This window comes from Sabethes cyaneus, chromosome 1 (genome assembly GCF_943734655.1).
Source record: "Sabethes cyaneus chromosome 1, idSabCyanKW18_F2, whole genome shotgun sequence".
Classification (NCBI taxonomy): domain Eukaryota; kingdom Metazoa; phylum Arthropoda; class Insecta; order Diptera; family Culicidae; genus Sabethes; species Sabethes cyaneus.
Window position 1 is genome coordinate 159,472,246 of NC_071353.1, and position 576,716 is coordinate 160,048,961.

Sequence of the window (576,716 nt, forward strand, 5' to 3'; positions counted from 1 at the left end):
AAGGAAAATTTTCGAGCTTATAAGTCGGATTTTGAAGATCGCTGATGTGTCGTCGATTGATGTTTCGCGCATATCCATCCACTCAAATTCGTCGGATCTAGTTGAAAGAATCAGGACTTCCTACTGACGTCTTGCAGCAACACGCCTTGGAAGAACTTTTCTGACGGATTTTGTCATTTTGTGTATTCATTCAATCGTGCAATCATTCAACACTACCTTAGATGTGAAATTAAATCCGCAGGTAGCATAAACTCTATCCTCCAGAGAGCTTTTGAGTGAGGGGCAGTATAAATTATACTGAAAAACCTTAAAAGCAGCCGTGGAACTTCGGTATGAGTTTTTGTTCATCGACTGAGTTCAGCACGAATATCAAGGGAAAACATTGCCATGGGTCTCTGGTAGCATCCCGTAACCCTTCAGGAGTTTGTGCGACTGCTATTTGTGGTTGCAAAAATCTTTTAGGCAGGACTACGGTGCCCTGTGCTTTGCTAGTCCAGCACACTGGTCCTTGACTGTAGAAGAATACGAATCCAATCGTCGAATTTCTTGTCCACTAATCGCCTGCGTAATCTAAGTCAGAATAGCCTATTAATTCCCATTTCCCAACTATCATTTAGACAAAACTTAAACCTATAGTCCTTGGTTGTATTTGCGTACTGCAATTCGTTCTCCTTCGTTCATCCTAGCAATATATAATCAGATAGAAGGTTGGACCTTACCTTTATGAACGTAAACACAGCCATTGTACAAAACCTTGCTCGAGAAGCACCGCATGCAATGCCTTATTCCAGTACCGGGCCGACTGTTTCAAACTCGTAAATGCTTTTCTGTAATTTGCCTGTAACCTTCTTGTCTAGGCCGGGTACCTTTAAACCTTCGATGGTACCGTTGAGGTACCCCGGTTTTACGTCGTATTGCTTCAACGCTAAATTTTTCTTACGAGCAACAGCTAACATCACCCGCAATGTCGTTTGGCGAGTCACTGGCTGGAACACTTATGAATAATCTATTCCAAAGGTCTATAATTAGCTCTGAGCTACTATTCGGGCCTTGTGCTTCACTACCCTGCCACTTTCATCCTTCTTTAGTTTAAATACCGACTTTGCACCAATAATCTTTTTTTTTTATTTGGTAGATCCACAAGGTTCCAGGTTTGATTCAGCTTATGACCATCGATTTCTTCGCACATCGCTCTTTTCCTCTCGGCTACAGACATCGCTTCAGCATAATCACTAGGTTCTTCACTATGGGTAACCTGCCCAACTATAACTAGTTATCGAATCTTCTCGGTAGTACATTACGCGTATTTCGCTTTCATTCGCGTCTTCATACACACAATTTTCATCATTTGCATCCGACTCTTCAGAATCATTTGTCGAATTTTCTTCCCGGCTTACGATTTCTTCTATCACTTCACTTTCACTGTCGAATGCTTTCAGCTCAGAACCATTACTCATCACAATGAACCGCGCATCTCGGCTTATAATCACACTACCCGTATCTTTATCCAAGAAACGATAACCTTTGTGGCATGTAGAATATCCAAGAAATATCAATTCCTTTGCTTTAGGTTTAAACTTTTTGCGTTTCACTTCCAAAATGTGCACATAGCCAGCACAACTGAGAACTCGTAATCGGGAGAGATCCGGTTTCACTCCCGTCCAAAATTCGAACGGCGTTCGGTCAACAACCCTGCTTCTCCCCAATGGCATTTCGACATACCCGTGTCCAGCAGCATACACCGTTTGATTGAGGTGAATACCGAGTGGAGAACTGCGCCTGAATACCTTCCGATTAGTAGAACTCTTTAAGGTCATGAACGACATACTCGCCACCGTTATCGGATCGCACGATTTGAGGTTTCCTGCCAAACATTGTTTCAGCCCAACGAAGGTATTCTTTTTTTAACTGCAGCAGGCCTAGGCTAACTTATGCCGCTCTTGTATGGTGGCCAAAGGTGAATAAGGTGACAACGCAGGCCAAGCTAAACAAAGTTCAACGCCTGTTTGTCAGTGACCAGAGCCATGCGCACAATACCAACTGCAGCCATGGAGGCAATGTTATGCTTGCTGCCGTTACATCTTCATGTAAAGAAGGAAGCCGAACTCGGGGCACTAAGGTTGCAAAGGTGTCGTAACATACTGAGGGGGACCAAATTGGTCACCTTCGCGTACTAAGGGAGTTCAAATTTTCACCCCTAGTAATGACAATCTCTGACTGAATGGAAGCACGGCCTAACATGGATGTTCCGTACAGTGTAATTGATACTGATCGCACTGTATGGAGTAATGGAGGGCCTGTTCATCCATCCGGTACCATCTGCTTTTATACAGATGAATCAAAAATTGGGACTTGCACAGGTTCCGGAGTCCGGTTGGTAAATGGTTGGATAACGCGTAAAACAGACCCCATTGTGGTCCCTAGCCTCTTATCTAGCAACTCCTACCCCTACCTCCACGTGGTACCAGCTGCAATACGAGCAACCTTAGCGTAGATCGGGTAACCAACCCCGGTGGAAACTAAGCTCGTATACCAACAGGGGAGGAGGCACAGTGTGTCTCGACACTGCAAAATGGCAGCCCCATCACGAGACTCGGTAGCGTAAGCCATAGTACGGCTACCTATCTAAACCAAAAAACAACTTACAACAAGAGTCAAGAAATATCTTCTCGGAATATTCGGCATGGACCAATGCGACGAAATAAGGACATGGAATGGAGACTTGGTACCTGGAACTGCAGATCGCTAAATTTCGTTGGCGGCGACAGGGTGCTGCTCGATTAGCTAGAACCCCGAAAGTTTGGCATCGTGGCACTACAGGAGATCTGTCGCAAAGGCGAACAGGCGTCGAGTGTTCCAGAGTGGTGGTGCGACCAACGAGCTGGGAACGGGCTTCGTAGTGTTGGGCAAAATGCAGGATCGCGTAATGGACTGGAAAGCGATCAACGAGAGGATGTGCGTGTTGAGGATCAAAGGCCGTTTCTTCAACTACACCATCATATACGTGCATTGCCCACACGAAGGTAGACCCGACGACGAGAAGGAAGGGTTCTATGCGCAGCTGGAGGCAACGTACGACAGCTGCTCACCACGGGACATCAAGATCGTCATCGGGGATATGAACGCCCAAATCGGCAGGGAAGCAATGTATAGACCGGTGATCGGGCCCCATAGCCTGCACACCGACACGAACGATAACGGCCAGCGATGCATCAATTTTGCGGCTTCCCGAGGCTTGGCGATCAAAAGAACCTTCTTTCCTCACAAAGATATCCACAAGGCCACCTGGAGATCACCTGACCAACGAACCTCGAACCAAATCGACCATATTCTCATCGAGGGCCGGTTTTTCTCGAACATCACCAACGTACGCTCCCTACGGAGTGCGGATATTGACTCGGACCACTAGCTAGTAGCAGTACATGTGCGCTCAAAACTATCGACGGTGTATACCTCGCGACAAAGTCGCCCTCCTCGGCTAAACATTCGGCAACTAGACAACCCGCGAACTGCCGAAAACTACGCGCGCCTACTGGATGAAGCTCTGCCTTCCTCTGTGGAGCTAGATGCTTCGAACCTCGAAAACGGATAGAGTAGGATACGCTCGGCCGTCAACGAGGCCGCAACCGCGGTGCTAGGTGTGGAAACCTCGAGTGCACGAAATGATTGGTTTGACGGGGAATGCCAAGAAGCGATAGAGAGGAAAAAAAGAGCTTGGGAAAACTATCTGAGCATATCCACGAGAGAGAATTTGGCCAAGTATCGACGAGCGAGGAATGAGTTGACAACGATCCTGAGAAGGAAAAAGCGCCAGAAGGAGGACAGAGATCGTGAGGAGCTTGAACAACTATTCCGGGCTAATGATACCCGCAAGTTTTACGAGAAGGTGAACCAAACTCGCAAGGCCCACACACCAAATCCTGACATGTGTAGAGACGAGGGAGGGGATCTTATCACAAACGAGCGCGAAGTAGTTCTTCGATGAACACCTCAACGGCGATATAGCAGCAGGAGACGCAATGGAAGTTAACCTCGGAGTACCTACAAACGACAACAGCGCACCGGCTCCCGATCTCGAAGAGATCCGACGAGAAATCAGTCTGCTGAAGAATAATAGAGCCGCCGGGAAGGACCGACTTCCGACAAAACTCTTCAAAAATGGCCAAGAACCGCTAGCAACGGCACTTCACTGGCTGATTTCAAGGATTTGGGAAGAAGAGAAACTACCGAAGGAGTGGATGGAAGGCGTAGTCTGTCCCATCTACAAAAAGGGCGACCGGCTAGACTGCTGTAACTACCGCGGCATTACGCTGGTCAACGCCGCCTACAAGGTGCTCTCCCAGATTCTGTTGCGTCGTCTATCCCCAATAGCAAGAGAATTCGTAGGGCAGTATCAGGCGGGCTTTATGGGGGCCCGTGCTACTACGGATCAAATTTTTACTCTCCGACAAATCCTTCAGAAATGTCGAGAGTACAACGTGCCCACGCATCATATTTTCGTGGATTTCAGAGCAGCATACAATACCGTTGAACGCGAACAGCTATGGCAGATAATGCACGAGTGCGGTTTCCCGGACAAACTGACGCGGCTGATCAAAGCTACTCTGTAGCGAGTGATGTGCTACGTGCGCGTTTCGGGGACACTCTCAAGCCCTTTCGAATCGCGCAGAGGGTTACGGCAAGGGGATGGACTGTCCTGTATGTTTTCAATATCGCTATTGAAGGTGTGATCCGGTGAGCGGGCATCGAAACGAGAGGAACGATCTTCAGTAAGAGTAGCCAACTCCTAGCCTTTGCAGACGACTTCGACATCATTACTAGAAACCGTGGGACGGCGGAGGTAATCTACGCCAGACTAAAAACGGGGGCTAGGAGGATAGGGTTACAAATTAATGCGTTGAAAACCAAATATATGGTAGGAAGAGGCTCCCGAGAAAGTAACGTTTGCCTCCCACGGACAGTGACTATTGACGGCGATTAGCTGGAAGTGGTTGATGAGTTCGTATATTTGGGATCTCTGGTCGCCGCCGACAATAATACGAGTAAGGAGATCCAACGACGCACTCAAGCAGGAAATCGAGCCTAGTTTTCCCTTCGCAAGACGTTTCGATCAAGGAGGATACGCCGCCGCACAAAGCTGACGATGTACAAAACGCTTATCAGACCGGTAGTCCTCTACGGACTTGATACAGTAACTTTACTTACGGAAGACATACGTGCACTTGCCGTTTTTGAACGAAAGGTGTTGCGGACTATTTTTGGCGGAGTACAGACGGAGAGTGGCGGAAACGTATGAATCACGAGCTACAGGCACTGCTTGGAGAGATTCCCATCGTACACCTGGCGAAAGTTGGGAGACTACGATGGGCCGGTCACGTCGCAAGGATGCCGGACGATTGGATAGTGAAATCCGTTCTCTTCAAGAACCCCACCGGCACCAGGAATAGAGGGGCTCAACGTGCTAGATGGCTCGACCAGGTTGAAACCGACTTGCGTGTGTCGAGACGCGCAATGAATTGGCGACGAGTAGCCCAGGACCGATTACAATTGAGAGGAATTCTTGATACGGCAAGAGCCACCCCGGCTCTCGGCTGAATAAGTAAGTAAGTAAGCAAACTTGTTGGCTACGCATATGACTTTGATATTGTAGGCCGAAACTTCGCAACGGCGGAGGCCATCTGCGCTAGACTGAAAGCGGAGATTAGTAGGATTGGGCTAAAAGTAAATGCGTCGCAGACCAAATACATGGTTGGTAGAGGCTCAAAAAGACGAACGTGCACTTTTCGTGGACGGTAATCGTTGGGATCGCTGGTAGCCGCGGTTAACACAAATAAGGAGATCTTGCGGCGCATTTAAGCAGAAAATCGAGTCTACTTTTCCCTTCGCAAAACGCTTCCATCCGCTAGCAAACGATAGCCATCGTACGAAGCTGACAAAGTACATAGCCCTTATTAGGCCGGTAGTTTTTATGGATTTGACGATGCTCAGGGAGGACAGGCCGCACTTGCGGACGATATCTCACGGAGCAAAAGCTGGAAGCGAAGAGCGGCGGAGGTACTCTAGAATCTCTTTTCACGTCCATTTATTTTACGTGATTTCCTTTTGTGTCAATATTGTGACATACGGAATTTGAATTAAGGTCGTCTCGTTTTACGTCTAAAATTTGAATTAACTTCCACCCTTTTTTCGACCGATTGTTCTTACGTCCCATAATAGTGGACATAAAACGAAATTTGTGTGTATATGAATCACGAGCAGCAGACACAACTTGGGGAGATTACCGTCGGACATCTGGTGAAGCAAACGATAAACTACGGTGGACCGGACAGTCAGAAGGAAAACGTTTCTATTTAACAATCCACGGGCACCCAGAACAGAGGGACTCTACGTGCGAGATGGCTCAACTTGGTCTTGCGATTTGTGCCTTCTGAAACGCCTGGAAAATCGGCGACGAGTCACCCAAGATTGAGTTTCATGCAGTCGACTACAGTGGACCCCCGTTCGTTTGAACGATTCCTCATGCAAACTAACGGGCTTAGTTTTTAATTTGAACAACTGGCAACCCTAAATATGCTGAAACTTGTACAAACTGGCCGCCCTGCTGTTTGTTATTGTTTTGGTGGTTTGATTTAGTTCGCAGTTGCAAGCAGCGAATATTTCATTCTCCGACCGGATTTCTATCATAATCGTTGGGAAAACGGAATATGAAACAGATTAAACACGCTAGGTCAGTACCAACAAATCGTGTTTATGTGCATTGCTGCATAAGCAAATGATGTCATGTTGAGAATGACATTTGAACCATTTTTAATTTGCACGTCGTGTAAACCAGCGGGGTTCAAATTAAAAATGGTCAAACGAACGGAGATCCACGGTAGTTGAAGCAGCACGAGGTCTATGCTACTGACGACGACAGCGAGGATCGTACAACTAGTCCCGTAAATTTTCCGGTGCTCTAAGCAATTGCTTTCAAGAACAGAAATTTCAAGTTTCAAAGTGTAGAACAAACCCCTTACGATCATTATTCTTCCATTGTTAGAACATCGGATCAACCTCTTTTGGTTTCGCCTCATCGATCACATCAAAAATGTCCTCGCGCTCAAGTAACATTCTCATCCGATACTTCCACGAGCCGTAATTCGTCCTACTGCTCAATTTTACGAAGGTAACTTTCACATTGTCCACCATTTTTCGGACCGCACGAATCTTCGGAACTTTCCGGAACACAGTTTCCCCACAGAAACAAAATAAACACTTTTCCGTTCTTTCCGAAACTGGGCCGTATAACCTGATGGACTGAATACCACCAGCATTGTCCTTGGAACTCGGATAAAAAGGAGAAAGTTCGAGGAAACAGTAAACGACGCGGTATTTTTAGTATACAAAATGAAAACGTTTTGTTTACGTGTTGCTTGCCACTTTGGTTCAAATGCATGAAAATGAATTGAAAACAAAAAACCTGATTTAATCCACCTATTGGTGAAAGGAACCTTTGTTATACGGTCTTACTTGCTATTTGAGATAGAAATCGACACGTCTTCGGAACATAATTCATCTATTAGTTAACGTTGCATTGTGCGTTGGTTTACATAAAAATTTTGGAAATTGAATAGACTTACAAAATTTGAACAAAATAGTAGCACTTACAAATTTTGATAGTTCTTTTTCTTATGAAATTGCTGAGTAAGTTGTTACTAATGTGGGTAAGTGCAAGTAAAAGTAAGTTGTAAGAAGAAATATTATTCTTTAACATATACATTGCGTAGTAAAGGTCTAGTTTATAGGTTTTTGAACTATGCATAACTATGCATCAATAAGGTTTTCTTGAAAAAATTTCATCAATTTTTATTAACCTTCGGTTACTCACGCTGTTGTATACTGAATAACATGTGTAGGGTTTTGAATGCCATATTTACCAATCGGAGTTTAACTAACGTATATTCTTCAAAAAAATGTTCAGCAAAATGTCTGAATTATTCAATGCAATAATACTTTAAATTGTTAGGAAAATAGATCAGCATAAACCGAGAGCACAGAAACGAAGCAAGCAGCATGTGAGGTGTACCCAAGGTTGCCACCTGGTTTTCCCAAAAATCTGGCGAACACGAATAAAAGTGTCTGGCAAAAATCTGGTGGTAAATTAGTCCGACGGGTAGGCGTTTTCCTGAAAAAATCTTGCTCATTTTGCTCACCGTAGATGCAAAATTTTGTCCAAAATTAGAAGTGATGAGCTTTTTGCAAGACGGATAATCGAAAATCTGGCACAGTGCCAAATATCTGGAAGGTTTTAAGCTTTGTCTGTTGGTCTGGTGCGCAATCAAAAATCTGGCAAAATCCAGATTTATCTGGCATACTGGCAACCGTGGGTGTACCGCTATTGGCCCCAAACTGGAATTTTTTCACGTTACTTCATATGGAAAAATGATGTCTGTATGTAGCAAAACTATCAGCAAATGTAAAATGTTTAAAATGTATCCGTCAGTTGGTAGTCGAGTAATTCGTGAATCCACCAATCAGAGTATTTTCAGAGTATTTCATCAGAGTATTCTTATAATCTTATAATTCTTATAAAAATCAGAGTATTTTTATAATCAAACTTCTACAGTTCCTAAACAAGCAAACATAGAGGTATACTATTTTCAGCAAAGTTGTGTATTTTTACTATTTGTATAACTTTGTAACACATGAAAAAGTCATACAACAATTACAAAAAGAGCTAAAATAGAAAAACTGATTTTACAAATACAGAAACAATAAATAAGATTTCTCTGTCTTCGCTTCTATCTCAGGTTACAGTCTTCAGCAAAATTTCTTGTAATAATAGGCTCTAAAACTTTGCAGAACATATCAATGTGTTATATTGAAACTGAAAAAAAATTTTTTTATTTCACTTTTAGGGGGATTAATCCAAATTTAAATTGCACCAGATGATAGAGCATTCAATTTCAAGAAACTCTTCCAAAGGTTCGATAAACTTAAAAACAAGTTTTCCTAGTCAAAACTCTAGTGCGCACGTTTTCTTTGGTTTTGGGTTATTGTGCGCGCGAGTAACTGTGTTGCAAAAGTTGGCGCGAGCGTTTGAGGATTGATATCTTTTGACCGGTAAAACCAATTCTTCTGAAATTTTGCATATATATTCGTAGTGTCAAAACCTCTCGTTTGATATTAAAATAATTGAAATTAGGTAAATTATCTTGGTTAAAATCATTGTAAATTATTGTTAATTTTGGTGTGGTGTATACGATTGCTCATAACTTTCAAATTAAACGTCCAATCCCAAAACCATTCAATAGTGATCTATCCGGCTATATTACCTGCCAAATAAAACTAATAGCGCATAAATCGGCTTGGCCATCTCTGAGAAACAGGCGATCATTTGAACCTTATCAAAAATGGTTTTTTAAGGCTAACTTTTAAACTGCTTGTCCGTTTTCAATAAAACTTGGTAAAAAGTTTAGTAACAGCAAGAGCTTTCGTTTGGTAGTAAGATCGTTAAAATTGGTTGCGTAGTTCAGGAGAAACGCGTGTCACGTAGTTTTCACATTTTTGCTTATAACTTTTAAACGAAACGTCGGACCGCAAAGCAATTCAATAGTGATATACTAGACAATAATACCTTTCAAACAAAAGTAAAAGCGATCAAATCGGTTCAGCCATCTTCGAGAAACAGGCGATAGAAAATGAGCTGCACATACACACATACACACATACACACATACACACATACACACATACACACACACACACAGACATTGCTCAGTTCGTCGAGCTCTATCGATTGGTATATGTGATTCGGCCCTACGGGCCTCGGATCAATTTCGTGTTTTTCGACCAATTTCTAAACCTTTGTTATATAGTATAACAAAGGTAAAAAGATATGTCATACAATGCAGTGTTACCAAAAAGAATATATAAACCTCCAATCGGGAGCGTGACACACAAGTAGTCATTATTCTCCACATTGCCAGGTAAAACTATAGGGTATAGAAATAAGTTTTAGTTCGAAAATTTTAAAACCAAGGAATCGAATTGCAAAATGTAGAAAAGTACGAAGGTTTATTCGGTTTGGTCCAACAAAACATAATTTGTATGCAAGATGCCACACAATTCATAAAGAACATTTGATGCGATGCAGTTTTGTTTAACGTAGCGGAAATCTTCCAAATTTTACTTAGTTTCACCTACTCTATCTTGCACCGGGAGCAGTCCAGATTATTATACATACATACAACCAGCCTCGGGACAAGCGCAGTCGTTCGTATCACTGTCTCGTCCTGCACAGAGAAATATGAAAATGTCTTTGTACTATTATCAAGCACAACTTATTTTCACCATTATCGGGGCGGGTGCTGGGTGAGCGTTTGGCTGAGTTTCCCGGTTGGAATCTTCTCCGCAACGAAACGAACGAAACCCGATTTCGGCTTTCATTTGCACCGTTTGCCATGTCGTCATGTTTCGAGAGCTCGAGAGTGCTGTACTGTATAATTTTATCGGTTTCCCCACGGCCGGCTTACCCATTCGGTTCTCTTGGTTCTCGGTTCTGGTTCTTACCGGATTTACCGGCGGAAAGAAAATTTAGCGGTGTGTATGAAGTCTGTTTTTCCCGGTTCCACCCCCACCCCCCGCAGTGTGGGGGTGGAGGTGGTTTCTAAAACCACATAACAATACTAATGATATTGCCTCTTTGTACCACCACCAGCAGTAGCAGCAGCCAGAAGTACCAGGCCAGGAGAAGACGTTCGGTTCGCGGTGTTTCGGTTTTGCTTGAAACTGCTGCTCTTTTTCATGTATCTGTGAGTTGGCCGGAAGTAATCAGTGCACTCTCGTGGCAGAACTATGTTCAAAACCGCTGCCAAAACATGCCATTTGTACTTTACATTTACATTACAACTGCAATTTTAATGCACAATTCGAACACTGCACAGTAGGATTGTTGGCCCAGCAACGTACCTCGCAGCCACCCGCAGGGTGATTATGTTCGATCATGTAGTTTTGTTTTCCCCATTTTGAATGAAACGGAGCCCAACCACACGAACGGACGGTTCCTTCGCAGGATACTTGGTCGTAGCAGCAGCAGCTGGCTGCTCATTGCATATTCAATTCTTCGGTTGTTCATTTTTGATTGAGCTCCAACTAACCGGCCGGCGTGGCGGCCGGCGGCGCTCGAAGATTATTGTGTTTGCCTAATTAGAATGAGAATTATTGAAGTTTATTGCACCAGCCAGCAAACAACGTTCCGTCCGTTCGTTCGTTCGTTCGTTTATTCGTTGCAAATCACCCGTTGAATACAGTGAACGGCAGCGTGCCACAAGGAACAAAGGCCATCATTGTTGTAAAGCAACAAATGGCTCCATTTATCATCGTCTATAGACACTGTTTCACAGTTTCGTTCGAAGCCAAATCAAGCGAGGAGAAGGGTTGGGAAATTAATCATTCACCTGTCAATGGAGCGCCCGATAGGCCCTGTTGTTTGCCTTTGAACATATATTTTATGATTGGGGCAGTGAGCAGGGCGAAGGCGAGTGGGACAGGGCATCGATCGAATCCTGGATCTAGCTTTTTGTTCTTCGATAGCAACATTTCCCTTTGGTTCTAGTCTATGATAATATCCTCTGTACTCGGGACGATGGGGAGCATTATGTCTATTTTCCTGGCTCTCGAATGAGGCATGAAATAGCAGAACCTTTATCCAACGGAATGGATGGATGATGCAGGTTTGCTCGGCTGCGAGGAAAAGCATCATTGACTAAAGATAATAATAGTAAGTGAATGCAAAAGATTTATCGGAAGGTAGAGGTAAAAAATGATGGGAAAATTTTAAATGTATTATTTCAACCGAACGAGAAATTGTGATTTTCAGGAAAATTGGTTGTTTTCTGCCATGATTCAGGAACACGAACAATAAAAAAATGGTGCCATGAAATTAGGCATTATTAGGATTTGGTTAATATTTCGTTGCTTTACCGACTTCTCCTAGGAGTTTTAAGCCTCCGCAGAAAATTTTATGCAAAACTTTTCTTACATGTTCATAAAACAAAAATTGTTTTGCGATTATGATTGAGTGATTTTGAAATTGATTCAAAACCCTTCAAAATTTCAGTTACGATTTTGAACAATGAATGAGAACACAATCCCGTGGTTAATGATGACCACCAGCGGTCACACCGCACCGGAGCAAATCAAGCGCACACTACCGATGCGTTACAGCGCTCCGATAAATTCAAACAGCGTAACACAGGATTGCACACTAGCTTGCAAGCAAGTCGCTGGTATGCAATGTAGCGTAACATTTAAGACTATAATGTCAATACACAATAAAATGTAAGGTCCCATGTCAATGTTGAAAAGGTTGAGATGCACAGATTGCGGCTTGTTAAGGCCGCCTCAGCAATATATTACACTCAAGTTTTACGCGGGGATACATAACGCGGGATACATAAAAAATCGCATTAAATAAAAAATTATCGTTATTAGAAACCACGTTAATTACACTATCATGTAAAAAAATTAAAAAATTTAGTTTAAAAGTCGCTGTAAAAACCACAACATTTATTCGAAAAACGTTGTATAAGAAAACTGTTTTACTTACTTATGTGTCCATGTGCGCCGATCCGGCAGAACAAAGGGATGAAATCAGAGATCTCCACTGCTGGCGGTTACCCGCCATGGTTTTTACCTGTTGCCAGGACAAGTTCTCGTCTACGTCTCTAGGTCTGCCTCTTCTACACTGCCTTGTGGATTTCAGTCGAGTGCTTCTCTGCAAACCTCGTTCGCTCCTTTCCTCAAGGTGTGTCCGATCCGCTTCCACCTACGTTCACGAATTTCTGTGGCTATCGGCCGTTGATGACACCGACGATGGAGTTCCTCATTGGATATCCAGTTATCAGGCCACCAGGCACGGATAATGTATCGCAGGCACCGGTTAATGAACACCTGCAGTTTTTGCGTTCCCTCCGCTGAGTCGCACCACATTTCGCAGGCATACAGCAGTACGGATTTAACGTTTGAATTAAAGATTCGGGTTTTCGTACGTAGAGTGATCTTGTTTGAGCGCCAAATGTTTCGCAGACCTGCAAAGGCACCCCTGGCCTTCCTGATCCGTGTGGCTATATCAGTCTTGGTACCACCATCGGGCGTTGTTTGGCTACCAAGATATTGAAAGACGGGTACCTGCTCAACTTGTCCCGCTACTGTAAAGTTGGTGGAATTGTCAGTGTTCACTACCATAGACTTAGTTTTCGCTACATTAACTGTGAGACCTGCTGCCTAGGAGCTCTCGGAGAGGTTATCTAACTTGCTCTGTATATCGTTTCGGCGTTGTGCGAGCAAGACAATGTCGTCGGCTAGGTCTAGGTCATTTAGCTGCTCCATCGTTAGAGGATTCCAAGGCAATCCTCGATTTGGTCTACTGTCAATTGCTCCAACTAATATCTCATCCATAACGATGAGAAACAGAAGCGGTGATAAAATGCAGCCCTGTCTCACGCCAGCAGTAACCCTTATGGGGTCGGACAAGACGCCGTCGTGCAAAACCTTGCACGAGAACGCCTCGTACTGAGCCTCGATGAGATGGACTAGCTTATCTGGAACTCCTCTACGCCTAAGTGCGCCCCAGATGTTTTCGTGATTGAGTCGGTCGAACGCCTTTTCGAAGTCAACGAACACCAGCAGAAGAGAGTCCTGGAATTCGTTGATCTGCTCCAATATAATGCGGAGCGTTGTGATATGGTCTACACATGATCGGCCAGCACGGAATCCAGCTTGCTGCCGCCGGAGAGTAGCGTCGATCTTCTCCTGAATCCGGTTGAGGATTACCTTACAGAGTACTTTGAGAGTAATACAGAGCTACGTGTTGTCACGCCAGTTACCGCATTCCGTTAGGTCTCCTTTCTTAGGGACTTTGACCAATATGCCCTGCATCCAGTCCACCGGAAAAGTTGCGGTTTCCCAAATATTGCTGAAAAACTGATGCATCATCTGGGCTGACAAATATGGGTCAGCTTTGAGCATTTCGGCTGAAATACGATCTATCCCTGGCGCTCTATTGGATTTCATACTCTTGATGGCAGCTACAATTTCATCCAGCAATGGCGCCTCCGAGTTCACGCGATTTATTCGACGAACTGTAGGCGTCGTTCGCTGCTGGTTTTGTTGGTCTCTGACAAAATGTTCAGTCCATCGCTTAAGCTGCTCTGTACGGTCAGTCAATAGCTGACCAGCTCTGTCCTTTAGCGGCATCTTTGTATTCATCCTGGCACCACTAAGGCGGCGAGAAATATCGTACAACAAACGGATATCACCATTGGCGGCGGCGGTTTCTCCTTGTTCGGCTAGGGAGTTAGTCCAGGCTCTCTTGTCCCGCCCACAAGCACGTTTAACAGTCCTCTCCAATTCGGTGTATCGTTGACGGGTAGCTGTCTTAGCCGATCTGGTCCGCGCTCGCTCAATGCCGGCTTTCGCCTCTCTCCACTCGTCGATCCTCCTCCAAGTTTCATCCGAAATCCACTCCCTCCGTCCGCTGCGCGCTTTGCCGAGGGTTTCATCACTGATCGTGATGAAGGCGCTCTTGATGCCGGTTCATTGCTCTTCGACGGTTCCTGTGAACTGTGAAAATTCAAAAATCGCAGTGAAAAATTGTAAAAAGAAACCGTGTAAAAAGACCTGAGGGTACCATAGCTACATCAGTATTTCAAAATAATCACTGGATGATTTGTGTTTGCACCAAACAAACGTGATAATTTTAGCATTTTCCTGCAAATTAGCTGCTTGAACCGGAATATAATACAGTCAACTTTCGGTAATTGCACTAAGCTCTTAGCCCATTTAGTGAGACTTTCGATAATTGGGCTGAGATGTCAAAACCGCGGGATAGGGGAAATGTGTATAATGTGCCCCCCCCCCCCTAAGAATAGATGGATATATCTCCGTTATACTTCCCCAAATTAACGTTACAACTACGTGTATATGTTGGTATTTAAGCTGACAACCAATTACAATTGTTTATTTCATTTAGTATTGTGGAATAAACATGCTAGGAATTATTTAATAAAAGCACCTAAATGTTGTGTTTCTCGTCTGCGCGGGGTAAAATGCCCCACCTGTGGTATAATATGCCCAATGCGGTAATTTGAGTATTTCTACCAGTGACAGACCAACTCTATTTTGTAGAAAGTAAAACTATTTCCTTTGTTTTGCAAAATATCGTTAGTTTATGTAAAATAAACCTAGTTTCGGCCTTCTGGTACACTTTTTCTTTTCTGCATGGGGCACATTATACTGCAGCTGTGGCGTTTTGTACCGGGTAGTTGAATTGCCTAGAATTTGGACGTTGGTAATAAATTATTCCCACCACGGTTGCTCTACAATACTAATTTAATTAAATAATGGCAATTGGCTTCAACTTAGATCTGTTTACCTATGTTTATAGCCACATTTGCAAGGGGGGGCAAATTGCACCACCGCAAGTGGGGCATATTGGCCTGCTTTTACTTATTTGGAAAAATATTGAATGCTAAAGCAAATCAAGCGTTTCATACCGTTATTTTTGGCAGGGATGTCTTTTTGAAGTTCACTTTACGCAATCGAATCGCAACAACCGGTTATTTAGATTTTGTCAAGAAAATAGCTTATGGAAATGACGCCAAAAGTTACATCGGAAGCTGCTCAAAAACAAATTTATTTTTGTTTTGTTTTTACAGCATGTGACAACTGTCATACTTGCATAGTAGGCTAGTTCCATCAAATACTATGGTTTCTGAGTGGTTTTGCATTTTGATTTCGCTTGTTTAGCGAAAAACGAAGGGGGGGCACATTGGCCAGGGGGGGCACGTTATACACAATTCCCCTATATCGATTGTTTTTGTCGAAATCGTCGCAGAAACGTTTATAAAAATATACCTACACTTATATTAAATACGGAATCTAAGTTTGGTGCCAATTGCACGGTCCCTCGATTTATGGGAATACCTTCATTTTTAACGAAAAGACACGTTTTCATCAAATCCTCTTATTTTCTTTCGCTTGTAACTCTGGAAATACTAGGTTTAGAGGGACTATTTTATCATGTTTCCAAAGGAAATTGTCCAAGAAAATCGAAAAAAGTATCAGTTTTTAGCGGCAGTGCTACGAAATATTTTTAAATTCGATTTAAAAACTAATTTTGCATTTTTCTCTCAATGAGTACAATTTGATCTCAAAACTTCCAATTTCGTCGTATTTCTCAGATTTTTTTACATAAGAATCGCTCAAAACCACGAGGTGTTCTTTGCTACGTTGTGGCAATTCGACAGTTTTTCCATGGGTTTTCTGTCAAATTTCCGCAACGTAGTAAAATCCGTATGCATTGTGTCTTTGTCTTAAGGTGCGTAAAGTGTTCTAAGTGACTTACCCTTCGTTACGACACCTTTGCAACCACATGAAAATTGCACATGAAAATGTAACGGCAGCAAGCATAACATTGCCTCCATGACTGTCACTGACAAATATGCCAGGCGTTGAACTTTGTTTAGATTGGCCTGCGCCTGAATATGGTGACATATTCACCTTCGGCCATCATACTTAAACAGCATAAGTTATTAACCAAACTCGTGACTTTAGTCATAACCTTGAAATGCGGTCAGGCATATATTAATATTTTTTTGAAACGATGATTCTACAATTGATGAAGGGACGGTAAGGGAAAGTAGTAATGAAGAAGGATTTTTTTTCGGGAATGAAGGGGAAGGGTGGAAAGGAAGGGGGGTGATAGGTAGCTATGCTTAACAAGTTGTCGTTGTGACTCCTATCTTTTGTCCAATGCTGGAAGGTGCATGGGTCGAACCAAGCTGTAATCAGAGATTATAACCGGATTTGAACCCACAACACCTGCCAGGGCATGTCGGCATAAGTTAGCCTAGGCCATGCAATAGTAGTGTATGACTAAAGGGCTGAAGTTTCTTGAAGTTGCATAGCCTAGGTGAGCAGCCCAGTTCAGTATATGATCCAAGATAATACTCACATGTTTAACTTCATTGGTGAAGCTCAGTCTGACGCCATTCAGTGTAGGGGGAATAAAAGTGTGTCTCCTCCGCCTAGTAAATGGTATCACAACTGTTTTTGGTGGGGTTTATATTAAACCCCTCTCGTAAACACCATGAAATAGTGTTTAGAGCTAAATTTACCTCTGACAATAAGTACTACGTCGTCGGCGTACGCAATGACCTCATAGCCATGCTGTGATAGCCTATGCAAGAGTGCTTCGACCACCAGTGACCAAAGCAAGGGGGAGAGAACTCCTCCTCGAGGAAATCCTTCAATCGCTGAGATCGTGATTGATGTATCTCCCAATGACGCCGTATTAATTGAAGCGAAGGACGTATTGTCGAAAGCGCCTTCAATGTCAAGAAAAGTACAAAGTGCCGTCTCTTGGTATTGGAGCGACTTTTCAATTAGCGTCACTAGTCAATGAAGTGCGGATCCGTAGATTTACTGCGTAGGTAAGCATATTGATTGCCATGCAGAGGGGAGCACTTTCAGAACTCATTAGAGATATGTATATTCGATATACATGTGTATATGTGATATTCGTGATTTTTTCCATCAACTTGAGAAGCGTTGATGTCAGACTAATTGATCTGAAAGCTTTTGACACGAAAGGGGTTGATTAGCTTGGACATTATAATCTCGTCCACTTTTTGTAAAAAGATTGATAGGAGCTGAGAACCGAGTCGTTTGACACATTGCGTGATGACTCAACTTCCTGCTGTCCGCCGACGTCGCTTCCAGTGGATCGTCACTGTCGAACCAGCGAAATGTGTGTTGATACTATAAGAATCTCCAAAGTTTCCCTAGTAGTAACAGTGAAACTGCCATCTTCTTTTTTCAATTCCCGTAGGCCATTGATTTGGACCTTGGCTAACGATTTTTGGAATCGCGCCGCCTCAGGCAGTCTGGATGCTTTCGCAAAACTTGACTCTGGACTTCCTTTTGGTTTTGCGAATCCCTGCATTGTATTTGGTGAAAGATGCCCTGTAGGCCTCCCAATCGGATGTGATCTTAACCCTGTTGAATAGACGCCTAACCTTCCGACGAAGGCTGCTGAGCGATTCATTCCGCCAACGTCATCTGATAGGTCATTGGCTGCAACGTCTAGCTCAGCTGGTGTGCGTTTATTAATATGACTGAAGTTTCGAAAATTACCCAGATATGCTCTGAATGAACTCCAGGTATCATATGGTCTGATAAACTAGGTTCGTTAGTTTTGGAACTTCTCAGCTATAGAAGTGCTGTACAGATTGATGTCAAGGACCTCATCTCTGATAGCATTAACAAAAGTGGAAACTTACATTTCATACATTGACATTGTTGGCAGTTAAGTATTCACGTAAGTACTCACCCCTGTTATTTATATCAGTGGTGCCCAAATCATGTGGTGAGCGTTTGCATCGCAGCCGATCAGGAATGGCACGTTAATGACCCTGCAGCACCGCACGAGAGCGACAGCCTCGGATGGCGGTATGTCGTCCTTGTCACCCGGGAAGTATGCGGACGCCACAACCAGGTCCTAGATTCCCCGTAGTTGTTGGCACTGCCAGTTTGACAACGACGACATCGCGTTGAATGAATTCTGTAATGGGAGAAAATTGTACTTCTTTCGTTAGAATTAGAATTGCAATTCTCGGTTTGGACTGCGTGTTACAGTAGATTAACTTACCGTAGTTTCCTATGCCGAAAATTCTCGTGCCGTGAACTCAAGGGATCTTGAATGAAGGCAGCTGTTAGCTGCTGGCTTACGAGCCTCCGACCAAGGTCACTAGAAGCGCCCTTGGCATGATGAAGGATCGGTTGCCCGCAGCGAAGACTGTCCGCTATGTTAGTGGTTCGCCGTGCTTGGCAGAGACGTTAGACTCGGAAACTGACGGACGACTGCCAGTGGCGTGAACGCCTTATTGATTTGCTTGCTTCCCTACATCAGAGGACTTCGGTGGCCGCAGTCGACTGGAGACCGAATCACGGCCAGCGTTTTTCGATTGATTTTGAGCTGTGCGAGTGGTTGGTGGTTGATGGTCCGCTAGCGGGGAACCTTGCGAACTTCCTCGGGAGGTTTCCCCACGCGTACCTTTGCTGCTGCTAGCGCAGAATCCCCTAGTCGGCAGTTGGCCGCTCTTCGGACAGCCTGTCGCATGCGAACCTTGCCGAACATGTAGTACAGCATGAAGCCCTGCTTCATCAATCAGGTTAGCATACAGAGGGTCTGTCCCCAACGCCAGTTCAACGGTGCTCCCAGTCCCACTGCCACGAAGTGCACGCCACGTTTGTGTAGAGAAGCTGTCGTTCTTGCTTTGAAGTAGGCGGAGAAACCTCTCTCTCTCTCATTAGGTGTCTACGCTGCTCGAGAAATACCCCATGTACACAAGCGGCCTTGGGAGGTCCTTCATGGTGTATGTTCGTAGCAGCGCTCCATTCCTCAGCTTGAGGGTTTCTACCGTAGTCTCCATGTTCCCATGAAATCCCTGTTTGGAGTTTGGGCATAGACGATCCTTTATTTTTTCGCACTCTAGGTCGCTTAGCCCGGGAAAAGGTGGACCTTTTGCGGTGGTATTTGGGAAGCGAAGTGGCAGTTTTTGACCTCTTCCTATGTGTACCCCTTGCTGGGATACTGGAGAGCCGCTTGAGAGCAACACGAGACGACGTTAGTGCCCTATCATTGTCTGGTCGCGTCTTCGGATTGGGAAAAATATCAGCACGGCTCTCCACACTCCCTTTTGGCGAACTCAGGATCAGCGAAGAGAGCGAAGATTTTCCGTACAGTGAGTCGCTGTCGAGGTTGAAGATTTCCTTCAGATCTTCCTCCTTTAGACGACTAATTGCGCATGATTCCGTTGAGTCGCCCGCAATGGAGTTGCATGACACCTTGGATTAGAGGTTTATCCATTCACGTTTTTACGTTACAGCCATGGATAACAGCTATTGAAACCATCCTCCTTTTAGGGGCTTCGGACCATCTGCTCTTCTTCTTCTTCTTCAGCAGCATAGAGCCGGGGTGGCTCGTGCTGTTTCAAGCACTCGTCTCCATTCAACTCGGTCTTGGGCCACTCGTCGCCAATTTCCTAGTCGCCTCAGAAGTCGCAAATCGCTTTCGACCTGGTCGAGCCATCGTGCACGTTGGGCCCCCCTGTTCCTGGTGCCGGTGGGGTTGTTGAAGAGGACTATTTTCGTCGCACTGTCGTCCGGCATCCTTACGACGTGTCCGGCCCACCGTAGCCTGCTAACTTTCGCTAGATGTACGATGGGAGTCTCCCCAAGCAGTGCCTGTAGCTCGTGATTCATACGCCTCCGCCACTCTCTGCTTTCAGTTTGTACTCCGTCAAATATCGTCCGCAGCACTTTCCGCTCAAACACGGCGCGTATGTCCTCCGTAAGCAGCGTCACGGCTTCAAGACCATAAGGAACTACCGGTCTAATAATGGTTTTGTACATTGTTAGCTTCGTGCGGCGGCGTATGCTTCCTGATCGTAGCGTTTTACGAAGGGCAAAGTAGGCCCGATTTCCCGCTTGGATGCGTCGCTGGATCTCCTTACTAGTGTTGTTGTCCGCGGTCACCAGCGATCCAAAATACACGAACTCCTCTACCACTTCTAGTTCGTCGCCGTCAACGGTTACCGTCCGTGGGAGGCGCGCGTTTGTTTCCTTTGAGCTTCTTCCTTTCATGTATTTGGTCTTCGTCGCATTTATTTTTAGCCCAATTCTCCTAGACTCCGCTTTCAGTCTGGCGTAGATTGCCTCCGCCGTCGCAAAGTTCCTGGCAATGATATCGAAGTCATCTGCAAAGCCTAGAAGTTGGCTACTCTTGGTAAAAATTGTGCCTCTCGTTTCGATGCCCGCTCGTCGGATCACCCCCTCAAGAGCGATGTTGAACAGCATGCAGGATAGACCGTCACCTTGTCTCACCCTCTGCGCTGGTTCTGAGTATTTTCAGGTTCATTCGAACGTGCTTCTACCGATATCCATCATTTCCAAGCGTAGAGTTTGAACTCAGCATTCGCATGAGTGCCTCCTTCCAAGTCCGCATACGACCCTAGTTTTCAGCGGTTATCCTATCTCTGCTAAGGGACGTATCCCAGATGGTACCACGAGGAGGTAAGGATAGGACTATAGGAGTTACTGACTCTGGAAGTTGCTACTCTGGAAGTTCTCTAAAAAATGCTTTAAAACTAATTTTAAACTACGCAGAAGCAGTTCTTCATTAACTTCCCTGTAACAGTTGTAAAACTACTGGAAACAAGTTTTGCCTGGAGGTCGCCACTGCACTGGGCTAACAAACCAGTCGTTTTTACTTTTTTAATACTACTCAAAAATTGTTTTGAGACTGTTCTGAAACTAATCAGAGACTGCATTACAACTCTACACTGAGAACTGTTCTGAAACTGTCCAGAAGCTGTTCTGAATCTGAGTAACTCTTCCGAAATTGCTCTACTGTTGTGAAACTACGCTGAAAACGCTATGAAGTCACACTGGAACGGATCTAAAACTGCTCGGTAAATGCTACTAAAAAACTGTCCAGAAACTGCTACTGCTCTGAAACCGTTATTAAACTGTTGTGAAACATTTCAGAAACTACAGTGGAACTGCTCTAAAAAATTGTCATAATTCAAAACTAATAATTGAAAATAGAAGTCTCACTAAAGGGAAAAATGTCTCCTCTATTTTTGAGACATTCTTCTAAATAAGCCACTCAAAAAGCATTCCTTTGATTATTTGAGGCTCAGATCAAAACTACCAGTAGAATGGAAATTATCACTATACTTCCTTTCCCTACCTATTACTGAACTAATTAATATTTGCTCAACACCCGATGCAAAGCCCAACTGAACAAATATGACTGGCGGGTACTCGCTTGAATAAGCATTCAAACGTAGGATATATCCACGGTGTATTTATCCAGTTAATCAATTAGCGGCAACACTTGTCTCTAACTTTGACACCTTTCCGCTTCCGCCCGCGCTTAACCGTGCTTACCATGAATAATAGAACAATAATAGAACACGGCATCACGCAACAACTAATTACCCAAGCTGCAAGTTACCGAGATTCATTGCCATCAGCACCGAGGCTAATTTGTCCTTCCATTTAGTACCGGAAGGATTCTCAACCAACAACGATGAAGAAGCTGCTGTTGTGGTGGTCGCTACCTTTCATTGGATTCCTGACAAATATTTCATCAACCGCTATTCAACCGATCACCGAACAACCCGAACGCAACGATCTGTCGTCACTTTGCCTGGCCAGTCTGATTCGTAGTACAAAAACCAGTTTTCATCGTCAGCTTAATCTGTTCGCCGATTCGAAAGCTTCCGCACAGCTGGAGGAAAGTTTGCTTTCCCTGATTGCGAATGAATCTCTAACCTGGAACTTGATTCATTATGGCAAGCTAAGTAATTTCAACCACCGCCAGCTGGTGGTTTGGTTCCTGGCTGATCCGGAACGATTTCAAGCTGGCGTGGAGGCCATCCAGCGGAAGAACGTCGATTTTCGCGGTTACTTTGTGTTGGTTTTGGCGAGTGGTAACAGCCTGCTGGATGCGAAGATGGTTTTTGAACGTTTTTGGGCTATCCGTGTGACCCGAGTGGTGTTGCTGCTGCTGCAGAAGGATACCGACAAAGTTACGGTGCTTGGGTACAGACCGTTTCGAGCCAGCACCGGCTGCTGCCGGTGTGTGGAACCAACCGTTGTCGATCGTTGTCGAGCTGGAGTCTACGAACTGGGGGGAAAGTTCGACGAACTGTTTGACAATGAAGTGCGCAGCTGTTACGGGTGTCCGTTGAGGGTGGTGACCTTCACCCGAAGGCCGTTGATCGTTGTCGAGAATGGAAGTAACCATGAGCTGACGGTCGGTGGTAGTGAGGGGGAACTGTTGAAGCTGGTGGCACAGAAGATGCAGTTTACCATCGAGGTGAGCTCACCGAAGGATGGCGTCGCTTGGGGTGCGATAAAACCCAACGGTTCCGCTGATGGGGCGGTACGAATGCTGCTCGAGGGAGCAGCGGATCTAACGCTCGGCGGATACATACCCTATCCGGAGTTGATGCGGTACACGAGCGGCTCGGCCACCTACTGGCAGACACAGTTTGTGTTTGTCGTTCCGGAGGAACTGGCAGCGGTTTCTTCGCTCGATCGGCTGCTGAAACCTTTCCAGTGGATCGTTTGGGTGAATGTGTTGGTGGCGCTGGTTGTCATTTACGGTGTGATTGTTGGTTTGAACTTTTCCTCGGTCGGCTATTTTGATTGTTACCCCATTCTGGGGTTGTTCCGAGTAATTATCGGAGATGCTCTTCCGAAACTACCAAAAGGAAATTTCTTCAGTTTCCTGTTTATTATATGGCTGTACTCTACGTTGATTATTCGTGAAAGCTACAAGTGTTTCATGATCGGTTATCTAACGGAACGAGAACCACTGATCGATATCAGTTCGTTGGAAGCCTTGGTGGCAGCCGGTTACCGGCTGGGAGTCACCGAAAATCTGAAAGGTCTTCTGTTTGCCGATTCCTTTCAGTACGCCGAAAAGGTTCTCATACTAAGCGACGACGAATATCGGGAAGGATTCGAACGGGTAGTCCGGTCGGGGCAGCATCGGATAGCAATGATCACACTGCCGGAGGTAATCGTCGACTTTAACCGGCGACACCCGGACAACCTGAACTACCGAATTTGTGACGAAAAGGTGCTAAGCTTTCACTACAGTGTCTACTTCCAGCGGTCGTCGCCGCTGGTGCCGCCGTTCAGTACCTGGATCGACAGAATTGTCGAGGTAGGCATCACGGAAAAGTGGAGAAGGGATAATCTGGACAAACGCTACCTGGCGAGCAGTTTGAATGACGACCGCAGGACGGTACTGACAAACAGACACTTGTTCAGCGGGTACGTTTTCTACGGGATTGGTCTGCTGCTGGCCGCGTTTGTGTTTGTGTTGGAGATCTCTACCGAACGGAGTCGGTTGTCGGTAGCAATCTTTTCAATAGGTAGACAACAGCGGGAGATTTCCACTGGCGATTAAAAACTGAAAGCTGCAGTCAGTGTCTTTAGAGTTAGCAACAAATAACAGTCCGAGAATGGAAACCATCGAACTTTTCAAGGCGATCGGCAAGCGGGTGTCCAAGCTGCCGGCCGTACAGCAGGAGGAAATCATCGAAACCGTACTGAGCATGGTGGAAGCAACGGAGCGCATGAATAGAAGTGCCAGTTTGCGTAAGTCCGGGCTTAAGGGTGGCTTCGACAGTCGCAATGGTGTCGCTCTGACCAAAAGTGTATCCTGTTTACCGTTGACGACAACATCCACCGGTGAAGATAAATTTGATATGGATCTAACTGCTCCGCTGGTTTCCTCGCCATCCGATTTTCATTGAACGTAACTATCATCATCTCGTAATGGTAAGATTAGATTTTAGGTTTTAAAGTATGAAATAAAGCAAAATCAATTAAAGACCGTTTCGGTTGCTTTAGTGAAACAGTAAAAGAAACACTGCCGTCGATTATTTTTCCTTCATAATGTACAATAATCTATTCACTCAAATCCTTTCCGAACTGCTGCGCACAGTTGGCGCAATTCGCATTCACATTTGTACTCAGCTGGGTAGCATTTTCACATTTTCACGATGATTTTTTCTGGTTTCTTCTGCATTAGAATTAAATTAAGACGCCCGGTCTTCTGATTTCTTCTGACACACAGTTAAAAAAGGGGCTGTTAAAGTTAAAGAACATTCGTAAAAGTGAAAAGAGGATAAAACTAACGACTGGAACTTACTAACAGCTAGTAAAAGTAGAACTTCTTCACTACACGACAAGAGTTATATTTACAAAAAAAAACAAAACAGACGACGCTGGAGAAGGTGCTAATAGTAAATTCGACTAACTTAAGTAGTGCTAAATAATTAGAGCTCTGGGCAGATGTTTATTCACAGTAAGGATTTTGTTATTGCCGAGCAAATTTAGCAGGCAATAACACAAATCAAAGAGAGAAAAATAAAACCGAAACGATTAGATTTGAGGGGCGGGGATCAAAAAATAAGTTAAAAAGCGTTTCTTTCCATCCAGACAGCAGGGTCCGGCAGGATTGGTAAAACTTAACACTACCTAAATTGTTAAATAAAATTAAAACTTGTTTTTTTTACGGGTAGGTTCCGCTGCATCCACACACGGCGTACAACAACACGCGCACACACACGTGTACGCCAGACACGACAAAATGTACAATTCGTGCACACTCTCAACTTACTCTCGAAGCGCGTCCCTCTGGACTACCTACCTACGCGTACTACATTTGATTTACATTCTATTTTCCTTCTTGATTTTTTTTCTTCTTCAATCAACTCACTCAGTTAAATTCCATAACCCTTCGGGGTATGAGCATCGTGACAAACCTGGGACCTGGGAACAGCGTTCTACGGGTTTGATTGAATAGTTGACTGTAGTCCCTAAAAGAACACTATGTGAGAGTACCCGGGGGATGAGCCAAATAGTAGCCAAGTCTCTGGAAGAAGCTAAACTTTTCAATGACGGAAAATCTAGGTAAACGATCGCCTCGACTCTACATTCCCGATCCTGATCAGAATTGTTTAGATTGTTTAGATTGTTTAGATTGCTTATACTGGATTACAAATTCGAAACAAAAAAACACTTGTCAATAGATCAACAATTTGCTAATATCTAGCCATTTGTGCCAGTTTTTTCTTACACTTTTAAGATTTAAGCAGCTTTTCGTTTTTTTTTTCTATTTTTCAGAAGCGACTTTTGATTATTATATAATTTTTAGAAGCGCCTTTTAGAAATTTTCTAGTCTTTTTCTGTCCTACAGGCTACAGTAGTGCTTTTCGGCAATTTCCTCTGGCATTTGGAAATATGTTTCGACCGTGTGCTAACTTTCAGAAGCAGTTTTTGACCAATAATATTATATTATAAATTTTATAATTTTTAGAGGCGTATAGAGGATTTTTTTGGGTTTTAGAAGGGTTTTCTGGCAACTTTCTGACCTTCATAGCCATCTGGACTATTTTCTGACATACAGCAAAGCTTTTCGGCAATTTTCTCCGCATTTACAAGCATTTCGACCATTAGAAGCGTTTCTCGATTATTGTCTTGCTTTTTGAAGGCGCTTTCGGAAGATTTCTGTCTTTAGGAAAAGCTTTTCGGTTATTTTCTAACTTTCAAAAGCGGTTTTGGCTATTTTATAATTTCTAGAAGCGCTTTTCGTATTCTTTTGGCCTCTAGAAACGTTTTTTTTTTTTGACAACTTTCTGACCCTCATAGGCATATCTGGACCATTTTCTGACCTACAGCAGAGCTGTTCGGCAATTTTCTGGCCTTCAACAATATGTTTCGACCATTTTCTAACTTTCAGAAGCGATTTTTGGCCGTTTTATAATTTTTAAAAGCGTGCTTCGGAATTTTATAGGGCTTTTGGGAGTTTTTTGGCATTTCACGATCATTTTTTGCATTTACAAGCATTTTTCAGTTCTTGGAAGCGTTTCTCGGCTATTTTCTAGCACTTTGAAGGCACTTTTTGGAAAATTTCTAACTTCAGGAAAAACGTTTAGGATATTCTCTGACTTTCAGAAGTGGCTTTTGGTATTTTGTAATTTATAGAAGCGCTCTTCGGAAATTTTTTGGCCTTCCTAAGCGTTTTTTGGCGATTTTCTAACCCTCAGAAGCGGTTTTAGGCTATTCTATAATTTTTAGAAACGTAATTTTCTGAAATTTACAGGAATTTTCGGCTATTTTCTGGCATTCAGAAGCGTTTTTCGACCACTTCTTGACCTTCAGAAGCGTTGTTTGGCCTGCATTTTTAGGCCTGCAGCGCAGCTTTGTCCATACTCGCGCTCTCTTCGAAGCATTTTACCACCATTTTTCAACCTTTAGAAAAAGCGTTTCTCGGCTATTTTCTCGCTTTTTTGGCATTCGATAATGTTTTTCCATCATTTTCTGATATTCGAAAGCGACTTTTAGCCATTCTAAAGCGCATTTCGTAACTTTTTGTCCTCCAGGAAAGTTTCTTTTGACAATTTCGCGATCTTTACAGGCATTTTTCGATCATTTTCAGGCCTACTTCGCTTTTTCCATTCTCTCTCTGAGGCGTTTTCGACCATTTTTTGGGCCTGTAGAAGCATTTCTCGGCTGTTTTCCAACCCTTTGAAGGCACTTTATTCTGGGTTTCGTACATGTTTTTCAGTATTTCAGTAATTTTCTAAACGAAGAAGTTTCTGGCTATTTTATGGGCTTTAGAAGTCGGCAGTTTTTTTTTGCCTAAGGAAGTGTGGTTTTTGCAATTTTCTAGCATTTAAAAGCGCTATTCGGCCATCTTCTGGCTTTCGGGACCTTTTTGAGTTTTTTCTGGCCTTTTGAAGTTTTGTTCGGTTATTGTCTAGCTTTCAAAAGGGTTTTTAGTCATTTTTTGTCTTCAGAAGTACTTTTGGACAATTTCCGGCTTTCAGGAATACTTTTCAATTATTTTCTAATTTTCAGTAGCGTTTTTTGACCTTTTCCTAGGTCACTAAATATGGCTTTTAGACATTTTTACAGCCATTTCCTGACTTACAGAAGTGTTTTCATGGTTTTCAGAAGCATTTTTCGGCGACTGTCACTTCTAGCCCACTGAAAATGCCTTTTTTTGGCAATTTTTTGACCTTCAAAAGCCACCATTTCTGTCGCATTTCAACCGCTGCATGACCAGCGCAGAAGCGCTGTTCGGCTATTTTCTGGCCTACATCAGCGTTTTCGTAATTTTTATGGCCTTCGCAAAGATTTTTCGACCATTTTCTTCACTTACTGCTTCGGTTTTTAGCCATTCCATGGTTTTTAGAAGCACATTTCGAGCATTTCCTGAACTTTTGAGCCATTGTCTAGCTTTCGAAAGGGGGTTTAGTCATTTTTTGCATTCAGAAGTAGTTTTGGACAGTTTTCTGGTTTCTTGATATACTTTTAGATTATTTTCTAATTTTCAGCAGCGTTTTTCAACTTTTTCCTAACTCTCTGAAAACGGCCTTTGGAATTTTTTCCAGCAATTTTCTGACTTGAAGAAGCGTTTTTTGGCCATTTTATGGATTTCCGAAGTATTTTTCGGTCACTTTCGGAAATCTTCGCTTTTCGGAAATCTTTTGGCCCTTCTAGGGTTTTTCGTAGCGCCTTTCGGAATTGTTTTGGCATCTACAAGCGTTTTTTTTTTTGCAATTTTCTGATCTTCATAGGCATTTCACGACCTTGTTTTTGGCTTTCAGAATTGCTTTTCGGTTATTTTCTAGTCGACTGAAGTTTTTGGAGCGTCTTAGTAGAATACGAAACCTGGAAATTAAATAAAAAAACTTGACAGGATACGTATTTCGCCTACGACTTGCAGGCTTCCTCAGTTGGAAATACGCGAAATATGTATCTGTCAAAAATAAAATATACATTGTAGAATTAAATTGGATCTTTTTATTTCATTTCCAGATATTTTCTAGTTTTCAGCAGCGTTTTAGACCGTACCTTGGCCTTTAGCAGCGTTTTTCGGCTATTTTTTAGCCATTTGAAAAAACTTTTCGGAAAGTTTCCGAACTTCAGAAATTCTTTTTAATTGTTTTCTTACCTACAGAAACGATTTTTGGTTATGTTATGATTTCCTGAAGCAGTTTTCGGCCATTTTCTAACCCAATGAAAACGCTTTACGGCCATTTTCCTGCTTTTTTGAAGCATTTTCGGACATTTTCTAGCTACCGGAAGCGTTTTTCAGTCATTTGCTGGCTTTAAAAAGCAATTCGGAAAATTTCTAGTTTTCGAAAACGTTTTTGGTCATTTTCTAACTTTCAGATGCGTTTCTTGGACGCTTTTTAGCCAGCAATTTTCTGACTTTCAAACGTTTCGTGCATTTTCTTGCCTTTAAAGGCATTTTTTCTGGCTTTAAAAACTGTTTTTCAATCACTTTTTTGCCTTCAAAAACGCCCTTTGGTTATTTTCTAGCCTTCAGAAGCGTGTTTCACTATTTTTGGCCTTATGAAGCAATTGTTGGCCATTTTCTGGCTTTCAGAAGTGTTTTTGGAGCAATTTCTGACCTCTAGAAGCATATTTCGGTTATTTTCTTATGGTCATTTGGAGCATTTTTTGGACTCTTAAAGTGCCTTTTGGTTATTGCTGGACTTCAGAAGCGATTTATGACCGTTTTCTGGCTTTTGCAAGCGTGTCGCGAATGTTTTCTAAAGCGTTTTTCTGCCATTTGCCGGCTAAGATAAGCATTTCTCGATCATTTTTTAATATTTTGAAGCACCTTTCAACCACCTTCTAGCCTTTGGAAGCGTTTTTAACCATTTTCTGGCCTTTAGAAGTATTTTTTTTTTAATTTTAGCAGCGTTTTTTAACTTTCAGTCGCATTTCTTTGTCACTTTTTGGCCAGCATTTTTTTTTTTGAATTTTGAGCATTTCGCGCATTTTTTGGCCTTCAGAGACGTTTTGTCTGGCTTTAATAAACATTTTTCAACTGCTGGTTTGCCTTAAAAAACCCATTTTGAGCCTTTTCCAGCCTCCAAAGTACTGTTCACCATTTTTAACCGTTAGAAGCGCTTTTTGGGCGTTTAATGGCTTTTAGAAGTATTTTTAAAGTAATTTTTGACCTCTACAAGCGTCCTTCGGTCATTTTCTGACCTTTAGAAACGCTGTTGGTCATCTTATGGTCGTTAGAAACGTTCCTTGACCATTTTTCGGACTTTTATTGCGCGTTTTAGCCACTTGCTGGCTTTTAGAAGCGGTTTTAGATAATTTTTAAACTTTCGAAAGCATATTTTAAGTAGTTTTGAAGCGTTTGCGGTTCTTTGGCAGTTTTGATATGCGTTTTGTGATTATTTTTTGGTCTAAAGAACCTTTTGGCCACTTTCTACCCTTCAAAAGTGTTTTAGACATTTTCTAGCCTCTGGAAGTTTTTGTTCGCCGTTTTCTGGCTTTCAAAAGCGTTGTTGACGATTTTTTGTCCTTTAAGAGTGATGTTTGCTCAGTTGTACCTCTGTAACCGGCTCCGTTTCTTTTCTCTCTTTCTCTCTGGTAAAAAAATATACTACTTAGGCCCAAAAAAACTGCTTAAAGCATGTACAATTGTTAAAGTAGATCGAAATGCGATTATCTCTTGAAGGCTACCAGGAGATCTGGTAGGTAGCACACACATTCCAGTTTTATTCACTAAATGAACTGGAATGCTTAAAAAAAACTTTAAATAACCTAAAAATGGGCACAAAACGATCGAAAAAGTAAAGAAAAATGACGGAAAAATAGCACTATAAAGTGTGCACTAGTTTTGAAGACAGAAACCATCAGGTCTGTCGGTTTAAACGGAGGATCTACCGCAATAATTTCGTGATTAAAATGGAGAAGCAGCTGATTACTGAGGCCGCACGAAAGCGCTGAAGAAGCAGCAAATTGTTTGATTATTGTTTTATCATTCGCAGGTTTGCAAGTCAATGTCTTACATTATCGAAAATTCTGTCCCAAAGAACGAAGCTCAGGTTGTCCATTACAATCAGTACAGGGAGAGTAAACCTCTGAGTGAATGAAATTAGAACACTTTATGAGCAGTCGGTCTTAAAAAATGTGAAAGATTTTACCAAAATTTGAAGTTTTTTTGTAGCAAAAAAACACAAAGAAGCAACCCCTAAATAACATTTCCTAAATTGAATAACTCGTTTCTTACAAACTTTCAGCTACCGTTTAGTTTAGAACATAATCCTCCAAATTTCTTGACAAATTGCAACTTTTAAAACAGTCTATTGGATATCCCGAATCCTGATATCCGACCTGCTCTAAATTGCAATTGATGGCAAAACTGCACCGCCGAATGGTGTTTGTTGTTCCAGATAAGAATTAAACTTGTTTTTACTTTTTCCATTCTACTCGGTTGTGAAAGCATTTTCTAGGTTCGTACTTTTGACTAAACTTTTAAGTTAGATTTGGCAATACAATTTACCTCCTAGTTTCAATTATTCAATCAAATCTCGAAATTCAATGAACAGTAAAAAACTAGGTTATGTGACTAACGAGATAAAGCAAATGCAAAGAGACGCCTACTTTGACTTCTAGCAACAGTGAATGTTCATTCATAAAGTCTAATTAAATATTATCCTAGAAATTGCAATTGCAAAGCTTCTTTTCTGATCAAAGCATATATTAAGCATCTTGCTTAAGACAATTTCCCGTCAAATAGTGCCTTTTACCCGATCGATTAGATCCAGAAAAAGCACTCGACATCCGAACAAAAAGGAAGCAAACAAAAACCAAATTCACTGATTACAGTCAGGATAATCTCAATGCGGTGTTTAACGAATGCTCGAACGCGGTTCCCAGGGTTTCCTCACTCCGTCGCTTTTCTTCTCTTCTATATCTCAGAATAGAGATTTCCAATTCTCTCGGTTACTGTTGTATGTATGATTTCTAATTCTTATTAACTTTGCTGTTCACTCGAATCCAGCACGCAGAGCATCGGATTCGATAATATTACATTATAATAAGAAATACCTAGAACAAATATACGATATTAATAATAGTTATGGGCTAGTTTGTTTCTTACGTTGCTGCTAAAAAAACAAAAGCTTTTTTTTTTCTTCACGAACGCTTTCCTACTTTTGCTCTGTAATACATATTTACAAATTGCATTCGAACGACTACCGGAATCGAGCGCCTGGCGCTGGCGGCGCTCTGCACGCCAGCCTGGCAAGCATCCATCCTTCTCTACGTTCGCCTAACTTTTATGCTAGGTAATATGCAACTCTGTGTGTTTGTGTTTGTGTATGTGTAGGTTTATGTTAAATATTTCATTTGTGTTGGACACTAATCGAACTAATGCATTGAATTATTTTCTTGCCTGCTCTCTCTCCCTCTGGTTACGAGACAGGATTAGTAGTAGGTAAGTGGTGTTTTTGTTTCTGTTTTTTTTTTTGTTATGTAATGAGTTTTTGTAACTTTAAGTACGACGGAACGCATCAAGCGTCCGATTCTTCTCTCGATTTCCGTTTGGGGACACCCTCTTTCTGTAAGCGCAACTGCTGCTACTACTACTACTACGACTACCTACCAACTACCACTACGGTTACTACTAGCTTTTTCCAGCGAGCGGTCTCCCACCGGGAGCCGGTTCTCAGCAGATGATGCCCTTGTCGCCGCACTGCAGTGTCTTCCGGGTGGCTACCGTGGCAACGGCTACGGCCAGCCCAGCGGCTGCCGCACCGGTGCCCGTTTCCTCGCTGCACTTGAGACAGCACAGGGTGGCGGCCGCGGCCGCACAGAAACCGTTCTCCATCGGTAGCATCACGGCCGTCGTCGATTCCTGCTGTTGCTGCTGCTGCTGATGCTGATGCTGCTGGTGTTGTTGCTGGAACTTTTGTACGTAGGCTTTGACTGAGGGGGAACTCGCCGTCGTCGTCGTCGTCATCGAAGTTTGGGTGGTGTTTGAAGTCGTGTGACCGTTTGCTATTTGTTTGCTGCTGACCACGTTGTTATTGTTGTTATTACTGTTACTATTTGCGTGATGGTGGATATTATGATGCTGTAGGTGATGATGGTGGTGATGGTGATGGCCATTGTGGTGGATAAGTTGTCCATTCTGCTGCTGCTCGGAAGGTGGCGCCTTTCGACTGACTTTGGGGGTGGTGGGAGCGTCTGGGAACAAAGATACACTGACTATTTCGACCACGGCGGTCTGTGGCTGGACAGGGCTTTGCACTAAAACGTTTTCCTTGTTGGTTTCGGCTTCATCGTCCTCTTCCTCTCTCGCAGCTGGCTGCTGTTCAGACCTAACTTCCGGCTCTTCTGGCACTTCTAAACCATTACTGTGACTGTGACCGTTGATGAAAACTACTTCTACAAGCTGCTGTTCCTCAGGTAATATTGCCTCTTCAACGATGGAGACAATCGAGGCGCGGGAGATCGATGAGTTCGATTGTAGCATAACGGATGCGGCCAAAGCTTCGCTGGTCTCGCATATACTGTCCTCCTTGAGCCACCGGTGCTCAAGGCATTCCTGCACGGTGGGGCGCTCCCTGGAACGAAACAAACCGATCATTTAGTTGAAATGATTATGAAACGGTTCACCAATCTAAATCAAAACGATGCAACACTTACTTCGGCTTGATTCGAAGCGCACACTTGATAAAATCGATCGCATCCTGCGACACTTCCTCGAACAGATCCTCCGGGAAGGTGAGCAAACATTTGGTTATGTTGAGGAACGTTTCCTGCTTGTTGTCGCCGCCGAACGGCGAACAGCCGGTCAGCAGCACGTACGTCAGCACCCCGATCGACCAGATGTCGGTCTGCAGCGACAGGGGCTCGTAGTGCAGTACCTCCGGGGCCACGTAGTCCGGTGTGCCCAGGATCTCGTATATCTTGCCCGTATCGCCGACGATACGTGCGATACCGAAGTCGCACAGTTTGAGTCCAGCTGAAAACAGGACGATGAGCTTAGAACAAATTAAAATTTAGGCAACCAACGGACTCACCTTCCACATCCTCCCCACTGAGCAGGATATTCTGCGGCTTCAGGTCCAGATGTGCGATGGACTGCTTGTGCAGATGATTCAGGGCTCGCAGGATCTCTCGCATACAGGTTCGTGTTTTCGCTTCCGAAAGCTGTCCTTTGCTGTCGATTAAAGTCTGCAGTTCGCCCCCGGTAGCCCTGAAAAACGAAGGATGGTTTTAAATCTAAGCCGAACCCCGAAAGCTAACTGATCATCAGAAGGGGAAAAACTTACAGTTCAAGAATCAGTGCCGTGTCCGAGCGGGTCTCGTGTACGGCGTGCAGCCGAACGATGTGTTGTGAGTTGGCGCACAGCATCAGCACCGCTATTTCGTGGTTGATCTCTTTGGCGCAGCACTGGCCACGGCGCCGCCGGCGCAGGAATTTTGCTGCATAGTTAATGCCGGTCTTCTTGTCGACCGCTCGCTTAACGATACCGTATTTTCCCCTGGAAGCAAAAGAAGAGACAGAAAAGGAAAGGTTAGATTTGATGCAGTTGGGTTGTTTGTTGTATTGTATAAGTTTTTTATCCGAAACTCTTGTCTTCTCTAAATGAGCCGATTACTATCATCAATCAAGTGCCTTTATCGCTTTCGGTTTTCACGGATCAAACCATCCTTTCCCAAACACCCCCATACGTGAAAATTTTACCTCATTGTGCTGCTAACAAGAACAACTGATTCCGCACATTTGTGGATGGTCCGCCTTACCCTCGCAAGTGATTCGCGCCTTACCCTCGCGTCAAGCTAAAGAAGAAACTAATAAAATGTCGTGTTAGGAAGGGTGGATTAAAAAGAAATCAAAAGCCCGAAACCGCAGAGATGACGAAAAGAACAGTGGATGGATGACGAAGCCTATGCCAAGGCAGACTTCAAACAACTTCTTAGATAGGAAACTGTTGAAGTTTGCCAAGAAATATCCGGTTTACTAAACTATTTGCATCTATGATTAGAAACCCGTCAAATCTGCATTTATGATTGCCACCGGAATCGTCAACCAGAAAAATTATTTTATTTATTTTATATTTCCGTGCTGTTTTGGCCGGATTTGGCATCCAGTCAATACGAAACAAATACCAAGAATTGGTATGTCACTGAGAAATAAATCCATGCACCAAAGATCACTAGGCTGACTGTTGTCGGTGTTTTACGGTACCCAATTGAGTTTGAGCGACGGCGGTAACCATCTGACAAGCTGGCGCAGAAGAGTAATATTCTGTAGTCTGTGGGGGATTAACTATTTGGACGCTGATGAGCGCATTACTTCTATACTAGGCCCGAAAAGTGATCTGATATCAGAGCCTCCAAGAGACATTTCTGCCTGCCGAGACAGCTTGCGACAATTGACTCTGCAGATTCTATGATCAGATAACGTCAAGAAGGTGGCTGAATAGTTACATAGTAGTTTAGTGATCATCTTTTCTTTTTACGTCCAAAATTTGAATTAACGTTCTCTTTTTAAACCAGCGTTCGCGGTAGTCGACAGAAGTTTAAAAACATAGAGTCGCTCCCGCCAGCCCACCCTCGAGACCACACCAGCCCTACACCACCATTATGGTTGAATCATAATATAAATGATAACGCTAACGAAAAATTATGCTTTAGAAATGTATTGAAAACTTTGATCTTATGGTGATTTTAAAGATTTTTTTGTATGGATATTATCACTACGGCCAGCATTTTGATCTATATTGATGTCATCCAGGTGTTGTATTCCGCACTTCCTTATTTTTGCAGTAATGCTATAGAGTGAGCGAACTGCTTATTATACGTGCTTAATTGTCGGTGTTTTCGCCCCTTTTTTCCTTTTATGCTTCTTACTACTGAAAGTGCGAAGTTAAGGTTAAGGTATAAACTGAAAAAACTGCAAATCCGGACAAAATGTGAAAATTAACATCAAAAAGGGACCAGTCGATAGAATACATTTTATTTGGAGATATACTTTGTATTTTTTGGATTCCAGAGTAGTGATTATTATGCTGGTGGCAGCGTGGATGCTCTCTAGAAAACAGTTCCTTGCTGGCGGCATGTGCCGGGAACCAACGGAGAATCGGAGAACGGATTTCAAGGATGATTTTGAAGCTCTAGGTCAATATCTATATATATTGTTACGTAGCGGTTTTTGAAAATTCGAAAAATTACCAAAATAGCGACCATTTTTCCAAAAGAAAGGTGTTTTTGCATCAAAAATCGCCAATAGAGGTTTTCCGTTAGTTCATACCCCTCCTTTTCTTATTTTTTCTCGAAAGTACCCCCAATACGAGTGACAATGGTGCAAAAATATATTTTTTTCGTTGATTCTAGAATTTACTACGATTTTTTAAACAATGCAAATTGAAAGAATGTTGAGTTTCTTTTCACCAAATCACGAATGTTGAATTTTAAAAAATTCGTTTCGGCTGCACTGTTCATCAAAATTTTCAAATTTTCTGGCAGCATTGCACAACAGATTTTAACATATGTGCATCAGTGGTTGAATGAAAAGGACAAAACGAATGAAAAGCTAATGATTACCTTTCGTTTTCGTTTCGTGTGTTGCTTGCCACAAGAGTAAAGGGTGGCACAAATGGTTTCGAAGTGGTGAAAATAGAGGACACTGGTACAAAAAGGCTTGTAATACATACGAGAAGTGACGGGTGGAAATATACGTATTTTAGTTTTTCATTTTTACAGTAGTTAGAGGCTTTAATAAAGAAAGTTTCCTATGTGTATCATTTCTAAGAGTCAAAACCAAACATTTAGCGGAAAAAAAATTTGAGGAAAACCTCTATTAGGAGCTCATAAAAAATTGAAAAATTGATTGAGATGTCAAAAAACGGCTACGTAACAATTTAGATAATTCATTTTTATATGCTGAAAAAAAATTACAGCTAAATCGGACCACTAGAAATATACTGAAATACACGTACCGCCAGTTGAAAAATATGGTTTCGAGAAAAACGCGTTTGAAGTTTCGTACAGCAATGCGCTTCCCTTGAAGTGACCCCATACTTTTCGCCGTAACTTTTCAACTAGATCAGATATCAAAAAATCTTTTTGGCATGACATTTCTAAAGGGTATAAGGGTCTCCAAATGCAAAAAAAAATAAAACTCGATTTTGTTAACTTTCCAAAGTAGGGTCCCCCCTTAAAGATAGGGTAGTGTCTAGTCCAGTTTTGAGTCCAGTGCAGATTTAAATCCAGCCTGTCAAGATTTTCATCCAGCCCGAAATCTAGACCAGGCCCAGAATCTGGTGCAGGTCCAAAATGTAGTCTAAAATGTGGTCCAAAATCTGATCCCAAAAAGCAAAGCCATGTGTATGAACGTTCTTCACGACTTGACCCGTGTTTATCGACAGACTTCACAGCCGGCTGTTAGAATACAGGATAGTAGGTAGTACAACAATCCTACTGACTCTATCTAGTAGCACCACCAAGCCGAGATACGAACATACGACGACTGGCTTGTTAGGCCAGCATCGTACCGTCGAAGCTAACTTATAAAAAGGGGTTAAAATTTGCTCCAAAGTCTGGGCTAAAATCTGATAAAACATGTAGTGCACAATCTGGCCCGAAATCTGGTTAAAATCTGGTACAATATTTGCTCCAGGTCTGCAATTTGTTCCAAATCTGGTCCAGAACTGATTCAAAATCCGGTCCAAAATCTGAAAATGCTGTTCCAAGAATCTAGTTCAGGTCCGGAATGTGGTCTAGATCTGACATTTGGTTCAGATTTAGAATGTGCTTCAAAATGTAGTCTAAAAACGGGATCAGTCCCGGTGGTGGTCAGCATTCACGCCTCTCACGCCGAGAACCCGGGTTCAAATCCCAACCCCGCAGAAGTCACGAGTGACATAAGCTGTTAAAGTGACTATAATCTAACAAAAAAAATGTAGTCCAAAAATGTGATCCAAAATTTGATCCCAAATCTGGTACAGTCTGATAAAAAAATCATAAAAAGGCGGTCAAAATTTACGCTAAAATCTTATCAAAATCTGACCCAAAATTTCAAATGTGGTACAAAAACTGATCCAAATTTGGTCCAGGTTCACAATCTATTCCAAATCCGGTCCAGAAGTGGTTTAAAGTGGCGACTCGTCCGCATGTTCAACCTGTTCATAGGACAGGCAAACAAAATTCAGCCCGACAAAATTTCGTTTGCACCGACGCATATGCAATGCAATATCAATTTAGTTTAGTTACGAAGCTGATGAGCAAACCGTTCAATACGACATTTGAACGTTTCTTTAGAGATCTCAATGCACAAGCATACCAACGCATTATTCCTGGTATTGATTCTTGATACTGAATTAGTAGGCCAGGAACAATGTATTGGTACGAAGGAGGTAAAAAGAGAATGTGACACCAGCTTTTACTCGAAAGCGCGGGCGCTTTAGTGTCTCGTTCATCTTCAGCATTGAACAACTTACTACCATATATCCCTATGGCCTGCGCTTTGATTCTGGTACAAAATCTGGTCCAAAATCTGCCCAGCTAGCATCTCGTATAACTCGTATATCAATGAACGAAAATTATTATAAATATATCTGTGCTCTTCTTAGTCGTGCGGAGCCAGTCGCGCTTAATCAGATATTATCGTAGAACAATAAAGGGTGTCCCACATCAAATTGCACCACGGAAGAAACGCTGTAAAAAATTACCCATTGGGTATTTTCTCTGGAAAATTTGAGAAGAAATAGTTTAGAGTGTATTATTGTTTACTCTATTTTTATCGCGGTCAGTTTTTCGGAAATTGGAAAAAATGGCGTCACCCGAAAAGCAGCGTCACGAATTTATTTTGCGCAAGCACCTGGAAAATCCTCAACTCTCTCATCATGAATGGTGAGACTTACGTCAAAGCGAACTTCCGGGTTCCGGCAGCTTCCGGGGCCTACTGTACTTCACCGCCCAGCACAAGTTTGATGTCCCGGAGGAAGTAAGGATGCAGAATCTTTCATAGTTTGCCAAGAAATACACGATTTGGTCAAGAAATAAATCATGTGGCAAACGGAGTGCGCCATTCGTAACTACCGGGACTGTAAACGGGCAGATCTACCTCAAGGAGTGTTTACAGAAGCATCTGCCTTCTCTGTCGAAGCAACACGGGGGCCCTACGATCTTCCGGCCGGATCTACCTTCGTGCCAATATTCAAAGGATGTATTGAAATGGTACACACTTAATCGGTTCGGTAAAATTTTACCGTAATCTAAACAGCAGAACGTTCGTTAAAATTTTTTATTGCACCAAACATTATTAATGATCTGTAAACGTCGATTGGCACCATCGAAATTTTTACCGAACGTTCAGCTGTTTAGATTTAGGTAAAATTTTACCGAATTCGGTGCTTTTTGTTAAGTGTGTACGAAGCCAACGGAGTCACTTTCGTACCCAAGGACATGAACGCCTCCAACGCACCGGAACTGAGGTCCATCGAAAAATACTAGGCTAGTATGAAGCAGGCACTACGGAAGCATCCCAAGGAGGTCAAGTCTGAGGAAAACATGAAGAAAAAGTGAATTTCTGTACAGATGCTTGCTCGAACGTCTTGGAAATAATTGTACATAATACACTTCTCAGCAGAAGTTCACATTATATCGATCAGCACGGTTTTATCCCTGAAAGATCTGTCGACACGAATCTTAGCATCTTACGCAATTTGTTTCGTTCTGTTTAAATAGACTAGAACAAGGTGCGCAAGTAGACGCGATATATACAGATTTAAAAGCCGCATTCGATCGTGTCAACCACGAAATATTATTAAGGCGAACGGAGGAGCTTGCAATTTCTTCTGCATACACAAGATAGATGAGATCTTATCTTACCGGCCGTGTTTTACGCGTTAAAATCGGTCAAGATGGATCGGCATTATTTTGCGATCTATCGGGAGATCCTCAAGGAAGCATTTTAGGCCCATTGCTTTTTACATTATTCAACAACGAGCTCTCTATAGTCTTACCAACTGGATGTCACTTGTGTTATACTACCGACGTCAAGATATACCTGTGTCTATAAAAACCGTACTTGACTGTTCGAGACTACAACAAATGATCGAATCATTTGAAGGCAAATGCACGATAAATTTGCTGACAATTGGTGTCCTCTGCATCTTGCATCTTGAGTAGATTGTTTCGAGGGCTAATAGGCAACTTAACTTTATATTGAAAATTGCTGATGAGTCGAAGGATCCTGTCTCCGTTCGCTGTGCCACAGAGAACAGACATCCAAGCGAAAGGTCCCAACTTGGATAAAACTTATGTCAAATTAGTTGGGAAACTATAGTGATGATGTCGCTGAAGGCGCATAAAATTCTACACTAAACTCACAACAGCTAGCTTCTGGCGCTTATAGTCTTCTGGTTGTCAGTGTGCAAATCAAAAGAATCATTTAGTTGGGAAACTATAGTGGTGGTGACGCTAGCATATTAGGTGATTTTAATTTGAAATTTTATCCAAGAATTCCCGAAAAATTTGTTCCTGAATGGATGTCACGTCTCTGTGGCTGTACTGCACCTTAGTACGCTCAATACTCGAGTCCTGCTCAGTAGTCTGGTACCCGTTACAGCCTAACTGAATCGCAAGGTCGCAGGGATTGAGTCGATGCAAAAAAAAGTTTATACGTTACACTTTTCGCAGGCCACGTCGGACATACCTCCATATAATGCACGGTGCCAACTTTTGGAAGTTGAAACACTCGAAAAGAGCCGTGAGACCGCTGAAGTCGTGTTTGTTGCGGACAAATTGATTGTCCTACTTTATTGGAGCAACTCAATCTCTGCGCCCGGCCCAATCTAGAACGGGCGGTTCTTCGAACGAGGAACTTCCTCCATCTCCAGGCAAGGAGAGTCAACTATGGTCAACCTAACCCAACAAGGTACGTGGCAACCTAGTATAACACAGTCTACGAATTATTCGATTTCGCCATCTCCTTCGATACTTTTAGAAGACGACTCTCCTGAAGACAATAGTTGTGTTTCTTTGTGTTTCTTGGAGTAATTGTATTTAAGTTTTTGTGTTACTATTACTGTTATTATTAGTATTCATTAAGACCACAGTGTCTAATGAATTTTCAAATAAATAACAACTGACAAATGTCAAGTACAACTGGCAGACTCATAATCTATTTGTTGACTTTAAGGCGGCGTACGATGCAGTTAAGCGAATCGAGCTGTGGCAAATAATGCTAGAACATGGTTTTTCGACAAAACTAGTCAAAATCATGCATCATTACGACAGGCGCACACTTGTGACGTCGGACGGATTTCAGCAAGCTACCAAAATGAGGCACATCGTTGCTGGTATGGAATCAAATGAGAGTCCAAATGGCGTTGGTGCCCATGTGGAGTCGCATGGGGAGATTTCGATTACAAAAGTCAATATATTTTCGGCATGCCTAATGACTATTTATTCATAAAAAAATTGACTAAATCTACAGATTCTTTGACATCCGAATTAAACAAGATAGCATTAAAAATAAATGTTCCTTTTCAAAAAAATCATGCTCCGCATATGTATCAAAGCTTTTCATACTCCCTGTAAACCAACCATCAAACTTCAAGCCACCTACCGGCAAACAAAACTAACTATCAACGTCGTGCGTGACGGTCCGACCGAATCGAACAATTTACACTATCCACCGCTAGGTATCGCACCAGGTTTCACTTGCCGTGGTGCAGCATCGACGCAAACCGTGGTGTGGTGACAACCAAGAAAGATCTCCTCTTTCGGAAAATGATAAATCCATTGTAGAGCTGCAGCATAGCAGTCGCCGGAGCCGCCCAGAAGAGGAAGCAGCAAAGCGCCGAATCACGCATCGCACAGCACCAGTGGCACACGAGAGATGCGATGCGATGCGATGGATGCTGTGGCTGTGTGAGCAGCAGAAGCAGAAGAAGGAAGCATATTTCGTCGTCGTCGTTCGAACGGACACAGTAGAAACAGTGAAAACAAATTTCATTCATGGCGAAACCCCGAGAGGAACGTCGACTCATTCATGAAAGCGCGTCCGGTACAATACATATACTACGCGCCATATCCATCGTCAGTCAGCTGATGCGCTGATGCAGTCGGAGGCCGGGACATCATTTTGGGGGGCGCGCGGTATGTAGTTTTCGGTTGGTTTGTTATGAGTTGAACTAATGTATACACAATCTTAGCCGCGCCGCCGCGCTGCGCCGGTATTGCTTCTTCGGATGATCCTCTTCATCCGGATGCTGTGGGAGAGGGGGGGGGATGATGCTCTGCTCGTAGCCGTCCGGTCCGATCCGTGCGTTTCTTTATTTTTTCTGCTGTTTCTACGCGTCTAAACACCAACACACCATCCTAATCTTAGCGAATCGATTGTCTTTGGCTACGTGTACGACTGCGGGGAGATCCAATAAATTGATTTTTAATGACCCCCGCTTGATGTAAATCATTGCCGGTGCGATGCAGGTAGGTTCTAGCGGCGTTCGGTTGCTTGTTGCTTGGAAGAACAAGACGCGGAAGTTGCCGAACGAACGGAGGTCTCTTTAGAGGACCGTAACCAACACACGCCGGGACCGGTGCGGTGTGCCGGTGCTGGTGCTGATGGAGGAGGCAGCAAGCTGTGATGAAAAGCACATTACAACAGAATAATCCAAAGGAGATTAATTCGATTAGATTGACCGTATTAGGGTTCGTAATTAGCTTGAATAGCCGTGACATTTTTAGTCACAACTTCGTACCGGCTATAAACATTGTGCCCGTGAGTGACGTTACGACACACAACAGTACCCAGTGCTAATTTGGAAAGCTGACTCGACTGTCTTAGGCAGACAGATAGACCAGACTTAAATGAAAGAGGTGGACGATTAAGATCAGTGTCGAATTCATGAATGAGGCAGAGAACCGCTCACGCACTTTAGAGCAGCGCATTAATGACGATTGTTGTCCTCAGTGAAATGTGGCTCAGCTCAAGCTGCACCCGCGTCAACTTGGATCTCCAAAAACAATCTAAGCTGATCATGTTTTTCATTCCTATCGAGAAAAAAAATCAAATCTTTCACTGTTGTGACAAGTTAATTCGATCTCGTTACACAGCTCACAATGGGTGCGGGTTGTTTTTCCTTTTCGTAAAGTCTAACCCAAAAACAAGGTGTTGATTGAACTACATTTTAAAAAGTGCGTACAACGTGCGATCGCAATCAGCAGCCAGTTCCAAATTTTTCGAGTACAACAACGACGACGACGACGACGATCAAACGGCAGCAGAATGAAACTCCCACGGCTGCCGAGTAGCCCAGCAACAACAAACCGCCCGCCCAACTTTTATTAGACAGACAGAACTCCTCCGAAACTCCTCAAAACGCGAATAAAAGAGGTCGGTCGCCCATGCCCATCTACGACGACGACGACAACGTGTAGATCAAGTTCCACTACTCAAAAGCATTCGCAGCTCATTCACAGATTTAGATCATTGATTCATTCATAACGCAGGAGAGATCGTTGACGAAAACGCGGGCGCGCGCGTGTCTCCTTGCCTCGTGCGCCGATTTTGGCGAGCTTGAAAATCATGCGAAATCAAAAGGAGACACCAATCCACTAACCGGAGCGGCGCGGCGGCGCGTTGTTGCGTGCACTTGAGGTCCACTTTATGGTCACTTTTCCTCCACAGCACCGCACTGCGGTGCCCCAACACCACCATCTTGACTTGAGTTTAGTGGATTTCTACAAGTTGGCGATCGGTTTTACGCCAATCATCGCGCAGTGAGTGAAAAAACAAACGCGCCAAACCAAATCGGTCGAGAAAAACCAACAGCAGAACAAACCGTGAACCCTGGCTGGAACAACATGGATGGATAGTGGGCGGACGTGGCTCAAAACAAGCTGCGCTCTCTGGTACAAGTTAATCCAGCCAGCAGCACCTCGCCGACGGCGAGGTTGGAAGAGATTGATGACAAATCGGACAGATGACTCCCCACCCCACAGTTGGTTAGCCAGGAACGGGTTCCAATTCATCATCATTATCATCTTAGGATGTCACTCACAACACAACAGGGGGGGAAAACAGGAGTTCGATCCCAGTAAGAAGGCAAATGATGAGGTTCGAGTTTAGAAAGCCGGAAACATGTGTTCTGAGGAATGTAAACCAGCATGCCGTTAACACCCGTTAGGTATTAGTCGCGATAAATAATAACTGGGGGTACAGAACCGGGCGACTGAAATGAGACTGAAAGAGACCTTTCAACTACTCAAGTCAAACAATAATTATACTACTTTCATCACGACAAAATAAACTGTGTGGAAATCGTTATTTTGCTAGTTGCTTTAGAGAGTTACGTAGAAGTCATTGAACAGAAGGAGTTGTGTGATTGATAGTCGTAAAGTTTCTAGAAAATCTTGCGGAAGCCACTTGTATGCCACCTTTTTGCCTTTCTACTATATAAATATACTAGCTGACCCGACAAACTTCGTATTGCCACAAATTAACCTGTGTTGTACATAAATCATGAATCTCGGATGATCTTTGTCACAATCTCGAGTTTTGCAAGCCCCCCAGTGGGCGGCGCTTCCGACGGCGGGTCACCGGCAACACTCGCGACCGTCTCGTCCTGAATGATCTAGTGTTACTATAGATAGTTTTTGTGGTCTTGTATTGACTAATGTTTTATGGAAGAGTCTCGAATTTCTCGAGTTCGATTAGTTTTTGAGTTTCGCAAAAATTTCTGTTTTATTTGTATGAGAGTCCATATCCCCATACCACAGGGGTGAGAGGTCTCTAACTATCGTAAAATAAATTCAAGACTCCAAAATCTCCCACATGCCAAATTTGGTTCCATTTGCTTGATTAGTTCTCAAGTTATAAGGAAATTTGAATTTCATTTGTATGGGAGCTCCCCTCTTAAAAGAGGAAGGGGTCGTAATTCACCATAGAAAAAATTTCTGCCACCTAAAACTCCCACATGCCAAATTTGGTTCCATTTGATTGATTAGTTCTCGAGATAGGAGGAAATTTGCATTTCATTTGTATGGAAGCCCACCCTCTTAAAGGGGAGATGGGCCATAACGTCTCAATTCACCATAGAAAAAAATCTTGCGTCCAAAACCACTTACATGTCAAATTTGGTTCCATTTGCTTGAATAGTTCTCGAGTTATGAGGAAATTTGAATTTCATTTGTATAGGAGCCCCCCCTCCTAAAGTGGGTAGGGGTTCTAATTCACCATAGAAAATATTCATGCCCTAGAAAACTTTCACATGCCAAATTTGGTTCCATTTGCTTGATTAATTCTCGAGTTATGAGGAAATTTGTATTTCGTTTGTATGAGAGCCCCCCCTCTTAAAAAGGTAAGGGGTCCTAATTCATCATAGAAAAAATGGTTGCCTCCAAAAACACCCGCATGCGAAATATGGTTCCATTTGCTTGATTAGTTCTCGAGTTATGAGGAAATTTGTATTTTATTTGTGTAGAAGCACCCCCTCTTAAAGTTGGGAGGGGTCCTAATTCACCATAGAAAATATTTTTGCCTCCAGAAACCTCCACATGCCAAATTTGGTTCTATTTGCTTGATTAGTTCTCGAGTTATGAGGAAATTTGAATTTCATTTGTATAGGAGCCCCCCTCCTAAAGTGGGTAGGGGTCCCAATTCATCATAGAAAAAAAATTTGTCTCCAAAAACACCCACGTGTCAAATTTGGTTCGATTTGTTTTATTAGTTCTCGAGTTATGAGGAAATTTGTATTTCGTTTGTATAGGAGCCCCCCCTCTTAAAGTGGGGAGGGGTTCTAATTCACCATAGAAAATATTCATGCCCTAGAAAACTTTCACATGCCAAATTTGGTACCATTTGCTTGATTAATTCTCGAGTTATGAGGAAATTTGTATTTCATGTGTATAGGATCCCCCCCTCCTAAAACGGGGAGGGGTCCCAATTCATCATAGAAAAAAAATTTGTCTCCAAAAACACCCACATGCCAAATTTGGTTCCATTTGCTTAATTACTTCTCGAGTTATGAGGAAAATTGTTTCTTTGGTACAGGAGCCCCCCTCTTGAAGTGGGGAGGGGTCCTAATTTACTATAGAAAATATTCTTGCCCTCGAAAACCTTCACATGCCAAATTTGGTTCCATTTGCTTGATTAGTTCTCGAGTTATGAGGAAATTTGTATGGAAGCCCCCCCTTTTAAAGAGGAGAGGAATTATAATTCCCCTTATAAAGAGGGGAGGGGTCTCAATTTACCATAGAATAAATTCTTGTCACCAAAAACACCCACATGCCAAATTTTGTTCTATTTGCTTGATTAGTTGTCGAGTCATGCAGAAATTTGTGTTTCATTTGTATGGGAGCCCCCCCTCTTAGTGGGGGGAGGGGTTTCTAAACATCACTAAAACCTTTCCTGGCCCCAAAAAACCTCTACATGCATACTTTCATGCCGATTGGTTCAGTAGTTTTCGATTCTATAAGGAACATACGGACAGACAGACAGACAGACAGACAGACAGACAGACAGACAGACAGACAGACAGACAGACAGACAGACAGACAGACAGAAATCCTTCTTTATAGGTATAGATAGTATAAAGGTATAGAAATCACTTGGAAAACCGAAAATGGAAAGAAGGTCCTGCGGGCCGAATGTCATATACCATTCGACTCAGTTTCGAAAACTGAGCATTTTCTGTGTGTGTGTATGTATGTGTGTGTGTGTGTGTGTATGTGACGCTTTTAATCTCACTCACTTTTCTCGGAGATGGCTAGACCGATTTTAATGTTCTTAGTGTCAAATGAAAGGTCTAGGTGTCCCATTGGTCGCTATTGAATTTCATACTGATTGGACTTTTAGCTCAAAAGTTATGTATAAAAATATCAAAAATATGGGATTTCATTATCTCATAGGTCCCTTAACCGATTTGAACAAAATTGATTGCATATGAAAGAGGAGCCTTGCAAACCCTTAACTTCCAAATTTCATGACGATTGGCCTTGTAGTTTGAAAGTTACATAAAGAAATGTGAAAAAATAGTATTTAAAACATATTTTTGTAACATATAAGCATTAATTCAATGAAAAACATCACACATTTTATTATTATTTGAAAATAACTCCTGAGATCTATCAAACGAAACCGAGTTATTTAAAATCGGACGGTTCATTCAAAAGTTATTTAAACTTTAACACTTAAGCACCGTATATTAAACCGTTAAAACGTGTGAAATCAAAACAAATGTTGATTGTATTTAATGTGTGTGATGTATGTATGTATGTATGTATGTATGTATGTATGTATGTATATATGCATGCATGTATGTATGTATGTATATATGTATGTATGTATGTATGTATGTATGTATGTATGTATGTATGTATATATGTATGTATGTATGTATGTATGTATGTATGTATGTATGTGTGTATGTGATCCCAAGCAACAATGTGAGTTTGATTGTACTCTTATGGTGGTTTTCATGACCAATTGTGGTCTTGAATGCTATCATAAGAGTGTAATAAAACTCAAATTGTTACTTGGGATGACAATTTGCAATTTTTAAATTTGCATTGAAATTCAAGAAAAGATGTTTCTCACTTTTCTGAATCAATTGTCTAAAGTTTTTGAAGCCTCTTAGTGGAATACGAAATTTGAAATTAAAGAAAAGAAAAAACTTTTACCGACTAAATTCCACTATTTAATATTTATTCGCGGCAGATACGTATACGCTTTGAAATAAGACACTGATGAAGCCTGCACGTCGTAGGCGAACTACGTATCTGTTGCAAATAAATATTAAATAGTGGGACTCAATCGAAAAGCTTTTTCTTTTCTTTGATTTCAGATTTCAATTGTCATTTTGTTCACTTGCTGTTACTCACAATTGTACAAGAAAAGCAAACAGCGAAGAAAAGCAGTTAATTTAAGCATGTAGGTCTTTTTAATCAATAGATACTAGAGCTTAGAAATGTTATATGAAAAATAGGAAGTAAACGTTGCACGGTAGTAATTTTGTAAGATTTGTTTTCGTTAATGACATTTTAAAGGGCAGATGTCTTATGTCATGTATCATGTTTCAACAAATAAATCAAAAATGACAAGCACTGGAAATCATATCGATCATATTTCCTATTCTCAAGCATGTTTAAGGCGCAGCTTGCACTATTTTTCGACCTCATCTTGTTTTCCTAACCCTCTAATATTGTAAAAACGATGCGATCAAGCTAATGACTATCTTTTCATGAAAGTACATTCAAAAGAAGCTTAAGTTTTGATTTTCATGCAAAAATAATTATCTGAAGGAGCGCCAGCTAAGAAAAAGTTCAATTACTCTTTTTCATATCTAATGCTCTATTCAGTTATTTTTTCTAATTCAGATATATCGCAAAATTGAAGCCAAGCAAACTAATAGTAAAATTTTGAGATTAATCATTTTGTTGTCGATATCCTTTGTCTTCAAAAGCGAAGTATAATAATAATTTTTCTGAACTCTTGTTTTTCAAAGATGCTAACTTTTGAACGCATGGTATTAATTAATTATCAAAAAATCTGTTATGAACACATATTTCATATTGTCAATTCAAAATAAGTTTCGTATATGGCTCTGAAGCCCAAAAGTTAAGGCCGACCGATTATAAAACTAAATAAGGTTTTACAAGTATTTACGCACCCAAAGAAAGAAAATTTAATTATTCTACGCAATACGTTGGTAATTTTACTGGCAAATAAGGATTTTGAGGAATACGGAACGGATATTTAAAAATATAGTCAAGTTAATTATACATAGACGTTCCTGAGAAATTAAATAATGATTATTATGGCAGTAGAAAGGCTAGGTCACGCCGCTAGGTGGATTAATTCGGGTTTTTTTTTTTAAATAGTGAAAACCAAAAACAGACGTAGTTCTACGTTAAAAATCATCACAATCTCAAAAACGAGCATATTGAGAACATCTTTACGATCTTAAAAGCGGTCGTTGACAAAGTTGTTCTCAAAATTAATCCTTTGTTGTTTTTCATTTTTTTTGGGAGTTTTGAAATATTTGATAGAAATTTCACAAAAAATGGAATTTCTAGTACTTTTTCTTACTAGATTGATATTTAGACAATTTGCCTTTAACCTCCATGAAATGTTTAGCCCAGGCATTTGAAAAACACCGTTCACAAACAATTGGAGTGTACTACAAGGTAGTAATTTAGGACCGCTTCTGTTTGTTACATACATTAACGACGTTGTTGCTACGGCTTTGAAACTGGCTTGAGACTATGCTGATAATTGAAAAAATAATATATGTTGAATGATGATTGAAATACACTCGTTACCGTGTTCTAAATCCTGTACGTCGAGAAGCAATACACCTGTTTGAAACATGCCTTATTTTTTAAAAATTAGTGAAAACAAAAAAAGATGGCAGTCCGTGCCCTAGGGAAACAAACGAGGAGTTCACGTAGGACTACCAATGCGGGTACAATTCGACAATGCTTGACAATGTTCAGCGTCTTTTTACACAAATTTATGATTTACTGTGTTGCAATAAATACCCGAAAACATTTATATAGGGTACGGGAGGGTATTTTCAGCCCATTAAGCGGTAGCCTGAACAATATTCAGCAATTACGTTGAAACTATATTTATTCGAGACAATATTTACATTTACTGAATATCGGAGTGCATTTTGGTCTTTATGATATTTCAGGTATGAATTTGAGTTATAGTCGCGAGAAATAATGAAGTTACTGCGGCTATTTTAGGCCCATTTTCTATAGTGGTGTCGGTGTTGTTTAAATATCCGGCAGGACGGAAAAGCTTGCATGGTACAAACCATAACAGTTATAAAGCAATCGACCGAATAACTCAATACTGTTGCACCCGCAATAATTTCTTAGTTGCGCAATTAAAGCTGAGAAGGTACAATGAGCAAGTAGCACCACCCAGGGGCCTATACGGTGGATTACTGTCCTTCAAAAGCAGATTAAAAAAGAGACAGATGCATAACGTGATAACGGATAACGTGCCGGTATTGCCTACATACCGGCTCATGGAAGATAACTGATTTTGCAGTGACAACAGCTTGCTTCTGGCGCTAGTGTACATTAAATCGTTCCTATACACTAGCACCAGAAGCAAGTGGTTGTCACTCAAAAACTAGCTATGTCAACACATTAGAAGAGCTTCAGGCGCATTTCCTTCGTATGTTTGTAGTAGTGTAAATAGCACCTCATTTTTTAGGTTGAAATTAAATTGCTAGTGAATGAAAATTGATTTATTTTTTCATATCAGAGGGGAATTTTTGAGCTCCTCCGTGATAAAAAGAAGTATAATTGTTCTTTGAAACCGTATTCCCAGTTGTTCAATTTCTAGAGTAAGTAATGGTAATTCAATACTTATCAAACTAGTACGCTTAACTCCACTCAAAAAGTTTTGAACAACGTCTGGCTGCAGCTTCTTCTGTACGGAAACCCACCTTTTCTTCATGTATTCCTCAGATTTGACCTCCTTGGGATGCTTTCGAAGTGCCTGCTTCGTAATAATCCGTAATATTTCTCAATGGGCCTTAGTTTCGGTGCATTGGGGGGGGCTCATGTCCTTGGGTACGAAAGTAACCTTGTTGGCTTCGTACCACTCCAGCACATCCTTTGAATAGTGGCACGAAGCTAGATCCGGCCAGAAGATTGTAGAGCCCTCGTGTTGCTTCCACAGAGGAAGCAGACGCTTCTGCACACTCCTTAAGGTAGATCTGCCCGTTTACAGTCCCGGTAGTCACGAACGGCGCACTCTGTTTGCCACATCAGCAGATCGCTTGCGAAATCATGTACTACTTGGCAAATTTTGAAAGTTACTGCATCCTGACTTCCTCCGGAATATCAAACTTGTGTGCTGCTTTTCAGGTGACGCCATTTTTTTCAATTTTCGAAAAACTGACTGCGATAAAAATATCAGTGTAAACAATACACTCTAAACTACTACCTACTTCTACCCAAATTTCCAAGAGAAAATACCCAATGGGTAATTTTCTACAGCGTTTCTTCCGTGGTGCAATTTGATCGAGGGACACCCTTTAAAATCAAATAATAAAGCCAAAGGTAATGATTAATACTGCAAAAAAAACCTTTATAATATTCAAATAAACCCAAGTGGCTTAAGAATTATTGCTCGAATCGTCACCGTTCAATAAGAAATCGGTGTACCGCAAGGCAGTAGCATAAGACCACTTTGGTTTGCTTTAAATGATCAAAAATTTTATTGTTGAGTCTTAGTAAAATCTCAAAAAAAAAAAAAAGAAACTCAAATATGAGTAAAAAGGAAATTAAAAAATCACTTTTTACTCACATTTAACGACATTGTTTCTTTCGGCTTTGAAACTGGCATTAAACTATACTGCTGACAATTCGAGAAAAATTGATATTTCCATCGATTTTTTTTATTAAAAAAACAAAAAACCTGTGTTCAATTGCTTGAAGTAACTATCACTAGAATCTCTTATTATGTCCATTTCATTTCATCCATTTCATGCTCATATTACGTAATTTTTTATGTCCGAAATTTCTCGCGAATTTGGGAATTTTAAAATTTACGCGACTATACAAATATTTTGACACTTATTTACACGGTTTTTATGTCGAATTTCGGGGTTTGGGCATTTCGAAATTTATGCGACTATTCTGACGTAAATTTTCCCTCCCAGCCCAGAGACGAGAGAGAGGTTTTGAACTACCTTAGAAAAAAATCCTGCCTCCAGGACCCTCCACATGCCAAATTTGGTTCCATTCGCTTGATTAGTTCTCGAGTTATGCAGAAATTTGTGTTTCATTTGTCTGAAAACTCCCCCTTCCAGAGAGGGGAGAGATCTCGAACCATTATAAGAACCTTACCCGGCCCCAAAAACCCCTGCATATAAATTTTCACGCCGATCGGTTCAGTTGTTTCCGAGTCTTTAAGGGGCACACAGACTGACAGACAGATATTCATTTTTAGGGGTATAGATTCTGTCGCGATTTTCAAAATTTATGGGACCAAATTTACGCATTTTTAGTGCGGATTGCGCTAATTAGTTGCATAAATTATTAATTATTATTAAAGAGAATTTCAGGATCGACTAGATTATTTTCACGCAAGTTTTGCAACTTACTCGGTTTTCGCACAAATTTGCGCAATATTTACGTAATTTTGGAATTTACGCGATGTTTTACGCGTGTCTGGGCTTTGCGCGACTATTTTGATGAAAATATTGTAATTTACGTAATTATTTCTAAGCGAATTTTGAAATTTTTCCAACTACTTTGAAGCTAATCTAAGAATGTATGTAAATACTTTACCCAAATTTCATAAATTATGAGATTTTTTGGAACTTACCCGGCTTTCTTTTACTTGAACTTAGAAATTACGAGATTTACACGCAAATTTTGGAATTTAAGCGGTATTAATACGTAAAGCTTGGAATATTCGTGGTTTTTAGCGAATTCGAGGAGCTATGCGGCTATTTTGACGCAAGTTTTGTAATTAATGCATATATAATGCATATTAGCAAAGCAAAGCAAAGCCTAGATGCTAGATTCCGTTATCGAAACTTGACATTCTGTTTTTATACGACAGACTTCGCAGCCAGCTGTTAGAGTGCAGAACAATTGTAAGGCCAGTTACTACGATCCTTTTGATTGAGCCTCTCCCAGTCGGGATTCGAACATCCGACTACTGGCTTATTAGACCAGCGTCATACCTCGAGGCTAACTGGGAGGCAATTGGCAAGATTACTAGCAACAAATTTTGTAATTTACGTGTTCTTTTTTTCCTATTTGTATATAACTCTATTCGAAATGTCGTGTCAGACGCGTCCTCCCTTTCCAAAAAAGAGTTTACGAGAAAAAAAGAAAAAATACCCGCTGGTGGTGGTAATCTCTAAACTTCCAACAAAACAAAACTGCCTGTTTCTACTGCACTTATCGAGTAAATAACAGTCTATCTTCTCGACGGCAGAAACAAAGAGCAATCATACAAAGATAATATCACCGCCAAGGTGAGTGTGTAGTGCGTGTGTGGAATGAAAGAATTGGAAAAATAAAACAAAATTTAGTCAGTAAAAATATTCGGCTGGCAACCGAGAGCGTGGGATTTGTGTGCCCATATAATGAAATTTTCCAATTCACCCAATTAATCATCCTTCGCAACAGACACTACCTTCCTTTCCCCAAAAAAGAACTTACGCGTTGTTTTATGCAGTTTCTTTGCGAATTCATGTCCGATGTACCGCCAGGTAGTAACGTGGGACTACTTTTGTTTACTTTATTCTCTAACGAAACTGCATGTGAAAATTTATCTTTGCTCTAAGCGGTTTTAAAATTGATCGTTTCAAAAATTACATAGGGTATGTTGCCTCTTTCCTCGTAATTGCCTATTCCCGTCGTATCCAACACAAATTATTAAAAATCTCAGCGATTTTTATGACACACAATGCAAAATTAGTTATTCCCTAATATTTTAGTTTGTTGACTATCATGCGCGATCAATCAAAGTGAGCTGAGATTCATTTACATGCCATTTTTCATTAAAGAATCCCTAGCAGCCTAATTTTCTACGTTTTTTCGTGCGACGAAGAAGAAAATGTCGACTAATCGTTTCAATTTCCGTCATTCATAAAATGAAAATAACTCACGCAACGAATGGTCGTTATTCTGCAGCTGGAAAAACTTGCATGACCTGCAGAAATTTTGCAGAATAACGTTTGTCATGCCGTCCTACACAGATACCTGAGCGCTAGCTTCGTAATATCACTGTAATTTTTAGTTCGGACGATGAAAAATTTTGATGGATGGATTTTAAAACGGTACGACGAATTTAAGATATAAAGTCAGTTGCGTAATTTGAATAAAATGCTTTATTAATCGCACTGAATGTTACTCTTTGCATCTAAAGCTAGCAAAAAATACCCCATTTTGTTTGAACTTTTTCTGAAAAAAGTAAAGAGAGCTGAACAATGTGAAGCTGAACGTAAACGTAAACTGGGAGATAAAAAACTTAAACAGCTTCTATTACAATTTAACAGTACTAGGGAAGCTACTAAAGTACACCTGCTAGACAATTTTGTAGTAAATCGATCTTCTTATACTTTTTCCCATAAACAACAAAACCTTCTAAATATGGGCCTCAAATATGCTGTTTCTCCAAAACCAGATGTTGAGCAGGCAATAATTGATATTGAAACAGCAGCCACTAGCTGCAAACTTCCATCTGACCAAGTGAGTGAAGTACGCACTACTTTTTCGGAAATTGTTAAGACGCTCCCCCATTATGAAAATAAGTCTGATATGCAGACTATCAAGAAACTTAAAGAAAAACCAGTATTTTATTTAAAGGCGGACAAAGGTAATAAAACCGTCATAATGGACAAAACTGACTTATAATAACGGCCCATACAGGCAACGGAGGACTAATCCCCTTGCCGAAATGGTCAGACGTGTGGATAGAACTATCCAGGATCACAAGAATATTATTGGTGATACCTGGAAAAATCTTCGTATTTCTAACCCTGTTCTCCCGAGAATAAAGGGCCTTCCAAAAATCCACAAACCTGGTAATGAAATGAGAGAAATTATTTCTGCAGTAGGATCCCCAACCGAAAAAGTAGCAAAGTGGCTAGTCAAAGAGTTTCAAACTATGCCAAAGAAGTTTCCCAGTCGATCGGTTAAGAGCACAGGAGATTTCATCGAAAATTTAAAGTCCTCAGGTCACATTAGAGCTGAGGAAATCATTATATCATTTGACGTAAAGGCTTTGTTCCCTAGTGTTCCGGTGAACGAAGCCCTAAAACTTTTAGAAAATTGGTTACTTTTACAACGGAGTGGAAATGAGTGGAAAACGAAGGTGAAGGGCTACTTAAGATTAACCCAACTCTGTATGGAAGAAAATTATTTTGAATTCAGAGACAATTTTTATAAGCAGATGAAGGGAGCCCCAATGGGGAACCCTCTGTCACCTTTCTTATGTGAACTATTTATGGCAAACATAGAAAACAAACTAAATGAAATGAATGTTTTACCAGATCGCTGGTGGAGATATGTGGATGACATATTTTGTATTTTAAAACAAGAGGACTTTGATACTCTCTTACACATACTCAATAACGTCCACAGAGATATTAATTTTACATTTGAGAAGGAACAGGACAATAAACTTCCATTCTTAGAGGTTGTTGTCATAAGGAATTCCACAAAATTTGATTTCGAGATTTATAGGAAACCCACTAATACAAAACGGGTGATACCTATCACATCCAACCACTCCTTTCTGAATAAAATGGCCGCTTTTCACCACATGATTCACCGTGTGGAAACTCTTCCTTTGAGTAAAGAAGGAAAAGACAAGGAATTAAGTTATATTTTTGAGATTGCCAGGCTGAATGGCTATAAGAAGGGAACCATCCAAGCCATTTTGAATAAAAAAAGAAAATTATTACTTCGTAATTCTTTTACGACACTAACCCCTGTATCAGAAGATCTGAAAAGGGTGGCTGTCGAGTATGATAGTGGTCTGACACATCAGCTTCATACGAAATTTAAAAAGTATGGAATGGATATCGTCTACACTAGTAGAAATAACCAGCTCCAAACACGATTAGGATCCACAAAAGATCCGATCGATACACTAAACAAAGCAGGAGTCTACAAAATTGCATGTAGTCACTGCGATAAGATTTATATCGGACAAACAAAAAGAAATTTCGGAATCCGATTCAAGGAGCATGTTTCAGAAGTAACAAAAGCGAGGAAAGAACTACAGGAAAAAGAATTTTAGGGTAGATGCACCATTAGTGGTGGTAGTACCAGTAGTGGTGGAAACTTGAATTATTCCTTTATTTTTGCACATTTTGGTACAAGTTTGATAAGTATCGAACCACCAGTAACAGTATTATTTGATAAATATCAAACTTGTACCAAAATCTGCAAAAATAATGGAATAATTCGAGTTTCCACCACTACTGGTACTACCACCACTAATGGTGCGTTTACCCTACCACTTCAAATCCAAGGTAGCCGAGCACATTTTCGAACAAGAACATCCCATTACTTCTGAAAACATTAACCTTCTCCGCCCTGTAAATAACATTTGGAAGTTGGATGTTGCCGAATCTCTGGAAATTTTTAAAGAAAATCCATCCAATCTTCTAAATAATCGAACAGGTAGTAACGTTTCACCACTTTTTGACCTAATAGGTAATGGCAACTACCTACCGGATTTCCCACGATCCCTATTCGGTTTAAATAGGGGACCAAGCTGCTATTCTTCAAACAGTCTAAGTTAGTTAGATACTGATGAATGTCTCACGTCGAGACCGAAATACGTATTTATCAATAAAACACAGTAGTAGAATTAAAGGATATAAATAACTTTTTGTTTTCTTCTTTTTTATTGTTTCAGGTATTCTACTAAGACGCTCAAATAAACATTAGTTAATTTAAAAGAAAATGGTTGAATATCCACATACAAAAACAATTTTTTGAACCGTTCTTCGACGACTTTCGAATTTCTAACCAGAAAGTTGAGAAACTTGATAAAAATGATCAAAACGAAAATCATTCTGTAGTTTTTAATCGACAGCTCATGGCCATCACCGATGGTTGGAATGACAATATGCAATCAATGGAAAAGGAACCAGGCTGTTACCTTGCGGTACATTCGAACTGTTAGTAAACTAATATGCAACTAAGAGATGGATTCGGAAAAATGCTAGCGATCACACATATGAGTAAAATAGTTATTCAACTATGTTTTTAGAAAAAAAACAACCATTCTAAAAAGTCTTTTCATAAAAGAACCAACCTTAAACACCAATGATTTTGACTGGTGACATTCTAGGCCTTACTTGAAAGGAAAATACAACCAAAAATGATTACACGTTTTGACCACAGACTGTTACTTGAATTGAATAAAAGGCTCTCGGAGAAAGGAAGCCAAACGTTCGTAGATTGTGTAATTTGAATGCCTTGCAGCAAAAGATAGTGCAAAATAACAAAGGCGAATTTTAACAATGGTGACTGGATGGATTTAAATCTAATTGCCCAAAACCATCACATTCAAAGTTTTTTTTATAATTTAAATAAAACGCATCTCTGACACATGACCTAGTCCACTCATTATATTCAGTAAGCTGGTTACACAATCGTCAACCGAAGCCAAAGTTTTGCGGGTCCATCCAAGAAAAGTACACGCTGCTGTTGTTGATGGATTGGCCAGCAACGGGTAAACGCTTTGCAGGCTCCCTACCTGCTTGCTTGTGCTCCCTCATAAACGATGCACGAATAAAAGATGAACAAAAAAAAACCTCCCTCGTAATCCTTAATTGAATACAATCACCTATTGTACCCCTCTATCTCTGTCTCTCTATCTGGTTGGGCTCTGTGCGAGACACAGTGGCGGTGTGTGTCCCCAAACGAACGAACGAACGAACGAACGATTGGCCATCGTGGTCGGACGGGCTGCCGCAAGCAACCCCGCAACCGCACCGCGATTTCTCTCGATAGTTAAAAGAGTGAAAAATCACTCGTTTTCTATCTTTTGTGGTAAATTGCGGACTCCGTGCACCACGCAAACCCCACGACCGACCGCCACTCGTTAAAAGTCCATCCATCGTTAGACATGCAACGCGGGTGGGGGAGGATGATGGAGAGGACGAAGCAGGAGAGATCCCAACCAAAATGGGTGGTTATTTCAATTAATAATGAAATTAAAAATTGTGCTTTCTGTACCGCACGCACAAAGAGTAAAAGCAATAACAGCAGCCAGCGTGGAGAAAAAATTAAAGTTCGTGCCTCCGCGAAAGCCGCCGGAGCCGGAGAGCAGCTCGCGGGATCGACCAAGTGTTTGCCTCAATTTACTCGGTTAGTGGTCTTTTGGCGAGGCTTCACAACCGTGCAGCAATGCCCAGGCCAGGCCGGGCCAGGCCGGCAAGGGGTTGCACAGGCTGTGGGAGGGCCAGTAAAACGTGCAAACAAAAAAATTAGCATAATAATAGTCCCAGTTATAATTATTATGATCTCCTCTGCTCAAGAGGGAACACTCGATCAGTGCGCGCGAGCGCGATTGGCGTTTCTGTGAAATAAAAAAAAGGCAATTGCATAACCCACGATCAAATTGGTCAGATTATGCTGGGAAACTAATTGAAATGTGTTTCATTAGAGTTTTTTTTTCGGTTAAGACATGGCCCGAGCGGATCAGAAAATTAAAATTTGCATTTGGGCACATTCAACCGTCCATCAGACATTCAGAACTTGACCAACTTTCCGATGTGCAGTGAAGAAATGGCTTACCTACTGCGAGAGATTGATGGTTCCGCAAAAAAATACGAAACCGAGAAGCTTGTTGTACGAAGGAATTGCATCACTTGAGGCGGACGCGGACGGTTCATGAATCACCAACCGGGTACCAGCGAACGGCGCGGTCAGCTGTCAGCCCCATTCACGTTCCGCACGATAAAGGCTCATTGTTCATTCATCAAGAGCTGTGCGGTCAGACCACGGTGGTGTAGTGTGGATACACTCGAACAATCGGGAATAATGAACACCGCGACTCGCGGTGGACAAGTTCTCGATAGGTTTGTGTCTTTACGCGTTTCGATTTTTGCAAGTGGCTCTTCAACGAACGACGGGGTTTTATGTCTCTGTTCGCCTTGACAGCCGCCTCCCGCAGTGGCGGCTCTGACACACTCTGACGGGGAGCGGACGGGTGTGGTAATTTTCGGAAAACTTGAAGAAGTTCAAATCCGCAATGACTCATTGTGCCATCATGCCATGACAGACAGACGCAGCTGCTGCTGTGATCGAACGAACCGATCGCGAACAATCGTAAAGTATCTCACCAGGTGAGGGTCAATCTGGAGGGCAAAAACTATATTATGGTCAACCTTGTCCGTTTGTTATGCACCCACGACCGAAGGGAACAGATGACATAATTTGTGGCAATACAAATGACGCTCTGTGGATGATCCGATCGGATTGGTTTACTCATTGGTTCATGGAATTTACGCGAATTTCGGAACTTACGCGGACTAATTTTTTCTCTGGATTTTTTTAGATTGTTTTTCATTCTTGCTTTTAGACTCAACCTCATGTTTGTCGTATTGGCCTTCATAATGAAGTTAGGCATTCAATATTTGTTTTCTTGTTTTTTTATAAGTCTAAAGTAACTCTCACTTTGTGGCTTTCGACTTTTTATTATATAACTTTTTTTGTTTCGACTTTTTGCATTCTTATTTTTACACTTTTGTAACTTTTTCCAGCTTTCTGTAAATTATTTCATTTTGTGACTTTTAATTTTTATTTCGTGAACTTTGTTTCGATATTTATATTACTCCAGAAATGTCGAGAGTACAACGTGCCCACGCATCATATTTTCGTGAATTTCAGGGCAGCATACGATACAGTTGAACGAGAACAGCTCTGGCAGATAATGCACGAGTACGGTTTTCCGGACAAACTGACGCGGCTGATCAAAGCTACTCTGGACCGCGTGATGTGCTACGTGCGCGTTTCGGGGATACTCTCGAGTCCTTTCGAATCGCGCAGAGGGTTGCGGCAGGGGATGGACTCTCCTGTATGTTATTCAATATCGCTATTGAAGGTGTGATCCGGCGAGCGGCCATCGAAACGAGAGGAACGATCTTCAGCAAAAGTAGCCAACGCCTAGCCTTCGCAGACGACCTCGACATCCTTACTAGAAACCTTGGGACTGCAAAGACAATCTACGCCAGACTAAAAACGGAGGCTAGGAGGATAGGGTTACAAATCAATGCGTCGAAACCAAATATATGGTAGGAAGAGGCTCCAGAGAAAGCAACGTTTGCCTCCTACGCACAGTGACTATTGATGGTGATGAACTGGAAGTGGTAAATGATTTCGTATATTTGGGATCTCTGGTCACCGCCGACAATTATATGAGTAAAGAAATCCAACGACGCATTCAAGCTGGAAATCGAGCCTACTTTTCCCTCTGCAAGATGCTCCGATCTGGGAGCATACACCGCCGCACAAAGTGACGAAGGCGTATGAATCACGAGCTACAGGCACTGCTTGGAGCGATTCCCATTGTAAACCTGGCGAAAGTTAGGAGATTACGGTGGGCCGGCCACGTCGCAAGAATGCCGGACGACTGTGCAGTGAAATCCGTTCTCTTCAAGAACCCCACCGGCACCAAGAGTAGAGGGACCCAGCGTGCTAGATGGCTCGACCAGGTTGAAGCCGACTTGCGTGTGTCGAGACGAGCAACAACTTGGCGGCAAGTAACCCAGGATCGAGTACAATGGAAAGGAATCTTTGATACGGCAAGAGCCACCCCGGCCCTCGGCTGCTCAAATAAGTAAGTAAGTAAGTTTAGATATTTAATGCTACTTTTACACATATTTTATTCTCTCTTCTATATTAATTATTTATTTATTTATTCATTTCTCGTTTCGATTGAAAACACTGTAGCCGAGAAGTCTTCTATCCCAATTTAAAACAGGAATTCGCAACCGAATTTCTAACAAATTGCTCGATGCATTTCTGATAGTTTATCAATCATGGATTTGAAAATAATTCCTTTTAGTAGACTTCGACTTTTTGAAAACTGTTGTGGGATTTTTTTATTGAATTCGAGGAGCGTTTGGTGTGAAGAATGATAGACTGGATGAAACTGGGAAATTTCGATATGAGGCCAAAAATATATTGGGTAGTTCAATTGGTAAGTGGGACTCCAACTCACATTTTCTCGGTTAGCGCCCGAGTGTTTTGGCAATTAGCATAGCATAGCATAGTTAGCATAGTTTGACCGCCACCCGAGTGTTTTGGCAATTAAACTATTACCACATAAGCCTATATTAGATAGTCTTATATCTAATTTTGTTCCTCCAGTTTAATCATTCCTAATAACCCGGACGCCAACCGAGAAAGTGTGGGTTGGAGTCCCACTTACCAATTAAAAACCCAATATATTATTGACCTCACATTGAAATTTCCCAGTCTCACCCAGTCTACCATTCTTTTCGTCAAACGCTCCTCCAGTTTAATAAAAAAATAGTTTATGTTGTAGGGATTTTTAAAAGTATTTTACGAAATACAACGTTTTAACAATGTGATATAAAAACTTTCTGACGCAGCTTGGCAGTTTTTCATAACTCACAGGTAACATTCAAGTGCTGAGATTTTACGACTATTGCGAAACGAAACACATTATCTGGGAGCGGCTGTTAGAGCCAATAGGATCGTAGCATTGGCCCCGCAATTGTTCTGTACTATAACAACTGACTACGAAGCCTGTCGTATAAAAACAGAAGGTCAAGTTTCGATAACGGAATGTAGCACCGAGGCTTTGCTGGCTTTGCACAGCTTTGCTGTTATCTAAACACTACGTAACTTTTTATGGCTGATTTTAATAAGTTACTCTTTATAGCCCTTTGCAAGATTTCCGCTATTTTTTTGACAAAATTAAGTATTACTATTAGTACGACTATTACACCACCACTGCCTTATAATTTTTTTATTGTCTTTTTGATTATCATCAGTTATAATTTTTAATTTTATACTTTTGCAATATTTTGATCCGAGATTTTTTTTGACTTTTACTCACTTTTTAATATTTCAGAATGAAATCTGAATTTTTCTTTGAATTCTTAGTTTTATATAAACCGTATTTTTTATTTCGTAATTTTTTTTGTGAAACTGTTCTGTGATTTTTGGTCGATTTGATCTGACAATGAATGGCTGACTAGTTCTAAATTTTGGTAGCTTTCCCCCTAACTTTTTGATAGATTTGTATTAGAGTAAATCTTTTCCTTTTAGGTCTAATTGTTCTTGTTTGGAAAAAATTGAAAGCTTGACGTTTACGTCAAACGGCTTGGCGTTTAAAAAAATTGATATTAGAGTAAAAATATTGACTAACTCTCAATTGCCGGTCGAGTGTGTTGTCCAATTACACCACCAAGCTATCGTTAAATTTTTGAAGGTGTTAAATGAAATCTATTTTAAAAAAATTTCTACTGTTTACGGGACGGATTCCCACTTTAAACGTAAAGTCATTATAAAGTGTTGAGAGTCAGTTTTAAACATTGAAAACAACATTGCTCATAAAACAGATTAGCAAACTCGTTCAGCTTTTTGCTGAAGTCAAATCCATTTCGAAATAACCCAATAAAAACTGGGTCTCAAAATCCACATTCCGCTTGCGGACACACCGTTTGATTAATGATGCACGCAATGTACGCACGCAGTACGCTACAACAGCAACCGCTTCTACGTGCCGCCACGAGGCCGGAATTCGGTTGCGCGTGGGAGTTCATTCGGTAGTTTGGTGGCTCGACGCAGCAGCTGCGTGCATAATTACATGTCCTTGCAACAGATGGAAGGTATTTTGCCTTAGGCATCCACAATGCTTAAGAACGGAAAACCTACTGCATGCCGTAGTGAAGCATAGCTCCAGCAGCAACAACAGCAGGGCGCCCACAATCTTCTCGCGCTCGATCGCGAAGGTCGTTTATAGTCTAGCGACCCACTTTGGCTAGGAAGTACCGGTCGTCGTCGTCGTAGCCGATAGAATCTTTGATGCTGCTGTGACCTAAACTGCTGTGGCTTAGTGGCTTCAACGAAGGGAGTGCTTAGCGTTAGCATTAGCGGTATTACCGCTTACCGAGTTTACGCAATTGCTGCATGGAACCGTGCGGGTCACGGGGGTACTGACTGGTGGTAGTCGCCAAGGGTTTCCCTTTCTATAGGTCGCGCATATAATTTGGCAGTTTTGCAACGCCATCTCATACCGTCGCTTTACAGCCGGTTGTACCTTTCAAACTAGGTACGTTCCTACGTACGGCGCGGCGGTCATTAGCAGAGCAGCAATTGTGGAGCTCCCGACGAAGCTTTTTGAAGGTTAAACCCACCGATCGAGAAGTGATCGACAGTCGCAGTCCGGTGCTTGCTTAGCAGCAGCAGTCGTTTGACATTGAATGCGTTAGTTTTATGCTGATTTGTTATTTTTTGACTCTTTTTTTCGGGTCTTGCTGGTTGGTTGGCCGCGCCGCGGCCACATCGGCAACCAATCGATGAAGAAACCTGACGAAAATAGCACCTTCTTCCTTCCTTGGCGATTACCACCAAACCAACGTTCGAAATGGTGAATCAATAAATCACTGTTTAGTTTGCTGCTAGTGCTGCTGATGCTGCTCCTAGTGCGACGTGCGAGCCTGAAGTAAGTGTTTTCATTTCACTTGATTGAACGGCGGCGACGGTGCGGTGGTTGGCGCGTGAGCGTTCGCTCGACGGTCTTCGTAGCTCAACCGAGAAAAGTGCGCGCAAGGACAAACGTAATTTATCGCTTTCGAAATAGAAAAGCACCACTTCGGTCAGTGGTGCCAGAGCAGAGGCCCTATTCGGATGATTGAAAAACGGAACAGACAATTGAACTTGACAGATGGCGCTGTGGGTGGCGTTAAACTGGATGCTGCCACTTGCGTTGCGATTGCGACCTGGATTCGAAAGTAAATAATGATGTTTTGAAGATGCTGCTGCTCGGGGTTCCGCTCGGACGGCTCCAATCCGAGGTCACAGCAGCAGCCAGTCAGCCAAGTCGGGTCACAATTTGCACAGTTTTATTCGTATTCTGACCGCAGTTGACAGAGCTGCGGTTCTGCGTATCGTCGTCGACCGCCATCAGCGTGCGCGATTAGCCCGCCTAAACGAAAATTAATCCTCCTTAATGACTGCCTGTCCTTACCTAATTGAGCTGAGCACGTAATTCGACTGGACGTGTTCGTTCGTGGCTTCCTACCCCGCCAAGCCCAAGCCAACTGATAATTGAAGTACAGCTTTTTGACAATTTTTCATGTTGTCGCGGTGGTCGGTAGCGCGAATCCTTATTAGGACCGCACCAAATCGATGATCGACTGACCGTTACCGACGACGACGACGACGACGACGACGACGACGACGACGACGACGGACGCGATGGATGCAGGTGTACTGCCGCCCGATTGCCACTAATGTACACGCGGATAACGGAACCCACACCCGATGGAAATCGGATTTGCAAGTCGGTAATGGAAACGTGTCGGGGTACACGCGGTGACAAATGCGTCAATGCGCGGTGCTGATTGCGAAGGGAGAGAGAGACAGACACACATACATAGCTTAAGCTTGAGCCAAGGTGGTGTCGAATTTCATACATACTACGAACGAGCGCGAGTGATTTGCCACACCGCGCCAAGATAGGTTGTGAAATGAGGTTGTTGCAACACAATACAGGGGCCAGCCAGGTTGGATCCGATCTGATCGGGATCGAGAGATTCGGATTCGGATTGGGATTGGGACCGTCCGACCGTCCGTCCGGGGGTGTTGGAAGCGGGAATGCTCGCAGCGAGAAACGGGACGGGTTGTGGTTGTTATCTGAGAAACCGCGCACCAACCGGCGATGTGTGGGCTAAATGGGAACTGTGCAAACTGTCAGTCAGTCAGACACGATTGACGCGAGAACGGCTTCGCGCAATCTCTATCTGTCCTCTCTAGGGTGTATTAAGTTATCGAATCACCAAACCAGGGCAGATGGAGCTGGATGATTTATAATTTATTAAAGTCATTTAATTTTTTTTTGTTTGATTTGAATGCATGCAAAAAAATTGAACGATCTGAATTTGCCCAAACTGTAATAAATAATGGGACAAGCTTAAAAATGAGCCCCGTGAGAGTGTGCTGTTCGTGGGTCGCCAGTCAGGGTTAGTTTTTTAGCAAACATCGAGATAACGTAATTTTATTTGAAGAAATCATTTTTCAAAAAAGAGTTTCGAATTTCACATTAACCTGATAGACAAAGTGGGCGATAAAATAAACACACACGTTTCAAATAAAGCTTGCGAAATAAGATGGTTTCGACTGAAAATATATTCCCAACTTCTTGACCATCATTTGATGCGATTCATTGAATAACTGTTGATATTGCTTTTGAAAGGCCGGACTTTAATCTACAGAAGCTTGTGGAAGACGGTATTAAACTCCACCGATTAGTTTCGTAAGTATCAAAACGTTTCCAAATACTAATTTTTGAAGGGGCTGAGTTGAGTTGAGTTGAGTACATTTGATCCCAGAAAATAATCGATTGAATTTTTAACCGAATCCAATAAGGTAGCTTCACCGCTATGTGCCGTATAAGTTTTTATCATCATGAAAAATTCATAAAATTTTAATTGTAAAATTGGCCAAAAACATGGTTCCTGCTATTGTCCGGTGGTGGAAATCCTTGCTTGAAAACCACTGTCTTTCTATGAAACAATGGGGAACACTGAGTCTTGCGACTTTCGGAATACCTCATCAGGCGTTCTTCAGGGTAGCAACGTAGGACCTTTGCTATTTTCGCTGTATTACAACCAGGGCTTCGACCGATCCTTTTTTTCTACCGCAGTCACACTAACGCGCATTCAAGTTCACACCGTCCGTTTAGTGGTGGAATACGAACGCTATGCATAACACAATTGGCAGTTTGCTCAGTCAAACGCCGATTGCACGCAGTAGAACGAACGCGTTCTTAAGCTTTTTTAACATTTTCGTTGCGATCAAGTTGCCTTTACCGTTTGGAGCAGCGAATGACTGCAAAACAGTCAAATGACTGGCAGTCAACACCCTAACGAAAAGCAACCGCACAATTTTATAATTCAACACTACAAAAAAAAACAACCACTACATGTGCATGGAAGAAGTCGGTCGGACTCCGTCCAATATAGACGAATATATTGCTTGCGTCGGACCGACGTCCGGGTGACAAACTATTACTGTGAGCAGACGACTTGGAGACAAAAAGAGAAACGAAAAAATACGTCACCGTATGCTTCCAGTCAGTTTTAGTTTATATTCTCAAAGCGCAAAGCAAAACGGGAGATCTACTGTTTGCTTTTGCTGAGATGCCGCTAGACGGCAGCAGCGCAAACGGCAGATTGACTGGATTCAAAAAACAGTCAAATGATCAAAAAGCGGAGTTTGAATGCGGAAAGTTCGCATTCACGGCAGTCACATTCAACTTGCGATCCTTTTTCAAGCCCTGATTACAACGATGTCTGCACGACACTTCTTCCAGGATGCAGAATCGTGTACGCTGATGACCTCAAAATCACCTTGCTACCTTCGCTCAGTTGCTGATTGTATCGAATTTGTTGTGGACCACCCCTGCTGTGCCGATTTCCTCACATCAAGCAACAGAAGGTCATGTTTGACGAAGGACCGTCCCACAGTGCACAGTGCACAGTGGTTCAAACAGCGAAATACGTGATCGTGTGATATTGCGCCGAAACGTGAAGTTTTTCGCATGTAGTGTCTTTAGGAACATTTCTTGGCATATCAAGCCCCTTCTTGTGAGAGAAATTTTTGGGTGATTAATTCCCTTAAAAGTGAGATACGAAATTTATTTTCTCGTATATTCGAGATACAGGTCTGGTACTTTCGGCAAAGTTGTAGTAAATATCAATACAAACAACTTTGTCAAAGACAGCATACTTTAAAACAGTTTTTAAGCCCTGACTTATTCTGGTCCATTTTTACGTGTTCATAGTGTTCTAGAAAGTTGTTCATCTTGCTAAAATCATCGTTTCTGTAGAACATTATTATAAGTTATTTTCTAAAGTTTCGGAGATTTTGAGTTTATTTTGGTGCAAAATAGTACTTCTTTGACCTTAAATATTTCCCAAAATGGCAAATGGTGGCAGATCAAACAACTCCTAATTAAAAGTACAACAAAAAACCTGTTAAAGCAAATGTCAATTGACTGTATCTGTTTGTACCCTCGAAAGTTATAGTTGTTTTAAAAATCTATTTCAGTCATATTTACAGAACAATTAAACTGTACTTTGGATGCAATAAACGCCATTTTGTTTACACTGACAATCTGTTTCTAACAAGTTAAGTTACCAGCAATTTTTTCGCCTGTTTTCGAGTCGAAAATGAATGTAGACTTAAAATTATTTGACGCAATTAATAAGAGAAAAGCTTCCAAATAACAAAAAGAGTGAAAAAAAGAGTCACGTTTCTCGTTCTTGCATAAAAATAATGAAATACAAAATTTGGCATTTTGATTACTTGTTTACGTTAACTTTTTCGCGGTATGCCTTGTTCTCCTTCTTGTATTACTCCAGTTCAATTATATAGTAAAGTAAAAAATTATACGATTGGAATATTAGTATGGCAAACGTTAACAAGCCATCAAAATGCCAAATTTTGTACCGTCATCCGGGGATACTTGCAACACTTTTGAACTTTGACTTAGTATAACTTTCGAAGTATACCGTTTAGGTCCAAGTGTAAGTTGCCAAAACTTGTATAGTGGTGAGTACTTTTGATTTATGATTATGAGAAAAAATATTAACTAAATGAATTTGTAAAATAACCCGAAAATAGGGGTGTTGCAAGTTACCCAGTAAACGGGGTTACTTGCAACACTTTTCTGATTTTGCGTTTCTAATGATTTTATATCTGATTTCAAACCGCGAATGACTATTTTGAGATATTTTGAATGTATTTGTAGTAAAACAAGAGATACTGGAGGCGTTTTTTGTTTCCCAATTTCGTCTATCGCTTTTTTAAAGATATTCGGTGAAAATGCAGCATGTCGGCGAACTCCAAATTGCCGTTTCAAGGCACGTGGAATTTTCCACAATTTTAATTTGTCTGGAGATGGTACTAGACAAAATAACATCGTACAGATGCAAACTTACTTTGTACATACTGTCTAATACGATAATTTTCATTTTTACAAGTGCTGCAAGCCGCGCCATATTGGAAGTAACAACACGAATTCATCGTTTCTTCTCCAAGTTCAAAATATAAACAAAGCTCAAAGTTGCTATTTGTTAGCTTATATGATGCACTTATTGTGTACAGGAACCAAACAGTAAAAAATAATTCCATGTCAATGAACTGACGCAACTTTGCATATCCATTTTTCCTACTCTGAAAGTGAAATTATTTCCCAATCGTATAAAAACAAGCAAAACAATGATGTAATGGATTAAACTTAACTAAACAATAGGTAAACGTCCCTTCTTTAAAATGGCATTGGGTACAAATGGTTATGTTAACAAACAAATGCGTTATAGCTGTCAAAAGCGCGATTCGCCAAAGTGTTGCAAGTAACCCCGGTGTTGCAAGTATCCCCGGATGACGGTATTTCAATTTTAGATACTTCAGTGCTCCAGTTCTCTCCAGTGCTGGTTCTCTTATGTCAGAAGAGCTTTTAACAGTTATACAAAGCCATTACTAAATTAAGATGAAAATATTGAAACACAAGCTATATAAACAAGCATTTGTGTTATGCCTGTATTGGCATTATAGGTTCGTTTTAGGTTGTTTTTCATTATTCTTGAGTTATTTTTTATGCAATCTTTATATCTCTTTCGTGTTATTTTTGTGTCAATTTTTATTATTTTGCATTTTTTTCGGATTTTTCGTGTGATTTTGGTAACATTGTTGTATTGTTATATATAATTTTAGTGTAGTTTTTGCAACCTATATAATATAACCTCTTTGACATGTTTTGTCTTCTATCTTTTTGTGTTTCTGCAGTGGCATTTTTTTTTATAACTTTCATGTACCTACTTTTTTGTAAATTTTTGTACCATTTTTCTGTTATATTTCATATTTTTGCACATTTTACTACAGTAATGTTCCGATTTTGTCAGCCCCATGTTGAATTTTGAGCTGACAAAATGGGGAAACTGTCAAAATCGGGATTTTTTTTTCAAAATTCAAGACTTAAGACCTTGCAATATCGAAGACTTCTCTAAAAATTAAATTTTAACCCTTTATTTGGTCAACCGAAAGCTCAATGAACCGGGCACAGCACAGTAGTCGAGAACCTTGTTTGGTGCGCATTAGCTTTGAGCAGGAAAACGTGGTTTTAGGTTGATGGAACCTTTGGAAGACTTTCTTAAAATTAAAAGTTCTATGGTCCAGCGGAATTTAACTTTTGATTAATCCCCCTAAAAGTGCAATAAAAAATTTATTTTTCTTCAGTTTCAATATAACACATTGATGTGTTCTGCAAAGTTTTACAGCATATTATTACAAGAAATTTTGCTGAAGACAGTAACCTTCTCTCTCTTCATCAAAGATAGAAAAACTCTATTTCTCATAAATGAAAAATCGTTAAAATCAGTTTTTCTATTTTAGTTGTTTTTATAGTTGTTGTATAACTTTTTCCTGTTTCACAAAGTAGTACAAATACTAAAAATACACAACATTGCTGAATATAGTATACCTCGATCTTTGCTTGTTTAGGAGCTATAGCTATAAAAATACCCTAATTTTGACCCCGAATTACTCGCAAGAAGGCATCATTTTATTCAAAAACTCTCCCCAGAGAAGCTATCAGGCTGAAAAGTTTTATAAATTATGTTTAAAAGCACAAAAGTTAAACAAAATTTATAGGCTAACAAAATCGGGATAAAAAGCTGATAAAATCGGGGGTAGACAAAATCGGGAGCTGACCAAATCGGAACATTACTGTATTATGTTTGCATCATTTTGGCTATTTTTGCTTCATTTTGGCTATTTTTACACCATTTCTGTTTCATTTTTCATTTCTGTATTGTTATTTTTGGGCCTTTTTGTAACCCTATTTCGTTGCATACTTTATTTTTCTTTTATTTATTGCGATATTTTTTGTATTATTCCCAGCATTATCTTGCGTTTTTATTATTGTTGAACCGTTTTTGTATTTTTAATTTATTTATTTTTTTGCGTTTTTATATCATTTTTGTATTATTTGTCTTTTCTGTGCCAGTATTTTGTTCTTATTTGTGGCATCCTTTTTGTGTGTACCTTTCTATAATTTCATTATTGCTTTAACTCCTCAATCCAGCAATGAGTCCACACATGGAAAAAAAAACTCCTCAATCCATCGAATCATTGCCAGGATCTGGATGAAAGAACAAATGCCGGACGTGTGGGTGGAGAACCTCAATTGCCCTATTTTCGAAAAACGAACCTCAATTCGGGTGTATAAACTATCGAAGCATAACATTGCGCAATTCTCCTGCAGACTGAGGCCGTTTGCTGAGTGCTTCGTCGGCGAGGACGACGCTACTTTTCGCGGGGCTCGCTTCACGACAGATCAGATATTTACCCTGCATTAGTTTTACTAGACAAATTTCGGGAGTTTGTGAACTTTAAGGCGGCGTACGATTCTGCCAAACGAAATGTGTTGTGGCAGATAATGCTAGAATATGCTTTTCCGACGAACCCAGTTAAGTTGCTTCGTGCGACGCTGGACGGGTCATAATCATGCGTCAGAAAATGGTGAGCGGGTGAGAATTCAGCCTCATTTCGTGAGGTTGGATAGACTAAAGCAAAGGGTGCACTTTCCTGCTATTCAACATTGCCTTGGAAGGTTCAATACGAAGAGCAAACATGGAAAGGAATGGGACTATTATCACCAAATCTGACATGGTTCTTGATTTTGTAGATTTTAGCGCAACCAACCGCAGAGCAGTGAAAAAGGTCTTTTAAATTGGAAGCAGCGAGGTTGGCACTCGCCATTAACACTGCCAAACCAAGACTGGCAGGTTAATGAGGCTCCTTTTTACCCACAAAATCAACAATTTATTCTTATGTATCAACTTTCTATTCTTGACGGATTAACAAAATTCTTGCTTTTATTGATCGATTTGCAAGGAACAAAAAACCGTATTTCAATCTCTGAATCGTGAAAATTATTTTTTTTTGTTTAGATTATAGTCACTTTAACCAGTTTTGGGTCATTCGTGACTTCTGCGGGGTTGGGATTTGAACCCGGGTCCTCGGCGTGAGAGGCGTGAATGATATATAAAAGAGCAAACAGATGAAACTCGTCGTTTTTCTTTCAACATGGCGGACGGTTGGACAGAGCACGGAACAGGATTGGACGCTCGTTGGATGCTCGTTGGAGCAGCACGGAACAGGATTGGACGGCATCAGAACGACCAGCTTATCATTTTACCATGAGCAATACGTAAAATACAAAGCTATAAAGATGCATTGTTGCTCCTTTTTACTAAGTTAGCAAGTCAACATTGTTCTGTTGAATAAAAATGACCTTTTGTTTTCTTTTATTCAACACTAAAAATATACTAAAGTCTTTTTACAAGGTGGTTAGTTAGAGCTGGTTTTTGCATTTTACACTACTTTTCACTTTAAATTAGGATATCAGTGCGTTCTTGTCTTGTGTAAAAACTTTAGTCCTATACTGAAAATTTTCAAAACATCTCTTTTCTAGTAATTTTTCTAAACCTTTCCAACTACCCAAGAGGCTACTTTTATCAGCATCTTTGTCTATAAATTACCCGGCTTAAATGGTATCCACAGTATGGTGCACACATTCTTCGGTTTCGACTTGAGCTGCTCGCTACCAGTTCCCATGACGAACAGTTTATTTCCATACTAAACAATCAACCATAACATTTCGTATCGATTGAAATTCTTCCGCTGGTTCATTCGTTAGTTGGTTCATACTTTGTTGCAAATAGGCGAAGTGCTTCAACGTTGACCTTAAAAGGGGGTACCTAAGTTGGTTTTAAATGGCAAAATGGCTCGCCTCTTATCGGTTTTCGGCCATCGCACCAGCTAATGCCAATGCAATGCTGCAATGCAATTGCAATCGGTTGGTGGCCCTGCTTCGAACGATACAAGCGAAAATATTGCCCATGCTTGAGCTTTTCATTTATTATTATTAAGAAGAAGTGTTGACACTGGAAACCACGAGAAAAGCCGCTTTCGGGCCGAAAATACTCACGAATTCCTATCGAATTCCTTCCGGCGGTGTTGTTTTAATCCAATTTGGCAGGCTGACACTCTCGACGGCGGCAGCGGCGGCGCGTCGGCTCATAAATTTGACGCTTCGCAAAAATTATATTCCTTCTTCACGGGTGGCGACGCGTTTGGAATTCCATCGGCGTGGCACCCCAAGGGACACGCCACAAAAGTAATCCTATTAATGACAACCCGGCTCCGGCCACCGTATCACGATACGCACCGTCGACCATCGAGAGTGATCTTGTGCTGAGGACCGGCCGGCCCTCGACGGTTTGTTCGCTCGTTCGTTCGTTCGTTCGGATGCAAGGGCGGCTCAATGCTTTTGATTTATCAGCTCATAATTAAATGCGTCTGTTCGCACGATTAACGAGCTCGCGTTTGTTCCTGGTGATGGGACGACCAAGATCGAAACTCTTTTTTTTGGAACACATCAAACGGCAATCGTTTTTCCGCCGTCTGGCATTTAGCTAGCGGGAGCAGTGTTTTGTCTTCCATTGTGGAATAATGAGTTTGTCCCAAATGTCACGCCGAAGACTTAAAATGTCTCTGCGGTATTTATTATTTGGGGGACATAATTTGATGTAAAAAATGACGCTCTAATGCGAAGACGCTAACGATCCGCTGTTACACTAATAGTGTGAGACCAAGAATTTAGTAGAAAAACATCCCACAATTTAGTTTTAAGCATTCAACAACACACTTCCGCACGCATCCAGCTGTCGCAAATCCTTCCAAAAGAACGGATGATAAACTACCTCGAGACTGATCGCTCTATTGTCCTCAAATGAACGGACATTAGAGATGCTGGATGCTGGCGCCTGTCGCGCCACAGTCGGTTTCAATTCAACCGGATCGTAACTCATACACGCGGAACTCGGACGAGCGTTGCGTTGTTATTATTGTTGTTGTTGTGATCCGATAATTGATGGTCCACCGTCACTCGAGACGGGTCGCCCGGATTCTTACAAACTCATCATAATGTTTTTCAACGTAAAATAAATAGCGAAAAAAGAGCCGGGCCATTATCATCCGTCTCAAGCATCGTCGTCGTCGGCGGTGGCGTCGGCGATAGCAAATGTTAAAGCGATAAGTTCATGAATATTTGCCATTGAAGCGGACCGGCTCCAGCCGGCAATGACACACGGCCCGGACGAACGGACAGGTTTCCACCGGGTGACAACGCTCCGTCGTGCGTCGTGCTCGCTCGTCGGCATTGTGCCGAGAGGATAATACGAGTAAGACATAAACTAACGCCTCGTTACAACCGAGGCCGAGATCGGCTCTAAACGATTATTACCGTTCTATGCAGTAAAGTGCGATATTTATCGACTGGTAACGGCCGTTTTGACAGCTGCTCGATCGTTAGGCCAGGAATTACGTACCGCCGTTGCCGTCGTGGACTCCACCGCCGCCAAGCATTCGAACTGGTGTCTTGGTATCTTGGACGATAAGGAACTGAGCAGCCACGCGAACACAGAACACACCGCACAGCAATGCATTGTTCTGGTTTGACCACCGTACGATTTAATTTGACTGGCCTTGTCAGTAATTTCTTGGTTGCCTGATTGCTGCTGGGAGCCGGTGGACCAAACCGAAAGGGGCAATATTGTGGGATCATTTACTGTTGGAAGGAATTGTTGGCAACGTTGGGGGGTATTCAAAACCCGGTCCAACGGGTTGAACAAGTTCGTTGTGAAATGTGCTTCATTTGCAAGTCCAAGAAACCATGTTGTGGTTGATCTAAGTCTTCTAATTCTAATTCTAGGGAAGTTCCTCATGCCAGATCATTTAGATGAGAAATGATGATTAATAGTTACAGAATGATTGAAATTTAGTCTGTCTAACGTATGTCCGACGTTTCAGGCATTTTTTGCTGTCATCCTCGAGGAAAACTCAAACAACAAACACCAAACGACCAAGCAGCTAGTTCTAGCTAGATTTCGTTGACTTAAAAAAATATACACTAAAAAAATATTTCTGAATAGAAAAATCATTTGTAACAATACTAAGCCAAATTCGAAACCTCTAATCTAAAGCTTGCTGCGTTCGGCTAAATGTACTTTTCAGCTTGAGCAGGCGATTAACAGGAAAATACTAACGCCGTCTGGTGACTAGCTTATCGAACTTTGTTCACCGAACAAAAGATCTTGGTGTGCTGATCAACTTTGTTGAACACGGGATTACTGTCATAATCCCGAGTAATACCGAGATGAAGTCAATGTTCTACGTGCGTTGTACAAAATACAACAACGCAAGTAATCATAGGTTAAAAATAGGGAAAATGAGGCCAACCAACTACACGTCTGGCATTCGTTCGGCGCGTTCCGCGCAGCTCCTGACAATGATCCGGTGGATTGAGAAGTTAAAGCGATTATGAAATTAAAATAAAACAGAAAAGGGCTATCAAAATAACAACACCGAAATGAAAAATGGAACAGCAATGATGCCAACATGGTGGTGAAATGATGAAAATGATGCAAACATAATACAAAAATGACACATAATGTAATAAGATGCATTACATAGAAAACGCAAAAATTGAACTCAACAGAAACTCAGAGAAAACACAAAAACGGCACTAAAATGACATGAAATGTGTCATAAAAATACTATAAAAAAGTATCAAATAGATACAAAAAAGAAACTCATTCATAAATGATAATTATTTATAATGATATTGACAATAATAGTTTGTCACAGAACGATACAAGAAGTGACACATGAATAACGCAATGATAAAAAAGGGGAAAAAGACACAACCCAGGAGACAATAGGTAAAATGTAAAATGTCGTACCACACCAAAATGACAGAAAAATGACTCATTAATACCTTAAACAAAACAGAAAATGTTTTCACGAAAACTGACAAAAACTGTTCAAAACTGTCAAAGTCGTTCAAAACTTTCTAAATTATTAAAAAATTTATTAAATGCACCAAGAATGTATCGAAAATGCGACAAATTTTACGGATTTCAAAAATGTATCAAAATATTTTACAAAACGTTTAGAATGAGTTAAAAATGTGACAGAAATGCGTATCAAATATGTGTCAAAAAGATCAAACATATGTTGAAAAAAATCTAAAATTGCTAATATCTGTAAAAAAATGTTAACAATATAATAAAACTGTGACAAAAATTTAAAAATTGTGCGAAAATGCATCAAAAATTTATTAAAATTGAATAAAAATGTGCTAAAAAAAATGTTTTATAAATTTACGACAAAAATGTTTTAAAAATATTCACAAAAAATGACAAAAATGTGTTTAAAGTATGTTAGAAATGCCGCTAAAAATGTTGAAAATGAGTTAGAAATGAACAAAACAGTGTCAAACCTGCAAGACAAATGTATTAAGAATGATTCAAAAATGCAAACATATGTCCAAAATGCAACAAATATACAATGTGTACTGGAAAAAGTGTTAAAATTGTGTTAAAAACGTGTCAAAATTATAAAATATGGGAACAAAATTTAAGAATTTCAAAACTAGTGAAAAATCTGAAATATGTGAACAAAACGTAAAAAGTTTCCTAAAAGTGTGCCAAAGCCAAAGAGACTTTGCAATATCGAAGAATTCTACTAAAAATAAAATTTTAACCCTCATTTGGCCAACCGAAAACTCAATGAACCGGGCACAGCACACTGGTCCAGAACCTTTTTTGGTGCGCATTGGCTCTGAGCGGGAAAACTTGGTTTTAGGTTTATGGAACATTTGGAAGAGTTTCTTAAAATTAAAAGTTCTATAGTCCAGCGGAGTTCAAATTTTGATTAACCCCCTAAAAGTGCAATACAAAATTTATTTTTTTCTGTTTCAATATAACACATTGATGTGTTTTGCAAAGTTTTAGAGCATATTATTACAAGAAATTTTGTAGCCTTCTATCTCTTCACCAAAGATAGAAAAATCCTATTTCTCATAAATGAAAAATCGGTAAAATCAGTTTTTCTATTTTAGCTGTTTTTGTACTTGTTGTATGACTTTTTCTTGTTCTGCAAAGGTGTACAAATAGTAAAAATACACAACATTGCTGAATATAGTATACCTCTATCTTTGCTTGTTTAGGAACTATAAAACTTTTACTATAAGAATACTCTAATTTTGACCCCGAATCAGGGATGATTCGATCACTTTGACTCAATTTTGATTCATTTGACAGTATCGTCTTAACGGGGCCAAATATGAAAAAGTTACATATGGGATATTTGTAGAGTAGGTTATTGGCTATAATTTTGCTGAATAAAGTTTTGCTGTATCTTTTGTAGTTACGGCGCTATAATGCTAGTATCTTATTAGTGACTAAATGAACGTTCATTTAGTCACTGATGAGTTACTAGCGTTGTAGCACCGTAACTAAAAACGATACAGCAAAACTTTGTTTAGAAAAATTGTAGATTAGAACTAGTTCTACAAATGTCCCATATATAACATTGTTATATTTGGCTTGGCTGAGACGGTACTGTCAAATGAATCAAAATTGAGTCAAAGTGATCGAATCATCCCTGCCCCGAATTACTCTGAAGTAGGCACCATTTTATTCAAAAACTCTCCCCAGAGAATCAGAATAGTTTCAAGCAGGCTGAAAAGTTTTATAAATCATGTTTAAAAGCACAAAAGTTTGTAGCATTACCACTATTTAGAATTTAGAATCAAAAATTTTAAATATTACTACTGTTACGATTATTTCATCGAGCAACCCCTCGGCTTGCTTCGAATGAAAGCTTTTTGGATATTTAATCTCACACTCTCAAGAGAGTGAGTGAGTGCCATTAAGCACCTTGCGCATGAGCGCCGGTCTCAAAGTTGAGTTACGCGCCCACTAGAACTCGGTGACGGGTTGAAAGCTTGATATGGGAGTAAATGAGTTAACCCTTGTTCGGCACTGGCCCAGGAAAAGGGGAAAGCATGAGGAAGAATTTTTGTTTCGGGATTTCAAAGAGAAACGGTTCGGTCGAATCTGAACTTCGGATGTAGGAAATCAATGCTTTGGGGATACTTTAAGGGGACGGCTCCTTCAACCAACTTGTTCGGTAGAACTTTCGTAAGACACTTCGTAAATGATTACGTAGTTCCGGAACCGAAGATTTCTATGATTATCATTTATCTGAGGGAAACTAAGCTTGACTCGATCACTTTGTCTTGGATCGTGGAAAAGATAGGATCGGTTACAATTTTCGTTTAGCGCCGCGGTGTATTTCTTGAGGTAGATTTTGAGTCGTGAAGTTATTTAACACAGTGTACCTTAAAGTAGCTTTCTTTCCCAGATTAGATTCGCTAGATAGGCTCGCAGTGCGTGAAAAGTTTGAGACGATATCGTGCTTAATCGAATTAGAACAAGAGGGTCTCATAGCTGGGCAAAGCGAACAAGGTGGGTGGTCTCTCATTGAGAGTGGCGCTTAAGCCACCCGCTGATTCCAGTATCAGGCTCTGGTCTCAACCGTCCCGTGTTACAATTGCCCCACGTAGTATAAGACAAGTTGCAAAAACGTTTCAGACCAGTTTCCGAAACGTTTTAGAGCGATTGCAGCACTGTTTCTAAACAGTTGTAGAGCAGTTTCAAGGCAGTTTTAAATATTTTTAGAATCATTTAAGAGCATTTTTGAATTAGTTTCTAAGCAGGACTGCTTCGGGGTATTTATAAACGTATCAGTTCCTGAGCAGTTTTAGATTAGTATCAGATAAGTTTCTGAAAAGTTGCAGAGCAGCTTTTGAGCAGTTTCAGAGATGTTATTAAATAGTTTTAGAGCAGTAACAAGACAATTTTCAGCGTTTCTAGAACATTTTTGGAACAGTGTCTGAGCAGTTTTGCAGCTCAGGGGCAGCTTCATACTAATTTCTGAGTATCCTCAGAGCAACTTCTGAACAGTTTTAAAATTGTTTTAAATCAGTTTAACAGCACTTTCAAACAAATTTCAGAGCAAACTTTGAGCAGTCTCAAAATAATTTCTGATCAGTTTGGAAACAGTTTCAGTTTAGTTTAGAACAGTTGAAGAGCATTTTCAGGAACAATTTCAGAGCAGTTTCAATAATGCTGCCTCGGAGTAATTTATACCAGTTTCTGGGCAGTCTCAAATAACGTTTAAAGCTGTTTAACACCAGTAGTATAAGACAAGTTTCAAAAACGTTGCAGAGCAGTTTCCGTGAAGTTTAAGAGCGGTCGCAGCATTGTTTCTCAAGAGTGTAGAGCCGTTTTCAAGGCAGTTTTAAACATTTTTAGAATCATTTCAGGGCATTTTTGAAATAGTTTCTAAGCAGCTTCACGGGCAGCTTCAAGAGCACTTTAAGAAAAAAAAATTAGTGCAATTTTAGGGCTGTCTCGGAGTATTTTCATAAGTATCAGTTACTGAGCAGTTTTAGATTAGTGTCAGATAAGTTTCAGAACAACTTTTGAGCAGTTTCAAAGATGTTATTAGACAGTTTTAAACTAGTATCAAGATTTTTTTAGTACAGTTTTAGAGCATTTTTGACAGCAGTTTTTGAGCTCTTTCATAACAATTTTAAGATTTAGTGTTCTGAGCAGCGTCGAACCGACAATATTATGACTAGTTTCTGAATAGCTTCAAAGCAATTTCTGAACAGTTTTAGTGTTCTGTTTTAAATCAGTTTAAGAGCACTTTCAAACAAAGCTTTGAGCAGTTTCAAAGTACCTTCTGAGTAGTTTGGAAACAGTTTCAGTTTAGTTAGGAACAATTAAAGAGCACTTTCAGAAAGATTTCAGAGCAGTTTCGGAGTATTTTTGTATCAGTTGAGTTTTGAGTAATATTTGGAGTTGGTTGAGTAATTTCAAATAATTTTCAAAGCAGTTCAAAACTAGTACCAGATAAGTTTCAGCGCAGTTTTAGTCTAGCTTTTGAGCAGTTTTAAAGATGTTTCTAAGAGCAGTTGTAGAGTATTTTCATAACCATTGCAGGGTAGAGTCTGAACTGTTTCAGGACAGTTTTAGAGCAATTTCTGTGCAGATTAAGAGTCTTTTCAGACAAATTTTAGAGCAGTCCCAAGCAACAATGTGAGTTTTATAGTACTCTTATGGTGGTCTTCAAGACCAATTTTGGTCTTAAATGCCATTATAAGACTCTAATAAAACCCAAATTGTTGCTTGGGGTGTCTGATCAATTTCAAAGTAGTTTCTAACTAGTTTCAGACGATCTTCGAAGCAGTTTAAGAACACTTTTTAGAACAAACAAACAAATTTTAGAACCGCTTCTGGGCAGTTTCGGGGTAGACTAAACTGAAGTTTTTGGAGCGTCTTAGTAGAATACGAAACCTGGAATTAAATCAAATGAAAACTTTTCCGACCTATATTCTACTAGTTATATTTATTCGCGTCAGATACGTATTTCACCTACGACTTGCAGGAATGCAGGCTTCATCAGTGTCTGTTGTCCGCAAACAGACACTGATGAAGCAAATGTCAGCAAATGAATATAAATAGTAGAATTTAATTTGGTTGAGTTTTCTTTTCATTTAGTTTCAAATTTCAGGGAAGTTTTTTGAACAATTTCAGATCAGTCGTACTTTAGTCTCAGCCGTATTTTAGAGCAGTTTCTGAGCATTCCTAAAAAAATCTGCGCTCACGACACTTAAGCCAAGGGTCAAGTTATAAAGACGTTTATAGCCAAGGCTTTGCTGATCTTTTGGACCAAATTAGCACATTAATAAAGACAAAAAAGTTCCTATTTTGGGTAGTATTACAGCATTTTATTTAGTGAAACAACAAGCAGCATGGTTCGTTGGTTTTATTTATTTTATTTATCATCGATGAGTGGTAACGTCTTGTTCAGGGTTAGGAACTCTTTCTACAATACCATGGTCTTTTAACATTTTGTAATATTCATCTTTTTCTTCTTGAATTCGAGGTTCAACCATTTTTTTTGCAAACTATTGAGCAGTTGTTCTCGAAGTATACCCAAAGGCAGATCATCTTCATCGTCGCTATCTACTGGGTTATAAAGTACTGGGTCCAGGATTATATTATTGCGTCTCTCGGAACATATCCCCCATGCCTAGGCAGTCCAGAAATTAGGATCTTTTACATTGGTACGATTTCGTGGGCACCCAATTTCCGCTTTGTTTTAATCATTTAGATAATGTTGTGGTATAACTCTTTGATTTTAAGTCACCGCAAAATCACTATCTTCAGGTTTAGTTGAAAAATTTTCGGTGAAATAATGAAACTGATGAATATATCGCGTAACGTTTCAGCCTACTACTCTTCAGCTATCGTCTGACGCATTCTTCTAGTATTTACGCCACATTCATATCAGTTATTCAGCCTTCATCAGTGGGCTGGTTTTCCTTCCGTCCAACTGGCTTGTTGTTGTTACTCTACAACAACAACAACAAGCCAGTTGGACGGAAGGAAAACCAGCCCACTGATGAAGGCTGAATAACTGATATGAATGTGGCGTAAATACTAGAAGAATGCGTCAGACGATAGCTGAAGAGTAGTAGGCTGAAACGTTACGCGATATATTCATCAGTTTCATTATTTCACCGAAAATTTTTCAACTAAACCTGAAGATAGTTGTGGTATAACGTTTGAAATACAAAAATATTGTTAGGTAATGTACGTACTATCGAGGCAAAATGTACGTATGGTAGAGGTATTAACGTACATACCAGTACGGTAATGTACGCATTACTGACGGTAGGCACTATCGAGGTAGTATCTATAACAAAACCAACGGTCGTTTTTATTATCATCGAGTATGTATTACGTACTAACTATCGAGGTATACCTGTATTCCCTTTTCAAATCCGTGATGTGCATCCTACCTTGATTCGATCACAGGTTCAAGAGATTGTAGAAAGAAGCGAGTAGGGGAAACAAGGGAGACTTGATCCCCATTTTGTTTTATGTATATTTCTCAAAAGTCCACTAGAAAAACAAGCTGGGTTTTCAATTTTCCGGCAGTTTACAATATAGCTTACTACCTACAATTTATCAGTTAGTGATACGTAGCGCTAAACAAAAGATATGGGATATTTTGGAAAGTACAGAAAATTGTACATATTCAAAATATGCGGGAAACTTGATCCCCAGCTTAGGCACAAGTGATCCATTTGCAAATATATATTTTTAAAGCTCAACTTTCATTTGGAAGTTTTATCAAAATAGGCCTAGTTCATGTAATATCATTATTTAGTGTACAACAGTTTAATTCAAAAGTATAAAAAGTATTTTGAAATCGTTAAGTGCATCGATCTGTAAAAGTATCGCTTTGGACATCTTTTTATAATTTGCGACGAGAACTTTTTCGTAGGGTTTTAATTTTTCCTGTTTAATAATCAGAACAGTCTCCAGCTTCAATTTCGTTGGTGCATCTGTAAGGATGTGTATCTCCTCGTTTTCTTACTCTTCGCATATTTTTACGTGGTGATGCCTTTGGAAATGGTTTCATATCTACAGATGTTTTGATAATTGTATTGTTCGGAATCATCGATTTTGGTACTTGATTAATAGAATTCTTCAAAGAAGATGAGTTGTTTTGTTCAAATGAATTCTTTGTCCGAGCAGTGTTTCTTCTTCCTTGGAAAATCCATGGGTTACTCCTCCGTAGTCCGGTTGAAAAATGATCTTTTCAGAAACATTTTTTCGTATTCTCACATATCGCTTAAGTGTCATTACTTTCAAATTGAACTTTTTTTGCGATCGTTCTGACTGGATCTGCGGACTATTCGTGATTTTTACATAACGAATGTTTACGATTTTGAGAATTGTTCATTTTATTATGTACGACATAACGGCCTCCAAGCTCTTCATTTCCTAACAAAAGGATCAAGTGTCCCTGAAATTATGTGGATCAAGTGTACCTGTCGTAGTAAGTTTTACTGAAAATTATTTTTGTAAAATATATACAAGTTTTATTGCAAAATGTATACATCATCAATGAATAAACATGTTCAGCTAATTTTTTGTTTGAAAAGCAATTCAAAAATTTCAAGACAGTTCTCCGTAGCCAAAAAGTTAGACTTGACTAAAAAAAAGAAGTATAGAGAATTATTCCGTTGCAAATCTTATTATATTATATTTTCATTGCAATGTAAAAATTAATTACATTTTTGTTTTGCAATTTTGTTAGTTGAATGAAATGTACAACTTTACTTTTTTCTGCAAAAAAAACATTGTATTTACTGAGAAACAATGAATGGATCAAGTGTCCCAGGGGATCAAGTCTACCTGGTCTCCCCTAATTATAACGAGAAACTAATTATAATTGATTTCTGCTGGGAGAATCCAAATTTTACCTGAAACTAATGTGCTAGAATTATTTTATTCTAGAAAACTTTTCATTGCTTTTCCATTAGAAAACTTATTGCAGGGTTCTACCGATCGAAGGTAAAAATTTTGATTGCCTCCACTACAAGTCGCGGGTAACAGTATCGGAACAAGAAGCTAATCGTTCGCGGGTAGAGCTTTTTTTTGAAGAATAAAAGCGGACAGCACTCCAGTGAATAACGTTAGTTTCGTTTAGTTTCGTTGATACGAAAGCAGTTGCACTACTAGTGACTAGTTAGCAAAACAAAGTAAGACTACAATAAAACTACAATGGCCAGCAATTCTATTAAACTGCAATCATCGGACGGAAAGATTTTCGATACAACCGTCGACATCATCAAATGTTCCGAAACGTTGAGAACCATGATCGAAGATCTACGTGTGGACTACACGACGGAGGAATTCGTTCCGGTGCCGAACGTGACCGGCGCCGTGCTTGAGAAGGTACTGGAGTGGGCCGCCTACCACAAGGACGATCCGGAACCGATTGAAGATGCGGATGAAAACCGGGACAAACGGACGGACGATATCTGCCAGTGGGATCAGGATTTCCTCCGCGTCGACCAGTGTACTTTGTTCGAGCTGATTTTGGCCGCCAACTTTCTGCATATCAAGGCTCTTTTGACAACAGGCTGCAAAGCGGTGGCGAACATGATCAAGGGAAAAACACCGGAGGAGATTCGGCAGACGTTCAACATTAAAAATGATTTCAAGCCGGAAGAGGAGGAACAACTTCGCAGGGAGAATGAGTGGTGTGAAGAAAAGTGTTGAACCGTTCACTTGTCAGGAAATTTCGGCAATAGTTTAATATCAAACATCAATCAATCAGTGAACAGTTGCTTACAATTTTCAGTAATGTAAATGAGATCTCAATAAACAATAGATTTAACTACTAATGAATTTGGTTTTCTTTCAAAAAAAACATACTCCCACGTTATTCTGACTACATTAAATAGCATCGTGACCAGAATGGCGAAATACTTATCGTATACAATCATTCTCACGAGCTCGAGCAAGAGCATGAGTGACAGCATTTTTGAAAAGTGATTTTTCCTCATTTGAACCACCGCTCAAATGGAGGATGTCGCATCCCAGCTAAACCCATTCTCACGATGACGGATTGACTTGTTCTCGACAGAACTATTTAAAACGCAGATGGCGTACGTAGACATGGAAGCTGCTGCCGCTTTCCATTCCAGCCAAACCAGCTGACATTGTCATCTCGTCTCGTACGTACAGCCTATCGTTTTATTGAAATTAATGATCGCCCCGGAACGGCGGCGATCTGTCAATCTCATGCGCAGTAGGACAAATTTTCCCATCCCCGCGAGTGCACGCTCTGCCACTGATGAGGATGCGCCTTTGTTCTTTGTACAGGTCTTATTCTGGTAATTTTAACACTGTTCCTCACGCGTAATTGGAGACTCGAGGTTACAAAGTTGCGCTCCCGAAATGGGTTGTGAACACTTCAAGGAATCGTCGAGGTGCGAGCTTTGACACTTCCGTCGAATCATCATTAGAGCATGGCAGCGTGCGAACGCACGCATCGTTGAACTGATTCCGTTCTCAAGGTCATCGCAATGGGATAACGACAAGTGCGAAAAAAAAGTTCGAGAACAATCAGATCGCGAGCGCCGCCAATGTGGCGTCGCAGCTGCTTTCATAACCTAGAACCGCCCAAACGCCTGTCGCATTACAAACCAACGACGACGACGACGATACTTGTTAATATTCACAAGATCAAGAACGCACCACTCCCACCTGCCAGCAGCAACCCAGCCAGTGGCAACCAGCAGCAGCCGGGTCCGGATTACCCTTAGACGACGCCTTTAGACGCCACCACCGCCAGTCGGTGGGTTGTCCGTTATGCAACCGGTGGAGCTCAACGTTCGCGACTTTTTCCGCGCACTCTACTTGATGCATCAGAATCGAGCGCCGCCGCCGCCGCCAGTCAGGTACGAATGTACGTACCCACTTGATTCAAGATCGAGGTACGTGCCCGACCTTAACGTTGTTAAACGCCGTGGCGCGCAACTGATTTGGCTGTGGTTTAAGTAGGTAGCTAATTGATTTTCCAGAGCTGGGTCGTCGTCGCCGCCGCCGGAACACTTACTTTGCGGGACCATATAAACCAGCAGAGTGCAACAAGAAGACTCGTTTTCGGATAATCAGGAAGCAACCGTCAAATGTCGCGCACCCAATTTGGGCCCGCAGGAATTTGTTCTGTACTAGTTTTTTTCCCACATAAGTTACATACTGTGTGAAGCAGCGAAGCTGCCAGTTTCAATTAGACGTAATTAATCGTTTAATTACTTTGTTTTCTAATGCAACTGAACTTGGTCATCTGCCGTTGTCGTCGTCGTTTGTCGTCGCCGTCGCCGGAGAGCCAGCCCGAAAAAGGGCAAATGTTTTTCCCATCTTTGGCCGAGAGCTTTGTGTGTAAGATGAGCCGGCGGAGAAGCCGCCAAGCAAGCCGGTCGGTCAGATAAAAGTGCGTACACAAAACTACACGGTTGTCATGCATCAAGACGATCGATCAGCTGCAGCAGCAGCTGCTGCACCGCCTTCTCCCCCACCAGCAGAGCAACTACATCGATTCTGTCAGGATGGATTAGATTAATTTGTTTAGATCTGAGCGATACGGCTTGGAATTTGAATAAATTGATCGATCGATCGATCGATAGCTCCGCTTGAAGTCCAAGTGCAATGTGCGCAATGATGGGAGTTTTACTACAGCATTTTGAATCTTCCGACCGGAATGTATCTGGCTATGGAAGTTTATGTGGAAAAAGAAGAGATTCAAAAGGGTTCCGTTCCAACAGGTTCAAATTCCTTTAATTTTTATGAGTTTGCTGTACAATCAAAAAATCAATATGAAAAAAAATCAATGGCACATATGCTGAAACTCTCCAGAGTTCTCGAGGAATTGATACTAAAAATTGTTACCTTGAGGTACCTACTTCAGCATTAAGGTTTTAACTAAGCAAAGTGAGAAATCTCATATTTTCGTCAGTAATTCGTAAATCGAAGAAATATAAAATCAAATCTTTTGTTCCTTTTACTTTTCGGGTTATCTACCTGATGGTTGCTAAATAGCGTCTAAAACTCTATATCAGGCCCTTTTCCGTTGCCATCATCAGAGTATCAGGGAGGCCGCAAACGCCAACTTTACCTGACGAGACAGGCAATGTTGCCCACTAAAACACAGATAGAACCCCAAGCATAACCGACACACCTATGCCCGCAGGTAGGAACGTTCCAGCCCCGAGCGGACTCCACGAACTGACTCGGAAATTTCTCTACCCAGGCCGGGATGTCATATTTCAAATATGATGATGACGACAATGAGAGGAAAAATGATAGAGATATCGAATTGTAAATGTGCTTTACCCCGAACATTTTGTACTACTTCAGTTGTAAAATGTAGATAAAATGTAGTGCAGTGAAGAAGTTAAAATCTCGTCAGTCCCGCCTTACACCGGTTGTCCTCAACGGCGAACCCGCCATCAATTTCCCAAAACAAACAACCACAAATGAAGCACAAAGAAAGATAAATCTCGGACCCATTAAAAAAAATTCATTCATTCACATTGAACGCAGCACGACGCGGGCGTTCGCGGTAGTCGTCAGAAATTTTAAACCATAGAATCGCACCCGCCATCCAACCCTGGAGACAAACCAGCTAGTGCGCAGTATTTATAGCGGGAATCCGTCGCCAAACCCCAAAAACCGACCGCTACCATTTAAGGCAGTACCGTGAACATACCATATCCTGCGCAGTTAGGACATTTTTATGATTCTTCTGCTATTCTAAGTATTCTAGATTTAAACTAACAACATGGATAGCAGCAACGTGTAGTGCTACGGTCTATAATATCTGGTAAAAATATGGGAATTATAAGTCGACCAACAATTGAGTATATTTTTCGTTTTGTAAACTTATCCACGGTGCCTTAATCTGCGCACTTTCTTGCCCATGTTCCTAATTCTTCGCACCCAAAAAGTGAAAATAAATACTCCTGCTATACTGTTTATGTCTTTGTACCAAAAAATCCGGCATTAGCCATTACCATAATCAAATCCATGATCCGGCCTTCTTGTGCTGTCCGGGTGGCACAGGAATATTGTTATCATTTTGATTGCCCCATTTGAAATATTTTATTCTCGATAACGTGAAGGGCGAATTGATTCGGGTTTTCTGCATACTGAACATTACACTTTAGACTAATACTAAAAATTGTGTATTCATATAGAAACCACTTCCCCACCCTCTGACAGCCCTATGAGGTTGGACAGTAAAAAAAAGAAGACATGGTTTCATGAATTGGCGCTCGTAGGTTCGGACCCCGAGACGCAGCACAGGATTCCAATTAATGCAAGTTAAGAATTCTACTTGAATTTTCATGCCTCTATACCTCAGCCAATTGGGTGAGGTTGCGTATTCTTTCGAGATTTCTTCGTAGGATACATTACTGCGCAGAATTTGGAACATGAATAAAAAATCTGTGCCTAAATTTGCGCATTATTGCGTCGCATTTTTCTAACGAAAGCAATGCATGCAATCACGCTTTTTGTCTAAAACATGACTAAAACTAATTATTCTTTCTAATTATGCTGGGTAATTTGATCGTTGCAAAGAATTTAGATCATAAATTTGTTAATTTTCTAGAAAGACAATTTTAGCGTTGGTACTAACGACGATGTTTTCTGCCGTATAAAATACTTTCAGTTTCACGTTAAAATATTTCGCTCACAAATATTCTGACCCGTTTGTGAATAATGGTTTGTGAATAATATTCAACAGACATTTGTAAAAAAAAACGCAATGATCATAGTTATGCACAATGTTAAAAAATACTTATATAAAGAAAAATTGCGCAGAATTAGGAGCGGTCACGGTATATCGGAGAATTTTTTTGCAATCCTAACGATGAAACTTAAAGTTCTTGACGCTTTGGCAATAACATTCGGTTTTGAGCAGACGGCGGAGCCACACGGCCTTGCTAATAGGTAATTCTAATATAAGTTATTTTAATTATTTTTATTCGTTTTAGCTTATGAAGCACCTTCTGATATATAGTAAAAACTTTGGCCAAACCGAGTTTTAATACTGCACATGGATACCAAAAAAAAATTAAATTAATCATTGGAATCACTTCGGGAAACTCAAAGGACGCAACTCTATTCCATTCGAAGGACTGCTGGTGAGATTGTTCTTTTTGTGTTCTAGGGCCACTTTTTGGCGAGGAAGAATGGTAGACTGGAATGATCGAAACTAGATGTAAGATTATCTAAAACAGGGTGTCCTGTACTGATAGTTTAATTGTCAAAACACTCGGGCGCATACCGAGAGAGTGTGGGTTAGAATCCCACTCAGTAATTGAACTATGCAATATATGTCAGCGGGGCGTGCTCTACTCCGTTTCAGATTCAGTCCGGAGTTCCTCAAGGTAGTGTCTTGCGATTTTTGCTGTTCGTTCTTTTCATCAACGATCTTTGCGGAAAATTGAAATCGCCGAAACTATTATACACTGATGATCAAAGTTTACCGTGTGATCACAACACTAGCTAACTGCTGTGCGCTTCAAATGGACATTAACACGCTCATTGAATGGTGCAGATTGAGTAGGATGAAAGCTAACGTCAACAAATGTTGCACAATCGGTTCTCGTGGGTACGTGTACCGATTGTTTTTGATTACATTATGGAGACAACAAGCTTAGAACGCAAAGGCGTCGTGAAGGACTTGGGGATTCTCATCGACAGCAAACTGAAATTTGTGGAACATATCTCTGCCGTTAGGCTTAGGCATATGCAATGTTAGGTTTTCTGAGAAGGAACACCAATTTTTTTGTGGATGTTTATAGCCTCAGAACACTTCACTGCTCGCTCGTACGCAATGTTCTCGAATATGGAGTGCAAGTTTGGGCACCAAATCACGCTGTTCACGTCAACAAACTCGAACGTGTACAGAGGCAGTTCATCCGATGCGCTTTGCGGAACCCTAATTTGAGAGACCGAACAAACCTGCCACCATATGTAAACCGGTGTATGCTGATCAACCTACCGACGCTGGAAAGTAGACGAATACTCCTCCAACGTATGATAATATTCGACGTGTTAGCAGATCGCATTGACTGTCCAGCTATTCTTGAGAAACTACGATTCAACGCACCGTCACGAGTGATGCGCCAATCTGAGTTCTTTCGACGGTCGACTCACCGCACGGCTTACGGAAATAACAACCCACTGGAAGTTTGTTGTAGTCGTTTCAACGAAGTTTATTATTTGTTCGATTTTGGCATGTCAAAAAATGTGTTTAGATTAAGGATTACCGGTTATTAGTATTAAGTAACATATCTGTGCGATGTTTTATTATATCGAAGATGAATAAACAAATTAAATATTTTTGTTCCCACTTAGAAGTTTCGCAACATCATCCAGTCTACCATTCTTCCACGCCAAATGCTCCTCTACCTTTAATAAAAAAAAATGCAACAATCATCCTTGGTATTTTTTACCCCGAATTCCTCAAGACAAATCTTTAAGACCAATCTTAAACCCAAAACCAATCCCCGAAATATCCTCAAAACTTTAAAATCTTACATTTGATGGCATATGGCTGAAAAGTATACGAAACTTGACCATTTAATAATTTTGTCATTTTTCTTAATAAACATTTTCAAGTCTTTTAAACAGATTTTCGATGGTAATTTGATATTTCTTGATTTCAAGCCACTTTTTGTTTTTGTACGTAGGGGTTACGTCCAAAAAACGGGTATGAAAAGGGGAAGGCAACTAGGAAAAAACGCCCCACATAGCTCTAGCCATACCAAGCCCCTACCTAGCGCCTCCACGTGGCCATACCAGGAAATACTTCAATTTGTATGATTGAGTAGCCAAGCCAGGAGGTGCTGGGTAGTGTGGTTTTCAGTTCCGTTCAGCCGTAGTTTTAGGCAACCATAGAACCACACGACTTTATTTTCAAATGTTGTACTATTTAAACTAATATTTTTGGTAGGCTAATCTATTTTCAGAGAACGAAATAAGACGCTATATCCTTGGCCAATTGCAGCCTGGCTTCTGATCTAAACGCCATTAGTTCATCCCCGAGGGTCCGGAGAATCACTTAGCCTTTATTAGCAAAGATACTCCCAACGACTGGAAATAAATCATTATCTATATGGGAAGCGTTTGGTACGGGAGGTCCACGCTTTCTTCCTTCCCCTTGTTTTCAAGAAATTTAATGGAATTAGGTATTATTTCTGGTTCCACTTGATTCCTTGAAATTCTCTCTGCGGTACATGCTGCGCAGTTGGCCAGGCCGTTGACAAGAAAAATGATTGATTCAAGTAATCATCATATTCCAGGATGGTTTCAAGAATTGGCTGCGTTAGTGTGAGATTAGATTAGATTGGATAGTTTTTTACAATCAACGGAGGGAACGGTACAAAAAGTTAATAAAACAAAGGTGTTGATAGTATCCCAAAGGAGGCAAGGCGTAAACGAGAAAGAATGGAAAATATGATAAGGGATGACTGATCTTCCCTGAGCAGAGCTTATTAAGTTTGTATAACTTCCCTCCTTACCGAGAATCTAGGAAAGCCGCGCATCGAACCAAACTGAAATGGGAGTCAGTTATAACCGGATTCGAATTCAACTCACCAAGACATTGGTAAACCTTTGAACCACAGTGGACTGGATCGGGATTTTGAGCAATTATTGATACAGTATAGAGACTGTTTTTGACAAACTTTTTATTTTTTGTTTATATATTCTCAAAAATGCTTAGCATTTTTATGTCTTATACTCTTTTTGAGGCAATTTCAACTAAATTTAATAACGCCTTTTAGACATGTTTTGATATTTTTATGCGTTTTTCCGCAAATTTACATGTTTAAAATTTTGGACACATATTTTTAACACATGTTCGTCATTTTAAACAAATTTTTAATACAATTTTTGACACAATTTTTATACCATTTTTCCTTTAGGAATTGGTTGAAAAACACAAAATTGATCCGAGTGTGTATGTACGTGTTGTTTTTTAATTAACCTTTTCCGTTTCGTTATATATTTTTGACTAGTTTCACATTTTTTACTGTTTAAAAATTCTAGGCATTTATGCATTTTAGGGTTATTTTTAGCACATTTTTAACGCAAACTTGACAGTTTTTTAATCTTCTTGACATGCTTCGGACATATTTTGATGCATTTTGAACACATTTTAGACGCATTTTAATACATCTTCAGCACACAACAGACACTTTGAGGTAATTTTTTGATATACATTTGACATTATTTTATTGTCTGCAGGGCTGTCATTCGCTCACACTATGCGCCCAATGTTCCAATATTATGCCTTGTCGCACAGAGCGATTCGGCAACACACCTCTACAGCTAATATGCACACAGCGTACGAGCGAAAGCAGAGTGGGAGCGAACGACAGCACTCGGTGAAAATCGCCCAGTGAGTGACAAACAGCACTTGGTGCTGCCCTTTGCCACACTCCGTGCGGAATTGCGCAAAAAAATTGTTTTGTATTTACAAATTTTCTGCCCTTTTAAAAGTGAAAATACACGCTGCACTGAACAACTAATATGGTCTATGTTAAGTTAGTACGGATCAGGCACCGCAACAGTAAAAATGTTTTTTTCAATCACACCACTTCAACTGACCCAGCGCAGGGTGTACAATCCAGCCGCGCAGAGTGCAGCTCTTGGTGTGGTAAAGCACGCAGCAAATTTATCACTCTGCGTTTGCGACTGCCTTTTGTTGGTGCGCGTAAAGCACGAAAGAGCGTGTTTAGCAAAAGAGACACTGAAGAGAATTTGTGGGCGAACACACACCGCATGGCGAGTGTTGTGCTGTTTAAGAATGTGTGTCTTTTGGTCTGCGCTGCGGTTTATGCCACCTCTGATTGTCTGATATTTTGCGACGTATTTTAACACCAATTATCAGCGGATTTTCGACACATTTTTTATATTTTCGTAAAAAGTTTGAGAAACATGAAGCTTACTACACATTTTCAACAATTTCGCCATTTTTTATTCATATTGGTAACCTTTTCGTTGCTATATTTTCAACATATAGCACATTTAAACCCTCTTTAGTATTTTGGATACATTTCTAAACCTTTTCACACATTTTCGACCGTTACGCAAATTTTTTACATGTTCTTGGTTTCTAATATTTTAGAAATATTTCACACATTTGACAAATTGAAATAAAACATTAAACATTTTGGGATAAGATGTCGTTCTAAAAAATCGAAAAATGCGACCGTTACGAAAAAATGAAGATTTTGAGCGCTAATAGCTTAGCAATTTCCCGATCGATTTTCAATATTTTTGCGTCGATCGATCGGAAAATCTAAGCATCAACTCCAATAAAGAAACCTATTGATTTCAACGAATGCATTATATTGAAAAATTAAAAACAATGAAGCATTGTCATTAAAATAATGGAGCACTGGAAATCCTTGCTTCGTGATTGGTAGGAAAAGACGCTATTATAGTTTTAACGTGTTTTTAGAAAAAAAAGTGACAAAATCTCCCCGTCCCAACAGGTCAAAGATTCTTTGTGACGATTGAACCTAGACCAGTTTGATATCTGCGCTTAGGAAGTGATCCAAAACAAACAACAAATTCTTCTCGTCCCAACAAATAATAAGATTTCTTAATACCGCGATTAAACCTAGACCAATTTGATGTCCTTGCTTGGGAAGTACGCCAGAAAGAGTGACAAAGTCTCCTCGTCCCAATAAAATTTCTTACAACGGGAGTAAACCTAGTTAAATTTGATGTCTGTGTTAGGGAAGTCAGAAAAAATGACAAAATTCCTTGTCCAAACAGATTGCAAATTCGTTAGGGCAAAACGATTAAAGCTAGGCAATTTTGATATCGGTGTTGGAAAAGTGCGTTAATCATTGGAAGTGTAGCTCGCAAAAACCGTATTTGTGTGCCACAAGGAATCATTTTAGGACCAATATATATTTTTTCTTATCTTACTTTTGCTGGAAATAGTATTTTCTGACTTCTTTCCGTGCTAAACACGGCTTTACTTATTTGGTTGTCGGTTTCAAACCTTTAGAGTGAACTTTAGACGAAACCGAGGGAGATAAAAATAGTTTATCTCGGCATAGAACAACTTGCAAATTTGCATATTTCTCCAACGACTAACCAGCTCGTCATCTAAAATTAATCCGTCGAATCAAAACATACCTGCAAAGAAAAGAAAGAAAAAAAAACTAACGTTAAAAACAGTTCTCTAATTAGTAGTGCAAAAATTTCACTTAATTATTCCGAAGAATTCGTCAACATATTGGCCTCCGAAAAATGCAACCCACTCATCATGCATGCATGCCTCTTGCAAAACCAAAACCCCACTTGAAAATACCAACCAATTTGTTCTAGATCTAATTTAGTGCGCCGGCCGCAGGCCGCCGACCAACCGGCCGACGTAGTTTACCCCAAGCCAAACCAAGAAACGCACTTGCAGCAGCACTGCCCGGGCAAGTCCACTCTCACTGCAAACCGCCACGCCGCCGTTTGGTTTCACGTCGCCGCAAATATTCGCATCAACCGCGCAAATCTTCACCGGTCAGTCAGTCCCAACTGGGTTGGGTTGGGATTGGTGGAGTCCCGCAACGAAAGTTTTCCTACCCAAGATCTGACACCCAATCATAATCAGTGCGCGCGAGAGGAAATCCGCACAGAGGGGACAGTAATGGACCATCACTCACAAGCCGGTTACCCCCTCCGGGGGCCTCCGCAGGAGGCAAGGCAGTGAAGATGGCGAAATCACCTCCTTCGTCACAGCGACGACGACGACGACGACGACGGCGAAGTGGTCTATTACGAAACATTCGCAAAGTTTTTTCTTTCTGGCCGACCGCAAATCACCGCTAGAAATTCCTCATGATTTACAAGGCGGATCGACGACGACGACGACGCCGACGAGATCATCTTGGCGCCTCTGCCGTACGTGAACCACACACAAGACAACAGGCAGGACGAGCGAGTCGTCTCGTCCGGATGACGCTCCGGGCCGCCCAGGGGCGAAAACTCGCGGGTTCACCGTAGTGCATACTCTCGTCGTCGGTCGTCGCACGCAAAAGAAGCAGAAGAGCTTAGAATTGCTAGTAACCAGGCATCAGCAGCGGTAATTGCCAATGAAATTATTACTAATAAATGCCGACGGCATCTTCATCACTTGTGGTTGGATCCGGCAGCTCATCAAGAATGTGCGAAAAGTACGCGCGCCCAGTCGTAAAAATAAACTTGAAATAAATCGTCTCCCCCTAAGACTTCTATAGCGAGAATGCCGGTGTCCCCGGCCCGGAGCGCTACCGATAGAGTTCGTTGGAATGATGGTTTTATGGTTTTGCAGCTCGATTTTTTTAATGACGCTTCCTGGAATTTTCCTTTTCAAAATATGATTGAGTCTTCAAAGGCGTCGGTTGTCGTCGTCGTTCAAAGCATTTATGGGTGTCATAAACTGATTGATTTTTGCTTTCTGGTTTCACCGTCGTCGTGATTGGCCGTGAACTTTATTGTGTGGTTCAACGAAAATAACATACAAAACCATTTTGCAATCTCATGCCACAACACTAGGACTAGAATGCGATTATGGTTAGAGTCCACAACCGAACCGGTTTCTCATACAATGCTCGCTTTTATCTAGTTACGATGTCCTTCAAAAGCTGCACCGATTTTTAAGTCGACGATGTCAAAATGCACAAACTAGAAAAGCGCCACTGAAAACGAGAGTCGTCGCTTAGTCACACATCGTTCGGAGAAACTACCGCCTCGAACGGAGGAAGTGTAGGATTTGGCACAAGCGTGCGTCGGAATTTTTGCTTGCTTCTGCAAGTGCAAGTAAGTGAGTGAGTGAGTGAGTGTAACGGACTTAGAAAATTCGACTGATCTAAATACCAACCCGCAATAACGACAACAACAACAACATTGCAGCATGCAAACCTTTCGAGCAAAACGTCGACGTATCGGATGAAACCGAGGTCCAGAGAGGAGGAGGAAGTTCGCCGGTTGAGTTAAAATTATCGCAGTACCACTCTAAAACTATCGCAAAAAAACGCGACAAATCAGACAGTAGTGGGCTAAAAATAAAAGTCAAATACACGTACGTAGGGTACGTACGTTTCGTAGCAGCTCGTTGCCGTGCCGTGCCGCACGGAAAGGTGAACAGCACCTACTTTGCATACGGTTGGACTTGATCCACCGATGATTGTAAACAGAATCTTGGAAGGAGGCGAATTACCTACTGTACTTCGCGTTCACACGGAAGGATTTGTTTTTTTTTTGTATGGACATTATCACTGTGACCAGTATTTTGATACAGGGACCGAAACAATTACACTTTTTCTATACCATTACCAGCGTGCAATGTCATGTCAGACTCTTAAATAATACCATCGCTCTGTACTGTTTCTGTACCGTCAGTGCCTATTTCTTGTAAGTGTTGAGACTAGCCCGAATACGTACACGATAATAAGCAAACATTTTCATACGTCAGCTGACCATTCATACAAAATGTCGTGTAGAAATGCATTTGTCGCTTTTTACTTAAAGTTTTAGTTGGAATAGTATGAGTGTGAAGTGATAATAAGAAAATAAGGTGTACTGGGGACCGTCTTATTTAAAACAGGGCTGTTTGGGGGAAAGGTGGATGTTTGGTTTACGTGCGCAACAGAAAAAGAGAATTCGAAAAAGTGTCTCCAAGACTGGTAACATTTTCTCCCCGATACCGAGGAGTGTACGACACGCAGAACAAAAGATGTTTTCGTTGTTCTTGCATTTCTTTTCGGTGCTTGTACACCAGTAACATGTCGCCAGACTGGTAGCAAGAAAAAATGATAAATGTCATTAAATTTTTATCATCACCCAGTACATTTTATGTCCCTGGTGCTTTTTCTGTGTCCCGCACTTCACTCTTGTAGCAGTAACGCTATAGAACGATTTGTACTGCTATTCAACCAACCTAGTTCTCTAGAAGTGCACAGACTAGTTATAATTTGCCCATGAACAAGTGGCTGCATTTGCACCTCGAGTCGAGTTACCCTTATAACCACTAGCGTTCCTAGACATAAACAGAAGGTGGGGCACTCGAACTTTCAGAGGAAGACTTTGGCCTGCAAAATCAAGCTAGCGTAGGATGGCGAATCTATTCTTACTTATTACAAAAATGCCGACTGATTACGTTGAAAACTCCGGATTTGAAGGTGCAATTGGATGTAAAATCAAAGTTGGAATTATACTAGAAATTAAGACTTGCAACTGGACTAGCAATTTCATCAGAAATTTGTCATGAAATCGAACTTGACATAGGTTATTAAATTAGACTTTAATTAGGATTAATTTGGGGTTAAAACTTTACTTCAAATTTATACTGGAAATTAGACTTCAATTTGGAGTAATTTGGGCTGGAAGTTTTACTTAGAATTAAACGTGATACCGGACTTAAAAAATTTAAAATTGTGCGTAAATTGAATTTAAATTGAACTTGAGACTTGAAATTACATGTCAAATTTGACTTGAAATTGGATTTTTCATTGTACTAGAATCTGACCTAGAAATCAGAATTGACATTTTTCCTCTTGCTTTATCACACGTTTTATCTCCTTACTGTTTCTCGTGTCTTCTTCAGTTTCGTTTTTCCACTTTTAGTATTTTTTTCTTGGGTTTTGTTCTAAATTTTATTTTTTTCCTTCTATTTTTCCTCTAATTCTCTCGTGTTTTTTTTTTGTGTTTGTTTCTGAAACGGTGGTTCTACAATTGTTTCAAAAAATATTAATATTAATGACTGATCGCATTTCAAGGTCAAAGACTGAAAACACGATTTTGGTCTATTTCATAGGGACGGAGCCTTTCTCCGAAAACCCGCACTGAGAATCGCGGCTAACACGCTGACAGACGAACAGCGCAATACCTTGCAAATCGTAAGGGCCTGCATAGTGTCGTCGTCCTGACACTAAAAACAAGTTAGATTAAAACTTCTCGGTCGGTGGCTACCAATAACCCTTCCGCCGCACCTTCCCGCTCTTTCCCCTCCACTGCAAAAAAATTTCATTACTTTCCCTTACCGCCCCTCCATCAATTGTAGAACCACTCGTTTTTCTGTTTTCTGTTTCATGGTTCCGTTTTGCATCCTTTCTTGTCCCATTATTTCATTATTTTCAGTCCAATTTTTCCTCTAATTTTCAACTAATTTAGTTTTGAAATTTTGTCTCCATTTTTCTAACTTTTTTCGTCCCTTCTCTTTTTTTTTCGTTTTCAGTTTTCGTCTTTTTCCAACTCAAATTGTCTCCTAGCCTCCTCGAGTTTCGTCGCCGCCTGTTTCGTTTTCTTTTCTGTCATATTTATTCTGTTTTTTAGCTCTCGTTTTTCGCCTTTTTTGCGTTCTCCTTTTGTTTCTCTCTTTTTTCGTCTATTTCTCTCCCGTTCTATCCTTTTCTTTGGACCGCTTATCCTGCTTTTCTTTTTTTCTCATTTTCACATTCTATTTTGCCCCATCTTTTTTTCTTTTATATCCTTTTATAACCTTTTTCACGTTTTCCTCGTTTCCTATATCGGCTTTTTCTTTCATTTTCGCCAGTCTTGTTTTCTCTTTTGATTTCTCTTGTTTTCTGTTCCATTTGTTCTATTCTTCTTTCCCGTTTTCCGACTTTTTCTGTCATGGTTTTCGTTCCATTTCGTCTTCTTTTACACTATTTTTTTCCTTTTTTCTACCCGCTGTTTTCATTTTCTCCTCTTTTTCCATCCCGTTTTTCGCACTTTTCAGTGCGTTTGTTTTTCTCTTTTCTTTTTTATTTTCTCTTTTCTGTTCCGTTTTTTCATCTTTTTTCGTCCGCTTCTCCTGATTACCTGTCTCGGTTGTTGTTTTCTGTCCCGTTCCTCTGGGGCTACCCTAAATGTCATAAAGACATTTGACATAATGCTGTTTGGCATAACGCCATTTGGCATAAATCCATTTGGCATAACGGTCTTTTGGCATAATGAGCATTTGGCATAATGGTTATTTAACATAACGACTTTTTGGTATAATTAATAAACTAGCCAGATTTTGTTGTTTGGTGCTCCGATCGCCTCGCAGAGAAAGAGTGATCCGTCCTTACTCGCTAGTGCTCGTTCGGACCCAACTGAAGGAAAGAACTAGAGGTCAGTAAACCTAGGAAAACAAATAAACCTAGACAGATGTGATTTCTGCTCCCCCCCCCCTCCGCGGTGGCCGGCGCTTCCGACGGCAGGTCACCGGCGAACACTCGCCGTTGCCTACGACCGGCTCGCCCTGAATCATCTAGGAAAGCGAATATTAGGTCATAAAATAATGTTTGAGGAATTATGCCAAATGGCGTTATGCCAAATGGCTCCTTATGATTATGCCAAATGGATTATGCCAATTGGCTTTATGCCAATTGGCTTTATGCCAAATGGGCGGCACACGTTCCTCCCTGTGTTTACTTCTTTTTTGTCACGTTCTATATTTCTTTTCGAATTTTATCCTTTTTTTATTCTCGTTTCTTAATTTTCCTGCTTCCGAATTTTCCCTTTTCTTTTCCTCTTTTATAAACTCGTTTTTTTCTGCTTTTTTGTTTCGTTTTTTTTTTTCTTTGCTGTCCGGTTTGTTGTCATTGTTTTACTTGCTTTCCTCGTTTGATCTATCGTTTTCCTTTTTCCTCAGTTTTCTTCTTTTCTCTTCCGCTTTACCACTTCTGTCTAGTCTCCTTTTTTGCCTCGATTTATTTTTTTCTCTCATTATCCAAGTTTTTCTCTTTTTACATCCCGTTTTCCCTCGCATTTTGTGACGATTCTTCTTTCATTTTTCTTTTTTTTATGTCGGTTTTTCTTCTTTTTTTCTATCCCGTTTGTCCAGTCTTTGTACCGTTTTTTCCTGTGCTATTTTCCATTTCTTTCTCCATACGCAGCAGGAAACGTCCGTCTCGTTACATTACTTACATGCTCTGCGGTGTTTGGTTCTTGAAACATGCAGTTTTAAATTAGGTAAATATTCAGGAAACCGGCCGAAACTCAGGAACACCATAAAATGTTATGAAAATGTTGTCATTAAAAAATTAGAAATTGACAAACAAGTAAAAATATTTCAAAAACGCTTACGCTCGACTTTGGTTCTTGATCTCTAATCATTCCCCTTTCGTCTTTCATCTTCCATTTTTCATCTTTCTTTATATCGCCATTTGTAGTGTTTTTTTACATTTCTTGTCGCTGTTTTCCCGTCTCTTTACCGTTTTTTCAGCGCTTTTTCTGTATCTATTTGTGATCTTTTTCTCGTTTTAGACTGTCTTTTTTAAAACTTTTGTCGCTTCTTTGGAGTTTTTTCGTCGTCCTTACAGCTATTTGTCATCGTTTTTTCGTCATCTTTCACCGCGTCATTTCACCGCTTCGTCGTGTCGCCTTTTGGTGATTTATTTGTTGTCTTTTCGTTCTTACTGGTGTCTTGTCGTTTCGCCTTTTTGCTGTTGTCTTCTCGTGACTTATTACTATTCTTTCATCACCCCATTTTTTGTTGACAAAATAACGTCGTCTTTCTGTAGTGTATTCGACATCTGTTCACAGTTTTTTAGCACATTTTGCAGCCTTTTTGATCTTTCATGTTTTTTTTTATTTTGTCGCCATTTCGTCAACTTTTCATCATATTGCGATAATCTCCTTATCGCTTTTTCGTCAAAATATTCTCGCATTTTGGTTTGTGTACACTGTCGCCATTTACCTGTCGTTTGTCGTTTTTTGTTGTCTTTTTAACTTTTGTCAGTCATTTTTTGTTCTTTTAATTCTTTTTAACACCTAGCTTTCAAACATCTTTACCTCGTTCCCGTCGTCAGTGATTTACTGTCGTATTTTGAAGTGTTAAATTGCTCTTAATTGTGACTTTTTATAATTATTTGAAGTCTTTTTTTCTCTATTTTTACTCGCTGTTTTGCTGTCTTTTTCGTCTCTTTACCACTTTTTTGTATCTGTTTATCTGTCCCTTTCTCGCTTCTTTTGGTGTGTTTTTGTCGTCTTCCGCTATTTTTCTTCGTTTTTTCGCACAATTGTCACCACTTTTATGTGTTTTTTCCGTCGCCTCTTCGTTATCTAATTGTTGTCTGTTCGACGCGTCTTTCCGTCGTCTTTTTGTCACCTCTCTGTGGTATTATTGTTGACTTTTCATGATCCATAATTTTTTGTCATCTTTATGTTTGTTTTGCGTCGCATTTTGACGTCAGTTTTTGCCATCTACTTTGCTGCAGTTTTGATGTGTTTTCATCTTCGATTTTTCTTCGGTTTTTTTTTTGTTTTTTGTTTCTTTTTTGCCATTTATTGTTGTCGAGACAACAAAAATGTTGATTTTTTACTGCCTTTTCGTCGTGTTTCTGTCAAATACTTGACATATTAATTTTCGTCGACATTGTTTAGCACGTTTCATCGCCTTCTTGAGGGTTTATAAACCATCAAAAAATATAATGGTGAAGATTTTTATCCTGCTTTCAAATAATAGAACAATAGAGAGTTTTGAAGCAAAGTGTGTCACTGAATTCACCAGCGATCTTAGATAAGAACCCAAGCCTACGATTGAACTTGTCAATTCTGGAAGAAATGAGAGAATTCATAGTGAGTTTCTCGTCGTCAAATATTACTGCAAGATCCTTCACCTGTTCTACCCTATTTAGTTTGGCTTCGAAAATTTTGTAATCAAACGCTCTGGCGCTTCTAATGCGATGAAAGCTACGCTCCAGTCACTAAACAAGTTCCGGAGCTCCTGTAACATTTTGCAGTCCTCAATTCGTCCGAGTACAAGAAAGATTTTCAGGTCATCAGCGTAAAAAATCTCCATTCCATCTCCATTGAGTAATAGCACTGCATCGCTTATACAGACACATAATAGCAGTGGTCCCAAATTGTTACCCTGTGGTACAGCAGAACTATTTGTAAACGCGGCAGATGGGCTATTACCAAGTCATAAGAAAAGTTATCTATCTACCTATTGTGGAACACTCAAGTTACTCCAGCTTGCTCAAAAGAATAGCATGTTCAAGCAAGTCTCCGTCAGTTTACAGTATATGTATGTATGTGTATGTATGGGGACTACCACCTATCGCAGCAGAACAACTGTTCATAGCAATGGGCTTATCTGACAAGGGGAATTGTACAAACAAAACCATTGGTCACGTTCACCTGGTCCTGTATGAAGGGCCAGAAGGTTCCACATAAATAAAGATGGTTTTATTGGAAGGATATTTTCTTTTTATTTCGTATAACATAATATTTCGTATATGTCGTATATATTACGTAACCTAGAGGCCATTATGTAGTGATTTATGACAGTGTATGCACAACTATACATCACACCTTCCCCCTTTTCGGTGAATAATGTAAAGCTAAGTAACAAAATGAAGTAGTTCAAAAGAAATGTTCTAAAACTGAAATATATTGAAATATATATATTTTCAATGAAATTTTCAAAAAGCAAAATTGAACGGAAACAATAATAGAAAAATCGTTTTAACCTTATCCAACCTTAACCTTTGAATCACGTAAATATCAATTTCAATTACTTCCACGTTGGATTTGCCATTCTTTGAGTGTGGAAATCCAAATCTTCCAGCAATAAAAGGTCATCTCTCGCTACGAACGCGAACTCAATTTCCCCATCCAACTCCTTATCTGGCAGAGAACAAAGGCACAACCGATCGCAGATTGCATTTAATTGAATCGAATTTCTAGCACTTAAGCTCTCGAGCTCGAGCCTTCGGCTGTACCTGGCCACTATAGCGTAGCTACTATACGATGGAGATTCACGACCAAATTCGAGAACCGAGATCCAAGAACCTGCGAGACATTCCTGCCACAACACGATTATTAGAACGAGCTTCCATCCGATCGATATGTAAATAAACACGTTCACACATCACGCATTCACGCTGCCCGGTCGCGGTCGGCCAGCCAGAAGCTAGACCCGAGGGCGCTTATCTCGGAGCGTAGGTCTAAGGCTGCTGCTGCCAGCCATTATTGCCGTGCGCCACAGTTCAGCTTTTAATTTCTCTATTCGCTTTTGAAGTCGCCCCCGTCCCGGACAGCGAAGCTGTCCCTTTCTCTATCACTCTGCGGGCGGTGTGTGTGCTTTTTTTTATTTCTCCACCACAATGTGCAGTCCAATTCAATTAATTCAAATTAATTTTCAAGGCGAAACCGAAAACACCTCCTACTCCTTACGACTCGCGCAATCTTTCGTGTCATGTCTGCAAAACGGCGCGGCGCAGTGCAGCTGCGCTGTTAGACGGACGACTCTCACTTGGTTGTGCACATTGCATGCGATCCACATCGCCGTCGCCTTCCCGTTGCCGGAGAGCCCGTCCGAAAGATGCCACGATGATAAGAAGAAATGCTGGTTGGTGGTGTGCCTTGCGGTCTTCGCAGTCTATCGATTCTACTGGCAAACTCCTCTGCTCTACTCGTCAGCAGCAGCTAGCAGCACGGTGGTTGATATCCTCACTGTCCGTAGTGTTGGCTTTGGTTTTGCCCTTTCGCAAACGGAGTGCAGTGAGTGTACGGGTTGAAGCCCACCCGGGGAAGGGTTCGAATCAATGTCGAATGTTAGTTTTATCCGCGCAACTACAGCCCTGCCCTTGTTATCCGAGATTGTTTGGTCGGTCGGTCGGTCGCGATCACTGGCGTGTCCAGGCTGAGCAACACCGGGGGCACGTGTCCCACCGCCTTTCTAAAATTTAATCGGTCGCCATCTTTACGATGGGTAAATTAATGGCGTAAAATTAGTTCCAGCTTCAAGTTCCATTTTAAGCCTAGATAAGTGTCAAGTTTAGTTTCAAACCTAATTTAAGTTCAATTTCAGGTAATGTTGCGAATCGAGCGAGAACTCAACCATGCCTACTCACACGCGAAAGAGTATGAGAAACATAGCATACATCGCTTACGCCACACACGCAGGCGTAACGGAAACAGCCACCGCTGCTGTACGCAGACATTCTGCTACCCACGCGCTTGCGCAGGCATATCCTCACATCGTCTTTCTGCATAGCTTATTCCTGATTCTCGCGGGGAATCAGCTGCCCGTGAGGCTGCTGGCGCACTGGGATGCAAATTTTGCGTTACTTTTTCTTTTTCATCATCTTCGCTCTCGATTCTACTCAGGGCGGGAGTATGAGCCGTCGTAAGTAATCGGTATCAGCAGATCGGGCGGGAACGACGAGCGCGACTGTAGCTGTTACCTAAACACACACTCGCAAAAATTCGTTGCAGTGCAGGAAGAAATAAGAGCGGGAATTTTAAAAGGATGCTTATGCCGGCATGTTCGTTAGAATGAGTACGCGTGTGAGAAAATTAGACCACACGAGTGTGGGCTTCGCAACACTGATTTCAGAAACGATAAAAAATAAGAAAACAAAAGTTATTTATATCCTTTAATTCTATTACTGTGTACAGTAATAGCATTAAAGAATATAAATAACTTTTGTTTTCTTATTTTTTATAGTTTCAGGTATTATACTAAGACGCTCAAATAAACATTAGTTAGCGTGACTGATTTCATTCAAATTCAATTTTAATTTCATGCCTAATTTCAATACCAATTTCAAATCCAATTTTTAGTTTAGTTTTTAGTCCAATTTCAAACCGATTTATGTACATTTCAATTCAAGCTCAAGTCCAACTTTAAGTTAGGTGAAGGTGGAAAACTTCAAAGAAAATGTTAGCCAATTTTCTTAGTATATTCACAGATGATACGGCCGATAGATTTAAGGGCAGGCCGTCTCCTGCTGCAGTCCAGAAAAAGAAGTAAAAAAGAAAAAATGAAACAGAAGAAGAAAAAACGGAACAATGGCACGATGGAAAACGTGACGAAAACTGGACCGAAACCGGTAGAAAAAAGCGAGGAAGAAGAATAAAATCTGGCAAGAAAAAACGGGAATATAAAAAGAGAAAAAAATGGAAAAGAAGAAAACGGAAGAGAAAGAGAAGGTAAGCGAAGCGAATAACGAGGAGATTTTATAGAAAAATATGAAGAACGAAAGAGAAACGATGGAAAATGTGAGAAAATGAGGAAAATACAAAGGAAACGAGAAAGAAAATGAAGATAAATTAGACAAAACGAAAAAGCCGGTATAGCAAAGGAAAAAACAAAGGAAAGAAGAATAACTAGAGAGAAAAACCGAGAGGGGTAATGAGGAATAAGAGAAAATAGATATAAATATAAAAATAGAAAGATGGGAATGGGATGGGAAAATGACACATAAAGAGAAAAACAAAACAAAAATAAGCCAAAAAAGATATAAAGGAAAAAGACGAAAAACATGTATTAAAGAAGGGAAACCGGAAAGAAGAGTAAAAAAAGGGTACCAGAATAGCACAAACGTAGCAGAAAAGGTTAAAAAACGGAACGGGGAAAAACGGAACATATAAAGACGAAAAACGAGAAAGAAAGGAAATTGAAAGATTTAAAAAAGGACGAAAACTTTAGATACTTTTAAACTTAGAGATGGTCCGTCTTCTGCTGCTCTTCAAAAAAAAGAAGCAAAAAAGAAGGAAAACTAGAAGGAAAGAAGGAAAACAGGATAGGAAAAGAGAAAACGAGAGAGAGAGGGGGGGGGACAGGTAATGAAAAATGGAAAGATAAAAACGGGAGGAAATAAGAGGAAAGAGGGAAAACGACAGACAGGCAAAGATGGAGAGCGAAGAAAAATAGGATACACCATGCAGAAAAGTAGCAAAACGGAAAAAAGGAGAAAATCGGGGTAGAAAAGCAGAAAATACGGCGCTTAGAAAATGGAGAAACGAAAGCAGGAAAAGTGGAAAAACGAAATTTCCAAAATAGTTTACGTCATGACCGAGAACAGTCCTACACGATACAATAAAGAAGTAAGAAACACATCCGGTGGAGGCTTTAATCACTTGCCGCAGCGACTGTCAGCAACGCACTGCTTGTTTCTATCATACTGACCGGGTAGATCTCTTCTCAGCGGTAGAAACAAAGAACAATCACAAAAACATGACATCGCATAGGAAGTATGTGGTGTGTGGTGCGTATACGGGGAATGATAGAACGAAATTATGTATTAGACTACCTAATATAATAACGGACGGCAGTAGGTTAGTGAGTAAAACGGATATCAACCGAAAGAGTGTGAGTGTAAGCCTCACGAGTCATTGCACATATCGGGTTGTTTTGGTCTATATCGAAATTTTCCAGCTTATCAAACTAATCATTCTTTGCATCAGACGCTTCCTTCTTTTTTAAAATAGTCATGACCATGACCGTCACGACCGCGTATAGCCATATACGAGCAATTTACTCGAAAGAAAAAATAGAGGAAACAATTAAATCGGAAAAGAAAAACTGAACGTGACAGAAAAGAAGAAGGACATGATAAGAGGAAGCACGGAATAGATGAAAACGAAAAACGAAAAACGGATTGCAGAAACTAAAAAAGGAAACAACCGTGTCAAAACCGTGACTGAAAAAGCAAAAGCGGTGCAGAAAATAACAAGAGACTGTAAAAAAGGAAACGGGTCTAAAAGCGAGGAAAAACGAAAAAGGGAACAAAGGATAAGCAGGGCAAAAAATGGGAACGGAAAAGAAGACAAAGGAACAGATAAAGAGGAAACAGCAAGCAGAAACAAAGGTAAACGAAAGCGAGAAAACGAGACAAGAAGGAAACAGAAAACAAAAGAAACCAGAAAAGAAAGCGAGAAAAAAGAAAACCGAAACCAGGGAAAACAGCTGACGGGAAATAAAAGGAAAAAGATGGGTGAATCGGAAAAGAAAAAGACGATGCGCTGAAGCCGAAGAACAAGAAGAAACCGAAATAAAAAGAGTTAGAAAATGACGAAAAGTGGAAACAAAAAAAGGGCAAAAATAGAAATAATGAGACGGAAGAGCACGAAAAAAGGACACAACGGTCGAAAAAACGTGCGAGACAGAGAAATAATAAAAACTGGAAAACGAAAGAAGAATGGGAAGTTCGTTACAGAATGGGAAGGGAAATGGGATATAAAGAGACGAAAAGGGAAAAGAATAAAACGCGTGAAAACAACAGATAAAACGAGGTAAATAATGAAGAAATTGTATAGAATAATATAAAAAACGAGAGAATAAAAGAAAAATGGGGAAAATCGGGGAAAACACAAAGAAAACGAGAGAGAGAAAATACGAGAACAGAAAAAGTGAAACGTTAAGGAGAACGAGAAAATTTAGGAAAAAGGAATATGGCTAAAAAAAGAAAAAAAAAGAGCGAAAAATTCAAAACCATATTTCAAAAAGTTGAAACGGTGCAGAAAATGACAAAACAAAACGAGCTTGAAAGCGAGGAAAAACGAAAAACAACCAGGACTCAAGACAAGGGCGAACAACGGGAAGTGAAAAGAAGAAAACAGGAACCGAGAAAGCGGAAACAGTGGGCAAAAAGGTAAAACGGAAGAAAATAAGAGAGAGAACGCAAGGAAAGAACAAGAAAGAGAAAAGAAAGCTAGAGAAAATTTATGATAAAATCGAGAAACAAGGAAAGAAGTCAAACAGGTCAATATAAAAGGAGTAAGATGGGACAAACAAGGAAAACTGGCCGGTTAAAGAATGAAAGGAAACCAGGTAGAACGAATTAAAGAACAGGGTAAATCTGAAAAGAAAGACGAAAACGGCAGATAGAAAACAGAAAAACAAAAAAAAGCCAAAAACAGAACAAACGTAATAGAAAAGACGAAAAAGCGAAGCATCAAAGAAGAAAAGCGCAACGGACGAAGACGAAAAAACGGGAAGGAAAGGTGGCAAAAAGAGTTAAAAAATGACGACAAGTGGAAACGAAAAAAGGGAAAACTAGAAATGAAGAGACGGAAAAGCACGATGGAAAACGGGACCAAAACGGTTGACAAAAACGTGAGACAGAAAAAGAATAAAAACTGGCATGAAAAAGAAAAACGAACGGGATATAAAGAGAAAAAAATGGAAAAAATGGGTGAGAAAACAGAGAAAGTGAGACAAATAACAAGGAACTGCATAGAAAAATATAAAGAACGAAATAAAAAAGGAAAACGGGAGAAAACAGGGAAAAACACAAAGAAAACGAAGAAAAAATTAGAGATAAATTGAACAAAAAAGAAGAAAAACAACAAAAAAAAATTAAAATCAGAAAATCAAAATAGAAAAGACAAGGGAGAAAATACGAGGACAGAAAAAGTGAAAAACCGTTGAGGAAAACGATAAAAATTAGAGAAAACGGGATAGGAATAGTTAAAAACGAAAATAGAAAGCCGTGCCTGAAAAAGTGAAAATGACAAAACAAAACAAAATAGATGAAAAACGGTCTTGAAAACGAGGAAAAACGAAAAACAAACAGGAGTCAGGACAAGGGCGAAAAACGAGAAGTAAAAAGAAGAAAACGGAACAGCGCTAGAGGAAACGGCGGGCATTTTTTCCGCCGGAAAAAAGAAAGGAAGAAAATAAAAGAAAACTGGACAAAGAAGGGAAATGGACCAGAGAAACCAGAAGGGAAAAGAAAGCGAGAGTAGGAATAAAATCGAGAAACGAAAGAAAGAGGTCAAATATCAAAAAAGGAGAAACGAATTTTGTTTTTTCAATTTTGTCAATCGGCAAAGCAAAACGATATTTTATCTTTGCTATGCCCGACGTTTCGATGTATTTAACATCTTTTTCATGGGAGAGGGGTGTCAAATACATCGAAACGTCGGGCATAAAAAAGATAGTGTGATTTTATTTACCCGATTGACTGCCCTGCCGAAAAAAAAATTCGTGAATGCTCCACAGTCGATAGCTCCAATTCTATAAAAGGAGAAAAATGGGACAAAACACAAGAAAACAGACAGATAATGAATAAATGAAAAACAGATAAAACGGATTAAAGAAAAGGGTAAATCACAAGAGAAAAAGACGAAAATGGAACAAAAAGCAACACGCAAAGGCAAAAGGAGGGCCAAGAACAGAAAAAAAACAAGAGTAAAAAGGCGAACAGAGAGCCAAAAACAGAATCAAAGTAATAGAAACGATGAAAAACCGATGCATCAACAAGACAAAAGACGCGACAGACGAAGATGAAAAATAAGAAGGAAACGAGATAAATAGTTAGAAAATTACGAAAACTAACACGAAAAAACTGAAAAAACAAATAAGAAGAGACGGAAAATGGGAGAGAAAATAACAAAAAAAAACGAAGGAAAAACAATAAAGCAAAACAGGACTAAAAATAAGACAACGTTCGACTGGAAACGATGAAAAAAGAAACAATGAAACAAGAAATCAAAGCAAAGCCGTGGGCTCCAACCGTCATTAGACATTACCCTTCTTTATCGACAGACTTCGCAGCCGGCTGTTAGAGTACAGGGAAATTACGGGGCCAATGTAACGATCATACTGACTCTATCTAGCAAGCACCGCCTAGCCGAGATTTGAACATACAACGACTGGCTTGTTAGGCCAGCATCGTACCCCGAAGCTAACTGGGCGGTTAACAAGAAATACGGAACAAACAAAAGAGAAAAAAAAGCCGGACGGAAAATGAAAGCAAAAACCAATAAAACGGCACAGAAAAGGTGGGAAACGGGAAAATACGGAACGGAAAACTGGTAAAATGGCTCAAAGAATAAGACGAAAAATGTAAATTCTAATTTCAAGTAATTTTCAGACCAAAACATTTTTCTGAAAGATCGGGTCGGGCCCCAGCTTTGGTTTCACGTCTGGCCACGCTAGTGTGGTCGCGATCAGCGATGCGGCGATCTCTCGTAGTGTTGTAGCATACATCCGGAGTCTCACTTTCGTGCCTGTTATTTTCAATTCAATTCAATCCGTTTAATGGTATTGTTTCTATTTGATTATAAGCCCGTCCCTGCAGCAGCAGCAGCAGTGCCCCGTGCCGCGCCGGGACCGGCGCTCACTGCTGCTGCCGTGCCGCCACAAAGAAGGGGAAAAGATCATTTCAGATCCTCAACCGAGCGATACTTCCGCTGTCCCCTCCGTTGCTGTGCACACTCCGTGTGCGCGGCCTTATCACTCTCGCTTGCAACCCTGCACGTACACAGACAGGTAAACACACAAGCAGACTGCCAGACGGAGAGACAGAGTCAACAATGGCCCCCGAGAGCGTGTGTGTGTGTTTGTATGTGTATAGATAGTTGCTGATTTCGCAATTACGGCCGGTTGTTCGTTGGGGACTCCAATGTTGAACCACTTTATGCTATGCACTATGCTATGTGCTAGAGGCACGGCGGATGATTTGAATTGGTAATATGGATCAGCTTCGGTTCACCCTGCGGTGCTCTAGCGCACCGGCAACCATACTGTAACACATCATCACGAAGTGAGAGTGTAAAGGTCTTGATCGTCCTCCTCCCGTCCCGTCACGTCCCGTCATCACTACATTGCGCGATTACTGCAACGTAACTTCTCGCAGCTTCGTGATGCAGAAAACGATTGCCGACACGGGAAGAAGGAGACCAGGTGAAACCGGAGGCAATTATGTTGAAGAATGTTACGGTCCTTGCCCGGTCATATCAGCGCTCGCTAATCAGAGGAACATGGTTCTAGCCACGAAAAGCGTGGAATTCTCTACTGGTTGGTTGGTGTTGATTGTGTTGAGGTTCCGGCCCATTCTCTGGGCACACTCTGGCAGTCGTCTATTTGCTCCCGATAATTATAGTTTCGAAAGCCCGCTGTTGACCCATGGCAGATCGGATCGAGTCACCCGGGAAAGATCAGAAGTCAACTATCGAAATCCATGACCGCGTGAGCATAGAACCACCTCGACGACCAGCGCCGGCACCAGCAGCAAAAGGTCAACCCCGTGAGTGGAAAGATATGCCATTTTGCCTGCCTGACGGAACGCCCTCACCCCGTTCGGATCAGATCAGAGTCGAACGGCAGCGCAGTTCGATGCGAAATTTGCGCGATCTAACCTTTCGCGTCGTGTTCTACTTTTCCCGCGCGCACACACACACACCCCTCCGAGTCGAGGAACCTCACCAAGTGCGGTCCTGCCCTGTTTCTATTTTTATTTTTTTTTAGTTTTTCGAAAGCCTCGAGAGAGCCTCACAAAAACCACCCAGCCCTTGTGCTTTGAGCGGTGTTTGTTTTTGCTGAAACCGCGGCGATCGCGGGCGCGTTGCACCTCACCACACACCGCACCACGGTTTGCTAAATATAAACGATTTTTATCATTTGAATTGGCTAGGCTTCTTGCCTTATGCTGGCGGCCAAGCGCAACCTTTCGCGCGCAGAGAATGCACAGCGCTAAAAGTTTATTAGATTTAATAACTAACGAGCGGCGCGGCGCGGCTTTTTTGTTTGTTTCTGCTGCACCTTCTTAGCGAGCCCCAGTGAGTGTGTTTCCGAGGAATTCCCTTCCATGTATTTACAATTACGATATGCGAAATGTTATCTGCTGATGTGTTTCGCTGTTTTTTGTGCAAGCAAATGTACGTACATTGGCGTGATTTTATGCGGTTGTACGCAAAAGGTAACGCCGGCGTCGATTGTTGCAAGTTAAACGTAAAATGAGAGTGAAGAAGTAAAAAACCAGGAACCGACAAAGAGCAATCCACAGACAGAGTTTGAGGTTTGGTTAGCTATTTGGCAGGTTAACACTTTTCGAAAAGTGGACATTAACTCTTGGTTCTTGATCAGTTTTGCCACAAAAAATCATGTTCGACCGACCGAATTTCCTGACAGTGAAAGCGAATGTTGGGGCAAGCATACCTCAGAGGAAGGCAACCTGAGTGCTAAATAACAAAATAGAAGTCTCAAATAGTGCGAAAAAGAACCCTTTTAAATTTTGACAGTACTTATTTCATAGCTATAATCGTATAAATATGTCCACAAAATAAGGAGAGCGAACGAAATGTTTGAAAAGTTTCATTTCATTACAAATGCATTACGTCATTCACCGAAAAGGGGGGAGGTGTACAGAATCGAACCAATTGCAACAGTATCAATGACCCAAAGAATTAAAAAAAAAACTTTCGATTTTGTGTCTCCTTTCGTAGATTTTTCCATGAAAAATAATAAAACGTTTTATAACATATAAAAAGCAAGAATGGATTGGGTTTTCATGTTTAAACTTTAAGTAAAAATGCTTGAAACGCATATTTTTCTTGGTCGTTTAAAAAAATCTTTGTTTTTTTGACCCCCCTCAGTTTCCAAACACCGGAAGAACCAAAACTTTACAAAATATTTGCAACGGACTAATCTAGTGCAAAATTACAGATAATAGAACCACAAATTGTCATAAAAAAAGAGAAACGAAAAATGAAAAATGTCTAGTTCAATCCTGGTGTAGTCCCGGTAAAAAACCTGACGGAAAATCGAAAAAAAAAATAAACAAAAACAAAAACGAAGCACGAAACACCAAAAACAAAAAATAGAAAACAAAAAACGTAAAATGAAAAACAGAAATCGAAAACTAAAAATAAAAAAAACCGAAAACGAATAGCAAAAATAAAATAAAATAAAAAAACAAAAACCATGAAGCGTAAAACAAAAAAAACGGAAACATAAAAACGAAAAACAAGAAGCGAAAAATCGAAAACGGACAATCGAAGAACGAACGAAAACCGAAAAATGAGAAATGTAACACGAAAAGCTAGTTGAGCATCGCCTCGTCGACGGGAAACATATTTCCCAAAATCGGTCAATTTAAAAGGTAAACTATCTGTTTTGTGAGAACTACATATACATGCGCAGTTGACCCCCGACCGTTGACAAGAAAAAGGATTGATTTAAGTAGCCGTTATTTTCCAGAACGCCTTCAAGAATTGGCTGCTTTAGTGTGAGATTGAAGATTAGATTAGAAAAATATAAAATTAAAAAAAAACTAAAAACAAGAACTGCCAAACGGACAACGAAAAACGAGAATGAAGAACGAAAAAACAAGAAAATAAAACAAAAAACAAACAACGAAATAAAAATTTGTTAAGTTATTTTTTAACAAAACGAAAAACAAGAAATCAGCACCAAGAAACAAAGCGCGAAAAAACAGAGTGCGAAAATTAAGAAAAAACGAAAAAAGAAAACCTAAAAACGAAGACCGAAAAACAAAGAACAATGAATGAAATAAGAAAACCAAAAATTTAAAAACAAATACTGAAAGACAAGAAACAAAAATAGAAAATCGAAAAACAGAAACCAACAAACAAAGATCGAAAAACAAGAAACAAAAATCAAAAAACAAAAAATAAACATCAAAAAATGAAAAACAACCGAAAACTGTAGCATGAACAGAAAATGAAAAAACAAGAAATTAAAAACGAAGAACAAAGAGCGAAAACCAAAACACGAAAATCGGAAAACGAAAACCTAAAACAAAGATCGGAAAATACGGAGAATAAAAAAATAAAAACGAAAGCCGAAAAACAAAGAGCGAAAAACAAAGAATGAAAAACAAGAAACAAAAAACGGAGAAATGAAAATCCAAAAATGGAAAATAAAGATCGAAAAACGAGAGCAGAGACACAATGATCGAGACCGAGATTGAGCAACGAAAAGTTTTATTCGTTTCACGAGAAACGAAATACGAACAAATTAAAAACAAAGTACGTAAAATGAAGACCTAAAAAAGAAGAACAAAAAACGACAGTCGAAAGACAAACCAAGACGGAGATCGAAAAACGGAAAACAAGAAACAAAAAATACAAAAAGAAAAGTAGAACGATTACCAAAAAACGAAATATGAAAAGTAAAAAAAAAACGAAAAACAGGAGATAACGAAAACCGAAAATCAAAAACGAATCATGAAAAGGAGATCGAAAAACAAGAAACAAAAGACAGCAAATAAAATACGGAATGAAAAAGAAAAACAAGAAACGAAAATCAAAAATGAAAATAAAAAACTAACATCCGAAAACCAAACATTGAAATCCTAAAACAATAAGCGAAAAACAAAGAACAAGCAAAAGAAAACAAAAACAAAGAACGAAATACGAAATACGAATAAAAAAACAACAAACGAAGCACGAAAAATGGAAACCAAAACAGAAGAAACGAAAAACGGGAAATAAAAAACGAAAAACGAACACAAAAAACGAATACAAAAAACGAAAAATAAATAACGAAGAACGAAAAATAAGAGATGAAAAACGAAAAATGAAAAACGAAACCGGTAAGATAAAGATTGAGACGGAAATCAAAAGACAAGAAACAAAAAACAACTGACGTACGTAGACGTAGACGAAAAGCAAGGTACGAAAAATAAAGATCGGAAAACAAAAAACGTAAAACAAGACACGCAAATCGAAAAACGAAACCCGAAAAATGTAGCACGAAATCAGGAAATTGAAAAACAAGAAACTAAAAACAGAGAACACTGCACGAAAATCAAAAACTAAAATAAACGAAAATTGAAAAACGAAAATCTATAACAAAGATCGAGAAACCAAAAATGAAAAGTGAAAAACGAAAACCGAAGAACAAAGAACGAAAAGCGAAGAACCAAAAACCGAAAAAAGAAAAACAAGATACGAAAAACAGAAGACAGAGAACGAAAAATGAGAAACCAAAGTCCAAAAATGAAAAACAAAAATCGAAAAACGAGAGTGAAGACACAAAAAAAACCGAGACGGAGATCGAACAGAAACCAGGCATGTCTAAAAACTGAACCAAACTGCGTGCCGCATTTGAAAACTACCACGAAGTTTATTTGAGACGGTACGCTGTTGCCGTGCCTGATAAAACAACCCGTACGCTGTGAAAAAGCAACCGCGAGCCTTTTCAGTGTTGTTTTTTGCACACCGGGTTTTAACACTTCGGAAACACTCGGGATGGCGTGTATTTCTACTTCGTAAAAGTTTCTCGGATATATGCTGGACGACCAGCGTGAACTCGTGTCTTTTTGCTTTTCTTTTTTTTTCACTCACACGGCCAATTAGAATAAGTATGAAGCGCCTCCATGCGTGTTTTTGCAAGCTTGAAAGTACTCGCCTACGGTGGATTCCGATATCGATAACACTCGGAAATGTGCAACTGCAACGCAACTTAACTGAAATTTTTTTAAACCTAACGCCACCGGTGTAATGCTTCTTACACTTCGTGTTTGTTTGCATGTACGGGAACGGCGTGCAAAACGAAAATAAGTTTGTTGAGTGGTTTTGAGCAATGGTGCCCACGTGTAAGCTCGGTTCGGTGTTTTACCCATGCCTGACAGAAACAAATAACGAAAACGGAAAACGAAGAAATGAACAACTAAAAACGAAAATTAAAAAATGAAAGCGGAAAGATAAATATCGAAAAACGAAACGAACGGAAAAATAGAAACGTCAAACGCAAAACAAAGAACCAATAACCAAAAAAAGGAGAAACAAAGGACGAAAAACGGGAAAAAACTAAAACTGAAAATGATAAGAGAAAAACCAAAAACGAATCACGCAAAACGAGAAACTAAACACAGGAAACAGTTGATAAAACGAATTCACTAATTAGATACATTATTATATATTAAACTAATTAGATTATTAGAGAACAAAGATACGCCACTCTTCACAAATTCAATCGTGGCTAGGCAAGAGGGTTTACTAACCTGTCATAGTGTTCAGAAAGCGTTCTCATAGACACACTTTTAACTATATCGGCTGTCACTAACACCTGTGTAAAATGAGAAAGTGATACAAAGCCTATGATAGTCTAATACATCCTACCGCCAGCAGATAGTGCTGATAGTGTACTTTTTACTCATGTACGAGGAAATCAGAGACTGACATATCTAGTTCCTTTAATAATCTAAGTTAATTGGCAATTTATCGCTCACTATACAAGCATATGCGACCCCTACATCTGATTTTTGGAACTGTGACAGTGTTAATAAACTGCAAATTTTCACTGGCCTTGCAAACAGAAACATTTTCTCAAACAATCTTTGCAACATAAACATCAAGAATGTTCACCGATGCTCATTCTTCCAATTCGATAAATTCTCCATATGCCAGTGCCTAAGCTAGCATCATTAACAACCAGCGCCATAAGCGGTAGATAGCAGCTCTAATAATAGCCCAGCCAGCGTCACAAATAAAAATAATATAGCTTATTAACCCATTATGACCCAGGGTATGATATATCATACCTCGTCTTCAAAACCTGTTTACTGCTGAATTTCAATAGTTAGCATTGTTAATATATCACTACAAGAGAGATAAGACATCAATCTGATGTGTGTGTGATATAATTTGTCAGTTTTTGTCATTTCATCTGTATTTTCAACAGTGCAAAGTTGTGACAAATGGCGGAAAAAAAGTTGAAAAAATGGCGAAAAAATGTTTGTCTCCAAAACGCATGAAAAAGTCTACATTTAGTGACGAAACATTACCTGACATGTAAATTAGTATTTATATGTAAAGTCTATCACAAAATTCGATAAGAAATCTGTAAAAAACTTTGTGATTTGTTTGTTTGAAACTGAGCCTATAAAATATTTAACCTGCGATATTTTGGCTTTGAAAGCATTCCAAATGACGATTTTGCGTTTCCCGACACATTCGAGCCATAATATAATAGATTACAGAGTTTCACTTCATTTGGTCCAAATTTAGGTATACCCGGGTCATAATGGGTTAATGTTAAAATAATAAAATAACACATTTTCGATGCAAATCGAAACCTTTCGATTAAGGTATAAACACCATTATTTATCACAAAATCAGTTCCAAAGATAGCTTGACTTAGTTTTTTTTAATAGCTCGACCGCTTAAACACAAATTACCACAAACTGGATTTTAGAATCCACAAATCAACCAAAAAAATCGAATGTCAAAAAAATTTTTTTTGTCAAATAAATATTTGAAAACAAAATCCGGCAAGCAGAACAAAGAAAAAATAAAATGCAAATGGAGAAAGCAAGTATTATGGGACGGAGAATTAGAAAGAAATCCTGCAGAAATGCCAAACCCGAAAGGTAGGGAAGCACATTTATAGAAACATCAACAGTAAACTAACAATTAAGAAAGACAGAGAAACAGAAGGCCGAAAAGTTGGGCAGAATTTTCATACATTTCTTCGACAATTCTCCACTTAAACCAAGCATCGTGGAGCAAATTTTTTTCAACAAAATGTAAGTAATTTTCTCAGCAATCCAGAACAAATATCTGCAAAAACTCCGTCACAAAATGTTCTACGGTGGTGGATTTTTAACTCTAAACTATGTTCTATCTCATGAAAAAAAAATTATTGTTTTGCTCGGACATACAAACCAAAGGTAAAATTTACCATTCTCTGCCATTAAGCTGCTTTTAAGTGCCACTTTGGTTGGTTCATGGGAATTGTTTTCGCCAACTGTTCCTTCCTGTCCTTTCGAAGCCCACCGACTACGCGTTGGTGAATTTTCGATAAAACATTAGTTGACACGGTTTTCAATTGACTTGAGCTCGTGTATATTTTTTTTTATTTATTAAAAATGAAGCCAGGTATTGTTTGAATATTTTTTTGTAACAACAACAGGCGAAGAAAATGGTTACAGAAAAAAAAATGAAATTAAGGGTGTGATGAATAGTATCCTTGAAGCAGAACAATGCGCGAAGGGAAAGGGACGGCAGATTCCTGGTTGGTCGTTGATTTTGCCAAACAAGAAGACCCACGCGGGTTTCAAAATTCGAGTCGACTAAAGAGAAATATGGCGAAAGATGGAAAGATCTAATCAATTTAACCTTTGAGTCGCATCCTCCTACTTTCTCTCTTATATGTACGCTGCTTCCGCCTTAATACCGGTATTCGAATCCAATGGGGATTTAGGTTGGGTCCGTTGGGTCAAAAAATGAAAAATTGTGTTCAAAATTTAAATAAATCCAATTTTATATTTTTGTTTGAAAATCGAAAGCAAAAATACAGTACTCGAATAAGACTGCATAAAACTCAAGCCAAAACGTATGCTTCTTTCTTATTTTTGATATGTAAAGCAACACAATGAAGAACAATGATAAAATCTAATATTTATTCATGCATCTAACGGGCAAAGCAATCGGTTGGTCTTATCGGATGACTACATAGTGTTGTTCTTCTTTTTTTTCAAACACGATGACACGCTTAAAGTGACTAAGTGACTATCCTTAATACAAGTAAAATTAGTAGATAAATTCCGTTTAAACTGTTCTGATAGTTGTAAAACCTTTGTATCCGTTTCACATTGTCGATTTGGCATTCTTTACGAATTTGATGCGATGTTTCTATCTACCCATTGCCTCTAAGCATATTCGTTGCCCTTTTACAACAACTGTTTATAAGACCATTAATTTCCAATTCTCTGGCGGCCCGCATCAGTCTAAACAGAACGTGCCTGTTAAACCTGCTGAGGAACTTCCTATCCCACTGACAGAAATCCTCCGCCCACGTCGCCAGGGTTTGAGGAGGCTCAGCCTGCGGTTCCGGATCGTCTTTGTGTTTGTTGCACCATTTCAGCACCAACCGAAGTATGTTCGCGGACACGTTTGGTACCGGAATCAAGTGTCCTTCCACCAAGTCCTGGCCGAGCTCGTCGAGTTTCGTTTTCAATTTTCCGGAACATCTCACCACTTCTACAGTCGTGTCGAAAATCTTGCCGTTCGACGATCTCAATTGAATAGCAACCATCGCGTCGTTTATCTTCTTTTTTTTGACAAAATAAAATACTGCAACACCAATAACGAGGAACAAAACGGAACGCGTGTCAAATACGAGCTGAGCTGAACTAAACTGTGCACGTCAGCACGTCATCACCAGAATGTGGCAGGATTTTGTGTGGCGAATTCGAAACAATAGATAACGAACGACCATGCCGAGGCTTTTGTTCTAACTATCTGCCACGAATCTGTTGCCAGATTTATCCTAAAAATGTGTATTGATATCAATAGAAATGTTTACCCGAAATTTTTCAAGTTTGGATTTTCATTTAGTGAATCCGAAATTTTTGAACGATAAAGGAAAACTTCCATATAACACATTCCGACGTGACGTTACAACGTGTTTGAGCCTGGAAAATCCTTACGGAAGCCCCCAATATTATTACAGATTTGGAAAGGGCGTCAAATTTTCTATATACCACGGCAATTTTTCAAACTACCTGACCTGATGAATTAACCTTTTAATTCCAACCTTTCTCCAACGTTGTATTGACTGCTTCAGTCAGTCGGAAGAGTAGTGATAAACGAAACGAAATAAAGTAGTTGATAAGGGTATGAAAAAGCCATTTCCTTATCTATTCTTTTTTCAATAACACTGTACAAATACTGTGGCAAACACTGTGTCGTTTTATTTACGTCTAATATTCATTTGTATGGAATTCAACGGTCGTACAAAACTACCACTTTTCTTCACACCACTCATTTTCCCGGTGAATCTGTTCCTACGTGTCGTTTTATTTAGGTCAAAAATCTAAAAAGTGTGTGAAATTCATCGGCCATGCAAAACTATCAATCCCCTCCTTTCTCTTCACACCACTCATTTTCCCTGCGAATCAGCTCCTCCTGTTCCGGCGTAAAATCATTTTTAATGTTGAACGTCTGCCGAATTTGCTCCGGTGTTTTACCTTTGATCATGTTGGCCACCGTTTTACAACAAATATCCATAAGACCCTTGATATCCAGATAGTTGGCGGCCAGTATAAGTTCGAACACAGTACCCTGGTCGACCCGGAGAAAATCCTGGTCCCACTGGGAGATATCGTCCGTTCGCTTGCGTCCGTTTTCATCCAGCTCTTCGACCGGTTCCGGATCATTCTTGTGGAAGTTGGCCCACTCCAGTACCTTCCGAAGTGTTGCTCCAGCTACATTCGGTAGCGGAACATATTCCTCTTTAAAGTCCAGACCTAGATCCTCACTCATCGTTCTCAACGTTCCGAAACACTTGACGATTTCAACGGTTGTCACGAATTCCTCGCCGTCAGATGATTGCAATTTAATGGAAGCGGTAGCCATTTTTGGTTATCCTTCTACGCTGTCTTGTCAACTTCTAATAATGAGAAATTAAACTGTTTTTGGTTTCTAACGGAACTGGTACACTTCACTGTGCTATCTCCTTTTATATAACCTAAAAATAACCGAAAGGAGTTGTATTCTTCTTATGAAACAATTACTGAGAATCTGATTGTTTCCTTGTATAGAAGTAGCCATAACTTAACCTTCTTTTCTCCCCCTTGTTAACCTAATAACAACAACAACAACACTAAACGTAGGTATCGACCGAACTGCACGAATATTTTTCGCTAACAGATCGACAATACTGCGAGTTGATAGATGTGATTGTCTTGATGATTGTCATGAAAAATTAAAAAGCTGGGATACGGCTACGTAATAATATAATTTAGTTAGTTCATTTTCATACGCTGAAAAAAATATTCAGTCAAATCGGTCCATTACATTCGGAGATATACGTACCGCCAGCTGTAAAAACTTGGGTTCGTTTAAAGTTTCGTACAGCGATGCACTTCCCTTGAAGTTATCCCTTTTGCTGAAACATCAGATATGAAAATCCATTTGGCACTGCATTACAAGCCTTCCCTCCCCTTAAAAGAAGCTAAAATTCATCATTTAAAATAACAAAACTATCGCACCCAAACCTAAATTACTAACTTATTTCATTTTTAATATATAATTTAAAAAATAACAACATTCCTATTACTGATAATCGCAATTAAACTAACAGTTCGGATAAAAGTTCGAAAAACAAAAAATCTTGAAATAGAAAAATGAAAACTGACAAACGAAAAATGAGAAAAAGAAAAGGTACAACGACAAATAAAAAATGAACAATGAGAAACGAAAAAACAAAATATAAAATATAACGAAACACGAAAAACAACAAACAGAAAATGGAAAACCTAAATCGATAAATAAAAAACGACGATTAAAAAAACGGGAATCCAAAAGTAAAATAGAAAAACGAAAAACAAAACTCGAGAAAATCAAATCGAAAACAGAAAGACGAGCAGCAAAAACTCAATAAAATCGACAATCGAAAAACAAAAAATTGAAAAAAAAATTAAAAATGAAAATCGAAAAACAGATATCCTAGAATGAAAAACAGGCAATGAAAAACAAAAAAACAAAGAACAAAAACGAAACTCAAACACAAACCCAAACAGAAACTTAAAATCCCAAAATGAAAACCAAAAAACGAAAAATAAAATTAGAAAACCAATAGATATGAAATGGGGAAAGCAACTAGCAGGAAGCACCCAATACAAAAAACGAAGACCGAAAAACAAGAAACAAAAATCAACAAACAAACATTTTAAAAAACGAAAATCGAAAAATGTAGCACGAAAATGTGAAATGTAGCAGTAATTGAAAAACAAGAAATTATAAATGAAGAACAAAGAACGAAAAACGAAAATCAGAAAACAAAAATCCAAGCGAAAAATACGAAGAACTAAACTGGAAAACGAAAACCGAAAAAGAAAAAACGAAGAACCAAAAACGTGAAACAAAAAAAAAAGGAAAATGAAAAACAAGAAACGAAAAACGGAAAACAAAAATCGAAAAACGAGTTGGAGGCACAAAAACCGAGACGGAGATCGAACAACGAAAAATTTTAATTTTCATTCGTTTCACGAGAAAACAATATGAAGAAGTGAAGAACAAAAAACGAAAAACAAAAACCTGAAAACGACTAACAAAAAAAAACGAAAGTGGAACTACAAACTGAGACGGAGAGCGAAAAACGAGAAAAACGGCAAACAAGAAACGAAAAACGCAAAACAAAGAACGAAAGACGCAAAACGAAACCCGATAACCGAAAAAGGAGAAACGATGAACGGTGACCAAAAACGAAATATGTAAACAAAGGAAACGAAAATCAAAAAATAAACGAAAAAAGGAGATCGAAAAACAGGAAACGAAAGATGGAAATCAAAAAACGGCAAACAAGAAAAGAAAATCAAAAATAAAGAGTTTAAAAAAATTTAAAAACAAAATATGAGAAATGAAAATCGAAATCCTAAAAAAAATAAATCAACAAGGAAAACGAATAACAAAAAATTAAATACGAATCAAAAACAAAATGAAATAAACGAAGCACGAAAAACAAGAAACGAAAGACGGGAACTAACAAAAACTAAAAGTAAATACAACGACGACGAAAAACGTAAAATAAAAAAACGAAAAATAAGAGACGAATCGAAACGTGAAAAACGAAAGCAGAAAGAGCGGAAGATCGAAACAGAGATCAAAAAACAAGAAACTAAAAATGAAAAACAACGGACGTAAGCAAAGTACAAAAAACGAATCCAGAAAAATGGAAATCGGAAAACAAACAACGAAACTCAAAAAATTAAATAGAAAACATTGACAAAAACTTTGAAAATGATTTGCAATGGCCCAACGAAGAACAAAAAACGAAGAGACGAAGATCGAAAAATGAAAAACGAAAGCAGAAAGACAAGATCGAGATGGAGATCGAAAAACAAGCAACAATAAACGAAAAATAATTGACGTAAGACGAAAATCAAAATAGAAAAAATGAAACCCGGAAAATGAAGATCGAAAAACAAGAAACAAAAAACGAAAAACAAAGAAGCAGCGAAACTAAAAATTTAAAAACAGAAAACGAGAAACAAGAAATCGAAAACGAAAAACGAAAATCGCAAAACCAAAGTGCTTTTCGTGCTGCACTTTGGTTTTGCGATTTTCGTTTTTCGTTTTCGATTTAAAAACGTTAGACGTTAAAAAAACAAGAAACTAAATGCGGAGGGCACAGAATGAAAAACGAAAACTAAAAAATGACAATCTGAAAACGAAAACCTAAAGCAAAGATCGAAAAACACGAAGAACAAAAAGCGGAGAACTAAGAACGAAGAACAAAGAACGAAAAGCGAAGAACCAAAAAACGAAGAATGAAATACAAGAAACGAAAAACGGAAAACAAAAAACGAAAACAGGGGGAACGAAAATTCAAAAATGAAAAACAAAAATCGAAAAACGAGAGTGAACAAAAGCCGAGACGGAGATCGAATAACGAAAAATTATATTTGTTCATTCATTTCACGAGAAAGAAAAAACTATAATAAACGAAAGAATGAAGAACAAAGAACGAAAATCGGAAATCCAAAATCGAAGAACAAAAAACGACAGCACAGTAGAAAGACAAACCGAGACACAGAACAAGGTGCGAAACCCGGTAACCATAAATGGAGAAACAAAATACGATAACCTAAAAAAAAACGAATTAAACCAAAGAACGAATAATGGGAAAACCGGAAACCGAAAATGATAAGCGAAAAACCAAAAATGAATCGCAGAAAAAGGATACCGAAAAACAACAAACAAAAACGGAAATTTGAAGAAAAAAACGAAAAACAGGAAAATCAAAAATTAAAAGCGAAAATCGAAAAGTAAAGCACGAAAAACAAAGAATGAAAACTGAAAATCGGATAACGAAGATCCTAAAACAATAAGCGAAAAACAAAGAACGAAGAAAGGAAAACGAAAAACAAAGACCGAAAAATTAAATACGAATAAAAAAACAAAAAGCAACAAACGAAGCACGAAAAATGGAAACAGAAAAACAAGAAACGAAAAATGAACAAAAAAAAATGGAAAATTAGTAACGAAGAACGAAAATCGAAAAATGAACGACAAAAACGGAAAGACAAAGATTGAGACGGAGATCAAAAAACAAAAAACGAAAAATAAGAAACGAAAATCGAAAAACGAAAAACGAAACAAATAAATTTGCAGAAAACAAAACCCGAAAAATGAAATAGGAAAACCAAACATTTTAAAACAGAAAACGGAAAACGAGAAACAAAAAATTAAAAACGAAAATCGAAAAGCGAAAACCGGAAAATGAAGCTCGAAAACAGGAAATTGAAACAGGAAAACAAGAGACAGAGAACGCAGAACGAAAATAAAGAGCGAAAAACACGAAAAACAAAAACCTTAGAACAAAAAACGAAAAGGGAAGAACTAAACACGAAGAATGGAAAACAAGAAACGAAAAACGAGAAAAATGAGAAACGATAGTTAAAAAATGAAAAACAAAAATCGAAAAACGAGAGTGGAAACACAAAAATCGAGACGGAGACCGAACGAAAAATTGCATTGTCATTCGTTTCATGAGAAAGGAAAAACGAGAGTAACGGAAAACGAAGAAATGAAGTATCAAGGAACGAAAAATTACTGAAAATGTTCTTCAAAACCAAAATGGAAAGACAATCCGAGGCGAAGATCGAGGCATACAAGAAACAAAAGACGCAAAACAAATAAAAGACGAACAAAGCACGATAACCGAAAAAGCCGGAGAAACGAATAACCAACAGAGGAGAAACAAAATATGAAAAACAAAGAAAACGGAAAATAAAAAACAAAAAACGAACACAAAAAAAAACGAAAAATTAAATACGATGAACTAAAAACGAAACAAAATACGAAAATCGAAAAACAAACGAAAAACAAGGAACAAAAAATGAAAATTATGAGAAAAAAAAACATTAGAAATATTTCATAAAATTTTTATCTATCCGAGATAGACAAAATCGAAAGAGATTTTTGGCCGATTTTCGGGAATTCCAGTGTTTGAATTTTTCCACTTCTGTTTCGTGCTAGTTGTTTTATTCAGTTAATGCCATTGCACGCCTAATTTTATGAATGTTCTTTGTCTCATAGCATTTTTTCTCAGCTTTCCAATGGTGGTCTTAAAATGAAAATCGGTTGGGGGGTCATGGTGTAAATGACGATTTTTTGATAAAATCCAATTTGGCGACCAAATCCAAGATGGCCGCCAAAAAAAATTTACTCTATTTGAAAGCCCTGATCTTCTTTATAGAACCGGGCCATTTGTTAGTTGTTTCATTGCAAATTTCTGAAATTTCACATAATTTTGAACCTGTTAGGTCCCTTTGCGAACGAGGGTTCCACTATTTCTGAGGTATCAAAAGTGTAATTCTGATTTTTTAATCATTTTCTACCAATCAAGCGCAAAAGTTCCAATATTTGAACACTTCGTGTCAGTAGAGGCCCCGTTTCAGCGAGATAGATTATATTTTCGTGAACCGCAGATCGAAACCTTACGATTAAGGTATAAAACACCATAATTCGGTTCTTTTCTATCATAAAATCAGTTTCAAAATTAGCTTGACTTAGTTTTCTGAAAATATCTCGGAAACCACTTAGTCACAAATTACCACAAATTGCACCCGCAAATCAACCACAATACATTTGGGGAAAAAATTGTCAAAAAAAAAAGTTTTGTCAAGCCATCATGTAATCCGCGGCATGGAGAAAGCAGATATTAAGGGACGGAGAAAACAAAGAAAGAAATCATACATAGAAGCACAGAACAAGAAACATCAACAGTATAACTAACAATTAAGAAAAACAGAGAAACCTGAGGGCAAAAAATTTGGCAGAATGTTCACACATTTGTTCGACAATTCTCCACTTAAACCAAGCATTGTGCAGTAAATTTTTTCAACAAAAATGTAAGCCAATTTTCTCAGCAATTCAGAACAAATGGCTGGAAAAACTCGATCACAAAATGTTCGTACGGTGGTGGATTTTTTGACTCTAATAGTCAGAAAAACTATGTTCTATCTCTTAAAAAATATTATTGTCATTCTCGGACATACAAAACAAAGGTAAAATTTGCCATTCTCGCCCATTAAGCTGCTCTCAAGTGCCTCTTTGGTTGGTCCATGGAAAATGTTTTCGCTAACTGCTTCTTTCTGTACTTACGAAACCCACCGACTACGCGTTGGTGAAATTTCGATAAAACATTGCTTGACACGGTTTTCAATTGACTTAACCTTGTTTTCTTTTCTTTAAATAACAATGAAGCCAGGCATTATTTGAATATTCTACATAACAAACGAGTATTAACAATAGATGAAGCGAATGGTTGCAGAAAATAATGAAATCAAAGGTGTGATGGATAGTATCCTTAAATCAACACACAATGCGCGACGGGAAAAGAGCGGCAATTCAGATAATAGCAGAGTCGTTACGAGGTTCGCTTATTGGGCTTCCGGGTTGTTCGTTGTATTTTACCAATCTAGACGACCACCGCGGGTTACAACCGGCTTAAAACATTCGAGTCGATTAAGGTTTAGGAAAGATAAAGCGGAGTTTTGCAGAATGATCTAATCAATTTAACCTTTGTGTCGCTTCCTCTTAGTTTCTCTTTCCTGTGCGCTGCTTTGGCCTTTATACCGGGATTCGAATATTTTTGAATATTTTTGTTTGAAAACCGAAGGCAAAAATGGACAGTACTTGAATAAAATTACATAAAACTCCAGCCAAAACGTATGCTTCTTTTTTTTTTTTGATAGGTAAAGCAACACAATGAAGAAAAATTATAAAATCTAATGTTTATTCAAGGCAAAGCAATCGGTTGATCTTATCCGATGTTAATTGACTCACAATAGTTTTTTCTTAAACACGATGACACGCTTAAAGTGACTATCCTTAATACAAGTAAAATAAGTAGACAAATTCCGTTCAAACAGTTCTGATAGCTGTAAAACCTCTTGAGCAGTTTTACATTGTCGATTTGCCATTCGTTGCAAATCTGCTGCGGTGTCTATTCTGCATTTTCTCTGAACATATTCGAGCACTTAAAGTAACAAATACCCATAAGACCCGTAATTTGCAAATCTTTGGCGGTCCCCAGCAGTGATAACAAAACGGTTCTATCAAGCCCGCTGACGAACCCGTTATCCCAGTCGCAGTAATCCTCCACCCCTATCGCCACGGGTTGACGCGGCCTAGGCTCCGGTTCCGGGTCGTCTTTGTGCTGGTTGCACCACAACAGTACCAACCGCAGCATCTTCGCGGGCACGGACACCGGAAAAAGGATTCCTTCCACCATGTCCTGGCCGAGCTCGTCGAATCTCTTTTTCAATACTACGGAACGTTGCACGACTTCTACAGTTGTGTCGAAAATTTTGCCGTCCGATGATCTCAACCGAATAGCAACCATCGTGTCCTCTATCTATTTTTTTTTTGACAAAGTAAAATACTGCAACACAAATAACGAGGAATAAAACGCAACGCGTGTCAAGTCAAATACAAGCTGGCACTGAACTGAACTACACGTCACCACCAGAATATGGCAGGATTTTGTATGGCGAATTTGAAACAATAGAGATAACGACCGATCGTGGCGAGGCTTTTGTTCGAAGTATTTACTACGAACAGATTTGTTGCCAGATGTTTCTTAAAAATATGTATTGGTATCAATAGAAATTTTTATCCGAAATTTTTCAAGTTTGGATTTTCATTTAATAAATTTGAAATTTCTGAACAATAAAAGAAAACATCCAAATAACACATTCCGGTGCGACGTTACAACGTGCTTGAGCCTGGAAAATCTTTATAGAAGAACCAAATATTAGTGGATATTTAGAAAGGGCGTTAAATTTCCTATTAACTACGACAATTCTTCGAACTACATCAATTAGCCTTTCAGATGACTGTTTAATGCCAACCTTTCACCAATGTTGTATCGATTGCTTTAGTTATTATGTACTTTTTGACTACAATGACTATTCAATTAGTCGTATGGCCAGTGATAAATGAAACTAAACAAAGTTGTTGGGGTAAGGAAAAGCCATTTTCTTTTCTTTTTTCAATAACACTGTGCAAATACTGTGTCAAATACTGTACCGTTTTATTTACGTCTAATATTCATTTGTATGGAATTCATCGGCCATACAAAACTATCACGTTTCTTTTCTACACTCATTTTCCCGGCGAATCTGTTCTTGTGGGTCGTTTTATTGAAGTCTAAAATCGAAAAAGTGTGTGAAATTCATCGGCCATGCAAAAGTACTACGTTTCTTCACACTACTCATTTTCCTGGTGAAATTCTTCACACCACTCATTTTCCCGGCGAAGCTGCTCCTCCCGTTCCGGCGAAAAATCATTTTTAATGTTGAACGTCTGCCGAATCTCCTCCGGTGTTTTACCTTTGATCATATTGGCCACCGTTTTACAACAAGTATCTACAAGAGCCTTGATATCCAGATAGTCTGCGGCAAAGATTAGCTTCGTCATAGTGGCCAGATCGACGCGGAGAAAATCCTGGTCCCACTGGGAGATATCGTCCGATCGCTTGCGTCCGTTTTCATCCAGCTCTTCGACCGGTTCCGGATCATTCTTGTGGAAGGTGGCCCACTCCAGTACCTTCCGAAGTGTTGCTCCAGCTACATTCGGTAGCGGAACATATTCCTCTTTAAAGTCCAGACCTAGATCCTCACTCATCGTTCTCAACGTTCCGGAACACTTGACGATTTCAACGCTTGTCTCGAAAATCTCGCCGTCCGCTGATTTCAGTTTAATGGTAGTGGTAGCCATTTTTGGTTATCCTTTTACGCTGTCTTGTCAACTTCTAATAAAACGAGAAATAAAACTGTTTTTTGGTTTTTAACGAAACTGATACACTTCACTAGAATGCTACCTCCTTTTATATAACCCAAAAATAACCGAAAGGAGTTGCATTCTTCTAATGAAACCAGCATTTAATCAGAGGAAACAATTACTGAAAATTTGATTGTTTCCTTGTATAGAAGTAGCCATAATCTAACCTTCTTTTCTCCCCCTTGTTAACCTAACAACAACAACACTAAACGTAGGTATCGACTGAACTGCACGAATATTTTTCGCTAACAGATAGAAAATGCTGCGATTATCGATAGATTGTCGACAGATCGAAAATGCTGCAAGTTGATAGATGTGATTGTCATCAAAACTCGCCATTTGAGAGCTCACGAAAAATTCTCAATAAATTGAGATATCGAAAAACGGTTAAAAAAACAAAGAGAATTTTTTAATCGAGCAAAAAAAATATGGATTTTAGACATTTTTATTTAAAATTTAAACGTGATAACCAAATCTATTCTTGCTTTTAATATATACACGTTGTTATTTTCCATGCAAAAATCTACGAAAAAAGACAAAAATGAAAGAAAATTTGTTGTCCGATTTTCGTAAATTCCGCTGTTTGAATTTCCATTTCTATTTCATGCTAGAAAAGATAACTCAACTCGTACACTCATTTTCCAAGTTTTTCAGGCTTTATTGCCTACAAATATAATTGATTTTGTATAACAAAAATTTAACTCATATCCTAAAAATTTTTTTTTGCCTCCCGATTTTTCAAGCCAACTTCCAAGGGTGGGGTGACAAAAACTTTAAAAATGATTTGCAATGGCCTAATCGACAATCAAAAAACGAAAAATGAAAAAAATTAAAAATGAAAATCGAAAAACAGATATCCTAGAATGAAAAATAGGAAATGAAAAACGAAAAACAAAGAACAAAAACGAACACCAAGCAAAAAGCTAAAATCTCAAAATGAAAAACCCAAAAAACGAAAAATAACATTAGAAAACCAATGGATATGAAATGGGGAAAGCAGCTAGCAGGAAGCGCCCAATATAAAAAGCGCAGGCCGAAAATCAAGAAACAAATAAACAAACGAAAATTAAAAAACGAAATTCGAAAACTGTAGCACTAAGGCCATTGCAAATCATATTTAAAGTTTTTGTCACCCCCCCCCCTTGGAAATTGGCTTGAAAAATCGGGGGGCAAAAAAATAATTTGTAGGATATGAGCCAAATTTCTTTTTATAAAATCAATTGTCTGTGGGCTCTACAGTCTGAAAAACTCGAAAAATGAGTCTCCGAGCTGAATTAACGCTTCTAGCACGAAACAGAAATGGAAATTCGAACAATTGAATTTCCGAAAATCGTCCAAAAAAAATTTCCTTCGTTTTTCGTATATTTTTGCTTAGAAAATATTAACGTATATATTATAAGCAAGAATAGATTCGGTTTTCACGTTTAAAGCTTAAATAAAAATTCTTAAAATCCATGCTTTTTTGCTCGATTAAAAAATTCACTTTGTTTTTTTTTCGCCCCCCCCTTCAGTGGTCGAACACCGGAAGGACAAAAACTTTATAAAATATTTGTAATGGCCTAAAATGTAAAATGTAGCAGAAAATTGAAAAACAAGAAATTATAAATGAAGAACCAAGAACGAAAACCAAAATACAAAAATCAGAAAACAAAAACATAAGCGAAAAACACGAAGAATTAAAACGAAAACCGAAAAACAAAGAACTAAAAACAAAGACCGGCAAACGAAAACCGACTAACCAAAAACGTAAAACAAAAAAACGAAGAATGAAAAACAAGAAACGAAAAACGGAAAATAAGAAACGTCCCGCCAGTAAACACAAAGTTAGATTAAACTTCTCGGTCGGTGGTTTCTACAATAGGTGTAGGAAGAGACACAGTTTGTGTCTAAAAATAGCCCAACCCATTTCGCTACATTAATAAGGGGGGTTGTGCAGTCTCCTTTTGTCCAGCGCCTCTGTGGTTCATAGGTACACGGGTACCAGCGACCCATATGCCCTGGCGGGTGTTGTGGGTTCGAATCCGGTTATAATCTCTTCCAGCACAACAGGTCAACAGGTAGGAGTCACAACGACAACTTGTTAAGCGTAGCTACATATTACCCCCCCCCCCCCCTTCTTTCCCCTCCATTCCTAAAAAATCCTGGTTCATTACTTTTCCTTACTGTCCCTTCATCAATTGTAGAACCATCGTTTCAAAAAAATATTAATATATGCCTGACCGCATTGCACCTTGAAGGTCATGACTAAAATCACGAGGTATGGTCGAAAGATTTTGATTTTCATTCGTTTCCGAAAAACGAATAAACGAGGAAAAGAAGTGAAGAACAAAAAACGATGAACAAATAAACGAAAGTGGAATGACAAATCGAGACAGAGAGTGACAAAACAAAACGGCAGACAAGAAACGAAAAACGCAAAACAAAGAACGAAAAATGAAAAACGAAACCCGATAACCGAAAAGGAGAAACGAAGAACGATAACCAAAAAAGGAATAACGAAATAGGAAAAACAAAAAATAAACGAAAAACCAACACGAAAAAAAAGAATCACGAACAAAGGAGATCGAAAAACAGAAAACGACAGACGGAAATCAAAAAACGACAAACAAAAAAAGAAATTCAAAGTTTAAAACCAAACATTTGAAAACGAAAACCGAAAAATGAAGCACGTAGAATAAACCATACCATGGAAAGTGCAAATCGGAGTCTTAAAAATTAGGTGAAAAACAAAGAACAAAGAAAGAAAATCGGAGAAGAAAGAACGAAAAATTAAATACGAATTCGAAACAAACTAAAACCACAAACAAAGCACGAAAAAAGGAAATTGAGCAACAAGAAACGAAAACGTAAATCGAACACAGGAAACGAAAACCGAAGAATAAATTAAATGAAAAATGAAAAACGCAAATTAAAAAACGAAAATCGAAAAGTGAAAAACGAAAGCGGAAAGATCGGAAGATCGAAAACAAGAAACTAAAAACGAAAAACAATTGACGTAAAACGAAAAGTATAATACGAAAAACGAAGCCCGAGAAATGGAGATCAGAAAATAAAAAACGAAAATCGAAAAACGAAGCCCGAAAAACGTAGTACGAAGAACGAAAAACAAAGAATAAAATAGGAAAACCAAAAATTTAAAAACAGAAAACGGAAACATGAAATAAAAAACGAATGCCGAAAAATGTAGTACGAAAACAGGAAATTGAAAACCAAGAAGCTAAAAACGGAGAACAAAACGAAAAACGAAAATCGAAAACGAAAACCTAGCAAACTACACCCGAAAATGGTATGCAAAAAACCAAAAACGAATCAAAACAAGAACCCAAAGACAGGTAATGAAAGACGGAAATCAGGAAACTAGAAAAGAAAGTCAAAAATGAAAATCAGAAACGAAAATCTAGAAATAAAGGACAGGAAAATGAAGCACGAAGAGCAAAGAATGACAACTAAAAACCGAAAAACGAAGGTCCTGAAACAATAGACCGTATGAATAAGAGAGTTAGAACAAACTCTCCCATAAGATTTACACGGGAAAAGCAAAGCAAACTGTTTTTTTCATATGGCCTATGATCGAAACACAAAGAACAAAGGAAGAAAAACGAAAACCTAAGAACGACAAATTAAATACGATAAAAATACAACAACAAAGCAACGCGACAAAGCAAAGCAACGAAGCACGAAAACAGGAAATCGAAGAACAAGAGTCGAAAAACGAACACAAAAAACGAAAACTAAATAACGAACCCTAAATAACGAATAAAAACCCGAAAACAAAAAACGAAGTTAAGAGACGAAGATCTAAAAATGAAAAACGAAAGCGGAGAGACAAGATCCATCGAGATGGAGATCGAAAAACGAGGAACTAAAAACGAAAAATAAATTGAAGTAAAGACGAAAACGAAAATGACGAAAAATGACACCCGAAAAATGAAGATCGAAAAACAACCCCGAAAAACGAAGTGCAGTGGACTCTCGGAAAAGTTAATCGATTGGGGAATGGGTCGATTAACTTTCCGAAATATTAACTTTTCCGAGTAGTCTAAGAGTAATTGAAAATGATTAATACAAAAGCGAAAAATATATTCTCGGATACAGGATACACATTTTTAAGTATCTGGAAGTTGTAACGTAAAGAAATATGTAGCAAGATCTTTATGAAATAATACTTCGTTCCTTTTAGTAATTTTAAAATAGTCGGTTATACTAGTTTACTTTTGATTTTTCGTAGTTTACTACAACGTTTTGATAATGTTCGCGCTTATTTTTTGGTCCTTGCTGTTCCTTCTTTTGCATTTAAAATTCAATCTGAGTTTGCGCTTTTCCAGTATGTTAGCAAAAATCCTTAAGTAAGTATGTGCCCGTATTGAACTATTGCTACAACTGTCCGGTACAAGAGTTATGATGAGCCTCTGTATGAAGCTGTAAAAAGGCGTCAAGAAACCGAAAAATGAGAAGCAAAGATAGAAGTAAAATACACATGTGTGAATGAACGCTTGTCCAAAACAAAAAATTCGAACTCTCAGAAAAGTTAAGGCAAAAATTAACTTTTTAGAGCGTTGCATGGGAGCTAACATTCACTTAACTTATCTGAACAATTAACTTTTCAGAGAGTTAACTTTTCCGAGATTCCACTGTACAAAGAACGAAAAACAAAGAATGAAATAGGAAACCCAAAACATCAAAAACAGAAAACGAGAAACAAAAAATTAAAAACAAAAATTGCAGCACGAAAATAAGAGGTAAAAAAACAAGAAACTAAAAGCGGAGAGCACAGAACGAAAAACTAAAAAGCGACAGTCTGAACACGAAAACCTAAAGCAAAGAACGAAAAACACGAAGAACAAAAAGTCTAGAACAAAAACCGAAGGACAAACAACGAAAAACGAGAACGCAAAAAACGAAGAATGAAAAACAAGAAACGAAAAAAAGGAGAACGAAAATCCAAACTAAAAATTACAAAACGAGAGTGGAGACGCAAAAACCGAGACAGAGATCTAACAACGAAAAATTTCACTTTCATGCGTTTCACGAGAAACAAGAAAACGAGAAAAACGAAGCAAAATAAAGAACAAAGAACGAAATACGAAAATCAAAAAATGAAAGTGGAAGGACAAACAACGTAAAACGAGAACGCAAAAAACGAAACACGAAATACGAAAAAAGGCGGTCGAGAAGCAAGAAACAAAAAAAAAACAGAAAAAGAATGACAGATATCAAAAAACGAAAAACAAGAAAAAAATCAGAAATTAGGAAGAAAAATAAAGAATGAAAATCGGGGCACTAAGATCTTAAAACAAGCGAAAAATAAAGAACAAGGAAAGGAAAACGAAGAACAAAGAACGAAAAAACAAGAGACGGAAGAAGCGGAAAACAAAAAATGAAAATCAAAAAGCGAAGATTGAAAACCAAGGACAAAAGATGAACACTAAAAATGAAAACAAAAAAACGAAAAATAAAAAAACAAATCAATCAGGTCATTACAAATATTTTTTCGTTTTCGTGCATTCGATGTTCGACAACTGAAGATGAGATGGATGAGGGGAAACGGAGAGATTTTTTTAGACGGACAAAAAAATATGCGTTTTATGCTTTTTGACTCAAATTTTAATCGTGCTAACCAAATCTACTATCCTATCCTACTTTTCTTATATACGTTATATTATTTGCCAAGCGAAAACCTACCCTTCGATAATCTCTGAAGGACTTCGAAACAGTTTCTTTCTGTGCTTTCGAAGCCCACCGACTACGCGTTGGTGAATTTTCGATAAAACCTTGCTTGACACGGTTTTCAATTGACTTAACCTTGTTTTCTTTTCTTCCAGGCATTATTTGAATATTCTATATAACGAACGAGTTTTAACAATAGATGAAGCGAATGGTTGCAGAAAATAATGAAATCAAAGGTGTGATGGATAGTATCCTTAAATCAGCACACAATGCGCGACGGGAAAAAAGAGCGGCAATTCAGATACAGATAATAGCAGAGCAATATGAGGTTCACTTATTGGGTTCGTGGTTATTCGTTGTATTTTGCCAATCTAGACGAATATTTTTGAATATTTTCGTTTGAAAACCGAAAGCAAAAATGGACAGTACTTGAATAAGATTACATAAAACTCAAGCCAAAACGTATGCTTCTTTCTTTTCTTTTTAGATAAGTAAAGCAACATAATGAAGAAAAATGATAAAATCTAATGTTTATTCAAACGTCTAACAGGTAAAGCAATCGGTTGATGTTATCAGATGTAATTAACTCACAATATTGTTTTTTTTTTCTTAAACACGATGACACACTTTAAGTGACTATCCTTAATACAAGTAAAATATGTAGACAAATTCCGTTCAAACAGTTCTGATAGCTGTAAAACCTCTATAGCAGTTTTACATTGTCGATTTGCCATTCGTTGCGAATCTGCTGCGGTGTCTATGCTCCATTTCCTCTGAACATATTCGCGCACTTTCTGCAACAACTACTCATAAGACCCGTAATTTCCAATTCTCTGGCGGCCCCCAGCAGTGATAACAAAACGGTTCTATCAAGCCCGCCGAGGAACTCCTTATCCCAGTCGCAGTAATCCTCCACCCATATCGCCACGGGTTGAGGCGGCTTAGGCTCCGGTTCCGGGTCGTCTTTGTGTTGGTTGCACCACACCAGCACCAACCTAAGTATGTCCGCCTTCAAGGGCACCGGAAACAAGGTGCCTTCCGCCCTTTGCAGACCGAGGTCGATGAATCTCTTTTTCAATACTACGGAACATTGCATTACTTCTACAGTTGTGTCGAAAATCTTGCCGTCCGATGATCTCAACTGAATAGCAACCATCGTGTCGTTTATCTTCTTTTTTTTTTAACAAAGTAAAATACTGCAACACAAATAACGAGGAATAAAACGCAACGCGTGTCAAGTCAAATACAAGCTGGCACTGAACTGAACTGCACGTCACCACCAGAATATGGCAGGATTTTGTATGGCGAATTTGAAACAATAGAGATAACGAACGATCGTGCCGAGGCTTTTGTTCTAAGTATTTACCACGAACAGATTTGTTGCCAGATGTTTCTTAAAAATATGTATAGATATCAATAAAAAAATTTATCCGGGATTTTTCATTCCGGGATTTTTATTTTACTAAATTCTAAATTTCTGAACGATAAAAGAAAACAAACATCCACATTTTGTTTTTCGTTTTATCTCGTCTGTCTTCCGTTTTCATTTCTTTTTTTCTACATTTTCTTGTTTATCTGTTCACGTATTTTTTACTTTTCTTTTCCTTTTTTTTTCTATCCCGCTTTTTTCCTTGTTTGTTCTTTCTTTCTTTCACGCTTTTGCTTCTTTTCTGTGATTTGTGTTCTGTGTTTTTGCTTTTCTCTTCCGTTCTCCCTCTTTTTCTGCCCGGTCTCCTATTTCTGGCCTCGTTTTGTCTCCTATTTTTTACTACTCCACTCTTTTTACGTCCTGTTTTTCGTCACGAATTTTCTTTTGTTTTTCTTTTCTCATGTTTTGTCAGTTTCTCTTCTGTTTTTCTCTCTCGAACTTTTCCTCTTTTACTATCCCGTTTACCCAGTTTTGGTGACCGCGCTTTCTCCGTGCTCTTTTCTGTTTGTTTGTTTGTCCAGGAGCAGTGGAAGACGGACTACCTGATCTACTAGACCCATCGGTAATCCATCTGTGAGAGTTCGAATAAAATTTACCTACATTTTCTTACGAAGCTCTGTTAGCTCTTCGTTGTTTAGGATATGAGTTGTTGAATTAGGTAAATATTCCGGAAAATCGAGTGTTTTAGCCATGGTTCAGGAACTAGAAAAACACTTTTTTTTGGGTGCGAGACCAGCCCCATCATCAGAGTATCAAGGAGTCCTCGAACGCCAGTTCTACCTGACCGACCAGACAGGCAATGTCGCCCACTAAATAGCGAGTAGAGCCCCAAGCATAGCCGACGCGCCTATGCCCGCGAACTTCACGAACTGACTGAGATTTTTTTTAGCAATAGTCGAGATTACATATTTTGAATATGATAATGATGATGATGATGATGATGATGATGATGATGATGATGATGATGATGATGATGATGATGATGATGGAGAAGTGGAGATCTCGTCAGTTCCGCCTAACATCAGTTATCCTCAACCGCGCACCCGCCATCAATTTTCCAATACAAACATCCATAAATGAGCTAATAGGAGTACAAAGCTCGGACCATTAGTGGTTGTCAACTTATCAGGGTTCGCCCGATGGAACAAATTTTATCTTCTATCACACTGGCATTTATACACTGTCCCAAGATATGTCTGCAAACTACACTGAGCACGACCTGGGCGTTCGCGGTAGTCGACAGAATCTCTAAACCATAAAGTCGCACCCGCCTCCGAACTCTCGACTTAAAATATAACTTGTAAATTTAAGTTCCGGATATGGACACGAAGTTTTACTTGAAATTAGGATTGACATTTTTCGTCGTTTTCTTGCACACGTTTTACTTCTTTTCTGTCCAGTTCGTTTTTAGGTTCGATGTTCCCCCTTCCGTCAGTTTCATTTTTTATGATTTTCTGTCCTCTCTCCCGTTTTTTCTTAATTTTGGTATCAAATTTTTCCCTTTTTAACCCCTTGCCAATCCCATTTGTCTCGTTCTGCGTTTTCTTTATCGTTTTTTCTTTCTTTTTTGTTGTTTGTCTTCTTTTCTCTTTTTTTGCAATGGAAGGAAGTGTCTGATGCAAAGAAAGACTTATTGGATGAACTGGAATAGAATTTCGATACAGTCCAAAAATATATTGGGATGTGCAACGGCAGATGGGACTCTCTGCCGACAAAGAAGCACCCAGCTAACCAATAGGCATTAGTCTAAGCAGTAAATCAATCGTTTATTAGCATCCCGGCAGGTTTTATACTGCAGGTTGCCGTTTATCACTCACTGTTGTAAATTGGCATCCACAATTCTATTTAAATTCTTCTTGTCGGTAACTAGCTGCAAACAAGCATTGTCAGCACTATAAGAGAGCTAGCAGTAAAGTAGCCGCATATTTTGCTAAAATAGCTAAACTGCTTATTGGCTTGCATTTAAATGACATTGGAAATGCTTATGGGTTACCTGGGATGTCTATCTGAAAATTGTTAGATTAGATTTGGGTTGGATCAATTTGGTCTGGCTTTGAACAAATTTGAATTCGATTTGTGGAATGACTTGGATTGAAATTGGAAAATTCTTGATTGGATTCGGACTAATCTGGTCAAAGTCGAACCAATTTGTATTGGATTCTAACTAATTTGAATCGCATTTTGAGTGATTTCGATCGGATTTTAATTGATGTAGTTTGGATTTATAATACAGTAGGATTTCGAATTTGGCATGGCTAGATTTTGGTAACAAAAGTATCCGTTTTTGGCAACACAAAATATTTCACTTCCAAAGATAAGCTTAAATATCAGTCAGTTTTCGCGAATATGCTTTAAACGACGAAAAAAAGATGCCCTCAGTGTGTTCATGAAAAAAAAGTTTGCGGTCATGGAGTATTTCAAACAATAATATTTTTATTGCCGTAGGACTCGTCTTACCGCAGGTTGGCGAAAACTTATTTGCACCGGACGGATAGCTCTTGGCGGACTTTTTGAACGTAAAATGGTTGCAATCGTTGTTTAATAAAATAGGGTCTCGATGTTGGCACGGTTTCGATTTTGGCAACATAGGCGAGACGCTTTTGTTGCCAAATTCGAAATCCTACTGTAGTTTGAATTGGATTTGGACTAATTCGGATCGGATTTGGGTTAAGTTCGGATGATTTAAGTCGGATTAGATCGGTTGACTTTGCTTTTGGACAAATTTAGATTAATTTAGATCGGCATTGGATTGGATTTGGATAATTTTCGGTTGGAATCGGACTAATTTGGATTGGAGTTGAATTAATTTGAACTAATCTCTAATTTGGAATTGCTTGGATTGCATTTATAAAATTTTTGATTGGATTTTTCTTAATTTATAGTGGACTTTGAACGGATTACATTGATTTTGGACTAATTTGGATTAAATTCTGACAAAGTTTGATTTGCATAGGATATTGTTGGTCGGATTTAGACCAATTTGTATTGTATTCTGATAAGATTTGGACATATTGCTAAGTGATTTGGATGATTTTGGTCGGCTTTGAACTAATTTGAATTGGATTTAGAATGGATATGAATAAATTTCGCTTTGATTTTGATGATTTTGAGTGATTTTGAATTAATTAGATTGATTTTGGACTAATTTGAATTAAATTCTACTACTGCGATAGAAACAAGCAGTGCGTTGCCGACAGTCGCTCTGGAAAGTCTCGTAATTAACCACCACCGGGTGTGCTTTTTTATTTACTCGTTAATGACTATACGCGGCCATGACGAAAACTATTTTGGAAAGGGACGTAGTGTCCCGCCGCGATGTTTTATTGGATGAACCTCTTTTCTCCTCCATTCCTTTTTCTCTACCGTTTTTTCTGGTTCTAACTTATTCTTTTCCAATTTTTTTCGTGTCGTTTTTCCTCCCATTCTACCACGCTTTCCCTTCCGGGTTTTTAAGCCTTAAAATTAGGCTTGCAACTAAACTTAAAATTTAATTTATAACTGTTCGGTGTTAAGTCACACCGAAGTAAGTGACAAAAAACTCATTTCGGAGAAAAAACAAAGTGAAAGTTTATTACGCCGTGTTGTTTAAAGCTATCAACCGTTCGCAATCATTTCAAATCTCTGACTATTCGTAACATTTATGTAATCCGATTAGAGTAAAATGTAGTTTAGGTAGGTCTTGCTGTCATTAACTCATTTTTCGGTCTGAATAACACCGACGAACTGGACCGGAAATTGGACTTGGAACTGAAACTGTTCTTAGCCAATTAATCTTTTTTATAGCAAAAATTGTTGCCGGTTAAATTATAAACTGTGGATAACTAGGTTAGAGAAATAATTTGGTTTTATGTTAAATTTGACAGAGAAGGTGTGGTTCAAGTTTCTTATGAAACTATTTTCATAAATTTTCTTAGCATATTTACAGGTAGGTTACCGAAGGATCTAGAGGTAGTTCGTCGCCTACTTTTCCCAATAAAAAGAAGCAAAAAGAAATGAGACAGAAAGAATAAAAGGCAGAAAGAAGCACGAAGGTAACTGAACAAACAGGATAGAAAAGTACACCCCTAAGAGCTAAATGGCATGAAAAAAGACAAACGGAAGAAAATACGTGACAGAATGGAAAGGAACGGTATAAAAAGGAGAAAAACAAAGTGGAAACGAAAAAGAAGAGATCGATAAAGATGAAAACCGCGACAGAAATCAGAAAACGAAGAATAGCAGAAGAGGAAAGTAGAAAAATGAGAGAAAAGAAGAAAAAATCATTAAGAAAACGATGAGAACGAAAGAGAAATTCAGGATAAACTGAATAGAAAAGAGAAATTCAGGATAAACTGAATAGAAAAGAGAAAAAATAGGACAAAACACAGACATAAAAAGAGAAACTGGAAAGAAGAAAAAATAGGACAAAAACGAGATAGAAAAAGAGAAACAAAAAAGGAGAAAATATAGGAGAAGCGATAAGGCCATTGCAAATAAATTCAAAAATTTGTCAATCCCCCCCCCCTTGGAAATTGGCTTGAAAAATCGGGGGACAAAAAAATTTTTTTTGTTAATTTTTTTTCATAAAATCAATTGTCTGTCAGCCTGAAAAACTTGAAAAATGAGTGTACGAGTTGAGTTAATGATTCTAGCACGAAACAAAAATGGAAATTCGAACAACAAAATTTCCGAAAATCGACCGAAAATTTTTTCTTTTGTTTTTGTCTTTTTTCGTAGATTTTTGCATGGAAAATAATAACGTATATTTTAAAAGCAAGAATAGATTTGGTTTTCACGTTTAAACTTTAAATGCCTAAAATCAATATTTTTTTGCTCGATTAAAAAAATCTGTTTTTTTCGCCCACCTCCCCCCCCCCCTTCAGTGGCCTAACACCGGAAGGACAAAAACTTTATAAAATATTTGTGATGGCCTAACAGGAAAAGAGAAGTGGGGGAGAAAAAATGGAGATAAACCGAAAACGAAAGACAAAAGGAATAAGATGAAAAAAACAGAGCGTGTTTTGTCGACGGAGGAAAGGCAGGACGTAATAAGAAATAGAAAGAATAAAAAAAGAGTAAAAAAGCAAAAAAAAACGCAAACCGGGACAGACAAAGAAAAAAACACAATTACAGAATAGCAAACGACAAAAATGAGAAAGAAAACCAGGAAAATTAGATCGGAAAACGAGGAATAGAAGAAACGGGATGGGAAAAGAAGAAAAAAGAAACACAGAAAGAGGAAACAGCGAGCAGAAAAAGGGAAAATCGAGAGTAAAAGGAAGAAACGAGGGGAAAAACGATAGCGGAAACGAGAAAAATGGGGAAAGAGAATTCAAACTGGACATAAAAGGAGAAAAATGGAACAAAAACGGAAAAAGCGGCAAAAAAAGAAAAACAAGAAAAACGGATAAAGGTACATGCGTGTCGCCTATGTTGTCGAAATCGAAACCATGCCAAAATCCAGACCCTTTTTTTGATACGAAAAAAAATTAATGTGAATGTGTTAGAAATTGACTAAACATTTTTAATCAGCGATTGCAACTATTTTATGATTAAAAAGTCCACCAAGAGCTAGCCGTCCGGTGCAAGTAAGTTTGTGGCAACCTGCGGTTAGACGTAGTCCTACGACAATAAAAATATTATTGTTCGAAGCATGTTATAACCGCAAACTTTTTTTCATTAACACACTGAGGGCATAATTTTTTCGTTATCAAAAGCATGTCTGGGGAAACTGGCTGATATTTAGGCATATTTTTGGAAGTGAAATATTTAGTGTTGTCAAAAACGGATACTTTTGTTGCCAAATTCGAAATCCCACTGTAAAATGTACTAGAGAAAAAGGGAGGCAAACGGAAGATAAAAAGGAAAACCGGAGAGGAAAATGGAAGCCAAAAACAGAGTAAACGCAACAGACAAGAAGGAAAAATAAGGTAACAGAAAGAAAAAAACGGAACGGACGAAAACGAAAAACAAGAAGGAAAGGAGACAAAAGAGTTGGAAAAAGACGAAAACCGGGAACGAAAAGTAAGAAAAACGAGAAGAAAAAGACGGAAAACGGGAAAATAAACATTGAAATAGGCACTAGAAATAGGCAAAAATGGGACCTGAACGGAACAATGAAGCAGAAAACACGGGACAGAAGAAAAGGAAGACGAGAGAAAAAGGAAAAATATGAAGAAATGTCCATGTGACGGCACAGTATTTGCCGACTTTTTTCGTTGGAGTTTTCCACCGTCGCCTAGCATAAGATTGAATTTTAAATTTAAAATGAATATAAATTGGACTTGAATGGGTTTGAAGTTAGACTTAAAATCAGAGTCGAAATTGGGTAATTTCAAGCCCAATTTAAATTAAAACTTTAAATTGAGCTTACCTACAGTAGGAATCGCAACTGGATGAAAATTCGATTCAAATCGCACTTGAAATAGTAGTTGTCTTTGAACATGAAACTAAACTTAAAATTGGACTTGAAATCAGTGTTGAAATAGGGCCTGAAATTAGATCGAGCTTGGACTTTACGTTAACCTCAATTTAGGCTTGAAACTAAATTTGAAATATCTTTTATAACTGGACTTGAGGCTGGAACTAGTTTTACGCAATTGATTTACTAATCGTAAAAATAGTATCAAATTAACATAAATACAACGGACTTCTGGGTTAAAGAAATTATTTTTCTTGCATCAAATTTCGAAGAGAAGGTGGAACACTCACCCCTGTGTGGCTCAGGCTACCTGGGCACGGCAGTGTGAATGTTTATTCGAGATTTTTCGAGTTTGTATTTGCAAAATTGTCTAATAATATCAGTAACTTTCTCTTTTTCCTTAAAAAAGCCATCTCAGAATTAACAACCTGTATTCGAACATCTTCGTCCACACATTTAGTTGCTCCAAAGCTAATCACAGTTAAATGTTTTTTGACTCTCAGAGTGGCATCCCAATTCGCACCAGCTTTTATTTATTTTTTTTTTTCGGATAGAAACAAAGAACAATTTTTCATACTGAAAGTAATTTGCTTTTCCTGTAATAGGTGACCAGCACTGTGTATGTAATAAAATCTAATTTAAAATCTAATTCATGCCACTGCCGATAAACATAACCGGTTATAAATTGATTCAAAGTAATGTAAAAAAAAATTTAAAATCTGGATTACATGCATCTCACTTTTCTTCAAGAAGCTCATTCTCCAAGCGAAGTTCTTCCTCCATTCCCGGTGGAAAATCATTTTCGATCTGAAATTCGCTACGAATCTGCTCCGCTGTTTTGCCTTTGAGCATGTTCGCTGCCGTTTTGGCACAAAGGTCCAAAAGACCCCCGATATGCAGATAGTCGGCGGCCACCATCAGGTCGACCAGACGCCCACCGACCATGTCCATAAATTGTTTATCCCATTCGCCGATATCGTCCGTCGGTCTAACCAGGTTTCGATCCTCCTCCATTGGATCTGGTTCTGGATCATCCTTGTGTTCGGTGCACCACTCCAGCACCAATCGAAGTATGTTCGAGCCCACGTTTTCCACCGGTAGGCCAACCTCATTCTCCTGTAATGTCATGTCCCGATTTTCCAACGCGTCTTTTATCGTTTTGGAACACTTGGTGGCTTGCAGTGTTGTAGAGAAAATTTCTCCGTCGTTCGATTTGAGATTAATGATTTCCGCGGTATCTGTCATCGTCTTATTTTTTCGTTCGAGTAAGCAAAGCCAATTAAGAAACGTGAAACTGTTTGCGAAGCAAATAAAAACTGATGCCCGTTGTTGCTGTATGTTTCTGATTTGTATGTGTCGAAACAATAGATCCGAGCCGATGCTTTTGTTCGATCTAGCTTGAATAGATGAAACGAACAAAAGTATCTATTTAGGCGCAAATCGTCGTTCCTGATTTGAAAACATATTTAATTACCTGTCCACCATCCCTAGTGAGCCCAAAACTAACAGAATTATCGCATAATTCGTCCGACCCGCGACGGTTCACACCAGGCTCTTTCGGTGTTGTACCCTTAAGCGCGTTCACTACCGTGTCTAACAGCAAGTGTCCAGCAGAGGCTTAATGTCCAGACAGTCGGCCGCCACCGTCAGTGCGAGCAAAGTTTCCCGATCGACCCGGAGGAAATCCACGGTCCCACGGGCAGATATCTTCCGATAGGGTTGCCTCGCTGTTGGGTGAAGAATCTGCCCACTGGAGCACTATCCGAAGGATGGTCGAGGTCAGATTTGGCAGCGGAATAATTTCCGCCGAATCTTCCGTGAAATCTATGTCTTGGACAACCTCCATCATTGTTTTTAACGTTCCGGAACACTTGGCAACTACAAAACTATAACCGGTACGAAGAAAATCATTCCGTCCGATGCTTGTAGTTTGATGATTTTATCCGTCGTTTTTCATCCCTTTTAATTTGTCTGATCGATCGATAACGAGAAATTGTAAAACTTTTTTGTAATACGGGGAAACTAATGCCATTCACCAGTTCAATTATTTGCTGGCTTTTATTTGTTGAAACAATAGATTACTCGGACCCGAAAGTCGACGCTTTTGTGTTTTCTCGTTCGAATCTCGGATGGACGAAAAAGGCAGCGTTGCCATATTATTCATTAAATTCTTAACAAAATTATCTACCCGGGATTTTCCTAGTTGGCGATCAAAATAAGGTCATCAATCGAACGCTTACAGGCATTTTTCATATTTATCCCATTGTACTGTTTGTATAATAAGCAAATATTTGATGAAGTTACCAAAATTTACCAAATCCATCAAACCACATTACCCGGGCACTTTTTTCAAAAGGACCTAAAAACATTGAGAGACACTCTCTGGTGTTCCTCTTTTCCGATTATTACGGCAACGTAAAGGTATTTAAAAGAAAATTTTCTTAACCTATTTTAAGCAGTCTGAACAGATCACTGATTGTTTTTTTTTCTTACAATGGGTGATGGGATGACTAAGAGGGGGATATCAGCGTGCCAATCTTCTTGTGAACTTCAGTTCATTCAAGCTGCTTCCACCGAAAGTCACTATTGTTAAGCTAAACTTGTGATTTTTTACATCCAAAATTGAGGCGCTGGTACTAATTTTAATCAGCCGGAGGAACACATTTTAATAACCAAGGTGCATTCTTAAGCAGTTCTGATTTTTTTTCCAAGTTCTCACTGTTATAGGCTTTCGGCAATGACGTCAAATGACGCAAACGCTCACATGTCTACTTCAATATGACGTATGAAAAAAGGATTTCCGTCTGTCTGTCTGTCCGTATGTTCCTTATAGAATCGAAAACTACTGAACCGATCGGCGTGAAAATTTGCATGTAGAGGTTTTTGGGGCCAGGAAAGGTTTTAGTGATGGTTAGAGACCCCTCCCCCCACTAAGAGGGGGCGTGCTCCCATACAAATGAAACACATATTTCTGAATAACTCGAGAACTAATCAAGCAAATAAAACAAAATTTGGCATGTGGGTGTTTTTGGTGACAAGAATTTATTCTATGGTAAATTGGGACCCCTCCCCTCTTTAGAAGAGGAATTATGACTCCTCTCCCCTTTAAGAGGGAGGGCTTCCATACAAATGAAATACAAATTTCCTCATAACTCGAGAACTAATCAAGCAAATGGAACAAAATTTGGCATGTGATAGTTTTCGAGGGCAACAATATTTTCTATGGTGAATTGGGAACCCTCCCCACTTTAAGAGGGGGGGGGCTCCTATACAAATGAAATACAAATTTCCCCATAACTCGAGAACTAATCAAGCAAACGGAACCAAATTTAGCATGTGGGTGTTTTTGTAGGTAAGAATATTTTCGATGGTGAATTAGGACCCCTCCGCACTTTAAGAGGGAGGGGCTCCTGTATCAAGGAAATACAAATTTCCTCATAACTCAAGAACTAATAAAGCAAATGGAACAAAATTTGGCATGTGAAAGGTTTCGAGGACAACAATATTTTCTATGGTGAATTAGGACCCCTCCCCACTTTAGGAGGGGGGCTCCTATACAAATGAAATACAAATTTCCTCATAACTCGAGAACTAATCAAGCAAATGGAACAAAATTTGGCATGTGAAAGTTTTCAAGGGCAACAATATTTTCTATGATGCATTGGGACCCCTCCCCACTTTAGGAGGGGGGATCCTATACAAATGGAATACAAATTTCCTCATAACTCAAGAACTAATAAAGCAAATGGAACAAAATTTGGCATGTGAAAGGTTTCGAGGACAACAATATTTTCTATGGTGAATTAGGATCCCTCCCCACTTTAGGAGGGGGGCTCCTATACAAATGAAATACAAATTTTCTCATAACTCGAGAACTAATCAAGCAAATGGAACAAAATTTGACATGTGAAAGTTTTCGAGGGCAACAATATTTTCTATGGTGAATTAGGACCCCTCCGCACTTTAAGAGGGGGGGCTCCTATACAAATGAAATACAAATTTCCTCATAACTCGAGAACTAATAAAGCAAATGGAACAAAATTTGATATGTGAAAGTTTACGAGCACAATATTTTTTATGGTGAATTAGAACCCCTCCCCACTTTAAGAGGGGGGGGCTCCTACACAAACGAAATACAAACTTCCTCATAACTCGAGAACTAATCAAGCAAATAGAACTAAATTTGGCATGTGGAGGTTTTTGGAGGCAAAAATATTCTCTATTGTGAATTAGGACACCTCCCCACTTTAAGAGGGGGGGCTCCTATACAAACGAAATACAAATTTCCTCATAACCCCTGTGGTATGGACTCTCAAACAAATAAAACAGAATTTTTTGCGAAACTCAAAAACTAATCGAACTCGAGAAATTCTAGACTCTTCCATAAAACATTAGTCAATAACAATACCACAAAAGCTATCTATAGTAGCACTAGATCATTCAGGACGAGACGGCCGCGAGTGTTACCGGTGACCCGCCTTCGGAAGCGCCGCCCACTGGGGGGAGGGAACTCCCCGCAGAAATCACTACTGTTGTCTAGGTTTATTTGTTTTCCTAGGTCTACCTGGGTTTCCTGGAACGAGCGATAGCGAGTAAGGAGAGGATCGCGAAATGGTACTTTCCACGGAAAACTTTTCCGTGAAATGGTACATTCCGCTTAAGGTTTTTCGCAAAATGATATTCGGCGAAATGTTGTACAAACATGGCGAATATTACTATCCGCTTTCTGGCTATGCAATGAGGGGACAGGGCAGTTGTTTTCTACTTTATTGTGAGGAAAAATTTAAAATTTGTATATTAAACTACCCATTCTTGGTAACTAATAAGCATTAGCATAAGCAGCAGATCAGCGTATCTGGCATTTTATACTGCACGTTGTTGTATATTAGCTTTTTGACTGCATAGGTGTTGTAAATTGGCATCCAAAATGGTATTCAACTTCTTCATGTCGGTAATTAGCTGTAAATTAGCATTGTCAACACTATAGGAAGGTTATCAATAAAGTAGCTGTATATTTTGCCAAATTAGCATTTAAGTAGCATTTAAGGTGACTTAAATGCTTATTGGCCTGCATTTGAATAGCATTGGTGATGCTTATTGGTTACCTGGGTTGCTTTCATAGTTACCTAATTGCCAAAATGAATCATCTAAGGTTGAACTCCTCAGAAACTTGCAAAACTCGAGATTGTGACAAAGATCATCCGAGATTCATGATTTATGTACAACACAGGTTAATTTGTGATAGTACGAAGTTTGTCGGGTCAGCTAGTACCATGATAAAACCAGAGATAATATCGCAAAAAAACCTTTATAAAATTCAAGTAAAACCAAGTTACTCTGAAATTGTTACTTGGGATAACTCCTATTTGTAAACAGTTCAAATCTTATACTGGCTTATCTTATACGCAGTTTTAGCATCAAATACAAAACTTTTGTCAACCTTATTTATAGTCAACCTTGTGGATGTTTCGTATTGGTAGAGGCATCTAAATTAGGGTGGTTCCAAAGCCCTTTTGCTAACTTTTCTTTCGTTAAACAATCATAACTTTTAAACCACTGAACCGATTTTGACGATTTTGGTATCGAACGAAACATTGAATTAACGCTCAAAACTTTTATTAGCACTGCCAAAGCATTGAAAATAATCGTTTTCTTGGGTGTTTGTGGTGTGATGCTAAAGAAGGGTAGAAATGCTTTTTGATGGCTAATTAATTCTTTTTTTTTACTTCTATTCTTTTACTGCTTTCCACTGATAGAACGAAAGCAAGCTTCAGCAGCAGCAACAACAACAACAACAACACCAAGCATATTAACTGCCTGCTTACTATCAGTTGTTGAGCAACTATCACAGATACCTACATTAATTGCAGCAAATAACTACACGCTGCTTACAAGCTAACCCTAATGAGAAACATCAAACAAGTTTGTAAAGGAAAGTAATCGACTGTGACTTAGGCGACTTTGTCCACCGAATGTTGTGGATGGTTGTGTATCTTTGCATGTGTACTCGCCGGTGTGTGTACCGTAGTATATTTTACATCCAATTGAGTGGCGCTCGAGCTGCTCTACCCATCGGGTCGTGATTAATTGGTTATTTATTAATTTTAGCGAGTATCCGCGATCTCGTAGCAACGCACCACGATGCGGGTAGTGCAAAAAAAACCGTGGCGATTGCCGTGGAGCAGCCATAAAGCTGATTAATTAGCTGAGGTGGCAATGGTGGTGTTGTTTGGTGGCAGCGACGCCGACGGCGCTTACAGCCGGGGCCTTTTGCCATTTGTGCAACTCAAGCGCGCTCACATATTTCACGCACATTTTTCTTATTGCGCAGTTTCCCGCACAGCACATGGCACAGCGCATGGGAGGAGGATGTCATGTGAGCCAAGAGGACGCACCGTGAACGAAACAAAAAGGTCTTCCATGGCAAATTGATCTACGCGCGATTGAAGGAATCGATTACGCGGTTACGCGCGGAGCGCGTGTGTCCCGTCTCGAGATGTCCTCAATAAGAGTAGGTTACCGACGAATGTACGCTTAGTGTAGTGTTTGCCTATTATTATGATGAAGATTGTTATCACTGTTTTGGATGGCAGTCATACTTATAGGGTTCTTATCAGTGTGCCATTGAAGGGGCCTTGGCCGTGAGAATTTTGTGATGGTGACTAAGACTTCCAGCCCAATCGGTTGATCTCGTAACGCAAATGAATCGCGACAACCTCTGTTGTAACACCCTGCTCCGATACATTTATTTTTAATATCTGGGCGCGGCAGATAGGAGAATGGTGGGGCAAGCACCAAACCGTAATCGTAACTGCTTGCACTGCATGACACGCTGGCTAATTGTGTTACATAAATATGTCATTCGCTTGGATCTGTACGGTCCTGTGTGTTGATGAGGAGAGGCCCCAGCAGAGTGGAAGCTGCCGGTCACTACCGAGGGAAAATGCATGTATCCTAAGCTGTTGAGCAAAGCCACAAACCTCGTACATTACGCAAGTGCTTTTGGGGCCCTGGGTGTGGAGGTGCTGCTGCTGCCGGTGCATGCCGGTCTGGACATCCAGATCATAAAGAACCCTCCGCCAGGCCAGGCAATCGACCGGCTGCGGTTTCGAGCACGCTGAGGTAACCTCCGGTCCAGTTAAAACCTGTGCGGTTAGCCTAACTGCTTCTAATCAATGTATGCTACGTACTGCGGTTTTCAGGAGAGACAGCTTCAATAGGCCAGAAAATGTCGTTTTCTTTATTATCACATCAAGATAGCCTATTTGCCCTGTCAATTCGACGGTTGCTGATCGTTGATTACTTTCAATGCTGAGCTGCACAGCAGCTCTCCGTCATCCAAATAAACAAAAATTTAAAGCTCCGAAAAAATTTGCTGCAACAGCGAAAAATGTGTCGCGCTTTCATTGGCGGTATTCCGTGTGTGATGTTGCAAGCTCCTGACTGACTGACTGACGCTAAATGGCAAATTGCCAGTGCCGTGAGTTTGACAGCAGCAAAAAAAAAGCATTTAAACAAGTCTCTATTAACAAACCAACCAACCGGTGAATCGACTGACGACGGACGACCAATCGGACCTGCTACAACCGAGTGAGTGGCACTTTTTTGCGGTTCAGTTGAGTATGGTTTATGTGCGCGGCGCTGCTGCTAATAACTGTGTCAAGAATGTGAACTATGATATAAATGCCAAATTGAGGAGAAAAAAAAACGCCAATACGACGCCTTGCAGGGGACGATCGGTTTACACCACCCCGTCACTGACTGGCTCGGGAGCGGGTGGTGGACAACCCCGGGTGAGGGTTTCACCAAACACGAACTCTACCTCTACCAGTTCAGTTACTGGCTTGGTTGGTTGTCGATAGATTACGATTATGATCCGGGTGCCTATAGGATTGGAAGAAATTAAAAACCTGTTTGGGGTCTCAAAAGTTGATTAATTTTCGCTCAGCACAAAGTTCTGTCCGGGTGGCAGACATCATTCTGTCAATCAGAACACAAAACAACATATTTACAGACATTTAAAACCATATAGAACCATCATAGTTTCGATTGTGTTACGTGCTTGAACTTGATGGAGAGTTATTTTAGCACTAATTAACATTCTTTGGGCTGAAATCATTTGACCTAGAAACTCGCTTTATTCATAACCTATGAACTGATACTGATTTTCCATAAAAAAATTCCAACAAACCTTGGAAGATGAAGCAAATCGGAGGCGAAAGATACGTAGAAATAATGAATAAACAGTGAATTTGAAAGGAAAAATATCCTGTTCATCAATCTACGGAATCTAGAAGTGACTCATGAAAGGAATAACATAGAAACAAGCACAAAAATGACACAAAAGCTATCCAAATAACAGTTTGTTGGGTTTTGTTACACATTTATGATAGCTTTTATGACAACAAATGGTCATGAAAACTGCAATAAGTGTATCTATCTGTACCGGTACCGGATCGGTTTCATCGGTGTGTACTAATAAGTCTGGAGTTTCTAAAGGCAGCAATATTGGACCACTGCTTTTCTTACTGTTCTTTAACGATATTGCGTTACTGTTGGCTACTGAATGTAGGTGAGTGTACGCTGATGACCTGAAACTATTCGCCTCGATAGAAAATAGAGACAACTGCAGCTGCCTGCAGGGTTTGCTTGATTTGTTAACGAGCTGATGCAAACGAACTGGCTCATTGTGAGCACTGCTTAGAAATCTCATATTAAATTTATGCAATACACCTGAACTGATAGTACAGATCTCTACATTCATTCATTCTCGACAATAGTGAATGAAATCACATGTGAATAATTCATTCATTTTGATCTGCCGATAACAAACGAAATTACAATAAACGTAAGCATTGCTCCGAAGTTTCAATTAATTTACTTCCGCCAGGTTTTGGTTGATTTTAAAAACCACGCAATTTAAAAAACTAAACTTTGAGATCAGAAATGAAGGAATTGTTTTGAAGTGTAGAAAACTGAGAAAGACAAACACTGTCAGCAGTTCAGTAGTCTTGTCCATGGGCTGACAGATAAAAAAAATACTACCAGGGGTAAAACAGTATGCCACTGAATGCGTCTTATATTCGCCTTCATGCAAGGCTGTCAATTTTCTCGAGTACTGTCCATGATTGATTTTCGCGCATCGCAACGACCACTGCCCGCGAAAGGATTGGTGCTAACCTAGTTTTACCGGACTGCGTTTGGATATAACGAACCAATGACTGAATATGTAGGACTTTTTTCAAAATTGGAGGAATTGTTTAACTTTGGTTAACCGTCGCACTTCTTCGCGCAGGGACTTCGAAGATGTAATTTATTTACTTTTTTCATAGGGCTTTCAGCCAATAGTTAGTTCGCCCCAAGAGGAAGTAATTTCTAATCGCAGCTGGCGAGTCGATTGCTGATGTTTACTTTGTTTTTGTTTTGTTTTGTTAGATTAAAGTCACTTTAACAGCTTGGGTCATTCGTGACTTCTGCGGGGTTGGGATTTGAACACGGGTCCTCGGCGTGAGAGGCGTGAATGCTAACCACTACGCCGGGACTGACCACTGGTATTTACTGGGAGTAAACCAGTCAATCTTGCTTGCTATGTCACCCACTCTTCACGCACAGCAGCACAAGGCCGAATGCAGAGTACGATTTTGATGCATAGTGCAAGACTGTACGGCGAAGAGAAATTAACGAATTTCAGAGTCACTTCAAGGGCGTTTCTGAGCCACTTTAGGACCATTTCAGGGTTACTACAGGACCACTCTATGGTCACTTCAGACCTATTTCAGAGCCTCTTCAGGACCATTTAGGAGCCTCTATGGGACCATTGTCGAGCCACTTTAAAACTATTTACGAGCCACTTTAGTATCATTTCCGAGTCACTTCAGGACCATTTCCGAGTCTTGTCAGGACCTTTTCCCATCCACTTTAGGACCATTTTCGAACCATTTCAGGGCTATCTCAGTGCCACTTCAGAGTCCCTTCAGAGCTGTTTCAGAGCCATTTCAGGACCATTTTCGAGCCACTTTAGAGTCATTTCAGGAGCATTTTCAAGCCACTTTATGATTATCAACGAGCCACTTTAGAATCTTTCCAGAACGACGTCAGAACCGAGCCACTTTATAACCATTTCGAGCCACTTAAGGACCATTGCCGATTCATTTTACAACCATCTCCGATCCACTTCAGGGTCATTTTCGAGGAACTTCAGGACCATTTCCAAATCTCTTTAGAATTTCTTCATGGCCATTCATGGCAATTTCAGGGTTAATCCAGGACGACTCTGAGGTCATTTCAAGGATATTTCAGAGCCACATCAGGAACATTTCCGAGCCACTTCACGACCATTTCAGGACCATTTCGGAGCCTTGTCAGGACCTTTTCCCATCTACTTTAGGACCATTTTCGAACCATTTCAGGGCTATCTCAGGGCCACATCAGAGTTATTTCAGAGTCCCTTCAGAGCTGTTTCAGACCCATTTATGGATCATTTTCGAGCCACTTTTGGGTCAATCCAAGACCATTTTCGAGCCACCTTATGATTATTAACGAGCCACTTTAGAATCTTTTCAGAACCACCTCAGAACCGAGCCACTTTATAACCTTTTTCGAGCCACAGGAGCCACTTTATGATTATCAACGAGCCACTTTAGAATCTTTCCAGAACGACGTCAGAACCGAGCCACTTAATAACCATTTCGAGCCACTTAAGGACCATTGCCGATTAATTTCACAACCATTTCCGATCCAATTTAGGATCATTTTCGAGTCACTTCAGGACCATTTTCAAACATCTTTAAGATCTCTTCATGGCCATTCATGACGATTGAAGGGTAACTCCAGGACGACTCTAAGGTCACTTCAGGGCTATTTCAGAACCACATTAAGAACATTTCCGAGCCACTTTAAGACTATTTACATTTCCGACATTTCCGAGTTTCTTCAGGGTAATTTCCGAACCCCTTCAGGATCGCTTCCTTACCACTTTAGGGTCATTTCAGCACCATTTTCGAGCCACCTTATGATTATCAACGAGCCACTTTAGAATCTTTCCAGAACCACCCAGAACCGAGCCACTTTATAACCAGTTTCAAGCCACTTCAGGACCATTTCCGATTTATTTTACAACCATTTCCGATCCACTTTAGGGTCATTTTCGAGCCACTTCAGGACCATTTCCAAATCTCTTTGGGATTTCTTCAGGGCCATTCATGGCAATTTCAAGGTTAATCCAGGACGACTCTGAGGTCATTTCAGGGATATTTCAGAGCCACATCAGGAATATTTCCGAGCCACTTCAAGATTACTTACGAGAGACAGTTTTGGTTCATTTCCGAGCTTCTTCAGTGTAATTTCCGAACCCCTTCAGGATCGCTTCCTAACCACTTTAGGGTCATTTCAGGACCATATATATGAGCCAATTCGGGACGCTATCCGGGTCACTTTAGGACTCTATACGAGCCTTTACAGGACCATTTTCGATCCACCTCAGGACGACCATTTCCGATTCCCTTCTGGACCATTTTAGAGCCACTTGGGGGCTATTTTAGATACTTAAGGGATATATCAGAGTAACTTCTGGGTTATTTCAGAGTTACTGCAGGGCTACTTCAGAGCCACTTTAGGTCTGTTTCCGAGCTACTGTAGGGTTGTTTCAAAGCCAATTAAGGGTTATTTCAGAGTTATTTCAGGATCTGTTTCAGAGCCATTTCAGGACCATTTCCGAGCCACTCTAGAGTCATTTCAGGACCACGGACTGCTTCAGGATTATTAACGAGTAACTTTATAACCAGTTTCGAGCCACTACAGAACCATTTACGAGTAATTTCAGGACCATTTCCGCCTCTTCAGGCCTGTTCAGAACCATTTCCGATTCCCTTCACAACCATTTCCTACCTACTATAGGAAAATTTTTGAGCCACTTCAGGACCATTTCCATGCCGCTTCAGGGCTGTTTCCGGGCCTCTTAATGACCATTTTAGGGTTACTCCAGGACCACCCTAAGGTCACTTCAGGGCTATTTCAATGCCACTTCAGGACTGTTTTCGACCTACTTCAGGACCACTTCAAGACCATTTTCGAGCCACATTAAGATCATGTATGAACCACTTTAGAATAATTTCGAGTCACTACAGGAACATTTCCGAGCCCCTTTAGGATCGCCTCGAGCCACTTTAGGACGCGAGGAATCATTTAGAGATCATTTTCGTGCTATTTCAAGACCATTAACGAGCCAATTCAGGATCACTTTCGAGCCCCTTCAGTACCATTTCCGATCCATTTCAGGACCACTACTAGACCACCATTTACGGGCCACTCCAGAACTATTTTCGAGTCACTGTAGAACCCCTTACGAGCCACTTTAGGATCATTTACGAGCCAATTCAGGATCACTTCCGACCCCCTTTCAGTACCATTTCCGATCCATTTCAGGACTACTTCTTGACAATTTACGGGCCACTCCAGAACTATTTTCGAGCCGCTTTAGGACCACTTACGAGCTATTTTAGGATCATTTTCGAGTCACTTCAGGGTCAAATCCGAATCCCTTCAGGACCATTTCCGATTCACTCCTGGACCATTTACAGTCCACTTCAGAACCATTTCCGGGCCATTTCAGGGCTATTTCAGAACTGCTTTAGGACGATCTCAATGCCACTTCAGGGCTATTTCAGAATCACATCAGGGCTATATCAAAATTTAGGGGGGATATTTCACTGTCATTTCTGACACTGCCAGAAGCTACCCCAGAACAGCTCCAGGGATATCTAAGGGCTACTCCAGGACTACTTTAGGATCGCTCTAGAGCCATTATTCTAAAATCCGTGCTCGTAAGCTGTACGAGACCAGGTGTTGATGATGAAACTGATGCAGAAGCAGATTTCCAGAGGGCAAATTCGATAAAACTCCTGCTCGCGACAAAGTTCCTAGCAGATTCTAGTTTGTTTTCGCGGATAAGTTTGTCAACTTTTTTTACAACGAAATCGTCGAAAATAAGCATATTTTGCAGGTTGCGATTACCCATGTTCAACAAAAGGGAACCAGCTCCGAATACCCTATTTTTATGATCGTAGGACCTCCCAGAGCGGTTGACGGTAGATGGCAAGCAAAGCGAAGAGCTGCGGGAAAAAGAACCTGCCGTCTAAAAAACAAGAGTAGGAGGAGCACGTGCACGTGACCGCGGCGCAGAAGAGCGATTCGTCAGCAACGGCACACGGAGTTTCTACAAAACGGTGAGGTGCAGGAATTTTGCCATGCCTGTGAACCTACTTGCTGACAAAACAGCGGGAAAAGTTTAATTTTACACCAATTTTACAAGCTTTCCAGCTAAAATCTCACCTACCGATTTGCGAAATATTGTCTTTCAAGGTCTTAATCGTTATTGGTTTATGAATTCAAACCTTTACGATCTTACGCAACCCCACAAAAAGCAGTCTAGAAGTGTCAAATAGCACGTGAGATGGGTAGCCAAATGGCAGGTCCATAACCTTGCCTCTCAATCTACATACCGGATATGGCAAGTATTATCGGGTTTTTTAACTACCAGTCGGCCAGATCAAATGCTTACAGTTAGGGTAGCAAAAATCCTGCACAAACATCTACTGATAGAAGTAACAGTAATATCTACTTTAGTATATTCTAAATCTTCATAACTTAAAGCAATACTTAGTAAATGTATGGCAATGAATTATGTCCTATTACTGTAGATGATCTTGTGATACTGAAAATTGAAACTAGACTCATATTACATAGGATCATTGTTGAGTCAATCATAAAACCCAACTGTAAAATCTAAGAATTAAAAACAGACTAATCTAAAGAGCACTTTAACCGATTGGTAATAGGATGAAGAGCCAATACGGGAACATTTTCCAAGTTATTCCATTCTATTACACCATTCTTTTAACCCTTTATAAGGCCGTGGCAATTATTTTGCCACCAGCGAAAAATATTTGTTTTGTGTCTATAATGACATCAATATAATTATAGAAGCAAAATAAAAAATATTTGTTGGTGGCAATATAGTTGCCACTGCCTTACAAAGGGTTAAAGGAGGGAGGTATGGCGTATTCTAAATATGGACATAACTCAAATTTATACAACTCAACCTTTGGCTATTCGCCCCAAGTAAATGCTGCAAATGTCAACCCACATGCAGAGTTATTAGGGTACGGGAGGGTATTTTCAGCAGGTTTCTAAATTCAGCCTATTTGCCTTTTCTTTCGCCAATAAAAATACTTTGCCGACATACAATTTTAGCATACAATTTAGCAACTTCAGAATTATTTCAGTACCACTTCAAGGTTATTTCAAAGCAGCGTTGCCATCCTTTCAGATTTGGCTAGATTTTCCAGACTGCCTTGTCATACAAAAAAGACGTTTTTCAAACATAGTCTTCCATTGGGCCAAATAACAGCCAGATTTTTTTCAGACATTTTTACTCTCGTTTTCTAGATTTTCGTAAAAACAACCAGTTGGTAACGCTGTTTCAAAGTCCCTTCAGGACTACTTCAGAGCCCGCTTATGGCTGGTTCCGATCCACTTTCAGGCTGTTTCAGAGCCACTTCAGAATTCTTTCAGAGTTCTTTCGGAGTTGTTTCAGAGCCATTTGAGGATCATTTCCATGGCCCCTCAGGATCGTTTCCGAGCCACTTCAGGGTCATTTCTGGGTTACTACTCCAGGACTACTCTATGGTCACTTCAGGGTTATTTCCGAACCCCTTCTGAACCATTTCCGAACCACTTCAGGATCGCTTCCTAGCCACTTTAGGGACATTTCAGGGCCATTTTCGGGTTACTGCAGGACTATATACGAATCAATTCAGAATAACTTCCGAGTCACTTTCAGACCAGTTCCGATCCACTTCAGAACCATTTCCGAATCACTTTACGACCATGTCCGAATCATTTCAGGGTTATTTCAGAGCCGCTTTAGGGTTATTTCAGAGCCGCTTTAGGGATATTTCAGAGCAACTGCATAGTTATTTCAGTACCACTTCAGGATTATTTTAGAGTCATTTTAGGGCTATTTCAGAGAAACTTCAGGGCTATTTCAGAGAAACTTTAGGGCTATCTCAGAGCCACTTCACAGTTATTTCAGTGTCCCTTCAGAGCCATTTCGAGACCAGTTCCAAACCACTTTAGGGTCATTTCAGGACCATTTTTGAACCACTTCATGATACCACGAGCCTTTTGAGAGCCACCTCAGCACCAAGCCACTTTATATAACCATTATCGAGTCACTTCAGGACCATTTCCGAGCCTCTACAAAACCATTTCCGATTCACTTCACAACCGTTTCCGAACCTCTTCGGGACCATTTCGAAGCTTCTTCATGACCATTTCATGGTTACTCTAGGATCACTCTAAGTAGAAAAAAGGTAGAAATTTAGACCGGTAATAATCGCAATAAATTCTTTTGATGAACAATAAACTTGAGTGGTATTAGTTGTTCCGACGAAGATGTACTTGAAGCTATGAAAAAGTTAAAACCCTCAACATCAAGTGGCCCAGACGATATTCCAGCTATTATTCTGAAAAAATGTCCCCGCTAAGAATTATATTTAACCAATCGTTGTCGCAAGCAATATTCCCTGAGTGCTGGAAAAAATCGGTTATGTTTCCTGTGTTTAAAATAGGAGACAAACACGATATAGTTAACTATCGAGGAATTACCTATCTCTCTCTCTCTCTGCTGGATCAAAATTATTTGAAATACTGGTTGGAAATGTATTACTACGTGAGTTCAAGTCATATACCTCCATGGATCAGCATGGCTTCTACCCTGGCAGATCAACGACGACAAATTTACTGCAGTTCATATCGCATTGCATCAAAAGCATGGAAAATGGCGTGCAAGTGGACACTATTTACACTGATTTGAAAGCTGCGTTGGATCGAGTCGATCACTCTATCTTATTAGCTAAAATTGAACGCCTTGGAGCTTCAATACATTTTACTTAGTGGCTGAAATCTTATCTCGTCGACCACACTCTTACTTTTAGATTAGACTTTAGACTACTATGTCTGGTGTTCCGCAGGGGAGTAACCTGGGACCTATGCTGTTCTCTTTATTCTTCAATGATGTTAACCACTTTAGAATAATTTCTGAGTCACTTCAGGGTCAGATTATTTCCGAGCCGCTTCCGGATCGTTTCCGAGCCCGACGTGTTCTTAAGAACGGGGAAAAAAGTTAGAAATTTAGACCGGCAATATTCCCAATAAATTCTTTTGATGCACAATAACTTGAATGGCCTATCCAGTCTAACGTCAAATCGATTTAAACTACTCCAATTTGAGCCCAATTGAGCAAGTTTTGCGGCTGAGCTACTCAGCCTGGCTCCACAAGGAAGCAGTCTGGAACCATCTTTTTTTGCTACTTATCAATGGAGCAAATGCTAGCTATGACATTGTGGTATTTCTCAAATCGTTCTGATAGTGATGCCAGGTTTGATTCCTGATCTACTCACACAATGTTTGAGATAAATCGTTCGTTGAATTGAGAACGCAATAAATTTGAGCACCGAAGCTCATGACTTAATTATTATTAGTGTCGATTATCTTCAGCCACAAAGTACTAGCTGTGACGTCCTTCCTGTGTAAAATGAGCCTCTATTCAACAGGCTAAAAGTGGTTTTTTGTTCCATCGTGGTGGCGGTTGGTGGTATCAAGCGCCGTAAAATCCGGTTTTCGGCCCGGCCCCACCTTGAACACCCGCGTTTTCGTCTGTTACTTGTGGAATGGTAGAACGTGGAGACACACTGCCACTCGCTAATTGAGATTGACATAATAAGTAACCAAACGCTGTATCATATTTACATTTTTCGTTGTTTCCCGTGAACTGGGGGGACTCCTCTAGTTGCGTCGCTCGCAACCGTTTGGAAGCGAAATTTAAATTCGATTCCAGACCGATCCATCCAATCCACCAAGCTAGTAGAAGACTGGCAGCAGCAGCTGCTGCCTGCTACTACGAGCGAGCCGCAAACCGCAGCTTTTCCGGTGCTTAGAGTGACGCCTCCTCGGTTTCGTAGCTTGCTTTCGCGTATTTCAACTTCACTCTTCCCCGTTGGCGGATTGCTGCAATTTGTCACCGGCTGCCCCACTGAATGACGACTGCCTTACTACCGTGCTAATAATACTCGGCCCGTCGCCAGCCGCCAGTACCTACTTCTGTGCTTTGTGTGCTTTGGAAGTCAAACGACAAATGATTGCGGCACGTTGCACGTCGCTGCACCGAACTAGGAAATGCCATTCGGACCTACTAACCCTGAACGAGGTGAATTGCTCTGCGTCCAAAAATAGCTCTTCTCCACTGCAGCAGCTGATTCCGCGAACACAGTTTTAATCAGTTTTTAAAAGCGTTCCTCTCACGGAGTTGAGAAATCAATTACGTCTTCAGGGGGCGCCCCCGTTCGTCAGTCAGCGTTTGTCTTACCCTCGTGCCACGGTAGTTGATTGAACCCTTCATCAATCTACAGAAGTTAAGATGTTGTACACCTGTCGAAACTCTACACTTGTGGCTTTGCGTGCGTAACAACGCAACTGCAAGTGGCAGCCAGCCGACGACGCAACACGACCGAAGTGGCTCCGCTCCGTACGATTGCAACATCCCACCGAGCCGAGGGGCAAACAAACACAATTCGGTCTAACCCGCCGACGTGGTCCTCCCCATGATATCCACCAGCAGCTGCAACACTTGGATTGTAAACAAAATCCTAAGACATTATTACCGCACATAACTTACGGCCTCAGCATCGCGTGCTTTGGATGTGGAAACAGGGCCAATAATAGAGAGCCGTTGAATGCATTTTACGGTTCCACACCGGTTCTTCAGCTAATGCACCCAGTCGGTGCGCGCTGATAGGATAGGAAGCAAATCTCGGTGGAACCGAACCGAAAAAAAAACTCCGTCCGAAGATAGTTGGCCGCTTATTTTCTCGGAACGAACGAATCCACAGACATATGGGTTCCACATCCTGCGGAAGTTTACCGCTCGCGTTTGGCGCTACTGCTGCTGCTGCTAGCTACTGTTTACGAGTTCTTGGCCCGGCCGGCTGGCCTGTGAATAGAGCCGAATGCGCAAAATTCCGCTGCTTACCCATCGTCGCACCCCCCGCGTGCCTTTACTTGCGCTACACCACACTGATTGTAAATGTAAACGCATGTTTTTACGACCTTTTGTTTTTTCCTAACTTAGTCCAGGCCGCCGCCGGTGCCAGGCCATCCGCCCCTGTGTTGGATTGCTCATAACGCGCGTTCCGCCGCGCGGACGTACGATAACTAACTTGGCCGGGGAAACTGATGTTTTCCTGTCAAAACATTGTTGCGAACTTAGACGTAACATGTGGACAAAACACTGTGCGGCGAGAGTAACAAGCCTGTCATCATCGGTTAACAACAATAAAATTACTGTAATTTTTCATTGTATTAGATGACTCAACTTTTTCAGAAATTGGGCAACTTTGTCAGATGAATTTTTCGAGAAGATTTTGTGTAACGAGAGACATAGCATATTTTTTTGTGTATGAAAGTATCGAAAAATTTTGGTCCTAAGCGAATACCTTGTGGAGCCAAATCTCTTCTCTGAACTAATTCACACTCAGAGTATTCGAGGATTCTAAAAACATCAGTTCCATTAATATTTTTTTAAGCAATATCACACTTAGGCTGGCAAATGAGTGAACATGTGCAAATGTATCACCTCTGTTTTATAACTGCTATCTCTACCTCCACGTGGTGCCGGCTGGGGTACGGTAGCCAAAGTTACGCACCTAAAGATGCGCAACCTTGGTTGTCGTACGCAGACAGAGAAGTGTGGTTTCCGGCTACCTAATCATGCAGTTCGGAGCCACGGCACCTGACCCTGCCGTGGGAGTCGGCAAATCAGGAGCCCCTAAGTCAAGGTGTAACTCCGTGCCGATGACTGGATGGCTGGAGGGGTGAAAACATGCCAGTCGCGAACGGAGTGCTTTGGGCATCTTGCCCCTACTGTGCCATGCGGGGCACTGGTACGGTCGATCTTTGTTGTCCCTTGCATCTCATGGAAACAACATAAGAATCCTATCCCATTTCCCTTATGGATATTACGCCAAGTGCGTTCTGGCCAAAATAATTGGCTTCGCTTACAATTTTTTGTCTGATCTGTGTTGGAGATTGTTTGTGCATATACTCCACTAGTCAAATAGTTAGAATTGTACAAATAAATCTTCAACACAAACGGGCAGCAAATTTGTGTTTATGAGAAAAACTTTTTAATGGCTCTGTCACTCTGGTTCAGGAGCCATATTTTCGCAAGGGGTACTTTCATTCGACGGATATTGGAAACCAGAACTCAGGTTATCAGGTTAATAACATTCGAAGTTCGAACGGCGAATACTGTTCGAATGACCACAATGAAATCCAGGAATGTCTCTTTTATAGTCACTTTCCAGGCTGTGTGGAAGCTGAAGTTCGAAACGATCCAGAAATCGTTTTAGGTGGCCTAGACTCATGGGCTTATGCTCGGAGACTTCTCACAACTGAAGCGATTGAGTGGGCCGTGAACAGCTTCTCTCCATACACATCTTCTGGAACAGATGGAATATACCCTATTCTACTGCAGAAAGGAGTCAAGTACTTCAAACATATTCTGAGAAGGATGTTTGTGTGAAGTATTGCTATTGGGTACATCCCAACTCAATGGCGTGAAATAACCATTAAGTTTATTCCTAAAGGTGGACGCGCGACATACGAGCAAGCAAAAAGTTTTAGACCAATCAGTCTAACGTCTTATTTCTTGCTTAAATCACTTGAGCGGATTGTTGATCACCACATCCGCGAAACAAGCTTAGTAGAAGTTCCTCTTCATTCAGCACAACATGCTTATCAAAGTGGCAAGTCTACAACGAAAAATGAAAGGTTTTGAGCGCTAATAGCTCAGCGGTTTTCCAATCGATTTTCAATATTCTTACACCAATCGATTGGAAAATCTTCTAAGAATTGACCCAAATAAAGAAAAGTGTGGATTCTTGATGTTGAACTATTGAAAAATTGAAAATAATGAACCTATGTTTTACCAGAATTCTCGCTTCGTGATTGGTTGTTGGAAATGACGTCATCAAAGTAGAAACGCGTTTTCACGCTTCGGCTCATAATTCAGTCAATTTTCAAAAGATTTCCAAGATATTTACACCAATTGATCGGGAAATCGATTGAAAATATAGAAAACTATTGATTTTGTTTTTGAAATTGAATTTGAAAAATTGTTGTTTTTGAATTGATTTTGAAAATTTGAATTATTTTCATATTTTTGCCTTCCCTTGTCAGTGCTTCCCTAGCACGGATGACAGAAATATATACGATATAAGCTATGGGTTAAGCTTCCTTATGATTGTATTTAATTTACGCCCTATAGAATCCGATCGAAAATTGTTGAGCTTCAGCGGTTGCTGCTTCCCACGGATAAGGCAACGAAGACATGCAAATTCACCAAGCGAGGTGTTGGAACTGGAGCACTCAATGATCGCTGCCGTGATGGAATATCTGGCGACAGGAGTTCTGGAATTGGGAGGACATATGCTGCTCGCGACAACGAAACGATCAGAATTATCGTCACTTGCAGCTGGCCATCCGCAACAACGAAGAGTTGAACAAATTGCTGTCCCGTGTCACCGCTGCTATGAGAAGTGTCTTTCCGTACATCCAAACTGTTTTGTTGCTGTTGCTGTAGCGTAATTTTTCTTTGGCAGCAAAAGGCGAACGGCTCACTGGTAACTTTGCTCTTTTGTTCAGACTGAAATTGAAATGCTCTATTTTTTATTTAACGTAGATGATAGAATGAAGGACCAAGAAAAATGGGTGTGGTCGTTTCTTGTCGCTTGCTCTGGTACATAATATGTGGTAAGCCGGCGAACAGCATTATTCAAACGCTAGCTAAGCTAGTGCCAACATCGTTTGCCAGGCAAACGGAAGTCACGTACGACTCGTGCACGTGTTCATTGGCGGCTGATCGTGTGACCGTGTGTTGGAGCTGAAGCACTCATTTCGCTGCCGTGATGGAATATCTGGCGACAGGAGTTCTGGAATTGGGAGGACATATGCTGCTCGCGACAACGAAACGATCAGAATTGTCGTCACTTGCAGCTGGCCATCCGCAACAACGAAGAGTTGAACAAATTGCTGTCCCGTGTCACCACTGCTATGAGAAGTGTCTTTCCGAACATCCAAACTGTTTTGTTGCTGCTCAAGAAGACGGAAAAGAAGGCTTCAATTTCCAGCATATCACGTCGAAAAACCGTTCTTTTCAGAACGAAACATATGTTCATGAAGATTTGAGGAATTTTCACTCACTGATTTTAATTCTATTTAACTTAGATTGGTCTGATTGTTCGCTTCTCATCAAATAATTTTAACCGATCACCTCTCGCGCTTCTGTTCGCTTGTTGCTGCTGGACGCTGGTTGCAGCGGACAAATATACTAGCTCCAAGTAAATGTGTTCGGCCAAGTGTCAAAATAAATGAAATTGGATTTAATCAAATGAAAGAGTTTTAGTAACATCTTTTGCATCTTAGCAACACAAATTTATCCTTCGTTAGTGTGAGATTAGATTAGATTAGCAACACAAATTTATCCATCACCAATGCTACAGTAATAATACGTAGCGTAATTTTTCTTTGGCAGCAAAAGGCGAACGGCTCACTGGTAACTTTGCTCTTTTGTTCAGACTGAAATTGAAATGCTCTATTTTTTATTTCACGTAGATGATAGAATGAAGGACCATGAAAAATGGGTGTGGTCGTTTCTTGTCGCTTGCTCTGGTACATAACACGTGGTAAGCCGGCGAATAGCATTATTCAAACGCTAGCTGAGCTAGTGCCAACATCGTTTGCCAGGGCAAACGGGAGTCACGTTCGACTCGTGCACGTGTTCATCAGCGGCTGACCGTGTGTTGGAGCTGAAGTTCCATTTCGCTGCCGTGATGGAATATCTGGCGACAGGAGCTCTGGAATTGGGACGACATATGCTGCTCGCGACAACAAAACGACCAGAAGCATGAAGCATCCCACGTCACTTGCAGCTGGCCACTTGGAGTGGTATTTCATCGTGATTCAGGACCAGTCACGAACGGTTTCGTTGATCGCATAGCTGCTGAGGCTTTCCGGTTCGTCCGTTGCAACAAGCCGTGCCTGGTTAGCAGTTATCGGTACTCCAATTTACCGAACAGAGAATTACGTTAAATGCGTTAGTGCAAGTTTATTGCAAGCAGGAGTTATGATAATCAAACAATCGGTCCTTTTAAGGACCACACAACGATTGAAGAGTTTATTATATTTTCTTGCCCAGTTAATACCATAATTAACACAGTCAACGAGGGAAAAGTTGAATTTTTCGCCATTGCGGACGACCAACCAATGACGGTAATAAGTTTTCTGGTCACAGGTGACATTTTCTGCGACTTCCAATACGTCTGCAGGTTGTAAATGCTTTATCCGTGTCCTTTTGTAAGCCACAGAAAAGTTGCGCAAAATTTTCAACTTTTTGAAAACTCGCGCGTACCGTCTACCGATTACCAAAGGAAAAGCACTATTCAACGTAGAAACATATCATACAAATTTATTTACTGTTTGGTTTAGTTACTAACTTGGTTTCGTTTTAATAAAATAGATTCAATCAATTCATGGATATAACTCCAAAATCGGTTGAGGATTGAATGTATACAATGTTTCTACTTTGATGGCCGTTACGGATGTAGCTTGTATACATGAAGAATCGTATTATTATATACATGGATACATCCTACTATCGCTACAAAGAGACTTACGTGGTCCTACGTCACCTATGCGGTCGTGTCTTGTGCACAACCCCTCTGATTTTTTCACAAAAGGAATTTTGCTTAGGAACTTTTTTGGATATTGAAGGCGCATTTGATAACGTGACAACTCTTGGGGGCTTAAACCCAAATACATACACTGGTTATACACGGTCGTTGTCAGACCAATACTGGCGTATGGATGTCTTGTATGGTGGCCAGAGAGGAGAAGTTGTGACTGTCCAGACAAAGCTAAACCATCTACAAAGGATGTGTTTAACGGCAATGTCTGGTGCATTTACTACAACTCCTACTGCCGCCCTAGAAGCTATTTTCAATATTAAACCTATACACTTCCACCTGAAGCAAGAGGCACTAATTTGTGCTTATCGACTACACGCGATTGGCCTTTGGCAGTCTGTAGACGGTTCCACTGGTCATACTCGACTGTGGTCGCAAATTGTTGCTGAGGACAAGTTTGCCCTTGCTCCTAGCGATGTAACGCCCATGCGTACTTTCCCGTATAGGACTTTCTCAAGTGACTTGAGTGGATGTCAGGCTACATGGAAAGGAAAATTTCCGACTATGTGGTCTGTTATACCGATGGTTGTACGAAGGTCGCGCGGGTGCTGGTGTTTACTGCCGTGAGCTGGAATTGGAGAAATCCCATTCGTTGGGAAGTAATTACTGCACCGTTTTTCAAGCTGAAATCTTTGCAATTATCTGCGGAGCTCAGTTTGCACTTCAGAAAGAACTGATAGGCAAGATTATCTACTTCTGTTCTGACAGTCAAGCCGCTATAAAAGCCCTTTGTACGGCTAATTCTAAATCTAAAACAGTCATCGCCTGCCACACCCAATTAGAAGAACTAAGCATTCTAAATGCCGTTCATCTGGTTTGGGTTCCTGGCCATTCTGATATAACCGGAAATGAATGGGCTGATGAACTAGCATGATCTGGAGCAGAAAAGTCGGTTTTCGGACCGGAACCTGCTTTACCAATTGCGGCATGTTGGATAAAACAAAAGATTCGATCTTAGTTTTCATCTGAACATGAACGTTATTGGGAAAATCTTGAAACTTGTCGTCAAACGAAAAGTTTTATTGTGTAGCCTTGTGAGAAGGTTGCAAAATTTCCTTTGCAACACTCAAAGGTAAATTGCAGTAATCTTGTCAGGTCACTGACTGGTCACTGGTTCAGCGAGCCCCCAGGGGGTGTACTATTGATAAGTTAACTACCAAGGATTGCAGTATCCCCTCGGGGGTACAAAAATCTCTCGGTATGTACGTGTTTGTGTTTGTCCAAATTCCTCTTCCACCCCTTCCTATTCCTCCTGTTTTCCTTCCCGTCTTCATCAGGTAAATGATGACACGGTCAAGATGGGCAAGGCACAAATCTTTCACATGATTGTGAGGATTGACGAACGTGCTACTCGAGCCAAAGATGCTGATACCTGATACCATTATTTTACACCCCCGCTAGCCGGTAACTGAAACCTGCTTAACAGCTGAGGATTTTGCACGCTGTGTACTGCTCCAATTCGGCGAAATTTCTACGCCCACGCGTAGAAAAAGACATTTCATCAAAGTTGAGTGACACCGGCCATTGATATCCGCAGAAATATCTCTAGGTAAAGTCTTTCGAAAATCAAAAAACAAAAAAAAACGGATAGTATGACAACGGGGGCGTTTTTGACGACCGACGTCCGTCTCCCCGGCAGAGCTGGAAGTCGTCGATTCCAATAAAATGTAGTCTCGTCTGTTGCACGTCACTCTGATCTGGGTCACGATTCGCATAATTTCTCCATTACACAAGCAAGAGACACAGCAGTTCGCGCTCCATACATGTACCGACTAATGACAAATCAATTCTGCGCCGAATGCCGCGGCGCGGCGGGCGACAACTCTGCCCCAGGACCAGCACTACTCTAAAGCAGTTGTAGAAGGCGAAAAGTTGAAACCAGAAAAAAAGAAGAACATACCATTTCGTCGTCCGTCGTTGCGAATCGAGATTTTGATCCGCGCACCGGCAAGGATCGCGTGCGTGTCCGGGCCGCCGGAATAATATTACACATAACGACCTGGCCGAACATGGAGAGTCGATATAAAATTAAATCAAACGATGTTTTGCCATAACTTTCACGGCTCACGTTTACTACCAACGACGAGGATCTGGTATTGGTCTGGCCGTGGAGATGGTAGATAACACAGAACTCCGAATGGCTGTCATTTTTCTCGCGATCGCAGGCTGACTAACTGGAGGGTCATCCAAAATAGGACTCGCATGCCACTTGATCATCTGGACGGACGTGCGCGCTGTGAGTCATCTCCTGAACAAACATACAACGAAACACTCCTCCGAAGGAGGCTGCTGCTGTTGTCACGCGGTGATGGTCGCTGATACCTGCTGTAGGACGAACGAAGATCGAGTTCATTAATTCACTGCCGCAGCAGACGTCGTTATTGTCGTTGCTCGCTTACGAAACTCGAGGACGACCAAGATCATCAAAAGGACAGGAAAAAAAAGCAATTGGAGAAAGAATTTATTCTCGTCCTTACGAGCAAATGGATCGCGTTCATCATCGATCAAACCCGGCCGGCAGCGCCGGCTGCGTAGGTTCGTAGTGCGAAGGGCTCGGATCCACACACAGCACAGGTGACTCATCTAATAGCTTTTGGTAATAAACCATTAATTTGACGGCGCGACGCGGCTATCGAGGGCCAATTACAGCCTGTATATGGGAATCCTGGGCCCCAGATTCGGTCGGTTGTGGTGCTGTCCTGGCTGGTTCAGCTCCATTGTCAGTGCGCGACTGAGATTAATTCGAAATTTATTCCACAGTTGGCACAAAGCGGGATGTTCGGTTCAGTTCGGTTCGATTCAACGATCAACCGGGTGGATTCGATTGTGTGGCCTGGCAAACGATTAATATTACTATTATACCGTAAATGGAGAGGATGCCCTGCACAATTGTATGGCACGGAAATAGAGAATTGATATGTTTGGTTAATTTTTCTTTCGGAGACTGAGGGGCCTGCCGTGGTGGTGGCGTAGGTGGTAGAAAGGGGTTTCGTGTTTGAAATATTGTTGGTTTCCGCGTACTTTTGACCATTATGGTCAAATTGCGCATGAAGGCGGGTGTGAACAAATTATTACTAATTCCTTGTCGAACAAGGTCCGTAAATAGAAATGTCGTGTCAAAAATACATGCCCAAACATTCGTAGTTTGGTTATTATAATTCGTTTGATCCTAAAGTTTATGCATAAAATGGGACGCGGATTTTTAAGCTTTAGACGCTAACATAGCAAAGCCATTATGTGTAACCAGCGGCAGTGAAGATATCTGATTTCATTCCTTTGCTCTGCCGGACCGGCGGATATGGACCAATAAAATAAAAATTAAAAATAGAATGAGCCAAAGATGGACGTACAACCAACAATGACGCAAAAGCGAGAATCATATGGAGGGCAATATCGAAGGACCGGAAATAAGTTTCTATGTTCTAAGTTTAATTTTTGTTAAACATGCTTTTGTGATTACTAAACATTAATGATTATGAATAATTACTTAAGGTTATCATTGATCAACGTTGGTTACGTAATTGACACGAAAATTACTTCAAAAATAATCTCCGATTAACATGCTGGAAACCCCTTTCGCACACGCGATTTGTGTGTTGCTGTTGTTGGGTTTTCCACTGTGCTATTGTAGTTTTTCAAGCTGGTGGAAAAAAGACCACTAACATAACCACAAATTAGTAATATCTATCGCCAGAGCTCACGCTTCCTTTCGCTGCTATAAATGTTCGTATACTTACAGACAGCGCTTTCCAAGCAGCAATTTAAGTTTTCTTTGGTTCCTGTAGTGGTTTTTATGACCAATTTCATAAAAAATCTAATAAAACTGTTAGCTCCACTAGAACTTACTAATGATCGCTATAAAATTGCCTTCCGGGGCCACCGCTTTTCAGGTATCATTGTGACTTAAAATTATATTCAAATATAAAAATATAGCATGCATGCAATTGCATTTGCAGATTTCGCAGATAAGCTTCACATACAAAATAGTTAACAGAAAGCGCTTGCGTCTTAACGCCGCATGATAAATAATAGCGTTTATTTATAATTCCCGTCGTAGTAAGGAAAGCCACTCTAATTTTCATCATTTCTTAGGTGGCTTTAATGAATACTCCAAAAGTTCTTGTGCTGATTTGACTCAAACACACTAACCTTCCGATCCGTGCACTTTGAATTCAGTAAAAAGCGATTAGTAAAGCATTTTATTGAAATTACGCAACTGACTTTATTTCTTAAATTCGTCGTACCGTTTTAAATACCATCCATCAAAATTTTTCATCGTCCGAACTATAAATAACAATAATGTATACAAAGCTAGCACGCATGTGTTTGTGTAGGACAGCTTGACAAATGTTATTCTGTAAAATTTCTGCTGGTCATGCAAGTTTTCCCGGCTGCAGAATAACGACAATGCGTTGCGTGAGTTATTTTTATTTTATGACGGAAACTGAAACGATTAGTCGACATTTTTTTCTTCGTCGCACGAAAAAACGTAGAAAATTTGGCTGCTAGGAAGTCTTTAATGAAAAAAGCATTTAAATAGATCTCAGCTCACTTTGATTGATCGCGTATGATAGTCAACAAATTGAAATATTAGGGAATAACTAATTTTGCATTGTGTGCCATAAAAATTGCTGATATTTTTAATATTGAGTTGGATATGACGGGAATAGGCAATTACGACGAAGCAGCAACATACCCTATAGGCAAACATTGCAATGAATTCGTCAAAAAATTGCCTAGACAGCGGATAAGCTAGTTTTGAATAACCACGATTACCAAAACGCCTTTATTAAAACCGAAGTCAGTAATGTTGGTGAAAAATCCCGTCATTTTGAACACCATGGTAGCGGACGTTAGAGTTCAGTGTATTCCACAAAATCTACGAGACTTTCTCGGCATGGGGCGCCGTTAGAAGTAAAATATTTCATACCAAACGGAATTTCGAGATCCGAAGTGGTGAATGGTGACTAAACATCCTTATCGTAAAGGATGTAATACCATTTGCGCAATGGTAATCTGCCGCCTTGGTTTCTGAAAACACGTCATATTGAACCAACTTCCGCCATCTCAGAACGGCCGCCATTTCGGGTCTCAGAACGGCGCAAAACATCGACACCGTTTCAAAGGAAGTCCTTATTGTTTGGTTTTCAATGCAAAATGCTTAACCACCATGTGCCGTCTTGTACTTTAAAATGATGTCAAATATTGCCTTAGGACAGTCATACCTTTCCCCCTTTTTCAAAATGATGTAAAACACCGAGTTTTCACTGTAACAACAACTGACATTCCAAAACAGTGAATATTATATTGCAAGGTTGAGCTACAAAATGGCAGCGATTATTCAATTATCAGAAACCATCCACATTCCGAAAAAAGAGTCCATACTGTAGGATTTTTCATGCAATGTGCAATCCGTGCATTATTTTGGAATATTAAATAACTGTCGCTCGATTTGAATAAATAATCCCAACACGGTTGTCCGTGTCAACCCCAAATCCGGTTCCGGTTAATCCGGGTGCACTCAATCTCAACATCACCACTAAAGCCGAATAGGCATAGTTCGAAAGTTATGCTATGTATCTGGTGGAACCAAATCGGTGTCGTAAATTACGAACGACTTTCGAAAAGAGCGAAAGTTGGGTCGAAACTGCGTCCCCTCAAATCAGTTTTTAATTTTAAAGCACCGACCAGACTTTGGATCAGGTTTTGAACCAGATTCTGGAACTGAACCATATATTGAAGCTGCATCAGATTCTGGGCCCGATTTTGGACCACTTTTTTATTACATTTGGACCAGATATTGGATAACATTCTGGGTCAAAATCGTAGAAAGATTTTAGACCTAGACCACATTTTTTCAGATTTCGGACCAGATTTTGGATCAAAAACCAAACTTTGGACCACATTTTTGATCAGATTTTGGTCCACATTTTTTGATCAGTTGTTAATTTTAAACCGCCAACCAGATTGTGGATCAGGTTTTAAACCAGATTCTGGACTTGAACTACATCGAGGGCCACATTTTTTACCAAATTTTGTTTCAAATTTTCAAATAGATTTTGACTAGATTCTTTTCAGACTAGACTCAAACATTTTTGATCAGATTTTTGGCCCGATTTTGGATTGATCTGGTTTGATCTGACTTTAGATCACATTATGAATAAGATATTGAACCTCATTTTGGATCTAATTTTTTATCAGATTCTGGACCTGTACCACATTCTGGATCTGATTCGGATTTTTGAGCTACATAAGATTCTAGGCCAGATTTTGGAAATTTTCGTCAGATTTAGGCCAGATTTTGAATGTTATTTTGGACCACATTTTTTATTGAATTGACCAGATTCTGGATTTGGAACACACTCTGTACCGGATTGTGGACTTTGCCCCGATTCTCGAACTGGACCACATTTTTACCACATATTTCATCAGATTTGGGACCAGATTTTGAACTGGGAGAAGATGTTGGACCTAGAGCAGATTTTGGACTCAATTTTTTTATCAGATTTCAAACCACCAACCAGATTTTGCATTAGGTTTTGAACCAGATTCAAGACCTCATTTTTTAATCAAATTTTGTTCGATTTTGCAAAAAAAAATGGATCAGATTTGAACTAGACTCTGAACCCGATTTTGAAGTACATTTTTGATCAGATTTTGGATTAAATTTTGGACCCAGATTTTAAACCTGGTCTGGAGCACATTCCGGACTCGAGAACCAGATTTTGGACCTGCATTAGATTCTGGATCGGATTTTGGACCACATTTTTATCAGATTTAGACCACATTTTGGATAAGATTTTGGACCTAATTTTTCTTAGATCCTGGACCTAAACCACATTCTGGATCTGGACCAGGTCTTGGAACTACATCAGATTCTAGACCAGATTTTGACGAGATTTTTATCAAATTTGGAACAGATTCTAGACCAGGTTGTTGACTTTGCCGCGATTCTGGACCACATTTGGATCAAATTTTGTTCGAGATAATGTGAAAGTGGACCAAAATTTAGACAACATTTTTTATCAAATTTGCCAGATTTTGGACATGGAGCAGATGCTGAACCTGGAGCAGATTTTGGGCCTCATTTTTTATCTATAATCTGATCGAAAACACCAACCAGATTTTGGATTCTGGTTTTGAACCAGATACTGCACCTGGACCATATCTTGGATCTGGACTATATCGTGGACCACATTTTTTATCATATTTTGTTCGATTTTGCAAAGAAATTTGGAACAGATTTGAACTAGATTCCGGACCAGATTTTGAAGTACATTTTTGATCAGATTTTGGGCATATTGTGGACTAGCTTCTGGATCTGAACCAGATTTTGAACCTCCAACAGATTCTGGACCAAGTTTTAAACATTTTTGTTAAATTTGAACCAAGTTTTTGACAACATTTTGCACCACATTTTTTTATCAGATTTTGAAATAGATGTGAAACCAGATTTTGAACCACGTTCTGGACCAAGATCAGATTGTGAGCCTGGACCAGATCCTGGACCACATTTTTTTCATCAGATTTTGTTCGATTTTGGACCAGATTCTTAAACTGGGCCAGATTACAAACCAAACTTTGAACCACATTTTTTTATCAGATTTTGAGCCTGGAGCAAATTTAAGGTCACATTTTCAAACAGATTTTAACCATCAACCAGATTTTGAAGTAGATACTGGACCTGGACCACATTCTGGGTCTGCATCAGATTCTAGACCAAAATTTGGGCGATACTTTCATCAGATTTTGGATATCATTTTTGATCAAATTTTGGATTCGGACCAGATTCTGGACCACATTTCTTATCAGATTTTGGGTCAAATTTCGGATTAAATTTTGGTCCAGATTTTGGAGCTGCACCAAAATTTAGGCTACATTTTTTAAGAGATTTGGGCCAGATTTTGGACCGGTAGGAGATGCTGGACCTGGACCTGTATTTCGGACCTGACCTATATCGTGGACCACATTTTTTATTAAATGTTGTTCGTTTTTGCAAAAAAAAATTTTGAACTGATTTGAACAAGATGCATAAAATTGAATAAAAAAGAAGAAAACTTATCCAATTTAATTCTACTATGTATACATAGTAGAATTAAATTGAATAAGTTTTCTTCTTTTTATTTAATTTTAGGTTTCGTATTCTACTGAGACGCTCCAAAAACGTCAGTCATAAGATGCATATTTAGAACAAGATTCTGGACCTGAACCAGATGTTGAATATCCATCAGATTCTGGACCATATTTTGGCATTTTTAATCGGATTTGGGCCAGATTTTGTATAATATATTGGACCTCATTTATGATCAGATTTTGGACCTAATCTAACCGGATCTTAACCAGATCTTGGAGCTGCATCAGAGTCTAGACTAGAATTTGGACGACATTTTCATCAGATTTGCACCAGATTTTGGATATTATTTTGCACCACCATCGAATTTTGTTTGATTTTGCAAAAAAAAAAAATTAGAACAGATTTGAACTAGATTCTGGATCTGGACCAGATTGTGAAGTACATTTTTGTTCAGATTTTGGGAATATTTTGGAGAAGATTCTGGGCCTGAATCAGATACTGAAAGTCCGTGAGATACTGCACCAAATTTTGGACATTTTTATTAAATTTGGACCAAGTTTGGGATAACATTTTCAACCACATTTTTTATCGAATTTTGGAATAGATGTGGGACCAGATTTTGAACCACATTATGGACCATAACCAGATATTTGGCCAGGAGAACATTCTGCACCACATTTTTATCAGATTTTGGTCCAAATTTTGAGTCAGATTCTTAAACTAGGCCAGATTACAAACCAGACTTTGGACGACATTTTTTATCAAATTTTGAACCTGGAGCAGATTTTAGGAAACATATTGAATCAGATTTTAACCACCATCCAGATTTTGGAGCACCGCCTCGAGGTACGATGCTGATCTAACAAGCCAGTCGTCGTATGCGGTGCTAGTAAATAGAGCCGTAACTGTCCTGTACTCTAATAGCCGGCTGTGAAGTCTGGCGATAAAGAAGGGTCAAGACTTAGAAAGACGTTTAAAAGTCCACGGCTTTGCTTTTTCTAGATTTTGAACCAGATTCTGGACTTGGAACTTATTTTAAACCTGAACTACATCGTGGACCACATTTTATATGTCAAATTTTGTTTTAGATCCACAAATTATGGACCACATTACAAACCAGATTTTTGGTCACCAGACTTTGGATCAGGTTTTGAACCAGAATTTTAGCCTGACCCATATTATGGACCTGAACTGTAGTATGGTGGACCAAATTTGGTTCCAGATTTTGGGACAGATTTAAACTAGATTCTTTTAAGACTAGACTCAATAATTTTAGATCAGATTTTTGACCAAATTTAGGATTTAAATTTTGCATTCGAATTTGGACCCAGATTCTAGACCTGTTCTGGGTCACATTCTGGACCTGAACCAGATATTGAACCAACTTTAATCAGATTTGGACCACATTTTAGATAACATATTGGACCACTTTTTGATCGTATTTTGAACCAGACTTCGGACCTGGATTAGGCCCACATTCTGGACCAAATTTTAACCTTTGTCCCGATTCCCGACCATATTTTTTATCAGATTTTAGATCAAATTTTGGTCCAGATTCTCGAACTAGACCACATTAAAAACCAGACTTTAAACCACATTTTTTATTAGATGTTGAACCTGGAGCAGATTTTAGGCCACATTTTTTAACATATTTTAACCACCAACCAATTTTTGAATCAGATTTTTGGACCAGATTTTGAATTAGAATTTGGTTCTAGACCTGGTTTGGACCACATTCTGAACCTGGAACAAATTTTAGACCTGATTTTTAACCACATTTTAAATAGATTTGGACCATATTTGTGAATAAGGTATTGGACCACATTTCTTAATTACATATTGGATCTGAATCAGATCGTGGAGCTGCATCAGATTATAGACTAGATTTTTGATATTTTTATTATATTTGGACCAGATTCTGGATCTGCACCAGGACCACATTCTGGATTTTGTCCTGATTCGTAACCACATTTTTTATCAGATTTTGGATCAAATTTTGGTTCAGATTCTGAAATTGGACCAAAATTTAGACCACATTTTTGATCAGATTCGAGGCCGGATTTTATACCTGGAGCAGGTTTTGGGCCCCATTTTGATTTTTAACCACCAACTAGATTTTGGATTAGGTTTTGAACCAGATTCTGGACATAGACTTGGACTATATCGTGGATCACATGTTTTATCAAATTTTGTTTGATTTCGCAAAACAAATTTGGAACAGGTTAGAACTAGATTTTGAACCAGTTTATGGAACGCATTTTTGATTAGATTTTGGGCATATTTTTAACAATAGGCCAGTTTGCTTTACTTTTTCCGTGTAAAGCTTATGGGAGAGTTTGCTCTAAATCTTTTATTCATACGACCTAATGTTGTTGATGTTGTACCTCCATCAGATTCTGGACCAGATTTGGAACATTTTTGCTACATTTGAACCAAGTTTTGGATAATATTTTGAAACACATTTTGGAACAGAAGTGGGACCAGATTGCAAACCACAGTATGGTCCAAGACCGGATGTTGGTCCTGGACCAGATTCACATTTTAAACCTGGAATACGTCGTGGACCACATTTCATACAAAATTTTGTTCCACATTTTAGAACCAATTTCGGAACAGATCTGAACTAGATTGTAAATCATGTTTTGGGCCACATTTTTTAGCAGCTTACAGAACCAGATCCTTGACCTGATGAAAAATGTGGTCCACCATATAGTCCAAGTCCAGAATCTGGTTCAAAACCTAATCCAAAATCTGGTTAGTGGCTTAAAATCTGACCAAAGGGGGACCCAAAATCTGCTCCAGGTTCAGAATTTCATCAAAAATGTGGTCCAAATTCCGGTCCAGTTCCAGAATCTGGACAAAAATTTGGTCCAGAATCGGGGCAAAGTCCACCAATTCTGATCCAGAACCTGTTTGATCAAAAATGTGATCATAATATTCAGGCCATTTTTGGCGCCGACGTTAAAAAAAACCTATGCAGCCCTTGCGAAGCTGAGAAAAATATACAAATTCTGCAGGAAAATGGTCTATCGAATCAAACGACACCTCCTGCGAACTGCGTCGTGATTTGCAAATCCATGACAAAGTTGCTAGTGACACATACAACCCCCATCTGAGGAGTTTTCCATCCAGAACATGCGTCTCCCGGCGGCTGCAAGCCGAACCAGAAACACGGCAAACCTGCTCCGATCGATGCGCCCATACGGCACACTGCGTTGTCGCCGCACACGGAGAGACCGATCAATTATATAATTACAATATACGCTAAACGTTAAATTACTATCATTACGATCGCGCACGGACCCTGTGATCGACGGTGTGCGCGGCCCCGGCCGAACGGTGGTTTTAGTTGCAATTTTGTCGCCGCAGTCACTCTCCCGGCCCGGATCGAGAGCGATCCCTTGGCTTGGCGTGCCAAGCGTTGCTGTTTTTTTTTAAGCCGACCTTACGTGGTGTTTTGTTTTTCCTTCTTTAATTTATGAATAATTACTAACGAGCCAACCCCCCGTGTGTGAGACAGATAGATTACGATCAGTCAACCCCCGGAGCCTGCAATTGATATATGAATGCGCCGTCGTCGACGGCTGTGTTGTGATGAAATCCGCAATTCGCACCGCCGCCGGCTGGCTTTCCTTTCATGGCTACCGCTGCTCTTCGGGGGGGAGGAGAATGGGTGGCATACTGACCCATACTGATCACACGTACGTCCTTTTTTAGGCCCGCCGCAACCAACCGACCGTCGATGACTAATCGGCTTCGAGATTTGCAATTTGCATTATTTGACACACTCGCCAGAGGAGGACTCCCATGTTGGGATCGAAAGAAATCTCGTAACATCGAGCACCCCAGTAGAGTGCGGGGCGGGTACACAGGCACACACGGCACGGCGGGTTCGGTCTAAAAATGGGAAGGTCCCGCATCGCGAATCGAACCACCATCGAAGCATAAAACATAGGTTTAGCAACAAAGCTCGAGATCCCTTTTATTCAAGAGATGATGACGGTAGAGAAGGAATAATAATAATAATAAAAACAACAGACAGATCGATTAAAAGACAAACGAGTTCGCTCCAAGTACAAGCTATTATTATATCGCAAGTAAATAAATTCGGATTCGTGTGTACACTGTCAGATACCGGTCCGGTTCGGCCCGGTCCGATACGTACGTACGTGGCAGAAGGATTAGCATCGTTTTGTTTTACTCACGGCTTCCTAGGCGGCTCTTAAGTACACGTTCTATTCGATTAAGTACCCACAGCGAACCAAGACGTCGCGACGGTCGTTGAACCGGCGACCGACCGAGATTTTGCGCAAGCCATGAATTGTTTGTTACCTTAAGCCAAAGTTGACGAGTTCTTCGGGCATTATCCGTCCGCCGATTCGGTATTCAAAGCACAATGGGTTCACTTACCTGGAAAACAAAAAACAAACAGAAGAGAAGACAAGCGGTTAGTGCTGCTTTTGTGCGAAATGTATGATATGTAAGTAAGTAAGTAAGTACGTAGCATGGTAAGAGACTTTCACGGAATGAGGTCACCAGAGCTCCGCTTGTGTACCCGGCCGATTGTTCCTAAAAACTTTGCCCTCACGCGCGTGACAGCAACCTCGCCGCGTCGAACGGTACTTTTTGTGGCGCAAAGCCATGTGACCGACTCCAAACGACGCACTCCAAATTGTCTGGGAAATTATCGCAGCAGCGCGGTTGTTCTATCCCCGCCCAGTAGCACCTTGGGGCTGCAGTTGATATTTTATAATATCCCACCACCAAGTGTGTGCTAATTGGATTACGACGACGACGACAGCCCGAAAGAGATAGGGACAGCCCGATAGGCGAGTACACGAGCACGCGCAAGCCAGCCTTGCTGTTGGACCGACCGACCGACCGGCCGCCGCGCCGCTCCACATCGAACAATAACCAATTTGTACGACCGGTCGTACGGCCGACGACGAGTAAAGATCTTACCGCTAGCCGCAGGGCTCGCGAGCCGAAAACAAAGCGCCTTTGAAGTACCCACCACCCGTCCTTCCACCCTAACCACCCACCCACCTTACAGTTAATTCGCTTTGTTTTGTGGTCGACTAGAGCAGATCGAGAAGTAACAAAAAAATAAGCGCTGGGAACGAGAATCAATCAACTCGGATTCAGAGCTAGCTAGCCTGAAGAAGAAATTGTGCTCCACTCATTCATCATTCTCTTTCTCTCTTTCTCGCTCACTTCACCTTTTAATCAGGATCACAACAAAAGCATAAAAAATGTGCAACAGCAACAACAACAACAACGCGAGGAGATCTACCACAGATCGTGTTGTTTGTGGGGCTATGAAAACAGTCGGAGTGCCCACAATGGAAAAGCAAAACAAAACAAAAACTTCCAAACGCAAGAATGACTTTCCCATAACGTCAACCGCCGCCGCGCCGCGCCGGGCCCGGCCAGACCGACCGTTCGTCGTGAGGCGGTTGGTCGGTCGGATGGAGGTAACTTACCAACCAGTCAGCCAGCTGTTGCCGAGAAATCATCGAATAAATTCGAGAAGCACGCGAAGAAGGGGGCTTTTCAATGGCCTAGGGAAGCCAAACTAGTTAGTAGGAAAATTAGGTGGAAAGAATTTAATAATCCTCATAATGATAAGCTTTCCCGAAGCCCTAATACGAAAATGAGGGAAATCGTTTATTTCTTTTTACTGTTGATAGCCTTTTGTGTCTGGATTATGTTATAGATTAAACTACTCGTAAAATATGCTTAATATTGTTATCGGAAAAGCCAATGCGGAAAAACTAGCTAAATGCGTCGACGTTAGTTGCTGGTTTTTCGGCTATAATTCCAGGCTGTTCGGCTATAAGGACCAGGCAGAAATTAATAAAAAGTTTTTTCAAATAAATTGTACCCCAAGGAAGAACACAGCATTTTTTACCTTTGCTTGGAATTTTCTATTACAGTGAATAATTTTGTGAAAATTGAGCAAATTCAACAAAACGCAAAACATATTTTAAAAATATGGTAAAAAACTGTTAAAATATAACAAAAAACTTTGGTAAAATGCACCGCAGATGTGTCAACAATGTGAAAAAATATGCTAAATGTGTGGCTGTACCAACGCACAGTGGTCTACAAGGACGAAAAGTGTAACTTTTTTCCTAGTGTCTTTTGTTTTCATTTTAGCATTTCGAGTCTTCAGCACTTTTGTTCGTATAAATACCCCCCGTAATCAGAGAGTGTCAAAAGTTAGTCATCGCTTACTGTGATAAAAATAAAAAAATAACATTTTTGTATTAGTAATTAGAGACATGGTATCCTCAGCAAAGTTGTAGAAAATGTAAAAACAAGCAAATTTGCTGAAGAAATAACATTTGTATCTCTATTCAGAGCAGAACTATAGAGCATTTTCTTAAAAAGTTTTTTAAACATTAGTTTCTCATACTTAACTTTTGTTAGTTGCATTTTGCAAGAACACATTGTCACAAATTATCAAAGACTCAAAATACACGTTTTTGTAGAAGACGGAAAATCTCTGGGAGTGTTACTTGCTAAATTATCTCATATTCAAGTTTTACTTTTTCTTAGCTTCAAAAGCCTATACGATAAAATGGGGCGATCATCAGAGTGGAACTGTCGATCAGGAACTGCGTGGTAAGATTTTGAAGACCATCAAGAGAAATCCCAATCTGTAGGACCGTGGTTTGACCAGAAAATTCCATACCATGCTTCCAACAAGATTCTGCGCCGTCTCACCAGGCGAAAGCTACACAAGCTTGGTGTGAGAACAATTTTCCGGATTTTATTTAATCCAAAGAATGACCTGCCTCTTCGCCTGATTTGAATCCTTCTCGATTTCCCCATGTAAGGCGTTACATGGTAGCCAAACTAGGGAGCACTAAAGGATTGGCTGTGGATACTTGCAAGCATCGTTTGAAGAAGATTTAGGATGAAATGTTTTTGGATAACAAGGGCGGACATGGGCTCGAAATTAGACACGAAGTTTTATTGACAATTTTCGTCTCATTCTCTCACAAGTTTTACCTCTTTTCTGTTTCACTTTTTATCTTTTCCACTCCAGTATTTCCCCGTTTTGTTCCGTTTATTGTCCTTTTCTGTACCGTTTTCTTGGATGCTGCTCTTATTTTCCATCCATTTTGCCTATTTTTCTTTCGTTTTCCTTTTTTTCTTTCCCTTTTTTTGTTTCATCGTTGAGTTTTTCTTCGTTTCTTGTTCAATTTTTTCTTATTTTCAACCGTATGTTTTTCCGTATTTTTTAATCTCTTTTCCTTACCGTTTTTATCTTTGTCTAGACAGTTTTCCTCTTTTTGATGCTTCAATTTTCCGTCTTTTATTTTACCTTTGGTGCCCTTTTTACCTTTCCTTTGCTTATATCCCGTTTTTCGTCTTTTTGCCGCCCAGTTAGCTTTGAGATACGATGCTGGTATAACAAGCCAGTCGTTTTACGTTCGAATCTTAACTGGGTGGTGCAGCTAGAAGTTAGTGCGATTGTTGCACTAGCCCCGTAATTGTCCTGTACCGGCTGCGAAGTTTGTCGATAAAAAAGGGTCAAGTCTTAATGACGATTATAAACCAAGGCATTTGTTTTTTCGTTTTTTCACTTCCGTCCAGTTTTTACTCATTTTCGTTAGGGTACTTTCTTCTTTTCTTTCATTTTTTACTTTTCTTTACCGTTATTCAACTTTTTCTGTCCAGTCTCCTCGTTGTTTTACCTCGTTTTGCCCCTTTTTCTGTCAACTTTCCTTGTTTTTCAACGTTTTCTCTACCATTTTGTTCTTTTTCACTTTTTTCCTCTTTTTATGTTCTGTTTTTACTTCTATTCCGTTACAATTTTGTTACTTTTTTTCCATGCAAGTTTTTATTCTTTTCTTTTTCGCGTTCGCGAGAGAACATTTCTTGTCGACGCTCTAACGGCATGATCTGCCACCAGTACTATATATACTTATCAACTGACGGCTTTGCTCTATGCACGGCATGAGTTATTGCAAGTCAAAGGATTCTCACTTTTGTCCACCCAGGTGATTCAACAGGTTGATAATGCCATTCAAATGCAAGACAATAACCATTTTAGTTACCTTTAATACTACCTAAAAACTGCTTTGGCAAAATATAGGGCTACTATACTGGTAATCCTTTTATAGTACTAACAATGTAGAGGTGGGCAAAACGGCTCTTTTTTTTGTGTGAGCGGCTCTGAACCGTTCATTTGCTGCTGCGAACCGATTCAAATGACCGAGTAAGTTTAAAGAAACGTGGATCTTCATTTAACCGCATTTTTTTGTGAACCGGTTCATTTGAACGGCTCGTTAGCTGTTCGCCCATCCCTATAATAATGCTTACTTACAGCTTATTACCGACAAGAAGGATTTGAATAGAATATTGGATGATAACTCAATGCAGTTAGTCAATCAAAAAGCTAATAAACAGCAGCGTGCATTTTAAGTTGCAGATATGCTAATAAGCGGCTGAGTTATTGCTTATATTAATGCGTTGTTAATGTTAATGTTACGTAGACAGTCCACTGTTGTTCAAAGGTTCACACTTAAAAATCTCAGCCGAGCGCTTGGTGAAAATTTCGGTAGTGCCTATCGACGTTTACGGATCTTCACTAACGTTTGGTATCATAAAAAATTTTACCGAACGCTCGGCTGTCCAAATCTCGGCAAAATTTTGCCGAATTCGGTTCTTTTTTTTTAAGTGTGTTCCTCATTATCTGCAATCCACAGGGCTTGGCAAGAGAAGTGAGTTCGAATCCGTTTATAGCTAGGTTCAATCCGCAAATTCCACAGCTTACTTAGATAAAAAGAAACGGTACACTCAAGTACTTTTTTTACACGATTTAGTTTTTTGAGTATTAAGAACGGGGTAACTTAGAGACCATGCATTTATTTCTCAATACATTTGGGAGTAGCTCGACATTCCTCACGTAGGTTGTAAATAGTTCCTTAGCTGCACCGTTTTCGAGTAATTGAAAAAAAAAACCGTGTAAAAAAAGACTTGAGTGTACACAACTTCTTTAACGTTGCCTCATTGACCCTCCCAAGTAACAATATGAGTTTTATTGCACTCTTACTGCGATCTCCATGACCAATTTTGGTCATAAAAATTATAAGAGTGTAACAAAAACAAAATTGTTAGTTGGACTCCCTCTAACTCTAATTTTCCGCTCTTTGTCTTTCACATCTGGTCCCATTCTGTTTGGATCATATCAACATCTTTGTTTCATTACTTTCTTTTACCTACCGTTCCGTTGATTGTAAAATACCGTTAAAAACTGTCGTTTTTTGTTATTTTCGTTTATTGAATCTACTAACGACAAATCGCGATTTTGGTAAAAGTAAAACAGTCATTTTTACTACAACATTCAATACAATCTAGCAAAAAGGACCGACATGGGCCGATATGATCTCAATGAATTTCGATTATCAATACGTTACTAAATAATCATACAAAATTTGAAGAGACAAAAATGATTTGCACATATTGAGCACTTTTTACAGTTACACATTAGACAGTTGAGAAAAGTATTTTTCTTAGAAAAAAAAATGTCTGTAACTTCGTAACCAAAGAAGCTAGTAATACGATTCCTTCAAAGAAAATGTGTGTTTTTGATGCATCTCAAAGTACTCTGAAGGTGAAATTTGTGCTAAATAAACTTGAAAGGAGATATACAGAAAAAACGGATTATTAAGGTCCACCCCGACCAAAAAACTTCAAATTGGCTGAGCAAATTAACTACAAAAGATTGCATTTTCATTTCTACGGTAATGCTATCATTTTATTTAGCTAACTTGAGTCATAAAAAGGGTAATGTTTTGGAGTCACTTACTGTGAGAGTCACTCTAATGTCATATACACTAAAAATGCGTAAGTTGAAATGACAAATTTTCTCCGAAAATACTAAATACTTAGGACCAACGGCCTAAGAAAATCCCAAAAAAAAAGTAGGAGTCAAACATCAAGAAATGTTAATTTTAAAAACCAGAAAATTTTAATTACCCCCCGTCACGATCCACGGATCAGAGTTCAGAGGTGGTATACAGTTTACCGAAGCCCCGCTTCAGGCGGACACCTCCTTCGCGCGGCGGCTGCTGCTCTGTCACGTAAGAATGGTCTGATTACCTCGATTTATGTTTCACTTTGTGTTTGCTTTTCGCGTAGCGGTACACAATACTTTTGTCTTCCATTCAGGGCCCGTTTGTTTTCATTCACCGTACTGCACAGCGGAGAAATTGCCGACCGCGATTCACACTAATGAAATACACTGACAGCAAAGCCGATGCCGCCGCTGGAAAACAAACAACAAACAATCAGTCCGAACCGAGCCGAAAGATTCTCACTCTCAGCCCTCACAACAAAATAAATAGAGTAGCTTCGGGTGCTTCAACGAACCTAGGATTGGATAATAGTTTAGGAGATCGCCCCATCCCTCCGCCCCACGACGGTTTTCACTTTACATCATCCGGGTTTAGTTGCACCAGAGAGCTCTCCACTTTGAGGAAATCAGCGGTGAAATGACCCGCCAGTGACACGGTACACTGCTCCATTAGGATCTGCACGAAGACACCACTGGGGCCAGCTCGTGTTACATTGATTCTGAAGAAAGCAATCTGCTGTCGCCGCCGCTGCTGCCACCAGAGCTCTTATGTAAGCATTCCCAGCGGTGTAATTATTTCATGTCTCGTTGAGCGCGTATGGACCCGACCGGGAAATGCAGAGCGTGCTCGCGCTTCGCCGGAGGACGAGTAATTTAAGACTCGAAACGATTAGACCTTCTGACCTCCCGGGCGTTCGCTGCTTGCGGAAAGAGGCTGCGCACCGCGATGAGATAATAGCCGATCGGTTATCGTCGTCGTTGCTTGTTGTACCAACAAGCCGTCGAACGAAGGTGTCTTCTAGCCAAACGGATCGCGCACAAGATATATAGCCGGTCGATCTTTGACCAGGCGCGACCAGGCCCCCGATCATCCATGATGATGGGCCGAACGGCTTGAAAATCGATTAACTACACCGCCGGGCGGCGGTCGCGGCGCTTACGTACGCTGGACAACTGGCTCCTCTCGGTGTCGGTCACCGCGAGGTCACCGTGACTGCTGAACTGTCTCCACTGCTGACCGGCCGGCTGACCAGTCCGTCCTGAGAATGCACCGCAATTAGCGATGGATTTTGCCTGCGGTACGGACTCAACAAAAAAAAAGCAATTTTTCTGCTGACCCGTCGGCCAGGTCAACCAGCCAATAAGGCGTGGGAAGATTGCAGCAATCGCCGGTGGGCGTTCGAGTTCTTGAGAATATGCTTAAACTCTTCGCAACTGTTTTCCAATGTTCTTTATCATATTTGTTCATTTGTTCTGCCTCAATATTTTTCACTCTATGCTTGACATTCGTGTTTTTTCGCTTTTTATGCAACGTTCACGTACGCATCTTTTTAATTAAATTTTTTTTTTATCAATTTACTTTGTGACTGTGACTAGATTTACTATAACGCAGATAACCGGAATGTTTGACCAAAACGCCTAAATCTACCTCTAATGCTATGTAACTTTATGAGTAGCAATTACGTTACTAATGTTTGTCGTGATTGCAATCCGGTACAATTTGTTTAAGTCTTGGCTTACATTCATACATACGTAAATTACCACTAACAACTTTGGAAACAAGAATATTGTTATTGAAAATATGAAGTTGGACCAATCTATCTTCTATCTATAAATACAAAAGTGAGCGTGAGTATGTTTGTATGTTTATTTGTATGTTCCACCATAACTCCAGAACGCCTTGACCGTTCTGCACCAAACTTGGCACCTTGATATAAAGGAATTAGCACTGGGGGTTGACAAGGAGGTGTCACTAACAGGGGAGGAGTCCATAACTCCGAAACGCGTGGACGATTCTACATCAAACTTGGCATACATGTTCCTTGACATAAGGAAATCAGAATTGAAGGGGTTAACCCAAGTTGGTTGGTTCATAACAGGGGGAGCTCGTAACTCCGAAATGTCTGGACGGTTCTTCATCAAACTTGGTACACATATTTCTTGACACAAGGGAATCAAAACAGAAGGGGTTGATAAAAGGGGGGGAGGGTTGATAAAAGATGGAGAGTCCCCAACTCGGAAGCGCTTGGACGGTTCTTCATCAAACTTGGCACGCATGTTCCTTAACATAAGGGAATCTGCACTTGGAGGTTGACAAAAGGGGAGATCCCTAACAAGAGAGGGGAAGGAGGCAAATAAGTAAAAGGGGTTGCAAGTGACTAGAGAAAAGGGGGGAATTCCACCGAGGAGGAATATGTGGTAAAACAAATCTTTGTTTCGTTTCCATTATACGTATTTTCATAGAGCAACCCGATGCATGATTAGCTAAGTGACAGAAAGGGAGCTGACTGGCAAGGAATCGACAGGTTGGGAAACGAGGAACGAGAGTGTGAATGTATGTTCCGCCAGAGCTCCGAAACTTCTGAACTGTTCTTCATCAAACATCATTTGTCAAACATACGTTTTTGGGATAATTCAGCGCAGGGGGATTGACAAAAGCGGGAGACGGTCTCTTACAAGGGGATAGAAAGGTTCAAATGGGTAAAGGGGTGCGTTTCACTTGCATTTGGAACGATAGCAGTTGTACAAGTTGCTGGATTTCTGAAAGGGGAAATAGGGTGGCCATTAACTAGGGGGAGGTTCAAAAATGTAAAAAAGGCTTTGTGTCGTTTTATAGGGATTAACGAGAATTAACAAGTTCTAATAATAATAGAGAAGAAGACAGATTTACAAGTGGCTGGGGAACAACATAAGCGGAACTGATAAAAGGAGTAGACACATTCAAACGAAAAAAAGAGAGAAGTTTGTTTCTTGCATTATGAGAATTTCCGTTACAATAAGAGTATAAATCACTGAGAGACAAAGGGGCCCCGAGAAAGATCGGACAATCAGCTAGTATTGTTATGTTTGCAACGCCGAATTTAGACCCCCTCGTTTTCGGCCCCACAACAAATCCTGCCCCGACTAAGAGACTGTTCGGGAGGTGTTCGAACCCGATGTAGTTTAGGTGCACATGTTTTAGTTTTGTACTTAGGACATGTTTCAGCTTTGTACTTAGGAAATACGGCGAAAATACGATGAGCAGTTGACAGAAAAACGTCGAAAGCACGCTGAAAACCACAAAAAAAAAACAAAATAAGAAAAACGTCAAACAGGCAAAACAAATATGCATAAAATGGCGACGAGACAACCGATGAAAGTAAGACGAAAAAGCCGTAAACAGTCAACATTTTGATGACTTGACAAAAAAAGACAACGAAAAAACCGGAAAACGATTACAAAAGACAATGAAAAGTTGTAGAAAATACAAAGAAAAGGCGATAAAATGATGACGAAAAGACACAGTAGGCCAAAAGACGATGAAAAAAAGACAAAAGACGACTTAATTGCGCTGAAAAATGTCAAAGAAACCACACAAAAAATAAAAAGGTTACTAAAAGACTCTAAATTTTTGCCAAAAAAGACGTTGAATAAATGATAAAAATACGGCAAAAACGAAAACAATGTCAAAACGGATTACAAATGACGACAAAAACATGCCTTCAAATTCCAAATTCCAGAGACAAAAGATGATGTAAAAATGTCAGAAAGACTGATGTTATAACATCGAAAAACGACTTTAAAAAGGCAATAAAAAGTGACAAAAAGATTAGAAGAAGCAAAAGATGACAGAATATGTATAAGAAAATAGACAAAAAATTAAAGACAAAAGGCGAACGATGAACGATCAAGAACGAAAGTCAAGAGTAAGCGTCATTGAAAAATTTAGCTCAAGTCTGAAATGAATCATGAACTGACGTGATTCAAAAATGTATTAATTGTCTTCAATTACGATCAAGAACAATACCAATAAAACAAATGCTATAGAGTGATCGCACGATTAGGCGGAATAAAGAGCGGCTTTTCAGTGAAAAAAAAACTTTAGTATACTGTTTTCTAGTACATATCGAAATTAATTTACACTTTTCAGCAAAACTACTGAACACTTAACACTAACATACCTTTAAATGAAGCACAAATATCGGACAAACTTTCGTGTAATCTAAAATTTGATTAAATTTTGCTTTTTCCATTATTTTGAAAACCCTTTCCTTGGTAATAAAAACACACATGGTAAAACTACGGATTTTTCTTCAGCAAAGTCTGGCAACGTTGGTTAGGGAGTGAGCTGCGATTCCCACCATGAAAACATGACGTCCGGTCAGGAATCTAGTTTTCTTTTCAGACCGATTAAGGCTATTATGTAGCAGATTCTGCTTTGTTTTTAGGCTTTTTTAATTCTTTTCGTTCTACTTTCATTCTTCTAAAGAATTTTGCGTTCTACTTTTTTATCTTTTCCTTCTAAATGATCTTATACTGCCTTCTTCAGAATCAAGAAACTTTTTCTTTTGACGTAGGACTACGTCTTACCGCAAGGTGTCATTCCGTAATTCAAGTTACCGTCATGAAAATATGAAAGATTTCGAACGCTAATATAGCTCTGCCAATTATGAATGGATTTTCATGGCTTAGATACCGATCGACTTAGAACAGATGTAGCAATTATGTGGTTTTTATTCTAATTTTCTTTTCCAATCATGAATGAGGAAAAATTAACGAAAAGTTTCAAGGTCAAATATTCCTTTACATTTTCATCGTGTTCGCCTTGCTTCACAGGCAGGGACGACAGCTAAACACAGCTTCTGTTTACTGAGATTTCGATAGCTTTCTTTTTAGAAAAAAGCGACCTCGTCCCAACAGGTCGAAGATTCTTTACGACGTTCGGACCTATACTACAATGATATCTGTGTTTGGGAAGCACGTCAGAAAAAGTGATAAAAGCCTCTCGTCCTAACAAACCCTAGACCAATTTGTAGTCTGTGTCATGGCAGGAAAGTGCGCCAGAAACAGTGAAAATCTCCTCATCCTAATAACATTTCTTGAGACCATTTATCGCGGTCCAATTTGATGTCCCGAAAGTGAACAGTTATAAAAACGTGAGCGACCACCCCTATCTTTCGCCCGATTGTATCCACATAGCGCAAGAATTTATTCAAAATTGATGTCTCATATGAAAAAAGGCCTGACAGAATATTCCACCATGTAAGATGATGCAGCAATTTTCAAAGTAAGGAAGAATTAGCGACTGTCTGATTCGAAAATAGGTTTTCAGCGTTTAATTTGTTGCTTTACAATTAGTTGCTTGCTATTATTTAGATACTATCGATTGTATTGCTGTCAAGTGTAAAATAACTGATAAACAGATAGTCAAAAAAAAACTATTCAGGTGCAGAGGACGTTAGCTAATTGATAATATTTTAACTGTAATTATTTCAACTAGCAGTTAGAATGCTAGTTAAAATGGAATTATATTTCAAATCAACCTGTCACAATATATGGTGCTATGTATCAACTATTTTGCAGGAAATTGACGTATGTGAACCAGTGATTTATTTATTTATTTATTTCTTCCGTTCAACCATAACTTGTGCGTCCAATGACAAATATTTTATGTTTTGAGCAAGACCATTAAACCAACTAACATTTCTTTCAAGCCAATTACCCAAAGTTGACTAGTGCTACAAAGTCACACAAAAATTTTCAAAATCCGATGTCATCGCCAATCACCAGAAGTATGATTATGGCCTGATAAAACTCTTAGTGGAACTACAAAGTACAAACATTATGAAACGCATAAAACTGATATTTTTTCCAATTAAGGAACTTTGTCGTCTTGTATCCGCTTGGCTGTTGCAGCTCCATTGAATGCCGCAAAAACTATGGCATTCTAATGGCATAAAATTATTATTTTGACACAAGCAAAGATAAATAGGTTCTCGCAATCAGGTGTAAACCTTTCGAAAATCGTGCCAAGTGCAATAAAGTCTCAAGCTGCTCGCGCATTCAAACTAAATTCCACCAGCGCACAGTGGAAAATATTGGGACAAAACACCCAAAATGGAGTTGAAGTTTTTCATGAAGTATTATTTTTCTATGAAAGTAGACAGACTAAATAACTTAATTCCAAAATTTCAAAGTGCTGGGTATGATACAGCTTTTTGGAGAAATTTTTGAATCTGAGGTTTGTGTGACAACTTCTCATATTTTTCATTCAACGTAAGTTTTGAAAAACTGTTTTTAATCGTATCCTGTTAGGTATTTGCATACAAAAAAACGTGATTTGGTATTGAAATGGTTATATATTAGCACCTTATTTTGCAGATTGACGAACATCAAGTACACTCTAAAATATATTTGCTTCAAATCTCCAAATAGTAACACACATGTGACTTCGCATTTTCAAAGTTTAGCATCTTTTTTTGGGAACGGAAGGTAACCATCATTTTTCCATATTTTATGTAGAATTTAGTCTACTTTCCAAAAATCATATCCGCATTTTGCGCAGATTTGCGCAAAGACCAAAAATATTGAATTTTATAGAACCATGTGTTTTTAGGCAATTCCACTTTGTAATTACTTCAAGCAATACTGTTACAGATATTTTTAAAGTAAATCTTTGAGCATTTAGCAGGTATAGGTTAGTACCAGGTCGACAGAGCAGAAGTGACACTTTGATATTCAAATTTTAGTGAATAAACATGGTTATTGGCTGGAGAAAGCGCTATTTTTTAAATTCAAAATTTAGTTTTAAATGTGGCGCAAACTTATCATTTGCTGAGTGTTACAAGGTCATTACTACTTCTCCTAATTATCCCAATGCAAAAAAACACAAAATAAAAATAATAGTTCAAGTAGTTATGAAACTTTTCTTAGAAAATTATTTTAGAGACACCCTAATTATTGATTATTTTAATATTTGAAAACTTTAAGTTTCAGTGGTCAATTCGGTTCACAGTTATATACAAAATATGTAAGTTCCATGCTACTTTGCCAATTTTATTAGTTTTGTCTCAGTTTTGTTCTGACTGGCGCCACTGTGCAGCGTTCGGCGTTCTAGGATTTCAGTTCACTTTGTTTCACATTTTCTTACCAACAACATAACCCGTGCACCTAAATTAATTTAAATCAAAACAAAACTGATATGATCTGGACCTGGAGTGAACAGTGAGCCGATCCCTAGCTGAAAAAAAAAACCGCTCAGGTGCTAATGACAAATGTTTCACAACGTTCCATGCCCCGTACCCTGGGGGATCGGGGTAATGTCCCCGGGGCGGATCGAACGATCGCAGGGAAGGCCACTTCTTGTTGGGTGCTAACCACTCGTGGAATTTGGTTCGCATTGCAAATGGATAGGATTCTGAAACACGGAGCTAGATGTGGGCGCGCAACATTGTTCCGCCGCCGCCGCGCCGCGCCGCTCGGATGCGGTTCGTTGGCCCTCGAGGTAAAACGGTTCTTGAACTTTCTTGGGATGAAAATAGAAGAACCTGACTCGTTCGTTCGTTCGTTCGTTAGTCAGAGCAACAGCCGCCGACGACGGTGTGTTTGGCCGCATTATTAGGTGAGAATTAAATCGTCACCATTTTTTTCCGCGTTCAACAAACGAGCGAGCGCAGCTCGAGAAGTGGTTGAACTTCGATTATCATTGACAACCCTTCCCGTTTTGTGAATCATCTTGTAAATTATTGACGCAGAGGAAAAATACCTTTGACTATATTCGTTCTAATTGAAGTGCGCTTCAACCGACGCAATCGCCTCGATCGAAACGACTGTGACGCAATCCGGTGTTCAACCTTATCGCCAGTTTCGCATGCAAATCTCGCTTGTGCATACGAAATTCCCACCATATCTTGTTTGATCTTCAGTCGTAGAGTTTAGAACAAAAAAAAATAAAATCATACGTGCCCCAAGTCTATTCGTGTGGGTCCGGAGATTGGCTCTTCTGTGCCACAACTTTTCTTGGCACGGGACTCCTCCGGGTGGTCTCGCCACGAAGGGGCAGCCACCGAAGCTCGTCACGGCAGCGGAAATAGTAATAATAATGTTGCATTATGCAAATGATCATTCCCTCTCGCACGCTTCGCCTGCAAGATCCTCTAGGAAATCTGCGGGATTATGTTTTCGGAGACCGGGCGTGCGTGTGTGGGCTTTGCTCCTGAGGGCACTACATTGTATAGGCACAAACAATGCGCGACTACCAACCAACCATCCAGCCAGCCAAGTAGTTCGTGATTGAGGTTCTATTCAAATTGAACCGAACGAGGTGTTCATTATTGGACAGCTCATTATTTCGTCGTCTGCCACCAACGAGAGTTGCGTGCCGGTCGCTTGGTCGGTCGGTTGACGGGTGAGAAGAGGTTCACGCGATCGCGCACAGACCACGGACGGAGACACAATCGCATCGTCGTCGTCTTCGTCGGTTGGGCTCTGAAGTGACTTCGAGAAATACCATGAATTATTTATTAGATAACGCTATTCCGCGCGATGCGTGGTGTCCTCGCACCGACGCGAGGAGCAGCAACTGGAAGAAGCAGCGCCTCGTGCGTGTGTTCGAGTGTGGATGAAACTATTATATTTTGATGTGCGCTTCAGCTACCGGTTGCAGTTTATGGGCGACCACGCATTCGATCTGGTTTGGCGCAGAGTGGCAGTACGTCGTTTCGGGCATGAAATGGTCTGCTCCATGTGTCACTTACTCCGAAAGCTGATTAGTTGTCATCTGTGGCACGGTGCGATGGAGGACTGCGATGAGATGACACACGAAGAAGCTGCGTCGACAGCTGGTTGTGAGGGATAAAGTGATAATGACCGGTTAATAAATTCGGTTTTCAACACGCTCAGCTCTGACAGGTGGCGATGGCTCTGGTAGCGGCGGCGGCGCCACAAGGTTGGATTCCTTTCGGGCCATACAGCGGCGATTGCACCACGTTTAACTAATGGTTTTCGTGTAGCGCAGTAGCCCCTTACGTAGATACCTACTACTGTGCGTGGTAGCGTCAAACTGGAAACTTCCACTAATGATAGATTCTCCCACGAGACGCGGCCGAGCAGTGCGTTTTGAAGGTCGAATCAGGCAAATCGAAAATTTTACTCCGTGAGGACCGCCACTGATCAATCGTATCAGTTACAAACATTGAGATTTTGGGTTCTATGATTCGCTGTTCATCGAGATAACAATAATTGTGTTGCTTAACTTAAGCTCAAGTTAAATGAATATCGATCGAAAGTCACGAGGGACACTGTAGCCACAAGGTTACCGAGTAATTGTGGTCTTGAATCTTAGTAGAATCAGGCCATTCGAAGTCAAGCGTTTATTCTCAGGTTTTTCCACACCCTCCCCCTTTTTGCTGAACTCTACTTTATCGACGATGAAACCCACTTGCCGGGGCTAACTACAGTCAGGTACAGGCTCGAGCAGCGCAATGAAGCCTCTTGTTCAGAACCAAAACCGAATTTCTTTTGAGGTATCTGATCTCTTTATGTAGATAATTGTATCCGAAAAATGCATAATTCTTAACTAAATAAGTTACAGAAAAGTTACATGAATGACGACTTCGGAAAAAATGTACGTGCGTATAAGCTCTAAATGCTGTTTGAAGACAGTTTTCGTGAGAAACCAAAATTGAATAAGTTGTGTTTAAAAAACTGTTTTTTTTTCAAGCACACTCTAAACTAGAATTTGGCATTAGGCATGTCAATTAAAAGGATAGGGAATTGCTATCTTCAGCAACGTTATAGCAATAAAATGTTTTAAAATTTTTTCGAAGAAAGTAGAAACAAAAACAAGAAAGTTAGTATTAGCGTCATTTACAACACTAGGACCCTTGACGACTATCGATTCCACCGAAACAAACAAATCCAAAATAGCCCAGACACTGCGATGCTATTACATACGCTTTCGCATGAAAATAAAGTTTCCACTTAATTTTCCATTACGAACCACTGTTAGGGACATAGACGGCAGGCATACGAACATTAGGCATGAGTATTTTAGGCATAATGGACGTTACGCATAATTTACAGAATGCTGCTAGGCATAACATCGTTTGGTATAAAAACATTAGCATAAACATAAAGGACCGTTTGGCAGAAAAATATTTGGCATAACGACTTTTTGACATAATTCCGTAAAAAACATTTTATGACTTTTTATAGATGACTAGCTGACCCGACAAACTTCGTATTGCCACAAATTAAACTGTGTTGTACATAAATCATGAACCTCGGATGACCTGTGCCACAATCTCAAGTTTTGTAAGTTTCTGGGGAGTTCATGGGTGTTTTACAAATACAAATTTTCCTCACAGTAAAGTAGAAAACAACTCCCCCCATTGCTTAGCCTGATAAAATAAAGCGGATAGCATTTAAATATTCGCCATCATTACAAACCATTTCGCCGAATACCATTTTACGGAACACCAATTCACGGTTGACCATAACGCGGAATGTAGAGTTTCGCAGAATACCATTTCGCGAAAACTCTTACGCGGGATGTACCATTTCACGGAAAATCACTTCCGACCTTTGTCCGTATCGCCCTGAATCATCTAATGTTACTATTGATAGTTTCTGGTGGTCTTGTTATTGACTAATGTTTTACGAAAGAGTCTAAAATTTCTCGAGTTCGGTTAGTTTTTGAGTTACGCAAAAATTTATGTTTTATTTGTATGAGAGTCCTTATACCCCTACCACAGGGGTGAGGGGAACCATCATTAAAAAAATTTCTGCCTCCAAAACCCCCCACATGCCAAATTTGGTTCCATTTGCTTGATTAGTTCTCCAGTTATGAGGAAATTTGTATTTCATTTGTATGGGAGCCCCCCCTCCTAAAAAGGGAGAGGGGTCATAATTCCCCTCCTAAAGAGGGGAGACGTCTCAGTTCACCATAAAAATGCCATTATGCCTTCCACACGTTATGCTTAACGTCCATTATGTCAAACGTCCGTTATGCCTAAGGTACATTACATGCCTAGCGTCCGTATGCCTAATGGGGTACACCCGCGCATTGGAATGCTTATTTTTGCGCCTTTTGCTAGCCATTGGAAGCTGAAATCCGAAGGCTCGTTCTGAGCATATTTGAGGATCATTTTCTGTTATCGTCATTTGTAGCCTTTAGAAGCCAAATTTGGCAATTAAAAAACCAAAGCCATGGATATAAACGTCCTACAGAACTTAACTCTTCTTTATCGACAGATTTCGCAGCCGCTAATTAGAGTACAGGAAAATTGCGGGGTTAGTGCAAAGTTCCTACTAACTCTGTAGCGACACCGCCCCAGTCGAAATTCGAACATACGACGACTGGCTTTGTTGGGCCACCATCCCGTCTCGGTGCTAACAGGGCGAGCGTTTGACAATTCTGGGATTAACTTGGTCATCTTAAGCTTAATTCGAAGTAATTTCTTTTCGGTCTATGGACCCGAATTTGGCCATTTTAAGCTCGATTTGGGATATTTGTTTTTTGGTTTAATTGCCTCATAAGCCGAACTTAGCCATTCTTAGCATCCATCGGATTCAATTTTCTACATTTCTAGCCTTTAAAACAAAAATATATTCTATTTTCGCCTTCACTGGTAATGATAACAAGAATTCTAAGTTTGACTCAGGATCGCTTTTTGTTGATGTTTAAAAGCTAAATTCGGTCATTCAGAACTCGAGCGGCGATAGCTTTCCTTTTTCGCCTTTACAGGATGAATTAGACCATTTCCACTTGAACTTGGCCGCTCTGAGCTTAATTCGGCGTTGTTCTATTGTTTGCGTTTTCAAGCTTCTATCTTTCGAAGCTTAAATCATGTTCATTTTTTTTGCCTTTGCTTGCCTTCAGCGGCCAAATTGGGCCATTCCAAACTCAATTTGAGATTTTTGTTTTCGTTGTTTGTTAGCCTTTGGAAGCCGAATTGGCCATTATGAATTTAATCCAGGAAGATTTTTACTACTTTTACCTACCCTCAGAAGTCGAAATTGATCCATTTTAAGCTTCATTTGGAGTTATTTCTTCACGAATTCGGAGATAATTTTGAATTATTTTCAATTTTCGCATTTCGCATCTATAAGATTAATTTGGCTTTTCCCGCCTTTTCCATGTCTCCAGAAACTGAATTCGGCCATGCTTAGTTCGGCTCAGGATACTTTTTTTTTGTAATTAGAAATTGAATCTGGCTACTTTCGCTCGGGATTGCTGTCATTTTTCACTTTTTCTGGCGGTTGAGAGGCGAACTTCTGAGTCATCCTGAGCTTACTTAAGCACTGTTTTATTAACCTTTTCTGGCCTTAAGAAGCGAAATTTGGTTATTTTAGGCTCACTTCGGGAAAATGTTTTTAGAATTTGGGATTATATTTTCGTGGTTTTCAAAGCAGCATACGATACCGTCGAACGCGAACAGTTATGGCTGAAAATGCACGAGAACTGTTTTCCGGACAAATTGATGTACTGCGTGCGCGTTTCGGGGACACTCGCAAGTCCCTTCGAATTACGCAGAAGGCAGCGGCAAAAGGATGGACTGTCCTGTATGTTACTCAACAACGCTATTGAAGCTGTGATCCGGTGAGCGGGCATCGAAAAGAGAAGAACAATCTTCGGCAAAAGTATCTAGCCAACTCCTAGCCTTCGCAGCCGACCTCGACATCATTACTAGAGATCTAGGGACGGCGAAGACAATCTACGCCAGACTAAAAACGGAGGCTAGGAGGATAGGGTTACAAATCAATGCGTCGAAAGCCAAATTTATGGTAGGAAGAGGCTCCCGGGAAAATACTGTTAATCTTCCACGGACCGTGTCTATTGACGGCTATGAGCTTGAAATGATTGATGAGTTCGTATATTTGAGATCTCTGGTCAACGCCGACAATAATACCAGTAAGGAGATTAAACGAGACATTCAAGCTCCAGCCTCTTTTCTCTCCGCAAAACGCTTCGATCAAGGAGCATACGATGTAGAAAACGCTAATCAGACCACTAGTCCTCTACGGACTTGAGACTGTACATAAGACAACTTGTTACAAAAGAAGATTATGGACCAAAATAAAACCAATCAATCCACCCTGGGCTTCTCATATGGGTGGAGTATGGGAGCGGGTGGTGCGCATCGTTAACGTGACAATCGGAACTTAGCTTCGAGGTACGATGCTGGTCTAACAAGCCAGTCGTCGTGTGTTCGATTCTGCACTAGGCGGTGTTGCTAGAGTCAAGAGGATCATTGCACTAGCCCCGTAACATAACGGTTAATGGTGATCGCGCTGCAAGGTCGTGACTGTTCTGCACCACATTCGAATGTCATTAATGCGAAGAAGCTGCAGTTTCCGCAAGACGGTGCAACTTGCCACACCGCACGTGCCACAACTGATTTATCGAAACGAATGTTCAGCGATCGAATAATGTTGCAAAATGGGCCCATGAATTGGACTCAAAGAGGCCTTGGAGTACATACTGCTATTTGTGAGTAATATGATGCTGGTTTACGTCTGTGGGAAAAAACATTCGCCACAAGTGTTCACAGCAAAATTGGAATACCTCCGACCCCTCAGATTTGCATATGGCAAAAATGGCAAAGATTTATCTTGCGAATAAAGCAAATTTCATGACAATTAACACCACTTATTTGTGCTATATTTTAATTTGAAATTCTATGTCTCTTTGGAAAAACACCCTTTACAAGACAGTTCGATGATCACTTTGTGGAAATATAACAAGAGACAAACATGGCTTTATTGTTTGAATTTGCCGTTCAAAAAATCAAAGACATAATATCAGCGAATATATTCTACTTCATCGGGTTGGCTAGGCAGTACCAGTGAAGACTAACAATCGGTCGTTTTTTCCTTTCATCAAACCCTGAGAGATTTCACATTTTCGCGAGGAATTTCTACGGTTCTACATTTGCCAGCGTGCAAAGTTTATTTTCGCAGTGCGCTTGACTTCCCAGCAATTCGAACGATTCGTCAGCTTCGTTTACATTTCGTTCTTGGTCATTTCGCTCGGGCGGGCAGCAGCATCGTTCTAAAACTATTTTAAACCCCCTAGTACAACACTTTCTCGAACCGTACAAACCGGGGGAACCCGAGGTTTGCCAATTCTTTCCCGCGCTTGCTTGGCTTGTCTTGCTGGCACAGCAGAGCCGAAAGGAATAGACGCATTCTTTCGCGCGGATTTCGGTTTTCGTTTTTCTAGGCGGCCACTTGTTCAAAATTCTTTCGCTTGGCGTCCGTCAGCTTGCTCGAAATGCCGTCAGATTGATGCCCGTGCGGGTTTGTTCAAACTCGCGGAAAATCAATCACCCGCTCGCAGACTCGCAGTGGCTGGCGTCGCCAGCCTGCGACAGTGCAGCGCTGAAATTCCTGCGCGAAAATCGACCGCCGATAGGCGGACGGACGGTAAAGTAACGGAAATGGTCGAGTGCATCGTGCAATTTTCTCTAATTTTGCACAGCCGCCGACAAGCGAACGAACGCGGTGACGGCAGTTGAGAGTCGTTGTCGGATACGCCGGCTCTACTCCCTGGAATACGGTGCGGGCTAGACGTCGGCCGGAGGCCGATTATACCAAGCGGAAAATTATCAAATGCCGGCTGGGATTATATTCCGCCCTGATCAAAATGGCGTATGGGCGACCGGGCGACCGGCGGCAGCGGTGACATTGGCATTCCGGGATTGGGATTCTTCCAGATGTCAGGGCAGGCCGGATCACGCTCGGTTGACAAATTGAGCGGATGCTAATTTGTAAACAGTCGCATGTGTGCATGTGCCTGCCTAGCCTATGGTAACATGTGTTCTCCGGATTAACGAACACACGGGCGCACTGAAGCAAAAGTTGCCAGCCCCTTCCGATACGATGGGAAGAATGACTCAATAAAGCGTGATATTTTTTACAGTGCTTTAAAGTATCTATCGTTTTTTCCTATTCACGCTAAATTTAACTAAACTGCTGCGATCTACTGCGACCATTTGAGGGAAAGTCTTATTCAGGAGTGAACCCCAACATGGATTTCCAGACGACGACGGCGGCGGCAGCACACGGAATTCCGAATCATTGGTTCTGCGTCGCTTCCCATTAGGATCCATTCCGCTGCGCTGACTCGAACCGGATTCGAGTGCTGTCAGAATCCGCCCGGTGCGGTGCGGTTTGGCAGTTGATGGATTGTTCAAGTTTTGTTTAACTTCTGGATTGAATCGATCACTGCGCTGCTGCCCCACTGACTGCTCCGATTCCAGTGGCCCAGTGTTGTGTTTTGTTGCGGATGATGCCTAGAAGGCGGCCTCTTCGCTCCGATTCGGAGCCGTCTTTGGAATGGCTGGCAATAACCATTAACTTATTGAGTTGTCGAACATGGCAGTTAGACATAAATTCATTGCCAGGGGCGCGTGTGTCGTTTTCTGTTTGTGTAGTTTCTACGCTTGTGACATTCCTGCGCTGCGCTGCAAGAAGATTCTTCTTCGAGTCACGTTGAGCGACGATTTTAAATGGCAAACTTTAGTAGGCAAACACAATACGATGGCGCTTCTTTATAGTTTTACAACAATATAAATTATTGTTATAACAATAAAAGTCGTCTCATTCTTGCCAAAATTGAAACCGGTCCAAAAGTTGTTTTGGTTGTGATGCAACCCATTATTTATTGTAAGTTAAATTTCATCACCACCATATAATGTCATTAGAACCTGTCAACCCGACCGTTCTTTACCAAGAAAGTCAGAATAAGAAACTCAAAATACTACCGGTTTCTTCTTAATATTTATCTCAGAAAAGGTCCGTTTCGACTGCCGGGATCGTAACCTAGTTGACAAATTGTTTTTACGATTTTCCACCATCCTGGTCGGCCAACTGTCCGTCGTGTCGCCATCAACAGTCGCCGGAATGGTAGCGAAATTTGAATACATTTAAATCCACTCAAAACAAAATGTGTGTGCACACTAGCCAGCCGCCAGCCGGGACAAACAACAAATATAATCCCCCAGTGCATTGCATTAACGAAACTTGCTTGCTTAATTTTTTCAAATACTCATCGTACTCTGTCTGTCTGCCGGCGCACAGTGGAATGAAATCCAAGTCTAGGTGGACAAAAGTAAAATTACGCTAAAACTGTTAGTGCTAGGTATGATGATAATTCGATGATTGTGAGGAACGTGCTGCTCGAGCTGCTTTAAGTCTATATAATACTAGCTGTAACACGCGCGCGTGGCCTCGCGTCTAATTCAGAGCAAATTGGAGGTACGATATGTTACGCTAACGCTATGTAACTTTATGAGGTGCAAGTACGTTACATTTGCTCGTGCTGAATGCAATCTGATATGATTGGTTTGAGTCTTTGCTTAATGTGGGCGATTATAACCACGAAAATACATATCGCGCCCCTCGTTTTGGCTACAGGCAAGGCTCTTATATATAGATAGATAGAAGATTAGAGAGTGGCCTTCATTCACAGTAAGCGAGAACGAAATAGGAACTTTTCGCTTTTTGGGCTCTGTTTAGGCTCTCAATAGACACTTTTCATACCTTCCTTAGACTCACTTCAGTGATTTCTAGATTTTTAAAATTCTTTTTACGTCTTTTTTGGACTCTTATGACAGTTTTTTCAAACACGCTTTGTGCTACTTAGGATTAATTATTAAGCTCTTTTTAGAATCTATTTATCTTAAACACACAGTTTATTTTGCTTGCTTTTTACTGTTTTGAAACTTCGTTCAGTTCGATCAACTATTAAGGCCGATATTTAGGTTCTTGTTCGCCTTCTTTCTTCTTGTTTTGACATTTTTTGGTTTTTTAAACTGTTTTTGGGATTCTTTTTCTGGTTTTTTCTTCGAATCTTTCCCTGGTTCTTTCTTTATTTCTTTCTTTGTGTCTTTCATTCGTTCTTTTTTTTTGCTCATTCTTGGACTCATTATATGACTCATTCTTGGAATAATTCCTTGAATCTTTTTTTTGACACTTTCTTGAACCCTTTAATTTGATCTTTTTCAATTGTTTCTGTGGCTGTGACTTTCTTTGCTGTGGTTTGCTGTGTGTTTCATTCGTTCTTCTTTTTGCTCATTCTTGACTCATAATATGACTCATTCTTGGAATAATTCCTCGAGTCTTTTTTTGACACTTTCTTGAACCCTTTAATTTGCTCTTTTTTAACTGTTTCTGTGGCTATGACTTTCTTTGCTGTGGTTTGACTCTTCTTTTATCTTTTCTTTGACTCTTTCTTCTTTGATTCTTTTTTCATTCTTTCTTCAACTCTTTTTGTGATTTTTCCTGTAACTCTTTCTTTGACTGTTTTTGTGGTTCTTTTTTAAACTTTTCATTTTGCTTTTCCTGTAACTTGATCCTTTTTTTATTCTTGCTTTGACGCTTTCTCTGACACTTTTTATGACTTTTTCTTCAACTCTTTCTGTAACCCTTTCGTAGGTTCTTTCTGTGAACCTTTCTTTGACTCTTTCTGTGGCTTTTTCGATGACTCCTTCTTTGACTCTTTCTTTTACTCTATTCGATTTTAGCTTTGACTTTCTTTAACTCTTCATTCTTTGACACTGTTTTTGACCCTTGTTATACTTTTTCTTTGAATCTTTTGAATATCTTCCTATGACTCTTTCTTTTACTCGTTTCTGCTCTTCTTGTATCCTATCTTTGACTCTTTAATTATTTCTTTAATTCTACCTGTGACTCTTTCTTTGGCTGTTTCTATTGTTTTTTTTTTACTCTTTTATAAACTTAAACTTTTGTTCTTTCTTATCTTTGAATCTTTTCTTTTCTTTTTTGTTGTGACGGTTTTTTTAATTCTTTCTGTGATCCTTTCTGAAAATTATTCTTTGATTCTTTGACTCTTTCTGTGATTTTTTTACTCTTCCTTTGACTCTTAACCTCTTTTGCTGACTCCTGTTTTAACTCTTTCTTTTACTTTTTCTATTACTCGATCTTTGACTTTCTTTAACTCTTTTTGACATTCTTTGACCCTGTTTTTGACCATTCTTATACCCTTTTTTTGACTTTCTCTTTGATTCATTTTTATTTCTTAAACTCTTTCTGTGACTTTATCTGTAACTCTTTCTTTTTTTCGACTCTTTCCTAAACTTTTCATTTTATACTTTCTGTAACCTTTTCTTTGACTCTGTTTTTGGTTCTTTCTTTGATGCTATCTTTGACTCTTTCTGTGATTCTTTCTTTGACTATTTCTATGACTATTTTTATGATTCGCTCAGTGGCTTTATCTTTGACTCTTTTTTAAAACTCTTTCTGTAACTCTTTCTTTGACTTTTTCTGTGGCTCTTTCTGTTATTTGCTTTGACTCTGTTTTTAACTCTTGGTAGACTTTTTCTTTAACTGTTTCTGTGGCTCTTTCTGTGCTTTTTTGACTGTAGTTTTGACTCTGTTTTACCCTTTCTTTGCTTCTTTTTTTGATTCTTTAACAGTTTCTGTAGCTGTTTTTTACTCTTTCTTGATTTTTTATTTTGCTTCTGTTACTTTGCCTTTAACTCTAAACCGTATGAATAAAACATTATACTTTGCTTTTCCCATGTAAATCTCATGGGAGAAATAAAGCACACTGTTTTATTTATACGACCTTTTATCTCTGACTCTTTTTTTTTAAAATTCTTTCTTCGAGTCTATCTTTGGCTCTTCTTTTGACACTTCTTGCGACTCTTTATGTGATTCTTTCTTTGACTATTTCTATGATTCTTTTCATGACTCTCTATGTAACTTTATATTCGACTCTTTCCGTGATTCTCTCTCTGCGACTTTCTTCAATTCTGTTTTGACCCCTCTTTTACCCAAGTTTTGATTTTTTCTTATTCTTTCTTTAACTCTTTCATAGATTTTTTGTTCCTTTTTCTTTGACTTTTTCTGTGGTTCTTTCTGTTACATGCTTTGACTCTGTTTTTGACCTTTCTTTCGCCCTTTCTTTGATTCTTTCTTTAACTCTTTTTGTGACTCTTTCTGCTACTCTTTCTTAGACACTTTTTGTAGTTCTTTCTCGACTGTTATATAATAACAGTTGTATTATAAGAGTCATATATCTTGCTAGAACTCTTTCTTTTATTCATTCTGTGATTTGCTTTGACTTGGGTTTTGATTCTTTTTTACCCTTTCTTCGATTATTTTTTGATTTTTTAACTCTTTCTTTGATTGTTCCTATAACATTTTCTCCAACTCTTTCTTAGATTTCTTCGGTACTGTTTTTTACTCTTTCTTAAACTGTTTATTTTGCTCTTTCTTTAATTTATACTATGACGAAAGACCGAGACAGAGACAGGCTCTTTTTTGACATTTTCCTTGACTTTCTTTGACATTTTCTTTGGCTCTCGTTTTGTCATTTTCTGTGACTTTTTCCTTAATTCCTTCTTTGTTCCTTTCTATGGTGACTCTTTCTGTGACTTTTACTTGAACTCTTCCTGTGTCTCTATCTGCGATTCTTGTCAACCCTTTATAAATTTTTTGTGACTCTCTTTGACTTTTACTGAGACTCCTTCTTTGACTCAATTTGTGGCTTTTTCTGTGACGTTCTTCGGCTCATTTTTGACTGTTCTTTTAATTCTTTCTTGGGCCTTTTCTTGGACCGTTTCCTGTAACTCTTTCTTTTACTCAATTTGTGCCTTTTTCTTTGAGACACTTTCAATTACTATTTCTTGGATTATTTGTTTGATTTATTTAGATTTTTTTAGCACTTTTTTGACTATTTCTGCGACTCTTTGTTTGACTTTCTGGGACTCCTTTTCTGACTGCTATGACTCTTTTGTCACCCTTTCTTTGATTCTTTGCTTTGAATTTTGCTTTAGCGCTTTCTTTAACTCTTTCTGTAACTTTTTCTGCAACTCTTTCATCAACCCTTTCTTTGACTCTCCCTTTATCTCTTTCTGCAACTTTTTCTTTGACACTTTTTGTTGTTCTTTCTCGACTTTTTAGATGACTCTTGCCAGAAATCTTTCTTTTATTGATTCTGTGATTTGCTTTGACTTGGTTTTTGATTCCTTTTTGATTCTTTAACTCTTTCATTGATTTTTTCTATAACATTTTCTACAACTCTTTCTTTGATTTCTCTGGCACTGTTTTTTACTCTTTCTTAAACTGTTTATTTTGCTCTTTCTTGTATTTTTTTATGACGAAAGACCGAGACAGAGACAGGCTCTTTTTGACATTTTCTTTGGCTCTTGTTTTGTCATTTTCTGTGACTTTTCTCTTAATTCTTTCCTTGTCCCTTTATACGGTTCTTTCTTAGACTCTTTCTGTGACTTTTACTTGAACTCTTCCTGTGACTTTCTGCGATTCTTTCCAACCCTTTATGAAAATTTTTGACTCTTCCTTTGACTCTTACTGTGACTCCTTTGACTTCATTTGTGGCTCTTTCTGTGACGTTCTTTGACTCGTTTTTGACTCATTTTTGATTATTTCTTTAACTCTTTGTTGGGCCGTTTCTTGGACCGTTTTCTGTCACTCTTTCTTTTACTCCATTTGTGCCTTTTTCTTTGAGACACTTTCAATGACTGTTTCTTGGATTACTTTTTGATTCATTTAGATTCTTTTTTAGCACTTCTTTGACTATTTTTGTAACTCTATCTATCGCTCTCTTTAACCCCTTTAAGAGTCGCATCGTTTGACTTTCTGGGACTCCTTTTCTGACTGATATGACTCTTTTGTCACCCTTTCTTTGATTCTTTTTTGAATTTTACATTACGCTTTTTTTGACACTTTCTGCAACTTTTTCTGTAACTCTTTCATCAACCCTTTCTTTGATTCTCCCTTTATCTCTTCCAGTGACTCTTTCTTTAATGCTTTCTTTAGCTCTTTGATCCTTGTTTTTTCACTCTTACGACTTATGGTTAGCTGAATAAAATGTCAAAGTAAAAGAGTATTGAAGTATCGGTCGAGGACATTAAGTCGATTTTCAGACGTACAAAAAAGACAATAAAGTGAAATAAAATAATGTTATTTCCAATTTCCTGACAAGACCTCGTGATATTTAACGGACTTTAATTCAAATTTCGGACGAAATCACGTAAAACGAATGGATGTAAAAAGAGGTTCTAGTGACATTTGATTTGTTATTGCTTGGTCAGGGTGGGGGGTTTTTCAATTTATATCTCCTTTCGTGTTTATTTCTCACAAATGGGGCCTACAGAGCCCATTAAGATCACATTTAATTACAAGCAAAAGCAAAACTTTGGACCTAAACGTCTTTCTATGATTTAACCCTTCTTTATCGACAGGCTTCGCAGCCGGCTGTTAGAGTATGGGACAATTACGAGGCTAGTGCAACGATCCTACTGATCCTAACAAGTAGCGCCTAGCTGAGATTCAAACATACGACGACTGGCTTGTTAGACCGGGCATCGTACCTTAAAGCTAACTGGATGGGCACGTTTTCTAAAAAAGTTATAGTTTTTCAGATGTCAATAACGTAACAGCTGGCTGCGTAGTCAGTTCTATAAAAACAGAGGATGAAGTTTCGATAACGGAATGTAGCACCTAGGCTTTGCTTTGCTTTGTGGACATTATCACTGTGACCAATATTTTGATCTATTGTAATACCATCCAACTATTGTATTCCGCACTTCGTTCTTTTTGCAGTATCCCTAAAGGATTAGCGAACTGCTGCTGATTATCCGTGCTTAAGTCTCGGTGCTTTCACCTTTTTTCCTTCTATACTTTTTTACTACTTTTCAAAAAATCAACGGTCTCTAGAGCTAGGAAGTGTGGAGATTAATTATAGTTTGCCCTTGGACAAGAGGCTTCATTCACGCCTCGAACGAGTGCCATTCTTGTAACGCTTGGAACTTGCCCTGGCTTCGTTGCTGGTAAATGTAGAATTCAGTAGGAAGGAAATACGCAGAGGGGCCGGAGAATAACCGCATTCTAAAATCACTTAAAATCGAATGGCCTGATTCTATTAAAATTCGAGCCTGCGACCACTGACTTGTCAAGGCAAACTCGGTAACCTTGGGGCTACAGAGCCCCCTTATAATACTTGAGCTAAGCTTCAAGATGAAGCTCTGATTTCATGTCTCCACTTGCCCTGTTCTACCCTCTATTGGCTTGTGAAGTTAAGGAAAATAGAGCTTTAAAATATGTGTTAACTTGCTAAGGAAAGGTCCTGGAGATTTGTGGTCTTCTTCAAAAACGTGTATTTCGAGTGCATCGATAATTGCCTAGAACAGTACAATCTTGTAAAATGCAACTAACAAACGTTAAGTGAAAAACTAATTTTTAGGTGAACTTCCAAAGAAAACGCTCTATAACTCTGCACCCGGTAGATATAGAAATGCCATTTTCTCAGCAAAATTGTTTGCTTATATTTTTTCCACAACTTTATCGAAGAAATCATGTTAATATTTTCTAAAACAAAAAAGTTATTTTTGGATTTTTAACGTAGTAAGTCATGACCAACTTTTGACAATTTCACGTTACGGGAGGTAGTCATACGAACAAAAGTTCTAAAGACACTAATTGTTAAAATGGAAGCAAAAAATTGTAAAAAAAACAAATCGACTGTGTGCCCTTTTGGACCACTGTGCCACTGCTGTGATCGGCGCATCGAAATCCAAGTGCGGTCAACTGTCGCCGGGTTGGCATTCACTCACCATCCTCTCTTCCTCCCGGTGAGCACTTTTCACGAACAGCTGGCCAACCCCACTCTGAGTCAGCGCAACATTTTTCCCCGTTCGGTGTTTCCTGGCAATTCCCGGCGACACATGTGTACGTATAACGCTGTCCATCTTGCGGTGGAAAAAAGTGCAAACTCGACGCGGTCTTCACGGTCACCGAGGCCAAACGGCAACACAACAGCAAGCGACCCCCGTTTTCGTCAGAAGTCCGTTGATGATGACTACACTGTACACTAGTAGTTAGCGTAGTTGTAATTGAATTCATAATTCTGACTCTGTCAGAACGTCTCCACCAGCCAGCCCTTGACCAAAAGCGGCGAAAAAGCAAACTGAGCAATACGAATTCACATATGCACACACACAGTCCACAACATAAACACGCTCGAAAGCAAATGAAATTCTCAAAATGCAAACAAACCGTTTTGTGTGGCGTGACCAAACAGGGGAAGAGGATCAGCCGACTGCAAATGAGGTGAAGAGCTGATCAGAGCGCGAACGAGCGGGGGGAAGGGGGGGGGGGGGGAGCGGAATTCAACGGGGCATAAAAGTTTTATTTTGCCTGCTTAATTGTTTTGTATGATGTTTTCTGTTTACGAAAAGCCGAGCTCCCCTCACTCACTTACGCAGTCCCCTAACTCCACTAATCTTTCATCACACGTCACTTTCAGACAGAGCACAAGAGTTCGGGGGGAGTTCAAATTTAGCTAGGCTTGACTTCTTATGGTTCGCGTTCGGTTCGTAAAAATTTCCTTTTGTGTAACAATGGTCGGACGGAACGGAGAATGTGTGTACTGAGAATGTTTAATTGTTTTGTATACGGCTCGTTTTAGTAAGGGGTAACAGGATTGAGTAGTGAGGGTGTATGGGGGGGAAACATCGTTTAGTTTGAAGCGTTTGTAAGGGAAGACTGATTGATCCAATTACAGCCAGTAGCGGTCGGCGGTGAGGTGATGATGAACTGCATGTGAGCGACGACAAATAGAAGAATGTCAAGCAGGCGAAAATGGGCAGATAAAACGGGAGAAATGGAATCAGATTGCCGAACATTTAGTGTTGTATATTTTTAATATAAATGACCCGTGATATTTGTCAGGTTTGGAGCCAGCGTCAACGAAACTGGCTGGGATGGCGGAAGTAATCAATGTCATAAAAGTACTATTGCCATGCAAGGCAAGCACGGCTCAAATAAAAATAAAAAATGATACACTTTTTTAGCACTTTTTACCATCAAGACATCAACTGTGAATATGTTAATAAAAATCACTTTTCTACTGGGACGACAGACTTGTTCGCCAGTGTAAAAATAATGGAATGACCAAATCCAATAGCTTATTCGCTTTTTAAAGTGTTTATAATCAAACAGTTAACCGTTAAATGAAAACCAATGTGACATACAAACGTTGAAGGATCTCCGCAGGGGCATGTTTGACCTCCTACCTTTAGCTAACCGGTGCTGTCAGCTTACGATAGTATCTCTGCTGTCAATACACAACAAACCTCTTTACCATGTTCTAATCCCATCAGAACGAACGTCCCGTCGTCAAAGCCGGAATAACGGTCCATGTTATGATTTGAATCCAACTTACCTAGAAAACGAAAGAAACGAGAAGAAAGAAACACGAATTAAAACTAGTTATCAAAACGAGAAAGGCAACAGGTGACACACACAAAATCAGCAGTTTCATCATCTTATACGACGACCGGTACGGTGGACACGAAATAGGTCAGACAGAATGGAACCAGCCATCAGCCGACGACGACTGAGGACTGACAAGCAAGTCACCCGCAACTTTTCAATCGGATTTCGTAACCGAAAGAGACACAAAATTGATCACTACAGCGGATGGAACCAGCAACAGATCGACCGCCACGCCAAGGATTTGTCGACGTTCTGGAACGTGCTCTTTTTGATTTATTTCATTTAATTAGTGATGTGCGCGCGGATTCGTTTCGTTCGATAGGTCTTGCGTCCTATAGGAAAAGGTTCGAATGTGAACAAAACAAACAACGGACGAAAGAATGGGTCGCACGGACGCATCCGACCGCAAAGATTTAATTAGATCCGTGGGAATCTCGACGTCAAAAGCGACAGTTTCCGGTACACAGCAGCGCGAGAAAAGGAGTGGACAAGCGAAACTAAGATGCCACCATCCGTGGTGGTTCGTCTATTTTTATGATCGTATAATTCTTGTAAGTTTAAAGCTATTCTCATTTTGTTTCATTTTTTCCGTGCTTGTCGTCGCTTGTGCTCCGTTTGAATCTGACCGACGAGCGACAATAACCGGTCGAACTAGACAACGATGATTATCATCATTATAAGCAGTTAAACTTGGACTATTCCCAGGCGCCGGTTTCCAGAAGCAAGGAACAACACGCGCCAATCAATTTAAGCATAAGTTTTGGAGAGAAACAAAAGAAGAAAACCGAGCATGATTGATTCCCTCCGTTCGTTCTGAGAGCCTGTTATCGGACGGGGAGACTCTCCCCCGGGTGAAAATGGGGAACCACAAGATGGGAACATTTAATTTAATTGAGACAATCGTAAAAATTATTAATACATCTGGAAATTCTATTGTTTCCGATGATTTGGATTCTTGCAGGCGGGGTTGAAGCAATTAAATGAAGCCTGGAAAATGGGTCATCACCATCTTCTGCGGGTGAAGTTCTTCGGACGACCGACTGGAACGTTATTGCTTTGGTTCTCAGCTTTTTATGCGATTATTGAGGGAAAATTTATGACGTAACTGTGTTTACGACCCATTAAAATTTGTAACTCAATTAGCGATATACGTTTGGGAACTGTTTCCCAAGAATGACTCGAGAGAAGCGCAAACATTTGCCACAATAACCAAGCAAAGAATAAATACATCTTCCATCAGCGGAAAAAGTGTCACTGGCCCCGTCCTACCAACCTGCAGCAAAAGCAACCAAGAATGCTGGGATGGAAAGGCAATGATGATGGTCCACATCATAAAAAATAACAACGTTCAGAAGACTAGAACCACTTGAATAAACAATTGCAATTTTCGCCATTATTCCAGACATCGCATCGCCATCGGCCGTTGTCGGGGTCGATGCGTGTGACCGATTCTGACGGGGCCGAAAACCCGAACCGGGGGTCGAGTCGAGTCGCAGCAAAATCATGTGAGTGTGTAATTTGCCCGCCGCCGTACCCGTCGTCTACGTACCGAAACCCGTAAACCATCCTCGGAATCGAATCCGACCAGACCAGACCAGACCAGTGCCAGTGGAGGGCAAGAACCTCGAATGGACGACGAGTCGAACATAAATTAAATCACGGCACGGTTCCCCGCCGTCATCGGACGAATCTCCTCCACTTTTCGGCAGCGAATTTCGTGTGACATCATTTTAGATGCTGGTGCTGCTGCTGCTGCTGCTGCCACAGCCAGGCCAAACCAGGCCCCAGCCATACAGTCTGATTACGCAATTTCGGTTATTTTATTTTCTTTATCTTTTATTTTTCATTTCGGTAAATTACGGTTGATCGGGTTAGCGACCCCTTATGTTTCGATTCGGGATGCGAGAGTGGAGAATGAGCGAATAGTTCGTAAAATTAATCGCAACAAGGTTGTGAACTGGCGAACAAAATATTGCTATTCGAATCGGGTAAACATTGGACAATCATTCATTCGAATGGCTTGTTTTGGAACGAGAATGTTGGTAAGTTGAGGTCCAAGGTAATATTAGCGCGATTAAACTTTAGTCGGTTGCAAAAACTAATGGAATGAATAAAGTTCCCCAGGGTTGTCATCTGGGCTCACTTCTGTTTGTGTCTTAATTGGAAGAAAAACCTTTATACTCATCCTTCGATAACGGACGCAATTTCGTGGGTGCAAAAAAATAATAAGACGACGGCGCTGTTGCCAGGGGCGAACTGGGAGCCAAAGGGCCCACCGGGCCTTTGAGATTAGGGGCCCCAGTCTGCAATATTCTCATGACAGTAAATTAACACAAAAAACGGCATCTACTCAAGAGACATCAGCGTTACAAGGATAGTTGCATCGAAAAATTATGGGCTCTATTTTGTAAGTCATGTCGTGCAACTTGACTCGATTCAGTCAGTGTCGAGTGTCGAGTACGGGGAGAACGGAAGAGCACATTCTGATGAGTTCCACTGTGCATCTTTGTCGCCAATGCAGCATTTTCCTCATCTACCACCCAGTTATATTTCTGCAGATTCTAAGGGTTAATTACATACAAAATTGCAAGCATCAAATAAGCTGATTTTATAAATGATAGAGTATCAACTGTTCAATATAAAGCAAAGCCTGGGTGCTAATTCCGTTATCGAAATTGGACCTTCTGTTTTTTATAAGAAAGACTTCGCGACAGTGCGTCAGTGCTACGATCCTATTGGCTCTAAGAGCCTCTCCCAGCCGAGATTCGAACATACGACGACTGGCTTATTAGACCAGCGTCTTACCTCGAGGCCAACTGGGAGGCTACAGTTCAATATACAGGTATACCTCGATATAAGACAACCTCGTTATAAAACAACCTCGATATAAGACAATTCGATATAAGACAATTTTTACCTCGATATAAGACAAATCCCTTGACATAGTTGGTTACGACCCCAGAGCACATTTTCCATTCCAAAAGCGGCGCCATAAATTTGTTCATTATTTCAAAATAATCCTAAAAATTGTAAACAACTAATAGCTCAAACAATATTAAATAGCTCAAAAAGCATAAACACACAACACAGAGCAAAATTGGTGACTGCTAACGCCAAATTTTTGTGAAAAAATCATGTTTCGATATAAGACAATTTCGACATAAGACAACTTTTTGAAATTTTAAATTGTCTTATATCGAGGTATCCCTGTATATATGAGTAGCTTACTGCACCTACACGTCAGAACAGAGAAAAGAATCGGGAGACCAGGATTCCTGCTTTTAGAATCCAGAGGATTCATATTTCACAGTGCAGGCGATTCCCGTACCGAGTTATAGCTATCCCTGGGATTCAACTCTCGGATTCTCCTATAAGAATTCTGCTTCTATAAGCTAGGTATTCTGTGCGAATCCTCTGCAGAATTCTTTCACACGATTCCAATGCGAGAAATCCCAGAGACTCTGTGCGAATCTTTTTGTTTCGTCCTGGTAGAGCTGTGGAAAAAAGAACCCACCATCTAAAAAACGCCAGTACGAAAAGAGGCTGGTAACGAATGGCCGAAACACAAAAGGCCGAATCACGAATGGCCGAATCACGAATGGCCGAAATCCAAATGGCCGAATTCCAACAACAGTCACAGAAGGCCGAATCACGAAGGGCCGAATCACGAATGGCCGAATCACGAAAGACCGAATCACGAATGACCGAATTTTCCCGGAATGCCCAAATCAAAAACATTGCTCATGTTGTGAGACCTTACCCATTTTGAATAAATTTGTTCATCTATTTCTCTCCGCGAATTTGAAACAACCCTCTGAAAAACCTTTAAAATTTTCCCCTCTATTGCCTGCTCTGTGATGATCCGCGTCATTGATAGGTGAAGGAGAAAAGCTTTTCGTAAAATTCTGAACCTTAATTTCAGAAAAACAAGACATACTCTGCGTCTTATTTTTTATTTTGGTAGATAGAGTATAGATGATTAAAGATTCTTTGTTCCCCTAAGCGCGAATTATTTACTTTTGTTATAGGGTGCGAGGCCTATTGATGTGGGACAGCCCCCCCACCCTAGGTTTACTGACTAGTAGGGATTATCCCTTAGTTAGCATGTACCCAACATATGTGCAGGCTGAAGGCCGTGATTATTTTCGGCCAAAAATGACATTCGGCCATTCGGTCTTTTGTGATTTGGCCATTTGTGAATCGGCCGTTCGTGATTCGGCCATTAGATATTTTATGCCATTTGTTATTTCGGCCAGTTGTGTTTCGGCCATTCGTGATTCGGCCATTCGTAGGTAATCCACGAAAAGCACGTGCTCGCCGGTCCAGAGGGGAGGTTCGCCAGCAACGACACACGGAGTTTCTACAAAACGGTCAGGTGCAAGAATTTTGCAATGCCTGTGATGTGCGATGATAGTGCTGGCAACCTGCTTACTGACAAAATGACGGCAACAGCCAGGTGGAAGAGTATTTCCAGACGCTGTTGAATAGAAAAGTAAACACGAAGATCAGCAGGTACAGGATAATAATTGTGAGCGACGGCCAAGCTGTGAAGCCAACACCCCCAACCAACCAACCAACACGGAAGGAGGATATGAAGGCAATCAGTGAGCTGAAAAACGGTAAGGTTGTTGGAAAAGATGGTATCCTGGCTGAACTTCTAAAAGTGGGGAGCGAGCAACAGTACGAAACCATTCACCGCCTCATTGTCAGGTTATGGGTGGAAAATAAATATCGGAGGAGTGATTGTTTGGCCTAATTTCCCATAGTTTTAAAAACGGACATCGACTCGAGAGTAAAAACTATCGAGAAATTACATTGCTCAATTCAGTCTAGAAGGTGCTCTCCCTATCCTGTGTTGTAGACTGAGACCGTTAGCGGAGTTCTTCGTCGGCAAGTACCAAGCTGGTTTTCGTAAGACTCGCTCCACAATGGATCAAATATTTACCCCGCGTCTAGTAACTGACGAGTTTCGGGAGTTCAACTAGCAGACTCATCATCTTTTTGTGGATTTTAAAGCGGCATACGATTCCGTCAAACGAAATGAGCTGTGGCAGTTAACGCTACTAGGACATGGTTTTCCTACAGAACTAGTTACGTTGATTCGTGTGACGCTGGATGAGTAAAAATTATGAGTCAGAATAGCAGATGAGACCTCACATCCTTCTTGATTTTGCGGTTAACGTCGATATCATCAAAATCAGCAGGGAAAAAAGCCTTTAGGCCATTTAATTGGGAAATTTGGACCATTTACACGGCCAAAACGAAGTATATGGCTAGCAGGGAACGTGGAAGTTCAAATGCTGTTGGTGCCGAAGAGGAACCGAATGGGGAACGATGCATATGAAGTAGTAGATGAATTCATATATTGGTATGCTCGTTACAGGTGATAACGATGTAAGTCGCAAAATAGAACGACTAATATTGCAGCTACGAATTGAGCTTTCTACGTATTACGTTTTGTAGCCAAAGTCCCGTAGCTTGCAAAATCGCATAAAACTGGCGCTATAGACCCAGCAAACCACAAATCGTATAATAATGTGTGAAAATCATCTTAAATATCGCTAAACAAACTCGAAATCGTACATATAGCTTAATAAAGCGCACCCTAGCTTACATTTATTCGTACAAAATGATAGTAACTGATTCACATACGATTTTCGTCACAGAATTGTATAGCATTATGGAACTAACATGTTGAGTCGGATTTCATCGTATACAAATACTTATGAATGTGAATTGTTTTCATATAATTTGCAGTATGTATATCATCTCCAAAACAGTACGCATATGCTGGTTTCGTGAATCGAATGTGATTTTTCTAGATATATATCGGTAAATATATCATATTTGTTGTCATATTTTGTGCTTAGGGTTTTTAGCGTAAAATTTTGCAAAATGGAAAACGGATGCAGGGCGCAGACACATGAGCCACGAGCTGCATCAAGTATGCAAATATGCTGTTATAATGAAGGTAGTACAGTGTAGCAGGCTGCGGTGAGCTGGTCACGTGGTCGAGAATGCCCGACGAAAGAGTAGTCAAAATTATTTTAAGCAGAGCATCAAGAAGAGGCCGTAGACTTCGGAGCAGACCCCGCAACTGATAAATGTGCGCTATCGCTGGTGTTCGAGGGATTTGGAAAATGGTAGCCCAGGATTGAGTACTGGAGGACCATAATCCATTCGACGCAGGATCGATAACGGACCGTCGCCACTGAAGTAGTTAGTGTGAGGCTTAAGCCGATAGTTAAATATTTATGAGAAGTAAAATGACTGCGGATGAAATACGAATTCTACTTTAAAATTCTCATAATGGAGGTTTTTCGCCCAAAAAATTTTTTTTCATGAAATGTCTATTTTCACCACTTCGAAACCATTTGTGCCACTCTTTACTCTTGTGGCAAGCAACACCTGAAACAAAAAAGAAGGTAATCATTAGCTTTTCCTTCGTTTTACCCTTTTCACTCATCCGCTGATGCACATATGTCAAAATCTGTTGTGCAATGCTGCCAGAAAATCTGAAAATTTCATAAATCATGGGGCCCCAGCAATTGAACATTCGTGAGTCGTAGAAAAAGTTAAATTTAAATAGAAATTTTGGTTTAAAATTCGGGGTCCCAACTGTCCCATTTGAAGCTGAATTTTCAATCATCAAATCAGATGATTTCATATATTATGGGCCCCAGCAATTGAACATTCGTGAGTCGTAGAATGAGTTTAGCTGAAGTAAAAATTTTGGAAAATCTCATTTTGTGTAACGACTAAATTTTTTCTGGGCCAGTCCGCCCCTGGCTGTTGCTGAATATAAATCGTGAAGGAGCATTATGTGACATTTACTGGCGTTTTGGTTGCTCTGGTTCACCTCATTGCAGCGGAATCTGGGAGGCGACCGTACGTTCGCGCAAAGATCCTTTTGCTGAAGGTTCAAGAATGGTATGTCATATTTTTTTCGAAATTTGTGCATGCAGCTCACAGAAATTGAGGGTTGTTTCCGAGAGCGACGTGCGACGGACACGTCAAAAATTAACCTTTAAAACATATTATATCAGAACAAGTATTGCAGATAGAGTTTTTCTGTCTTCAACAAAGTAATTTGTAACAACTTGGTGAAATATTAGAAATATTTTTCAAAAGTTATGAACTGTTGAAATAAGCGATGTTCATGAAAATTAGAAAATTTCCATTGAAGTTTGCTGGGAGAATAGGAGACTTCGAATTTTTTGATGTCCCGATATTGATGTCTTGGCAGAAAAAGTATCTAAATGTTTAACATTTAACCACCAACAAGTCAGTGGTACAATTTTGTTGTTGCTTAAAATAATAATCAACTATTAGGGCCTTACAAAACAAGAGTTCTAAGTTTTAATTTCCACTATTGCTTAATTCGCTTTTTCGATTCATTTTGTGGTCTACCCAATCTCAGTGACTAATCATCCCGACACCACCGGTGGCCGATGACCCCAAGCCCGGAACGGAACGGAACCTAATCCCTCTTGTCTTCTAGAAGACCTCGCAAAGAATTCCTCACCCTTTTTACAGTTAGATTTATTCATACAAACGAACAACAAGTTGTGCACGGGTCGGTCGCAAAGTGCGTTCGTTCAACCACGTTCGAAACGCGCGCCGTGCCGCGCCGCACTCGATGGCAATCCGATGGCCCCGATTGTGATCGTAGCCGATTTCAAAGAATCTCCGGGGTGATTTATTACCCCCTTCGATATCGATATCATCTGCACCGCGCGGTGGCTGGGCTAATGGAGAAGATCGTACCGTTTTGTTTGATCTGACGATCGGAACGGAACGGTGAAGCGGGAATACGAGGGGGGGGGGGAAGAAAGGATTGTAGACACTATTCACCGGGCAAACAAACACACGGCACCGTCGGTCGTCGTCGTAGGGCTGCTGGCTGGCTGACTGGCTGTACATTGAAAGAGTTTTTATTTCCTCCCGTATACCAATGTGACTCTCCCCTCTCGATGCCGGGAAAGATGAGCTATGGAATCGCACATTCCTTTTCCTGTCTCAACCTTCTCCAACACCAAGTGCAACCAGCCAGCCCAGTCACGCAGTTTATTGAATAGCGAACCTTATATGAATGTTTATACCATACCAGAAAAGCTTTGACGACTGGAGACGAAAGGAGAAAACGGTCCAGGGAAGTTGTGTACCGAAAATAACTACAAACTGGAGGATTACCGCGCCACGGATTCCACAATGCAACGTGAAGTGAGTGAGTTGGTACTCGGTCGTACTAAAGGCCTAGACTCAACTCACTAGACACTGGAACCAGGCAGGGAAGAAAAGGAACAAACGTAAACATTAAACAGTCTTCCTTCACCCAACAGCAACAGTACGATGGAGGTGAGCGGCAACGGCGGAGCAGCAGAATTGGGAATGCGACTGGAACACATGTTATATCAGTTCGGTACACGGATAACTGGAACGCATTCGAGGGCAGGACTCTACTGCTGTTTGTGGCAGGCAAACGGTAGGTGGGCACATTCTTTAAGCGGCTATTGGAGAAATATTTTTAGAAAAGAAACTCTTCACTCTTCAGTTGTTGATGTTGGATGTTGGATCAAGGAAAAGTTTTCCCTCATAAATAAATCTTAGTGAAAGCATGCTGCATAGTTTTAGCATGAGACTGAAGAAAAAAAAAAGGAATATGGAAAGATTGAAACGATTATTTTAATATCTTGATTCCCATTTTTAAATAAAAACATAGGTAATGTTCAATATAAATAAGAAAGTTGAAAATTTTGCCATTAACCTATTTCACAAGGAACTACTCAGCAGCTGATCTCATTTGACGTAGTTTTTTGCGTTCAAATCTCTTTTTTCAATCCTTTTTCTGAATTTTTTCAGGTCATTTCGTTTTATGCGCGCATTATTCGTTCAATGTTTAGGACAAGTTTTGTTTATTGTAAGCTAGTTTCTCATGTTGTCTGTCTTGTAAATTCATGTTTACCTGCTAATATAACCTCTTTCGTTTTTCTTCGACATGTTTTCAGCTATTCTAAGTTTTCAAGTGGATTATTCGTTGCTGCTTCAGCAACATTTTATGTTCTCAGGTGAACTTTTCGTTATTTAAACCGGTAAGCTTAAGCAAGTTTTGTTTAAGCAAGTTTAGTGGTTTCCTTTTTTCATGATTTTTTTTTGAAAAAAGTGAATATTTAAAATTATTTTTATGTCAATTTTTTGTTTCGCCATTTTTTCTGCATGACCAGAAGCATTTTGTAGTGCCTTTTTGAATAGCCTTTTATTCTTTCAAAGGCAAGTAATTTTTTTCATTCCAATTCAATTTGATCTTCGCATTTCACTTAGTTTCGTTTTAGTAAACTATGCTTTAATGAACTGTTTTTGTTTCATTTAAGTTATTGACACTTTTCCACACTTTTGAGATATTTTTTGGATTTTGGTTAGACTTTTCTTGGATTCTTTTTGGACCGTGTTAAAACAGGTTGTGGACTTTTTATGGATTTGTTTTAAATCCATTTTGAATTGTTTTAGATTGTTACAAACTCTTTATGGTCGCTATTCGTATCTTTTTGGGCTCTTAGAACTCTTTTTGAACACTTTTTGTACTCTTCCTATTTTTTGTTGAAGGATTTGGGACTCTTTTTAAACTTTTCTAGTCTGTTTTAGACTTTTTTGGACTGTACTCTTTGTACTACTTTTGAACTTTCCTTTTAAGACTTGTTTTGGACTCTTTTAGGATTCCTTTTGTACTCCTTTTGAACTCTTTTTGGCCTGCTTTTGGACTCTTTATGGACGCCCTTGGACTCTTTGGTTTCTTTATGGACTCATTTGGATTCTTCTTAGGATCTTTTAGGACTTTTCATGGCAAGATTGAATTTCTTCTCAATTCTGTTGAGACTTTTGTGGAGCGTCCAGAAAACTTTGGATTCCTTATTTTTTTAACTTTCATCGGACTCTTTTGGACTCTTTTTGGATTGGACACTTTGCATTTTCCTTGAACCCATTTTGGTCTCGTTATGGATTCTTTCAGGATTCCCCTTGGATCCCTTTGGGGCTTTTTTGTGTTACTTTTGGACTTTTCTTGAACTCTTCTTGGACTGTTTATGGACGCTCCTTAGATTTTTCTTGGATTCTTCGAACCCAAGCTTTTTGGTTTCTTTATGAAGTCTTTTGAATTCTGCTTGGGTTCTTCTCTAGACTAAGGAATTTATTTTACAAGGCGGATGACGTGACACGGCAAATTTGAAGTCGCTGCCATTCACGTTTCGCCCGGTATTAGTGGGGTCGAAGGGAATGACGTAAGAGTTTCATAAAGAACCTTTCGGGGCACGTGGCGGCTCAATTCGTGGCCCTCAATTGCGCAATGATATTTGGATTGCCATATCACGAGCCACGCAGAATAGACCGCTAGGACTCTTCCTAGCAAGATCATCTCATCTTTTTCATCTTAGATTCTTTTTAGACTTTTTTGGGCTTTTTTGGACTCTATGGAATCTTTATGAACTCCTTTTGTACTTTCCTTGTACTCTTTTTGGACTTTCCTTAAACTCTTTTTAGACTTTCTTTAGGGTCTTTTTGGATGGCACTCATTTTGGACTTTTCTTAAACCCCTGAACCTCTTTAAGGCTGGTTTTGGACTCGTTTTTGATTCTTTTTGGACTATTTTCGGGATGTTTTTGGGACACTTTTCTTAGACTCTTTATGGAAGCTCTTTCAACGCTGCTTGGTTTCTCAATGGACTCTTCGGAATCTTTTTGATTTCTTTATTAACTCTTGTGGATACAACTTGGACTCTTCGTGGATTCTTTTTCGACCCCTCCTAGAAAGATTAAGCTATTGTTAGATTCTAATTAGACTTTTTTTCGGTTTTTTTGGACTCTTTATTCTTCATGGATTTCTTTTGGCCTTCCCTTGGACTCTTTTTGAACTCTTGGACGCTTTTTGGATTGGAATCCTTAGACTCTCTTCGGACTTTCCTTGAACCCTTGAGACTAGAATCCCTTTTTAAACTCTTTCATGATTGTTTTGGACCCTCTATGGATTTTTTTTGGATTCCTTTGGGACTCTTTTGGGGCTGCTTTTAGACTTTATGGCATATTTTTAGACAGTTTTAGACTTGCCTTGGACTCTTATCCGGCTGCTTTTGGACTCTTCTTAGCCCTGTATCTTTGGTTTCCTTATGGATTCTTTCTGGACTCTTCCTAGAACGATTCAACCCTTCTTAGACAGTTTTTAAACATTTTTGCACTCTGGATTCTTTATTGACTTTCCTTGAACTCTTTCAAGATTGAACACTTTATGAACTTTCCTTTAGACTCTTTCAGGATTCTTTATGGATTTTTGGGACTCCCTTTGGATTATTTTTTAGCTGCTTTTGGATTCTTTATGAACGTTTCTTGGGCTTTTATTGGATTCTTTGGACTATTCTTGACTTCTTCATGGACTCTCTTTGAATTAGAATCTTTGGACTTTCCTCGACTCTTTTGCGATTTCTTGTGGACTCTTTATTTATTCTTTTTGGACTCATTTTGGGCTGCTTCTGGACCCTTTTTGGGCTACTATTGGCCTTTTAAAGACGCTCTGGATAACTATTGATTTCTTTATAAACTCTTTTCGTTTCTACTTCGGCTCTTCGTGGCCTGTTTTTGGACTCTTCCTAGAAAGATTGAACTGTTCTTCTTAGATTCTATTTAATCTTTTCTCGGTTTTTGTGGACTCTTTTGGAATCCTGATGGAGTCCTTTTGGACTTCCTTTGGACTCTTTTTGAACTCTTCTTGGACGTTTTTTGGATTGGAACCCTTTTTAAAACTTTTCGCTCAAACACTATGGATTTTTGGACTCCTTTAGGACCCGTTTTGAGCTGCATTTGGACTCTTTTTGAACGCTGCTGGGGTTTTCATTGGATTCTTTGGACTCTTCTCGGTTACGAACTCTTCTTGGATTTGACTTTTTGGGTTCTTTTTGCACTTTTGTTTTACTCTTGAATTGTTATTCGATTCTCCTCCTTAATCCGTAAGATTTCTTCTGGACTCTTTATGGACGCTCGTTGGACTATTTTAGGACTCTTCAGATTCTTCACGGGTTCTTTTGGAACTTTTTCTAGAAAGATTGAATCCTTATTGAATTCTTCTTAGGCTTTTTGGGGTTGTTTGGACTCACTGAATTCTCTATGGACTTTTTTTAAAGTTTCTTTGGACTCGTTTTGGATTCTTTTCCTAGAATTTCCTAGAGCCCTTCTTAGACTCGTTTGTGACTCTTTTTGAACTCTTTTTGAAGTCTTCGTGTACCCTTTTTGGGCGCTCCTTCGTTCCTTTATGGATTCTTCTTGGCCTCTATTTGGTATCAGGTATCAGGTATCAGCATCTTTGGCCCGTACCTGATACCTGATACCAAATAGAGGCCAAGAAGAATCCATAAAGGAACGAAGGAGCGTCCAAAAAGGTCCTCTATTTGGACTCTTCCTAGAACGATTGAATTCTTCTTAGAGAGTTTTTAGATATTTTTGCACTTTTTGGATTCTTTATGGACTTTCGTCCTTGAACTCTTTTGTGGTTGGATTCTTTAGAATTCTTTAGGGACGTTTGGGACTCCTTTTCACCACTTTTGGGCTGCTTTTGGACTCTTTTTGAACGCTTCTTGGACTTTTATTGGATTCTTTAAACTCTTCTTGGTTTCTATATGAACTTTTTCGGGACTTTTATTGAAACCTTGAATCATTTTACGACTCTTTTTGGATTTCTTCTGAACTCTATAGGTTCTTTTTGGACCCCTTTTGGATTCTTTTTGTACTGCTTTTGGACTCTTTGTGGACGCTCTTTGGACTGTTATCGGACTCTTTGGACTCTTACTGGTTTCTTGGATGAACACTTTTGGATTCCACTGTGATTCTTTTTGGACTCTTCCTAGAAAGATTGAATCTTTCTTGAATTCTGGTTAGTATTTTTTGGAGCTTTCTGGATTCTTGAATCCTTTTTAGACTCGTTTTCGACTCTTTTGGACTTTTCTGGGACTTTTATTGGGCTGCTTTTATACTCTTTTTAAACTCTTCTTGGACCCTTTATGGATGTCCTTGGTTTCTTCATTGATTTTTCTTGGCCTCTATTCCAAGAACGATTGAACCCTTCTTAGACACTTTTTAGACATTTTTGCACTCTGGATTTATGGACTTTTCGTGAACTTTGATTAAACTCCTTTTGAACTTTGCTTTGGACTCTTTAGGGGTTTTCGGGACTCCTTTTGGAATATTTTTGGACTGTTTTTGAACGCTTAATAAACTTTATTGGATTCTTTGGAGTCTCCTTAGTTTCTTTATGAACTCTTTTTAGAGTTTCCTTGAACCCTTGACTCTTTTAGGATTTCTTCTGGACTCTTTATAGATTCTTTCTGGGGATTCTTTTTGAATTCTTCTTCTTCTTGCTTTTAGAGTCCTTGTGGACGCTTCTTTTGGATTCCTTTGAACTCTTGCTAGAAAGGTTAAATCCTACTTGGATTCTTCTTAGATTTTTTTGGGGCTCCCTGGACTCTCTTAGATTCTCTATATGAACTCGTTTTGAAATTTCCTTGGGTTCGTTTTGGAATCTTTTTTAAATTTCTTTGAACCCTATTTAGACTCGTTTTATACTCTTTTAGGACACTTTTTCGGCTCCTTTTGATCTCTTTTTGGGCTGCTTATAAATGAATTTATTTTTAACTCTTCTCAGACTGCTTTTGGACTCTATTTGAGCTCTCTCTAGACTTTTCGGGGCTTTTTTGCACACTTCTTGGAATTTTTGGACTGTCCTTGGATTTGATTAGGATTGCTTTTAAACCTTTTCTAGACTTATACGTCTCTTTTACGACTTCTTTGGTCTCGTTTTGAAATCTTCTAGGGCTTTTCCCGGACTCCGTTAGACTCTTATTGGGCTCTTCCTGGGGTTTTTATTGACTCTTTTGGATTCTTTGCAACTTTTTAGACTCATTTTAAAAATAATGAATCGTTTTCAGAATTTTTGGACTCTTTGGATTCTTCATGGACTCCTTTTGGATTTTCCGTGGACTCATTTTGGTTTTTCCCTGCGCTCTTTCTGGGCTTTCCCTGAACTTTGTTTGGAATTTCTTTGAACTCTTTGAAGGCTCGTTTTGAACTGTTTTAGGACTTTTTAGGACTTGTTTTCGACGGCATTTAAATTTTTTTGAACTGCTTTCGAAATCTTTTTGGGCTGTTTTTGAACTCCTTTTGAACTCTTTTCAGACTGCTTATGAACTCTTTTTGAGATCTTTAAGGAATTTTTGGGGCTGTTGTTGGACTGTCTTGGATTATTTGGACTATTTTTGGATTCCTTTTGAACCTTTATTGGGTTTTTAGGCCTTTCTCGATTTCTTTAGTCGCATTTTGAACTCTTCTTTGACACTTTACGAACGTCCTTAGACTCTCATTGGACTCTTGGATTCTTCCTGGCCACTTTTTAATTCGTCCTAGAAAATCCAACACATTTCAGACTTCTTTTAGACTTTTTTGAACCCTTTGGATTCTACATCGACTCTTTTTGGATTTTCCATTTTGGTTTTTGCTTGAACCCCTTTGCGCTCGGTTTGGACTCTTTTAGTACTTTGTTGACTCCTTTTGAACTTTTTTGGGCTGTTGTGCGGCTTTAACTGTTTAGACTTTAGACTGTTATTAGAGTTTTTGCCACTCATTTCGGACTCTTTTTTGGCAGAGCAATTTTGTCTTTCCAGTTCAATTTTATCTTTTCATCTCATTTCATTTCTCTTTAGTAAACTTTTGTTCTTTAACTAGTTTTGTTCCTTTACAGCCGTCTTTATTTGTTCACATATTTTTTTGTCTTTGCACTTATCAAGTTTTGTCTTGAAAAGTTCCATTTAATTTTACCTCACTAAGTCAGTTTTGCCTGTGCAAGTCCCGCAATTCAGTTTATTTTATATTTTCAGTGCATCTTTTAATACCTTTTTTTAAGACACATTCCATTTTTGATCAATTATTTCTATTTAAGCAATTTTTTATAATTTTAAGCCCTTTTTTCACAGTCTGATTATTTCTTGCTATTTTAAGTTCTTTTGCTTTATTTTTTTTCACTTTCAGATTTTAATTGTTGTGTCAAATTTTGTATTTCGCAGACATTTTCTGCCCTTAATCATATATTTTTTAATTTTTTTATGACTTTATCTTAAGCTTTTAAAACTAAAAAATATAGGTTTTTACTTAATTTATTTTGCAGTTTTTCGTACTGTAAGCCCAATCTGTCATTTTTGGCTACTTTTTGGCATTTCACGTAATTTTTTTTTTTGTTTTGTTGTTTTTGTTGCTTAATTTTTTTGGAATTAGATTTTATTTTCACACAAACAACCTATAGACGAATATGTCAGACATAGATCTGCGGTTCAAGGCCCATATAAAAATATTTTTCGAAAAATTGGTCATCTGTTCCCTGGTCTCCGGCAACTTATCAACTAAAAAGCGAACCCTCCGGTTGTCACCCAGCATTTAGAATGTGAAAAACTTTCAACTCAGCTGAACACAAAAGAAAAAAAATCAAGTGAAAAGAAATCCAAGTGTAACCAACCAACCAGCAACCGGGCACCGACTCGGAGGAGAAATGATGCACATCGTGGCGGTTCTATTTTTATACCAGAACTCCAGAACAACAACAAATAGCAACAAAAAAATAAAAATAAAAATAAAATGCAGTACAGAACACCAAAGCGGAGCGTAATAATAGTACTTGCGAGGGTCGCCCCAACCCGACCAACGAACCATCCACAACCAACTTCGCTTCGGCTAGGGCTTCGTCCGCCTTGGCTGTCATAATTCCCTGGTAACCGGCCGCCTGCCGCCCCGGACGGGAGGGGCACACCGAGGTAGTGAACTGCATACATATAATAACTGTCTTGCATAGGCTGTTGCATGAACGTCTCTGTGCTGTTGCTGTTTGGATGACGGCAGGCAGGCCGGCACAGTAACAGCACAAGAACACGCAGCAAGGCAAGCAGTTGCATCCACCGGCAGAAAGCAGTGAGGGCGGACCGACCATGAGGGCGACGAGGGGCCGGTTTTATGTATCTCGTGTTGTTGTTGTTGTTGTTGTTGCTGGCATTGCATAATCCTGCACTGCGAAGCGAAAGAAAGAGCCTTTGAAATCCCCCAACAACCAACTTGCCCGGTCGTCTTCAGGCGGCAGGAAAGGAAAGGGCGGACAGCTCAGGCAGGAAGTCATCGCATCGGTGCGGTGACACAGTGATGATGCATTTTTTCAATTATTCCGCTCGGTCACTCGAGTGGAACTTGCACGCTGGGAATTCCTTGGGATACGGACAACACCGACCGAGCGAGAGAGAGAGAGACCGAGTCAAGTACAAGCGGAAGATGAGGCTTATTGTAATCGGTCATTGACAGCACGAGAAGGGTAACAACACCTGGCGATGCCAATGCTGCGGATTAAAACTGTTCGCTTAACTGAATCTCGTAAAAGAGGCTTTCTTATCAGAGAATCCATTGCTTTTCACACACACTTGTGTGTTGTGTCTCGTCCGTCGAAAGGATCAAAGAACGAACTACATAAAACGTTGCTCTTCGAGTCAACGGGAATTGCTACCAACTAGCCAGCCGGTCCTCTCGGCTGGTCGGGGTGAATAGCTCCCTTGTGTGTACCCCCGAAACAGGTTTCGATTCGATTCGAGAGCCGTTGACCGTTTCGCGATTATCATATCTTGCTCGGCTGGTCGGTCGGTCGGACGGTCGGTAGGTTCTTTGGCCGAGGCGAGCAAAACATTTTAGTGTTAATTAACTCTCCCCGAGAGTCTAGGCCGGTCATGATCGATCTCGAAACGGATAGAAATCCTATTAAAGGATTTCGCATTTAGCAGCGCAGCAGCAAACGTGAAGATAGGAGGAGGAGCAGGCTGCCTCGCAGTAAATAAATCTTGCACGCAAAAGTTAATTTCAGACTTCCAGCTGGGATCCAGCGTGAAGAGGTTGGAAAATCAGAAGGTTTCGGTGGCGCTAGTGGACGAGCCGGGAGGGGGCTCCCGGGGAAGTGGAAGTTTGCCCTACGCAAAGCGTTTAATTTTTTTTTCTGTAACTGCTAGGATTGGCTGGCTGGCTGGTTGGCTGTGGTTTGGGAGAGGGAGAACAGGAAGCAGTGATTGAAAACTTTGTTGCGATAGCAATTATCGATCAAAGAAGCGGCGGCTTGAGGCTGCGGCTGTGGCCGGCCGATACGCACAACTCCAGGTAATATTAAAACGTTCCCCTCCCGCCGCCGGTGGCTACTATTTCTACTGTGTGTCGATTATCAGCTTTTTGCAGCTCATTGGGATGAGAATTAACCGCGATGATTGCTCCGTAGTGCGTAGTTTGCTGGTTATTAAATGCACACGACGCTCGTGACGAAGCAATCAACACACGATAGAATGTCGTTCTGCTCGCTGGCTCGCTCGAGGGTCGATTTAGTCATCGAAAGGCTACTTTTTGCTACTTCAACGTTCTTTCCACGCAGTTCTCGCTTCATTATTAAATAATTTTCTTTATCTTTACACACAATTAAAAGGTTGAACTTGTCAATTTACGTTCCTTGCAGCGATATTTTCCCGGTTTTCTCCATTTTCTGATTATCTCGTTTTCTCTAATTTACCTGTTTTATGTGCTTTTAAATTTCCCTGTTTTCTCTGTTTTCTGATTTCTCTGTATGCTGCTTTCCCTGTTTTCTTTATTTGCTGATTTCACTGTTTTCTCATTTCTCAGTTTCTTCGATCTTTGCTATTTCTGTATTCTGATTTCTCTGTTTTCTGCTTTTTCTGTTACTCAATTTTCCACTTTCCTACTTTTCATGTTTGCTGATTTTCCGTTTTCTCTGGTTTACCTGTTTTCGCTGTTCTGTTTTCTTTGTTTTCCGCTTTTCCTGTTCTTATTTCCCTGTTAGCAGAAGCTATCTGAATTTTCCATGTTTTCTAATTTCCCTGTTTTGTGTTTTACCTGTTTTCTCTTTTTTCTAAATCCTCCCCTTTTTTCTATTCCTATTTTCAATGTTTCCTGATTTCTCTGCTTTGTGCGTTCACTGTTTTCTGATTTTCTGTTATCTCTGTTTTCTTTGATTTCCATGACTTCTGTTAACTTTGTTCTCTGTAGTTGCATTGATTTTCTGTTACCCTTGTATTTTCTGATTTATGCTTTCCCCGTTTTCTGTTTTTTACTTTCCCTGTTTTCTCTATTTTCTACTTCCCTTTTTTTGCTGTTTTCTTTAATTTCTTTGCTTTCTCAGTATTTTTTTTCAGTTTTCTACTTTTCCTGTTTTCTCTGTTTTTCAATTTCGTTGTTTTTTCTAATTTTTTTTGCTTTCTCAGTTTATTCTGTTTTCTATTTTTCCTGTTTTCGCTGTTTACACTGATTTCTCCGTTTTGTCTGTTTTCTCATATTTTTCTCTTTTTTCTGATTTCTTCAAATACTCGACCGGAAAACAGGAAAAGCAAAAAACAGGGAAATCAAAAAATAGAGAAAACAGATAAATTAGTGAAAACAGAGCAGTCAGAAAACAGAAAACAAGAAGGCAGAAAAACATGGAAAGCAGAAAACAGAAAAAAACTGAGAGAGCAAAGAAATGAGAGAAAACAAGGAAATCAGAAAACAGCGAAAAAAGGGAAGCAGAAAACTGGAAAATAGAAAATAGATAAAACAGGGAAAGCACAAAACAGAGAAAGCAGAAAATAGAAAAACAGGGATAGCAGGAAATCAGGGAAAACAGAGACAAAAAATAACAGAAGTCAGGGAAATCAAAGAAAACAGAGAGAACAAAAAAGCAAGGAAATCCGAGAAAACATTGAAATCAGAAAACAGAGTAAGAAGAAAACAGGAAGAGCGGCTAACTGGGAAATCAAAAAACAGAAAATACATGGAAAGCAGAGAACAGATAAAACTGAAAAAGCAATCAGAAAACAGCGAAAGTAGACAACTGAGAAATCAGAAACAGAGAAAATAGAGAAAACACAAAATAGCAAAAATAGAAATAACACAAAATCAGAGAGATCAGCAAACACAGAAAACAAGAAAAGAAGTAAACAGAGAATTCAGCAAATAGAGAAAACGGGAAAGTAGAAAACGGCGAAAACAGAAATCAGAGAAAAAGGGAAAATCCATGTTCCCTGTTTCGTACTCAGTAGCTCTAGTTGCACCACAAGTATTGGTTTCGGACATTATGCTGCTAAAATTTTATTTCAAGCTAGCAATGCATTACTGCAAGATTCACTGTTTGCCATGAATTTGTACAGAACTTTATCTGTGCGTGTGACGATAGCTCATGTACAGGGTGTTAGGTAGCTTAGAGCAGATACAGTAATGTTCCGATTTTGTCAGCCCCATGTTGAATTTTGGGCTGACAAAATGGGGAAACTGACAAAAACGGGAAAAAAATTTTCGAAATTTTTTTCAGAAGACCTTGCAATTGGTCAACCGAAAGCTCAATAAACCGGGCACAGCACACTGGTCCAGAGCCTTTTTTGGTGCGCATTAGCTTTGAGCGGGAAAACTTGGTTTTAGGTTTATGGAACCTTTGGAAGAGTTTCTTAAAATTAAAAGTTCTATCGTCCAGCGGAATCCAAATTTTGATTAATCCCCCTAAAAGTTCAATAAAAAAATTATTTTTCTTCAGTTTCAATATGTGTTATATTGATGTGTTCTGCAAAGTTTTACAGCATATTATTACAAGAAATTCAGCAAAGATAGAAAAATCCTATTTCTCATAAATTAAAAGTCGTTAAAATCAGTTTTTCTATTTTAGCTGTTTTTGTGGTTGTTGTATGACTTTTTCCTGTTTTACAAAGTTGTACAAATAGTAAAAATACACAATATTGCGGAATATAGTACACCTCTATCGTTACTTGTTTAGAAACTATAGAACTTTTACTATAAAAATACCCTAATTTTGACCCCGAATTACTCGCAGGAAGGCATCATTTTATTCAAAAACTCTCCCCAGAGAATCAGAATAGTTTTAAACAGGCAGAAAATTTTTATAAATCATGTTTAAAAGCACAAAAGTTAAACAAAATTTATGAGCTCACATAATCTGGATAAAAAGCTGATAAAATCGGGGGTAGACAAAATCGGGAGCTGACAAAATCGGAACATTACAGTATTACAGAGGGTGATTAGAGGATCACATTTGACGAAAAAATCCTTTCATTCGAAAGCTGAGAAAATTTTGTATTGAAAATTGTTCTTAAACCTCCTACTTTATAAAATTTAGTAACTTTTTAAAAGCCAAAAGCTATGAAATAAGTGTTTTCCAAAGCATTTTCATCAAATTACTCCTAAAAAGGTGTGATAAAACTGATAGCTTTTATTTACCAACTAAAACTCTAGCGCCGTTATACATTTCCTTCTTTGACGTGAAACGCCTATTTCTTTTAGTTTCGTTGCAATTTAATTTCAAACGTATGGTTTTGGCTATTGAATTAGTATCCGTAAAAATTTGTCCGTAAGAACACTGTAAGAATTTGTACATCACGCATAGCACACTAGATCACCGCGTGCAACGAACGCAATCTGACAGGTATGAAAAACAACAACAGCAACAACAACAATATTTATCATATTCTCCACTATCCCATGAGCATTTGGCGATGTATGAAAGACTTGTAGTTCATACAATTCGGCACCAACTTTTCAAAAGAGCCAATCTGCAAAATGTAAACAAATCGCGTCACAGTGGACCAAAAGGGCGAAACGCGGAACTTTGTTCCTAGTGTCTTTTGCTTTCATTTTATCACTTACGACCTTCATCACTTTTGTTCGTATGAATATCCCCCTTAATCTAAAACTGTCAAAGTTTTTTTTTGTTAGATTATAGTCACTTTAACAGCTTATGTCATTCGTGACTTCTGCGGGGTTGGGATTTGAACCCGGGTCCTCGGCGTGAGAGGCGTGACCACTACGCCGGGACTGACCCCCCTGTCAAAAGTTAGTCATCGCTTACTATAATGAAAATATAAAAATAACTTTTTTGTGTTAGGAAATATAGACATAGCTTCTTCGGCAAAGTTGTAAATATTGTAAAAACAAGCAAGTTTGCTGAAGAAATAAAATTTCTATCTTTATCGAGTGCTGAACTATAGGGCATATTCTTCAAACCTTCTTTAAAAATTGGTATTCCATACTTAGCTTTTTACTTAGCATACTAACTTTTGACAGTGTTATATTAAGGGGGGATATTCAGGGGGGAGTTCTGAAGACCATAAATGATAAAACGAAAACAAGAGACACTAGGAAAAAAGTTCCACTTTTCGCCCTTCTGGACTACTGTGCGAGTGAGAGTTTCTTTCCCTCACTCTCACTCGGTTTGTTTACATTTTGCAGATTGGCCCTTTTGAAAAGTTGGTACCGAATTATCTGTCTTCAAAAAAAACTCATTAATTTTTGAGATGGCACATTTTAGAAAATCGACTTTTAGTTTTTAAAATGCTAATAGAAATTAATTTTTATTTTTTTTAGCATTTTTTATGAAAATTTAGAATTTTTTTCAAGATATTTTTGCAGGTTCTATAATTTTCGGAAATTCTGAAATGATTTTTTCCGTTAAGAACATGATAAATTTTTTGTTAGAAAAAATTGTTTCCCTTAAATATGACTATTTTGCGATGTATGGAAGACTTGTAGGCCACATAATTATCTATGTTCAAAAAAAAATTCATCAATTTCCGAGATGGCCTATATTAGAAAATTGATTTTTAGTCTAGTTCTATGAGATACTACAAACCAATGAGCGTGAGTAAGCGTAACGGATCGGAACAACCCTGTTAATAATCATAATTGAAAATTCGTGTGCATGAGGCGAATTTTTTGCTTATGATTTTATCAGTACTGGATCTTTGCTAAATTCACGGCCGTTTCCCATAGTCCGCCCAATTGATGCGAAGCAATAAAGTTCAAAATGCCATCTACTAGCGCACTACTATGTACTCTTGGTACCTCTTGTTCCTTAAAATTGGTCATTTTCAGCTTCATTCAGAATAATTTTCTTTTCGCAGCTTTAGTCTGAATTTGGCTATATAGGGTCTTGAGCGACCATTTTCTTTTTCCACCTTTTCTGGCCTTTAGAGAAGCCAAATATGCCATTTTAGGTTTAATTTGAAAGATTTTTTCGCTTCTACAAGCCTTTGGAAGACAAATTTAACTATTTTAAGATAAATTTAGCACGGTTTTTAGTCGCCTTTGTCGGCACAAAAGGACTCAAAACAGCCAAATTTGGCCATTTTTAGCCTATTAGAGATCGTCTTTTTGACCCTATAGAAGATGAATGTGGCCGGTTTGAGAAGGATTCTGCATTCTTAAATGATTCTACCCGTAAATAGGTCGGATTTAGCTAAAGCTGGGTTGAAACTACTCAAAATGCCCTTAAAGTGTACAAACTCAGATTTTAAGTAGTTTTTCGACCAAAAAATTGGTAGTAGGAACTTGAAAGTGCGTTATTTGTCACAGCGAACAATTCAATTATCGGTAGCAAGTAGCCAAAATTGGTTGGATTTTTACACAACATTTGAGTTTATACACTTTAAGGGCATTTTGAGTAGTTTCAACCTAGCTTTAGCTAAATCCGACCTATTTACGGGTAGAATCATTTAAGAGTGTGGATCAAGGTCCATTTCAAACTGCATCAAGGACGATTTTAATTGATTTTTTTAACCTTTTTAAGCTGAATTTGTCCATTTTTGACTTCATACGGGATCATTCATGGCCTTTAGAAATGTGGTTATTTCAGTGCTGAGAAATCTCATATTAAATTTTTGCAATACGCCCGAATTTATGCAATATACTGCTCATTCTTAACATGCTACTCATACAGATGAAATGAACTCGGCATTGCCAACCTTAAAACAACGGTTTGAGCAAATCACTTGCATTCATGTTCGTGTTGTTCTCTACATCAATTCATTCTCGACAGTGGTGAATGAAATCAAATGTGAATCATTCATTGATGTTGAACTGCCGACAACGGCAAACGAAGTTACGATAAACGCAGACATTACTCCGAAGGTTTAATTAATTTCCTTCAACCAGGCTTTGGGTGATTTTAAAAATCAGGCAGTTTAAAAAACTAAAAACATTGGGATCTTCAATACCAGTCAAGAGCAAGAAAATTGACTAATATTTTAGTCAAGCATTGCAATTCACGATGCAAGATGGATTGTTTTGAAGGGTAGAAAACTGCGAAAGACAAACACTGTCAGCAGTTCAGTAGTCAGGTCCATGGGTTGGCAGACGAAAGAGTACTACCAGGGATAAAACTGCATGCGCTGAATGCGTTTTACATTCCTGTTCATGCACGGCTGTCAATTTTTCGAGCACTGGGCCATTCTAAACATAAATCTGGATCTTTTTCATGCATTTTTTCTGGTTTTTGTCCAAGTTTAGTCATTAAGAACATAATCCAAGAGCATTTTCCTTGATCGCATTTGCTGAGCTTTAGAAATCTAATTAGGTCACATTGGAACTTAATTCACGTTTTCCGGCCAAAATTGGCCATTTAAAGCTTAATCTGATCAATAAACCATCGGTTTTTTGAGTGCCTTAGTGGAATAAATGATTCGATAGCCCCATTGAAGGCCTTTAAGAAGCCGAATTTGGCCACTCTAAGCTTAGATCGTGAATTTTTCGATTCTCCAATTTTTAAAAATATTTCCGGTATTTTTTTGTTTTATTTCAAGACAATTTTTGTTAGCCTTAAGAAGCTGTCTTCAATGATTCTAAGCTGAATTGAGAATAGATATAATCCTAGATTGATTTTTTCAAACAATTTTATGCAATATATTTAGTAACTTATATACTTAAGAAAATAAGTATGAAAATGACCTCCGGTTTTCTGGCATGGTTAACAGGTTCTGGCATGGTTAACAGGTTCTGGCATTCCCTAGCACAGACTTCAGAATAGAGTATCATATTTCGACGGTGTCTTATAAGAAAACATGCCGAAAATACAGAACACAGCTCCGGACAAAGGCCGTACAGAACACGCAGTCGGTGTAGCGAAGAGCGAGTTTGTCCGAGCCAAACGTTCTGATTCCACCGGTGGATGAGAGGTGACGAAGCGTGGCTGTAGAATGGCAGAATAAAAGCGCCAAGTAGCGAAGAAATTAAAACAATCCTTTTCAGAACTGCCATGTAAGATGCTTACCAATTTCCTCTAATTAAATTTTAGATCTATCTAAGCATGCTTGCCCAGTTAGCTCCGGGGTATGATGCTGGTCTAACAAGCCAGTCATTGCAGTCATCGTAACTAAATTAAAATCTCGCCTGGGCAGTGCCGCTTTTGAGTCAATAGAATCTTTGCACTAACCACGTAGTTTTTCTGTACTCTAATAACCTACTGTGAAGTCTGTCGATAAAGATGGGTCAAGTTCTTAAGGATGTTTATACCCATAGCCTTACTTTCATCTATATAAGCAACATTTTTGGACAGCTCCATTTCAGAACATTTTAGACCCGTAAAGCGTGACTTTACGCTTATTGAGGATCCCCCAAGTGCCACATCTAGGTCCGTTGTTTTTTATTGAATACTTTTAAGTTGTTTGATGTTATCCTAATATTCCAAAACAAAACTGAAAACTCTCAATCTAGTTTGACAAAAAAACTGATTGCAGTTAATTTTTGGATGAAGCTATGGCTCGAGAAGGTTTCTCAACAGCCGATCTAGTTTTGAAGGAAAAAAATGTATGTAAATAAATGCTACCTAACTAGGTTAAACCTTATCTACATTCTGCAGTCTGCTTTCTTCAGACCGGAATACAACGCCCTTTGTTAGGAAAGCAATTTCCATCGACTACAAAAAAAAACATCAAATAGAGCCTTAGACACGTGCGCCCGCGCACCGTTCCATTTCTTTCTGACCTGTCAAAAAAGCGACAGCTTGCAAAGAGAGTAGTACACACCTCCAACAACCGATGACGGCGGCGGCGACCACTATTTATTTTGCAAGGCCCATTATGTGCGAATTGGGTCATTCCCAAGATAATAATAATTTCCAACAGTGACTGTTCAGTTTTTTTCCCTCGCTACCACGCTTTCGGGCGCCGCGCGCCCATTCAGCGGTGCTAACAATTTCCGAACGCCAAATCGCCGTTTGCTTTCGCATTTTTTTCAATTCTTTTTTTTGCAAAGATCTCTCAGCTTCTGTCTTTCCGGAGCTACACCGGCCTCGGGTTCGGATAGGTAAACCGTAAAAGCCATTCTAACGGATTTGCCCAACCAGAACACAATGTCGTAAATTAAGTCGACGAATTGGGTTTTGCAACAAACAAGCAGCAGCAAATTTTTCTTCCCCCCTCCTTTTTCTTAGCTCTCGGCTCGTTATCTCTAAGTTCGATTCCAGGCCCGCCGAAACGACCCAACGTATGACGCTTAACACGCTCTAAGCGCTGGAAAAATGGAAGCGAAAATAGCCATCGTAATTATAATTTAAAAGTGCGCTTCGAAAGCGGAAGGGGAGGAGGGGCCAAAGAACCCCACCGCAACAGATTTACCGAGAAAAGCCACACCACAATCACCGGGGTAAACACACCGACGACGGTGTGCGCGCGTTTTGCGCAAACATTTGTTCCTTTATTTTCTTCGGTTCCAGGAAAAAAATGATTGCTCAATTCCTGCTGGTGCTGGCCGACTGGCTGGCTGACTGGCTGGTGGTTTCCATTGCAGACTTTTCCGCTCCGAGAAAAAATTATGTAGGGTATGTTGCTACATCGTCGTAATTGCCTATTCCCGTCCTATCCAACACAAATTATAAAAAATATCAGCATTTTTATGACACACAATGCAAAACTAGGTATTCCCTAATATTTTAGTTAGTTGTCTATCATACGCAATCAATCAAAGTGAGCTGGGATCTATTTAAATGCTTTTTATCATTAAAGAAGTCCTACCAGCCAAATTTCCTACGTTTTTTCGTGCGACGAAGAAGACAATGTCGACTAATCGTGCTAATTTCCGTCATTCATAAATGAAAATAACTCACGCAAGGCATTGTCGTTATTCTACAGCCAGAAAAACTTGCCTGACCTGCAGAAATTTTGTAGAATAACATTTGTCATGCCGTCCTACACAAATACATGCGCGTTAGCTTCGTAAACATTGTTGTGATTTTTAGTTCGGACGATGAAAAATTTTGTTGGACGGATTTTAAAACGGTACGACGAATTTTAGCAATAAAGTCAGTTGCGTAATTTCAATATTATGCTTTAATAGTCGCTTTTCAGTGATTTCAAAGTTCACGGATCGGAAGGTAAGTGTGTTTTAGTCAAATCAGTACAAGAACTTTTGGAGTATTCACTAAATCCATCCAGCAAATGATGAAAATTAGAATGGCTTTCCTTATTACGACGGGAATTAGAAAAAGACCCTATTTTTAGCAAAACGATGAGCCAGGCATAGATTTGTTGGTGTGCATTTGGTTGTGGTTTTTTACTGTGCGGCATATATCATGGCAGCATCCGAAATTAAGTAACCGCAGCAACGCAACCTACCAAGACCAACCAACTAACCATGTATCCTTCATTCTCTGGTGTGCAGACACCGGGTAATCGAGATGTCATTGAACCATCCGGCGCGCGGTGATGTCGTTTGCGTTGCGTCTAATGACGAAATGCTGCTGGCGTTGGTGTTGTTTCGAGATTGGTGACTAATTATAATTGCTTTTTGAGGATGTAAGACTACGTGTTACTCACTGTTTGCCGCTTTCAATACATTTTCTAAGATAACGATTTTTTTTTACTAGCACAGACATCAATTTGATCCTAGTCAGTGCAGCTGCAGACAAACGTGCGCTTGATGAATTTTGATTTTTGTCACTTTTAAAAGTTTACTTGAAATCTTTTTTGGAGTCATTTTCTTCACAATTTCTTAACTTCTCTAGCACGGACGACAAAATTGTATACGGTTTTGCTGCTATGTATTGATTTTACGTGCCTTGGTGATTGCATGCTTTCATCTGTTGAAAGCCAAACATGAGTAATGGTGATTTAGGCGTAAAAATGTTTGAGTAATTGGAAACTTTCTCAGTTAATTGTGTCCCAAAACGTAACGAACGTATGACAATGACCGTCACATGTCTGTTAGCAATCAGCACAGAAAGAAAATTGTTTCTCAATGGCTTGCCACATCACAAACGACGGCGCATTCCAATACGGAGAATTCAATAGACGACAACTGTCGTCCAGTCCATTGATGATGATACTTTGCCTAGCAACCCCGACGTCAGCAGAACACTCACTTTGCATACCATATTTGATTGAGATTAATAACCAAACCAGCCAGTCAGTCAGTCAGGCAGTCGGAAGGAATCGGTCAACGTGTTCACGAAGGCGGCAGCAGCCGCTACACAGTAACAGTGGCGAACCGGAGCAAATTGCCGGCGAATTGTTTCAACTGGCCGCCGAACCAAACTGAAGCGTCCATCCATCCAGCACCGATCGATATCGATCTTCATAGACTGTATGACTCTACCGGCGGACTCGGACTCGGACTCCGAACGAGGAATCTGACAAGGCAATCAGACAACACACACGCGCGCTCGACTAGCTCGCTCACTCACTTGCCGGGGCCGGAGACCACCCAATTGGCGGGAATGTGGTCACGTTTCACTGCGCTATGACACTCGCGCGCGCACCATTATTGCTTTTACAAAACAAGTCTCGATCAATCAAAATTGCTGATCCCGGTTGAAACGCGCGATTTGATACTCGGGCACGGTTTGGGCGACAAATCGGGGCTGAGGCTGACCTTGATGGTTCAGTGAATCAGCTGTGAGAGTTTCCAAGAGCGGAAGAGCAAAAAAAGGAAAGAATGTAGGTCAGTGACTTAGCTTATTTTTTTTGGCAGATTCAAACCCGAACGAAGAGGATTGCGGGGAATCCGGCAATCGAAAACTGTGCAAATATTTCCACCACCCATCCGCCGACTGTTCATCACAATCTGACGAAGTCAGGTAATTGTTTCGAATGAAAAATATTTCTCCTTTAACCGTTCGTTACACACTCGAAGCGAACTGCTGCTGCTGCGAGTAGCTCGCATCAGTGGAAAAATACATTCCCAATGAATCAGCTAATAATAAATGGCTGTTTGTTGTTTGATAACAATTAGCCTTCCGCGCTGCGCTCCTCGTGCACTGTAGACGAACATTCCAATGGGGGGATTTTAGCCATGGACGACGACACACTCTAACTTTTATCCCTCACTTACTCGCTCGCTCGCTCGCTCGCTCACACATTCAGTCGCGTTGCGTCGTACGTAGTCCCCCGAGCGAGGTGTTGAAGGAGGAATTCTATTTAGAAAGTCTTTCCTGGTAAGCGCATAGAATGAAATCTATCTATATCGCGCAGTGCGTTAAATTAGTTCGTTGAGATAAAAGCTGACCGTGAAGGATGACTTTCGAATGAGAATGAGAATGAAAATGAAAAGCTATTTATGGGGCACACAAAAATGTGAGCTAATATGGATTTGAAGTGATCCAGGCCATCACACGCCATGTAAGAATGTGGACCAATAAAGACGAATACAACCGAGATAAGACAGGAATAATAAATTTATAGTTCTGTGGGCTTTTAGGTTATTGGGTTGTAAATATTTCAAGGAAAATCCGTTCGATTCGGGGGTTCACTGGAGTTCGGTTGAGAGAAAGTTAGCAGTGGAGTCATTCAGAAAATATTTGTGGATATTTTTTCAAATCAAAACGATGAAAAGGAAAACTATATTGACCTGCGATTTAATTTACTTCCATTTCGGAATAAGCGACCAGGTTTCCCCATCCCAAAAGGTCAGAAGTTATTTCGCTTATTCGAACTGAAGTCAATTTGATGTCCTGAAAGTAGAATGTATTCGTAAAAGTGCGTTTAACCTTCGTTTAACCTTTCGCATCATTATTCTACTAGAATCACTCACTCACTCTATTCTTAGCAGTACTATGCAACACAGTACGTGAGAAATTGCACTCGAAACGCACTAATGCCCTTATTCCAGAATTGATTATGAGCGTTTGATTGAGTCAATCGCACCAATTGGTTGTTGACAGATCTTTACACATCTACGATCGCATTGTTGTTACAGAACAAACTTGCAACATATCAATGAGATGAACATTGAACGACTAGCAGTCCACTAATTAGATCACGTTTGTTAAATAAAAAGTTATGTACACACTTAAATGATTCTACCTGTCGTACTTAAAGTTAAGTTGAAACTACTCAAAATGCCCTTAAAGTGTACAAACTCAAACTTTGGGTAAAAATTTCAACCAATTGTGGCTACTGGCTACCGATAATTGAATTATTATCTATGACAAATAATGCACTTTTAAGCTCCTATTACTAATTTTTTGGTTGAAAAACTACTCAAAATCTGAGTTTGTACACTTTAAGGGCATTTTGAGTAGTTTCAACCTAGCTTTAAGTAAATCCGACCCATTTACATGTAGAATCATTTAAGAGTGTACACTCCTTCACTCATTCGAATCTTTTCTTTCTTTTCTTGCCGATTGATGAATACGTATCAGTACTGAAAATGACAAGTGACAATCCAGAAATAACCGTTCTTGAATCTATTTATGAACTATTCATGACTTAACCCTGTGATAGACAATTGGTAAACTCGTTCCGAAAACGCAAAAGAATTCGAAGTCCAAAAAGTTCAAAAAGATAAACAATTAGTTCAAAAAAAAAGTTTAAAAAAGGGTTCAGAAAGAGTACCAAAACATCGAAGAGTCCAGTAAGAGTCTAAAAGAGATCCAAAATCCACGGTCAAGAACCATTCAAATGGAATCCAAGAACAGTTTAAGAAGAATCCATAAACAATCCAAAAACAGTCCAAGGAGTGTCTAAAAGGAACCAAAAAGTGTTCAACTTAGTCTAAAACAAGTTCAAAACGAGTGAACAGAAGGTGCAAAAAGAGTCCTAAAAGAGTCCAAATGGTACAAAGAGACCTAAGAGCTCAAAAAGATTCCAAAAGCATCTAAAAAGTGTCCAAGAAGAGTTTAAAAACAGCTCAAAAGAAGTCAAAAGTGCCCAAAAAGTGTCCAAATGCAGTGAAAAATCTTTAAAAAAAATCCGAAAACACCCCACAAGAAGTCCAAAAGGGGTCCAAAACAGCAAAACAGAAGCTCAAAAAGAGTCCAAAAGAAATACAGAGTTCAAAATAAGTTCATACAGAGTCCAAAAAGAGTTATAGGAAATCAAAAGAGTATAAAACGAGTCCAAAGAATCCCAAAGGAGTCCAAACACTCCAAAAAGAGTCTGCCTAGCAACAGTCTAAATCTATCTAAAAAGTCTAAAGAATCCAAAACGGATTAGAAAACCACTACAAAACAATTCCAAAAGCATCCTAGAAGAGTCCGAGAACAGTCCACGGAGAATCCATAAAAAAAAACTAAAAACAGTCCAAAAAGATTCCATATTAGTTCAAGAAGAGCGAAAAAAATCTAAAAAGAGTCCAAAAGGATTCCAAAAAGCTCAAAAACTGTTCAAGAAAGGTCCAAAAATAGTTCAAAAGAAGTCAAAAGTGCCCAAAGAGTCCAAAAAAAGTGCTAAAAAAGGTCCGAAAAGAGTGAAAGGAAAGTCCATAAAAATGTTCAAGAAGGACCCAAAGAGCCTATACAGCTTAAAAGAAGTCTAAACAGTGTATAAGAAGAGTCTAAAAATAGTTTAAAAAGACGGTGAAAGTATCAAAAAAGTGCACTGTTTTAAGAGAGAGTTGGGATTTAAAAAATCCAAAAATGGTCTACAAAAAGCCCATAGAGGCTCAAAATTAGTCCAAAAAGAGATCAAGAAAAGTGAAAAGAACATCAGAAAAAGCCCAAAGAGTCCAAGAAGTGCCCAAAGAGCTTAACACGATTCGAAAAAATCCAAAAAGAGTATAAGAAAAGTCCAAAAATAGTTTGAAATCAGTCAAAAGTGCCAAAAAAGAGTCTAGAAGAAGTTCAAAAAGGGTCCAGAATTAGTCCAAACAAAGTCCAAAATGAGTTCAGAGGAGTCAAAAGTTCCCAAAGAGTCCAAAAAGACTGGAGAGTCTTGAAAAGGTTCAAAAAGAATGATAGAAAAATCCAAAAAGGTGCGCAGAGTGGAAGGAAAGGGTTCAGAAAAAGTACTAAAACTTCAAAGAGTCCAGTAAGAGTCTAAAAAAGATCCGAAAAAGAGTCTAAAAAAGATCAAAATCCACGGTCAAGAACCATTCAAATGGAATCCAGGAGCAGTTTAAGAAGAATCCGTAAAGAATCCAAAAACATCTAAGAAGTGTCTAAAAGGAGCCTAAAAGAGTTCAACTTAGTCTAAAACAAGTTCAAAAAGAGGGAAAGGAAGGTGCAAAAAGAGTCCAAAGGGCACAAAGAGACCTAAGAGCTCAAATAAATTCCAAAAGAATCTAAAAAGTGTCTAAGAAGAGTTTAAAACCAGCTCAAAAGAAGTCAAAAGTGTCCAAATGCAGTGCAGAGTTTAAAAAAAATCCGAAAACACCCCACAAGAAGCCCAAAAGGGGTCCAAAAAGCCAAAAAGAAGCTCAAAAAAAGTCCAAAAGAAGTACAGCGTTCAAAAGAAGTTCATACAGAGTCCAAAAGGAGTTATAAGAAATCAAAAGAGTATAAAACTAGTCCAAAGAATCCCAAAGGAGTCCATCATCAGCATCAGTCTAAATCTATCTAAAAAGTCTAAAGAGTCCAAAACGGATTAGAAAACCACTACAAAACAATTCCAAAAGAATCCTAGAAGAGTCCAAGAACAGTCCACGGAGACTCTATAAAAAACTAAAAACAGTCCAAAAGGATTCCATATTAGTTCAAGAAGAGTGAAACAAATCTAAAAAGAGTCCAAAAAAATTCCAAAGAGCTCAAAAAGTGTTCAAGAAAAGTCCAAAAATAGTTCTAAAGGAGTCAAAAGTACCCAAAGAATCCAAAAAGAGTGCTAAAAAGGTCCGAAAAGAGTGAAAGGAAAGTCCATAAAAAGTCCAAGAAGGGCCCAAAAAACCTAAATAGCTTAAGTCTAAACAGTGTATAAGAAGGGTTTTAAAATAGTTTAAAAAGACGTTGCAAGTATCAAAAAAAGTGTACTCTTTTAAGAGAGCTGGAGTTTTAAAAAATCCAAAAATGGTCTACAAGAAGCCCACAGAGAGTCAAAATTTGTCCAAAAAGGGGTCAACAAAAGTGAAAGGTCATCAAAAAAGCCCAAAGAATCCAAGAAGGACCCAAAGAGCGTAACAGGAGTCGAAAAAAATCAAAAAGAGCATTAGAAGAGCAAAATAGTTCAAAAGCAGTCAAAAGTGCCAAAAAAGAGTCTAGAAGAAGTTCAAAAAGGGTCCAGAATTAGTCCAAAGAAAGTCCAAAATGAGTTCAGAGGAAAAAATCTAAAAATGGTCCAAAAATAGTTCAAAAGAAGTCAAAAGTTCCCAAAGAGCCCAAAAAGAGTGAAGAGTCTTGAAAAGTTCCGAAAAGAATGATAGAAAAATCCAAAAACGTGCGCAGAAGGTGAAAGGAAAGTCTAAAAAGAATCCAAGAAGGACCCAAAAAGCCTTAAAGGGATTCCACCAATAAGTCAAAAAAGTGTAGAAGCAGAAACCAAAAATAGTTTGAAAAGTGTGAAAAAATACCCAAAAAGGGGGCACTTTTAACCCCTCTAAGGTCTACATCATTTTTAACACCGCAAAATTCACTAAAATGGCCATAACTTTTTTATCTTTCAATATTTTTTCACCAAATTTGGTAATTTTGCCGAAAATATTTTCTATTTTCATAATATCTATAGATAATGGCCATATGTCATATAGTCCCGGAGTTATTCCGGAGTTCCTTGGGGGACCGAGACATGGCTTTTTTAGATAAAGTTGCCAAATATTTAAAGTTTGTTTGAAATCTGTTGATTTTTGTAAACATATCATCGACTGTGGACATATCAGTTACTTTGCTGCAGTTATGAGCCATGGTGCGCGCCATCCGGATCCGGGGGGACACTATCAATCCGGAACTGGTTCCCATAAAGGGATATTTCAGCATCAGTAAGATATGTCGTGTCGCATATCAAAAAACATCAGCACTTGACAAAATGACGATTGGCGATCATCTCATGTCTCTCAGAGGCCATATGGCCGATTCCAGGTCCCGGACAAGTTCCTCCGAAATCCGTTCCGTGCTTGAATCAGAAAAGAAACCATCCCCAGACCCGGAACCGGTCATACGGCCTCTAAGAGACATGAGATGATCACCAATCGCTATTTTATCGAATGCTGATGTTTTTTTGATATGCGACACGACATACTTTACTGATGCTGAAATGTCCCTTTATGGGAACCAGTTTCGGATTTATAGTGTACCCCCGGATCCGGATGGTGCGCACCATGGCTCATAACTGCAGCAAAGTAACTGATATGCCCACAGTCGATGATATGTTTACAAAAATCAACAGATTTCAAACAAATTTTAAATATTTGGCAACTTTATCTAAAAAAGCCATGTCACGGTCCACCAAGGAACTCCGGAATAACTCCGGGTCCATGTGACATATGGCCATTATCTATAGATATTATGAAAATAGAAAATATTTTCGACAAAATTCCCAAAGTTGGTTAAAAAAAATTGAAAGATAAAAAAGATATGGCCATTTTAGTGAAAAATCCAAAAAGGGTCCACAAGAAGCCCATAAAGAGTTAAAATTAGTCCAAAAAGAAATTAAGAAAAGTGAAAGGAACATCCAAAAAGTTCCCAAACTGTCCAAGAAAGGCCCGGAGAAATCAAAATGATTTCAAAGAATTCAAAAAGTGTCTTGTCTTGAGTCAAAAATAGTTCAAAAGGAGTCAAAAACAATGTTGCGAATCGAGCGAGAAGTCAACCGTGCCTGCTCACACGCAAAAGAGTATGAGAAACATGACATTCAACGCTTACGATGCAACACGCAGGCGTAAAAGAAACAGCCGCCGGTGCTGTGTGCAGACATTATGCTACCCACACACTCGCGCACACACATACTCACATCGTCTTCCTGCATAGCTTATTCTCGAGTCAGAAAAACTCATGGGAAATCAGCTGGACTGAGGCTGGTGGCGCGCACTGGGATACAAATTTTGCATTACTTTTTCTTCTTCTTCTTCTTCATCTTCGCCCCTAATTCTACTCACGGACGGATGTACGAGCCGAAATATTCTAAGAGAAGCTCAACAACAGTCAAAAATAAGTCCAAAAAGTATTCAAATCCGGAGTGATTTGTGATTAGGGCGCAACTACCAAAATGTAAGCAATGAGGAATATCACTGAATTTACAAGTACATTTTCAAGTCATATTTTAAATAAAAGTGACAAAAATCGAGCCCAAAGACATAAGTTGGCAGTAGAATAAAGCAATCTTATAACTTCACAGCAATACTGCATTAAATCTGTGCATTCAAGCTCAAAATCTAAGTCTTCTGGTTGAACCCCTTGAAATAAGCCTCAAAGTATTTTGACAATAAGATTCGCCCAGCCCTGTTTCGCCTTGTTTTGATTTTTTTTTATTTAGTTTCGCCCAAGGTGAGTTAAAATAGGTGATCTAGTTTTCACAGTTTGTAGAACAGAAGTGCGCGGAACGATTGGTTAGCAACCATCGACGTTGTCGATACATTCGACAGTTTCCGCTTTCAAAATTTCGGTGATCGTCAAGGGTAACCCAGCGGGGGTGAAAAACAAATTTGAACATCAGAAAACCTCTCTTAATTTGCGAATAAGCCTGTTACTTCATAACAATGAATGGGGCTAAACTGCAAATTGTCTTTTGTTTTGATTAAACACTTCTATCGCCCATCACTAAAAACTTGTTTTAAATAATTCTATCGATTAAAACAGAAGAAAGGATTCTTGCCATGGATATTATCAGTCTTTTTAAGGCTGATGGTGCAATAAAATGATTTGTTTAAATTTTGCTAGTTGCGCCGTAATCGCGAATCACTCCGGAAATAGTCTTTGACTCTAAGAATACAAAAAGAGTCCAAGAAGATTCCAAAAGTAGTCTAAGAAGAATCTAAATGGGGTACAAAAATCAGTCCAAGAAGTGTCCAAGGAGTCAAAAAAAACCGAAAAGGAGTCCAAATGGTTCCAGAAAGAATTAAAAAAGAGTCTAAGAAGAGATCAAAGAGAATTGAAAAAGTCCAAAAAGGGTCCAAGAAGAACTCACAGTCCAAAATGAGTAAAAAAAGATATTCAGGAGAATAAAAAATTCACAACGAGTCCAGTGTCAAGAAACGGTCCAAGAGTTCTAAAAACAGTCAAAGAAGAACTTAAGAAGACTCCAAAGAGTCCATGAGAAGTGTTTAAAAAGTGCCCACGAAGTGTCCAAGAAGAGTCTGAAACCCGAAGAACCCGAAAAGTACAAAAAGTATACAAAAAGAAGAGTTCCAAAAGTCCAAGACGGGATTACAAAAACTTCAAAAAGTCAAAACAGAGTCCAAAATGAGTCTAAGCAACCACAAAGAGTCCAAGAAGTGTCCAAAGAAGTTCAAAGTGTCCAAGAAGGGACCAAGAAGACTGCAAAGAGATTCCAAAATCAGTTCAAGCAGAATTTAAGAAGGGACCAAAACCGTTTCAAGTAAAGTCAAAAACAATCCAAGAAAAGTCGCAGAAGAGGCAAAAAGAGCCTAAGAATCCAAAAAAAAGTCCAAGAACAGTTTGAGGCTCAATAAAAAACTAAAAACAAGGCAAGAAAACACAAGAAAAAAATTTAAAAGTTAAAGAAGAGTTCAAAACGAGAAAAAAACAATCCAAAAAAGTCTAAAGCATGCCTTAAAATGTCTAAAAAGAGTTCAAAACCAATACAAAAAGGTGAAAAAGAGCCTAAAAACAGTAAAAGTGTTGTCACTGGTAGTCTAAGAAAGTGGTAGTAATCAGTTAGTTATGTATAAATTGAATCCAACTAAAAATAGGTCCTCTGAGGTCGTTTCTACTCTCAAAGCCATGTTGACAGATAATATATTAATTGAGATGCAATAATTCAAGATTTTTATTGAGGTTTGCATAGCTAACAGTGTTACGAAACCCACACTCGTGTGGTCAAATTTTCTCACACACGCATATTCGTTCTAACAAACACCCCGGCATAAGTATCCCTTTCGGACTATCGCACTTTTTCATTCATGCACTGCGACGAGTTTCTGTGAGTGTGTATTCAGTTAACAGCAACGGTCGTCGCTCTTGTCCATCATTGCAGCTCGAGCAGCTGATACCGATCAGTGGCGAGAGCCGTAGAAAAGAATAAAAGTAAGGAAAAACCTGTATCCTACTGTGCCGCTAACCCTCACAGGTAGCTACTAGTTACTCACGAGTTATATGCATCGCGAGTGGGCTATGCAGAAAGAAGCTACGAGACTGTGCGTTCGCCAGTGTGCAGGTAGCAACGGTGGCTGTTTTTTTTGTTTGTCGTACACTTTCATCAGTGGCGTGAGCTTTAGATGCAATGCCTCTCATACTCGCTCGCATGAGACTAGGCTTCGTTTCCTTCTCGCTTGATCTTCAATATTGACAGTTTGTACTTTTAATTAAAAAAAGGAGATATCTTTTTGTGCTTGCGGCCGTAAAAAAAGTAAAAAACAAACAATTTGATTTTTTTTTTGAGAAAACACAAAATCAGGAAAGTAGAAGTCAATATTAGAAAAGAATACAACATATATAAGGAATACGGAAAGTACAAAGCAAGAAAAATAACCTAGAAATGTTTTATACAAGAGACTAAATGTTAAAAATAGAAAAGAATCCCTAACTAACATGAATTCAATCGAAAGTAAGAGAACAAATTTGAACAAAATGGGATAGACAGAATTCATGCGAAACAACTGAATCTAATAAATCACTGTAAAAAGAGACACATTTTGAGCAAACATTAATAACAATTAGGTGAAATTGTTGGGAGAAAAACGTGTAAATAAAAAAAAATGATATCAAAACAAAAAATTTAAAAAAAAACAGCAGAAAATAAAGAATGGGGAAAAGCTAAATAATAAAAGTTATTACTACTATCCCATAAAAGAGTCTATAAAAATGCAACATTTCGGTGCTCGTCCTTAATAATCATTATAAGTTGCGAAAACCCCACAGAGGGATACTTTATTTCATTTGCACCCGATTCAATTTCCACCGGCAACATCTTCAACGATCCCGCTAGAATCGCTAGCAACAACACGTAATAAAATAAATGAATTCGTGTCGTCTGCAGTTTGCAACCATAGAATGCAGATCATTTCATCAGAAGCAACAGCTACAGACAAAAGAATTTGCAGTTATTTTTTGCCCCTTTGTGATGGCACTTCGGTATGCGCAACAGGCAGTGTGCGTCACGCCGTCCCACCGACCCAGCTGCTGCCTGCCACGGAAGTTCCGTTCTGCAACCGATCAAGTGCGAGAGTTGCTGCTTGACAGCCATAAAGTGCATTCAAAACATTGTGTATCGCAAAATGAAATATACATACAGATGAATGCAGATCGGCTGCACCGATTCCCATCGCCCGCGGCGTAAGGGAAAAGTGTCACTTCCTGGAAGTAAAAGGCCAAGCACACTCCACTGCCTGCTGCCGTCGAGAGGAGATATGGCACTATGCTCGAGAAGTGAGATGTTCGCACCATCGCGCTTCGCCTATGATGGCCGACACAAAAAGATAAGGGATCAACCGTTGCCGGGTGAAGGCCGGCCGGAAGACCCAAACCCCTTTCGCGCGAGATATTTAATAACGGCCACCCAGCACCACCTAGCAGCCTATTGGCAGAAAGTTCAATGGCCGCACCCGAACAGTGCGAACTAGTAAATTGCCGAAGAAGCAGCATAAAAAATAAAAAATAAAACCAAAATGTCAATGTCAATGGCACCGGTACGACGGTGGTGGCATGGCAAGAGGCAGCAGACAGACTGCGTGCGCTGTGTGGCATATGTGGAAATGGATGCAACTCTTTGCGAGCATGCGAGCGATCGTGTGCGACTGGGGGGGGGGCTATGAAGAGCACGCGAAAATCATCGCATCCCAGCCGCCTGGGCACAGCCAAAGCCCCCTCCGGATATGACCGGCAGTGGCTGCGGCGCGGACCATCGTGGCAATCGTTTCTCACGCAATTTCTCCGCGCAACCTACTACCAACCGACCACGACGGAACGGAGGGTGTGTCCGCCGCCATCATCCATGTCAGTCACGGTGTGGCATTCGATGCTTACACGCTGGTAGCTCTGGCTGGCTGGTGCCGATGTAGGAAATAGCTTTTATTTCATTATGAATCACTCCCGCACTCTTGATGTTTCTGTTTTCTGGCAATTACTATTATTACAACTGAAACCAACTCTCGGCGCGGCACATATGCGGCACATTAGTTGGTGGCGTATGACCGTGTGGGAGTGCATTCGAGCCTGGGGCGGACGAGTGCGCAAATTCTTTCTGCACTAGCTGGCTTGCTAGCTTGCCGTTGCTGCGATTAAGGTTTCGGTTTTGAACTTGCTCTCGGAAGGTGCCATACTCCCATCTACGTTTGTTCCACTGATGCTGGCTGAACGGTACCTGACGTGAGTGTGTTAGCAAAACTTCAAGGGCCCCACGGCGGTAGGTTGATGCCGTGATTGTTGTTCCAAGCCCAACCAAGGGGAGGAGAACCAAGAACACGGAGTTCGCATTCCGGTCGGTTGGAGTCCGGAGGACTCAACGGTCCTCCCCAAGAAGACTGGTACACCCAGCCCAGCCAGCATCATAACAATCACCACATCGGCACGGACCCGGCCCCGCAGAGAGACACAGTGCCACAGTGCGCGGGGTGTCGAGTGGCTGGCATGGCGTCAAGTGCGACTGATGAGATTTCCTCACCGTGAAACCGTGACGGTGGAAAGCAGAACAAAGCTGATGGCAAAATCGTGGAATATGAATGTTTTTAATTGACTGTTTGCTTTTGGGGTCTCTCAGGCAGACAGGCAGTGTTTCGCAATACATGGAATCTGGGACGGTGAAGAGGGACGGAGATTCGGTGGTTACTTCTGGCTGGCTGCCTGGCATGTTGAACTCCCGTGGAAAAATGGCACTGGCACTTGAGATGGTTGGGTATCACACAGGCATACTTGGAGGTAGGAATTCTGGGTCCGGTATTTAGGCACGATTTTTGCAGAAAACATGCCACTTGCGTTCTGAAAAATAAAAGTTTCCATTTTCAGCTTAAAGGTGTTTTAAGTTTTATATTCGATTTATGTTAACGTGACGTGTTCATACGTACAAGTAATTCTAACGCATGAATTGTACACCCTGGAAACGTAAACCATCCTTTACTTCGCCTTTTGTCTTATTTTCTGCCAAATATACTTTCTTCCAGGTTGGTTTTCTTCTTTCTTGTTTTGTCCTTTTATCTATTTTACACGTTATTGTAAGTTTTTTTTTTGCTTGTTTTTTGACATTTCGTTTCTTCTCATTATTCTATTTCATTTCGATTTCTCAGTCCAACTTCTAGATTTGAGCATTTTCCCTCCTTATTTTGCGTTTTCCCTTTAGCATTTTTACTTGTAGTTTTTATCAAAACAAAAGCCAGGATTGCTTGATCCTTCATTTTTCATTTGCTCACTGTTTCCTCAATCTTTTTGTGGCCTTTTTTCCTTCCGTTGTCTCTTTTCTTGGTTTTTAAGCTGGTTTCCGGGTGCTGTTAAGTATTAGCGTTTCAGTTTTGCACCCACTTTGTGCTCTTATTTTCCTTCTAGCTTTCGCGTTTCAAAAATTTTCTTATAATTTGCATTTTTTCACTGTTATGCAAAATTTTTAAAACGAAGGATATTCACGTTTTCTTGTAAGAACCATACGTGTTGTGTCTCATTTTTTCGATTTTCTTGGACTCTTCTAGAACTGTTTTTGGACCTTTTAAATTCCAAGAGAACCGAGAAGAGTCCGAGAAGTGGCCAAAAATAGTTCTACAATAGTCCAAGAAATAACCAAGAAGAGTCCTATAAAAATCCAAGAAGCTCTAGTTGGACTTCTTTTGGACTCTTTGTTTATCTTTTTTGGACTCTTTCTGGAGTTTGATTTCGTTTTGGACTATTTTTGAACATTTCAGGGCCGCTTCTTAAACTCTTTCGGATTCTGGACAATATTGGTTCATTTTTAGACATTTCGTGGATTCGGTTTGGACTCTTTCAATTCTTCGAAATCGTTTTGGACTGTTTTCAGCCGCTTTTGGGAATGTATTAGATTCTTTTTTGACCTTTGCAGAATTTGAACTTTGAACTCTTTCTGAACTGACCTGGATTGAATTTTTCTGGATTTCTGGACACTTTTTGGACTTTTTTTTGGACTTTTCCTAACCTACTTTGGACATTTTTTGGTTTGGCTTCTTTTGAACTATTTTTGGACACATCTTGGACTCTCTGACTCCTTTTGAGGTCTGTTTGGACCTCTTTTGGACTTTAGATTCTTTTTGGGCTCCTTTGAACTTTTTTTTAACATTTCTAGGCCGCTTCTCAGAATCTTTTGGACTCTCGACACTGTTTTGGTTTCTTTTTGAACTCTTCATGGATTCGATTTGGACTTTTTTTTTGACTTTTCGGAATCTTTTTGGAATGTTATTGGGCTCTTTTAGGACTGTTTGAGATTCTTTTTCGACTTTTATAAGACTTTTTTTCACTTTTTTTATTCGTTTAGAATGTTTGGGACACTTTTTTAATTCTTTGGACGCATTTTAGACTCTTTTTAAACTTTATTTGGACTCTTTTTGAATTGTTTTCACTCGTTTTGAGCTCTTTTTGAACTATTTATGGACAATTTTTGGAAAGTATGGACTCATCACTGCGACCAGTATCGTTGTTCTGTTGGGATATCGCCCGGGTGAGCGATATGCTTATTAAATTTATCATTTATCATTTATTACTGTCTCCAATTACAGCAATCCCTGGCGAGGCGGACCACTACATTTTTTTGGGTTTTTGGGTTCCTTTTACTTTTGTTTTGACCCTTGCATGGACACTTTTGGACTCTTTGTTGACTCTTTCTTGGACCTCACCTGACTCATTGTGGACCCTTTTCGTTTCCTTTTGGACTTCTTTTGTATTCTTTTGGGATCGTTTTTGATACTCTCGTTATGCTACTTTCGACCTTTTTTGGACTCCTTGGAATTTGTTGGATACTTTTTGGCTCCTTTTGAACCCATTCTAGACTCTTCCTGGACACTTTTCGGATTCATTGGAATCCATTAGAGCTTTTTAAACACCCCTTGGACTGTGGACTTTTCTTGACTCCTTTCTAAACATTCACGGGACGCTACTCAAACTCTTGTGAACTATGGGCAGTTCTGGTCTCTTTTTGGACTCTTCGTGGATTCGGATTGGACACTTTTTTGACTCTACGGAATCTTTGTGAATTGTTTTCGAACTCGTTCAACCCCTTGGGATTCGTTTCGTACTGTTTCTGGTTTTCAAAAGACCTTTTTAGGACTTTTTATTCAACTTTTGGACACAACTTGGACATGAATTTTGTTTCAACTGTTTGTGAGCTCCTAGATTTCGTATTGAGCTCTTTTTGGACTACTTTTAAATTGTTTATACTCTTTTTGGTCTCCTAATGATGGTCCTTTTGGACGCTTGGATCTCCTCTGGACTTGATTTGCTATCTTTTTGGACCGCTTTTGGGCTCGTTTTGAACTGCTTTTGGACTCTTCCTATGCTCGTTTTGGAAACTTCTTGAACCTCTTTTGGACTCTTTTTGGGCTTGTTCTGGACTCTTTTTGAATCCTTCGAAGACTCTTTTTGAACATGTGTTGAACTCATTTTGGATTTTTCTTGGATGCTACTTTGACACTTCTTTTGGATTCTTCCTAAATTTTTTTGGACACTTTCTACACCATTTTTCGAAACATTTTGAACTTCTTTTGGATTCGTCCTGGGCTCTTTTTAGACACTGTTTGAACTCATTTCGAACCTTTCTTAGATTCTCCTTCGACTTCTTTTGGACCCAGCTAGCATTTTCATATGTATAAAAAAGGTAAAAATCAGCATTACGTACAGATATACATGCTAAATAAATCGTATTTTATGCGCAAAATTAACATATCCGTACTATTTTGGAGGCGATATACGTGATTATGAATAATTTTGAGCGTTACGACTATATAAGTATTTATATACGATAATATCCGATTAAGCGCGAATCGCTCCGTACTACTCTACGATTTTATGCTGAAAATCGTATGTATGTCAGTCATTATCATTATATACGACAAAAAATCAACTTGATCCCACTTTATCCAGCTTTAGTTACGATTTCGAGTTTGTTAGGAGATATTTACGATAGTTTTCGTAAATTGATATACGAGTTGGTGCTAGCTGGGGACTCTTCTTGGACTCTTTTTGGGCGCTTGTGCTAGTTTCAGACTCTTTTTATACTATTCTTGGAAACTCCTTGGATTCATTTCTAACCATTCTTGGACTCTTTTCGGACTCCCTCGTGAACTCTTTGGACCTCGTTGGACTCTTTTTGGACGCTGTTAGGACTCTTTGGACTTCTTTTGGACTCTTCTTGGGTTTGATTTAGACTCATTTTGGACCCCTTTTGGACATTATTGGACTTGTTTTGGACACGTTTTGGACTCTTTTTAAACTCTTCTTAGACACTTTTTTAACTTGTTTTGAACTCATTGCGCACTGTTAGATTTGATTTTTCTTTATTTATCCGTTAATGACACGAAAAAGACTTGTCTTCCGTCATATATGTTCAATAAACTAAACTAAACTAAACTTTTCTTGGATTCTCCTTTGATTTCTTTTGGACCCTTCTTGGACAGTTCGTGACCACTTTTACTTTTTGGGCTTTTCGTTATTGACTCTTTTTGGGTGCTTGTGGTACTTTCAGTCTCCTTGGACTCATTCTTGGACTTTTTTTGGACACACCTTGGACTCATTTTTAAACATTTCTTGTACTCTTTTATGAACTCTTCTTGAACTTATTTTGAACTTTTTGTGGGCTGTTCTTGAACTTATTTTGAACTCCTTGTGGGCTCTCCTTGAACTTATTTAGGACTTTTTTGGACACTTTTTGGACTTTTTTGGGCCTTTCTTGACGCTGTTTGGACATTGTCAGACTATTTCTTAACTCTATCAGAACTCTACTTGGACCCTTCTAGATTTCTTTTAATTTGCATTGCACTCTTGGTTTATGTCCTGTTAAGCCATAATGAGTAGCGATAGCGACAATTTTTCTAATTCAAAACTGCGTAAAAAAAACCGCGTAAATTCCGAAATTCGCGTAAAAAACCGCGTAAATTCCGAAATTCGCGTAAATTCCAAAATTCGCGTACAAAAAACAAAATCTTGCGTTAAAAAAACTTTGTGGATTTCAACACTACGCAAAAAAATAGATGTTTTGAGCACATCCGCGTAAATTCCGGAAATCGCGTAAAAAAACCGCGTAAATTCCGAAAACCGCGTAAAAAACACGTAAATTCCGAAAATCGGTTAAAAAACCGCGTAAATTCCGAAATTCGCGTAAAAACCGCGTAAATTCCGAAATTCGCGTACAAAAAACAAAATTTTGCGTAAAAAAAACTTTGTGGATTTCAACACTACGCAAAAAATAGACGTTTTGAGCACATCCGCGTAAATTCCGAAAATCGCGTAAAAAACCGCGTAAATTCCGAAAATCGCGTAAAAAAACCGCGTAAATTCCGGAAATCGCGTAAAAACCGCGTAAATTCCGAAATTCGCGTAAAAAACCGCGGAAATTCCGAAAATCGCGTAAAAAAACCGCGTCAATTCCGAAATTCGCGTAAAAAACCGCTTAAATTCCGAAATTCGCGTAAAAAAACCGCGTAAAAAGCGACTTCAGTGTATTTTTAAAAATTTCGTATTTTTACGGAGTGAGCTTTTTTCTTAAAAGCTGACTTAACATATCAGAAGTACAGAAAGGTATTTTTTTTTTTGCTTTCGATACAATAGTTGAAAGAAACTAAATTCCGTTATGCAATGGAGACGCATAATGTTTTTTCTGCACTAAATTTCTAACAAAGAAAACTAGAAATTACCGATTTCTAGCCAGAAATATGCGTTTCCTTGCATGAAAACAAGATAGAACCAGAAAGGGGAAGCAATTTTTGCCGGTTTTTCTTCTTACAAAGAATATTCAAGTCCTGAATAAATTGTTAACTCTCTGAACAAAACACAGCAAATGATTGTTGATGGAAATGAGAATTTAATTTAGTTTTTGTGTTTTTAAAAGTTGGTCACATATTTTTGGTGGTAAATAGAAAAGTAGTAGTGCAACAAACGAGCACAAGGAAACGGGCTTATATTTATTAAATACGCAAAAATGAAATGTCCCAAACGGTCATCCACAACTAGTTACGAATTAACACTTCCACGCAAAACAGATCCCTGCTCGAAAACTGTTCACAGAAGTATGAAAATGACGTGTTCCACCTCCAAGAAACAAATCAAATCATTTTCGCCGAAAATCTATTTCACCATCGTCGTTTGCAAAATAGTAAATCTTTGAAACATGCTAATTCGTGCGGCGTGCAGATCGACGGCCAATCGCGTCGTACTTTTTCCTTCGACTTCAACAAATCGATGGAAGCTAAAAAATAAACTATAAACATTCACCTCGGGCACACACGGGCTCAGGTCGCTATTTTAAATAACTTATTTCCAAACTCCGCCTGACCCTGGGGGGCTGCGCGGCGACAACAGGACCGAAAAAAAAGAGTCACGGTCAATGTCCTTACCCTCTGCTGCCTGCCCGAACCGGCTCCTCTGCGCAACCGCGAGCAAGGAAAAGCTGGACCCGCGTGTTCACAGCACAGACAACTTTCATGACCTGAAACCAATCAATCCACCCGATCGCATCAACTCTCGGCGGGCTGGACCGCGCGCGAACAGGACCACGGGGAAAGATACGCACCACACGGGGCTTTCGCTCGTTCGTCGTCCGCGGCGGCGGCGGCGGGCAGCCGGTTTCGGACAGGCCAGTACAAGTTCCATTAGATTGGAGGTTTCGACCAGTCAGTCCGTCAACCAGGCCAGGCAGGCCATCGCATCGGAGAGCGTGTCAGATTCGCATCATACGCGCTCGCGTCATCTCTCGCACAAATGCACGCACTCGCTGCGCGATGGAAGGGTCGAAAATGATGACAAATGGAGACATCGATTGGATCGGTCAAGAGGAAGACGGAGATTCTCAAATGCTGATCAAATACTGTGCGGAGACACGGAGACGAAGGGAGCAAATATTGTTGATTGGCCAATTGGCAATCAGTTGTTCAGGGAATTTCACCATCATCGCGTTACACCTTGAGTCGGACGTCTGTCGGTTGGTCGAGAACATCCGAACACGAACAAGGTTACCACTGCAGTAAGTTGTGTTTGAATCAGTCACGCGCGTACTCGTTGGGCACCGTCCTAGAAGGTACTCTCATATCTAGGTTCTGTCAACAGTTATCATGGACATACACAGAAAGTAGATAAACAACCGAACCACCAAGCCAAGCGCGGCTAGGTCGGGCGCCTTATCTTTGCCGCGGGAGTTCCCAAACGCCTCCGTCTATTCAATTCCGCTTGTTTGCCCTTAAAACTGTACCTTACAGTTTAACAAACGTGATAAACGGTTGAACAAGATTTTTGTTTTAGTATTTTTTTTGGTGGCCAGGTGATAAGGAACGACATGACAGCAGCTCAAGGTGAAGGCAAACTCCCCGTATCATCGTTGCGATAGATAGTGGGTAGACACTTTCAGGGTTATGATAGTCATGATAGCTTCGTAATTGGTCATAACTTTGTCTGAAACCCTTACCAATTTGCAAATCATTCCGTGCTCAACTAGAATAGTGTGTGCTCCTTTGTTCACTGGGGCAAACACTGCTATTGTGATATGCGAAAACTGATCTTTCGCCATTCAGTTCGCCCTCATTGCAATTGAAAATAGCGCCGGTTTTCGCACTTGACGACTTGGTTGGTTCATTAGTGGCAAGTTACAACTGTCGTTAAGCAGAAAACCACTCTCGAAACCTGCGATCTCAGACCGTCGGTGCATGGAAAATAAGGGTCACCGGTACCGGTGATCATTGAAGTCTTTTGTAGACCAAAGCCGGTGCTGCTGGCCGGGTTTACGGGAAGTGCGCAAGCGCACTGTACAAAACCTGTACCGCCACCCAAGCTAGCAAGTAAGCTCGAACAACGACGTTGTTGAGATCGAGTGTTTTCGGTATAGGAAATCAACCCTTTTTTTGCGTAGAGCTAAGCACATAAATCAAAAGGTTCGCAAAAAATTCCACCAGGGCTCAACTCTCACTCGCCGACTCCCACACGCACTTACACACACTTAAGGTTGTGAGACCGCCACCAAAGCCAACACCAACCAGCCAGCCAGCCAGCCGGTGCAGTGCAGCAGCTCGTGCGGGTTGCTTTTTTTCGCAATTAATTAATATCATAATTCAAATAACAATATAAAACAAATAAATTTCAATATTACAGGCACGCTCGATCCGTTTCGTGTGAACACACACGGAATCAGCTATCGAACTAGACACACTGCTGCTGTTACTGGGTGCCCCTGCAACGCCCTCTGATCCGAGCGAGGTTCGGCGAAAGCGGCGGCAATGGAGGACGTCGACGGCGACCGGCTTCGACGTGTGGCTCGAACGAAATGTGCCAGCCAAACCAGGCAGCAAGCCAGCCAGCCAGCAGAGTTGGCCTATCTGTACTAGGAAATGGCGTGGCTTTCGTCGGTATAAAAATATCGCAACCACCGGTTGTTGTTGTTGTGCAGATTGCTGCGCGGAAATCTCCAGCTGCCGCTGCCGCTGCTGCTGCTTCTAATCGCTCGCCACACGTACGTACAACCTAGATGCTGATGTTGCGCTGCACTAGGCTGCTGTCTGACCTTCGGCGTCGTATGACTACGCGAACTACCGTACCGTCGTTCCGTTCCGTTCCGTGCGACCGGAATGGAGGAAAAACATGTCGATGATAGTGGGTTTATGGAATGGGAGAGGCGTTACATCATCCCGTTCTGGATGCGCATCACGTTTGGGCACTCATCAGCAGCAGCTGCTGCTGCTACCAGACGACCCAGTACAACTACAGGATGGATGATAGTAAGCAGATTAGCTAATGTTTTTCTTTTTATCAAATCAGCAACTTGACGGAAGTGTTTGCAAACAAGAAATACAGTAAAGATACAGTAATGATAAATTATGTCGTTCTACTTTTTCAAACCCCGATAACAAAATTACGACATCGAGTAGGAGACGATCCACATTTACTATTGGAATAACCATGAGTCTTAAAATTAATTTTAAACAGATTCGATTCACTGCTCGAAACTGCTCTTCCACAAATCCAGTTCAATGTCATTGTATAAAGTAGATTATTTCATCGCACTCATCAATATTAATTTTCGTTTTTCGCTCCAAATAGCGGATAACAGACTCAAACTTAAGCAACCTTGACGAGGAAGTAAATTGTAATACAAATTAACCCAACAACTGATTAACAGAATACATAACCGATGACTTTAAATTGTTTTGCCAAAAATACTCAGTTAAGCTATTTCGGATATTTTAAACATCTCCATGACGCGGGTCTTTTACAACACCAACTGCGTTACCCATATTAACAATAGCGGAACCCATCAGTCAGACCGTAAACCTTTGAACCAATTTAAATCCTTGCGCGTGGCATATCCACCTATTTGTGAGAGTGAAACATCGACCAATTACTATAATAATGCCAAAAGCTTGCATGACCTAAAAACGTCAAACGAAACTCCTCCCACGGTACAGGTAGGGTACTACCAAAATGTAAGAGGCTTACGAACGAATTCTACGACTTTATTACTCGCACTGGCTTCATCAGACTGCGAGCTTCTTGCCGTTGTGGAAACAAAGCTCAATAGAGCCATCGCTTCTTCAAAACTGTTGTTCTACAGATGTAAATGGAATTCATCGACGCGTAGAACCGGTGCACAGTAGTCCAAAAGGGCGAAAAGTGGAACTTTTTTCCTAGTGTCTTTTGATTTCATTTTATCATTCATGGTCTTCAGCACGTTTGTTCGTTTGAATATTCCCCTTCATTTAAAACTGTCAAAAGTAAGTCATCGCTTACCATAATGAGAATTAAAAAATATTTTTTTGTGTTAGGAAATATAGACATAGTTTCTTCGGCAAAGTTGTGAATATTGTAAAAACAAGCAACTTTGATGAAGAAATAAAATTTCTATCTTTATCGAGTGCTGAACTATAGGGCATATTTTTAAAAACTTCTTTAAAAATTGGTTTTTCATACTTAGCTTTTCTTAGTTGCAATTTACAAGAATAGAATATTCTAGGCAATTATCGAAGCTCTCAAAACACACGTTTTTGCAGAAGACCTCAAATCGCTTGGACCTTTACTTGCTGAGATATCGCATATTCAAGCTTTAAATTTCCATAGCTTCACGAGTCCATGGGGTAAAATGCGGCAAGTGGATTTATGAAATCAGTGCTTCATCTCAAAGCTTAAGTCGAGTACTATAAACTTGTATGGGTTGCGCTTGTCCCCAACCACCCAAATGAGAGAACGACAAGCATACGTTTTATGTGTTTCACGTTCGCTAAAGGCTCGATACACGTCCATTGTTTGTGTTAGTAGATAGACACATGGTTTCTTCGACAAAGTTATAGAAAATATAAAGGTAAGCAATTTTGCTAAAGAAATGACATTTCTATCTCTATCGAGTGCAGAGCTATAGAATATTTTCTTTGGAAATTCTTTAAAACTAAGTTTTTCATATTTAGCGTATGTTGGTTGCATTTTACAAGAGTATATGGTTCTAGGCGATTATTGAAAGACTCAAAACACATGTTTTTGCAGAAGATTGCAAATCTCTAGGACCTTTCCTTACAGAGTTATCGCTTGTTTAAGCATTATTTGTCCTTAACTTCACGAGCCAAAAGCGACAACTTTGAATATTATACAAAATAACATGAAAATGGTATTAAAAATAACGCTTTACCAGACTTCGGTCCATTTTAAAATCGGAGGCTTTTTCAGTCGGATTTGGAGCCGGTTTGAGTCGGATTTAGGACTGATTCAAGTTAGATTTGGGATCGGTTCAGATCAGACTTAAATTCAACTTTAAAGCCGGTGGTTACACTCGAGTCTTTTTTACACGGTTTGTTTTTTTCGATTACTCAAGAACGGTGCAATTTAGGGACCATTTACAAAATACGTGACGAATGTCGGGCCTCTCCCAAACGTATTGAGAAATAAATGAATGGTCCCTAAATAGCCCCGTTCTCAATCTTCGAAAAAACAAACCGTGTAAAAAAAGTACTTGAGTGTATTCCAGTCGGATTCGGAAATGATTTTAGGATTTGAATCATTTAGGCCGACTTTGTTCGAAATTTGGTTCAATTTGAGTCGGATTTGGGACTGATTTGAGTTAGATTTGGGATCAATTTGGGTAAGAATTTAATCTGACTTCAAAATCGGTGGCGAGTCCAGTCTGGTTTGGGATCAATTTTCAGTCCGATTTGGTCAGATTTTCAGCTATATTTACGACCGATTTTGACCAGCCTCTAATCCGGTTTTAAAATCGGGGCTGATTTCAGGCGGATTTGCGACCGATTTGCGTTGATTCCGGGCCCACTTGGATCAGATTTGGGTCTAATTTGAGTTAGATTTGGGACCGATTTTGGTCAGACTTTAATCTAACTTTAAAAGCGATAGCTATTACAGTCGGACTCTTGAACCAATCTCTGTTGAACAATTTTTTTCTGAAAATGCAAAAAACGAGTTCTCGACAATCCAGAAAAAAATATTTCAAAAAAATTTGAAATAGTATTTTTTCTACAATACAGAAAAAATACTGAAATTTTCACCAAGAGCAGTGACTATTTCAAACTTAATGAATGAAACAAATTGGAGATGAAATACGCATCTTTTAAAATCACGAATAAATACTGGATACTGGATCGGAGACTTCTTCAGTCGGATTTGGAGCCTATTTAAATTGGATTTGAGTCGCATTTAAGGACTGTTTGAGTCGGATTTGGGACAGATTTTGGCTTGACCTTAATCCGACCTTTTTTTAGTGAAAATTTAAGCTAAATTTTAGACAGATTTGGGGTCGAGTGGTGTGACATTTGGGGCCGACTTGGGATACTGACTTCAATTTGAGTCGGATTTAGGATTTGAGTTAGATTTGGGACCAATTTTGATCAGACTTAAATCCAACTTTAAGGACGGTGGCATTTCCAGCCGGATTTCGGGACGATTTGAACAGGATTTAAATCAGATTTACTTTTTCTGAACTGGGCTTTGATCCAACTGTAACTGTTTCAGTAAAGTTTGAGACGATTTGAGTCGGAATTAAGGCCTATTTGAGTTGGATTTTGAACCGATTTTGGCCTTATCTTAGTCCGACTTCAAAGCCGATAGAAATTTCAATTGAATTTTAGCCGAATTTGAGGCGCATTTGGATCCGACTTAAGTTTGATTCAGGGCCAACTTGGGTTGGATTTTTATCCCATTTTGATCGGACTCTAATCCGGTTTTAAAGTCGGTGTCGATTTCAGTCGGATTCGAGTCGAATATGGGTATGATTTCCTGCGGATTTGGGACGGACGATGGCGTTGACAATTCCAGTCTGATTTGGGGATTGGATTTGGAATCAATTTTCAGTCGGATTTGAAGCCGATTTGGGTAAGATATTTTGGGTTGCATTTGGAACCGATTTTAACCCGTCTCTAATCCGGTTTTAAAATCGGGACTGATTTCAGGCGAATTTGCGACCGATTTGCACTGGATTCGGGCCGACTTGGATCAAATTCCAAATTGAGTTGAATTTGGAACTGATTTGAGTTAGATTTTGGACCGATTTTGGTCAGAATTCAGACCAACTTTAAAGGCGATAGCGATTACAGTCGGATTCGGGATTGATTTGAGTCAAATTTTGTGGCCAACTTGGGTCAGATTTGTGTTGCATTTCTCTGCCGATTTTGGACCGATTTTGATCAGACTCTAATCCGGTTTTGAAGTCAGCGATTTCAACCGTATGCAAGGGTGATTTAGGTAAATATTATGTCCGATTTCGGTCGGATTTGAACAGAAAAACCACCCAGTTAACTTCGAGTTTCAAAGCTGGTCTAACGAGTCAGTCATCGTATGTTCGAATCTAGGCTTAGGAGCTGCTACTAGAGTCAGCAAGATCGTTGCTCTCCTGTATACTTAATTGTCATGCACTCTAATAACCGTCTGCGAAGTTTGTTGATAAAAAGGATCAAATCTCAAAGACGTTTATAACGTGTACAATGCTATATTATTTTTAAACCAGGCTTTGATCCAACTTTAAAGTTTCAGTCGGCTTTGGAGCCGATTTGAATCGGAATTCAGAACTATTTGAGTCAAATTTGGAACCGATTTTGATCAGATCTTAATCCGACTTTAAAGCCGGTGGAGAATTCATTCGAATTTCAGACAAATTTGAGTCGCCTTTGGGTCCAACTTGAGTGTGATTTAGGGCCGACTTGAGTTAGACTTTGGACCAATTTGGATCGGACTCTAATCCGGTTTTAAAGTCGGTTTCGATTTCCGTCGGATTCGAGTCGAATATGGGGCTGATTTCCGGCGGATTTAGGACCGACGATGTCAATTCCAGTCTGATTTTGGGGCCAATTTTCAGTTAGATTTGGGGCCGACTTGGTCAGATTTTGGTCAGGATTTGGAACCGATTTTGATCCGCCTTTAATCCGGTTTTACAGTCGATACCGATTTCAGTTGGATTCGAGCCCAATTTGGGACTGATTTCGGGAGGATTTGCGACCGAATTACGTTGGATTTAGGCCGACCTTGGTCGAATTTGGGGCCAATTTGAGTCGAATTTAGGATTGATTTGAGTTAGATTTGGGACCGATGTTGATCAGACTTATATCCAACTTTAAGGACGGTGGCTGCTCCAGTCTGATTTGGGATCAATTTTCAGTCGGATTTGTGGCCGACTTCGGTCAGATCTTGGGTTGGATTTGGGGCCGATTTTGAACCGTTTCTCATCCGGTTTTAAATTCGGGGCTAATTTTAGGCGGATTTGCGATCGATTTGCATTGGATTTGGGCCGACTTGGATCAGATTTGGGTCTAATTTGAGTTAGATTTGGGACCAATTTTGATCAGACTTTAATCCAATTTTAAAGGCGATAGCTATTACAGTCAGATTCGGGGCCGATTTGAGTCAAATTTGCGGCCAACTTGAGTCAGATTTGTGTTGAATTTGAGCCGATGATTTTGGACCGATTTTGATTAAACTCTAATCCGGTTTCAAAATCAGCGATTTCAGCCGGGTGTAAGGCCGATTAAAGTGAAATTTAGGGCCGATTTCAGTCGGAATTGAGACTGATTTGTGCCGGAAAACCGCCTAGTTAGGTTCGAGGTACGACGCTGGTCTAACAAGCTGATCGTCGTAAGTTCGAATCTTGGCTTAGGTGGTGCTGCTAGTGTCGGCAGGATTGTTGCACTCCTGTGCTTTGGATTGTCATGTACTCTAATAACAGGCTACGAAGACTGTTGATAAAGAAGGATCAAATCTTAAAGACGTTTATTGCTCATTTTGAGCCGGACTTGATCCAGCTTTAGTTGGCTTCAGTCGGTTTTGGAGCCGATTTGAATTAATACGCAACCGATTTGAGTCGGATTTAAAACCTGTTTGATTCGGATTTAAGATCTATTTGTGTTGAATTTGGGAGCGATTTAGGCCTGACTTTAATCCGAATTTAAAGTCGGAGAAGATTTCAATGGACTTTGAGGCAGATTTGAGTCCCATTTGGGTCCAATTTAGGTCCAATCCGAGTGACTTATGCAATTTATATATATAAAAGTGAATTTCTATCTGTATGTTCCTAAAACTACTGAACCGATCGGCGTGAAAATTTGTATACAGGGGTTTTTGGGGCCGAGAAAGGTTCTTATGATGGTTAGAGACCCCTCATCCTCTAAGAAGAGGGGCTCCCACCCAAATGTAACAAATTTCTGCATAAATCGAGAACTAATCAAGCAAACGAAACGAAATTTGGCATGTGGGGGCAGGAATTTTCTCTACAGTGAAATTAGACCCCTCCTCCCTATAATAGAGGAAGCTCCCATACCAAAAAAGCACAAATCTCCTCAAAACTTTAGAACTAATCAAGCAAATACCTCAGCAATATGAAGTTTGTCGGGTAAGCCAGTTCGAAATAAAAATTACGAATTATGTTACAAGAACTTTTAACCTGGTAAGTGGTAGGTCCGAATTCAACTGAATTCACTGAACAAAATTGGTGACAGCGGTGGGATGCAAATATATGCCGTTACTTACTGGTGCCTTCGAATCTCGAGTCTGGTGGAAACTCACATGTAAGGTAGTACTATAGTAGCCCGTTTACTAATAGTCTACCGCCAAGTCGGTCAAAGAGTCTACCCAAGTAACAACCAGGGTTTTTTTGTGCTCTTGTTCTGGCAAAAGCAAAGTCCTGGCACTACATTCTGATGACGACGATGAGCTTCTGATGATCTTTTGTACAATAGCATGGTAAGGGGAAAAGAACTATGAACCTAATAAGTGTTGCTACATCCCTTCCTTGCCTAATTTTCCACTCTTTCCCCCACTTGAATCCCACTCTAGGGCACTATGAAACACCTTGGATTTTCATTATTTTCTACTACCATTCTCTCCAAAGTCCTGTCATAAAAAATACTACTTTCAGGTTATTCTGAGCGAACTTTTATGGGTAATTTGGAAACAAACATTAAGAGAAAAATCTCAGAGACTAATTACAGCGGTTTTTCTGAGAACCAGAGTTCTGTGCGCTCTAAATGGCTGCTGGCTAGTTTCAACATCAGTTTGTTCCATCAAATTCAGCCATTTATGCAAGCCGACAACTGGAAACATATTGCAGTCTTAGTCGTACTTATTTTTAACGGTTAAACAACTACTCCGGAAAGTCAACTTATTCCCCTGTGGGTATCATCAAACCAGCGTCGTTCAACACTCCTCTAAATAACTGAAAATACCGACCGCGGCAGCCGCTGGCTGCCCTCCACTGGAAGCAATGTGCGAACGCGCACTAATCTATTAATTGAATAATTACCATTCAAGGTTACCAGTGACCATCCCATCGCCATCGGTGTTGTGCTTACACACATGACATGACACGGATCTCGTCAGTCAGCTTGAACGGACGGACAGCAACAAGTTGCTGCTGCTTTGTTGGCGTGCCGATCGATGCTGTTTTGTTTTGTAAATATCCTTTGTGACTGCCGCCGACGACGGCGAGTGACCAAGCGATGGAGCATAGCACCAGTAGCATTTGGTGCTCCGGCGATTAACAGTTTCCTAGAAGCTCTGACGACATAAGTGTAAACCACCGTAAACACTCCCTTCTTAATTCGAAGGCAGCGCCAGCGGGTTGTCGCTTTGAAATCGAACCAATCAGCGCGAGATTGTCGTTAAAACCAACCCTATCGGAACTGTCCACGGTGCGGCCGCACACAGCACAGGTGACCTACACTACCGTATGTAAATATCAACAGGCATCGACGGAGGTAGTTCGCTCGTTATCAACGCCGTTTCGCTTTGCTGATAAAATCCTGAGACGGGCTTCAGCACGGAATAGTTCTGATCATGGTCGACAGTTTTTTCGTGCAAGCGAAACGAGTGCTGACCATTGGTCAACCCCTCGGGACGGAATTGCGTCGTTGCAATCTAGACGCTCTCTTATCTGAAATGACTTATTTAAAAAACAATCGCCGCAACGACTGTCGATTATGCGGCGGCTCCCGGCAGTGGGAGAGACATTATTTGGAATTAGAGAATTATTAATATTAACGACTTGCTTGGAACGGATCCGACCAGCCGCGGCGGTCGTTCTGTCGCCAAACCCATTATCGCACAACCTGAAGCAGGATGCCGGAGGCCAACAGCAACGTTTATAGCTTTTTTTAACAATCAGATTAGGAAGACCTGTTCCGAATTCCTTGCTTCCAATTGGAGTTCATCGCACTGGCGAAAAGCTACTTCAGGAATTTCACGTCAAGTACCCTTCGGATCTTTTTATTCAGCCTCCTGCTTCTCCGACCAACCATCAATTGTTCCGTCTGCTGTTCATGAACTTGTCGATCATTGTCCAGTTCTTTGCTGCTTTGCTACATACTCATTGCGTTGAATCACACTGTCAGTCAGTCAGTCATGGATGGGGCAGAAATACGCGCGCAAAGAAGGAAAAGAGATCGATCGACCGATCGATCGGTCGGTCGGTCCATCGATGATCGTTTAATGAGGCACAATTATCGCGATCGCGCGAGGTAACATCGACCGGTCAGTTTTCGCTGATTCACTTGCTTGCATCGACAACATTGCGTTCGTTGGTAAGACGGTAGGCTCCTTTCCGTCTTCCTTTCCTCTTCGACTGAATTGCGTCTGTCGTCATAGATTTGGTCGCCTACCCTAACTGCTAGTATGTGTATAGTGTGGAACGGTACTCTTTCTCCACCGTGTCCCAGTGACCGGTTGCGACCATTGGGTGCTAGAATGAAGAACGGCCGAAAAGTTCTAGGATTAAAGCAATGAATATTAATCAGGTTCTAGTGAGTGGAACGTTCGTTCCACCGAACACACCGATTGGATTTTATTCCTAGAAAAGAATTTCAACGGCAAATTCATTGAAAGTCATGAAGCAACTTCGCGCGCAGGTGTGTTTATTGCTCCATTCCAAATGCCTTCTGTTTTGTTATGATTTTATATCGAAAGCTATAGAATTCAACATGAAAGACCTCAGGAGAGCACATTAAAACGATGATGGATGGATTTCTCCTTGGAATCGAAATAATTTATGCACCATATGGGAATCGTTTACTCACGTCTAAGTCTAAGTCATTAAAAACCTATTTGTGTGAATCACAAAAGAAGATTGACGCTAACAATCTTTGGCAGTTTTACACAAAAATTACACTACACTTGTGTACACATAAAATGGTACTTTTTGTCAACCAGCAAAATGCTTTCAACAACGTTTTTTTGGTTTCATTATTTTCCAAAAAGGTGAACAGCAGTTTTTTAGGAACGAAAAATAGCATTATCGTGAATCGTATTATCCCTAAGTCTGCCTGAATATCAAGAAAAATATAGTAGCATCTCTGGTGTACCCCAAGGAAGTAACCTAGGACCATTGCGGTTAATAGAACAAGTTTTGATTACCAAAATTCCGGTGAAATTGGCCGGAAATGAAAAGAACGATTTCAATATGCTAGTTTCCAACCACACCAATTGGCGATGCAAGGAAAATTTCTTATAAATACTTATAAGTTATGGGTACTATTTTTTGATAATTTTTTAAACAAGCTGGGGATCGCATTTTTTAACGTTATGGTTCATCTTAGTCCCCAAGTAACAATTCCAAGTTTTATTACGTTCGTATAGTGGTTTTCATGACCAATTTCATAAAACCGCTAATAAAACTATGAGCTCCACCCGAAACTTTCTGATGACCGCTATAAAATTGCTTTCTGTCCAAGTGACCCACTCCTCAGAATGTTTTCATAACCTCTTTAAGAATCAGATTATAAGCTCAAGTAGTCGTATCACGCTCTGCTGAAAGCAGCAATAAAACCGGTTAAGCTTTCATTGCTTGACAGCCACCGCCATAATTTAATAAAACTTTTCGCTTTTCGCTCTGGTAAAAGCTAAAAAAGTTCGCCAGCTTTGTCAGCTTGAAAATACATCCGTGAGCAGAAAAGTTAAAGTTTTACTGTCAGATCATTCTGCACAATTTGGTTTATAGCGACCATAATAGAATATCCCATAGAATTAATTAATCATTAGCAGCATGCGCGCATTAAATTTTATCGTGCATATTGATAAATTCAACGCGCCACTGAAATTTTGCAATGTTCGAAAACTGGTTGTTTAAACAAAATAAATATATTCAGTTAGTCAATCTTAATTCCTAGCAAAAGCATTTTATTTGCTTCCTGTGACAGAGAACTGATAATAACTTTCTTTCTGCAAAACACTTTGCTTTGATGAATTTTTTGTTTGCGAGCTAAAACAAAATACTAGAATATAGCAATATGGCCTCGCATTGATGTTGAACTTTAGTATTTTTTATAATACTAGCAAAAAAAAACTGTTTGGTCAGGGTGTTACCGTTTTAATAGTTCTATAAAACTGACAGATTTCTTGTGGTTTGACAAGCAACCGCGATAAGATCAATACCGCAATACCGCAATAAAACCAGAGGTAATGATTAATACCGCAATAACACCTTTATAAAATTCAAGTAACACCAAGTGGCTTTAGAATTGTTACGTAGGTCGTGCTCTTAAACAAATTTACAGACTAGTTCGTCATTAACATATAGAAAGAAGTACCTCAGGAATGTGCAAATAGCAATATCTACCACTAACGGCTTGGCCCATGTAGGCACACGTACAAGTGCCTATCGTCGGAACCTCGCAATATTACATTTAGCTCTGATAGCTACTGGCGATAACTAACACTTATCGGAATTCGCCAGGTTGGCAGCTATGAAGCTTACTTCAGAAGACAAAATTTTGGAAATATTATCAAAACGTACGTGGTTTTATGTCCAAAACTTGTGTTTCACGCTATAACATTATCGCTATAACCAACATTCTGCTTAAAAAACACGATTTACTTGCAAGAAATGTTTTACTGCTTTGAGAAATAAGCAATCGACAGGATAGCTGCAAAATTATAAATTAGTTTTGATGTGTACAGCCTGTTTTCTAATATTATATAGAGTTTCTTTTAACATAGATGAACTCCGTTTCATTCCGCCAAAAAGTGTGATCACTCTTTATCATATCTGTTTTATAGGTTATTCTGGATTGTATTCGAAGGAAATTAGTACTACTTTGAATTTGAGATTTGACAAAAATTAATTAAGAACGCTTACCCTCAATGTCTATTCGTCTTTCATTTATCATTTTTCTTTTAACATCTGCCATTCTGGCATCTTTACATCATGTTTTGTCTTTTTCCATCAATTTGTTGTTAGTTTTTATTGTCTTTTGAGGCGGTTTGGGTTGCTCTTGATGGTGTTCTTTTGTCCTCATTTGTTTCTGTTTTAGCATTCCTTGTCGCCGTTTTGTTGCCGTTTTATCGTCTCTTCATCACCTTTTCTGCATCTATTTTTAGTCTTTTTGTAGTTTTTTATTATCTCTTGTGGTATTTTTGTTGTTGCTTCTTTGGCATTTTTTGGGCGTCTTTCATCGCAATTTCGTCGTTGTTCATCGGCTTTTCACCTATTTATCATCATTTTTACTTCAGTTTTTTGTCGCCTCTTCGTTGTCTTTCTGTCTATTATTTGCAATCTTTTCGATGTTCTTATGCCGTCTGTTCGTTACCTATTGTTTTTTCGACGCCTTTTCACCTTCTGTTGTCATTTCTCCGTATTTGTCATTTTTATGTCAACTCTCTGACGTATTTGTCGACTTTTCATGGTCTTTTTACCGTTTTTATCACATTTCGTCATCTGTTAGTCACTTTTTGACCTCTGTTTTTTGCATTTTTTGTCGCTTTTTGCAACGGCTATTCATCGTTTTTGTCGTTTTTTGTGTTACTTTGAAATCTTCATTTTGGCATCGTAATTTTGTGGATTATTCTTCGTTTTGTTGTCTTTCTTTCATCAGTTCTTGTGGTCTTTGTCGTTTTTGTTGCCTTTTTATGATCTTTTTTGTCGTCCTGTTTGTCGTCAAGCCTATCGCAATGGCCTTTCATTTCAAACCACAAAGTTGTTTTTTCACTGCTGTTTCGTTGTTCTTTCGTCTTCTTTCTGTTCTATATTCGACGTCTTTTTCACATATTTCATTGCCTTTCTGACGCTTTTTGAACGATTGTTTTGTTCTGTTTTCTGTGTTGTAGTCGCCACAACAGCAACAAAAAAGACGACTGGCAAAAAGCCGTCAACTTTTGCAAGTCGTCTTTTTTGTTGCTGTTCTGGCGTCTTTTCGTCGTCATCTTGTTGGCGTTCTGCCGCATATTCGCCATTTTTTTGCATGTTTTGTCGTGTTTTCGATGCTTTTTAAACATCTTTTAGTCGTGTTTTGTCTTGATATCTTTTCATCATGTTCAACGTATTTTCATTTTATTTCTGTCGTCTGTTCGTCTGTTCTTTATTTGGCATTTCTCGTCGACTTTTTCCGACAGCTTTTGGACGTTTTGTTAGTTTTTTGTTTTGCAGTTTAGCGTGTTTTCGTCGTTGTTTTAACGAATTTTCTTTATTCTTTTGTCGTCATTTCACCGTTTCTGTTGCTGTCTTCGTCACCAGGTACCATAGACCGTTTCCGGTCGTCTTGTTGGTGTCAAGAAAACATAAAAGTTTGTTTTATTACCTCTTTTCATCGTTCTTTCGTCGTCTTTTCGTGCTATGTTCATTTATTTTGACATATTCTGCAACGGTTTTGTTTTTTTGTTGCTGTTTTGTCGTCTTCATCGTGTTTTGGTGTTATTTTCATCGTTTGTTCGTGTTTTTTGGTCTCTGTTGTTGGCATTTTTGGCGGCTTTTTGTCGTTTATGTCTTTTTATTTTTCTTGCTATTTTCGCGTCATTCCGTCAATTGTCCTTCCCATTTTTTTGTTACCTTTTCATCGTCTTTTACCGTAGTTTCGCCGTTTTTGTAGTTGTCTTTTTTCCAAATTTTTAGTATTTTTTCGCTATTCTGTTTATGTCAAGACAACAAATCCGTAGATCTGACATTGCTGGGATCAAGTCTTAAAGACCTTTATACCCAAAAGTTTTGCATTTCTTAGATGCGGTATTATTGGTACTTCAAGTATTGGCGCAATTCATCTGCCTCTATACAATAAGGGTGACATCATGAGCGTATTGATAGGTGACATAAAAAGTTAAAGTAAAGGTAAATCTTATCCGAACAATGTTGAATAATGTCGAACGACTGAGTGCTTTATCTAAAAAACTACAAACTATACACAATGCATGCAATAAAAACTCTGGCACTTTAATATTTCCTAATGAAGTGGTATCTTGGAAAACAAACAAAAAATGATTGAGCTCCATAAAATCAACTGAACTACCGAATGTGGGGATCGGCCGTAGCAGACCACTTACTGATTTTGATAAATGACCAAATTAATCATAATAGCCGTTGAACCGTGGAGGATTCCAACCGAGGAGGAGGGAAATAAAACAAAACATTGGAACTCTTTGTTCTCTTTTTTACAGAGTCATGGCGTAACCCGGAAATAAACCGAAAATAAACGGTTTAACCTACCAGTTGACATCAGCTGGAGGCACTCCCGGTATAAGTTGACTTCTTCCTACTAGAATCATTTTTCGATTCAACATTATAATCCTTAGTCATGGTCATTTGTAAAACTTTCCTTTTGAGTTTGTTTCAAGTAGACTCAAACTTTTAGCCCGCGGAGAGTGACTAGCAGCGTGAGTTGATTAATAGTCGGAATTAGCAAGCCCGCTTCGGATTGATATTTCAACAAACACACAAAAAGGGGTACACGACGAGGGCATAAGCATGGAGGAAAGATCCGCTATCCGTTGTTCTCGAGTGATCATCATCGATTGAAAAAGGTTGCCGTAATGGCTTGAATGGAGGCAGGCAAAATAAACGATTCTCACGCACGCAGGTTTTTGTTTTGCTACCGGCTTAACTTCCCGATGAAAAGAAGCTCCACGTTTTTTTGGGTAACGAAAAGTGTGTGTATTGATTAGAAACAATTTGCGCGAAGCAGATCGTGTAAACACTAGAGAGACGATTTGAATGATCTGGGAACGATCTGTGGCCCCTTTTCGATTGTTGGAAGTTAGCATCAGCAGGTGCTGATAATTTATTCAAACAGCTTTAAAGTTTAAATTTTTGTTCTTCAACTTTTCTTAAAAAAAAATCCGTTCGCTAGCGGAAGCTCCTTGCGTGCGCAGAACACTTCCTGGATGACTTAATTAATTCGCTAGGTGAAGCAAATATAGACTCATCTTCACGGCAAATTTCGCCAACAATAAACAAACAATACGCACACGCTCGGCACAGGTACGGCCGACCGGGCAGACGCCCCCAAAAGTTGTCGACCTGGCTGTGCAAGTCACAATCCGTGTTTGTTTTGCTGTTCAAAATAATGAACCATGACAATAGTGCGCGCAGAGTTTGAAGGAAAAAAATGCGCTCGAGTCTTAATTGGACAGCAGTCTCGCACACTCTCATCTGGCTGCGTCGTCTCTGTCCACACTTCGAGGCGCAGCTTCCGAAGCCCAAAGTCGATCTAGAGGTTAATGGTTCACTTCACGGTTTTCCGCAATCCGCGGTCGTACGTGATTTACGGGTAAAAAACGAACACACGCGCACGCGTACACACATGAGGAGCACACTCTAGAAGAGAGGGAGGACATTCGCTACCGTATTTCATTCCTCCTCCGCGCCGAACGCTAAAGCATCCGTCGATTTGTTCTCCCGAAGTAACCCCAGCAACAAGTAGTCACCTCCATAAACAATTCGCAAAACAAGAACTAACTCCCATCCCGGGACCGGGACCGGAACGGAACGGGCATCGAGCAAATGCTAGAAGAATTTGTAGCAATTATTTCGCGATTCTTTTGCCCATACACAAACAATCACGAATCTGTCCGTTGTCATGTCAAGTCACCGTCTTTATTGAGCCCCCCAGTCAGGGGCACCTCACCGTGGAAGAAGTCGTCGGACTGTAAAAGTCGCGCGTGCGACTGTTCTGCAGCCAGCATGACAGCAGCGGTCAACGCGTAGGCCGTAGAACGCCACCCCCGAGCAAGCGAGCGACCGACCGAGCGACCGACCAAGCGCGCAGTGGCCAATTCTTGCACGCAACACCCGCGCGATCGGGACCATGTCTTCGCTGAAAGTTGCACATTAAATTTAATTAACCCGAGGGAGTGGGGAGCTGCTGCTCCAGCACGGCCAGCTGCCGCCTCCTATTTATGAGTCCTCCCCAGCAACTCCGAGAGTGGCATTTGATCGCTTCTGCATCTGCGGCAACGTGTTTCTTCTTTTCGCACTTGGTCTGTTTGCAAGATCAAGGGCTCAATCTAGAACACGCAACGGGTGCAAGGGCCACTCTGCGCTACTACTGCTACTGCTGCCGCCTAATGACAGCTTTATGCGCAAAATGTACTCGACAGCGGGAGGGCCAGAATTGGCCAATAAAAATGTTATTCGCCCCAGCAGTAGCCAACTGCCGACCGATGGGTCTTGTGGAATGCACGTACGATGATGGATATCGCCACGGCCATCGTCGTCGTCGTCGTCGTCATTTTGGTTGAGAGTCTTAATTATACGCGGGAGTATCACGCGATCGATTGTTGCGCGGTTGTGGCCCCCCAGAGGGGTTAGAGACATTTTTTTCGCAACTATCGCTAATGGCCGTGCGGTGAACGGTGACCGGAGAACTACTGCAAGTTCTTACAGTTTTTACGGCCTAGGTTTTGGAGGTTAGTGCTGTCCAAGCAGAACTTAAGTTTTAACGAGCTACCGTTCGGTGCCAGTCGTTGCTCTATTTGCTGCAGCCAATATTCATGTGAAAATTGACAACAAAACAATATCGTTTGACGAGGAATTTTGACGAGAACGACATAAAATCCAGCCCAGTTCTGTAATAAAAGTTGAACCTTCGACTGAGTAGACTTTGCACTAATTTCGCGATAATAAGGCCACTCGAAAAGGTGATTGTTTAGTATTAAAGGAGCTGATGTCGCGCAGCCTCTCGAAAGTAACCTACATTATGGGCTAAACTTTGTACTTTACATTATTTATTCGACGCAAATTGAATACTTAACTTTTATGAGCAGTAGTATGCAGCTTTAGCATGAACATACCTGCTTTTCTGCTTCCATTTTCCAAGCGAACTATTAAACGTATATTTTTCATTAATACCCTGAAAAATGGACGATACTAGAAGACCGAAACGTCGAAAAATGTTCATTCATTCACGGATTCATTGCCTACGTGAAAGTATCTGTTCGACGAACTTGTCTTTCAATAAATCGATTTTCGCACACGCGGTGTCGTGTGGCATGTTGCACCGTCTTGTTGCAATCATAGCTCTTCCACATGACATAAAGAATGGTCGGCGTAGCGGTCACCATTATAATACTGTTACGTTCTGGTTGGCCTCCCAGTTGGCCTCGAGGTATGATGCTGGTCTAATAAGCCAGTCATCGTATGTTCGAATCTCGGCTGGGAGAGGCTGTTAGAGTCAATAGGATCGTAATAACTGGCCCGGCAATTGTCCTGTACTCTAACAGCTGGCTACGTAGTCTGTCGTATAAAAACAGAAGGTCAAGTTTCGAAAACGGAATGTAGCATCTAGGCTTTGCTTTGCTTACGTTCTGGTTGGCAAGATTTTTCAAAGAAAAATGGACCGACGATTGTATCGGCATAAAGCGTACCAAACATGAACTAATAGTTTCGGATGCTGCGTGTAAAGTAAAACGTAAAGTAAACGAGCCATGGTTGCTCAAATTAATTACTCCGATGGCCGATGCCTCCGGTAATTTTCCCAAATAAAATTGCATAGAAATTCATTGAAAGAGGCTGTGGCCAAAATTACGTTCAGCCATGTTTTATCGCTAAGGACAAAAAAGTATGAAGGTCTGTGCCTAAGAGCACGAACGCTGCGCTAACGTTGAGCTGCAATTCGACAACGCAGGCCATTTTTCAAATGTTCAACGGTTTATTACGTAAATTTATAACTTTGTTAGATGGGGTCGAGATTATTCTTTCCAAATGCCTATATCTTCAAATAAACCACCAAGTCACACACACATACTTTGGTGATTGGCGGTGACATCACACTTTGTAGATCTTTGAGTGGCTTCTAGCACCAGGGTAAGTTTATATAACTGGCTGGAAACTTCACTCCTGACAATCGATATACGTTTATTGGCTTAAAAAACTTGTTCAAAACCTAAAATATTTGTCAAAACTTTCGGCTAAACATAAAATTATACTCAATTAATCTGAGTTATCAGTCACAAAACTAATTCACTCTTATCAATTTATTCGAAAATAGTTTAAGAAAACGCCATTTATTATGATATGTAGCTTTGATGTATGCTTGTCTTTCAACTAACATGTAAAATCCTAGTTAAAATTAGGCAGATTGGAAGATTTTCAATTAATATTATCGATCTAAATACATTGGAGATTTTCGTGGCACTCCGCTTTTCATTTGTATTTATACTTTACAGCAATTATATCAAAAGCATGTAAAGGATTTCATGGCTAGTCCGTAAATAAACACTGAAAATTTGTCCCTTATGTCACATGCTAGAACATTCCATCTACCACGTTATTATACAAGACTTCAGTTCAGAATATATTTTTGTAGTATATTGATACAATCGGTCGAAGAGAGAGGTAGGTGAATTCTTTTCTTCAACGGTTTAATTTCAGGACATCAACTTTGTCTAGATTTAATGTTTAAATGATAAGATTGATCGTAGGGAAGGGAAAATTGGAAGAACAGTTTTACACTTTTACAAACTTGTTTACTTTCGGGACTGTCTATCGGTATGTTCCTTACAGAATCGAAAACTACTGAACGGCTATGAAAATCGGCGTGAATATTTGCATGCAGGGGTTTTTGGGGCCAGGGAAGGCTCTTATAATAGTTAGAGACCCCTTCCATCACTGAGACGGGGGGCTCCCATACAAATGAAACACAAATTCCTGCATAATTAAAGAACTAATCAAGCAAATGGAGCCAAATGTGGCATGTGGGTGTTGTAGCAGGCAAGAATTTTTTTCTATGGTGAATTGAGACTCCTTCCCTCTTTAGGAGGGGAATTATGACCCCTCCCACCTTTAAGAGGAGAGGCTCCCATACAAATGAAATTCAAATTTCCTCATAACTCGAGAACTAATCAAGCAAATGGAAGCAAATTTGGCATGTGGAGGTCTTAAACGACAGGATTTTTTTCAATGTTGAATAATGACCCCTATTTCCTTTAAGAGGGTGGGGGGACTCCCATACAAATAGAATACAAATTTCCTCATATCTCGAGAACTAATCAAGCAAGTGGAACCGAATTTGGCATGTGGGGGTTGTTGGAGGCAAGAATGTTTTCTATGATGAATTAGGACCCCTCCCCTGTTTAAGAGGTGGGGGGGGGGTTCCCATACAAATAAAATACAAATTTCCTCGTAACTCGAAAACTAATCAAGCAAATGCAACCAAATTGGCATGTGGAGGATTTTAGAGGCATGAATTTATTTTATGATGGTTTGAGACCCCTCACCCCTGCGGAGAAAAATGCAAATGCAAATTTGTATATTAAACTACCCATGCTTTCATAGTTACGTTACTGCCTAAATGAATCATCTAAGGTTGAACTCATCAGGAACTTGCAAAACTCGAGATTGTGACAAAGATCATTCGAGATTCATGATTTATGTACAACACAGTTTAATTTGTGGCAATACGAAGCTAGTGCCTAATATTTAAGCTTTTTCAATAGTGATTTGACAAATTATTTTTATATTTCCTATACTAATCAAATTTTAGGAAAATTTCTGATCGATTGATGCAAATATCTCTAAAATCCATTGAAAAATGGTTGAGTTATAAGCGTGCAAATCAAAACCACTTTCCGTTATATGCTTTTTCGTGCTTCTACTAAAGTACACCCTAATATAGACTTCACGTCAAAAATGATTTGACGGATGCAAATATTCTCGTCAGCAAAGTTGTAGGGCCGGACCTTACGCGCGAAAAACTGTGCAACGACTATTTTTCTCACATAGAAAAGTTGAAAGAGGGTTCACCATGGGTATCCTTTCGTTTGTCTATAGAATTTACCGTTAAATGTGGGATAATTTACTTTAGTCAAATAGTCAAGGTTTCATTGACTGGAACAGTCGAAAACGACCGCGTTTTCACCTCTGCAGCAGTATTTCCGGAGGACCTCAGGTTTTTAACGAAATCAAATCACCTGGGCTGTAAACTAATCGATTCGGAAACTTAACTGGCATAGCTTGAAAATATTATTTCGTCAACTTTTTTGCACATTTTTCAGTTGACTGCCGGTTAAAAATTTTCCTCATTTCCAAGCATGTGAATTTTGAAGGATCCTTTATCCTTGGTGGAATATGGTTTGAACAAAGAAGCTTTTTTATTCACCTCCCAGAAACGATTTGTCATTTTTCATTACATTCTTCACACGTTTCACCATATTGGAGATGGACAAAGCAATTGTTTCTCAGTTACCTCAGTTCTCAGTTCTTACTACTTCCGAAAATCTATTCATCATAGTCAGTTTTGTACATATTTTTTACTGTTTTTTGACTGCTCTAACATTATTTAATACAGCGTAAAACCCAAGAGAGCGTATATTGGCTAATCTGAAATTCAAAAAACAACATTCCAATGTTTTTGAGTTAAAATAGTTTGCAATATTTTTACTTTAATTTTGTTCTACGTTCTACCACCATTCTTGTGATAACAAATGTTTGTGTCGATGTTTTAATTTTCATCTTATGGTCCGTTAGAGTTAATTTGCAGCTAAGACTCTTCCTTAGAAAATTAACATGTATAGCTGCTATCCCCTTCTTCAGTAGCAAAAATCTATTTATCAACTAGTTCTATCTGCGCCGAAAGTACTAGTTCTGGACATTGTGCTGGTTACTTTATGTTAAACATTGATCAGAACATTTTCTTATGAAACAATGAAGCATTAAATTCGTTGTTTTGAAAAATGATTGAAAAATGCCACAAAATGATTCAAAAAGTAATACAAAAATGACGCAATAATGAAAAAAACTAATCGCACTGATCCCCTCCTAGTCAACTCTCCCCCCCCCCTTTTTTCCCGCAGCCCCCAATGCATTTGTTTTACTCACCGAAAGTGGTGATAGTGGAAGAGAAACAAATCCTTTTTTTTTGTTATTTTGCAGTTCCTCCTTAGTGGTGCCTGCTCTTTCCCTTTCTTTTCAAATCCCCATCTCTTGGCTCCTAGTCACATGCATAACTGCTGTCGGTACAAGTGGTAGAGAAACGCAGCCTTTTTCGTTATTTGGCCCTCCCCTTTGCTAAAGACCCCCTCCCCCTCCATAGTGATTCTTTTATATCAAGAAACATGTATACCCAATGTGGTGTAAAACGATTTACACATTCCGGAGTTATGGTGGAAAATACATACATTCACTTTTATATATTTAGATTAGATTAAGATAATCTTCGGGTTAAATAAACTCAAGAGAATTAGCTCACACCAAAATTGTGATAAATAATTGATAAAATAAAAAGAACATTACGATATCATGTTGCAAAGGAAAGTAAAGTAAAGATGTAAAGCAGAGTGAAGAATAGCAAAGAATATTGCCCGGAAAAAACTCCGTAAGGAGCTGAAAGTGTTACGAAATTTAACCAACAACAACAACAGAGTGAGCTCTAATTAATGATGTCTGAAACAATCGGCACAGCTCATAACCGCCGTCAGCTTACGACATCGCCGTCTTGCTGCGGTCTTCTCTGAAGGGGGCAATCGTTGTGGAACTTCCTCGTTGTTTTGACCTGTTCGCCGCTCAACAAGTCATTGTTCTACCGACCAGTTGCTGCAACAGTTCCAACGGCTGCAAAAAAAGAGTAAATTATAGATCTGTCTGCTGACCCAACTGGACCGTTTAAAATTCGCATACTCCAGAAGAACGGTCGGTCGGTTGGTACGGTTAGCCGCCGGGTAAGATATGTCGAAACGGTTAATATCCATCACTTCAACCCCGCACATAGGTATGACACGACAGGGCGAAAAAAAACACCGGTGATAATTGTATCCATAATTAATAAATACTGTGTGCGATGCTGATGATATGCATCGAGCGAGAGGGCAGCAGCCGGAGCGTGAGCCAACATTTTCGCAAGGTGGTCTACTGCGCTAGCGCTAGGTGCCACATAACAGCCGATAGTTACAATGCTAATAGCAGCCCCTGGTCCATCGTCGTCCAGCAGATGAACGGTGCTCCGCCCTGTGGTGCGGGCTTCCAAAGGGGGCGGGCGGGCTATTCAGATTTGAACTTTGCAACGCCCAGGTGGCCGGCCCGCCGTCGAAGAAGACGCCGAACGAATGGCTTCATCATAACTGGAGCTCTCCTGCGAAGATCTGCCAGCCCGGGGCGTAAGGCAACATTGTTGGTGCTCCATTTTCGCTGGCGCCCGCCGTTAAAGATATTACGTAAAATCCGAAGTGCGCAATACCGACCAAATCCGACCCGGTTGTTGTCCCCACAGAGATAGATAATTCGAGATTATGAGGCGTCCATTAGAAAACGCTCGCTGTAACAAAGTGTCAAAGACACTTAAGGTTGCACAACTATTCAGGGAAAATTAATGTCGTGTAAATTGTCAAAATGAGTTCATTTAGAGGTGGTTTTATGACCATCCACGAAAACAGAAAATCAAGCAGTTAAATTTAAAATCCCTACGCTCTCTCCCTACAGCCACGTTTAAGTTATGAGTTTTTTCGTTTCGAAATGAAAATTTCTTCCATTCCGGATGGAGCTAAAAAACAAACGACATTCACACCACCGGGCGTCGTTGGACCCGTGAGAATCTTATCTTGCCCTGCAATTCATTCGCAGTCGAACCTAGGACAGGCGAAAGTGTGCGGGAGAAACGAACCTCGTGCGTCGTTTTTAACGAGGGCCACAAATTGTTTGGTGGAAGCGAATGTTTTCGTTAGAAAAAAGCCGATAAGTGCAGCCGCGTTTTCACAAGGTCGTTTTCACAAGGCTATCGCGGCGTACAATCGCCACCCAAACCAATTAGTCAGAGTTGCATATTTGGGTGAAATTCTTTCCACCAGCTTATCAGAGCACTGTTTAATTTTTTTTTCGCATTAATCACTGATTGATTTATCACATTATAAATTTTTGAAATTTTTAAACGTCGAGTTATTGGGCACCCGATCGACGGCAGTAGTAAATCCTTTTCTGAGGTGCGACTCACCAAGCGTTTTACAATGTTTCATCGTGCGGCTCACTGCTCCTTCAGACCGGAGTTATCTATTCTGACGCGACGGTGTCATATTTTTTAATAGAAACAAACAAATTCTGGCTTTGCAAAAAAAACAGCAAAAAGTTGACGAACGAGATAAGATAAGATCGGCGGGATTTCGTCAGCACGGGGAACAACTTTAAAGGCTAGAGCAATGCTGTTGTGTCCAGCCATCCGTCCATCCATTAGCTGCCACCATCTGCCACCGGAGTTTCGATGGACCAAAGTATCAAATTTCTCTACCTATCGAAATCATTCCCAAAGTGGCTGCTTCCGCCGCCCAACCGCAGCGCAGCAGCAGCAGGTTCGATGAATTACTCAAGGTCTCCTGGTGGACGACTCTGTCGAAGATGAAAACTCGCAGAATTAGCATTTTTAACCACCGCCAGCACCATTGTCAGGCGCCAGATTGGAATACCAAAATATGGCCGTATATGGGGCAGAACCCCCTGCCGGTCTCACCGGCCGGACAACGACACGCTAATTGACACCTTCCCGAACCGAACGACGAGAAACTCATCGATTATGCGTTTAGCTTTTTTTGGAGCTTTGGATTTTTTTTCGAGTGAGCAGCAGCAAAGATCAGCCCCAGTTGGGACTTAATGAATGGCTTAATTGACGTTTCGGTTTGATTTACTGCCGACCGCATCGCCATGGTTGTTAGTTGGTTGGTTTGTTATTTGCGGCGGTTGTTCTTGATTTGGGATTTTCTGGTTGGCGATGAATACATTGTTGCAGCAACACCGAGTGGTCCGTTCGAGGAGAGATTAGTCTTCCGCTGCACGCACGGGAGGATATTTATCGATCTCATTAGGTGCAGCAGCAAATATTGAGGTGGTAAGCTTCAACAGGCCTTTAGACAAGTGATTTATTTTGGTGCGCTCAACCATGAACTTTTTCGTTTGTAAACATTCCGTTGACAGCATTTTTTGCTTTGAATTTTGGAGGAAGTTCTATACTTGTTAATTTTTTTCAGTTCAGCTTCAAACGACAAATTTAATGCTCCATTGTTTTCTAATAATAATTCTGCTAGCTTAAGATAAAGTTAGCAGCACAATCTCCGGAACTATTACTTCCGGTGCAGATAAAGTTAGCCGAGTATGAAGACTGGGAAACGTACGTTTCTCTGATTTCTCAGCTTTCTCTGTGTTCTACTTTCCCTGTTTTCTGTATATTCTGCTTCCTTGTTTTCTATTTTATCTGTTTTCCCTGTTCACTCGGTTCTCTGTTTTCTTCCTTTTCTGATTGTTTCAGATTTCTGTTCCTCTCTGATAGTTTGCTTTGTTTTCTGATTTCTCAGTTCTTTCTATTTTTTAATACATCGGGGCAATGGCAGGTGGGGTTCCCACCCGCGCTCTTTCCCACCCGCGGTTGGTACACGAATGTTTTACTAACTAAACTACCGCGACCCCGCAAGGCTACCGAGTTTGCTTTGACAAACGAATGGTCGTGGGTTCGAATCTTAGTAGAATCAAGCCATTCGATGTCAAAGCAACTTTAGCATGGGTTTATTCTTTGGCCCCTCATCACCCTTCCTTCATGCTGAATTCTATAATATCCCGATAAGGCCCATTGACAGTGCAAAAATGAGACCCTTGTAGTTAAATGCACTGGTTAGCTGTGCCAGGGATGGCTATAATTGGGGACAGCGCTATCATGTGGAACGAGGTGGGTAAAAAAGAGAAAGCATTGAAGGAAGGGTAAAACCCAATTTACACACAAGCACGCATGAAATTCAATGAGCATATCGCTCACTCGATAGCGATTACAGCAAAGAAATGCAGTGCGGGTCATACAGCAAACAGCCGGGCGATATCACAATAGATCAACGATACTGGTCGCAGTGATGAGTCCATACAGGAAAAAAACACCTAGTTTTGTTTTTTTCATAGCCCAAACCTCGTGTTTTTAGTCTTGACCTTAAAATGCGGTTAATATTTTTTGAAATGGTGGTTCTACAATTGATGAAGGCCTACCGTCCCGTAATGTAGAATTTTTCTAATGGAGGGGAAAGAGTGGAAAGGTGAGGGGTGGCGCAGTAGTTTAGTTAGTAAAACAGTAAAACATTCGAGCACCAACCGACAGAGCATGGGTGCGAACCCCATCTACCATTACCCCGATATATTTTTGGTCTATATAAAAAAAAATCAGTTCATCCAATTAATTATTCCTTGCATCAGGCACATCCTCCCTTTCCAAAAAGAATTTATGTCATGACCCCGTATAGTCATATACAAGTTAGGCCATTACAAATATTTTAAAAAGTTTTTGTCCCTCCGGTGTTGGGCCACTGAAGAGGGGGAGGGGGGCAAAAAAAAACAATGAGAATTTTTTAATCGAGCAAAAAGAAAGGATTTTAGGCATTTTTATTTTAAGTTAAGTTTAAGTTTTAAATCTACGAAAAAAAGACAAAAACGAAAGAAATTTTTTTTAGCCAACTTTCGGAAATTCCGCCGTTTGAATTTCCATTTCTATTTCATGCTAGAAGCGTTAACTCAACTCATACACTCATTTTTCAAGTTTTTCAGGCTGTAGAGCCCACAGACAATTGATTTTGAAAAAAAAATTAACTCATATCCTACAAATTATTTTTTTGCCCCCCGATTTTTCAAGCCAATTTCCAAGGGGGGGACCAAAAACTTGATTGCAATGGCCTAATTAAAAAAAACATTTTTTCTGTTTTCTAAATTCTCTGTTTTCTCCGTTTTTCCCGTTGTTTTTTTTCTAATTTTCCTGTTTTCTGCTTTCCCGGTTTTTGTTGTTTTTTGATTTCCGTTTTCCAATTTTTCAGTTTTCTCTGTTTTCTTCTATTGCTTATGTAAGAATGCAAGAAATTTCTGCTTTCCGTGTTTTCTCTCTTCGTTGCTTGCTGCTTTTCCTGCTTTCTCTGTTTTCTGATTTCTTTGTTTTCTCCATTTTCAGGTTTCCTTGTTTTCTCTTTCTTCTAATCAGCCAGTTTTACTTACGAATTTGTTTTCTATGATTTGTTTGTTTCTGATCTCTCAGCTTTCTTTGATTTCTGCTTTCTCTATTTTCTTTGTTTTCCGCTTTCCTGTTTTGACTGTTTTCTGATTTCTCTGTTTTTTTTCTTCTGTTTTGTGAAAACAGGAAAAGCAGAAAGCGACGTTCTCGTTTTTGCTCAAGCAGAAGCAGAAAACAGAGAAAAGTGAAAAATCAGAAACAGAAAAATCAGAAAACAAGGGAAGTAGAAAACAGAGAAATCAGAAAATTGACATTTCCCTGTTTTCATACTCAGTCTATCTACGCCCTGTTTGGCTCTTTTAACTTTTCGTGTTTCTATCTTTTTGTATCATTGCGATATTTTTTTGTTTTATCTTGTATCTTGTTTTGTGCATTTCTTGTATCATTTTCTTGCCACTTTTAAGCATTTTTGTATAGTTTTGCTGTTATCTTTTCGAGGTCATTTTGGTATCTATTTTGTGTACTTCTTCATTTCTGTGTCAGTTTAGCCTAGTTTAGTTCAGCATCATTCGTTTCATTATTGCTTCATTTTTGTATTGTTTGGTTTGGAAATCATTTTGTGCATGATTTTCTAATCTTCTGTCGCGGACCCGCGGTCTATTTGGTGTCATAATCGTAAAAAAAATCATATTTTTGTTGTTATTTATGTTAATTATTTTTGCGTTACTTTTAGTGTCTTTATATTTGACACATTCCGCCGTGACGTTACAACGTTTTGACTTTTCTTTGCACAGTATTTATGTTTTAGCTGGGAAAATCGTTGAGAAACCCCCAAATATTATTATATATTTGGAAAGAGCATAAAATTTCCTATTAAAAGTGAACAAATTAATAGCATTTGCTTTGCCCAGATTGTTTTGGAAAGCAAATATGTAGCGTGACGTTACAACGCGCCAGAAATACGTCTTTTGGTTCTTCTGTTAAAAAACATGAAAATTCTGCTCTCTTTCAAATTTTATCTAAAGATTTTCTTCTATGATTTGATAAGAGATGAATACTGAACAACTTGCCGTTTTCAGAATTCCGATAGTTAGTGAAGTTAATTTTTAAACAGCTTTTACTTTTCGTGACGTTACAACGCTCTGCTTTGCACAGAGAGGGTCGTAGCTCCGTTGTAACGTCACGAAAAATCTGTTCATTTAATATCGCTCAATATCGTTCAATTTAATCGCTGTTGCCGCCCTCTGTACATAAGGGATAATCCAAAAATGTGTTGTTAATTTGTCTTTCACTATTTCGCCTACGTAACTGTGGGGTTGTTCACAAATTACGTCGCGCTGTGGGAGGGATGCTAAGAAAGTGAGACATAAGTAATAGCAACGAAACCTTAAGACATAGCATAATAATTGCTTCAGAAAAGTTTCTTCATTTAAAAAGCACTTTCTAGTGGTGAAAAAATATTCGGACATTAGGGTGTCCTCAAGCAGATACAAAAAATATTTTCTCTATTTTAAGTCAGAAATGGTTGCTGTCTACAGAAAATTTGTAGAAAAACTAATTTTAAGAAACTTTGTTGGATACTTAAGATTTATATTTCTTACATAAAAAAAGTTATAGAGCCACACTCTTAGGGACACCCTTTAAAAATTTTTTTTCGATCTAGCTCTTTAATAACCCTTCGTATGGCTTACAAATGTTCTAAGAAATTGGTAATCTAATTAAATTGCACATTTTTGTCGAAAATAGTAGAGCACTATCTTTTTCCCTTCAGAAACTATCACTGGCTTTTTTATTTTTATATGTACTCTTTAAGAGGGAGAGCAGCTATGAGCAGCTAATCTCACTTGTTTTTTTTTGAGTTAATTTATGCTGTATTCCACCATGTACAACTTAGGGTAGAAGACTGTGGAAAATCTAAAAAAAAATATTATGAAGGCAACCGTAGGTGAACATGTATAAATAAAAGAAACAAGGGATAGCTCCTTAAGGAAAAAAGATAGATTTCTACTTTCTTCGACGAAAATGTGCAATTTAACTCGATTACCAATTTCTTAGAACATCTAAAAGGCGTACGAAGCGTTATTGGAGAACTAGATCGAAAAAAAATTCTTTTTAAGGGTGTCCCTAAGAGTTTTGCTCTATAACTTTTTTCATGTAAGAAATATAAATCTTCAGTATTCAACGAAGTTTCTTGGAATTAATTTTTCTACAAACTTTCTGTAGACAGCAATCATTTCTGAATTAAAATAGAGAAAATATTTTTTGTATCTGCTTGAGGACACCCTAATGTCCGAATATTTTTTCACCACTAGAAAGTGCTTTTTAAATGAAGAAACTTTCTTGAAGCAACTATAATGCTATGTCTTAAGGTTTCGATGCTATTACTTATGTCTCACTTGTTTTGAATCCGTCCGGCTGCCCGCCGTGACGTTACAACGCGAGCTTCAATCAGTTGTAACTTAGGTTCTACTTAACTTATCATCATTCTTTAGGCACCGTTTTAAAGGTATTTTTGAGTACAAAGAGAATACGGATTATTAGATTGTTCGAATTTGTACTTTTCTGCGAAAGCGAAAAAGTACACCTTTTTCGTGACGTTACAACGCAAAAAAATGGCCCCATTTCATCCACTTGAAATACAAAATAACTGCAAAATTACATCCAAACTATTTTTGGAATGGATTCAGCATATATTCCTTTGTAAATTGGTCGAAAACAAATGATATTATGAAATGTTTTAGCGCACTGTAGCAGTATTTTTAAAAATATCACGAAAAATCATTTATTTCTTGTAAATTTCATTTATTTTCGATACACGTTTTATATAACTTCCGAAAATGCTAGAATACCAATTAAGGCAGTTTTGAAAGGTTCAAACATTGCCCAATCATGAAAAAATATTCAACAATGCTAAAAGCAACTTTTATAAAATGTCTGGTTGGTATACCGGCCCGCGGAATGTGTCATTTGGTTTATTAGTGTTATAGTGTTATCTTTGTATTATTTCTTCTATCATTTTGTGCCAAATTTGCATCGTTTTTTTTTTTGTACCTTTTTAAAGCTCTTTTTTCATTTCTGTGCCATTTTTAGGATTCTTTTTGTCCCGTTTTTTGTTTTTCTTTATATTACGATATTTTTGGATTATTTCTTACATGATTATGTGCCATTTTCAGTAATTTTTCTGCTATTTTAATATCATTTTGATGCCATGTTTTATTTACGAATTAGTAATTTTCGCTTTTTGTTTCTTTGTGTTTTTCCTTACTTTTGTTTTATGTACTGTATAATTTTGTGACGGTTTAGCATCATTTTTGAATCTCTGAGGCAATTTTTGTATTATTTTTCATTTCTGAGTCATACTTAGCTCTTTTTGTGCCTTTTTGTTGAATTATCCTCTTTCTTTTTTTACATCAATTGCATCATTTTGGTGTCATTTTTGTTCTATTTCAGTATAGTTTTCATTCTTTTATTAGTATTTGTTTCTTTTTTTCAAATTTTTGTACTATTTCTTGTATCATTTTGTGTTAATTTGAAGTTTTGTGTTCTTTGAGGATATTTTTGTATCATTTTTCATATCTGTGACAGGTTTTTGTTATTTTTGTGCCTTTGGGGGATTCTTTTTGTCTTTTTATTTGGTATTGTATTATTAATGCATTATTGGATTTTCGTAGCTTCCCGGTTGGCTTCGAGGTATGACGCTGGCCTAATAAACCAGTCGTCGTATGTTCGAATCTCGGCATAGACGGGCTGTTAAAGTCAATAGGATCGTAGCAATTGGCCCTGCAATTGTCCTGCACTCTAATCGCTGGCTGCGCAGTCTGTCGTATAAAAACAGGAGGTCAAGTTTCAATAACGAAATGTAGCACCAAGGCTTTGCTTTGCTTTGGATTTTCGATTTTCCTGTTTTTATCATTTTAGTGCCATTTCTGCATTATTTTTGAGCCGTGTGAATGTTGCTTGTTATTTTTACTGTGTTATTCATAAATCACTTGTACCATTGCTTAATTTTTATGTAATTTTGAGCCAATTCTATGCTATCTTTATATTATTTTCATGTTACTTTATTACTTTGTTAATGTTTTCATGTCTATCTGTTGTCTAATGTTCCTGAATTGTTCTAGAGCGTTTTAATGGATTAAGGAAGATGACATTTATCCTTTTAAATCTACTATTTATTCAATATTTTGTCAGATACATATTTTATCTCCAACTTGCTTCATCAAGTTCGAAATAGGCACTACTTTTTATGAAAATTTCAGCAATTTTTTCTATATTCTAGCAAAAATACTACCTGAAATTTTTTATTAAATATGGAAATTTAAAAAAAATTGTTGTTCAGCAAAGATTGGTTCACGAGAATCTTTCAAATCCAAACATTACGACGATTTTGGTACGCTAATAAATTTCCCCATTTATGTTGTTTAGGGTAATCTAATCTACGGATTAGAACACACCGGCGAATGATCGTCGTTCGATGAACCAATCATCGGAACAAACAACACAAAGACACAATCGCTGTTGTTTAGGTGCAGTTAAATTTAGCCCAGCAATTTTTAGTATCTTGTACGACGGACGATTGGCGCTTCTTCGTCCGCTTATCGGACGTGCTGCAGCCGCGACGCGAACGGACGATGTAACAACGAACAGCGCACGCAGGATGGCACGCACCCAACCATCGCGCCGCGCATCGATCGCGCGCGGCTGCTCGTGTAGGAGCCAGGTCATAACTTTTTACGATCCAATTGTCGTCGCCTGCGCCTGTCGTTGAACTGCCGCATCCGCACTCTAGTGTGGTGCGGTAGTAGCGGCTTGCTGCGGGGCGTTATTTATTCTCCTGATTTGTAAATTAAGCCAAAATTGAATGACAGGAAAATCAACAACCAATTGATTGTAACCACGTCCCCATATGCGGACATCAAAGTGATGAATGAGTACTGCTTTTAACGATCGGCTCGGCGTCAGCAGAACGGCGAGCAGAGGAGGAAGATTCAGTTTCCATTCTTTTGCTGCCTTCGGCAGCCAGCTAGATCAATAAACGCAAAATTTCGAAAAGGTTATTTGACACGTCGTCTTATGTGCTGATTGAAATTTGGCCTCAATCCCAGCCGGCCAACACAAAGTCGTGATTAGCTGCTTTCGCGCAGTCTAGGCAAATCTTAATCCATTAATGAAGCATATTTGTCACCGGGGGACGGCTGTCAAGCGTCACGGTTGCTGGGGCGTTGAACGTCCCCATCTGTGGAGGTGGACTGATTGAAAGAATTCGAGGTCATAAAGTGCAGCCCGATCACTGTTGTAAACTGACTTGTAAGGGGTTTTGAATACAGTCGTTAGCAAGTGGTCTCCGACAAGAAGATTGCCACGTAGAACTCCAATACTGCAACCTTCGTTTCGTCACAGATTTTGATTGATTTGTATGAAACCTTTTATACCGTTACGTCCTTTGTTCAACTCGTAGTGCAGAAACTCACCTGAAAAGAAAAGAAAAGAAAAAGTAATTAATATAAGTTTAAATGCAACAGCAATCATTAAAGGTAACCTTTTGCCTCAGTAAAAGGTTAATAAAGAAAAACCCCCCAGCCAAAGTCAGGAATCCGGAACCCGGAAGTGGAACACTTCTCGGCTCGCGCAAAACTCTTCAACGTCGTACGTTGTAATGGAAGCACCGACGGTGGTACAGGACAAACAATTGCCGCAGATCACGATCGCGGTTACGCGATCATCGTCAACCATCCGCGAATCGATCCCCAACCCGATATTGCCGTAGGACACCATCGAAGAAGAAAGTCCATCAACATGCAATTGCTGCCCGCGCCCCGCTTGGTCGACCGGGGTGCAGCGTGACACAATCGAACGAGAACGAGCAAGGGTAGGAAAATAGTAACAGAAAAACGGCCCCGGTCCATGCGTCCATCCATGCGCACAATGAATGAAACAGAAAAGTACAATCGTTTAAAGATTGCCCCGGCATCTCCTCCTCACTAATATGTACTGCAGTTTTATCACACACAGGAAGTGAATCTTCCTCTTGGTTGAGGGCCCCCACAACTTACTAGAGTTTATACTCTCTTTGTATGGTGTTGCTTCTCTGCTAGGGCAGAGTGGACCACACATTGCTGCACAACTATTGAAAGTTGATAAAGAAAGTACCAGCGACAGACAGCAGGAAATGTTGTCGGAATTTCAATTCATTTGAAGCAGAATTAGAGGAAAAATGTAAATCTGAAAATTTGTATTGTATTAAAAGAGTGAGATTATATTAAAAAAATTCAACGAACATCAGCAGCCGGCTAGACAGTTAGATGACAGTGGCAGGCTTGAAACTTCGACATCTATTGCCTGCATTCGACATTGTGCTGATATAAAGAGAGAACAACACAGCGCCGCTCGCTGGTTTCCTTTAGTCCAACGTCAACAGCTTGTGTGGTAACTCCGACTTGAAACTGCGTCGGTTTTCAACATTGTGCTGCCTTGGAAAAAGAATAACCGAGACTCTATTATAACTTAGATTATTAAAGAACAAGATACGTCACTCTTCGCGGATTCAATCGTCAGTCAAGTCAGACTCCTGACGGCAAGAAGGTTTACTAACCTGTCATTGTGTTCTGATAGTGTGTTCTCATAGACACACGTTCTTTCACTAACATGAGAAGGCGACTATATAAAGACTATGATAGTTTAGTACTCCCTGCCGCCAGTAGATAGTGCTGATGACATACTTTTACTTATGTATGCGGAAATAAAAGACTGACATACCTAGTTCTTTTAATAATCTAAGGTTGTAATCTAATGAAGCACACAAACCGCCTCGTCCTGCATCAACCGTGTTACTGTTTCTGTTTATTATATCCATTCTAACCTAAGGCAGTGGTGGTCTCTCCCTCTCCCATGCATTTAAAGTGATTTTAAGCTTCACTTTCCAAACGAGTCCTTTATCTCAACATGTATCTCCAAGTGTCGTTGGACTAAATTTAATTTTTTATGTCAAAAAACAGGTATTTTTCTAAGGATTCCAATAATGTTGTGGTTGTTATGGTACTTGTTCACGGCACGCCTCTATTATTAACCTACTTTTCTCGACACAAAGAGATATAAAATTCAATATCTCTGCATTCATTCAGCTGAGATTGAAAATTGACGAAAGCTTTTTCGTAAGGAATCCGATGACTAGGTGGTGTTCGTTTACGACACATAGTTATTTCTTTATGTTTTAATTAAATAAATGGCCAGTTACACTCATGGCCTCATGTAATCGATGTAAAAGTGGATAACTCTGGATCATACATATTACCCTAATTCACGAGACGTTAACCGAGAAAATTAAAGCAAAATAACTATTACTGCCGCATTCAAGCAACCTGCACACCATTGGATTACATTGGATTCCACATGGAAATAGTTTTCTTAAGGCGTAGAAAAGATTGATTTTAACCCGACGTGTCATAAAATTTTGTATGCGGTAGTCAAGGAAAATTTCCTGATTTTTTTGAACATTGCTCGTAACTCTTGAACCAAAGATCTTAGAATAAAGTTGCAGGAAAATTTAAGCTGAAGTTTTTCAGCAATCCAGGAAATGTATTGTCAGGAAATGGTTTCCATAAAATTTTCTGGCTTGTTAGACCAGCGACGATGGACCTCGAGGTCAGCTGAAAGACAACTTTCTTTTTTTTTTTTCTTTTTTTCGGGTTATCCAACTGGTCGCTTAATCTATACCTATAAAGAAGGATTTCTGTCTGTCTGTCTGTCTGTCTGTCTGTCCGTATGTTCCTTATAGAATCGAAAACTACTGAACCAATCGGCATGAAAATATGCATGTAGAGGTATTTTGGGGCCAGGAAAGGTTTTAGTGATGGTTAGAAACCCCTCCCCCCACTAAGAGGGGGGGCTCCCATACAAATGAAACACAAATTTCTGCATAACTCGACAACTAATCAAGCAAATAGAACAAAATTTGGCATGTGGGTGTTTTCGGTGACAAGAATTTATTCTATGGTAAATTGAGACCCCTACCCTCTTTATAAGGGGAATTATAACTGCTCTTCTCTTTAAAAGGGGGGGCTTCCATACAAATTTCCTCATAACTCGAGAACTAATCAAGAAAATGGAACCAAATTTGGCATGTGAAGGTTTTCGAGGGCAAGAATATTTTCTATGGTGAATTAGGACCCCTCCCAACTTTAAGAGGGGGGGCTCCTATACAAACGAAATACAAATTTCCTCATAACTTGAGAACTAATCAAGCAAATGCAACAAAATTTGGCACGTGGGTGTTTTTGGAGACAAAATTTTTTTCTATGATGAATTGGGACCCCTCTCCACTTTAGGAAGGGGGGCTCCTATACAAATGAAATGCAAATTTCCTCATAACTCGAGAATTAATCAAGCAAATGGAACCAAATTTGGCATGTGAAAGTTTTCTAGGGCATGAATATTTTCTATGGTGAATTAGAACCCATCCCCACTTTAAGAGGGGGGCTCCTATACAAACGAAATACAAATTTCCTCATAACTCGAGAACTAATCAAGCAAATGGAACCAAATTTGGCACGTGGGTGTTTTTGGAGACAAAAATTTTTTCTATGGTAAATTGAGACCCCTCCCCTCTTTATAAGGGGAATTATAACTCCTCTTCTCTTTAAAAGGGGGGGGCTTCCATACAAATTTCCTCATAACTCGAGAACTAATCAAGCAAATGGAACCAAATTTGGCATGTGAAAGTTTTCGAGGGCAAAAATATTTTCTATGGTGAATTAGGACCCCTCCCAACTTTAAGAGGGGGTGCTTCTACACAAATAAAATACAAATTTCCTCATAATTCGAGAACTAATCAAGGAAATGGAACCTTATTTGGCATGTGGGTGTTTTTGGAGGCAACCATTTTTTCTATGATGAATTAGGACCCCTTACCTTTTTAAGAGGGGGGCTCTCATACAAACGAAATACAAATTTCTTCATAACTCTAGAACTAATCAAGCAAATGGAACCAAATTTATCATGTGGGTGTTTTTGTAGGCAAGAATATTTTCTATGGATTTCCCCACTTTAAGAGTGGGGGGGGCTCCTATACAAATGAAAAACAAATTTCCTCATAACTCGAGAACTAATCAAGCAAATGGAACCAAATTTGACATGTAAGTGGTTTTGGACGCAAGATTTTTTTCTACGGTGAATTGAGACCCCTCTCTTCTTTAGAAAGCGAGTTATGGCCCATCTCCCCTTTAAGAGGGTGGGCTTCCATACAAATGAAATGCAAATTTCCTCTTATCTCGAGAACTAATCAATCAAATAGAACCAAATTTGGCATGTGGGAGTTTTAGATGGCAGAATTTTTTTCTATGGTGAATTACGACCCCTTCCCCTTTTAAGAGGGGAGCTCCCATACAAATGAAATTCAAATTTCCTTATAATTTGAGAACTAATCAAGCAAATGGAACCAAATTTGGCATGTGGGAGATTTTGGAGTCTTGAATTTATTTTACGATAGTTAGAGACCTCTCACCCCTGTGGTAGGGCGATATGGACTCTCATACAAATAAAACAGAAATTTTTGCGAAACTCAAAAGCTAATCGAACTCGAGAAATTCGAGACTTTTCCATAAAACATTAGTCAATACAAGACCACAAAAACTATCTATAGGTACACTAGATCATTCAGGACGAGACGATCGCGAGTGTTGCCGGTGACCCGCCGTCGGAAGCGCTGGGGGGCTTGCAAAACTCGAGATTGTGGCAAAGATCATCCGAGATTCATGATTTATGTACAACACAGGTTAATTTGTGGCAATACGAAGTTTGTCGGGTCAGCTAGTAGCGTATAAAACTCTGCGCTGGGCCCTTTTGTGATGTCAACAAAGTGTCAGGGAGACCTCAAACATCAGTTCTACCTGACGAGACAGGCACTGGCGCCCACTAAAACACAGGTAGAGCCCCAAGCATAGCCGTCACGCCTATACCCGCAGGCGGAGGCGTTTCGGCCCTGCGCGGACTCCACGAACTGACTCTAAGATCTCTCTGCCAAAGGCCGGAATGTTATATTTTAAATATAATGATGATGATGATAATGATGATGATGAGAAGAAAAATAATAGATCGAATTTGTAAATGTGCTTTGGACTTTTTGTACCACTCGAATTGCAATATGTGGTATAGTGAAGAAGTGGAGGATTCGTCAGCCCCGCCTGACACCGGTCTTCAACCGCGCGCCCGCTTTCAGTTTTCCAACACAAACAACCACAAATGAACCAATAGGTAAGACAAATTTCGGAGCATTAGTGGTTATCAACGTATCAGGGCAAATTTAATCTTTCATCCCCTTAGCATTCACAGTGCATTCCCACGATACAAAGCAAATTGAGCGCAGCACAAGCTGGACGTTCGCGGTAGTCGACAGAAGCTTCAAAATATAGAGACTCGCCCGCCTTCCAACCCTCAAGACCAAAGTGCTGTAAAGCTCTGGGCTTAAACAGAGCCCGCGGGCGGCCATCAGAGCTCAGGACAGCCACGAGGCCAGTGCAAAAATCCTACTCTATCTAGCAGCACCGCCTAGCCGAAACTCGAACACGCGACACGAATTGACTTAATTTTCCCATCTGCTACCTAAGAAGTGCTATTACCCGTAATCATTACAGAGTGGTCCTTTGGCATCCAATCGGATCTGGTATCCCGCTTACATACCCTTGCTAACCCTAAGCCCCCGACCAACTCAATCAATCCGACATTTTTCGGAGATATTTGTGACAGTTGTGATAAATAGGGATGAATCCCAGAAAACTTCATCTATTGTCAGAGATCCCCATACTGGCCTTATTCTTAAACGGAATAAAAGCACTTTCTGAACAACGCAACAATCACATTTGGTAAATTTTTACCCCGAGTCCCACTTGAAATCACAAAAGTATTTTGATATATACCCACATTCAGAAGTAAACGTGACCGCTGTTCATTTACTGATTAGTTAAAAAGCCCTACACCACGACAAGGTTCAGTTTTATCGTAGGGGAGGTCAGCTGAAAGACAACTTATACTATAAATATGACATAAACGTAAACATTCCTCCAAAGTTTTAATTAATTCCCTTCAGCCAGATTTTGGTTGATTAAAAAATCAAAACTTTGAGTAGCAGTCAATGGTAAGAAAATTTACTGACAGGCTAGTCGAGCAATCATTCAGCACTGCAATTCACGAGTGAATTGTTTTGAAGGGTAGAATAATGAGAAAGACAATCACTGTCAGCCGTTCTGTCGTCATGTCCATTGGCTAACAGATAAAAGAATACTAAAAAAAGCATAGCCTAGGTGCTACATTCCGTTATCGAAACATGATCTTGTGTTTTTATACGACAGACTTCGCAGCCAGCTGTTAGAGTGCAGGACAATTGCAGGGCCAGTTGCTAGGGATCCTATTGACTCTAACAGCCTATCCCAGTCCCAGATTCGAACATACGACGACAGGTTTATTAGGCCAGCGTCATACCTTGAAGCGAACTGGAAGACAAAGAATACTACCAGGAAGTAAAATTGTACGCGCTGAATGCGTTTTATATTCGCCCCAATGCAAGGCTGTCAGTTTTTTCTAGCACTGATTGTGTCGAACATGAAAGATCTCGAGCATTTTCCTAAAATGGACTTTTTGATTTTGGGATGGAACAACTTGTTTATAAGACTAACAGTCGTTTTCTTGTCGTTCTTTGCAGTTGTCTTTTCAATATCAGTAAGTCGTTTTTCATCCTTTTTAACACATCTACTTTTCTGGCATCTGTGCGTCGTCATTTGCAGTCTTTTTTTAGCATATTGGTCCCTTCTTTGCCGTTATTTCGACGTCATTTTATAGTCACTTCGTTGCCTTTTCTACATTATTTTTGATATTTTTGTCGCATCTTTAGCGTTTTTCATCGGAGTTTTATCATCTTTCGTCTGTTTTTGATATTCTTTTCTCCCACATGTCACCACTTTTACGTCATCTTCCGTCGCCTCTTCGTCATCTATTTGCTGTCTTTTCATCGTTCCTCTGGTATTCCTCTTCTTCATTTTAAACTTGTTTTTTCAACACCTTTTCGACGTGTGTTTTGTCATTTCTCCATTGTTTTTCCTTCGTATTCGTTGTCTTCTTTCCTCTGTCATATTTTTGTCGTTTTTCAGTGTCCTATCTTTTCATCGTATATTTATCATCTGTTCATCGATCGCCAGTTTTAATATTTTTTGTCACTGTTTTCGATGGCTTTTTGCCTTTTTTGTTTCTGTATTGGTGTCTTTTTGTCGTTTTGACGTCTTTTTTCCACTTTTTATCATCTTTTCGCTATCTTTTCTCATTGTTTTTTTTGTAACTACAGTAATGTTTCGATTTTGTCAGCTCTCGATTTTGTCTACCCCCGATTTTATCAGCTTTTTATCCCGATTTCGTCACCCTATAAATTTTGTTTAACTTTTGTGCTTTTAAACATGATTTATAAAACTTGTCAGCCTGCTTGAAGCTATTCTGATTCCCTGGGGAGAGTTTTTGATAAAAATTATGCCTTCTTGCGAGTAATTCGAGGTCAATATTAGGGTATTTTTATATTAAAAGTTCTACAGTTCCTAAACAAGATAGAGGTATACTATATTCAGCAATGATGTGTATTTTTACTATTTGTACAACTTTATAAAACATGAAAAAGCCATACAACAACTACAAAAACAGCTAAAATAGAAAAACTGATTTTAACGATTTTTCATATAGATGAGAAATAGGATTTTTCTCTCTTTTCTGAAGAGATAGAAGGTTACTGTTTTCAGCAAAATTTCTTGTAATAAGCTGTAAAACTTTGCAGAACATATCAATGTGACTCTGAAGCAAAATAATTAATCAAGTTTTAAATTCCGCTGGATGATAGAACTTTTAATTTCAAGAAACTCTTCCAAAGGTTCCATAAACCTAAAACCAAGTTTTCCCACTCAAAGCTAATGTGCACCAAAAAAAGGTTCTGGACCAGTGTGCTGTGCCCGGTTCATTGAGCTTTCGGTTGACCAATTGAGGATTAAAATTCAATTTTTAGTAAAAGTCTTCGATATTGCAAGAGTCTAGAAGTCTAGAAATTAGAAAAAATGTTCGAAAAAAAAATTTCCCGATTTTGTCAGTGTTCCGATTTTGTCAGCCCAAAATTCAACATGGTGCTGACAAAATCGGAACAATACTGTATTCATATTCTTTTTGTCACCCTGTTTGTTTTATCGTCTTTTGTCATCCTGTTTATCGTCGACTTTTAAACGTCGTTTTGCTGTTTGCTGTCGTGCTGTTCGTTTTTAGTGTCTCTGCTTTGGCGGTTTTACGTCGTCTTTTGTCTTTTCATCGTACTTTCTTGTCATTTTCGTTACATTTTTGTCGTCTTTTTGTCCGTTTTTGTTATTGCTTTTTTAACGTCTATTAGTAGTTTTTCATCTTTTGTAACATTTGTCGCTTTGGCATCTTTACAGCATCTATAAGTCTCCTTTCAGCAATTTGTTGTTATTTTTCATCATCTGCTGCAGTGTTTGATTGAATGTGACACCATTTTGTCGTCATTTGTAATCTTTTTTAACATTTTTGTTGCTGTTTTGGCAACTTTTTATCATCTTTTATCACCTTTTCTGTACCTTTTTAGAGTATTTTCGTCGGTCTTTGCCTTTTTTAAATTTTTATCGCTTTTTTGTCGATTTTTTTTTCGTCCTTTTACCCACTTCCATAGCTTTCGTCTTTCTGTTAGTTGTCAAGCCAACAAAAATGTCGTTTTTATTGCCTTTTCTTCGTTATTTCGTCGTCTTTTTTGCATGTTTTGTTTGTCTCTGTTTTGGTGGTTTTTTACCGTCTTTTCTTCGTACAGTAATGTTCCGATTTTGTCAGCTTCCGGTTTTGTCTACTCCCGATTTTGTCTACCCCCGATTTTATCAGCTTTTTATCCCGATTTTGTCAGCCTATAAATTTTGTTTGGATTTTGTGCTTCTAAACATGATTTATAAAACTTTTCAGCCTGCATGAAACTATGCATTCTGATTCTCTGGGGAGAGTGTTTGAATAAAATGATACCTTTTTGCGAGTAATTCGGGGTCAAAATTAGGTACAACTTGTACTTTGTAAAACTGGTAAAAGTCATACAACAACTACAAAAACAGCTAAAATAGAAAAACTGATTTAAACGATTTTTCATTTATGAGAAATAGGATTTTTCTGTCTTTGTTTGAGAGATAGAAGGTTACTGTCTTCAGCCAAATTTCTTGTAATAATATGCTGTTAAACTTTGCAGAACACATCAATATGTTATATTGAAACCGAAGAAAAATAAATTTTTTATTGTACTTTTAGGGGGATTAATCAAAATTTGAATTCCGCTGGACTATCGTCCTTTTAATTTTAAGAAACTCTCCCAAAGGTTCCATAAACCTAAAACCAAGTTTTCCCACTCAAAGCTAATGTGCACCAAAAAAGGTTCTGAACTAGTGTGCTGTGCCCGGTTCATTGAGCTTTCGGTTGACCAATTGAGGGTTAAAATTCAATTTTTAGTAAAAGTCTTCGATATTGCAAGAGTCTGGAAGTCTAGAAATTAGAAAAAATGTTCGAAAAAAAAATTTCCCGATTTGTCAGTGTTCCAATTTTGTCAGCCCAAAATTCAGCATGGTGCTGACAAAATCGGAACAATACTGTATTCATATTCTTTTTGTCACTTTTTTTATCGTCTTTTGTCATCCTGTTTATCGTCGACTTTGAAACGTCTTTTTGCTGTTTGCTGTCGTGCTGTTCGTTTTTAGTGTCTCTGCTTTGGCGGTTTTACGTCGTCTTTTGTCTTTTCATCGTACTTTCTTGTCATTTTCGTTACATTTTTGTCGTCTTTTTGTCCGTTTTTGTTGTTGCTTTTTTAACGTCTATTAGTCGTTTTTCAGCCTTTTTAACATCTGTCGTTTTGGCCTCTTTACCGTCATCTATTGGTCTCCTCTTTCAGCAATTTGTTGTAATTTTTCATCTTCTGCTGCAGTGTTTGATTGCATGTGACGCCATTTTTTCGTCATTTGTAATCTCCTTTAACATTTTTGTTGCTGTTTTGACAACTTTTTATCATCTCTTATCATCGCCTTTTCTACCAGTATTTATAGTATTTTCGTCGTTTTTTGTCTTTTTTTTTAATTTTTATCGCTGCTTTGTCGACACGTCTTTTTTGTCGTCTTCTCGCCCACTTGTCATCATCTTTTCAACGCTTCTTTGTCCTCTTTTTGTCATCTATCTATTTTTCGTCATTCTGTTGTTTTATCTTTTCATTGTATATTCGTCATCTGTTCGTTGATGTTGAACGTCGGCCACTTTTTGTTTCTGTTTTGTCGTCTTTTCTTCACTTTTTATTTCTTCGCTATCTTTTGCCGTTGTTTCGGTGTTATTTTTTTCGTTCTTTTTGTCACTATTTTACCATTTTTCGTCATCCTGTTTGTTGACAAGCCAACAAAAATGTTTTTATCGCCTTTTCTTCGTTATTTTATCGTCTTTTTTTGCATGATTTGTCGCCTTTTAAACGTCTTTTTGACTTCTGTTGTCGTGCTCTTCGTTTTATTTGTCTCTGTTTTGGTGGTTTTTCGTCCTCTTTACATTTTTATCGTCTTTTTGTCCGTTGTTTTTATCTCTTCAACGTCTGTTAGTCGTTTTTCGTCTTTTTCAACATCTGTCGTTTTGGTTTCTTTGAGTACTGTCTCCTCTCAGTGATTTGTCATTTTTATCTTCTTTTGCGGTGTTTAATTGCACGGACGTTGTTTGGTCGTCATTTGTAATCTTTATATGTATTTTTGTCGCTGTTATATGGCATATTTTTGTCATCTCTTCATCACCTCTTCTGCGTCTATTTCTAATATTATTTTCGTCGTTTTTCATTGTCTTACCTTACCTTACTTTTTTCTTACTATTTTTATCGCTTGTTTAGCGATGTTCAACGTATTTTTGTCATCTTTCGTCTTTTTTAAATCATCTTTTCGCCCACATGTCATCACTTTTTCGTCATTTTTCCGTCGATTATTCATCATCCTTTGTCATATGTTTGCTGTCTTTTTATCGCTCTTTTGGCGCCTTCATTTTAAACCTGTCTTTGCAACGCCTTTTCAACGCCTTTTTGCCGTGTCTTGTTCCTCCGTTATTTTTTCTACGTATTCGCTGTCTTCTTCTCTCTGTCTCTCATATTTTTGTCGTTTATTCGCGCTTTTCATCGTATATTCACCATCTTTTCGTCGATATTTTACCTCTGTTTTTAACATTTTTGTCGTTTTTTTCAGCGGCTTTTTGCCTTTTTGTTTCTGTTTTGGTGTATTTTAGTCTTCTTCTTTTGTCTTTTCTTCACTTTTTATCATCTTTTCGCTATCTTTTGTCGTTGTTTTGGTGTTTTGTTTTGTTCTTTTTATCGCACTATTGTACTATTTTTCGACATCCTTTTTGTTTGTTGTCCAGCCAACAAAAATATAATTTTTATTGCCTTTTCTTCGTTATTTAATCGCCTTTCGCCGTCTTTGTTGTCTTACGTCTTACGTCGTACGAAGTGATAGATAAAATTATTACTCATAAGCAGCACTAATAATTTGATCAATCATTAGGTGATATTTAAACGCTAATCAGTAGCTAGAGCCAAAATGACCCACAATTGTGTGTTACTCATGATTGCAGACTGACTGTATTATGTTATTTTCACTGCATTTTCATCATCTTTTTGTCAATTTTTTGGGTCTTTTTAACGTTTGTTAGTCGTTTTTCGTCCTTCTTACATCTTTTTTAGCATCTTTACATCATCTATTAGTCTTCTTTCAGCGATTTGTCATCTTTCATCTACATTTGCGGTGTTTGATTACACTTGATGACATCTTTTTATCATCATTTCTTTTTGCAGTTTTGACGCTGTTTGTTTTAGAATCTTTTTACCATCTCTACATCACCTTTTCTGCATCTATTATTTTCGTCGTTTTTAATACTGTCTTGTTTATTCCTGTCGCTTCTTTAGCGTTGTTTCGGCGTCTTATCATCGTCTTTTCGCTCACTTGTCATCACTTTTTCATCATTTTTTCTACGCCTTTTTGCCGTGTTTTGTCTTTTTCCTTCATATTCGTTGTGTTTTTCTCTCTGTCGAATATTTGTAGGTCCTTTCGCCTTATTTTAATCACATTTTCATTACGTGTTACTTAATTTTTACCTTGTTTTTGGTATTTTTGGCGTTTTTTGCCGATTTTGTCGTCTTTTTTGTTTCTATTTTGGTATCTTTTCGTCATCTATTCAGATGTTTTTCGACATATTTTCATTGTCTTTTACCATCGTTTCGCTGTTTTGTTTTTGTTCTTATTGTCACTTTTGCCATTTTTTGTCCTCCTACTTGGAGTCAAGGCAACAAAAATGTGGCTTTCTTTTACCATATTCGTCGTTTTGTCGTGTATTCATCGTCTTTTTGCATGTTTTGTCGCCTTTTTAAAGCTTTTCAAAAGTTTTTGACATTTTTGTTGCGTTTTTCGTTTTCTTATCTTTGTTTTGGTGATCTTATTCTTATTCTTATCATGTTTTCATGTTATTTACATCATATTTTTGTCGTCTTTCGTCGTCTATTTGTCAATTTTTCATCATCTTTACGTTACTATTTCGTTATTTTTCAGCCTGTTCAAAATGATCCTCTACTGGAGTTTCCCAAGCAGGAATGTGAGTTTTATTGTACGCTTATGGTGGTCTTCAAGACCAGTTTTGATCTTAAATGCCATCAAAAGAGTGTAAAAAAACCCAAAATAGTGTAATGAAACCCAAAAGAGGGTAATAAAACCTAGATCGGCGTATGTTATGATGTTCGATCCCCCACACAGACTATCAGTACTTGGTTTTGGAGCTTCCATCTGTCCTGGAAGCTACTACCATCCTCTAGCCATTTCTTCAGAGATCTTCAGAGAAAATATCAAAAGGAAGACCTGATAATTTACCGCAATCTTAACAGTAGACAATGGAAATGGTAGAAGAAAGTAGTAAAATAAAGGTGTGCATAGTATCCTCAGGAAAGGACAAGACGTGAATGAAAAAGAACGGGAAATTAGATGATAGTAGAGTTGTTTGGAGCACACTTTTTAGGTTCATATTTTGCCAAGCTGAGATCCGCGCATTCGAACGTAAAATAGTTTTGAACCATATGAGTTCTGAGATCCCAACGTTTCGACACCTTGTTGGAAATCTCGATTAACGAAGTTGCACCTCAAAAAAGACACTCAAAAAGGGTCGAAAAGTCGGGAAGATGTTACATGAATTTTACCAAACCTGCTGTAACATTCCAGCCCTGACCTACTCCATTATTCATTCACTAAATGTTACAGTTTGAACTTTAAGGTTGCTCTCAAACGTCATTTTTCGACGCTGTAATAATCGGTCCAAAACGGCTCCGTCCTTAAATAGAGACTCATAACAACTTGTATCACACACAATCCCATTAACATACCGAGTTGAACTACAACAACATTTGAAAGGGCCTTGTTTGGTGTTTGGACAGCAATCGAATTACATCACCGATCGGTTTTGCGCCGACGAGAATGACCGAGACACAGTTCTCACCGCCACACGCCACCACCGTGGGGCGGTCGGTCGGTTGTGCCGTTGATCGCCTCTCCGAAGGGGGTCCCAAACAATAATCGTGTACCAATAATTACAAACAGTGTCATAAATTATAGGGTTTTATTTTTCGCCCTACCGAAGTCAATCACGTCTTTTTCGGTCAATCCTTTGCCGTAATGATCACAACATGCTCCGAAAATTTGTACTTCTTTTGTTGCACCGCCGTCGGCGGTCAACAACGGTTTCTCTCATATCAAAATATGACCTTTCTTTTTTCCGCCATATTGGCGGTAATTAGCTTTCCTTCCTCGTACTCACCTCCACCGACCAATGCCAATAATGTTTGGGTGGAAAAAGTGTGTCGACGTACGCTCGGCTCGGTCAATCTGAACACGAACGGAGCATCGGAGGAAGGAGAAGGGTTCGGTTTTCATTATCAACAACCAACCAATGAAGGCAACAACAACAACAACAAAACGACAGCAAGTCAATAACTTGCAGCGCAAAGACGACCACTTACGGGGTCTTGATTATCACGCAAAAAGAATTGGGCGTTTCAACTTTACCCTGCAGTTGGAGGGTAAGGATCGCACGGGGAGCTCCTCTCAGTTAGGCGGCGGTTGTGCGGTTGATTCAATTGTGTTCGTTAAAAGCTGAAGTAGGATGGACAGGACACAGGAGTGTAATATGGTGTCAACCACATCCGACGACCATCCGATCTCTGCCGCCGGTTGCTGCCGATCATCAGGCGCGGCCACAACGTCGGACCGTCGATACGATAATTTATGTGTTTTTCTCATTTGGACCAATTTTTGAGTTGCCTGACCGGTCGGTCGGTCGGTCGTTCGGTGGCCAGGATGTTAGCCTGTGTGCACAGTAGGCTTCGTGGTTCGTGGTCAATGGGGGGAGGTGATTTACGACCGTACGAAACCCTGCGATTCGTCGTTATCATTTTCGGAAATATGAATAGATTTTTATCGTGAATTTATGGTGAGTTTACGGAGGTCGCCTCTTCGTTTCTGGCGTCATAAATAACGCCGAGGAACCGAACGCGGTTCTGCGGGTCTGGCAGATTATAGTGTGTTGTGAATGATATTGAAAGAGAAACGTCGCCGTCGTTAGGTTTGACATTGAAAATTACTTTCCGGGGAGCTGGACGACGGTAGTCGATCGTTAGAGTAGAAGTAATCATAGTTTTAGACACGATCTGGTGGTTTCAAGAGACAGCTTCAACAACTAGGTTTCTATTTATAAATAATGGACGTCAAAAAGTAATAAGTTATTTGACCCCAAGTGAAACTTTATAATATGGGTCTAACCTTTCCTTAAAGTGAAACCACAACCGAACTGAGGTGTTGATTTCCGTAATCAAGAGTTTTCGAATTGTAAATTCCTTCAACTTTAACAACCGAACATGGGCTGACTTCGGTTTGACCTGTACCAGACGAGGTCGACGTCGCGAGTTTGGTGCCGACTGAATCACATCATAACTTCTTAATCTCTCCCCCCATCAACATAGGGGGACACCTTCGCCACAATGTTAGACAAAGCAGGAATGAACAGTAGCTATACAGACACTAACAGCGCCAAAGGGAAGCAGATTTGGATCATCGTGGTTGTCTTTGTTGTCAACAAACGGGCCCCGTCGTCGTCCCCATCGCCATCGCCATTCCCGTTGTTGGCGGTGCCTTACTGACTGAGGTGCATTCACCATGGGTCAGACTTAATAAAACTTTTACGATCGGTGCCAACCGCCGAGCACAGCTGTTAAAGAACTCCGCTCCGATCCACACAGCCACAGCTAGTCGTGCAAGTTGTGACAATTCCACTTGCAAGCAGGGGGGGATGACGTCCCTAACGAAGGCAGCCACTTCTCACGAAATGATCTGCCGTTTACATGCCCCGTGTTGCATACGGTTTATTATTTTGCCTGTTATTTTTTTCGAGTCGAGCATTCAAACAAAGCCCGAACGATGCTCTCGATGCATCAGCATAGCATGATGGTCAATAAAACCGAAATCACGTCTGGTCCCCGTCGTCGTCGTTGTTGTCCCTGTTGTCCTCCTCTCAGCATCATTATCATCATCACCATAGGCTGATGCGATGATGATGATGGTTAAAGCGATTTTAATATCTCTTTTATTTGTGTGCCGATCGACGGCAAAGCGGGGTGACGGCAGCATTTCTGCACGTCCCCAACCCATGTTTAAGAGTTTAAGTTGATTAATGGAACAATGGCGGATCTCTTCCCCTCTAGTGTGGCTTGGAGTGTTTGCGTTCCGCTGTCGGAGTGGTCGGATTAAGCAGATCGATTGGTATCAAGTGGTTCCTCCTCTGCTTTGCAGTCCCCCTTGAGAAGCGGTACTGCAGTTGGAAGTGTCGCTACTATTTTTGAAAGCATTGTTTATGCGACTGTGATGCGCTTTGAAAATCCGAAATTTAAGTTGCAAGAACGTTCAGTTCAGGGCAACAGATGTTTTGAAGTTGGTGAATATTGTTGCACAATCCCTCTGAATTTAGGTTCAGCAACCGTACTAAAACCTATTCTTTCAAAATTAGAATTAAGATTTTCAGTGCCCGAACTGAAGTCAATTCTGTCACCGACTGATGTCCCCATATGCGGTGAATCATTGCTTCAAATAAAAGTTTGTAATTCCAACTAAATTTACAAGTTCCGCAGCTGCTACTAGAGCTGCAGTTTGGGAGTGTGAAAGTGTCGTCAAACACATCGCTGTAAGCAAACGAAACCTGAACGACCCCTTGTTGACCCCATTTTTCGACGACCAACGACGTTCATTAATGGCTTTGCTGAATCAACAAATCGATTACCGGGCCCCAGCCGATAATCCAGACCCTAGTCAAGAGAATGGGACAGGCACTATATTTTCCAACCTAAGTGCGATAAGACTCTTCAGATTCCATAAATGATAGCTAGTGGACATTTCTATTTAGTTATTCTTACGATAAGAGCTTCGTAAACAAAGTACAATTTGCTCCTGTCTGTGCTTTGTTTGTAAATTTACCCTTCTGAGGTAGAGTATGTCTGAGGATTGTCTTTGATTTGATTGTCACTTGTACCCAGCAGAGCTGTTACGACTTTTTAACTGAAAAATGGTTTCAGATTGGAAACGGGGCTTCCAAACCAGTCAAGTGCAACAACTCCAATAACAATGCTTCCGATGACGTAGCCCTCAGCTTCCATTTCAGTGTCTGACCAGCAGCAGAACTCCTGCAATCTTGGGCCGCTGATTTACTACCGGAACGTGCGTGGACTACGAACCAAAATCGATGATTTTTGTTATTGCTGTAACAAAGTCGAACTTCGATATAATCGTTTTAAGGTGAAATTAGTCGTCATCGATTCTGCCAATTTCAAAAGCAGTTTTTTTGTTCAAAACAAAAATTTTGTTCATGAAAATATATTTGCTGTGTTCGGATTGGCAAGAATGCAGTATTTACATATTTTCAAACCAAACCCCGCTTTTGGGTCCAAAGCCTGCTTTTGAAATTGGGCTTTCCGACAGGGATGGTTTGATCACTTTAACTGAATTTTGATTCATTAGAGAGTACCGCCTCAGCCGAGCCAAATTTGACAAAGTGATGTATGAGACATTTGTAAAACTGGTTATTATCTATAATTTTGCTGAATAAAGTTTTGCTGTATCTTTTGTAGTTACAGCGCTACAATGCTAGTAACTCTTTTGTGACTAAATGAACATTCATTTAGTTACTAAAGAGGTACTAGCATTGTAGAACCGTAACTACAAAGATACAGCAAAACTTTATTCAGCAAAATTGTAGATAACAACTAGTTCTATAAATGTCCAATACTTCATTTCAACAAATTTTGCTCGGCTGAGACGGTACTGTCAAATGAATCAAAATTGAGTCAAAGTGATCGAACCATCCTTGCTTTCCGACGAAAAATTAATGTTAATTCCCGTTAACGGAAACCTGGCTTGACGAGTAGATTTACTCCCGAGCTACCATTCGCGTTTTCCGAAGTGATCGTGACCAGCAGTACAGCAAAAAAATCCCGTGACGATGCCGTGTTGATTGCCATTTTGAGCAGCTATGGGTAAAAGTCCTAGTAGCTTCTCTGATCCTTCTCTGAGTTTCGGTGCAACTTTTTTACCTCCCCAGACGTCAGCGAACACATCGGCTCAGCTGGAAATTCTCATTTGGCATAACGACAGGTATGAAACCTCTTTGCAACGCACTTCAAGCATGATTTTAATCGCTCTCCTGCTTGCTTGGAAACAAAATATACCTTGAAGGTGATCCATATTGCATCCCCAAATAGTGTTCAACAGTTCTCGTTAGAATTCTTTCACTGCTGTTATACAATGCATCTATCTTATGGAAAGATTCAGTTACGTTCCCAGTACACAAGAAGCTCTAAAGTGCTCAAGAAAATCTTGATCCAAAATATGGGGCAAAACTGGTCTAAAAACTGGTTTTAAATCCAATCCACACTGTAGCCCGAAATCAGATTCAAAGTCTGGTTTAAAATCTACTCCAAAATGCGGTCCCGAATCTAGTGCAAAAAGCAAAGCAAAGTTCAGGTGCCAAACTCCGTTTTCGAAGCTTGAGCGTCTGTTTTCTATTCAACAGATTTCGCAGAAATCTAGTCCCAAATATTGTTCAAGGTCCAATATTCGGTTTAAGATCTGGTGCAAAATCTAGTTCGAAATATGGTCCAAAATCTGATAAAAATGTGGTCCAAAGTCTGGTTTAAAATCCGATCCTGATCTGTACTGAAATCTGGTCAAAAATCCGGTCAACAATCTGGTCCAAAAACTAATCCAAAATCAGGCCCAAAGTATGTTCCAAGGTCCAAAATCCGGCTAATAATCTGATTCAAAATATGATCCAAAATCTGATCAAAAATGTGGTCCCAAATCTGGTTCAGGTTCTGAATCTTAACCAAAATTTGGTTAAGGCCTGGTCCACAATTTGGTCCGAATCTGGCTTAAAATCTGATTGTAACACTCTGGTCCACAATCTGTTTCAAATTTGGCTCTAAATCTAGTTCAAAATTTGATTTTTTTTTTCATGTGTGGACTCATCACTGCGACCTGTATAGTTGATCTATTGTGATATCGCCCGGGTGTTTGCTGTATGACCTGCAACTACATTTCTTTTTGCTATAATCGCTATTGAATGAGCGATATGCTTATTAAATTTTATGCGTGCTTGTGTGTATTGGGGTTTACCCTTCCTTCAAAGCATGTTCTACTTTACTCACTTATTCCTCGCTGCCAGTACTATCCCATATTATAGCCGTCCCTAGCGTGGACTCATTCGTACCTCTGACCAGTACACTTAACTATAGGAGGGACATTTGCACTGTCAAGAGGTGTCAGAGGATAAATATAGAATTCAACATGAAGGAAGGGTAAATGGAGGGGCCTGAGAATAAACCCATGCTAAAGTCACTTAATATCGAATAGCTTGATTCTACTAAGATTCGAACCCACGACCACTTGCTTGTCAAAGCAAACTCGATAACCTTGCGGCTACGGAGCCCCCCCCCCCCTGGTTCAGGTCCAGACTCTGGTTCAAAATCTGCGTTAAAATCAGGTCAAAATGTGGTACAAAATTTGATCCGAAATATGGTCCAAGATTTAAAAACCAGTTGTAGATTTGGTCCAAAATTTAGTTCAGAATATGGTCCAAAACTTGATCAAGAATGTAATCAAAATTCTTGTACAGAATCTGTTCCAAAATCTGGTTTAAAATGGAATACAAGATATGATCCAACATCAGGTCCACAATTGGTTTAGAATTTGGTCTATAATCTGGCAGAATATAATCTAAAATCTGATCCAAAACATGAACCAAGACCCAAAATGTTTCAAAACTTGTTAAGACTCTGGTCCAAAACTGATTTAAAGTCTAGTCAAAAATCTAATCCACATATGGTCCAACCTGTGGTCGATGGTCGAAAAACCGATTTAAGATCTGATTCAAAATATGATCCAAAAGCTGATCAAAAATGTGGTCCAGAATTTCATTCAGATTCATAATCTAATCGAAAATTTGGTTTTAAATCTGGAGCAAAATCTGACCCAAAATCTGGTCCACAATCTAGTCCAAAATCTGGCCATGTATTCAGCTCAGGTCCAGCATCTGGTCCAAATTCTGGTTTGAAATCTATTTCAAATCTGATTCAAAATCTGGTCCAAAATTTGGTATAAAATCTGATCCAAAATCTAGTTCGCAGTATAGTCCAAAATGAAACAAAAAATATGGTCCAAAATTTTATCTCATCATCTTATCCAAAAGCTGGTCAAAATGTGGTCCAGAATCCAATCCAAAGTATGGTTCATAGTCCAGATCTAATTCAAAATGTGGTCCAAAATATGATGCACAGTCTAGAATCCAGTTATAAATCTGGTCCACAATCCGTTCCAAACCTCACCCAAAATGGGGTCCAAGTCCCAAAATCCGGTGCAAAATCTGGTCCACAATCTGGTAAAAATGTGGTTCATATTTCAGATCTGGTTCAATATCTGGTCCAGAACTAGAATCTGGTCCAAAGTCTTGTTTAAAGTCTGGTTCAAAATATGGCCCATGGTCCAAATTCTGGTCCAGGGGGGCTCCGTAGCCGCAAGGTTATCGAGTCTGCTTTGACAAGCGAGTGGTCGTGGGTTCGAATCTTAGTAGAATCAAGCCATTCGATGTCAAGTGACTTTAGCATGGGTTAATTCTCAGGCCCCTCCATTTACCCTTCCTTCGTGCTGAATTCTTTATTTACCCTCTGAAGCCTCTTGACAGTGCAAATGTCCCTCCTATAGTTAAGTGTACTGGTCAGAGGTACGAATGAGTCCTCACCAGGGACGGCTATAATATGGGATAGTGCTGGCAGCGAGGAATAAGTGGGTAAAGTAGATCAAACTTTGAAGGAAGGGTAAACCCCAATACACGCAAGCACGCATACAATTTAAAATAAGCATATCGCTCACTCAATAGCGATTATAGCAAAAAAGAAATGCAGTGCAGGTCATACAGCAAACACCCGGGCGATATTACAATAGATCAACTATACTGGTCGCAGTAATGAGTCCACACATGGAAAAAAAAATTCTGGTCCAGAGAAAACTTCGGTCTAAAATCTTAGCCAAAATCTGATTTAAGATCTGGCGCACGAGCTGATTCAAAATCTAATCCAGATTCTAAAAAATAGTCTATGGTCGAAGTCCAGAATTTGCTCCCAAATCTGGTCCTGAATCTGGTTTAAAATCGAGTCCAAGTGCAGAATGTGATCCAAAATATGGTTTAACCCTCCGTTACTCGCGCTGTTGTATTTAGTTCAACGCCTGTGAACCGCCAACTTTAGCTCGGTATACCTCGGGATTCCAGCAATAGAGAAAATTACAATTTTCAGCAAAGTTAATCCGCAGACCAAGATCTTTCAAACGGTGGAACAAGTTTCATAAGTTTTTCACCAAGTGGCATTAGTATTCGAGTGAATTCTGTTAGGTTTTAGCATGCCTATAAATCTAAGTTACCACAATAGATCAAAATAATGGTCGCAGTGGTCAAATCTTCCGACAAAAAAAAATCGAAGTTGGCGCGAGTAACGAAAGGTTAAAATACGATTTAAAATCTGGTCCAGAGTGTGGTCCAAAATCCAAAAGCTGTTTTTAAATCTGATCCACAATCTAGTCAAAATTCTTAAATAGGGTCAAGACGCTTATTAGACCGGTTGTTCTCTACGTACGGGCATGAAACATGGACAATCCTCGAGGAGGACCTGCGAGTGCTCGAAGTTTTCGAACGACAAGTGTTAAAAATGATCTTCGGCGACATACAGGAGAACGGAGTCGGGAGGCGGAGGATGAACCATGAACTCGCACAGCTCTATGACGAACCCAGTATCCAGAAGGTGGCTAAAGCTGGATGGATACGATGGGCAGGGCATGTTGCAAGAATGTCGGACAACTACTCAGTAAGGATGGCGCTCGCCTCGAATCCGGTAGGAACAAGACGACCAAGAGCTCAGCGGGCAAGATGGTTAGACCAAGTGGAACGAGATCTGGCGGAGAGTACTTGGTGTCCGAGAAATTGGAGAGCGGTAGCCCTCAACCGAGTTACATGGACAAACTTTGTTCAACAGGCTTTGTCTTAGGACGGCAAGCCACCTAAACAGAAACAAATAGGGTCCATGGTCCAGAATTTGATTTAAAATTTGATCCAAATCTGGTTCAACATATGGTCCAGGTTCAGTATCTGGTCCAAAACATGGTCTAGGTTAGGGATGGTTCGATCACTTTGACTCAATTTTGATTCATTTGACAGTAGCGTCCTAACCGAGCAAAATTTGACAATTTGATGTATGGGTCATTTGTAGATAATAACTAGATCTACAATTTCGCTGAATAAAATGTTGCTGTATCTTTTGTAGTTACGGTGCTACAATGCTAGTACCTCATTAGTAACTAAATGAACGTTCATTTAGTGACTAAAGAGGTACTAGCATTGTAGCGCCGTAACTACAAAAGTTACAGCAACACTTTATTCTGCAAAATTGTAAATAATAACGAGTTCTTCAAATGTCTCATACATAACTTTGTCGAATTTTACTCGGCTGAGACGGTAGTGTCAAATGAATCAAAATTGAGTCAAAGGGATCGAACCATCCCAGGTCTAGGTCCAGAATCAGGTCCAAAATCAGGTTTAAAATCTGGTCCAAAGTCTAGTTTAAAATCTTATCCAAATCTGGTCCAAAAGCCGGTCTACAATTTGGTCCAAAATCTAGTTTAAAATATAATCCAAAATCCGATACCGGTCCAGAATCTGTTTCAAGATCTGGTTTAAAATCTGTTCAAAACCTGGCATAAAATCTGGTTGTAAATCTCTGGTTCATAACCGGTTTAAAATCTCGTCCAGAATCTAGTCCAAAACTTGATCTGAATATTAATTCAGTCAAATATCTGCTCCAATATGCTCTCCATGGTCGGAAATCGGGTCCACAATCTTATCCAAAATGGTCCGAAATCTGGTTAATAGCTAGCTCCAAAATCTGGTTCATGTCCAGAATCTCCTTTAACCTTATGTCCCACACTCCGGAACAGCCGTTATCAGTTCTACCGGAACTTAAAATTGGCGATTTTGAATTTTCTTTGGTAATATGATAAATGGAAATTTTGTCATATTATTGAAGAAAATTCAAAATTACTAATTTTGAATTTCGGTAGAACCGACAACGGATATTCCGGAATATCTAGATCGGCTCAAAATGCATCCAAAAGTCCAACCAAGAAATCGTATTGAAAAATCCTGTGATTTGATACCCCATCTGCCATATTACTGAAAAGAAAAACAAAATGGCTAATATTGCGGAGTGTGGGACATGAACCAACCAGCGCTCTACAAAATTTAAGATAGGGTTTTTTTCTAATTCCCGTCGTAATAAGTAAAGCCATTCTTATTTTCATCATTTGTTGGATGGATTTAATGAATACTCCAAAAATTCTTGTGCTGATTTGACTCAAACACACTTACCTTCCGATTCGTGAACTTTGAAATAACTGAAAAGCGACTATTAAAGCATATTATTGAAATTACGCAACTGACTTTATATCTTAAATTCGTCGTACCGTTTTAAAATCCGGCCATCAAAATTTTTCATCGTCCGAACTAAAAATCACAACAATGTTTACGAAGCTAACGCGCATGTATTTGTGTAGGACGGCATGACAAATGTTATTCTGCAAAATTTCTGCAGGTCATGCAAGTTTTCCCGGCTGCAGAATAACGACAATGCGGTGCGTAAGTTATTTTCATTTTATGAATGACGGAAATTGAAACGATTAGTCGACATTTTGTTCTTCGGCGTACGAAAAAACGTAGGAAATTTGGCTGCTAGCATTGAATTGCTAATGAAAAAGGCATTTAAATAGATCTCAGCTCACTTTGATTGATCGCGTATGAGAGGCAACAAACTAAAATATTAGGGAATACTAATTTTGCATTGTGTGTCATAAAAATCGCTGATATTTTTAATAATTTGTGTTGGATAGGACGAGAATAGGCAATTACGACGAAGCAGCAACATACCCCATTTAGGTGATAAACATAAGAGAGGAGACATGAAGAAAATCTCTCATTTGAACATAGGCGGCCCTTTTCACATGCAGCGCGAGATTTGTAAGATTGTTTAAGCAACACAAAATCGATTAATAAAAATCCTACCAGTAGTTTAGTGTTCGATGGATCGTACAGTGAGCAATATGCTTAAACCATCAGCTTACAGTCAAGCGAAATCATGCAACCAGCAATATTAGACATATAAAGAATTACAATGGTCCTAAGTTGCTCCCCTGTGAGATTCCCGAAAAATAAATACAAAAAATAGGCACCAAGCGAAACGTTATTTAGTTACGTAAAACAAAAATACAATAAAAATAAGAAAAATGAAGCCGTCGGTTGAACCACTCTATAATAAACTCAACAACAACAACAACAAGAAAAATGGAAGCAAACAATAAAGAGAATGTATCGATATGACAATAAAGTCAAAAATTCTTAATCTTAAACATTTTATGTTTAATTAAATTGATAGAAAAAATTGTTTCTTCCATTAGTATATTTGAATAATTGAACCATCGAAATAGGCAAATATGAAACAATCGAAAAAAGGCTCACTCTACGGTCAACAAAAGAAGAAAAAAACGAAACCCCCAACCTGCAGAGTGAATGATTGCACAGCTCTGCCTGCCTCGAGAAAGGCAAGAAAACCGGATGATAGCTGCGGTGAGACGCAGCATCCCATCTCTCACGTAAAGTTGGCGGTTGCAGCTTTCTGCGTCGTCGTCGTCGTCGTCGCCGCCGTCGTTGCAGTATTGGAGAAAGAGGTGAAAGCATATTTTACGACGGCGATGCGATGGAGACAACCGGTATGAGCATATCATATGATCATACGGACTGGACGGGGACTACCTTGGCGCGCAGCAGTGAGTGCAGCAGCAGTAGTGGCAGGCTTGAGAAAAAAAAACACACAACGAGGAGAAACGGCGTGTGTCCCGTTTCATCGCATTCGCCGTACAGTCCCCCCCAGCCGACCGCCTTCCAGCCGAGCCTGGCCCGGGGACCCTTTGACATTTCGAGGTGAAAACTGCAATGCCATCGTCTGCACCAATACTGCGTTTCACGTGTAGGACTGTAGGTACTCCTCGCTGCCTGGTGTTTATCGAATTCGGTCCGACGGCAAACTTGTTAAGTGTTTTAATGGCACCTTGATAGTGGCTTTCGGACTCGGACTCGTACCGAAGTTTAAAACTCGTACGAGGAAGTTTAAAAGTTGTGCTGTGATTTTTGTTTTGTTTTTTTTTACGGACCAACTAACTTTTGTCCGAATGTGGAAATCATTCTACGGCGGGGCACTGTCGCGCGCACCTTGGCGAAAAAAGAGCAACCATTAACCTAGATAGCACCGAAACGATGGCGCGGCTTAACATTCCGTACGAATTGAGTCTGCCTAGCAGTGCCAGACCCCCGGACTGCGGCGATGCGTTTTATAGACCACTTCAATTTGCATTCGCGCAATATTTTTTCAGCAGAATGGTTGCAGCTTGCAGCAGTCCCAAACATTCACCGACCGAGTGTCAATGAAATTCGCCAAACCGTCCGTTCAGTGTACTAGTAATAAACACAAACACCTCGACCTCTGGTGGTGGATTAAGATAAGACAAAAAATAAGATAATGGGGCTTGCTGCTGCTGCGTCGTTCCAGTGGACATAGAAGTAACAATGACTCTCCCACGTAGTTACACCGCTGTGCGGTGAGGAACAGAACTGGAAGTGGAAGTTCCGCGGAGAAAATCGAAAGTACGTAGCGCGCGCACACTGTCCAGACCTTGAACGACCTCGTTGCGCAAATAGGTCGCAACTCGCGCTCGACTCAACCAGTACTACTAGACTACTACTATTACTACTAGCTAGGCAGTGGAGCGTGCGGCTGCCTGCAACGTTGCGTAACATTCCGTACTTTTGTCGCCTTCGTCCGGCGGCTTATCGTCGGTCGGTCCCTCTACGGCGGCGACAGCAGCATCCAGCTGTGCTGCTGTGAGCCTGAGCAGGGTGCGTAGCGCTGAAACTGAAAACAACAATCTGCTTTGTTCTCGAGAGGGTCGCCCTCCCACGCACCACTTGGAGTATCGCTTTCATCAACGACATTCACATTCACAGGCACATATGTATGGTACACGCAATTACAGCTGCTTTGCTTGTTCGATGATAACAAGACAACTCGTGATTCTGCGTTATAAGGGTGTGCTCCAGATGGAGGATTGTAGATCAACCTAGTCGAACCCAAAACGATAACGGAAAACCGATAATGACCTCGATCGATCGCTTTTCGTTCGGCTGGCCAGTGAATGGTCGATGAACCTTGATAGCCGGACCCGGTAGTTAATCAAAGGAATTCTCTGAAAAGACAACACCCGAACGAACGAAACGACCAACAACGGAAGGGCATTGGTATTAATCAGAAATTCAACGGAAAATGACCGACCGACTTTGGGTCGGTGTCTGATGGTGGCTGAATTTTTAATTACTGCCACCGTCGCCGTTGCGGTGTTTCGAGCGAAGGTCTACTATCTACTACAATGCGCTCCTGAAGCAAAAATCGTAAAACTACTGTACAAGTGCCTGGCCTAAGTAAGCATCGGACCTCGAAGCGGTTCAATCCGGGTGCGTTTAATTTCATGCGTGACAGTTGTTAATACACTTCGAAGCGGCCGATGCGGATGATGAGAAGTGGAACAATCACCACCGAAATTCGATCTGTCCGGCCGAACAGATTATACCGACCGACCGGAGCGCAGTTCAACAACCGACGATTGACATCCATTTCGCACCACACCGAATTCGGAGCAATTATTGCGTTGATGATGGTTGGGGCTTTCGGCGGTTATCTTTCGCGCCCGTTTGCATATGGTTGCCGGTTGGTTGGTGACCACAAGAAGTGTGCTGTGGGATGTTGGTGGGAGGAAGGGCGATCGTTAAATAGTGACCCACCGATTGGATTGGAGCAACGCGGACGACGAAGTGAAATCGGTTCGATCGAATTCGAACTTCGCTGCTGTCACGCTCACAGGATGGGTTGGGCCGCGCGTCGATCACAATCGATAAAAATTTTTTTGGGACCGGCTCCTAGGCGACGGGCATTCGGAGCGAATTTTGCACTACATATTTATTATTTAAAGACCAAGAATATTGTATGTGGTTGCTTGCCTGTTTGCTGGCTGGCTACCGCACTGCTGCTCTCTGTTATTGGAATGTTTCCAGCCGGGTTCTGCTTCCGGGAAGCGATTGGTGATGGTTTGGTGTTGTTTGGCATACATTTATAGAGCCGGGGAGAGACAGAGAGAAGTTTTCCTGCCGTCGGTCGCCTATTCCGACGACAAAATATGGGAAGCGGAAGAGTTGATTTGGTCGAATTTATGTCGGCCGCATGCTTGAAGTGGTAAGTCTGTCATTATTCTGCATGGGAAAAACTTTAGTCTTTTTTTTTTTGCTGGCTGCGGGAAACTTTTTTTAATATACTAGTTTGGCTTGAGTTTTGCGAATGAAGTTGAACGAACTATTGGATGTCTGTTGGAAGATGAATATTGACACAGATTTGGGTTAAAAGCTTTTCACCCTTGCTCTGAGTTCATCGTCTCCTTCTTTTGATAGAATGAGCGGTAACATTCCTGAATACGCCAGCGAAATCAAATTGATCACTAACTAGTTCGAATCAATCAGTAGTGAGGTCTAGCATTTTCAATTAATGAATTTGGCTGATTGGTTCTCGAGTTATGGGGAAATTTGTATTTCATTTGTATGGGAGCCCTCCCTCCTAAGGAGGTAAGGGGTCCTAATTTATCACAGGAAAAATTCTTGCCTCCAAAAACACCCACATGCTAAATTTGGTTCCATTTGCTTGATTAGTTCTGGAGTTATGAGAAAATTTGTATTTCATTTGTATGGGAGCCCCCCCTCCTAAAGTTGGGAGGGGGCTCAATTCAGCATAGGAAAAATTCTTGTTTCCAAAAACACCCACATGTCAAATTTTGTTCCATTTGCTTGATTAGTTCTCGAGTTATGCAGAAATTTGTGTTTCATTTGTATGGGGCCCCGCTCTTAGTGGGGGGAGGGGTCCCTAACCATCATCAGAACCGTCCCTGGCCCCAAAAACCCCTATTTGCAAATTTTCACGCCGATCGGTTCAGTAGTTTTCGATTCTATAAGAAACATACGGGCAGACAGACAGAAATCCATTTTTATAGGACTAGCAGACCCGACAAACTTCGTATTGCCACAAATTAACCTGTGTTGTACATAAATCATGAATCTCGGATGATCTTTGTCACAATCTCGAGTTTTGCAAGCCCCCCAGTGGGCGGCGCTTCCGACGGCGGGTCACCGGCAACACTCGCGACCGTCTCGTCCTGAATGATCTAGTGTTACTATAGACAGTTTTTGCGGTCTTGTATTGACTAATGTTTTATGGAAGAGTCTCGAATTTCTCGAGTTAGTTTTTGAGTTTCGCAAAAATTTCTGTTTTATTTGTATGAGAGTCCATATCCCCCTACCAGAGGGGTGAGAGGTCTCTAACTATCGTAAAATAAATTCAAGACTCCAAAATCTCCCACATGCCAAATTTGGTTCCATTTGCTTGATTAGTTCTCAAGTTATAAGGAAATTTGAATTTCATTTGTATGGAAGCCCATCCTCTTTAAGGGGAGATGGGCCATAACTCGCTTTCTAAAGAAGAGAGGGGTCTCAATTCACCATAGAAAAAAGTCTTGCGTCCAAAACCACTTACATGTCAAATTTGGTTCCATTTGCTTGATTAGTTCTCGAATTATGAGGAAATTTGTTTTTCATTTGTATAGGAGCCCCCCCCCCTCTTAAAGTGGGGAAATCCATAAAAAATATACCACAGAAAATATTCTTGCCTACAAAAACACCCACATGCCAAATATGGTTCCATTTGCTTGATTAGTTCTCGAATTAGGAGGAAATTTGTATTTCATTTGTGTAGAAGCACCCCCCCCCCTCTTAAAGTTGGGAGGGGTCCTAATTCACCATAGAAAATATTTTTGCCTCCAGAAACCTTCACATGCCAAATTTGGTTTCATTTGCTTGATTACTTCTCGAGTTATGAGGAAATTTGTATTTCATTTGTATAGGAGCCCCCCCTCCTAAAGTGGGTAGGGGTCCCAATTCATCATAGAAAAAAATTTTGTCTTCAAAAACACCCACGTGCCAAATTTGGTTCCATTTGCTTGATTAGTTCTCGAGTTATGAGGAAATTTGTATTTCGTTTGTATAGGAGCCCCCCCTCTTAAAGTTGGGAGAGGTCCTAATTCACCATAGAAAATATTCTTGCCCTCGAAAACTTTCACATGCCAAATTTGGTTTCATTTGCTTGATTAGCTCTCGAGTTATGAGGAAATTTGTATTTCATGTGTATAGGATCCCCCCTCCTAAAACGGAGAGGGGTTCCAGTTCATCATAGAAAAAATTTTTGTCTCCAAAAACACCCACATGCCAAATTTGGTTCCATTTGCTTAATTACTTCTCGAGTTATGAGGAAAATTGTGTTTCTTTGGTACAGGAGCCCCCCCCCTCTTAAAGTGGGGAGGGGTCCTAATTTACTATAGAAAATATTCTTGCCCTCGAAAACCTTCACATGCCAAATTTGGTTCTATTTGCTTGGTTAGTTCTCGAGTTATGAGGAAATTTGAATGGAAGCCCCCCCTTTTAAAGAGGAGAGGAGTCATAATTCCCCTTATAAAGAGGGGAGGGGTCTCAATTTACCATAGAATAAATTCTTGTTACCGAAAACACCCACATGCCAAATTTTGTTCTATTTGCTTGATTAGTTGTCGAGTTATGCAGAAATTTGTGTTTCATTTGTATGGGGGGGCTCTCTTAGTGGGGGAGGGGTTTCTAACCATCACTAAAACCTTTCCTGGCCCCAAAAAACCTCTACATGCATATTTTCATGCCGATTGGTTCAGTAGTTTTCGATTCTATAAGGAACATACGGACAGACAGACAGAAATTCTTCTTTATAGGTATAGATATTTGTATGGGAGCCCTCCTATTAGTGGGGGAAGGGATCTCTAACCATCATAAGAACCTTTTCCTGGCACCAAAAACCCCTACATGCAAATTTTCACTCCGATCGGTTCAGTTGTTTTCGATTCTATAAGGAACATACGGGCAGACAGCCCAGCTAGCATTTTCATATGTACATTAAAGATAAAAATCAGCATTACGTACAGATATACATGCTAATAAATCGTATTTGATGCGCTAAATTGGCATATCCGTACTATTTTGGAGGCTATGTGCGTGATTACGAATAATTTTAAGCGTTACGACTATACAAGTATTTAAATACGATAATATCCGATTAAGCGCGAGTCGCTCCGTACTACTATACGATTTTGTGCTGAAAATCGTATGTATGTCAGTTATTATCATTATATACGATAGAAAATCAACCCATTTTATCCAGCTTTAGCTACGATTTCGAATTTGTTAAGAAATATTTACGATAATTTATGTACATTGATATACGAGTTGGTGCAAGCTAGGAGACGGACAGAAATCCATTTTTATAGGTATAGATTGGACTATATTTTGAATCAGGTTTTGGTAAGATTTTGGATCAAATTTTAGACCAGATTTTGGACCATATTTCTAGTTTTTCTAGTTTAAGAAATCTAGTTTTTGGATCAGATCTTGACTCGGATTTTGGACCTATGATCATGTTTTGGATCTGATTTTAAACCAGTTTCTGAACCATATGTGTAACTAGATTTTAGATCAGATTTTGGACCAGATTTTGAACCAGATTTTGTACCATGGGCCATATTTTAGATCAGATTTTGGATCATATTTTAAGCTAGACTTTGAAGTGAATTTTGGGTCAGCCTTGGATTAGATATTGGAGTACACTGGTCAGATTTTGGACTTGGACCAAATGTTGAACCAGATTCTGTGGACCAACTATGGACATTTTGGACCAGATTTTAAACCAAATGTTGGACCATGGACCATATTTTGAATATTTAACAGATTTGTTAAAATTCACTCAAACTGCTTGCCGGTTTGGCGGTTTTTGGAAGCTGTTGGTTGAACAAACTGTAGCTTTCATAAAATAATGAGTTTTGCGTGCAAGTTTTTCTTATAGTCAGCAGTCTGAAATCTTCAGCATATCTGGTTTGGTACCGGTGCACATTTCTTCCGTGCAATATCATGTTTAACAGGTATTGAGGTGCTGCTTTACAGACAACCGCTGCAAACAATCTAACATAAACATCTTTGGCATAGATCGATTATAACAGAGAATTAAACGTATAACTTTATTCTGGAGAAACTGCATTCGTTTAATTCGTTGTTTTGTTGCAAGAAACAGGACAGTAGCCCAATTGTGAAGTGGGAGACAATTTGACTTATAAACCAGAATCATTTGCATTTGCATTTGTAGTCAAAAAACGATTGATCCTACACAGCACTTTAAATTTTCGAGCAGCCTTACGGATCGTATAATTAATGTGCTCACTGAAATTTAATTTTTCGTCAATCATCACTCCAAGATACTTTACAAGCTGTACTTGCTGAACCACTTCTCCGTCAATTCAAACTGTTCTATCTCCGTCACTCTGCAACCGTCTAGTAACGACCATACATTTTATTTTAGCAACGTTCAACTTAAGTTTTTTCCACTTCAACCATTCACAGAAATTATTCTATTCATTGTTCATCACATTGAAACACTCATCGTAGCTGTTAGCGATTACGAACAGTACTGTATCGTCCGCAAAAAGGTTAACTTCTGCTCTCTCCAAAATTCATTTGACGTCATTCATATACAAAATAAACAACAACGGCCCAAGCACACTATCCTGTGGAACACCAAGGTTCATTGGTGCTTCTGGCGACGTAGATCCCGTGTACCTCGTTACTTGTATGCGATTTTCCAAATAGCTTTGAAACCACTTCAGTACAGTTCCGCGAACACCAGAACATTTCAGAGCTTCCACTAGCTTTGTCCGATCAATTGTTTCGAAGGCACATTTAAGATCAACAAAAACTGCTAAGACTATCTCGCCTTGTTCTATGCATTGCTTCCGCTTCCATAATAATAAGTTTGAAGCAGATTCGCACGAATGGTTCTTCTGAAAACCTGTCTTCTAAACGTTTGCTCTACTATACCCACTCATTCCTCGCTGCCAGTACTATCCCGTATTATAGCCGTCTCTGGTGAGGACTCATTGCGTTCCTCTGACCAGTACACTCAACTAACTAAGAGGGACTTTTGCACTGTCATGAGGTTTCGTCGGGTAATGTAGCATTCAGGAAAGAAGAAAGGGGCCTGAGAATAAACCCAGACTAAAGTCACTTGACATCTAGTGGCCTAATTCTACTAAGATTCGCACCCATGACCACTCAATTTCAAGGTGAACTGTTTGGTTTTTACAAATTTGGAGCTCTCGGACGTAAGTATAATTCATTCATGAATTGCAGTGTTAAATAATTACTCGTCAACCATGTCAGCAACTTTCTTGCTCTTAACTAATATTTTAGGTTTCAAAGTTTAGTATTTTAAACAACTATTTTTTAGTTTTAGTATATGTCCAACCGAAGCTAGGACAGATTGCCTGTTTTTGTAAAATCAACCAAAATCTGGTTGAAGGAAATTAATTAAAACTTCGGAGCAATGTTTACGTTTATTTCGTTTCGTTTGCCGTTGTAGGCAGTTCAAAATGAATGAATGATTCACATTTGATTTCATTCACTAGTGTCGAAAATGAATGAATATCGAGAACAAGACTGTGCGAGATCTCGCGACATCGAACAGAATCAAGCATGGTAATCTACCATATGATCTAAGGTAAATTACGATACGTACGATTTCGTTAAATTTCGCTTGCGGAGTCTGCCAAAGCCTTGAGATAGAGCTTAGAAAAGAACTCAGAATAAGGTTGAGAGAATAAAAGGATTCAAAAAAATAACCAATATGAAAAAAGTCAGAGACCCAGATAGAAACTGGTAAAAGCCGAGAATGAACAATACATAGGTTGAAAGAAAAGTCGAGATAAACAAAACAAAAAATCAGTATCAAAGATGTGTTGAGATAAAGAAAGCTAGTGGACCGTAATTAAGATATTGGAGTTTAAATATAGGTAGTTACAGATAGAAAGAAGCAAAGGCCGAGATAGAAAGAGATAATTTAAAAAGGACACAAGTAGAGATAAAAATAAAATTATTGAAATCGATATTTCAATGCAGTTCAGCTTGAGATGAAATAGATAGAGAACAATGAAGAGATATGAAAAATGGGACAGATCAGGAAGTTTATAAAATCTCAAAAAATCCTAATGATAATTCATTCCTGGGAGTTGAACATTTTTCCCTTTTTTCCCTGATTCTATTTTTCCAACTAGCAACTGTATACAACCATAATTTTGTTTGACACGACTCAAACTCTAAAAAAATAATTATTTTAAATATTAGTATTATTCTCTACGCATGGAGTACCTTTAGTTAAAGATTATGTTCACTCTCAGAATACATGATACAGACTGTGAAAAAACACTGTTTGGCTTGATGGGGCTTGAGAACTTGCAACTCTCTCGATTGTCGGTCGAGTGCGTTTCCAATTACACCACCACGCAGCAGATTACTCATTCGGCGATCTAAATTTAAGTTATGTTTCACTCTTCCAATTTTTCTTTCTCTACTCATGTTAAAGTTCTAGCTGCCCAAGCAATGTTTTTTCCACAGTCTGTATCATATATTTCAGTTCAATCAATTTTCATTCTTCACGAAAAACTTTTACTCTTCCGTTTTAATAGCTTAACCAGTAAAGAAAATACATCTATGTTGAATATCTATTTGACTTCTACTTATTTTCCGCTATGGATAGTCAAAATTTAGAGCTGCATCGAAAGAAAAACATTTAAAATTCAATTGCCAGGCATGTGGATGACCGAAGGGCGGTCGATCTGGCTACATTTTGACAACATTGCGACAACGTGTGAAATTCGTGTACATTTGCGGTGCGATTCAGCAGCCTGCGGTAAAGCACCTAATGAAAACCGACCGCTTTTTTAAAAACAGTTCCCAACGTGGCACACAACGTCGACGTGTACTTTTAACAGCAGCAACAGCAATATGTTTCCAGAGTCTCGTTTTCGTCCATGTTTCCGATGCGGTTGTACTTCTGTGGGTTTTCAGGCCACACATGTAAACCGACACCACACCGCTCCGTTGCCACTGCCGCTGCCGGGCAGGCTGGGTGGCTGACTGGCGCACACACCGGTAGCCGAGAGCCCACCGTGGTATGGTGTGGTGCCTGTGTCTATTTCCCTAACCTCGTTTGTTCACCGGGTGGCTCTTTACCACCACCGCCACTCCACATATTGTCTCCCATCGTAAATCGGCATCACAATAACTCTTCTCTGATTACGTCCCACGCGACTTCCTAGTCGGTCGGTTTGCCCATTCGCTTGGGACGGAATTGAAAGTGATCCCGATGATGTTGGCTGGCTACCCCCTCGATCGACCGAAGGAGCATCTTTGTGTCTAGATATTCGAATTCCGCACCGATCACCGTTGCGCTGCGCGGTTGTCAACCATCAGAAGCCCGCCGCTGCAATGTGTCAACCCATTAAGCTGTCATCAGTCACAATGGTTTCACATTTTTATCTTGAGGACGTCGTCGGTGACGACGACAGCAACTGGTCGCGGCGAAAACTTCCCGGTCGACTTTCGTTTTCCGCGACGACGACGACGACGACGAATGATTGCGCGATTTTTTGTTTGTCTGGTAGGACAGCATTTACCATGTTTCGCATAGTTCCCACACGTTCGTGCGATCCCTCACTCGGCACACGGGGAGATCCATTGTGGCGCCAAGAATCGGTCGAATCTGGACCTTCTTCTTCGGTTTGACAACTTTCCCCGCGTCGAAAAAACAATAAAACAAAACTTACTTTTACTACTCGCTCGCTTGCTATCTCCCACGTTACGATGATGGATAGATTTCGAGCTTGGCTTCGAGTTTCGAGCGTCAAAATCAATTACCCTTTGGCCGACGGACCACCTTTGCTGTCTGGTGCTGTGGTTTTCGTTCCCCGTGCCGAGCCATGGCAGAAGGGTTGCGTGCGTGTGAGGTACACTTCTCACTTTCTAGTATCCGATCCATCAAGCTTTTGATTTCACTTTTCGTTTCGAACGATGCTCACCACAATCACAACAACGGCGCGAAGGTCCAGGTTCAGTCAGCACAGGCCGCCTGCAGGAATTAACCAATTCCGCTGGCAGCAATTGGGCCAAGGTCGGAAGCAGCGGGAAAGTGTCAGGTCGTCGTGACATGACACGCGACGACTCCCACGAACCAATCAGCGCAGCGGCGCGGCAGGGCCGTCCGGTGACAGCTATTATCACCCCGAGAGACGGACGATTTGATAGAAACGATGTGTGTTTAAGGGCCGGCTGATGTCCAGTCAAGTCAGTACGGCCGCGGCGGGGATTTGTGAATTGTTGTGACATACATTTTTCGATGATACTCACAACGATGGACGATGGTTAGAAGAGTGAGGAAAATATGTGGATGTCTATCATAGGGGTAACGTCTTTTGAAGCGCAGCTCAACGCAGGGCTCTTGAAGAGGTGATAAACGATGGCCGCAGATTTGGCTCCCACGCATGCATGGGCCCATGGGCATCACTCGGTGGTATCTCCGTAGTGTGATGCGTTCTCATCCTCAGCCGTCCGTTTGCGAAGGGTTGGGGTATGAATACCAGCAAGTCGATCGTGCAAAGCGAGGAATGCGAAATATCGAATAAGCAGCAACAAGAAACCAATAAAAAAATAGATGCTATATTCATCCACCTGATGTTGTGACCATACGTTTCTTACAGCCTGTAAAATCTAGGCCTTCTAAGGGAAATTGAAATATCAATACAATCAATTGGTTTCAATTAAAATTTGATTAAACCAGATTGCGTGGCACTTAATTAAATTCTCGGCAACATTCCTGCGTTGTCAGTGTATGCAAGTAGCTTAGAACAGGTTTGTGGAACTGTGAACATTCGAAGTTTCAATATAGGCGCAGTGTACATCCCTCCCGACAAAAGCCAAGATCCTGTTGTGATTGTTTCCAGTATTCGCGAGCTGTGCAAAAAGAAACCATTCAATTGACGGTATTTTGATTTGCGACCACTAGAATCAACCACACATTACTTGGGACCGCAAAGACTAACCATACTAACACATCATCGCATTGGCGTAGCGAGTGCAGCTGTAGTTGACGGAATAGATTTTCTCAACCTTCAACAAGCCAATTTGGAGTGTAATCAGCTTGATAGAGTGCTTGATATGGTTTGCCATTCTGCTGGGCACGCGGTATTTGTTGACATCTGTGTTGCCCCACTACTTCCCGTTTACACCCATCACCCCCCGTTCTTGATCTCGTTATCTGCTTTTAACGATTATATAGAGAAGGACAATTAAATTATCGCAAGATAGATTCTGACCTGCTAGCGGAGTACAAACTAATCTACGAAGGAAACCGAAATGATTTTACAGTTTCGCCAACTTTGAAATTACTGCAATGCTGGTTGTCAAAGCAGCACTTAAATTGAAACAATCTTTCTCCGCTGAACCGGATAGAATTCCTGTCGCTATTTTTTGCCGTTTTGCATTAGAATTATCTGTGTCTCTCTGTTGCAATTTTCAACAAATCCTTTACGCACAGGAAATTTCTTGATACCTGGAAACAATCCTACGCGTTGCCCGGGGTCATCGCCGAAATGTTAAAAACTTCTGAGGTATTACAGGTGTCTACTATTATTATTAGGTATTAGGAGATGTCTGCTGCCTCCAAGCTTTTCATCTATCATTTCATTTGTGTTTACTAATAAACCGGCTGTTCCTCAAGGAAGTAATATGGGGTCTTTGCTCTTCATTCTATTCTTCAACGACGTAACCATCCAACTTGAAGCCGTATGCATACTTGTTTACGCTGACGGTCTCAAACTGTATCTTAACGTGCGCTCTATCGAGGATTGCCATCAGCTGCCAGATTTACTAGATGGCTTTGTGAACTGGTGTAAGTTAAACTACTTGATTGTGGGTATAGTAAAATGCAAGGTAATCACGTTTCATCGTATTCAGAGTTCGATTATTTTTCACTACCCCATTGACGGAAATACTCTCCGTAGGCGGAGGGTTGATCAGATTATCGACCTCGGTATCTTATTCGACTCCAAACTTACGTTCAACGCTCACCGTTTCACTATGGGCCAGAAATTAAAATTTCGGGACACATCTATTTGCGGTTAAACGGCATGTCTCAGCTCAATGTGGTCTTCGGCAACTTTTTGAATGAAAAAATGAAGCATCTTTTGAAGGGGTCGTCCAATATTAGGTGTTACTTTAACAACAATTTAAGTAATAAATTTTTGAATAAATTTGTTTTCACCTTTTTGGTTTCAAAATATTGAAGATAAACCAATTTCAAGTATTTTTCCTGAAGATATGAAACTTCCACCTTTTACCCATTTTCAGCAATAGACCTTTGTTTATAAACGACCCCTCAAATCACGTTTCTTCTTGTAACATGTTTATTTCAACAGACAGCTCAATGTGATGTTCTAGACAACATTTTGCACATAAAAGAGGAATATTTTTGCTGAAGACTGTTTTGCTTTTTCTGCATTCATTAATAAGATATAACTGTTTTTAGGTTAAAAACCGTCTGATGAAAAATGTGTATTTTTGCAAGGGTGATGTCTTCGGAGAAGTAAAATAATAAAATGTAGCGCATCTTCCTGCACTATTAGCGTGACCATGAGTTCACCTATTAGGATGATACAAACTTTTGTTTTCTTAAATAATTAAAAAAAAAGTTTTTTTCTCCAAAAGTTGCAGAACATACTAAAATAAGCAACTTTGCTGAATAAAGTAACTATCTATCTCTTACCGGTTGCGAAATATAGTGATGTGTTAAAAAGAGCACTTCAAAATCAATTCCACTCAATAACTTTGCACACGATTATTTTATTGCTTTCAAATGTATTATTATTCAGTATGTTGAAATACATATTTTCTGCGAAGACCGTTTGACGCTAGGACGCATATTTATCTATACCTATAAAAAAGGATTTCTGTCTGTCTATCCCTATGTTCCTTTTAGAATCGAAAACTACTGAACCGATCGGCGTGAAAATTTGCATGTAGGGGTTTTTGGTGCCAGGGAAGGTTCTTATGATGGTTAGAGATCCCTGCCCCCACTAAGAGAGGGGGCCCCCATAAAAATCTATACCTATAAAAATGGATTTCTGTCTGTCTGCCCGAATGTTCCTTATAGAATCGAAAACTACTGAACCGATCGGCGTGAAAATTTGCATATAGGAGTTTTTGGGGTCAGGGAAAGTTCTTATGATGGTTAAAGACCCCTCTTCCCACTAAGAGGGGGGGCTCCCATACAAATGAAACTCAAATTTCTGCATAACTCCAGAACTAAACAAGCAAATGGAACAAAATATGACATGTGGGTGTTTTCGGAGACAAGAATGTTTTCTATGGTGAATTGAAGCCTCTCCCTGACTCCCCAGAAACATGCAAAACTCGAGATTGTGACAAAGGTTATCAGAGATTCACGATTTATGTACAACACAGTTTAATTTGTGGCAATACGAACTTTGTCGGGTCAGCTAGTTAAGTTATAAAATGCATGAAACAAAAATCTGCACTATTACCAGGTATTCCCAGGTATTCTCTGAAATACACATTTGGGCAGATAGAATAAATAATTTCCTACAAATTGGTATGCAAACTAATTGCAGATACTTGTAGATGGTTAATATATTCGGATTTTTCATCAGACAGTTTTTAAGTTAAAATCACTTATATCTTATTAATTAATGCATACAAAGCAAAACAGTCTTCAGCAAAAATATTCCTCTTTTATGTGCAAAATATTTTCTAGAACATCACATTGAGCTGTCTGTTGAAATAAACATGTTACAAAAAGAAATGTGATTTGAGGGGTCGTTTGTAAACAAAGTCTATTGCTGAAAATGGGTAAAAGGTATAAGTTTCATATCTTCAGAAAAATTACTTGAAATTGGTTTATCTTTAATATTTTGAAACCAAACAGATGAAAAAGTTTACTCAAAAAGTTATTACTTAAATTGTTGTTTAAGTAACGCGTAAATATTCGACAGCCCCTTCAAAATATGCATCAATTTTTTATTCAAAAAGTTGCCGAAGACCACATTGAGCTGAGACATGCCGTTTAACCGCAAATATTTTTGTCCCGAAATTTTAATTTCCGGCCCATAGTGCGTTCTATAATTTCTAAAGCATCGCGGCAGCTTGGATTCACTGCTAAAATTGGAAGAGATTTCAAGGACCCTCGCTGCTGAAAAACTATGTATTGCGCAGTAGTCCGTCCTGTATTTGAAAACTCAAATGGGCAACCCCATCAGCTCACCAGAAAATTTGAGAATTTAACGCATCCTTATGGTGCTTAGGGATTTGCCTTGGCGAGAACCTGAAAATATTCCGCCGGTCCGCATGCTGCTGTCTACTTGGTTTGGAAATTTCTTGATTGAAACCAAACCAAATCAAACTGTTAAACCAGATATTTCAAAGCGAATTTCGACAGTTTCATATGCTTGAAAATGTCTGTCTGTTATTCCCCTTTCGATTGCTGTATAAAACTTCTGTTTAAGAAGCTGACTGAAATCTGCCTTCTGGTGTAGGTTTCGACGTCTATCATAACACATTCGAACTCCACTTCTAACCGGAGACGTGTACAACTCACGGGATAGTGTTTTGGCCCTCTTGTTTCATTTATCGTCGTATTTTGCACCCTTATCTTCTTGTGGTTAAACAGTCGGACTCTGTTTTTATGTCAATCCGCGGCTGTGACTATCCCAACTAACCATTCTTAATTCGCTCGGTTTTATTTTAAATTTTATATAGTTAGTTTAGAAGTGAGACACACACAATATGCAATAGTAATTGGTTTGCAACAGATTGCAAAAACATTCGTATTTAGCACACAAAGATTTGATGTCTATGTGTTCAGCCTAATTAATTCAATCATTGTATTGTGATAGCGGCCGGCACGGCGGGCCAACCTAACCTGTTTGAACTTGTTCCGAACGGGACTGAAGCAGGAAATTACACGTTTTGTTATTTCTGCGCCTATCGGCGGCATGCAAATTCGCCGATGGTTTTGTTTCTTGATACCAGAGTCTAACAAACGCTCTGTATTGTGCCAAGTTGACTGCATACGTACGTATCAGGTGTTTTCAGAAAGCGGCCAAACTGACTGATGCGTCATTTAACGCTGACAAAGATAAGAAAGATTGACAGGAAACAGTATCGCACAAGTTCGCTACCTCGGTATTCGTTATCATATAAATCCTGTTAGGTAAACTGCGCTGATATCACTCTGATTCGCAAACAGCTTTCGGTATAAGTCCATCTAGACTTTACGGCGGTGAGCCACCGATGACACTGGGAACTTCCACTCAGCCGTAACTTAACCTGGATTCGTGGATTCTCGAAGAAAATTAACAAGCCAACGAAAGCATCCGGTCATCCACATTGCCCTCCTCCTGTGCGACAATGTACGAATGTACTGTCCCAAGGTTGCGAAGGTAGCTCGCATGGCGCGTCATTTGAGCAGCCGTAATTTCGCATATTCATCGCCGAGAGTTGATCGCGCCCCCCCCCCCCCCCACACCCACAGTTCACGCACGCACCCTGACGCGCCTGACATTTCGTGATCGTAAAATCGGCTCACATTCATCATCGCGCGAAGCGCAATGATCCGACCGACCGACCGACCAGCGGACCGTTCTTAGTTCCGGATTGTTTATTCGGTCTTCGGTGCCGATGACGTGCAAGAAGTGCACTTCTATGCACAGCATTAATTGAGTGCTTTTGTTGCGCACGAAAATGCACCACCGACCGCGTCGAGTGATAGCGGTGACCGACCGCGGCACTGTTGTTTTGCCAGTGCCATGCTCCGAAAAAGGATTTTTACCGTCTGGATCACGTTGTTCACCTCTTCAGCACCAACGATGGCCTCCGCTCAGCAACCGTCGGTTGCCGTATTTTTCGCTGCCACAGTTGCAGCAGCAAATTAATTAAAAATCATAAAGGGAGACACACGAACTTTATTCATCGACGGCTGCATCGGCGGCGGCGGCGGCTGCTGCACAGCGGCACAATCTGGATCCGCTTTGAAAAGGAAATGAAATGACGGAGCTCCCAGACAGAGCAGTATCAATTTCATATTAAAAACAACCGCCCGCAACTGCCGTGTGTCACCTACCTATCTATCTACCGACCTACCCGTCCCCAAAGGAAACGGGTTTCGCAGTTCAGCATAATAAGGATATATCGAAAAGTGACGATGCTAATTGCCGTTTTGCATCGTTTTGTACTTAAATGGTAGTCAACAACAGCAGCAAGCAGCAAGACTTCAATTTCAGATGAATTAGGGAAGTCCGGTAAAGTTCGGCGGCACGGGGCAAGTTTTCGAGAATGACTGCTGCTGACTGCACCCGATATCGAGTGAAGGTCGAGTTGATTGGTGGTTAGTTCCGCATTGGGGGGAAACATCTCGAACAAAAACCAAATATTGAAATGATCTTTTGTTAGCTTAGTTGATTATGCGCGGGTGTAAACTTCGTTTAATCAATTTTACTGTTTAGCCAAATCAACAGAATATCCTTTCTAGCGCTGAGTTTTCAACATTTTGTCGCGTTGACTGGAACTTGCAACGCATTAAAGAGCTATAGACCAGATGGATATCAAAGATCCGCCATCACAAAAAGAAGAGGACCCATCCTACTTCCTTGGGGAACCGGATGGGCTACGTTCGAATCTTGACTAAGCAAGATTGTTAGAATCCTCGTAATTGACCTGTATATGTGCTACCACCAGTCAGTGCCGTCAGTGATACGGTAAATCATTTTTTGGACCATTCTTCGCCTTTTCCACCTCTGAAATATGTTTCTTGAACCTAATCCCCAAATTGCTTCAATCCAGTTTGACCAATATAATCATATTGGAAGCATTCAATTTTGTATATCCCCGCTTTGTTGAATTTATCAATCAGGTTAGTTTTGATTTGCTTATTTCTACTCCTGTAGACAACATCCATCCGAAATTGTATTAATTTTTTACGAAGTTCAATTCAATTCTCAAAAGTTCAATATCAATTCTAATTCTCGTTGTTTTGCTTCATTACTAATTACTGCTTGCATACGGTGGAAAATATAGTAGAAGAAGGTCATCTTGTGCTTGAACAAATGGTTCGAAATACTAGGGATAACTCGCTTGATATTCGAGACAATGCAAAATATTGTTTTGCTGATCGCTCATCCGGCACAATGTTGCGAATCGAGCGTGAAGTCAACCATGCCTACTCACACGCGAAAGAGTATGAGAAACATATCGTTCAATGGTTACGCCGCACACGCAGGCGTAAAAGAAACAGCCGCCGGTGCTGTGTGCAGACATTCTGCTAGCCACACACTCGCGCACGCATATCCTCACATCGTCTTCCTGCATAGCTTATTCCCGAGTCAAAAAAAAAACTCGCGGGGAATCAGCTGCCCGTGAGGCTGATGTTGCACTAAAATACGAATTTTTTAATTTAATTTATTGTTTTACAGTCTTCGGCACAAGGCAGTACAGACTAATCGTATCTTAAAACTAATTTACATTTACAATCAAACTTTTAAATCTAGTTTTGCTAACATTAAAATCGAACACATGATTTACCTCGTTAAATAATTTACAGCAATAATGTAGAGGATTTTTCTGGCCATATTGGGTTCGATGAGCTGGAGTCCAGAGAAACGTTCGATTCCGCAGAATTCGACGAGGCACGTGCAGATTTATTTCTTCTAAGAGATAACTTTTATCGATAATTCCCATTAGCAGATCGTAAACAAGCAATCTCTGTGACGTTCGTCTTCTTTGGGCAAGCGTGCTAAGTTTTATCAACTGACAACGATTTTCGTAAGCCGAAAGGTGTATAGGGTCCTGCCAAGGCAAACGACGCAGGGCAAAACGTATGAAACAACGTTGTACTCTTTCAATTTTATTAATTTTCCCTGTGTAATACGGTGCCCACACCGGTGCTGCGTATTCCAAAATACTTCGAACTAAGGTGCAGTAAAGCGTTTAACACTAGATATACCAGACCAGTCATTTTGACTGGTCGTGCAATTTCAATTTGAAATTTCTACAACATCTAACATTTGATTTTAGAAACGATGTTATGACTTTTGTAGCTATAAGTAGAGAATACAATTTATGAACTTAACGTTACTTTATATATATTAGTAACAAATATAATTTTTGTTTTTGCCATTTATACCAGCACCAGTCTGGTGTAAGATTCTATGAAGAAATGTGGCATTTCGGGAGAACGGTGAGTCCGAAGCATGAAATTATTCAGTGAAATGCCGTTCCTAATGGTTCTTGGCCATTTTTGTAGAGTTTTGTCGAGAGTCGGTCCTTTTCGGCGGTTCTATTCTTCAGCTGACCGATTTCTCGCCGGATCTCTGAGATTGGAAGTCGAAACGCCCTTAGGCTCTCCTACGTTGACTTTTGCTCCATTTCCTTTTGCTATATCAGCAATTGAGATCCCTATCAAAGAACTGCTTCCACTCACCAACCACTATGCGCTCGTTTGTGGCCAGGTTTCCCTGCTCGTTCCTACACATATCAGGCCTCGGTGTGTAATCTTTACGAGATCGATTCACCTTCTCATAGAACTTACGCATCTCACTAGCCTGAAATAGTGGTTCTAGCTCTCCTTCTGGCGTTTTGCGGCCTCACTGATGGCCGAACGTATCCTGCTACATTTATTTTCGAGGGTCGAAACACCTGGCCACAGAGGAAGGCGCATAGTATGCGCGTAGTTCTCATCACATTCCGGGTTGTCTAATTATCGATTGTTCAACCGGGGGTGGCTTTGTCGTGAGGTATATACCGTCCATAATTTTGAGCGCACGTGTACTGCTACTAGGTAATGATCTGAGCCGATATCCGTACACCGTAGGGAGCGTACGTTGGTGATGTTCGAGAAAACCCGACCTCCCATGAGATGTCGATTATGTTTAATGTTAGTTGGTCAGGTGATCTCCTGGTGGTTTTGTAGATCTATGTGGGGAAAGAATGTGTTTCAGATCCCCAGACCTCGGAAAGCTGCAAAGTTGATGCATCGCTGACCGTTATCACTATACATTGCTTCCTTGTCGATCTGATCGTTCATGTCCCTATGGCGAGCACTCGAGCAGCTATCGTATGTTGCCTCCAGCTGGACATAGAATGCTTTTTTATCGTCGTCGGGCCTACCTTCGTGTGGCCAGAGCACGTTTATGAGGGTGTAGTTGAAGAAGCGGCCTGTTATCCTCAATACACATATCCTCTCCCGATCCTGCATTCTGCCTCTCACTACGAAGCCCGTTCCCAGCTCGTTGGTTGCTCCACCGTTCTGGCAAAATTGGGCTTTGCCGCCACGGATCCCCCAAACTTCCCGCCTTTGCGTCAGATCTCCTGTAGTGCCAAGATGTCGAACTTTTGCGGTTCTAACTGAACGAGCAACATTCTGTCGCCATCCACGAAATTTGGTTTTACAGTTCCAGGTAGGAAACATCCATTTCAAATCCTTGTTTCATCGCCTGTCCATGCTAAATGTTTCGAGTTGAATTTTCGTAATTTTTCGTAATATTTTAAATATAAAAAGCTTGCCTTACTAGGGCTATGCTGCCGAGTCTCATGATGGGGCTGCCATCGTATAGTTCCGAGACAAGACAGTGCCTCCTTGCCTGTCGGTATACGACCTTAGTTACCACCAGGGTTGGTTACCACATCTCCGCTAAGATTGCTCGTATTCCGGTATTGCAGTGCGCCACCAGCCTCACGAGCAGTTGATTTCCCGCGATTTTTTTGACACGGGAATAAGCTATGCATGCAGACGATGTGAGGATGTGTGTGCGCGAGTGTGTGGGTAGCAGAATGTCTGCACACAGCACCGGCGGCTGTTCCTTTCAAGCCTGCGTGTGCGGCATAAACGTTGAATGCTATGTTTCTCATACTCTCGTGTGTGAATAGGCATGGTTGACTTCTCGCTCGATTCGCAACGTTGAAATCAAGTTCAAGATTTACTGCTTATTTCTGAAGAAAGCTACAGCTTTTCTGATGTGCCCTTTATGAGGTTTTACATAACATTTTTCACAGTAACTTTTCGCACTGCTGCAGACGACATTTTCTTAAAATTTTCAACGGAATTAGCTTCTCTACCATCCTTCTTGAGATGCCTTTTGATTGAGATTGCTGTTTTCTTAGCCATTGATCGCGCCCGTTGCGAAATACGAAGAACCATACAATCCACACGAGCAGATTTTTGCTTGGCATACTAAGACCTTGCTTCTAAACTTCTCTGTTCTGATGTATCATACGTCATCAGGAAAACTTCTCCCTTGTACAGCATAACATTTTGCGGACCGAAAGTGTACTTGTGTCCAATTTGACGTACGTTTCGTCGTCCATCAAAACTCTTCGATCGAATTTTTCCAGAAAAATACAAGGTCCGTGACCTTTTTTTGAGAAAATATTCTGCGCAGAAGTCCTTTTGAGTGCTCTTTGTTTTTTTGTAGATTCAGATAGCGCTTCTTAATATTTTGCACAGTGCCAATGCTTATGCTCAAGTTTTTGGCAATATCACGTCAATTAATGCAAATATCAATCTGCGTGTCGACATGCTAATACAACATGCTCTTGAAATTTACACTTATTTAGACATTCACAAGCTGTGTTGCTAAAAAAAGCATTTTATATACACACTGAAATAGTTTTCATAATTCATTCGTTAAGAATTAACCTTGAACTATTGAATAACAAATATCCACTTTATAAAATGAACAATCCTTAAATCGAGTCGGCCAGTTACTTAAACCATTCTTTTTGGCCATAACTCAGGAATGAAAAATTTTCCACAAAAGCCGTAGCAGTTAAAAATTTAATAACAAAACCTTTTCCAGGTAATGTTTTGGAAATTTTCTATAAGAGAAGGCAAAAGTGCGAATAGTTTTATTTGTACTTTTATCAGTCGAGATCCGGAGTGGCTCTTTCCGTATCAAGAATTCCACTCCATTGTACTCGGTCCTGGGCTAGTCGACGCCAATTCGTTGAGCGTCTCGACACACGCAAGTCGGCTTCAACCTGGTCGAGCCATCCACGTTGAACCTCTCGATTCCTGGTGCCGGTAGGGTTCTTGAAGAAAACGGGATTTCACTGCACAGTCATCCGGCGTCATTGCGACGTGGCCGGTCCACCGTAGTTTCCCAACTTCCGCCAGGTGGGAATCTCTCCAAACAGTGCCTGTAGCTCGTGATTCTTACGCCTCCGTCACTCTCCGCTTTCCGTTTGTAATCCGCAAAGAATAGTCCGCATCACCTCCCGTTGAAATACGGCTAGTGCACGTATGTCTTCCGTAAGCAAAGTTACTGTCTCAAGCCCGTAGAGGACTACCGGCCTGATTAGCGTTTCGTACATCGTCAGCTTTGTGTGGCGGCGGCGTATGCTGCTGGATCGAAGCGTCTTGCGGAGGAAAAAGTAGGCTCGATTTCCAATTAGAATGCATCGTTGGATCTCCTTATTCCTATTATGGTCGGCGGTGACCAGAGATCCCAAATATACGAACTCGATCAACCACTTCCAGTTCATCGCCGTCAATAGTCACTGTCCGTGGGAGGCAAACGTTGCTTTCTGTGGAGCCTCTTCCTACCATGCACTTGGTTTTCGACGGATTGATTTGTAACCCTATCCTCCTATCCTAGCCTCCGTTTTTAGTCTGGCGCAGATTGCCTCCGCCGTCCCATGGTTTCTAGTAATGAAGTCAAGGTCGTCTGCAAAGACTATGAATTGGCTACTCTTGCTGAAGATGGTTTCTCTCGTTTCGATGCCCGCTCGCCGGATCACACCTTCAATAGTGATCTTGAATAACATACAGGGGGTCCATCCCCTTGTCGCAGCCCTCTATGCGACTTGAAAGGACTCGAGAGTGTCCCCGAAACGCACACGTTCGTAGCACATCACTCACTCCAGAGTAGCTTTGATCGGCCGCGTTAGGTTGTCCGGAAAACCGTACTCGTGGATTATCTACCATAGCTGTTTGCGTTCAACTGTATCGTATGCTGCTCTGAAATCCACGAAAATATGATGCGTGGGCAGGTTGTTCTCTTCAATTGTAACTGGTAATGTTTGACAGGGCAGTGTTTGGAGAAATTTATCAAGAAGTTTGATGTTCACCCGACGTTTCAACACTTTGTTGGTGTCTTTTTCAACGGGTACTATGGTAAAATACATTTATAATGTTATTTTTAAGTTGCTTACATAGATTTCCATTTGCTTACATATCAGTTAGTCTTTTGTTTTGTTCTTAGGAGTGTACATATTACGGTCATGGAGGGAACCGGAGGGAAATATTTGTTTTAATAGTGCGCTGTATTCTTGATATTGTCCTGTTTCTCTTACTTTGAATAATTAAAAAATTTCAAAAAGTTTTTCCTGCTTTGAACTGTACTGCGGAGCACTAAGCGCTTCTTTACAAAGGGTTTCTAATGATTGAAATATTTCAGTTTAGCTGTTGGGCCTTTCCAATCTATTACTGTACTTATTCTTTAGTGTATGTAAGATTGCTGCGTAGGTAGTATTCAGACCTTCTACATCTACACATTTGTTTACGGTGTTTGGGGTGCTTGTGATGTGACACATTTCTAGAAATGGTACTGTGTGTGATCGCTGGCTGTGATCTACTATGGACGTTTGGCTTAGATTGAATCTGTGGTTGTGTGTGATGCAATGTTCTAATAGGGCTGTCTTTTCTCCTAGTGACCTGATGTCAAAACTGGTATTTGTGTGACTCATTAGTGCAGCTTCCAATTTGTTTACATTCGACTGATGGCCAGAAATTCTAGTTTTTAGCTTGTTTTTCGTCATTCCAATGGTGCAACTATCACAGAGGACACGGAAGAGAGAAGACACGAAGAGAATCTCACATTGTCAGATACGTCGAAATGAAAAAGTCCCCGAGAAGTGGTTATTCTTACGGACTTAAAGGAGCAAATTTTTGATATTTACCAACTAGCAAAGCAAAGCAAAGCCTAGGTGCTACACTCCGTTATCGAAACTTGACCTTCTGTTTTTATACGACAGACTTCGCAGCCAGCTGTTAGAGTACAGGACAATTGCAGGGCCAGTTGCTACGATCCTATTGACTGTAACTCTCCCAGCCGAGATTCGAACATGCGACGACTGGCTTATTAGGCCAGCATCATACCTTATTTACCAACTATATCAGCCAAATACAAGACCATATTTGATGTGAGTTTTTCGATCTCCATAACACAGTTTGATATTGTTTTGCCTTTCGCGTCTGCTCGGGACGTCTGTACAGCCAGTCTCTTCAAATAGCCTACCTCAGGTTATCACCAGCAGAGGAAAGGAGCAACCATAGTGGCGACAGTTGATTACACCAGCACATTCTCGTTAACCGACATTCTCTCGTTAACCGAAAAGAACAGTTAATCCGCCCCTTCGTCGCGACTGGCTGTGCTACCAGCAGCACTCGGTCATATTTCAACCTGTTCGATCCCGTCGTGCGGTTCCCGCTGGATCGCTGCTGGTGCTGCTGCTACTACTGCTGCTGCTGGACGCCAGTTAATCACGATCGTCAAGGTCGTTCGCCTTTTAGACTTTCCATCCTGCTCGTGTCGTGGTGCGAGAAAGAAGAACTGTGCGAACATGTTCGCATCCCGACCGAGACCGACCGTCCGGCCGGTCGGAGAAAGAGATCTTCAGCTCCAAGGTCGATCAACCGAGTAGCAGCGAAGCAGCAGCAATTTGCGGGATTGAAAGGCGAAGAAGTTTAATGCAAACTATCGCAGACAGACGCAGTGAAATGAGTGGAAAGGAAGCAAAGAAAGGGAGAAATAATAGCCACGAGGGATTAGTTCTGCCATTTCTTTTCCGGCACTGTACACTTACCCCTCGTGCGGCCGCTTCGTCTCGACGGGGCCCGCGGGAACATGACGGCGAAAGAACGTTTTATTGATTACTGGATGCCACGAATACAAAGAGCAATCAGCAAAGCAAGTAAAAGCCAGGAAAAAATGCAGAGAAACGAATGCGAAAGCAACCACAACAACACGGGAAAGGAAAAATCGAGTTTTTATTATTTTCGGGCGATTCTTACCCAACCAATTCTGCCAAGGTCATTTAACATTCTCAACGACCTTCCTCTGCTCCCCCTGTTTTCTTGGATCTGTACAATTGCTTTTGGAACCAGAACCACGAGTAGGACTGGATTGGACTGGTGGATGGTCGGTCGGTGGTGCAGCGAAATGTGTATCAGTTTCAAGTGGTGAACACGCCGCGGGAACACAACGAAAACTCCATTTTTGGACCGTGCGGTGAAACCGGGAATCGGGGATGACACCGCGCATAAAAGCACGACTTTCGCGAGCGCGAGAACACAAAAAAAAAGTTCGTTACAAACTGACGACGGACGGCGGCGGTTAGAACATTCCACAGATGATGATGTAATAAAACACACCGTGTTCGTCGTCGTCGTCGTTAGTTGTCGTCGCTTGCTGAGAACAGAACAGCAATCGCAAATATTTCGAATTCGTCAACGGGTAACGAATTTTTTCGATCAACGGCCGATCAACTGTCGTCCGACGAGTCCCCGAGTGTGCGGTTGTGTTGGTGGCATCGTGCAATCGACCGTGAAATCGCGCATGAATCGTTCCGCCAACCGACCGACTGATGATGCGAGCTCTCGGCTCGCAGCTAAACGATTATGAAGATGATCATCGCCGCGCGTTGTTAGAGGCTCTTCTTTTTTTCGGCTGTCTTCTCCGCCTCATCTCTTGTAAGATCTTGTAGATAAGCCGGTTGAGACCGGATAAAGACGAAATTGTGTGGGCTTTTTCTCCACCAATCGAAATCGAAACATGTCTAATGCTAGAGAGATCATCCGGTATTTATTAGATTGTAGCGAACCGATAAGCCGAGAGGCTATTTGGATGTGAATGAAGATGGGACACACTCGTTTCGGTGTCTTCTTGGAAGGACATCAGGATGAACATGTTTGGGTTAAATGGAAACGATCGATTTAGATAAAGCCAGTCTGATCTTTGGACTAGTTTCTTTTCAGAAGCCTTCTTCTACCTGCGGGGGGTCACCTCAATCGATGAAAGTTATCTTTGTTTTGAATCTTTTATTCTGATTAATTAACCTCGTAAATTTTGTCACCGAAATAAAAACAGAAAAGGAAATTGAGTTCTCTGTTTTACAAAATGCCACACCTTTCTTCGTTTTACGTGTTCCAATATTAAAAGAAATTAATAAATTTTTTAATTTTTTTAATGGCCCACCACTACCCCCATACCAAAAAGCTCAAAGGACGAGCCCCCTGGTAATGGACTCATCTTATAAAAAAGAAAGCAAATAATGAACAAAAAAACCGAGCGTGTAATTTATTGGTGTGTTTGGAAGTGATGTATACTTGACAAAGCTAACATCAAAAAGGGATTCCTAAAGAATCTGACTAAAGAAAAGACATTGGAGCTCAGTCACTCGCGGTCTCATGTCATCATTAAACCTGATTTGCTCAACGATGATTGTTGTGCGTGACTCTGTTCAAAGTTGCTAGGAAAAGTTCGAACAATATTTTTTCGAGTTCAACATTTAGGCGATTTTATGAACTGTACGATACAAATTTGATTGCCTGGTGTTTTCGTTAGGCAGCACGGATCGATTTCGTGATGTTACGATGATATTTGTTGCCGTTTGCTTGCAGTCATTATTTTCAGTCGCGTTCATCGACTGATACTCCGCAAGTTTTCGAGCAAAAGATTCAGAAGGTTTCATCGAGATTCATGCGCACTTGGTTTCGACGAACTGAAAATGAGTTACCTATCACTTCTTTAGTCAGATTCTTTAGGGATTCCCAGTGAAAGTTCATTCCTTTGAAGGGATCCCAAAAGACTAAATAAACAGACACAAATATAATTAACAAGTTAACTAGACATTTATAGAGTGTATTTTATGAAAATTATCTTGTGGTTGATACGAAACTAAATTATGAAAGTATTGATTTTAGATTTGAAATACTGTTTCAATCTTTTTTTGAATAGCAATCTATTGTTGATTAGTTTAAAGTGTTGTGGTATTTTATTATACGCATAAGGACCATAAGAAGATATTCGAGTTTGACCAAGGGTACTGAGGGCTCGAGATCTTCCCAAGTTCTTTGCATACCATGTGTTGTGGTCATGATTTCTTGCCGGCAGAATAATATTATGATGCATGTTTGAATTTTTCTGAACATCGTAGATAAATAAACTGGATTGCAACTCGCGCAACCCTAGTATTGGTAAGGCATTATGCATGAAGTTTTTGTATAAGTCGAGCGTTGAGTAAAACTGTGGTAATCTATAAATTATTTTAAGACATCTGAGACTTAAGATTGGATTTGCAGGCTTGGCCCCAAACAACGACTAGATACTGCAGGTGAGAATGAATGCACCCAAAATAAGATTTGATCAATGCATGCCGCGGAACAAACGGTCTGACTCGATACAATAGCCCACAAAGAGATGATAGTCTTCGGTGAATATGATCTGTATGGCTTCCCCAAGAAAGCGTAGGGTCTAAAACCAAGCCGAGATATTTGAAAGTTTGTACTTCGTCAATAGCTATCTGACCAACAGACGGATTTATGTTTGCGTAAATTTTTTTCCTCGGCGAGCGGAACAACATGTATTTAGTTTTTCCCAAATTCAAAGAGAGAAGATTAGAGTCGAAAAACTGTATAAGGATTTTCAAATCATCATTTATATCAGAAATAATAGTGGAAGCATTACTAGAACATTGCTGTGTCATCCGCGAATAGTCTTGGTATTCCTTTAAGAGGTAGGTTTCCCAGGTCGTTTATGTAGATGAGGAATAAGAGTGGCCCGATATCGCTACCTTGTGGGACACCAATATTAGATGTTTGCAGAGAACTTCGCGAGTCCTCAATGGCTACATATTGTCGTCTATTCTGCAGATAGCTTCGTATAATGTCATTTGCTAGGCCCCGTATCCCATAAGATTCTAACTTTTGAAGTAGGATACGGTGATCCAATGTATCGAACGCTTTCTCTAGATCGATAAATAGCCTACCAACAATAAATTTATTATCAATGTTACCTAACAAAAGTTCAACTAGTTCCACTATGGCTGTCGAAGTGCTACAACCTTTACTAAATCCATATTGAAATTTATATAATACTAGCTGACCCGACAAACTTCGTATTGCCACAAATTAACCTGTGTTGTACATAAATCATGAATCTCGGATGATCTTTGTCACAATCTCGAGTTTTGCAAGTTTCTGAGGAGTTCAACCTTAGATGATTCATTTTGGCAGTTACGTAACTATGAAAGCATCCCAGGTAACCAATAAGCATCATTAATGCTATTCAAGTGTAGGCCAATAAGCATTTAAGTCGCCTTAAATGCTACTTAAATGCTATTTTGGCAAAATATACAGCTACTTTACTGATAACCTTCTTATAGTGCTGACAATGCTAATTTACAGCTAATTACCGATACGAAGAATTTGAATACAATTTTGGATGCCAATTTGCAACACCTATGCATTTCAAAAGCTAATATACAACAACGTGCAGCATAAAATGCCAGATACGCCGTTTTGTTGCTTATGTTAATGCTTATTAGTTACCAGGAATGGGTAGTTTAATATACAAATTTGCAATTTTCCCTCACAGTAAAGTAGAAAACTCCCCTGTCCCCTCATTGCATAGCCAGAAAGCGGATAGTAATATTCGCCATGATTGTACAACATTTCGCCGAACATCATTTTGCGAAAAGCCTTAAGCGCAATGTACCATTTCACGGAAAACTTTTTTGTGGAAAGTACCATTTCGCGATCCTCTCCTTACTCGTTGTCGCTAGTTCCAGGACACCCAGGTAGATCTAGGAAAACAAATAAACCTAGACAGTAGTGATTTCTGCGGGGAGTTGCCTCCCCACAGTGGGCGGCGCTTCCGACGGTGGGTCGCCGGCAACACTCGCGGTCGTGTCGTCCTGAATGATCTCGTTTTACTATAGATAGTTTTTGTAGTCTTGTTATTGACTAATGTTTTATGGAAGAATTTCTCGAGTTCGATTAGTTTTTGAGTTTCGCAAAAATTTCTGTTTTATTTGTATGACAGTCCACATCCCCCTACCACAGGGGTGAGAGGTCTCTAACTATCATAAAATAAATTCAAGACTCCAAAATCTCTCACATGCCAAATTTGGTTCCATTTGCTTGATTAGTTCTAGAGTTATGAGGAAAATTGTATTTCGTTTGTATGGGAGCCCCCCCTCCTAAAAAGGCAAGGGGTCCTAATTCATCATAGAAAAAATGGTTGCCTCCAAAAACACCCACATGCCAAATATGGTTCCATTTGCTCGAGTTATTAGGAAATTTGTATTTCATTTGTGTAGAAGCCCCCCTCTTAAAGTGGGGAGGGGTCCTAATTCACCATAGAAAATATTCTTGCCCTCGAAAACTTTCACATGTCAAATTTGGTTCCATTTGCTTGATTAGTTCTCGAGTTATGAGGAAATTTGTATTTCATTTGTATAGGAGCCCCCCCTCCTAAAGTGGGGAGGGGTCCCAATTCATCATAGAAAAAAAATTTGTCTCCAAAAACACCCACGTGCCAAATTTTGTTCCATTTGCTTGATTATTTCTCGAATTATGAGGAAATTTGTATTTCATTTGTGTAGAAACCCCCCTCTTAATGTGGAGAGGGGTCCTAATTCACCATAGAAAATATTTTTGCCTCCGAAAACCTCCACATGCCAAATTTGGTTCTATTTGCTTGATTAGTTCTCGAGTTATGAGGAATTTTTATTTCATTTGTGCAGGAGCCCCCCTTCCTAAAGTGCGGAGGGGTCCTAAATCATCATAGCAAAAATTCTTGCCTCCGAAAACACCTACATGCCAAATTTGGTTCCATTTGCTTGCTTAGTTCTCGAGTTATGAGGAAATTTGTATTTCGGTTGTATAGGAGCCCCCCTCTTAAAGTGGGGAGGGGTTCTAATTCACCATAGAAAATATTCTTGCCCTCGAAAACTTTCACATGCCAAATATGGTTCCATTTGCTTGATTAGTTCTCGAGTTATGAGGAAATTCGTATTTCATTTGTATGGGAGCCCCCCTTCTTAAAGTGGGTAGGGGTCCTAATTCATCATAGAAAAAAATTTTGTCTCCAAAAACACCCACGTGCCAAATTTTGTTCCATTTGCTTGATTAGTTCTTGAGTTATGAAGAAATTTGTATTTCGTTTGTATGGGAGCCCCCCCTCCTAAAATGGCAAGGGGTCCTAATTCATCATAGAAAAAATTATTGCCTCCAAAAACACCCACATGCCAAATATGGTTCCATTTGCTTGATTATTTCTCGAATTATGAGGAAATTTGTATTTCATTTGTGTAGAAACCCTCCTCTTAATGTGGAGAGGGGTCCTAATTCACCATAGAAAATATTTTTGCCTCCGAAAACCTCCACATGCCAAATTTGGTTCTATTTGCTTGATTAGCTCTCGAGTTATGAGGAAATTTTTATTTCATTTGTACGGAAGCGCCCCCTCTTAAAGGGGAGAGGAGTCACAATTCCCCTTCTAAAGTGGGGAGGGGTCCCAATTTACCATAGAATAAATTCTTGTCACCAAAAACACCCACATGCCAAATTTTGCTCTATTTGCTTGATTAGTTCTCGAGTTATGTAGAAATTTGTGTTTCATTTGTATGGGAGCCCCCCCCCTCTTAGTGTGGGGAGGGGTCTCTAACCATCACTAAAACCTTCCCTGGCCCCAAAAACCTCTACATGCAAATTTTCACGCCGATTGGTTCAGTAGTTTTTGATTCTATAAGGAACATCCCGACAGACAAAAATCCATTTTTATATATAAGATATTAAGCTAATTCAAAAATTTTACTGATCTGTTGACCAACAGCTTTTCGAAGACTTTACTAAAAACGGAAAGAGTCGAAATTGGTCGAAAATTACTCGGATCTATCGCCTGATTTAAACACAGGTGTAACCCTCGCAATTTTGATGCAATCACGATATATACCTGGCTCTATTATTTTATTAAAGAGAAAAGCGAGAATATTAGAAAATTTCGTAGCATTGCTTTATCTGGACCGCAGCTTTTATTCGCGTTCAGTTCGTTTATTATCTCGGTGACTTCAATCACATTTGCAGATCGCAGAAAGATAGTTTGATCTATCCGATTGACATTGTGTATAGGATTTGTATTACTTTTTGGAATTTTGCTTGCAAGATTGGCTCCAATTTGTGAAAAGAAGTTGTTGAATATCTCGCAAACCTCCAGGTTATTGGAAGATTTTACTCCACTGTTTTGTAGCTCAAAACTTGTCACAGGTCTAGAGCGTCCCGTGATTTTATTTAAATTTCTCCATAACTTTGCATGACAAGTGGTCTCAAGTAAGTTTTTATAATAATAATCATCAGCTCTTTTGGAAACATGTTTTAACGTATCTTTGACTTGAGCATTGAGAGGATTATTTTTCAATTTTTCATGGTATTAACGTTTAAGTTTTATCCGCTGCCATACGTAGTGACTCATCCATGGACAATGTTTGAGTTTTATATTGGCCTTTTCACTCCTAGTTTTTGTACATTGCTCTAGTAAACTATACCAAGCATCTGTAATGGCTGTGATTGAATTATTTACATCATCACTACATTCAAAATCATTTAAAAAGTTTGTAAATAGAAGTTCTAGCTTTATTTTATCTACCATTTTGCTTATTAAAATTCTAGATTCTTTTGGTCTATCAACTTTCAGAGTAGAAACTACTATTAAATGATCACTGATATCAGTATAAACGGTATCATTTCATATGTTTTCCAGATCATCATTGCTGCAAACAAAATGATCAAGAATATTATTACTAGACGGACGTGTTACAACCGTATTTGAACAGGCGAAGTTATAAGACTCAAGGAGACTTTTATAACGTATAACAACATATAAAGTTGGTCTATACAGACCAACAACTTCTTAAGAAAAAGTCCGTTTGTTTTCATTTCAACATGTATTAGATGAAATCCATCGATTGTTTCATTTTTTAGTACATTAAAGCTCAAACCAACTTTAACATACATAGCGACTCCACCTGATGATGTCTCACGACAAGAAAATATCGAATTATAGCCAGGAATATTGTACAAAGCACGGTTGTTCGACTTCAGCCACGTTTCTCCGACGATAAACACATCAATAGAGACGTGTATGTTATCTAAAAATAAAGGAATGGTATCGAATTTCTGAAATTCATTCATTCCTCGTATGTCCCATTGTGCAATTCGGAAATAAGAATCATTGTTTACACAATAATTCAACTTAAAGTCATCAATACAATCATGATATACATTTATTAGACCAGCCATTTTTACTCATAAATTCGTAGACAACAACAAAAATATACAGTTTGATTCTGAAGTTAATTGTTTTTGTTACACTTTCTTTCGGGAGAAGGAGTTTCTTTATACGGTGATGGAATGGAATCTATGTTTTCGAATGAAATGGTCGCCCAGCTAGCATTTTCATATGTATAAAAAAGGTAAAAATCAGCATTACGTACAGATATACATGCTAAATAAACCGTATTTCATGCAAAAAATTGGCATATCCGTATTATTTTGGAGACGATCAGGAATAATTTTGAGCGTTACGAGTATATAAGTATTTATATACGATAATATCCGATTAAGCGCGAGTCGCTCCGTAATACTCTACGATTTTGTGCTGAAAATCGTATGTATGTCAGTCATTATCATTATATACGACAGAAAATCAACTTGATCCCCCTTTATCCAGCTTTAGTTACGATTTCGAGTTTGTTAGGAGATATTTACGATAGTTTTCGTACATTGATATACGAGTTGGTGCTAGCTGGGCGAGACCTCATACGTATCCTAATCATAAAACTGCTTTCAGCAACCACACCACATCCTACCAATGGGTGTCACCCGCTAACGGCCAGGTTCAATGGCCTTTCTACGCGATCAAACTAGCGAACCGATGCAAATCATATTCCCTTTGTGCCTACGGCACAACTCATCGTCGCTAATTGGCGCAAAAAGGTGGTGCACAACAAGTCCTCTACCATAATAATCGAATCGGGTACGCACATATGTACCAGCCCAGCCGACTTGGTTCGCCGGGAGACTGAAGGACGATGTGGTGCTGCCGCCACACGACGAATCGAACCGACCGGCCTGAGGGCTAGAATTAGACGAAAAACCCGTTTCCCCTTACAATCGATCAGCAGCACCAGCAGCACCGTGTAATTTTTAATCAATAACCAAAGCCTCGACGATGATGCACCACAGCAATTTCTCCTTCATTGCACCATCAAAGTGCATCTTCGTCTACGTCCAATCTCGGCGGGACCAATCATCATCAGGAGTGGCAGGCAGGCCGTCGTGATTTGCTCTCCACTGGCTGTCTATCTATCGTGCGCAGTAAACCATATTATCAACCCATCTGATTTGACGCATGCCGAAGCAGAGAATCTATCGGTCCCCGGAGCCGGCTGGCTCCGGCCTTGGCGGCACCACCACCTATCCCCACGCTGCTGATGATGACTAATAATCATCATGAAACGTTGTCATTAAATCAGTCGCATTTACACACACATACACCGACCAAACGAAACATGAGTTGTCGCGGTTGTCGGAAAAGTCCAAGATCAGACGGTCGTCGTCGGTCGGTTCTCGGTTGCAATTGCAGTGTGCGGACAACACGCTGCACAAATAGAATCACGCGACAGAACAACCTCCCCTCCTGGGCCCCAAAACCGATTCATTCTCTATAGTCGGAATCGAATAAAAGGCAACAATGTGCCCGTGCCTGGAACGTTTCGTGTGTGATTTAGCATTTTCCGACCGACCAATGGCGACGCATTATGCAACAAAAACCAGCTGATTTGTGCGCTGCTGCTGCTGCTGCTGGCACAGTCTGAGATCATCACCATCATCATCGGTTCAAACATTCAAGGACGACGATACAGCACAGAGTTGAGAATGAGTGGCTAGGTCTGCCTGCACCACAAAATGGGCCACAAAACTATTGACCAACCGGGAAACCGGTGCCCGGCCATCTTGAAAAAAAAAACCGTTCGTTCTGTTTTGGCTGGCAAGTAGTCCAAGGCAAGGAATCGATGGAAAAGCAGCTTTTGTTTTTTTTCGCTTATGCCCCGTTTTGTAGCAAGCAAGCAGAAGTACCATTAGAAGTGGAAGCAGATGGTTTCAGCAACACGAGAGCTCCCTTAAGAAGATTATAACGCCACGGTGCAGGTCTAGAAGTTTTTGTGCGTTGTGCTTTTCCTTCTTTTCTGTTTTGTTTTTGCTTAGTCTGCACAAATGGTAGTAAACAACAAGGATATCATGTTCGGTGGCCCCGACCGACGACGACGACGACGACGACGGCGACGACTGTTGTTTGAAATGATACAGATCAGTGTGCCATAAATTAGAGGAGCTGCTGCTGCTGCTGCAACAAGGTAGCGATTTTGAATTCCAGAAAAAACGCAGTCTTCTTTCCGTCAGGATATTGGAAATACAAATTGGTAGGTTTGTGCGGTAGTCTCGAACTGCAGACTGTTGCTCAGTCCGTATGCAGTCCTAAGGTGAAGCACCGAAAGAAAATACTTCGGATTTTGTCGTCCTACCGATTCCAGGATTATAATGAGCTTACAAAATTGCACTGTCTGCATCATATTCCCACTGGTTCCCATTCTACAGTTTGATTTGATGTTTTTCGGAACATCTTGTTAGGCAGACAACCAAGTTTTTCGTCTTGCAAGAACATCTTGTGGACCATTTCAGTTAATTTCTGTTAACTGTTCTGCAATTGGCCATATGCTGCTCTGAAACTGATCACAAACTGTTCAAAAAACTGCTTGGAAACTGCCCTCACTGTGCTAAAAGTGTTATGAAACTTTTCGAAAGTTGCCCCGAAACTACTCTAAAGATACTCTGAAAGAGGTTTCTTAAAGAAAAATTCTAAAATACCTATAGCTCTGAAACTACTTTAAAACTGCTATGAAACTTCACAGGAACTTGTCTAAAATTGCTTAAAAACTGTTCTGAAAGTTCTCAGAAAGTGCTCTGTATCTCCTCTGAAACAGAACTAAATCTGCTCAAAAACTATTTTTATTGCTCTGGAACTGCTTCAAAACCACTTCGAACTTGTTCGGCAGTTGTCCTGAATCTACTATAAAGCGCCTCTGAGACTACTCTGAACTTGCTTTGAAATTGCTCGAAAACTGTACAAGAACAAGTTTGGATCTTCTACAAAAGTTTTCTATAACAACCAAACAACTGTCAAGAATATGCTCCAAAATTTTTCCACAACCACTTTCAAATAGCTCTGAAGCTGTGCCGAAACCACTCTGAAACTTCTCTAGTACAGCATTAGTGGATCGAGCCGAACGTTCCTCAAAATCGTGTGGAAGATTTGCTTCTAATGCAACTCATATACTGCTCTACTAATAAACTGCTCAGAATCTTGTTTGAAATTTATCTGAAGCTCCCCTTAAACTGCTCTACAAAAATTATGCAGTTTGAAATTTGATTTGAAACTGTTCGGAGCTATCACTGAAATTACTCTGGAATTATTTTAAAACCCATGTTCAGAAATTACACTGAAACAGCTATAAAACTGTTCTGAAACTATTCAGAAATTACCTCAAAGCTGTTACAGAAGATACTCAGAAATTGCTTTGAAATAACTCTAATATTTGGCAAAAACTTCATTTTTTAAAGATCTTGCTCAGAACTTGCTAAAAAGTTACCCAAAAACTATTCAGAGACTTGGTCTGAATTGGTCTGAAAATGCACTACTATTTCGGAACTATTTAAAACCTGCTATGAAACTATTTAGAAACTGCGCAGGAGACTTTCAGGCGAATTTCCGACAGCTTTCCGGTGACTCGCAGATGACATTCAAGATTACTTCCGAACTTCCGAATCGAGTAGGCTTTCAAACGATTTTCCGAAGACGGCTTTCGGAAGACTCTCAGATAACTTTTAAACAAATTCGGGCGGCGGGCCGCGGACGACTTTCAGATGACTTTTAGTCAAGTTTCCGAGGCCTCCTCGAAGACTTTTAAATGACTTTCAGACGACTTAGTAGATGACATCGAGAAATTTTTCAAAGCGGCTTTTATCAGATAAGTTTTAGGTGAGTTTCGAACGACTGTCATACGATTTTCAAGTGACTTCTAGATAACATTGGAATTGAGGATTTTCAAACGATTTTTCAAAGTCGTTTACGCAACTTCCAGATGAGATTCGGTTGATTTTGAAAATACTTTCAAATCATGTTTAGAAGATTTTTAGGTGAAGTTCAGAGACGATCATGAGGCGATCAGAGACGAAATAAACTAGTTTACTAGTAACCCGATGACCAAAACGCCATCATTAAAACAAAAATTAGTTACGTTGGTCATAGAAATCACTCTCAAAAACTGTTACCAACTTGCTTTGAAACTGCTTAGAACCGCTTCGAAACTGCTGAAATTGTTCGACAGTTGCTCTGAATCTCCTATGAACTGCCTCTAAGACTGCTTTAAAGTTGCTTTGAAATTGCTCGAGAACTGCCACAAGAACTACTTTGAATCTTCTCTAAAAGTTTTCTGAAACAATCGTACAAACAGCTTTCAAATAGCACTGAAACTATTCCGAAACTTCTCTAATTGTGGTTCGAATGGAACGTTCCTTACCGTTGTGTGGAAGATATGTGTATGTAACAAAACTCTTATGCTTTTCTACATATAAACTGCTCAGAAACTTCTCTGAAATTCATCTGAAACTGCCTTTTAACTGCTCTGCAATAATAATGTTTAGAGGCATCATTAAAATTGCACTGAAATTAATTGCCGCTCAAATCAAAAACCACTGAAATAACTCTAAAATTTGGCAGAAACTGTCTTAAAACTGCACCAAATTTTCTAAAAATCAGAGAGGTTGTGTACAAGACACGACCGCATATAGGTGACGCAGGACTACGTAAGTCTCATCATGGCGACAGCAGCATATATCCTTAAATGTAATAATACGATTCTTCATGTATACATGCTACATACAACATATATAAGGGGTTTGTTGAGACTGCAGGTTGAGAATATTCAATTATTTTCGAATGAATGTTAATAGCGCGTCAAATCTTACTTCAACATCAAAAACTATTAGTTAGACATATACCTATGTATTTATGTATTTGATTTGATGAAATCAAAAAATTGGTCTGTTAAAATGGTTTCGTTGTGCTGCAGGTTGAGAAATCCAAATTTTTGCAAGTCGATAATTTTTTTACAGCGCTTTATTCATTCTCATGATTGAAAGCTACTAAATAAGTTAAAGTTGTTTGCAAAATGTTTTATACCTTACTACCTTATACTGAGTTGACAGTCAAATAAACATTAGCATCACTACGGGTCCCTCCTGCCTTGTCTTGTCCATCATTTTCGAAAGAAAGTAATCTAAATGTAATACTTGACTATGGAAACTATGTAAAGAATTGGCAGCAACTAACTGATGTAAAGCAGCAAACTATTCTCGGATAAGAGAGTCGCTGATTTTTCTCGCTTTGAGCATACTGTGTCACGTCACATGCACATATGCAAGACAACAATTTCGAACAAATTCTTGCAGTACTTATATGGATACAATCTGGCAAAAGAAAAGGATGACCGCTCACTTTTCGATGACGTATCACCTTCAGGACATCAATTTGGACTAATTTCAATCTTAAATGTTAAAGGCGGCTGAAGAAAAGGGGTGGTTTTATACTTTAAGAAAATTGTTTACCTTCAGGACATCACATTGGACTAGGTTTAATGCTGAAACTACAACATCGGTTGAAGAAGAGGGATGGTTTTGGAGTTTGGACAATGAGGTACTTCCCAAGCACAGATATCAAATTGCTATAGGTTTAAGCGCCGTAAAGAATCTTCCACCTATTGGGACGAGGAGTGTGTCACTTTTTTGCAAAAAATACGTGCAAACCATGATGACGTCTTTTCTTCAACCAATCAGGTTGCGAGGATTTCTAGTTGAACAATGCTTCATTATTTTCAGTTTTTCAATAGTGTACACTTACGAAATAATGAGCCAATTCTTAGAAGGTGTTCCGATCGATTGGCGCAAAAAATATTGAAAATTAATCGGGAAACCGCTAAGCTATTAGCGTTCAAAACCTAACCACTTTTCGAGAAAGATTTTTTGGAATGACATCCTACCCAGCCAAACCTTGCCGTAAGACGTAGTCCTACGTCAAAAGTTACTCAGAAACTATTCAGAAACTGTTCTGAAAATGCACTCCTATTTTGAAACTATTTAAAACCTGCTCGGAAACTATTTGCTTTCTGGCAACTTGCAGATGACTTTTACATGACATGCGAACGTGAAAATCTAAAAGTTGCTAAAAAGTCAGCGAAAAGCCATCTAAAAGCATCGTCAGAAAGGTGCTCAAAAGTCGACTAAAAATCAACTGAAGGTCGTTTGGAAAGTCTTCTAAAAGTCGCGTAAGACATCTTCAAGTCGTCAGAGAGCTGGTCTAAACGTCGTCTAACCAACGCATCGCGTGGTCCAAAAGGACAAAAAGTGGAACTTTTTTCCTTCATCACTTTTGTTCGTATTAATACCCCTTACAATCTGAGAGTGTCAAAAGTTAGTCATGGCTTGCCATGATTAAAATAAAAAAAATAACCTTTTTGTGATTGTAGTTTTAGAGACACGGTTTCTTCAGCAAAGTTGTAGACAATGTAAAAACAAGTAAGTTTGCTGAAGAAATAACATGTCTATCTCTATCCAGTGCAGAACTATAGAGCATTTTCTTCAGAAAGTTTTAGTTTTTCCTACTTAGCTTTTGTTGGTTGCATTTTACAAGAACACAGTGTTCTAGACAATTATCGAAGTACCCAAAATACACGTTTTTATAGGAGACTGCAAATCTCTAGGACATTTATTTACTAAGTTATCGCACATTCAAGCTTTACCTTGAAGCTTAGAGCTAGGTGGGTGGGAACGAGTTTGTAGCACCTGACCTAAACTTTAAGCTGAAGCACTGACTTGATATATCCACTTATTCCATTTTATCCAATAGGCTCGTGAAGTAAGGGAAAAATAAAGCTCAAATAATCGATAACTTAGTGAAGAAAGGTCCTAGAGTTTTGCGGCCTTCTGCAGAAACGTGTATTTTGAGGTGTCTAGAACAACATTTTCTTGTAAAACGCAACCAAAAAAGCAATGTTGGCAATTTTTAAAGAAATAGATAGAAAGAGATAGAAATATCATTTCTCCATCAAATTTGTTTCCCTTTATATTTTCTACAACTTTGCCGAAGAAACTATGTGTGTATTTCCCAACAGAGAAAAAGTTATGTTTGTACTTTTATCATAATAAGCCATGAGCGATTTTTAACAGTTCCAGATTATGGAGGGTATTCCTACGAACAAAAGCTGCGAAGTAACTATATTTGCTAAAATGAAAGCTAAGGACGTTTCCTACCTAAAAGGAGTTCGGGCTGCGGCTAGCGAAACACTTTTTGACAACTTTCAGCTCGAAATCTTTTTGACAACTTTCAGCTGAGTTAGCTTGCAGGCGGCTTTCAAAAGACTTAAATGACTTTCTAGTGGCTAAGACTAAGGATGCTTTCAGAAGATTATCTCCAAACAACATTTAGGCGACTCAGGGATGGCTCGATCGTTTTGTCTCAATTTTGATTCATTTGACAGTACCGTCACAGCCGAGCAAAATTTGACAAAGTTATATATGGGACATTTGTAGAACTAGTTTTTATCGACAATTCTGCTGAAAAATGTTTTACTCTATCTTTTGTAGTTATAGTGCTACAACGCTAGTAATTCATTAGTGACTAACTGAACGTTCATTTAATTAGTAAAGTGCTACTAGGATTGTAGCACCGTAACTCAAAAGATACAGCATAACTTTAATCGGTAAAATAGTAGATAACTAGTTCTACAAATGTCCCATATATAACTTTGTCAAATTTTACTCGGCTGAGACGGTACTGTCAAATGCATCAAAATTGAGTCAAAGTGATCGAACCATTTCTGAAGTGACTTTCAGACAGACAGACAGTTTTCTGGCGACTTTCAGATATTTTTTAACCTTTCGTTACTCGCGCCAACTTCAATTAATAAGCATGCCAAAACAGAAACAGAATTCACTCAAATACTAATGCCACTTGGTGAAAAACATGTGAAACTTTTTCCACCGTTTGAATGTTCTTAGTCTGCATATCAACTTTATTGGTGGAATCCCAATATATACTACCGAGATAAAGTTCACCGGTTCACAGGCGTTAGACAAAATACAACAGCGCGAGTAACGAAAGGTTAAATTACTTTCAGACGGCCACAGACGAGTTTTAGATAACTCTTTTAAGACTTTCAGACGGCTTTTCGAATGTTGTCAGACGACTTTTGGCCGACTTTCGGATGTTTTTCAGGCAATTCCCATCTAAATGGCAGCACATTTTTGGTGTGACATTCAGATAACCGTCAAATGACTTTTGGAGGACTTTAAAACGACTAAGAGTACTTTCAGAGGATTTTCAAAACAACATTTAGGTAACTTTCAGACAATTTCTGGCGACTTTCAGATGACTTTTTATGGATTATAAGACGACTTTTAGATGGTTTTCAAGCGTCTTTCAGTTTAGGCTCAGACGACTTTACGAGAACTCTCAGATGATTTTCAGATGATTTTTAGATTGCAATTCGACAACTTTCGGATAACTTCCAGACAGGTTTCCAGACGACTTTAAGGAGCACGGCCTGCTAGATAACGGCCTGAGATAGTTTCCAGAAGATTTTCTAATCGATATTTAGCCAACTTTCAGACAGATTTTTAGGCAGCTTTCTAACGACAATTGAATGTCTTTCAGAGGTTCTCAGATGATATTCAAGCTATCTCCCACAGATTACTTTGACATGAATTTCGGACGGATTTCATACGTCTTTTAGATGACTTTCAAACGACTATCAAACCAATAAGGCTAGAAGTGTTCCGAAAAGATTTTACAAACAACATTTAGGCGACTTTCAGACGATCATCAGACAGCTCAGCTTCAGAAGCTGAGACGACTTTCAGACGATTTTTTAAGGACATTTAATAGGTCTCAAACGACTAGAACTTTCCAACGACTCAAAACGAGTTTCAGATGATTTTCGAACAAGATTTAGATGACTTCAAACGGTTTTCTGACGAATTTTCAGAGGATTCTGGGGGTTTTGACGGATTTTCAGAGGATTTGTCGAAGACTTTTGAGCGATTTTAAGATGTCTTTCAGAAAACTGTAAAATGCTGGTCAGTGGATAATTGGATTACTTTCAGACGCCTTCTTGAAGATTTTTCGACAACTTTCAGATGACGGTGAATGTGAATGACCCTCTGGGTTAAAACCACTTAAAAAATAAAAAAAAACTTTCAAATTACTTCCAGACGGTTTTCCGACGTCTTGACAAAACAAAAAAAGTCGTGCAATCAACGTTGATTTATTGTTACAATTTATATAGAAGAACGCTGCAGACTCGCAACGAATCTTTCAGTAAACATGTCCGTGAAAAATCGCAGTGCTTTGAGCGGTTCAAAAAATTCGTAAATGGTGATTTTGAAGGCGAAAAAGTTCGAGGACCTCACTGCAAGTACTTTTGTGACTAAAGAAGTCTGCTCCATAAACACGAAGGCCATGGAAACGATCTGGAAGATCGGAAAATGGGTTCCACATAAGACCTGAACGAAAAGCAACAGAAATACCAAAAAATCACATATGAAATGCTGCTCGCCACATACAAAAGGCAGTCGTTTTTCTAACGGATTGTGACTCACGATGAAAAAAGCATATATTCCGGGAATTCCAAACAGCAAAGAGTTTGAGTAAGTCCAGGGGAACCGCTATGAACGAAAGACAATACTTTGTGTTTGATGAGATCATAAGGATTTGATCTGTTATAAACTACTCAAATCAAAAACCTGATGGTGAGACCGATGCTACCACCTGGTTGCATCGATGGGACATGCACTTGCTGAGCCGCGATTCAATTCTCATGGAAAAATGTTAGAAAATGGCTTGACGAATGGTTTGATTCTAAACAGGAACAGTTCTTTTGGCTTGGAAACCACGAATTGTTAGAGGAATGGCAAAAATGTATTGCTATCGATGGGAAATACTTTGAATAAAATAGTTTTGCATTTAAATACAATAAATGTGGTCGAAAAAATTTGTTTTCATACTTGACACTTAGTAGAAGATTTCAGGATAATTTTTAGACAACTTTGCAACGACTTATATACTCTAAGATGGCTTTCCAACGACTCTCAAACGACTTTCAGTCACCTTTTCGAGAACTTTGCGACTCAAATATCTTTTAGGTGACTTTTGAACGAAGTTTAGATGACTTTCCGATCAGTTTCAGATAAATTTCAGTGGATCATTACGCGACTTTCAAATGACCGGCAGACGAATTCTAAAGATCATCTGAAGGAAACTTTCAGATTGCCTTCAGAAAAATTTCAGGATATGTTTCTGATGACACCTCAGACTTTTAAACTTCCTTCATCTTCCAGACATCTTTTGGGCCACGTTTGAACAACTTTCAGATGAATTTCATATTAGCTTCCGGTCCAGGCGGTTTCCGGAAGACTTAGATGACTTTCGAACCAGTTTTATACGACGTTGAAATGAGCAAAATTGAGTTCCTGAAGATTTTACAAACAACTTCTATGTGACTTTCGGATAATTTTAAGCTCTTTGGCGACTTCCAGACAATATTTAAGTCACATTCAGATAAATTTTGGGTGACTCTTAGAAGACATTGAAAACTACCTTCAGTTGACTTTCACAGTTTTTTTACACATTGCTTCAAACGACTTTTTGAAGACTTTCAGACGACTTTTCGGAGCAATTCTTGGTTGAGACTCACGTAACTTTCAAAAATTTTTCAGATATTTTTCTGATGACTTTTCGTCAACTTTCAAATGATTTGTAGACAGTTTTCGGGACTTTTAGTACGACTTTTAGACAATTTTTCAGCAACTTTCCAAGAAGACTAAGCTAAGGGTGCTTTTAAACGGGGTTTCAACTAACATTTAGGAGACATTAGGATGGTTTCCAGACAGCCCCAGACAGCTTACTGGTGACTTGATTCAGAAGCCTTTCAAAACGACCTACAGATGATACTCAAACAATTCCCAAACGTTTTTCTACTTACAGTTGAAGAAAAAGCATTGAAAGAAACTGAAAATGTACGTTTGGGCCCGATAACCTGCCATTTGTAAAAAGCAATTCTTGATAAAAATAATTATGAATTATTTTCGAGTAGAATTCACGAGTAAACGAGAGAACTTGGACTTGGACTACTACTTAATGCAGCCTTTACAGATATGCTTTCTTGATTTTTCAATTGCCGTTGACTGAAGCTTCGAGGTTTAGCTATTCCATATAATTCTTCCCCTAAATGAGCCCAGTTCTAATTCTCCCCAACCGTGGACCCTTCCTTTCCGGATCCAACAAACTGACCATCGTCAGCTCCAACAGTAGGTACTCACTTTGCAAACCAGCTCTCCTCGATATCGTAGATCTCGGCCAGATCCTGCTGGACCCGCAGCTGCTGCAGTCGGGCGTCGTCCACGTCCAGTCGGCCGTCGCCGACATGTCGGAACCCTTCCGGCAGTAACATTTTCGTTGTCGTCGTCTTCTTCTCGATAACTGTCACACGGTTTCTTGTTTACACTTTGCACTCGATCGTTTGACTCTTGGCGATCGTTACTCAATCTTCAACACACACGCACGCGTCGGTCGGTAGGTTTTCTTTTTCCTCCTTCTACACTTTGTCGTCTTCCGAACAACGGAAGAAGCAAAAACTTTCGCTTTTTTTTTCTTTACTCCCGCAGCAGTGAGTGGTCTAACTTCTAGCACTTGAACGAATACTCGAAATGATATGGGATTCTTCCGGCGGCAATCCCACACTTTACACGAATTCTGCAGAATGTGCAAGACTTGTTTCAATTCTCAAGGCGAGCTTAAAATTTAATGTAAACAAGCATACACTCGACAGTGCAAACATTTAACAAACGATCTGTGCTCGACCCGAAAAGAAAAACTGCTCTTTCCTCCACTCTTCCTCTTTCGAAAGATCGGAAAATCGATCAAACCCTTCGGTTGACACAGAAAAAGGGGGTCCCCTCAAACGACTGTTGCTAACTACTGCGGCGGCTAATGTTTACTAATCGCGCAAAAACTTGGCAAGGTTCGTACTTTCGAAACGGGCTTTTTAAAGATCACTCCCGAAGGTTCGAATCGAACGGTGCGCGGTGCGGTGGGCTCGAAAAGCGCTGCTGTTGCCACTTATTTCTTGCAACACTCACACAAGCGAATCTTTTTTTCCAGTTTTATTCACAGCCTCACTGCCTTCGCTTTATGTACACAAGCACAGTATTTGTGTTTTTTCTTCTGTTACTTTGCTTTGCTTCTTCTAAGCTCCACCGTCAAACGACGTTGACATTTGCTAATGTTTGTGCGAACAACAAAATAATGTGCAAGGCAAAGTGACTGTTGCTCAGAGCCCACAGCCAGTAGACACGGCCAATTTACACCTTCATCTAGAAAGCGAAAAAGTGCACACGCGAAAAAAATCTTATCTCTGCCACTTACTAATCAAACCGACTGATAAAATTAAAAGAACACTCTGTCCAAGTACGCTCTAGGTGCCAGCAAGGTGAGCCAGGGTAAAAGGTTCCTCTACCGTTTTCAGTTGGGGCCCTTTTCGCGAAACTTTACATTTCCGACCTACGGTGATGCAGAGCGACGTAGCGGACCGGATGTGTATATTTTCGTCTACGTCTGTCTCGAGCTCACTTCACTTCACTCCGACGATGGTGGGTTTTAAGGTTTTACGCCTTGTGCTGTCTCCACGCAGCAGCAGCAGCAGGGCTTTACCAACACAGTCGCAAACGCAACCACCAACCAAGTTTACCAGTTAGTTTTGGTTTTGGTTTGTCCTGACCAGGGAGAGGCAGGTTCGGTTTTACCGAGGACTATCACTGGGCTTCTTTGCAAATCACACTATATTTCACACCAGAGAATCTTCGTTAATTAAGCTGTAATTCCGTAACACGCCCGCCCGCGGAGAATATTATCATTCTTGAGCTTTTCGTCCAAGCAAAATCAATCCTCTATGGCAACAACTAAAAAAAGTCAAAAAATCTTCTCTGCTGTCTGACTTGTAAACTTGTATTTCAACTTGTAAAACAACAATATTCGACTTGGTGCTGCGTGCGCGTCCAACTGCGAACAACGTTCGATTCTGACTGACTGCAAACGGAATCCGAATCGCGAAATGGCTCGCGATGAGCTCGAGCAGTCCCAGTCAAGCGCGAGCCGCGGAGCGGAGCATATACTTTTCGTTGCATTTTGCTTGCATGCGAGACAGTGAGACGGCCGTGGGGTATGGTGAGAGTGAGAAAGGCCATCAACAGACAGCACACAGTGCCAGCCACCAGCCAGCTTGCGCACTGCCAACGGAAAGTGTTGCCGCACTTAGCCAAAATCATGATAATGCTCTAAAATATTTACGTAATAAATATTTTCTGTGATCTGACCATTTTTCATATATTTAAAAAATAATGAAGAATTAATAATTAATGAAAAAACCCGAATTAATCCGCCTAGCGGTGCGACCTATAGCCTTTCTACTGCAACAATAGTTATTTTTGAATTTCTCAGGGACATCTATAATTATGTTGACTATTCGAATACCAGTTCCTTATTCCTCAAAATTCTTATAGGCGTTTTTGACAAGCTATCGCCCGCTTAGAGGCGCTGCATAAAAAAAGTGATGAAAAGTAAAATCGCTGTCAAACTCCATACATTTTTGAAAAAAGCTGAAATAAAATGCAGTTTTTGATTAACCCTTTCAATTGTCAGGATTTTAGGTAGCGAAATATTGGAAGAAATTTGTTTATCTACGTTAAGGTAAGTGAAAATATTCGAATTAATTAACTTTATGGCAGAAAAATGTTAATGTTTGAGTTTGTACCGCATGAAACAAAAGTACATAGAGTCAGCTGTAAAGTTTACATATCCTGGATAGAGAATCACCGATTATTTTCAGTCTTCACTGTTTTCCAATGTGTTTTCAAATGCTAACGGATTTATTTTCGTGATTAGCATCATCTGCGCCAAGAACCAAACATATAACCTATCAGTTCGTAAACATAAATACACTTGCAAAGCTCTAATAATCTCCCGAAACAGAAACAATATATATCAAATGAAAGGTAATGCTTTTTCTTACCTTTATTATCCATTTTCATCATTCCCACTGTTGATAATTCAATAAAATGTTACATTTAAAGTCGAGTTCCATATAGGTGCCAGCAAGCATTTTGGGAATTGCACTTTTTTTGTAGTTCCAATAATCACAACCAGGTAGCGAACGGTTGCTCTTAGTTTTGCTCGAATTCGCCTATTACACAGTAAAATTCACAGCTTAGTAGTTCCAATAATCACAACCAGGTAGCGAACGGTTGCTCTTAGTTTTGCTCGAATTCGCCTATTGCGAACATTAAATTTTCTGCAGCGGGTTAGAAATCTTATTTACTAGCTAGCGCACTGGTGGTGGCAAATAAAATGTGTGCTTAGGACAAGTAAATTGAGATCCGGATTTAGTTTAGGTGTGTATAGTTATGTTTATAGGTGCGGGACCGAAAAATTTAGATCCAGATATATTCATGAAAGTGTTCTACTTAATTATTTAAGGTAATTTTAATGTTTTTAAGCAAAATTAAAATAATATTTCGTCCAAGGCATGCTGAATCAATGTCCTTATTGTTTAGTATTTATTATGTAATCAAATTTTAATAGTTTTGAATAAAATGCAGGCAATTAAAAATTATAGTAAGTTTATACACTCAAATACTTTTTTTACACGGTTTAGTTTTTTGAATATTAAGAACGGGGTAACTTAGGGACCATTCATTTATTTCTCAATACATTTGGGAGTAGCTCGACATTCCTCACGTAGATTGTAAATAGTTCCTTAGCTGCGCCGTTTTCGAGTAATCGAAAAAAACAAACCGTGTAAAAAAAGACTTGAGTGTATGTTATTTTCTAACCCAACCATAACATTTGATTGATTCCAAAGCGCGTATTTTAAAAAATATTCGAATTCGCTTCTGATGATTTTAGTTTTCTAAGTTTTTTGACAGCTTGAAATAAAAATATCATCATTTTTACTGCGGCGCCAACTACTTGACGAATGGAGCTTTTGTTCACCTATATAGTTATATTTTTTTTCCAAGGGTGCGTAAATATTTGTGAGCATCATACAAGGCGTCATATGATTTACTCTATCAACACCTTATTTAGTTTTATAATATTTACGTGATTTATAGGAGCAAATATGTGAATACAAAAGATAATTTTTGCAGACTTGAATAAATATATCTATAAAAAAATAGAAATTAACCCTCTAATGGGTCTACAGACGGCCTTAAAAGCCACATACGCAGCTTGTTTCGAATATTTCCTTTTCACTTTTGAAGACAAGAAAATCTAGAACAAAATGATTAATCTCAAAATTTTATTATGAGTTCGCTTGACTTCAATTTTACAATATACCTATCTGAATTTATGAAAAACGATAGATATGAAAAACGGAAAAGAGAAATTGGACTTTTTCCAAGACTTTTTCTTAGTTGGCGCTCCTTTAGATAATTATTTTTGCATGAAAATCAAAACTTAAGCTTCTTTTCAATGTACTTTTATGAAAAAAGTGTCATTAGCTTGATCGCATCGTTTTCACGATGTTGCACGTTAGACGGTTAAGGACACGAGATGAGATCAAAGAAATAGTGCACAAGCAGTGCCATGAAGTGCAAGAATATGAAATATGATCGATGTGATTTCCAGTGCTTGCATTTTCGTCAAACGAACTCATCAACCAATTCCAATTCATCACCGTCAATAGTTACTGTCCGAGGGAGGCAAACGTAGCTTTCTCTGAAGCCTCTTCCTACCATATATGTATTTGGTTTTCGACGTTTTCGACGTATGGATATGTAATAGAATCCTCCCTGCTTCCGTTTTTAGTCTGGTGTAGTTTGGCTCCACCGTCACAAGGTTTTCGGTAATGATGTTGAAAGCTGCGAAAGCTAGGAATTGACTACTCTTGCTGAAGATTGATCCTCTCGTTTCGATGTCCGCTTGCTGGATCACACCTTCAATAGTGCGGTATTGAATAACGTACAGCACAGTCCGGATGTTATCGATGTACGGTCTTTTCGCGGACCAAATCTCGGGTAAATTTTCAAGTAGACCTAAGTGACAATGAAAGATTCTCTTCGCGTCTCCTCTCTTCCGCTTTTTACGATGATCATAATGCATTTTAACACATCAGCTTTGCATAAAACGGTTGCCGGAGTCACTAGTTAGCTGAATGTTCTGAAAATTTCCTTTTCTATACATTTATGTAGCCGTGAAAGACGGAAGAGAGGAGTCGCGAAGAGAATCTCTCATTGTTACTTAGGTCTATTTGAAAATTTACCCGAGAAATATCGACTCTGACCACCATCTCGTAGTGAGTAAGATTCGCGCAAGGCTGTCGAACACGGCGAAAGCTCGCACAGAGAGGACGCTGCGTTTCAACGTTAACGTTCAACGTCTGCGTTAACGGCAGACGGCGTAGCAGTGGAGTACGCCAGGAAGCTTGACCAGCGAATCGCAGAACAGCAAGGAGAAGGAGAAGATATAAATAAAACAGAGAGAGGTACAGAGAGACTAGAGCTGCGGAAAAAAGATCGTCTGAAGAAACGCGAGTACGAGGAGCACGTGTTCGCCGGAGAAGAGGAGCGATACGCCAGCAACGATACACGGAGTTTCTCTAAAACGGTGAGATGCAGGAATTTTGCCGTGCCTGTGCAATGAAAGTGCTGGCAACCTGCTTACCGACAACACGACGGTAGCAGCCAGGTGGAAGGAGCACTTCCAGACACTGTTGAATGGAGAGGTAAATGCGGAGATCAGCAGGGACAGGATAGAAATTGAGAGCGATGGTCAAGCTGTGGAGCCACCAACATAGGAGGAGGTTAGAAAGGCAATCAGTGAGCTGAAAAACGGTAAGGCTGCTGTGAAGGACCCTATCCCGGCTGAACTTCTAAAAGCGGGGAGCGAGCGGCTGTACGAAGCAATCCACCGGATCTTGTCAGGATCCGGGAGGAGGAACAAATTCCGGAGGAGTGGTTGGTTGGCCTCATTTGCCCAATTTTCAAAAAGGGACATCGACTGGAGTGTAAAAACTATCGAGGAATTGCATTGCTCAATTCGGCCTACAAGGTGCTTTCCCGTATCCTGCTCTGCAGACTGAGACCATTAGCGGATTCCTTCGTCTACGAGTATCAAACTGGTTTTCGTGAGGGCCGTTCCACGACGGATCAGATGTTTACCCTGCGTCTGTTTCTAGACAAGTTGCGGGAGTACAACTTGCAGACACACCATCTGTTTGTGGACTTTAAAGCGGCGTACGATTCAGTTAAACGAAATGAGCTGTGGCAGATAATGCTAGAGCACGGTTTTCCGACGAAACTAGATACGCTGATTCGTGCGACGCTGGACAGATCCAAATCATGCGTTAGAATAGCGGGTGAGACCTCAGCCGCTTTTGTGACGTTGGATGGACTGAAGCAAGGGGATGCACTCTCTAACCTGTTATTCAACATTTCCTTGGAAGGTGCATTACGAAGCGCAAACGTGGAAAGGAATGGAACTATCATCACATGCTCACTATCTCACATGCTTCTTGGTTTTTCGGATATCGACGTCATCAACCATAGAGCAGTGGAAGAGGCCTTCAAGCCTTTTAAAAGGGAAGCGGCGAGATTGGGACTTACCATTAACATCGCTAAAACGAAGTACATGATTGCTGGCAGGGAACGTGGGAGACCAAGTGGTGTTGGTGCCGAGGTGGAGTTAGATGGGGAACGATATGAAGTAGTGGAGGAATTTATATACCTTAGTACACTCGTGACTTTCTACGGATTACGTAGCCAGCTAAAGTCCCGTAGTTTGCAAATTCGCTCAAAACTGGCGCTCTACAGAACACTAATCCTCCCGGTGGCCCTTTACGGACACCAATCATGGACGCTAAAGGAAGCTGATCAGCGAGTGCTTGGGGTTTTTGAGCGTAAAATTCTGCGATCTATACTTGGTGGCAAAATGGAAAACTAAGTGTGGCGCAGACGCATGAATCACGAGCTGTACCAAGTATCCAAAAATGCTGATATAGTGAAGGTAGTGCAATGTGGCAGGCTGCGATGGGCTGGACACGTGGCCAGAATGCCCGACGAAAGAGTAGCCAAAACTATTTTCAGTAGAGAACCAGGAAGAGGCCGTAGGCTCCGAGGCACACCCCGCACCCGGTGGGTGTGTGCTATCGAAGACGATGCACATTCAGGTGGTGTTTGTGGGGATTGGAGAACGGCAGCCCAGGACCGACGGTACTGGAGGACCATAATTCGTTCGGCGCAGGATCGGTAACCGACCGTTGCCACTAAAGTAAGTAAGTACAGGACGGTCCATGCCCTTGCCGCAACCGAAAGGACTCGAGAGTGTCCCTGAAACGCGCACGTAGCCCATCACTCGCTCCAGAATAGCTTTGAACAGCCGCGTCAGTTTTTCCGGGAAACCGTACTCGTGCATTATCTGCCATAGCTGTTCTCGGCCAACTGTATCGTATGCTGCTCTGAAGTCCAAGAAATTTCTGGAGGATTTGTCGGAGTAAAAATTTGATCCGCAGTAGCCCGCCTGCTACTGCCCTACGAATTCTCTGGCTATTGGGGATAGATGACATAAGAAAATATGGGAGAGCACCTTGTAGGTGGCGGGTGCACACGCATCATATTTTCGTGGATTTCAAGACAGCATACGATACAGTCGAGCGCGAACAGCTCGCAGATAATGCACGAGAACGGTTTTCTGGACAAACTGACGAGGCTGATCAATGCTACCCTGAAGCGAATGTTGGACTACGTGCGTGTTTTGCGGACACTCTCAAGCTGTTTCGAATCGCGCAGACAGTTGCGGCAAGGAGAGGGATTGTTCCTGTATATTATTTAACGTCGCTATTGAAGGTGTGATCCGAAGAGGCATTGCCATTGAAACGAGAGAAACGATTTTCAACCAAACTAACCAACTTATAGCCTTCACAGACGACCTTGACATCATTACTAGAAACTGCTCTTTTCTATTTATTTCAAGCAAGAAGAGATAAAAACCTCAAAAATATCCAGAAATTTAAAAAATACTAGATTTTGTGAGATTTCCGGACATTGCATTGACGACGTCACCGCACTCGGAGACTGCCAGCATTATCTCAGGCACTCTTCTGATGCTTTTTCGTTCGTTGTAAAATTTGGATATGAATCCTACTGGCAACACTTGCTGTTGGCACCGTGCGCAGTGCATGAAGTTCATGCAAACTGCAGTGCTAAATCCAGCCTTGGCAATCCGCAGATTTGTCGAAATCTTCCAGACTTTTTGATGCCTCGTCAGCTCAACAGACCAAGTTTAAAATTACCAGCGTTTAGATTTTCTTAAAAACCGTAAAAACCTGTTGGCAACCCTGGTTTCCAGCATCAGCTGGAAAAGAGCAAGAGCAAAGCGCAAACATAAAGCAAGAGAATTTTTGTTGAGTAAGGCCAGTGAGCAACGAGCACATTTCGATGCAACGCAGTGAGCAATGAGACGATGAGCCCTTTGAGAAAGCATATAGAATAATAATTCACGTTCATCGCGCTGTTTAAGGTGCATTAACCAGTTGTGGACAGTTGAATTTGGCAGGTACTTATATTCTATAGATTATTCTTGATAATGAAAGGTACAATTGAGTAACCTAAAATATTTACGCTTTTTTCTAATAGACAAATTATAATATAACAAATATGAACTCGTTTCAGGTATTATCAAAACGAAAGTTACAGTTGGTTGATGACCAAGTCAGTTATGGGACCGTCAATCCTTGAAGGAACATTCACCTGTAAAGTATAGTAGGTAACCTTTTTGGCAGTCGTAGGACGGACATTCGTTTGTTAGAAAGGTGTAAATAGAAGCTGTGGCTCAACTTGCTCGACTGTTTTACTCATTTTTCTAGAACGAAAATATTTTGATTGTTGGTAATAGTAATAGATTTTAAGGGAATATTTTCTTTATTATTCAAGTAATTAGACCATATTTTTTATCAATAGGAGTTTTAATACCAACATTTGATGTAACCTGTACTTAATAGACTTATAAATTAATTCTTACTGTTACAATTAAGTTAGCGATGTTTAACAAACCGCCTTGTGATAGGTATACTTAGCTTGTGTTTCTATTAATTGATGCTTATCGCTAAAAGGCAGTTGAGCAGTTTAAACGTTGTGAGATTCAGCATATAGAAGGATAAGCGGATTTACAGAAACTACTGAGCATTAGAACCATATTCGAGCTGTGTTATTTCCCTAGGAAAGAGCAGATCATTTCTAAAAAAGCATTGAGTATGAAAAGTATTAAATTACACAGATGTTAGTCACGAGCAGCGAATGATTGGGTCCTCCCCAAAGTGGTGCATAGTGAAAGATCGAGCACTTCGTTTTATGTACATCTAGCAAACATGGACACAACCTTCAATCAATCTTCATCGTCACTCAATTCGACCTCGTTGCGCAGCGGCCGAACCGTCGGCGTAGTTTGCCTGCTACGGCTGCGATTACGCCCAGCTAAGGCCAATGCCGCTGCTGTGGTTGGTGTACTTGCCAGTAAACTGCGTCCATTCTGAGCTGCAAACTTGTGATAAGTTGCTTCCCGTGAGGGAGTGGTTCTCCGTGGCAGCGGAACCTCTTCCTCCTCGGAATCATCCACCAGTTCCGCTTCATTACCTCCCTGTCTCCGCTCGTCACCTTTTTCGTCTTCATCGTCACTTATGTCCATGTGAGCGTTAGATGTTTCGTATTCGAGAATTTCGTCGTCCATCAAATGTGATGAGCCTTCCATGAAGGAGGCAAATCGGGCTGGGTCTTTCAACTTCAACATCGTACTCCACTGCTTACACTGCGGACTGCTGCAGTAGGCTCTCAATTCTTCCAAAGCCTTCGTCGTTTCCCGCACACCCTGTTCATAGTATTCCTCGTTGCTCAACAGTCGCTGCTTTGGCGGAAATCGTCGTCTGTAAATGGCCCGCACCTTAAGCAGAACGCTTCTGGGAAAGTAGTAAAAAATTGCTATCGCAATACACAATCCGGTTGTCGCTTCCCGATAGGCCGACGAAAAGAAAATCGCTGCCAATGCAACCAACTGTAAGCTCCACTTGATCAAATCCCTACTTCTCTGATGCTTGGGCGGTCCCATTCGGTAGCAAATTACGAAGCTGATAAACCCAGTCGTTAAAATATACCAGAACACGTACACCTGGTAAGTCACGAAAATTAAGCGCACATTGTCAAACAGCAGCTGGGCAAAATAGATTCCAAGCGTCCAACCACCCAGCATCACGCCGTACATCATCGGTTTCCGTGGAAAGAGCTTACTAGCCATGTAAACCACCACCAGAAAGCTGGCGAAAACGCCCATCCCCACTCCGCAGATATAGTAGAACAACGCATTTTCACTCAACCTAGCGGCCGACAGAAACACGAACACCCCTGCCGCCAGCAACAAAACCCGCCAGAAATCGATCCGGATTAGATTTAACCTCACGCTGTACTCCTCACTGCTTACCACGCCAATGCAGCTCTGATTGAACGGGTCCAGTTTGATCACCCGTTTCCTGTTGTTCGACAGTAGGTTGAACGAAAACAAACTCTGCTCCGTTTCGTGGTGGGCACGAACTTCCTCCGGGGTGCCACCCTCGTACTGGTTGAAATCGTCATGGTCACAATCGAAGTGCAGTATAATGGATTCGAACAGATGGCCGGCGTGCTTCTCCCGGCCCCGATAGCAGTAGGTTCGCAATCCAGGCCGATAAATACTGGAACGGTCCGGTTTGTACGTAACGACGCCATCCGGTTGCAGGTAGTGAACTAAAACCGAAAATATTATCACTTAAGCTAACGTTGTTCTATTTTTAGGGGCTTACCTGTCTGAGCAGCTACTGCGTTGCTTACTAAAACGGTCAGTGCAAGTCCCAATACAGCTGGAAGATGCATCTTTCCTTTATTCGAGACGAGAACGGTAGTTTTGGCACATAAAATTGTATGCGGCTTCGAAGCGCATCAGGCAGCGAAAATAAACAAACCGTCCGTTGCAAACGCCGTCGATCGGCACAACAGCTCGACAAGCAAGCAGCATAAAAATGAGCATAAAAAGGTTATGAAAAATATGCTTGGTTTGGACAGATAATGGAACCCTACAAAAAGGCAAATTTAAAATGGTGTCGGCAGGGTTGGCAGCTATTATTTCTATAGAGCAACATGTGAAAAGGGCTTATGTGCAAATGAGAGATTCTCTTCGTCCGCTTAACATGGCCAACGGGGTGACAAGTCAAACAACCGTCAAAGCTAAAAGCACAGACAAACAGACGAGACACTCGCGATAATTCCATCGTCCAATCAAAAACCACTCATTTTTCAAAAAAGCATGTTTCGCAACATGGCCACACCGCGGTGCGCAAGTGTTGCTTTGAGTTTTCAGTATAAAACCATTCAAATGTACAAAACCCTTCAGCATAAAACCCTGCAAATGCAAGCTATAGTTACTAATATAGTTACTATATATATAGTTCGGCGGATAGAAAACCAGGCGAATTGGCATCCCTGATTTATGAAATTAAATTTGAAATTATGATGAAATGTGCAGGTTTTTACGAAAAATAATCACTGGCGGGTGTTGAAAATGACTAGTTCTACGAAAATAAAGTGTGTTTTTTTAACATTACTCCTGCATTTTGGATTTTGAAAAGCTTTTGGCTCCGCTTTTGACGTTTATTTGGCTCCCGATTTTCTATCCGCCGAACTATATATATAGTAACTATAGTTACTAATAGCGAATTCATAAATTAACCTGGGTTCATGCTAACTGGAACCCGAAATTTATGAACGATACGGGCAGTTTGACAGATCGACCCGTAAACCGTAATGCTAGACAGTTTTAACCTGCGCTTCAAACTGAATGCTGTCAGTTTAACCGAAATGCAATCTCGGTTAATTTATGAACGCTTTGACAGCACTTCGATTAAAACTGAGTGCTAATCGACCTGAGCCAGGTTAATTTATGAATTCGCTATAATATAATATCACCTCATCGACATCTCTATATAACGAGCTGCAGTAAACGTCAGCGACGACATGTCGTGCACGCTTAAAAAATTTAAATCACGAATGAATAAGATTAACTCAGAAATGAGTGAGTTTCAACTCGAAAATGAATAAAAACCGACTCACTTTGACAAAAAGTGGAACAGCCCAAAAATATGAGTAAAGGCAATTTCTCAATTCTGAGTAGTTTAGGCCGACCTCATACTGAGTTAAATTTACTCGTAATTTGTGTAAGTATTACTCAGTTTTGGGTGAAATGGCACTCATTCTTGAGTAAATATTGCTCATTATTGAGCTTCTACGTTGAAGTCAGAAAAGGAGTAAGAGTTACTCAAAATGGTGTGTAAAAAATACGCATGTTTTGAGCTGTTACACTTTTTGTGAAAGTGGGTCAAATTTTTTAAGCGTGTGGGCTCAAAATTTGACAGCGGGCCCAAATCAGACTGCTGGCAGTTGAGTGAAACGCAGTGCTGACATGCTATATCATTTTCGCACACACGAGATGTTGGCAGCGAAAACATGGTTGCCTGCCGATGGGGTGATATCAAGGGGTCGGTCACTCGGCACAGCCGTTTTTATGTTAGGCGACTTGAAACGAACCGAGCTGTGCCGATGCTGTACCGAAAGTGCCGAATTGCAAGATTTGTTAAATTCGTTAAAATCTGATAGATCTGGCAACCGTGCGAGATGATTTTGACAACTGGCAGTGCTCCCATTTCATATGTAAAATTGAACCGGAGGTGTGTAAAGCCCTGTAAATGTTATTTTTATAAGGCTTTAGAGGTGTGCCGTTTGATATCTCTGCAGTGCCGGGGCACTATGTGCTGAGTGTCCGACCCCTTGGGTGATATATACCCAGGTAACCAATAAGCATTAAAATAAGCAGTAAATCAGTCGTTTATTAGCATCGCTGGCGTTTTATACTGCAGGTTGTTGTTTATCAGCTTTCTGACTGCATAACTGTTGTAATTTGGCATCCACAATTCTATTTAAATTCTTCTTGTTGGTAACTAGCTGCAAATAAGCATTGTCAGCACTATAAGAGGGCTAGCAGTAAAGTAGCCGCATATTTTGCCAAAATAGCATTTAAGTAGCATTTAAGGCAACTTAAATGCTTATTGGCTTGCTTTTAAATTGCATTGGAAATGCTTATTGGTTACCTGGGTATAGTTCGGCGCAGAGCTGCCATAAATACAGATATTTGTGCATGCATAAATTTGGGACCCTTCCGTTTTCTCCGGAGTATTTAATTTTCTCGATCTAATCTTTTCAATAACATAGTTTATGGACTACTTTAAAATTCAGGAACATTAGTAGAGCCAGAAATCACAGCAACTGAAATAATTGATGGGTCCCAAATTTATGTATGCCCAAATATCTGTATTTGTGGCAGCTCTGGTTCGGCGGATAGAAAATCGGGAGCCAAATAAACGTCAAAAGCGGAGCCAAAAGCTTTTCAAAATCCAAAATGCAGGAGTAATGTTAAAAAAACACTTTATTTTCATAGAACTAGTCATTTTCAACACCCGCCAGTGATTATTTCTCGTAAAAACCTGCACATTTCACCATAATTTTAAATTTAATTTCATAAATCAGGGATGCCAATTCGCCTGGTTTTCTATCCGCCGAACTATATATATAGTAACTATAATGCAAGCTACTCCGCAACATGCATAACAGCGGGTGCTAGTGTACAAGCAAAATGTGCAGGACGATGGTTTTTAAAGGATTTTCTTCTAAGTGTCATGTCAGTTCGTCAGTGGTTTTATGTAGAGCGGTAGAAACTTCTTTTAGAATTTCCTGAAAACTGTCAAAAGTCTTTTAAAACCTTCGGAGAGGATGATTGCTTGGTCGTGAGGCTAATTCAATGTACCAGCGAAGCTTATTTTCAATAAGAAAAAGCTGGCTTAACAACCATGAACTTTTTTTTCTGAAAAATGGTATTACGCATTTTCCAAAAAAAAAAATGAAATAACTCTTTTTTAAGCATGTTGTTGAAACCTATAGATAGATTTTTATTGTTTTAGATGAATAATAATAGTAGAATCAAAATATATAGAATGCCAGAGTCGCTGTTTTTCTACAGGACTCATTGTGGTAAACATGATGCTAACAATCTGTATCAAGTCTGTGAATCGGGAGCTTCATTGTCAAAGTTGCTCATTGTTAATTATCTGTTCTTTATCTGTGCGCTAGTTGGTGCTGTCATCAGTGCGCTCATCGCTGTGTTTTCATGCCAGTGAAATGTTTTTGAACGCTAATTTTCTTTTCGTCCGGATGATTGAATCCCAAAACTGCACCTGTTTGCACCGATTTTTTCAGAAATTTGAAGCAAGCGATGTTTCCAATCACATTACTTGGCAGCCATATTCGAAATTTTAAACTGGTTGTCAAAGTTTGACAATGAGATTCCCCTTTTGATGAATCTCAGGCACACACACATATGCATATATAATGTAAATACATTATCTGAATATGTATGATGTTTACCACGCGCACTGCAGCGACACTGGCATTCTATATATATTGATTATACTATAATAATCAAGTGTAAGTCGCTGAGACATGTGTAGGGACGAGGGAGGGAATTTAATTACAAACGAGCGCGAGGTGGTCGACAGGTGGAAGCAGTTCTTCGATGAACACCCCAATGGCGAAGTCGCAGAAGGAGGCGAAACGGAAATTAACCTAGGAGCGCCCATGGAAGATAGTAATGTCCTAGCACCTGATCTCCAAGAAGTCAAACGAGAAATCAGGCTGCTGAAGACCAATAAATCCGTTGGGAAGGACCGCCTACCGGCAGAGCTTTATAAACATGGCGGAGAAACGCTAGCAAAGACTCTACACTGGGTTATTTCGAGGATTTGGTAGGAGGAAAAGCTACCGGAAGAATGGATGGAAGGAGTGGTATGACCCATCTACAAAATGGGTGATCGGCTAGACTGCTGCAACTATCGTGGTATTACGCTGGTAAACGCCGCCTACAAGGTACTCTCCCAGACCCTGTTACGCCGGCTGTTACTGATAGCACAAGGTTTCGTAGGGAATTATCAGTCGGGTTTCATGAGGGCTCACGCAACTACGGACCAAATTTTTACTATCCGACAGATCATGCAGAAATGACGGGAGTACAACGTGCCCACGCATCACATCTTTATTGATTTTAAGGCAGCATACGATGCAGTCGATCGAGACAAGCTATGGCAGATAATGCTCGAATACGGTTTTCCGGACAAACTGACGCGACTGATCAGAGCTACACTGGATCGAGTGATGTGTTTCGTACGCATCTCTGGGACGCTCTCGAGTTCCTTCGAGACGCGACGAGGGTTAAGACAAGGTGACGGTTTATCCTGCATGCTGTTCAACATCGCTCTTGAGAGGGGGATCCGACGAGCGGGCATCGAAACGAGAGGCACGATTTTTACCAAGAGTAGCCAACTTCTAAGCTTTGCAGATGACTTCGATATCATTGCCAGGAACTTTGCGACGGCGGAGGCAATCTACGCCAGACTGAAAGCGGACTCTACTGTTTTACCTGACTCACTGCGAATATGCGTATTATTCAAGGGGTCGGTCACTCGGCACAGCCGTTTTTATGTTAGGCGACTTGAAACGAACCGAGCTGTGCCGATGCTGTACCGAAAGTGCCGAACTGCAAGATTTATTAAATTCGTTAAAATCTGATAGATCTGGCAACCGTGCGAGATGATTTTGACAACTGGCAGTGCTCCCATTTCATATGTAAAATTGAACCGGAGGTGTGTAAAGCCCTATAAATGTTATTTTTATAAGGCTTTAGAGGTGTGCCGTTTGATATTTCTGCAGTGCCGGGGCACTATGTGCTGAGTGTCCGACCCCTTGGTATTATTGAAATAAAACGTAACCATACGTTTTATTCGTTTATAACGCATATGCAGTTAATATCGATAACAAACGATTTTTTGTAAGTTGTGCTTTTGTTATAGCATTTAATTTGTATCGGGCCTACTTTGCCCTTCGTAAAACGCTACGATCCGGAAGCCTACGCCGCCGCACGAAGCTAACAATGTACAAAACCATTATTAGACCGGTAGTTCTTTATGGACTTGAAGCCGTGACGCTGCTTACGGAGGACATATTTGGCGGAGTACAAACTGAAAGCGGGGAGTGGTGGAGGCGTATGAATCACGAGCTACAGGCACTTCTTGGGGAGACTTCCACCGTACATCTAGCGAAAGCTAGCAGGCTACGGTGGGCCGGACATGTCGTAAGGATTCCGGACGACAGTCCGACGAAAATAGTCCTCTTCAACAACCCTACCGGCACCAGGAACAGGGGGGCCCAACGTGCACGATGGCTCGACCGGGTCGAAAGCGATTTGCGACTTCTGAGACGACTAGGAAATTGGCGACGAGTGGCCCAAGACCGTGTTGAATGGAGACGAGTGCTTGAAACAGCACGAGCCGCCCCTGCTCTATGCTTCTGAAGAAGAAGAAGAAGTCGCTGAGAACATTGCGTTCGCCTCATTCATAGAAATTATGTTCAGTCTGTGCCTTACTGTGCCGCTAAAGTGCTGATCGTGTGAAACCTGTCAAATTCGCCTGCGCCCATCCAGACTGTTTTGATCGTTTTGACAATAACAAACAATGGCAGGGCTGCCAATTTCTAACATTTCAAAATTTAAATGTCAAAAAGGTGGGCCACAGTGTGCCATGAACTGTGAAATGAATGTACCGCAATTGTAATCAATGAGGTATTGTGTTTTGCAGCTGTACCTGGATTAATCCAGATTATTTTCTCCAATGCCAATGTATATGACAAAACAAAACAGCAACATTGCAGTTGTCAGTCTTTCTCTTTCTTACTCACAGCATTCGCATTGTCGCACTTTTTGTGCCAGTCGCACTTTTAGACTGCGGTGTCCAGTAAGGTGCAAAATGCGGGATAATTTGTTCCCTAAATTGAGCCTGCAACAATGTTCTAAACGACGTACCCTTGATAATAATACGAACTCAATTTGTTTACTTTTGGCTGTTATGCCCTTTTCAAATGTTAGTCGAGAATATTTTGAAATTTTTTCACTACTAATAAAGTATTCAGCACATCTGGCATCTCTGACAGTTGTTTTGATTTTGCCATCAGAAACATGTGCGACCGCAAGTGAATTTGAAGTGTTTTCGTCTGTTTTGGTCACAAGTTTTTGTGAAGATGGCTGTGTTCGGTCCAAATAAACGCCGGAAAATTCCCGTTCCCAAAAGGCACGGAGTGCGTGATCCATTGAAAAAGCTAGCCGAACGTGAGGCAGCGTAAGTATGCGGCCTAAACCGATGTGATAAAATCGTAAGCCGTTTTTTTCTCTCTTAACAGAATCAAAGACAAAGTAAACAACCCTCCGAAGGAACGGGACGTTCAGGAGGTTTCGAATCGTTTCAAACGATTCGTGCAACTTAAGAATCAATCACAGAATGGCACCGTAGACAGTAGGCCCAACCAACGGGGCCGCAAGCGTCAGAAACCACGAAGCAACCTGCGAGTGGGTGGTTCCGTAGTTGAACAACTGCCGAAAGAGTCGGAAGAAGCTTTCCTAAAGCGGGCCAGTAAAGTTCAGGAGGATCGGGCTTTGGAAGCCGGTTTCACTAGCAAGTTCAATGTGGAAGTTGAACGCAATGAGGAAACTGGAGCCGTTCGACTGAAGAAAAAGAAACGCTACGAAATAGACGAGCTGCTGGAACGTAAAGCTAAGGAAGCTAAAGGAATTCGTGGCAATAAGCGAGCTCAACTGCAGGAAAAGAATAAAAAGCCTACGTTAGCGGAGAAGAAAGCACTGAAAAAACAGAAAGAGGAAGAGAAACGGCGAAAGGAGGAAGATAAACTACTGGAGGAATATCAGCAGGATACGGTACAGTTTGGTGAGATTGTTCACGGTCCGCCTACGCTAAACACAAAGCCAAGACATGCCGAAAAACTAGAGGGAGCGCCACGGGTGAAGCAACTTTTGCTGAATTCCTTTTTATCACCTGTAACTAATCTGTTTTTTTCCTTATTCTTATTTTAGCCTGGAACGAAACGCCTTCTGTTGCATGGTTTGCTAGACTCAAGCAACCAAGAAGAAACGGAGGAGCAAAGCGTACCGAAGAAAAGGTCCAAGAAAAAGGCGAAGCAAAATCAACAGCTGGATCTGAAGGGAAAGCGTAAAAAGTTGCCCATAGCCACTCGCCTAAAGCTTGAACAGGAGCAGCAGAATGTGGTCGAAATGTACAGGCAGCTGAAGAAGGTCAAGAAGAATTAGTTTGTTTAGGAAGAAAATAAAATATGAATTATTGCGAGTGGTTTTCTTTTCTTTTCCGTACAAATTCAACATTGTATCGAATAATGATTAAATCTACTGTTTATTGTAAATCCATTTGTGTCTAACAACAGAAGAGAAATGAAGCATTTTTTTTTGTAGTTAATCAGAAGTATTCGTAAATATCAAATATCGATTTTCGTATGTCACAGTGAAAATGTTGGTAAAATCAAATGGGTGACTAATTCGATCGAGAGATCATTACAATGTTTACACTGTTAGTTCAATCATTCTCATCTAGTCGAAACAAAGCTTGAGTGGTGTGAGCTGTGCTTCTAGTATTATTCAAATTTTTAGATTTTTAAAACGGAGGTGGTTGTAATCGGGATGTTGAGTTGTTAAGTTAACATAGCAAATAAAAAATCTGACATTTACTTCTCCTCGCACCATTCGTTCTCTTTGCGTACCTGTTCTTCCTCAGCTGGGGTGAAGTCATTTTTGATGTTGAATGTCTTCCGAATCTCCTCCGGTGTCTTGCCTTTGATCATATTTGCTACCGTTTTGCAGGTTACATCCAAAAGCCCCTTGATGTCCAGGTAGTTGGCCGCCAGAATCAGTTCGAATAGCGTTCCCTGATCGACCTTGAGAAAATCGGCATCCCACGAGCTAATGTCGTCCGTCCGTTTCTCTTTGTTTTCATCGTCCTCAGCCGGAGCAGGATCGTCTTTGTGATAGGTGGCCCACTGCAATACCTTGCGTAGAATGGCTGAGTTTACGTTCGGCAACGGAACAACCTCATCTTCACCCTCGTCCATGCCCAGATCCTCCAACATCGTTTTGATCGTTCCGGAGCATTTCGCAATTTGAACGTCGGTGTCGAACACCTCTCCGTCCGACGACTGAAGCTTGATGTTTGGCATCGTCGTTTATCTGTTTCAACTTTTGTTTGCTACGAACGAAACGCACCCGCTATTTATAGCCTGTGAAGAAAAAACAAATCCCAATTTTCACCCATGTTAGCTACTATCGATCCAACTTGCGGAAATGATTTCAGCTCATAAAAGCGTTCATCTTTTCAAAATGGAGACCTTTCGTTGGTACAGTAGTGGAATTTTCCTCATAAACAAACATCAGTAATTAAATATTAGCTCACCTGAGGGTACTGCAAAACCAAAAACGAGGAGCGAAGCTATTTTTGTATCAAAGCAAAACTTATGCACTCGACCTGGATGCTGATTTTTTCAGAAAATTATAAAGACTCTTGAATCTTGATGCTTTTGTTCTGCGTTCTGCTTTGCTTCCTCGAACAAAAACGAATGAATGAGAACGTAATCGATATAATCGATAAGCTGCAGTATCGAAATAATGGTTGAAGCATATTGCCGTTAACGATAATCGATCTATGATGAGGCAACTAAAGGAAACACCATCTTTTTCATTGTTATTTGGATGATTCAGATGCAGACGGATATTTAACTATTTGTTAAATCGTTTATTTTTGTTGCAAGATTAAATATTTACCGGATATTGATAAACATTTCAAAGATATTAAAAATTATCCACATCGATTTCACATTATATTTCCCATCACTTGTTTGACACTGTTGACAAAGAAAAGCAAAGATGCCATAGGATTTTAGATTTTTAGCAAGTTTTGTAGAAATTATACAAAGTGGCTCGGAAATCGAAAAGTTAAGGGTAGCGCCAAGAAATAGCACACAAAAATCAACACATGAGCTAATTCGCACAAGAATCTGCACGAAATCGATTATAATTGCAAATATTAATAGTTTTTATGGATTTCAAACTTTGTACAGCAAAACATTCTGCAATTTTCAGTCAAATCAGCACATCTGGTATCCAAGCCATGGTAAAGAAGATTGTTTTTGACCAGGGCTGTGGCATCGCTGCACTGAAAGTGCGACTAACATTTTATTCCACACAATAGACCAAATCATTATACCGTCAATTGACAGATACTGGCGCCCTTGTTTACATTTTGGAAAACTTTCTTTTCCGTCTATAGCGAATGTAGCGTGTGTTTTAACATTTTACCAGCATAATGGCTTTTAAATTTAGTCCTAATGCTGTTTAAACTCGGTTTAAACAACAAACTTGCCGTTTAAACAGTTGAAACTTTTTTGGACTCTGCAGTCTGTTTGTAAACAAGGGCGCCAGTATCTGCCAGATGACGTCACCTTGATTTGGTCTATAGGAGGAAGAATGTAAGTCGCTTATCTACACTGAGAAAACTTTTCGTATAGTTTCTATGTGTCCCACACATAGATTTTTGCAATGTGCCTAGTCAATGAACTTTATATGCCACACAGTTATAATATATGGGTACGCGAAACTTTTGCACATACTATTCATATGCGTATATTTTTTATGTGTATAATTGCACATACTATTCATATCCGTATAATTACTATGTGTATTTCTAGGCGGATTGTGTTTATATGCGGCACATGATAATCATCTAGTATTTCATATGGAAATTTATCATTAGTTATGTGCAGAATATTTTGAGTGTACGTTTGCGGTCTGAAATCCGAAGCTGATGTTGAAATATGGACCCGACTACTGACGAAGATAGAGGATAGAACGAGTGTCACCCTAGAGCACCTATCCTCCGAATGCAAGCGGCTGATAAACCTCCGATACCGCTATGATAGAAAATACGGCGAATGCGGTCAACGTCATCAAAAAGCAGCAACCTTTTCGAAAGCGGCAACAATATAGCGGGGAAAGAACGCCGAAATCAGTGGTCAACCGAAATGCTTCGCACAGCAGAGACAAGCGCGAACCAGCGAGTCCCTGCTGGAATTGTGGCATGATGCATTATGCTCGTGACTGCCGTTTCAAGAAACATCGATGTTCGGAATGCAACAGGTTCGGGCATAAAGAAGGTTACTGTTCCACTTCGCAGAAGTCCCGCCGCAGGCAATTCAGACGCAAATCAAACAGCATTACAGTGTCTACCAAAATTGTCTCCGCCTCTGTAAATACAGTGCAGCATCGAAGCAAGTTTTTGTCAGTTCAGTTAAACGGCGTCCCAGTCCGTCTACAATTTGATACAGCCAGTGATATTTCCGTCGTTTCTGCAGAAACATGGTGTCGACTTGGCAAGCCAGCTACAAGACCACCGTCAGTGCAGGCCAGAGCAGCATCCGGCGACCCCCTTTCGTTAATTTCGGAGTTTGACTGTTCCATCAACGTGAATGGTATTGTTCAGACTGGCACCGTCTTTGTAGTGGCACAAAACTTGCATATCATGGGACTGGATCTAATAGAAGCGTTTCAGCTCGACTCGGTCCCTATGAAAGCATTTTGTCAGCAAATTGATTCGAGTACGGTGGTTGACAAGTTACAAGCAGATTTTCCGGAAGTTTTTAGTACCACTCTGGGGAAGTGCAGTAAGGCGACAGTGAAGGTGGAACTCAAGCCGGGGTAGAAAGCAGTTTTTCGAAAGAAACGCCCGGTGGCTTATGCAACCTACCGTGCTGTAACCGACGAATTGGATCGTCTCGAACGCATGAAAATCATCACGCCGGTGGACTACTCCGAATGGGCCGCACCAATTGTGGTCGTTCGGAAAGCGAATGGGAACATTCGGATTTGCGGTGATTATTCCACGGGATTGAATGACGCACTTCAGCCGCATCAATACCAAGGGGTCGGTCACTCGGCACAGCCGTTTTTATGTTAGGCGACTTGAAACGAACCGAGCTGTGCCGATGCTGTACCGATAGTGCCGAACTGCAAGATTTGTTAAATTCGTTAAAATCTGATAGATCTGGCAACCGTGCGAGATGATTTTGACAATTGGCAGTGCTCCCATTTCATATGTAAAATTGAACCGGAGGTGTGTAAAGCCCTATAAATGTTATTTTTATAAGGCTTTAGAGGTGTGCCGTTTGATATCTCTGCAGTGCCGGGGCACTATGTGCTGAGTGTCCGACCCCTTGATCAATACCCTCTACCGTTACCACAGGACATATTCGCAAAGCTGGCAAATTGTAAGTTATTCAGTATCATTTACATGTCAGAGTCTTACCTGCAGGTTGGTGTCGATGACGCCACGAGTATGCTACTCTCTATCAACATCCACCGTGGCATTTACAAAGTCAACCGTTTAGCACCTGGCGTAAAAGCAGCTCCCGGGGCATTTCAACCACTGGTTGACACTATGTTGGCAGGACTCAAGCACACCTGCGGGTACATCGACGATATCGTCGTCGGTGGAGAAAATAAGGAGGAACATTGGCATAACCTCAAAGCTCTTTTTCAACGGTTGAAGGAATTCGGCTTCACCATCCGTTTGGAAAAATGTTCATTCCAACGACAGCAGATCAAGTATTTGGGACATTTGCTTGACCACCATGGAATTCGACCAGATCCAGCCAAAATAGAAGCAATTAAGCTTATGCCAGCGGTAACAACGGTATCGGAAGTTAGATCCTTTTTAGGGGCTATTAATTTTTATGGTAAGTTTGTGCCAAATATGCGTGCATTACGATATCCATTGGGCATGCTGTTAAAGACCGAAGCCAAATTCAACTGGACGGCAGAGTGCCAGGCTGCGTTTGATGAGTTCAAACAAATCTTATCATCAGATCTTCTCCTAACTCACTATAATCCAAAGTTGGAGATTATTGTTTCCGCAGATGCCTCTTCTGTGGGCCTAGGCGCAACCATCAGTCATCGCTTTCCAGACGGGTCACTGAAGGTCATCCAACATGCTTCCAGAGCATTGGCGCCAGCGGAACGCAACTATAGTCAACCGGATAGAGAAGGATTGGCCATTATCTTCGCGGTTAGTAAATTCCACCGCATGATATTTGGTCGCAAGTTCCGGCTTCAGACCGATCATGCACCCCTGCTGCGAATCTTCGGTTCAAAAAAGGGAATCCCTGTATACACTGCCAATCGTTTACAACGATGGGCCCTCATGCTTTTAATGTACGATTTTGTAATCGAGTATGTGTCGACGGATAAATTCGGTCATGCAGACATTCTTTCTCGGCTAATCAATCACCATGCCAGACCTGAGGAAGATTACGTGATAGCAGCTGTTACACTTGAAAACGATATCAACTCAGTGGCGTTTGATTCGTTCACCATCCTTCCTCTCATTTTTAAGGAAGTACTGCAAAGTACTCGAACGGACCCGATTCTTAGCAGAGTGTACAAGTTCGTTCAAGAAGGTTGGCCAAAATTCTTGCCCAGCAGTGCTGATCGTGAGTTGGCAAAATTTTTCCACCAGCGTGAATCATTAACAACAGTGCAAGGATGTATACTTTATGGTGAGCGGCTGGTAATCCCGTTGCAACTACGGAAACGATGTCTCACCCAGCTTCATCAAGGTCATCCTGGAATCCAGCGGATGAAGGCGGTTTCCCGAAGCTACGTATATTGGCCAGCTCTTGATGTCGAAATAGAGGGTTTCGTTAAAGCATGCCCTCACTGCGCTTTGGTTGCTAAATCACCGGCACATGCGTCACCAGTACCATGGCCAAAACCTAGTCGCCCATGGCAAAGGGTACATATCGATTATGTCGGACCAATAGACGGCGAGTATTATCTATTAGCGGTGGATTCGTATTCCAAATGGCCAGAAATAATTAAAACAGGACGCATTACAGCCTCCGCTACCATTGCCATACTTCGGAATGTTTTTGCACGACTAGGGATGCCGGAGACATTAGTGTCGGATAACGGCACACAATTTACGGGTGCTGAAATTGCTGAATTTTGCGGTGTAAACGGGATTAACCACGTCACAACCGCCCCATACCACCCACAGTCAAACGGCCAAGCGAAACGGTTCGTGGATACTTTCAAGCGGGCCGTCAAAAAGATACGAGAGGGAAGGCGTTCGATGGAAGAAGCACTGGATACATTTCTTCTAACGTACCGGAGTACTCCAAACCGTTCTACACCAGATGGGCTCTCACCTTCGGAAGTTTTATTCGGACGACGTATTCGAACATCCTGCGAATTACTGCGTCCACCACCGAAGCGAACACCAGAGTTAAGCGAGCAGGGTACAGCAGATAGGCGAACCTTTCAGCGGAATGATTTCGTGTATGCCAAGGTTTATAAAAACAACGCTTGGAGTTGGGTACCTGGTACGATTCTGGAAAAAGTAGAGAGCGTAATGTTCAATGTTTGGATCCAAGACCGACGTCTAATACGGTCGCATCTGAATCAACTTCGAAGCCGATTACCATCCAGTGCTGTACGAGACCAAGAAGTAAAGCAACCTTCGGCGAATAAATCGTTACCGTTAGACATTTTACTTGATGCTTGGGGCTTGCGAGGTTCATCATCTATTCCATTTTCATCCAGTGGTCAGGAATCTTTTGCGTCGCCCGAGTATGACGTCACCTTCCAGGAACCATCAATATCGCCACCGATGGTGTCCCATAACACGTCGACCAGCGCAGAGCAGTCGTCTTCGTCCACCACATCGTCATCTTCTAGCTTCGAATCTGCAAATGCCAGTACACCGACGGTCCAGTTACCTCGCCGCTCTTCACGTGTCAGAAGGGCTCAACCCATACGAACGCAATTAAGGGGGAGATATTGCAGCGACTGGAACCGAGCTGGGAACACGGTCTCGATCAACCGAGTGCCTTTGCTCTTATGCTGGGCTCGGTCATGACAGCGGGGCTGTCATCGTACCGGATGCCACGTCAGCACATATTAGATCTATTATTCAGTTGTCGTATAGAATCACTCGAGATATATTTTAACACGTTGTCATCGTTATTTTAATAAATAGTTAGTTGTATTATGGCGCGTTCATTATTGTTATTTCCCACGATAACCACGGCCACCACAGTTTACTAACGCGTCGTAACATATAGGACTTAGAATTTGCCTTAAACCAAGGGGTCGGTCACTCAGCACAGCCGTTTTTATGTTAGGCGACTTGAAACAAACCGAACTGTGCCGATGCTGTACCGAAAGTGCCGAACTGCAAGATTTGTTAAATTCGTTCTAATCTGATAGATCTGGCAACCGTGCGAGATGATTTTGACAACTAGCAGTGCTCCCATTTCATCTGTAACATTGAACCGGAGGTGTGTAAAGCCATATAAATGTTATTTTTATAGGGCTTTAGAGGTGTGCCGCTTGATATCTCTGGAGTGCCTGGGCACAATGTGCTGGGTGTCCGACCCCTTGCCTTAAACCTAGTTGTACATTGTTTAACTTACAATATTTCATCACACATCAGTTGGAGAAAAGTAGATGATTAAATTTTATTGCCAATTATGTTGAAATATGAATCCATCTCAGCAAACAAGCGTTTGTTACAAACGCTATAACGAACGCTTCCGCCATTGTGGCAGCCTAGTTTTAGGAGTTTATACAACACGTGATTGAATGGTAAATTTTTTGGTTGCGTTTAACGCCTAGCTGGGCAAACTTGGTGCGTTTTGTCCACGGGCTTCCCAACAAACATTTTATTTGAAGAGTAGTTTATTCAACCATTATACAGCCAATATTCAGTAAACAAGCGCTTGATAAGCTATTATACAACCAAACTGTTTGTTGGGTTTGGCGTTCTGCCTCACATCTTGCCAAAAATCGTCAAAAATAACAAAAAATACTGGTTTTTGTTAGGAAATTTCACCAGGAGTAAGTGTAAAAAAGATCCCAAAGTCTTCTAGAAGTTGAAAAACGTGGAACAAACACGCCGTTGCTCTGCAAAATGATGTGTTGCTTAAGCGGTGCATTCTGCACCACCTTACCCTACCTGTAAGGGATAAGTCTGGCCAATGCGTTGATAGTCTTCGCCGAGGGGCAAGACACTTCATAATATTATCATATATATTAATATATTAGGCCCTGTTAAAGCTCTATAAATGTCTAAATAGATGTAACTTTATAGGGTTTTAGGTTATATTATGGGTGGGAAAGGTCAATATATTAAGGTTGAAAAAATATTTCCATAGAGAAAAGTAATATATTTTCAACAGTGTCTTGCCCCTCGGTCTTCGCTCCCTTCTCACAAGTAAACGTGGCCGTTACTCTCCAAGAAGCTTAAGCATACGCGTTGAGGCAATTAAGTGCTCTCCGACAATGATCCAATGTAAAACTGACATGCATATGAATTTCTCCTGACGATCCTAACTGAAAGCTGTTCACGAAGATGCTGCCGAAGTTCAATTGTTGGGTGTGGTGATAGACGATGAACCCCCCTACGTCAAGGCAGACTACAAATAGCTTCCTCTGCAGAATATTCATATGGCAAGTGGAAGGAGAAAGTTGGCAAACATTTTCAACTATATGAAATTGTCGAAGTTCGCTTCAAAATATCTAGGCCACTGTCGAGCAGTACCTGAAGACGACCCAAAAAAAGCTGTTGAATGCGAAAAGCAATTTAAGGCAAACTTTAGAATCTGATGGTAAAAATTAAACAAGAGGACCGGCAATTCGATCAACCGGAGGCTTTTCAGAATACGTTTTCTGTTTTTAAACCAACTGAAAAAAAACTATTAATTTGATTTTTATTAGAAAATTTAATCAACTTACACGCATTCTTGCTTAATCAAATTTGGATTTTAACACCCTTTATACAAAAGCGAGCTTCTAGGGTATGTCATTAGACCACCGTTACATAAAAGTGAAAGAAAAATTATCAATGACAAGCCGGCATCTAGTGCAGCATGCATGCTACCAGGATACTATATGTTTGGTCATGCAGAAGTAAACTCGTCAAACTGAGTCATCCTTGCATCCTACGAGTGGCAGCTTTACTTTGTACGCAACGCAAGCGATCAATTGGGATTTGAAGACTGCTGTTTGTCCGTAAACACGTTACACATATACAATAATCACCCAATCACTATAGAATCCGATAAGACATGACGACACAAACAGAGCTATACCTATCTTATCAGTTGCTATCATTCACTGAGGTCGCGTTGACTGGCCTGGCGGGGCTTCATGGTTTCAGTTACTGTTTTGATACCGTGTTGAGAACTAGGCTCCTTTCCGTCGTTAATCCCGTGCTTATTTTTCCTCTAAAAACATCACTAAAAGTTTCAAACTTTCGAAAGTGTAGTCTAGTCTGTTAGTGAAACGTAAACGCGGACCTTAAGCCCCATTCACATGCGGTGTTCAACGTTGTATGCGCAGTATTTTCCGACTTATCAGAGGGAATCAGCTATAACCGTTATCTGGGCCGATATCGACGACAGACAGACCAGAATGTATTAGCAAACAGAAAGAAAACCACTGTATCGATTACAGTTCAGTACTTCCACCTTCGAATTTGTCAAACATGCTGCGCCCTATTTTCGGCTGTCTGGGGCACCTCTGTCAGCTACTTAGAGCAAACATTAAGCCACTGATTTTGCTGGCGTCATTCGGCACCTTTATTTGGTTGATTGTGAGCACGACAAATCGACCGGAGTTCACCCGGCACGCCGCACGCCAGCAACTGCTGGCAGAGGATAAAATTGACTTCAACAATCGCTGGAACGAAAACACGGTACAAATCTTTCTCCGCATGCTGGACATCCGCGGGAATGTAACAGATTTGGCAAAGGATAGTGGTGCTTGTCCACTTAAAGACGAAGTCGTCTTCACCGCCTTCATGGGCGAAACCCTGGAGGAACAACTTTGGCAGTACTTTACGCTGATTGCACTCAGGCAAAATGCGGATGTATCAGACGAGAACAAGTCGCAGATAAAACCTTTTCTATCCCAATTTTCCAAGCAGCAATTGCAGCAAATTTTTGAAAAGTAAGCAATATGCTCTGTTTGTGAAACTTATTACGGATCCCATTTTTCAGTGTTCCAATGGAGGCAATAGGTGATCTACCCTTCGATTGCTACGACATTGCCAATGCCCTAATCGTAATCAGTTCCATGGACATTCCACGACCGGAAAGGGTGAACCAAATCTTCATACTAGATGACGGTGCGCGTCGTTATCAGGATCTGGTGGCTACCAAATGGGACCAGGAAACCGATATGCTACGGTAAGTCTTCCACTTCTCGTTTCAATAACTTTATAATCAATTACGAACCATTTCATCCCAAGGCTCGCCAGTGCAGAATCAGCCAATCACCGGTTGGCCAAACTTCGAGAACGTTCCCCACTTCGGGAGAACAGTGCACAGGGTGTAGAATTCGTAGGCATCTACATCCGGAGGGATGACCATCTACCATTCGAGTACTACTACCGGGCCATAGCTCTGCAGCGGAAGCTGCACCAGGCGCGGCTAATCTTTGTAGTTATCTGTGAGGATGCACAGGGAAAGCTTTGCAAGCAGATCGCTGCGCCAGCAGAGGAAATCTACGTCCAGCAAGCGAAAGCTGCGAACGAAACGGGACATGACTTTGCTCTAATGGCGCTCTGCAATCACACCATCGTGTCGAACGAACTGGGAATATTTCACGCCCTGATCAGCGGCGGTGATGTAGTGGTGTATGAGTTCAGCGATGAAGACGACCGGATGCAGTACGTGCCGTGGTCGATTGCGAGCGAGATGGATCGATGGTACATGCTAGGTTAGGTTAGGCTAGGTTAGGTTTTTCGAAAGGCTTGTTTTTTCTTCGCATAAAATAGGTTAACATGACTGTGAGTTTTTTTTAATACTTTTTGCAGATAAACGATCAAACTGTTCTCTAGAATAAAATATTGGCATGTTTGAAGATTTGCGTGCGAAATTTGATATGTCGGTTATACTCTGTGTAGAACTTCATATTTGCAGCGTCTTTATATAATTCAATTTCACTACATTTGTTGCGGTCAAAACCGCAAAGTGATGCCCGCGGATAATTCACTCCCAAGGAAGCTTTCGGATAAGAAATTGGGAGTCCAACTGCAAGTAGTTTCTGGAAGTGACGGGCGAACAGAAGGTGAATCCGGCCGTACACTTTAGCAGTGACAAGAACACGCAAACCGAGCGAGTTCTGGGAATCGTGTCGGTGCCCGAAGAAGATGTCTTTCTGTTTTCGACCGCTGGACGAGAGGAGTACCAACTGGTTCTGCAAGGGGTAAAACGGCTAACCAAAAGGATCGTGTTGAGCAGCGTTATGGCCATGTTCGACCAACAAGATTTGGTTTCTCCGTTTACCGTTTTCGGTCGCATGCTGGTGCCAGATTTGTGGAGGACCAGCTGCGATTGGGATTAAGAATTCGACGATGAATCGTTCCAGAAGTGGATTCGCTGGACAAAAGTGCTACCCACTTAGAACTGCTAGAACCGCTAGAACCGATCAAACCAAGGAACTTCGGCTGCATGCAGTGTCCGTGACTGTGACTGTGAGAATAGGGCCCATCACGTTATCCATTGCATTGTTCATCGCCAGCGACCACGACCCGACCCGACCTTTCAGAAGAATGTTTTGGCCTGGAAAAACGGAGTAACCGTAGGATGTTAATACTTATCACAACATTACCAGCCGATTGGGCTGAAAACTCCGAATCTCTGTGTGCAACTGGAATTTCAAAACTGAAATTCGGCTTCAACTCTGATGAAACTGGACTTGAAATTGGACTAGAAATTAGAGTTATGGAGTTCTGGACTTGAAATCGGACCTTCTCTATGTCGTTTAATTACACTGCAAATCGGACTAATTTGGGCTTGAAGCTTTACTCCAATTGAACTGGAAATTAGACTTAAAATTGAGTTTGAAATTAGCCTTCAATTTGGAGTAATTTGGACTGGAAGTTTCACTTGGAATTAGACGTTAAATCGGACTTAAAACAAAATTTGAACTTTAATTCTAATTGGACTTGAAGTTTTATCTGAAATTAGAATTGGTTTAGACTTGGAATTGGATTTGAAATTAAAGTTAAAATTTGACCACAAATAGGAATTGAAATTGGACATAAATTGGATTTAAATTGAACTTGAGATTAGAACGGATCAGAATTGAAATTTCATTCGTAATTGGAAATTAAACTTGCAATCAGAGTTTAAATCAGATTTAAATTGTAATAAAAAATTGAAATACTATAGTGCCTAAAATTGGACTTGAAATCGTACGTGATATTGGACATTAAAATAGACTTAAATTTGGAGTAATTTGAATTTGAAATTTTACTTCAGGGCAGGCAAGGACACGGAATTAGACAAGTAGTTTTACTTGAAATTAAGTGTTTGTCTTATTCTCTCGCATGTTTTATCACTCTTCTGTTCCTCTGTTTTTCTTTTTTAATCCCGTTTCTCCACTTTTTTCGCTTTTTGTTGGTTTTTGCTCTCACTTTCCTGCTGTTTTTCTTTATCTATCGTTTTTCTTATTTTTTGTGACATCCCATTTCGATGTTTCCAGTTTTCCTCAAACTTTTCGTTTCATTTCCCGTTTTTAGTATTTTCTCTTCCCTTTTTTCCGTTTCCAGTTTTCAGATAATTATCTTGGTAACAAATTTGTTTCGAGTAACCAGGAGAGAAACAAACATAGTTTTGCTTGTAAAAAACAGTTCTAGCCATTAGGCCGCAGGAAATAGAAGAATAGGAAAAAGTATGCTTCGAGGGAACCGTAAAGAGAGACAAATTTCCGAGAAAGCACATTTCTTTTGTGAGAAGAGTATCGAAGTTTAGAAGGGGAAAATAACATCCCTTAAGAAATATATTGATAATTAGTAACATGTTAACTAATTGCTGATTATTTTTAATGAATATATCTTAAAATGTATTCATTCTTAATAGTAAACTATCAAATTAATTTTGAGGTCGGTGCAGTATATTGCATGTCCAACCATTGGACAATAAGTGTCCGACTAAAGGACAATACGGTTTCAGAACTGTTCAACGATTGGGCATTCAAGCGTTGCCAAAGATCGCATATTTTTCCACGAAAAGCTTATTTATTTCGTGAAAATGGCCATGTAATGTGAACATATTTTGTATCTAATTCTGATTTTCATGTTTCTGTCTATTTGCAATTATTTGTTTAGCAAATATCGTTAAAACTCAAAACTCAGAGGCTTAGCTGTGCGATCATTGGCAAATTACCCTATCGAAAAAAAAAAAAATTAGCTGCCGCATTAATTAGGTACACCTCTTATTTTAATTTCTACGAGTTCGAGGTGGTCGGATAACATCTGCAGCAGAGAAATACGCAGAGGTATTCTTGCCGGAAGTCGTGCTTACTACGGATTCTACAAGACCCTAAAATCTGGCAAGCTTCATCCCTGTACCAAATGTACCATGTACAAAGCGCAAATAAGACCGATAGTCTACGGGCACGAAACGTGAACAATGCTCGACGGAGACTGATCACTTTTGGACGTCGTGTGCTTAGGATCATCTTTAGTGGTGTATGTGAGTACGGTCTATGGAGGAAAAACATGAACCACAAGCTGGCGCAGCTTTTCGGCCAACCCAGTATTCAGAAAGTTGCTGAGACTGGAAGAGTACAATGGCCGGGACATGTTGTGAGAATGCCGGAAAACAATCCCGTAAAAATGATGTTTGCCTCGAAATCGGTTGGTACCAGGCGCAGAGGTACGCAGCTTGCTTGACGGTTAGACCATATGGAGCAAGTCCTGGAAAGTGTGGGACATTCGAGAAATTGGAGGCGGACAGCCATGGATCGAGTTTGTTGGCGGAACATTGTTATGCAGGTTAAATCCTAATGGACATCGCATTAGGATAAGTAAAGTATTTTAGTTTCTCTAGCATTTACTATAAAGGTATCGATACAAATATCGTCGTTTTAGCATCGATACTGGCCGGTATCGGGACGCTCAGTATCGATCCAAAATATCGATGTATCGGCTCAAAAGTATCGATTTTTTCGATACAGATACAGTATCGCCCAATGCTAGATTGGCATTGAAAAATCGACGATGGATCGTTCCAGAAGTGGATTCACTGCACAAAAGTGCTGCCGATGATCCAAAAAATCCTAATTCTTCGAGTTTACTTTGGAGACGCTAGTACCGATCAAATCGAGGACCTCCAGCTGCATGTAGTGTCCGATGCCAGCAAAGCCGCTTACGATTGTGCGGCCTATTTTCGAGCTATGGCAGGAGGAACAGTCCAGTGTGTGTTGGTGACCAACCGAGTGAAGGTGGCTCCACTGAAACCGGTATTGGTTCCGAGGCTCGAGCTGCAAGCGGCAGTGCTAGGAGCTAGAATAGCTTCTGCGGTGCGAGACGGCCATTCGTTGGAGATCAGGCAGCGGTTCTCTCGTGGACCAGGTCAGATCAACAAGGAGTACGTGGGCCTTCGTGTTGATTTGTACAGTCACCCAAGTGAGCAGAATCTTGGTGACGCTCAGAAGCGTAAATTGTGCTCTCACCTACTACAAAATTTAGGTGATGTGACTGTGAGAATAGGGCCCAGGAATAGAACTTGAAATTTTATTTGTAATTGGAAATTGAACTTGCAATCAGAGTTTAAATCAGAGTTCAAATTGGAATTAAAAATTGAAATAGTGCCTAAAATTGGACGAGCAATTGAACTTGAAATTGTACGTTATGTTGGACATTAAAATAGACTTGAATATGGACTAATTTGAACCTGAAAATTTACTTCACGGCAGGCAAGGACACGGAATTAGACAAGTAGTTTTACTTGAAATTAAAATTGACATTTTTCATCTTAATCTCCCGCACGTTTTTGCACTTTTCTGTTCTGCTTTTTTCTTTTTTAGTCCTGTTTATCTACTTTTTGCGCTTTTTCTCTTTTTCTTAGTTTTTGCTCTCACTTTCCTTCTGTTTTCCTCTTTTTCTTTCGTTTTTTTTCTGTTCCAGGAAACATCCTATTTCGATGTTCCATTTTATTTCGTTTGCTGTTCCATTTTTTCTTATTTTTAATCCTATTTTCCTCACGCTTTTTATTCGCTTCTTGTTATTCTCTTTCCCGGTTTCAGTGTTTTCTCTTCTCCTTGTTTTCGTTACCAGTTCTCGAACTTTTCTAACTCTTTTTCGTTTTTCGTTTGAGCCGTTTTTCTCTTTTGGATGCCCCATTTTTCTGCATATTCTGTTTTTGGCTCCCTTCTCTCACTTTCTTATTCGGTTTTCTATTTTTTATCTCCCCTTTTTCTCAACGTTTTCTGTTCCGACTTACCTATTTTTTTAGTCCATTTTTCCTGTTTTTTTTTCTTTTTTATATTTCCTTTTACATCCCATTTCACCTCTGTCACCCGTTTTCTCATTTTTTTAATCGGTTTTATAATTTTCTCCCATTATTCTTTTCACTATTGATTTCTCTTGTTTTCTTGTTCTCTGTTTTCTCCGTGTTTCTTGACTCATTTTTCCTCTTTTTCTTTCTCTCATTTTTTCTTTTATTTGCCCACTGTTTTCTCTTTCTCTGTTCCTTTTTATCGTCTTTTCTTGTCCCGTTTTCACCCTTTTCCTGGTACCTAAATTTCCTCTGATCCGCTCTCCTTTTGCTTTTTCCGTTTTCCCTGTTTTCAGGTTCGTTTCGACTTTTTTCTTTGTTTCGATCCCGATTTTCGTTTTATCCCTGTATTTATCTGCGTTATTCATTCTTCCCATTTTATTTTCATTTTTGTTCCGTGTTTCATCTTTTTCCGTTCTCGTTTCTCCATTCCTCTGCTCTTTTTTCCTCCTTTTCTACCCCGTTTTTGCTCCTTTTCCCGTTTTTTCTCATTTTCTGTCCAAGTTATCGTCACCTCTCTCAATTTCACTCGTTTTCTTTGCAGTTCTTCTTACTTTTTTCTCATTTTTCTGCTTTTCTCTTCCAATCTTCAGCTTCTTTTGTTTAGTCTCCTGGTTTTTTGTTTCATTTTCCCTCTTTTTTACACCCGTTTTCTTCTTTTTTACTTTTTTCTCTTTATGTCCCGTTTTCTTACTCAATAGGTTACGCTTTTTTTTCATTTTTCTTATTTTCATGGCAATTTTTATTCTCTTCTCGGTAATCTTTCTGTGAATTCAATAAGAATATTCACTAACATTTTCATAAGAAACTGTTTACTCTAAATTGTTTGGTTCATGAGATATGTATTTTTGAATCAACTAAATATTCAGGAAAACCGAGTTTTTTAACTATAACTCAGAAGCAACAAAAAATGTTATCATGAAGATGCTATCATTAAAAGAGAAAAATATTTCGATAAAAATCCATGTGACAGATTATTATTTTCCAACATTTCTTTGGAGTTTTCCATCTAATCTAATATCATACTAACGCAGCCAATTCTTGAAAGCATGCTGAAAAATGACGGTTACTTGAATCAATCATTTAGCTTGTCAACGGCCAGCGGAGAGAATTCCAAATAATAAAGTGGAAACCGAAATCCATTTAACTCCTGGCACAGAATTCCTTTCCAGTCCCTGAAATTAAGGGAAAAGAAGGAAGCGTGGACCTCCCGTACCAAGCGCTTCCTATACTATAGATTTACACTGCAATCGTTGCGAGCATCTCTGCTAATAAAGGTTAAGTGATACTTCGGACACACGGGGATGTACTAATAGCACAATAAAGGGTGTCCACTGCAACACACAAAATTAATTCGCAAAACATGTACGAGTTTTTATCTGGCTATCATCAAATTTCCAGGGCATTAAATGAGACAATTAAATTTAGTTTTAGCATCTTTGTTTTGATTAATTTTGCCTTCGTATCCGAATGCCTGTACTTTGGCCTTAATCCCACCCGTGAGTTTTTGCACAACCTCAAAATCGACATGTTTTTGCATATTTACCTATGCTCTCTTCACTTTTTGACTATTTTAGGACGTTTCAGAAAATTCTGCTTTCTAATGGCTAACTTCGAATCAAATTTATTCTCGGCAGTGAAATACTGGTTCCCCGGAATCTGGTTAAAGTCCACTTTCACGTAGATTTCGTCATCCATAACGCAGCAGCATGGTTTCGTCAGATTCTGATCGCATAACTTCCGGGCTCGGCTTCTGACCACCGTATTCTGTTGGGCCCTTCTGAACTTTGAACGTACGTAATGTAGCTCCAGTTTTGGCCTTCTGCACGAAACTTTTGCTTAGATTTAGTTTTTTGTCAGTTTTGAACACTATATGGACGACTTTTTTCTCCGCATCTTGGCTTATGATAGGCAGTCAGACGTCCTTCGAACCGTTTCATGACACGAGAAATCATAGAACTCGGGATTCCCAACTTTTTACCGATGGCACGATGTGATAGATTATGAGCCCTATTCTGTAAGTCACGTCGAGCAACTGGACTCAACTCAGTCACTGTCGAGTGTCGAGTGCTGGGTAGTATAGCGACTCGAAGAACATCCGAAACAAAGCAAGCTCAAGTGTAACTTGCTTCGCGAACGAGCTTTCGGCGCCATTTCTCAAATTTTTGCGCAACCAATGAAAAATTCCACAATGTAAACAATGCACTTTGAACATTCTCCATGCAAAATTTCAATTTTTAACTCAATGGTTCTAAAGTTAGAGTGTGTTGCATTTTTACCGTGAACACCTTTTAGAGCTAGAGCTATAGTGCTAATCGACCTGAGCCAGGTTAATTTATGAATTCGCTATTAGTAAACATATTTAATATTAACAATAATAAGCTAAATAAATAAATTTGAGGTGATTAACAATCCGTTCTTATTCCATTATTATTCCACACTTGCTCTGCTCTCAGAAGTTCTGTTGATACGTTTGCCTAGCGTTCATTCCACTCTTATTTCACATTTGCTATCAGTAAATGCTGCTGACACGTTTGCGCAACGTTCATTCCACGCTTATTCCATACTGGCTCACAGCAATGCGGCTGCGTTTGCACAACGTCTATTCGACATGTGCTGCTGATACGTTTGCACAACGTTTATTCGACTCTTATTCCACACTTACATAACAATGTGTAGATGTTGATTAGAAGCTAGAAAAAATATTGGATATGACATTTAAACAACCGGTACTTTAGCAAATTCGCTTGTTCAGCACCGGATGCTACTATACAACTTTTATTCCTCCCCTGGTCTCTTAAGTGCTGCCGTTTTGTTCCTTGGGTAGGGCAAGGGCTAGAATCTATCGTGTTCCATTAGCACCTGAGCACGAGCTGGGATTGTTTAAATGTTTGAGGCTTTAGTTGAGTTCTCTCTTGGAAACACTTGTAGCCTTTCCACAACATTGGCGGAACTAGCGCTCATTTCCAGGGGGGCTATAGCCCCGGCATTTTTTATTGGTCGGACAAGTCAATTTTTCTAGCCCCCTCCCCCCCTAGTTCCGCCAATGTTCCAGAAACGGACTCGCCACATAGTACAGGGTGCGTGACGAATTTTTGCAGTAAATGAAATGTTTTAGAAAATTAACTCCAGTTAGTCATATATGCGAGGAATGTTTTGTGGTTTATTTTCTTACGTAACGGGAAATGCAAATTATTTTATTCAAAAAATCGCGTTCCTTTTTAATGACTGTTGATAGACGCTTCCGGAAACTGCCGCATGCACGCTTTACCATGTTTCGATCCATAGACGTCATTACCTCGAAGAGTTTAGCTATGAGTGACCTGAGCTTGGTGTCAGGCGTCCTTTTGGTATCCCGCTCGACCACGCGCTACACAAAATAATCTAAAGGATCAATATCGGGTCTGCTAGGGGGCCAGATTTCCTTCATCTAAAACTCTGGAACATTTTCAGCAGCCACTTTTGTGTTTTGTTGACATTATGAGCAGGTCTTGTTGGAAGATAAAATGATGACCAGCAGTAACCCCCTTCATCCACTGGACAAAAACATCCTTCAGATCCTTCAGGTATAGATCGGCTGTTACCTTTAGTCCTCGTTCAAAGAAATACGGAGGCATTACATTCCCCTCGCTGAAGATTACGCCTTTTTATAGAACCATCCCTTGAATCGGCAACTTTGTTGACATGACGATAGGAACCTGACTACGATCTGGTGCAAGCCACTTGTCATTCTTTCGATTCACCTTTTGATCCTGATTAAAGTTTTTTCATCAGAGATCATTATGATGAGAATACTTCAACGACTCAGAAGTTTTTTAGCTCTCGCCAATCGCCGTGATTTGGTCGCAGCATTCATAAATTGACCTCTGCGTAGCGCATACGACTTATAACCAAGAGTTTTTGGTTTTGGCCGTTATTCGCCGGATTGAGAAGTCCGCACGCCCGATTTCCCGAGCCGCATTGACATCGTTGGATTCTCTTTCAATTTAACCCTGTTCCGTTCAGCGGTAACGGAACGGCACTTGTATGCCTTCCGAGTAGGTGTGTAGGATAGCTTTTCACTTTCCCAAACTTTCTTTATATAGTACACTGTTCTTTTCGTTGCTTTTACCGATCAAACTATCGCCTTTACGCTTGTTCCGGCGCGCAATAAAACGACGACGGCTGACCGATTATTTTCTTGTTTCGACATCTTTCAGTTTACTCAACACTGTTTGTTTACATTTGACACCCAACAGTATAAGTTATTCAGTGCTGCCAGATATATCTGAATATTGTTCCCAAGCATGGGGAATTGGTATTTGAACTTTACTGCAAAAATTCGTCACGCACCCTGTAGAGCGGTCAGTATTCAGTTATTTCGCTAAACCTTAATAATAATAATATCCGAGATTATGAAATCAGCCTTAATTTCCAGATTGTCCTTCAACCGTAGTTTGCAATCAACAGGCAACAACATATGAAAAGGGCCTATGTGCAAATGAGAGATTCTCTTCGTGTCTCCCCTCTTACGTTTATCACGGCGACATAAATGCATTCCAATGCAATTTTTCTTAACCAATAGCTAGCTAATAAAACCTGCAACCGTTTTATGCCAAATTAATCCGTTCAAGTGCATTTGCATCGGGATCAGTGGAACAGAGGAGACGTGAAGGGAATCTCTTTTTTCACCTAATTAGCTCATAAAAAGCTCTTTTCATGTGTTGCTCTAGAGATGGCCTAAGCTTTAGAAAATTATTAATTGGAGGTGATGCCTTAGGTATAAGCAAGATCGCATAGAAAGAGCAAATAAAGTAGGTAGATTTCTTCACAACAACTGAAAGTCAATTCAAATGATTGTTTGGCTCACCGGTGATTAAAACCGTCCAGTCTGATACAAAGAACTTAACATAGCTTAAATACAGTTGTTTGAAACACAACACTAGCCTCGGGTTTGCCTTATGCCGCTTTGAAGATTTCAAATAAACAGCCGCTTCCATTGCTATTGCAATGTCTATAGTTGGGTTTAAACTTAAATGAACCAAAGCTTAATTGGCAATAACTCGACATTAACAAAGCACTTATCTTTGGTTCTGCCCTAGCATAAACACACATATCTGAACCTATTTTTGCGTTACTTTATGAAGGAGCTATCACTGGAAAATCTCAACAAAACAATAATCAACGCTATGTGCACCCATTTTTGCGTTATGTATTTTGATAGCGAACCATCGCTATCGAGTCTTCGTAGATTCCGCAACCGGTACACGATCTTCAAGTGTAAAGCACCGTATATTTCACACGAAACCCGTCGAATTTTTCGTATAACTACAGCTCATTCGAATGAGAACGAAAACCACGTGTAACAACAGGAATATTTTTGAAATAACTCAAGTGAAAATGTTACCTATTTCAAGAATACTGTGAGCAAAAAATTTTGACGTTCTATTTTGGTCACACCGCCTACTTTGAGCTGCTTTAAGGGAAGATTTGTTTTTGCCTTTCAAACAGGTTATAAATCGAAGGTTTTCTGGAGCAATTTGGCCGCGGTATCCGTTTGGAGAAATCTGTTGGGCACGGGCACTTTCCTCTATAACGCTTTTCGAACCACTATTGACTTACGAGCTGAATATTTCTCATAGTGTTTAACTAACACACGAAACTCATTTTTAATCACTGTATAAGACACTTTAGCTCTGTTAATCTCAACAACTGGATGTATACGGGCATTGGATTGCATTTTCGGCATGCGTTTAGTATTCGGCTGTATTTGCTTCGTATTTCACTATCCTGATGCACCACTGTCATCATGAAATAATAAACAAAACTTTTTTTAGCAATAACTTCCCAACATAACCGGTGAATTTTAATAAACAAACGAAACAACTATCGAGCGAAAAAACAACCCCACATTCAACTCCGCCGCTGATCTTTGGCAGCGCCCAGCAAAAACTCCTGCAGGTACTCGATCGTATCGCCCAGCTCGTACGGTTGTATCACTTGGTAGCGCACCGGAGGGCCACGCGAGTAGGCCCGCACGCTGGGATAATCAACGACGTTCACCCGATTGCAGAAAGCCTCCTGGGCGATGCAGTCCACGTGTCCGACCCGTATCATCCGGAGGAAGCGATCACTCACCATGTCGGCCAACTGGATCCACTGGGGCAGCAGTTGTTGACAGTACTCACACCTGTGTGAAACACACAATCGTAATTTACATGAATTGGGTTGGAAACGCCTGAACATACCATGGCACGTAGAACAGCACCAAATAGAACTGGGCCGATCGGATCTGGCGGGAAAAGTTCTGCGGTGTCAGCTTGCTCGATTCCGGAATAATGTCAAATTCATCGATCGTGTCCAGTTCGTTGAGACGGGAGTTGAATGCACTGGTGGCGGTGGCGGCCGCCACCATCATCATCAGCGTCAATGCCACAATCGCGATCGCGACAACGATAGCAGAACCACGACGGACGACTTCCATGACTGACTGGCACTGAACTACGGCGGCCAAGAGCGTCAGCACGAGATGACGCACGGTTCGCGTTTGATCGAAATCGACGTCGACGGTGGTTTTCCGCTCGATCGATCAATCGATCGACGTGCATAGGGGGCTGAAGAACGAACCGAAATCTCCCAAAAAAAAAACAAAAATGTATGAAGATACGGAAATTGGATAATTGGCAAACAATTGAACGAAACGATCGTCACAATTTGAAGCCGATCACAGGTGCGGAAGAGGGCTGGCTGGCTGTTTACAGTTTTCATCATTTCACTTCTTGTTTACGGCCCCCTCCTTCGATGGCCGGCCGAAGGAAAGGCGGTAAAGTACCACTTGTTTGATCGGAGTGCTGTACAACTGCTGCGAGTACGGCGGGTACTTGAAGTTGGTGGTCGGTCGGTGTGTGGAGTGCGTTGTTTCCAGTTTTGCGTAACGAAGAAAATGGCTTTGTGATTTGGTTCTGTCATCATCCTCCACTCTACTGACGGAGGCCACGACGGGAGCACGCGGTTTCTTCGACCATGCTGGGTGGATCGGGCTTGGCTCCATCACAGCACCAGCTATTGAACTGATTTGCATGCCAATGGAAAATATTTGTACGATTCTTGGAGTGAGTGGCGGCGCAGTCAACAGTTGGCTGGTTGCCCAGTCAGCCTAACCTAGACAGAGTGGATGTTTTTATTTTGATCGATTGAATTCCCTTTTTCGAAGGCAAACAGGGTGGCGGATTAGTTGGGATCGAATGATTTTGAAAGGTTAAAGTTTCACAACTCTACAGTCAGACTCGATCCCTTTTTCATTTCTTCAAATGCAACAAGTTTATTTTTTATATTTTGCCGATAACATGTCTGTCATTTAAATAGTATAGTTACAGAGTGTAGGTGTGTGTGTGAGTGAGTGTGTATGTTGCAGTTCTGCTCGTCTTAATGACAGTTTTGTTTATCTCTCTATTATGTGTTTTTTCTGTTGTTGTTTGGGGGGGATTAGGTATTATATATCTCATCTGCTGTTCTACTAGCTAGTACTCGGGGATTGTTGTGTTTGCTTATTTCGTTAACCATTCATTTAATGCATTTTTTTAAATTCAGTTTTCATCAAATTGTTTGAAACTCCTCGCTCGCAGTGTTGCCAATAATGTTGTCAAGTTTCCTAATCTCTTTCTCTCAATCAAAATAGTTGGTTAATTCGAATCTTTGCCTTAAAATATAGGATGTCTCCAATCGAAGCAATCTGCGCTAGTTTCATTCCTGATATTTATCTAGTACTTGTGGTCATTCCTTACTAATACATACACATTTGGTTAATAGCTAGAGTTGCTGTGTTTCGTCTTCTCGGTTTCATTTTTTTTTTTTTTCGTTAGTATCACATTCTTTTCTGTTTAGTTGATTTATTCTTCCGGCTGCTGCTTTCGTAATTTTGATATAATTGAGTTTCTGCTGGTAAAACCGAACCGAACCGATCGCTCGTCTCGTTTATTGTCTCGTATGAGTAGGATCTTCCTGGTTGGGTTTGTCTGTATGGAAAAAGAGGAGGGCTGCTCGATGTTGTGTTCATTCCGACTCATCGAATGTACGATTTATTGGGGATGTGATGCAGCCTTCTTGCCGGCTGCCTGGATGAAAGCTTATTGAGGCACTACAAATCTGTGTATTCTTAAGTTAAATAAGCATTCTGTCGTTCGTCCAACAACGGGTGTTGTAATTATTCTTCTGCGTTCGCGTGCTACGTAATGAACATTGAGGAGCCCCTTGCCAGCGGTAACCAACATCGTCAATCATGTCTAGTAATTTGTTTTTTTTTCACGAGTGACTCTAACCAAGTTTGATGTTAAAAACTGTTTTCAAGATAATACTGCCAAATTTTCACGCTGTTTTTCTTCCAACTTCAAGAATTGATGTATACTATTATTAAAATTATTTAAAAAAAACCCTAAACGCAATTCAACAGATTGTTTGGCCACACTTTTTTTTGTTTACCTATTTTAAAGCTTCGCAGTAACGATTCTGAACACAAACTAATCAACTGGCTGCACTGTTTGCTGGAATCAAGGAAACAGTGACAATCGTGCGAGTGTGCGTACAATCGAAGAAGAAAAAGTAATCGTAAAAACGTAGGCAGATTCGTAGTAGGCAGAGAACAAGGAAGAAACATAAGATCTCACGCCAATTGTGGAGCTGCGGAGAAGAAAAAGAACACAAAAATAGAAATAGAACTTAAAAATAAATCAAAAATTAAAAGAAAATACACAAGCAGAACACAACAGAAAGCTGCTGGTAACAGTCAGTGGAAGCGAAGGGATTTTGCACAGTTTTAAACATATAGTAAGCTTCGGATCCTCGATTCCTGGCTGCGTTACAGTTGCAGTTCGCTAGTTTGGTAAGTTTTTATTACGTTAAAATTATTCATGGTTTACCTTTTCTTACTAAAAATTAAGAAACATTTGTCTACATATTTATTTACAAATTCGTGTATTTGAAATAGTCCTCTTTACGCAAGCTTGGCCTCGGACCTGGGCTTTTCCCCTGCCGGTTGTTACTTTTCAAAATCAGTTTAAAATAGTCTTTCCCTTCATCAGTTGATTTCCCGTTTGCTTTGTTTTCAATCATTGATCATTGTTTTTTCACCAACATAATTCCGAAATTCGAAAGTAGGTAATAACCTTAAGAGACTACAACGAATTAAGTATTGGAAAAATCGACTTAGGTATGTACACAGTGTTGGCTTAACGCTAGCTGCCCTTAAAATAACAAAATTCTACCTCTTTCCTTTCGAAATCAGTTTGTAAAAACAAACTTCCGCGTTCCTTTCTTTTCCTTTGTTTTTTGTTTTTTATTTCGTGAGCAAATTTCCCTTCCAACTGGAAACCAATCTGGCCAATAAATTCAAATTTAAACCTACACATAATAGTTAAAAATCGTTGAATCATTCGTCTTGCTTGCCCATTTGGATGTGGTGCTAATTTCACATCAGCAAAACGCCACCACGCGACATTTGTTGATGCGCTGAAGCGAGAGTGAGAGAGAGCCTGCCTTCTGGAGCTTACAAACAATGGATAAACAGTGTTGAACAGTGTTATAATTCTAAACACACAGACAAAACAGGCGACGTAAAACTTTCCCGCTCGCCACCCCCGTGCAGTTTTAGCAGGGAGGTTTTCGGGGGACATTTGCTTCTTCGGCGCTTGTTTCGGGAAGTGTATTTCATTACTTTTATTTCTGGTAAAACCGGACAGAATAACACCAGCCGGCCCTCCCAGTTACACAATCTTGGAACTACATAAATAAAAAAGCTAAAGCTTACGTATCAAAAAAAAAAAAGGTTCACAAATACTGTTTTTACGTTGTAAATATTAATTTGCGTATCAGAGCATTAGTTTCGTTTCTTTCGGTTTAGGGTGGGAGTTTCTAGATGATCGAGGATTAACTGTGGATGGCAAGGAATTCGCGAGGAACATCGCACATGCATGTACTTTTCATTTTCACATTGATTACTTTTTTCTTGGATGCTAAAGCATCCTAAAGCTAGGAATGCACGGGAAGGAAGGGACCGTGAAGAGGCATGGAAGCTAATAAATACCGAAATTATTGCTCGAGTCACCGTCTAGTGCGATGAACGTGCTGGTTGGTGTGACGGAGGCAATGGTGTCCTCCTGCGGTTCACCGTACGGATGACCGATCGATTGAAGGAACAGGAAAGCGATGGCCAGCAGGCTCGAACCAAGCAGATCGCCCAGCGCCGTCAGGTACGGAATCGCCGAATTGTCCGGGTCGATCTTCCATTTCCACATGGCATGAATGATCACGTGAGCGATGTACAGGAGCAGCATAATCTGAAAAATTGTATCAAACGTCCGCTTAATTTTATTGTTAACTCAACGGTAAGTTAACTACTAACCTGTATCAAACTGACGAGCAAATAGGACAACACAAACGGAGCACCAATAGTCGATTCGGACATATGTATATAGTCAGCAATGTAGATAAACAACACCTGTCCGGGGATTGCCATGAGGATCAGAATTCGAGCAGTTTTGGCGTAAGGAACTGGAAAAACAAACAAATAGTATGAGAATCTCAGCAACCAGTCTGTCAGTCAGCTAGTCGAATGAATACTAACCTCCCTTGAACAGTGCTCGCCAGGGCATCTCGAAGATCTTAGCATGCGGCGGAATGATACCGATGATGGAGCTCTGGTGCAGCATGGTGGAGATTTTGCTCGCCTGAACCGATACCAGATTGCCCCCGATGCCGTTGATGATCGGCTGGAACACGACGAAACCGTTGAAGATACCGACGGCAGTATCCAGCACTAGACCACCCAGTCTGAAGAAAATCAACGATTAGAAAGTTGATCACGATTTTCGGCACCCGGTTAGGCTCTTACCCGCTGATGAAGAGTGCCGATAGGACAGGAATCCATCCAGTTGTCAATACGGGCCGGGTGTACTTATTTCTATATACTAAAAATACCCAAAATGGTAACAGAATAAAATAGCAGGTAACCACGACGAACGTTATCCAGAGGTGAGTGCCTGAAAATGGGAAGAGAAAAGCAGAAAATTGAATATTGCGTCACTGGTAGTTGATTTTGGAATATTTTTGACAGAAGAAGAACGGAAAAGTTTTCCGTCATAGTGGAACATGTGGTGTTTAAAGTAATCAAGGTAAACTCCCTCTATCGGTTAGCAAATATAGTTTCAGCAGCCCAAAAGATTTTTTCTACGAGGAAACCACCACTATTTTCGTACCTGTCATCAACCAAACAGTAAGTCTAATCAAAGCCCCCGAGAGGGTATTGTCAAAGGAACGCAGGAGAAGCGAGGTAAGGTAACTAGAGATGTTACCTAGATGACCAAATATTAAGTAGAGATGTTACCTAGATGCCCAAATAATAAGTCTGTGATTTTATTTGTAGGCCGTCAGAATCATTTCTATAGACTAATCTCAAGATTTTAGTCTTGACCTTGGAATGAGGTCATACATATATTAATATTTTTTTGAAACGATGGTTCTACAATTGATGAAGGGACGGTAGGGGAAAGAAATGAAAATTTTTTTGGCGAAGGAGGGGGAAGAGCGGAAAGGAAGGGGGGGGGGTATTGGTAGCTATGCTTGACAAGTAGTCATTTTGACTCCTACCTTTTGTCCAATGCTGGAAGGTGCATGAGTCGAACCAAGCTGTAATCTGAGTTGTGGGTTCGAATCCGGTTATAATCTCAGATTACAGCTTGGTTCGACTCATGCACCTTCCAGCATTGGACAAAAGGTAGGAGCCAAAATGACTACTTGTCAAGCATAGCTACCAATACCCCCCCCTTCCTTTCCGCTCTTCCCCCTCCTTCGCCAAAAAAATTTTCATTTCTTTCCCCTACCGTCCCTTCATCAATTGTAGAACCATCGTTTCAAAAAAATATTTCTATGTTTTTATGCAACTACAATAAAATACTTTCATTTTGTTTACCCACTTAATGTTTCTAATGTCCCATCAATCTTAAGATAGAGCTGGACCACTGAAAACAAACGTCCAATCCCAAAATCTCGGTGCATCTCTGTTCTATCTGAAAGGAGACCGGAATTTAGGGCGATTTTCCTCAGATGTTACCAGCATACGCAGCTGCCGAGTTGTAGATCTCGACTCGGACACAGACCACTACATAGCGAGCTCAAAACTTGCGGACTGTATATCAAATGCGACAGAACCAAGCCACCCAGGTCTACATCAAGCATCAAGCTACGGTACCTGCCTGCGGAGAACTGCGCGCTACAGTTTGCGGAAGGAGTGAGTCATCTGCACTATGTATAAGCAGAACTGCACACTGGAATCAATGCCGCCTGAAAAATTATTCCTCAAATCCACCAGTTTAGTACATGCACTTATTACATTCACATTCACTCAGTTATTTATAAGTCCTCATCACTTAGTAAAATGAAGGTAGTTCCCCATGGACGTAACTTGGGACCTCTGCTGTTCACATTGTTTTTAACGATGTTGTGTTTTTGCTCGATGGGTGGCTGTCAACTCGCTTGCAATCTGAACTCGTTAACGATCGAAAGTTGTATTTTGTGATAAGATGCGTTCCATTTTGAGAGATCCGGGACGGAAATGCTCAGTTTTACTAGAACGGTGGCACTACCGACGAACTGGAAATGGGGTTTATAGTATTGGGCAGAATGCAGGATCGCGTGATAGTTTGGAAGCAGATCAACGCCAGCATCAACGCCAGCACTGCTCGTACGAAGATAGACCCGACGATAAGAAGGAAGCGTTCTGCGCTCGGCTGCAGGACAACGAACGACAGTTGTTCGCCACGGAACATTAAGATCGGGGATATGAACGCCCAGCTCGGTAAGGAAGAAATGTATAGACCCAAAACCTGTACCCGATACTGGATTAGGCACTGCCTTCTTCCGAGGAGTTAGGTGCTTCTAACGTTTGCATTAAAAAAATAAACAAAAATTGCCGATTTTTCATGCGTTTACCTTCACACGCACTGACGAAACTACCCATGCAGCATCAATCATAGTAACTCATGAGTCAGTAGAAAAAAAATTGACAGCTCTATCAGTTAAACTCCAACCATGTCGTGATGGTGAAAACAGTGAAGCTACTCCGTTCAGAAATTTGCGCGTTCAAAAAACGGTACCCCGCCGCGTCAAAAACGGACATCATGCGGCACTTTGTGAACGCCGGATACGCTCGTTCCGACATCTACAACATCTTGATACTATTGGACAACAAGCACAGCATCGAAAGATAGCCCGGCTCCGGACGGCCGACGGCTCTGAGCGACAAGAGACTCCAAAGGATGCTGGAGAGGAACAGTGGTTACATCGCTACGTGCGCTTGGCCGGGAGGTCGCTGCAATCGGCCAAACAGTGAGAAAGTACCTGGAGAACATGGACATACATGTCAGGAAGCGGCAGTCCCGTCCACTGGTCTCGGAGACGTCAAGACGATTTTTTCGACGAATCACGACGTGGCGGTTCTGATGGACGACGAGACCTATCTCACCCTGGATGACAACCACTGAAGTATTTTACTTCCTCCACGAAGGAAGGGAGCTCCGAGGTGAAGTTCATTTCGCACACCAAGTTCCCCAAAAAGGTGCTGCTGTGGCTGACAATCAGTGAGAAGGGGCTGTCAAAGCCGCTCTTCTTTCGTTCCGGACTGGCCGTGAACGGGGAAATTTATAGTACGAAGTGCCTGCCGGAAGTTGCGGCGTTCATCAAGAAATACCATAAGGGCGAAGACGCGGTGTTCTGGCCGGATCTGGCACTACTTGACGCGATCGTTGGAGCGGCTGAATATCGAAGTTGGCGAACCCGCTCAACGTCCCCCAGCTACGTTTCATCGAGAATCCCTGGGCAAACCTGAAGCGAACGAAGAAAGAACTCAAAAACATGCCTACACGTATGTTTTCGTCCGCCATGGCGAATGTTCCGGAAGGCCGCTCGCAAGGACGTAGAATTTTTTTGCAAGTAAGCTAATATTACTACCTCCCATTTATCAAACTCAAGCTGTCTTAGTTTTTTATCACCATCCGAAAAAAATTCATTTTTTTAATGCATACGTTACGCACGACCATCGAAGTGGCCGCTACCGCGATACCAAGTGACGAGCCCCAGGGTATACGAAATCACTGATTTGATGGCAAATCTGAACAAACGATGAAGTTATTTACCAAATTTGGAAGATGGAGAGGCCTGCTTTTAGATCGACCACGTTCTGTCTAACGGATTTAAATCGAGACCAACGAGGAAGATATGACTGAACAATCGGCGGTTATCAGCGGAAGGAGTTGCTGCAGAGTACTCGGAAAACTGACGAGTGGATCGGTGAACAAGTTGAAGGAAACCTGAACGAGCAGTGGAAGCACATTCACGATGCGATCAGTACTACAGCGCGAGAAGTAGTGGGTAACTCTGCTACAACCACTTCAAGTGAAGAAAAGCCAGCACTGGGATCAAGTTCTTGCCGAGACAAAAAAAATTGCTTCGAGAGGCACGATACGAGGAGATTCTTTAAAACGATCAGCGCAATCAGGAATCGGACCGTGCCAACTCCTGTTATGTGCAATGATAAGGAGGGGAGTTTGATTACCGAAAGATCGGAGGGGGCTTTGCGTCAGAGACAACATTTCGATGTACTGTTGAATAGTGAACAAGATGGAGCTCTTAACAGAAAGAGGTAATCAATAGAGGATGATAAACAGACAGTGAATCCATCAGCTTTGGACGAGGCTGAAAAACAGCTGGAAAGAACGGCAATCCCGCCGAAAATGTTTGAACTGAGAAAGGACTACCTATGAACTAGTGGGAAGGCCTCATATGCCCTGTTTCAAAAGGGGCCATCGACTCGAATGCAGCAACTATCGGAGAATTACTCTCCTAAATTCTGCATACAAGATTCTCACCCGCATCCTGTTTCATAGACTGAGGCGTACACGCATCTTAAGAAGGAAGCTGCAAGCTGGTGGTGGTTGGTAGAGAGTGTGGTAGCCCTTTGGGTGTTGAAACTGCATTGGTGATATATGAAGATACTTTTGAAGTGGTCGACGAATATGTTTACCTTGGTACGTTAGTGACATGTGACAACGATGTGAGCCGTGAAGTAAAAAGGCTGAGCCTGATAGCGGCTGCCAAAAGGGCCTTCTACTACATAGCTACATAGTTAGCTGAGGTCCCGTAGCGTGCAACTCCGTACGAAACTCGCCGTACTCTACGGTTGGCTACGGTTGAAAGAGAGCTACCGACGAGCTTTTGGTGTTTTTGAGCGTAAAATTCTACGATCAATTCTTGGCGGCATATTAGAAAATAAAGTGTGGCGCCGGCGCAGCCCACGAAATTTACCAAGTGTACAAAGATGCGGTTATTGTGAAGCGAAGAAAACACGGTAGGCTACAATGGGTTGACCACGCGACAAGGATACCAGATAGGGGACCAGCGAAAACAATATTCAGCAGAGAACCCAACAGAGGCCGTCGACTGCGAGGCAGCCACGTACACGTTGGGTGAGCGCTGTTGACAAGGATGCTAGAGCAGCGGATGTTGGGGGCGACTGTAGAGTGACAGCCGAAGACCAAGGAGTGTGGAGACGACTCCCAAATTCGATCCATATTTGATAAGCAGATTGTCGCCGAAAAAGTAAGTAAGTAAGTAAGGAAAAGCTACTGGAGGAATATGGATGGACGGAGTTGTTTGTCTTATCTGCAAAAAAGGAGAAAAACTATCACGGCATATTGCTGGTAAATGCCGCCTACAAAGTATTCTCCCAGATCCTGGTACGCCGGCTGCCACCGATAACACAAAGCTTCGTAGGAAATTATCACGTGGGCTGCACGGAGGATCGCGCCGTTGCGGAATTTATTTCTATCATCCGACGGATCTCGCAGAAATGTTAGGAGTACAACGTACCCACGCATCACATCTTCAATAATTTTAAAGCAGCATGCGATACAGTCGATCGATACCAGCTATGACAGATTATTTAACCCTCCGTTACTCGCGCGTATGGATAAAGTGACGCAATTGATCAGAGCTACATTGCATTGACCGATGTGCTTCTTGCGCACTCGAGAGTGCCTCCGAGACGCGGCGAGGGTTGAGACAAGATGACGGCTTATGCTGCATGCTATGCAACATCGTTTTTGTGAGGGTGATCCGACGAGGGGGCCATCGAAGGGAGTAGCAGGATTTTCAGTAAAAGTAGCCAACTCCTAGGCTTCGTGGAGGTCTTTGAAATCACAGCCAGGAACTTTGCGGGGATTATGGAAAGCTGCGTCAGACTGAAAGGCGGGATAAAGGAAGATTGGGCTAGAAATAGGTGTGTCGAAGTCCAAAGACATGAAAGTAAGAGGAGACAAACGTGCGCCTCCCACGAACGGTGACGGTGACGAACTAGAAGTGGAAGATGAGTTCGGGTATTTGGAATCGCGGGTGACCGCGGACAACACTAGTAAGGAGATCTAGCGGTGCATTCGAAAGAGAAATCGGATCTACTTTGCCCTTCGCAAAACGCTGCGATCAAGAAGCGTACGCTGCCGTACGAAGCTGGTAATGTACAAAATTCACATTAGACCGGTAGTTCTTTATGGATTTGATGCTGTGACACTGCTAATAGAAGACAAACGTGTTCATGCCCTACTCGAGTGGAAGGTACGGCCGACGTTATTTGGCGGAGTACACACTGAAAGCGAAGAATGGCGGAGGCGTATGAATTACGAGCTACAGTCTTGGAGAGATACCCATCGTATATTTTATGCATTTTAGACTGCTAGGTCCACCATGGTTGAAAGACTACTTTCACACGGAAGCGTCTGTCATACGCTAGTGGCACAAAAACACGTTTGACCAGGGATGAATTGATTGTGACCACGACGAGACTGATGGGGTGCATCGAACTACTTGTCCTTGTTAAATGGTAGCTTGAATGTGTTTGAAAGTGATAAACTAGACACATTGTCTCCCATCTGAACCGAAGCAACAATCAATTTCGTAATCGGGTTTTGCACGCGGATCGATGAGCTCTGATGCTAGGATATTCGCATAGCCAAAATTTTGCGTAGCGAGGTGCGTGATAACGAAATTGCACGACAGCAATCACGGAACCGTCTGGAAGTTGCGTAATTGTTTTTAACGTGAGGTCGTCAGAGTCCAGTTGCATTTTTGTGATTGCAGTACTCTCACGACGAGAACAGAGTTGCTAGTAGTAGGTAATAATCTGTTATTAACAATTATGAAACGTTGAATCGCGTATCTATTTTTGCTGAATTGAACGAGATCCGACAGTAATTCTATCACATAAAATGCAGTTTACGGCGAATTTTATTATCAGTGAATTTTATAAGTATATTTTCAACAACTCAACCACCGTTAATTTAATAGCGAAAATTATTGGTCAATTTCATGTTCAACGTAAATATGGCATCACTCCACATATACACCCGTTTCCTTAGTAACGAACAACAACGACGGTCGCGGATCAATTCAAGTGAACAGTTTGGGCAAAATCATTATAATATCTTACCAAATAACTGTTCGGGTGGTAAATTAAAGTTTTCTACGTCTCAAGCTAAGTTTCGCGAGTGATGTGACGACTAGGACGGCCGAAAAAAAAAATTAATGAAAAATTGACGGCGAAAAAGTGAAAATATAGTGATGAATTTTCATTGGGCAGAAATCTCAGTATTTAGTGTAATTTATGGCCCAAAAAGTAATAGAACCTATCGAATGCTATGTTTAGTGCTTCGAGTTCCAAGATCTTATTACGGCTAGCAAGTTAGTTGAACTAATTTTATTTTTTTGTGATGATTTCCCGAGTCTATGGGAGCGTGTTGGTACAGTGAAGAAGGGAAGCGAAGGGTGATATTTGGTGTCATACTGACTGCCATAAATGGACTCTGACGACCTTGTCGTTAATTAGAGCGAGTAGCAGAACCGAGCGGAGAAAAGATTTGAACTGCTCAAACGAATTGCTTTTGAAGTGCATTGATTATTGCTGCGTCGAGCCGCATCTCTTGACGAAGGATGAATCCGACATAGTGCATCTTCTGTCATGAGAAGTGAGCACTTTTTGATATGCAATGTGAAGTCTGCTTCTGGAAGCGCTGCAGACTCTTGTTCGATGCTTCTTGGCATCCGGTCCCTGTCGCCGATATTTCAAAAAGCTCCGGGGACAGCCTTGAAACGGGCAAGCGTACACGGAAAGAAATCTGATTCCGATGCCATGAATAAAATCATGAAATCATGAAGTTTGAATTGCTGTCAAATCATGACTGAACTACGGTATGAGGCAGCTCAAAATCATGAATAATAATTCATGATCTTGCGTTGTGTTGTACTGCAAATAGTTCGTGATATCATGATTATTATTCATGGTGTATTTTCATAAAACATAAACTAGAAACCTGAAATCATGAGTCATTTTGCTCTTTTTGGAGATTAGATTTCTACCCGTGTATAAACTTGAATAGCCGACAAAAACAGCTTGCGATAGGTTTTGATCATGACGTACTGTCTGGAGTCTTTCTGGACCGAAGATCTAACTCAGCAAAGCAGGTCGAATTTCATTCGTAAATCGTCGGAACCTTCCTGCTAAGCGTGATGTCATTCGGGTTAACTGTATCGATTCGAAACATAAAGCTCTCGATGGTTGTACCAGTTGTCGAAAGTTAGGTTAGATTCGAGTAGACCGTAGACTAGAGATTTCATGCGGGCATCGGTTGATAACATTCCTGAGGTTGCCGTTGGGAACAAGGACCTAGGTAGTGGATATGCAGCTAAACGTCATCCGTACCGTCAGCAGTACCTGAGCACGGAGGCTCAAGGCAGCAGAGGTCTGAGCAACAAGCCTTGAGGAACGTCAGATGTTCGGCCCACTTCGAACAGTTGATCTCCACAGAACACAGTTTGGGCTCGTTCCGTCAAATACGACTCCGTTAAGTTAACAGCAGAAACGATAAAGTTTAATTGAGATAAGTTCCAGTTTCGAACAAAGTTTTTGCCGAGGAATGGCGTCGAAAGCTTAAGAAAAGTTCAGAAACAGCGATACGGCCGAATCCCAAATGCGAACTGCTGCCCTTGCATTATCCAATTAAGGTTAATAAGGGATTAGGGAAATTAAGGAAATTAAGGAAATTAAGGTTAATGGATTGAAAACAGTATTTTAAAAACTCGGTCTCCTATTTTCCCAGAAAAATTTTAGGGACTTTTTCTAACAACGTTTATTTTAGTAACTCTTAGTAACTCCTGAACAAAGCATATAGCAAATTTTTTTTATAGCGAAAGAAAAATCCATCCCAAATTTGGAAAATCAATGTTATATCTCTTGGAGAATTTTCATAATATATTTTCCTTGTGCGTAGAATTTTTAATCAATAATAATAGTGAAAGTTTCACGACAGCATTATCAGCCGGAAAAATGCCCAACCATGTATCGCCGTTAATCGTTAGTTTTTCGGCCATCAGCCAGGAACAAAAAAAAACGCTTTAAGACGTTTTAGTCAGAGGAGTGTTAAATTGTGAAAAAGGGAAATGAAAAACAATAAGAAACCAATTGTTGTAATTCTTCTAGATTACAAGTGACGCCCGTAATATTTTAATTAACAGTTTATCGGTTACAAATAGCAGTTCGAGTGTAAACTTACCTAGATTTTCAAACAGCAAAGACGCTATGAAAGAGAGTAGACTTATGGATACCACGTCACCGATCGAAGCTGCCAACGGGGTTGCCAGATTATCCGGATTCATTTTCAACTTATTAGACAGTAAAATCACAGCCACTAATACGAAGTCTGCGAAAAGAAAAAAGAAAGATATCAGATCAAATTATGTAATTAGCTTTCATTAGAAGTGCATGAAACAGCGCTTTCCAGCAATCTAAATGTCTCTAGGAGGCATTTAACTAGAAACCGCAAATTTGCACACCGTTTAACAGCTCGAGTATTTATTTTTCCGGCTCTACACCGTCCAATAAAGCTACAGCACAACGCGCTTAGGTACTTACCTAGTACAAAGCACGACGACGTCGCGGTAAACATGCTGGACGCGGTCAGTAGCATGGCGTGATCGAACAGGAAATTCCCGTTGATGGCCGCCCCGACGCCGATCGCAAAGATGGACACTATAAAAGCCGCCACGGTGGCCTGCACCTGAACCAGTGCGATGTTACCCACGACCATGTGGGCGATTTCCCGCGCTCCGTTCAGGTTGCCGAGGTTCGCCTGGGTCGAAAGTCGCGAAGCCAAGCACATGTCCAGGTTGCCCTTGAGGCCGAGCAGCGCCGGTACCAGGATGAACAGTTCCGTGACATGGGCGAATACTTTCCAGTGCTATAGCGTGGTCGGTTGTCGGGGGGAGAGATCAAAATTGAATTAGTTTTAAAGCTCGCTCACCGGTGGGGCTTAGCAGCGTGTGGTTAGTTTCAAGCCAACGGGAATAAAACCGGATGTTTTGCGGTCTGGGAATTGTTTAGTCTAGGATTTAGTGGGATTAACGTTCGGTGGAACACTCAAAGCGCATACCGAAGTCAAGAAGGTGATCAGTGCGATTTCCACATCTAACGCACTTCGTCCCTGCGGAACGACGGAAAGCAGAGAGACAGATTATCAGTTCGAAACTTGGCCGCTTGTTGCACTGCCCTAAATGTCATAGATTGATCGATAATGGTGAGATTACTTCAAAGGCAATAACCATGTGATGATTGTGTGGTGATTCGGTTGACGACCGATACAAAACAATCGAACGGCGCTAAAACAGCTTTTGATAAATCAGCGGTACATCGTCGAACGCTCATGAACGTATCGTCGTGTGGTGATGATTGCGATAAGGTGAAATTTTGCCGACAAAGAACCGCCGGAGTGATAACCGGCTCAGATTTACTGTACTGACTGTTAATAAATTCCAGCGACTGTAGCAACTGTGTCCTTAAGCCTCTTTCATGGCACTGGATTAGAGCGAACGGTACTTGACGTAAGTCACGCGTCATATTGTACTTTTAAGACCCCCCTCGCGTAAGCACCGGAAATGCAACAAAATCCTACGTCTTAAGATGTCAGCAAACCCGCAAGCCCAAGTGACCCCCGGTAACTACCTAGCTAGGAAAAATCGAAACCAAAATCGACTCACCTCCACCCGGCCGAGGATGATGCCGGCACCGATCGTACCGATACCGGCGATGAAGAACGGAATCGAGATCTGCAGCGTCGTTTCCCACCATTTTTCCTGCTTGATTTCGGTAGCACCGCCGTGGCCACCGCCGCCTCCGCCCAGGCACTTGCCGCCGCCGCCTCCCGTTGTCGATACTACATTGTTATCGTCGTCATCACCACCGCCGCCAACGCCACCGTCTCGATGATCACCACGATCCGGCTCGGAGGATGCCACAGACGTCGTTATGATTGAGCTTAATGAGCCGGTTGTTGAAGCTGGTAGACCGGACAGTTTCTCGTTTCCATCACCTGTACGCGAAAAATTAAAGAACAGAATATGTAAATCACCGTTATTAGCGGCTGGAGGCTGAGGCTGAATGTTGGAGCGAGCGGAGCGGAGAGAAAGATAAAGACTGAGATGGAAATCGTTTAAGAAAAAAAAACTATACAGCTAGCAACATTAAAGGAATATGCATGCAAACGAGCCGGTGCGAGAGCATGCGATTGTGTGTGGGCTGAACGTGTTTTCGTTCGTGATTTGCGTGCGCTTTTAATTTGTCGGCGGCCTGGTAGCCGGCGTTGTTGCTGGCGTTCTGGTTCTGATACTGACACTGAACTTGGCCCGGTGCAATCCTTGCCACCGCCACCGACGGCGATACTGCTTGCATCGCGCGCGACTTAGAAGCTGCTGGTTGCTGGATCGTGAACTCGGTAGTGTCATCTAATCGACATAATCTCCATATTCATCATCACGCAGCAGCACGAGTCAGTTTGCGAAGAAAAGTCTGGTACGAAAATTGCTAATTAAACCTGATAGCGGGTAGGAAATTGTTATACAACAAACGCCTGTCTGTGTGTTTGGCACGTTTGCTTCCCCTTCTTGTTGACACAGCTTTTCGTTCGAGTGCGGGACTTTTTTTTAAATGTTTTATTGATCCAAATTTTAATTACACAGTGATGCAGAACAGTACTTGCGTTACCTGTCCGTTTCTGTAGCAAGAAAGGGCGTTCGGAAAGTGACAATAATTCTTCCAACTTTTTTAAATGCCATTGATTTTAATAGTTTTTTAGTTTGTGACCCGAGCTCTGGCACTAATCGTCTATAAACTGAATAGTTGTTATGGCATGACTCACATCGTAGTAACCTGTTTTCTGATTTTTCTCAGTCAGTCAGATTCCTCATTGATAACAACAACAGATTAAACAGCGCAGTATTTTCTCTCAAAATAGATATTCGATTGTTCGACCTGTCGTCGAGCTTAGAAATGGCAGTAAGAGCCAAAAAAATGCAGATGCAATCGATCACATTAGGCGACAGACATCCCCTGTCAGTTAAAAGGAGATGACAACACGGCTTGCAAGCTTCCTTAAAATTCGATCAATCGTGTACCATTGGCTTATTTATTCGTTTTTTCGATTGGATCAGTGCCAGCTGCCGCAAGGGATGACTAATTTGTGGCACATGTTCGGACCGGAGTAATAATTATTGAAGCACCTAATTTAGTGCTAATTAAATTTTTATTCGAGTCGTTCGGAAATTTTTCCGACTCAAGTTTGGACATGATGAATGAATGCGGTCGGTGTAGCGGCAAGCACCGAACAAGTCGCGACCGAACCAGTCGCATCTTCATCGCAAACACGTGCCCGATCTAGCAGCATTAGATCACCTACTATATGGCTAAAGGTTCATGTGACTAAACTGGACAAACACGAATCCTGCTGTGCTAGCTTTGGTGAACACTTTTACTAACACTTACTTCAGGTCTTATTAAGTAGTTTTTCTGAATCAAGTTAGTTACCTAGTCCTCTAAAAATTCCTTCAGCGACGCGGTAACCTTCACTGTTTGGACGCTCTGCCTTAAGAACTCTTCCTTTAGGCCAGGCATGCCGAGGAAGACTCGGATCTACGATAATCACAACGTTGTTGATGCCTTGCTGAAGGAAGATAGTCTCGGAGCAATAGCTTCCAAAATCGATTGACTAATATTACCAGCTTCCAACAGTCGTTGAGTAGGAACTGCCGAGCTACCGTCAAACATAAATCAAGGCTTTTGAGCCCACCAAAACATGGAATTATCATTGACAGCAATACTGGTTAACGAATGGAAATTAACAATGTTCTCAGTTGTTGGCGGCATATTTTCGGGGACAACCTGTTCTGCCGCATTATAGCTCTCGGAGATTTTGTTTGACAGTCCACACGACGTGCTCCCATGCTCCGCCCGTATGTGGTGAAAGACCACAAAGTATGAGACACACTAAGCGCTGTTGTAAGACGCTTAGAATTGAAATTTTCCACAGCTTGTTTGAGTTCTTTGCTTGCTCCTTGAAAGATTATATCTCTGTCGTTATACATAACATGTGGTAGGCTAGCACATAACGTTTATCAGTTTCACTGTACACACTTAAAACGTTCGATAAAATTTTACCGAATGTTCGGTAAAAATTTCGATGGTGCCAATCGACGTTTATGGATCGTTAGTAATGTTTGGCATCATAAAAAAATTTTTACCGAACGTCCGGCTGTTCTAAGTTCGGTAAATTTTACCGAACTCGGTACTTTTTTTTAAGTGTGTACAAAAGTCAGTAATCATCGAAGTTGCCGACAACTACGCGCGGCTATTGGATGAACCTTCCCCTATAGAGCTAAGTGCTTCGACCCTCGAAGACGGATGCAGTACGATACGCTTGGTCGCAACAAGGCCGTAGTGCTAGACGAAGAAACCGCGAGTGCACAAAATGACGGAGACTTCAGGGTTTGACGGAGAATGTCAGCAAATAAAGAAAGAGGATAAAAGAACCTGGAAAAGCTATCTACGCTACGCATTGCTACGAAGGAGAATTTGGTCAAGTATCGACAAGCGCGAAATGATCTGTCCACGATGTTAAGGGGGGAAACACCAGAAGGATAGAAATCGTGTAGAGCTAGAACAACCAGTTCGCGCAAAAGACAGGCGCAGGTTCTATGAGACAATAAACCAATCTCGTTAAGGACACACACCGAAGTCTGCTATGTGTAGGGCCGAGGAAGGAAATCTGGGCACAAACGAGCGCGAGATGGTCCAAAGGTGGAAACAGTTCTTCGATAACAGAAGGAGACGAAACGGACGTTACCCTGGCAGCAGGGCTTGAAAAGGGATTGCAAGTTGACTGTGACTGCGTGAATGCGTACGATTTCTGCATTCAACTTACGCTTCAGTCACGATCATTTGACTGTTTTTTTTAAATGCAGTCAATCTGCCGCTTACGAGACTGCAGCCTACAATCCATATATGGCCTCTCTAGGGAATCCAACAGTCGTTCTTTCGCTTTACGTTCATATTAAAACCGACTGGGAGCATAAGGTGACGCATTTTTTCGTTTCTCTTTTTGTCTCTAAATCGGCAACCCACAGTAAAAGTTTGTCGCCCGGCTTCGGTCCGACCGGCTTCTTCCATGCACATGTAGTGGTTGTTTTTTTAGTATTTAATCAAACGATAGCGCTGTTGCTTTTCGTTAGTGTGGTGGCTGCCAGTCTATGGACTATTTTGTAGTCATTTGCTGCTCCAAACGGTAAAGGAAATTTGATCGAAACGAAAATATAAAAAAAAATCATAACGCATTCGTTCTGTTGTACAATCAGAGGTATGACTGAACGAAGTGTGGAAGTACTGTGCATAGCGTTCGAACTCCAGATGCTATAAAATTGAATGATCGGTGGAGCTGAATGCTGTAGAAAAAAAGAATCGGCAAATGCCCTGCCTAAGAGTGCCTATAAATGATATCAGCTTCGTGCTCCCGATCTCGAATGCTATGATGCCCATGATGTGCTATGTGCATGTTTCGGGGGCATTCTCGAGTCGTGCAGAGAGGCAAAGCGAGCGGACATTGAAATGAGAGGAACGATTTTCGGTAAAAGCAACCAACTCCTACGCCGTCACACAAAGCTAATGACGTACAAAACGCTAATTAGACCAGTAGTCCTCTACGGACTTGAGACTTTGCTTACGGAAGATATACACGCATTTACCGTATTGGAATGAAAGCTATTGGAGTTTATACAAACGGAAAGAGTGGCGCAAGCGTATGAACCAGGAGCTGCAGGCAGTACTTGAAAAGATTCCCATAGAACACCTGGCGAAAGTTTGGAGCATACGGTCGGCCGGCCATGTTGCAACAATTCCGAGCGACTGTGCAGTGAAATCTGTTTTTTTTTTCAATAATTCCCACCACGCACCAGGAATAGAAGAGCCCAACGTGCTAGACGGCACGACCAGGTTGAAGCCATAACTTGCGTGTGTCGAGACGCTCAACGACGAATATGTCAGGGCCGAGTATAGTGGAAAAGAATTCTTAATACCGAGCCACCTCGGCTCTTTAAACTTTCACAGACGCAGATTATTTTCAAACCAGAAAATTCGAGTAGCCGGAAAACTGCTCGATTTTTTTGGTTTTCGAGCAGTTCCAGAAATTTTTTTAGAAAATATGGCATCTCTGGGTGCAAATGTTGTCAAAATATTCCACCACGTTGCGGAGCAGTACAGAATGGAACTCGACATCTTGCACAAATACCTGGAAAATCCAGAATGGTCTATATCAAAGTTGACTAAAGTGCTCAAAATGGCCAAAACCAACAGTGTTCTAAAAGGTAACGAGAACCTAGGTGTGGAAAGGCAGCAACGAACTTTTAAGAAACCCGGAACTAGGGATCGAAAGCTGAGGGGGAAGACATTGCGGTGCGTTAAGTTCAATCCTGGCATCTCCATCCGGGTTATGTCTAGAAGGTACGATGCCAACTACCAAACCACGCGGAATATCCTTAAGCCCTGTATAGAGTTCCGAGCGAAGTGAAAATCCCATACAAAACGTTCAACTTTTTCACTAGCGCAGTTCAACACTTTCACACACTGCATTTCACTTCACTCGGAACTGTAAACAACCGTGATGCACCGAAATTAAAGATTGTGGATGACATCTTTTTCACTTGAGTACTTTTCTTTCGCGCGCGCCTACGCTCGTGAACAAGGCTGCAGCTAGCGAAAACTTGACGTTTCAAGCCAATGAGTGTGTAGAGGTGTGGAAAACGAAAATATTTATTAATATTGGCAAAAAAAACTTCATGACTCCAAAAACATACCACAACGAGCAATGCGGATTTTTTGTAGAATTGGACGTCACGCCTAACCGTTATTACTGGTTTTTCGGTTCCAAAAAAGTATTGATAATGTTTTGCGCTAAATGTTTGTTGGGACACGCTTTTTCACTTGCTTCGATTTTCACTTCGCTTGGAACTGTATACTATGCTTTACTCGACAAAGTAAATATCCGAATCGGTTCTTGAAGCAGAATTCGGTAGCCAAGAAGCGTGCCAGGCGTTGGTGCTAGTAAGGTTTGACGAAATTCAACGGATGTATTTTATTGGACGAAGAAACCTGCGTGAAAATCGATTTCAAGCAACTTCCCGGTCAAAAATTTTACATTGCAACTGGGTGTAACACTGACAATGTGTCAGGCAAATGCAAGTTTGAGTTTGCTGATAAATTCACCAGAAATATGTAGCTGTGAACTGAAGACCGAGCATTTCATCACTTCCTCAACAATGACGTCAAGTTTATATATGGAAAAATGCCGGAAGAAACGGATTTTGCCTTTTATTCGTAAACATCAGGGTAACGTTATATTCTGCATATAATGTTCGCAAGGATGCCGGACGACTGTGTAGTGAAATCCGTTCTCTTCAAGAACCCCACCGCACCAGGAGTAGAGGGGCTCAACGTGCACGATGGCTCGACCAGGTTGAAACCGACTTGCGTCGAGTGTCGAAAGGCGCAACGATTTGACGACGTAGCCCAGGACCGAGTACAATGGAGAGGAATTCTTGATACGGCAAGAGCCACTCCGGCTCTCGGCTGAAGAAGTAAGTAAGTCATTTATGGATTTTTCTACGACGTTCCAGTCCCAAATTATAGATTTTTCTATGTGTCCAAATTTACTTTGAGCCAGGTTTTATTTAACGACAACCTCAAAAAAAAATACTACACCGATATCTCGAAAATGTACGACTCCATGTCGGAAAAGTCGTGAAAAAGTATTTGGAATTGCTCAAGTGGGATATTTTACCGCCATCCGCCGTATTCTTTGGATGTTAGGGTAACCAACGTATTTTGTACCCCTTCAGCAGCTGTACATAATTTGGACACTTCCATTTGATTTTGCTGTAAGTGTCCAAATTATGTACAGCTGCTGATGGGGTCCAAAATTAGTTGGTTACCCTATTCTTTCTTATCACTGATGCGCTTGTTCCGAAGGATGCAACACTTAGCAGGTCGCTGATTCACTTCTTCCGAAGCACTTGAATGAAAATTGAGTCACTGTAAAAGACGAGACATTTTTTCTAGACGAACTCCGAAAATTGGCTAAAAGAAATACCAAACCAAATATGGACGATACTTTCAATAATCTGTTGATTTACATTGAATTCGAAAAAATTGAGCTTTTGACATTAGAAAAATGCAAGGCGAGCACGAAATAACATGCTAGGTAGAAAATAACCATATTTGGCACAGTTCCTCTTGAAAGTGTATTGTTTACATGCTGTAAATTTCGTGGTCGTGTATTTTGTTTCGGCCAAGATGGAAGCGAGTCAACTGCAAACGCGTGAAAAAGTTTTGTACGCTCATATGGAAAATCCGCAGCTATTCCATCGTATTTGGAGAAAACAAAAGCTGAAGATCTGTAATTCAACCGTCTCAAGAGTGTTGAAAAAGATCGAGAATCGTTTGGCGTTGGTTCACAAACCAGGAGCTGGAACGAAACCAGGAGCTTGCGGGAAAACGGAGTAAAACGTAAAGGCTAATTTCACCCGAAATCTCAATATTTCAGTACGAGACATCGCCAACAAAGTCGGTGTTTCACAAAGTTACGTCCAAAAATTCAAGGTAAAAGCTGGAAAGCTCTACACGGAGATATTGATCACATACAGGTGATGTGGCCTGTGGGATGAATGACGAAAGCTGACTTGCAACAAACCCCAAGACTGGATGCCTTTTACACCAGAAAAGATAAGTTCAAAGTTGATGATCGTTTCAAAAAGCAGAAAAAATGAAAATACGCATCAAAATATCTTATTTGGCAGGCGATCTGCACCTGTGGCAAGCAAAGAGAAATTATCGTCACAAAATCAAGAATCATAAATATTGAAATTGACAAGATCGACGGACTCCAAAAGCGTTTTTTACCATTTTTGGAGCAGCACAGAGAAACTCCTGTTTTTTGTCCGATTTAGTTTTATGTCACTATTGTAAAAGCGTATGGTATGAAGTATGAAGCTCATTCGGTGCATTTTGTCCTCAAGGACAAGAATTGACGGTGACTGCCTTGCACTACTACATCCTATTGAAACCTATTGGGCCCCGGTGAAGCAGGAACTCAGAAAGACTAAGGAGAAAGTAAAAAAAAATACAAGGGACATGCTAAGAAAGTGGAAAGAATGAGAAAAAGGTACCGGAAATGATTGTACAAACTCTTATGGACGGCATTAAGTGAAAGTGTCGAGTATTTTATCAGGCAACCTCTAATAATCGACCCTATTTATGTAAATTAAATATAACACAGATATCAAACTGTGTTACAGATTTGGTTTTAACCCGATAAATACATAGTAAATTTACTGTGTTGCAATAATTTCGTGTTCGCCCTTTAACTGGGGTCTTTAACTTTTTTAATGAAACAGTCTAAGTTGTTGATACTGAAGAAGGACTCACGTCCATATCGAAATACCAAATACGATCAACGGAGTCAGCCATCTCATCTCATCCGTGTTAGTTTCCTGTTATGTGAAGCAAAAAGGGACGAACCTCACTGCCTAACTGAACAAGAGGTAGCAGATTTATTTCTTGACTTTGCTGACTTTTTTCGGTGAAATCAAAGTTTTTCAAACAAAAGAGCTAGGTAGTAGGTAGATGTTGAGACAGTTTGGATGGAGGAGAATGGCGAAGAAGGTGGAATCGTGGGAAGAGACAAAATATAGACTTCGCTAACTTACAGGTCAAGAAGATACTAGTTATGAACTCGCTAGAGGCGGATTCACAGTCTCGACTTGAAATTACTCATATATTGATTTTCAACTAAAGAAATGAGAGAAAAGATTTTCTTTTATAACGATAGTCTTTACAATCATCGAGGGAAATGGTAGAAGTAATGAAATTAAAGGTGTGATTTGCCAAACTGAGAGGTCTCCGGACTAGAACCGACTTAAAATTAAAGTTTTAAGAAACACACATTTTTCTTCGGGAAAAGTTTAAACTTCGGTTGAGCGTGTTTGTCCATTTTTATCACCAAGCCGTCTAGTGTTCCGTATTCTGCCATTAAGTTTTGTTACGCTCTTCCAATACTGTTATTATCCTCACACATTGACGCAACAAGAGTTGTTGCGTTATGCTGCACAGATTAATAGGTTTGTGTTTGGAAACAGACACATGTTGTGTTCGACTAACGAACAGAAAGTTTAACAGAAACGTATAGAGAAACAAGTTAAGCTTGAGTAGCTCAACAAAGAATGGCCAGATTGGGCACACCAAAAGCGATCAACAAGGTCTCTCCCAAACGAAATTTGTGCTTGTTCTTGAAGAAATGCTCGTTGAATGCCCGGTATTTTAAGTGTAAAAATGACCATGCGTTCCCTTTTTCTTTGATTTCACTGAACGCACCTTGTTCACCCGATCGAATGTTTAAAACAGTCGACATTTACTAACTGGTGTTTGATTCAATGCCAGTTATTGGACGACCATGAGTATTACAGTGGAGTTGACTTAAACACTATGTTGGAATGTTACGAACAAGATTCCTCCATCAATAAAATGTGATAAAGCAACAGATTTTACAATTCATTTCAAGGCTTTCATGATTTCGTACGGCAACACTAAGTGAAAACACATCAGACCGGCGTAGATGGAATAGTCGGTGTTTATAGAAAATGCAGCCAGCTTATAATTATTGCAATAAAAAAGTCCAATCTGTACCTGTACCGATGTGCCATGACATAACATCTGTTAATGAGCAATTCCAGCAGATTGGTAGGAAGTGAAGTGACTGATAGTCCCACGTTAACGAAATAAAAACTGACTATTTAAAATAGAATTTCCGGATGCTGGAGTGATTAGGTCTTCAGTCTTGGATCCTTGCTGAAGAATTGATGTAAATTATGAGTTTTGTGGGAGTGTTCTGTACAGGATTCAAAAGCTTTTCCAATCCTTTCTACGACTTGCCGATGGAATAAAGCATTTCCTAGTTTTAAAGTCTGCCTTCCGGCAGGCTTTTTTACATAACTTGTCTCATAACAGGAATCAAACCTAAACACCGAAGTCCTGAGGCCAATCGATTTGCTTCGGTCGATAGTTTACGACTCATAACCCGTAACCGTTCACTCGAGTTCGTCGAGTCGATCACAACCTTGACTGTTGCACAGAATGTCACATATGCACACGGTTTCAAAATTAGCATCGACCAGGAAAAACTGATCCTATCCATTCCGTGCACTATTGCTGGCTGGCTGACATGGCATGGTATGGCAAATGCATCCCGTTCCTGCCATAGAAACAACTTGCTGATCTTGTCTGGTTTTGCAATGAGTTGTCATCGTGTGCGCAAATCTTCCCGCTGCTCATCCGGCTCTAGCTCCGTTTTAATCGCTCGAACTATCGCGCGCCGTTTCGCTACCCCAATGAGCAGCCAGCGGCGGTAGGGAAATTATTTATTTCTGTACGCAGATTGGCTATCTTCACTACATGACACTAATTACGGAAGTTGGGACGTAAATTAGTCAATTATAGGTGTTACTGTGTGCAACTACAAGCTATGGAAAATGACAGATAATGAAATATGGCATGGTGGTGGCAATGCAGCTCTTAATGCAGGTTGCTCATAGCCTGCTACGTGCAGCACTTGACAGGAATTAAAACCAGCGAAAGAAGAAAACATAGAAAAGTATTTGCTCAAAAAAAACAATAGTGATTTCGTACTTACCGTGGTTGCCGTAGATTGTGAACGGCCTAAAGCTATCGTCCTCGGGTTGATAGAAATCCGCCGCACTTCGCACGTCGATCCTCAGGTCGTCAGGCTTAAAACTATTAGCACCGATGAAGTGGTTATTATTACTATTGTTACAACTAGTGGTGATCATGCTGTCGATTGGCATGCCGCCGAGATCTATGCTGTAGAGAATGCCCGCGGTATCGTCGGCAGCCGCCAGCAGCTGTGGCGGCTGTTCCGGATCGTCGGTTGGATTTAGCTTTGGATTCATCGTCGCGGTTTCGACACACGACACGGGAAGATGCGACCGACACGAACTACTCTGTCGATAAAACTGTTCTGTCTACACTCTGTCTCGGCTGTTGTCCTGACTGACTGACCGTCTGTCTAGTTTGGCTCTCTAGGCTTCGTAGCTCGAACGTTGTAAGATACTACTGACCAGATCCGGTGGAGTTTGGCGTAGGTGATTTTGACTCAATGCGACTACTTGGTTTTGGTTCGGGCAGGCTGGATGCGTCTACGGTATGGCGGCGACGTAGTTTCTCATCGGAGATGTCTACGCGGTCGCTACTTCCGGGCTGACCGTTGGAAGCCGATCCAGTTTGTCCGGATAGTTGAAGTCCCGTTCGTACTCAGAGGTACCCAGTAGTGCGTCGTTCACCTTCACTAGATACGGGAATGCGACTCTCGAGCCAGCAACTACTTCCATTCCCGAATGCGAAAAACCGAAATGTGGGAGCTCCGATCTCCGATCGACTCGGGATGCCAAACGATTCTGTAACTTAAACGGGTTTTGCTGCTGCTGCTGCTGGAATTTACTATTCACTTTCTCTGCACCAAAAAATCACTTTTTACATCGCAGTAGGCTGCTTGGTTGAAAACTGATTAGGCAGCTTGCCTTGTGGGCGCTATTTGACCGTTTTATATCTCCCTGCTGCCGCTGGTACACATTTATGATAAGCTGTGGGACAAACGCCGATTTTATCGGTTAATGTAAGTTCCGTGTTCTTGACGGGGATCTTCTTCCCCAGACAGTCTGGTTCGGCGAATCGATTAGTGCTAACACGGTTGATAATACGTATCAGTACAGATCACACTTTATCACTTGGCAAGGAGGTTCCCTTAATACTAAATATCTCACAGTTGTCCATTAAGCCCATTTGAACCGTTCACTTTCTATTGATATCTTTTTACTACACTTATAAAAAAAATCAACCAACCACTAGAATATCCTAGATTCTTCTAGTCCGGCAAAATTAGACCGATCGCGTCAGAATTGGTAGGCGTACTGAAAAGTTCGCCGCCGGAATGGCAATTATTTAAACCTCTCATTTTCGCGCGCACGCTGCGTCCCACTGACTGACTGGCTGACTGACTGGAGCCAGCTGATTCTCTCTCTCACAGTCACAGAGAGAGCTCGCAGCCAGAATGCTCTCGGCTCAACGCGTCGAGCGACGCGTCAATCTCTCGAACGCGCAGCGACGACCCAGCTGACACTGCTCTCCTCCCTTCTGACAAAGCGAACGGAAAACCACCCCTGTTTGATGACTTAATTTACACCTGCCTGCCAGGCTGCTGAAGTTGCTAATAGAAAGTACTATCGGACCGAACCGAACCGGGAGCAGCGTCGCTTTCGGTCTCTCCCTCTCGCTCTCTTCATAGCATCGATTCTCACCGAACTATTATCAGCAGCAGCTCGGCCACCCAAAAGTCCAGTGAGTGAGGGAGAAAAGCGCAACAGGCGGAAAAATTACCCTGTCAGAAAGGCAGGACATAATCCTAAATCAAGGGGTGACGCAGCGAGCGGGTTTTCAATTAACCCAGTGTGCTTCCCCTAGTATGGAAGAGAGTGACAGAAAAAAGTGGAAATATCACCTGTTACGATCGTGCATAAAGATCGCTGCTCGTCACTCATGATGATCCAAACTCTCGTAACTCGATGTTTGGTTGAAGATCCTTGTCAACCTCAAACGAATAAAATCCCCTTCTTGAGGGGTTTTCTATTCAAGTCACGTACTTTGGCGTAATCGTGGGTGTAACGATTTTGTACATAGTAAATTTGCATTTATCAATCCAGCCCAACGATTTGTTGGTTATAAATGTCAGCAATAACAACTTCCAGCAATCGATTTTAATTTTTATTGAAAATCTACTAATAAATGTTACTTTTTCCTAAAGCCTAGCAACTCTGTTTAGCTGTCAAATTTTACACGGTAAAGTATTGTAAACGCAAAATGTTTGTGCTTAGTTTTCACACAGCAAGTTATTGCCGAAAATACAAACTTACCCTTTATCGTTGCTGCCGGTACCCGGTTCTTCATAAACTTCATAATTTTCAAAATTAATTTAGAACTGGACAACTCTCCCCATAAAAAAACCGGTCGCAGTCACAATGCAGAAGAAAAATGCAATCCGTATCCGATGTCCACCCCCAACGACGGCACAACCTTGAGTGAGTGTCATTGGTCCGAATAGGGGAAAATTACCATTGACGTGCTTTTGATTTGATTTGCACAACTCGCAAACATACAAACAAACAAACAAACACTTCATCTGTCGGCCGCTCGGTTCTTGTCCTGCGCCTACCTTAGCAATAGAGGTCAAGTTACGATAAAATGATAACCGCGTCGCTTCGCTCGCTTGTTGTCGCTTATCGATGGCTTGCTCGTTTGTTTACCCTTTGTTTATTTACGTAGGTATGATCTAAAAGGCGTCAGCGTCAGTGCGTGCTGTTGGGAACTGATGCTGATAGGAAATCTGAATTCCCGCAACGCTGCTCTCGGCACTGACTGTCTGAAGAGGTTGCTTCCGTTCCCAGTCTTCTCGAGCGGTCGGTGACAGAACAGCACTGAGCATCGGTGATGGATAGGGCTGTGCACACATGCACTCGATAAACAGTAATCGAAGCATGTCAAGATGCATGCGCACTTGATGGGTCACTGCCGGGAAGATGAGTTGCACCCGTGTGCAGCCCGGCCGCCGGCAGGCAGCAGCGGTTACTTTGATTCGCTTCGATTGATAAAGTGAGTTATTATACAATCAGCTACGGTCTTGTACTGCACCGTTGGCGTTGGTTGTTGAGTTGAGTTAAGATGAAATATTACTTTGAAGGGATACAAATGCAGTAAAACGGGGATTTCTGGGGAATTTAATATCACCCCAGAGTGCCACTGTAACGTGACAGATTGATGAACACTTTTGTGCAACTTTGTTGACAGACAACAAGCCTTTTCAATGTTAGGTAAGCATTTTAAGTAGATAAATTTTAGTGAAATCTAACCGCAGTAGATGTTCTTTAATTGACTGTTCTGACTGATAAATCATGCGAAACCGCATTTGCATATCTGCTTTCATCGACGTTGGGGCTACGTGCGAAACCACACGAACCTCGTGGACGTTCCACGTGGTTTCGAAATGTACGCGACAGGTGACAACTGAAGCAGAAGCACAAACGCAAAAATTTGATTGCATAATTAGGTATTAAAACGGTGCACATACCGCAAATTCCCGTTCCATGTTCCGAAACTCGTCACAGCAGTTCGACACAGTCAGATAAAAGATGAAAAATGACAACCGGATAGATAGTAATTTTCCGTTTGTTCGAAATTCCGAAATTTCTTAGTCTTAGTCCGGAGTTGCGGTTGGTTCCGTAACAGCAACTAAAGACGACAGATGGTTTACGCTGAGGGCATGCCCATAGCTATCGACCGGCTTTGAGAGCCAGAGGAGGAAGAAAAGTAAAAGAATTGTTAGGTACAAATCTGTTGAACGTCCCTGAACAAAAAGTGGAACAACCTACGAAGTAGGTTGGCTGTGCTGTGGATGACAGTTAAATTCGACCTAAATCATGCAGGTTGTATTTAGTAATAAAGAATAATATGATTTTCAAACCCTTTCATTGGTCAGGTCACCATTCATCAGGAATACATTTCGGTAAGGTTGAACGACATGACACACCCCTCGTTATTATTACCTTTGGCGTTTGACGTTTTGTTTCGTCTACTTGTACTTGTTCGTTGAAGAAGGAGAGTATCAATGAACTTTGAATGTATATCTTGGAGCTCAAGTGAAGTGAAGGGATTTACTCGTGAAGGTAGGTTACAAATTGGTGAAAGTGAAAAAATTGCAATAAATCTTAACGTGTTTCAAAAAATGTTTTAAAATCGGTGTTATGGAAAGAAATGGAACGCAGAAGTGACTCACAAACCGATACCGATCCGAAAAATAATCCTAGTAACATCGTGCAGTGACATCTGACAAGTGATTGATCGGAACATTTGATGATAAATTGTTGAGCATGGCTTATAAATAAGCTGTTTGGTAAACCAATTACCCTCGTACATTAACAAAACAATGCAAACCAAAAAAAGCAACGGCCATTGCACGGGACAAGATAATTTCACTATTTTGACAGTTTTTGGGAGGCTGGCTTACAAGGCGTTGAGATTTCAGATCGATTTGTATTTTTTGCGTCTCAGCAAAAGCTGCAATTGTCAAAAAAAGAGTACAGCATTAAACAATGATCGATGGTTGACAAGTGATTACACATGAGCAGCGTGAGTCATTATTACATAGACTTTCACCTATATCCAATAATTTCTATCGCAGTCCTCCCTGCGGGGCATCCAGCGCGAAATCCGACCATCAATCCACCCGAAAACGGCTTTGTGTGGCAGATGATCAGACTAATCATGGCTACGATGGATGGGATTCTGTGTAAACTGAACTGTCGGTCCTGTGCGAGTCTCGCAGGAGACTTCAACAAAGTAAAGATCTTTTTTCGCTGTTCTTCGACATTGCGCTAGGGCTAGATGATGTTAAAAGGCGAACAACGATCAACATGCATCGTATGATTTTCAGCAAATCCGGTCAATTTATCTGCCTTACCGATGACAGCATTCAGATCGGAGTGCCGGCAGAACATTTTAGGCAGTAAATGATCAATATATCAGATTAAAATACAAAGTAGAGCAGATTGGATTTCAGATAAATACGTCTAAAAGGAAGCTACGCGGGCAGGACCGAACGCAACACGGTCTACTTAGGTGGTTCTGTAGTAATTGACGGGGACGAAAAACTGAAGTTGTTGCCGCCTAGTTAGCTTCGGGGTACGATGCTGGCCTACAGGCCTAACAAGCCTGTCGTCGTATGTTCGAATCTCTGGGCTAGGAGATGCTGCTATAGAATCAGTAGGATCGTTGTACTAGCCTCGTAATTGTCTTGTACTCTAATAGCCGGCTGCGAGGTCTGTCGATAAAGAAGGGTCAAATTCTCAACAGGACGTTTATACCCTTGGTTTTGCTTTTTGAGTAATTCAAGTACTCGGCAGATACGGTGACTCGCAGGCAAGCGATGAAAAATCGTGCCTACTAAATCGTGGTTGTGGGGTCCGTACAAGATGTGTCTTGTACAAAACGTTAATGAGACCGTTTATCCTCTATGGACATGAGACGTCGACACTCGAAGGGTATTAGAAGTTTACTTACAGCATGATACATAGAGACGAAGGATGCACCACGAACTTGCGCGTTTCTATGGTGGGCCTAGTATTCCTTCAGAAGGTTGCTAAAGCTGGACAAGACGTGTTGCTAACATGTCGGACGACTATTCTGCAAATGATATTCACGTCGAATTCAGTTGAAGCAAGCTGAAAAGCGCAGCGAACGGCATGGCTAGGCCAGCCAGAACAAGATTTGGCGAGCATTGGGAGCGTCCAGAAGTTTCGAAGGACTCCGGACCGAAATGACAAACAAAACACTTTTGGTCATCATCTTTTATTTGTTATTTCGGTTCAGCCCGCTCCAGGAAGCTGTATCAAGAATGACTGCAATGGGCTACATCGAGACAGGCACAGCAAATTTGCCAGGATAGGAGTTTTACGTTACCACAACGTACTTGGCTATTCCAGAAAAGGAAATAAACAAGAGGGTGGTCAAAACGTTTTTGGTTTGGCAGGCCATTTGTGTACGCGGCAAGATGAACCAGCCATACATCACGACGGGTACCACCAACGGCAAATCTACTGGGACGAGTAGCTCCAGTAACGCCTGCTGGTCTTCCTGCCTGCGGTCACACGGAAGCTGTTTTGGCCAGATTTGGCATCCTGTCACTATACGCGGCCGACGTTAGACTGGTGCAGAAATCGGAATGTTGTTTTTGTACCAAACAACGTCAACCCACCCAGCTCGCCGGAATTTCGTTTGATCCATCGCGAAGACCAGGAGAAGGTACTGGAGAACAGCATGGCTTTGGAGACAATTTGAACGCTTTGCCGTTTTCAAGGCTTCAAAGATAAGAGCATCAAAGTTAAAGTGTAACGTTTTAATCGCATGCCAAGAAAATCCGTCCTTTTTTAAGAAATGGTTCTGGTTTTCGCTAATATTTCGTAAAACTGCTAATGTTGATGGTCTCAGAGATGTCGGACATCAGTAGATAATCTTCAATTTATATCGCTTTTGTTTCATGAAAAACGTTGTTGTTTACTGCTGCGAAAAAGCAGAATTTTATAATAGTTAAACGGCATTTGCGGCAACTTTAAATTTTCTGCTCTTTCTAATAAATTGCCTAGAGAATGTTTCAAGGAAGGTGATTCTAGTGTTAAATACGAGCGTTCTGGACAGCCAAACAAGTTCAAAGTCGAAAAATCGTAGGTCGTGTTGGATGAAAATCTGATTCAAACGCAAGTTGCAGCTTGCTGAATCATTGAGTGTGATACAACAAGCGGTTACTGTACGATTGACATAGATGGAAACGACTCAGAAAGCAAGGTTTATTTCCAGAAATGGTCGATAGCTGGCAATAACTCAAATTTCAGCAGCTCTCCGTCAACAGTCAGTAGTGCAACTGAAGATCAAATACCAGCACTTTTGGAAAATACTGTCGTATGCACATGGCGAAAAGCGGCCGCCCGCCATGGCGTCTCCCCTTGTTAGGAGCAGCGTACAACAACGTTTGACTCGCAGCGAAAGGCTGACTTTCGAAATGACTGCCCATGGATGCATAGTCGACGTAACGACCAGCACCATGATTGTTGAGAAAACGCATTTTTATCGTGAAAAACGTTTAAAGCCATATAATCTTTTGGTCATTTTGGTTTTTACGTCAACTATGCATCCATGGGCAGATGAGGTGCTTCGCCAATTGTATTTACGATAGCAATACTGTCGGGTAGTATCTAGTTAGACATCATGCTGAAAATGATTAACCCGGGATTTAGAATGATACTACTTTGCTCGAACCAGTGCGCGTGGACGAGGTTTTGTATAATTTGGAAATAGATGAATATTTTGGATTGGATGGGAGGATCGCTGTCGACCTGTAACTGGCAAAAGAAGCCTCTAAGACAAACGACAATGGAATGGCGTAAGGCGCTCACAAATTGATTCACATCCAGCGGCACGGCTATCTGAAGCCCCTACTTCGTACATCGAAACATTTAGTAGCATACCTAGAGACACCCAACTGGAGAGCCCCCGCTCAGATCGATGTTCGGCACTGTCCAGAAGCTACAAAAATGCGGATTTCATGGGGACCGAACGTCGGCCCGGATTACTATCTCGTGCTGTTGAATACTGAAGGGAATGGACTCATCGAATGGAACCGGGTAGAGAGTGGCGGCAATTCACCAACCACGTATGAGGTAATGAAAGCAATCAAAGAATTCAACAATGGCCAGGCAGCTGGGAAGGACCGCATACATGCCGGGCCAGAAATGAACAGCTATTCGGTGACAATCCGTCGGTTTATCCTAAGGGCATATTAGAGGAACTCATTTACCCAATTTACATGAAAGATAATCGGAAAGAAGCAAACGAAATCCGCAGGGTGGTGTTTGACAGCAACCCGGAGGGACAGTGCGCAGACGAGGCATTGCCAGAGACTTATAGCGGCATATCCAGATTAACCATATTCAGACTGTTGCTACTAACATCTGCTGGCGGCCGGTGTCGAAGAGATCCGACTTCATTCCTTTGTACAGGTGAACCAACAGACCTAAACACATCAGTAAGCAAACTACCGTCTCAACTGAGTTGTAGTAACTATGATGGTATAATTTTCTTCAATCCTGCATCCAAAATTTACAGTTAGTGGGCGCAACGGAAATCCTTTGTCGGTGAGTCAGTGCAGCTTTTGGAAGCGGTCCATCTGTTTACCGATTTCAAGGCAGTGTATGATCCAGTAAAGGGTACAAGTTGTTGTAAAAATGCATGCTGGTATCAGATTTTGACCTGCATGAAATGTTAAACTTGAATACCCACCTCTATAAAATATTAAAATAGAAAACTGGATTGAACCCTCGAGATGCTTGGTGTGCGTTGAGAAGATTAAATATATTTAAAAAAAATTAAACAGCAAAATAAAAAGCAGCAGTCTACAATGATACTGAGAAAAAATCAAGATATTCGCGATCCCATCGAACTACAACAAATCAAGGAAACGCCTCATCTAAGTTCATTGATTCCAACTAGGAAGTATGGAAACTCTTTTTTTCGAAAATTACACTCTAAGCGCCATTCAAGTAAACTGCATCGAGGAGATAATCTGGACAGAACAGCAACAGCTGCTGTCGAGCTCAACGCACACCGGGTCGCGCTCTGTTTTGTTGGTGATAACGACCTCCCCCGCGCGCTCAGCTGTGCGATTGTAGGTAGTGCGTGACAGCTTTTTGTTTACATTATTGTTTTCGACCGAACAGCTAGAGAGACAGGTGGCGGCCTAGAATTAAATTAAGCGGCAGCATCAGTCACGATCATCAAGGTGTGATTTGACCTGATGCTGCGTGGCAGCCGCACTAACGCAATTGATTCGATAATTGTGCCTCTGCCTCAGATACGATCGGCGCGGCCGGCGCGCGCTGTTGTGCCGTAATGCTGTAACCAGTGCAGTGGGTACGAATATTATTAGCATATGATAATAATAGAGTGGGAAAAGCTAAGTGCAAATATTGCAGATTATGATCCGCGGTTAGCGTAATCGGAACCGTATTTTACAGGGTGTTGTTTTGCGTAAAACGATTGATTCATAGATTCCGACAGCTTGTGGCATTTGCACATTTATAATGCGGTCGCAAAAAATGTAGTTAGTAACTGCCCTCTTGGAACTAGCAAAATAGCACAGATTCTGATTGATTATTTAACAGCAAAAATATTGTTTTCGCTGATAAAGAGCGAAGCAGTGACGACAAACTTATCAATTTTCCATTAAAAACTGAATTCATATGCGCTAAATCGCACGTCATAGCTGCTAAAGCCCAAAATTCACAGAAAACATAAACGTCCATTCGGTAACTTCATCATCGCAAACCGCCGTCTAGCTTAGTAATAGCCGTCGACAGACGACTGTTTAATGTTGAATAGCCAGCAAATCGTTTGGCGTCAAATGGCAATCGCGGACCTTCCTCTTTTCCTCCCTCCTGCCTGGGCCTGCTGGAGCCCCTACCTTTTCAAATCGCTCCCTATTCGATGACAGCCCTCTGTTGCGCGGCGTACACAAACCGTTTTATTGTGTTTGACATCAAACGGCAATTGAATCTAATGATCCCGCCTTCTTTGGTTCGGACTTGGTGCTCCTCATGCATTAAACAGTGCAACAGAATGACGTCAGCAGTTGGCACACGACAATTTTCTTTGGTCAACAAGAAGCGATTTGTTTTGGTAATTGAAAAGCAATAGGAAATGGTACTGACAGGAGGTCAGATGTCTATGTGTACCCAAAAATTACAGAGAACACAACGCTGGAGCCGCTGAAAATGTTCCTGTTCTGTTTACCGCCTAATCATAGTCTGTTGAGTTCTCACGCAGATGAATCCACTGTTCGACATAGAATTGATTATAACCTATTGCAGTGTACGTTCGTGACAACTCACAATATTTCTGTAATTTGCAGGCACCTACCGCAAATTACTTTCCTTTTTCTGAATCTGCCGTTAGCACATTGCATGATTGCTGAACCGCCCCGCTGGCTGTTACTGTTTTGGAGTCGATTATAAAACTGGCTCACGTGTCTAATACACGCGGGGGATTCTTCGATTCCGGCTGGTTCCCTTCGGAACGAATCGCATGTGAACCGTGAATTGAATACAACATGGGATGTTAATTTCGGCTGGGATTTTTCCGAACAGATTACGATATCAGCAGCCAGCCATGCCTAGAAGAACCGATGAAACATTCTATTATTTATAGGTAATGTTTCTAAAACTCACCACCTCATTGCGGTCGGCTGTAATTGAATCGTCGATCAGTCATAAAAAGATCTATCCTCGATATTAACGGACCGGTGCATCACCGGCATACTGATGAGGTGTGCGTGCGTAGGTACTAACCGTCGGCGAAGCTGACGACAGCTAATTTCTGAGCATGCCAGTTCCTCATCACCCGGGACAATTAGCATAAATTTAACGGTAGACCACCCACACTGAGAAACCACGCGGAATGACCCGGACCAAGGTTCTCCAAAAACAACCAAAAAATAATAACCCCAACCACCCTAGTGTGCACACTCGTATGTATGATCTGCGCAGTGACATATGAATGATGGTTGCTCCCGCAGTTTGACTGCATCGTAGATAATTCAATTACGCAAATCGATTGTTGTGCTCGGAAGCGAAAGTCACGCGAGCAGCCATTCATTTCCACTAACAGCAGAGAAGGAGACGATATAGGCAATCGAATCGAATGATAACAAATGGCAAGGAACAGGATCGCTGCTGAGAACAATGTCTCTGTCTCTGATCGGTTGTTATCTTCAATTGAAATTGATTAGCATAAGTCCGACCGAATGCATCAAAACAATCTGCCGAGTGAGATGCTACCGGATCCGAATGCATAATAACTAGATACACACACACGGAACAGAATTCGACAATTGCGCACGAGTCGAGCAGTTGTTGATCGAATCAATTACCTACATTCGTTTGGGTGATTGAAATAAACGTAATTTACGACCATGGCGTGTATCACCTAAAAATGGTGGTCCGAGTTTATTACCTTGTAGAACCAGGAAACCTTTTAGTGAACCGCGATAGAAATCTTGTACTAGTTTCCATAGATTACTGAAATTTGATTGGGAAATTATAGCCCGAAACGTGTAAAATAGCATTAATTGACGAATTATGAAAATCACAGGATGATCACCTGGTGCGGGTAAATTTAATTAGTCTGATCTGGCAGACGCCGGACATTACTGTTGCACGTGCTAATCAGTGTGACCATCTAATTAGTACTATTACCGGCTGGCTTAGTGAGTGAGTAAGGCTGCTAATAATCAAACGTTGGTTAATTCTTCCACTTAGTTGTCTTTTTTATCAGTTTCCAGTAATCAATTCATGGCATTTTTTTCTGTGTCATAAGAAGTTATTACAATTCTAGGAAAACACACTTTTTAAACAAGATTTAATAAACTGTTCGGTCCACAAAAAGCCGCGTGTGAACACACGTTCTGTTCTAACTGCAATACGAATAAGAACATAAAATTTAAGGGCCATGTTCGAGAGTGTAAACTCTTTACACTCTAAATATATCGTTAGTCCATCCAGCACTCTCGCTACATGTCCAGTTCACTGCAGCTTGCCGGACCTGGGATCATTCCCAAGTTTATGGAATCCACTGAAAGGCTTGTTCACGGTTGCCATCAGACTTTTTGTTGCACGGCTCGCTTCGTTGTCGCTTGGGGTTGTTAAAAATATATTCGTTAACAACTTCAAAAGTACTCCTCCCTAACGATCGTTATCGCAGAACTCACACCCCACACTCATACTGGATCATACTCTGGATCATATTGAAATTTATCGACGATCTGACGCCAGTCGCAAGGTAATATGTGGCCCATTGCGTAGCGTTCCTTTCGAAGATCATACTGATAGTCACTAGTGGAACAGCATGCAGAAGAGAATTTTGTGTGCAGAGTTGAGCAGAGTTATCAACTGGATAACTCAAGCTCAAGGCGATGACTTTTCTTGTATGTTCCTCCAAACCATGCCCCTTTTTCTATATGGACATTATTACTGTGACCAGTATTTTAATCTATTCTGATATCGTTCTCATGTTTCTTCCCATATCATGCCGTACTTCGTTCGTTTTGCAATATCGCTATGAGCGCACCGTGCGTAAGTGTCGGTGTCACCCTGTTTATTCCTTTTCTGTTTATCTACTACTTTTCAACCAAATTCGTTATCTAGAGCTAGGCAATTCAGAAACTAGTTATAATTTGGCTTTGGACAAGAGGCTTTATACGCATCTTTTTATCCAGCTTTCCATGAGCGGTAATGGTGGCTGATGGGAACAACTTTCTGAAGGGTACAGTTCGGTTTTGACATTCAATGCAGGAGCGGTTACTATGGAAGCCACTACGATTGTCAATGTTTACATTTTTCCACTCAACCAGCAAACAATCGTAGGGTTTCCATAGTAACCACTCCTGCATTGAATGTCAAAACCAAATTGTACCCTTCCGAAATTTATACCCACCAGCCGCCATTACCGCTTGTGGAAGGCTGGATATTTAGCCCCGGCTACATGGCTTCATAGACGGTAAAGCAGAATTCTGCACTGAAGGGGGGCGTTTTTTCCTTACTACTTTGCATCATCAATCTCGTTCTTAGAACAAGGAAATGAAACAGATTAAAATTTGCCTACGCACAAGAGGCTTCATTACGCACCTCGAGCCAGTACCACTCTTATGACTTGCCCTAGCAAAAGGCTTTACTGTTGGTAAATGCAGAATTTAGTATGAAAGAAGCATGTGGAGGGGGATAACCCCATGCTAAAGTCACATAACATTGAATGGCCTGATACTACCCCAAGATTCGAAGACTCGACCACTTGCTTGTTAAGACAGATTAGCTAAATTCGTGGCTACAAGCAAGGCCTTCTAGATTTAACTAACAAGTTATGAACTATTCAGCTCACAAAAATAAAATAAACCCCGTAGTGGTCCTCAGCCTTTTTCCAAATTTTTATCAACTTTGTAGCCGGCTATTAGAGTACAGGACAATTATGGGGCTAGTGAAATGGTCCTACTGACTCATCTAGCAAGCATCGCCTAGCAGAGGTTCGAACATACGACGACTGGCTTGTTAGACCAGCATCATATACCTCGAGTAATTCCTATCTCTTATCTCCGAATAAATGACGAGAAGAATCGAGCTAGAACTCACATGTTGTGAACTGTGTCATGCCAGAGCAGGTAGAGCTACCGAACAGAGGCTTTACCTTGGTAAGAAACACGCTAGCACTGGGATCGCGTTCTTGCAGAGGCGCAGAATTGCTTCGAGAAGCGAGAGGCAAATGTTCACCTTGCGACAAACCCTCGATAAATTCAACTTGCAGACTCACCTTTTGTTTATAGACTTCAAGGCGGCGTACGATTCAGTTAAACGAAATGAGCTAAGGCGGGTTATGCTTGAACATGGGTTTCAAACAAAACTGACTAGGCTGATATGTACTACTCTTGATGGTTCAAAATCAAGCGTCAGGATAGCGGGAGAGACATCGAACTCATTTGTGACGTTAGATGGTTTGAAGCAACGTGACGGGCTATCGAATTTTCCATTCAAAATTGCATTGGAAGGACAGGCGTGCAGAGAAGCGGTATCACCATCACGAAATCCCACATGCTCCTAGAGTTTGCGGACGACATCGATATCAACGGTGTTAACCGTAGCGAAGAACTGTGGCAAAGGCGTACACGCATCTTAAGGAGGAAGCTACAAGGATAGGGCTTATTATAAATTCTACCAAAACAAAGTATATGGTGACTGCTAGAGAGAATGGTAGCCCTTCGGGTGTTGGAACTATAGGGAAGATAGATGGAGACACTTTTGAAGTGGTCAGCGAATTTGTTTCCCTTGATACGTGACATCTCAAGTTGGGTTTTATTACACACTTATGATGGCATTTAAAACCAAAATTGATCATGAAAACCGCCATAAGAGTACAATAAAATTCACATTGGTGTTTTGGGATGTGACAACAATGTTAGCCGTAAAGTAAAAAGGCTGCCCCAGCTGTTAACAGGATCTTTTACGGATAGACGTAGCCCGCTGAGGTCCTGTAGTCTGCTACTCTTCACGAAAACCGCGATCTATAAGATGCTATTTCTCCCGGTGGTACTATGGTCACGAAGCGTGGAAGTTGAAAGAGAATGACTGATGAGCTCTTGGAGTGTTTGAGCGTAAAATCGTGCGATAAATTTCTGGCGACAGTGGGTTGGCCACGTAGCAGAAAAGCATCTTTAAGACTTGATCCTTCCTTATCAACAGACTTCACAGGACAATTATGAGGCTACTGTAACGATCCTACGGACACCACCCAGTCGAGATTCGAACATACGACGACCGGCTTATTAGACCAGCATCGTAGCTCTTAACTGACTGGACGGCCCTATAGCAAGAATAACGAACGAGAGACCAGCAAAAACAATATTAATGCGGAGAACCCAACACAGACCGACGGCTTCGAGGTAGACGGTGCTGCCGACGAGGACGCTAGAGCATCGACCAACGTGGAGACAACTCCTAAATTCGGTACTGGTTCGATAAGCGGATTATCGCCGAAAAAAAGTAAAGTAAATATTTAACTTTTTTATTGTTACAAGTTTTACGCTTAACTAGATGATACGCCGTCTTGAAGTCCGTAAACAGATGGGACATCTGCCAAATGAATTGTAGAAATTTATCGAAAATCTGTCGCAGTTGGTTGGCTGCTTAAATATTTTATTTTGTGTCATAGTTTCCTGAGCCAATCGGAGTATGTTGGCATGCGGATGAAGGAAAAAAGGGACTTATCGGGTGCATTTAAATGTCCAATTCTACATGGGCCATGCATGGGTTTAATCAATAAAAGTTCCCGCCCCTGAACTGGACAGTTCTAAATCATTTCGAAAACTTGCTCTGCGTCAGCAAAATATTTGCCACACGCAGATGATTCCTTGCACGTTCCATCGAACGAACAACGGTGTGAATGGCGCAAAATTAGCTGTCAAACAATCGCTGATCGACAGCTGAATAGCAGAACTAAGATACGGCAAACGCGGAGAACAATATTGATTATTGCATGTCTCATTTTTACACGCCCCCAGCTGCTGCCAATCGGACGTGACTGCTGAAGAAATCATTGCATTATTGGTGGCGTCAATGGCTTAATTAAGCGGCTAATTGTTTTTTTTTCTGTTCCTCCTTCCCAGGGCGGGGGGTAAAGTTGTTCCTACCAGGAAGATTTAGTTTCGGTGCATTAGTTAACCGGCTTCGTTCTAGTTATTAAGACATATTACCGGTGGTTTGTACCGTGGAAAAAAATTTTATCTCAAGAGAATGACTGATTGGGAGCGGTCCGTCGGTTTGAACCGGGTACTGAGATCAGTGGTGATGCAATGATTCGTAGAACAAATTACTGTTAATGAAACTTATTTGTCATGTCCAACGTCAGTTGTAACCATTAGCTTGGTTTTAAAACGCTTGATTTATGATTATTAATATGGACCACTGTTCACACTCCAGGGGGAGGGAACTGGACATTCCCCAACCCACTAAATATGCCAATAATGTGATGATATCGATTTTTTTCAACTGATCAATGACCTTATGTTTGCGGAAAGCCCAAACCCCGTTACGTACACTCTCGATAACGCTGTTATAAGTATTTGATTCATTTCAGACCGTCCATGAGAAAATTATCGTTTACTACCTTGCCAGCCGGGCAATAAAAACTCCTCTCTATCAGTTACGTGAATTTTTTAATGACGTACCTACACTTCGCAGCTTTTAAGGAAAAGGGGTTTACAGACTGTAGCATAAGGTTTTTTTTTTTCATTCATGCACTTCTAGAGTTCCTATAATTTCCTGCATGACGACCTGACCCTGTCCCGGATTTAGTTATGCACTTCATGTATGTTATGGCATTGAAATTCTGTTCTACCTGGGGCTACAGAAATGATTTCCGTAAAGAATTGATGTTGTCGCGGTCGGCAGTACTTAGATACTTTAGCACGGACCTTGACGACTTGAAAGAATGCTTCTAATCCTTCCTTATTGTAGCTGGGAAACTGCTATGGTTTTATTTTGCTTTATTTAATATTATTACCACTTGTTAAAGGTAGGCGAAGCCACTGTGCTCGTTAGAGCAACTGGCAACAATGCTTAGAGTGTAAACGAAACTAATTATATTAACAGCAGTGTGATATTTTTAGCACATGCGCTACCTGCTCATTGTACTATCGGGTACTGTATGAATGACGTATTTTAGGTTGGAAGCAAAACTCTTGAATTACCAAAAAATAGAGAAACAAAAGCCACAAACCCAGTGCGCTCGCTAGCTCTAATCAAATGTCAAAAGTTCTTACGTTGTTTCCTTCTATTCCTTCGGCGCTGATGCACTTCCATGGTTACCACTTTGTTGTCGTTGCCGGGTGGCTTGTCAAACAGCTGTCTCTATTGATTGATTGGCCGTAAACACAACTCAACTCAACACAACACAACACAAAGGCACACTGCGACTGCTCGAATCCGAATGGTCAACTACCCGATTCGTTCCCACAACAGTGATGGTGAAGCCACTTCAGTGTTCAGCAAATGGCAGAATGGCACTCACTCGCGCGAAATTAGCTTCCTCACGACTGACTGTGTGAGGCAGCTCAGCCGAAAAAAAAATGCAGCGTTTCGAATTCGCTTAAAAACCTACACTGTGCCATCGCATCATCAGGTCAAACTGTACGTACAGAACCAGAGGCAAACAGCGAAATTTTTATTTTCCCTGCTTTCGATGTTTGTGTGCAGTACGGAGTACGACTGACTGACTGACTGACTGTGGGCGAACGAACTTGCGATTGTGGCATGGCAGCAAAGGCAGGTACCAGACCAGGCCAGGCCACGCGGTTCCCATCGGGGTTTCCTTCTTCTAACTGGCTTCTCAATATTTTGGCTATAAAAATTACCAACTAAATCGTTAGTTAGCAAAACTCAATATAAGGGTATTTACCCTTTGCAATGCAATCTGTATCAGATTGGTTGTTATCAAGTATGTACGTGCCCACATTAGTTACAGCTCATTTGAAGGTTGTACCACCAATACAACAGCAAGTTATTTTATGTTTTTGAACCTAAAGAATGATAATTTTAACCGTAATTAGCATTACGTAACTCTTCTAGCTTTATTGAATTGCAAACTATGTTGCTAATTGAAACTACGTCTATACTTTACTTTAGTTAGTTAGTTGCGATTCGCAACTTGCGAAAGCTAACTGTCCCATCTGTATCAAAAGTGGTCATATCTTGTTCTTGTTCCCAAGTGGAGTATTTCTTTCAAACGCACGACCGACTGGACAACATTCCGTGTTGTGTTGTGTATCGTCCGTCTGGAGTATTATTTACACATCCTTGACCGGACCATGACTGCATCTTTATCGTTCAAATATAGGTACGAAAAAGTTTATCATGCCACTTGAATGGACTGTAAATTCCAGTTCTCACCTCAACCTCACTCAGCGATAGAAAACAAAGTTGCAGCTTGCAGTTTGATTCTTTTTTTTTTTTAATGCTGCACCTGCAGTGCAAAGGAATATGTGCAATACAGAGACGATAAAACTCTCATTGTTGCTGTCAAAAATTAAACCAAAACGGGAAATTACTTTCACAGCATAAGGTAAAGGTAAGCTGTTTTGGTTTAAAAGTACCAGAATATAAGCTTCTTGCCGCCTCCTTGGCTGTCAAGTCTAACTTTGAGTCATTTCCAATAATGGTTGGTGATAAGAAACAAGCACCCCAGTTATCACTTAACCTAAACAAACTAAATCGCTTTTATGCTTGGATCGGTGGTTCACAGCGGCCGGTCGGCGGTACCTACTTATCTGACACAGTATATGAGCTATGTGTGGCAATAAAAAATAATTTACACACTTAAAAATGATTGGTGAAAGCCGGTAGTAGGTTTTTCCTTCTGTTTAATCAACCAGGTAAAACGGTCGTCATTTACAACGCCGTTTTTGAAATGGGCGGACTTCATCCGTCACGAGAGCGCGAGCAGTCGGTTGAGTTGAGACACAACCCCGGATGTGCTTTCCGAAGCCAATTCGCCTCCTAATGAGAATGATACCGGCCACCGGCAACGACGACGTCAACCACCGTCACTGCACGGTCTAAATGACGCGGCGGCCGGCTTGCGCCGTTGTTGTTACAAACCGACCGACCTACCGAGTGGCCTTCGAGCAGTTTCAGTTTTCAAGTTCAGCTTTAACTTTCGACTCGCATCGAACGAAACACAGAACCGTACCCGGTACGGTCGTGTTTGCAGCTGCTGCTGCACCATTGACCCGCTTGACTTTTTATTCAGGTGTGTTTTCAAAACAGTGTGAAATTGTCTGTAGGAAAATGCTAGCTGAAGTCAATCATTTTGCTCGATTATCATCGGTAGATTGTCATACATGTTTAATCTCTTCCTGCTAGCTAACTGTTGAATGCTTGTTTACTCATTATCAAGGTAACAGAACTGTCAAACGATTTATGGGAATCAAAAAATTTAATCATAAATTACGCACTCCATTTTTATTGCACCAACCAGCAACCAATGGTCTGAAATGAAAAATTTGTATGAAAACAACCGGTTTGTCCTTGTGTTTCTTATAAAATTCACCACTTACAGCGTTACCGCAATTCTACAAACGGACATTCACTTCGTTTTTGTAAGGGTATCAGGTACAAACTCTGATTGTTTTACTAGCTACTCACATATCTTAGTATCAAAACTACAAACATGAGTTTGCTCGTTATCACAAACCATTCCTTAAATACACTCAACCAGTCAGGAGTAATAAAGCCATCCAAAATAGAACACGCTTCGAGCTCACAGATATAGGCTCAAGGGAACATTTTTGGACCGCTTATTTTATCCTAAAAATTTTATTCTGATCTGATGTCATTGAAAAGGCGACAAACAAAATCGGATATTCGTTTCTTCAGCAGCTCACTCACGGCGGCGTCGGCAGCGATCTGCAAAAAGTGCAAAATTAGCGACGCACAATAAATAATCGATCACGAGGAAATGCCGCGTGATTTGTCTCGTCCATCTAACGTCGCCACCGCCGCTGTCGCTGCTGCTACCGCTGCCGGTGCGGTTGTCAATCCATTTGTGATCTTCGATACGACAGAAACTCCACGGCAGTAAATGAACAACGCACGGTCGGTTGGCCGCAGCACCGCGGCGCGCTAATTGGAGTCAATTGACGGCGAATGGTTCTGCAGAAAAAATTGATTACCTACTATTTAGATCGTAGGCCGGTTCCGTCTCCGGCGATCGTTACCGGGCTCGGTTTAAACTTTCAGGAATTGCAGCAAACGGGAAACTGTGGTGCAGTTTAATTACAAACAAATTGCCGCATTTTCTGTTTATAGTTTTGTGAGCATTCTGTTTTGAAGATCTATAATTGAAACTGTGCCCTTCGACAGAAGGATTAAAAATGGTGTGGCGTTTTGTCCATAAATAAATAACTTTGTATCGACCAGAAAAAACTGTGCAACGATTCCAAGAGATGGATATCGACTGAACTATTACTAACCTAGTAACCACCTCGACCGGTGAATCCGAAAATCCGGATCACTGAAAGTGAAGACAAGGCAAGTACATAAACAGAGTCGGAGACGACAAACCAAAACCACCGATCACGTTCCCATCCTATCCTATATCGAACCTACCGTCCATCAATCAACCCCAATCCCGTTCAACAACTGCAAGTTTAATGCTCTCTGTGAGCTTTTCGCCCCACAGCATAAACTCACACTTTTTTTGAAACGATGATTCTACAATTGATGAAGGGACGGTAAGGGAAAGTAATGAAGAAGGATTTTTACGGGAATGAAGGGGAAGGGTGGAAAGGAGGGGGGGGGGGTAATAGGTAGCTATGGTTAACAAGTTGTCGTTGTGACTCCTATCTTTTGTCCAATGCTGGAAGGTGCATGGGTCGAACCAAGCTGTAATCAGAGATTATAACCGGATTTGAACCCACAACACCTGCCACCCACAACACCTGGGTTCAAATCCGGTTATAATCTCTGATTACAGCTTGGTTCGACCCATGCACCTTCCAGCATTGGACAAAAGATAGGAGTCACAACGACAACTTGTTAACCATAGCTACCTATTACCCCCCCCCCCTTCCTTTCCACCCTTCCCCTTCATTCCCGAAAAAATCCTTCATTACTTTCCCTTACCGTCCCTTCATCAATTGTAGAATCATCGTTTCAAAAAAAAAAATATTAATATATGCCTGACCGCATTTCAAGGTCATGACTAAGGTCACGAGTTTGGTCAATAAACTCACACGTCAGTTGACGATGTGAAGAATATTTCCGCCATATTAAGGAAACCCGTAGGACGCCATTGCCGAGACTTTTAATTCTGAAGTGGACTGTGAGCGAGTCAAGACGTACCCTAAAGTACGGAAACCAATCTGTCCGTTCTTTTCATAAAAATCCAGTTCCAATTCATAAAAATCCAGTTACAACTGCCCACTAATAACATCTCAGCTTGAACGGAACAAGCTGGTTCATTTTTAATCTGAATCTATGCCAATCCGATTCATTTTGATCACGCGCAAGCTGCGCACCCTATACATTTGTTGTTGATTTGACGTTTGTTTTTGTTTTACTTTTGTCGTGCTGATTCTAAATGATGAAAATTCGCTTGAAAATCAGGAAAATTCTGACAAAATCGCTCGATTATGTCTCCGTTAAAGGCGAAGTGTTGTGTAAGCTATGCTGAAGACGCAGGACACTTTACTTGTTCGCTTTTTTCAACTTTGTCCAGTCAATTTTACTGTCAACTGTGCCAACACGTTTGACCTTCAACGGGAAACTAGCAGTCATTAACTTTTCGTCGGAGAGCCCATTTTGGGAAGCAGTTTTTGGGCCCAAAAGTGGGGTTCTGTTTATAGAAATTTATTCACTGCATTCTTCATTCCAATCTGAACACAGCGAATATATTTCCATGAACAGAATTTTTGTTTCAAACAAACAAAAAACTGCTTTTGAAATTGGCAGAATCGATGACGACTAATTTCACCTTAAATGTCAACTAAAATTGCCGGGATCCAGATCATATATGCCAGATATACCTACAAACATTTGTGCATGCATAAATGTGGGACCCACCAAGGATTTCAGTTCCTGTGAGTTCTGGATCTGCAAAACCGTGCACAATCCTGCGAATGAGATAATTTCCACCGTCTATAGCATAACTTTCGGACTGTTGGCTTCGGCTTTTCCGAGGAGTGAGTCGGTTCCCTACTGCTTGTTAACGACGGCGAGTCAAATCGTCCGCTGCGACCACAAGGTGCGGTTCAGCAATGAATGTGTGAAGGTTATCGATCCGGATGACGAACTGATCGCACTCACGATTCCACGGGATCCACGATTTGCAACATGGATTGTTCCGGCTCGAAGAGTCTGACGAGCAAAGAGCATTGCCTCTTAAAGCTACGACAGTAGATTGAAACATGTGGCATAGAAGAATAGGCCACATCAACATCCATAGTTTCAAACTACACTCAAAATAAATTTCACGTCGTAATCATAGAAAAAGTTATGTGAATATTTTCCATCCAGCTTTTCCCGTACTATTTACGTGATTTTCAGGTAGTTCGCACGCAGACTAATGCGTTAACGTGAAAATCAGATCGAGTGTAGAATAACCTAGTGACTAGAAGATGTTCAACTGAGCGGTGTTTGCCATGCGTAAGCAAACCCGTCTATCAATTCCGAAGAGCGGTCATCGAAATGTAACCTAGTCGGCTTCAATCAGGCTTCCATCATGGTCTGAAAAAAATCTCATTTCTCGGCGATTTTCGCAGAAGACGAATCGATTTCTCGGATGTTATCTGCTCCGACAAGCAACGAGTTTTTTTTGCTTTTGCAGTATTTTGCTGCTTTCCTCTGCCCCCGAGTGAGCGTCAGTTTTCATCTTTATTTTTCGCATGCAGGCTTTCAAAGCCACAAGGCAAATCGTTTCAATCCATATAATTGTCTGTCCGATATTCTATTTGAGCTACGGAGGAAATAGTGTGCGAAGAGAAGATTTTGTCTGCTTGTAGTTGTGCAGTATTCAGGCAACATTCGGAGGAAGAGCAAACGGTTGAACAGAAAACGAAAGCTCTTGGTCGTTGTGAGAAGCAGATTGCTCTGTCTCTGTATTCTTAACATGAGCAAAATTAAACCTTGTGCAACGAGTTATCCTAAGTCGACGCACAACCTCGTCGTCGCACAACCAGAGACGAGCGGCCAACAACTTTCGTGAGTCTAGATTTCCTCGACGACGTTTCGGAAGCAAGACCGGATAACAAACTTAGTCAACCGATGACGAGTCATCGGAATTCGAGTAGGATTTCTTTTCGCAAACCGATGCAAACACTGGTGAATTTTTCAGTGATAATATTATTGTTGTTGATGTGATGATTCCGGCGCTTCCTCCGCAACAATCTTTTTATACCCACCCGAATCACAGATATTGATGCGCTGCGGTCGGAAGAGCGCATTTCCAGATAAAAACTTTCCGTTCCATAATTCCCCCGTTGAACTTGACGAAGCTTATTTGAGTGCCCCGTCCAGCAAGGATTCACTGCGAGCAAGCGACGGACGACGAGAAAGACTGACGATCCTCAAATTCCAGCGAAAGCGTTCCAGCGATCTGCAACGCGTTAGATGACAAACAATTGCGGGCGCTACCGCCAGGCAAGAATGCTATCGGTTGCAAATGGCAATTCAAGATCAACAAGGACGAGAAAGGAAACGTGATGCGATAGAAGGTGAGACGTGCAACACCGATTATGATGAGGTCTTCGCCTCGGAGGTAAAGCAGGCAACCTTTCGAGCTCCTATCGGAAGGGTAAACCACGGGTGACGATCGAACCGTACGCTTTTGCGGAAATTTGTGCGACCAGAAGGAATCGACGCGAATCGACCGGAAAGTGAATTCCGTTTTCAAGGCCATGCGATTCTAGCCAACGAAGTCGGATCCATGCCTGTACGTACGATGGAGGAACGGCGAATGGTCATGTATTCTTATCTACGTCGACGAGGCCTATTAAGGCCTATTTCAACGTGACGCATTTCGGAGACGTTCGTCATTTTCTTAGAATAGGGATGTTGGCACAACGCATCGGTTTGGACTAAGCGAACCCCCAGGATTGGATTGGACCAAAGCTATGTGGACCATGCGCTACCTGAATTCTACCGAGGGATTGGAGAGGTTCGTAGTTGTGGATTGGGCAGCGACATAGTCGTGACAAAAAGTCGAACTCTGGTAGCCTCATTACGTTCGGTTCGGAAGTGAAACAATTACGTGGGGTTCGCACAAACAGACGTGTATCGCATTAAGTTCGACCGAAGCGGAATACGTGGCGCTTGCGGAAGGGTGCCAGGAGCTCGTCTAAAATACAGGATTGATGTAGAAAATCGGAGAAAGCATCGGTGATCGCATCACCGTATTTGTGGACAACTACAGCTGCATCAAATTGGTGGAGGTGGACTGAACCGAACGACACAGCTAGCACTTCGATCAGGGCTTAGAAATCTTATATGCAATTTATGCATGTAGGAGGTATAGTAGGCATAGCGTAGAGGATTAGTATATATAAGAATGACATTAACTGTAAAATAGATCATCAATATTCGAACAGTTCACGAATAAACGTTGTCTTGAATAAATGACTACATGCAATACGTCTGATTTGATGCAATATACTGCTTATTCTATGCTGTTTCTAGTACAAATGAAACCAACGATTCAAGCTTGTGTTGTTTTCTACAGTCATTTATTCTTGACAGTAGGGAACGAAATCAAATGTGAATCACTCATTCATTTGAACTGCGGACAACGACAAACGAAATTACAATAAACGTAAACATTGCTCCGAAGTTTAGGTTAATTTCCTTTAGCCAGGCTTTGGTTGATTTTAAAAAGCATGAATTGTTTTGAAGGGTATAAAACTAAGAGAGACAAACACTGTCAGCAGTTCAGTGGTCCTGTCCATTGGCTGACAGATAAAAGAATACTACCAGGGGTAAATGCGTTTTGTATTCGCCTTCATGCAGGGCTATCAATCTTTCAGAGCACTGACTTCGATACAAAATTCTTCGTACGCGACTATTGCAAGAGAAGGAGATTATCTGAAGGGAGTATTGCCTAACAGGGTCCATGTTGACCGACGTACTCATGAAGCTTCAGTTCAACGGATTCGACTGGAAAAAAATACGCTATAAAGTAAGAACTCGTCCGGACATATGCACTGATTCAAATCGACGACCACTCGTTTATCCTTTTCCACACAGTCATTTCACAGTCAATATCTGGGAAAATCGAAAAAGAATTCTAGAAATCTGGGAAAAAATTGATCTGGCATAGTGGCCATCGTTGCAGTGATAATCGCAAGTTTCTTTATATCGAACATTAAGGACTCTGCACTAGGAGGAGCTACCTGCCAAGCCATTGTCAAACAATGGCATTCTTCGGAAATAATTTACAAACGAGGAGCTTAGATTCCTTATAATTTGAAGCCAAGTAAGGCCTTTTATTTGATGGGAGTAGGTCGGTTCCATTTACATTTAATCGAATGAGACCTCTGGGAAACGGTATCGAATTCAATGTGATTAACCGGAGCATTGCAAGAGTTATGGCTACCGTACGAGCAGACGCACGCAAAACTGATTCTACAGCATAACAACGCTCGGCCTCACGTTGCATGCATTTCCCGAAAGGCATGACACACCGGGAGCTGTAAACCAAACGTCATATTTCACTTCCTTGAAGGGGTGCAAAATACTCAATACTCAAAGACGGAGGGTTCCTCAGGCGGTATTTTTAGGCAGTAAATTTAGGATTTAGTTAAGAAGTTTCAAGTGGTAGATAGGATTCCGTAGAGGATTTACTCTAGTTTTTTTTCCAGACAGGATGCAATCTGTTATTAATTCCGGGAAATACGTTACGGCAGCCTGTGAATATTTTTAAATTTCAGATGAAAAAAAACTAACCGATTGCGATGCAATAATTGTCAGAGATAAAGCTTACATGATGCATTACACCGTACTCATACCGTCATATTCAAAACCGGAAAGCTGTGGGCGATCACCAGCACTGGCCTTCCAGTGGCAGCAGCATCTTTTACCAGGGACTCAACTTTCATTACTTTCATTTAGTATAATCCGACTGACGTCATCGGTTCGTTGGTTTATTGGGCCGTGTGGGTGGGCCACCCACACGGTTTCCTCTCCCACTAGCAGGGCACAAATCAGGGCTAGCCTTCCTCCTATGTTGTGAAGTCTGAAACCGCAAAATGCTTGCTGGTTACCATTGCAGTTTTACCATTGCAACCATTTTTTCTCCAAGGCTAGTCCCCGCCCCCCGTGTTGAAGTCTAAACCGCACGGTGTCTGTTACTTACGTACCAGACCAGTGCACTTTTACCATGGCAAAGTTTTGCCTCGACTAGAGCGCTCAATAGAGCGCACAAATCGGATCCAATTAGTCATAAATGGCAGAGTGTGGAGAACCTTGAAGTCTTAATAATTCGCCATATGTAAATTTTACATTCAACAATGTGAGAAGCACGATGCAACTGTGCATAGATAATGAAACATCGAAAAGGTCAACCTTATCAGGGAACTAATTAGGTTCCCGTGCAGTTGCAACGTTCCTGACCTAGTACCGGGGGTGGGCGGTCGGCTATCACATGTTGCGTGATTAATGCGACGCGAAGGTAAAACGAATCGAGCTAGCCAAAACATAACCACGGCATGTCACGTCGCATCACACACCTGATCGGTGCAAAGCAACTTGAAGGGTTTCCGCTCGCAATTTGAACTCGGCTCAGACCAGTTCTCGGCAGGTCAACGAGCTCCCAGTCCCATTCCCAGCCACACAGCTGTGAAAATCCAAACAAGAAAGACAAAGGGGGAAAAGTTAGCGTGAACGAACCAAACGAGACAATCCGCTGCAGGGTCTGTCCGAGGGATTTGCCACGAAAGCAAAAGTCAACGTTCGCAGAACCCAGCCCAACCTCTCGCTCGATACGTGCTGCTGCCAGATCAGACCAGACCAGAAGGGCAACCCGGCAATATTCGGCAAAACCCGTCCTCCTACGAAAGCGGTTCTCGTTTCTTTGCTTCGTCTGACGAATCTGTCTGTTCGTCTGAACTGCGGCTGTGGAAAGCAGAGGAAACCGAATCTGCTGGTTTTAGCATAGCGCTGACTGGAAGAAGAGTGGAACCACGAAAACTCGACCGACTCAAACCTCACAGCAGCCCTGCACAGACAGATGAATTTCCTGTTGGCTGAAACGAGACGAGACCCGCCAGACAATGATGGTTTAAACACGCAAGGCGTGATCTATTCACCTACGGTGAAGCTATAACTTTACACTGTGTTAAGTTGAGTAATTATCAATATATGCTGGTTAGAAGCTGAATTTATTGTGATGCTACAACCCAGCTGGAAGAGAGAAAAGTAACAAAGTTTACCATACTCCTGTGCTAATCAACTCCAGGGCCAGCCAGACGGGTGAGGAAATAGCACAATAAAGCCGGGGAATTTAGCTTAACGGCCTCCCAGATTGGGTTTGATTTTCGATGATCGAATTGAATCGCGTTTTTCATCGTTACCGCAATCATATTCCAGGAAATCGGTTATAAGTCTGACGGCGTTAGCGACCTTTAGCGAATTCGGGAAGAAAGAAACAGGTCGAGGCGCGAAACGAAACGGGAAACGATACCAGACAGACCAGATCGGATGGACTTGGCGAACCCAGCCAGACAGAGGGGGCTCAAGCTGTCGCAAGCTGTTGCAGTGACCTGGTCCTATCGTCGGTAGCACGACAATCGGAGCGGGGCCGTGCGGAAAGGAGCGGGTCATTCACATACCGCTACGCGGCTGGGGACGATTGAGATAGTAAGTACTTGCAAAGCAAGCAGTGCTGGTGCTCAATTTGCACCTCCTTGCTGTCTAGACTTTCAGGTCTAAGACCAGCAGAGCAAAATATTTTATTTTTCCCAGTATCTCGCCGCGAAAGGTTAGGCTACCGTGTCATTCTACCGGGGGGCAAGTCGTAATTGAAAGAAACTTATCAGAACATTATAGTGTGTTTAGTAAACAAACGTTTGAATAACAAGAATTCGCGGTGAAAATCTTGGTGTCAGCCTTAGGTTATCGGACGAAATTCAACTTGTACAGCATTGTTTGCTCATCAATCAACTATCGTGCTGACGTTGACAATGTCCTGTTTCACCTCGGAAGTTGGAAGTTGTTTTGTGTTTTGCTTATCAAATTGTGGCATGTCTCCAATTCTATCGCAAAAAAGCGGCACGAGAATTTAGACGGAACTAACTTTTTTCAAGATACCTACACGGAACGTCTCTGGGCTATTATCTTTTAAATGTAATTAGAGAACAACTCATCAGAGCTGATATACGAATTGTGTAAAAAAGTAATCATCAGTAAACAATATGCTTTACATGGCCGAACTTTTATTTTCTCAAGAACAAGCTTATAAGCAAGCAGATGTTTTTATCAAGGGCAGCAGAAGGACATCGACTCGAAACCATCGTGAAAACCATTACATTGCTCAATTTACTGTTCTGTAGACTGAGACCGTTGGCGGAGTCCTTGGTCGGCGAGTACCGAGCTGGTTTTAGTGAGAGTCGCTTCACGACGGATCAGATGTTTACCCTGCGTCAGTTACTAGACAAGTTCCGCGGGTACCACTCGCAGACTCATCATCTGTTTGTGGATTTTAAGGCGGCATACGATTCAGTCACAGAGCAATTCTACTTCTTTTTATCACGGAAGAACACAAAAATTCCCCTCTCATATGAAAATATAAATCAATTTTCATTCGCTAGCCATTAGCAGCATTTTGTTTTTAATTCCAGCATATGGTGCGTTATTTACACTACTACCACTATGTGAGGCAGTTACTCCTGAAATTATTCTAGCGTGTCGACATAACTAGTATTTGAGTGACAACCACTTGTTTCTGGTGCTAATGTATATGCACGATTCAATGATATACTAACGCCAGCAGCAAGCTGCGGTCACTACAAAACTAATTATCTTCAATGAGCCCGGAATGTAGGCAATACCGACACGTTATCCATCGGTCTCTTTTGATCTGTTTTTGCAAAGCCTCTATTCCCTGTGCAGGCTATTTCGGTCGATTGGATTCAAAAAACACAGACACCACTATAGAAAATGGGTTCAATTTAGCCGCAGCGACTTAATCATTTCTCGCGACTATAACTCAAATTCCGTAGCGTTTCATTAAAACCAAAATACACGCCGATATTCAGTAAACAACATTCTATCAACTAGTCTCGAGCCCTGTTCTTCGTCTTTACAGAACCGGGTCATTTGTTAGTTGTTTCATGACAAATTTATGAAATATAACATGATATAGATCTCAAGGTTTGCTCAAAATTCAACTCTTTTTGAACCTGTTTGGCCCCTTGGCGACCGAGGGGTCCACTATTTCGAGGTATCAAAAGTGTAATTCTTATTTTTTAACCATTTTCAACCAATTAAGCGCAAAAGTTCCAACATTTGAAGACCTCGTGTCAGTAGTGGCCCGTTTCAGTGAGAATTCTTCTATTCTTCTTTTTCTCACACCAGCCGAGAGCCGGGGTGGCTTTTGCCGTATCAAGAATTCATATCCACTGTACTCGATCCCGGGCTACTCGACTCCGATGCGTTGTGCGTCTTGACACACGCAAGTCGTCCTCAACCTGATCGAGATATCTAGCACGTTGGGCTCCTCCATTCCTGGTGCAGGTGTGGTTCTTGAAGAGAACGGATTTCACTGCACAGTCGTCCGGCATCCTTGCGACGTGGCCACCGTAGTCTCCCAACTTCCACCAGGCGTGGATGGGAATCTCTTCAAGCCTACGCCACTTTTCGCTATCTGTTTTTACTCTTCCAAAAATAGTCCGCAACACCTTTCGTTCAAATACGGCAAGTGCAAGTGCAATTAGCGTTTTGTACATCGTCAGATTTGCGCGGCGGCGCATGCTCCTTGATGGAAGTATCTTGCGGAAGAAAAAGTTGACTCGACTTCCAGCTTAAATGCGTCGTTGAATCTCCTTACTCGTATTATTGTCGGCGATGACCAGAGATCTCAAATATACGAACTCATCAACCACTTTCAGTTCATCGCCGTCAATAGTCACTGTCCGTGGGAGGCAAACGTTGTCTTTGCTGGAGCCTCGTGCTACCATATATTTGGGTTTCGACACATTGGTTAGTAACCCAATCATCATAGCCTCCGTTTTAGGAGTTGGCTACTCTTGCTGAAGATCGTTCCTCTCGTTTCTTTGCCCGCTCGCCGGATCACACCTTCAATAGTCTAATTTTAGTAGAATTAAGAGGAATTCAATTCCAATGGTACTAATTATCATACAATTGCTACATCTTCTATGAATCGAGTAGTATACAAACCATTGAAAACCGTTCAGACTGACAAGTTTATAGCGCTCAAAATCATTCATTTTTTCGTGACACTTGCTTGAATCTAAATTTTGAAATGACATTCTGTGAAAAGACTTAGTCCTACGTCAAAAAAAAAAATACAAATCGTTACAGCTCGATGCAGCTGTCGTAATGACTAGAAATGATTTTAGATGATCAGCATAGATGAGTTTACAGTCAGACGGGATTATAAAGCTCATATCATTGAGGAATACAGTGCAGCAGCGGTCCCGGGTTACTCCCTTGCGGAACACCACTGGAACAAGGTAACGAAACTGCCTAACTCAACGTGTCCTAATCTAATACAGAGCGAGTGGTTAACGAAATCCAGTCAGTAAAGTGTATTGAGGGTCCGAGACGTTCAATTTGAGCTAATAAGATAAAGTGATCGATTTCGATACCGATCGAACACCAGCCTGTTTGAGAGTTGTGGAAGTCAAGTTAAAGTCGACCTAATTTTGATCGTAAAACTCTTTAAATTGAGTTGAGTTTTGAGTTGAAACACAATTTTGTAACGCTTTTTGAGCATTTCAGTTTCTACCCTACAAATAACCCATAAAATACTATCTTTTAATCGTTGGTAGCTTAGCCATATAGACGAAAAATTTTACGAAACCCCACAAAAAGTAGTTTGGTTTGGTATCAAATCACACGATCTAGGGTGCTAGTAATCTAAAATGTGAGATCTATTGCTCAGCAAACTCGCTGCCCAATCAATCCATTATATCACATGCAATTTGGGGCGAACCAACCACTGGTTGAAAGCCCCAACAAAAAAAGTAAATAAATAAATATCACATGCAAGTAGCGCCGTCTTGTGGAAACCACATAACGGCCAGATAATGCAAGCATTGGATTGCATTACAACCAAAAACAAGTTTCCTTGGTGAACACATATTTTCAGTAAAAATGTGGATTTTCCTCAAATTGATCTTAGTCTCACACACCAAAAATTCGATACTGAGGCAGGTGTCTCTTATACGGCCTCAGAGCGTAGGTGTAAAACACTGTAAATCGAGTAACACAATACCAAATTTTTGAAAACGTCGACTGGTTGTTAATTCCCCATTATCATTAACAACAACATACTCAAATTTGCCTAAATAACATCAAATGATTGTCAATCCTGTATTCATCTATAGCTACTTATCAACATAATCTCTAGTGTCACTTGCATCGCTGAATTTCCACAGCTTATTTCAGCTTGGTCAATATGTTAAGATTAGGAAGTCTACAGTTTTAATACACAACTTTTACCTGGTTTTCATCTGTCGCCAGAACCAGTTTTCGTCAGCAGTCCGGATGTCGTTGGCCAAGCTGCGTCACCGTGAGTCTCTAGATCTGCCCCTTTTTCGTTGCTTCTCTGTAGATCCCGTTCACTCCCAGGGCTAGCGCTTCCCTTAAGCAAAACAAGCAGCTGCTTGGAGCGCCACTTCGAGGGGCGCCATTTCGCTACATTTAATAAAACTGTAGCATTAAATACATAAGTGGTTAATATAAAACTTTCTTCCTTCTCCTTTAGCAGCATAAAGCCGGGATGGCACGTGGTGTATCTAGAGTTACTGTCCGCTGTATTGGGTCCTGGGCTATTTGCCACCAATTCGTTGAGCATCTCGACGCAAACAAATCGGCTTCAACCTGGTCGAGCCATCTAGCAAGTTGGGTCTCTCTATTCCTAAAGGTCGTCATACACGTTACACGAACATGTTGGACGAAAATGTTGGTGAATTCATGTTCGGTCAACACTCCTCGTCTGTGTACGAGCGTCACGAACTAAGCAGGCAAATGAAGAAGTTGGGCTTGTCGCTCGACCTGAATGACCCGCCAACATTTTATTCGTTTCCAACCCAACAAATGCGTACGTGTATGGTGCCCTTAAGGCCGATGAAGTTCTAAAAGAGAACACAGATTCACTGCATGGACATCCGGTAATCGGGCGATGTGACCGACCCATCGTACTCTCCCATCTTTTGACAAGTGTACTTTGAGAATCATTCCAAATAGCGCCTGCAGTGCATGGTTCATACGCCTACGCCATTCTTCGCTTACCGTTTGCGCTCCACCTCCTCCGGATGAAAATCTATTCGCAACAAAACACAACAATCAAAACATTTAGATAAACGTGGTGGGGAAGTGGCATTCATGATATTAAATTATTTAGAAATTTTCCGGGACAGATTTTCGAATCTCTTCAGAATCCACAATCAGCGGATTCATCTTCGATGAAGTAGCAAGGTATGAGGACAAAGTTTCTGAAGTAACAGGAAATCTGAACCGAACTTTTTTACTTTTGAAAGTTTATCATTTCTAATAATGGGTTTCAACTTTCAATAAACCGACAATTATTTAAAAGAAATGGCGGTTGACTGTGACCAGTGTTGCGAAGCCCTACTCGTTCTAGTGAACACGCCGGCATAAGCATTCCTTTCGGACTCCCGCTCTTGGTTATTCAGCCTGAGCAACTGATACCGATCACTCGCGAGGACTCGCACTCCTACCCGCGTGTAGAATCGAGGGCGTAAGACGAAGAAGAAAACAAAAAATAGTGCAAAATCTGAATACCAGTGTGCCGCTAGCCCTCACGGGCAGCTGGCTGCGCATGAGTTGTTTGCCTCGTGAGTGGTTATGTAGAAAGACGCTACGAGACTGTGCGTTTGCGAGTGTGCAAGTAGTAAAACGTCTGCACACAGCAACGCCGGCTGTTTTTCGTTTGTTCTGGGGCTATCGGCCGTTGATGACATCGACAATGCAGTTCCGCATTGAATATCCAGTTGTGAGGCTGCCAGGCATGAATGATTTATCGTAGTCAGCGATTAATGAATTCCTGGAATTTATGCGTCGTCTCCACTGAGACGCACCTGATTTCGCAGCCATACAGTAATTCCGTATCTGACGATTGAGTTGAAAATTCGGGTTTTCGAATGATGTGGTTTGAGTGCCAAATGTTTCGCAGACTTACAAAGGCCCTAATAATCCGTATTTGGCCCCTGGCCTTGATTAACCATATGGTTTTATCAGTCTTGGTACCATCATCGGGCGTTGCCTGGTTATTAAGAAATTGAAAGGCGTCTACCTGCCTGACTTGTTGTCCCGCTACTGTGACGTTGCGTTGGTGGGATTGTCAGTGTTTACTACTCTGAACTTAGTTTTTGCTACATTGACTGTGAGACCTGCTTCCTGGGAGCTCTCGGGGAGGTCATCTAACTTGCTCTGCCTATCGTTTCGGCGTTGTGCGAGCAAGACAATGTCGTCGGCTAGGTCGAGGTCATTTAGCTGCTCCATCGTTAGAGGATTCCAAGGCAATCCTCGATTTGGTCTGCTGTCAATTGGTCCAACTAATATCTCATCCATAACGATGAGAAACAGAGGCGGTGATAAAATGCAGCCCTGTCTCACGCCAGCAGTAACTCTTATGGGGTCGGACAAGACGCCGTCGTGCAAAACCTTGCACGAGAACGCCTCGTACTGAGTCTCGATGAGATGGACTAGCTTATCTGGAACTCCTCTACGCCTAAGTGCGCCCTAGATGTTTTCGTGGTTGAGTCGGTCAAACGCCTTTTCAAAGTCAGCGCACACCAGCAGAAGAGAGTCCTGGAATTCACTGATCTGCTCCAATATGATGCGAAGCGTTGTGATATGATCTACACATGATTGGTCAGCACGGAATCCAACTTGCTGCTGCCGGCCAGTAGCGTCGATCTTTTTCTGGATCCGGTTAATGAATACTTTACAGAGTACTCCAAGAGTAATTTTCAGTGTGGGTTATCGATATCTTTTCTATTGGTAGTGAAAATCATTGAATGCTGTACGCAAAATAAACCATTTCTCGCTGTGCTTCGAGTTTTTTTTTTGAAAAGAATTTCAAACGAATGAGGATAAGCACGTAAGCCACTGAAACCAATCATTATCTCCGTTAATGACACATACCTTAGCTGAAAACTCACCGTTTTTCGGTTGCCATAGGTAACAATTACAGAGCTGGCACGATACTCATATTGTGAAAACTGTAATGGCAATATGTACCTACAAAAAAACTTGAGCAAAATGGATTTTAACAAGAGAGTGTGTCCTGGCGCTTCTCTAGTTTGCGGTTTCAGCCAGCAAAAAAAAACTCAAATCAAATTGATCCACTTCTATAACCATACCGGCGCGGCGGCGTGGTCCGGTGGGGTCAGAGATTAAACTGCTTTCGTACGCAAACACGCAATTGAGAAGGCACAAAGCCGAGCGCAATAAGAAGGCCACATAACTGCAGCAACGAATCGCTCGTCGCTTCTTGTATGTAATTAGATATTGTGGCGCGATTTTTTTTGTTTGGGTTGATTTTGCGTAAACCATATCAAATAACACTTCGTCGGCTGCGCCTGCGCCCGCTTATAGTTGGCCTGGGAGATAGCTTTTCGATCCGGCACCACCGTCCGAGCGACTCGACGCGGCGCGTGGTTTGTTTTGTCTGGCTTGATTTGATACAGCAGTCTAGTTGGTGGACGAAACCACGGACACGCGTGCCATCCGCAGTATTTTGTCGAGTCGAAAACTTCCTGCTCAAGCAAAACATAGCCGAAAGAAAACAAACAACCTTCGTCTTGGTTGATAACCAAGTGTAAATAATTATTTTAGCATGCTCCGATAGCACATACCTTGGAGCCGGTTATCCGATCCGGAATCCATCGAGCGGCGCTCGTAGTTTATGCTTATTGTTATGATGTATGCGCTCATAACAATCATAATAAAGCAAAATGTCCGCAACGGTAATCACATCAAATGTGACTGGCGTACGATTATTATAGTTGACATGAGCGAGTCGTAGAGGAGATCTATTATTACAAACCACCCAGCTTGTCGCTGCAGGAAAGACATAACATAAATAGACACTTTTAAGCGAAAATGTTTAGCGCTGCAGTTTACTGTTGCGTTGCACGGTTGACGACTGCTACGGTTTACAGTTCGTTAACATCGTCGCCGTTGGTTGGTTTGCGATCGAAGTAATCTCAACTCAGGATGCAAATTGGATATGAAGTTCAAGACTGAACAACGCCATTCGGCATTGCTTGCTTCGATGATTCAAAGTTAGTTGTCTATTCATCCATGTAAAATTCCAACCTTCAGGGTGGATTTTTGCAATCGCAGTAACAGCAGTTACGCAATACATGAGCTTGCAATAATTCATACTAAATGCAGTGACTTTGCTCGTGTAAGACAGTACCGTGGATAGGACAGGCAAGCGAGGTTCAACTAGAAATATACACTCCAATGTCATCCGAATGTCTTGCTTCGATCGATAAAGCCTTTCTCTTCCACTTAAAATAAATCAAACCGATGCAAAACAATTCCTTCCTTGTGAATAAAAAGTTCCAGGCGACCGGCCGTGTGAAGCGGCCAGGTTTTTCTCATTTCCTAGTCGTCAACTACCCACTGGCAAATAGTACAACCCACCTCCTACCACATCACATAAGAAATGAAAAGAAAAATGGGAAAATTTCCGCAAAACGGAAGCACTTAAGTTACTACCGACCAACCGACCCGACCGACCGACGACGGCGACGGTGTGGATTCGCTTACTGCGGCTGCGGGTGGCTCCAGTTGCAAGATTTAGCCCCATCCAGTGAGCTACCGCCAAGCCAACCACCCTAGAGCACCCTAGAGCTACATCATAGGCAAGCGAGCGGTCGTGTATAGTTGTTAAAACCACAATCGAACGAAATTATGAATGATGAGTTGGGGAATTTAAATTTTAATTTGCAACTTCAACCTACATCGCTGGGAATGTGAATGTAACTGTTTTGAGTGCAATTGCTGCTGTTGTGTTTTCACAGACAGACAACTATCTACAGCTCAGCTACTGCACTGCAGCAGCAGCAGCAGCAGCGTTGTCGTCATAGTTTATGCAGAGCTTAATAATAATAGATCGTTTTTTTTTCGGTCGTGCAACATGACAATGCATTTGTTCTTTGTTTGGAAAAATCTTGCGCAGAAAATGCTTCGCCTTGGTTGTCTTTTAACTAAGCGAGTCCGCGGTTCGGTGCAATTATTCTCTGCTGGAAAGTTTTATTCCTTTGTGTTTAAAAAAAAGCTATTTTTTTTAGACACGAAACGTAACATTCAGTTGACTTAGTTTGATTAACAGAAATGTGAGACAGAGCATTTTGAAGAAACAAAAGCAAAACATAATAGATCACCATTGAGGTGTGTAGAAGAATCATAATTTTTAGAATGACAATTTCTTTTAAAATTATTCTTTTTGCAACCGTAATTAACACTAGTTTAGTGAAAAATGAAATGAACGGCTAACCTAAGATGGCAGACCCGTCAGTGAAAAGCATGTATCGCGACTCCGGTAAGGTAGTACATATACCAAAACTCCCATTAAACACGAACAAAGAAAACGGAAATACTGAACGAATCAATGGGCATAGAACAAGGAAACGGTTGATGGATAACGATTGGAAATGCGATACCTGGAATGTCCAAACTCTTCATGAACCGGCACGAGCTGGCTTGCTTGCTTGCTTGAGAGCTACATCAACTCCGAAAGGAGATCGCTGCTATTCAAGAAGCTTGGTGGCCAAATTCGGCATAAAGGGAGTTCCGTGCTGTTGGAGACGTGGACATCCCTACATCGTTACTGTCGGAGACGTCGACATTCGTAACATCGTTACGGCCAAGCTCTCTGGTCACAGTGACAGCTGTCATCAGTTGATGCTCGCCAGTGCTGACAACAGGACGTTCACGTTCCTGTTCCGTTTTACCGCGAGAATGAGACTCGCACAATTGTACCCCGTTATTGTTCAATAAAGTTAAGTTTTAATTTGTTTAATGTACGGGTCGTGTTCATATTCATCATTTCGGTCACCTCCGAACGCGAACCGTAACAGTGGCGATGCACATCGTAACAGTGGATCGCTGATCGTAAAAGTGGCGACGAGTAGTGAAACGAGGAATTTACTCATCAGTCAAAATTCCCTCACCCACGTGGACAATTAAGCGGGTTCATCAGGACATAACCCCAAACAGCAGCAGCAACCACCGGAATTTACTCATCAGTCAAAATTCCTTCACCCACGTGGACAATTAAGCGGGTTCATCAGGACATAACCCCAAACAGCAGCAGCAACCACCGGGAGTTACTCAGCAGCAAGGCCTATTTCAAGCAACAGTAGGTCAAAAGCATCCCACAATGCAGCAGAATGGTGCAATTCCACCCGGACAGCCATCTCCAGATGCACCGTTTGCCCAGTTCTTCCAGCAAATGATGCAGCAACAGCAGATCTTCATGCAACAGCAACAGCAGCAGCTAATGCACCAGCAGCAGGAATTCTTCAGAAAGGTTATGTCATCCATAACTGTCCAGGTCCCATCAAACCCGGAAATAATTCTCGATTCACTGGCGAATAACATACAAGAATTCCACTACTGCCCGAAACACTGGTGAGTGATAATGGTCCCCAGTTTACCAGTGCACAGTTCAAGGATTTTTGCGTGGATAATGGTATAGAACATCTTACAATAGCACCATTCCATCCACAATCCAATGGGCAAGCTAAGCGTTTTGTGGATACATTCAAGCGCTTGGTAAGAAAAATCAAAGCGGGGAGAGAAACAATGTGTGATGCACTCAGTACTTTCCTGTTAACCTACCGTAGTACGCCTAACAGTTCCACTCCAGAAAAAAAAATCACCAGCAGAAATCATATCCAGAACCAGTTTGGAAAAGCTTCGTCCATCGTTAATAATCGAAAAAGTGACACTGGAGTAAATCGTCAGTACAGCAGAGGTGATTATGTGTACACCAAAATTTTTATCAAAAATCAATGGCACTGGACATCAGGCAAAATTTTGGAACGTGTTGGTCATGTAATGTATAATGTTTTGGTAAACGATCGCAAGCTGGTACGATCTCACATAAATCATATTCGAGATTGTAACACACACAGTAAGCCAGCATCAAAGAAACTTAAGCAGCTACCGCTCAGTAGCCTGCTAGATGTTTGGAATCCCAGCATTCCCGCTAGTGTCAATTCGTCAGCACAGTCAACATCAGTAAGCTTGCAGTGATCAAAAGCGCATGCTGAGGCACCGGTTGTTCCAGCGTTATCAACATGATCTTCGTCATCAAGTTCGTCATCCGACTTCATGCCTGCAACCGAAAGTGAATCAGCTGTCCAGGTTCCTCGCCGCTCTTCCCGTGCACGAAGGGCTTCGCAACGGTTCAACCCTTACCAGCTGAATTAGAGGGGAGATGTTGGAGACGTGGACATCCCTACATCGTTACTGTCGGAGACGTCGACATTCGTAACATCGTTACGGCCAAGCTCTCTGGTCACAGTGACAGCTGTCATCAGTTGATGCTCGCCAGTGCTGACAACAGGACGTTCACGTTCCTGTTCCGTTTTACCGCGAGAATGAGACTCGCACAATTGTACCCCGTTATTGTTCAATAAAGTTAAGTTTTAATTTGTTTAATGTACGGGTCGTGTTCATATTCATCATTTCGGTCACCTCCGAACGCGAACCGTAACAGTGGCGATGCACATCGTAACAGTGGATCGCTGATCGTAAAACGTGCAATGGACCCTATTTTAGGCACTTCTTTCATGTACCCGCATCTTCTACAGCAGCACTAGAATAGTGGGACGTGGAGTCGGTTTCATAGTGTTTGCAAGCCAAAATCAACGAGTTATCCGGTGGAGGCCTGTAGATGACCGTATAAGTGTGTTCCGAATTAAGGGCAAACTCTTCAACTACAGCCTAATCAACGTTTACGCACCGACAAATGCGAAATCCTTGCATCATTGGACGAGTTCTATGATAGACTCGAAAGAACCTATTGAAGATGATCATCGGAGATGAAAATACGCATATCGGGCTGGAGTGTCGACCAGCGATAACGGTCTGAGGTCCATAACTTTCACCGCAGCCAAAGGAATGACCATCTGCAGCACCTGATTCCCACGTCTGAATATTCGGTAAACATCTGGAGCCATCCAAATGTCGACACTTTTCCGATGTCATCGATGTACGGTCTCCGTCTCGGTGTCCGAGGAATTGGAGAGCGGTAGCTCACAACCGCGTTAACTGGAGAAACCTTGTTCAATAGGCCTTATCTTAGGACGGCAAGCTACTTTAGTAAAATACAATAAATGAAACGATGTACGGTCTCTTCGCGGACCAAATATCGACCCTATCTCGTCGTGAGTAAGATTCGCGCAAGGTTGTCGAGCGCGGGGAACGCTCGCACTGAGAGGACGCTACGTTTCAACATCCAGCGATCGACGTGGCAGTTGAAACGACAAAAAGCTTGATCAACGAATCGCAGAACAGCAGGAAGAAATAAGTGGGTTATGGTTGTGGAGGAATCTCCATTGCCATTGAATCAACTGCGAGAGAGGTGGTATGCACGACACGTAGAAGACAGCGTAACAGCTGGTGCGATGCTGGATGCCAGAGAGTAACAGATGAAAAGAATCAGGTCAGGAGTCGCATTCCCATTGCGGCTACACGTTAGAACAGAGAAAAATATAGAGATTCTAGTGCTGCGAAATAGAATCCACCGTCTAAAAAACGAGAGTATGAGGAGCGCATGGTCGCCGGCGCAGATCGACACACGGAGTTTCTACAAAACGGTGAGAAGTAGCAATTGTGCCATGCCATGCCATGTGATTTGCAATGATAGCGCTGGAAAACGACGGTAGTAGCCAGGCGGAGTGGTTGGATGACCTCATTTATCCTGTTTTCAAAACAAGACATCGACTCAAGTGTAAAAACTATCAAGGCATTAAATTCTGCCTATAAGGTACTTTGCCGTATCCTGTTTTGTACAGGACTGAGACCGTTAGCGTTAGCGCTGACCGGTCTGTACCTGAGACCGTTAGCGCAGTCCTTCGTTGGCGCATACCAAACTGGTTTACCTGAGGGTCGCTCCACGATGGATCGGATGTTACTAGACAAGTTGCGGGAGCACAAATTGATGAGTCTCATCTGTTAGTAGACTTTAAGGCGGCGTACGATTCAATCAAACGAAATGAGCTGTGGCAAATAATGCTAGAACAGTGATGGCCAAAGCGCGGCCCGCGGGCCGCATGCGGCCCTTCGTGATAATTCGTGCGGCCCGCGGGCTAATTTGAGGGATGGCAGACTTATGAATAATTTTTTTGATGACACAGGGGTCACTCAGTTCAGTCGTAGTACCTCGTGCATATTGTAGATCTGATTGCTCTGCGGTTTAAATCTTGTGGCAATTGCTAAAAATCGGCGTTTGCTGCCGCCTATTTTATATTTTGGTATGCGAAAGAATGGCCAGAGGTCATTGCGGCCCGCGGACTCATGAGGCGACCTGATTTGGCCCGCACTACGCTTATGCCTGGGCACCTCTGTGCTAGAACATGGTTTTCCAACGAAACATATTACGCTGGTTCGTACGTCGCCGAACCGCTTTCGTAACGTCGAACGGACTGAAGCAAGGGGGGATGCACTCTCTAACCTGCTATTCAACATTGCCTTGGAAGGCGCCGCTTAGTTGGTTGAGAGGTACGATGATGGTCTAACTAACCAGTCGTCGTATGTTCGAATCTCGGCTGAGCGGTGCTGCTAGATAGTGTCAGTAGGATTGTTGCACTAACCCCGTAACTGTCCTGTACTCTAATAGCCGGCTGTGAAGTCTGTCGATAAACAAGGGACAAGTCTTAGAAAAGACGTTTAAAGCTTTGCTTTTTAAATCATATAAAATTACGTGTTATTTTACAATATAAAATATCGTAGCGCGTGTTGCATACATGTAGACTTATTTATTGAATTTACTTTAATGTAAAAATGTCATTAAAAACAGTTTAGGCTATTTACGTTTTATTTAATGGAAAAATATTTCTGATTTTTGTTATGTGTTCATTACTTAATATGCATTTCAGTTTACGTCGAATTCATTTTTTCGTTCTGTGTAGACGATGTGGTAGCTACGATGGACTGGGCACGTAGTCAGAATGCCCGACGAAAGAGCAGCCAAAACTATTTTCAGCAGAGAACCAGGAAGAGGCCGTAGACTTCGAGGTAGACCCCGCACCCGATGGATGTGCACTGTCGAAGACGAAGCAAGTTCTGCTGGTGTTCGAGGAGATTGAAAAACGGCAGCCCAGGATCGACACTAGTGGAGGACCATATTTCGTTCGGCGTAAAATCGATAGCGGACCGTAGCCAATAGTCAATAAAGTAAAGTAAAATAAAGTAAGTAAGCGTATCCGATGAAAAACACGATGTTTGGTTTGTGCTTTGTGACTCACAATTTACTGAACTTAACGAACAAGCCAATTTGAATCAATGAAGAGATGAGTAACTCTCTCTGGTGCCCTTTTTGCTATTCGCGGTAGTAACACTGATGGACTACGATTTGCCTATGACACCATGATAGCAAGATCATCAAAAAATTATCGTCATCCGTTGAAATTTTCGTAATATTCAAAATCCCAGCTTTAGATTAGACTCGTCTTGAAACGTGCTCAAACCCAGACCCAGGCTCGTAGTCGACCGAGGGAATAACCCATTCTCTTCCAGCATGGTGCCTAGGATATCTGGCTCCGTGGAACTTTATACAGAAATTTTTTTTCGAAACTGACAAGCGGGAAGGCTGTAACTCGGGAACGTTTGGACGGTTCTTCATCAAACTTGGCACCAGGGCTTCGACCGATCCTTTTTTTCTACCGCAGTCCCACCAACGCGCATTCAAGTTCACACCGTCCGTTTAGTGATGGAATACGAACGCTATGCATAACACAACTGGCAGTTTGCTCAGTCAAACGCCGATGGCACGCAGTAGTATGAACGCATTCTAACGCTTTTTAACATTTTCGTTTCGATCAAGTTGCCTTTACCGTTTGGAGCAGCGAATGACTGCAAAACAGTCAAATGACTGGCAGTCACCACGCTTACGAAAAGCAACCGCACAATCGTATGATTCAATACTACAAAAAAACAACCACTACATGTGCATGGAAGAAGTCGGTCGGACTCCGCCCAATACAAACGAATATTTTGCTTGCGTCGGACCGACGTCCGGGTGACAAACTATTACTGTGAGCTGCCGATTTGGAGACAAAAAGAGAAACGAAAAAATACGTCACCGTATGCTTCCAGTCAGTTTGCAGTTTATATTCTCAAAGCGCAAAGCAAAACGGGAGATTGACTGTTTGCTTCTGCAGAGATGCCGCATGAATTGTAAGACGGCAGCAGCGCAAGCGGGAGATTGACTGGATTGAAAAAACAGTCAAATGATCGTTCAAAAAGCGGAGTTTGAATGCGGAAAGTTCGCATTCACGGCAGTCACATTCAACTTGCGATCCCTTTTCAAGCCCTGCTTGGCACACATGTTCCTTGATGTAAAAGAATCAACGCAAGGAAATTGACGGCACTTCACTGAATAAGTTCAAGGATTTGGGAGGAAGAGAAACTACCGGGGGAGTAGATGGAAGGTGTGGTCTGTCCCATCTACAAAAAGGGCGATCGGCTAGACTGCTGTAATTATCGCGATATTACGCTGCTCCCAGATTTCGTTGCGTAGTCTATCCCAATAACTAGCAAAAGAATTCGTAGAATAGTAACAGGCGAGCTTTAAGAGGGTCCGTGCTCAAGTTATCAGAAATGTCGGAAGTACAACCTACCGACGCATCATATTTTCGTGGATTTCAAGACAGCATACGATACTTTTGAACGCGAACACCTATTGCAGATAATGCACGAATTCGGTTTGCCAGACAAACTGAAGCTGCTGATCAAAGCTGCCCTGAAGCGAGTGATGTACTACGTGCGCGTTTCGAGGGCACTCTCGAGTTCTCTCGAATTTGCCTCCCGCGGTCAATGACTATTGACGGCGATGAATTGGAAGTGGTTGATGAGTTTGCATTTGGAATCGGAATCTCTGGTCACCGCCGACAATACGAGTGAGGAGATTCAACGACGCATTCAAGCTGAAAATCGAGCCTACTTTTTCCTCCGCAAGATGCTTCGATCAAGAAGCATTCGCCGCCGCACAAAGATGTCGATGTACAAAACGCTAATCAGACCGGTAGTCCTCTAAGGACTTGAGACAGCAACTTTGCTTACGGTAGACATACGTGCACTTGCCGTGTTTGAACGAAAGGTGTTGCGGACTATTTTTAGCAGAGCAGGACATACGGATAGCGGAGAGCGGCGTAGGCGTATGAACTACGATTTGCAGGCTTGGAAAGATTTCCAACGTACGCCTGGCGAAAGTTGGGCGACTACGGTGGGCCGGCCCCGTCGCAAGGATGCCGGACTACTATGCAGTGAAATTCGTTGTCTTCAAGAACCCCACCTGTACCAGGAACGGAGGGGCCCGACTTGCGTATGTCGAGACGCGCAACGAATTGGCGACGAGTACCCCAGGGCCGTGTACAGTGGAGAAGGATTCTTTATACGGCAAGAGCTTCCCCGGTTCTCGGCTCGGTGGTCCCTAACAAGGGGGGGTGGTTCAAATAAGTAAAAAGGGGGACGTTTCTCTTGCGTTTAGATTGCATTTTGCAGTTGCAGTAGTGCATGTGACTGTGAGAAAAGAGGGGGGTTCCACCGGGGAGGGATATATGAAAAGAAACCTTTGTTTCGCTTTCGTTATAGGGATTTTCATAGGGCAAACAGATGCATAATTAACTACATGACAGAAGGGGAAGCTGATTGGGTAGGATCCAACAGGGGGGAGGTAACGGGATTATGCATGCATTGCATGCATGTTTTGCCATCACTCCGGAACGTCTGGACGGCTCTTCATCAAACTTCATTTGTCAAACACATGTTCTTTGACATAAAAGAATCAGCGCAGGGAGGTTGACAAAAGAGGGAGACGATCTCCTACAAGGTAGGAGGAAAGTTCAAATGGGTCAAGGTGTGCATTTCTTTTGCATTTTGAACGATAGCAATTGTAGAAATGGCTGAATCTTTGTGAAGGGGAATAGGGCGGTCATTATCAAGGGGGAGGTTGAAAAATGCTAAAAAGGCTTTGTCTCGCTTTATAGGGATTAGCGAGAAGAAGACAGATTTACAAGTGACTAGGAGACAACTGGAGGGGAACTGACACAGAGAGTAGACACATTCAAATGAAGAAAACGGGTTTTGTTTTCTTGCATTACATCTAGATATTTAGTTATTTATTTATTTATCTAATAGCGTAAGGTTTAATGACGGTTAAAAAACTCTAGACAGCCCCTCTTAATATCTGCTTCCGTTGTCGATTGTTTGACCACAGTGGGCAAAGAATTCCAAATTGCAACACCTCGTACGAATAGTGAGTTGGAGTAGCTGTTCGTGTTATTGCGCGGAATAATCAGGTTTTGGAGGCAACATCCTTGAGTTGGTATCAGCTGCTGAAAGAGTATTGGTGGCGAGCACGACGTGATCAGTTTACGCAGGAACAGGCAGAAACGGTAGGCATATAGAGAATCAAGTGGGCAGCCAATCAGATTTCTCTGCAGGTGACTCACATGAGCATAGCGGCTAAGTTCATACACGAAACGTACACAAGAGTTAAGGGCAACACGTAGTCGGCTCATGGAATTAGCACTTGGATTGATATGCTATATATCCCCGAAAAGGAAATGAGGCAGTATCAAGGCCTTGAACAGCCCAAGCCGTATGTCGAAGAGAGCAGCAGGTGCACAACTATGAAGCGAACGAAGGCACGCGTAGATTTTTCCGCATTGCTGGTGATAAGACCATCCCACTGGAGATCTACTTGAAACAAAAAACCAAGGTTCATCGCTCGATCCGTCCAGTCAATGGCTTGGCCGTCCAATATAACAGGCGGCAACAAATCCATTTGCGTAGTATTCCTGCGTCGTCCTCGAATAATCATAGTTTTACTTTTAGCTTGGTTAATGTGCAACTGATTTCTTAGTGACCACTCTGCAATTCTGGTAAGGTCTGTATTCACCAAATCGACGAGATCTCGTGAACAAACACCAGGGCGGCTAACATATAACTGTACATCGTCCGCAAAAAGCTGAATGGAACAGTGCCGAGGTATTGTTGGCAAATCATTCATTTGGCCAACAAAACAGTAGTTGGCCAATCACGGAACCTTGTGGCACACCGGAGGTGCAGTAACCTACTTCGGACTGTAAGTCTCCACAGAAAACAATTTGCGTTCGTTCATCGAGGTAGGACCCCAACAAATTCACTGCAGAGCTTGAAAAATTAAACTGCGTTTTCAGCTTCGAGCACAGCAAGCGGTGAGAAATAGTGTCGAATGCTTTAGAAAAATCGAGTAGAAGTAGTACAGCTGATCCTTTTTTGTCGACTGTGCTAGCCAGAGCATCGCACACACGAAGAGCTGCAGTTTGTATGCTTTGGCCTTTACGGAAACCCGCTTGGAACTCCGACAATATGAGAGTTTTTGTTATAATAACCGCTGTACAAGGGACTAAGAGACAAAGCGGCCCCGAGTAAGATCGGGCAATCAGCTAGTACATAAATATTGATGCTCATTAACAGTTTTTGAATGCATTTCGCGTCAAAGTCGTATCTAATGCTGTGTTTCGTGTCTATCACGGAAGTGTAGACGAAGACATGCCGTAGGCTTCTGAAGAAAATAGTTCGAAATACATTTCTATCAAAACTTTTTCCAGGATTCATTGTTGTTTAATAAGATTACAAAGTAGCATGGTTGAAAACTCCAAAGAAAAGTCTGAAAAACTTCATTGAATAAATTTTACGACATAAAGCGCTCTCGATATCGTTTCTGTTTTGCTCCATGTTGCTTCATGCCGTCGCCTGAATATTTGTGGATGGTTGCCATAGTTATTTGGAAACATCGGGTAATATTTAAGAGAATGCTGCAATTTGACGGTAAACCAATGGCAAAACTATCAGAATAACCACAGAGAACAGACATTCATCTTAAACCCGCCACGTGTGTAAAAGCTCAGCCGCCATTTTGAAAATAAGTGGTAATGCTCCCGTTAGGTGGCGCTCACATCACTAACAGAATGGGCTTTTCTTGTTAATGTCTGTCAACGCATATCAAAGCTTACGTCGTATTTTCACCAAAGCATTTAATAGTTGCTACAGCAACTAACGTATTATTTACCCAATTCATCGCACTTAAAATAAAGGTAAACATTAATCAAAAATAGCAATATTTGACTACTTCCTTTTAAATCCTTGATTTCGATTACGAATTTGAAAAGTGATGGAACCATTGGCATACAAGCCACGTTTTCAGCAGCCGCCATCTCCGTGATCAATGAATCAAAGGCAAACGCGCCACCACCGGCGAATTTCTTTCTATGAAGTGGTAGAGGGTTTTCGGTGTTCAAAGATTCAAAAGTCCACTTCTGGTTCAAAGAAGAAAAGTCCACTGCTTATACCACCGCGGTGGGGTTTTGCTGCATGTAATGATGAAATGGTACAATACAATACGGAAAAACACTAAATACGATGCATATTTGTCTTACTTATTAAAATAACAGTAAATTGAAATACGATTTCGTTTCTGTTTTCAATGTTTAGCCGTGTTCAACAAATAACATAAACAAAATCGATCCGTTGCTACAACCGTTGCTGGTTGCTACAGTAACTAACATAAGAGTTGCCAGTATTCCGAATATGTAGACTATGACGAGAATATATAATAAATTTGGCAACATGAATATCGAGTAACTGATGCACCCTAAGAGAGATGTCGCTAGCGTCTTGTTTAAAAGCTTACACATCATTTGCGTGATATTCTATATGAACATAATTGTCTGTTCTCTGTGGAATAACGCTGTCAGTAACGTTGACGCAGCACTCTGTTTGACCGTTAGGAAACATAAAGAAACAAGTTGCATGCTACACGTGGCCAATTTGAACGCACAAATCATTGGATTCCAAAGTCATGTGCCAGTTAATGTGCCTTTATTAAGGTACATTGATATAGTTTGTGATGTGCTGTTTAAACAGATTTACGATGCTAAACAAAAGCAATACATGACGATTAACAGTACCACAAATGTAGCAAACACAAGAAACCTTGCAGTAAGAATTTGCAGAATGCGAAAAACCCTTAAAACGTCTCATATAAGTCAAACCGAGAAGCCTGCAAACTGCAATACGTTCGATTTTGTGTGGTTCAAGAAAAACGGTCTGATGAGTTTCAATATAAAATAAGATTTAGTGTCCATATCGTTAAATCCTACCTTGAAGTGGATGTTAAGTGACAATTGTCAGCTGATTACGGTATCGGAATTCGAATGCAAACGTATGATATAACTTAGTGCTATCTCGACCTGCATTACATTAGGTATTACCAAGAAACGATTCTAGGTGACACGATTCCTGGAATCTTTACTGAATGAAGCTACCCCATTAGTGGTGGTTGCCTTCACGTAGCGGACGCTTCTACGCTTTGATTGAAAAGATTGCGCTTGTTTGATAATTACAATCTACCCCGACTGACAGACTAGCAAATATTTGAAAAAATGCTGTTTAATACGGCGAATGTTGTGTGATGCCAATGTGATGTTTACGCTAATCCCCCAATAAACGCGAAGGTACGCGCCCGTGTGCCCGCTGATAAGGCCTGTTAGATCCCTCGCTGATGGCCTCGCTCCTCGCTGATCGACGAGCACGCTATCAGTTTATAAAATCGACGTCTCTCCTTCTGACATCGTTCAACTACATCAAGTACAAGTACCCATCGGCTGATATAAATGTAACATACCCAGCACCAATGCAATGGCTTGAGCTGAGTTTCAACGTGCAAGAATTGTTTCACCTAAACGGCGCCTGACTAGCGACCGGCAAGTGACGAAATGGATGCACACTAAAAGTGAATCGAATCTGGGTCATGTTCTAGATCACGTTTCGAGACGAGAAAATGCGCTTCTGAGTTCTCAGTTTGGTTTACGTTTAGAAAAAGTCGTCAATTTAACTGCCACAAGGGCACACTCAGTCAGACTGTGTCGCAGCCCTCTCGCGTTCAAGAGGTTCATCGAGAGCAGCAGCGGCGGCAGCAACAGTAGCACAAAACCGTGACGCTTTCAATAAGGTCAACAGCTTGCGGTTGCTACGGTGGTACTTAATTGGGTCATCATTGCATCGCAAGGCTTCATGGTAAACGAATGACTTGTAATTACTTTCACGTAACACCACACAGGCAGGCAGGACTGGACTGGACCGAGTCGCCGTGTGGGAATCAAGGACTGTGGTCGGTTTTTCTTTCTGTCCGTGTTCGTGGAAGTTTCTCCTTTCGAACTGATAGTTGATTCATTGCTTTACCTGATTTCCTAGTAGGCAAGAAAATTATGTTGAAAAAAATGAAATTTTAAGCATAAAAATTTACTTGAACTTGGTTTTTTTGTACCCTACTCACGCACACACTTCATCTCTTTTGTTTGATCGTTGTTTTCGTAACGATCGGTAGAATGATCGTCTACCGTTCGTCGGTCTCCTCGCAGTAAACGACACTGCAAGCAAACCAGATCAGTCGCCCAATGGCGAAGCAAAGGAATAGAAATAGAATGCAGTGCCAAAAATAATCGTCATTACTTGAATACCATGTTCTTCTCCACACGATCGCCGTTAACACCTGATCGCCGAAATCGACTATACGTGCTTGTCTGACAAGTGTCGTTCGTTCGGTTACATCCGGGACGGACAACTATAATACCGTCATAATTCGGTTGATTCTTGGGCTGGTTCGACTCACAATGGGAACCTGCTTTGCCAGGTAGTAATCTGAACCATGATTAGCACTAATATTGCCGCATTCTTTCGATTTTTCCCCGTTTATGCTTTACACAATGCACTATTCTGTAATCACAACTGCAAGCTTTGTTGACAGGCTTGTTTGCGGTTTGCCGTAATCGATCCAACGTTCGATCAGTTTCACTAATCATAGCAACCACTTGAAAGCAAACCAATCCAAGGCAAACAATAAAACCTCCACACAAACAAAACCTAAACGTCTTTGTTGAAGGCCCTGTTGAAAACAAAATTTTCCCCCTCATATTTTCCAACCTTCGAGTTTCACACTTTTCACACGTTCCGCGGATCAATCGATTACACGATGTTCGGTCGGTAGCAGAGAGGACCCACACAAATTCCGAAACTACGCGTTTTGGCGTCTATGGCCGCGGCAATCTTCTTGTGCCGATTCTTCCTCGTCGCAACAATTAAGCGCCAAGAATTTCACACCTATACAAACACACACACACACAGTCACCCACAACATGTGGCAGTACGTACAGAAACAGAACTCCGGATGGATGCGCGCGTGCGACTTCGTAGGCGCTACTGCTGCTGCTAAGCTGACCGAATGCTTTCGCTCCAAAGTCCGAACTACTCTCTGTACAGCCCTCCTACGACGCCCGATCCGGCGCAGCGGCCCACCACAAGCACAGCAACTAGCTCGTCGGCTGTGGTGGCACTCATCGTCACCATCGCTAGCAACGTGCACGAGCGGAAAATGAGCGCACTGAGAGCAGAAGCAGAAGAGTCGTGCTTGCGCGGTTTCGGTCTGTCTGATGGGCCGCCGAATTGCAAAGCGCTTGTTGCTATGGTATTGAACTTGATTTTCATTCACCGCGTGTTACGTTTCGTCTTTCTGCGTGATTTGCGAGAGAAGAAAAAGTCTGCGGTTGCTGGTTTCGTGGGTCGATTGGTGTTAGGCTGGGAAAATTCCCCAATATCCGAACAGAAATACATACTAACTTCACTACTAAAATTTACAGCAAAGAAACACTGACTGAACTCAGTTAAGTTGTTTCTCCATCTGCTCGTCCGAGTAGACTAATCAGACATCTTGACTATCTCGAGTGGTTGGATTTTCTTTTGTTGATAATCGTCGACCGTTGGAGCCATAATCAACGAGTTGGCAAATGGGGATTTACTGCATCAGCGTGTTCCATTATCTTCCCTCCAATGAATGTCATAAATACTTTGTTTTGTCTGAAACTGTTGTTGGAATCAGTGGCATAGCTCGTGGTTTCAATGTAGAACCTACGATCTCGTACGATATGTAATGCGGATTTGAAGATTACGAAATTTTAACTGGTAAAATCCATTTTAGACCTGGAATTTGTATTTATTTTTTTTAATAATTGTACAGTTATGCCAGCATAATTTCTAATAACCTTACTCAAAAATTAATTAATTGATTGGAAAAGTTAGGGGAACATCAGTTTATTGCTTTATAAACTGTGTAAATTTTCAGGCAGTTTAAATAATTGGTATGTTAACTTGTTTTGTGAAAACGAAAAAAAACTAAACGGATATTGTCTTTTGTTTGTTCAATATTATAATTAGATAATTTATTTTAAAGGCTGCCAACAAATTTTTTATTATATTTTACCCATTTTGACTAATTTTTATATCTTAAGCATTTTAGTATAAGAAAATCCTAGGGACTACATTCCGTTTTCGAAACTTGACCTTCTGTTTTTTATTCAACAGATTTCGCAGCTAGCTGTTAGGGTGCAGGACACTTGTGATGCTAGTGTTATGATCCTATTGACTCCTACAACCACTTCTAGCTGAGATTCGACCAGTCTTAGCAGAACCCGTAAGTTGACAAAGACGAAACCTTTCCTAATTATTTCAATCATTAGTTTATCCACCTTAATAATATATAGGGTACGACGGGGCAAAGTGTGTCAGGGGGTGTGTCAATGAAGTTATCTAAGTCCTATGACATTATTCCAAGTTTGAAATACTTCTCTTTTAAACATCTTATCAGTACCTTTTTCTACCAGGGATAACTAATAACCAACAATTTATGAGTGTCTATTTAAAAATCATTGAAATTTTTGGCACCGTCGCTTATGCGATACTTTGTCTTTGCTCCATATTATAGATAAATTATTTATTTAGGTTTAACGACTGCATGGAAAAGTGATTTACAGGCTATTTATTTGTAAGCAAGCGTTAATTTTCATGTTTGTTCAAATAACATGCTTCGGGCCAAAGTGTGTCACAGTAGTCTGGGGCGAGGGATGTAAATGTACAGTTAGAAAAATATGGCTTTGAATACGTTTTAAACATTTACTGTTTAATCTAGACTACCTATATGGCATAAGTATGCATAAAATAACAACGATTAAGAAAAGAACGCATGAGCTGCTAAATAGACCAAGCGATAAAATGCTCAAAACAACGTGTCGAAAATATTGAATACACGTTGCGAGAAACTGCAAAACTTGCACTGATTGACTTGAACATGCAACTACAATTGTTTTTCACTATTTTAAATAACTTTGCTGGATCCTACAAATTTAAACCATTCTATTTAAGAACGTGACACACTTTGCCCCGGTGTTTTTCCACTACCAGAAAAAAGGGTCTTTTTCAAAGCTCTTGGAAAAATAGAAAAAAAATTTTCTAATGCTCAATATTTCCAGGATTGTTAAGAAAATATCCTAAAATGTTATGTACATAACGCATTGCGGTTAAAATACTGACATTTTTTAATCTAGCGCAGCTTGAGCTTAAGTGACACTCTTTGCCCCGTCTTACCCTACCAATGATACCGCCATCCGGGGTGAGATTGTGCCAAAAACCAAAAATGTTTATTTGTGAAAATTTATTATATCTATAGAAACTGGTGACCTAAATTCAAGATGATGATGAAAATAACATATTTATTCAAAATTTAGAATGGAACACAGATAATATTAGCAAACTATTTAGCCTAAACAGGGTTGCAAATTTGGCGATCAAAAATACTCGAAAATAACGCTTGTAAAAAATGTCTCCCATAAACCAACCCAAACAAGAAATCGCATCAACTTGCTATTTTAAAGGTATATAAACTAATCATTTACAATGTATTGAAAGGTTATTATGCATTGGATAAGTTTTGATTACGAAAATTATATTTTTCGAAACTTTGTACTTTTCGAGCTTCACGGGGGTGAGATTGTGCCAAGCCATAATGATCGATCCAATTTGTGGATTTCACATATACAATAAAAATACGTCAGTATACACCAGTACACTCACATCCTTTACTATTGTTTATTGTTTATTGGTCATTAAGGTATAGGCTACAAGCCCATTGCCAAAAAAAACTTAATATTAACACAATGAATACAAATGAATACAATGATTAAAAGAAATGCAGTTGTCCCCTTAAATATAAACTAAGCCTATTTTTAATGGTCACAATTGAGCACAATATTTGGACAGATTAGATTGCATCATCCATTTTGGAGCAAACAGCATCATAGGTTTGCTAAATAATTTAAACTAATTTTTATTTTTTCTCAGGAAATTTCAGATGTTTTGAATAAACACTCTAATATAAGACGAATATATTATACCGTGTATAAACTGCCAGTTTTAAGGAGGTGGGATAGGCCACATGTTCTGCGGCCGCGGGTTCTCGAACGAAGTAATGGTTACTTTTGTTAAATGATCAAATAGGTATGCCCCCTTAGGATACACCCCTTCATATATCTCCCCCTTGTTAACCCTAGAAACGCTACTGGCTATATAAAGGCTGTCCACTGACTGCAAACTCATATTTAGTAATTTCAGACCTCCCCGGGTGTTTTCGGTGGGTATATGGCAAATTTGGTAACTGCAGCGACCGATGTCACCCTTACGCTTGAGCCTAGCAGCGCTAAGGCAGGAAAAGCGGACAAAGTAAAAGGGTTCGTCAATGCTCATGCTGGAGCCAGTGAAAGCGAAGTCGGAATCATCGAAAGCGAATCAGATACGGTGTTTAACCTGCAAAGATCCCGAACACAAAGTGAAAGAGTGTGAGATTTTCAAGAAGATGAGCACTGACGACAGGTGGAAGGCTGTACAAACCCACCAGCTGTGCCGAATTTGTTTTGGCAAGCATGAGAGGAAGCCGTGCCGTGCCCAGATGCGGTGCAATATACAGGGGTGTCAAATGCGTCATCATCCGCTATTGCATCGTGGTTTTTCAACATCGACAACAACGAGTGCATCGTCCAGCCACAGGGAAAATGCTGCAGCTCGGAAGCAATCTGAGGGAGTGAATTCGCATCGCCACAACCAGAGTGAGAGGATGTTCCGTATTCTACCGATGACTCTTCGCAGTAACGGAAGGAGTATTGATACATTTGCCTTTATTGATGACGGATCATCCGTCACCCTGATAGAGAAGTGGATTGCAGATACGCTTGATATAAAAGGCGTTCGAAAGCGTCTTTGTTTATCATGGACAGGCAATGTTACTAGAGATGAAGAGGATTCGCATCAAGTTACGGTCGCAATATCAGGATGTGGTGCAGGTCGCCGATACAATCTCGAAGATGTTCGCACTGTTAGTGCACTGGGACTTCCAACGCAGTCGCTTCGATATGGTAAATTAGCTAAGCAGTACCACCATTTCCGGCAGCTACCAGTTGTTGACTACGAGTCTGTCACACCAGGAATATTAATTCGCGCGGGACATACAGTATTGACTGCTACTAAGCAGCTCCGAGAGGGTCGAACAGGTGAGCCTATTGCTACAAAAACCCGGCTAGGTTGAGCTGTATATGGGTCAGTGAAAAGAGAGATGCAAAGTCGCAGTTACCATCTCTACGCTTGCGAATGTGCGGGGGATGCCAACCTACACGAAATGGTTAAACAATACTTTAGTGTGCAGAATGTAGGTTTCTCAGCTGATAGCGGACCGGAATCTGAAGAGGAAAAACGGGCTAGATCAATTCTCGAACGCACGACCAGGAGAGTCGATGGAGCTTTCGAGACTGGGCTATTGTGGCGACATGATCAGGTGGAATTCCCCGAAAGCTACGGAATGGCAGTTTGCAGGCTACAGTGTTTTGAGAGTCGACTGAAAGCAAACCCTGCTATTGAACAAAACGTCCGATGTAAAATTGTGGAGTATCAGCAGAAAGGGTACATCCACGAAGCGACCCGAGAGGAGCTGGAATCAGCGGATCCACGTCGTGTTGGGTATCTACCCTTGAGTGTTGTGCAAAATCCGAAGAAGCCGAAAAGGATTCGGCTTGTGTGGGATGCAGCAGCTAAGGTCGAATAATCAAATTCTAATTTATAAAAATAAATTACAGTTATAGAGCTCTGTTCAATCAAATTTGCGACGTTGCTAAAAGAGTGGTCCGAAAACTGTCCCCAACACTCAGATCATTCTATAACTCGAATTGAATGCTTTCTATTCAATTTTGTAAAATTCAGAATTGCGGAATGTGACCACAGATTATTTTACAGACTCTTGCCCAGCAAAGCAGGTTTCCAATTGGCAAGAGAAGCTAGCCGTCTGTAGCTCCAAATATTAGAGCTAATCGAGGGCCAAGGGGCGCACACGGCCTTGATGAGATGGGATGGATGGACAATAAAACGATCGTTGCATGATTCCAGATACGGCAAACTCCAGAATTGAGCTTGCACGAACCAGGGAGACTAAGGCAGCAACCCATCAGTGAGACGCCAAGCTGGAAAAGGCTGTCAAGAAATCTTGTGAACGGAACAAGAGAGAAAGAGTCAACTATCTAGTTAAGGAGGAGGGAGAAAGGGCCACTACCAATATACATTATTGTAGAAAATTTTTACCGCCTTAGTGGTGTTACCACTAATGCGAGGATGTCGCTCACGGGAAGAGCTGGCCAATTACTGATCGACCGTACAGACAAGCTTAAAACCGTTGAACTTGATTTGAACCCGGGTCCTCGGCGTAAGAGGCATGAATGCTAACCACTACACCGGGACTGACCTAGAGGCAGCCGAGATGCTGAAAGTTTACCCAGTATTGTCACCGCAAATGTTGCATCAGCTCTTCGGCAATATCTGAAAAACTGGGATATTTCCGGTGGACTGGATGCAAGGCATCTTGATAAAAGTCATCAAAAAAGGGAACCTATCTGAATGTGGAAACTTAAGCGGCATCATGGAGCTCTGTATCACTCTTAAAGTACTCCGAAACGTGACCCTTAATCGAACCCAGACGAAAAACGATACTACTCTATGGTAGTAGCAAACTGAATTCCGTGCGGGCCGATCATGTGTGGATTAGATCACGACGCTCAGTATGATATTCGAGTAAATCATCGAAATCTGGGGCTGTCTTCTTCTAGTGCTTGTTTATTTCGAAAAAGCATTCGACCGACTAAATCGACTAAATCTCTTATTTTTAGGCGCCACGGCGAAGTCAACTTCCACCTGACACAGATTCTGTCAGGGCATGGTTGCTTCAGACAGTATCTGCATAAGTTTAGACCGCCCAGCTAGCTTCGAGGTACGATACTGGTCTAACAAGCCAGTCGTCGTATGTTCGAATCTCGGCTAGGCGTTGCTTGCTAGTTAGAGTCAGTAGGATTGTAGCACTGGCCCCGTAATTTTCCTGTACTCTAACAGCCGGCTGCGAAGTCTGTCGATAAAGAAGGGTAATGTCTAAAGACGGTATAAACCCATGGCTTTGCTTTTTTTTGGGCATGCGGAGTCCCCCGCGTGTCCCGAATGCGTGGATGTTGAGGAAACGGCAGAACATGCTTTCTTCATATGCCCTCGTTTCGCGGGCGCGAGAAGCAGCATGTGGCAGTGAGCGGACAGGACACTACCCCGGATAACTTAGTCCAAAAGATGTGTTCCAGCTCGGACATCTGGGGAGCAGTCAATGCGGCTGCTACCCAGATTGTACTCGAGCTACAAAACCACTGGAGAGCCGATCAACGGCGAATAAACAGCCTAACTACCATAGTCCAGTAGTTATCTAAGCGAGTGCATTAAGCACAATAGCCCCTCCCTGAAGTAATACCGATAAGGTGGTGCCAGGGGGGATTGAGGCTGGAGACTCGAGTAGGGTTTTAGTGGGTCGGGATCCTCACGCCCCATTAGGGGGGTCGGGATACCTAAACCCCACTCCCTGAGGTATCTTCTCAGGTGTCTGATAGTACCGTATCTTCTAAGGCGCTCAGCAGATTTCCCAACTCATAAAAAAAAAAAAATGTCTTATTTGTAACGAAAATCTCGTTTTTCTGCCACAGCTGCAAATGGCCTGCGAAATCAATTCGTGCAAATTTTTCGGCAAAAACAAACTTAAATTTGCTTGCAACATTCTCCCGAGCCGTTGCCAAGTAAAATTTTTAACCTGGCATTTGCCCGAAGTCAGCCTTGACATAGGTTTCATCGTCCATCTGAAGACACCTGTCGAACTTGGTTAGCACCTGGTCATATAGCTTTCGAGCACGGGTTTTGACCACACTACTCTGTTTTATGGTTCGGTTTGGCTGTTTGCTAGCTCAATACCACTTGATTTCTTCCCGGATTCGTTTTCTCTTAACGTTACTATGCGCAGCATCGAATTTTCTGGCCAAATCACGGTCCGACAGATTGGGATTCCTCTTGATGGTCTTCAAAATCTTACCACGCAGTTTCCGGTCGACAGTTCCACTCCGATGATTAGCTTGAGGCTTCCGAGCAGTCCGTAATGTTTCCTTATACCGTTTGATAACGCGCCATACGGCATTGCTGGGCAATTTCAACTCTTTAGCTCGCCTAGATGCAGATCACAATGGATTTTTCAAATAACTGTGCACTATTTTTTCCCTTCTTTCGGTTTATATGTTGTTCATTTACAAAATACAGTCGTTTTGCGGAATGTCAAAAATACATAGGTGAAGCTAACAATATTTAGTTAGAAGGCTTAATAATGCTACATTCTTGAAATTAGCTTTTTGTAAGGCACGATTATAGGATAGGAACAAAAGAGATAATCCTCTTAGTTGGCTATAAGTTGATAAGATCGTACTTGTACTCGTACAGCTGAATACACGATCTGTCGAGTAAAAAACGAAAGATGCAATTTTAAACACGCAATGTAGCATCTAAGATTTGCTTGAAAGTTGTTGAAAAATGAATTATTATATTGTTGTCTATACTTGAAGCAATTTATATGTTGAGTCTTCTTGTTTTTTTGTCTACTTTTCAATTAGTCTTATTTATAAAAACTAATTGATCTGAAAATTATTATTACAGACGAATATATTTCTATCTGTATAAAAATTGGTATTTGTTAAGCCGATTCAAATCTCAAAGAACGGTAAAACAAAAAGTATCTAATTATTCACTAGAAAACCAGCGAGCAATAATGTCCGCTCAAGGTGTTTAAACCGGTTAAATCCAATCAAAAAACTTTATTGTAAGTCATTTTGAACGGACTATATAGTATATTACAGCCCAGTCATTTAGCTTTAGCATCTGGGCGGCGCGGCGGTAGGTCACAGTGTTTAATCAAAGAAGGTGCCATTATTGCCCCTAAGTGAGTGTCGGAGAGTACACCAAGAGCCGTAAAGTAATTAGACCTGTCTGGCAGATATCAATATGTAGGAGCAGTTTATGGCAGGGTTGGGTCGTGTGAATTGTGCCGCTTGCATTGTGAGATGACTTTTTGTTTTGGAAAATGATAAGCAAAAGCTTTGCATTGTGAGAGGCGTTAATAAAGGTAACCAAGACTAATCGGTAATCTACTAGTCCTGTTTTTATAGCGGCCACGTTGCTCGTTCAACTGATATCTGCATCATGCAATTATCGCGCTACTTTGTAGTGAACGGTTTCATGGAAGCCGTACCAGGTGTGATTATGACAATTCGTGGGAAATACCATTTCAAGTATCGTGATTCCTTGAAAAAGAAGTTTCAATTTAAAATGGCTTTTCGACGAATATTTAGAACTCGATCAGCCAACATTTTACTCGCCTAATCAATGAGCTATTGCCGATCGCACTTCGGCAAAAATCGTTCACCTTCTCTCACCCGCCGCTTATTGTGGAGCATATTTGCGCTCACTCACTCTCCCCGTTGGGTTTTGTTTGTTGGTTGGCGTCGCTCGCTCCTCCGTAAACGGTGAGTGCAGTCGGCCAAACATATGATTTGCCGTTGCACTTAACTTGTGGGCCACCAGCAGTACCGTCCTAGGGACGGACAGTCGAGCCTACTGATTGACCATCCTCGTAACTGGCCGCTAGCCGTAACCGATTGAGAAACTTAAGCCACCGCGTGGTAAGAGTAAGGGTAAGGGCAGGAAACCTGTGCGAGGTAGCGTCGCAAATTATTTATGAGCCACTTTGAATTCAGTTGCATTACCCCCGGACCCGGGGTGGTGTGATGTGATGATGGTATGATTATTTCTTTATGTGCTTCTTGTTTTTAGCTACCAGTACCGGGTACCGACCTATCTAGCTTCGTAGCGTGTGAATTTCCGTACCCGACCGTAGACCGTATGTGTCCCGATGGGTGTCATGCCTATCAGCACCTAGATAACATTTTTTCCTGCTTTTCACACCCAGCTTTAAGCTGAGGGTAGACGCAGTGGAAATGTTTTACAGAAAACTAATTACAATTTGTATAATAGCTTATCAAGCGTTTGTTTTGCGAATATTTGCTATATAACAGCTGGATAAGCGATTATTCAATTAAAGTGTTTGTTGGGGTACTTCAGTTGACTGGGTAATTTGTCAACCTCAGCTGATTAAATTTGTGTTAAAAACCAACTTCAAATAGAAGGACAGCCAATTTGCCTGGCACAGATCAGATTTCATCCAACGACTTGCAGTTTTGAACAATTTCAACCGCTCAGCGATATGGTTCCGTTCCGACAAAACTCAGCAGAAAGTACATTACGCAACATAATTTCATTTGATGATGCAATCCGTATCCGCCGCAGCAGTTTTCCAGTTTCGACGGTGGACGACACACCGTCGTCCGCGTCCGTCGGTCGTGAAAAGCAGTCGTAAACAGTTTATTGTTGGCCTTGAACTACCGCCAAGCCTAGCCAAGCCATAGCCAAGCCGGCAGCAGAGAAAACCCAACTTTATTTGCATGTTCATATTATAGCTACCGTGCTTGCACTGACAGTTCGGTTTGTCGTGCAAATTTACGGTTATAGCATAAGCACATAGTGCATACCTAGCTAGCATGCAATTCAGCCCCGAAAAACAGCACCGAAAACAAAATCAAATTTGTGCGGTTGACGAATTGGCACTGCCCTCGACAGTATGACATAGATTTCGAAGGAAAAGGACGTATGTTCTAGGAAACGACATCCGGCCATGTGGCCGGATTTCATGTTTCGTTCTAATCTCCGTTTTTTTGCTCCAATTTAGACGATTAGGTAATTTTGGCTCCTCGAATTCAAACCGAAATCAGATCCTTCAACAGTGGCAGGTTTAATTGTCTATGTCAGCAAACCGTCCGTCGCTGGCGCTGCATAATGACGTCGTGATTGCTATTGAACTGGATGCATGCATGCACCATCAGCAAGCACGGCAGCAGCGGTAGCGAGCGGCACGGAAAAAACGGAATTGCAGCCAAGCTAATTGCAATAAATTCGACGGAATCATGTCACATTTGACATTATTATCGTGTTGGTTTGCATTGCAAAACCAAAAAAAAAACGGATGGGTATTCCAATTTGGCGTATCGAATTTGAATCGGCTGGTGGCGCATCGGGAGCGTTAAAATCACCGATTGAACGGGGATTTTCCAGTGCCATACCATGCCGTGCCGTGACTGGGTAATCTTTTGCCGGGAGGTCGATTTAAACTGTGTGGATGGTTGTCGTCAATTAGTGAAATGCTACTGAATTGTGTACTCTATATTTGGTCTTAAAGAGTTGAGTGCTATTTTTAAAAATTCTGAACTTTTTTCTGTGGAATTTTATTTTGAGAGCCTGATATAAGGTTAAAAACAGTCAATGCAAACAATCTTTTCCACCAACGGTGCTTTACTATACTCGAATGAAATTTGATAAATGTCAGTGCATTTCAAGGTACCGAGAAGATATGAAAAATTACCGACCATTTCGAATTTGCACTAAAATCGGTACTCATTCACCCGTCCCACATAGGAGTACATCAGCCAAAAACCTGGTCAAAATTCAAAAATCAAAAGGCCAATGAACCATGTTCTATTTATCATTGTTGTATCACATGTCGGCCATTTTGAAAACATATCGATTGTTTGCAAAGTTGTGCAGTTGTCAAAACTTTGCTATAATTCGCAACGTGATTTTTGGTCCTACCAACAAAGCTGAGTTCCTGCTGTGTTTTTGTTATTTTCTGGAAACTGCTTCATAAAAATTCAATTTGGGTAATCAAGATTAAGGTATATAGAGTAAATTTCAGCTTAAGTTTCTTCATACACATTTAGGTGAAACCCGTAAGCAAGGCGTGGAAGCAGTAACTTTTTGCGTTCTTTTTTAAGGCATTTTTTTTTACAAAAAAGCATATTTGTTTATGTTCTAAGCATCTCTAAGCAAAAATTTTACCATCATTAGAAAGATCTGGGGTTCCAGAATAATGTTCCAAAAGAAAATTTTACCCATCCTCACGCTCTCAATTTATTTTTAGATTTGAAGTTTTGAAGATTTTTGGTGCGTTTTTTCAACTTTATCCAAATACTTGTGTTTGTCAGGCATTAGTTAAGAAATTTCGATGTATTCTTTCAGATTCTGAGAGAACTGACTGGAAATTTTCCAGAAACCACCTCTTTCAGTTTATACAGTAATGTCCTGATCATTGTCCTGAAAAACTTTTGTTTATGGAAGATAGGCTTAAAGAAACTCTCAAATGCCCTCAGAATCACTATCAAGAACTGAAACATCAGTTGAGAGGTTTTAAAACAAAGTTCAAACGCAGATGGACGGTTTCTTCTAACCATAAGGGTCGGTTCAAAGAAGCAAACAAAATTGGTACATTTCTGAGTAGTTTCGGAGCGGTTTCAGTGCAGTTTTAGAACAGTTTCAGAGCAGTTTCAAAGTATTTTGTTAAAATTTTTTAGATTAGTTTTAGGTATGTTTCTGTATAGTTTTGTAGCAGTTTCAGGAAAACTTTTAACGGTTTCAAGGTTATCTGGGAGTAGTTATGATGCAACTTTATTATCAGCGCTACTTTATAGACGCATTAGAAAAGCCTCAGGCTAGTTTAAAGCATTTATAAAGCAATTTAAAAAAAAATTCAAATCAAATAAAAGTAGTTTTGGAACAGCTTTTGAGCAGTTCTAAAGCAATTTCCAATAAATTTCTGAACAGTTTCGGACAAAATTTAAAGCAGTTTGCGACTACGGGCAACTTTTGGAATAATTCAGTTTGAAAACAGTTTCGGATCAGTTTCAAAGCTGAAAGATCCTCCAATAAATTCGGACATGTAAGAATCAAAACATGTAACAATCAAATCGGACATGTAACAATCAAAAAGGGGAGGGGGGGGGGTTGTAGCCACAAGGTTACTTAGTCTGACCCCTCTGGATGAGGATGAAAATACTGACACTTCAATACGTATAATAAATAGCAGGTTGCACTCACTCGCAAATCATATAAAATTACGTGTTATTTCACTTAAAGGCTTGTTTATTACGTTTGCATTGATGTAAAAATATGTCTTTAAAAACGGTTTAGGCTGTTTACGTCTTATTAAATAGAAAAATATATCCGATTGAAATCTGAAGTTTACGTCGAATGTGAGATTCATTTTTTCGCTCTGTGTATAGCGATACTGCAAAAAGAACAAAGTGCGGAGTACAATGTACAACACATTCCACCATTCGCCGTATGTTCGAATCTCGGTTGGGCGGTGCTGCTATAGAGTCCGTAGGATCGTTACGCTAGCCCCGTAATTGTCTGGTACGCTAACAGCCGGCTGCGAAGTTTGTCGATAAAGAAGGGTCAATTTCTTAAGGAAGATATTACTGATTAGGTGCGGTAGATACTTGAATTTGTGCAGGGGAGGATGTGGCATCCTGATATTTACACCATATTACAGGATTTGCCAATGGTAATTGTGGCCGCCTTAGTGCTGCCAGGATGAATACTAAGATGCCGCTAAAGAATAGAGTTGGTCAGTTACTTACTGACCCTAAAGAACAGCTTAAGCGATAAACTGAACATTTTGAACAACTCTTTCGACTTTCAAATGTCAAAAACCAACAAAACCAGCACCGCATGACACCAATATTTCGTCGCATTAATTGCATCAACTCTGAAGCACCATCACTGGATGAAATTGAAGCAGCCTTGATGGTATGAAATCCAACAGGACACCCAGGGACATCTTTGTTAGCCCAGATAATGCATGAGCTATTTAGCAATGTATGGTAGACCGCAACTTTTTCGGTGGACTCGATGCAGGGCATATTGGTCAAAGTCTCTGAAAAATGAGACCTTACTGAATACGGTAACTGGCATGGCATCACGTTACTCTGTATCACTCTCAAAGTACTCTGTAAAGTAATTCTCAACCGGATCCAGGAGAAGATTGACGCTACTCTCCGGCGGCAGCAAACTGGATTCCGTGCTGACCGATAATGTGTAGACCATATCGCAACGCTCCGCATTATATTGGAGCAGATCAACGAATTCCAGGACTCTTTTCTGCTGGTGTTCGTTGACTTCGAAAAGGCGTTCGGCCGTCTCAACCACGAAAACATCTGGGACGCACTCTTAGGCTTAGAGGAGTTCCAGATAAGCCAGTCCATCTCATCGAGGCTCAGTACGAGGCGTTCTCGTGCAATGTTTTACACAATGGTGTCTTGCCCGACCCTATAAAGATTGTTGCTGGCGTGAGACAGGGCTGCATTTTATCACCGCTTCTGTTTCTCATCGTTATGGATGAGATATTAGTTGGAGCAATTGACAGTAGATCAAATCGAGGATTGCCTTGGAATCGTCTAACGATGGAGCAGTGAAATGACCTCGACCAAGCCGACGACATTGTATTGCTCGCACAACGCCGAAACGATATGCAGAGCAAGTTAGATGACCTCTCAGAGAGCTCACAGGCAGCAGGTCTCCCAGTAAATGTAGCAAAAACTAAGTCTATGGTAGTGAACACTGACAATCCCACCAACTTTACAGTAGCGGGACCAAGGGTTGAGTAGTGTGAAACGTGGTGCGTACAATATATCATTGTGGTGCTGCTAGATAGAGTCAGTATGATTGTTGCACTAGCCCCGTGATTGTCCTGTGCTCTAACAAATGGCTGCAAAGTCCATGGATAAAGATGGGAAAGACGTTTTACGTCCGAGCTTTTGCTTTGTTTTATGCCATAGATAGACACAACCGCATGGTTGATGAAGAACTGTATCGGAAAAGTTTTTGCAACTGTCCTTGGACTTGGATATTGAACTAGAACTTGGACATGAGCTTGGACTTAGACTTAGACTTCAGCTTGAACTTGGATTTAGACTAAGACGTGGACATAACCTTGGTACGGTGCGATTACTGATCGAAATCTATTTTTCCAAGCGCATGGTGCTTAGATCAAGAAAGAACTGCTTTAAAATGAGAAAACTATTTGCAGATACTTTTTGTAGCTCCGCTACCCAGTTGCAGCTCTCTCTACCCAGTTAATGATTATTATCAACTAGCTGTAACCCGTGTGGGGTGCGTCGCCTCACGTCTAATTGAGAGCAAATCGAAGGTAGCCAACCTAAATTTCTAAAACATCGGCAAAACATATTTTTGATGTGGTAATTTAGACGCACTACAATGGAGATAACCGGAATGTATGATCAAAACGCCTGAATGTACCTTTAACGTTATTTAACTCTACTAGATGCAACTACGTTGCTAATGTTGGTTGCCTTGATTGCAATCTGACATAATTTATTTCAGTCTTCGCTTATATTTACGTACTACTTTGCCATTGAGAACTGTGGCGCTGAGGTTTTAACCAGAGTACTGACATCTGTACATCGTGTGTCACGAATGTTGTGTTGTTGTGATGTTTGTAACACCAATTTTGGACTCTTTTGGATCATTTTTCTTTTTTTTCGGGTTCACAAATCCTGCCCGGATAAGAGAACACTCGCACCATGTGAGTTGCTCGCACCAACTGTAGTTTAGGTGCACATTTGTTTGAAGTTTAGGTGCATTTATTTGTTTCAACTTAAAACATTTAGGGAGCGAACTGTAATTCTTGCCACAAAAACATGACGTCCTTACGTTGCTGTAAGACTTAGCCGTGCGTCGAAAATTTTATAGTTTCTCATCGTTGTTAATTGAATATCTATCCATACTTTATGTGAATTAACTCGAATTTATAAATATATTTTGAAAATAGCTTCAAGAATAACCAGCTACAAGAACTAACGTCGCTAGCCTTCGCGTGTGCTAATTTACGGTTTTGGTTGACAGGTGCGCGCGGCTTAAACTGAAGCAAAGTGCACCCTCATTGCATCGAATACTAATTGGGGTGACATTGCTGTGTGCTAAAAATGCATTCCTGTTTCTTTTGTGTTCGAGGCGAAAATAAATCAATCGAATTGAAAACGGTCCAAAAATATTTCTCTTTTTGTGCAAACATAATCACGGTAGTATTTGGGAAACTTTTGTGACTTCCCTTGCGGCAGAAAAGCATTCGCCCGTAGCACCAGCTTCGTACTTGAATGGATAATCATTATGGTTGGTGCTATGGAGAAAAGGATGCCATGACCCATTTCCATTTGAAGGTTCGCGACTGTTTTCTTCCTGTTGTTGGTATTAGTTAGAATAATTAGCATTCTAGCAAAACGGAGTTTGTTTTTTATGATCCCGAAATGTCTCTTTTCAACGTTGTTTATAAAAGTTTAATTTAATTGTGTATCCAATGTTAACACGCCGGAAATTATATTCGTAGTTATTGTGTAATAAACTGGTGATAAAAATCAATTATTCTCGCAGGAACATGAAAACAATACGAGCATAATCCCGTGTAATTATCGTAATCGGTATGAAAATTGCTGTTTTGTGGTGTACCATCAAGGAATTAATGAGGTAATGTGTTTATAGTATAAAATCCACTATACATAACAGGCAAAAATGGGTGTCGGACTTCCGACTTGATTGGCATTAATTATTGCAGTCAGTATGGCTCGATTAAACACAGAAAATCAATTTGATCCTGGCTTGGTAGTTTATTTTCCCCGCACAGAATTTTTCTTCATGAACAAGCTCACAAAATAATACACTTCTTAACCTAACAAGGTCATACTTTCGTATTCTCTAACTAAAACAAACACATCCTAACTGAGGCGGAACCTCTATAATTAGCTTACTGCCGCGGTTCTAAGGTTCCCGTCGTGTAGACTTCCTGTCTTACCATCGTCGCTTCCGGACAAAGAAAGCAAAAAAACGTGCTCATGTTTCTGTGTCTTAGTTTAACTTTTATTTCTATCACTAGTTATGTATATCGATTTCAATCAAACAACACACTGAAAGAAAGTAAAAGAACTCAAAAAATCTACTCGGTAGCTTTGTAGAATGGCAAAAACTGTCCAAACTGAATGACATGACAACAACAAAAAGTCTCACAACGATTTCGACCCAAAACGGAAAAAAGCAGTTCAAAGCAAACGAAGTGAAGTCGAAAATGTTTGGTATGTTTTCGCAATAGAAAAAAAAGGAAATTTTGAAATTCTGCTCCCTTCGCAGGCAGCGCCAGCGCCAGCGGCAGGAGCAGCACGGCACCACATCGGGTTGTCCAATCAATTTTTGCGTGTGTCAGTGTGTCGATGATGATTCGCGCACGTGTGGAAGTGTAAATTAGGAACCAAATGCCCGCTGCTCAACCCCCGTCAATCGATTTGCATCCGGCGCACATTTGCCCCACAAAGATTACTGTGGCATGGCGACACGTGTGTCAAATAAAGGATCGCTGTGCCTGCCTGGATCGGGCTGTCCCGTCTACAATGCATAACAGCGCAGGGGTCACGGAAGAGAAAAGAACCCTCCTGCTGGGTCTCAAGCCCTGAGCGTTGAGCTGGTTAGTAGAGTGTGGTGTTGTTGTACTTAGACGTGGTTGATTGATTGTTTCGTTTGTATGCAGAAAATGGGGTGAAATGGGTGGAAACTATCGACTACTACTCTATAGGTACAGCAGGAATGTACAGAAGAAGAAACGGCAACAGAACAGCAACGTTGGAATGGTGGTGGTGGTGGTAGTGAACATCGAGCTGAGTAGAGGATGAAGCTAGAATATCGATTTTCTACACGTTGTTTCTGCTCCATCGGAGATGCGGTTTTATGAATGCAAGGTGACACTTTTTTTTACATCAAGCACTGACTTGGAAAGAAGTCCAACTCGGATGAATGTGTGATCACACTTTCGGTTGATGTATTCTAATGAACAAATGGAACGAGATGAATCCACAGAGTATCTAACACACACAGCATTTCTACTAAATAGAACAACAGCTCATAGAGTACAGCTTTTTTTGCAAAACTGGTGTGCTTAGACGAAATTGTCAAGAAAAATTGAGTAATATTCACCCAATCGTGAGTACGGTAGGCTTTTCCAAAGACACGTTCTTAGCTCTATTTTGGACACCGTAGAATGGACACTTTTTTCCAGTATAGACACTTGGCAGGCAGCTCTGCCTGCAGTTTTTGCCTTGTGCGTAGACGATTTCCTGCCGAATTTTCAGATCTGTACCGACACCAGCATTTTCTCTAATCGATTCCGAACACAACCTTCAGTCTCATATATTTCTTCTTTCTTTGGACTTTTGTGCGTTTCACACCACTGACTGACTGACTGACTGACTGAGATCACTTCTAGAATGATTCGCTTAGCACGGCACTGCAGTTCTTAAATCGATAATTGGATTTTCCAACTGCAATTTCATCACTTTACGCAATAGCCTTTCATTTACATCTATAGAATATCACAATGAAAAATGGACTTTCTAATTAATTACACAGCACCGTATTTTCCTAATTCTTCTCTGCTTTAATACAACAATTAACACCCGTGCGGAACGCTTTTCTTTTGTCTCGGCAGCGTGGAATTTTCTCTCTGGGGTAGTCAGTACCTTCGAAGCAGTTTCTGCTTTTCCTCCAAAAGGACCAGAGGTATGGACACGAGCGAAAAATTGAAGCGCACACGACTTGTTCGGTTCACATCTTGTATCACATTGATTGAAAAGATGGCTCACTCGAGCCCCGACCCGACAGACATCGACAAAAGGTGACGAAGCTCGGTCGGTCGGTCGTGTCCTTGTGTTTGCTGTGCATGTGTAGGTATGTGGGTATGTCGGTGTGTCTGCTCATTACGAGCAATGTTGCAATTCCGGATTCAATGCTGCACGCTATGCTATACGACGATGTGTCCTTTTTCCGCCTCATGGGTGCTGGTGTGACGGTATGTTTCGAGCATGCTTTTTCTAAGGGATGAAGTCGACTGTCGATGTCGACTTTGGCAGAGTCGCTGATGTCGATGTAGTAGCGAAACTCACGTCTAGGGGGCGAAGGGTTTTGCATACCAAAAGGCGTTTTTCCGATGTTCGATACTTTAGAGAATGTTGTTCAGCTGAACTTTACACCTGCGAAACGGAACACCGCTTTATTTTGGGAATGTTTTACTTATTTCCAAGCAATAGATTTAATGAAAGATAGTTTTTTATTGTGAAAACAGAATGGAAAATTCATGTAGACAACAGCGCCAGACGAATCTCAAGCAAATAAATAAATAAATATTCTTAGCAAAAGCAAAGTTCCCTCAAGATTTTGCGAATAAAAAATTACGAAAAAGGTAGAATTTGCGGAGGAAAAAAGTAAATCCTGGTCAAAAAAAAAAATGTTGAAAACAACGATACAAAGACATTCTCCAGAGAAGAATACTAACCAGATAGATATTTGAAAGCGTTGTGCAGTTTTGGCTCATCCTAAAAGTAGCAGAATGGGTACCAAACGAACTGAAAATGAATTTTATCCCACCAGCCATGTTCAATCATTTATATTCAATTCCGCTTCTGGTCGCCTGCCCTCGATTCTCACCCGAAAAAGACCTGTATGTAGTCGGCTGCCACTTTGGATGCAACAACAAATTAGCTCCTTTAAAAAAAGCACCGAATTCGATAACATTTTACCGGTACAGCAGCCGAACGTTACTAAAGATCCGTATACGTCGATATGCAACTCCGCAAAATTTAGCGAACATTTTAAGTGTATTCGAACACCTTTAGTGGCAATATCGTCGCGAGGAGAAGCGCCTCCGGCCGTATTTCAGCTCCGTCAAGGATAACGTCAAGCTCAAAGCCAAGTTAGCTGAGTCATCGGGCAGCAACAGAAGCCAAGGATGGCTTTCCGGATCAATTACCTGCTTCTCTAACAGCATGGAGCTGGGATGGCTCGTACTGTATTCGGTCCTGACTACAGAGACTGTAGATTACAGAGGCGCCGAGACACTCAAAAACCGCTAAATTTTAAACGAAAGCGGAGAGTTAACTTTATTTATGATGGTACTCTCCGTTTTGTTTCAATATTTAGCGGATTTTGAGTGTCTCGGCGCCTCTGTAATCTATAGTCTCTGTAGTCCTGACTCGTCGCCAATTTATTGAGCGTCTCTTCACACGCAAGTCAGCTTGATTATGGTGGCAGGTGAAGCCATTTAACACTTTGGGACAGCAGAGACTATAGGTTACAGAGGCGACAAGGTACTCAAAAACCGCTAAATTTTGAATCAAAACAGAGTACCATCACAAACAACGGTAACTCTCCGTTATGATTCAAAATTTAACGGTTTATGGGTACCTTGGCGCCTCTGTAATCTATAGTCTCTGTATTTGGGACCCTCTATTTCTGACACCCATGGAGTTCTTGAAGAAAACAGATTTCGCTGCACATCGTTCAGTATCTTTGCGACCTGACCGTCCCGCGGTTGCCTCCCGATTTTTGCCAAGTGTATGATGGAAAAAATCTCTCCAAGTTGTGCTTGCAGCTTTAGCGTGGTTCATACGCCAAATGAAAAGAGCACATATAAGCAGAGCTGCCATAAACACAGATATTTGTGCATGTATAAATTTGGGACCCTACCGTTTTCTCCGGAGTATTTAATTTTCTCGATCTAATCTTTTAAATAACATACATAGTTTATGGACTACTTTAAAATTCAGGAACATTAGTAGAGCCAGAAATCACAGCAACTGAAATAGTTGATGGGTCCCAAATTTATGCATGCACAAATATCTGTATTTGTGGCAGCTCTGCATATAAGTTCCGTAAAGGACTATAGGTTTGATTAACGTTTTAAATATCGTCAGCTTTTGAGGCTTCGTTATTGAAACGTCTTACATAGGGAGAAGCAAGCCCGACTTCCAATTGGAATGCGTCGTTGAATCTCCTTGCTCGTGTTATTGTTGGCGGTGATCAGAGCTCCCAAATATATGCATTTCCCTTGAACTACTTCAACGATTCATTGCCGCCAATAAATGTACTTAAAATTAAATAAAAAGAAGCAAACTTATCCAATTTAATTCTACTATGTATATTTTATTCACGACAGATACGTATTTCGCCTACTACTGAGGAAGCCTGCACTCAGTGTCTGTTTTCGAACTAAATTAGCAAGAGCAATTTTACAGTTTTTATAGGAGCTTATAGGTACATAATCTATATGTGTGGGTACAACGGATACGTTTGCTTGAGACTACCTGTGTAGATATACACAATTGGTGTAGGTAAACTAATTCTATTGTAAACTAAATTCTATTGGTGAACTAATTCTATTGCAAGAATCTGAAATCTAGAAAATTAATTAAATTAAAGAAAACCTGAAAAAGCCTAATGGGATTTTGTGAATAATGTTGCGAATAATGTGTCCCTGTATGTCTGTGTTTTGGCACATACTTAAAAAGCCAAGAATAACCGTTTCCAGGGTCTTTGTTTAGTAAAGTGGAGGAGCATCTCTAGTAAATCTCTAAACTCTCCGTTACATCCATCTTCCACGCCGAGCAGTTGTTAATTACTTTTGCGTTGTCAATGGTGAGCGGACGGTTGTCGTTGAAGACATGTTCAGCCACTTTTGATCTAAAATGATGTGTCAGACCCTTCTCGGCATCTCTTGATGCTTTTGTTACCTCTGCCAAGTGTTCTTTAGTTCGTGTTTCCAGATTCCTTCTAGTCTGGCCGACGTAAACCTTCTCGCAATGTGGGCAACTGATTTCATCCCGGATTTTCTTTGTTCTTCAATCGGCTCTTTAGTTGATCCCAACTTATTTTTGAGTTGGTTGTTTCGGCTCGTGTAGACTAGATCAACGGAGAGGGCGTGTATTGTTTCCGTCGTATTCTACTGCCACTCTCCTAAGTTCTGGTGTTATTGGTGTAAGTGTTTTGAGTGATTTTTTGTATGCGTCTCGTCTTTTTTTGGAAATAATGTCGATTCTTTATATCCGTTTAGTTTTGCAATTTCAAGAAAGTGTGTTAATTCTTTTTGTTTCCCTAGCTCACTTAACGGGAATGTTTCCATCCTATGTATCATGTAATGGAAAGCTGCCATTTTGTGTTGGTGGGAGTGGATAGATGAGTTAGGTATAACTCGTTCGGTGTTTGTTGGTTTCCTGTAAATTTAAATGTCTGTTTCTGTGCTTTCAGTTTGTCTTATTACTACGATATCCAAGAAAGGAAGTTTTCCGTCTTTTTCTATTTCGTATGTGAAGTGTATGTTCCTATGTGTACTATTCAAGGCTGCTGGAATGGTTTCCAGTTCTCCTTTTTTGATGATGCTAAAAACGTCGTCGACGTAGCGCCACCATCTTATTGGGAGTACCTGGTTTTGTTACAGCTTGCTTTCAAGGTTAGCCATGAATAGTTCGCACAGGAACGGTGATAATGGATTGCTCATCGGTGCACCTTTCAATTGTTTGTAATAAATGTCTCTGAATGTAAAGTAGTTCTCCTCCATACACAAACGTGTCAGCTTCAAGTATCCTCCCACCTTTTTTCTCCATGCGTTGTCCTCGTGCTGTTTCAATAGTTAGTCTTCCAAGAGGCTTATCGATTCTTTCACGGGGACGCTTGGGAGTAAGGCCGTAACATCGAAAAAGACCGTTATGTCGTCTTCTGCTAGTTCTCCCGATGTTTTTAGGTACTCGACGAATTCTCGTGTGCTACTGACAGAACGGCTCGGGAATTTTATAGGCATTCTTTGAAACTCGGTTACCAACCACTTGGCAATCTTTTCCGAGGGTGATCCGTTTGCCGTGATTATTTCCCGCATTTCCGTTCCTGGTTTGTGTATTTTGGGTTGTCCTTTTATTCTGGGTAGTGTAGGAGCAGTAATTTTCCGATACCGTCTGCTAGCGCTAGTTGGCATTCTTTAATTGTACGATTAACTCGCGTAACTATTTCGGGTAGTGGGTACGTTCTTTGTTCTCTATATGGGCCGTTGTTGATTTTGTCCAACATCTGTTGATCGTAGTTCTCCTTGTCCATTATAACCACGTTCTTACCTTTGTCTGCCTTCACGTAATATACTGGTTTCTCTTTCAGTTCCTTGACGATAAAAAATGTATATTATGTTATTTACTCTGGAGCCTCTTTCTACTACATATTTGGCTTTCAATGCATTGACTTGTAACTCAACCCCCCTAGCCTCCGTTTTTAGTCTGAGATAGATGGTCTACGCCGTCCCAAGGTTTCTAAAAATGATGTCGATGTCATCTGCAAAAGCTATGAGCTGGCCGAAGTTGTCGAAGATCATTCCTTACGTTTCGTTCGCTCGCCGGATCACACCTTCAATGGTGATGTTGAAAACCGATGGAAACCCGTTTTCTGGTGCATTATCTACCGTTAGCTGTTCGCGCTCGACTGTATCATACGTTGCACTAAAAATGATTTGTGGAGGATATGTCGGAGAGTGAGAATTTGATCCGTAGTAGCACGGGCCTTCATAAATACTGCACTACGAATTCTCTTGCTATTAAAAACAAACGACTTCACAAACTCTGGGAGAGCACCTTGAAGGCGGTGTTGAACAGCGTTCTTACTTACTTAATTGGCCTAACGTCTTACGACAAGGCCTGCGCAGTATAATTCCTCCATCTATTTCGGTCCTTGACAACTGATCTCCAGTTCCGCGGTCTTGCCACCTTGCTCGCTGTGCCCCTCTTCATCTTGTTCCTACCAGATTCGATGCGAAAACCATTTTTGCAGGATAGTTGTCCGGCATTCTAGCCGTCCATGTCCTGCCCAACGTATCCGTCCATCTTTAACCAGTTTCTGAATAGTTGGTTCGCCTTAGAGACGCGCGAGCTCGTGGTTCATTCTGCGTCTCCATACACCGTTCTCTTGCACTCCGCCAAAGATGGTTCTTAGCACCCGCCGTTCAAAAACTCCGAGTGCTCGTAGGTTCCCTTCCAGCAGTGTCCACGTTTCATGCCCGTAGAGGACAACTGATCTAATTAGCGTTTTGTACAGTGTGCACTTTGTACGGGGGCTCAACTTGTTCGACTGCAAGAGTTTATGGAGTCCGTAGTAGACCCGACTTCCGCTGATAATACGTCTTTTAATCTCACGGCTGGTATTGTTGTCCTCTGTTCTGCCCAAGCGGGCCCTGTCGCGCTCGGTCCCGCCCGCCAGCATATACTTCGTTTTAGACGTATTTATCTTCAATCCAATCTTCTCTGCTTCGCGTTTTAGTCTGGCGTACTGATCTTCCACCGCCTCAAATGTTCTGCCGACAGCATCCACGTCGTCAGCAAAGCAGATAAATTGACTGGATTTATCGAAAATCGTGCCCCGCATTTCGATCGCCGCTCGCCTTATAACACCTTCAAGCGCAATGTTGAATAGCAGGCAGGAAAGACCATCTCCTTGTCGAAATCCCCTGTGAGATTCGAATGGGACCGACAGTCCACCCGAGATTCTCACACAGCACTGGATCCCATCCATCGTAGTCATAATAAGTCTAGTAAGCTTACCTGGAAAGCCGTTTTCGTCCAAAATTTTCCACAGCTCTTTTCGGTTTTCACTATCATATGCGGCTTTGAAACCGATAAATAGGTGATGGTGGGGACTCGGAATTCGCGGCACTTCTGGAGGATCTGCCGCAGGGTGAAGATTTGGTTCGTTGTAGACCGACCCTCCATGAAGCCGGCCTGATAACTTCCCACAAATCTATTGGCTATTGATAGTCGATGGAAGATGACTTGGGACAGCACTTTGTAGGCGGTATTTAGGATAGTGATCGCTCGGTAGTTCTCAGTTCTCACAATCTGGCTTATCGCCTTTTTTGTTGATAGGGCAGATAACCCCGTCTTTCCACTCCTCCGGTAGTCGTTCCGTGTCCCAAATCTTGGCAAACAGTTGAACCAAGCAGCCGGCCAACTTGTCCAGGTCCATTTTATTAAGTTCCGCTCTAATGCCATCCTTTCCCGCTTTGTTGTTCTTCAGCCGATGGATGGCTTCTTTAACTTCCCTTATCGATGGGGGTGGCACATCTTCGTCGCTTGCTGCACCAATGTGGCCACTTCCTCCGCTATCAAGGTCTTCCGCATGCACGCCATTCAGGTGTTCATCGGTAGTGCTGCTTCCACCTTTCGATCACCGCACGGTCGTCAGTCAAGATACCTCTATCTTTATCTCTGCACATTTTGATCCGCGGCACAAAGCCTTTGCGAGATTCGTTAAGTCTCTGATAGAACTTCCGTGTCTCGTGAAAGCGGTACAGCTGCTCGAGCTCTTCGCACTCCTTCTCCTCTTGGTGATGCTTCTTCTCCTTGAAGAGTCGGGTTTGCTGTCTCCGTTTCTGTTTATATCGCTCTACATTCTGACGGGTGGCTCTAGGCAACATTTGTACCCGCGCTGCGTTCTTCTCAGCCAATATCTGCTGGAATTCTTCGTCAAGCTATTGGTTACGTCGATTTGGTGCCACACGGCCTAGGACGTTCTCCGCTACGCTTTTTATGGCTGTTTTCACGGCATTCCAACAGTCTTCAATAGGGGTTTCATCCAGCTCACCCTCTTCCGGCAGCGCGGTTTCGAGAGATAACGCGTAGCTTTCGGCGACATCCAGTTGCTCCAGTCGCGCTAGATTATACCGTGGCGGTCCCGGTATCGTAAGTTGTTCACAACAGATAGTTTTTGACGTATCCTTACCGACACTAGGTAGTGATCCGAATTGATGTTAGCGCCCGGATAGGTGCTGACGTTGATAATATTTGAAAAATGCCGACCATTTATCAGAACGTGGTCGATTTGTGATTCTGCCTGGTTGGGTGTACTCTAGGTGTACCGATGGTATAGGTTATGCTGGAAGAACATACTACGTATGGCCATGTTCTTGGAGGCGTCGAAGTCGACAAGTCTCAGGCCGTTTTCGTTCGTTTGCGGGTGTACACTGAACCGTCCAATCACCGGTTTGAATTCCTCCTCCTGACCGACCTGAGCATTACAGTCTCCGATGATAATTTGGACATCATGCCTCGGTGTTTAGTCTGGGATAGATTGCCTTCGCCGGCTACTCTTGCTGAAGATCGTTCCTCTTGTTTCGATGCCCGCTCGCCGGATCACACCTTCAATAGCGATATTGAACAACATACAGGAAAGTCCATCCCCTTGTCACAACCCTCTGCGCGATCCGCTAAGACTCAAGAGTGCCCCCGAAACGCGCACGTGGCACATAACCCATTCCAGGGTAGCTTTGATCAGTCACGTCCCGTAGTTCGAAAACCCGTACTCGTGCATTATCTGCAACAGCTGTTCGCGCTCAACTGTATCGTTTGCTGCCGTGAAATGCACGAAAATATGATGCATCGATGCGTTGTATTTCCGACATTTTTGGAGGATTTGTCGGCGATTGGATATTGGATCCGTACTGATACCCTACGCTATCCTACGAAATCTTTTACTATTGGGGATAGACGACGTAACAAGATCTTGTAGGGTAGGCGGTGTAGATCAACCTTTTGCTACAATTATTATACAGCATTCAAGCCGATTGCCTTATTGTAGATGGGACAAACTACGCCTTCCATCCACTCCTCTGGTAATTTCTTTTGCTCCCAAATCCTGGATATTATCCAATGAAGTGTCGTTGCTAGTAGTTCCTTACCACCATTTTATCGTTACTTTCCAACGTTTCTTTGCTTTCCGACGGTTTTCCGGTGCTATCGTTTGTGTGCAATGCCAGGTTAACTTCCATTCCGCTTTTCAACCTGTCGACCACCTCGCGCTCATTTGTGGTCAGGTTTGTCTCCTCGTCTCGTCCTTATATCAGTCTTCGGTGTGTATCCTTTACGAGATTGGTTCACCTTCGATTCTTAATTCGTCAGAATTAGCAACCTCCAACTCAATTCGATCGATCTTCGTCCGGAAATCATCGTAAACCATTGATCTAATGGACTCATCTTTAACCAACTTTCAGTTTTCGGTATCAGTGAATTCAGTGAATTTATCAAGAAATATCCTTGAACAGTTCAGAGTCATCCTTATCTTAATTTTTGCCACGTGTCACACAATTCGATTGTGTGCTTTTGAAATAAAGTGAAAAGTGGGGTTTTGCTAACGGCTCAAAAGATTTGTAATCCCTTCAAAAGGTTAGAGTAATTCGATTAGAGCTGTTACCACTGGTTCCTCAATACCATACGATACCAACATGGTTTAGGTGGAATTCCACCTAGTTAGAGCCGACTTCGTTAAGAATTTAGTTACCCTGTTATTCAGTCCAGATTTTTGAAACGAGTTTTTTAAGCGAGTCTAACGTTTCAAAAATATTGGAGCACTCATCTTCAATATCCTCGTCCAGCCCTACTGGCAGATGAGATACTATCAAATTCATGATTCAAATGTATGACATTGGGACTCGTAGCGAGCTGCAAAACCCGTTTTTCCATTGCTTCCATCGTTAGTTATACTTACTGCGTTACGAAAGACGACCTGTGGATGTGAAGCAACTCCAGGGGAAACGTGACGGCATTCACAATGTTGTGTTTCAATTTAACAAATATATGATCCGGTCAAGAACCTCTTCTAGACGATTCCGTTTCAAGATGCGTCGATTCTGGATGATGTCCATTACTGAAAATAAAATGTTAACAGATAGTAACCTTCTCATTCATGGCATTACGACACGCGAAGGGCACATCCGCATGAATTCCGAAAATCGCGTATAGAAACCTCATACATTCCAAAATTAAATGTAAAAATAAACGTACAAAAACACGTAAAATGCGATTTCAGTGAATGTATCCGAGATGGTGTCGAATAGTATAAATTTTTGACTGCTAACGCGTTGGTGCCCATTTGAGACCTCACATAACTCCGATTCCGGCTATTCAAAACTAGTAAACATCCACATATTGTACGGTATATCAAATCACCGCAATTTTTGATAACCAAGATCAGTGCCCAAAAATTGATGATTGAAAAAATGAAAAGAAAGTTTACCTAAGGACTTAAGGATTTTTCTTTTTCCTCAAAAATAATACCCAATTCGTCTGCAAGTTAAAAATGTATATGAAAATGCATGTGTAAAGTGCAATATATAAAATACATAGGAGCCATACTTTTGTTGGAATTATGTTTTACTAGTAAAACGTACGATGCACAAACCAATAGTTAACTTCTTGCCCATTTTCTATCCGATCAAATAGGGACTGTCCAACGCTCCCAAACCGGCAGCCACTCCGCCCTCGTTTGCACTGGACAATTTGGTACGCAGCATGTGCCCAACCTGTTTGTTGTAAATGATTTTATCCTTGGTCCTAAAAACAAAACCAAAAGTCATCATTTCACTCCAGCAGCAGAAAACGGTCTTTATCAAGAATACCCAATGATAGCACCGAATATGCCCAACTCCGATACTAGATTCACAATTTGCGGAGGCATCTTACCGCCGGGCCGAACCATGTAACCCTTGGATACCGGTGGAAAGATCCGCTCCATCAGAATCCAAGCCGAACGTTCGTCTTCGCTCATGCGCTCCAGTGCTGCTGGAATATCTGTTCCGTAAACATTGTTACCGCCACCTTCGCGCTGTGGTTTCAGTACGTATCGCTCGAGGTTACTTAGTGCCAATTTAATGGCCTCATCGCCCTCTTCGTTCTTGTCCAGCGAGTACAGACCGGTGAAGATTTCCTTAATGGTATCGATCTTACGTTCATCGGAGATGAATCGCTTCAAGATGCCTGGCTTTGCCAGGGCCTGCTGAACCTTCTTCGTTCCGGCCAAATGATACTGAATCGAAGGACACTTGATAGCGGTGGATCGTTCCATCAGCAATCGGGCAGCCCATTCCTTCTCCCCATAGTAGTGACCTGGTTCGTAACCCGCTCGGAAATAGATTACCGCGACCTCCATTTTATCGCTGCCCAACACGAGTTCCCCACGCGGACCGAGCTTAGCCTGCTCGCTCAGCTGAGTCAACGTGCGACGCACGACCGGAATGAGCGGATAGGTTTCACGAATGTAGAACTCGTGGAAGCGTTGGTCGCAAATGTTGTACGTCACGTCCTCGATCACGAACAAGATCACCGCCTGCGGGCGGACCTGAAGTGACCACGCTTCGACCATGGCGTCACATAGCCCGTACAAGGCACGGTTTTCCGGTAGCTGCAATTACGAGAGAGGAATTGATTGAATGATTGAGCAAACTCTGCGAGTACTTACCTGGGCAAGCTTCTCCGAATGTCCAAGCTCCGTCAAAATAAAACTACGGGTGCATTGGCGGGAATAGAATAGATCAAATAATATTAAATTTTTGATTAACTGTAATGGCCCATCGACCGGTACCGTACAGGGTCATGCAGTTTCAACACACTTTGCAAAGTTTGACTAACCTAATCTACGAAACAGAAGGCTGAAAACCTAAATTTAATTTTAGTGTTCAAGACCGAATCGAACCGAGTAGAAGAAGTTCAGTGTAAGAAGATAGAGCAAAAAAGCAAAACATCCAAAAGAGCAAATCATCGATAAATGTTTATGAAATTGAGATCTCTTTTTGGGCGGAGGGATTTACAGCAACCGAGCGGTTTATAAAGGGAAGGTGCGGGGGTGACTGGTTCTGTTTTGACGTGCAGTGCCTAGCTATAGCAAAAAAGTGAGGCCTTTTTTTGGCCAAAACTGTTGCTTTAAATTGTTAGTCAAATTGTTAGCACATTTCCAATTGACATTGATTAAATGGTAAGAAAAAATTTCTATTCGAATAGTAACCAATACATTAAGTAGAAATGTGAAAACCTCATATTAATTAATACACGAAATAAGTTCCGAATAATTGTATTGAATTTGTAAGAGATAAAGAGTAAAAAACACAAACTATACCTATGCATTGGTGCCATTGAGGTCGAGATGCCTCCAAAGCTGGAGGCGATCGTGTTGATTTCTACCTGCTTAATGGCGTTCGATTCGATAAAGTTTGCCAGATAATCAGACCGGAGCAGCGCGAGCGATTTCGGCTGAAATATGACACGTGAGAAGACAGTTTTTATGTGTGCTTTTCATGGGTGTGTGTGTGTGTGTGTTGTGGGGGGTGGTGTGTGACGGACAGTATGTAGCATTCCTAAAGACTATTCATTTACATAATGCAGCTCAGCTTAGTTGGGGAGGCCCTCGGCCCTCGGCTTTTCAGTCTGGTCTGCTTTCCGATCTGACAGCTGTTTCGAGAGGGGGCTTTTCGCTCTGATTGTTGCCTTTTCCAAACAAGGACGACAGTACAATATACCAGTAGAGTATGATGCAACAAATACTAAACTAAACGGATTTGAATTGATTACTAGCAACAAGTTGATGAAAAGTATTTGTAAAAAACCTCAGTCAAAAATTTTTGTTCAAATGATTGAAAATTTAAGTTTGACTTGCCAAAAACACACAGAAGAAAGAGAAGGAATCTAGGATTTAATTGAAATTGTGTTAGTTTAGTATCAGCTCGGTTTAACTTACGCATACTTTTGCACATTTGCCATCGAATGTGCGTGCGCTCACAGGGTGTTCAAGTTCACGAGTGTGTGACAAATTTGTGTCCAACCCTAATTAAAGCGTATCATAATCATGCAGACGTGAAAATATTGACGACAAAACATTTCCGTATATGAAAAAAAAGCTTCATGCAGTATTAGACATTAGGTGGTCGTGGTGGTATTGATTGGGTGCCGCAAACTATACTCGGTAGCACTATAAAGAGAATCAATTTCACAAACATTTATTCACCTTTTTTTTCCTAATTCATTCGTTTGTCGGTTAAATCAATCGAAAGAGCTAGCCGTGTGGTTTAGTGTAAGAGGAGTAAAGTAAACGAACGTCACACACGGAAAGTTGAAAGTTGGTTGAAATAATGGGTAATGAAGACCTGTTAACATGGCTTGCTGTGGTTCTGCAATTGCTTTGATGCGATGGATTATTTAACTTTTGAGGGTTTCTGATGGAACTTAGTATAGGAAGCGTGGCTCGCTGATTTGTTTTCAACTCCTTTGATGCTTGTGTGGTGGGCATTTTAGTTATTCAGTTTTTAAAATATGTCAATTTAACATTTAACATTTTGATTAGACTTGTTCTGATCGGAACTGCTACTCTAAATTTATTCAAGAATGAGCGCCAAATATAGCTCTGAGTTTTTCAAGTCCCTACCTAGCGCCTCCTTGTAGATGTAAGTGGAGCATCTAAACTGGGAGGTGCGAACCCGCATATAACTCGAACAACGGAAAATGGAAATACGAACGATTGGTAACTCAGTAGGTACCTAAGATGTTCGAACTTTTCATGAACCTTCACTAGTTGGCTTATTCACTCGAGAACTACATTGACTGGAGTTGGAGATTGCTGCTATTAGGTACCTAAGATGTTCGAACTTTTCATGAACCTTCACTAGTTGGCTTATTCACTCGAGAACTACATTGACTGGAGTTGGAGATTGCTGCTATTCAAGAAGATCGTTGAATAAATTTCGAGGACAGGGGGTTCCACATGGACATGGACACATAAGTAAGTAAGGGGTTCCGTGCAGTAGAAACTATTGCAGACACTTCTTTCAAGTACCACATCTACTACAGTGGCAGTAGAAAGGTAGAAGCAACGAGTTCTCCAGTGGAGGCCCGTAGATAACCGTATATATGTATTAAGAACTAAGAGCAAATTCATCAACTACAGCCCAATCAGCTATACTGCCCATAAATGGAAGACAGTCACATCTGCAAAAACGTGCAACTACGAAAAACGCTGTTGAAGCCACGACAATTTTTCTTTAATATTGAATCGATTTTGAAAACAAATCGTCCAAATCGTCATAAAATCACTTGAATGTACATAACAGAATACTTTTACAAGCAATTTGTTCACAAGTGACCTAAAATTTGTTCCAAAACTTAGAAAAACTGCCGAAGTTACTGATATGCGTTTATTTGTGCTTGAATAAGCAAGAATGAAGTATTCCACCACGCACACATGTAAAGATTTTTTGACATTAGCTGGGGCCCTCGCTGAGGCTGTTTGCAGTAGGAATAATATCAACATCAAATTTCAAACTCCCGGATCTCCTCCTCCACTCTTTGCTCCCCTCTCACTCCAACATAAACGATCCGCAGCTAATGTCATTCTCGTTAGTGACGAAACCGCAAATTACTTCGTAAACGCATAACAGTCACACTATGCCATTTTCACAGATTTTTTCCCACGCATAAATTTGGGACCCTATCAGTTCCTCCGCAACATTTAATTTTTCTAGTGTATTTTTTCTGTAATATACATAGTTTATGAAATACTTTAATTATCAGACACATTGGTAGAACCAGAACCCACAGGAACTGACATAATTGGTGGGTCCCAAATTTATGGGTCCCGTGTGAAAAAATCTGTGATTCTGGCATCTATCACAGCATGCCTTGATCCTTGCGTTGTCGGTGACTCGGCAGTATTTTCAAGACCACGTGTCGTTGTTGTTTTGATAATTCACGTGCTCGTACAATTCAATTGTTCAAAATGTCCTTTTTGACTCAAATCTCTTCCTGGCATTTTCTCCTTTTTATTGTAATTTGTTATCTTTATGTTAGTTTATAGTGGTTCGCATGATGGGGTTTGTTTGACTCAGGAGCTGTCGCTTTCCTGTGTGTCCCGAACACTCCCAGAACGTGTCCAGAACACTCCCAGAACGTGTCCGAGTATGACCAATGTGATCCTGGACACTATATGTGACAACAAATGTACTCAAACTAGTTTTGCAATTTCGAGTAGCAACTTAGAGATGTCACATGTTATATTTTAGTTAAATTCAGAAACTGATCCCTGTAGAGGTATCTGGAACATTCACGGACATGTTTAGATGTGGCCAATGACGTCTTGAACACTTTATACGACTACCAATAGTCTAGATTTGCAAAGCCGTGTATTTATAGGTGTCACATGATGGGTTTGTTGTGATTCAAGGTGCTTCTATGTTCAAGTCCCACATATTCTGGAACTTGTTCCCACTGTAACTTCGGAATCGTACATCCGATCCAGGTTCTCCTCAATAGTATTCTTCTAGGCCATAAAATCTTCCGTTTGGTAGTTGCTACAGTCGAATCGGTCCAGGCATTTCCAAAAAATAAGATGTTTATTGATATAGTTTTACTACTGCGACTGCTATGCGTTTATTTGTAATATGGGACTGACATAGTTTGATATTTTTTTCAACATCTTGGGAACAAACATAACTTTTTTGTTTAAAATATTGATAGAACAGTTAATTTAAAGATGATTCCCAGGTTTATCTCAAAAATGGTGAAAAGTCAGATGGGACTCATGCATTTTTGGGCAGTATACACATCGCCAAATGATAAATCCGATAACGCTAAAGATGAAATCTACGACCGGCTTGAAAGGACCTATGGAGAGTGTCCAAAACATGACGTGAAAATCATCATTAAAAATGCAAATGCGCAGATCGGAAGGGAAGAATTCTTCCGTCCTGGCATAGGAAGACATCCCAAGTAACAATTTGAAAGCTTGATTTTGCTTGCATTTTATGAACGTTTTATTATGATATTAATCATTACCTATGGTTTTATTATGGTATTACGCAATACCAGACTCGTATCTTAGTCCAAACACACTTATAGTTACCTATAAAACCATAATAAAACTGTTAATAAAGCAAATTTATTGTGGTTGCTTACCACGGTAAAATTAGTTGGCTACACTTACCATACGTGTGGTGCAGCAATACGTTTTTCTTGGATCTTAATACGGTTGTTTGTCAAACCGCAATAAAGCTATTAGTTTTAAATTTATTGCTGCTATTATGAAGAATACTGGAATTATTCAACACCGAAATCATTTTTTATGCGAGGCCATATCGCCATATTCCACTATTTTGTTTGTTTTTAGCTCGCAAACAAAAATTCATTCCCGCTAAGTGTTTTGCAGAAAGAAAGTTACAGGACGCAACTGAAATGATTTTGCTAGAAACTGTGTTTGATTTATCCCCCACGGTAAAATTTAATGCGCACACGCTGCAAACCAACGGAGACTGCTGAAAATTTATTAATTATTCTTTGGAATATTTTTTTATGGTCGCTATAAACCAAATCGATTAGGATGATCTGACAGTAAAACATTAAATTTTCTGCTCACGGATATATTTTCAAGTTGCTAAAACTGGTAGTGATACCAGGTTTTGCTGAAGAAAAATCCGTAGTTTTACCATCTGTGTTTTAATCACAGAGGAAAGAGTTATAAATTATAAAACTTAATCAAATTTTAAATCAAACTTTTGATTTAAATGGAAATTTGGCCGACGTTTTGCTAAAAAGTAACATTTTTTATCGCATAGGTATTCTTGATTGCATTCGAAACAAACTAATACTTTTTTGAATCGAATCAGTTTATGATACATTTCAAATTTCCTCTATATTAATCAAAAACGCATAAACTTGACTTTCGTCATTCGCCTTTAGGCTTTATTTTTCCAAATTATTAAATTTTTCGTCGTTTGGTTATTTTGTATTTTGTCTTCAATTTTTCGTTTTTTTTTGTTTTGCTAAGTGTACTCCGTCAACTTTTCCGCCGTTATTGTCATCTTCTTGTTGTTTTTTGTTTATTTTAATGTGAGCTGTATGACAGCTTGGGTCATTCTGTGGGATTGTAATTTGGCTTGGTTTCTGTGGGATTGTAATTTGAACCCAAGTCCTCGACGTGAGAGATGTGAATGCTAACCACTACACCGTGTTAACCCCTCGTTTTGTTTGTTTCCTTTTAACGTTTGTTCGTCGTTTTCCGTTATTTTCCACATCTGGTATTCTATCTTCGTCTTGTTGTCTCTTTTAAGTGATTTGGTCGTCATTTTTTATTGCTTTTTGTGGCATTTTTGGTTTGATGGCATCATCATTAGTGTCTTTTTTGGCATAGCTTGTCGCTGTTTTGTTGAGTTTTATTTGTTTCTGCAAAGCTTTAGCCAACAGTATTTTCGTCGTTTTGTATGGCATTTTTGTCGCTGTTTGTTACGTTTTTTTGGCGTCTTTTAACCGTATTTTAGTCGTTTTTCAACTTTTCGCCTACTTGTCTTCACTTCTTTGGCATATCTATTCGCGGACATTTCACTGCCTGTTCGTCGATCGTTCTTTCACTACATTGCACTGTCTGTTCGTCATATTATCGTTGCTTTTTCGGAACCATTTGGTCGTCTTTTTGTAATCTCTTTACTGCCCTTTATTCGTATTCGTCATCTCATTGTCATTTCTCTGTAACATTTTTATCGTCTTTTTATGGTCTTTTTGCCATCTTTCCATCGTATTTTCGTTTTATGACATTTTACCGCCTTTTCTTCGTTTTCATTGTCATCTTTCTATCATCTTTCGTCCTGTTTGTTTACAAGACTACAAAATTGTTGGAATTTTCTTGTCTTTTCGTTATTCTTTCGGTGTCTTTTTGATGACGTATATTCGCCATCTTTTCGTAGTCTTTTTTGCATGTTTTATCGACTGTTTGCCAGTTTTTAAATGTCTCTTTCCCATTTTTTGTCGTGTTTTTTGTTGCAGTTTTTTGTCACCTTTTTATCGCATTTTTGCCATCTTTTCAGCACAGTTCCATTGACTTCTATTCACATTTTCGTCATCATTCCGCTGTCTTTTGCAGGCTCTTCGTTGTCTTTTCTATTTATTTTAGTTAACTTTTCATCGCTTTCCGAGCCCTCTTGGGCAAATAACGTAAAACGACGGAGATTTTATTTGTCAAGGATTCCGTCTACTTGATTAAAAAGAACAACCTTATTCGCTTGATTTTGAAGTTCTATCGCACTACAGAAATCATATTACGGAACTGCCAAAAAGTGAGAAAAACTTAAAATGAAAATATTTAGCCATTTTGCCGCACTCCAATCAGGAAAATATCAGCCATAGCGAAAACTGCTAGTTTTTATTGACAGTATAACAGCAATAAAGCAAATCTTCCATTTTAAAAATACTTCGCGTTAAAAAAAGTATTCTATTCGCTTCTTTCTCTCAGAAACAATAAAATTGTGCTTTTCGCGGTATTATTCATTGCATGTAGCGTACGCGTAGTTTACTACGCGTTTGTCACTAAATGAAACTTTCAATCTTTTCCGCAAAGTTTATGAAAATCCGTAGATTTGAACACTTGATCCGTAGGTCCGTAGAAAATTTCTAAATCTGTAGAACTACGGATAAATCCGTAGATCTGGCATCCCCGACTGCTTTAGCTTTCTACCAGAGCAAACTGTATGCTTCATGGCTGTGTAACGAAAAGCTTCATTAAATTATGACGGTAGCTGTCAAGCAGCAAAACGTATAATAGGTTTTATTGCTGCTTTCTGCAGAATGTGATAAGACTAGTTAAGCTACTTAGACTACTGGTTCTTAAAGGGGTTAAACCTTCAGAAGAGTGAAGAAGAGAAGTGCTGGTGGAGTTCATAGTTTTATTAGCGGTTTTATGAAATTGGACATCAAAACCACAAGAGGAACGTAATGAAACTTAGAACTGTTACTTGGGGTTGTATTCCCGACATTTCTGAAGAAAAACGTCGGAGCCAATGAGACCATCCAATCACCAATAAATAACATCGTCTCGAGTGTGAAAACTATCGAGGCATAACATTGCTCTCCCGTGTGCTATTCTGTAGACTGAAACCACAAGTGGAGTTCTTCGTCAGCAAATACCAAACTGGATCAGATGCTTACTCTGCATCAGCTGGGTAGACAAGTTCTGGAAGTGCACCTAGCAGACTTGTCATCTATTTGTGAACTTTAACGCGGCGTACGATACAATCAAACTAAATGAGCTGTGGCAGACAATGCTAGAACATGGTTTTTGAACGAAGCTATAGTTAAGCGTCAATCAGAATGCTGTCTGAAGTTTTTGGAGCATCTAAGTAAATTACGAAACCTGGAATTAAATAAAGAGAAAACTTATCCAATTTAATTCTACTATGTATGTTTATTCTTGACAGATACGTATTTCGTTTACGACTTGCAGGCTCCTTCAGTGTCTTGACTTGATTGACAGTAAAATCATGGGAAAACTGTCAGAATAACGCTCTATTCTCATTCTATTTGACCCTTTAGGTTGATTCGTGCGACGCTAAATGGGTCAAAATCATATCAGAATAGCTGGTCAGACATCAGCGGCTTCCGACTGGACTGAAGCAAGGACTGATGCACTCTCTAGACTGCCAATCAAGCACGTTTACCCTTTGTATTGCGTTTCCGAACGTGCGTCCACGCAATCGTGCATGCATCTTAGTTTTGCAGATGACGTCGATGTGGGAATCAACTGCGGAGTAGCTTTAACTAACACTACTCAAACAAAGTATCACGGTTGCTGACAGGAAACGTGGGAGTCCAAATGGTGTCAATACCGAGATGGAGTTGGATGCGAAACGATATCTACCTATTGGTGAAGTTCGTATAACTTGACACGTTCGTGATATGTAGCATAGCAAAGCGGTTCTGCTGGTGGCCCTTCTCCTTGTTGACCTTTTACAGACATGAGTCATGGACATTAAAGGAAACTGATCGACGAGTACTTGGGGTTTTGATCGGTGACTTGGTGGCAAAAAAGAAAATGAAGTGTGAAAGTATGAAGAAGTATGAACCTCGAACTGTATCAAGTATGCAAATATGCTGATACAATGTATATGCTGCAGGTACTATAGTGTGGCAGGCTGAAAAAGACCAAAGGCTCTGCAGCTTTAGCTTTACCTGGTGTCCGGGGCGATAGAAAAACTGTACCACCAGTCCTAGACGTGAAGCTTGTCCCCATTCGCTCATATCAGGGCAGGGTACGTATGTTTTTACGTACTCCGTGCGCCAGCTTTCATAATCCTGTAGAAAATTGTAAGCTTTAAAAATAAAACAAATTCGTTCACAGAAATTTTAATAAAAATTGAAGCAATTTAGCGATGCGATGCAAGAAAAAGTCCTAGAGATTTGCGGCCTTTGGCAGAAATGTGTATTTTACACTGCTTCTATAATATCTGGAACAGCTTATTATTGTTAAATGAAACAAACAAAAGTTAAGTATGAAAAACAAATTTTTGTTCTTCAAAACAAAAGCTCTATAATTCTGTACTCGATGGAGATAGAAATGTCATTTCTTCAGCAAAGTTGCTTACTTTTACGTCTGCTACAACTTTGCATACGTCACAAGTTATATTGCGTTGAGTCTTCGAACGAATTTGTCAAAAATTCACGTTGGTTTCAATCGGGATGCAATTTTCAATTTAATATCCCAAACTATTCTAGAAAATGATCAAAATATAATAGTGACAAACACTTCAAATTGTGCGCAATATTAAGTATTGAATAGTTTCTTCGTCCGGATTGATGCTTTTATTCCTAAACTACCCCAGTTGTTGAGACAGAGTTGAAAACAAATCAAAGTGAACATGAGCTCGGGAAAGAACCATGATTGCGTGCGGTTTGGGCTTGTCAATGTATCCATATAACTCAAAGCAATTGCAACGAGGAGTTTGAATGAATGCATGTGATGTGTGTAAATAGAATGCATGCAAGATAAGATGGATTGATTAGAAAAATGATGAAAAGTGATTTGCGCAGTTTAGAATTGTCCTTTTAGAACACAAATCCTAGTTAAGGGAAACTCTCAATTACGCAATCGTCGCTAAAAATGAAAATGCAATGAAACTTCAACATTCAGCTGTCTGAACCAGCATTCTTTCCCTAACCTAACAACATAATTACTTCATTTTCCGACTTTCTCTACATAGGTATAGACGGCGGGGGGCGGGTTTTAAAGGGAAGGTACAAATGCAAAGATGTATGTTCGAGTGTGTGTGTGTTTAGATATGGATAGAATGATAAAAAGGCTTCCAAAAACCTTTGCAGACTCTTGCTCGCGGGTCCCAAGTGCCCGAAGCCGGATGCGATGGAATTGATTTCCACCTGCTTCCAGCAACAGTAGGCTTTCGCGCGACGGCACTGTACCCGGCACTCGTTCTCGCATCTCGTTTCCAGCATCAAATCGGATCGCAAAAGGCCCAGCGATAACGGCTTTATGTGATTGCAACGAAGAAGGGGGTTGGTTTTGATGGGAAGGATGAAATTAGAATTTTGTTTTTATTGGTGTGGTCGTATTGGTTGGTTGTTCGGGTTATTTCTGTCCGAATGTACCGATATCTTTGTACTACGATGGAAGTTGTAATGAGCTTTTGTGTTCAAATGATTAATGCGTGCTTCCGGCAATGGAATGTCATGTAGGTGGTGCTCGATAAGGGTGATAAATCAAACTGTATAAATACCTGGGCGATTCCCTCTTTCAGAACGGTTTCGTAGATTTCGAACAAGGACCGGGTAAAAGCGTCCACTTTGATTGTACCTTGAAGCGTTTCCCGCAGGAACTCGGTATCATGAGAAACGGCATGCATCAGCTCGTTGAGGGTGGTCTGCAACTCAATCGCCTTTTCGAACTCTTTCCTCGGGAATGAACTTGGCGTCAGGATGAACGGAGCGAACTGAAACACGAGAAACAAGTTTACTCACTAGTACCTACCTATATGTGCGTGTAACGATGACTTTTGATTTTTTTTTTTTGGGTGAACACTAACAGCGTAGCTGTGGGGTAAAGACTGTGTAAACAAGACCGTGATTTTTTCCAAAAGTTAAAGTTTAATGACTAATTCTCACATCTTTAGCCCACAGTATTGCTGTTATATAACCTTGTAACCTAAACAAAACAACACTCATTGATGAAAGCTATCCAAGACATCTGAAAAGTCACCGAATATCAATGATGTTTCACTCACCTGCAGGGCATCCGGATTGAAGTCCGTCTTGGAGCGCATGGCCGCCCCGTGCATGATGGCCCAATCTTTCGCCTTTTCGACAACATCGACCAGCCGGCATTCGTCGATGGGCAGCGGAATGCAGGATTCCAGCACCGGCGGCACGTCACTACTGGTGGCAGTGGGAGTTTCCATTATGTTATGTTGCTGGTTGCTTAGATGAAAAGTGAGGTTTCACTGGACTACTGCGGTTTACCAAACTGTGTCACTTTAATGTGCGCAATAAAGGTACTGACTGACTGAAATTTCAGCTTATAAGTTTGTTTTAAATGCCGAAAATTGATAAGATAAACGACAGCAGCAAAAGCACACCGCACAAACACACAGCTTCACTGCATGCGATGAGTGAACTAATCGTCGGTCGCTGTGACGCTGTGTCATGATAATGTAGCGTAATGTGGCGTGGAAGACGCATCGAGCGCATGCTCGTTTGTGTGGATACGTGTGGAAAATGGTTTATAAGTAGTGAACCTCTGTCCCTCTGTGTGATACTGTTTGAGTCCCTTGGATCATCTGATTTGACGGGTAATTTTTTACCATATGATATTATTTAACCCTTTCGTTCCCAATGGTGCAAAAACTGGTCGCGGAGATATAACAATTTTTATTGATTTTTTTTTAAATTCTAATGAGTGCTTGCCGCAAAAACAAATCTTGTAAAACAAGTATAAATTTAAAGGGAAAAAATTAAAAACTTTAGATAACAAATTATAAAAAATGCCAATTTATCAAAATTTAGTCAAATAAGAATGTGAGTAAATTGATTAAATTTTCCATTAACCTTCTGCGGCTGACGTGCTCCAATTTCAACCGTTATGCTGACGTGGTAGTCTGCTAGAAGCTTTGTTTTCTCGGAACTTTGATGTGTCGAAAGCATTTGTATGTATTCTTGGGCACCATCTGCACTTTGTTCGTGGCATACCACTCCATGATTCCGCAATGGCCGTGATGGCAAATCCGGCTAACACACCACGGAACAGTCCTGTTGATTCAGAAATCAGTATACACCCAACAAACATTTTTTGTTGTAAAACAGCTTATCCGGCGCTTGTTATCTTGTAATTGGTTATACAATGGTCGAATAAGCTACTATTCAACATAATTGTTTATTGAGCGTTTCTCCTGATTGACGTCTCCGGTGGCAAACGAAGTATAGCTTTTCAAGCTACGCACAGGTCCAGAGAGCCTGCCAAATGAAATATTTCTTAGCGCGCTTCTACAGGTTCATATGCTTGAAAATGTCTAGCAGCTTTTCCCTTCCAGTGGCCGCATAAAACCCATGCCCAAGAAGCTGCGTTGACGTAGGTTTCGTCATCCATCACTACGCAATCGAACTGTATCGTAAACGAAGATCAAATTACAGTCAACCATTCAGTAAACGTAACGTGGAATAGCTATGCACATACAGGGAGAACAATTGATGAAATGGCCATTTTACTCGGATCAGCAGTTTCCGAGTCAGCTAGTTCGAACGCCGCAGTTCACATGAAATATATCGGACAGTCGGTTATTAACGGAGGCAGGAGACGGTAGCTAGAAATTAGTCTTGGTCCGCCAACGACGATCGGTTCCGTTGCATTCATTATAGATCGATCACATAGTTCGCCAGGGAGACTCAAGTGGTGCGCGTTACACCAGGCTTCCTGGCTGTGGAAACTAAATTTTCGTTAAAAATTTAGCGGTTTTTGAGTGTCTCGGCACCTCTGTAATCTATAGTCTCTGTCGTGGAAACTGCTCCCGGGCATCTTTATTACGTTGATGACAGTTGATGTGACCACTTACAATATCGTTTTTGCTATCTAGATGTGCAAGTGATTTTAAACAAAATGAAGGGTGTTTAAGGTTTTCAAATTCAAAGGAAATACGTCAAATTTATGTGGATTCATTTGAATTTTTGTCAGATCAATCCTAAATTTAAACGTTCTCTATGAAACAGAGCAATCGAAAATAGTTTTCCAACTTTCTCTCATTCACTTAATTCCTGCTATAGTGCCGGGATGGCACGTGGTGTATCAAGAACTTGTATCCATTGCTTCTCGTAATTCCTTTGCGTGTTTTGCGTTTCACACGCAACAGTTCATTGATCCAATCTACATTTCCGAACCATGTTTCCAGTCGAAGGGGGAGAAATGAGAACATCACTAATTGCCATGGCATAACCTTGCTAAGCGCTGGATCAAAATTACAAGAAAGGCTAGCTAGTAGGCAACTAATGCAAGCAGTTAAATCCTACATCTCAACCGATCAGCACGGTTTCTTTCGTGGAAGATCTATTTCTACAAATCTACCACAATAAACGTCGAACTGCCTAGTAAGCATGAGCGAAGGTGTCCAAATTAATACCATCTACACGGATCTGAAATCAGTCAATTAAAAAAAAAAATAATCGCAGAAATCGATAGTCTGGGTGCACGAACTGACTTTGTGGTGTGGTCATGCCTTCTGAACCGTCGATTATGTGTGCAACTTGGGTCCAACGAATGCTTTTGAAAATCTTTCTGGTGTACTACAAGGGAGGAATGTTGGCCCGTTGCTTTTCTCCATATTCTGATATTTGCCTCTTCCAGTGCTAAGAAATTTCATATTTAATTTATGCAATACGCCTGAATTGGGGCAATATTCTGCTCTTTCTCAATATGACTGAAGTTTTTGGAGCGTCTTAGTAGAATACGAAACCTGATATTAAATAAAAAAGAAAACTTTCCAATTAAATTCTACTATGTATATTTCTTCGCGACAGATACGTATTTCGCCTACGACTTGCAGGTCTCTTTTCGAACTCGCGAACTGAACTAAACATTGCCAACCTTAAAACAACGATTCGCACGAATCACTTGCGTTCATATTCGGTTGTTTTCTACATTCATTCATTCTCATTTCATTCATAACAGTGAATGAAATCAAATGAGAATTATTCATTTATTTCGAATTGCCAACATTCCAACAACTGCAAACAAAATTGCAATAAACGTAAACATTGCTCACCAACCAAAGGTTATAGCTTTTATCTCCTATTGCAAAAGACATAATAAGGCCTTTATTATTGGGTGCGATGCGAATGCCCATCATACAATTTGGAGTAGCTCAAATATCAACAAGAGAGGTGAGTCACTTTTCGAATATATTTCTCAGCATGATATTGATATATGTAACAGGGGAAATTCTCCAACTTTTACTAACTCAATCAGGGAAGAAGTTCTTGACTAAACATTATGCAGCTCAAAAGTTTCTGATAAAATACAGAACTGGCATGTATCCGATGAAATATCGTTATTTGATCATAGTCAAATTTTATTTGAATATGCTGCAAATGATTTGTTACAGGAATACTATAGAGATCCTCGAAAAACAAATTGGGAACGTTACAGCTCGGAGCTTGAGGGTGAGAGCGGGATAATTTCAGTAGAAATAAGCTGTTATCAGGAGCTGGAAAAGGGTTCACAAATTCTAATAGACAAAATTAAACAAGCCCACCGTTCGAGTTGTCCGGAAAAAAGGCGTTCTACAAATAGGCATGTGTCGTGGTGGAACGATTGGCTAAAGAAACTAAGGAAAAGGGCCAGGAAATTATTTAATCATGCCAAAACCACATCAAATTGGTCCAAATATAAAGAGGCCCTGACTGAATACAATAAAGAGATCAGAAGATCTAAACGTAGGGATTGGAGGTTCAATTGTGAAAACATTGAAAGTGTCCCGGTTGTTAGTAGGCTTCAGAAGGTACTCTCAAAATCTCATTCTAATGGCTTAGGATTTCTCAAAAATAGTGATTCTTTTTCCCGATTCTCTAGCAGTTCCCAATCAAATGTTAGACATTTCAGACCCAAACTCTGAAATAATGGACAAGTGTGTGCTGAGACTAGACCAAACGACTCACCGAATAGATCAGAAAGATCCGATATGGAGGATGAAAGTCTGACCAATAAAATTTTCACACACCCAAGAGTAGAATGGGCAATTGATTCATTTGCCGCATTCAAATCTCCAGGTGTTGATGAAATTTTGCCAATATTTCTTCAAAAAAGCAAGACCGTATTAGTTCCTGCTTTAACAAAGCTATACAAAGCAAGTCTTTTGCTGAAATATATTCCTACAGTATGGCGACAGGCCAAAGTAGTTTTTATACCAAAAGCAAATAAAAAACACAAATCTTCACCAAAATCATTTAGACCAATTATTCCTGAAAGTAATGGAAAAGCTAGTTGATGAATATGTTAAAAATGTGATACTCTGTAAGAAACCTCTAAGTAAAAATCAATTCGCGTATCGAAGTGGCATGTAAACAGTTACTGCTCTCTATTCTATCGTAAATAAAATAGAAAAAATTTTTGAGGCCAAAGAAGTTTTACTAGCAGGCAAGATGGACCAACAATGGTCTTAGCCGTCTCAGTGACAACACAAATAAAAAAAAAGTTTTACTAGCACCATTCCTGGATATACAAGGAGCATTTGATAATGCCAACTATATCTCGTTGGAAAATGCAAACGCTTGGTTGAGTGGATTGTTGAAATGCTGTCGAAACGAGTGATACTTTCCAATCTTGGAGAATCTTCATTAAAAGTTATGGCTGTTAAAGGTTGTCCACAAGGGGGAGTTTTATCTCCACTGCTTTGGTCGTTGGTGGTAGATGACCTTTTGAAAAACCTGGAATTGCTAGGCTTTGAAGTGATTGGTTTTGCGGACGACGTCGTTATTATAGTCCGTGGCAAATTTGATACAACAGTCTCAGAACGAATGCAAACAGCATTAAGTTTCACCCCTTCACCCCTACAAAAAGAAGTAAAACCAACTTCATAACTTTGCACTAAGACCAAACTCCTCTACCGTTTTCTACAGAAGCTAAGTGTCCTGGAGTTACTCTGGATAAAAAACTCAACTGGAATATACATATCGAACAAGTGATCAACAAAGCTACTAGTGCTTTTTGGGCATGTAAAAGAAAGTTGTCCTCAGAAAGTAGTACAATTTATTCTCAACATATTACCATGTTGGGATGATGCCTTCAACTAAAATAACAACTAAACGACATAGTAGCTGTTCATAAGTAAAGGCATATAGCAAAAGAGGACACACCACAATAGATCAAAGAACTGGTCGCAGTCGTTCAAGGTCCCCAACAAGGAAAAAAAATCCACATATCAAATTTGGTGCCATTTGCTTGAGTAACAGTCGATTTATGCAGAAATTTGTGTTTCATTTGTATGGGAGCCCCCCCTCTTAAAAGACAGAGGGGTCTTAATCTACCATAGAAAAAATTTCGGCCTCCAAAAACCTTCCCATGCCAAATTTGGTGCCATTTGCTTGATTAGTTCCCGAGTTATAGATGTCAACTGATCAAAATTTAGCCAAACAAGAATGCGAGTAAATTGATTAAATTTTCTATTAACCTTCTGCGGCTGAGGTGGCGTAATTTTAACGATTATGCTAACGTGGTATTCTGCTCGGAGCTTTGTTTTCTCGGAGCGTTGGCGTGTTGACAGCGTTTGTATTCTTGGGAACCATCTGCACTTTGTTTGTGGCATACCACTCCATGATTTTTGTTCCGTAATGGCAGGATGCCAAATCCGGTCAACACACCACGGAATAGTCCTGTTGACTCAGGAAAAGCAGTATACCTTTTTCCTGATTGACGTTCCCAGTGGCAATCCAAATGCAGTAGCTTTTCAAGCTACGCACCCGTCCAGAGAGCCTGCCAAATTAAGTATTTCTTAGCGTACTTCATATGCTTGAAAATGTCTGGCAGTTTTCCCCTTCCAGCCGCCGTAAAGGGTATCCCACATCATATTACAACACGGAAGAAACGCTGTAGAAAAATGGTATCACCTGGAAAATCCTCAACTATCTTATCGGGACATCGAAAAACAACTCGGAATCGTGCACTCAACTGTGAGCCGTGTGGTTAAAGGTTACTACGAAACTCTGAACATCGAACGGAAGGAGAAATACCGTCAGAATGGATGTTCGTTCTATTAGTGATCAGGATCACAAATGCGTCGCGGATAAACGTTTCACGGAAACCCAATGCTTCGTTCAGAAATGAGGCCAAAAAGTTGAATCTGTCCAAGTCTTTCATTTAGAGAGCCAAGGAACGGGAAACTGTACACTCAGATGCTGACGAAGCCTCATTGTCTCATGAGACTTACATCAACGCGGACTTCCGGCAGCTGCCGGAGCTACTGTTCTTGACCGCTCAGCATAAGTTTGATGTTTCGGAGGTAATAAGGCAGTAGAAACTTTCAATGTTTGCCGAGATATACATGATTTGGCAAGCGATCGGCTCATGTGACAAACAGAGTGCGCCGTTCGTGACTACCGGGACTGTAAACGGGCAGATCTACCTCAGTTGTCTGCTTCCTCTGTTGAAGCACCACGAGGGCTCTACGATCTTCTGGCCGGATCTAGCTTCGTGCCACTATTCAACTGATGTCCTGGAGTGGTACGTAGTCAACGGGGTAACTTTCGTACCCAAGGACATGAACCGAGCCGGACCGGAACTAAGGCCCAATGAGAAACACTGGCCTTTTATGACGCAGGCACTAAGGAAGCATCCCAAGGAGGTCAAATCTGAGGAAGACATGAAGAAAAAGTGGGTTTCCGTACAGAAGAAGCTGCAGCCGGATGTGGTACAAAACTTTTTGAGTGGAGTTAAGCATAAGGTGCGAGCATATGCTTATGGTATTGAAGATTGAAGTTGAATGAAATAAACATGTCAATAGCTTACCCCAATGGGTTATATTTTAATGCCTGAAGGTTTGAAAAAGATCTGTCGATTAGGTAATTTTCTACAGCGTATCTTTCGTGAAGCAATTTGATGTGGGACACCCTTTAACAACATCGTCTGTTATACTGTACCATCTATGAAGGTAGTATGGGTTTCCTACACTTTCAAAAGTAAATGCTACACTAATTCCTACTCACTTTCCCTGTGGTTGTTTGGCCATCTACGAATTGTTTAAGCCAATATGCTAATACCAATGGTAAGAATTGAAACGGCATCCGTAGGGTGCCGAATTCGAGCGGAATTGAGGTAGGACGACGTAACAAGATATGGGAGGATTTCTAGTAGACGATGTTGTCGCGGCAATTACTGCAATCGAGACAATAACCCGTTTTGTAGACTGAGCAAACAACGTCTTCAATCCACTCCTAATTTCTCCTCTTCCCAAATACCTGAGACTGTCCAGTAAAGTGCCGTTGCTAATGCTTGTTTGCTATTTTTTGTAGAGTTCTACCGGGAGTCGGTCCTTTCCGGCGGCTCTATTATTCTTCAGCTGAACGATTTCTTGCCGAATCACTTCAAGATGTGGAACCGGGACACTGTTATCATTTTTAGGCATTCCTAGGTTACCTGTCGTTCCGTCTTCTTCTGTTACATCACCATTGAGATGTTCATCGACCACGCGCATATATTACGAGATTAGTTCACCTTCTTTTAGAACTTGCGCATGTCAACGCCGCGATCAACTCATTTTTGCGCTCGTCGACACTCGGCCAGAAGCTCCGTCGTGGCAATGTTTAAACGGTTTAACCAAACTTTTCCCTTTCCTTCGCATGCTGGTATTCCCCATCAAACCAGTCTTCGTGCATTCGTGATTTCCAGAGGTGGGCACAATTCCGCTAACGGCTAATTAGCTCAGCTAACATTTTGGTTAGCGGTTAGCGTTTTCGCTAATTTTTAAAACCGTTAGCGTTTTTGTTAGCTTCCGCTAAATTTATGTGCCGCTAAATAAACCGCTAACTTTTTTTTAGCAAGAGAAATATGAAAATTTTCTTTTAATTCAACTACTTAGCTATTATCTATCAATCGCACAGATCTGGATCGAAATATCCCAAACTTCATAAACTTTTGTACGCGACATAGTTAATATACTCACGAACTAAATCAATATTTAAAAAATTCGGGATCACCTATATTCTCAGAAAACATCAAGAGAAATTGTTCGATTTATTCATTTCACTTAGATCACATAAATTACTTTAAAAATTCATAAGTCTTAAACCAAGCATAATTGAAAAAATATTATAAAAATGTAACAAAGTTTTCTCAATAATCCAGCAGAATTGTTATCTGGAACACAGTTTTTCATAAAATTTACCACGGAAGCGAAAAATTCATAAGCATGCTTAGAAAAACTATTCACTACCTCATGGAAAATTTCCAAAATATTTTTTTCTTTTTTCGCATACTGACAAATGTGTGCTTGTTAGGGATTAAAATTTCACGATAGTGTTATTTTTTTATTTCTGAGTGATGACCAAAAAATTCCTAAAATATTCACAAACAGAATAAGGCGGTGAGTGGAGCTACACGCCTACTGCATTTTCCCAGTTTCATCGTAATCAATTTAGTTGGTGTTTGATAGTTAACAAGCTAATAACGGGCTCTAGCAATATACCAAAAGTCAGTTTTGTTGATCGATAGATCGCTGATAAATTTAGAGAATTCCTTATCTGGAGAATTCCTGTACCATTTTGACAATTCATATCTCAGGAACCAAGCGTGTAGTCGAGCAAATATTTTTAAACGAAAATTTAATGTTTTTTGGCGATCCAGAAAATATATTATTTGAAAAAATCTTTTACAAAATTTTCCAAAATCGGTTCTAAAATATTGCTAAATTTGCACTGGTTTCTAACCAATTTAGCGGTTAGCGGTTAGCGTTAGCTTCCGCTACATTTTTGGTTAAATTAGCGGTTAGCGGTTATCGAAGCTAACGTTTTGAATTAGCGGTTTAGCTGTTAGCGAAGCTAAAATTTCGGTTAGCGGTGCCCACCTCTGGTGGTTTCTTCACTCAGCACCGTGTGGAGGTAGCGTATGTTGGTAATATTCGAGAAAAACCGACCATCGATCGATCACTAGACAATCATGCCACGCCAGTACCCACAATAGGATATGCAGGTCCCCTTTACTGTGGATTTTTGCTAAGATGCGTCACATCCAGTCCATTGGAAATGTTTCTGTTTCGCAGATGTTGCTGAAGCGCTGATGCAACATTTACGCCGCCAATTCTCACCCAGTTTTCCTCATCTCGGCTGAAATACAGTCTTTTCCTGGTACTCTGCTGGTCTTCACACGTTTGATCATTGCTTCAATGTCTGTTACCAAGGGTAATTCGGAGTGGTCGCGAAACTCGGAAGACTGACTCAGTCTCTAAGCTCATCCCTGCATTGCTCCTAACAGCGCTAAGGCGACGAGAAATGCCATTCAATAAGCGGATGTCTCCACTAATGGCAACCCTTTCGGACAGTTGTTCGCTACCGAGTTGACCCACATTTTCTTGTCCCGTCTCTATAAGACATTTTAACAGTCCGGCTTGGTGTACCGCTGACGGGCTTCTGTCTCAGCCACTCTGGTTTACGCCCACTTAATACTAGCTTTTACCTTTCTCTGTACAACGACCATCCTCCAGGTTTCATTTGCCATCTACTTCTTCAGGCCACTGCACAGTAGTCCAAAAGGGCGAAAAGTGGAACTTTTTCCTAGTGTCTCTTGCTTTCATTTTATTATTTTTGGTCTTCAGCACTTATGTTCGTATGAATATCCCCCTTAATCTAAAACTGTCAAAAGTTCGTCATTGCTTACTATAATGAAAATAAAAAAATAACTTTTTTGTGTTAGGATATATAAACATAGTTTCTCCGGCAAAGTTGTAAATATTGTAAAAACAACCAACTTTGCTGAAGAATTGAAATTCCTATCTTTATCGAGTGCTGTACTATAGGGCATATTCTTTAAAACTTCTTTAAAATTTGGTTTTTCATACTTAGCTTTTGTTAGTTGCATTTTACAAGAATACAATGTTCTAGGCAATTATCGAAGCTCTCAAAATACACGTTTTTGCAGAAGACAGCAAATCACTTGGACTCTTACTTGCTGCGTTATCGCATAATCAAGCTTTAAATTTCCATTGCTTCACGAGCCCATGGGGTAAAATGGGGCAAGCGGATTTATGAAATCAGCGCTTCATCTTAAAGCTTAAGTCGAGTACTATAAACTTGTACGGATTTCGCTTGTTCTCAACCATCGAAATGAGAGTACGGCAAGCATGCGTTTTATGTGTTTCGCGTTCGCGAAAGGCTCGATACACGTCCATTTGTTTTTGTTCGTAGATAGACACATGGTTATTTCGGCAAAGTTATAAAAAATATAAAGATAAACAATTTTCATAAAGAAATGACACTTCTATCTCTATCGAATGCAGAGCTATTGAGTATTTTCTTTGGAAATTCTTTGAAAATAAGTTTTTCATATTTAGCTTATGTTGGTTGCATTTTACAGGAGTATATGGTTCAAGGCGATTATTAAAAGGCTCAAAACACATGTTTTTGCAGAAGGTTGCAAATCTCTAGGACATTTCCTTACAAAGTTATCGCTTATTTAAGCTTGATTTCTCCTTAACTACACGAGCCAAAAGCGATAACTTTATAAGGAAAGGTCCTAGAGATTTGCAATCTTCTGCAAAAACGTGTATTTTGAGTCCCTTAATAATCACCTAGAACCATATATTCCTGTTGAATGCAACCAACATAATCTAAGTATGAAAAACTAATTTTTAAAGAATTTCCAAGGAAAATGCTCTATAACTCTGCACTCGATAGGAATTGAAATGTCATTTCTTTAGCAAATTTGTTTATCTTTATATTTTCCATAGCTTTGCCGAAGAAACCATGTGTCTATTTTTACTAACACATAAAATAGACGTGTATCGAGCCTTTCGCGAACGCGAAACACATAAAACGTATGCTTGCCGTACTCTCATTTGGGTGGTTGGGGACAAGCGGAACCCATACAAGTTTATAGTACTCGACTTAAACTTTAATTTAATTCGCAATTTTTAAAGAAGTTTCAAAGAATATACCCTATAGTTCAGCACTCGATAAAGATAGAAATTTCATTTCTACAGCAAAGTTGCTTGTTTTTACAATATTTACAACTTTGCCGATGAAACTATGTCTACATTTCCTAACACAAAAAAGTTATTTTTTTATATATTTTTTTATTTTCATTATAGTAAGCAATGACGAACTTTTCACAGTTTTAGATTAAGGGGGATATTCATACGAACAAAAGTGCTGAAGACCATAAATGCTAAAATAAAAGCAAAAGACACTTGGAAAAAAGTTCTGCTTTTCGCCATTTTGGACGTTTTGGAGTGCACTGGGGCACTCTGGCGAGGGTGTCGTCACTCTTTGCGACAAAGGTGTTATTCATACCAGTCCATTGTTCAGCAGCACTTCCAGCACGCGGTACTTCTAAGGCTCGACAAGGTCCTTTTCATCTCAGAATTTGCCAGTGGACGGATGTCGTGTAGCGTACATCAATGCAAGTTCCTTTTCAACTTTTGGCTGAAGCAGCTGTGGTCTATTCTGTTCGGCATTCACAGGGGAAACCTAAGTGACCTCATGAGTTGATCTCACAAAACTGTGCAGTTTTCCTCATTTCTCCTTGGAGCCATGGCGTCCCAAAATGCGTCGTTTATCGACTCCCATCCACAACAGGAGTCCACCTTCGTCCTTCAGCCAACAGGAATGCAACCCAAGAGCTTCAGCCAAGTTGTCCTGGGTCGTTTCCTGTCAAGATCGTTGCCAAAAATCCAGATATTTAGCTGCTCGCTCCTAGACCGGCATTGTTACTTAATTAATTAGTTTAGTGAATTTTTTTTGACAAAATCGAATCCTATCTTAGACAAGATTTTGGACTTACATACGCTCAATAGGATCTGTGTAATCGTGATGGTCGTACATTCAAAATATATTTATTTTACCCTTGTTCATCGTAACTTTACAATAGTAGCTATAGTGACGTAGAAAATGTATGTATACAATATATATGACTGTATATATTCAATAGTTGTTTTTTATGACTTTGATTATTCCTTCTAAACACCGGTCCCCGGTACCGAAACTGTCATTCGGGTATCGTTCGGGACATCGCGCGCGTTACTAACTCACGCGTTCAGTTTTTTTATTGTTTCATGCTTCATTTGTTGTTGTAATAATAATATTGAGATATACGTTTCAAACTTTCAACCGCCCTTTTTCAGCTATATGTTTACTAGCGTGAATTTTTTTTAATGAATATTGGTAGAGAATACAAACTTCTTTTCATAGATGAATGTGTACAAATAAAAAAACTATTCATCCATGAGGCTTCCTACTGCAAAACTGTTCACCCACTTTTAATTACGTAAAATTATAGAAAAATATTTGGGTAAAGATTTTCGGTTGGGTAGTAGTAAATGTAACCCAGGAAAAAACCGAATGCTTTTTAGTTTATTTTTAATTTTTTTTTTTTGTTGCTCTCTTTTCGTTTTTAGATGGAAGCGTAGAAACACTACGAGGAAAAATGTTTCGAATAATATGCAAAAATTGGCATATGAGTGTTTATTAAATATGAAATATGACTTCCGAACCGTCCTGAGATGCTCTCTCCCGCATCTCGGACGCGTAACCTATTCGGGAAGATATGTGTCCTACTAGTTGTTTTCCCCCAGAACTGTTCAGCTAATATGTAATAAGACAGAAATGACGAACGCAAAATAGCAAAGTTTTGCCAACTTTTGGAATGCTACGCTTGCTATTAGCACGCTTTCGTCTAATCTCACACAATCACCACTCGTCACTGAGTCTCTGAATCTCCTACACAATCAATCCACCTCACTTGCATGCGTGACCCTCCTTCTCGCTCACTGGAATATCGTTTGTGGTTTCTTTTTTTATTTTACTCAAATTACTCCTCGAACTCGAACTCAAACTCAAACTCAGCTTCTTGTTTCTGCTCCCTACTATTCTGCGCGACGGTTGTTCTAAAAATAAATACCACATAAATTGTAAATTTGCTTGAATGTATGTTTTGTTTTTTTTTTGTAGGTTTTTATAAAATGCTGCATAGTTTTACGTGTCGGAAAGTTTGCTTTTCCTCCCAGTTTAGACCTATTTCCTGTGTGTGTATGTGTCTTTCTTAACCATACTTAACCCCATACTTTATGAAAGACTACGCGTTCGCGTTCGTGTAACGGTTTTTTACTTGTTAAAAAACATTAAACTACATTTTGATTGCTAAACAAAACTCATTTCATTAGTTTCGCTAACCTCTTTCTCTCTCTCTCTTAACCACTGTTCTCCGGTTAGTTTCAGGAAAACAAAAAAAAAAGGAAACTAACTTGCCCGTTTTTTCTTCGCTAACAAAACTGTCCAGTTTGGGGTTAGGTTTTTTTTTCTAATAATATTTTTAGAGTAATAATAATAATAATAATAACTATAAAAAAGTACTTCCTATGGTCACATTCAAATATCACTCTGCTGTTGGTTTTTTTTGTTTTTTTTTTGCTGAAAATACTAACATTTTCATCCCCGATCACATTCATAAAACAAAATGGCACTCACTTGCGGTTTCGTAACCATAACCACAACAACAAACCACTCTTCTGCCGACATTTTGCCTTCCTAGATTTTTATTGTTTGTTGCTTGCTTATTGATTCAAGTTTAAGTTTTGCTATTTATGATAGGTAGTATGATGCTCTAGTATGTGTGTTGTTTGTTTTGTAGTGTCAATAGTGGAAGCAATGAACGTAGAAAAAAAACTTCACGCCATTGGCCCATGTTGATTACGACCAGGTGGGTCAACACACCTGATCGTGAGTCCTTTTACTAGTGTTTTTTTTTACTGGTTGCTGGTTGTTTGGTTTTGCTAAGAAATACAAAAATTGCAGGTTGATGCTTTTCAAGCATTCAAGGTTTAACACATTCGCATTCTGGTTTTCGATTCTCTCAAATCAGTATCACATCGGTTGTTTTTCTTTTGCTTCGCTTTTTTTTTCGTTTTCGTTACATTAGGTCTAGTGTTTTATGAAACACTAAATGTGACTCTCACGCATCTTACACAATCTTACACAAATCGGGTCTTAACCCTTGTTACCATGGTGACGCGCCGGTTGTTTACCGGAGGTAAATGTCACTGGTAACGAGGGAAAAGACCGATTTTCACTCACTGGCAAACCGTTCTACGCAATGTAGCGCAATGATGTTAGTGAGTAGAAATTTATAAATTGTTAGTAAAATATTTAGGAAAGTTAAAAATAATTCTTACGAGGAATCATTACAGTCGATGACAGGCATGCTTAACCATATGTACCATAATGTCGTGCTAACTAATCACAACTTCACTGTACTGCTCTGTAGAATGATTTTTTCTTGAGAATTCAACGATCAATTACAATTTTTATAAGTAAAAACGTGCAAATATTGTATCTTAAGTTTATCGAAACTACTAAATCGTTTTAAATATTTTTGTAGCAATTGAAGCTTTTTTTGTGCTGATGCTTTCTGTTATCTTTCATGGAGATCGTTTTTGTGGTTCAAACGTTTATCGTAAAAATGTATTTCAATCCCTCCAATTGCAAAAAAAGCCTTATAAATAAATACTGAAAAAAGGATAAAATTAATGGAATTGTTTTAAACAGCCTAAAAATTCTACAGCTCATTATTCAAAATCTTAAAATTGCCAAAAAACACTTTCGCATATCAAAAATGAAAAAATCCAAAAATGAAAATCAATCGGAAATAAATGATTGAAAAGTGCATCAGAATATGCCGGTGAAAAGATCCCGAACAAAGCTTTAAGGGTCAACAAATTAGCAAGCAATGCTTTCCTAAGGCCAAAATAAGCCGGCAAAAACACGTTAAAAGCCAAGGAAAGGCTGCCGAAGAAAATTACCCCATATTAATTTGAAGGTAGTCAGAGTCCAGTTGCATTTTTTACTGATTTCAGTACTTTCACGATAATCTGTTATGACTATTTCTGCTGTTGAACGAAATCCGACTGTAATTCCTTTACATAAAATGTTGTTTACGGTGAATTTTTTTATCAGTAAATTTTATAAGTATATTTTCGACACTTTACGACCGTTAATTTAATAGCGAAAATTATTGGTAAATTTCATACTCAACGTGAATATGGCATCACTTCACAGATACACGCGTTTCCTTGGTAACGTATCAACATCGACGGTCGCGGATTCGGAATTGCAATCGAAACGAAGTAAAGTTTTTCCTATCAATTCAAGCGAACAGTTTGGGTAAAATCATTATAATATCTTACTAAATAACTGATCGGGTGGTAAATTAAAGTTTTCTCAAGTGTCTCAAGTTAAGTTTCGCGAGTGATGTGACGACTGGAAGGGCCGAAAAAAACTAATGAAAAATCGACGGCTAAAAAGTGAAAATATAGTGATGAATTTTAATTGGGCAGAAATCCCATTATTTAGTGTAATTTATGCCTCAAAAAGTAATAAAACCTATAGAATACAATGTTTAGTGTTTCGAGTTGTAAGATCTTATTACGGCTAGCAGGTTAGTTGAACTAATTTTATTTTTTTTTGTGATGGTTTCCCGAGTCTATGGGAGCATGTTGGTACACTGAAGAAGGGAAGGGAAGGGTGATATTCGGTAGTATGGCACCGACTACCATAAATGGACTCTGATGACCTTGTCGTTAAAATTAAAAAGGCAAAATACTTGAATCTAAATGTTCCGAAAAGATAAAAAAAGATCTGGAAATAAGCCTAAAAAAGTTAAAATGAACGAAAATAATTTCTGAAGGTAAGCCAGACAAATAAAGCAAATTATGCTGGAATTACTCTTAAGATAGTTAAAAACGGTTCTAAAGGCCAACATTAATTTCCTAAATTAAGCTGGAAAAAGGCTTCAAAAGGCCAGAAAAAGGCAAAACATCACCCAAAAGCTCTTTCAAATTCAAAAATTTGAAATAAACTTCTAATTATTTTGATTTATGTTCAGAATGGCCGAAAAACACTCATAAAGGCCAAAAAGGATAAGCCAAAAAGTATAGTCCTGAATCAGGTTTAAAATACCAAAAAAAAATACTTGTGAGTGTCAGAAAATACCTAGACACAATTGGGAAGAGCGTGTAAACATCGCTTGTTTGGTCTATTGGTGTTCAGTCGTTCAACAGTGTGTCAAGTCCAAAAATTCATCCGATAGGGATACCTTAGTAAATTCCTTAGGCCACTCCAACCAGGGGCGGACTGGGCGCCGAAAGGCCCGCCGGACCTTTCAGATTAGCGGCCCCATTTTCCAATATTCTCATGACAGCAAATACAGCGTCGGTTAACGTTGGTTCCGCCGACCAGCATGTAGGTATTTTGTTTTGGACGTATTTAACCCAACTTCTCTGTTTCCGCTCTAGCCTGTTCAGCCAGCGCTACAGACATTTTTTCGCCATCCGTGTCGTCGGCAGACGAATAGATTTAATCGGTTGAAGATTGTGTCCGCGTTTTGATATCCGCTTAGTTTATAACGCCCGGTAGCACTTTACTGAATCTCATGCATAAGAGACCATTGGGTGACAACGCTCCCTTCGGAATTCGAATAACCATGACGATCCGCCCGAGATCTGTTTATCGCACTGCCAATCATTCATCGTAGCCCTTATTAGTATGATCAGCTTTATGGAAAAACCGTTCTCGTGATTTTGCATAGCTTTTCACTGTCAATGGTATCATACGCAGCTTTGAAATCAATGGAAAAACTATGCGTGTTACTGTATTCAGGGACTTTTTGAAGGAACTTTGTGAATATTTAGTCTAAACAGCTGATAATCCTTCAACGAAACTGGCTTAATAACTTTCTACAAATCTGCTCACTATGGGTGAGTCGTCGAAAAATGATCGCACCGAACGATCAACAAAACAACGCCTCTGTATGGAACGCAAAATACAACAAATAAATTGTAAAAAAGGCCAGTTTATAGTCGGTATTGACAACGGTGATCGCACGATTATTCTCACAGTCTAGTTTGTTGCCTTTCTTATAAATTAGGTAGATAATACAATTTTTCCACGCCAAAAGTCTTACAATCTGCCGGTGTCGACAAGTGACTAGCTCTCGGGCTTCTTGACCAGCTCAACTCCAATGCCATCCTTACCAATTGATTTATTGTTCTTCAGCTGCTTGATAGCCCCCCACAACTGTACCTATCTTTGCATTTGCTATTGCGGGATGCGTTAAGTTTCTAATAGAACTCTTACGTTTCTGAGTACGATGCAGCTGCTCCACATACTCCCGCTTTTCCTCCCAGATTTGGGCTCGCTGCATTTCCTATTATCTTAAACGAGCATTCTATAGAGCTTGGGGCCCCTTACTTTACTTTTTCGGCGACAATCCGCTTATCGAATCCATGCCGAATTCTGGAGCCGTCTCCACAAAACTCGGTCTTGGGCTGCCGCTTTCCAGTCGCCCCTAACACTCGCTGTTCTAGCATCCTCGTCAATAGCGCTCGTACAACGGGTACGGGGTCTGCCTCGAAGTCGTCGGCCTATGTCGGGTTCTCTGCTAAATATTGTTTTCGCTGGTCTCTCATCCGGCATCCTTGCTACCTGCCGTATTTTAATCGCTTCACAATATCCGCATCTTAGTACACATGGTATATTTCATGATTCATGCGCCTGCGCCACACTCCTTCATCTAATATGCCGCCAAGAATTGATCGTAGGATCTTACGCTCGAAAATCCAAGAGCTCGTCGGTCGCACTCCTTCAACGACAACGCTTCGTGTGCGTAGAGTACCACTGGGAGAATTAGCGTCTTATAGAGCGCGAGTTTTGTACGGAGTTGTAAGCTACGGGACCTCATCTGGCTCAGCTAGCTACGTAATCCGTAGAAGGCCCTGTTGGCAGCAACTATCCGACTTTTTACTTCACGGCTCACATGTCACCATCGTACCAAGGGGAACAAATTCGTCGACCACGCTCTCTACCAGCCACCATATACTTTGTTTTGCTAGAATTTATGATAAGCTCCATCCTCGCAGCTTCGAGCATAAAATGACGGAAAAACACTAGTAAATATTATAAAAACTAATAAAGAAAATAATCCCGAAAAAAGTCAGAAAAGCCGAAAAATCAAAAGCATAAAATGGCCAAAAAATACTTCTGGAAAACAGAATCAGCCAAAAATGAATCGCCGAAAAACGCTTTAAGGACTAGAAAAATCAAAATAAGATTTGAATGGCCGAAAAACGACTGTAGGTAAAAACTTTTGTAAAAGAAAATTATTTACTAACGGCCACTAAGATTTAGCTGAAATTGACACGATTCTATGAACGCTGTCTGCTTATTCGAATTGTGTATTTGACTAATCGTCAAACTTTGTCCTAAATTGGAGTTAAGAAGATCACCCTTTAGGCTTCCCACAAGGCAGTATTTTAGAGCCAATATGGTTTATTATATTTTGTTTTGCTTTGATGTCTGCCAACCAAACCGTTTTATGCCAAACCTGAAAATTTTATTAGGTCATCGGACTTCCCATTGGCTGTCATAATCTCATAGTGAGCGTCTCCATGAAAACAGTTTAATCGATAACATTTATATCAGTACAATTTCGAATAAATTTAGCGGAAAACTTCAGCCGAAATTTCCCGGTAGAAACGTCCAAATCGTTCCAAAATAGTTTCTGGCGATTTATAGCGGCGACAATAAATCGTGACAAAATAAACTGAAATTTAGCTTAAAATGGTCAAAAAAGCTCTAAAACACCAGAATAAATTTAAAATGGTCAAGAAACACTTCTTACCAGCGGAAAAGTGTAAAACAAGCTCTCTAAACCGAGCACAAAATAAAAAAAAAACACTTTTAAATATTATAAAAGAATAATCCCGAAAAAAGTCAGAAAAGCGGAAAAAATATCCCAAATCAACAGCATAAAATGGCCAAAAAATACTTCTGGAAAACAGAATCATCCAAGAATGAATCGCCGAAAAACGGTTAAGGACTAGAAAAATCAAAATAAGCTTTAAATTGCCGAAAAACGACTGTAAAAACCTTTGTAAAAGAAAATTGTTTACTAACGGCCACTAAGATTTACTAAGGGGTCCTCCCTAGGCCCAAAATAATAGACCCGAATTTAATTAGAAAGGGGTCAAATGCGAAAAATAATTTAGAAAAGTAAATTTTTGTCAATAAATCTCTACAATTCTAATACATTGCAGACTTAAATAAAATCTACGCCACAAAAATGTTCTGGACCAAGCAAACCGTTTTATGCCAAACCTCAACATTCAATTATTAGGTCATCGGGCTTCCCATTGGCTGTCAGAATCTTTGCGACTATCCACGCCATAATCTCATAGTGAGCGTCTCCATGAAAACATTTTAATCGATAACATTTATATCAGTACAATTCCGAATAAATTTAGCGGAAAACTTCAGCCGGAATCTTAAGCCGAAATTTCCCGGTAGAAACGTCCAAATCGTCTGGTGAGTCGTCTCGGATAACTATACCCATTCGAGCAGTACAATGAAGTTGCCATTAGCTACAACCATACTAGGAAATATAAAATTAAGCTCTACGGATGTCAACGATAGTGATGATTCCTTGTTAGTTATGTTATCCTAATTCTACACGGCTGTGTATGTGTATGTGTGTGTGTGTGGGGGGGGGGGGGTTTCTCTCGGTTTTGCGTTGAGCTGAACCACCAAAGAGCGATGGAATAGAATATAACGAATATTCCACCCAACCCAACCGGCAGGCGTTCGCGATCGCTCGCCGGCATTCGATTAATTACGCGGAGAAGGCGCTGAAGGTGCACCTGGAAGAAGAGGTTGATGAAACTAGTCGAATTGTTCTAATTACCTATTACTGTAATAGTAGTAGAATGGTGGGAAATTCTGGTTTAAACTATCACCAAAAACCATTAGTTTGCTTTGCCGTTAACGCACATTCCCTTCAATCCGTTGCCTTTTTTTTGCTGTGTATAAGAGTGTGTCTGTTCTCTTTTTTTTTCTGAGGAGTTGATAGTTGAGAATAATGCTATTTTAACGATTGACCAAAAAACCTGCGATAGACTGGTTGAACTGAAATGTTGTAAAAATTGGAACATGCGAACTGTAATGATTTTAATATTTAATCTAGCAGTGGAAAAACCTTCGTTGAGGTTGATCCCGTCATAAACTGCCTGATCTTAAAAGTTTGTCAATTTTTTTTTTGGTACTCACCACAAACAATGTTCGTTTGTCACCCTGAACAAACCTTTTTTTGTTCCAATTACCTTATCGTTAGATTAAAAGTTAAGTTATACGTTACATATTCCAGCCGAACATCCGTCGGTTCCCAATTCCCTCCCTAGTTCATCGTTTTTCCTCAATACCATCCTTCCGTCGACATCCAAAGTTCATCCCTCGGACCCATTGAAATACTCGCACGCTTACCCCCGTTACCAGATCCACGTGACGTTCAGTGTTGCCAGCATCACCACTGCCATCATGACTGCCATGCCCACCGCAACCACCACCAGTGCCAGTAGCAGCAATGGTTTGCCGATCGTTTCCGTTTCCATCCTTTCGCACTGTGTGATCACCTGCTGTCGTTTTGCTTTCTCGGTGCCTCCCGGAAACGTCCCCCAATGCTGTTGCTGCTGCTGCTGCTGCTGCAGCAGGCCTGCTAGCTTCCCTGATGCCCTCTCCCGTTGTGGTTCGCTTTGTCGACGGCGACGGTGACGGTGACGAAGAGCGGTGCGATGGCGACGGAGAAGCACGCAGCCCGGCCGGTGTTGATTTGCGCGGCGGTCCGCCGCTGGATCCGGAGCCGCCACTGACACTGCCACCGCCTCCTCCGCCTCCGCCTCCGCCGCCCGGTGCCCGATATTATAACGACCCGCTCGAGTCGCCGTGAAAGTGCAGCAGATTTTCGCCGCTGTACGAGGCGGTCGGCGAGCCGGAGCTGGAAGCCTGCAGATCGAGCGAAGCACGGCTGGCCGAACTGAAGCTGCTGCTGCTCAGGTCCTCCTGGTCCAGGTGCACCAGCGACTGGATGCCGACGGCGACGGCGGCGGAGTGTATGGGACCGATGCCGGCGGAACCGGTGGTTGAGCCGCCGCCGCCACCACCGCCGACGATGCTAACCGAAGAAGTAACGACGCCGCCAAAGCCGGGGCCATCTGGAATGGGAAAAACCGAAAAAGGAAACGTTTATTGCAAATGAAATTGATTTTTTAACATAATTTTTTATTTTGGTTCGGTACTGAAAAAAATTGTTCAGGTTTTGGATTTTCTGATTTTCCATTTTTTTATTCTCATTTTTTCTCTTCTGGTTTTTCTGGTTTAGTTTTTTTTTAAATTTTTTTTTCTAATTTTTTCGCCGTCTTTGCTTGAACTTACACTATCATAAATTAGTTTACTCTTATTCGTACTACTTTTTTTTTAGATCATTTCTTCTTTTTGTTTTCTTCGATAAATATACAAACAATCACATTTCTTTTTTATTTTGCTTTGTTCAGATTTTTTGCTTTTTTTTTGTTCTCACCTACAAATAAACTCTAACTTTTCGTGTTGTTTTCAAATCTTTCTCTCTCTCTCGGTTTCTACCCACTCCCCACCCTCTTCCTCTGTGTCTCACCGAACAACTAAGCCTGTGTGTTATGTTGTGTTTTTTTCTTTACCTTCTTTATGTTTACTATTTCGCGTAACAACGCGAAGCATCGCATTTATGCTTGTGTGTTTTTGTTTGTTTTTTGTTTTTTTTTCTTTACTTTTGGTGTGTCTGGTCTGGTTTTAGTGTTTTAGTGCAACAATGTTAAGCCATTTTCCATCGAAATCATCGCGCGTGGCCACGCACGCGTGAGGTCACGTTTTCTGCGCCCCTATGTGTGTATGTGTGTATCTGCGCAAAAAGCAAAAATATGTAACTTCTTTTTTCGGAGATCGTCTATGCTCAAGTAACGGGGTAAAGGTTTTACGGCACTCTTATGACGGTTTTGGTGACCCGAATCGGTTACGAAAAGCGCAATAAGAGTGCAATAAAACTCAACCAGGTTACTTGGGTGGTCCTGTGTTCGTCCGGGGCAGGCGAAGGACTTACGTTACGCTGGTTAACTAATGTTTTCTTTTACAATCGTTTTATGTAAATTAACAACTTTTACTAGAGATTTGAGAACGATCACTATTTGTTTATGATTGAATTATTAGCATGTAACGCACGCTTTGTTTTTTTTTATTTTGTTTTTTGTACAGTAGCTGTCGTGTTTGACGTCGCGGCTCTCGAATAGTGAAGAAGAGGGAAGAAGAAATGGTCGCTGGTGGGTTGGAAAAACGGACAGTCACCAGGACGTATTATAGTTTGGAAGAAGGCTAGCTAGCTAGCCCGCGAAGCAAGATTAGGAAAAATGCACACTACTACTATATATAGCGGCGGCGCAAACAGAAATCGACCGTGAGGAAACATTCTATCTAGCGGAGTAATGATTTTTTTAACGTCAACAACAGTAATGAATTCACTTTCGTTTATATGTATTAGTGAGTGTGTGAGTGTGCGGGTGTTTGTGTATGATGAGATGCTTCCTATCGCGTTAATAAATCACAAAACTGTACAAAAACGGAAATCAACAATCGTTCCCGGGTGGTGGTGAGCTCGCAAAATGTTTATAGCACTTATTTTTGTTTTTTCCCCGTTATTATTTTTTTGTTTATCAGTCAGTTTGAGCTCATAATTTCAACGATTATGACAAAATTGAACGACTTGCCCGATGGACAGGAAAATCAAAGCAAACCTAACCACATTTTGGATTCTTCTGAACATGCGAAACAAAATAAGAAAAAAAACAATGGAAAAAGCGTTTAAACGGCTGGATGAAAAAGACTGTCCTTCCTAGATATGAATTTAAATTACGTTTTTGTTTAATGTATTGATTTGTTAACAATGCCCTTAAAAGTCTACACGATTTGAACGATTTTATACCCTAAAAAATACTTAAAACATGACTAAAAATCAGTGTCAACAAAAGTAGTTCCGTTCTTTTGTATGAAAATATACTTCTTCTTCTTGTTTGTTTGTTTGTTTGCTTGTTTGTTTTCGACTAAATCGCTAAAAGCCTTGCACTTGCACACCACGATGTTGTTGCTTGATTGGCTTGGCATTAAGTACAGTAAAGATTTGTATAGTGCGGTTAATTAAGACCGTGTTCACGTAGCATCCCGTTTATGGCCTCTCGGAGCTTCCGAAACATCCATTTAACTTTCATTTCTGTGACGTTTTCGCAAAGGTTTAAAATTCTTTCTAAAGTACCTGAGGCTGAGAAGCCATCATAAATTCTTCGGAAAATCCACGAAAGTATTTAATGAGCGAAAAACTGTTCTTTGAGTCCGGAATCATTTTCATTTAATTTCCAGTTGAACAATATGAAATAGATATACCTAAAATAGGAGCAGGAATTGGAAAAGATTCCTCCTCTTCGTGGTACCTACCGGAATAGTAATCTGAGTGGAGATCGGGTAACCTACCTCGGTGAAAACTAAGGTCGTAACCCTATAGGAAAGGAGGCACTCATGCCAACGCTGAGAGCAGCGAAGAAGATCATCTGTCAGGGTTTGTCGATTCTTCTACCAAGTGCACGATTGTAATCTGCGATTAGGAGCGGCTCACTACAGCGTCTAATCCGGAGCGAACGGCTGAATTAAGAAATGTATTGTTTCGGCACTACATCTACTAAGATGGTAGCCCCATCACGAGACTCGGTAGCGTGGTCCTAGTAAAACAACCTACTAAAGTCAAATTAACTACGAAAAATCAAGGGAATTTGACTTAGAATGGATGCTCGCTATCTGGAACTGAAGATCGCTGAATTTCCTGGGTGGCAACAATGTGTTGCTCGATCAGTTAAAACCTCGAAAGATCAACACCGCCGTAATGCAGAAGATCAGTTGCAAAGGCGAGGTCTTGAGAATCCATGCTGGCAACGCCCAATTTTGCCAGAGCGGTGAAGCGACCAACGAGAGCTAACATCGGGCTTTATCGTGATGGGCAGAATGCAGGATCGCGTGATAGGCTGGAACCGCCTTCGGATAAAAGGTCGTTTCTTCAACTACATTATCATAAACGTGCATTGTCCACACGAAGCATGACCCGACGACGAGAAGGAAGCGTTCTATGGCAGCTGAAGTAAATGTACGCTAGCTGTGCGCCACAGGACATCAAGATCGGGTCCCATAAGCTGCACATCGACACGATCGGATACACTTTCTTTGCCCACAAAGATATCCACAAAGCCACCTGGAGATCACCTGACCTGAGATCATTCGAGATGGCAAAAGGCCAAGCAAGAAATGCTTCAACTAAAAATTAAGGGCGCGGTCGTTGAAAATCCAGGCCAGTCCCACCACAGATGGATTGCTAAACAGTTGGAAATCGACCATTCGACCGTGTCCCGGTCGTGGTGGGTGAAATCGTTCAAGAAGACCTAGACGACCCAGCGGCGAGTTGGCAGCGTACGAAAAGCAAAAACGAGCGATCCCGTAAAGGCAAGGAAGGTGAGGAATTACTTCAAGCACAATTCGAACCTTTTAATGCGGGACGTGGCCAAGAAGCTCAATTCTTCCAACAGACAATGAAGCGGGCCGGGCATCAAGTCTTCAAGGTAAGGAAGGCATCTAACCGAACTGATGAATAGAATGACGACGAGACGTGAGATCCCCGGCCTGGAGTTTTTCGTCGGCAAGTCCCGCCTGGATGTTCCGGAAGAAGGTCGACAAATTTGCGAAGAAATTCTTGGACAAATCCACCAAACTCAACAGAACTTCATCCAATAGAAAAATTCTGGGCGATTGTCAAATTCCGCCAAACAGGGAAGATCTTCAAAAACGACTAGAATTTTAAATAAGAGTGGATGAAAATGTGTGAAAGAAGCGCGGAATTAGTTGACGACTAGTAAAACGACTAGAATTTCAAATAAGAGTGGATGAAAGTGTAAAAGAAGCGCGGAATTAGTTGACCACGATCCTGAGAAATCCACACGCTTGTGAGGAACGTGCTACTCGAGCCACAGATGCTGATACCTTAGACAATCCTGAGGAGGAAAAAGCGCCAGAAGGTGGACAGACAACTATTCCGAACTATGGTGATTCCGAGGTGAATCAAACTCGTACACACCGAAGCCTGATAGGTGTAGGGACGAGGAGGGAAACTTGTTCTTCGATGGCCATCTCAATGGTGCCTGAAAATTTTCACTCTCCGACAAATCCCCCAGAGATGTGTGAAGCATTTTTGTGGATTTCAAGGCAGGTTACGATACAGTCAAGCGCGAACAGCTATCACAGATAATCTTATCTTATCTCACACTAACGCTGCCAATACTTGAAGGCATTCTGGAAAATGACAATTGCTTGAATCGATCATTTTTCTTGTCCACGGCCGGGCCAACTGCGCAGCACGTTCCGCAGAGAAAATTCCAAAGAAATAAGTGGAATTAGAAATGATACTTAATTCCGTTCAACTCATTAAAATCAAGGGGACGGAAGAAAGCGTGGACCTCCCGTACCAAACGCTTCCCTTGAAGATATTGATTAATTTACATATTACATTATGCAGTATGCAGTCGTTGGGAGTATCTTTACTAATAAAGGCTAAGTGATACTCTGGACCCTCGGGGATGAACTTATGGTTTTTAGACCACAAGCCAGGCTGCAATAGACCAAGGTTATAGCGCCTTAGTTCGCTCTCTGAAAAGAGACAGCTATGGCACATAATGCACGAAAACGTTTTTCCGACGCGGCTGACTCGGCTGATCGAAGCTATAACGGATCGAGTGATGTGCTACGAATCGCGCAGAGGGTTACGGCAAGGGGATAACTGTTCTGAATGTTATTCAACATCGCTATCGAAGTTGTGATCCGATGAGCGGGCCTCAAAACGGGAGGAACGATCTTCGGCAAATGTAGCCGACTCCCAGCCCTCGCAGACATCATTACTAGAAACTTTGGGATGACGGAGTCAATCTACGCCAGACTACAAACGAAGACTAGAAGGATTGGGTTGCAAAAATCTTCCGCGAATTCCGCGAGCTCCTACGCATCACCTATTTATTGATTTCAAAGCCGCATATGATAGTGTAAACCGACAAGAGCTATAAAAAATTCTGGACGAAAATGGCTTTCCGGGTAAGCTTACTACACTTATCAGGGCTACAATGGATGGGATCCAGTGCTGTGTGAAAATCTCGGGTGGATTGTCGGCGATGGCCTCTCCTGAGCTTAAAAGTGTTATAAGACGAACGACGATCAAAATGCGGGGCACAATTTTTAATAAATCTAGTCAATTTATCCGCTTTGCGGACGACAGTGGCAGATCAGTAAACCAGACTAAAACGCGAAGCAGAGAAGATTTGGTTGAAGAAAAATACGAACTCAGGCTCTAAGCTGCTAGGAGAAGAATGTGATCCGACAGTCGAGCCATCAACTGCTGATGTTCTATTTTATCTTGATCTATTATAAGTTAAAAAAAACACTTGCATTACCAGAACAATTGTCGCTCGTTGACCACTAACTGCTGGTAAGCTTTCATTTTCCCCCTAAGCCGTAAGCCCTAAGCTAAGCCATCCAACGGCCAACATATACGATATATTCCGGATTTTCCGAAGGACTGCCTGACGACTTTCTAAGGTCATTTACTTAGTACTGTTTTTTAAATTATACCAATTACCCGACTTTAATTGCCTTAAAAATATTTTCAAGGCTTTCAGAGAAATTTTACAAAAACAAAAATTTCAACGGATACTCCAAAACCTTGCGAAAGCCAACCCGTAACTTCATGAGTTCCGTGTATCACTTAGAGGGTCAACTATTATATGCCCTACAACTTTTTAAAGCACGCCACGGTCGTATCTATCTGTTGAAAATCGCTCGAAATCAATGTTTAGCCCCAAATTAACTCATTATTTATATGCTACGTGTGTTTGTTATTCACGTTATACAAATCTTTACTGTACCTATCAATACCGGACAAGGAAGTCAGGAAATCCGACAAGCAGTAGGCTAGTCTTCTATTGTACCGGGACGAAGCAAACGTCAATCATTTGTGTGTTTTTTTCTTCTTCAATTTAAACGCGCCTACTTAATATTATTAGATGGCTTTTTTCGCTTCTAAAAAGGTGCAATCAGTACGAGTAAAAAAATTATTCCAAACTAGAACTTTCTTCGTGAATAGAAGGTAGAACAATATGCGTGGACGTAAAACTGTATATTTTTTGAGGTGAAATCAACTTTTACATAAAATGACGAACTAAGTTTAACATGCATTAAAACGATGTACACAATGGGATTGAGCCTTTTTTTCTGTGCAGTTTTTTTTTGTGTGCGACGATCAGCTGTCGACTTGTCGTTTTCCCAAAAATCTCAAATAAATTTAAGTATGATAGAGTTCAGAGCTAGCCGCCCGCTTGCCGAAAAGCGCTGGAAAAAATCCTCCTAATAAACATAATAAATACCTTTTTCTGTGTGTGTGTGTTGAAACCATAATAACAATACCTCACTAAAAAGAAAAGATTAAAATCCGTCGTCGAAAGAGCGCGGAAAGAACCGATCTGCTGGCTTTGTTTTGTTTTTTTTTTGTTTTCGCTTTTAAATAAACTTTGAAATTAAACTAAACTAAACGCTACACGTGTTTTCTGATGACGCTTTTGCTTTTTTTTTTTGAAGGGTCAGGCGCCCTTCTGGGGCGTCTCGCCCGCTGCTGTGCTGCCCTGCCCGCCGCTGCTCGTGCCGCTCGACGGAGAGCAAGCAACACAGCACAGGCGCAGGCGCAGGCCACCGGCCAGCTCCTAGAAATAATACAATAAATATAACACTAGCGCGTAGCAGAGCTGCACAAGCAGCAGATACGATAGCACGAGCAAAACCAGCAGTGATGCGGCGATCAGCACCACCACGCCACCGGTGGCCACTAGCAGCATCATCCGCCAGACCGCCAATTATTTGCGCCGTTTCTTCGAGCGCTTCTTGCCGTTCCCGTTGCCGTTGCCATTGCCATTGCCGCCGCCATTATTGCCATTGTTCCCGCCGTTGCTGTTGTTGTTGGACGACTGCTTTGCCTCCGATTCCACTGCCGCCGCCGCCGCCGTTGTCTGCTTGTCGCTTTGCTCACTTTGGTTCGCTTCCGTCGTTGGCAGTGCTGAAGTTGTTGTTGTTATTATTGGTGTCTTGGCTGGACTTCCGGCTGCTGCCACAATACCGGAAGTGGTCATGGAGTTGCTTACGCTGTCGGTGAGCCCACTGGCACCCGGGACGCAACCGACAACCGTAGTCGACAGCGATGAAGATGATGTTTTATTGCTCGAGATCAGCGGCTCCAGTTCTTCGTCCTCATCGTCACCAGCTCGCAGATGTTTGCTGGAAGTCTTCGACTCTTCATCGGCGTCGTCATTGTTGGAGTTGGACGTCTCTTCGTCCGATGCCGACGACACCGGAAGCCTAGACATGAACATCGCCGTATCGTCGATGTCCAGCTCTAAACTTTTGTAGTCCGAATCTTGCCCTTCGACAGACAGCTGCTGCCGCAGAACAACCGGACCCGATTGCATCATCGACGATGACAGACTTCTACTTCCTCCCGCTTGCTGAGAACCGCTGGGATCTCCCGCTCCAGCCGAACTGCCGTCTCGCAAACTGGAGCACATGGCAAACACAATGTTTCTGTCCTCCAGCAGGGTACGACCCTTCGAGGGAACCACTTCCTTAGCCTCTTCCTGCAGTGGACTCTCGAAGTTAATCAGAGTCCTCTCCTCGCTCGGCTGCTTCATCAGCTTCTCTCTTAAGCATTCATTAAAACCCAAATCATCGAAATCTTTGCACACGAACGGTTCCAGTGGAGGCAACGGTTCCGGCGAATCCATTTCATATCGAAGAACCGACGGATCAAAATACTTCTCCACCTTCCGCTCGTCCTCACACACAACTTCTCTCACGCACATCAATTCCGGCTCTTCAACTTCAACACTTTTCTCTCTAACTACACTAGATACCGCCGCTGATGCCTCACCACCGCTGCCACCAGCCACCAGATCCACCGCTCCAACGCCCCCACCGGAGCAGCTGGCCAGCATCGATTCCTGAACACTAATTTCCGTGCGCGTCAGTTTTAAATTTGTCGGTTCGTTCGCTTCGCCAAACAGTTCTAAATCATCAATTTTTAGCGCTTCCAGGGGTGGAAAATCGTCGCAGATCGATTTCAGCAGTTCGTCGTCATGAACAACAACCGCCAGACGTGGCTGAACCGTCACCACCGACGGGGGAGGCTGCGGCACCGGCGGTGACGCTTCTACCACATCCTCGGGTTCGGGCTTCGGCTGCGGTGGAGCAGCTGCTGGCGGAGGTGGCGGCGGCAGCTGCGCCGGTTGATCTTTTCGTTTGCGATTGTCTTGCTTGTTTTCTTTCCTACTGTTGGTGCCGCCGTTGTTGTTGGCGTTGCCGCTGCCGCTTCCGCTGCCGGTGTTGTTGTTGCTTGTTTTCGATTTCCCTTCCGCTTGTGCTGCCGGTTTAGATTTGCCAACCGTTACCGATGACTGCTTCGGTTCGTCCTTCTTTTTACCGCTTCCTTTCTTCTGATTGCGGGTAGGCTTCTCAACTGGGGGCAGTTCTACTTCCTCCACCTCCGGTTCAGGTATTTCAATGACTTCGATCGGCTCAGGTTGAGCCGATTTCTTTTTCCGCTCCCCCTTGGTGGATGATATTATCGGGGGCGTTTTCTCCTTCCGTTTACTACCGGTCACTTTCGGCGGTTCCTGCTGCGGCGGTCTGCACTCCTGCACTTCAATATTTACAAACTCCTCCCTTGTCTTGCCTTTGCTGCTGGACTTTGGAGCGGTGATTTGCAGTTCCTCCGGTTTCTTACTCTTCTTGTTAATAGAAGACAGCTCCTCGAACTTGGCCACGTTTTCCTCTTCCTTATTTTTAGCTTTACTAAAGTAGATCATGTTTTTCTCTTCGATAACCGGAACGATCAACTCGCGGCCGACCAACGAGGGAGGCTCCTCTGCAGAAGGCTGAGCCGAGGTGATTCGATCCAGTGAGGAACCGCGACGATCGCGTTCCGGTCCGCTTGTTCCGTGAACAGTCACTACCGGTCGAAATAGTGCTTCGTCGCAGTTTTCGTGCATATAAACGTCGCAATCTCGATCGGTTCGAGCTTCCGCCCCGGTGTCCGGTCCTTCGGAATCCACACTACAGACGGTGGTAACCGTTCCCAGCGGATTGACGACCTTGGCGATTGTGATCGAGCCCGAGGCTCGGCTACTGGCTGCCGAAGCCGGCCTCGAGCAGCTCGTCGGAAGGGAGGACGAGTGCTGATCTTGCTGTTGCAGGTGATAGTGCGGATGGTGTTTCACCGGAACTCCCTGCGCGTGGGTAGTGATCGATGGGGGCAGCTTATGGTCACAGATCGAGTTCAACGAGTGCGTCGACGAGTAGATCGAGGTGGAGGAGCAAGAGGACACCGAAGACAACCCGGCCGGGATGGGCGTGGCGCACGTGTAGCCTTTAGTGTGGAAGAAAAGAGAAAGAGAAAAAGGGGAGAAAAGTGGTCAGTGAAAGCCGCTGGCAAGTTTTTGGCTGAACTAAGAAACGTTCTCTTCTGGGTTTCGTAACGACTAAAGCTTTGCTTTTTAGGTTATTTTTTCGTGAAAACTCGAAACCGAACCATGCAAGTTTGTTCCAACACCGGGACGTGCAGTCGCGAGAGAAGAAAGAATTAGGGAGAAAAAATTGCTACCATCTCTCAGCTGTCGAGTAAGTGGCTTACGTTTACATTAATGGACGCTCGAAAATCGCAAAGCAAATTGCATAGGTACTTAAAGGTGTGGTGTTGGAACAATATGTGGTTATATATAAGTCGATGTTAAACGAAAAATCATTAGATTTGTTAAAATGGAAGCTAACAAGTGATCGACTGTCCGAGTAGAATAAAAAAAAACTAAACTACTAAAAAAAAGTTAAAATAAGTACGCACACAGTCTAATATAATAAAAATCTTTTTTTTTTTGGTCTTTACTTGTTGATCCACGTAACATAAACATAAAGTAAGCAACAAAATCAGCTAAATGGAAACCACCTGCCGTCGGCTTTTTGTTACACGGTCGGTTAGAGATTTAGTAGGACTCTTTTTTCTCCCATTTTTCTTTTTACTCTTTCGGTGTCAGTGTGTGTGTCTCACTCGTTTTTTTTTTTTATTGTTTTTTTTTATAGTGTCGTAGTAGCACTCATTCACTCGCACGCTTTCTCTCAACCGCGCCCACCACTTTCGCCATGTCACCAATTACAGGAGTTTTTGCTTTCCGACATCCAATCCACAGAGACGTGTGTTAGAGGGTTGCGCGTAAGCGTTTCTATTGTTTTATTGTTTATCTTACACGTGATTGGAAAATAAAATCTAGTGTTTGCGAGTCAATATGTTAATTGCATCCTCCTCATTCCTCTGCTTTTACTATTGACTAGGTTTTGAAACAATAATTTAATAAAAGAAATCATTTGTGAGTCTACTGCAACCTGTTGAGAGTTTACTACAATGAACATCACATAGAGAAGAAGCACTAGTAGAGTGTATAAGCAGGTAATGATGATGAACAAGTGGCATCAGTTTGTCAAAATTATAAAAAACACTGTTTCATTACATTTGGTGATGATATTTTGATGAATGGATGATTTTTTGAATGAGTTATTGAATTGTTATGAAGACCGGATTACAAGCTTTTCCATTGAATCTAGCTGTCAGGCGTAAACCATGTTTTAATTTCGTTGCTACATAAAAATCAAAATGTTACATTTTTAAGCAAAAATGAATAAAAAGCCAAAACAAATCAGAAGTCGGGAATCAAGGTCAGCCTCTATGTCCAGCAGCACAGCTACTCGAATGTACTAGCTTTGTGCGTTTTGGCCGACTCTACCACAGCTTCCCACAAACCGCCGAGTTCAGGTGCGTTCATTGAAATGAAATATCAATCAATTTCACGACGTTTGCAGAATTCTTCAATGCATCCTGATGTCCTTCTAGTTCAGACATTATAAATATAAATCAGTTCATGTTTCGCACCTTAAAAGTTTGTTGCTTTTTCGGAGTAAGCAGCAAAATAAGCAAAGTTTTGGCACTACATTTCGGCGCAATTTGGCCTTTTGCTTTTTTGTTCAACCGGCTTCCGAACAGCCAAACAGAATTTGTAATCTGGTGCTGAAGTATAGTTTTTCTAATAAAAAAAGGTTGGGTGGAAAAGTGTTATAACGTTGTGAAAATGAGCCAAAAAAGCATGCTGTCAAATGACCCCTTCACGGTACGTTTAGTGTTAACATAGGGGAATGTCCCCGGTTATGAAACAGGTTTTGTTTTTTGGCCATAGCTTTTGATCGGATCATCTAATTTTAAATCTTTTTGAAGCATTGGAAAGTTTAAACGTATACCTATCTTTTTGCCAAAGGAAGTATATGGGTTTTGTTTAAAACACAAAAGTTATAGCAAAATTTCCAAACATGGTTTTTTGTGGCTAAAAGAAAAGTATCCCCGGTTGAGAAACACCTCGGGAAATCTTTAGAAAAGAAAGAAAAATATAGAAATATCGAAGAAAAATCAAAAATTAAAATCATTTATTCATGTAAAATACTAAAAATACAAAATCATTAATCAATTTCTTCGTTCAATCATCTAAATCTGAATGCATGTAAAAAAGCGGGCAATCATATCGGCACATTTCAAATGCACTGGTCTGTTACATGTGTTACAAGGAATTGAGTTTTTGCTAAACCTAAATGAATCCTGGTGCCATAAAAACTTATTATGCCCCAATTGAAGTAATGTACGATCATTGAAGTATAAAATAATTGATTTTCTAGATGTTTCACAACCGGGGAACTCGACTGTTTCATAACCGGGGCGGTAGCCATATTGCAAAAAAATTATATTATAATTTTTTAATCAATTATTTCACCTAAAATTTGTCTGTAAGATGAAATAGAGGTCCAGAACTTAGCTTATATGCCTTTATCTGAGCTTTTTCATTCCATTTGGTACACAAAATAATCAATTGCAAAACATGCGAAAAAACATTTTTGGGTGTTTTTTCAAACACTTTTCCTACAAAGCATTGTAAATGTTGAAGTTTGACCGTTGTTTGCTCAAAAGTTATATTACTATGAGACTAGACGTTAGTAGTATCTTGACTGCACTAGGATAATAAAAACGTTAAAAATTACGGGTGTTTCACAACCGGGGCCGTTTCACAACAGGGGACAATCCCCTATATGTTAACGAGGCGATTGCAGCCTTATAGTAGGGTATGAAAGGCAAATGAAGAAGCGACCAACATAGCTCTAGCCATCCCAAGTTCCTACAAAGCGCCTCCACGTGACCATATACGGTAATGCTCTAAAATTGAGTAACCGAGCTAGTAGGACGTGATACCGTGTGGCAGCCTAATCTAACAACTGTGATTTTTAGACTAATGCCCTTGAAGCCTTACAACAGCATACCTACAGAAAGTAAAGCAATGCTAAATTCGGCAATATTATAGACTATAACTAACTCTACAACTGTTCCATACACAACTTTTAAAAATTCCGCTTAGTTGAAGCGGTACAGTCAAAAGAGTCAACTCCTTCAATTGCAGGCTCTTCGAATATGTAACCGACTTTGGACGATCCTGTGAGCCGCACAGCCAATCTGCCGTCAGCCTTATCTCTGACACTGAGATGAAACATCTTAGGTATTAATTAAGTCCCGGCATTGCTCATTGGTTATTTCAGTCCTGGGTGAGTACGCGGACTGCGGGGTTTCCAAAAACCCTCTCTCGACACCAGTGATGTTTATCGCCCGTTTAGCCTTTCGCACCTTTCGTGGCTATCAGCCAGTCGATGTCATGCCGATATTTCGATTTGAAAGGACACTAGGAAGTACCAACTTTGGTATCATGGAAGTCTCCATCGTCCTTTAGATTCCACCACAACAATTATCATTCTGATGCAGTTGATCGCGCATAAGGTGCCCAGGCTTGTCCTGCACTCAGTGAACTTATTTTGCTCTTTTAACTGTAGCATCTCAGCCAAGCAAAATTCGAATATATAATATTTTCGAATTTTGCTTAGCTGAGATGCCAGTTAAAAAAGCAAAATAAGTTCACTTAGTGCAGGACAAGCCTGCTTGCGACGATGGTTTACCGTGCACTTCCCACCCGCAACCGAACAAATTCATCGATGCTAAATACCCGTTTCACCACCCGAGTTACCCTTGTTCATCTCCGGGACGCTCATCAGATTGCATTTTGGAAACTCCTGGTTCCTCTAACCCAGTCCTGCCGTTTCCCGCCAGTATTCAACTAAGTCATCCCGGAACTGTGGCTAGATGTGGATCAGGAGTCTTCCAACTTGCTTCCTCTGGCAAGTATACTCGAAAATCAGTTCATTCGCTGTCTGATGTCAATCCAATTCACAGCACTGCGGGCAGCGTTTATGTCAGCGTAGACAGCTCCGTCTCGGCCCGACCTTCTGCTGACGCGAGGATAACGGAGCCTAACGACGGCGGCGGGGGTAATCGTAATTATTGAGGAAAATGGTACTCCGACCCCAAGTCGCAAGCAAGATGTCCTAGTCTTCTATCAAAACGCCGGTGGAATGAATTCCGATATTGAAGACTACCGACTAGTCGTATCATATTGCTGCTATGATATCATTGTCATTTGCCAAACGATTTCTAGGCAAGTCTTTGGATTTCGAAGTTTTCCGTAGTGATCGGAACCCTAACAACAGCCGCAAATCCACTGGAGGTGGTGTTATGATAGCTGTTCGACGTCGATTGAAAGCAAGAGCAAATGAGAAGGACTCATGGAATTGCGTAGAACAGGTTTGCACGGCCATCAAGCTGAGTGATCGCTTCCTTTTTTTGTGTGTCTTATACATCCCACCTGATCGTGTCCGGGACAACAATCTAATTGACGCTCACTGCCAGTCAGTTTACTCAGTTATGAGGTACGAGACGCCGCTCGATGAGATAGTTATTTTGGGCGACTTCAATTTGCCAGATAACTCGCGGAAACCAGCCCATAGCGGTTTCCTCTACCCTGATTCTGAAAACTCTACGATCCATGCCGGTGTAATTAATCTTCTTGACAACTATAGTGCTGCAATGCTTCATCAAGTTAATGATGTTGTCAACGAAAACAACCGTTCGTTAGACCTCTGCTTCGTGAGCTCACAGAACAAGGCCCCATTCGTCTCAGCGGCTTCATGTCTGTTAAACAAGAGAGTTCCACACCATCCTCCTCTGATCGTCTGCATAGAAGATAAACTCCTTCAGAACTTCGATGAATGTTCAGTTGCTATTTCATATATTTTCCGTAAAGCTGATCAACAAAGCATGAATGATTTGTTATCTATTATTGACTGGGCAAACACACTAGATCCCGACGACGTGGAGCCGCTGCGCAGACCTTCACTCACGTCCTGATATATGCTATCGATCGACATGTACCGAAAAGTAGTCTCCGCAGTACATCTCATCCCTCTTGGCACACGAATGAGCTAAGCAGGCTGAAGTCATACAAAAGAGCAGCATTAAGACGATTTACGAAATTTCGTACGCTTTCACTAAAACTCCACTATACGAGGATAAACAATTTATACAGGCAAGTCAGTCGCCAATGCTTTTCGCGGTATCAACGAAGTTTGAAGCATCACTCGAAGTCTTTCTGGAATTACGTAAACACATATATTCCCTGTACACAAAAAAGGAAGTAAACGAGATGTAGACAACTATCGAGGCATCACATCGTTGAGCGCAGTCTCGAAACTATTCGAGCTGGTTGTCATGGAATCTCTGCTTTCCCACTGTAAGCAATATCTAAGTACTGATCAACATGGCTTCACGTTCCAGCGTTCTACCACTACTAATCTGCTGTGTCTTACATAACGGCTCACAACGAGCTCAAACAGATGTTTTGTACAGCGACCTGTCGGCAGCCTTTGACAAGATAAACCACGCCATCACAATTGCAAAACTACATAGACTGGGTGTTAGCGGTAACCTTTTGCAATGGTTTCGCTCGTATCTCACCGATCGACAGCTAGTGGTTACCGTTGGTGATTGTCGATCCGATAGCAATCCAGCCTCATCAGGTATACCTCAAGGGAGCCATCTAGGTCCTCTGATTTTTCTGCTTTATTTCAACGACGTTAATTTGGTCATTAAGAGCCCACGACTACGCTCGAGGGCACAGTAATTGTACGTGTTTGGCATATTAAAGACTTGGGCGTTAGCTTAGATTTGCAGTTAACGTACAAGCATCATATCTTGTATGTTGTCGCTAAAGCCTCAAGGTCCTTAGGCTTTATCTTTAGGATCGCTAAAAAAATTCTAACATATACTGCCTCAAATCGCTATACTGTTCGCTGGTGCGGTCAGTTCTGGGATATTCGAAAGAATCGAGTCCGTTCAGCGTCGATTTCTTAGTTTCGCTTTGCGAAAATTGCCATGGAGAAACCCGTTCCGTCTTCCCAGCTATGAAAACCGCTGTCAACTGATCGATCTAGAACCTCTCCGTGTTCGTAGGGCTAGCTCCAGAGCACTGTTTATCGCGGATATTTTAGCAAGTGGCAGGAATTCTACCGGGACCGGGGAAGATTGAATACTTCTTTCTAGCAGCTACAGAGAAGGCGACTTAGTCAGCAATGTATGGTAATAGAAGCGATTGATTGTACGCTCAGTGGGAGTAACAATGCGGTTTCAATTTGATCTGCGGTGTTTTTATAAAAAAAACGCACGAAAATTTCGTTGCTAAGCATTATCTGCTTTCTCTCCGGCAAACTCCTGGGTAGTTGTCTACAAGTTAGACTCCTCACGTTGTTGGTTGATGAATTTCCAGATTCGCTGTGGACCAGATTTATGCGTTGAGACTTTTATGCTGTTCCAAATTTTGATAATGTTCACGTACATCAGTTGTATTAAGGGTTTTAAATTCGTTCACGGCAGCATTAGTATCCTCTTGGCGTAATATCATCGACCAGTCGAAGTTCTGCGCTTCGGATAGAATGCCATCATAGTCGACTTAACTGTAACTCTAGCAGGACGGATGAGGTGTTTGATGATAGAGGTGTTTTTTATATTTTTATGCAGGATTAAGAAAATCTTTATAGCCAACACCGTTGACCGTGGAGCAGGAATCACTGGTGGAAACAAATCATAAATCCAGACAGTGCCCATTTTCGTTTGCGTCGCAAGCAATTAATCTGCGTCAAGTTTGAGCTGCTATTGCCAACGAACAGGTGATGAAGAGCGCAGGTGAGAAATGATGAACGGTCAGGATCTGGGCAAATAAAGCCGTCACGGTTTTTCTTTTGCAGCGATTATCAACAATAAATTGAAATAAGACTCGCTCAAAATCTCATCACGGGTACGATTCGATAGAACATAAATAGGGCCTCCTCAATTTGTTTGATGTTATTCCAGGCTACGACGTTACTACGGAATGCATTCAGGTTACACCGAACAGCAACTCGCACATCTCTACCGGACTTCTTCAAAATGTTGGAAGGTCCGTGGTTCCTTCGAAAACCTTCATAGTCGTATCTCAGTCAGATACTGGGACTATAGAGTGACCTCCCTGAGCCATGTCTCCGTCAACGCGATAAAATTGTTGCAACTTTCCGAAACGACAAGCAAAAATACTCACCGATGTAAGAGTTCAAACCGCAAACATTCTGTTAGTATAGGAGCAGCCGTCCGCTAATCGAATTTCGCTGTTGCTTTTGACAAACTGAAACTGCTGCTCCACGTCGTATCCATCGAAACGTCTTGTTACTGTATTTACCGAAGGGTTCCTCGCTGTCTTTCACAACCTTTACCGAAATTCCACAATGTAGCCATCTCGTGCCATCATTAGACGTCACCTTGCAGTACTTAAAAATCCTCGGCTTGCGTTCGCCGGCGCCTTGAAACTGTTCTCCAACGTTAATGACCTGCCTGGCATTTGCGCACTCCAGAAACAGTTGTTGCAAAGCAAAACATGAGCAAAGTCTTGGCGCAACATTTCGACGAAACTTGAACTTTGGATTCTTTGTTCGATAGGCTTTGCAGCCAACCGTTGCAGTTGTATACAGGACAATTGCGAGACTTGTGCTAATTTTAGAGGATGATGGTAATTATCAGAAAACTAATTCATACACTCTTGACCAGAACTGCACAGCGAAAAGGACTTCCCAGAGTAATTCATGGAGATGTTCACAGAAAAGTCCCTAGTGGCGATCGAATGCGAGTGAAGCAATAAACGTCACTAGACGAAGCAATAATGTGATCTTATTTAATGAAGTCTGCAGAAGCGTTCCTGATTAAGGTAAATCATTTGGGTTCCAATAGTCGTCATTGACTGTCCATAGTAGTTTATATGCTCAATAAGATAATTCTGTTTATGAACATGAATTCACTGCATTCTTTCTATCTATCAGATGATCAGATAGGTCTTCTCTATAACGTTTTTCCTAGTTCATTCAATTTACCCCTCTGACGATAAATTTCACCCCTTCGATAAGAAATTTAAAATATTCCAAAAAGCGATCTAAAATGTTACAGTTCGAAAGTAAGTAGAAAGTAGAGTCGAAGTGCCATTCTAACCAGAATCGCTTTAGTGCGCTGAAATGTACATACATAGTTGCAAACATCGATCAAAGTGAATTCAAACATGCATCTTGTCAGCTCACTGTCAGTGAAATGATATAGTAATAATTCGAACATGTCGTTTCATCGACGATCGCGGCGTGAGCTTCTGGTGCATAATCAAATGTGCACTTTACACAAACGCTCGTCAAGAGATGGCAGTGTTTTGCAAGCTCGCAAAAAATGATCACAGCTTCCTTATCATCTACTGACATTTCGTCTCGCAATCTCAGACCGTTTTTTTGTCATGCATTCTTTTCCAAACACAAAAAAGATTGAAAAAGTGAGAAAGCATAGAGCATAGAACAGCTGGAATTTGTTCAAGCAATGAAAAACAAGCGGCAAACCGGGACGCTGTTGGTTATTATTGGCGAAATAAGCAACAATAAATAAAACAGTAAAATTTAATAGCAAACAAACGTACACATTAACTAATGTGTGGCTTAAATCTCACCACACGACGCCACCTTGCGATGCTTTCAAAGCTAATCGACGATGGCAATGCAATAGGATTGTGTCAAACGATTAAATTCCTTCTCTAACAGCCGTGTGAAGTTATGCTATAAGGCCAGTTTGTATCCACCAAGCACCAGTTTACAACCACGTGCAGAACAGTAGAGTGTGTGAGTGCGTGTTTTGGGGATGAGTGTGCGATTATTGATCGATTGTGGAAGCAAGTGTCACAAAACACAAACAGCTCAGCTACTCAGTGCTAGTTACTTCTAGAAAACACAAAAAATGCAGTGACAAAATGTTAGCGAGAAAAGAAAAGCAAATTATTAGTTGAAAAGCAAAACAAAACTAATATAGTACACAAAGGGGAGGGGGGAGAACAATTTTTTTTTATCTACTTAAAAACACAATAGAAAAAATCGCTCGGTTAAGCCGGTCGTACCTGTCGTGTCTCGTCCGCTGGAGATGAGTGGCGATTCACGCATGGCATCAGCCAGATCTTCGCGCAGCTGCGATTCTACCGGACCGAGCGACGAGAACTCGGTGTCCAAGCTTTCATGCTGGCGAAACTCCGTCATGTTGATCATCCTGGGGCTTTGCTCATAGCTGCCTACACTCGATCATCAGATCCATCACAGCACACGGACAAAAGGCAGCACACCACGGAGGGAAGAAGCAAACGAAAAAGGAAAAAAAATGAAATTAGTTTTCCCCTTGACCAACGGAACGAACGCAATGTGTGAATTACTACATGATCCAGATTCAATGAGTACGGGTACCAATGGCCTCATACCTCCAGAGATGGGCATATTCATCGGGTTCGAACGTGCCGGCCGGTTTATCGTGCTGCCGGCACCGATCTCCACCGAATCAGTGTCGATCGAAGTAAGAGGTGATCTAAAAACGAAAACAAAACCAATTTTACAATCCACTCCCGCCACCAAACCCTGTCTGTACCCTGTCCGCATACCGCTGCTGGGCTGCTGCTACTTACCCGCTAGGCGTGTTATATGTTTTGAACATAAACTGCGGTCCCATCCAGAGACGGCGATGTGGTCCGGCATGGGTAATGATTTCCACCTGCGACAACCAGCGGTCATCGTGATCGATGCTGCTCGAACTGCCTCGATGATCGCCACCACCACCACCACCACCGCCGCCACGGTGGTGCTGATCCGAGCCGATATAGTCGCTTGCCGTATCACCGGTTCCCTCCTCCAGAAAGCGATCCTTAATCAGCCAATTGTCCAGCGGTAGCGGTGGTTGAATGTCACCTCCGCTTGCGGAATTCTCCTGCCGCTGTAGCGTCCACTGCGCCTTGGCTTCCACCTCCAGCTCGATGGGTGTGTCGTCGCAAACTTTTTCTTTGGGGATATCTAAAACAAGTTTACAATTTGAATCATTTGATTTAAAACAACAAGATTGTTGCAACAGCTTTGAAACTTACTGGCCGCATGCTTCGGCTCTAGATCGTACTGAATCAGTGCACCGTGGGCCGCGATGATGAACAGCGAATCCATCGGTTTGCGCTGCATGCGGTGCGCGGGGGTATCGCGTGCCGAACCTGGCGGGTCCAGCAGCCAGGAACGTGCTTTCGCGAAGGTGGCACACACGCGCAGCGGTTTGACGAGATCATCCGAAGAGGAAGAAGATGAATTTCGCTGGCGGCCACCGGTGCTGGAGCTTTTGCTGCTGGTACTGCCGCTCGATTGCGTACCGAGACTCGATGGCTGACGAAGTTGTGCGAGTGGCTGAACCACCGTCGGGTGCGGGAACGGTGGAATCCGAGGGTTGGCATAGGCGGATGTCGGCGTGTGCGACGCGGGGTGCTCCAGGTGCGAAACGGGGCTGCTGGATCTTCCGTCGATCGACAGACCAGCTGAACGGTGAAATCTGGATAGTCTATTTACAACATGGGGTGATCCATGCGTTCGAACCCCGGCCGGGCCACCGTACGGAGTCACCGGAAAGACGTGTGTTGTCCCTCGCAGCGTTGAGATCGCTACCCATCGGGAATCGAGTGAGAATGCAATGTCCTGCACTTTGGCGCTAGTGTCCCCACGGTGCAAAATGTACAGATGATGAACCGCGGCCAGCGAGGGTCCACTCGGGTGCGGATGAATTCGAAAAACATGAAAATCATGGCCACGTTTATCAGCAGTTAGCAGCAGCATGCCTGAAGCGTCAAATTGCATGGCTACAATCGCCTCCGAATGAGCCACGAAATGGGCTATGATGGGATCGTTACCAGTGCTGGCAATTGGCGTGCCCGTAGTCGGGCTTAGATCCTTGATTGGAAACTTGATATCAAGTATCGTAACAATTCCTGGCTGATTGCCTTCGCTTGCGACTACCGTACCCGAAGCGCCAGTCATGCTGCCGATAGAACTCGGGCCCGAGTGACTGCCACCGGTTAAACCTGCCGCCATCTGCTCGCCCAGCTCTCGCAAACCTTTTCCCAAGCTTTTTGCGGCATTCAACACGGTAGCAGTGTAGCTGGTGACTCCATCGCCATCGCAGCCACCACTCGAACGTTTCGAAGCAAGCAGCTTCTTCTCGGCATACGCGATCCAACGGGAACTTAGCGCTACCGGGTTCGAACTCAAACCTGGACTCGGATGGCACGTAGTAACGGTCAACCGATCTTCCAGCGTACGTGCATCGAAAATCGCAATCCGTTCTGTAAATGTCACCACCACCGACGATCGGTTCGCAAGGATGTCCACAATCGGGTTCTTGAATTTGATGCTCTTCACATTCTCCCCGTCCTTGAGTGATATGAAGTTGATCGAGCAGTACTGCGATTGGTTGCCACTGGCCAGGCTCCCGCCGCTGCCAATGATCCCGCTGGTGGCCGAATCGCACAGCGCAATCAGCGGCCGCTTGTGGATGAACTGATCGTTCGGTTCGCTGGCCGATTCACCGTCTCCGACGGTTGGCGTCGGTAAAACTCGCATACATTTGACACTGCCATGACGCCACGAGAGCACCTCGATCGCTTCCCCGTTGGCTGGGATGATCCAAACCTGTGGAAAAATTGATAATTTCTCATTACATTTCGTTCCGTCAACAATCGATCGATCACAACAAACCTGAATCCCTGTAACGTAACCCAGGATCAGCAGCAGTGGCGGCGCAATGCCACCCTCTAGCTCCCAGTCTTCCCCGAGACAGGGATCGCTGATGTCGGCAGCATTCTCGAACTTTGCCCACAGGATGTGATCCTTGACGTCGCCCTGGGGCGCCTGCGTCTGCAACGTCACGTCATTGATGAACCCAGCCACACTGTCGATGATCGACCGATCACTAACGGCCTGCGGGGGCACGATCGCCGGCATGCAGCGTGCAGCAGCAGCCGTGCTGGACGCTGAACGACGCTGGGAATCGGCGGACATTTTCAGTTGCGATTTCCTACACCACGCGGGAAAGGGAAGAGAGAAAGAGAATGATACGAGTCAGAAAAACGGAACGTAACAGCTGATTGTGGCTAATGAACGGGAATGAGTGCTTTGCCCATTATCGCTGGCGGGTGTTTTTTATTTATTAATCTTAAAATAAACAAGTAATAATCTCCCGAAAAAAATGTTTGCCAAGCAAAATGCAACACCAAAGAAAGAAAGTGTCTGTATAAAGGTCGTTAGCAGGAACATTTTCGAAGCATTGCCCTCCGCTGGGAAAGAGGGCAAAGTCGTGAATGTGTATGGAGCCATTATCAGCTTCCAAACACTTTCCAGTTTTTTCCTCGTTCGATACAGGCAAATGACGTGTTATTCGAAAAGTTTTGTTCCACCTATTTGCTTTGCCTGCTGCACGTGTCCAGTACTGTGCCGACACATGAAACAAATTCACGTTCAATTATTCTTACAGCTGACCCCAATCACCTCTTCGGTATTTGTAAATTGTGGCACCGCTATTGTTGCATTAATAAAATATATCTTTTTTTATGAACAACGAACACTCTCACTTGTTAGTTTTATGACTTTTCGTTTGACAATCAAAGCAAAGCACACCATGTGCTACTTTGTGCTATACTATGGAGGAAACTGACAGCCTTTCTCGTTATGGCGCATTTTGTGTGTTCAACTCGCACGCACTCGCGTCTCAACTGACAGCTTTTTACTCGCTCCTAACCGAGCGAGCGTGCATCCTCTGACGGACGACGGAAACTTCGAAATTTAATGTTTTTTTTTCAGCAGTAGGCAGATAGTAAACAAGTGCCACACGCGTGATGATCAAAACAACATGGGCCAACGTGGTGTGATGTGGTTTTGCGATGACTTGCCATTGCCGTGCCGCAACGCAGGCAGCACAGCAGTCCAAACGGAACGGAATTTGTTGATACGCAAAAAGTGTCGACACTATTTACACGACGTCGATTGTGCGTCACTCACAGCAACAGCACAGCACCATACAGTGGCATACCAACGATGCCTACCAGCACACGCGAAAGGCGTAACGTAACGTGTCTCAAGCTCAAGACCGAACGAAGGTGCGTGTTTACCTCCGAAATGATTGAAAAATGATTAATTATTTCGTCAGTTCACTGGTGAACTGCATTGTAACTGATTACTTCTACACTGTATGCAATTGTTCCTACGCGGTATGATTGCCTTGATTTGGGAATGGATGTTGACCTCAATTTGAGATTGTTTTCTTTTCCTTTTCAAAATAAGCTTACATTGTACGCGAAAGATTGGCAGCTTTTTACAACTTGACGTATTTTTTAATTTTTTTTAATTTAAATTTTTAATGTGGTTTTAACCGGTTAGTCATTCACCACGGTACTTGATGTATTTGCCTTTATAAACCATTTCAACAAATGAACCCATTTGAAGTGATATCCTAGAACAGAAAAATATTAATGACAAATCCTACGAGCTGGTATGGTCGTATGGTGATTCATTTATTTTGAACTGTGCGTTACGTATACTCTATTTTTGACATTTACGGCAAAATCAAACGGAAGCATTCACAGTAAACTACGCGTAAAGTATGTCCAAAATCGATGAATCATTGTAGGTGAATAAAGTACGCATAACGTACTGTCTGTAGTACATTTTGGACGTAAAAAGGGAGGACGTTAATTCAAATTACGGACGCAAAAAGAAATCACGTAAAATGAATTGACGCAAAAAGAGATGCACCTAACATGTACATGTACCTAATCAATTTAGATCTCGGATTAGAACTAATTTGGGCAGATTGTTCATTTTAGATCAAAGAGTAAAAATTAAAATTTGTTTGTTCCCCCTCGATCAATGCAAGACAACACCACCCCCCTGCACTATGTGCCAGAAATTAAAATTTCGGGACAAAAATATTTGCTGTTAAACAGCATGTCTCAGCTCAATGTGGGCTTCGGCAACTTTTTGAATAAAAAATTGATGCACATTTTGAAGGAGTCGTCCAATATTTGAGCGTTACTTAAACAACAATTTAAGCAATAACTTTTTGAGTAAACTTTTTTTTACCTTTTTGGTTTCAAAATATTAAAGATAAACCAATTTCAAGTAATTTTTGTGAAGATATCAAACTTCTACCTTTTACCTATTTTCAGCAATAGACCTTTGTTTATAAACGACCCCTCAAATCACATTTCTTCTTGTAACATGTTTATTTCAATAGACAGCTCAATGTGATGCTCTAGAAAATATTTTGCACATAAAAGAGGAATATTTTTGCTGAAGACTGTTTTGCTTTATATGCATTGATTAATAAGATATAACTGATTTTAGGTTAAAAACCGTTTGATAAAAAATCCGAATATCTTAGCCATCTGCAAGTATCTGCAATTAGTTGGCATAACAATTTGTAGGGAATTATTAAAGCTATCCGCCCAAATGTGTATTTCAGAGAATACCTGGGAATACCATGGCTGGGAATACCTGGGAATAGTGCGGATTTTTTTTTTCATACATTTTATAACTTAATAAATATGCGTCCCAGCGTCAAACAGTCTTCACAGAAAATATGTATTTCAACATTCTAAATAACTTTGTATAACATTTGTAAGCGATAAAATAATCGTGTGCAGAGTTATTGAGTGTAATTGATTTTTAAATGCTCTTTTTTAACACATTATATTTCGTAACCGGTAAGAGATAGGTAGTTACTTTATTCACCAAAGTTGCTTATTTTAGTATTTTCTGCAACTTTTGGAGAAAAAACCTTTTTTTTAAATTATTTAAGAAAACAAAAGTTTGTATCATCCTAAAGGTAAATTCATGGTCACCCTAATAGTGCAGGAAGATGCGCTATATTTTATTATTTTACTTCTCCGAAGACACCACCCTTGAAAAACTGCACATTTTTCATCGAACGGTTTTTAGCCTAAAAACAGTTATATCTTATTAAATAATGCAGAAAAAGCGAAACAGTCTCCAGCAAAAATATTCCTATTTAATGTGCAAAATGTTGTCTAGAACATCACATTGAGCTGTCTGTTGAAATAAACATGTTACAAGAAGAAATGTGATTTGAGGGGTCGTTTATAAACAAAGGTCTATTGCTGAAAATGGGCAAAAGGCAGAAGTTTGATATATTCAGAAAAAATACTTGAGATTGGTTTATCTTTAATATTCTGAAACCAAAAAGGTGAAAAAAAATTTACTCAAAAAGTTATTACTTAAATTGTTGTTAAAGTAGCACGTAAATATTGGACGACCCCTTCAAAAGATGCATCATTTTTTCATTCAAAAAGATACCGAAGACTACATGGAGCTGAGCCCGCCGTTTATCCGCAAATATATTTGTCCCGAAATTACAATTTCTGGCCCATAGTGCCCTGTTTTAAGCCTATTACAGCCTCACCCACCTGACTGTTTAGTGGTTGGTTAGCTACTTCAAGTTCTGCAAATTAACTTTCTCCCAAAAGCTTATAAATAGGGTAACCAACCTATTTTGGACCCTATAAGCAGCTGTACGTAATTTGGCCACTCTCATTTGATTTAGCTGTAAGTGGAAAGGTGACAATAAGCCGAAAAATGAGAAATAAAGATAGAAGGAAACACACGTGTATGAAGAAACTCTTGGACAACCAATAAATTTAAACTCTCAGAAAAGTTAAGGCAAAAATTAACTTTTTAGAGCGTTGCATGAGAGCTGATATACGCTTAACTTTTCTGAACAATTAACTTTTCAGAGAGTTAACTTTTCTGAGAGTCTACTGTATATGATATGGCGGTATATAATTCCGTCGTTTCGATTTGCAAAATTCAATAAATAAAATCCTTACACACTTTTCATTTCTTCGCATTTCTTAATATATCTGCCAAGTTCAATCTTGATAACATTTGGAAGTTTGGCTTTCCTTTCATTTGCAATCGATTTCGTTTGAATCCAAAAGATTGCTGAACTAAGTAGGGTAAGGAACGAGTTAAACAGTGTCACCTGTTTTAATCAGTTGAAAATAAATGAGCCAAAAATGCACTTTTTATTCATATTTTCAAAATCTTTTTTGATAATCACTTAACCATAGTTTTAATTTTCACAAGCGCAATTTACTGTGTTTTCGACAGGAAATATGATGAATTAAAAATTGTTGTCCAAAAACGTACATTTTTCAGCTGCTGAAAACAATCGCCGCCTCACTACTAGGCAATTCATCACATTTTTCAACACTGATTTCAGTGCTGTAAAAATCAAGCAGTTAACATTCACATACCAAATTATTCAATACAGTTTTTTCTATAATCTAAAGTTTTGTTACTAGTCGAAAATCTTATTATTTTATAACAAAACTGAAAACAAATTCTGAATCGATAGGACCTGTTCAGCAGTAGCAGCAACGGCAGTGATATTCGTAAACTGTCATGTTACCAAAAGATTGATTCGATTCTGGAAATAATAATTATAGGTTTGAAATTAACTGAAGCCTCCAAAGGTGGAAACGTGGTTCAATACTTTCAAAAGAAATGTAGGTTGATAATTAATTTTTCTTTATTAAAAACAACAGAAAAGACAGCTTTTTCAATAATTTTCGACAATTTTCTCAGTGATTTAATGAATGAAGCAACGATGTGTTGCTCAATGTTATTTGCTTTGACAACACTGTTTTGTAGTCCGACCGTGCGCGCTGCTATGTTTGCCTCTTTTGTTCTCCCCCCATCCTCATGAACAGCGGCGAGTGAGACGTTAAACTCGCAGTTTGCCATAAGAACACTGGAGAATCAAAGAGACGACGAATACCGTTTGCCGAACGGTGCGGTGAGTGTATGCCCCGATAAACAATTTAGTCAGATGGCACTTTACGCAACTACCGACCAAAAATGTCAAATCTCTTAATGCAGATGCCGATTAGTAGGTCGCGGATAGGAACGCGCACTTACAGAAAAGTTTGAGGGTGAAAATATGTTCGGTCTGATCAAAACTAGTTCCATCGCTCCAACTTTTAAAGCGAAATATCAAAAGTTTAGCTCAATAATAGTGTCTTCCAGTGGTAACAGCTTGAAGAACTAAAGGTAGCAAGAAGGTTGGTATGCTGATATCCCCCACTTAGTCAACCCATCGCATCGCTTGTAATAAGGTAAAACAGTCAGTGCCTAGACTGCTTAAAACCGGTTCTTTACCCTATTGATCTATCTTAAATATTTAAGGCGCACTCCCAGTTCACACTGGATGGTGCACAGAGAGCGCTGTGTGAACTGGGAGTGCGCCGTAAGTACATTAGATAAAGCAATACTTAGTTCAGCAATCTTATGGATAATAGTTAACTCTATAAATGCCCCATACATAACATTTTCGAGTTTTGCTTGGTTGAGATGTTACAGTTAAATAAGCAAAATAGGTGCACTGAGTGCAGGACAGCGGTAGCCCGAACACACATGGCGGAATCACGTTTGGTCGAACGTCATGGAAAATATTCGCGGTCTTCGACCTGCTCACATGTTGGGTATATTTTCTTATGAAGGATCCCACCTGGACAGACGATTATTTTTCACAGTTTGCTTATCATTTTTCCCAGTTTGTTTCAATATTTGTTCTTCACGAAAAACGCATTTACCCCCTCATGAGAAAGTACGAAATAACTTGAATAGTATAAGTCGATATTAAAATGATAAAAGCTGCCGCTCGTTCGGACTCAACTGACGGATAAGCGAGGTGAGGCCTGAGGCCATGTCGCCATTGGCGTAGCTAGGAACTTTCCCTAGAGGGTGCCTTCCAAAAATTTGAATTTTGATTATGATCTTGTTACTCTGGCTGTCACCGATAGCACGGTTTTGTAGGGAAAACCCAGGCGGGTTTGATGAGGATCCGCGCAATTACCAGATATGCCGTGAGTACAACCTGTCCACGCATCACATCTTTATTGATTTCAAAGCAACATACGATACAGTCGATTGAGACCAGATATGGCAGATAATGCACGAACACGGTTTTCTGAATAAACTGACGCAACTGAGCAGAGCTACATTGGAGAGAATGGTGTGTTTCGTGTGCATCTCGGGGATACTTTCGAGTTACTTTGAGACGCGGTGAAAGTTGGGACAAGGTGACGGCTTATTTTGCATGCTATTCAACATTGCACTTGAAGGGGTGATCCGACCAAATCGGCATCTAGGACAAGTGTTCTAAACGTAAATGCGGCCAAGACTAAATACTCAAAGGAAACAAACGCGTGCCTCTCGCGGACGGTAATGTTTGATGGCGACGAAGTAGAAGTGGCAGATGGGTTCGTGTATTTGGTATTGCTGGTGCACACGGACAACAACACTAGTAAGAAGATCTAGTTGCGCATTTAAGCGGGAAATTAGGCTTCCTTAGCCCTCCGCAAAACGCTAGCCATACGCGATTTTCGAGCAGAAGATACTGCGGATGATATTTGGCGGAGTACAAACTGAAAGCGGAGAGTAACGGAGACGTATGAATCATGAGCTACAAGCACTGTTCGGAGAGATTGCCATCATCATCTAGCGAAAGGCAATAGGCTACAGTGCAACGGAAATAGTTCTCTTTAACAACTGCACCAGATTTGCGACTTCTGTGAGTGGGAAATTTGCGACGAGTGGCCCAAGATGTAGTTGAATGGAGACGAACGCTTGAAACAGCATGAACCGGGGTGGCTACTTTTCCGTTTTTGCTATGCCTAGTGAAAAAGAAAATATCTACACAGCGGGAACATATACACTGACTTTTTTCCCGGTTTCCAATTCCAATGAGGAAAATTTCTGGAGGGGGCCTGGTACCCCAGGTGCCCCCTCTAGCTACACCAAATGTTGCCCTGAATCATCTATGAAGTCATAAAATATTTTTTACGAAATTATGCCAAAAGGTCGTTATGCCAAATGTTTTTCTTCCAGCTGGTCCCGAATGTTTATGCCAATGTTTTTATGGCAACAACATCCGAGCTGTTGACGAGAACCTGTCCTGGCGATAAGCAAAAGCAGAAAAAATGATGGCCGGAAAATACAACAGCTAAATAAACTAAATAAAAAAATTAATTAGAATGATCAAAGGCTCCTTCGCTATCGAGAAACGCACATAATACTGTTTCTTCAGACAAAAGCGAATTTACAAGCATAGGCCTCAGCCTTAGGCACAAGCTTTTCGGATTTATCCAGTTATTCAATGATTATTTTTTGGTAGCCAGTAATCGATGATTAATCGGCTCTGCATAATTGATTAATCGGCATAATGAATCGATTTTAGCTGTTACACTCCCGACATCAAATAAGGATACTTGCAGTTACACTTTCATCTCTATATCCATTGATGTTTAACCGATTTCTATGTAACTAGCCTTAAAAGAACCCCATTAGATTGGGCTTTAATAACAGAATAAGTTGATAAAATCAGGTTCCGTTCTCCATGTTATATTTCGGATTACAGTCGGATTATTTCCACGTCATAGGTAGTAGCTTAACTGACTAACTCCACACTTCGAAACATCCGCGGACAGTATTACAGAGATCCCAAATAGTTATTCTCATTTTTTTTTTCAAACCATTCTTGGATAGACAATTTGACGCATTTTTTCTTCTTTTTCCGACGGCTTTCGCAAACAGCTGTTAGAGTACAGTACAATTGAAGAGCTAGTACTATGATGCTATTAATTTTAACAATTTCTCCTAGTCAAGATTTGAACATGAAGGTTTATAAGATTAGCGACATCAGCACCAGGTGACATCGGATTTGATTGATCTCGTCCCTACTACGGATCATACTGAAATCACCAATGGAAGAAGAGAGGAAATCAATGGAAGAAGAGTCTCTGCTGTATCAAAAACGCCACTGGACAATTTTGTGCAATCACAAAATTTAACAATTTTTGTGCAATCGTATATTTGGTGTCTTTGATCTCAGGAACTATCAGATGACATTAGTACAAGTTGGTGCAGAAGCTTGAAAATATAGGTTTCGATTCTTGAAAATCCTGCGAGTTACGACTCACTCTCCGCTGCATCAGTAACCTGTTTAATGCAGTATGCAGTATGGACAGAGCTACTACGGAAGGCGTCCTGATACTCCAAAGGCGCCGTTTGTGGCTGGGTGTTTGCAGCTGTTGAACAAGTCTTATCAGGCGATCCCGAACACCCACTTTATTAGCAAGTTTCTTCACTTTCTGGACAATAACTTAATGGGCAGAACCTTATTATAGAAAAGCTTTGCAATGCTGAATGAAATCGTCAATAAACTACTGAATCATAAGCGTGCAAAACCCTGCCACTTTTAGTGATTATCACTTTTTCAGATTTTCATTTTACCGTCACGTCTTCCGGCTAGACGTAGTCCCATCCCATGTCAGAAGATAATTTGCTTCATCCTGTGCAATTTCTCACACAAAAAAAACAAATTCTATCCGCTGCCAATGCACTTGGAGGCAGAAGTTTTTCAATCGAAAAGCAAAAGTTCAATGCAGCTACTACGACGGTACGGCGATAACTTTTGCGCTTGACTAAGTGATCCAATTTTAGAAACTTTAACATCGGAAGCAATTGATTCCAATCGGTTCGGTTCGGTTCGATAGTTTACGCCCGTTTTTGCAGTGTAGTCGACTACCTAATCGATTACCTGTTGAAATTGGAAATATGCACTCCGGCTTGGTACATATTTCGCTGTTATTAATTTTCCCAAACGGACTCATCCAACTCAAGGTTATTTTTAGTGCACTAAAGCAAACGGCAACCTATCGAAACGAAAATCCCTGCCCAACAACAACAACAAACCCATAGATGGCACCCAGAAAGGTGTTGGTTACGGCTAGTTCCTAACCGCCCCACTGTGATTCCAACTGGGAATCCAAGCTTGTGTTGGTTGCACTAAAACCGTGAGTGGGGAGGAGGTACTTGCAATTTTCGTAGAAAATCAGTGATTCAATTCCACTCACCCCGCCGCCGCACACATACAGAACGCTACTTAAATAGCGTTTGTTAGTACACGACCTAAGACGAGGTGTGACTGTGGAAAGGGTAGATGAGCATGTCGATAGTGTATTGAAAAAAAAAACTGTCCGATTAGTCAACAATCTGTATTTACACTCGAGGAGCCTCCATGTCTGATTGGATTTGATTTGATTGTCGATGATTGTGCACTTTCGACAACCTGCAAAACTCTAACTAAAACGCTCAAGTGTTATTCGAAACAAAAGTCGGCCATCCATTATGCTGATAAAATTGACACTTGTAACGTGACAAATGGGCCCACGACTCGCACACAAAAGCGCACGTTTCGACGTTTACCCCGAAGTGGAGGGAATAGAAAACAGCTGTTTGCTATATAGATCGAAGAACTTTGATGGCCTTGACTGAAGGAAATCGTCGTTCGCTACCCATCGTTTATACCGACGTAGTAACTGGTAGTACATTACATATGTAGGCTGTAGTCGAGGAAATTAGTATGCGCGGTCATCCACAGCGAAAACGAACAACAACACTCGTTGCTATGAACTGTCGAGCACCCTCTCTCTCTCAGTCTCTAAAACGGCTGTTTGAGCTAATCTTTAGTGATTCTACTAGTGCTAAGTGTCGGTATACATCTAATAGGCTTAAACTGCTAATTGAATGCCATTATGCAACACGTGCCGGAGAAGCAGAATCAGCTGGCACTGTGTGCGTGAAAGTATGTAACACAAGGCATTGTGTCACGAGATTTGAAACACTTGAACTTACAAGTTCGGTTTAACGTTTCGCTTGACCTTGTGCCAGCGAGCGACGACAAACAGGTTTAACTTCAATAGGCAAAACCTGATTCTACTAGCCATTCTAAATTGTTACAATCTTTGCCCGACTGTTTAAATATGATAGTCTATCTAAAACAAGCAAAAAATTTGAGAGAATGTTTAACTTGAAGTTGATAATAAGTAATCTATCCACCACCCACAGTAAATTCAAAATTAGACAGATCGTCCGAATTAATTTGTTTTCAGGAAATCAGCTCACCCCGGTCGAAAAAGGAAACTAGCGCACGATTTCACACTTCGACTGCGATTCTTTGACCGTCCCACTTTTGTTAGCGTGACAGCGTGGGACGCAGATGAGACAGAACCGATTGGCTAGGTTGGACTTGAACTTTTGAACTTTGACTTTGAATAAATGTTCTGACTGTTCTGACATTGATAATGTTTTTCTGAGTAATTTTACGAATTAGTCATCGTTTCTTTTTATAGCCGAGGAAAGAAGTAACTTCGTACTAAAAATGTCAAATTATTTTGAAGTATAAATTCAACTGTTTATGGACCAGCAAAGGAAAACTGCCCAAATTGCACGGCAGCTCTCGGCTCTCGGATGATGATGATGATGATGCCTCGTCACAGGCGGAAACAAAGAAACTGCATTGTCTCGACTCGACCCGACGCCAGACAGAAAACAGAATTGATGGTTGCAAGAAGACCGAACCGGACCGGACCGGAGAGCAATGAACAGGAAACAGCAAACAATCAAAAAACTCGCAGAGAGTAGAAAAAATAAAAAAATAAAAACAAGACGCAGTGAACCACAGAACGAAGTTTTGATTATTTAGTTCGTTCCTTGTCGAACTTCACCTGTGTGCTGTGTCTGGCTGCTACGGCCGCTGTGACCATTATCCCCGAGAGTTTGAAGAAGTCAAACTCGTATCAAACAGGTGATACTGATAGGTGTTTAAAAGTTTCTTCACTGCTTAAAGTAATCACTTTCTATCATTCGTCCAGCGTTTGAAATAACTTCTTAACAAATACAATCAATAGAGAAACATTTTCATCTTTATCAAACACAGGTTGTTATCGCGCAATCACAACAGATCACAGGGTCTTGGAATTGTATGATTTTCTCGTAGGACTACGTCTTTGTTTACTACACCGGATGGCAGCTTTGTAAGAAGAAACATGAGAGTATCATGTTGGAATGAAATATTTTAAACGACAATAGCGTTTGAAATCCTGATTAAAATATATCTGTCGAAAGAGAAAATGGTTAGTAATTTTATAATAACATATTTCCAATAATCTATTGTTCACTAAATTGTGAAGATTAAGAGAATTTAATTTATTCTATTTTCTATTTTACACTGATCTGCTATTAATGCTTCTGTATCGGAATCATCCTAGTCTCCATAGATCTTGATAGTGACAACCATCTCTTCAGCAGCCGGAATTTTTCAAACGTTCCTTTTCAGAGTCATGGAACATTTTCGAGTGGCCTTTTCCAGGCCATCATGTTGAATGCCAGAAGATTTAATTCCGAATGAATCTGATTCGCAACAGCAGCAGCAAAGTCAAGCCGGAGTAATTCTCGCTGAAACGGGGCCACTACTGACACAGGGCCTTCAAATATTGAAACTATTGCGCTTAATTGGTTGAAAATAATTAAAAAATAAGAATCACACTTTTAATAGTGTAACACTTTTAATTGTGGACCCCTCGTTCGCCAAGGGACCTAACAGTATTAAAAAAAAGTTGAATTTTGAGCAAACCTTGAGATCTATATCATCTGATATTTCAAATAGCCCAGTTCTGTAAAGAAGAAGAACGGAGCTTTCAAAGGGAGTAACAAGATTTTTGGCGGCCATCTTGGATTTGGTCGCCATATTGGATTTTATCAATAATGCGCCGTTTTCGCCATAAGCCCCCCAACCGGTTTTCGTTTTAGAACTACCATTGGAAAGCTGAGAAAAAATACTACAATAAACATTCAAAAAATTAGATGTGCAATTGCTTTTACTGAATAAAACAATCAGTTATTTGTAGCAAGGTTCACAATTTTCATAGAATTATTGTGATATTTCCAAAATTTGCTATGAAACAAACTACAAACGACACGGTTTTGTAAAGAGCAGAGATAGGGCTTATAAACCAAGTTAAAAAAAAATTGGCGACCATCTTGGATTTGGCCGCCATCTAGGATTTTATAAAGAAAATCGCCGTTTTCGGCATGATCCCCCCAACCGATTTTAATTTCAGTACAACCATCAGAAAGCTGAGAAAAAATGCTAAAAGGAACATCCATCAAATTACATGTGTAGTGGCATTAAATAAACGAAACAATTAATTATTATCTGTATTAAGGTTTACAACTCACATATAATGGAATATCTTGCTACAGAAAATTGAATGTTTTATCTAGTTAATGCCATTGCACATCTAACCTGATGAATGTTTCTTCTAGCATTTTTTCTCAGCTTTCTGATGGTGGTCTTGAAATTAAAATTGGTTCAGGGGATCATGCCGAAAACGGCGTCTTTTTGATAAAATCCAAGATGGCCGCCAATTTTTTTTTTCACTTCGTTTATAAGCCCTATCTCTCCTCTTTACAAAACCGTGTCGTTTGTAGTTTGTTTCATAGCAAATTTTGGAACAATAATTCTATGAAAATTTTGAACCTTGCTACAAATAACTGATTGTTTTATTCAGTAAATGCCATTGCACACCTAATTTTATGAATGTTTCTTGTAATATTTTTCTCAGCTTTCCAATGGTGGTCTTAAAACGAAAATCGGTTGGGGGGCTCATGGCAAAAACGGCGATTTATTGATAAAATCTAATCCAAGATGGCCGCCAACAAATTTTCTACTCCATTTAAAAGCTCTGTTCTTCGTCTTTACGGGCTATTTGCTAGTTGTTTCATAGCAAATTTATGAAATATCACAGGAAATAGATCTCAAGGTTTGCTCAAAATTCAACTTTTTTTAATACTGTTAGGCCCCTTGGCGAACGGGGATCCACTATTTCGAAGTATTAAAAGTGCAATTCTTATTTTTAATCATTTTCAACCAATTAAGCGCAATAGTTTTAATATTTGAAGACCTCGTGTCAGTAGTGGCCCCGTTTCAGCGAGAATTACTCACCGGTGAAAATTACTTTTTCAAGGTCCCCAAACATTTTCAAACAATTCTTTTCAGGGCCACCACTGCATTCAACAAAATTTTTCCTCAGAATGGGTCTCTTTCGCGCATGCATTCAAACAATGTACTAAAAACCCATCCTTATTCCGGTAATCGAACATAAAATAATATTTTATCTAGTAAGTGTAACATATTACAAATTTCAGGCCACTAGTATAATGCATCCTACACTTCGTGTATGTTTCTATGTACGGGCACGGCATGTAGTCCTTCCACGTGAAACGACCAAAAAACAGTTCAAATGTGTAATCAACCTTCCGACTCTTAAACTGATTGTCCATTTTAGCTTAAAAACTAGAAAACTCTAGTAAAAATAAGCACCACGATTGGACTCTTCCCTTAGTCAATGAGATCACCGCCCTTTCTTAAAAAAATAGTTTTCTATTTTTCTCTTACTCGGAGCGGTGATGTAATCTAAACACACTTAACCAGTAATTGAAAGTTGTGGCCTTATTCAATATATTCGGCAGATATATTTCGAAAATATTAAATGTTGCCAATCATACAAGGTCTATCCTGCATGCTGTTCAACATCGCTCTTGAGGGGGTGATCCGACGAGCGGGCATCGAAACGAGAGGCACGATTTTTACCAAGAGTAGCCAACTTCTAGGCTTTGCAGATGACTTCGATATCATTGCCAGGAACTTTGCGACGGCGGAGGCAATCTACGCCAGACTCAAAGCGGAGTCTAGGAGAATTGGGCTAAAAATAAATGCGTCAAAGACCAAATACATGAAAGGAAGAGGCTCAAAGGAAACAAATGCGCGCCTCCCACGGACGGTAACCGTTGACGGCGACGAACTAGAAGTGGTAGAGGAGTTCGTGTATTTGGGATCGCTGGTGACCGCGGACAACAACACTAATAAGGAGATCCAGCGGCGCATCAAAGCGGGAAATCGGGCCTACTTTGCCCTTCGTAAAACGCTACGATCAGGAAGCATACGCCGCCGAACGAAGCTAACAATGTACAAAACCATTATTAGACCGGTAGTTCTTTATGGACTTGAAGCCGTGACGCTGCTTACGGAGGACATACGCGCCCTTGCCTTGCCGTGTTTGAGCGGAAAGTGCTGCGGACGATATTTGGCGGAGTACAAACTGAAAGCGGAGAGTGGCGGAGGCTTGGGGAGACTCCCATCGTACATCTAGCGAAAGTTAGCAGGCTACGGTGGGCCGGACACGTCGTAAGGATGCCGGACGACAGTGCGACGAAAATAGTCCTCTTCAACAACCCCACCGGCACCAGGAACAGGGGGGTCCAACATTAGGGTGTCCCTAATCACATACAAAAAATGTTTTCTCTATTTTAAGTCAGAAATGATTGCTACCTACTATGGTTTCTATAGTTTTCAGCTTTAAAAGCGGTTGCCTTCATGGTAACTTTTCTCAGATGTTCCACAGTGTTCCGCCCTAAGTTGTACATGAAGGGATACAGCATAAATTAATTCATAAAAAAATAAGTGAGATTCGCTGCTCTCCCCCGAGTTACACCCCCTTAAAGATTACATGTAAAAATTAAAAAACCAGTGATAGCTGCTAAAGGGAAAAAGGTAGAGCTCTACTGTCTTCGACGAAAATGTGCAATTTCATATGATTAATAATTTCTTAGAACGTTCGAAAAGCATACGAAGCGTTATTAAAGAGCTAGATCAAAAAACTGTTTTGGAGGGTGTCCCTAAGAATTTGGCTCTATAACTTCTTTCATGTAAGAGATAGAAATCTTCAGTATTCAACAAAGTTTCTCGAAAATAGTTTAGCTACAACTTTTCTGTAGATAGCAATCATTTATGACTTAAAATAGAGAAAATATTGTTTGTATCTGATTAGGGACACCCTAATGTCAGAATAATTTTTCACCACTAGAAAGTGCTTTTTGAATGAAGAAATTTTTCTGAAGCAACTATTATGCTATGTCTTAAGGTTACGATGCTATTATGAAAAAATCCGAACCGGAATAATTGGCAAAGTCCCTAAAGCTGCCAATCATACGGAACAACGGGTTTGTTCATCGGTAAGTGTACATTTTTCTACACATTTTCCAATTTTTTTATTACTTTCAATTTTAATCGCCTTATGTTTTTTTTTATTTTTTAAAAGTGGTCTTAACCATTTGGCTTTTCACCAACAGTACCGTATAACTACTGGCTAATGTCCTATGGAGTATAGGAAGAGAGGTTTTTCCGACTCAACAAAAGTTATTTACAATTTTATATTTGGTAAACGATAATAGAGGTCTTTAAAAACTCTAGTTCCCGACATGAAGTTACATCAGTTACATGTTCGGCTCTATTGATTTTTATTCGATTTTTTATTTTGTAGTCTTAATAGATTGGCTTTTAATGAAAGAATATACTGGTAAATTATGGCTCCATTTTACTGGAGATATTATAGATCTTAGTGGGCTGTTTTTTGACGTCCTAAGTAAGGCCATTATAAATATTTAAAAAAGTTTTTCTCCTTCCGGTGTTGACCAACTGAAGGGGGAGAAGGAACAAACAAAAAAAAATTTTTAAACGAGCAAAAAAAAACTGCGTTTTTAGCATTTTTGCTCAAAATTTAAACGGGAAAACTAAATCTACTCTTGCTTTTTACATATCCGTTACTGAGCCATTACAAATCTATTTGAAAGTTTTTGTCCTTCCGATGCTAAAGGGGAGGGGGGGGGGGGGTCGAAAAAAAAACAAAGATTTTTTTATTGTGCAAAAAAAAATTAAGATTTTTAAGAATTTCTTTTGCCTCCCGATTTTTAGAGCCAATTTTGAATGGAATACTACCGGAACTCAACTGATGTAATGTAATTCGGCCAATTAAAAATTCGTTCGTCAGAAATCTTCCAATTTCGAACAATTTAATAATTCATAGTTCAGATTTCGATCGAACGCATGAACAAATGCTCAATATCTAAGGATTCAGTGTTATCTGTAAAGCCAAAATAACATTAAAAGGTGTGTGACATAAAATTAATACGTTGTAAAATCAGAGCAAAACTAATCGAAAACGTAATCTGGTCAATGGAAAAAATTGCTGCGATTTCGCAAGCTTACATTTTAAAATTTCGCAACTAAAAAAACAATAGACATATTATATCAAAAACTTTTCGCGAGAAATACAATTGACTCTAGAAGCAAGAAACCTTCAAATAACTTGAATGATTATGAAACAAAAAAAAGCCAGAAGATAATGGAACTCGTCCAGACAAAGATAACTAAACTCTACCCCGTAGCGAGAGAATGGAAGGAAGGTAATCAGGTTTATTATTGCACAAGCAAAGCTTAGCCCCGGGGAACTTTTGCATTGTCTGTTGGTTGGTGTGTTTTATTTTTTCTTTTCTTCCCTTGCCGGTTCCTGCTCAATTGCCGCACGATTGCGTTCAGAACTATAGTTCAGGACATTTTTGCAGCAGAGGCTAAGTCTTTTTACTTTCGATTTGCCCAAACTTGTTCTACCTACCTACACTGACTGCAGCTGCATTTTATTCGCCATCATCAAAAAGTCGTCCGTGGACGACGTGACAGGTTCCAGTCCCAGCCCAGGCAAGTCCGTCTACGTCTACCCGCTGCTGCCACAGCTAGGGTACGAGTGCTGATAGTTGACCTTCAGCTTTGAGACATTTATGCATTTCGCAAATTATGGACACAATTTTAAATATTAAAAATTGGAACCAACAATACATTAAGAAAATAAAATTATAAAAAGATAAACTTCCCAGTCGGCAATAAGATGCTTCTAAACAAATGCTCGTCTAATGCAAACAACACAAAAGAAATCATTAGGGAAGATGACGACTTTCTTGCTTGCTACATGCGCGAATCGGACCCAGAAAGAAAAAAACAACATCAGCATAAAAAAGAACTCTTCACGCACAGATGTTTCTCCCGTTTCCCATATGATGTGGAAAAGTCTTCCTTCCAGTTCCAGCATCTAATACGTTTGGTGGCATGACTGTGTGGTGGTTATTCCTGCTGTTGTTGTTGTTAGTTGATGATGACGATGATGGTGATGGTGATGGTGCTGGTGGTGGTGATAATGGTGCTACTTTCCAGCCAAACTGATTCAAAACAAAGAGCACGTACGTAGCTTACAGTACAGTCAGTCAGTCAGTCTGGATGGCAGGGTTGTTCGTTGGAGAGAATGAGAGAACCACCCACCCTGTATCACCCAACCGCCCCCTGTCTGGACTACCACCCACAATGCTGCGAAGTGCGAACGGACGGACGACGACGGCTGGGTTGCTCCGTCGGTTTCACACACAAACAGCTGCAGCCCCCAGTTACGTTACGTACGAGGCATAGACTATAGTGTTTGTGTCCAAAGCGAACGAACGAACGACCCATCAAATACAATTATTCGCGAACCCGTCCGTAATTCCCTTTCCAGCTGATCGGTTCAAAATATAATGCGTTCTCCATGATGAAAGTTAGTCGAACAACGGGGCGAACGGAAAGCGGAACCCTTCGAACGGGCGATTGTGATTGAATGTTGAGTTGCGATTGAATCTCTAGAATCGCTTACGCATGAAACCTCGGGGGGATATAAAATAAATCATCTCTAATAGATTGGATTTTTACTGCCTAATTGCAAAGCTGGGTCGTACAGTTGAAATGCCACTTTGTTGCACCCTGTGCGCCCCCCGGGGGGCAGGCCTGTTGTCAGCCAATCAACTTATTTCATAACCAGAGAGACAAAATTTACAAGCCATCACGATGTGTTTTGCAAATACTCATCATACAAAGTATCTAAAACACGATTTGTTGGAGAAGGCTAGTGCTTAAATGACTAGACTGGTTTTCCGTAAGAGCAGTTTTCTTAATTTAGGGTTGGGAATTAAATTCTTGAAACATTGCTCTTCAACTAACGATATAATTTACTACGTTTACTGCGCGACGGATCGATTCAGTCTTCATAACCATCAATTTTTTGGTGACTTGAACATGGGTTTAACTCTCGGACCTTTCTACAACAGTATTTCAGGCGATCAACGTAAAGCATTTTCTTCTAAATTGCTTATTTTCTTTCTAATAGAAAACGTTAAGTAATAAAATAAAAGACGTTTTATAAAAAAATGAAGTGCGAAATGCAACAAACACTCATGGCTTGTCTCGTTTGTGGCTAAATCTCTCCAAACGACGACCGGGTATGAAATGGAGCAGACAACTGAGAAAAAGCGTCAAATATGGCTCTAGCCATCGGAAGTCATTATCTAGCGCCTCCGCGTGGTCATACCCGGTAATGCTCAAAAAATAGTAGCTAAGGGGAGGCTCGAACTCCTAGCTCAAAATCTTTAGTTGAGCGTGTTCATTCATTTACATCACTAACCCATCTGAAATTCACTAGTCTAACATTAAATTTTGTTACGCTCTCTTCTTCCCCACTGACAAAATTGGAAGCGCTTAACAAAATTTGAATATCAGATGGCTTAGCGGTGTAAATGAACGAACACGCTCAACTAGAGCTTAACAGCTGTTCGAACCTTATCTTCGCTTAGTCAATATTTTTAGCCTAATAAAAAGATTTTTCAGTTTGTTTTATTTTTCAGATTAAGGATTTACTCTTCCTTCGGAATTTACACGGTGCGCTTTATTTTAACCCGGTTTTGATTTAAGCGGAACATATCGCGTGACTTTAGCGTATTTCTTAATTAAACTGATTAACAGTTGGGCATATTTTACTGATCATCATAAAGGATTGGATAACTCCAAAACACACACCGAAAATAATTTGCTAGCTTCATTTTAATTGTTATTTGTGCAATATTGTGCAGTACTATTTGAGTAATATTGTCATATCATATTTGTACCTTTTTCTCTTTTAGATATGGCATTTTTGCATCATTTTTGTGTTATTTATGTTTTTTGTGTTTTTACGATGGAATTATGCTCGTATGCAAAATTTCATTTGTTCATTATTATGATTTTTTTCACTTTGGCGTTTTTCGAATTATTTTGGTTTATTTCAGAGCCAATTTGATATTGGGTTAGAAGCTCTTTTTTGTTATTTGAGACACGTTTTATTCTGATACTTTTGTGCTGTTTTAAAGTAACTATAATAACATTCAGTGAATTCTAATATCTATCTACCATTTGTATCATGTATGTGTGGTTATTTTGTCATTTCGGTGTTGAGTCGTTTTTATACTAATCTGGTGTAATTTTTGTATTATTTTTATGACATTTTATTATTTGTTTCATGTTATTTTTGTGGTATCTTCGTATTATTTTTGTAATTTGTCAGTTTCGTAATTTTTGCGTCTTTTTCTGTTGTTTTTATGTTGATTTTGGAATTATTTCCGTATCATTTTTGTAATTTACTATGCAAAAGTTTGGATCCACTTGCATTTTTTGTAAAACTTTAAGTCTTTTTGTGTAGTAAATACCTTTATTCCATTACTTTTGACAAATCTTCTATATATATATATATAAATGAAATGCTGTTCGTGTGTCCGGTAGACTCGCAAAACGGTCGACGGATTTTGATGAAACTTGGCATACACATTGCGTTTGATGAGAGGAATGTTGTTAGCATGGTTTGAGACCCCTCCCCCCTCTAGAAGGGGGGGGGGGCTCCCATACAAATGGAACACAAATATATTCATAACTCGGAAACTAATCAAGCAAATTGAACCAAATGTGGCATGGGAAGATTTGTGGAGGTAGAATTTTTTTTCTAAGGTAGATTAAGAAATCTCCTGCTTCTAAGAGGGGGGGCTTCCATACAAATAAAACACAAATTTCCCCATAACTCGACTATTAATCAAGCAAATAAATTTGGGAGTTACTGGAGGCAATTTTTTTTTCTATGGCATATTGAGATTCCTCTCTTCTCTGGAAGGGGGGAGGGCTCTCATACAAATTAAACAGATTTTTTTGCAATATTCAAAAAGTAATCGAACTCACGAGTGCTGCCGTCCATACTAAAATATAAGATAAATTTGGAACAAAATTGTTAAGAATAAATCGGTGAAGCCTAGATAATGGGTCAAATTACATAAATGTAAGATAATATAATACTTATTTTAAAAACAAAATTGAAGAGAAAATAATGTGGAGATTACACTAAGTTTATGGTTTCTGACCAGTTTTTAACTGATTTCAATCGAACTGCACTGATATTTTATTACGATTTTGCTAACATTACCATGTTAAGGGTTGGTAATAAAACCCAAATTGTTACGTTGGACTTGCTGCTCGAGTCACAAATGCTGATGCGTTGGATTAGACATATGCGGCATGTTTTAGAAATATCTTGGGTTGTCAAAAAGAAAGCTCTTGGTTGCAAGATTACAATTAATCAAATCTTCAGGATTATGCATGTACCCCCTTTTTAGAATGGCGTAGCAACGCGCGCCGGGTCCTCTAGTTTAATATATAAATGGTTGAATGTTTTGATTATGTTTGGTTTGGTTTGCTAAAGCAAAAAAATCGAAATAACCACCACTAGATTTAATAATTGCTGTGCAGATTCTGGACATTCTACGAACCATTTTTTGTAGCATTTTTTTATTGGAAAGCATTACAAGTGCGATTTAGGTACTCCCACATGGTTTTTTCACTTGTAATATGCATTTTGCGAACTTTTCGGTTCAATTCCATCCCATAGAGGCTCGTTTTTCAGCACTCCTTGGAATTGTTTCGATAAAAATGGTTTTTGCACAGTTTGAACGTGTGTTTGGGGTCGTTATCCTGTTGGAAAATGAACCCGTTGCCGAGCAAACGGAGACCAGATGAGGTTATGTGACACTGCAGCAAGCGATTAGTACTTTTAATTCATGTTAACATTGATTTTTATCAGATCTCCGACTCCATCAAGGCTAAGACTACCGCAGATCATGATAAAGCCTAATAGAGCTATCAAACCATGATAGTTGACACGCATACATTCTTTCAAATGGTTGCGATCACTAACACTTATAAGCAATAGTAACTCCCTTGGGATAAAAGATGGCATTAGTAGTATCATCCTTTGCTGTGTATATGCAAACCTGCTTCGATGCCCAGTCTTGAGCTCTGGAGTCTTCGGAAGAATGTTAGACTGGATGAAACTGGGAAATTTCGATATCAGTCCAAAAATATATTGAGTAATTCAATGGTAAGTGGGACTCCAACCCATGCCTTCACGGTTCATATTCGAGTGTTTTAGGCACGTCTTGTTCCTCTGCCACTGCAAGAACTGTTATCAGTCTGAATACAAGAACTCAGCCACTGACTTTTTCTCATTTGGACCTCCCCTCTCCCTTGTGAAACATCCCCTTCCCCTTTGAGAACCACTCTGTGCTGATTCCCTTATGCTGAGAAACATATATGTAAAGTTTGATGAAGAACCATTATCAAGGCATTTATGAGTTATGGCGGAACATCATACATATACTAACGTTCACTTTTATATATTTATAAAAGAAGATTTTTCTTGTTTTTGTTTGCATAATGTTTGCATCATTTTTGTGCACATATTTTTGTGTCATTTTGGTATTATTTTCGTTTGATTTTTAGAACTTTTAGATGTTATTGTGTCTGTATTGTAACATTTTTGCATTATTTGTCATTTATTTTTCTTATTATATTACATTTTTTGTGCAGTTTTAGTTTTCTGCCATTTTTTGTACATTTTTTGCTGTAATTTTTCGCATTTTTTATATCTATTATGCGTTATTTTGTGTCGCCATTTTGGTTATGCTTATGAATCATATTTATATCTTGCCGCGTCATTACAGTGGGATTTCGAATTTGGCATGTCTCGATTTTGGCAACAAAAGCATCCGTTTTTAGCAACACAAAATATTTCCCTTACAAAAATATGTTTAAATATCAGTCAGTTTTCGCATACATCCTTTAAATGATGCAAAAATGGGTATGAAATGGGGAAAGGCAAATTTTGGAATTTTTTCGCGGCCCTTATGCTCAACAACAAACGAGCTCAGAGAGAAATCAGAGTATGTATGTGTTAGCTCTTTCTCTCCTCTTTTTGTTAATATTTTTTGTTTTGTTTACACTTGCCCAGTTTTGCTAAAAATGGCGGCAAAAAGTATACGGTACAACATTTAAAAAGCAAATATGTTGCGCGTTCGACTGTTTGCCATATCCCAAGATGCCCAGCAACTATTCGAAAGCAAGGTAGTGGAAGACCAGCCAAAATTATGGACGCAGAAGGACATCGTTCTATTTCTCATTTCTTCAACAACAAGCCCTCTGGTTTGGCTATCAATTAAGATGCACCAGCCGAATGTTTAAAGAAAATTTTGATCCCGTTTATACAAAAACATCATGCAGATGGACAATACGTGTCTTGGCCGGATATAGCATCATCGCATTCCGCCAATAAAACACAATCGTTCCTGAATACCCGTTCGATCCCATTTTTACCCAAAAACCACGACTCAAAAAATCTGTCTCAGTGCACCCAATCGAAGATTTCTTCGGGATTTTGAGTTCCTTGGCGTACAAAAAAAAACTGGAAAAAACCGTTTTCAAATGTACACACATTTTTTTTCAACAATGGATAATGTATCTTTAATTTCGGTAAATCAGATCTTCTTCATGTATCTTTGTCTTTTTTGACAGCTTGAGAAAAAAAAATCCAAAATTTTAGTTGCCACCCGTTAGCTCTGGCCATCCCAAGCCAGGTGGTTCCAGGCTGCCTGATCTCAAAACCGCGGTTTTGGACAGACGGTGGAGCCGCACGGCCTTGCTAATAGGTAAGTCTAATATAAGTTATTTTAATTAATTGTTTTTTCGTTTTAGCTTATGAAGCAAATAGCAAAGCAAAGCAAAGCCTAGGTGCTACATTCCGTTATCGAAACTTGACCTTCTGTTTTTATACGACAGACTTCGCAGCCAGCTGTTAGAGTGCAGGACAATTGCAGGGCCAGTTGCTACGATCCTATTGACTCTGGCAGCCTCTCCCAGTCGGGATTCGAACATATGACCACTGGCTTATTAGGTCAGCATCATACCTCGAGGCCTATGAGCTTATGAGCTTATGAAGCACCTCCTGCTATATAGTGAAAACTGGCCAAAACGAGTTTTAAAACTGCACATGGATATCAGAAGAAATAATTAAATTAATTTAGGCACTTATGGAAACTCAGAGGACGCAACACTATTCCATTCGAAGGACTGTTGGTGAGATTGTTCTATTTTTGCCCATTATACAATATTTCATCTTAATATTATATTATTAATAGTATTATTATTGATATCACATATGTGAAAGGCTGGATGATGGAGTGGATTGCCAATCTGAATCCTTAAGGTGAAACGGTACTGAATCCAAACATAGCCGGAAAAATGGCGCCCATGTGAGGATATGTCCTCATATGAGCGCCATTTTTCCGGCCATGTTTGGATTCAGTACCGTTTCACCTTCAGGTCTGAAGCCAATATGGCAGTTCTCAATTCTCACAAACAAATCATCACGTGGGTTGAAGTTGATACAGCGAAATTAATTATCATATGGAAGGATCCTAATGTTGGAAGGCGACTCTTATAAGCCCGGAATGCGCACAAGTGCCTCTACTTGTGCGTCCGCCCAATCCATTTTGGCCCTTCTGTAACAACATTAGTGTAAAATTCATTTGATAATCAAATTTAGATCTACTGTAACTCTACCTACATACACTGGCAAGTTCTTGAACTGATGGTGGCTTTCCCCTACTACTACTACTTGCTTTAAATGACCCAAAAATTATGCCCTTAGTATGTTCATGAAAAAAAACTTTGCTGTTATAGAATGTTTCGAACAATATTTTTAATGCCGTAGAACTACGTCTTACCGCACGTTGCCAAAAACTTACTTGCACTGGACGGATAGCTCATGGCGGACTTCTGAACATAAAATGGTTTCATTTACATTCAATTTGTTCATATCAAAAAAGGGTCTCGATTTTGACACGGTTTCGATTTTGGCAACATAGACGACACGCATTTGTTGCCAAATTCGAAGTCCCACTGTCAATATGTCAATCCCTTTTTGTAACTTTCTTGTTTTTTTATTTCTACAAATTTTTGGATATTTTTCGCATCAAGTATGTATTATTGTATTCAATATTATTTTGGTTTCATTTTCATTTGATTTTTATAATATTTTGATGTCATTGTCCTTGTCATTTTCAGTTAAGTTCCTTAAGTTTGTTTATTTATGGTCCGACTGCGCAAGCAAGCCACTATCTCAAGCCGATCTTACTAAGTCAATTTTTTAGTCTTTTATTATGGCTAATGCCAACAATATATAACTGGCATTGCTAATATCGGGTTAAAAAGGCTCCTGACGGCATTCGCTTTAATGATCTCGGAAGAGTGTTCAAATTAACCACACCGAATACAAACAGTAAGTTAGAGTAACCAGAAGTAGTGTTCACTGGAAACACCAATTTGTTTCTGAAACCGTTTTCTTCGCAGATAAGACAACCTCCGATAAAGTGATGCAAGATACTACGAAGTGCTGAGCATGTGTAAAAACAGACCCGAAACATGAATGAAGAGCCGGTTTTTGTTTTGTATTATATTTTTAAAAAGCAAGTTTGTTCAAGTCGTTTATTTTGTCGACAACTTATTATTTTTAGAATCAACTTGGTAGTTTTTCGATATCATCGCTTTGGCCGCTACTCACCCTACAACACACAAAAACGCTCAAGGAAAATGACATCGTTTGGAACAATTTATGATTGACTTTCTCTAGTATTTCAATGAGTTTCAGTTTTCAATTCTGGGCCCAAATCATTTAGAACGAAATAAAAGAAATTTTCAACAGCACATTTTTAAAATGTCGAAAGCTTTTTCTATGGAGGCAAACTTTAACGACTTAGTCGAAACGCAAACAAGTGAAAATCTATTGTTTGCTCACAAAAACGTTCCACGTCAGCGGGAAATTTACAATGGTCAACCTTGTTCTGCTGGGCTGGGGCAGAGTTCGACGGTGCTGTTATATAGGGCCCACCACTAATAGACTGCATCACCGCCGCAGATGAGTCGTTCGTTCGGTCGTTACACGCCATGGCTCCGTCCGCTCAGCACAGCACAGCAGGCTTTTGTTTTGGTCATAACCAAAGCAACACTTGAAGCCCCGTTACTTCGCGTCATCGTGATGTTTTCGTCTCTTTGTTTTGCACCCCGTCGACGACATCGATATATTTCAGCTGGTTTTTACTGCGAAGACTGTGTGTTTGTGCGGTTTGGCACACGCACTCACACACACACAAACCGTTGTTGAATTGTACAATATTCTTTGCAAGCAATCATATCGAACATTTCCCTACCCAACAGCGCTTCCATCTGCTGCGCGTGCAAGAGAGACTGCTGCTTCGCAGAGATGAGACTTGTAGCAAACAAAAGTTTAGTCAATGTTTTGCTTACAATTCCAATCAACATCAGTCGTCCCACAAGAGGTTGTCGTGTAGTTGTAAGTTTTTCCTCGATAGCAGCCACCAATACATTCCTTTCACTGGTATGTATTGGTGGCAGAATTGACAAATAGAAAAACGACTTGAAAAAAAACAGATTGAATGAAGGACAAAGAGACGATAAATGAGACCCAGAAATAAAATTTTGGCTTGTCCTCCATTCTAATTTTTCGTCTAAATTTGAATCTGAAACCTAGTTGGAATGTTATTGGACCATTTTCCATTATCTTCCCAATCGACGTTTTTTCTCTCTCTCCAATAGATTGAATTTTCCCTCCCCCTCTTGGCAGAGGCCATTTTTGTGCAAATTCTTGATTTCATTGAAAATTTCGAAACAAGGCTAAAAATAGAGGATAACGTTCAAAGTTGATACTCACTCTTACTGTGCACTCAACATTCATATTTTTCTTCTGTTGTTCCGAAGGAAAAAGCCCCGAAAAAGATGAAATTGATCAAAACAAAAACTGCGTCATCGTTTTTGTTCAAGTTGGTTTTTCTCTTTGGGTCGAAAAATTGGGCTCCTTCTGGGCGGTCTTGGCGTTGCCTGACGCACTGGATGGCGTTTTCCTACTTTTCCACGGCACTGATTTCCCCGTAGGACGAAAAACTTTCACGCACTGACCTCCAGGAAAACCAGGGAAAAAACAATGGCGTTCCGATTTTCTGCTAATCCACTTTTCTTTCTCTGCGCTTCTGTCAAGGGCACCTCCCTTGTTTGCAACTGCTGCTACGCTTCTCCTAAACTGCCCTGATCTCGCGCACCTTCTCGAATAGCACTCGTACACCTTTCGCATCCAAACACCACCAATCGCCTTTATCCGACCACGGAGCCCAGATAACTTCCTGTTTCTTAGGACGCCCACGGAAGTGCCTTAAATTTTTTTTCTTCTTAGATATCTGGACAAAAGACACAAACGTACAAAAACCTCTTTGCTGCTCTGTGGAACAAAAGCCTCTGACAGACCACAAACCAACGGCAGCAGCGTTTGCTCCGTTCGATCCGTTTCTCTGTTTGCAGCGAGCCGCTCACTCTCTCGTTCTTCGTTCAGCTTCTCAGGGCTCTCGCTCTCACGAAACTGACCAATCGATTCTCAAGAAAACAACGAATACTCCTTCAGTCAGCAGCGAGTCGTTCTGATTGTTTGCAACTTTCCATCTGAATTCGTGTACAGCAGTAGACATACCTCTACTGAAACGGGCGAAGCGCGCCTTTGCGTAGCACAATTTTTTGCGAAAATGCGTCTACAAACGGGTACTTACCACCGTTCGTCACTGTGCGCGTATGGAATTTTTTCCAGTTGTGAAATTAACTAGCTTGGTCTGACTCACGGAAAACAGTGTTATCATTCGGATGTATTTTACAAACTCGTTTTTTTTGTGCTACAAATAGAAGCGCCCATATCAGTAAGTTTTTAAAACGACGCAAATAATTTACTGTTCTTATCAACGACGATGTTTGATGACAAAATAATCATTGATAAGAAAAGTGAGTGGAGCGAGAAATTACAATTTTGCTTTGCATAATTACTTAAATGTCTCAACTAACAATTGAAAAGGGCTCAAAATTCGCTGTGACAGGAAGTGAACAAGAAAAATATATATATGGAAGTCGCCTTTAAGGCGAATTTCAAAATTTACCCCATTTTTTTGACGGTAATTTTGAAATTTACGCGATTTTTTTGACGGTAACTTTTAAATTTACGCTGATTTTTATGAATATTTAGAAATTTTCACGGTTTTTACGCGATATTCCGAATACACACGGTTATGCTCTACGCGTCTATTTTGACGTGCAGTTTTAGAATTCACGAGATTTGTATGCAAATTTTAAAACTAACGCAGTTTTATTACGCAAATTATGGAATTCAGGCGACTTTCGAGATTTCGCTGTTTTCTATGAAAATTCTAAAATTTACGCAATTTTCATAATTTGCCCAATTTTTTACGCGAATTTCGGAATTAACATGTTTTATGCTAATTTTAACAAACGCAGTTTTCTAGCACAACAAACAGATGCATAATTGGCTACGTGACAAAAGGGGAAGCTGACTGGGACGGAGCCAACCGGGGTGGGACGAGGAACGTGAGTACGAATGTATGTTCCGCCATAACTCCATAAAGTCTGGACGGTTCTTCATTCGTTTGTCAAGCACATGCTTTTTGACATAAAAGAATCAGCGCAGGGGGATTGACAAAAGAAATGGGTAAAGCGGTTTGGCTTCTCTCGCATTTGGAACGATAGCAGTGGCTGGATTTCTGAAAGGGGGAATAGGCTGGTCATTAACAAGTGGGAGGTTCAAAAACGTGAAAAACGCTTTGTGTCGATTGTTGCAAGATTATTCTGTGACAATTGTATCGGAGATTTGCAAAGAATTTTCAATAGTCAATTGTGGGGTAACTCAACGTCAGTACAGCTCGTGTGTGATTTCTTACTGTGTCGCTATGAACTCTTAAGATTAGGGAGTAATATGCATGTAATTTGAAATTCTTTTGCCCACGTTTTGCCTTTCTACTATATAAATATTTAATCGTCCAATTAGTTTCGGGGAACGATGCTGGCCCAACAAGCCAGTCGTAGTATGTTCGAATCACGACAGGGCGGTGCTGGTATAGTCAGTAAGATTATTGGACTAGCCGCGTAATTGTCTTGTACTCTAATAACTGGCTACGAAGTCTGTCGATAAAGAAGGGTTCGTACAAGACATCAAATTTAATTAGTTTCTATGGATAGAAGATTGAACACTTTAGGAACACATTTTACGTTGAGAAATGATCTAATTATCAATCAATGTCTACCTCGAGACCAACTGGAAACCTTAAATAAAAATAATTAAATTCAAATATCAAACAATCTGATTTGCTGTGGGTACTCGAAACTTTATATTTCGCTCTACCGCTAATGGTAATGGCAAATGGCAATTCAAAGCTACCACCACAAGCTAGTACGCTGCTAATATTGTACCCTGGCTCACACACAACCACGATCGATTCCACTTTTTGTTCCAATACCTACATTTGTTTACTACTGGCGAGACGAGACGAGAGCCGTAGTTGCTTAAGCTAGAGAAAACTTACAGACAGTTTTTGTTTTTTGTTTTATTCGATTACAAACACCCCTCAAAGTATTGCAATGTTGTGTTTTCAGTTTCAGGCTTCGGGGTAGTTTTAGTTGCTCATCTCACTCAAGCAAAAATCGCACTCACCGCTATCACCGCATACAAAGATTTGTAGGGTACACTCATTCTCAGCTTTAAATATTTGCGTCGTTACTGGCGCTCAGCATATGTAATGTATGCTTGAAGTATTATGAACCAAACTAAACTGTCAAAATGTTTTTTGGTACATATTTTCCACCCACACAGCCTATGCTCATGTGTGTAAAAACAAATCAGGCTTTGATTTTTACATAATCGCAGTTTTGTTGTATCAATTGATCACCATCACAGCTCTATAATCTTCTGATACGATCAGCTACATCTTTAGCAAAATAATAAGATTGGGCCTGATTCCTGGTCAGGTGGAAGAACTGGCCAAGTTAAACATTTCCATGATCAGCACTGGGATACATTGCATTGTTGTGCATTATCCCTTAACATGTTAATTGTGCAAGAAAACAGTACTGAAATTTTTTCAGCTGTAATCACTAGTTGATCAAACCCTATCATAATACAATATTGTCGTAGTAACTAATCCTAACATATTTACCTAGCATCAGTTAAAAAACGTTCCAGAATTCAACGGAGGTTCTTTTTATCATTCACCACTTCAGGCACTCTTTCCAATCAAATCTAGGATACGAAACTGCTGCTACTCTGTTACATCAAGCAAATTTCTTTACACTAGAACAAATCACACAAATCACGAAATTGTCGATTCGATTACAGTTACATAGTTTGCCTTGGCTCGTCTAATTTTTAAGCACACACCGCAAACTTACTTTGCTAAATTGTTTTACTTGTTATTGCGAATTTTTCAAAATCAAAAATGTTTGTTTTTGCACTTGCTTTTAATGAAGTCTGACTGCTGAATGACTGACAGACTGACTGTCTGACTGATTTCTGACAAAAAAAAAAAAACTTCATGGGCAGAGCTGCCAGAATGGTTTACCAAACTGCTATATTGCTATATTGAGAGTAAAAAGCAAGGCGAGGAAGAAACCACGGTACTTACAGACCCAAGCAACCAGAAGTTCGAATATTACTTGACACGCGAACTCGAAAGTTCACAATTAGTTCAAATTCAGTTCCGTGGAACTTTCTTGCTGATTAGTAGTGTATATCAAGTATATGTGGAACTAAATACTTTAAGAAGTGCTGTGAGTACCCCAAGTAACAATTTCAGGCTGATCAAACGCTTTTATAGCTGATTTTATTCAACCTGTGGCTGAATGATGGTTTAGGTTTAGAAATAAAAACCTTTTTTCAGCCCCTAAACATCTAAATCTGGTGATTTTATCAAGCTTCAGACCTGTTAAAAGCCGCTTTCGAAGCTGCGATGAAGCTTAATAGAGGTTTTTGCGCGCTTTTAAATAGCCAATTTGCGCAATGCTGTCAATTCTATTTTTAGAACGAGAAATAGTTTTGCAACATGCTCGTCCAGCCGCTTAATCAACGATTCATCAACCTTTTGCAGTCAAAAAAAATCTATTTTTAGATTTAAAAAAATGGAACGCGTCATTTTTATTTTGTCGTGAACATTGTCGAGCGCGATATTTTTAATTTCGAATAACTTTAATTCGTATAAGTAGTAAGCTAACTATAATTAAACATGCATGTCTTTTTTCCGGGAATTGAACCCGCCATCTTTTGACCCATAAAGCACTCACCGTATGATCCGCCCCATTTGCATCTGCAGAACAGACAGTGAAAATATCTTTACACCTGAAGCCTAGCCCGCCTAGCGTGAACCAGTCGATAATGTCGATAACTGACAAACTTTTGCTGTCAGCCGAATTGCGAAATTCTATGATCTGACACTATGTATGCTGTGAGCCGAAAGAAAACTTGGTAGAAGTTTATAAAGCCACTTTAATACCCTTAAGCAGCCTTCAAGTAGTTTGAAAGCTGTGAGTCTAATGAAAGCTCCCATTCTACACTTTAACACCTTTAAGCAGCCTTAAAACGGTTTGATGTTTATGGCTGTTTAGAAGCAGATTATTTAGTTGAAAAATCCGCTATTAAGCTTGTTTATCAGCTTTTGAAAGAAACTGGTTTGAAAAACTTAAAGTAGCTTAAACATCGCTTATTTAAACACCATTTGAGTGCTTACTTTATGCAACTTTGATCGCTTTAAACCAAGTCGTAAACAGCCATTGCTCTTGCAATTCAGCTACCATTGTTAGTTGGGACTTCATAGATATTTCAGAGCTATTAGGATGCTACATGAAGTTCTGCAGTAACCATAGTTGCCAACAAGTTCTGCGTGCATGCTTTTGGCCACGAATTGATTCTTTTTTTTTTTAATTTCTGGTGATCAAACCAGTAGAACCTAAAACCACTGACGAACTGACATGACACATAGAAGAAAATCCTTTAAAAACCATCGTCCTACACATTTTGCTTGCACACTAGCACCCTCTGTTATGCATGTCGCGGAGTAGATTGCATTTGCACGGTTTCATGCTGTAGGGTTTTTACATTTATATGGTTTTATACTGAAATCTCGAAGCAACACTCGCGCGCCGCGGTATGGTCATGTTGCGAAACATGCTTTTTTGAAAAATGAGTGGTTTTTGATTGGACGATGGAATTTACGCGAGTGTCTCGTCTGTTTGTCTGTGCTAAAACTATTTGAGATTAATTTTTTTTATTTCACTCGAATAAATTTGATAATCGCGCATTTCTAATCTATACCTATAAAAATGGATTTCTGTCTGTCTGCCCGAATCTTCCTTCCCGAAACCCCTCTCCCCACTAAGAGGGGGCTCCCATACAAATGAAACACAAATTTTTGCATGACTCGAGAACTAATCAAGTAAATGGAACAAAATTTTACATGTGGGTGTTTTTGGAGACAAGAATTTTTTTAATGCTGAATTGGAACCTCTCCCTACTTTAGGAGGGGGGGCTCCATATACAAATGAAATACAAATTTCCTTATAACTCGAGAATTAATTAATCAAGCGGAACCATATTTGGCATGTGAGTGTTTTTCGAGGCATGAATTTTTTCTATGATGAATTAGGACCCCTTACCTTTTTAGGAGGGGGGGCTCCCATACAAATGAAATACAAATTTCCTCATAACTCGAGAAATAATCAAGCAAATGGAACCAAATTTGGCATGTGGGGGCTTTTGAGGCAGGAATTTTTTAATTGTGGTTTGAGACCCCTCACCCCTGTGGTAGGGGGATAAGGACTCTCATACAAATAAAGCAGAAATTTTTGCGTAACTCAAAAACTAAACGAACTCGAGAAATTTTACTCTTTCATAAAACATAAGTCAATAACAAGACCACCAGAAGACTACTGTTTTACCTGACTCACTGCGAATATGCGAATTATTGAAATAAAACGTAACCATACGTTTTATTCGTTTATAACGCATATGCAGTTAATATCGATAACAAACGATTTTTTATAAGTTGTGCTTTTGTTATTGCATTTAATTTGTAAAAAGTTAAATAAATAACAATTCAGTTTCACAATACAATTATTGCGTACTACTGGCACATGAAATATAACGTTTAAGTACGTTATTTTTAGTGATCAAAATTAACGATATTTTCGATACAAGGGCGATATTTTTCGAAACCTTTCGAACCAACACGATCCCGCGAACACAACGCATATTCGCAGTGAGTCAGGTAACACAGTAATTCAGTGACGTCAGCAATTTCAATTAGTGCAAGAGCCAGAGGAATGTGAATATTTCGACGAGATAGACGACCGATTCTGCACCACACTAGATGGCGAATCATTTCTGCAAAGTGTAGCGAAAACGTCTGATGGGGTAATTCCAAGGGGTAATTCTTATGTTTTGCACGGCCAAACACGTTCGTTTACTTGTATCCAAGTCATCCATATGCATCATGGATGGGACGTTTCAGACGGCCCCCCAAAGCTTTGCGCAGTTATTTACGATACATGCTAGTGTGGGAGATGGCGAATTTAGACGATTCCTACCGTTAGTCTATTTTTTGCTACCGAAGAAAAGCGAAGGGACCTACGACGCCGCATTCACCGCATTTACGGATATTGCTGGAGAATCCGATTGCGAGATTGATCCGGATTATATTGTCAATTGCAAGGAAAATTGTACCATCCAAAGTGCGATATCGCTCATAAAAGTGCTATTTTGCATTAAATCGTTTCGGTCTCTTCGGCGCACTTATTGCTTGGAATATAACGAAAAAGTGCGCCGAAGATACCGAAACGATTTAATGCAAAATAGCATTTTTATGAGCGATATCGCACTTTGGATGGTACAATTTTCCTTGCAATCAGCAATAAATGGAATACAATTGCATCACATCGTTTTCCGATCAATTATGAACTTGACCCTCCCATTTTTAGCATCACGGTGAAACAGTTAAAAATGCCAATATATATTAACATTGTCGCATGAAATTCTACTATTTACTTGTTAAATAATCTAGAAATAAATTTCAACAACGAAAAGATTAGTTTCCACTTTGATTCCGTGTTTAATATTGTGCTTTGCAGCTGTACCTGGATTAATCCAGATTATTTTCTCTAATGCCAATATATATGACAAAACAAAACAGCAGCATTGCAGTTGTCACTCTTTCTCTTTCTCACTCACAGCATTCGCATTGTCGCACTTGTTGTACCAGTCGCACTTTTAGACTGCGGTGTCCAGTAAGGTGCAAAATGCGGGATATAAGTGTATATTTGTATAAACCTTTCTGCGACGATTTCGACAAAAACAATCGATATATCCCTCGGTTTTGACATCTCAGCCCAATTAACGAAAGTCTTTCACTAAATGGGCTAAGAGCTTAGTGCAATTAGCGAAAGTTGACTGTACTCTATTGGTACCTCTAGTGATGATATACATACTGGTACGGTTAACTCTATAAGTAGCATGATTGAGGTAATAGAAAATTCAGCATGCACAAACGGTGACTCGGTAATGTGTGAAATGAGAATCGATAAGGATAATCCCATCCTTAAATAGAATGGTTTTGATTCTAAGATTCGCTAGTCAAAGTGCATTCTTCAACCTTGCGGTTACGTGTTGCATTCAGGCTTGTGTTGCATTCGGACTACTGTGTTACCTGACTCACTGCGAATATGCGTTGTGTTCGCGGGATCGTGTTGGTTCGAAAGGTTTCGAAAAATATCGCCCTTGTATCGAAAATATCGTTAATTTTGATCACTAAAAATAACGTACTTAAACGTTATATTTCATGTGCCAGTAGTACGCAATAATTGTATTGTGAAACTGAATTGTTATTTATTTAACTTTTTACAAATTAAATGCAATAACAAAAGCACAACTTATAAAAAATCGTTTGTTATCGATATTAACTGCATATGCGTTATAAACGAATAAAACGTATGGTTACGTTTTATTTCAATAATTCGCATATTCGCAGTGAGTCAGGTAAAACAGTAGTGTAATATTCGGGCATGTGCTATTCGGGTTGGCGGTATTCCGGCTTGTGACGTTCGGGCTGGTGGTATTCGGGCTAATGTTATAGAATCTTTTTTTTTTTTTCAAATCTTACACACTTAAACCACAGACAAACAGACGAGACACTCGAGTTAATTCCATCGTACAATCAAAAACCACTCATTTTTCAAAAAAGCATGTTTCGCAACATGGCCACATCGCGGCACGCGACTGTTGCTTCGAGTTTTCAGTATAAAACTATACAAATCTAGATAGAATTAACAAAAGGGCGTATGTCG

The 576,716-nt window shown here is 40.7% G+C and overlaps 12 protein-coding genes across 17 annotated transcripts; 4 read left to right on the forward strand and 8 right to left on the reverse strand.

Annotated features, from left to right (window-relative positions):
- The first annotated feature begins 21,948 nt into the window (after positions 1–21,948).
- Positions 21,949–24,031, forward strand: LOC128739996 (uncharacterized). The gene has a single exon (XM_053835509.1). The coding sequence runs from the start codon at positions 22,139–22,141 to the stop codon at positions 24,029–24,031; it is 1,893 nt and encodes a 630-aa protein (XP_053691484.1). The 5' UTR covers positions 21,949–22,138.
- A 489-nt stretch (positions 24,032–24,520) lies between these two features.
- On the reverse strand, positions 24,521–350,283 carry LOC128732838 (serine/threonine-protein kinase 17A). Its single transcript, XM_053826242.1, has 5 exons — positions 348,558–350,283; positions 33,729–33,941; positions 33,477–33,652; positions 33,100–33,418; positions 24,521–33,017 (listed from the first exon to the last, which is right to left on the reverse strand). Exons 1-5 carry the CDS (start codon positions 348,686–348,688, stop codon positions 32,117–32,119), a joined length of 1,740 nt encoding a protein of 579 aa, XP_053682217.1. The 5' UTR covers positions 348,689–350,283; the 3' UTR covers positions 24,521–32,116.
- A 7,032-nt stretch (positions 350,284–357,315) lies between these two features.
- Positions 357,316–359,254, reverse strand: LOC128745255 (nuclear envelope integral membrane protein). The gene is made up of 2 exons (XM_053842283.1): positions 359,117–359,254; positions 357,316–359,060 (listed from the first exon to the last, which is right to left on the reverse strand). Exons 1-2 carry the CDS (start codon positions 359,184–359,186, stop codon positions 357,673–357,675), a joined length of 1,458 nt encoding a protein of 485 aa, XP_053698258.1. The 5' UTR covers positions 359,187–359,254; the 3' UTR covers positions 357,316–357,672.
- A 6,176-nt stretch (positions 359,255–365,430) lies between these two features.
- Positions 365,431–366,703, forward strand: LOC128732984 (uncharacterized). Its single transcript, XM_053826498.1, has 3 exons — positions 365,431–365,581; positions 365,643–366,258; positions 366,331–366,703. Exons 1-3 carry the CDS (start codon positions 365,484–365,486, stop codon positions 366,562–366,564), a joined length of 948 nt encoding a protein of 315 aa, XP_053682473.1. The 5' UTR covers positions 365,431–365,483; the 3' UTR covers positions 366,565–366,703.
- On the reverse strand, positions 366,641–368,049 carry LOC128732985 (S-phase kinase-associated protein 1-like). The gene is made up of 2 exons (XM_053826499.1): positions 367,715–368,049; positions 366,641–367,541 (listed from the first exon to the last, which is right to left on the reverse strand). The coding sequence occupies exon 2, from the start codon at positions 367,479–367,481 to the stop codon at positions 366,993–366,995; it is 489 nt and encodes a 162-aa protein (XP_053682474.1). The 5' UTR covers positions 367,482–367,541; positions 367,715–368,049; the 3' UTR covers positions 366,641–366,992.
- A 2,554-nt stretch (positions 368,050–370,603) lies between these two features.
- LOC128732363 (uncharacterized protein K02A2.6-like) lies at positions 370,604–373,228 on the forward strand. The gene has a single exon (XM_053825611.1). The coding sequence runs from the start codon at positions 370,604–370,606 to the stop codon at positions 373,226–373,228; it is 2,625 nt and encodes an 874-aa protein (XP_053681586.1).
- Positions 373,229–375,856: 2,628 nt separating this feature from the next.
- On the forward strand, positions 375,857–377,096 carry LOC128732909 (uncharacterized). The gene is made up of 3 exons (XM_053826353.1): positions 375,857–376,320; positions 376,371–376,559; positions 376,622–377,096. Exons 1-3 carry the CDS (start codon positions 375,857–375,859, stop codon positions 377,094–377,096), a joined length of 1,128 nt encoding a protein of 375 aa, XP_053682328.1.
- A 10,455-nt stretch (positions 377,097–387,551) lies between these two features.
- On the reverse strand, positions 387,552–388,122 carry LOC128732364 (protein disulfide-isomerase A6-like). Its single transcript, XM_053825612.1, has 2 exons — positions 387,887–388,122; positions 387,552–387,828 (listed from the first exon to the last, which is right to left on the reverse strand). The coding sequence occupies exons 1-2, from the start codon at positions 388,120–388,122 to the stop codon at positions 387,552–387,554; spliced, it is 513 nt and encodes a 170-aa protein (XP_053681587.1).
- Positions 388,123–388,956: 834 nt separating this feature from the next.
- On the reverse strand, positions 388,957–461,531 carry LOC128735910 (solute carrier family 41 member 1). Of its 3 annotated transcripts, XM_053830396.1 has the most exons (10): positions 461,277–461,531; positions 412,790–413,756; positions 402,765–403,096; positions 401,644–401,968; positions 401,285–401,431; positions 392,524–392,671; positions 392,257–392,462; positions 392,035–392,183; positions 391,717–391,969; positions 388,957–390,314 (listed from the first exon to the last, which is right to left on the reverse strand). In XM_053830396.1, exons 2-10 carry the CDS (start codon positions 413,064–413,066, stop codon positions 390,298–390,300), a joined length of 1,854 nt encoding a protein of 617 aa, XP_053686371.1. In that variant the 5' UTR covers positions 413,067–413,756; positions 461,277–461,531; the 3' UTR covers positions 388,957–390,297. The 3 variants fall into 3 exon arrangements, with proteins under 3 accessions (XP_053686371.1, XP_053686366.1, XP_053686374.1); XM_053830391.1 differs by lacking the exon at positions 461,277–461,531 and having other exon boundaries at positions 412,790–414,085; XM_053830399.1 differs by lacking the exons at positions 412,790–413,756; positions 461,277–461,531 and adding an exon at positions 403,398–403,481.
- Positions 461,532–488,437: 26,906 nt separating this feature from the next.
- LOC128733021 (glutathione synthetase-like) lies at positions 488,438–500,534 on the reverse strand. Its single transcript, XM_053826559.1, has 6 exons — positions 500,182–500,534; positions 499,678–499,890; positions 490,257–490,390; positions 489,603–489,645; positions 488,764–489,545; positions 488,438–488,698 (listed from the first exon to the last, which is right to left on the reverse strand). The coding sequence occupies exons 1-6, from the start codon at positions 500,353–500,355 to the stop codon at positions 488,572–488,574; spliced, it is 1,473 nt and encodes a 490-aa protein (XP_053682534.1). The 5' UTR covers positions 500,356–500,534; the 3' UTR covers positions 488,438–488,571.
- A 19,832-nt stretch (positions 500,535–520,366) lies between these two features.
- Positions 520,367–522,793, reverse strand: LOC128732365 (PE-PGRS family protein PE_PGRS5-like). Its single transcript, XM_053825613.1, has 3 exons — positions 522,784–522,793; positions 520,906–521,175; positions 520,367–520,860 (listed from the first exon to the last, which is right to left on the reverse strand). Exons 1-3 carry the CDS (start codon positions 522,791–522,793, stop codon positions 520,367–520,369), a joined length of 774 nt encoding a protein of 257 aa, XP_053681588.1.
- On the reverse strand, positions 521,216–571,815 carry LOC128732540 (uncharacterized). 4 transcript variants are annotated; one of them, XM_053825814.1, is made up of 7 exons: positions 568,219–568,775; positions 542,228–542,546; positions 540,583–542,161; positions 540,130–540,511; positions 539,929–540,032; positions 539,578–539,745; positions 521,216–530,534 (listed from the first exon to the last, which is right to left on the reverse strand). In XM_053825814.1, exons 2-7 carry the CDS (start codon positions 542,528–542,530, stop codon positions 527,974–527,976), a joined length of 5,097 nt encoding a protein of 1,698 aa, XP_053681789.1. In that variant the 5' UTR covers positions 542,531–542,546; positions 568,219–568,775; the 3' UTR covers positions 521,216–527,973. The 4 variants fall into 4 exon arrangements, with proteins under 4 accessions (XP_053681789.1, XP_053681788.1, XP_053681787.1 ...); XM_053825813.1 differs by having other exon boundaries at positions 539,887–540,032; XM_053825812.1 differs by lacking the exon at positions 568,219–568,775 and adding an exon at positions 571,547–571,815 and having other exon boundaries at positions 521,217–530,534; positions 539,884–540,032.
- Between the last annotated feature and the right edge of the window lie 4,901 nt (positions 571,816–576,716).

Bases quoted from the DNA above. Each gene is read 5' to 3' on its own strand.
- LOC128739996 (XM_053835509.1), top strand. From the start codon at position 22,139: ATGAAGAAGCTGCTGTTGTGGTGGTCGCTACCTTTCATTGGATTCCTG.
- LOC128732838 (XM_053826242.1), bottom strand. From the start codon at position 348,688: ATGTTACTGCCGGAAGGGTTCCGACATGTCGGCGACGGCCGACTGGAC. The intron at 33,653-33,728 runs GTAAGTTTTTCC...TTCGTTTTTCAG, and splicing joins ACGGCACTGATTCTTGAACT to GGCTACCGGGGGCGAACTGC. The intron at 33,018-33,099 runs GTAAGTGTTGCA...GTTTCGTTCCAG, and splicing joins GCGCTTCGAATCAAGCCGAA to GGAGCGCCCCACCGTGCAGG.
- LOC128745255 (XM_053842283.1), bottom strand. From the start codon at position 359,186: ATGCATCTTCCAGCTGTATTGGGACTTGCACTGACCGTTTTAGTAAGC. The intron at 359,061-359,116 runs GTAAGCCCCTAA...TTTCGGTTTTAG, and splicing joins CGCAGTAGCTGCTCAGACAG to TTCACTACCTGCAACCGGAT.
- LOC128732984 (XM_053826498.1), top strand. From the start codon at position 365,484: ATGGCTGTGTTCGGTCCAAATAAACGCCGGAAAATTCCCGTTCCCAAA. The intron at 365,582-365,642 runs GTAAGTATGCGG...CTCTCTTAACAG, and splicing joins CTAGCCGAACGTGAGGCAGC to AATCAAAGACAAAGTAAACA. The intron at 366,259-366,330 runs GTGAAGCAACTT...TTCTTATTTTAG, and splicing joins AACTAGAGGGAGCGCCACGG to CCTGGAACGAAACGCCTTCT.
- LOC128732985 (XM_053826499.1), bottom strand. From the start codon at position 367,481: ATGCCAAACATCAAGCTTCAGTCGTCGGACGGAGAGGTGTTCGACACC.
- LOC128732363 (XM_053825611.1), top strand. From the start codon at position 370,604: ATGTCAGAGTCTTACCTGCAGGTTGGTGTCGATGACGCCACGAGTATG.
- LOC128732909 (XM_053826353.1), top strand. From the start codon at position 375,857: ATGCTGCGCCCTATTTTCGGCTGTCTGGGGCACCTCTGTCAGCTACTT. The intron at 376,321-376,370 runs GTAAGCAATATG...CCCATTTTTCAG, and splicing joins TTGCAGCAAATTTTTGAAAA to TGTTCCAATGGAGGCAATAG. The intron at 376,560-376,621 runs GTAAGTCTTCCA...TTTCATCCCAAG, and splicing joins CAGGAAACCGATATGCTACG to GCTCGCCAGTGCAGAATCAG.
- LOC128732364 (XM_053825612.1), bottom strand. From the start codon at position 388,122: ATGGAAGTCGTCCGTCGTGGTTCTGCTATCGTTGTCGCGATCGCGATT. The intron at 387,829-387,886 runs GTATGTTCAGGC...TGTTTCACACAG, and splicing joins GTGCTGTTCTACGTGCCATG to GTGTGAGTACTGTCAACAAC.
- LOC128735910 (XM_053830396.1), bottom strand. From the start codon at position 413,066: ATGAATCCAAAGCTAAATCCAACCGACGATCCGGAACAGCCGCCACAG. The intron at 392,672-401,284 runs GTAAGTTTACAC...TCCCATTTTCAG, and splicing joins TTTGCTGTTTGAAAATCTAG to GCACTCACCTCTGGATAACG. The intron at 391,970-392,034 runs GTTAGTAGTTAA...ACAATTTTTCAG, and splicing joins TGCTCGTCAGTTTGATACAG to ATTATGCTGCTCCTGTACAT.
- LOC128733021 (XM_053826559.1), bottom strand. From the start codon at position 500,355: ATGGAAACTCCCACTGCCACCAGTAGTGACGTGCCGCCGGTGCTGGAA. The intron at 490,391-499,677 runs GTATTTATACAG...GTCATATTTCAG, and splicing joins TGAAAGAGGGAATCGCCCAG to CCGAAATCGCTCGCGCTGCT. The intron at 488,699-488,763 runs GTATTCTTGATA...TTTTGTTTTTAG, and splicing joins ATATTCGGTGCTATCATTGG to GACCAAGGATAAAATCATTT.
- LOC128732365 (XM_053825613.1), bottom strand. The intron at 520,861-520,905 runs GCGACTCGAGCG...CGGGCGGCGGAG, and splicing joins AAATCTGCTGCACTTTCACG to GCGGAGGCGGAGGAGGCGGT.
- LOC128732540 (XM_053825812.1), bottom strand. From the start codon at position 542,530: ATGTCCGCCGATTCCCAGCGTCGTTCAGCGTCCAGCACGGCTGCTGCT. The intron at 539,746-539,883 runs GTAATTCACACA...GATCGAGTGTAG, and splicing joins CATTGAATCTGGATCATGTA to GCAGCTATGAGCAAAGCCCC. The intron at 530,535-539,577 runs GTACGACCGGCT...TCCACACTAAAG, and splicing joins CAGCGGACGAGACACGACAG to GCTACACGTGCGCCACGCCC.